The sequence below is a fragment of the Rhea pennata genome, chromosome 1, assembly GCF_028389875.1.
Source record: "Rhea pennata isolate bPtePen1 chromosome 1, bPtePen1.pri, whole genome shotgun sequence".
Taxonomy (NCBI): Eukaryota; Metazoa; Chordata; class Aves; order Rheiformes; family Rheidae; genus Rhea; species Rhea pennata.
This window is the reverse complement of record NC_084663.1, coordinates 205660377-206237092: the sequence shown is the minus strand read 5'-3', so window position 1 is coordinate 206237092 and position 576716 is coordinate 205660377. Positions and strand designations below refer to the sequence as shown.

At 40.0% G+C, this 576716-nt stretch overlaps 1 protein-coding gene across 1 annotated transcript; it reads left to right on the top strand.

Annotated features, from left to right (window-relative positions):
- The first annotated feature begins 117367 nt into the window (after nucleotides 1–117367).
- On the top strand, nucleotides 117368–546188 carry FAT3 (FAT atypical cadherin 3). The gene is made up of 29 exons (XM_062577955.1): nucleotides 117368–117501; nucleotides 208099–211410; nucleotides 311989–312303; nucleotides 409822–409883; nucleotides 438643–438957; nucleotides 440929–441139; nucleotides 441562–441630; nucleotides 450997–451136; nucleotides 460416–460691; nucleotides 462281–462491; nucleotides 466969–471042; nucleotides 476900–477096; nucleotides 478172–478325; nucleotides 479831–480064; nucleotides 491830–492219; nucleotides 494662–494876; nucleotides 495554–495691; nucleotides 498398–498541; nucleotides 499609–499806; nucleotides 502332–503130; nucleotides 511139–511273; nucleotides 512188–512345; nucleotides 521746–522214; nucleotides 532108–532261; nucleotides 535711–536366; nucleotides 538514–538627; nucleotides 542232–542291; nucleotides 544899–544934; nucleotides 545569–546188. The coding sequence occupies exons 2-29, from the start codon at nucleotides 208116–208118 to the stop codon at nucleotides 546186–546188; spliced, it is 13839 nt and encodes a 4612-aa protein (XP_062433939.1). The 5' UTR covers nucleotides 117368–117501; nucleotides 208099–208115.
- The last annotated feature ends 30528 nt before the right edge of the window (nucleotides 546189–576716 follow it).

Sequence of the window (576716 nt, the reverse complement as noted above, 5' to 3'; positions counted from 1 at the left end):
CCTAAAGAACAGTTCCTGTCTTGCAACACTATGAATTGCAAGGTAGATATGAGCTGACTGTGGATCTGGTCACATGTTTTCAATACTGTGCAATCACAAAATTTATTAAAGTCTACACCAGAAGCCATGCAAATGACCATGAATAACAAACCACTCCTTGCCATTAACAAATTTTTCCTCCTCAAAAGGCAGCAATTTGAGAAGAATGGAAAGTGTTGTACTGTTTCTAAATGAAGCTCCAACATTCATTCATTCAAGCATATTATTGTGACCTGTAGGCAGGTTGCTGTTTGCTTCACTACAGCAGACCAATCTTGCATGACTGCTAGAGCATACTTATATTGAAATTTCATAAACTCTATCTTAAAGAACATCGGTTGTGCCTGACTTTTTTCAGACTGTATAACTTAGGAATTTAAACTGTTTTCTTGATTTGTTTTAGTGTATTGTCTTTGTGTCCCACGTCTGCCATCTTGTCTGGAGAGTATCTGCAATCATCATCCTGTAGAGTATATTTTAATATCAAGAGGAAAAAGTTTCCTGTCCCCAGTTATATATGTGTATGTGAGAATACAGAAAATTTAGTTCTCTAAGATGAAAGGAGTACGTAACACATATAAATGACTTTATCATCTTAAGGAGAATAGCAAGATCTTTTAGATACTTGTCACTTTCTTCAGAAGAGACTGGAGGAGCCAGTTATTCAGATGTTAAGAACGGATAATAGACTTCTGATTTAACGTAACATATTTGGTTTATGTTTGTCTTGTCAAGTTTTAGAAGGACGATTTAGGTATAGAGGTGTAGAAGGGGACTTCTGAGTAAGTCTAATCTCCTCCAGCTGTGGGTGCCATGGATAGCACCTAGAAAAACAACACAAAGTCCTTAAATAAAAAATACTTAAATTCTTTAAAATGGCAGAGACATTGCTATCCACTCTATACTATCTGAGGTCATATTTTAGATTGAGATTCCACTTTTAAATAGTTTACAAAGGGTTAACAAATGACTAGTAGAACTTTAAAGAAATGAGGAAAGAATTAATATACATTTTATGCAATCCAACAGCTTGATTGATTGGATCTTATAACATTCTGTATTGTCATTTATTGATGTGCTTATAACTAAGACATGGTCCAAATCTATAAAACATTTAGAGTCACTATCAATCATTTATTAACCCCTTACATATGTTTTATTAATAGAATCTTAACGTAAAGCCGAGTTAACATTCTATAAAATTCTTTGAGGGAGATTGATCTCTATCAGATGTTTTGGAATAAGAAATTATGATCTCTTATATTACATAGGACTAGTTCTAAAGGAATATTGAAATTCTGTTATTATTTCCTGCTTTCTTAAATTTACTGGGGGACTAATGAAGATGCAGAGGCTGAATTTCCACCAAATTATGTAATAAAAACTTATTGTGGGGCTCACCATATTATTTTCAAAAAAAACTAAAAGCCCCATTTTTTTGAAACTTCAGATTACATTAATGAAAATCTCAGAGGTGCATTCCACAAGCTACATTAGTTATGGTCCTAGATACTGAAATAAAAGGAAAGCAAGGATCTGTAGCTCCTCTCTGGACCGTATATAAGGCTCTTCATTCTAAGCTAATGAGATCTCTGAAGCATTTCTGAGGTTTCAACCACTTTTGAAAACAGCATCACGTGCAAAAAAAGGCTAGAACTCCTAATTGGTTAGTAAAATCCATTCTTCCTTAAAAAATTTCCTTTACCATAGAATCACAGAATCACTGACTAGCTGAGGTGGGAAGGAACCTCATAAGATCATCTAGTCCAAGCCTCTTCTCAAAGCAGGGTCAGCTACAGAGGTTGCTCAGGGCCATGTTCAGTTGGGTTTTGAATATCTCCAAGTATGGAGATTCCACAGCCACCCTGTGCAGCCTGTTCCTGTGTTCAACCACTCTTACAGGGTTTATTATATATATATTTAAATGGAATTTCTTGCATTTCAGTTAGTACCAATTGTCTCTTGGCCTTTCACTAGGCCCCACCAGTAAGAGTTTGGCTCTGTCTCCTTTACTGTTCCTGACATAAGGCATTTATACACATTGATAAGATCCCCTGGTGTCTTCTCTTCTCCAGGCTAAACAGTCCTAGCTCTCTCAACATTTCCTCATATGACAGATGCTCCAGGCTCTTAGACATTTTCATGGTCCTTTGCTGGACTCACTCCAGTCTGTCCATGTCTCTCTTGTAAAGGGCAGCCCAGCACAAGAAACAGCACTCCAGATGTGGGCTGACCAGTGCTGAATAGAAGGCAGGGATCACCTCCCTCTGCCTGCTGGCAACATCTTCCCTTTTCAGTAGGTGATGCATCAGATGACAATACTCATTCTCATAGTTTTACACACTGCTTTTAGAATCATAGAATCAGTAAGGTTGGAAGGGACCTCTGGAGATCATCTAGTCCAACCTCCCCACTCAGCAGGGGCACCTAGAGCATCTTAGACAGGGTTGCATCCAGGCAGTCCTTGAAGATCTCTGGAGAAGGAGACTCCACAACCTCTCTGGGAAACCTGGTCCAGGGCTCCATCACTCTCACAGTGAAGAAATTCCCCCTCACAGTCAGGCGGAACTTCCTGTGCTTCAATTTCTGCCCATTGCCTCTTGTCCTGTCACATGGGACAACTGAAAAGAGTTTGTCCCCGTCCCCTTGACACCCTCCCTTCAGGTACTTGTACACATTGATCAGATCCCCCCTCAGGCTTCTCTTCCCCAGGCTGAAGAGGCCCAGCTCTCACAGACGTTCCTCACAGGGCAGGTGCTCCAGCCCTCTGATCATCTTTGTAGCCCTACGCTGGACTCTCTCCAGTAGCTCCATGTGTGTCTTGTCCTGGGGAGCCCAGAACTGGACACAGGACTCAAGATGAGGCCTCACTACGGCTGAGGAGAGGGGCAGGATCACTTCCCTCCACCTGCTGCAACACTCTTCCTAATGAACCACAGGAGACCATTGGCCCTCTTGGCCACAAGGACACGTTGCTGGCTCATGCTCAACCTGTCATCCACCAGCACTCCCAGGTCTTTCTCTGCAGAGCTGCTTGCCATAAGGTCAGCCCCCAGCTTGTCCTGGTGCCTGAGGTTATTTTTCCCTAGGTGCAGGACTTTGCACTTGCATTTGTTGAGCCTCATGAGGTTCCTCTCTGCCCAGCTCTCCAGCCTGTCCAGGTCTCTCTGAATGGCAGCACAGCCCTCTGGTGTGTCAGTTACTCCTCCCAGCTTGGCATCATCAGCAAACTTGCTGAGGAGGCACTCTGTCCCCTCATCCAGGTCACTGATGAAGAAGTTGAACAGGATGGGGCCCAGGACTGAGCCCTGCAGAACGCCACTAGCCACAGGCCTCCAACTAGACTCCATGCCACCGATGACGACTCTCTGAGCTCTGCCTTTCAGCTAGTTCTCAATGCACCTCACTGTCCACTCATCTAACCCACACTTCCTGAGCTTCTCTAGGAGGATATGATGGGAGACAGTGTCAAAAGCCTTGCTGAAGTCAACGTGCACAATGTCCACTGCTCTCCCCTCATCTACCCAGACAGTCATTCCATCAGAGCAGGCTGTCAGATTGGTTAAGCAGAAAAGCAGATTTACCAGCTAGACCCTATTTCTTTACCTCATCTCTCTTCACTCTCTCCTCTTTTCACTGCCACTTTCTCCTATGTTTTATTATCTACTTATGCAAAGAAGGACAAAGCCAAAGCCTTCTTCCTATCACCAAATCTCCATGAACAGTTTTCTCAGTCAAAAATGCTAAGTGGCAAAAATGCCACCTCATACATCAGGCCCATGTATCATGAGATGCTTTCATGCTTTCTCATTGACCCTCAGTAGTGTTCACATTTGAACCATGACAGCACAGTCCCTGAAGCCAGGTCAGACTCATTCTCCTGGGATATGAACGAACAGTCAGACCTGCTACCTTCATACCTGGAGCAATAGAAAACCTCAAGTGCCCTCCTAGCCCCTCAGGCAGAAACATTTCAGTATAAATGGATTATATAGATGTGGCCCTCTCCATAGCATGGCCGTTGTTGTGTTACATGAACTGGTTTCTGTGGAAATCAATAGCTGTAGTACTACTGACTTTTGTAGAGCAAAATTCATTTCAAATAATTGCGCAAGTGTAACCTTCAACTATCTGCCTTATTTCCCCCCCCCCCTTTTGTTTGTTTTTTTTTTTTAACTAGGCTTGAATTAATGAACAGAGAGGGCCTTGCAGCTACAGTGTTACTGATCTATCTTTTTCTAAGTATTTACTGGCCTGGTTGCTGCTGTCAGAAGACTACTGAGGAAGATTTTCAGTGATGTTTTCCAAAATCTGTTGATCCAATAGTTATTAGAGAAGAAGGAATGTAGGAAGGATTTTTTCTTTCCCTTGGAATTGATTCTGTGGCCAGCAAGTATTAAAACAATTATTTCTGATTGTCAGAGCATTTACAGTTCAAATCCCACACATGCAAAGCAAGGCTTGTTGTACTACACCCTTTAAAAAGCAACAATGCAAGTGTAGAGGCTGAGTGTGAGAACTCAGAAGAGGACAGGTAGTCTTGGAGATGGTACAAGGGGTCAGCTAGAAAGCAGCAAGACAGTGATCACATGCCAAGCAAGTACTTGGCCAAATGGCAAATTTATGTCTCACATTTTTTTCCATTAGAAACTTGCATGCAGATGTAGCTGAGCAGCAGACCACCGGTAGATATGCTGATTCCCACCCCTATACAATGTTTCACAACAAAAGTTTGGAAGCATGAGCCAGAAAGAGGTTTTACTGCTCCATACAAGGACCCAGCAGAGCTTGAACTGGAGTCTGCAGTCTTCTGAGGACTATCTAAGTTTTCTTATGTTTGTGCAATCTGAATGAAACCTTTTGATTCATCATTCATCATGCTGGCCTGTCTTAAAGGTTCACAGTCAAGTCACATAGGCCTGTAACTTGCACTGTCCTTTTAGCAGTGGGTACAACATTGCTGCAAATTTGAATTCCTGAGGAGCAGAGACAAGAGGCAGGTAGACCAAAGTGGGCACCAAAAAACGCATCATCTGCTGCACGTGCCCTGAGCTTCCTTTTGACTAGTCCCCCAGCACAAGGACAGGATTTTACTTAAATGTTGAATGAGTTCTGAAAATCTTATCTGATTTTGCGGTTTTCTTTTATTCCAGAATATCTTTCCACCCACTACTCTCCCAAAGTCTGTTTTCATTTCATCACCATGACATGCCACCATTTCATTAATTCTAATGAAAAGCACATAAAATCAAATTGCAAGGACCAGAGGTAGAAAGTTACAGAATAATCTAGATAGTAAACTCTGCAAGAGCCTAAACAGAGCCTGTCTCTCTTCCTCACACAAACACACACTCAAGCGCACATAAAATACTAATAGGTCACATAGCCACATGAATCTTAAAGGTCCTGGCTGTCCAGCATGCCAAGCCTGTGCTATAGAATAGGAACTGTTAATTTAGCATGACTTTCTGGATAGGTCCAAGGTTAGCTGATTGGCTAGCATGGCATTTGCCAAAATGTATTTTTAGAAGACCCAGAGAATTTGAAAACAGCCATTCTATACAGCACCAGATTTGCCTGATAATTGGTCTGCAATTGTTTCTCACGCAGTGTGCAGTAGAAAACCCTAAGCTGAGCTTTGAAAAACCCCAGGATTGCTTTTATTAACATATTAACCACTGAGTAAAAATAAGCACTAAATGCTGCCTGCATCTAGCCTGTACTATGCGATGAGATGATCTGATCACCCTTTCTCTGTGTCCAGAAGGTTTCCTACTAGACTGCTATTGAGAACACAGGGTCCTTGCACTGCATTTTTTCATTTATTTTCATACATTTTAAATTAAAATTGGATTAAAAGCAGCAGTCCTAAGCCAGTATGCAAGTTTGTCTTCTTTTCCCTGATGTGTCTATGGCAATAGTAATGCCAAGTGAGAACAATCATAACCCTGGTAAAACATCAGTGAGCTGCTTTCATCATGCTGACAACTTTAATAATAGCCAACCAGTTCATAGACTGTCACAATAAGAAAAGGGCAGACAGTTTTTCAGATTTTGCTTTGTCCCTGTGCTTCCAGATAAATGTAACATGACAGCAGTTCAGATACATATATGTTGGGCGAGGTAACTGCAGGTAGGTGTAAAGTAGATAATCGGAAGAAGACTGAGTACGTAAATGTGATGGGAGAGACAGGTTTCAGCCACAATGAAAGGTGAATCATACGTACCTCAGTCATTAAATGAACTTCCACTTGGAGTTCCTTCTTTTTGTTTTTTCTGCTGGGTTTTCTGCTTACAAATCAAACAAATGATCAGAAACAAACGAACTGTCAGGAGACTAAATAGCAGGACAACACCCTAAACCCAAGTCACATTTTATTATATGCCTTGTATTCCCATGCAACCAGCCCTCTCCCCAGCCTCTCCCTGCTGTCACAGCTACCTCCTGTATTTGATGAGACTGTCTGATGGGAAGCATTGCCCATTCAGCATGCAATTTATTACCTGCAGAAAGGCTACTGTAATAGCCAGCCATGCTGGATTATCATTTTAATAATCAGAATCAAAATGATCTGTCAGGCCAGGGCAGTCCCTTTTAAAGTGCAAGGTTTCACCTTACTGCTGATTCCTGCTCATCCCCCATCCAAGCAGTGGCAATAAACGCCTGAGGAGGGGAAGTGTTTGTGTCCAATTCTGTTGTCACCAGCCACATAAATTAAAGCAATATCCCCAAGCTACCACATAGTATTTATTTGAGGGCCAGAGAGGAATTCTATTTTGAGAGAACATTAGAATGTAAATGGAGGTGAAAGTCTCTATTTCTCCCTTTCTCTTTTGCGGAACAAGTCACAGACATTGTTCAGTGCTTCAAAGCTAACAATAAAGACCGTCTTCTTATTCAAGTTGCAATGTTCAGTGCTTTTGTTCTCCAAATCTATTTTACCATGTGAAAAAGCCTTCTGAGGAGTTAATATACACTGTACAAGAACTGTCTCCTTATAAAAGAATTACCACAGTCTAAAAATAGTGACAGCTTTGTTACGTGCATTTGAAATTTTGTCTGATGTTGGGATCAAAGTTTGTAACTACTGAACTACAAATCATTTACAGTTATGGACAACTCTAGCCTATGAGCAATTTCATTACATGCTAGAGAATCTAAATCAATGTAAGCATGACCCACAACTGGTAAAAGGTCACATATACCTTTTGCCTAAGTCTAATATAATATAGTAACATTATAATGCAATATGTGTATAATACATATTATTATACACAAGTTCATATGACTTGAGCATTGGATACAATTCCATGTCTCCAAAAGACCCCAAACTGTAAAGATCTATAGCATTCTTCACATATGTTGATAGAAAAATATTTTTTTGAACAAGCATCGTACCAAATTAGCTCTCTGTCTGCACTGCAGTCCTGGAAGCTATTCTCTAATGTGGCCAAAAAATCATATGGGATCTTCTGGTCCCAGAAGATCCTGTCAGCTTAGCATACTGCCAGGTACAGCCAGACAAAGCATCCTCAGACAGTCAGCAAAATAGCTCTTTGGATGGCAAGGGATGGATCAAGAAGCTTAGGCGTACTATTGATTTGAACTCACATAACCACATTTGGAATCAAAACTTTTGCCTCTCATGTCAGACTGATATTTCAAAATGCTACTCTTGCTAGGCATGCTTTAAGAAAAATCATAAGATACGATTGTGCCATCTGGGGTTAGACCAAAGGGCTAGCTAAGTCAGTCTCTTGTCACTACCTGAAACAATAATCAGTGTTTGTCAAAATGATGTAAGAGAGAGGAAATGGCCCTTCATTGGTCAGAGTGTTTTGGGAATATAGGGGAAAATCAAAGATAATTTTCTCAGCAGAAGCTACTTTTTACCTTACATGTGTACATTATTCAGTGTGTACCACATCTGCCAGAAGGATGCTCTGATATTAACTACAGGTCTGAATTAAGGCTCATCAAAGGAACAGTAAGTTATTCGGAGCAGATTTTACATAGTGCACTAGAAGGACCAAGAATGGCAGCACAGACTCGCATCTTGACCCCTCTTGGCTGTGTGTGTGCCTATCATTCACCCATTAGATGTTACTGACACGGACTGGTCCAGGACTGCCTCTCCCCGCTGCGAGGGACCATGGCTTACTCACGCCTTCCACTGCAGGCTCAGTGCTACACCACATATGTTGCACGTCCTTATTTCAACACTGTGGTAGGTAGGAAGTGTATTAAAGTGATGACTAGACAAAGCATAGGAGGGTCAAACCATTCAGCAGCCCACGTGGAATGTCTGTAACCTACAGCCCAGCACGTTCCTCTTGGTTATCATCTTCCCTCATGCAGTCCTGTGAGTTCAATACTTTGTCCTCAAGTACTTAACTCCAACCACTACTAACATCAGCTGAGCTGTTCATGCTCTCAGACCTCTGTCATTCATTTGCAAGCTGCCACCCACACAGGCAGTTTTGCTGTTTTCTGGGCAGTCTGTTCTTTTCTCTACCAATTCCTGTGTCACAGCTGAGTTAGCTCAGCTTTCTGCTTTCAAAGCCCTCATAGCTGACGTGCATCTTGATCTGAAGCCTTGGCTTTCAAAGTACTGGTTAGCCTTGCCCTACATAGCTTCACAGAGAGAGAGTTTGTTTATTTCCTGGGGGCTGATTAGTGCTGATTTAATGTCAAACAGCTTATTCTTCTCAGCAAATTGCACTGTATAACTGACCTGTCCTGGACACAGGCCCCCTGCCTCCATCAGTGCTGGTGGGATTCCACACAGGCACAGCAATTTGCTTGCAAGCTTTTTATAGTGAGATCAAGTCCTCAGTTAAGCAATAGATTTTGAACTGCACTCTTGACATTAATAGGAGTTGTTGTTATGCCTTCAGTGGACATATGCTTAGGCTGACAGATTGGACTAATCAAGATCAGATGATGGCTCTTTATGTATTTGGAAATCTTTCAGAACCCATTCCTTGCCAAGTAGTTTTCAATAGACCTTTCATTATAAAGGGGCATGTTATAAAAAAATATTCTCTGCTACCAATTCTATACATGCCCCAAAGTTGGCACAAGAGTTATGGTAGCTGGATTACTCGCTGACTTATATAGTGAACAAGATTAGCTATATAAATCTTTCCAGCAATATTTGAAAACTCTTACCATGAAAGCAGAAATGATGATTTAAAAATCTTTCTTACAAAGAAAAGAAGTAATAATAAAAGAAGTAAAGAGAAGTGAAATATTATTTTCAGTGAAATTATATTTTATGTACTAAAGGCAGGAAGCTTATAAGGAAGGACTTGTATATAAACTAATGGAAACTGCAATGAAGAGTTAACCAATAAGAAGAGATTCCCATGCACACAAATCTCTGCATACAAACAAGCCAAAAAATGAAACACCAGAAGTAAAATAAAAGTGCAGTAGCCATGATGGCCTAAGGCAGAAGAATTACAGGAACATATGATATCTTTTACTAGTCCAGCTAGTATAGATGAAAACGATGGGCAGGTCTCACATTTAAAGTCCGGAGGAGCCAAAGACTCAAGGAAGAATTTTCTGAGCTTAAAATCACACCCATTTTCTCCAGCTCTCTCAGCTCATCCAATAAAAAATACCCCTTCCCCCTGAAAAGCTTGCATTTAGAAAATAAGGAAGAGAGATGGGATCCTCAAACAAATGATTTCTACTGTGTCCATCCATGATGCATTTAGCAGGAGTATCTTAAAAAGAAATTAATTTAAGATTTACCTTCCTAGTACAACAGAAAAAAAGCCTGCAACAGACCTCCTCTAACCTACCTAAACCAGGCACAAGGTAGGATTATTATGCCTAAATCTATTCATGCAAAAGACTACACCTTCTATTACTCACTAGAAACTGTTTAACGTAGGATACAAGGTAGAAAGTATATAAAAAGGTAGTACTCCTGACTTATTCAAGCCACCTAAGTATTTTAATGAATAAAAGGGAAAAAGAATCAAAAAGAACATAAAAGTAAAAACATCTCATTACATCACCCCATGATGTTTGACTCTCTAGGCAACATGATATTACAACTCATTTAATAAAACATCTGTAGTGTCACACTGAAGTAGCAAAGTCAGTCAACTATTGCAAGTGTGTATGCTTTTCTACAATTATAGAAAGAACAATCTGTTTTTGGCTCCTTTGGCTTCTAGCTAAATTTAAGAAAACAAACACCCACCTCCTTATGTATATTTTTGCCTTGAGAAAGATAAACATTGCAATCTCTATCGTCCTTCCTTTTCCTGAAAGAAAGGAGGGAGATTTTACTATTAATCTGCTGCTTTTTTCATTTCTTAGAGTCAGACAGTTTACATGCTTGTTTAACAACACATATGCTCTTCTAAAGCACCATTTACCACTTATCATCCCAGAGAACCAAGTTAGGGGGACAGACATACTTAGTGCTTTTTCATCTTCCTCCTCTTCTTGACTCTTTCCACCAAGAATGGACACTTCCTAAGGCTGATTCTTACTCAGTACCTGTACTCTCAGGTACTTCTGTGGTTTCTACTTAGGCTTCTACTCCCAGGCAAGTCAGAGGAAATTATATATTGTCTGAATGTACTAAACTCAGAGTTTTTTAATAACTCCCTCTCCCTAACGATGATGAGCTAATAATTAAACCTGCCAGAAAGTTTCATTTGTAACTTTGTTGGTCTCCTGTTGTGTTGTCAACTATTGACCTTCTTAGCTATTCCTTGGAAAAAACTTGGCTATCTTTTCCATTCTGGTTCGGCATGGAAAGTTTTTTTTTCAGGTCAGCCACATATATCATTTTATTATCTTCTTTAGAAGGCGTCAAACAGAATGTAGGAGGTCTTCAAACAGCAGTAGGACCACCTCGAAAATGACAAAGAAGTGAAAAATGGGGCTCATCGCTCTAGTTTCTCTGGACTTGTCTAGGCAATCTTGACTGATTGCAAGTCTTTTATAGGTTGCTGATGTAGAAATACAAGGTAGGTATTTGTCTCTGTGTATGTGTGTATGTGTATTTGTATTTTTATATACCAGTTCAGACCAAAGAACAATTGCACCACAGCATTCCTGAACAGCCTGTGAAACTGAAGAGCCCTGCAAAGAGGTTACTAGAGTAATGAAGCTGTTTATTTGCAAGAACATGTACTGCAGTTTCAAGTTTGTCATAGACTGTGCAAGCTGCAGAATAAAACAAACTACTTCTGCAGCCCTAGCACATGTACAATGGAGTTCATGTGAAGAGTATGAAGGACAGAAGGAGATGTAGCAGCAAATCATGACCTGCATTCATATCTCTGATAGATGGTGTAACCATTTAATTGGTCTGTTCTGCATTTGCTATTTACACATGGTAGATTGCTGTGGATGGAGCATCCTCCTTGAGAGCAGCTGAGTAAACATAGCTGGGAGAAGCTCCTGGAAAGCAACATAGGATAAAAAGGCGCTTAGAAAGATACAGTGTGTATAAATGCAGATTAGGAAACTCCTGAGCATAGCTAGAGGGTTGCAGGCAGCAGAGAACATATCTAAAGTCAAATTAAAGGTGGGATGGAAAGGACGCTTTCCAAGAAGATCCAGAGAGTATTGTGGAGGTTGCTTCCATCCACAGGGGACCACTGAAAGTTGTGGGACTAGGAAAGATTAGAGGAAAAGGCTCAACCAACAAGGGTAAAATGGAAAAGTAGCAATTTCTTTTTAGCCTTTTGTTTGATCTGTCTTTCTCCAAGTTTTCTCTATTGGCAGCTTGTTATTTTGTGTTCTAATATTTTGTATCTTTTGGCATATATGTCTTAAAAGTTAGAAGCTGTTCCATCCCAATGGCTTTAGCCAGCCCAGGAACCATCCCAACATCAAACACATCATACCCCCTCTTCTTTCCATGAGCTATTTAGAGAAGAAATTATCTGGAAGGAGCATTCAAGGAAATATTTCATTCTAAATGGATATTAAAAGAATTCACAGAGCATAAGATTAAGGAACTTGCAAATGAGAACATTTATTCTGGGAAAAAGATTTGTAATAGCTTATCCACTAAGGCAACAGATATCTAAATGACCGTTTCAAATGATACTTGTGGTCTTCTAATTTAAAATGCTGCTATCCACCTACAGTGTACCTCTTTCCTGGGATGAAGGGTATAAGGCCCTTTGGAAGGCTCTTCAACTGACTAGAAGCTTCAGATGGCTCTGTTTCACCAGATGAATCCTGCCTCACCTAACACATAGGTACAAAAAATGCTGCTTTAGGCAGATGTGGAGTTGTTTGACAAGAAAGTTTCTTTCTAGTGCCAAATATCTAATGCCAGATTTTATCTTCTGAAGGCTGAGCTGAAGAAAAAATGATTGGTGGGGGCATGGTGGGTTGCTATTCTGAGAAGTTCATAGAATCGCAGAATCAGTAAGGTTGGAAGGGACCTCTGGAGATCATCTAGTCCAACCTCCCTGCTCAAGCAGGATCACCTAGAGCATGCTAGACAGGGTTGCATTCAGGCGGGCCTTGAAGATCTCCAGAGAAGGAGACCCCACAACCTCTCTGGGAAACCTGGTCCAGTGCTCCGTCACTTTCACAGTGGAGAAATTCCCCCTCACGGTCAGGCGGAACTTCCTGTGCTTCAATTTCTGCCCATTGCCTCTTGTCCTGTCACATGGGACGACTGAAAAGAGTTTGTCCCTGTCCCCTTGACACCCTCCCTTCAGGTACTTGTACACATTGATCAGATCCCCCCTCAGTCTTCTCTTCCCCAGGCTGAACAGGCCCAGCTCGCGCAGCCATTCATCAGAGGGCAGGTGCTCCAGCCCTCTGATCACCTTCGTAGCCCTAGGCTGGACTCTCTCCAGTAGCTCCATATCTTCCTTGTACCAGAGAGCCCAGAACTGGACACAGGACTCGAGATGAGGCCTCACTACGGCTGAGGAGAGGGGCAGGATCACCTCCCTCCACCTGCTGCAACACTCTTCCTAATGCACCCCAGGAGACCATTGGCCTTCTTGGCCACAAGGGCATATTGCTGCCTCATGGTCAACTTGTCATCCCCCAGCACTCCCAGGTCCTTCTCTGCAGAGCTGCTCTCCACAAGGTCAGCCCCCAGCTTGTCCTGGTGCCTGAGGTTATTTTTCCCTAGGTGCAGGACTCTGTACTTGCCCTTGTTGAGCCTCATGAGGTTCCTCTCCGCCCAACTCTCCAGCCTGTCCAGGTCTCTCTGAATGGCAGCACAGCCCTCTGGTGTGTCAGTTACTCCTCCCAGCTTGGCATCATCAGCAAACTTGCTGAGGAGGCACTCTGTCCCCTCATCCAGGTCACTGATGAAGAAGTTGAACGGGATGGGACCCAGTACTGAGCCCTGCAGGACGCCACTAGCCACAGGCCTCCAACTAGACTCCATGCCACTGATGACGACCCTCTGAGCTCTGCCTTTCAGCCTGTTCTCAGTGCACCTCACTGTCCGCCTGTCTAACCCACACTTCCTGAGCTTCTCTAGGAGGATGTTATGGGAGACAGTGTGGAAGTCCTTGCTGAAGTCAAGGTACACAACATCCACTGCTCTCCCCTCATCTACCCAGACAGTCATTCCATCAGAGGAGGCTTTCAGATTGGTTGGGTAGGATTTCCCCTTGGTGAATCCATGCTGACTACTCCTGATCACCTTCTTTTCCTCCATATGTCTGGAGATGACATCCAGAATGAGTTGTTCCATCACCTTTCCAGGGATGGAGGTGAGGCTGACCAGCATGTAGTTGCCCGGGTCCTCCTTCTTGCCCTTCTTGAAGACTGGAGTGACATTGGCTTTCTTCCAGTCCTCAGGCACCTCCCCAGTTCTCCGGGACTTTTCAAAGATGAAAGATGGTCCACTTGTTCTTCTCTGAGCAACTCACACGATGGTATGAAAGTGCATTTCATAGGTATCCACCTCTCCTTTGAAACTGCTCTCTGTCTCTGATCAGTTATTTTGTTTGATCCCTAGATGAGTTTTTTCCTGCTGCTTGGGCTAAGGTGCGTTCCCCCATCCACAGAGGCAGCTTGGCTGTCAGCTCACACCGTAGATTTATCAGCACCTGCTGCTAACTTCTTTTATGTTGAACAGTCAACCCATTCATTTGTGGAGAAGACAGATAAAGCAAAAATGGCAAAAAGCATGGTACCATTACCACAGCAATGTATTTCTTATTCAAAGAATATGTGTACTGGCATTCAGGTGGTAGACTGCTGTATCTAGGCTAATTTTCACTGGATTCCTAAACATTTCGCTGACATTATTCACCCTTGTTATGCTGAGTAACATTATGACCTGTTGCTGGTTGTCTGTCCTACTATGAAGTCCTCTAATTAGCCAAACAAGTGGTGCTGCAGTGCCAGCACTGTTTGTTTTGTAAAGCTTCAGGACGAGTAGTCTGTGGTCTTTTTTATTGTAGGATGAATTGGGAGAGTGAGAAACTAGTTGGCTTCTGAAGAGTGCTTTGACCATTTCGAGGTCAAAGTGACTTCAAATTAAGAATAAGTAGGAAGTATTTGTCCTCTTTCCATGGGGAAGAACATACAGAGGAAGAAGACTGCTGATCACCTTCTTTTCCTCTGTATGTCTGGAGGTGACATCCAGAATGAGCTGTTCCATCACCTTTCCAGGGATGGAGGTGAGGCTGACCGGCCTAGAGTTGCCTGAGTCCTCCTTCTTGCCCTTCTTGAAGACTGGAGTGACACTGGCTTTCTTCCAGTCCTCAGGCACCTCTCCAGTTCTCCAGGACTTTTCAAAGATGATGGAGAGCGGCCTGGCAACAACATCACCAGCTCCCTCAGTACCCGTGGGTGTATCCCACCTGGGCCCATGGATTTGTGGATGTCAAGCTTGTCCAGAAGGTCTCTAATCCTATCCTCCTCAACCAAAGGAAAGTCTTCCCTTCTCTGGACCTTCTCCCTCATATCCAGGCTACAGGATTCCTGGGGGCTTCCCTTAGCAGTTCATACTTTTTACTTTTTAAAATGTGCATTAGAATCAGAGTTAATGCAGATTTTTTTTCGACCAAAACCTTTCCTGTGGAAATACTAATTTGATGAAATCATTTTTTTTTCTAGATGTCCTTGTGGCAATAAAATGTTCATCAAGAAATATTTATTGGATCCAGGATTTTAGGTCAAAATACCTGACAGGGAAACCCAAAAGAAACCAACACTTAACAGTGAGTGTTTATGATTCAAAATAGAAGGAAAAAAGATCTGTTCCACATTGTAACTGTACAGTCTACACGAGTACTATCTGAGTATCATAATATGATATCTTTTCTTTTGTGAAGAACTTTAAAATGTTTATTTTCCTTCCAGAATATTTTTAAGACCTAAAACAAAAAACAGAAAAAAAAGGAAGATGGAAGAAAACATTTATTTCCTAGCTATAATTATAACTCTCACAATACTGGCTGTGATATAATTGAGTCAATCACAATGAAATTTTGATTAAAGAGTATTTGCAATTAATTGTTTATAAACAGTCCACAAAAATAAAAGTGTTTGTCAAAACTATTAAGAAAATGAATTTAATTAATTTAGAAGTCCAAGTAAAATCACAGACCACTCATTAATAATTTATGAACATTAAAAATGACTGAATTCATGTCATGAATGACCTCGTATTTGTTGTCATTGTCTTTTTATTACCACCAGAATGCATTTGTTCTAGAACAATTCTGATCAAGCATTTCATTCTAACACCCTCAGCTGCTCAGTGACTGACAGAATAAACAAAGATCAGTTTTGGCCCCAATCCAAAGTCAAATCAAATTTCATGACAAATGTTACCAATTCCTCTGGCTTTACAGAGATTTTCTACATTTCACAGAATTCAAATGATCCACAAAAAAGTTATTGCAAAACAAAATAAATGGAAAAATATGATTTTGAGGCATGTTCATGTATGTCCCAGGCAAAAGATTAGCTATTTTCTAATTCTTTTTCTTAGTAGTTTCAAGATCACTAAAAATTAATCCATCTCAAGTTAGCCTTCTTCAACTAATAGTCAATAGGAGTTTATCACTGTTTATAACAAAAATTCTCTCACATATCACATTGTTTTGAGCTTCTTTGTAAAATCTACCTGTCATTGTACAAGGAACTGTACAATCTAAAGTGCTTACTACAGTAAGTCTGGTGAGGTTTGAGTCCCACAGTTTATTTAAATGCATAGTAACACCTTTAAACATGTAGTTTAATACAAGCTTAGGGAGGTATGTATTTCTAAGACCTTATATAGGGTTCCTTGAAAACTTCCTGTGTTAGAACTAGGTATTGGTTTATTTTGGGGAGAGCTAAGGAGACTTTATTGTCTCCATTAGCCACCACAGCAAACTCTCCCAACTCTCCCTTGTCAGGTACTCATGGATTTTCAGGCCAGTACAGCATCTTCTATACATGTCAAATTCTCCTTCTGGAACTGCAGATGCCCCAAAAATCAGTGCTGTGTAGAGCTATGTAACATGTCCTTCATTCTGTCCTTGTCTCCTGCTGACTGGGCTCACCTCCAGCTGCCTGACTCTGTGCCTGGGAGAAGGAGCTCAGCCTCCTCATTCACTCTTCCTCTGTATCTACTTTGGACCCAATAGATCAACATTTTATTTAGAACCCAAGCTGAACAACGTTTATTAATTCCTTTGTTGATGTCCAGTATTTGCTTCAGAATCATTGTTTTTCTCTAGAATTTGGATTATATGGCAACCACTCAGTCTGACCTAACTTTGGTTATGAGTACAATAGCCATTATTATAGTAAGAGTTTTCAACTAAAAACCTGTCCCTGTAAGATTCATATTCTGCCTCAGTACGTTTCTGTTTGGAGCAGTCTCTCCTTTTCTCTTCCTTTCTCCTTTTTCTTCCCTGTAAGCAATCCAAGTGTTAACACTGGATTATGCTCATATTCTTTCAGTGATGTTGCAGTCCCTCTACAGAAAGGAGCTGTTAACAACTGCTACTTCTCTACTGTTAGAAGGAAGTAAGAAGCTGCTGCTAATCGACTAACACTGCTTCAGCACTTCTCAGCTGATCTGCAGCACTACAGTATACGCTGTTTTCCCTACCCAGAACATATAGGTCATCCCAACCCAGTGCCTCTGATTTGTAGCAGTATTTCTGATTAATTAATTGCATTACAGTGACAGAACAGTTGTGTATCTTTATCTCAGTACAGCAGTATTTCCTATTTCTGTGCACTAATAGCTGTTGCTGGTTTTCCTCCTTCCATTTAACCAAAAAAAAAAAAAAAAAAAAAAGAAAGAAAAACCTACAAGTGTTTTATGCAGCTCAGTTTTACAGAAGTTTTGTCCCTAAAAGTCTGTAAATAAACATAAAAGATTGTTTGAACAGACTAGGACAAACAATCAGACCTGCCAAGCTGGAAAAAGTAGGGCAATTGGATCCAGCTAGACCAAAATCTCTTCTAAGAGGTAATACATGTACTGAATAAAAAATGAATCACAAAGGAAGTTTGTTGAAGGCAGTAACCTCAATTCTCATTTAGACATTACTCTGGACAAGAGCTAGAATGAAGAATAAGACAAATTGCTGGATCAGAAGTATTTTTAATGGATGTCTATTGCAGTATACAGTATAGTAAGAAGAGGATAGTGCCAATAGCCTCTCACTTCTTTAGGGTGAAAAAGAGCTAGTTCATTTAGCATGTGTGACCAGAGGACACTGAATGGGGTCCTATAATTCTTACATGTGTCCTGACTCTCTGGAAGATTCAGGGTGACTTGTGACAATTTGCATGCACTAAATCTGTGTGTCAAAGATAATATATTTATCTGTGTCATGTACCCTCAAGATTCCTTCATTTGTGGAACTGCTCAGTGCCAGTGAAAATCATTTCATTTATTCCAGGTGTTAAATATTAGCATGTGGCATCCAATCTTAGCAGCCCATTTTTAAAAGTATAAGGCCTGATATTTCTCACACCTTCTGGCTAAAGACTATCTGAAGTACCTATCAGACTCTAGAAGGTTGTCAGTCTTCCAGCAAACAGCTGTCCTTCTCACTAGACAAGGCTCTTTGAAGCCTGGTGGTCCTTTTCAGAATATAAAACACAAAAGGCACAGTCAAAGAAATTGATTGTAGCCTAATAAACAAGCAGCCCTATGAACTGTGGTTCATAGCCCAAGATTCAAATTTTGCCTGTTTGCAAGGTTTGAACATACTAGTTTTAAACTAAATAGAGCCATTGTCAACCATATTTCTCAGTGCTGACAATAGTGAACTACAACTGTTCATGAATATCCTGCAAAGACAAGCACACATACACATACAGAACAGAATCCAAGACCAAAACTTTTTTTCTGACAGCTGTCTCTGAGTCCAAAAGCTCATGTCCCCATTGTACCTCAGACAGATCAGTGATGACCAGTTCACTGCTGTGAAAATATGAAACCACAAAGATCAGCTCAGCCTGAGCTTCTATTAGTTACAATAGTGATGGAATGAATCAGCAAAATGCAAAATTTCAAGATGAAATAGATTTTCACTAAAATATCCTTCCTAGATTTTTTTCCTTTGAAAAAGGTAATCTGAATTTTCTGAGAATTCTAGAAAAAACATTCTAAGAAGGATTACCTTTCTTTAAAAAGATAAAATATATATTAAAAGTAAAATCTATTTGGGGAATGACTGAATGAACCATGGACATAGCATGACACTGGAGGAAATAAAATATTACAAAATAAGATATAAGTAGATTTTTTTTAAAAAAAGAGATTAATAATAACAATAACTGTTCTGTAATTGTGAGGAATTCAGAGTTTGTGGCTGGTTCTTGTCCTTCCACTGAGACCTGTTACCCTCTATTAACCTTTTAAGAGACTCAGTTCATCACAAATATAAAAACAAAAGAAGGAGAACTACACAAAAATGAGAAAATTGATCAAAGAAAAAAAAGTACAAACTAAAAGAAATACGTCAAAATCCTAAAGGCTTTCAAAAATATTTTATTAGAAGCCCAGGTGAATTATGCGCCACAATTCCAAAAGAAAATAAAGCCATCTAGTAATTCCCCTTCATGGCTCAGCAGGAAAGTTAGGGATGCTGTCATGGGAAAAATGTCAGCAGTTAAAAAATGGAAAGCTTGCTCAAATCAGGAGAACTGATTAAAGGTAAAACAAGGACATTCAGAGGGTTAAAAATACTTCGAAGCATGTCTCCTTGTGCAGAGTGCTTTTTCATAGTTAGCCAAAATTTTCTGAAAACCTCAAAAGCAGGAAGCAGGCAAGGTAATCAGCGGGACTGCTTGATGAAAAAAGGGCATGCCTGGAGGGTAAGTCCACAGAGGAAGAGCTCAATGAACTCTTTGCATCAGTTGTCACTCCTGAGGACATGGGGGCAATGCTCACATTCAATTCTTTTCTTGCAACAGGTAGGTCAGAGAGGCTAGACCAAGCACAGAAAAATGCACAGGGTGCTATAAACCATCTAAACAAGTAAGATGTCACCATGACTAGATGGCATTTACCTGAGAGAGCTGGAACAAACTGTAAAATTGCAGAGCTGCAGCCAAGGCCTACAACAAACTACCAGAGCAAAGATCTCTAGCCCTTGGGCTAGAGGACTGGCAGGTTGTCAGGCTGACTCCTATCTACAAAAAGGGGTCAAACAGGGATTCTGGGAAACATAGACAGATGAGTCTGACTTCCCTGGGAAGGTCTTAGTCTGTAATAAAAGGTAAGGTCACAGAGGAAATGAATCAGTGTGGCCTGTTGGGAAAGAGTTAGGGTGGTATCTGCAAAAGGAAGTCTTGCTTCTCAGTTCAGTGAGGTATCTACAAGCTGATGAAGAGAATTTAATTGGAATAATATCGTTCCTCAGAAAACTTTTGCAAGGTTTCTCATCTAAGACCACTTAAGAAAGAGTGACAGAGACTGGAGGGTTGGGCCCTTTTGTATAGAAGACAGTTTAAAGGATGAGAAACAGAAGGTTGGCATAAAGATTGTTTTGCAGAGTGGAGAAAAATCAGGAAACAGGTTCTCCAGGGATCAGCTCTGGGACCAAAAAAAACCAGACATCATCAGAAAGAACTCTGAGAGCAAAACACAAAACATTATGTTGACACTGTATAACACCTTGGCATGCCCACATCTTGAGTATTGTGCATAGTCATATTCTCTGTATCTCCAGAAGGACCTAGAGGCAATAAAGATAGAAGAAAATTAAGATAGGAATGGAGTAGCTGCCTTACCTAGAAAGACTAAAATTATTGCTCATTTTCAGTTTGGAGAGAAGACTGAAGGAAGATATTGAAGTCTGCAAAATCACAAAATCAATAGGTTATTTGGTTGCAGAACTATCATTCAGCAAATCTCACAATATTAGAACCAGAATAGTAGAAGATCGGTTTAAAACAATTGAAAGAAAGTACTACTGTACATAGCACGTAGTGAATATCTAGAATTTGTCTCCACAGGAAGTTTTGGAAGCACATAGGACCAAAAAGAGATTAGATGTGGATAGCAAATCCATAAATAGATATATTACTGACTGCAACAGAGTACACTGGGGGAAGTACAAAAGAAAAACACACTGTACATGGCAGCTGGCCTCACATTTTCCTCTTTTTCAGCTTTGCTTTGAGCCACTGTCAGAGACAGAAGCCTGGGCTACATGGACCACTGATCTAACCCAGTTGAAAAAAATGTCACACAGTGCCTTACCCTGAGGGCATTTCTGTACTAACATTTTATTTCTTCTTTTCTTCTTCTCTCTGGATATTATTCATCCATCTGGTTTACAGCATCAATATCAAGAAATCAAAGCAACAATCTAGACCTAGACAGATTCTTTATCTGGGTGGAAGATTCCCAGTCATTTGCTAACTTTTCTCCAGTTTTCAGCCCACATCTGTTATCCTGAACGGACAGGATGTTTCTGGGAGAAATTAATATGTGAGGAAGATATTAAAGAGAGGTAGGTTTCATTGCTGGCTCTTCCACAGACTTTGATAGGATCACACAGAATGGTTGAGATTGGAAGTGACCTCTGCAGATCATCTAATCCAACCCCCCTTGCTCACGCAAAATCACCTAGAGCATGTCCAGGTGCATTTTGACTATCTCCAGAGCAGGAAACTCCACAGCCTCTCTGGGATATCTATTCTAGTGCTCGGGAAAAAAGCCACCTGGCCCATATGGGAATTGAACCCACGACCTTATTAGCACCAACTGAGCTAATTAGCCAATTTCTATCAGACTGATAGAAAAACTGAATTGCAACTGGTAAGGAAATTTTCCAGTGATGCTTCCCCCCCCCCCCCAGTTTGTCCTGATTTCTGACATAGCTATAATACAGATGAAATTAATAGGGTACCTTCAGTGTAATGTAGAATTCTTGCCACTTGAATTTCCTTCCTGTCTCTGAAATGCTTTCCAGCGTTCACCTTTAATTTTCACTGAGTCCAGGGCCTCCTACTACTTTGGCGTTATTCAGTGTGTAAGCACTTCAGGATACAAAAATGCCTGATTTTCTGTGTGCAAAGCATACTGATGTTTATGACATTCTTGATCTCAGCTAGCAAGGAAAGAAAAGGTTCCCATCTTTTGTCCCAGACAAAAGGCACCTAGATAAGCATTTAGACACATACATACACAGATCAAAATGGAAACTTAAAAGGTCTGATTTGAAAACTGAGAAATATAGATTAAAAAATATGTTTGTCTTGCAATCTGTTTGAAATGTACCTGCATGAATGTATGAGGTATTGGCATGGCACACTGTCACATGTTAGCCTATTTCAACCACAATATCAGTTTGAACTAGCTATTACACAGAGTGGCTTTATTTCTGTTGGTCTGCAGTAGAAGACTGACTGTAGTTTACAATTTGCTTAACTCTCAATAACTCTGATTTCCCTCCTGCTTTAAATACCCAGCCAGCAGTAGCAAGATGCAATGTGACAACTCAGATATTCCAATTTAGCAAGATTCATTTTGCTAAATCATCCCCATGCATCTGAACCACTGTCTATCTGTGTCTAGCAACATCTGGCAAACAAGCACTGATGTATTACAATGTTTATCATGCCAGATGGCAATATGTCTTCAATGTCACCTGCAGGATGAAATAAAACCTTGTTATCACTATTTCTTGCCCACCCACCCACTTCTCCCTTTCCTCCCTCTCCAGTAATCACAATAGAGCTAAGATCTGTGCCTGCAGAGCATGTGTGGTTAAATATTAAAATAAATGTAGGAAAAAGCAACAGGTTACTGCACAGTCCTAATTGCAAAAAGGTATGAAGTATTTAATTGCCACAAATTTTATGATAAACCAGTGATGTATCTTGTTTTCACTATAAACATCATCATTTCTGCACAATTAAAAAAGACTAATAAACCATCATTCTGGGCAGTGTTAATTGTGTACTGGAAGGGACAAAAATATCCAAGGTCATGCACATTTGAATGCATACACATGAAGTCAAAAGGAAGCGTTTCCAGCTGCCTTCCATGGAATATCAAGTACTTTCTTCTTCCACTTGGGATTCCCCATATGTTTCCTCCTTGAATAAGGACAGTTTAAAGTCATTTTAGTCTTCTATTAAAGGGGTTTACCTATCAGTCTATTTTCTGGGAGCAGTGCTCATGATGGATTTAATCTGGGGCTGCAGAGAGAGCCCAGTGGAAAAAAAATTGAGCCATTCTCTTGGCTGGTTCATCAGAGAGGTGTTTCTGCTCATTTCCTTCTGTTGCCAAGTGAATATTCTATTACATTTTATCAACAAAATCTTGGTTATCATCAAGCACAGGGTAATTTATTGTGTACATTTTAGACCAGTTGGGATGAAAGCTTTATGGATCAAACATATGTTTCAAGCCTAAAGGATATTTGTTTTCAAAAGCCAGAATCAGAAATCATCGTATTTTGTGAGTCTCATAGCTTTTCATATTTTAAGTGTTCACTGTCCAGAAAAATTAATACACTATGTTACACTAGAAATTCTAGTGTATACTAGTGTACACTAGAAGTGTAGTGTATACTACACTTCTACACTAGAAGCTTCTCATGCTTTCTTTGGTATTCTTATTTAGGAGCTGTAGTCATTGGCCTAGAAGACTTGGGGCCAAAGAATTACTCAGCTGTGTATCTGATCCATTAATTAATGTTTGATTTCGCTTACATTCTAAGAAAATGAGTGTTAAAAATGAAAATTAAGGAGCAATTAGAGGGCCAAATGCACAGTTGTGCAATTCTTGATAGCTGATTCAGCTTTTTAATACTAGTGGCAAATTAAGCATGACAGCCAAGCAAATGAACCTTTCTTTTGGTCATCTGGGAAAGGCATTATGGCCATCAGCCTGTGCCTCTGGAAACCAATGCAAGTCCTGCTATTGATTTTAGTAGTGTCAAGACAGGGCCTTGCTTCACAAAGGAAAGTCTGAGTGATGTGAAGAGATGTGTTTCCTATTTAATTGCCTGAATTGAAAGAGCTAAATCCACAATTAAGAATCTAAATAAAAGCAGGTCACATTTCAAAGGTATTTGGCACCTACATCTTAAAATGGAAACAGGTCCAGGAAACCTGAAAACAAATTCCTGTTTGTAAAGGTGTCTGCCTTCTGAAGGTTTTCCAGTTTCGAGCATCTAAGTTTGGCATTCTGGACTTGCTTCCTAAAGTTCAGGTCACATCTCATTTATATCCAATTGACGGAAAAATTGAGCTGTTTCTGGAAATTCCTTGAGTGCACAAGTCAGAAATATGGTCATCTTTATCACTTAAAGAATCCACTTATAATAAATGTACATTGTTTGCTTATAACATGAGATATGCTAAATTGCATATATTATAACTTAAACTGAAGACAGTACAAGTTATAAAGAAAGAACTATGCTATCTCTATTGTTGAGTTCTTCTGAATCTATCTAACTACAGTAATACCCCAAAGACTGAGTAAAGGACCATGGACCAGTCTTACTAAGTGCTGTACAAATACAGAAAATAGATTTGGTCCCCACTTTAAAGTCTTGAAATATATAAATGCCCTATTAAGATTAGGATGCCTCAGAATACAAAAGCAGTTATTTTGGCTCAAATGCATCTAACTAGAAGAGGCGGGAAGATGAGAGTACTATTTCTGCTGCTTTTCAGAGATCCAGAGGATGAGATTCATTTCTTCTAACCTTATCCAATCACAAACTGGGTATCTAGATCAACATTTTTGATGAGAGATGTGCCAGAGACATGTCACTGTGCATGGGATAGATGTTGCTAGGTTGGATTCAATGCCCAGCGTACCATTAGTGACGGCTGGGGGAGAGGTATTGCATCCTTCATGACTGTCACCAGGTCTCGAGCGCAGCTTTTCACTAACTGGGAGTTGAATTCAGACCTCCCATGTCCAGGCTATGATCAAAGGGGAGACATGTACATCCAGAAATAATCAAGCTAACTTTAAGTTAACTAAACTGGGACTGCTTGTATGTGGGCAGCACACAACTCCATTCAGCTAGAGCAGACCTGTGGGTTGTGCACTAGATACTTAGTAGAAAGCTCCCAGGATATAAAGTTGTGAGCTACTCTGAGGGCAATGCAGATATACCCTGAGTCCAGTAAGTCTTACGGGATCGTTCTTTGCCTTATATAGCATGTCAAAGCTCACAGAAAGCAATTTTTCTTTCAGTGCTCCTTTTCAACTGGGAAGCATTTGAAGAGAAGCACTTGCCCCTTGAGTGCTCAAGTGTGTACTTTGTATTGCCAAAGAAAGGGCACTCCAATAGCTCTTCTGGGAAAGCACACCATATTTCACATCACCCCCTGCACTTTCAAGGGGCTTTGCAGAAATGGCTTGTTCTGGAACATCTATGAAATATAATTAGGAAGAAAAATAAAGAAGCTTTCTTCTTTTTCAGGTTGAGATAATCCACAGTCAGAAAAATAAAGTATTTTTCCGCCCTTTGCCCTAGATGCTCTCTCTGCTGAGAGGTCATCTTTGAGACAGAAGTGTTTTAATTTTCTAACTTATAAAGCAAGCAATTATGATATTCATAGAAACAGTGTGGGTTTTGTGAGTTGCTTTCTAAGGAAGAAATGGGTCAGTGATCTGTATCCACACACCAGCAGGCATATTGCTCTAAGGGACCATCGTACATGAGCTGCTATCTGTCAGAAGAGCAGTAGCTGCAGCTTGATATCAAAGGGGTTATGCTATCGTTTTGGGACGTGGGCAGTGGGGAGGAGGAGTACTGTTGTATCCTTGGCCAGAACTAGAGCAAACCACATGCAGAGGTAAATGACAGTTGGTGAAATAATGTGAAACTTTGCCCTTTTTGGAAAGGAGGAAGGAGGAAAGGAGGGAAAGAAGGAAAGAAGGAAAGAAAGAAGGAAGGAAGGAAGGAGGGAAGAAGTCAACTCACAGAATCCCACATAAATCGTTAGGCAAGTCTCTCATCAGTCATCTGGATTTTCCAACCTCTGAAAAGAGTAAGCTGGGTTGTTTCTTGGCACAACTTGAAGGAAAGAAAATAAAACAAAACTGGAAATGTCTGGCTAAAATGGGAATAGGGTTGGCCCCACACACTGGCTGGAACAGTTCAGCCAGGCAGTAAAAGGGATGCTTCAGGAGTTCTTCCTTTCATGGGGGTGCTGTACCATGCACCCTGCCATAAGCAAGGAGAAGGGCATAGAAGGGCAAATGTTAACCTAAATCCCTCTTCTTAGACCAGAGAGTAACTCAGAAGAACCACGCAGCACTTTCCAGGCAGAAAAAAGCAGCATATGCTGGTTCAACCTCTGGATATGCTGAATGTGGTATGTGTTTCTGTTGCCAGATCTGCTGGGTCTCCGATGGAGAAACTCAGAGTGATTTCCCCTGTACCGGGGACGCATGCAGCTCCCTGGGAGACTGGGAAGTTTGCGTAGGGAGCACCCTGCCCAGAAGATCTAGTCTGCCACTTGCAGCATTTCTGTTCAACCACCGAGCAGGTGCATTTTGCAGTAAAAAATTAGACACCAGTTAAAACACTTTTTAAGAATTTCAACAAGGAAGGATTGGATACTTTAGAAAAAAAATGAAGATGAATCAAATTATTAATAGAAGAGGATTTGTTGCAGCCTTGTTTTTGTTTCTAATTAATAATGCATACAGCAGCTCCAGAGACATGACTGTTTACTCAAGAATATTTCTGTAGTGCTTCATACAGCTGTTTTATGAGGATTCACTTTACAAAGCTAATGCCAATCCAATAAAATATGGGAGTGAATTAGGGTTTTTTTTCAACTAGCAATACGAGGGCTCAGAAAGACTTTAGAAAAAAGCTTGATTGAGAAGTGGAGAGGAATATGAGTAGTTATAAGGATAACAGTGTTTTTTCTTATTCCAGGATAGTTCATTTGGGCAGTGCTAGAGAAATTAGGTCTTTTGGTGGTGCTTTGTTTTGTGTTTCACCATTGCTGTGAGCCATGGAGTGGAAAGTACATGAGTTTTGAACTGCATAAACAAAATGAGATGCAAGGAATAATGTTTAATACTCCATTATTTTTTCTCTGCTTATCTGTTTGTAAACAAACGGAGATCTGGGGAGCAAAACTGTGAGCCCTTTAGCTGCTGCCAGGCTTTCTTTTGTGTTTGTGCAGATCAGAGCACAGCACAGAGATTGTGCGGGCTGGCGGGATCATTAGGACTGTGCTGTCCAAGCTCCGGTGCAAGACAGGCCCTGGCTGAGCAACCGTAATGAGAAACAGCAATACCAAGGTGCTAACTGAGGGCAAAGTGCTACTGCTTGTATTATCATTTTTTGTGTTTATGTTCTGTCCCCCTTCAATCTTCTTTCCTCTTAGGCAAAGAGGCCTCTTTCCCTTGACCTCTGAGAAACCTGAGAGAGGTTTTCCTTCACAGAACTTACAGTGCATTTGCTGCTTTTACTCTGATCTGTCCCTAACTTTTCTAAGTTGTGTTTGAAACATGGTGCTCATAATAGACTGGTGTATTCCAATTACAATCCCAGTAGTTATAGCTAGAGTAAAAATAATCATTTTACTTCTCTTGCATGCACATAGCCATCTTCCTCATTCTTCCTGTCACTGGCCTAAAATGCAGAATCTCACCTGTTTGAGATATATATGTATAAAATTTCTTATGGTTCAAATAAAAACAGAATGGCTTTTCATAGGCAGTTTTATTCCCGCAATATCAACATCTCTAGAATTACTAAAATTGAGAAGTTGTGACCCAAATGTGTTATAGCAGGCCACAGAGTGACAGCTACAGTCTGACTAAACAACAGTGCTGTTGCTCTGTGCTGCATGCAGGGTCCAGGGCTGCTCTTACCATTGTTAAAGGAAATCTTTTCAAGAAGAGCAAAAGGTAGCAGCAGAAGAAAGTCTTCTAGAGGTCTGAAGAGTGGGATAGACAGGATAGCACATGCAAGAAGTTCATTACAGCCATAGAGAGCAGAAATTATTTTCTCCATCATATAGCTTGTTCCATATATCCTGGACTGAAGACGACACCTTGTCTAAGAAGAGAGAAGAGGAGGAAATATGTCTGTAATGTTTGAAGTCAAAGTTTTTATGGTCTCAGAAGAGGTGGGGTTGCTCTTTAAACAGAGGAGAGAAATAGGTGGGATAATAGGAAATTCAAAGCTACTTCTATAGATGTCTACATAGCCTGGATAACTTTCTAGGAGTGATTTTTTTTTCTCTCACCTAGGGTTGGCATGTGTAACTTCAACTAGTGTAACTTTAGACAGCCAAAAGTGTAAAGGAAATAAATTTCATGAAAGCTAGGAATGATATTACAAAAACTATGTCAAGAGCAGCACATACTGTTATTACTGAGGGTTTTGCTACTGACATCAGCCAGACTAGGCCCAGGACCTAAAAATTAGATGTGTTTGCACTCTGCTCATCATCTTGATCCTAATCACATTAGTATAAATCAGTAGCAAGCCTACTGATGTTAGTACAGTTATATCAAGTAAATCAAGGTGCTTGGGCTCAGTTTCACCTCCTCTTCCTAACGTTCTGCCAGCATTATTGATAGCGCCAGTGCACAAGCAAGGAAACTATCAAAAATATTCATTTCAAGCTCTACTGCAAGCAGAGCAAAATAATCAATATTCACTTAGAAAAAAGAAAAAGAAAGAAAAGAAAAAAGAAAAGAAACCTTGCTTTGGAACCACTCTTCTAAAGCCCTACGAATAAAATGTGGGGTGAATAACTGGGAGAAAATAATAAATATACAACTAAAATAGACCAGTGAAAGAAATATCCTCCAGATAAACAAAATCCATGCCTAGTTTGCTTTCATTGCTTTTTGCTTGCTTGTTGTCTCTTTTATATCTTATTTTGTACAATTAAGTGCAATTTTTTCTAAATTTTGGTTCTGTCTGAAGCTTCTTCCCTGTTCCTTGCTATGAGAACATAGTTCTCAGGTTTTGTGAGCAATATCTTTTAAAATGAACAGGTACCTGAACTGAAAGCTTTTATGAGCATTTTATTACTTCACAACTTCTCTTTCAGACTGTTTACTGTGCACACTAATCACCTAAGATATTTCCCCTTGGCAGAGGAGAAGGGCATCCACCCTGGAATGCACATGGACTCCATGCTGGTTACAAGAGATGGACGTTATAGTACGTATTCTTTGGAAGAAAATGCATTTTTGAAGTTAATATTGTAACAAAATATTTCAGTTTTGTTGAGAGAGAACATTTTGGTTGACCTATAAAGATTTATTTTACTTTTTCTTTCTTTTTCTGGGAATCTTCAAAAATAAATTTGAATTTAAATTTGAAGTAGAAATCCTACTGCAAAACAATGACACAATTAAAATTGAGTTTGCAAAAAAATCAGGCAAAATATTTATTCTTAAATATTCCAATGTCTTATTTGAAAAATTTCACCTATTTAATTACTTTATATTGTTTTCCAAAATCTCTTTAAAAGAAAACCTAGTATCAGCTAAAATAGTCTAAGCTATTGGTCTCCTTTATACATATCATAAAATACAGATTAATTTTGTGATTGGATGTTCAGCTGGAGATATTTCCTAATTTCCACACAAAAGCAGATATTTCATACCCTCTGGGTAACTATACATAATATAAAAGCATTTACTTTTTTTTTTTTTTTAACACATTCTAATGATATTACTGGTTTCACTGATATTTCCCATTCTAAATGAAGGGACCAGTTCACAAGAAAAAATTCTTAGTGTGGAAAGCCTGAGCCGGAACACACAGTTATAACAAGCCTGTGTCTTATTCCTTAATGCTTTCTGTTATCTACTCCATGAGTTGTAAATATTTGTTCCTCTAAAATTCAAACATATTACTCAGTCACTAATGAGAATGCAATCTCAACTCTCCACAGGAGAAAAATGCTTAACTGGGAATGCCCAGAAGACTAACTGGTAACCAAGATTACTTCAAAGTAATATTTTTTTTAGAGTAGGGACATACAGACAGGTTCATGCAGATAAACTTGGCTGTGAAGCTGTTAGGTAGGATGCATGTTGCTCTGTGATAGGCTTATGGACATACACTCCTCTCAGAGTAAATACGAGTTACTCGAACCATTGAACTAAGAAGAAAAGATGCCCCTCACTTCTTACATGTTAGGAACATTTATTTTGGAGAAAGAGCACATCAGTGCGGATTATTATGGCAGACTACTGCATACACCACGCACACACTGTGTAGCCTGGGCTTTGCTCTTGATCTCTTCCCTGCATTATCACTATCCATTTCCATCGCAGTAGAAATTAGATGCCTGAAGGCAAAAAGCAAGATGTCAGTACGCTACACAGCCTGCACAGGGAAGCAGCAACGAGATGGTCCTTCTCATGTAGGAACTGTACGTGGCATGGGGCTGGCCAAATTCAGTGGGGAAATGAACCGCCATGTGAGAAGACGAGATAGAAACGCAAATTAGTGGGGGAGACGACCGCATTTCACGTGTTGGATAGTAGGCTCAGCACATCGCCTCTTGCTGTCCTGCTCAGCCCCCCAGGCACTCATTACTCTACCCAGAACTCGAAAGAGGCTTTCGCACCGCAAGAGCTGTTGGACTGCACTGAATAAATTCACAGGCTTACACCGTCTCTTGCAGTTAGGCTGTGTTTGAAGACTGGAAGTTTTTCTGGCACACCCACCAACGGTTTCATAGTTGCTTATCTTCCACGAGAGGTAAAAAATTGCTCAAAAGAAAGAGCTTGAACAGTGAAGACAAAATGTCCCGTCAGAAGTGAATGAAGTGAAAGCATTTTCTTCCTCAGCAGGAAGCAGTTACCTGAAGCATTAGAATGAAACTATATTTGAATATTATCAGTCAGGGATGGCTTAAACTACCCTTCTGAGGAAAAGGCCTCTTAAATCTATTTTACATCAATTAAATATTGATACAAACACTGCCATTTTTTGGATCTCAAAGCGCTCACTACAGATGTGTCTCCAAACATTCACTAAAGACAGGTCTACATTATTAGCCTCATGTTAAAGGTTGTTTCTCATTGATTTCCGGGGGTCTCATTAGTGACTGCAAGGCGGCACTGCCCGGAAGCCCTGTTGAAGACTGGAGCTCCATTTGTTTTACAGCCATTCGGAGCAAACAAACAGGAGGCTGACAGCCCTGCCTCCAAAAGCTTTTAAGTTCAAGTGAAATCCCGGTGGCTGGCAGCATGCCACCGCCCATGCAGGCTCTCTATCGATTACGAGAGGGGCTCTGTGCAGAGACAGCAATTTCTTCTCCATGGCTGCAAAAATCAGGGCCAGCTTTAACATCAGTTGGTAGTGAAACAGGAATCAGAATGGAAGGGAAGCAAAATTAACTTCCAGCAATGGGAATACATGGTTGTGCAGGTGAAAGGCACACAGAAAGCAGCTCCTGGACAAGTTTTTTTAGGTGATAGAGCAGTTATGTACAGCTCATGCAGCTCATCAGCAGCAGGCTCAAAATCAGACACCAGATCTCTTACTCTTTTCTGTCAACATCTTTAACACTGAATATCACTGAATATCTGCTAGTGCAGTGGCAGTACAACAGGACTGCTGTTCTTCCCCAGATCCAGTGCCACCATTTTGCAGCCAGCCAGAGCCTTGTGGCAAGGCCAAACAGACCCTTTATCCACAGCATCTCTCTCTCTCTCTTCTCCTTTTTTTATTTCTCTCATTTCAGTGATTGAAATCCCTGTTGAGACAGTAAAGAATTCCACACAAGGCAATGAAGATTCAATATACATCACTTGGAGAGAATTATTCCTCTATAAATTGATTTCAAGAGAAGATCTTGGCGTTTTGACCAAAACCACATCTCTTAAATTATCTCAAACCCCTCCAAACACACACTCTTAAGCCCTTTTTCATCCAGACTAGAAAGGCAGTTATACTTTGGCACAAAAAAAGGTTTTGAGAATGATTATGATTTAAAACAAAGTATTCCCCAAGCAGATCATGGACCTGAGCAGAAACAGCCACAAAGTCCTGCGGGGACTTCACAACGTAGAATTGATTTAGCAGGGAAGTGTGTAGATTGAACAGTGATGGATGTTATAGAGAACTCCATGATGTAGAAGATAGATGGCCATTTGAAAAAGATCAAGGAAAAACACACTGGATAAGAGAAAAGCCTCCAGCCTTTTCCAAATTGTGATCAGTATCAGACACAGTAAGGACTCCAAACACATGGAGAGACCTGTACACCACTGAGCAAGTTTGTCCTACCCCAGTATGAAAAAGCTGCTGCTACTGGATTTCATTAGGCTTTGATTCTTCTATATGAAAATGCCTCAAATACAACACAGAGACATACACATGGCTTCTCCTGGAACTGAACTTCAGCTATGACTCATGCTAGTCAGAGGGAAAATAGGCTGCAGGCCATCTCCAGGTCCCCTTCCACCCGCTGGGGCCAAGCGATGCTAGTGAGGATGCCATGCAACAGGGCTCTGCAGGAAGTGCAAGGCTGGGACCGAGGCAACTCAGCACAGCTGCCCCAGGGGAGCATCTGCCTGGCTGGAGCCAGCACGGGAGAGGAGCCAGAGTGGGGGGGCAGGGGAGCACCTGCCTGGGATTTTGGCCCAAAGAAGCATGGTGTCATGGTTGGCACCAGGTGCCCAGTAAATAACTCTCTTTTACTGAAATGTTTTTTTGAGGATGGATTGCTTGTTTCTGGAAACTAAAGGTAAAAGTTGTACATCACTCTTTCTTAGCAAGCACTTGGGCCCACTCATATTCTCCAAGCAGAAGATGCAGTGACAGAAACATGTCTTCAAGTACTCCCTTCCTTTTCATGAAAACACATCCAAAGACAAAAATGATGTGCACTTTTTGATAAATCTGTTATCAGCTGAATGCAATCTCCACACATTGTAAGCACCTGACCGCATAGATTTTAATAAAGCCACTCAGAGAAAATACATACATTTGTGATTACAAAGTTAAGTTAAATTCAAAAGGCTCTTTTTGAGACTAACTTCCAATTTTTAATCTTGCAAATGCTGTTGATACTTTCAACATCTCATTAGCATATACTTTGTAAATTATATAGGCTCTAATATCAAAAAAATTTGCTGAAGGAGATTCCAGAGAACCCTGACACACAAAAAGATTCTTAATAGCCAGCATTTTAGCATTAGTCAGAACCCATGTAGGATCAAAGATATATTCTGGGACAGTGTGATTATGAGTCTGTACAAGTGAAGAATAAGAATCAAATGAAAGGACAGAAGTCTGAGCATCTGCATTTCTGTAGACTAAATACCCTTATAAAGGAAAAAGCATTGGGAGACACTAATGAGCTGTACAGTATAGCAGCTTCGGAAGAGCTGGGACCAGAATCTTAAAATTATAGCAAAAAAATTAGTTTTCTTCCCTAAAGTTTCTGCTGCTTTCCAGCTGGCTCTGCATAATAGCTAAATTCTACATTTATTATAACTTTTAAATGAAGAAGCACCACACATAGACAGACAAAGAACTTTGTACATGCAAATTCTTACAAGTGCAAAATTTGCAAAAGGCAATTCTGAAATGTGATATATTTCTGTTAAGTTTCTAGAAGATATTGTGTGAGACAAGATGAGCTCCTCTGAGAACATGTTAGCAAATACAATCTTAATTTTTAAAGGGTTGCAAATGGTGCCATGCAGTTTTTGTATTTGGATTTTTGAACTGCAGGAGTGGTTGAAAATAATGTTAACTTAAAAGAGCTTATGAAACAGAATGGAATACTTTTTACAAAGTAGCCATAAAGTAAGCTTTCAGCCTCAGAGCAAGGTACCCTCAGGAGTTTAGTTCAATGACTGTGCTGCTTGGCTCATTTGCTGATTGCTAATTTTGCTGATTATGTCTTGATCGGAATACCTTGGCTTAGCAAAAATCATTAGATTACAGTCTCATTTATCTACTCTATAACTAAAAACAGTTAACTGATTTCAACCCAGTCATTTGAGTTCACAAATACAGAAAAGTATGTAAGTGCCAATATATTCCTTTCTACTTTCACATTCCAGAAAACTCTTCTAACATTTTTCATTCCCAAGAAATGCAGAATTCCACAGATTGTGAACAAAGATCACTTTGCCAGCCCATAAAATAGTTTTAAGTGAGAAAATATAGCAGTAATACTCTTCTGTTTCAGAATTAAGCAAAAGGAATCTTAATTAGACATTGGGACAGTATCAGCTAGTTACATAAAACAGAATAAAAATGTATAAAGGATATAAAAATCTCATGCCTCAGGACATTAGTCAAGCAGTAATTAATGAGTTAGCACAAAAATACCTCTGGAGCTATTTTTTCATTTCCCTCCTCATTTACAGCCTCTGCAAGCCAACTCAAGTGAACAGGTGTAAATGAGTCCAGTGGGTCTAATGAGACAAATGAAAAAGAGGATGGAAGTTGCAGTGAGGATCACTAGTTTGGAAAAGAAGCTTCGTGAGAAGAAATAGCTGAATAATGCATTGGTGGGTGTGATAGCCATCTCTCCTGCTTTCCTAGCCCCAGATTTTGTCATAGATAATGAAGGTGAAGCAATTAGGCATGTCAATTCTCAACTACCCATAACCTATTGCTAGCTCCCCAGCAGGGATGAAACTATTACGTACATATTAATACAGCAGTTTTCCCATCTGTATGGACCAATACATTTTTAGGATCAGTTTCGCTTGCTGCTATAATGTGCGAAAGAGATGTAATGTTCTCACTCAATCAAACAGTATGTATCTGAGAATTCTTTGTATTCATCCCGGCATGTGCCCTTTCCATGGGAGAAACATGGTCTGTTGTAAGAATTTTGGTGTCAGCTATGGCTTGTCTTCACTCCAGAAACTGGTGTTGCTACACAGAGATGACTTTGTAACCACAATAAAACTAAATTAACCTACTACTACAGTCCTCACCTGCAGTTGATTCTGGCTACTTATTTTCATCAAAAGCTACCATTCTGTCTCTACCAGCATTTTACAGCAAGATAGCTGTAAATCCTGCAGAAACACCCCCATCTGCACCAAAGACAAAGCCTGTGTGCACAAACCGAGCTGCCAATAAATTCAATGCAAGTTGTGTATGAGCCAGATTCTCAGCTGGCGTCAACTGGCGTAGCTCCACGCATGTTGGCTGCAAACAATACGATGGCTGTCCCTGCCTGCAGTGGGGCATGTGTTAATCTGCAGCAGGGGAGGACACGGCACACTGAAAGACTCTTGCAGGGCTGTGACAGGACACAGTGAACTTACTGTCCACGTGGTCTGATGCTCGTCCCATTTTACCAAGTAGCACAGTAGCGGCTGGGGCTTTCAGCAAGGTTTAGTTCCCAGCTCTCATGAAGAGGATCAAAACCTCTCCCTGACCGCACTCACCATCCCTTTATACAGTCTGATGTGCCAAGTAGCTCTCAGCTTCTCCTGTTAATGTTGCTTCAGCGTGTACATTGCAATGGTATATCTGCTGAGTCAGAAAAAGCAGGGATGTGGGTAACCCAACAGCCTGGCCTGATACACATGAGATGTAAAATATAGATTTTTCTGCTCCTGCTCCAAGCTATAGCTTGAACAGAGAGTAGAGAAACTGTGGCTTTCGCAGACACCTTAGGCTGACCTAAGTGCTCATTGCCTGGTAGAAGAGAAAGTCTCGCCTCTCTCCCTGAACTCAGTCACTTTGGGGCATCTTTTACCACGTGCAGAGATGCTGCAAGCAGGATCGTAAACATTTTATGAGTTCACAACTATTTTTATCAGTTAATACACACAGTAGGCAGTCAGCACTAACAGGAGATGAGGCTTAGCATGAGAAGGCTCACTGCCCGTGATACAGGCACTCTGCGAGTATCCACCAGCCAAGCAGCCATCACTCGCATGGGGAAGTGTCAGCCTCCAGCTCCCTGCTGGAAATGCCTGAACCTTGACTTTGCTAAATTGCTCTCATTTTATTTCTTGGGGTTTTGTACCTTTTCACATCAGTAGTTTTCTCCTGAGGGTTTAATTTATTGCTCTACAATATCACTTCTGTCTGAGCTTTTACTTTTCTTGTTTTGCATGGTTTTGGCTTATGTTCCCTTACAGCTCAGCACCAACATTTTTCGGTAAAGCTGAGCTGAGATCAGACAGCTGAGCTTCTAAAACCTGGGCTGTAGATCACAGACAGCTAAAATCCTGGTCTGCAACACCTTCACCTCCAGCAGTGCATTTACTCTTTCCTTTGCACCAGCACTAACCCTTGTGCAGTTGCACAGCAAGCCTGGAGTCAGGATCTGATCTGGTTGAAAACAGTTCATTTTCTCTTTTATGCAGATTTAGTTTGCAGCCAAGCCATGTTTCTGACCGCGTAAGAAACCAACATTAGGGAGGGTGAGGGACTAAGTATCCAAGGATAAAGTGGAGAGAAAACGACATCATAGCTTTCAGCAGCAGTGTGCCTTTTCCTCTGTCTCTACCAATTACAAAACCACAGGCTGAGAACAACCCACCCGAGAAGCCCAATGGCAGGTTACCTGGGGGAACATCCACGGGAGAGGTGAATTCTCCTCCCCTTGGACAAAACAGGGAACTGAGCTCAAGTTTCTCAGTCGGGGAAAAGTTCCTTCAATATCAAACTATTGATTATAAGAGACACATTTCCCTTTCTTCCTCTTTTTACAAAAGAGAGTTCTGAATGAAGTCCCCCAGAGCCATTGGTTTCATTTTTTTTCAAAAAAAAAGTCCAAAATGCAAATAAGTCTCTTCATTACAGGTGGAATTAAATATTTTACTGGTTTTTTTTTTTTTGATTTAGACAAGAAAAAGAAAGTTTCAGGTTAAAATAAAACATTCTCCTATATTTAGCTGCCAAACCAACAAATCAATTATTCATGGAGTCCTGTGCTGCAGAGCTACTCTGCTAGGTATTTTGTAGAAAACATTTCCTATGGTTTGTGCTGTTCTCTGTTTTATGAGAGATGTGTCCCACAGGACGGTCTTAAGGAATTACTTGACCTCCAGTGTACCTGAGATTTTCAGAAGGAATCTGCTGATGATGCTTACTGGAATAGAAGAAACGTAAGAAAACAGATTGAAGGCAACTTCCAAGGTGTGAGGTTATGTCAGAGCACTAGTTTAAGACCATAGCTTTGTAAAAAGCTTAGAGACAGTCTGATTTTTCTATATTAATATTTCTCCTTGGGGCAATAGGAGAAAAAGAGCTTCCCGATACCTTATTGTGTCTGTGCTAATGCTGCTGAAGAAAGATTACATGCAGACTTCTTCACTTTAGATAACTATTCTTTAAAATTTTTGTTCTGACTTAATTTTAGAAAAATGTCTCTCTAGAAGAAAATATCACAATTTTGAATCTAAGTCCTGAGAATAATTGAATAAAGACTGAACCTACAGAAGAATTTATTTAGTAATTGTGTTGGGTACCATAGAAATGTCTGTTTTGGTTAGACTGCAATTAAAATTCTATGTGGCTGATGTGTAAGGGGATTATTTCTCAAAAACAACCTGTGCTTTAGAACCTAAAGATTCCCTTTTAAAAGAATCCAGGTCCCAGGTCTAGTATGCACCAGATGTGGCTATGCAATCTAACAAGGCTGAGTTATGACAGTTGAACAAATTGCCAGTATGCAGCTGAGGCTCTACAGCTGTCCAGTTGTGCCCTCCTTGGTTTTCCCAATGATGAAGCAGAATGTATTAGATTAAGTAGAATTGCGATGGTGGGGAAAAGCACAAAGAGTAACTTATCATACCCCAGCTGCCAGACAATGATTCCTTATGCTACACTGATTCAATCATTCTTGATTGCATGCCAATATATTTCGAAGGTATACATAACTAGTGGTAGGAGCTCTGCTGATGAGTGGTAGCTTTCTGAGCTGCCACACCTTGATTGCGTCTCATCATGTCTAACTTCAGACTCATTCTCAAAAATAACAACAGCATTTATGCCCACATTGCCTAATAAGGCTTGTGTGGGCTTTTCAAAAGCATTTCAAAATATTAAGAACTTAAATTCTCTTGAAATTATTGAAGCATTACATTTGATATATAACTTGTCTTAATGTATACCTGCCAAATTGCTTCATCTTGTAACTTGTCACATCAACACGCTTTAAGATGCGCGCCAAGATGTTTTACAACCTTAAAGTGTTTCTGTTTGTAAATTATTTTACACTGAAATAATTTAGATGGGTGCTTGCTCAATCTGATTATTTTTATGTGCAGCAACTTGGAAAGTCATCTATTTCTGTGCTCTTTTAGGGTTTGAAGCACAGGAAGTTCTGCCTGACCGTGAGGGGGAATTTCTTCACTGTGAGAGTGACGAAGCACTGGAACAGGTTGCCCAGAGAGGCTGTGGAGTCTCCTTCTCTGGAGCTCTTCAAGGCCCACCTGGATGCAGCCCTGTCTAACATGCTCTAGGTGACCCTGCTGAGCAGGATGGTTGGACTAGATGATCTCCAGAGGTCCTTTCCAACCTTACCGATTCTATGATCCTATGAACACTGAGGATAACATCATGGTCATTTTTCCACTGTATACTTTTCATTTCTTCCTATTCCTCTTACGATTTTTATTTTATTTATTTTATTTCATTTCATTTTTATTTTATTTATTTTATTTCATTTATTTATTTAATAAATTCTGTTTTTATCTCTCAATAAAGCCGGAAACAAGTGTGGAGCAGCCATTTCTACAAAAGGCTGGTGTTTTGCTTGTTGGTCTTCATTACAAGACTTCTTGCCAATATTCTATACAGCTGTATAAAGAGCTTTTTGGAAATCACTTTAGCTTCTATTTAAGGTGGATTTTACCTCACTAATTGTCTTTAATGTAGACTCAAGATCTAAGGTAGCATCTCTTCATAGTTTTTGGAAGGAAAGAAGCATTGAAATAGATGGGTTATTTTATCCTAACATGCACATCTAAAATAGGGCAGCTAATTTGTGCCTTAAAGTGCCTGATTGTTTCTATTGACTAAAGAGAGCTGATGGTGACTAATTCAGATACAGATTTATTCAGAGTTGGTATCCAAAAATGACATGAATTGATCCTATGCTTTGCATCTGTGTTTAGAAGTATAGTTTTTCATACATCAAGTAGTTGTGCAAACCTCATGAAAGAGGCTTCAGGTTTTATGGTGCTGCGAGCACTGTGTTCTTGCAGGCAGTTCCCAAGATCTTGTTTGTATAAAAAAGTAGAAACCAAACAAGGTTTGTCACTGCTGCTAGACCATCTCAAGCTTCACCAACCTGCATTTGGCAAACAAATATTACTGATCAGCCTGATGATAAGCAATTAGTTACATGCACTGTTCAAACTTCCACAGCTACAAAATTATCCTTACCATGAGTGTCAGTTATAAGTATCCAGTTGAAACGAATTACCACTAGACTGTTTAGTAAAAGTTGTCTAATACTCTTTTTGGGGGGAGAGGAGGTATATTTCTAACTTCAATCATATAATCATATTGAACGAGCTATGTTTCAATCTTGTTGGCCAATAAAGTATTGATTGCACAGCTGATGCCTCAGTGCCAAAATAGCTCACTCTGAAAAAGACTGTGAATATTTCACACAACAAAGAAAAGGGTAGTATGCAGGGAAAAATTATGCAATGTGTTACACAAAGCCAGCATAGCATGGAGTGTATTATTTCCTAGACCATACTTTTATGGTACTTTTAAGAGGTCTGTAAGTCATCTATTTAGCCTGAAGAAATACCTCCTAAGTGTTACAAAGCCAGGAGAAATCTGCAGTCTAGAATTCATAAGCTTTTCACTAACACCCCGAACATTTTAGAAGCCAGCTAAATTTCAGTTCTGATAGAGTTTGTGGCAAGTTCTACAGATCAAAATTCTGGCTTCTTCTGCATGATGCATTCTTGCTAACCTGCTTATGTAATCCTTGCTGAGGTACATTGTACAGTGCTCCCATTACACTCACTCATGGATTGCCACTTTAGAAATTCCTTTCCGGTAGGAAGAGAGTAACAGCATGGTCTTAACAGTTTTCATATTTGGTTCATATTTGGAAAGACTGACAAATATTTTCCCTTTCCTGGCAGAGAGTGATTTTTACAAACCTAAGCAGGCACTTTGGAGCCCATGGAAACTGTGTTCCTAAATTCTTTGTAACTCTGATAATCACCCCTCTATTTTTAGCTGACTGTGCCCAAGGAAATACATCTTTTTTTTCCAAGGATATGTGTTTCATAAAACTTACAAAGATATTTACCTCTGAGGTCTCTAGCTCTTCTGCAAAGAGGCTTAATGAACTTTCTTTTTCACCAAGAGCTTCAGAACATAGCCTACCTTCTTTTCCTTTGATGACATGCAAATTCTGTTTAATCAGTCAAGAAGTAAAAGGGAGCAGAGCTAAACAGAATGAAAGAAGCAGAAGAGGAAATGAGAGATCAAATTCTCCAGCTCTTTTCATGCTTTTCTCCAAAAATCATCAGCAAGAGATTGTCTGATTGGTTCCAATCTCATTTAATAGCCAGCTAAAGAACTTCCTTAAAGAAGCCAGTAATGTTCAGTGACTCTAAGCACAAAAGAGTATTCAGGGATTTTGTTTCTTAGTCCAAGGAAAGTGTTCAAAATCCTTTCCAATAAGATCATTCTGTAGCTTGAATTTCTCATTAGAGCAGTTTTCAGTAAGTCTAAAGCAGTTTCCCATTCAGTTGCATCTTGTGAACACAAGTTATTGTGTTGTTAAAGTGTCTGTTAATTTAAGAGAACATGTGGTATAGATGTGTGTGTTCTCTTGATCCACTTTAGATAGGTATGCATTGCCTCTCTGGAGCATTATGGGATGTATTAATTATTTGTTCTTTCTTAGATGGGGCAGCTAATAGCTTATCTGGCCATTAGATGGACACATGCCAAACAGTTCTCTGGCAATATGGGCATGTTCCTGGCTTGATAATAAACTGTGGAAAATTCATACATCATTAAATAAAGCAGCAAAGGAAGAGAGAAACACAATGTGTCTCAGGAATTCAAACTTGATCTACCAGTGGGGCTGAACACAAAGATATCATAAGTAACACCAAGTGCTACCCACTGCTCTTATGCAAACTATATCACATATTGTTGACTAAGAAGAGACTAGCTACAGACAGGATGTTTTTCCCACTTCAGCCTTGGAGCTTTGCTGTGGGAGATAAGGAGTGGGGAAAATGTGGGATCTTGATTTGCATCCCTTGCACCTTGTACTGAATAAGCAGACCTTCATGGTGTGACATCAACTTCAGCCTTAAAAGATACAGTGGAAAACATGGACCAAACAAGGGCTCTTGCACAGCAGCACACCCCCCCTTGCTAAAGATACGTGATGATTCCCTGATTTGACCCTTGAAAGAAAGAAAAGAAATAGAGCAGTTCATAGTATTTCCAAAAATACAATATTCACCATGAGGCACTCAGTGAAGTGGGAAAATAAAAACCAGCAAGGCACCACTCCACACACCTGACAGCTGATATTTGTGTTTGAGAGAAGCAGACAAGGGAATGAGATATCTAATAGGTGCTGGGGCAGGATGGGAAGTACTGCCCATATTATATTTAGCTTAAATCTCATGCTTTTTGCTTCTGTGCTCAAATGCAGCCTGCTCACCACCATTATTACTTATCTGTGAATAAGTGCAGTGAGCTTGTTACTGGATACCACATTGAGTGATGCACAAGTATTCTTACAAACACTAGAGGTTTAGCCCAATGGGTAGGTGAGCACTCAAAAGTTCCTGATGATCAAAAATTCTCTGTTCCTGGCAAGCTAAGACTCTCAACTGAGTTAAAAACAAAACAAAACAAAAACAAAACACAAGATCACCAAAATATTTTAGTTTAAATCTGATTCTCTTAAAAGCTCGAGGCAAAATTTGGAAATATTATGCTGCACCTACAACAATAAATTCAAATGTGCCCAGAAAATATAAACATTCCTGAGCCCTGGCCCAAGACCATCTCTGCTAATTAAGTGTTAGACTGTTTCCTGGCTTACACGTGAGCTTTTCACACTAGCAGCTTCATTGAACAAACTGCAGACCTATTCTGGGAGTTAAGCTGCCCAGAGATCATTCCCAATTGACATTTTTCATGTAGTTACTCTCTTTTGGTGGTTAAGGCCACCAAAAGTGACTAGTCGGAATGCCAAAGGCTAAGGTAGTTAACTAGTGTAGATGTGAGTCATCCCAGGCCAGCTGGCCTCCACGCCCAGCAATATTCCCCAGTATGTTTAACTTAGATTAGACATAGAATATCTACTATACTACTATCTGAACTACAATAAACTGCTATAGATATGGTAGTTTACATAAGGTCCTAATTTAATATTTAGGCAGCAAAATAAAAGTGGCTTCATTCTCCAAGATGCAGAGTACACCAAACTCTCACTATGGTCAATGACAGCTGCAGGCTTCCAGAATTTCTGAAAGTGAATCCATTATTGTTTGTGTAGAATTTTAGAAGTCTGAAGCTAGATTTGGAAGTCCTGATCAAGCTCTGTTTGACTGCCTTTAATAGTATGTGAATCATACAATCCCTCTGAAAAACACAAACGTCTACTTCCACACAAAACACCAGTCCAATAGGTTTACACTAGTAGAAGTGGAATGCGGTTGAAAATTTCACCCTGTGTAGCATATGAAATACACCTGAGTCTTAGCTGCAACAGGTAGTAGTTACAAGGTCTAAGTCTGTGAGACAATAAATTCTAAAACAAAGTAAAGCAAAGCCTTTGCAAGTCAAGATTTGCCTCTGTTTCTTGAAACAAAAAGTAAGTCATGGCTATTCTTTTTTGCATCAGGTGGCATCTAAAACAAAAAGGATTTGGAGATTTCAGTCTATGGCTGTTGTTAATTCCTTTGAAAATCCTCTGTTTCTGCTTTATTTCCAAGTTGAATGTGGCTTCAAAGACTATATATGGAATTGCAGAACGACCATTTGCTACAGACATATTTTAGTCTTGAAAACAGCATAATATTAACCAAAATGAAACTCAGGCATATTTTTAATCCAGTAGCCCATTTCTTTCTAAGATTTCAGTGTAAACAATATTGTGATTTGTTAGCATGATTGTGTTGCAATGGGATCATGACATAAAAACACAGCATAGATTACAGAACAGACAATATTTTCTTAAATGAAATTTAATTTAGACCTCTCTCTTTAAAAGATAAGTTATATGTTTGTCACCTGGATATTAAATCCTAGTCTCTCCATAAGCATACCTTTCTGAATTATCTTTATTAATCATTGTTGTCACAGCAAAGTGACTGGAGGCAAAACAATGAGTCAGCAGTGATTAAAACAAATGAGGAGAGAAGTGGAACCATTGCATGGGCACACTGTTTTTAATCTATAAAGACTTATGCTTACACTGGAAAAAAACTATCCTGGTGGTCTTCATCTATTCTTCAATCGCTATCACGTCTGCATCTTAACAAGTAAGCTAGGATGTGAGTCTCTCTTTACAGGAGGGCACAGGATGTTTATGACGGAGGCTGTCAGCTGGCCTAAAGTGGTGTCATTCTGCTGACTTTCATAGAGCTACACTGCTTTAGGCCAGCTCAGTATCTCAACATGTGTAACAGAGGTGTCAAAGGGCAGGATAAAGGTACGTGAAACACCCGTCCGCAGCAGTTGCCACAAGAGCCCTCTTCATCTCCTGGCAGTCCCTGCTGGAGGATGACTCAGCTGTAAAAAAAGAATCTGATGCTATTACTTTCTCCCCCCCACCCTCAAAGAACACGACTTTTGCTTTTTAGTGCTTGTGAGTAATGCTGGACTGACAGACAGACTCATTCCCAGACTGCTTCAGCTAAGGTGCTTCTTTCAGCACTTGTTTCCTTCCATTTCAACGCTACCGTTTTTCAGTCCTGTGGCAGGGAAGTGAAATATCATAGTGCTGGTGCCCTATAAATAGTTGTTTCAAAATTGCTTTACTTTGGTCTAATACTGGTATAGCTCCATTGAATCTCAGCCCTAATTATAAGATCACCTGAAAATGCTTAAGCCACCTTATGTCGTGTTTTACCACTTGTAAAACTTCTCTTTGTTCAGCATCAGGGAGTCTCCACAGTGTTGCACAGATGCTATGTGTTGATTATATCAAATAGTAAATCAAGGACAGGACAAGTACAGCAAGCTAGAACAGGTATTAAATATGAAGACATAAGCAGAGTTCTGAGTGCAAAATGTTTCAAAAGTAATATTAAAAATGTGAGACTAATTCACTACAGTGGAAGAACAGGAGTAATTGCTGAAGTGTAGGGGGTGAGATGGGAACCATGGGAATTATCACTCACACAAAATTAACTGCAATAGTGTTTTGAAAGCATACAGGGCAGGAACACGGAAGATCAGTCAAAGGGGCTGGAAAAATGATCCAGCAGAGCTATATCAAACCCCATTATCTTAGTGGTTACTGTTAGAAATTAGAGTCCTTACGATTTTGCTTCATATGGGCTAAATGAACTTTACTGACTGGACTCTGCTTATACTGGCATAATTTATTTCCACCCCTCCCCTGCCCCCCCCCAGAAAAAAATCCCTGCACCAGCTAAATCCATAGGAAATTTTCTATTAACTTAAAACCTAAGTCACTACATATTTCTTCAAACAGCCACCTCATCAATGATACATGGGAATATAGAGCTGCAGAACTGCCTGGAAGTCAGACATTTTTGATGAATTTGCCTTAATTTGAGGAGTTACAACTCCATTTCCAGATGCAGGTCAAAGAAATATACTTTTCTTCAGAAAATACAGAGGAAGGTCACTTTATGTTGAAATAGGCTAAGGTAGGTAGGCTTTCTATAGAAGAAAGTTTCTCCACTGAAAATAGGTTTTCTCTGCTGATGCATCTACATCTTTCTCCAATAATATGTATCAGACCCATTCAATGTGTGATATAGATGCACTTCCTATACAACAGCAGCAAGCGGAGGACTAGGGAAAATGTGAGCCTGCTGCTGAATGGGGCAGGGGCCCTGGTGACAAGGGATACAGAGAAGGCAGAATTACTGAATGCCTTCTTTCCTTCAATCTTCACTGCTAAGGGCAGCCCTCAGGAATCCCAGAGCCTGAGCGTGAGGGAGAAAGTCCAGAGAAGGGAAGACTTTCCTTTGGTTGAGGAGGATAGGATTAGAGACCTTCTGGGCAGGCTAGACATCCACAAATCCATGGGCCCAGGTGGGATGCACCCATGGGTACTGAGGGAGCTGGCAGATGTTGTTGCCAGGCTGCTCTCCATCATCTTTGAAAAGTCCTGGAGAACTGGAGAGGTGCCTGAGGACTGGAAGAAAGCCAATGTCACTCCAGTCTTCAAGAAGGGCAAGAAGGAGGACCCGGGCAACTACAGGCCGGTCAGCCTCATCTCCATCCCTGGAAAAGGGATGGAACAGCTCATTCTGGATGTCATCTCCAGACATATGGAGGAAAAGAAGGTGATCAGGAGTAGTCAGCATGGATTCACCAAGGGGAAATCCTGCTTAACCAATCTGATAGCCTTCTGTGATGGAATGACTGTCTGGGTAGATGAGGGGAGAGCAGTGGATGTTGTCTACCTGGACTTCAGCAAGGATTTCCACACTGTCTCCCATAACATCCTCCTAGAGAAGCTCAGGAAGTGTGGGTTAGAGGAGTGGACAGTGAGGTGGATTGAGAACTGGCTGAAGGGCAGAGCTCAGAGGGTCGTCATCAGTGGCGTGGAGTCTAGTTGGAGGCCTGTGGCTAGTGGTGTCCCCCAGAGCTCAGTACTGGGTCCCATCCTGTTCAACTTTTTCATCAAAGACCTGCATGAGGGGACAGAGTGCCTCCTCAGCAAGTTTGCAGATAACCCCAAGCTGGGAGGAGTAACTGACACACCAGAGGGCTGTGCTGCCATTCAGAGAGACCTGGACAGGCTGGAGAGCTGGGCAGACAGGAATCGCATGAAGTTCAACAAGGGCAAGTGCAGAGTCCTGCACCTAGGGAAAAATAACCACAGGTACCAGGACAAGCTGGGGGCTGACCTTATGGAGAGCAGCTCTGCAGAGAAAGACCTGGGAGTGCTGGTGAATGACAAGCTGACCATGAGCCAGCAATGTGCCCTTGTGGCCAAGAAGGCCAATGGTCTCCTGGGGTGCACTGGGAAGACTGTTGCCAGCAGGTGGAGGGAAGTGATCCTGCCCCTCTCCTCAGCCCTGCGGAGGCCTCATCTCAAGTCCTGTGTCCAGTTCTGGGCTCCCCAGGACAAGACACACATGGAGCTACTGGAGAGAGTCCAGCGTAAGGTTACAAAGATGATCAGAGGGCTGGAGCATCTGCCCTATGAGGAACGGCTGCGAGAGCTGGGCCTGTTCAGCCTGGGGAAGAGAAGCCTGAGGGGGGTCTTATCAATGTGTACAAGTACCTGAAGGGAGGGTGTCAAGGGGACGGGGACAAACTCTTTTCAGTTGTCCCATGTGACAGGACAAGAGGCAATGGGCAGAAATTGAAGCACAGGAAGTTCCGCCTGACCATGAGGGGGAATTTCTTCACTGTGAGAGTGACAGAGCCCTGGACCAAGTTTCCCAGAGAGGTTGTGGAGTCTCCTTCTCTGGAGCTCTTCAAGGCCCGCCTGGACGCAACCCTGTCTAACATGCTCTAGGTGACCCTGCTGAGCAGGAAGGTTGGACTAGATGATCTCCAGAGGTCTCTTCTGACCTTACTGATTCTATGATTCTAAGATGGAATGACTGGCTGGGTGGATGAGGGGAGAGCAGTGGATGTTGTCTACCTGGACTTCAGCAAGGATTTCCACACTGTCTCCCATAACATTCTCCTAGCCAAGCTCACAAAGTGCGGGTTAGATGAGTGGACAGTGAGGTGGATTGAGAACTGGCTGAAAGGCAGAGCTCAGAAGGTTGGGATCAGTGGCTCACAGTCTAGTCAGAGGCTTGTAGCTAGCGATGTCCTCCAAGGGTCGATATGGGGGTCCAGCCTTGTCAGCTTATTCATCAGTGACCTGAATGAATGGACAGAGTGCCTCCTCAGCAAGTTGCTGATGATCCCAAGCTGGGAGGAGCAGCTGATACACCTGAGGGTTGTGCTGCCATTCAGAGAGATCTGGACAGGCTGGAGAGCTGGATGGAGAGGAACCTCTTGAAGTTCAACAAGGGCAAGTGCACCTAGGGAGAAACAACCGTATGCACCAGTACCGGGTGGGGGATAACCTGCTGCAGAGAAGCTCTGAGGAGAAGGAGCTGGGAGTGCTGGTGGATGACAAGTTGACTGTGAGCCAGCAATGTGCTCTTGTAGCCACGAAGACCCTGGCTACCCTGGGTATCCTGGGGTGCATTAGGAACAACATTGCCAGCAGGTCAGGGGAGGTGATCCCCCCGCTCTACTCAGCCCTGGTGAGGCCTCATCTCGAGTACTGCATCCAATTCTGGGCTCCCCAGTATAAGAGAGACATGGAGGCTAGGGCTACAAAGATGATTAAGGGACTGGAGCATCTCCCTTATCGGAAAGGCTGCGAGAGGTGGGTCTGTTTAGCCTGGAGAAGAGAAGACTGAGAGGGGATCTTATCAATGTCTATAAATATCATAAAGTAGGGTGTCAAGAGGATGGGGCCAGATTCTTTTCTGTGGTACCATGCGGCAGGACAAGAGGCAACAGGCACAAACTGAAACACCGCAAGTTCTGCCTGAATATGAGGAAGAATTTCTTCACTGTGAGAGTGACAGAGCACTGGAACAGGTTGCCCAGAGAAGTTGTGGAGTCTCCTTCTCCAGAGGTATTCAAAACTCGCCTGGGTGCAATCCTGTGCAACATGCTCTAGGTGACCCAGCTTGAGCAGGGTGGTTGGACTAGATGATCTCCAGAGGTCCCTTCCAACCTCAACCATTCTATGATTCTATGATAGAAGGGGGAAAAAATCTCATAACCAGAGAAGAAAACAAAAAACAACAGCCTCGTTGTTTCTGTCAGCGCACGTAAGATCTATCGGTTATAAGAATCTTCTTGAAAAACACAAAAGACCAGAATAAATTATTTTCCAAGTGCTAATTGGTTTTACAGCATCTTTATCGATCAGGTACCAAGTGCCTTTCACTTTTGTGATTTGCCAAAGCATACCTAAAAAGGTGAACTAGACACTCTTGGTATTCTTTTATAGGCAAACATAGTTTTCAAAGTGTGCTGTACTGCTGATCACTAACTTCAGTATCATAAACCTCTTTTTAATTGCTACAGGATTGTGTGATGGCCTATCTTCCTAACTTTAAAAATCACCATGCACTTCAACCTAGTACTGAGGTCACCTACTCTTTCTGGAGAAAAACACGTGCCTTGAGTGAGATGGGAAGATGAAGAGTCTTGGGTATCACAGAACTAGTACACATACACTCTGGATTTGAAGAGCTTATACAAGAGATACGCAATTCCTGGATGCTGTGGGGTACAGCTCTAATTAAATTAACCCACTCTAATTAACCCTTCTGATTAACTAATTAACCCCCTCTGATCAGGGGTTAAAGACAAGATAGGACTTAGTCAGAAAAGTAGTCAAGGGTTACAGGAACAGCTGCTTTACATAGTCACCTATAATATCCAAGTTCTTATAATATCCAGGAGATTACACTGTGGTCTAAAAAGAGAGGCTCTAAATACCTAGCTAGCTAATTTTAAACTAAGATTAAGTAAATTACCTATTAAAACTAATTAAGAACAGATTGTGACCAGCTTCCCTAAAGTGATAGTTGTGCTTGTTATCCTACTAAGAAACATCTTCCTCTGTGTTTTCCTGGTGACAGAGGAGGAGGCTGTGTCACAAGGCAATATTGTGCCACAGCAATATGACATACCACAAAAATGTGTTTTTTCCCAGACCACTTCACTGATGCAGAAATCCATCTGGAGGTGAGTGCTGCTGTGGGCACCTCTGGAAGGTGCTGCTATTCCTTAATGCCTGCTAAATCAATGGGAAACCAGCACTCAGCTGCTAACAGAGGTGTTCAGCGTTTTGTAGAACCAACTCTGAGAGCTTCTCACATAACAGCCGAAAGCCTGTGACTTGTGTTCAAAGGGTGAGAGCTTGTAGGTAACTCCCCTCTCCGGGTACAGTCTCGGCAAGACAAGAATCTAACACAAGAAATATGTTACTCCTTACGCAGCTTTCATCTCTGATTCAGAAAGGAAGGGAAAATATCTTCACTTTTTGCCATTGCCATCCAAAATATGCCCAGCCTAGTAACTCAGGCTGTATAGCTGGGGAGGAATTTCTTGTTTTTGTGAAAATACTCAGTCAGCATGACTTACAGCACTTCCCAAAAGCCAAAAGCTATTCACAACTACTACCTTCTGCAATTGAGCTCCTAAAATTCAGACCTCTGAAAACCAAGAAATAAGAGAGAAAGAGATCTTACACACACATTATATACCCAAACAACCTTAACTCCACTGACTCCGAGTTGAGTGATAGGAAGGAGGAACCTGCCAGTAGTTCAGCTGTATCCAGTTAGTAGCAATAGGTGTCCTGAAGGATTATATAGAGGAATCTGGAGAGGTGTGATGTGAAGTGATTTCAGGCATCTTCTGTGTATGTGGGGAAAGGAAGAGCTGTGTAGGCACCTTGATAGAGACTGCGGTGCCTCATTTCAGCAGCATGCTGAACAGATTGTGTTGGAAGCTTAGCATAATTTCTCTTTTTGTCTTGGGGATTATCATCCATTAAATGTGAGATGACTGAAGTCTGCAGGTTTTACCCTGGGTAAGTGGAAGAACAATGTTAGATAGCACTGTGTGCGAAGAGCAAAGGGATTGCAAAAGGAAATGGAAGAGCCATAAATATTAACAGACGTGTTCCTTTTTGGGGAGGAACATGGAAAATATCTTACAGCAGGCATTTCCTGCTGAATTCAGTTTGAAGATGGGGAGCAAGTATGTTTATTGTAGATGCAGAATATCATTTAAAGATGGCAGAATTAAGAATCTATGGCTATGTTGTTACCTGTGCCTGTTTAGAGGTTTGAGATGAGGGAACTCAAAGCTGCAGAAGGACACAAGGCAGCCTCAGTGCTACTCACTAAGTTCTGTCACTCAAATTCCTAGGGAGTGTTGTTTGCTTCCTTTTTTTAGTGTTGTTTTTAACTTGTTTGTCTGTTTTTAACAGAGGAAGGCTGCAAGGGTAGCAGAGTATCAGAATCTATTTTAAGAAGAAGAAATATTTCTCAAACTAGATAGCAATTAAGCACAGTTATTTTTAACAGTTTTGCAGTGAGAGGCTACTGTGTTTGGGTAAAAATAAAGGATACAATTTTATTCCTAAATGTTCCTTAGTCTCTTGTATATGTTGTAAACATGGAATGGAGGTTATGCTTGGAAGTGTTTTCAAAGGGTTCATGAGACCCCTGAAAAAATTGCAGACATATAATCTATGAATTCATGTTAGCACTTTTATTCCCAGGTGGTAACAACGTGTGGTGATTACAGGTCTGAAAATAATCTCTTTAAACATGATTCTCTCAATAGAATGAGAATATCCATGAGAGAAATATAAATGGGGTGAGGAAGTTCCAAAAGCCTCTGAATTGCTCTACTGATATCACCACTATACAGCAGTGCTGGCATCTGAGAATCTGCGATGTGCACTGAGGCATCTGTTCTCAGCTCCTCTATCCAAGCACTATCTATGTTTTTCAAATACCACTTTTCCCTCTATTCCCAATACAGAGAGACAAGACGAAACCCACAAAAGAACAGAAGTCCTCAGATTTGTAGGCATTCACAGAATATGGGAAAAGAAATGCAAAAGCCTCTGTTAAGATTGACAGTTGCTGGCAACTCGCAGATTCCCAGAGCAAGAGCACACGGGAGCGTGCAGGAAGCCAGCCTCATGTATTCCTAGCTCATCAGTAATTTTTAGGCCCCATGAGAAAATAGAGAAGAATAAAGTCACCTCATCTACCCGCTCTCATTCCTACTTAGGGTATAACTCCTTAACTCAGGACTGATAAACTGTTTTGCATTTGTATTTTTAACTCATTCTTATTTTGAAAAAAAAAATCCTTAATTTCCTGCTGAGCTCAGATGATATTTTTCGCTCCCTGCTGTCTCTATCCCCTTCAAGAATATCCAAGGTCAACACATATACAGATTATAACAATATGAATAGCTTATGCAATAGTATGATTCCATTGCCCTTTTAGTTTAACACAAAGGAATCGTATTAAGGAAAAAAGAAGAAAAAAAAAAAAGAAGAAGAAAGCCCACAAGCCCACTGTGTCATCCAAAAAGATCATATTTATTTTCAGGCATTGAATATAAGAGATAAATTAGCTCATCTGCATGCACTTTAGTAAAGTGAATTTCTACTTCTTAAAAATACAGCCCAATATTACCAATAAGCCAATCTGTAGAAATCCAGAAGCTACCAACTCAATTCTTCACTTAAAATTTTGATTTAAAGTCTGATTTAAAGCCCATAAATGTCATAGGAAAACTTTCAACTGACTTCTAAAGGGGGTTGCTTCAGATCATTAGAGATGTAACATTTCTGTCTCTATGGAAGAAATAGAAGGCACACATGAAAATTAAATCACTTAACTGTGAATTGCGGATGTAAGAAAAGAACAGCATATTAAGATAAAACATGCTTCTTCCTCTAATATGCAGAGGAACATAAACAAGAATAGCAATACTTTAACTTTCTAATAAGTTACAGATTCAAGTGCTGGTATATGCTTAACTGGCAGACATTAAGATATTTTCAGATAAAAGGCATCAACCCGGCATTTGGCCTCCTATTGCCAGAGCTGCCTTCTGCATAATTCTAGTCACACTGCTCCTCCTTTGGTAGTGTTCTTGTTTTAAAGTCGCCTTGGGGGTATCTCACAGAGCCTGATCCTTCCTGGACCATGCAGCTAAGCTGATCTGCTTTCCATGTGTTTAAGGAAGAATTCTTCCAGAAATATTTGTTCAGTGGCAATGGATAAACTGTGGAGTATTTGCAAGGCAGAATTTGGAATAGTGAGAAACAGGATAAAAACAATTGTTAGAGAAATGAAAGTAATGGCCACCCAGTTTCAGTTTTTCAATAGTATCAGTTTAGTTTGCTGATAGGAATGACGAATAAAAGCTAATGCCTTGGCATCTTTTTTTTATTCAAATTGGAGATACACAAATGAAAAATACCATATTCAAGCCATCAGATTTTTCTGGATTTTGAGAATGATACCACAGCTCTCTAGTGGGTAATGAGTTCCTCAAAAACACTGCAGTTTGTCAACTAGTACAGTAACCATTTCTGCATTGACCATAGGTGCTGGGAAGCTTTCACAGCTGTTGCAGTGTCTATTAGCCAATACAATGTTAGCAAATGTACTTTCACATGGATTGCTAAAATAAATAAAAGAAAAGCCTTTTTGATGACCTGCTCTTTCAAATAGAGAAAAAAAATCTTTTATATGATTGAGGAGGAAGAAGAAGAATGTGCATGCTGGCCCAGAAAAAAAATATGATATTTTTTTCTACAATATCCTTCTCTCTTAAAAGTTCTTCTAAGAAAAGCTGTAAGTTTCAAATAATACCATGACTCCTAGAGCTTTCAGAAAGACTTCAAGGAAAATAAAAAAAAGTAATAAGGTTTTGATGAAAACTCAGAATGGAAAGAAATATTTTACAATGACGCTGAAAAGTCAGCAAAGACAGATGACAACTATGTAATTAAAAATAGCGCACATAAGCATGATACGTACTGGCTTTCCTCTCTCCATTCTCACATAGGAAAAAATTAAGCATATTTAATTTGCATGAAGATTGCAGAAGATTGAAAGGAGACACACTAACCTTTAAATACATACAATAAAGCAATAAATTGCTTTCCAATTCTTCTGGGAATGGATAAAAAGAATTACAGAATTAAATCTATACAAGGAAGATATATTTTAAACTCACAAAAATTTTCCAACTGTTATTTATGCAAACCAATTGCCTAGAGAGACTGTTGAAACTTCATGACTGAGGAGTGAGAAGAGAAGGGCTAGTTTAGGCAAACAGGGATAAGGGTTAGGGCAGAAGAATGGGCTAATTAGCTGGTGTCCATCTGAATTCTGTCATTCTGTAATTCACCTTATATCATTTTTTATCAACTATAGGTTACTCAGAGCTCACATCTTTTTGAGTGGCCATGACCTCCTTAAAACTTACTATGGTGTTGGTGTTACCATGAGATAGAAGGTACTTATCAAACATAGGTTGCATCTCTCCCATTTTGATTCATGTAACCCAGCTACACCACCATCTTACCCAACTAGAAAGGGCTCATAATAATGAGCCTGGTCCTTGCAAAATGACCAGAAAATGTATCTATGGACATAGTAGACTGTATTTTCACTTGAAGACTTTAAAACAGGTTGGACTGTCAAGCTTAAACAGATTTATGGTAATTAACAACTGCAGATATTGTCTTGTGCTGTGATGGAGATCACACTAAATGGATGTTACCCATGGTTTTCAGTCAGTCGTGACCACACCAACACTTGATGGCTGGGGTAAAAGCGCAAATGGAAACTCCTGAAGGGTGGAAACATGTATCTGCCTGTTACATTGCTGGACCGTGACCATAGCTGGCCTTTTTCCTGTTCATTTCCCTTGTCTTGACCAATAAATAAGTGGATTTGAGAAATAAAACCATGAGGAGGACAACTTGCTGACTAATGAACTGGATTTTTTCTCATTCCTGACCTTGCTGGGCCATTCTGTCAGTTTAGAGGATCATTAATCCACAAATGTCTCTCATTTAATCTTTGTCTGGAAAATAAAAAGGTCCACAGTTTGTATTACTGTCACATATATAAATAGTTTACAAAGGTCTATTCAGTGAATAAATATACGCTAAAATACATGTTTTATCAGTTGTGACAAAATCTCCTTGGTCAACAAGCTGCCTGTGAACAGGACTTCTCAGTTCCTATTACCACTTTTTCTTTTATATCATGCTGTGTTATTTTTAAACAATATTTACAATTAATTGTACAATTGTACAATTATACAATTTTACAGTTAATTTAAAATTTGCAAATATTTTTTCATATATAATGTGACTGTGAAAACTGAAAATATTTTATTTTAAGATTCCTTCTGATAGCAGGAAACAAAGATCTAATTTTTTCTCACACTTCTTGCTTAAGAGAAACAATAAAAGGAAATGTAACCACTAGCAAACATATATTAGTCTCTTGGTTTTATTTTTGAAATTTCTGTATTAGAGCCCACTTAATTAGATGCATAAATCCTGTAAATTTTGTCAATGCTCATAATTAAATGAGACAATTGCAAAATCAGTTGCAGCAAAAAATGTAGATAAATGTGAGAATGAACAATAAGGGATTGCTTTATTATAAATCTGCATGACTAACACTACCACAGCAATGTTGCAGAGAACTTATAGCATCTGCTTCATACATATGAAAATTCAATTAAATTAAATCAGCCATGAATTACTGTAGCACAAATATCAACAGAGAAAACTTTGACCTAATTATTTTAAGGTTTTTAAGCAGAAAAAGGTCATATTTCAGCATGCTGATGCTGGTAGATTCATAAGCTTAAACAGCTTAATTATACAAAGTCTTTTAAAAATATATTCTTTACAAATGGAAAAAATACAAAAGAGGTCTCTGCTTTATTTCCTTGATTTTGACAGGTTACATTGTTTTAGAATTTGTTGCTGCTCAAAATAAAATCAAATAATATTAAATGAAAAGGCAGGAGCTCAACTGTAAATTGTCATATCATTTGAAACTGTAGTAGCTAGGATATTTTTCACCAGCTCAGGATTCATTTCTGAGCCCAAGGTGCATGCTATTGTTTCTTTAAAAGAAATACCCATTTTCAAGAAACAAGATGACTAGTTCTGTCACTCTGGTATTCAGTGAGAGGAAGAGGAATTTGGATGGAAAGAAATGGCCAAGGAAGTTTTCAAGTGTTTTCACCATCCATGCATTTGGATTCTACAGGATGGACAGAAACTTTGGTTTTTCTTGCATACACACACACATATGTATACATTCATGCATATGTACATACACGTATATACTTACATACAAATATATATGTACTCTTTCGTTGCTCCCTCTCTGAACCAGGTCAGCTTTTGACCACATTGATGTCTAGCCAGACTGTCATCCTGAGGAAATACACACCAGATATTGCCTCCTTACAGATCAGAAGTGAATTTTAATATTTATCCCCAAATAAAGCTTGATGACAGATGGACTGTTTTTTCCATGAATAATTAGGAGTTAGGTCCTCCAACTGGATCTGGCAGGCTTCTTGAAAAAAGAAACCTCAAACAAAGTCTTTGGGCAGATGCTCAAGTCCCCCATCATAAAGGCTCAGCTGAAGGATTGACTCCTTCATGGGAAGCATCTTACAATGCTCCACCATTCAATGCTTCAAAAATATACTCCTTCTGATAACTTACTTACTGCTGTGAAAAACATTTTCTAAAGCATGATGAGACAGTCATAAATGTTTGCATAACTAAGGCCAGGGACAAAACTAGGCAGTTGCACCATGTCCATGTTCTCCAGCCTGGCAGTACCTCCTAACACGATCTTCTGTTGTTTCTGGTAAACCGTCAAATCTATTGTCAGTCCTTAACAAACACCAGTTTTGACAAGGCATATTTAAAGCATTGGCTCGGTAACATCAAATGAAACACACAGCTAAGTGGAAGGGTCACATCAAGGCTTATCCATGAAAGCCTTCAGATAATATCTCTAAGCAGAGTCCTTTCTTTTGCGCTAAAGGAACAGCTCAGCCTGTCCTTGGCACTTGCCTGGGCATGTGGAAGATCATAAAAAGTGCCTTTCTGCTCCTCTTCCTCCAAATGCCATATGAAAGGATTGAAGATAAGGGTAAACCATACACCTAAAGAAATGCAGGCAATATACATCCTTGGAGATGCAGATTGTTGCAGAGCTTAAAGAAGGCATGGCTATAATGCAGCATTTGAACCAGGCTGCTGCATGACTTTGGAGAAGGCAGCCCACTGCTCAGTCCTTTCCTCAAGCTTTTCTCGAGGGAGGTCAGTTCATCCAACCTCCCAATCCAACCTCCCAGAGCTGGCCAGTAATTAGATGCCCCTGAGTTTCTATTCATTCAGACTTCTAAGCCCGGACCTCTAAGAAGAGAACCTATTAGACACAGGGTTTACCACTCTTAGCTAAGAAGGGAACAAAGTGTTAAGAAAGATGATCTGAATATGCAGAACAAAAACTTGCCAGAAAAATCCTCTGGCTACCCCAAGCCTGGCACTCGACAAGGAGAGTCCAGGAGAGGGAGCAATGTGGTATGTGAGCATGGGCAGGTGCAGGTGGTTGTTCACTATGCCGAGGCTCAAAGCTAGCCAGACACAAGCCAGCTCTGGTTCAGAAGCTTTCTGATCAGCTGCGATTGTGTGGCTTACGTATCAGAGCTGGCCTGAGACCAGATGGCTCAAATGCACACACAACTGTCTGCACCCCCCCATACACACCTACCCTCAGGCCTGATCAGGATTCACCAAGCTAAAGCCTGTTGTACATTCCCTTCTTTAGCTGCACTGATAGTTTGTCCACACATACCAGCAACTAATTTCATTTACAACGGTGGATTAATACATCAAGCAAGCTTTAGAAAGTTTCCTCTATTGTATAACTGAACTTGAAATCACTATTGATTTTAACGTCTTGCTTGTTCACCTCTTCTTGTTGTAGCTGAAATTACAAGTGATGCTAATTGTTAACACATGTAACAATACGCTCCTGTCACTCTCCGCTCCCTGTATCCTACAGGCCTTGTGAGTCATGAATCCTCTTTTTTCATTTTTAATTCAGTGACACCACTAAAGCTTGTACAGATCCACTTTGGAAAACCTTTCTTTCATTACACCCAGATGCAACTGCCCTGAGAGCAGAATGCAGAGCACACATAGCTCTCTTGCTGCTCCCAGGCAAAGCCCAGAAGTTGCCTTGAAATACTGAAAAGGTGAGATTAAGCCTACACGTTGAACTGTAAATATGAGTGGTTGCAACCTGCTCACCTGAACTTTCTGGCAGCTTTACCAGATAAATACCTTTTACTAAACGCCTTTTATTAAATGGACTGCCATGAACTAAAATAATTATCTGAAACCTTGCAACATTTGCAGTTTTTAATCCTTTCAGATTTCACTGAAAACTTGATGGGCTTCACCTGACAAAAAGCAGACCTGCATCCAACATCTACAGCTGAACCAGTTGGTCTCTCCCTTGATAGGGAAGAAATATAGTGCAATTTAACTCATCTTCATCACATTGTCTTCCCCTGCAGTTTTTGGTATTTCAGTATGTCATTTACTTAAATAGGTCCTAGCTAAAGATTTCTTCAATTAAAGTTAAAAAAAAAAAAGAGACAAAATGAAAAAGACATTCATTCAATGCATGTTTCTTCATTCACTACCAGGTTAGCAAGACCAGACAGGGGAACTGTGACATTTCTGTTCCAGACAGACTTCAAATTCACACCTATTATAATCCAAAATAATGTTTTTAATTAATGTATTCTCTTTCCTAATAAATATTCAAAAAAACTAACAGAGTAATAATAGACATGCTATATTCAGAGCTAGATAGAGCCTTTTCTGTTTGAGCATTCCATGATTTCCCACTGGATTGTTAATGTTTTGAACTATTGCAAAGGCTAGTTATTAACTTTATAAATATGCATTTGTATTTGATGGTATTCAAGAGACCTTAACTGATACAGATGAAAAAAAAAAAAAGGAAAAGGAAAAACGAACCCTACCCTTCAGAGTTTATCATCCCAAAATAAAACAAGAGACAATGAGTGGATACAGTCATGAAAGCATCAAGAGACAATGAGCTTCCAATTCTTTTCACGACATTTCATTTCAGCTAGCAGGCTGAGGCTGAACAATTAAATAGTTAAATATTCTGGATTAAGCATTTATCTTAGCGCATTTGCCTTTTCACACATAAATTAAATTTTCCTATTTAATCTCTACTTTTCTTCTAATTATCTCTCTCCACACACATTAATGGCTCACAGCTAGCATCTCTCTTCAAGAAAGATGATTAGGAAGTTTCTGTTGTTGTTGGGCTTTCTTTTTTCTTCCTTTTTTTTCCTCTAGGAGATGATAATACTATTCACTCACTATGCAGAAGCAGTTATAATGATATATATGAAAGGCAAGAATACAATTTGGGTACCTTCTACTAGAACTAGGGCATAACTTATATTTTAGATACTACATTTTTAAAGATTCTTTAAAATGAAATTTCCTGTAGCTCTTCGTCCACCTCACCACATAGGATTGCACATCACATTCAGATGAAACATTGATCTCTGTGTGTATGTGTGTGCGTGTGCACGTACACGTGTGCACATGCATGAGCGCATGTGATGTTTTGGAAGTGAATATCTGGTAAGAATTTATTACAGAGAAGCACAAATTCATCTCCTTTACATTTTAAAGATGTGACCATTAAAATGGGTAAGAAGTGAGACAATTCAGGCCAAGGGATGTAAATAGCATCTTTCCAAAAGCTACATGGCAAAAAGGAATAAGCCACAGAGGTAGATCCTAAAATTTCTGAATCTGCCTCAGTTGCAGAAAAGGTAAATACACCTCTTTGCTCCCCTAATAAAAGTCAGCTTCCATTCACAGATTTGATTGGTTTGAAAGCCTTCCTGCAGCACTTCAATTTGTACATAGAAACATATACCTAAGTGTAATATAAGTATAAATAGCAATAAAATGCATGTATATAATGGCCTTCTACTGGAAGGAATTACATCTACCTACATGCACACAGTTACACATGCCACTACTGTTAGTGTGAACTTTTCCATGGTCACAGTATTTAGGAAAGTGACAGCCTAAAATTGGCCAAGTGGACAGAGGTCATGATAAATAGACAGGTATGCACATAAACATATACTCACAAAAGCATACACACATTTCGGCAAGGATATGTACCTTTGTATACTCAGAGAGTCTCCTGAGCTTCCCCTCAGTCTGAATATATAGTATAAATACTAGCACTCACTGAAAAAAATTAAATAGGATATGAGATACTGTGTCTATATAATTATGAAGTTTAAGCCTGATGTGATTTTTCATCATTTCAAAAATATATCTTCAGATTAACTTTCCTTCATATATATCACATCACAACAAAGTACTTATCACTTGCATTTATGTTTCTCTATTCTAGCTCATGAGAACATTTGGCTATCATTTGGCTGGATACATCTCCAGCCTTGCCAATTAATTGATGAAGAACCATTAGGAGACAAATATATCATCTGCATTTAAACTGGTTGAATGGAAGGTTATTGAAGTAAGAACTAGCAACATCAAATCCATTAATAAAATACTTGGTGGGGACAGCAAATTATAAATTTCTGTATCCAGTCACCAAAATAAATTTGCTATTCAAGGTGGTTTTAGCACTTGTGGTGACATAGATGAATGATGCTGATTAAAAAGAAGTGAAGAAAAGATTATCACTTTAGCATGGAAACCGCTGGCATCATTATCAGCCTCATCTAGATAAAAAGTGTTAAATTTTCAGTAGCTTCATAGCCTTGCTGTGAAATTGCGGGTGTCACTATGCGCTGGAAGTCAAGCACAAGATAAGGCAAAAATGGAGATAAAGTAGGTTATAGCAAGAACAAAAGCACTCAAAGAATGAGAAGAGATGATAGTTGTGTGCCTTTAAAATAGGATCTTCGTGGTCTTGCCCTGTGAATGAAATATTTGTATTGGTTCTGCTGGTTATGAAATGTCCTTCACAGCAGGAAAAGATACAATCACTTTGAAGGAGCCAATGAGCTAATGAGCAAAGATGTAAATTATCAAGAGTACTTAATATTATTATCACAACCCAAAGAGATGAACAAGAAGCTTCCTAGAGCGGGGACGAATAGGACAGAGCTCAGAAGAACGGTTTCTCTGTCAAAGATTTGCAGGGAGATCGTAGCTGTGCTGCTTTCCTTCTCTGCACTTTTTTCTCCTCTCCCACACTTTCTGTCTTCTTGTCAATTTAAAATTTAAAGTCTTTGCAGCAAGACTTGCTTTCACCGTGTGGTTTGTACAGTCCCTAGCACAATGGGGCCCCAATGTAATGCAAATCACAGCATTAAATATTCATACAAAAGCTCCATAGTGCGACTGCATGAAATCAGAACAATCAGAGGAAAGGCATAAACTAAGAGCCTAGGTAAGATAAAGCACCGAGATTTCTATTACAATTGCAGCCTCATTAGAGGAAGTGTGCTGACATAAGCTGTGTTTTCACTGTCGTAAGCCCAATTTCATAACTATGTATTAGAGTTATGAGTTCTCCGAGCAAGCTGTAATGTTTTCGCTTTCGACTGTGCAATCAAATATTGTTAGCTTAAGACATTTAAACTTTATAAATGGCTCTGTAATGCATAGTTTTATCAGCTATAAAATTGTTCTTTAAAAAATAATCTGAGGCATTGGTCTCCAGAGTCAATGTCACCTAACAGCAAATAAATTTTGACAATAAATTAGAAGTTAACTACATAACTGTGAGCAATTCTTTCAACTAAGAATTAGTCATATATTTTCTTTCCATCTAATAAAAACATCACTAAAATGTTATGCAGCATTCCTGTTGCTATCTGATGCTCTGTTTCAGAAATGGTAAAGGATCTGCCCAGTAATGAATTATTTGCAATAGTTTGCCAAGACTTTGCACTGAGAATTTTAGTTGGAATGTCTAGATTGATGCAGCCCGTTTAAGCCAACTTGCCTTACTATATAATCCAGATAAGGAAAAAAAATGTGCATGTGAAAAGCTTAGTAACCCTAAAACACACAATAAAATCAAATCCACATTCAACAGAAAGCTTTCTTCTGGCCTTTTATTGAATGATTGAACCTATCTCTGGATATGTTATCTCTCTATTTAGACTGTAATCCATTCAAGATAGCTTTTATCTCCTGTTCATCAAGAAACGCACTTTTCTTGTAAGTTATAGCTATGAAAGCTCATTTTTACTAAATACTTCCCTACTGAAACTGCTGCTTTCAGAGGGAGAAAAAAAAAATGGTGTCCATCATAAGGATGGACATACATGACAAAATCTGTATAAATCTATTTTTATCATAGTGAACATCAACTGATATCTCAGAGATTTTAGTTAGGGCTAATACTTTACATTTTAATACCTCAGATCATAGAATTTCAGAATGGTCTCTAAAGGTAGACTTTAGGCAATATTTTCAGAAATAACCAATGATGTTTACACCAGGGGAAATACTGCGGCATGAAAGACAAGTGGGCAACATTGTCCTTTCCGTGCTGGATATAAATATCACAGATTTAACCTAAAAGTTAATGTCATCTGGCACTTACAGATGATCATCATTTTAAGAGATAACAACCTTAATCATTCTTACTTTTTCACAATGTTTGACAGGAAAACAATTTCATGTATGTCTGCAGAACCTTGTGGTGTGACAATAGGACAGGGACTCCGAAAGCACAGCAGGTAAAGCTAAAAAACACCTAAACCTCTGCATTTTTTGCCATAATTAAGCACTGAATTTTAGAGTGTTTTGAAACCGATCTCATTGTACACTGTAGGCATAAAAGATAATTGGTATACAGCAGTATTCTCAGAGCTCAACTCAGAGAGAGCTTCAGAAATCTTTCTATCTCTCACCTCAGTCTGCAACAGTTGAAAAAGGTCCTAGTATAGACTTGTCCTCTTATGGCTTCTGCAGATCTGCCTCTGCACTAGGTTCTTGACAGTGTAAGCACTGCTCTCTGTTTTGGTGGCACTCACAGCAATATCAAAATGTACAGAAAATTTTTTCTTATTCTGTTTCTTTAAAGGATTCATATATACTTATTAAATGAAGATACACCTTACTGGTACCAGCGTATAATAATCATTGTTATAAGCATGATTTTAATCACCAAATATTTGTGTTATAATAATGACGGTGTGGGTTCACCACTGACCAAAATTCCATGATGCCATGAGCTTTACCAGCTCCAAAGCACCAGGTGTTTCCTGTCAAAATGCCAGATCTATATGCAACATAATTCTCCCCAAGCTATGAACGTATGGACCCACCTCTGTGGGAGAGGAAAACTGAGGCTGGATTAGAGAGGTATGTTCCAGTTTTTCTTTTAGACTCCATAATGACAGAACAAGTAGGATCATCTCTATTTTCCTTCCATGACAGTACACTACTATCCAGAGAAGGAAAGTCTGGGCACATGGGAGCTGCAGCATGGCCAGCAAACCGCTGCTCCAGAGCAGGCAAGTCCTGACACAGCCACAGATAAGTGCTGGTTAATGCCCTGAGCCTGTGAGCCAGAACCATGTATCATCAGCGTGCAGAACTACAGAACTCGGGCAGATCTGTACTGATACCTTAACAACTGATATTGATTATTGATTTCTTTGAACTGACTGTACAAAAAAAAAAGAAAGAAAGAAAAGAAACCCACGAGATTATATTTTTTTCATACTGCCAGTAGCAACTGTTGTTGCTACTGCTGGCTTCTGATTCAATAGCAACATGCACATATTTCTGAAAAAGGAAAGGTTGTTTTTTTTTCCCTGAGAACTTCATGTTCTGAGTGAGTTTATTCATGAACTGCGGAAACATCATTAACATTCACTCTGAGCGAAAGAACAGCTTTTACTGCATCCACATTCATGGGGGTTTTCACTTGGCTCCATATGTTGCCCATCACACTGAACACTCATTCCCCTGGACTGTTTGCTCCCAGTAAACAGAGAGCATGTTCTGGTAAGTACAACAATATCTTGAGAAAGCAAACAGTTTTTAGCTGCAAGAGAAACACCACGCAAATGTTTTGAGTGATGAAATGGAGACAGAGGACATTTCAACTAGCTTCAAAGGAGTTCCTGTAAAACGAGCGCTGACCTATGAGGACTTACAGTAGCATTTAATTAATCATGTAGGGAAGTGTCTGTAGCAGAACTCAGCCTTGTAAATTCTGCGTTTTGTTTTTTAGCTCACAGCGTGTAACTTTCCCCTCTAATTCAAATGTGAATCTCCCAGCAGAAATATCAAAAAAAGAAAACAAAGAAAGAAAACAAAACAAAAAGCTGAGTTTTTTTCCCATGCAAACCTGTACTTCAGAGATATGTTTGAGGACTGCCACTACACTTAACGCTTTTGATAGTTCTTATGCAAGACACATTTCTTTCCATTGTGTTTGCACAACAAGAATGCATTAAATACACACCAAAAGAATTTAGACAGTATTGGAACTATTATATTTATTAATAGTAACTTCCACCAATCCATTTCACTATTTGTCACCAGCTTTCTTGTGCTGACCCAGCAGTCAAAAGAGAATAGTAAATTTAAGGAAAATTTTCTTCTGAATCTGAGCCATGAGAATCTCTTAATTTCCTCCCTCCTCTTATTTTTCAGTCTTACCACTTGGCAACATATGTCATTCAAAGATAGCTATGTGAATTCCCAGATACTTCCTGTTCTGATGGAGCAAACACATTTTTTTCTCTCTTCTCCCACGTTGTAGAAAGCATGTGAGTTTAATCTTTAAAGCATTTCTAGCTTTACAGCAACCTTAACCTATGTCTGTAGATAAAGTTGGGAACCAAAGAGAAACCTGCAAGGCATTCAGATGTGTCAGTTCTGTTTCTGACAATATTACCCAAACACTTGTACAATGCCTAATTAGATTCCATTTATCCACAGTCGCTATGAAGAAATCATGTGAAAACAGATCCATAAAATAAAATTCCCCACAAATAATCCACAGATAAATAACAATAGGCCAAATTTTTAAAAATATTTAGCTTTCTAGTGATTGTGATTGGTGAACCAGCATAAGCCTTCAGAGTTTTTTAGATCCCATCTTCTGCTTGAATTTAATGTGATAGCTTTCCAAATCTGACTTAATCATCACATGAAGGTCACCAAAACTGTAAGGTGTAGACAAGACAGAGGAATCATATCTAGAAGATGTCTGAATGAAGTAAACTACAAGCTTTTTGTCTGAGTGTTTAAATTAAGAGTGGTTCTTAAATGTTCCTCTCATAAATGAATAATAAATTTTCCATGGGTTATCATTTTTAACTGGGAAGGGAGGAATTTAAAGAAAAAAAAACTTTAAACCATGGTCTCCAATACATTATTTTGAGGCAAACCAGATGCAGCAGCAGAAGGGGGCAGATGAAGACACATGAAAGTACAAAGAGCCTCATAAGTACTTTCAAAATCAGTGGACGGTAGCCAAACTGAAGCCAAGATAACACAGTTGATGGCTAATATTGCTAAAAGTAGCTGAGCAATCTGGGGACATTCTCCATTTTCCACAGCTTTATTGCCCACTGAAAATCATCTGTTTGGGAGCCCACTGCCTAGATTCCTGTTGGCTTTCCCCGCAGGAGGCCAAATGCTGAATGCAACGTGGCTTCCTGCTACCAGCAGCTCACACGCTGAAAGCCAGTTGGCCAAAAGAAAATCTCATCATGATCTGATTTCACTTGGGTCCCAATCACATGCTTGATTGCATCCCGTTTATAACACCCCTCATTTCTCCAGAGCAGTGCAAGGTTGTGCTGTGCAAAGCTGTGCTTTTTTTTTTTTTTTTTTTTTTTTTTGATAGATAACTGACAACCTACATTGCTCACTGCCAGATAATGATAGCTCTCCCAAAGAGAGAACACTGGCTCCCCAATCAGTTCTTTCTCAAGCATGAAGATCAGTCATCTTAGCAAAAGTATTTGTCACCTGTTGTGTTTTTTCAGTTGTAGCTGAAATAAATATGTATATTACTAGTGGTTTTGTAGCTCCTGAAGGTTCCAACCACCTCCAAGGCCACTTCAGGATGGGCGTACACAAGATTTATATTTAGAAGTAATTTTTAGTCACAGAGATTCAATCTAAAAGAAAAGAAGAAACAAAAGTATGGGGGAAATCAGAGCACCGAGTGGAAAGATCATTTGCAGAGCTAGGAGGAGAACTAGATCTTCCCAGTCAGAGCACTTTCTCTTGCTCTCTGAGTCATGCACTTAATCACTCAAAAAACCTCCAGCAGTTTAACGTAAGGGTAGTAAGCATTGCACAGGGGAAGATGACTGCGTGGCTGGCTATACAGGTGGGAAGGGGGGCAGACCACTTTGGCACACATGTAACTCGAACAGCTGATATCTGTCACACGCCGTCTGGCACTGGTGAAGTTGGTAGCCTGCCCCCTTCAACAGTCTGCTGCCCTTGGCAGCGAGTTTCTGTATCTTGCTGAAAGCCAGCCCGCTCAGCTCAGCTATCGCAGAGATGGGCAGCAGTACAAAATCCAAGGGAGATGGATGGCTATGTTCACATTTAGATTTGTTTCTGCTTGCTTATCTACCAAGCTCCCTGACAGATTTGGTCTTGAGTTATTGTTGCAAACCCTCTGGATGAGATTTCTGTCTCTTTTATAACTGTATTTAGGACCAACTCATTCGATATGCCTTTTATATCTACAATAATAAAATGAAATGTTACAAATTTACCCAACAGATGATAACCGTGCTCAGTCATTCCTTCTGATGTAAAGAATTTGTTCTTAATTGTAACTACCGGTGTACAAGTCCTTCCTCACTGCAGATGGTTCGATGCATATACAAAAGCATTTGATTTGCTTACTTTTACAGAGGAAAAATATGAAGCTGATAGAAATGATACAGTTGAAATGTTCACACACTCTTGGTACTTGTAGACTGGCTTCACTGGCATTCCTTCAAGCTGTGTATAGTTGTCAGCAGTCATGAGACCATATTTAGCCCTTTAGCTACTTCTTCGTCCTGTGATCTGGAGAACATCCACTTATTGATAGAGATAGGCTATGGCCGCTTTATCTCCCCTACCTTTTAATAACTCTGTCCTGGGTTATAGCACTGAGATCAGTGTTTTTATACCCCAGTATTATTGTAATCCCAGATTTATATCCTAGCACAGTCAATATACTCAAATTGCACTCCTGAAAATCAAACTAGAGAGCTCCAATAAAACCAGGTCTTCACACCTTAACACTGAGTCTCTAAAAATAGTCCCACAACTTCCCCCTCTTCTTTCTTCACAGCAGGCTAAACAGCATGAGCACTATGATCTTTTCAAGCTACAGGCCCCTGTCAGCTACACTTCCCCTTCAAAAATAGGATGATAGGTCTGGAAGTAATGCTTTCAGCACTATTGCTCTGAGGAGAAAGGACTGTCCATCGTCTGAGCAGACATTAGCATAGGCTCAGCCATTTCATTGAGACCCACAAACCAAATAGCTGGAGTCAGTGCCCCCACGGCCAGCTTGTGTTTGCTCCTCCATGTCTTTCTATTGCAGACAGGGCTGTTGCACTGCTCTGGACAGGGACTTGGCCTACATATTTGGCACAATCATAGTGACTTGAGGTGACTATTCCTTCTCCATTGTGCATTGGTTCATTGGGCTGGACTCATGTCTTGTGAGGAAACACTTTGTTACTCCAGTACTTCTTCCAGTTTGCCCTTTTCTACCTCCCATTGGATGACCAGCTGCTATGGACTAGACCTGTAACACTACCTTCCATTTTAGTGCATATGTTATTATACACTTGGGCTAGAAAGAGACGTAGGTGCTGTAGACACAAGCTTTGGAGATCAAGATACAAAGAGTTATAAGCAATGAAGGCCTCATACTGGCATATGAAATCACATTGATTTGAGATAGAATGACAAGAAAACATCAGGAGAGAGAAATGTGAAGAGTAAGAGAAGCTGAGATCTTGCAATATCAAGACTAGGAAAATAAGCATATTCACTAATAACAACTTTATATGGTGTTCTGCTTTTGTGAATGCATATTCACACAGAGATTTCCATATACAGATTCCGCGAGACTTTTTTGAAACTTAGTCCCTGAAAAGCAACGTTCCCCCCCCCAATAGACTAGCCAATCTACCAGTAATTTTTAAGGAAAATTTTTGACTTGTTTGCACCTTGAACATTTGTTTTTCTCTCTCTTGTTTTCTGTCAATAGATCATGTATTTCTATCATGTACAGACCTTCTTATGTCTTATTTTGCATTATTTTGGGCCTTCTTATTGTACATTTACAAGTTCAAGTTAGGTTCTGCTTGACCATTTATCTCACAGTCTGGCTTTCTTTAACACAATTTCTATGAAGTGTTTTCTTTCCTAGCTTATATCTGGGCTCAGCTATGATGATAGACACTTGAACTGTGGCACAGCCAGCAGACCTTAGCTACCTGATACTAGGCCAGCAATGCTAAAACTCCTTGCCATGGCATACTACTTAACCCTAATTTCCTGCTATGATGAGTCATTTGATCACATGCACGTAGACTGAACACCTGGTCTCCAAACACACAATAAATCCTTCACCTCCTCAAAACACGCATCAAACTGCAAACTTGCTCATTTCTGAGAGACTCTCGCAATAAAGTCTGTGGTGGCCCACAAGCCAGATGAACTTTCATGGTGGCCCAAAGACCAACCACAGGTTATAGATCAGACATTCCTACAGTGTTAACATGTAACAGTCACATGTTACTTATACCAGCAAGGGCAAATCCTATATATAAGGAGTATGTAGAGGTAAGACTGAAGCGACTGTAATAAAAATAGATCACTCAGCAAGATAAGCACAAAAGTCAATACACCAGCTCACTACATGCTCACAGACCCCAAGGAGCACAGATTTCATCCCAGTACTGCTAGTACTGTGGAGGGGAGATAGACATACTCTGCTTTCCTACTATGACACTATGGAGTGTCAATAGATATACTAATTTTCTCTGCTCCTTCCCAGGTAAGTCCACTATTGTCCTGTCAGTTAATAAAGCATAACCACCTACGGAGAGCTACAACTGCCAGAGCAAAGACAGGTCACACTGCCTACAGCACAGATCTCCATGACAAGAACAAAACTAACGTGTGATGTGAGCACAGCTCATTGCCCCTGACATTTATCATCACGGTCAAAATCCAGAGTGGGTGTGCATTTCTCCACTACAATTGTTTTCAGGAAACAGTAGGACTTCCAAGACTGCTTGGTTTGGGGTTGAAAGCAACAGATAAGCATTGCCAAGATACCCACAGATTAACTCAGCTCCGATCTGACCTCCTTCTCCGCCCAAAATATAACCAATCTTTATGTGTAAAGAACTATACTGAACTATAAATTCATCTGAAGGGTTCTGAAATCCTAAGACATATAATCTTATTTTGATTTAATTTCAATAACTGTGATGAATTGTTTAACCATATAGTAACCAATACGATGAATAGTCAGCAGTTATCAATAAAAGAGGTCAGAGGCTGTTGAAAAATAGCACTAAAAATGATTTAATGAATAACTTTTCTGCTAACTATAAGGTTCTCCACGTATACAAAAGGAACTTTATTTCCTTATACTTTTTTCTCTCTCCTTATCTTTAAAGAGTTGTACAGCAGGAATATTTAGTACTGGAAAATAACTGCATTCTGAAGCTATATTTTGCCATTTTATTGACACTGAAAAGTATTCTATTCTTTGAGTATTCTCACTAAAACTGTTTACCTCAATCCTCAAGTAAAGAGCTATAGGGTGAAGAAGAATATCGTACAGTATATTCTTAAAAGGGAAAGAAAATATGGATATCATTTTTATGACTTCCTGTTGTTTGAGTTTTATTATATTCTTAATATAACATTTGCATAAAGTAGTTAGGTTTTAAAGCACCTATGGAGACCATGAAAATGACAAACACTAACAAAGTTAAGGAAGGGAGTTATTAAAAGATGAGAATATTGAAATTCATATCGATTAACAGGCTAATCAGAGCAGAGAATACATGGATCATTACAGATTTCAATTCAAATTCCAAGGTTGAGATGCTTAATTTTTTTTTAATAGGCTCAAAGCAATAACATATCTTTAATCAAAGCAGCTCGATATTGCACATTATGGTGTAATAACATTTGGCTTTAAAAATTCACTTCCAAATAAATTAACAAACCGCAGACACATTAAAACAAGTTTAGGAAGATGTCCTTTAGAGACTCTTTTACTTCCTAGTTTTGCAACCAAAAGCCATAGGAAATGAACACATACACTTCACAAAGAGCTACAGCATATCATTCACATGCAACACACTATGATAAAATTGATGTAGAATATTAGGGACTTAAAGTTTTCTCTAAAACAATGACAAATAGTACTTAATATATATTTATAAGATCAGATAGATCTTTCTAGTTTTAGAAAATGGCAGTTATAATCTCTTTTTGAACAGACTATACTGATATTATGGAAAAAATGATAATGACAGTTACCTCATTATTGTTTGTCATCATGTCGTCATGATGCATGTCGTCATGTCGTCAATGGATAAGAATTCCAAAAGTATCTACAAGATGTAGGAACATAAGTCCTGCAAACCATATGCCTTATTTCACCCTTCAGTTCTGCCCAGTGATAGGTAGTCTCATGGCTTTTTTATGAACATGGGATCAAAATCCTAAGCTATCAAGTCTAAATCTGCCTGTATGCATCTTGGTTTAGCTACACTAGAGTGGTTCTCTGTGACTCTGAATTTGCCTTTTCAAACAAAATGAATCTTTCCTCTTGACGGAAAAAAGGATGTGAACCTCAGGGCTCACTTTACATAAGAGATACCCAACAAGCTTTCTTACTGCTAATATAATCCCAGTGTGCTCCTTTGTAAAAACCTACTGGGCAAATATCTTCTGCCCATTTATCAAACAAAGAAGCAGGACGATACTTTCTCTTTTCCAAAACACCGTTACCAGGACTTCAGAAAATCAAGACACACCAGAATCCCAGTACACAGCCAGTCACTTCATCAAAACACAGAAGTAAAAACCATGTCATTTAAATAGCAAGATTTTCCCTAATTTACTGGGCAAAACTCATACCCCTGAATCTTTTCAAGTCAAGAATCAAAGCAGAGAGCTAAGCAGCCTAACTGGCCTCCACGAATCTCTTTTCGAAGAAGTGAACTCTTCAGTCAGCTAAAATGGGAATTTAATCAAGTACAATCTATAAGCATCATTTTACAGTAATACCCTGGGTCATGGCTATCTTTTTTAACACTAGCTCCTGAAGAGCTATTTTTCGTAAGAAAACTGTAAAACAAAAAAATTTGTTCTTTGATTTATAACAACATGCAAGAAGCTGGTATTTTCAGTGAACTCCAGAACCTTCTTCAATTTTTATAAAGACAATGTTAGGACTCTCCATGACTTCTGAGAAAAAAACAGAAAGAATAATTACAATTTACAAAAATCCCTTAATATCATCTATATATAGAGTATCACACTGTTATCTCACTCACATACTTTATTTCTCACCTGTTAAATTATACTGCCTGGGAACACAGCCAAAGAACAACTGCTGGCATTGTCACTCTTTGTAAGGAACAACGTTGCAGATATTATTTAGGAACACTGGGCCTCCTTTTTTCAGTTTGGAATGGAAAAAAAAATCTTACAAGCTATTAAAAAGAAGACACAAATTAACTGTGAACTTAATCCACTGTTTCGTTCTTTGGGAATGGCTAAATCTAATAACTGTGAAGAATTGTTATGGATGTTCAATATCTTGCTCAAGAAAATACCTTTCAAATAGATTAAGTCCAGAGATTCTCCACCACAAGTGAGTGTTAAGCACACATCCTGAGGAGATAAAGTTTGTGGCAGGCCAGAACGGAAAAATTAAACATTTTCTAACACAGAAGTCATTCTCTAAACATGGTGCAAGCATCAAAGTCAATTAAAATCTTTCTAAACACAGCATGTCTAAAAGTAGAACAAAAAGGGCCTGACTTTCCTTGTGATAGATCCCGTTATATTCCTGTAGTGACACAGAAGGGAGGCTAAGTGGCTGTCCTGCTCTACCCAGGCTAGAATGGCTGCCAGGGTATCAGAGTGGACAGTACCGGCTTTACAAAAACTGACTTTTTTGCAACACACACGGCTATCCTGCATCACAATAGCTCACCTTGCTGAGGCAAGTAAAAAATATCAGGACAAAATTTCCATTGATTCTCACCTCAGCCTTCTACGCAGTTTGAGGTGGCATAGAATTTGTAAATGTACTTATTATAATGCTTATAATTCTTGAATTTTTCCTAATAAATTTTGAGAAATAAATTGACACAAGATTGAAAGAGTTGAAAATGAAGTTAATTTTGTTCATCTTAAAATGAGAGTCTGCTTTATAGTATTACAAGGGATCGCATTGAAGTTTTGGTACAGTATGCTCGGATTATACGTTTCCAGGAAGACTGAGGCAGATTAGATTCTCAGCTCTCGGTGTGAACTGAGCATTCCACTTAATCCAAAGGATGCTTGCAATTAAGTCAGAGACTTACACTGCTTTGAAATTTTTGTGGTGAATAGATTTACCATACTGTGATAATCTGTATGCAAATCCTCCATCTAACCCTCCAGTTTGAAAACGTACCTAACCTCACTGGTAAAAATGTATTAATATATTAATACAGCATTTTTGTATGAAATACTTAGTGCACAACCTAGTATAACAGTGTTGTATTTAAAATCAGAGAAAACAAAGAATAAACTTTTCAAAAGATTTATTTTAGATCTATCTGTCCCCAAAGTGCACTGTAATATAATATTAACATCCCTGCTGTCATAATTATATTTCGGTTGTCTTTCAGATTTCCCAAGCTGCTTATGTAAGTATTTTAGTTGTCTGAAGATGGAAAAGTTTGTAATTTCTGAAATGTCTGATGCATTTCTTAGCTCTGTAAATAGAAATGCTTTTGCATATAGTCCCACTGCGAATGACATTGTTTCATTTTTAAATACAGTCCTAAATACCCACATGTAAATGGCTCTGCTCCTAGGTGTAAAGACTGTTTGTCAAAGATAAGTACTCCAAAAGGTTGTAAACAAGCTTCAAATATAACGTGAAAATATTGCTGTTGCAAATAACTTGTCTTTGGCGAATTCTTGGCTCCATTAAAGATACTGGGAATTTTGCCATTGACCTGTCTGGGACTGGTGTTTGCCCTGTTTCTTCAGCTTTAATTCAGCACTATTTGGATTTTTGGCACTTCTTTGGGTGAAAAAAGAGATCTTATGATTAAGGCACAGAGCTCCACTTCAAATGTCTCATGCAAGCAACAACTCTGCTTCTTCAGTATCATGCTGAAGTGGCTGTGAAGGCTGAACATCAGTTCGCAGATCAAAAGGTCCCCTTCAGGCAGCATCAGTTGTAGAACTGAGGGTGAATGTGGAGGATGTAGCTCCTTCCACTTTCACGGCATCATGGACTCATAGAATAGCTGAGGTTGGTAGGGACCTCAGAAGACTGTCTAGTCCAAGCCCCCTGCTCAAAACAGGGTTACCTAAAGCAGGTTGCCCAGGGCCATGTACAGCTAGGTTTTGAATATCTGCAAGGATAGAAACTCCACAGCCTCCCTGGGCAACCTGTTCCATGGCTTGACCACTCTCACAGTAAAAGAGTCTTTTCTTATGTTTAAATGAAATTTCCTGTATTTCAGTTTGTGTCCATTGCCTCTTGCCCTGTCACTGGATACCACTGAGAATAGTGGCTCCATCTTCTTTACTCCTTCTGTCAGGTATTTATACACAGTGATAAAATTCCCCTGAGCCTTCATTTTTCCGGGCTGAACAGTCCCAGCTTTCTCAGCTTCCCTTCATACGACAGATGCTCCAAGTCCATAATCATCTTCATGGCTTTCAGTCAAGTAGTGAAACTGGTTACCCAGAGTTTGTGTAGTCTCCATCCTTGGAGGTCTTCAAAACCCAAATGAACAACCTAGTCTGATAGTTGACCCTGCTTTGAGCAGAAGGTTGACCTCAGAGGTCCATTCCAACTTGAAATATCCTATGATCCTGTGAGATACTACCATTTAGTTCGTGACCTATGTTGTGATCACAGCCTCAAGTTATCACTTATAGAAGCAAGGTGGATTACTCTTATTCTGACTAGAAGATATTATTTGCATATCTTAACAACATGAATATTTTTCAGTTTCACAGATTCACTGGATATCATCTCTCAGGAGATACTCCCTTCTTCCTATGAATTGCACAAATGTGATTGTCAGTCAGGGGACAATTTTAACATATTCCCTTCCTAGAGTCTGTAAGGTCCTGATTCAGACAAGCAGTTAAGTGTGTGCTTACTAGAGCTGTATGCTGAAAGATCATCACATTCTATGGAGGCATTTGGAGATGCTGAAATTCTATCCAGATTCAAAAACAACTTTAATTTAAAAATTTTCTGTGAACAAGAAAAGTATGGCGTCCCTATCTAATCTCTGCATCCACTCCACAGCAAATCAAGGAAGTCCTAAAATCACAAGCCTAACAGGCTGTGGAACTACAGCATCAGTAAGTCTTTGGTAACCCATATGGGGTTGCCGTATGATCAGGACTCAAGATTCCCCTTCTCTGCAGCTGTGTGATGCATTTCTTGAAGTTTGAACAAAGAGTTCTATCTCATAGTTTGTTTATTACAAATACAATAATTTACTTGAAAGTCACAAAAAGAAATAAATTTCCCCAAAGAGGTTTATTTAAATTAAAACATTTCCTAGAGAATAGACCTTTAGATTGGAAAATAGGATAACATACAGTCATAAAGATGACATTTCAGTTTAATTAGGAAGACCACTGTACAAATACTTGTTGTTAATATCAAAACAAGTCAGATTCCAAACTGCTGCTAATAATGAAATTAAAATAAGGTGCACAGATGAAGAACTGAGTTAAAACTGGGATTATTCTTTGCTAATTCTGTTAGCTAAAATTCATCCTAGTACAGAAGATCAATAAATTGTTCATATATCACCACGCCTCACCTGAGACCGTGTTTCATGTAGTGGACAGGATCCTGGTATTAAAATTCAGAAATGTGAGCTCTTGAATCAGTATTACTAAGACATTAGAACCCTGTGCTGCTGCTTTTCTTCTCTACATGGGAAAATGATAGTCTCACTCTCATAAATTATTCTATGACCTATATATGACAAGCTTAAAAAAAGAACAAATACCATAAATGGAAAGTAAAACATGAATAGGTCCAGTGCTGGACTCATGTACAGAGAAGATCTTTATTCACATAGAACAATTTAATTTACACTTACTTCAACAAGGAACTACTTGTGTCATATTAACAATCTGAAAATGAACTATATAGATGTATCTAGCAAAATGATACTGCATCACATAGTGATACTGCATCACATCAAAAGGAATTAGAATTCACTGAGCAGAATTTAATTAAAAAGCAGACTGCCTCAGCAAATAGCACAGTGGCATCCCTCCAGCTCTTTGTTTGTTGATTCCTGGAACAAGACACTTTGACGGTCAGGGTGTAAGTGAAGAGCCCCGGAAGATAGTGGTCATCAAGTAGTTAGTCAGGATTTCTGGAATTCCAGGCTACCCCTCTAACCACTGATTAAGTTTTAAAATTCAGCACTTAAAAGCTAACCATGTAGCCTGTGCTCCCCGCATAGCTCATGCCTAGTGAGACAGCATCTCTAAACTGTGCTTCATCCATCTTCTCTTGAACACCAGCCTTAAAACAGGATGATGTGCTTCTGTTTCCTTTGTGGTGAGGAGTGCAGCTGGGACTGGTAGGAGAATGAGTTTTATCTCACACAACGTTATTCTGGCCAGCAGAGTTGAGTCACCATAGGGAAGGAAACATGGTGTGCTTGACTAATAATGGATCAAAAATGCACATAGGACAGATCATGACCAAGGAACAGGTCATGACTCCTGTCCCCCAATTTGCTCAAGTTAGTGTTCACGATGCTTTGTTTCTGATTTGTAATCTACAGCTGAGCTCTAGATAAGACTCCAAACCAAAAAACAGCATCAGCGGCATGAGAGGCAGATGTATAAAATAGGAATTCTCCAAGAGCATTAGCTGGTTTTGTTCACTAATTGATTAAAAAACTACTTCAACCCAAGTGTAATGCACAGATGGTCTCTGGAATACAATACAGATCCTTTTTTTTTTTTTTTAATTCTCCCTCACTGTTCATTTCTGGTGACTGTCAGTTAATGATAAACTTTCTGAGTTGGCCAACACTCATATCCAGTCTGATTGTTACGTTTAACTCTGAAAATCATTAAAGTGCCTACAACAATTTCATATGAAACATTTTTCATCAGGCATCTTCAGACACCATTCAGAACTGACTCTCTTTTCACCCAGAAATGCAATTAAGAGGAATCTGGAATATTAGTTGAGACAGATTTGTGAGAAAGAAAGTGTCCAAACTGCATAAATACCCTTAGCAGTCCAATAAGAAATGAAGAAGCAAAGCTTCTTTAGGTTTTTCAAAGTGATTTGCTAATGTACAGGGGTATCCATTTAAAGAATAACTCCCAGCCTTACAACAACCCTCAGGAAAGACAAACTGCAAAGAAATCCTTGGATTTTGATGACTCTTCTTGTCTGGCAGCTAATACTGTTTTGATTTACCATGTAAAGGTAAGTATAAAGATGTGGCTCTATCTTTCTAGGCACATGCAAATTCTTAGAAGGCACATTCTTCTTGGAAGTGTTTGCAATCCTCTAACATAGCGTAACATGCTGCATTTTTATTGATGTATTTTAAACAGTGTATTTTAAGCAGCACAATGGGTGACATTTATTGCAAATAATCTACAGTTTATCATAGAAAGTATGAAAGTTTGCCACTGAGGCTTATCTAATTTTTCCACTTGCCTGCCCTAGGGCACTTTCTCACCATTTTGGCTGAGTCAATATGCTGAGGAAGGGGGCAGGGACTAAGCTACAGGCTGTATGGCAATGTGTTTGATATGTTTGGATCACCACCCTCCTCAGCCACCATCCCTCTGACCTCTGTGGGAATCATGTTAACTGCAAAGAGGGAGTGAAGGCATCACACACATAAAACCTGTGGAGATTTGCCACCTACATCATTTTTATGCCAAATGACTACAGGCTCCCAAAGAGCCTTCTGAGGCCTAATCATGTGAAAGCACAGCAGATGGATGAATGAGGAATTTTCTAATGATTGGTTTACTATCCAAAAATACCATTTTTGGAGGTAATCACAGCCCCTAGGTTTGGGCTAATTCAGCTAGTTAATTTCCACTGGATATTAACCTGTGCTGCTGCACAGAAGGACAAGCTCCTACTGACTTCTGAATCACCTTCTTCATCCCAACTACAGAAAGTTAATTGGGAAGCTAGCTAGTTATTTTAAATGCCTAGAGTTAAACGATTTCAATGTTCTCGTTGTCTAAATTGGAATGTTTCATGTTGGTTTCAGTGAGATTTCATTTCAAAAATGGAAAAGAACATTTTGACCTCTGGTGACATTTTGTTTCCATATTTAACTTTTGTATACATTAAGCAAGTGAATAATATTTTAAAAAATGAAATGCTTTACATTTTGTTATCAAAACAAAACCTTTTGGTTTTCTTTATATGAAATGTTTTGGTTGAAACCCAGGAGGTTTTTTTTTTTAAAAAAAAAAAAAAAAGATTTTATGGGTATTATTTTAACAAGCACATTGTTTTCATTCCATTTTGGAATGGAAGGAAATATATCAGCGTCACATAGTTACTCACAAAATAGAAAAGCCTGATCCTACAAAGATTCACTTAGCAGTCATTCACCTCCAGACCAAAAATAACTGCCTTAGAGTAAGCCAAGTTCCTGGGACAGTGCAATGGAAACTGGATGAAATGCATTGGCCTGGGATAGATACAGAGGAGGTCAGATTAGATGATGAAATGGCCACTTCTGGCCTTAAACTCCAGGAAATAGTGCAGCCTGTTTGGGGACTGAGGCATTCCAGTTTCCATACTCTGAATGAGGAAATTTGTCAAGTCCCAGGCCATATGAGTAAAGTTAGTCATCTAATTAGATTTTTAATATGCTCACCCTTTGTTCTAGGTCAAAATATGGGAGAAAAAAAAAAGGAAAGACTCAAGGCCTATTTTCAGGTCTGTAGGGAAGCTATTTTTTGTATTTACATCCTGCCTCCAAGCTATTGGTGCAAATCTGTCCCTGATCCTGAAGGATCAATCAATATTTGATTCAGTTGCTGAAATAATTTCAGAAATATCGGCCTAGATCACCCTTCTAAGACTTCAACCCTTTGAATTTTCACTCGCAAGCAGCAATGTAGCCACCAGCAACAATTCTGCTCAGCTGCTCAGGGCAATTCATCCAGCTCACAGCCCACACCAGCCACCTTCTTTCTGAGCTGCTCTTCATACACACCTGGGAAGGGGCTTCAGATTAGATTAATTAGTTTGGCAGCCCCATCCTTGTCACTCTCTTTCCTGAAGGGTCTGCATAGCCTCCTGTGCTGCATAGCCATCCATCCAAAGTATCTTTCAGCACATTTCTCTGAGTTCAGCATATGATGGGTATATCCATGCAGGCACATGTCAGAAGTGCTCATGGACATTGGATCATTGGGAACAAAGACTGCACATCCTCACATAGGACCTGGCTCACGCCCATCCTTTGATGGAAAAGATCTGAGTTTTGGTTATGTGATAGACACTTATTTGGCCACATAATGGAGTGTGTAAGGATTGGTCAAGATGCCTAAGGTATATTCATGTGATAAGAAATACTTGCCTTGAATTCCAGGTGTGTGATGAGTACAGCCCCACACTATATTCTGCTCAAATGGTACTACTTGAGCTTATATATGGCACCCTCTTGCCAGAGTATTTGGTACTACAATGCTAAGGTAATTTTGCCTTGTGAGCACACACTGACAATCAAATATATTCACAAATTGGCTCAAGACAAAATGCAAGTTGCCAGGGTATATATGTTCAAATCTATGCCTGGAAAAGTCATGGAAACCAATGAAAAGACCTGTATCCTATGAGTTCCCCATGTCATGGTCTGATTAAGGACTTTTTCCTGAATGAAACCACATGGTAGATAATTCTTTAGCCTTTCTTGATAATTTTATCTGGATGTTGGAGGAGCCTAAGGGAGGCCTGGGATTTGTAGCTGGTCAGCTGGGGTTACTAATCTGTATCAACACCAAGAAAAGAGTATTCGGTAATTAATGAAGTGATTAATCAGGATATCATAAGCTTGGGAGGTTGACTGTTCAGATCCCAAATAATGGGACGCACTAACCTGACTTCTGATCTTGTCATTGCAAGCCCCTTACTTTGAATATTTAGCTGAAATTGTGGGGGACTCCATGATGTGACTATGGACTGTTTTTTGCAGTATAACTCCCTCTCTTCCTTCTTCTTTAGTTGCCTTTGAAATAAAAAGATTTAGGATCTTATTCCCTCCCATCTTTCTGGCATCGTTAGACAAAAATTTTCTTAATTCCAAAGTTTTAGATGACATTGGCAACTTAAAGTCCTGAATGCACTTTCAGCGTGGAGAGAACATAAATGATTTTCTATTCCAACAACACCAGGGAACAGAATAAGGTCAGGTACTGTCATAATTCATTTTGTTTTTATTTATTTATTTTTAAATTAATTCAAGGGAAGCCATAAAATACTTTTTGAAGAGGAAGCCAAACTCAGCTCTGCCTCCATCACGATTCAGTGAAATTGCACCTACCAGAAATAAGGTAGAAGAAAACTCCCTCACTCAAAACCAAGACTTCTGCCCACAAGTTATACAGATCTAATTTATCTCCCTCCCTAGGACTGAACGAGAGCTAGACCTGGTTCATGTTCATGAGTACTCCTGCTATATTACTCAACAGGTATTCACTGCATGTTTAAATCATGTGCTGAAGGATACATTGGATGGATGAATGAATCTGTGGTCACAAGTCAAGAGCCCTTTGGAAATTGGAGAGAAATTGCTTCTGCCAAGGCATGTTTCATCTCATCTATTTTAGACATCTACCTTAGAAAGAGATGAATCACACCCTGGAGGTTCCTGCTCTTCTTCTTTTATTGTAGAGGCATTGCAGATTGACTGTTTCTTACATAGGCATCTCCAGTGGAGAAGTCTGAATTGGAACATAGGAATTTCTCTGCACTTAACTTCCCTCTCCCACAAAAATATAGTACATCTCAACTTACATGTTACATCTCTGTAAAGACAAAGGACTCATTCTTTTCTTTTTCACACTAATCTCCTAACTTGTCCCTCAAAGGTTGAAGAATGAAAGATGATGCTTTGTCTTTTTTTTTTTTTTTTTTTTTTTTTTTTTTTTGATTATAATGAAAAAGAGCAGTTTGTTCCCAAGGTGTGATTTATACTGAATGATGTGCAGTATTTTCTTTCTTTTATTGGTTGTGCCGACATTTTAGGAATAAATCTAGCAAATGTGCAAATTCTAATATCTGTGTTTGCGAGTTTAGTGCCTTTATATAGACAAGTTAACTCAGTTTGCATCAGCCAATTTATTTCTTGGCAGATTCTCAGTTTTGAGGTAGAAAGAATGTTGTTTGTAAAACTGTCTACTCTTACACATCTTTGCATGCATTAATTCCTCACTTCCTTTTTTGTCTGTAGCCAGTAATTGTTTTTAAGTTGCAGAGTATTGTTGTTGGTTTGCTTTTTTTCTTTTTTTTTAATGATGCTGAACAAGTGGAAATTGTCACGGCCAACAGAGCTCAGTCATTAACAAAGTTAAACAACAATCAAGGCAGATTTCTTTTTTTATCTCAAACTTCTGTTTTACATCAGAACTAATTATTTCAACTTAGATCCTGGCACAACTCACCATTATAATGAAAGGGAGGTTTCAATGAAAAACCTGCACCTTTATAAAGCAACTTGGCTTTAAGTCATCTCCCACTGAAACATCAGAGATCAATACTGCACAGCGCCCCAGCGTACTGGATTATTGTGAACATCCTGCTGGCTAGACTTCAGCTTTCCATTTAATTGTTCTCTTATTTAAAATTCTGCTGCACTCGCAGAAGAGCAGGAGAAACCTGGTAGGCATTTTGTAAGGTTATGAACAATGAAAACTCTAGATAAATGTCAGAGAAAAGATAGTGGGCCATAAATCATCAGTTGATGGTATCAGGTGAAATAACTTGTTCCCTTCCTCTACCTCCCCAGGGCAAGCAACCCTGAATATGTTAAATGCTGAATTTATCAGTGATGCAACATTCCCACTGACACTTAGATATGAGGCCATTTCAGCAGTGATGAATTTTTTTTCATCTTACAATTCTTTTGATTTTTCTGGGGATGAGATGTCTCAGGCGACAGATAAAAATAGGGCAGAGTGGTGGTGAAACTTAGAAATGCAGCCTTGCAATTGATTGCCTCATATCTGCCTTCAAAAAAGTTGTGAAATGTGCTTATATTTATATGACAAGAGAAGGACAATTTCTTCCCAGTGTCTCTTTGATAATCATGGATACTAATGGGATCTCCGGAATCTTGTCTTGTCAAATTATGGCAGTCAAAGTATTCAGACTGCCCTGATACTGTCTCTCTATACCTACATAGGCTCTAATACATGCAAAGCAGTGAGAGAGGAAAGCCAGCACAGCCTGGAACCAAAGGGGGAATCATTAACAAATGTTTCCAAATAAAAACAATTTTCCTTTTGTCTCCACATTTTCCACTCCATTTGATTCCGCAGTGACAGGGGGGAATGTTGTCCTCTGGATTTGGTAGCAACATCACACAAAATGCAACACTCAAAGAGGAAAAAAATTATTCTGTTTTTGCTTGAAAATTGGAGTCAGATTTTTCAGAAGGAAGCTAAATCATGCCTACCAAATAATGAATCCTTGAAGGCACACACACAGACACAGCCAGGTTTAGCTCAGTTGGTTAGAGCGAGGTGCTGCTAATGCCAAGGTCACGGGTTTAATCCCTGTATGGGCTATGCTGAGGGTTGGATTAGATGATCCCCAGAGGTCCCTTCCAACCTTACTATTCCATGATTCTGTGATCATATACATGAAGCCCTGCCAACAATTATACCTTACTCCTTTTTCCCTTTTTTCCTCCCCACAGAACGGAAATGTAGCTCGGGGGTCTCTTCTCATCCTGCCTCCTCCCCCCCTTCCATGCCAGATTCAGCCATACATAACTGGGGGAGCAGGGATGGAGAGGAGTCTCAAAAAAGGATGATTGCCACCAGCTACCATTCCTGATGACCACGCTGTGCCCATGCTGGGGAGCAGCAGCCTCCTTGAGGAGGGCCCCATTCCCAAAGGACTCCTTTCACAAGGGACATTCCTCAGCACTCCACTAACTCCACTGTTACACAGCTTAGTAATTTGGATGAATATGAAGCTCTTCACATGTGGAAGGACAAGAAAGGTCACACAGTTGAGCTCCACCCTCCTGTTAGCACACTGTGGATGTTTTAGTGTGCCCAAGGATTACATTCCTGTTTGCACTCATCTATTATGAGCAAAAAATATGGCTCCCTCTTGTTGAAACTGAGAGATGTATGTGAAAATAATTGCTCTTCTCCAGTTCTCACAAGGAGAGCCATGCTGCATGTTTGGCATGGGAAGTGTGACTCAGAAAGATCCCTTGGGGAGCACAGAGCAGCATGCACTCTGGCAGCAGATATAACACACTTTGAAACAGCATGGTGTGTACGCACTCCTCTGTTGCATAGGTATCATTAGCTAGCTGCAGAAGCCTGACTAGATAGCTGGAGATATCAGCAATATGACACTCCACTAGATCTGGGATGATGGTGACCTGCAGGGCTCAAACTCTGGGTTTTGTTTGTTCAGAAGAGGCTACCCTGTGGATTGGGGCAGGGCCAACCTCTTTACCATTTGAAACTTTTAACTGTTTGAGCCTTTCATTTTAGTAGGGTTTGAACAGCATCCAACTAAGTTAAAACCACATATGGGATGAAGGGAACTTGGATTTAAATTTGAATTTCACACTGCACATATGCATACACATGCATGCAAGCAGCGCACTGGGTCCTTTGATGTGAGAGATGCGTTTGAGCCACTCTTAAGACAGAGATCAGCCCTAAGTCTTAAATTCTTAGATCCTTAAATTCTCCCATGCCACTGTGAACTGGAATCACAGATAATTTGGGGGCTGGAAGGGGAAGAAAAAACTCTCTTCTGCTCAAAAAAAAGAAGGTTTTAAGCAATCCACAGAAAAATCCTCATTTCCCATCTGTCCCCTCCCTACCTATGACAAAAAAAAGTAACACCTTCTCTGAGCTCCAAGTTCTTTCCACTCATTTTCTGTGAGGCTGCCTTCTGTATATGAGCAGCTTCATAACCAAACAGGCAAGGACTGAACCATTACTTCTTACTGTGGTTCTCAGCAGCTCTGAGAAGCACACTGTTTCTTTCCCTCCCCCAAAGAGGGAAATATCTAAATACACAGGGACTCCTTGAATTTTTCAGCAGCTTAAGTTTCTCTTTTACTCCTTTGCACTTACATACCTGCAAAGAGTATATGCAAAGAGTATGCTTATCTGGGACTCTCAAATTGAGAGAAGAATTTGCTCTTGCTTATTTATTTATATTAGCTGCCAGGTTACATCAGTTGAAATTGCAGTCACCTGATCCTCAGATAAAGCTGTGGGGGTTGCAGGTATTTGTATCTGTGAGAGAAAAGGAAGTGGAGAGGGTGTTCTAGTATCTGATGTTTCAGACCAGGGAATCAGGGTATTTGGGATGTAAGTTGTCTTCTTCTGAGATCTAGGTGACTCTGAAACAGAAATCTCTGTTTGCCTCTGCCTTGCATCTCATCTATGTCATAATAAAGCGATTGCAAAAGAGCTCTAAATCAGAAGAGCAGGGTTAGGGGCACTTATCTTGCACAGGTGTAAATGAAGCTGTGAGACAAATAGGACACAAAACAGGGCAAGATTTGTGCCTTTGCTTCATCACCTGTAAATTTTGTGCAATTTAGTTTTCTTTGTATTGCTAAAGTGAACTTTAAATCACCAAAAGAAGAGAAACCAAGATATTAATATGAAACATCCATTCTTCATACATGATATAAAATTATAGTTCTGGCAATTGTCACTGAAGATCCTAAAATACTTTACAGAAGAATGCAGACTCCATATTGATGTTTAATCATATTCCCACTTAACTAATTGTATTCCATATTTAAAATATCCTCCTTTGATTGTTTTAAATACTATTTTCAAATAGAATTTAGAAGCTTCCCCCAGAGAGAGATGCATTTCAATGGTAGATGTAGAGACCATATGTGCAGTTTAAATATCCCTGTTAGCTTGCTGGGGGTCAGTCAAGATGAAGAATATTGGACACTGTAAGAGAATGTTACATTTATTGTGTGTCTGATAGTTAAGACTTTCTTCTTCTTCAAGTCTAGTTATTCATAAAATGTGCATTTTGTCTCTGGGCCTAGAAATGGAAATATTGTGTTATTTGGGATATGATTTCTGTTGCTCCTATTGCCTGAAAAAAAAAGGCTTCTGAATTTCTAACACCAAAATAAATGTGGTATCTTTTATCTTTAACCTCCTCCAGAAGCAAGTTATAATAACTGCATGCAAGTATCATTGATTGAACAAGAACTGTTCATACAGGAAAAAAAAGTTCCAATCCAAAGAAACATACAAAAAATGTGGGTATGTATATACTACAATTTCCTTTTGCAAGCGGCATAAATATACATTGTATGTCAAGCTAATTACAGCTGTATGTTGTGGTTTCTTCTTTAGTGATTGCCTCTCACTGAGGTTGAGACTGGAACTACCACTATGAAAATCAATCTGAGAAATCTACTAATTTCTGTAAACACAGCAGAGACATGGCAAGAAATACCATCAGGAAAAAAAAATCTTCTACTCCTCCAAAAAAAACAGGAGAACACATTTCCCACCGCAGCTAAATGCAAAAACTTCTTAACGATGTCATTGCCCCAGTTAAAAGCAAACAAAAGTGCTGCAATAGCCATTGTAGTCTTTCAGCTTCAAGTATGTACTCAGAAAAGTTCTGCTTGTGAGGTTAATGTCTAATGAATATTGCAGGAGAACTTTCTGGTTCTTGCTACGTCAAAAACTGGCTGTACAATGCAGTAAACACAGAAAGGAGCTATAAGTGGACCTTTTCTCTTCATGCTGGAGAAAGGTTAAATAGGAAAATGCTTCAGAGACTGATTCCCAAACATTTTTTTATTTATTTATCAACTGTACTTAAATGATAAGAAGAAAAAAGCTAACCTTCTGTTTTTTAGGTATGTGGAAAGCAATATAAAGGATAGCAAAAAAATGGAAAAGGTAGAATGCAAACATACAACAAGGGAATTCATATACCAAGGGGAAGCATCAGAGTAACAGATGATGCGTAGTTCAGCCAAAGCCATAAAACATAGAGTCTTGCTAGAGGTAGAATGTGCTGAAAAAAAAGAGAAATTCTGTGTTCTACTTATTACAGAAAAGATATGGACTCCTCTACAAAGGAGGTGTGAACATTTACAGGATGTAGGGAAGTTCATGCTGAAATAACAACCAGATGCAATATACCACCACCATTGCTCTTTATTGGTTGCAGCTCAAACCTTCAGCTCAATACTATATTCAAACATACAAGCAGTCTCACCGTCTTCAAGTGCTCAGGGCTATATAGGTGCTTAAGTACCGTGATGAATCAAAGACTTCAGTTGTCCCTCTCATGCCACCCTTCAGTATGCTCCCCTTGTTATTTATCTGGGTACTCACTGCTGCTGCCTTTAAGTGTACATTCCCCACATAACTACACTCCGTGCAAGGAATTCTACTTAAATGCCTCTAGCATCTGTCTGCAACTTAAGTGTGCAACCCTGCTGTTCTCCTGCTGTTCTTGTCTTTGACATAAGCTAATAATAGCTTTGTAAAATTTATCTTTCTACTCCGCTTAGATTTTTGCTTACCTTAATGAGGTCTTCTACTCAGCTCTTATTTTCCAAAGAATCCACTGCACTTTCTCCATTCAATGTGAAGACCAGAGTTTACAAGCTGCATTATCACTGAGGTTGCTTTCTGTCAGATTGTCCCATTTTTGGAGCTCATTTATATAATAAGTCATTGGAACAGCTCTTGGCCTCACCCAGTCCTCATGCTGAGGCTGAAAACTTTCTTCGATGTTGCCTGTAATACATTTGCTTTAAGTAGCCTCATACCCAACACTGTGCTCATAAAGAGAAAATGTAAAGAGAGAATGGACCACTTATAAGTAAGCTGTTATGGAATAAAACCTTGATAACTGGCATGCAGTCTCACAGACAATAAGACATTGAGCATCACTGACTGAAAGCTGAACATAGATGAATTCAGGCTAGAAATGAAATAGCTAGTTTCTTTGATAAGGGTACTCACTTGCTGAGAAAATTTACAAGGGTTGTAATGAGTTGTCTCTCACTAGTAACTTTTAAGCCAAGTTTAGATTTATTTTTGCTTGTTCTAAAACACTCAGTTCAAACAAGAATTACTTCAGGGATGTCAAAGAAGAGGTATGAAGAGGTTACCTCAACAAGCACAAGCAAAATTGTATTTCCTCATTCTCAAAAGTTTTAGGGATATGCATTTTCACCTGTGAAGAGTTTACAATACTTTTTCAAGAGTACATATATCACATCCACCTTGCCACAGAAGTATCATATCTCACCACGTAGTTCAGCAATTAAGCATGCTAATGGTTGGTGGTAGTTTAAGGGACTGAGATGTGTAGGAACACTGAATTGGCCTGTCAAGACTGGGAAGAAATACCAGCAGCCACCCAAGACTATGTAAAACAAGGCAGAGAAACAGAAAGACCAGGTCACACTTCATTGACCTTATTTTGCATTTTGGATGCTCAGCTTTGCTCTGGAAATCAAGCTATAGACACTGTCTCCACAGTTTTGTCTGTCTTCCCTTGCCTTCCCATACTCCTTTAACAACTGAAATGCATCCATCCCTCCCATAAAAAAAAGAACACACACATTTTCATGTAAAACTACTGAACTTTTTTTAAGGGAAGAAAGACTGTCTCAGTAAGAGTAAAGTGATTCTGTTGAATATTGGGAAATGAAGTCCAGTGCAGGAACAGGACATGCACCAAAGGACAGAGGCACCTGATCTACAAGCGCAATTAGATCCACATTATTTCAGAACTTAGTGTTCACTGTTCTTACCACAAAACATGCACAATTTTTATAGAAAGCAGATAATACTCATAAAAAATCTGCTTAGTCAAAATTTGATTTCTTGCAAAGATTTTCCCAACAGAAACTTTTCAGTCAGGGCCAGATATACACCTTTGCAAATGGTATCAGAACTGTTGATTTTATTAAAAAAAAAGAGAGAAAAAAAAAGCTGTTTACTTACTGAATCATAAAATGCTTCTAAATTCTTAGCTCTAATATCTCATCCTTATAATACTGAAGATTATCTAAAAGTCAGCCCAAAAACTCTGACCAAATTAGAAAATAAATAACTATGATTTATTTAGTGGTCAGTATGATAATTTTCTTAGATCTGAAAATTGTTTTGCCAACCTATTAGAAGGTGATTCTAATTAAAGGAAACTGTGCCCATAATCACAACGGTGTATTCAAAAGACCATAGTCTGAGTTGATTACAGGTAATACGTATCTGCATGGCACAAAATTTTTGATAAGAAGCTCTCAGTGCCACAGAGAGTACAAGAACACCACTGACTGAAAGTTTAAAGTAGCTGAATTCAAAAACAAGCTAGTTTTATTAGCTAAGCTGTTGATACAACTTACCTGGGGTGATAGCAGGCTCTCTCTCACTGGTAGTTTTTAAACTAAAAGTGGGTTGTCTTTAATAGATCTCCTCCAGTTTAAACACAAATTACCTTCGTGAAGGTCTGTGGCTCATCTCGTAGGGAGATCAGAACAGATTATGACATACTTCTTTTTCATACCAGAATTCATGAATGTGTGTGATAAACTAAAATATGTTTTAACTACTGTCTTGTCCTCCTAGATATGAGTAAAAAAAAAGTTGTTTTACTGAAGTCAAAGTGTGGCTTCAGTTGGGTTCAATAAGTTCATTACAATACTACTACTATTTCAAAGGCAAAATGCCTGTCAAGTTGGAACTGGGATCCTTCTGCCTGACCAGATATTGCTTACAGAACTACAAAAAGGCAGGGCAAAAGATGTAATTCTTGGCAATAAATACATCCAAGCCCTGTTGGATCATTTTGCTACTACCCAGAAAAAGAGACTTCAGATCTAGAGGAGTGGTAGCAGCTGGAAGAAGCCTGGCAACTGGAAAAGGGACTGAGAAAGTGGATGAACTGGGACAAAGAAAAGGATAGAGGTTCCTCACGTGCAAAAGTGTCTTACTGGGAATTGTTTGCCTAGGATAGAAAGGCTCTGTCATATCAATCTCTTCTAGGACGCTCTTTGCAAGTTCTCCCACCCTCTCTGGATGAGATCAAAGGAAGTTCTCAACCACTTCTGTCTATATCTCAGCTGTACAATGGCATATCTCCTGTAGCAGAGACTCTGGCTTCTTTCCAGGATAACCTTAGAGATAAAGAGGTTGGTGAATTCTTTGATGAATCTCAATATTTTTATAAATCCATTTGGTATCTAATATTTTTCTACAGCTTTCAATGGCATTTATACATATGGTATATGGACATCCAACTTTGATGGATGCCCAGCTTTCTTCCATATGTTAAGACAGAAATAGCATTTAGATTAAAGATTTGTAACTTGAACTTTATGTTTCAAATATTCAGTGAGTAAGGAAAGGAAATGCCCCTATCCCCTCTCCATTGCATGACAGTATTTCCTTTTGGACACGCTTACTTTAGAGCAACATATTGAAATAAACTCAGTAATAATGCTTTGCACAGTTAATAGCACTTGCCACAAGCAAGTTAAATGACTGCTCCTCTTTTTCACCACCATCCTGGCTTTAGAATATTACAACCTGGTGAGAGATATTAAGTAACACATCTCAAACCATTCTTGACATATGTTGCTGCAGCAGGAATGGACAGCAAGTCTCCCAAGTATTTACCCATTCATTTCACCACAAAATGATCATTGCTGTCTAGGGTATGAGTTCTTCTGTCAAGAGATTTCAATTACACACTCCATGCATACAACTCCCATTTACTTTAAGATTAAAAAAAAAAGAAAGAAAAAAAAAGAAAGAGAAAAGATTCAAAGCAAGAGTAACTTTTTTTTCTTATTGGAGTTTAAACTAACAATCTTAGGCAGACTTGCCATTGCATAACAAAGGTTGGTGCCTCATATCTGAGCATGCTCTAACTAGTCAGTCTAAGAAAAGCCTTTACAACGTAACAAATCCAAGGTATCTCCAGCTTAAATCCAAAAGCATAAATCCCTTCCAGATAAATCCTGTGCAGAACTAAGTATGACAAAATTCTCAAATCCTAGTTTTATTCTATTATGTTGGTGACAATAGAAGCCAGTCAGTAGACAGTAAGATTAGAACCTTGACCACCTGACTCTCACTGTTAAATCTGTAGCATTTTGTTACTGTCCTCAACAGCAGTAGAATTTTTTCCTTAAATTTCAGTGCTGAGAGATGATGAGTGCTTTTCATTCCCATTGAAAATGGGAATTAAACACATATTTCTAGAAGGATGGTGCTCAAAGCATTTTACTGGATCAGGGCCAATATGCTCTGCACATTGCAGAGTGACTCCATCTGGGGCATATTCTCAGTCCTTCAAAACCCTGTCAGAAACAGATTATGCACTGTGCTTTTAATTTAATGAAAAACAGGATGTATTGCTGAAGATGCAGTAGGGCTAATGTGGCCACCAAGATTATTCTACTACTATTAGAACTGCAAAGGTTTTCACATCATTCAGGAGACATCATGAAATGGATGTCTTACCTAGTATGATTTCCTGAAGTGCCTCCAAAATGATACAAATATTTTATAACAAACTATTACAGAGCAATCATCTATTTTATTTAGTCCTTACAAAGGTATGCATTAGAGTTTGGAGGTCAGGGAAGTTACCTGTGGAAACTGAGGGAAATAAAATGAATCTCTTAAGACTAAGCCTGTATAGTCCAGCTTGAGATGAGAAACATCAGTTTAGATGGTTCTATCAATAGCCTCTGGGTATCCCAGGAAGATAAACTAAAGCAAGATTTCTATAAACACTTAGAAATGGTATTTTTGGCTACTTCAATCTATTTTCTTGGAACATGGCAGTTACTCAAGTAAATTGATATTTTTTTTCCTCCAGAAGACTGATTAGATTCTTTAAATATGGTACAACACATTCCAGCTATCCCTTTTTAGCAAAGACTACCTCTTTCTTTTTTCCTAAGTAGCAGTAAAATATACCCTTTCTCTCTCTCTCTCTCTTTTTTTTTTTTTTTTTTTTTTTTTTTGCCTCCAAAATTGTTTTACCTTAATAAATTTGGGGGGAAAGTGGAGGATGGCTATTCTATCCTGTAAGACTTCTGGTTAATAGCATTCAGATCTGACACCCATTTTATCAACAGGAATACAGAGATGCTATGCCAGTCTCCGTCTTTCCCCCTGCCCTCAATTTTCATGCTTACTGAAATGAGTTCAATGGCCATCTGTAATTCCACTTCTATCAAGTTGAATGTCAGAATTCCTGGGGTTTTTCCAAAATTAGACAGCCCAAGGGAAACTATACCTTATTCAAATGTCAAGGGATTCAACATTTTGTACCATCAATATATCACCTTGCAGCATGAGAAACTTCTAAAATTCTCATGCCTCTAAATCATAGAGGGCATAAAAGTGGCTTACAACATTTTTCCCTCTCCCAGAGGAATTAATGCTTATGCACAAGTTGAAGGAAGGACTGAGAGGGTGAAACTGTCTTCAACTCTATCCACATTAGAAGAAAGAGATATGCTTTGAAATATGATATCCACAACATTGTAAAAGCAACATGAAGATAAAGAGGAGATCTGTGTGTGTTTTGCCAATCAAAAATGAATGCAGCATTCTTTGACTACATACACATGTTTTTGAATCATCCAAAACATCTTCTTTTCATCCCAGATATCATCAAGAAGCTATTGTCATGACTGCTCCAAATCCTGCATTTACAACAAGACTTTTGCTTGAGTAGACCCTACAGAGCACAATGACTTGGACCCTCACTGGGAATCCTATGAAGTCAAGGTGGCCGTCTTTATGTTGCATGTAAATGTTATGGCAAAGGAGGCAGAAAACATTCTCAATTTAATGGCATTGCCTCTCTACAAATACAAAGACCTGGCTTTACACTATGGACCCCGTTCTACATAAGATCTGAATCACCTTCTAGCTATAGGCTACCTCACTGCTGACAGTAGTAGTAGACTAATGTGGCTATGTTTCTAAGCCAGACACCTGAATTGCCAGGCTCTTGCACCAGTCAGGGACATGGTTCTCTGCACATCCCTTATCAAGGGATATATCTCAAGGAGAGGTCATTTAAAGGTGGTATCTCTAAAAGAGGTCTAATGGATATCACAATAATTCATTAAGATTGCCCAGGGTAGAGGGCCTGAAGATTTCAAAAAAGAAAGGGGAAGGACTGCTAATAATATTCCTGAAAATGCTAGTTATTAAGAAAATGAGTTTGCAATAGGCAACACTGGGCATTGTGGTGAATCCAAGGATTTTTCACTGCTTATAGAGAGGTGTGCTGCTTTTTGGACACACATATAGAAAAGGAAGAACAGAAAACAAATAAGGTGGCACTCTTTGTGCTCCAGGGCTGCCAACTCTTGTTGTTCTTCTGAGGCTTGTGATATTTACTGATTTCCTTGGGTCAGGTGACTATAAAAAAAAACAGTTTTATTTTTGCTTTTTTTTAGGTATGTTTCCATTTTTTTCATACCTGGAGAAGAAAGCTTGAAGCTTGAAAAACATAAAGACAAATAAAAAAGGAAGCCAAGAACACTCAAGGAGGCGAGAGAAAGAATTTGTTTTTCTCTGATTTGACAATATCTCATGTATTTATCATCTCACGCATTTGGAGGGGACTATGATGCCTAGATTTTGAACGTGTAGAATGGCACTAATGGACATGGACACTACTTCATAATTTCTTCTTTGCAATGATAAAAACTGGACACAGCAGTCAAAGGAAATAAGTAGCTGAGCATCCTTCCTGGGCAGCACTGGGATGAGAGAATGGAATTAAACAGCCCAAGATGCATGTACTCCAAACAAATCTGATATGTTTGGGAAAGAATAAAATTCTCCGACTTTTGTCCCTCTTCCTCCCACAAGACTAGTCCTTTGTGTAGCTACTGGCATACTTACAGTATTAACTCCATTAATTTCCAGGGCTTGCTCCCCAATCCTTGCCTGGAAGCAAGGCAAGAGACTGATTGAACAAATGGCTGCCACAACTTCAACCTCCATCACTTTGGCCATAGCAGATGTTGCAAGAAGGAGTTCCTGCCAGGATGTCTGTTGGGGTAATACAGCCAGTGGCACAGCCTCAGTAGTTTACTGACCGCATGTAACAAATATATTTTGAGCAGTCTGTTGGTTGTTCCTACTCAGTCTCTCTCTGGATGTGTGAAAACTTAGAATTACTGGGCTTTCTAGAGATAAAGAGCACCTTTGTCAGTGCTACTTCCTCACTACCATAAGAAAATACTTAGTGGAGAAAGTCACAAAAGACCCATTTCAGTCTAACCAAAAAGTCCCTGATCCTCACACAGTTAACTATTGCTAATCAACCCCTCAGCTACCACTTAATTCAGCTGAGGATGGTTTGCTAAAAAAGAGAACAAGAAAACATGGTAAGGGCTATGAAAAATAGTATTTGTTGAGTCAAAATGTAATGGCCCCAGACTGGGTTGGAAACACCAGCTTTTTTAGAGAAAGAGGACAGGGGTCTGACTTTGGAATGAATGATGGTTCCTGGATGGAGGACTTCTTTTAACAAATAATAAAGTATACTTCACTACATTTCTAAAGAAATCCCATCCAAGGGGTGATACTGAGCTTCCTCCTACAGAGCAGAGGAACTAAGAGAGATTTAGTGAGGCACAAGTGCTGTGCAAGGTTTAGAAGGTAGAAGAACCAGGAATAATGTTGGGGTTAGCACATGACACCAGAATATTTGCATTTTTTCATGCATGCTTCCTTGTGTGACTATGGACAACCCAGTAAATCAGTCTGGACCTCATTTTTCCCACATCTCCCCTCCCTCCCCAAAAAATCCTTTCATCTTTCTTTCAATTTCTTTCCTGACGTTCTTTGGAACAGATATCTATTCTTCTATACCAGAAAACTGAGACCACAGTGTGGTTGCACCAAATATCGCTATTGTCATTAAAAGAGTATAAAGATAAGGCAAAGATTTGCAGGCACACAGACAATTAGATTTTTTTTGACAGCATGCTGTCTCTCACAAACAACTCGCTGCTGACTTATTCTAGTCTTTCCTATCTTCATATGCTGAAGACATACAGAGTCTTGTTTGCAAATTTCTACTTTCACTGCTCCGACAAAAACATTAGAAAATGTACTAGTGGGTTATGAACCAGACAGTTTGAAGAAAACGTGCTGGCTAGCTCTTTTTGTCACAGCACTCGTGATAGGCATATTATACATAACCAGTTAGAAAAAGAAAATAAATGCTTCAGCCCATTAAAACATAGTGATAACTCTTGCTGTGGTATAATGAGCTCCTGGAAATGTTTCAATTTGTTTTGTTTTGTTTTGTTTTGTTTTATATTTCGTTTCTGCATGTGAAAATATGGCCAACAACATAAAGGTACTCCTAGGGCACAGTTCACTTCAAAGTTTTAGGTAACTGAAAAATGTATGTTTGAAAAACATTTTGCATACAGAAAAGTGCTCATTCCCCAGGGATTAATAAGATCATGTGACTGTCCAGAAAGGACCATGCTTGAAGCCAGGGTTAGAGGTGAAGCTGTCAGTTCAGCTAAAATTTCAAGCCTGCAGAAAGTAAGCAGGAAGATTTCTGAGAAGATCACATCAGAAAATATGACATTTCCTGACAATGCTCAGCAAAAATTACTGAAGGTGCAATGATCACACAGGCAAAGCTGCCAACCCTTCTCTGAAGTACAAGTATCTCATCTTTAGAGCAGGCGCGGTCAGGGCTCACATACTGAGCGTTATGTTCCAAGCTTTTACTTTACCTGCACTAAAGGGACAGCAGTAATCTACTTCAGATTGCAGTGAGATAGGGTATTCGCTGTGTAGATGTTTGGTGTCATACCTCAGGAGTGAGCTTAGGACTGTGTCAACACAACCATGTAGACAGGTCCACAGTGCTATCAAATGCCAAGGTCACAGAAAATTAAAGCAATCAGCACCTCAGCAGACAGTACACCAACTGACCCAGAGTGTGCTGGAGCAAATGCTTCTTGGGTCTTTCTATTGAATTCACAAAAACCTAAGTGGGCTTGTGTGATCACTTGTCACATATGCCTTGCTCTTCACATGTGCAAACACTCATGGTGTTTCTCAAACTTCCCAAGCCAGTGGAGCTTCAAAACTCTTACAGATGTTCATATGCCATTATATTCAGTTTTTCAGTTTTCAGCTGAAGATCTTACGGAAAATACTGCTTAAAATGGTTCCCAAAGCTGTCAGTGGGTCATTTCCCATGGGTTACCGTATTTCAGTTTTGGGACTACTAAATCAGCATGCAACTCCAGAGCATCACTATCAGCTATGGATTCTAATACTGAGACCGCAGGTCAAAGCAGCAATGTGAAGGTAATGTCTTCGTGTCCCACCATCTATAATTCATGAGTGAGATTTCAAAACCACTAAGCGCTATCCCAGCTTTGCTCCCCTTGATATCAGTAAAATGTGATTAGATGTACCTCCACACTAATGATAAGCCCTTCACCGTATATAATGATATACGGTGAATAAAGAGATTAGCTAAACGCCCAGCCATTGTGGTGACAAGGATGATAAATGTATCATTTCAAAATTAAACATCTACCAGACAGGATAGCAAAACAGGAGAAACCAGAAGTACTGACCAGAGCAACAAACTGAGGAATGGACAGCCCTATGCTGACCACTCACACAGCCTCTATGTGTCACTACATAAGTCTGTCCACTCCTTGTTGTCTCGGCTTTCCCCTTTCCCATCACTTCAGGCCCCTGCTCCTGAATCCCTTCATCAGCTTAACATTAAGTATAGGAGCAATTTCACTGAGGACAGAGACTATCAAGCCACTTCACTCACCATATGTGTGGCTGGGCAGTTTTTTCCATCAGAGTGATCGAAGGCTTCAATCAAGCCTGTGGGTAGAGTGCTCTGAAGTCTTGCGCAGTACAAGAGGTCAGACTGGAGCATCCGAAGGGCTCATCCAGCCTTAGAGCTTATGAATATTCAGATAGAATCTGATCAATAGCTGCAAGTTGGGGTTTTTTTATACACCCAAATCAAAAAGCATAGGAAACCATCTAAGGACATGAGTAAACAAGGCTTCAAAGACATGAATATGCAAAGTATTTTTAAAAGTAATAAATGACCACACCAATTACAGCCATCTAGTGGGCATATGTATTAAGTAATGAGTCGTCAACATAGTGATGTCCCTGGTATTATTCGAAAGCTCCTCTCTTTCAGGACTGATCTATGTTTCTAATTAAACCAGCCACCACAGGAAACTGAGAACATGATGATATGCAGAACAAGGGCTGAGCAACAAAATTCAGACTCTTTTGCCAAACCCTCTTAAGTTGTAAGGTGTTTGCATCAAGGGCTTTGGCATGTCTCTGCTAATTATGTAAACATGGGCCGTAATTGCAATAATCTCTCAACATTATAAGTGCAGGAACAAGAGAAAGAGCTCTACTTCTTCATGAATACTTTGCCTTGAATTTCATCAGCAGGGGATGCATGCATTATTCAATCATACACCTAACACTATTATGAAGTTGCTCTTAATTATACTACAAGTGGAACCTCTCAAGTAATCAGAATTCAAGGCTAATGCATAGTTATTCCCCCATCAATTTAGAATAGACACAATTAATCCAATTTAGAATTTCAAGTTTTTAGTGATCATTAAACGCAACAAGTGCCTTTTTTGTGCCTTTTTTTTTTTTTTTTTTTTTTTTTTTTTTTTTTTTTTTGCTTCGGGGTTGGACATTTTTTAAGATATGTCTCTTTTTTTCCAGGTCAGTAGTGTATAAAGTAACAATTGCCACAAAAGCAATGAGAATATATATTAAGATATAGCAGTCATGACAGAGCATGAACATCAGTGTGCTAGGACTAAGGACTATGAGAATTCAGTTACTATTTCTCCCACTAGCCAGCTCTGCAGCTCGGCAGTCCCTCTCACTTTGTGCCTCTACTTCCCTTCTCCTGCTTCTGCCTAAGGGATTTAGATCACAACACTGATAATACACTGACATGAATGACTCAGCCATAGATCCTCTGTTACAAACCAGCATCTTTGACACTTCTTTTGTTTCCTAAAGCCCTACTAAATATGAAAGATCAAGTGACATGCTTACGAAATTCCTTGAAAGGAGAAACCATATGCCATTCTCGAGCTACAAATCAATGCTCACAGCATATGGTAATATGATTCCCAGGGAAAAAAGGAAAAAAAAAAAAGACATTAGAGTATGTAGAGAATTGGAATAATTCATCCCAGGACGAGGAAAGTCATTAAAGCTCTGGAAGCAAGGACTACTCAGAAAAAGATATCTCTTTTCCTTCTTAAGTTACAAATATACCTGATCTATATAATTCTAACATTAAGTTTCAGTGGCATCTCTGGATTTACTGCTGTACAGTAATATATTATACTTTGCATTAATACAACGTGCTAATTCAAGAATTTTCCAGGTCTTTAGAAATGTGGATTATATCTACAAATGCTGGGTTGTCGTGCTCACTGTGTATTTATAGGGGGTGCATCTATCAGTTCCTCAATTTCCTTGACTCTACCTTAATCTAAAAACAACTTTCCTACAAACTCTAAAAAAAGAAAAAAAGCCCCATCTGTACCCCACAAACTCAACAACTTTTCTTTCAGTCAAGCAGAAGGAATAGGTGGAAAGAAAATGAAGAGAGAAATCACAATTGTTCTGAGGAATCTCAGCTTTCTATATTTTTAGAAGATTCTAGCTGTCATAACTGTGAAGAAAACCCAAGCTGAGCATAACTAAAGCAGCAGTATGGGCTTGGAATAGCAGTAGAGCCTGAAACAATTGCTTAAAGAAATATAAACTGCTTCACTCCTCACAGCAAAGATGCTAATTCAGATGCTTAACTGCTAACATTGTTAACTGTTTCACAGCTCATCAAAGCACAGCAGAAAGCATATGAAGATCTCCACAGTTTACACTGAGTGCCTTTCCCTTTTGAGTAGTCCTTCCACAATGCATAAAAGACCTTGCAAAGGAGCAGGCTGTTTGTTTTCTAGTTCATATGCTGGCTGATAAATCAGACTCACCTATGCACTGATGTTTTGCCATAGGATGTTGGTAAGTTGAGTGGAAATACCTAAGCCATTTCCAGAACCAGAAGCAGTTCAGATACATCAGTATAGCAGTTCATCCAGAAGAGCTCATCCACACCAAAGCGATGCTAATCATTTGGGCCCAAAACTGTGTTTTGGTAGCTGTATTGCTTCCAGCATCCAAGGTAGGACCACTATGGACAGGGCTGGTTTGCTGTACCGTTGTGTTGTAAGTGATCTCCGTATGGCCCATAGCAGGTCAATACACCCTGTGGGTCTTGACAAGGCCACTCAGCTTTCTGTTACATGTGGAGAGGATCCACCAGGTGGCACAAGGATATAGTAGCTTCCAGAGTCATTTTGTTGACAAAGGAGTGTCCTCCACTCATATTCTTAAATGAAATTGTATTTTATAAAGATACATTCATTTATTCCTTTATCTGTGAGGCACACTCTTAAAATAAATCTCCAGTCCCAGTGCTGTCAAAGGTATAGGCCTTCCTGATACAGTGAAAGAAAGGGCAAATGGGGCTGCATCCCCTTCTGAAAAGCAGCAAGAAAAATAGCACTCTGTTTCTCTGCATTAGCTATTATTCTGATAGGATATTACACTGGCAAGAACTTAAAGAAAAGTTAACTTACAACACAGAGAAAGCAGCAGCTGAAAGATTAATACTTGTGATGGGTTGCCTAAAGGCAGGATAGAGCTGAGCTGGTACTGGTGGGACTAAAATGTATATAAATACTGCAGAGATGCTGTGCTTTTAATTTAAAAAAGTTAAAACTTGAAGGAAAATGCAATTTTTTATCACTCTTTTTGCAGCTCAGTTTGATGCTCTTCTTTGCATCCCAGTTTGATACTTTATCAGTGAATCTTTAAATCAAGTTTGCTTCCCTCAATAGTCATTCAAATATTTCCTTCCTCTTAAAAACAAAATGTTAAGATTTTTTAATTACTTTTTCTTACAACATCATTAGATGCCTAACAAAAAATATGTCATGTGACCCAGGGCAGCCCCAGGCCAAGTGCTATGCAATGTGGCCTCTCTAGAGGGTGCTAGCCCTGAGCAGTGTGCGCATGACCCAGTTTATAACCTGTGTTAATGAGCCACGATTTGTTCTCTGGAGTGATGCTTACTAAAAATTTCTAAGAAAATCGTTGTATATATAAGCACATAAAAAGGAAGACGATGATTTTTTTTTCTTCCCACATACTGCACTAGCAAGGCAACCCCTAACAACCCTGGTCTTGGTCTGGTGATCACATGTCAAATTAGAAAGCTCCACAAACAATTATTTGAGGGCCAGAGAAAATATCTACTCATAAAAGAATGACAGAGTTCAATACACTAATCAAAAAGAAGTACTGAGGAATGACTTAAAAGCAGTACTGCTCCATGAGGATACCAAACACAAACTATAAAAAGGCTCTTTATCCTAGCAGAAACAGAAAAAAATACGAAGCCATGGAAGCTAAAAAAAAAGAAATACAAATTGGAAAGACAATAACGTGAACATTTTTAGTACATTGAGAATTCTTAACACCTTGAAAAAAACTGCAAAGAGAAGTGGTGAATTCCCCATCGTTCAGTGCCTTCAGAGCAAGACTATAGGCCTTTCTGGAAGCTATGCCCTAGGCAAATACAAGTTTCTGGACTTAGTGCAGGGGTAGCTGAATGAAATGCAATAGCCTGTTATATGCAGGAAGTTAGATTAGATGTTTTAATGGCCCCATCTTGCCTTAAGCTCTCTGCATTCAGCTGCTCATAACTAAGGCCTTGTTAAGAGCCAACATTACATTGAAATGTATCCTGTTCTTTTTTCTTTTTTTTTACCTTTGTGTATCTGCATGTGGGTATATGGTCTCCAGGAATTTGTTTTCCATATTCATTTGGGTCACGTAAGTCACATAGCCTTTTCAGTGTAACATAGAGAGGCATAAAATGTGCAGTATCTTTTGCCAGCTCTGCAGGACCTGGGATTTTTCTAGGGCACACATTCAGCTAGACACAGCATTAATGGAGTTGCTAAATTTACTGCAAAAGCACAAGATTTCCTCATGGTAGAGATCACTCCATGAATTAGATGTAATAAATTTTAAGCCTACCTGCTGTCATGACTCCAAAGGAAAGGGATGAATTTGTGTGACTTTCCTAACTGTGGATGCTGATGCTGCACCTCAGGGAAGAGCTCTAAGATGGCAAATTTGGTTTTAGGGCACATCCTGTAGATTGAGTACAGTTCACAGAATCACATAATCACAGAATGGCTGAGTTTGGAAGGGACCTCTGGAAATCATGTAGTCCAACCCCTCTGCTCAAGCAGGGTCACCTAGACCACATTTCCAAGCACTGTGTCTACACAACTTTTGAATATCTCCAAGGATGAAGCTCCACAATCTCTCTGGGCAACATGTTTCAGTGCTCAATCACCCTCACAGTAAAGCTATTCCTCATGTTCAGGCAGAACTTCCTGCGTTTCAGTTTGTGCCCTTTGCCTTTCGTCCTATCGCATGGCACCACTGAAGAGAGTCTGGCCCCATCCTCTTTACGCACTCCCTTCAGACATTTTTACATATTGATAAGATCCTCCCTCAGTCTTCTCTTTTCCAGGCTGAACAGCTACAGCTCTCTCAGCCTTTCCTCATTGTTGCAATCATCTGGTCAATACGAAAATTGTTTAAAATTTTTCTCAAAGGGCTGAAATGGTAGAACCAGCCTGACGGGCTTCATGCTGGCGTAGGTATCTTTAGTCCATACAACTCTATCTTTATACTTCATAGAACTTTAATCATAGAATTGGTAAGGTTGGAAGGGACCTCTGGAGATCATCTAGTCCAACCCTCAAATGAGTGGCCCACATGGGGATCGAACCGACGACCTTGGCATTATTAGCACCATGCTCTAACCAATTGAGCTAAATTTCTTTCAAACTGTCCTTACTGTCTCAGTAGGTCCTTTGGACTGTCTTGTTCTCTTCAAGTTTCTTGTTCTTCTATAGCCCTAATGCATAAGTGTCATCATTTGCACAATCTTGCATGCTCAGGTCCATGTCCTTTCACATCCATTTGGAAAAATATGGTTTTTCTTTGCCTGATAGCAGAACTGCTTTGATCCAAGCTACCTAACAGCTCAACAGACATTTTTCATTGTGTATTGCTGAACCAATATATACATTTTACCTGTACCTAAGTACCACATCTTAGCCAAATGACCTTGTGGCTCTGCCAGTCAGATAGATAGGCACAGCTTAAGGACAAACCTGGCCCACAGCCATGAACTGAAGCAAAGCTTGGCACAAAAGAAAATTTGGCATGACAGATTTGCAATATGGTCTTCGAAGATATTTTTAGGGGATCCATAGTTAAAGCTAGATTCAATGTTTTTTGCCTCATCTGAAGGCTATAGCTGTGCCAGCAGGACCCTAAACCTGACAGAAGGTGGCTTTCAGGAAGGGGAGGTAACTTAGAGAAAACGTACTCTAAACACTTCATCTGTTCTCCATACTATTATAATGGCATGTGCATCCTCAAAGAAAAGCTAAGGATAAATTGGGAAACAATCTTAAAGAGGCTATAGCAATTGTAGCAGACAGGGCTGAAGAGGATCTCTGTTTTGCCATTTGCAAACACTTTTAACCACAGCCTGTGAGAAGGCAGAGAACAGTGGCCATCTTCAAGACCTTTTCAAGAACAGAAGATAATTCAGTAATTCTCTCCAGGACTTTAACCACTGTTACTCTTTATGAGCATGGCACTCAAAAATAAAAATTCAATTATTGCATACGAGTTTTGAGAAAGAATCTGTGTGACACATTTTTGGACGTTGATTTTAACTTCCCATATGCATTTCAAATGAGTTACGGCTGTACATATCAGTTGTTTAATCTAGTCCACCTTCCCCTCACTTGATTCTCAGAACATCATAAAAATCCAAAATCAAGTATAAATGGCTGGAGAAAGGATACTTTTTACCATGTACATGTGGTTTCACAGTAGAAGGTGTTCCACAGCCAAAAAAACACCCAGTTTCCTGAAACAGTTCACAGGGCAATCCCGCAAACAGTTCTGTCAGCACATCCAGGGCAGGAGGAGAGCAGCACACCATAGCCTGGGGATGCAAAATATACAATATGTAAGGGGGAGGAATATTTTAGGCCAAATTCTTTGTAATGTGAAACTCTCCTGTGATTTGCAAGGTATGGCAAAAGTTTAGGCAATAGTGTAATAAAACTGAGAAATAAATTTGGAGAAATACTGAGAAAGCAGAAAGAAGGATCAGCTTGCTATAAATGTATTTTCTAATGCATCCACGAGAAAATAGTTGAGAGCAGGTAACCACAGTCCTGAGAACTGTGGGTCATCACACTTGTATTTGGTATAAATTTTAGTGCTGTATTCCCATTTGAAAACAACCAGGGGATGTTAAGAGAAAGACAGGTAACAGAAAGGAGGAAAAAATCTACCTTTAACAAAGAAAAGAAGAAAATGTAGCACCAGGTTTCCTAAACCAAGCCAGACTGATAGTGGGGCCAATTTAATCCTGTCACAGCTCCCTGTATCAGTTAAGGTACTGAAACAACTAACGAAGAGCTTGGGTTTAAGCATAATCTAGAACAGTCTTCCACAGTTTTCTTCTTATTCTTCTCAATTTCAAAATTAAGCAATTAATCCTGTTAACACATTGCTTATTGCCTTAACTTCAAGTGTGTCTAGCTCTTAAAAAATACTTCAGCAAATCTGACAGGCGGAAAACACATGCTTTATCCAGGAATAAACAACTTCTCCCAAAAGCAATGGCATAGACTAAACTGGCTGCAGTAGCTGCAAGCCTAAATACAAACGGGAATCCCAGAAACTGTGATGTGTTTCCCACCCTGCTGCAAGGGTCGGGGTACATCAAGTGCCAGGTAAGGGGAAGAAGTCCCTCTTGGCTGGTGTTGCTCAGTTCACCACTGGCAAAGGGCAAGCAAGGAAGAGACAATCCATGGCAGTAGACAAAACTGGTAATAAAAAAACTGTCACAAAACTGAAACATATTCTTTTTCCAATTTGCAGCATACATTCAATGAGCAAGGATGATTATATCTTCCTCAAATCTGTTGACTAGTTTTGAGTTATTTTTAAATTGCTATTTATAGACATTTATACTTTTAAAGGATCATGATTTTGCAGAATAATTAGCTACTGATTTCCAAAAACTGAGAATCTATTTACTGGTAAACTCTGATGGCATCAAAGGGAAAAGGTATTCCTTTCAGTCTATATTCATTTTAATACATAGGCAGTCTTCATCAGAACTTGTTTCTGGTGTCTGGAATGTTATTTGCTGACAATGCATGTACCAAAATCTGAACTTAATTTTCACGGCATATATTTTGTGTAGGAAATTTTGTCATATATGAACTCCACTGCAATCACCGCCGCATATGAACAACATAAACTTTTCTTAAACACAACACAAATGCAACTATTTTAGCCAGCAATGATCCTTTTGTAAAAATAGTATCTGAGTCAGATGCTTAACCAGGCTTTGCACTGCTTACACAACACAGCTGCCGCAAATCAATGAATATGACCTGCTCCACGGAGCAGTGAAATAACTTCCCCTTTCGTGACCCCCAGATAAGTATATTACTGGTCCCTATTTGAGTTGATCTGCTAAATTCCTGTTGAAATTCTGTATTTTGTGCTGTTGGCACTTGAGCTCAATCCAGTGGCCTCAAACTAGCAGCTACAAGAATAGGTTCTTCATCTTAATTCCAAGGTTGGCAGATGACACACTTCTGCCACTTTTCCACTCAAGATTCTTTCACCAGGGAAATACCGAAAATTTGACCTATGCTTCTTTTCTGACCTGGTTTGAGTTCAGTCTCTTCCTGTATATGTTTGCCTGACAAAGTTAAGCTTGTGCTCCCAGCCCTAGTTTGTAATCAGAATTTTCCTTCTCCTCGATATAGCTGGTCTACTATGCAGACAGCAACACCGTCTGCATCTTCTAGAGCAATCCCGTTGAAAGGCAGCTTACCCCATTTGCCACTTTCCAGATGAATCCATATGTTCCTCTCACCCCACTCACCTCCCACTCCCACTCACTGAGCAGGGAGGAATAACACTTGAAAGCCTGTGACAGCAGCTGTGTGTGCCAGCTATGTATCTTGTGCTTCTGGATTCAAGCACAGAATTATCTGAACAGGGTGAATTTGAATAGTGTCCCACACATACAGAGTGGGAGAACAGACGCCCCAGGGAAAGCTTTCCTGCATGATGAGGCTCTTCCACCAGTCTACCAGCTGGGTTGCTACAGTAGGGTTAATCTAACTTGTCACTAGTTAGGGTCGGAAAAGACAGCAAACTCTCCCCTGTCACTCTGGCTGCCACTGCTCATCCTAAAAAAACCATGCAGTCTTCTGGGCTGTCCCAGGGTGCATTAAGCTTGCAATGTACTCCCTCTATTTGAGCACGCAAATGCCAGGCTTGCCTTTGCAACAGCAGTTTACCTTAATAAAGTGGTGTGATTTTCCTTGGTCTTGGCATTCAGGAAGCACGCTAGGCAAGCAGAAAGCCTGTGGGAATGATTCACTAGTGTTTGCAAGAGGTTTTTATCTTTTTTTTCTTTTTTTTCTTTTTTCTTTCCTTTTTTTTTCTTTTTTTTTTTTTTTTTTTTTTTTTTTTTTGCTTTTTTTCTTGCTTTTTTTTAGGTGCTACCAGCTGCTTCACAATCTACCACTTGCTACAGGAAAAAAATGTTCCATCCTGCTAGGATTTAGTTCAGTGCATAGAAAAATCAGAACTGGAGCTGTAACTGGGCTTATTTTTCTAGTTTACAGCCTTTGTTCAAAAAACTCGGTAGTAACTCCTGAGGCATAGCACTAGAGATCATGATACAGAGGTGATTTCTGGAACTTCTTTTCCATTTCTAATTCAACTACAACAAAATACTTTTATAATTTACTTTTTTTCCCCTTCTGCTATGATCCATGAACAGAATAGACATTCAAGCTGAAAATTGCCAAAAGAGTCTTACACATTCTCATAAAAAAAACCAGAGTTTTGAGCTTTTCTAGCCTGCTGATACTAGTTGTTCTATATTCTGATTATACTCATTTTTCAGAGCAAAAAGGCATGTTGCGATCAGATCCAGGAATATCTTTGGGTTTGAATAGGAGCATGAAAGGCAGAATTCCCACTCACCTAGTACTTCCCATCACTAGTGAATTTGAAATTAGGAGAGGAGAATATCCAGGAGACTTACAATATGGTTAAGTTGGTAAATATGGAAAAACAGCAAACCTGCTCATCAGTAAGCAGTGTGACTAGGGAAGCCTGGTTTCCTATGGCTCTGTATTTTGTGAGTGTATTCCCTGATATCTAACAACACATCATGTGTGGCACTTCTTCCAGGGATATTAACAGAGTCTCCCTTATCAGCATACCCTCTGTTATAATAAAAGTTGTCAAAAATTAATCTCTCTGGAACCATCGTGAAATGTGATTGAAATTACCAAACAAGTCAAAAATCCCCAGGGAAGAGAAGGGAGTGAGAGAGAGATGTGCAGAGAATATTATCAAAAAAACTTATTTCAAAATGAAGGCAAGCTAAAAGCAGGTATACTTGCGTTCAAAGTGACATCTTGCTAACTTAAATCCATCAGAGAACATGTCCGGATGTACCAATAAGGGCCTAAAAGAACAGATTATTTGCTTATTAAGGGAATTCCTTAACCATTTGTCTGTATCACTTTTTTCAGCAGATGAGGAAATGCAGGGCAACCAGACTGGAAATCATAAACACCTTTTCCCTGATTTAAAATATGCAGAAGCATGAAAGAGCATAAAAAATGTAAACTAAAGGAAGCAGCTTCTATCTGGATAGAATAAATGAAGGATCATTGACAAATGACAGGGTTTGTGGGGAAACAGTACTTAGAGAGTATGCTTACACATATGCTTGTAAATTTATATGTTCTGCTTACAAACAGCGCCAGGAATGTTCTCAAGCTCTGGAACTCAATCATTTATACCACGAACATGTTAGAAGAGTTCCTGGCATGACTTCTCTCAACCATGGATCAGAAGTTAGTGCAGACCAGAGGCCATTCCCATCAGAGAGCTTGGCGGCAGCCAGTCAGTTTTGTAATGTAAGAGTTGAACAGCATGGAGACAGACAGCTGACACGAGTGACAAAGGACAGTCCTGAATATGTTTGTGTTAGTATTGCTGACATATCCTCTCAGAGGCCACTATTTCTTTCTCCCAGTATAGTCACCAAAGAAAATCAGCTGCTTTTTACCTGCGATGTGGCTCCTCCAAACCGCACATCCAGACCCGCTCTGTCCCCAGTAGTTTGCCTTTTGGAGGGCTTGCCACATCACAACTCTCTGTTAGCTTGCCCTGGGCTGCTGGGCAGTTTTGAACCTACATGATGCTCTCACACCAGCTGTGCCCATCAAGGGCAGGATCTTACTCCTTCTTTGCCTTGTCATCCCTTCTGCAAGTGTTTCATTCCCCCCATCAGAAGTGGAAGAAGACTTTGGCATCACAGTTACTGAGAAGGGACAGGAAAAAAGTAGCTATTCCAGGCTGTGCTGAAAGCTGACACTGCCACACCAGGTCACAGTGGCTGACAGACCCGTACTCCTCTGGCTGATCTCCCCACCCAGCATCAAAGGAGGGAAGCCACATGCCACTAACTGTGGCCCAGCACCAGACAAATGGAGGAGGATGTCATGGTGAAAGGTTTTTTTAAAGGATTCCAAAATTTTTGAGACAGGACAGCACAATCTCTTCTATCTCTAATGTTACCGTCTGTCTCCCCACTTCCAGCACCTCATCTGTAGTCAGACCTCAGACTTCAGTTTGCTTTCCTTCTGCCAAAGGTATCTTGCCAAACACAGCACACTGCTGCAGCCACATCATGGACCCACTTTCATCACTCCCTGTGCAGCTGAGATGATGTTAACTTCTGAAGTGCAAATTTCTCATCGCTGGGAGACTGGCTTTGATCACCTACCAAGTGAACTTTCCGTTTTGGAAGTTAAACTCTCCTTGATTTAACAAGCTCTTGTCTCTCCTCTGAGCTCCGTGACGTGATGGATGGAATTCAGATCAAGATTAAGCTGTCTAAATTTTGATAATTTTTTGTAGGTGGGAGTGTAGGTGCATAGCCTTCTACAGAAAGGCTCCATCCCATTAACATGTCTATCCAAGTACCGACTAAATCTTGTTTCCTCTCCTCTATAGTTATTTTCTAGTTGAAGTTGACTCCAGCCTATCTATATCCATTTCCGTCTTCTGTTCATTCTCCCCACGTTTTCCACCATGATGTCACCTTATTTCCTCTCTTCTGCCATTTCGAAATATTTTCCTAACTGCATCTTCCCAGTTATTCACCCCAGTCTAGTCTCCAGCTCTCCCCAATATGCTTGCCACCTCAGTGATATCCTTCTGCACCCTCCCACCACTAATCTAAATGGCTTTCAGGAAAATTAAACAACAAAAGGCTCTTGTTATCTCTCCTATCACTCTGTTTTCTCCAAGACTAGGCTTTAATACCTATTCTGAGCCCCTTTGAATCTGGACTGCTCTTGCCTTCTAGTCCAGGGCAACCTTACATCTGATGCTCATAGACACTTCATCTCATTTTTCTTTCCTCTCATCAAAAAGAGACTACAAGCAGGTATATCCTTCTCTCACACTCTACATGTCAGCACACAAAGGGTGCTGTTAAGGACACCTACCATTGGTTTAGTAAAAGGGGTTCAGGCAAATTGGATCAGTGTGTCAATGGTCACATGAAATACCACCTGAGGAAAGTTCAAAAATGCACGTTCAGGTATCTAAAGGGGCATGTCTGCATGCACCCAGGCTCTCACTGATTGCCTGTCTGGCTGAAACACGCTGATGGCTAAATCTGCAGTTCACCTCCACCTACACTATCTCTTGTAACCTGCTGCCAGTAGAAAACTTTCCTTTCACCTGCTATGTTAGAGGAGAAGAGGAGCTTATTTGCTACAAGCCAAAATGCCCTCAGCCTTTTCAGTGCTGTCACCTCTACCAGCAGGGAAATGTTTGCTTTATCCGGTTTCATTGCTAATCCACAATCTCAATATGCAAGGCTTTCTCATCAAACTTGATTGGGACATATTAATGAATGCTGTCTTCTCCATCCTCTAATCCTTCTAATACCAGCATTTATCTCAGCCCTTGTCCTGAATGGTGGGAAACTTCAGAAACGTTAAATCATCGGGTTATTGTACTATAAGTAAGACCTACAGGAAAGTATAAGACATGCACTGACAAAAAACACTGGCACATGCTTTTTTGAATTAAATGATGAAACCATCAGGAACTGAAAGGAAAGATTCCCTGCACTGCTTTTATGCTAAAAAGGTAACAAGCACAATTAGTAAGGGGAACACAGTAAGCAGGGAGTATATAAGTACTGGAGTGTCTATAGCAAAATCTTAATCTTTTGCTGAAAGCATTTAAACTGAAGGACTAAATTTCTTTCGTGTTAATTTTGATGCTACTCTGTAAGATCAGTGAGTGTTCTTTGGTGAAGCTCTAATACCTCTGCAAAAAATCATGTTATATATCTGATTAATTCTGATGATAAGGCATATATTTAAGAAAGACACGGAAATGAATAGTATGGGTACAACCCTCTCCACCTTTTTAGGAGTGAAAAACTGGAGACAAGGACTCCAGTGTTTGAATGCAGGCTCAAGCACAGGAAGCCCTCCGCAGTCCACTTAAGCTCTGGTCTCAGTTTCCCCAAGCGTAATATGAAGGAATATTTATCCTTGGGAGATTATGGAGATTAATTAGTTAATGCTTTTTAAATAATTCTCATCTTTTTAAGACAGAAATTTTTACATGAGTGCTGGATATCATTGAGTTTACAAAAGCACTCAGAGAAAAAAATCCAGTTCCTTTTATAACAGATTTCATCAAAGTTATACACTACAAAAAACAAACAGAAAACAAAAAATATTCTTTCTTCTCACAGTCTTGAAATATTATGTAGACTCTATGCAAATATTGCCTGTATCTTTTTTCTTTTTTTAAAACTGTGGCTACATCTCTTTCAGACAGTCCTTTCCCTTGATAGGACCAAGGACTTCACAGCTTCTGTAGCTCTATTTCAGTTTGTCTTTTGAATAATAGTGCCATGAAAGGAAATGGCAATCAGTTACCACTTTTAGTTTTAATGATGCCTTTTCTTCATTCTGGAGGAGTAATTTCTTGGATCTGCAGAAGTAGAATTAAAGAAAAATACAAGAAATAATTTCACAAGCTGAAGAATGCAAAATAATAAATGACAAAAGGAAAACATGTTCAGGTAGGCATTTTTTCTACTTCAAAATCCAATGAAAAAAAATAATGTCTGGAGTTATTCACTGTATGCTGAAATCTGTTGTCCCTCTCAAATCGCAGTAGATGACCCATTACAGAGGAATTCCTCAGAACTGCAGAAACTGGGTTCGGGGAGTCAAGTGGCTGTTTCCTGAAAGAGGTCGTTACCCATGAGCACAGCAGCCACAGTGCAGTTGGAGTGCCGTGATTTTTCCTCTTTCACAAGGCAATATACAAACGAAATCCTAGTTGTCTGGACCTACTGACCTCCAAGAAGTATAAAAATGCCTGTGGTGGTCTCATCTTCTCTGGAAGAAGGAAAATCTGACTTTCCGAATTTCTCATGCAGTTTCCACTTGATGTGGAGGCGTTCTTCCTCTTCAGTATTATTCTGGTCAATTAATAATGCCAGGCTATTAAACAGCTGCTGCATTTTACTCCAGAGGTGGCTCCATGTGTGTGGTGAACAGAGAGATCTCCATCTACAGCTCATAAAGAGTTTTATATAAATGTCCATTACCCATGTAATGGCAACAGCCAACAGTTTTATTAGGCAATATAAAAAGATATTAGGGATATAAACTGTAATGCCTCAGGGCAGAAGCCAATCAATGACGGTCTGGAGTTATTGAGAAGAAACTTTCTGTCAGCAAGTTATTCCCTAATCATCTATTACAGAATTTCTTGTCCCTCCATGCAAAACATCACATAGCAGACACGCTCAGATGCAGGCTGCTGAATCGGATAGGTACCTGGGTCCAGTCTAGCAACTCCCTTGTTCTTACTGCAATGCATAAGTGTAGCACTTCACTTTATCAGATTATTGATCTCCAATGAAAATCAGTCCAGGAATTTTTCCATGAAATTCATGACTGATAAAATAACTACATAGATCCTTTTTACAGAACTTTCTTTGGGAGTTTCCCTTGCTGTGTTCAAGCTCTTCAGTAGCAGATAAGGGAACAAGCCAAACTGTTTGCTCTAGAATCATGGTTTTCAGATGGTGAGGAGGACCCTAACAGTATGATAAATCCTACTATCAAGATGGTACTAGTCTCAGCTTTTGCCTTGGGCATCTGGGAAATTCTGTTGGACCTTCTTTGTCTCATTGGATCTGCATACATCCCCCTCAAACAACTCTCAGCTTTCCTGACCACGAGCCGGGCTCTCCTCTTGCACGCCATGCCTCAAGTGCCCCAGCCACTGAGCTCAGGTTTCCTTCACTTTGTTTTACTATTTTAATATGTCTCCTGCTGAAGTACCATTCCCCAGGCAGCCCCTTCTCTGTGATCCTCAAGCTCTTTCCTTCCTCATGTTCTCAAGCTCTCTCCTAAGTGTCTCAAATCTCAGCTCCTCCATCCCCACTTTAGTTCTCCTGTTGTCTAAGCTTGCCCTTGGGCTATTCTCTTGGCTAGTTCTCAGGGGTGTAGTTACTCCCAGCAGCTAAGCTATATATATGAATTAAAGTAGTTTGACAGGCTTAGGGTATGCATGTCACACACCCTTATGCCTCCAGGTGCCCTATGGAATAAATAGAGCAACAGTAGAGTGTAACAAATACCTTTGAAAGGCTTGAAATTTTCCTACTAGAAATGAGATTGCTCTCCATATTAAAACATACCCTTTAATTGATCTTACTGTAGTATTTTGTAAAGTAGCCTCCTAAATATAACACAGAGGTGGCTATTGCTTTGAAGGGATATCTTTCCTCCGGGATGCTGCCTTCTCCATGATGCAGAAATGTCCTCACACTCTGCTCAGGCTAAAACACCTTTCTGTTTGAAAAGGTATAGGTGAGGGAAGAGAGTGGGATTTCTATTGGTGGAATGACAGCGCTTCAGAGCTTTGATTTGTTTTGTCTCTAGGCAGGTGGATGACTAGGTGAGGTATATTTGCTTTGGGGGGAAAGGAAAGAGCTGCTTTTTTGTATGGTTTATAAGGCAGATCCTCTTCTAATATATTTTTGTTAGTGTAGGTTTGGAGGGGTGCTCTGTTATATGAAGTTGTTTTAATTGGAATTTAAGAGACAAAAGTTGATCCCACTGGAGACAACACAGTTGCACCACTGAGTTTGCTGAGTTAGGACTGAAAGCAAAATTACTTCAGTCAAGAGCCAGGTTTTCATTAGGTGTCGATCACAAATGTCAACCCACTAAAGGGCTCCACAGTTCAGATTTCAGTGCAGTGTTCCCTATGAGCTTTCTGTGTTTGCAGCTTAGTTTGCTAAGGCTAAGTCTTACTCAGGCAGACTGTGTATGACTATCTGTCAGTCAGTGTGCTCCAAAAACTTTTTGAATCCCTGTTTGGAAGAATAGGGATTTCAAAGATATTAAATTTATATAAGACTTATAAAAATAGGTTGCAAGAAAGAGAGAGAAGATTGAAACAGATGTACTAGATACCAGTGAATTTACTCTATGAAAAGATGCCATCACTCCTCTAAAAATGGAAAAGATCTCAATTTGAATCTTAATAGAAACCAGAGAATCCATTTCTGCCTTTGTGGCTCCAGGATAAGAGCTGCAACAGTGACTCAGTTCCCAGGGTGGAAGGATATGATCAGGGTTCCTGATACTCATCTGGTATTGAGCAGCCAACAATTAACCAGGTCCTTTTCTAGCTGTTGTAAAACTTGTAGCACCAGTGGTTAAGATTTTTAAAATATCTTCAGCCCTTGTTTTTCCTTGGATCTTCCTTTGACTCCCAGAGAGAGATTAACCTTTTTCAGAAAGTAATTGATAGCAACAGCAATCTTTGTAGCTATCTCCAGGAAGATGGGAAAAGAGTTTCACTGGAAAATAGAGGCTTTCCAAAGCTGGATCTCTGGACTTCTCAAGCTTCCCTGGCTGCAGTCCAGGTCATTCTTTGAGGAGCTGCGAGACAGAGGGCATTCAACAAGTCCCAGCACTCAAAATACGACCTTCCAAACTGATAACATTGTTCTTATCTGAGCTGACTTTTGTCACATTTTCTCCTACCATTTCAATCATTCTTTCATCATGTATGGTCGCTCACACTCCTCTTTACGTCTCTTCAGATAGTTAACTATTCTTACCTGTCTTTACTGAAGTAATCCACCTCTAGCATACTGGGGGTTTCTTATTTGACCAGAGGATAGCTATTTTTCCCTTTCTTGCTCTCTCTTTTATCCTCACTTTACATCATTTCTATTTGGTATCACGCATCACCCCGTGGAAGCAGCAGGGATCATTGTTAGGGAATGACTCACGTGGAAGCAGCGGGTGGAGGATAGCGTGCAAAGCCAACAGCGGAAGTATTAACTGCACCTGCCAACCTGTCATTAGTATGGCCACCAAAAAGGGAGAATAATAATACAATCATATGGGACCTAAATCTGTCTCAAACACTGCTTGCTACCAAGAAGACAAGTTTCTAATCCCAGAACTCTGTTGTGAGCTGATGCTAACAACAGAAAATGGAGCTGTGGTACAAGATGAGATAGGATGGCTTGGCATGACAGCTGAAAGTCATCTCACCTAATGTGAGATGACAGCTATGGCATGAGACCACAAATATGCTGGCATCTGCAAATATAATTTCTTTATGTATGTTTTTTTAAACCAGGTACTACGAAAGTAAGCAACAGCAAATGAACCTGTGAACCCAAATAAACACAATCATTAATCTCCTGTTGCACTGTTACAGGCAGCCAAACAATGCCTTCTGCTCAGTTAAAGCTAAGGGTTTGCTAAGTGTGTTATGCTTTCTTCTTATTTTCAGTAGCTTATAGCACAGATGGTAAAATTTTGCTCTGGTTAGAAGCTTGATTTATAAAGTCTCTAGTTCTAAAACAGGAAATGAGTATTTCATCCCCACAGTTTAGGAAGATCTTTTTTTCTTTTCTTTTCTTTTTCTTTTTCTTTCTTTCTTTCTTTTTTTTTTTTTTTTTTTGGCTTTTACACTAAACAAAATCTGGTATTGCTTCCTATAAAGGGTCCAGTTCAACTGCCATCAGAACATGTAGAGATTCCCCCTGACTTCAGCAGGGCTTAGATTATGCCCTAAGGCAGGGTTATAGAAACAGACAACACCTAACAAAATCATGTGGTGTAAAGGACCAGGGAATCCCAGAATCCCATATCTAATCCCCACCCTACAAACAGCCATGCCTAAGCTTAAATGTGCATTAAAATTGAAGTCTAAAAGCTACTCATGTCTATCAAGTTAAGCTCATGTTTAAATGCTTGCTGGAGTCAGTTCTTGGTACAATGAATAGAAAAAGTTACACAAAACTATTGTAGGTAAGATTTATACTTTATACTGTATGATATCCTGAATCCTTAGGGATTTCTGTTGTCTCTTTGCAGGACCATCCACAGTCTTTATATAAATTTGTCCTCATTTTATTCTTCCTTGTGTATGAAATAACATAACATACTTCCTTTTTCACAGCATCTTTCTGCCAACTTCAGAGGCTTTTAAGTAGAAACTTCAAAACTATTTATCATACTCTTCTACCAAAATTACAGGACCTCAATCAAAATCAGACCTCCAGAATGCAAATCACTGCAGATATATAAGAATAAATACTGTTACCTGTCTAAAAAGGGGACACAGACCAAAAGTGTTTCCGTTTCATATCACAGACAGAAAAACTGAGGCACAGAGATTACCCCTGATTTCACTAAAGCCTCACAGAATATGGATAATAATCAAATGATCAGTTTAACAAAAAGATTGTCTTTTTTTTGTCTTATAATATCCAGTTACTCTCCTACTTTGTTTTTTCAAAACGGCAAAACTCGAGGAGGGCAAGGTAGAGGTCAAGGGCAACCTAGAAACTCACTGGCAGAGCTGTTAGAAGAATGGGAAACTTCTGGCTCTATACACCCAAAAAACACTTCCTTCCTCTCTCAGATCTGTTTCAAAGCGGGGGAAAAAAAAAGCCACAGAACCCTGCTCTCGATTTTCTGTGCACAGGATTTGGTATGTTTGATCAAGCTATCAAATACAGGTTATTGCACTGATGGAGGGTAAGCGGTCCAGCATCACCTACCGCTATTTGCCTTCGGCTCGTTTTTGACACAGCAACCCGCTGAGATGGGCAAGTCTGTTCTCCGCAAACAGGAGCTGTGGATTTGATCCACTCCGCTTGGAGTCAGCGCTACGCACAGCCCGGCTTGAATGAGACTGGCCTCCAGCGGGGAGGGGCTGAAGAGAGCCAAAAGAAAAGCGAAGCTAAATAATCAAAGTTAAATAATCAAAGTTGACCCTGTCGTTCACAAATATCACTGTGCCCTTGAAACAGCAGGAACTGCAGACACGTCGGCTCAGAGGTTTCCCTTTCATGCTGACTGACCTCAGTCCTTTGAGTTTAAGTCAAACTTCTGACGTTTGGCTGCCAGAAATGCTAAAAAATTTGTGCTGCAAGGCATAATCTAGCATTATACAAGAGAAATGCTTCAACGTGAACTGTCAAAATGGATTTTTTGATGTGTGATCTCATTGCAGTCACTAAAAGAGATGAAGAGTCCCAGTAAAAACCAAACTGTGGTTTTCTGCATCAACAGGAGATCTTTCTTTTTGAATGGCACTGCTAGACAGAAATATACTATATGCAGTACCTTTCTCCTTACTCTCATGGTAGCACCTATGGGCTGCAAAACTGCCTGTTAAAGATGACCCTATGGAGCAGTGCCACACAATGCCCTTGAATAACATTTGTGCAGGAATCATTTTCTAAGGAAATGCAAAGAACGGCCTCAAAGCAAATTATTGGTGTCATCACTGTTAAGCTGTCTTGTGCTGCCACATCATGTTTCCAGAGAACTGTATGAGCACTGTCACAATTTGTTAACTTTCTTAATACTATGTTAGTGTTAACTGCTACCATGAGAAGTGAGAAGAGACATAAAGAGCTGCAAGAAATTTGCACAGAAGTATGACCAGGACGCTGCCTCTCTAGAGGGAAGCAGACAGGCAAAGAGAAATGCACCACTGTGCTTCTTCATGCAGATCTGTTCACATCAGTCTGCAGGCTCTTCTGATTTAGGTGGGTTTTTTTTATCTTTGAGATAAATTAAAGATTCTGGGTAGGAGATACTAAAGTATCCTGATCCTAAGGATGGAACTGAAAACCACGGATTTTGCTAAAAGTGACTAGTTAGTTTTTGATCACTGGATGACAGTTCAAATAATCATTTTAGACTGCTGTTCAGTGAAGCGTTTAAGCAGGTTTGTAAGTCTAACCATAAAGTATTTAAGCATATCCTTAAACAACGCTTTGCAGAACCGATGCCTAAAACATTAATCTGTACAGAGTAATCCAACAAAAAGCCTCTTTGGAGCGATATATCCCCCTTTTTTAAAGACAAAATCATTGCCAATCCGTGTGTGTGTATTGCCAATACACAAAACACCAATAAACTAATTTTTGATATGTAGTCACACCTAAAGTTCAGCAAATTTAGTGAATACTTCTGTCATATTCTCAAGCCCATTGCCAAGAGGACTTTCTCTGTTTAGACCTTCCACTAGCAGTGAGCGCAGAAAGGCAACTGCAATCCACTGACCGGCCTTTCCCATGCTGGTGGCCTGTGGCCCTACAAACTGAAAGCAATTCCCAGGTAATGAGCAACCTCTCGCACTGAAAATCATTGGCAGCATTTTGAATCGTGTTAGATTTTGGAGCCGGTGAATTATGACTGATTACCTTTCCAAAGTAACTCTTAACAACAGCCCTCTGGAACAACTTGTATTAAAACAACACTTTCAATATGCAAATAGTTTGATGTTTTGAAAAATAGCAGTGTTGCTAACACTTGGCCTGGTGAAAGAAAATGTGTATTAATCTGCCCAGGCAGCTGATTCTAAAATAGTTTATAAATAGCCCTTTGCATTAATTCAAAGTGAAATGTCAGTTTTTCATAATTTATGATAGTATGGTGAGATCCAGCTTCAATAGAGCACTCCAGGTTCAGTTAACATCAGGTCTAAAAGCAGTCTTCCTGTCTTCTGAATCTTTGGGAAGACCTTTTCTTTTTTGCTCGCATTTATTTTTATTAGCTGAATTATTTATGATCATTTCAATGTAAATTACTGAGCAAAGAGCAAGTAAAATACTGTGTTGCCACAGTGGTTTACTCACATCTTCTTGAATCCGATCATCTTGGCTTGCTACTCGGGAAGTGGGAACCAAAAGGCTGTTTCCTGATCTGTATCTGCAGAGCATAGTGACAGCATTAATCAGACACGATAGTTAAGTTTCTGAATTTCCAATAGTTATTCTTAGCTCTTTACCTTTCAAGCAGCCACAAAATAGAGAACTATGCTGAGGTTTGAAGCTAAGAGCTTTGCCTCTCACTGGCCCTGGCTTGCTACCTGACCATGGGCATCTCTGCCGTACTGGTCTCGCTTGTCTTTCATGGCAGCATAAATTCTACTGAACCTGACAGATACATGACTGTAAAATGGTGGTATGGGAGACAACCCAATTCCTTCTGCCCTACTTATTCCTTAAGCATAACGTGGAAACAGCTCACCTCCTTGAGGAAAAAAAAAAAAAAACATAATGAGATTGTTACAGATGAACAAAATGTTATATACATGCAAAATGGTCCTGCTAATCAACAGAACTCACTCCCTGCTGGAGATAGTTCAAGAAGAACAACAAAAATCATTACCGTGCTGGTAGGATTGATTAATAAGAGAAAATGAATTAACTACTTCTACAAATACTCATTAGCATTTATACATTGTAACATGCACTAAATGTATGTGTAAATAGCTTTCCTAAGTGACAAGGGTGCCTGAAGGGTGCAACATGATGTTACTGTTGTTTTGCAGTTGTGTGCGTTCTACATCGTAAAAAAAATATATATATATAAATCTACAAGAAGCCTCAATATTGTTTAGGAAAAACAGCAAAAGGCAGTGGGAATAGGGAGAGAACGCAGGGACGGTACCTGCCGAAAACCGAACCAGGTTTCCCAAGGGCGGAAACGGAGTCTGCAGTCCGGGGCACATTTTAAAGGGGTAAAAGACAGGACGGCAGCATATGGGAACGTATCTGGGGAAGGGGTGTGCTCACCGGGCAACAGGACACTCGGGGCAGCGGGACAGCACGCGAGGAGGAGCAGGAGCGCCCGCTCCGAAGCCGAAGGCTGCAAATTTCGACGGGCTCTTGGGCCCTGCTAGGGGAGGGGTGGCAGACGCCCGCACGTCCGGCGAGCCTCTGCGTTAGGCCAGATGCGACCCGCCCAGTGCTTTTTGTCCTACGATAGGAATTTCTGGTTTGAGCACTTTCAAATCATGTTTAAATTTAGCAAGTGACTGTTCAGTTATTAGCGCAGTTGAAATTTATAATAAAATAGGGCCCAATAGCTCCACAATACTGGTCAAAAGATGATTATCTGTGTAATCAGTGTTTTCCGTAGTTCGTGTGGAATTAACAAGCACTATTTTTAGACTGGTTTTCAGGAGAGTTGTGTTTAATTCTTGGCTCTGCCACAGACTTCCTGCATGACCTTGGGCAAATCGGTTTCTCTCTCAGTACCATCTGTAGTATAATACATTTTCCTCCCACTCTAAATTTGTCTCGTCGATGCAGACTATGAGCTTTTTGGAAGAGGACATCCGCTCGCTGCGTGCTTGTTTAGTGACTGACACAACGAGGCTCCGATCTCCTATGTGACTTCTGGATAGTTCTTCAGTGTAATCGATAACCCGGCAGAAAAGATGGCTTGCACAAGATCACCTTCCAGCACCAACCCAACCCGGTGGTGGCTATAAAATCATTAGCGGCATGGTACATTTTAGACAAGGGTGGTTTTTGTTATATGCCTCCATTGCAAGAAAATTGGTACTTTTAATTTCAGCTGGTAAATTTTACAGGCAGTTGTCATATTTATTTTTCTTCTCATTTTTCACAGCGCAGACCATGCTCTCGTGCTTTGTGATTATTACCCTGGTCTGGGTGATTACTATGGCGTTGTTGGATGGTTTTTGTTTCTTCATTTGTTCTTTCAAACTTCACACCAAACTGGAGCAGCAGGGTGCGTGTGAGTGCTTTAGGGGCTGGGCAAAGGGCGCTGTGCTCCTGCACGCTTCACCTGTGCTTTGGTTTAGCAGTTGTGACCTGCAGCCAGGCGGGAGGCATGGATGGGGCAAAAGAGCAGCAGACTAGAAAACAAACATAATTAGCAGCACTTCAAAGCTCTTGCAAAGAAGAGAGTAGCTGACTTTGGCCACTTTTTTTTTTTTTTTTTTTTTTTTTTTTTTTTCCCAAACATAGGATAGAAAAGTGGAACCTATCTTTTTGTCTTGAGTGTGCTGTTTGTGACAGATGTTTGGCCAGGCAGGGGCCTGACCTCCTATGCTATGAGAAGGAAACAAACTGATGAAGAGACAAGGCACCTTCATCCTATTAAAGCAGGCAGAGCTGCAACTTTGGTATCAATAAATACGGCAATAAATATTTTTCCTCGGTCACAAAACCAAAGGGAGCGCCTCTTTGGACAGGCGTAGCTTTAGCACGCTAGGCATGACAGACTGTTCGTATCGCAGACGGGCAGCTCGGCAGTGCAGTTGTGCTGATGGCCAAGTTACAGTTGCTCTAGCACGTAAGCGCCTGCCCCGGCGCTCGAAGAGGATCTCAACCCGGACAGCTACGGGGCATTAATCGGCCCTCGCAGCCCCCGCGCTCGGCCACATCGGCCTCCCGAAGCGCGGCGAGGGCAGCCCCCCGAAACAGCCCAGGATGCCGGCAGCGCGCGTGGCCCGAGAGAAAACCGCTGGCCCCGGGAAGAGCGGCGGAAGGAGAAGCGGCGCCGAGGCCGGCGGGCACCAAGGAGGCGGCCTCCCCTTCCAGGCCTGAGGACCAAGGTGTGCGAGGGAACAAGCCCGGCCCGGCCCGGCCCGGCCCGGCCCGGATCGGCGCGCCCCGGGCGGGAGGAGGCCGGAGAGCCGCCCCCGGGGTGCGCCGCGGCGCCGGGGGCCGCCGGTGACCTTGGGCGCGTCCCTCCCCTCGGGGCTGGGGGTGCGGGGAGGCCGAGCCGCGCGGAGCGGAGCGCGGCGGGCGCGGGCGGCCGCCCCTCCCCGCGGGCCGCCGAGGGGGCGGGCGCGGGCCGCGCTCCCGGGCGGCTGCGCCGTGCTCGGCGCGGCGCGGCGCGGCGGGCGGGGATCGCCCCCTTCTCCCCTCCTCCCGCCCGAGCCCCCGAGCGGCGTCCGGGCCGGCCGCACCGCCCAGCCGCCCGCTCGCATGGAGACCTGGCGCCGAGCGGCAGCGCCCGCAGCCGAGCCCGCCGGTGCGTAGCCTGCTGCAGGCTCATTATCATTATTATTATTACTACTACTACATTTTCTTTCTTATTTTATTTTATTTTATTTTATTTTATTTTATTTTATTTTATTTTATTTTTTGCGGGGGAGAGGAGCAAGGCTCGTGCCCCGGGGTGGTGGCGGGCAAAGCGGAGCAAACCGCGGAGAAACTTTCCACCTTGCAAAGTTGGCGGCGCCGGAGCGGGCGGCAGCGGGGCCGGGGCGCGGAGGCGCAGCGAGGCCCCGCTCTTGCGCGCACGAGTTGGGAAAACTTCGGCGGCGGCGGCGCGGGCGCGCGGAGCCCCCGCGGGCGCGCGGAGCCCCCCGCGCCGGGCGCCGTCCCCGCGCCGCCGAGCCGCTCTGCGCTGCGCTGCAAGGTGCGGCGCGGGCGGCGGCCCCGCCGGGCTGTGCGGGAGGTTTTAGCGCGCTTTGGAGGCAAGAGCTGGGTTTGGGAATTTTTGCTTTCCTCCCTGTTTTTTTTTTTTTTTTTTTTTCCCCATTTTTGCACGGTGGGGGAAGGAGTGCGTGTGTGTGCGTGTGCGTGTATGTGTGTGTGCCGCTGCTGTTAAGCTGCAGTTGCTCTTGGCTGAGCCTGGGGACTGGCTGCAGCTGCTCAGGCTGTGGAGGGAGGGATGGCACAAGAGGACCTGGTTATTTTTATTTCTCTTTTTTCCCCCCAGTGCTTTCAGTAGCGGGGGGGCGGCTTCGCCTTCCCTTCTCTCTGTGCAGCGAGCGGCGCCGCTCCTGTGCCAGGCTGCCGGGGCCAAACCTGCCGGGGGTGTCGGGGGGGGGGGGGGGGGCGGCCGCCCCCCTCACACCCGGGGCGCTGGGGCGGCCGCCGTGCCGGCTCACTCGCCCTGAGAGCGCGAGTGAGCGTGTAAGGGCTGGTGCACGCGTGTGTGTGCGCCTGGTGGCGGAGATAGTCGGAGCGAGCCTGCTTAGGCTGGGGATGGGTTAAACGCGGGCTCTTCCCGGCTATAACTTCTGCTATTAAAGGAAATAATCAAGCCTCTCCTGCCCACTTTTTTTGAGCCTTGCTGGATTATTTGTAGAAGGAAAAGGGAGCTGCACCGCCTCGAGAAACGCATCAGTGTGTGTCTTTCTTTCTTTCTTTTTCTTTCTTTTTTTTTTTCTTTTTGTTATTGTTCGTGGTGGCTTCATGCCCTTGCTTTGTTGTTGGGAGGCTTAAGGGTTGATGAGTGTCCGTAGTCCCAGATCCAATTAAAATAAATGCAAGTAAATGGGACATAAAGGGGAAGCCAACGCTGGCATCCCGGCAGAGGCACTAAAGCATCAAGGTTGGTTAAAAGGGAAAGACTCGAGGAAATGAATGCTTTCCTTCTTAGTCATTTGCTTTCCCTTTGCAGCGCTGTCAGACAGGCTCGGAGAGGTGCAGCATTTGATCAGGGTTTTGCGAATCGTTAACCAATCTCTGCCCAGTAGGGGGAAGAAAAAAACCCTTCTCCCTGGGCATAGTAATTTTAACTATCTTTCATTTAGTAATTGTTTCGCCTTGCTGAGAACTTGAACCAGATTTCATAAGAGAATTAAAAATCGAGAGAGCATGAGCTATGACAATTGCAGAGGAGAAATGCTGCACCGTTTCCTAGCCACTGCCCGGACTGTCCGGTTTCACAGAGTGCTTGTGTCTGGTCAGGAGCAATTGTGCCTTGAATATAAGCATTAGCTGGGAATGCAAACTGTCACAGAATAGCTTGGGTAGGTCTTGGCTGCATTTTATTTATTTATTTATTTCCTGACGACATAGAGAGCTTTTCCTTCTGTTGAACAACAAGTTACTTCTGTTGCTTGGAGAGAACTTGGTGGTGGACACGAGTGAAGAAGGAATGGTCCTTCTGGAGCCAGTCCGCCTTTGGAGTGCGCTGCTGAGAAAGAAGTTACAGCCGTGATCTTTGTGCCAAAAACCGTTGAAGTCCCGTTGAGAGAGCCAGGTAGGAGCTAATGCACTGCAGGGCTGGAAACTATGGATATCCCTCTGCCTGATCCTTTGGTGGTGCTAGTGTAGTAGAAAATCAGCAGGTTGGCTGTACTTGCATTCGTGCAGCAAATCATATTGGCTTTTTCCTTGCTTTTGCTCTGTTTCTTTTTAAAGCTTGATTCCTAACAAAATGTAGCATCTGTTGGCATCTTAAGGACTGCGCTCAGCACTTGTAGACAGGTGGCACACTGGATCTTTCCTGAACTGTTATGTTACAGTAGTGTTACTGTGTATATGCAGGAAAGTGATGGGGTATAAACCCTTAGTTTTCTTAAGTGCTTGCTTGCTTTGCTTCTGACATGAGTGCCATCTATTGTGTCAGGTTTTGTTGTTGTGGTTGCTCCCATCATGTTCTGCTGTTGTGACCTGATGTAGCCTGGTTGATGGATTGTGTCAAATACAATGAAGTGAGCAATTATAACAGAGTTAGGGTGTTTAGCCATTGCTTGTTAGGAGGAGTTTGTAGCTTCACTACAGATGTGTTTGTGTGCTGAGTTCTCAAATGTCTTCTGACACATGCCAGCTGCACTCATACCACTTGTATTTACTGCTAGGTTTTTCTTAAGGACAGAAAGTTGGTTTGGATAAGGTTTGTTTTCGCATGATGTGCCAATGCAGAACATAATACTTCTGGATGCAGGTTTGAATCCCTCCCAGTTTGGTAATGCCTTAAAGTTTTTGCTGTCTCCTGACTATTTGACTGCTTATGTGAAGGGTTGTCTGATTTCTGCCTGCAGCTCGCAGCACACAAGCTGCTGGCACTACCAACACCCGTACTGTCACGGCAGCAAGTGCGTGGGCAGAGTGGGCAGGGAGTCAGACCTGCTGCAGCAGAGGTGAAATCCTGGCTACACTGACTTCAGTGGGAATTGTGCCATACATGTCGATGGACCAAAGCTTCAGTCCGTCTCATCTTTAATCCTGCTATATGCTGGAGGGAAGGCTTGCTTTGCTGCTGCTGCCCGGTCTGTGCCTGTTCCTGGGCGTACAGGAGATGTAAGTCTCTCAGGATGTCAAGCTGTGCCTTTCATGAGCACAGCATTCTTGGGAAGGAAACCAGGGCAAATGAGAGTGGAAATAAAACACAAAGTGTGGATACACGCTGACTATCTCGTTGCTCGTGTCTGCAGCCATTCCCAGGAACATGGATCAGGAAGGCACTCTGAACCAAACAAGATTACTTTTTCAAGATTGCAGCAAAGAGAGCCCTCGGTGGCTGAAGCTAGTGTGTCCCGTAATCCTTGTTTTATTTTGTTATTTTAACCTTACTTAGCTTGTGTACATTGAATGAATTTTCTATGCATAGGCAATCAAGAGAGCTATTCTCAGAGACATTTCGTATATCCAGCATCCAGACAGTTTTTTATGTTAAATGATGCTGACAAATAGGAAGTATTTGATACTTTTTTACCATGTGCAGTCTGTGTGGTGCATAATGTTACAGTTTCTACTTAATAAGGGCAGGTTGATTGCTGGTCCAGGTCATGGCTGTGTAATAAAACTGGTTAGATTTGTCTTTCCAACTGGAATGTATTGTTTCAGTTTATTATATGCTGTGGCATTGAACAGGATTTGTTAATGTACAACAGAAACTTTGACTGGAGGTTGAGGCGTTTGGATCTGCCGGTTATCTCCTGCAAGAAACTTTTTATAGGGCTCTTACTTCCATGCCTTTAATTCCAGGGAGAGACAGCTTTCTTGAGGCTGGGCATTCTTTTATAGTACATTCACCCTACTCTTAGGTGTTTTGTTCTCATGTGAAAAAAAAAAAAAGAATATGTGAACAAATGCAAAACTGATTAATCTGTCTTCTATAGCAGTCTTTATGTCCTTGGTTTAAGGGACTTAAGAGAGGACGCTGTCTTGAAAACTAACATATCATACCTTGCTAGTGTCTCTTAGCTTGTCTCCTATGGGAAAATGTGTATTTAAAACAAAGCAGTCTTGATTTCATATATATAAGTGTATAGGCCTCATTTTATCTCAATATAGATAATGATAAATTTTCTATTGATGTAGAATCAGACCCTGAAGTCATACTACTCACATTAAAATCAGTGTAATTGTATGAGTGACAAATAGATTTGGGGCACTGTTAACACTGTCACGACACAAAAACTGGCAGTTCTGTGAAAAGGGATCAGAATAAACCCTGTTAGGCTGCTGTTCAGACCTCTGCTTGGGGTCTGCACAGGCTTCCAGCTTGATGTTTTTTGTTGCTTTTTAGTGCAATTCAATGAGTTGATTATAGCCATTCGTGTCCTTCACTCTTCGTATTGTCTGAATCCCGAGGACCATTTCTCTCTTTAGAGTTTAGATCTGAGGACGGACATCATCAGGGATGCTTCAGCCGCAGTGGTGTCAGTGCTGGTGCTCCTGGGAGCTACAGGCAGGATTCTCTGTGTCCTGGACTACAGTTGTGGTGTGGCAGTTTGACAGAACTTAAGTGTTCTTAGCTTGTTTTTAGCTGAACTTCATAGGAAAGCTGCAAGCTTTTCCATAGGAAAGCTGGTGAAATGTTGTTTTACAGGATGAGTACCAAGGCTACCACTGATGTAAAAAAAAAAAAAAAAAAAAAAAAAAGTCCTTTTTTTCTTTCCAGGAAAGAATCAAGATGAGACCTTCATGTGAGTCATGCAGAGTTTTGTGTTGGAAAATTCTCTATTGTCTTATTGAACTGTTGTTGATTTTGCTGCTGGTTTTGGTGTATGAGCCTGGATGCTATAATAATTATACCTAAACGTGTCTGTGCCAGTGCTGCCAGTCATCCAAAACTAATCAAAGTACAGGCCCTGCAGGCACTTATAGCAAGTTAACACAAACAAACAAACAAAAAACCCAATGGCTTAACTTGGGAGAAGACAATATTTTCTTTCTTTCTTCTGGATGATGCCTCTAGTAATTATGCTTTTGGTCCGTGAGTATAACTTCCCTTGACATCAGTGAATGATCATCCCTTGACGGTTAATGTGTTTGTAGATGCCCTGCTGTTTCTCCTGTGGGTTTTGTGATCCTCTGCCCACATGAAATGTCCCTCAGGTGGAGAGCTGGTCTGAGAGGCCTGAGATGGCAAGGCATAGGGTGGCTCCTCTGTGTTGAAATCCTCCTCCCCTCCCAGTTGGCTGGGCAGATTTCTCTATGCTTTAGCAGGCACATGTGATTGCTCACAGGTTTGTCATCCTGTCCTTCAGGCATCGGGCTTTCCAGGCAGGTGGCTTCCAGTGTGGTCAGGTAGATGAGTTTTATGGCCAGGAGAGTCAGCGGCGGGGTTTAGCGTTGACTTTTAGTGAGAGTTAGTTGAGGGCCGTTCTGGGCGTTTCTTCAGATCCTGCCCTCAAGCATTCCAGGTTCTTAGCTGGGTCCTGTGGAGCATCTGGGCAGGAAAAAATTGTTTTGATGACTTCCTGGAGTGCTGATGAGAAATGGTCTGTCACCAGCTCTGGAAATGCACAACAACTTGTCTCTGCTTGTACTGTGCAAAGTGGCTGTAAATAACATTTCTTGTGTGGGTTTGCAGACTTCAAAGATTATTCCAGCTGCTGAAGGAAGCCTTGTCAGAGAAGGTAGCTGCAAGTTTAATTGTAGCTTCGGGACTTGAACTAAATCAAAATCCAAACAATCTGATAAAAATTACAGCCACTTGAATGTTGTTAAAGGTTAAAAGTGAGTCCTCTTCAGAACAGCTATTAATGTTTTACATTTTAAAATAAAGGAGGTTATTAATATTTCTAAATAACATTGAACATACATTACAATTTGCCTTCAAACCATCTGAGCACTTCTCATGGTAATGCAGATTAAATTTAGTGACAAGTGCATATAATGACAGTATAAATGTCAGTTTGGCTATCAGATACGTTGCGTTGGTATCTTTTTAATATTAAACATGATTATGTCCCGCATTTTTTAAGCAAATCACGGCATCCAGTGAGTGTTAAGAGTCTGTCTCCATGTTCTGCCACAGGGTGAAATGATCTATTGACTCTTCATATTTAAATGATTAGTTAATAATTTTGACATTTACATGATTTTTTTTTATTCTAAAGCTAGTGTTTGGAATTCTTTCATGTGTTTCCTCTAAGTGGTGATTAAATAATGGCAGTGCTTAATGCTATCAGGTGAGTTGAGTCCTGGCTCCCATGGCTGGGTCTTTGCAGAGTGATAGTGTGCAAGGTGGAGTTGTCGGCTTCCATTCCAGCAGAGAATGACCTTGCTTTACGGATTTCCAGTGCAATGCAATGCATACTGTGGGGAGACGGGCAGTCGGTAGAACCAGAGCTGGGGTTTTATGTGGGCTCCTTTTTTGACTAAAGGCTTGTGATTATATTTTTTAGTTAAAATTTGAACACTGCCATTTGCAGTTATTATCTTTGAAAGAACCTAATTGCTGGTTTCCTTTGGTTTTTCTTTGTTCCTGCACTTTGGGGAGAAATGCCGTTTTCTGTTCTTGCTTTGATCCTGATAGTGGGTGTCTATATTATTGTAGTGGCCTGGGCCTAGAAAAAGCCTCTTTGCTACCCAGAGGGAAATTTTTCTCTGGCAAAGGAGCTCAAGGATTGAATGGAACAATAATAATAATAATAATAATTACTATTGTTATTTTAAGCTGAAGGTTTTTATTTGGGGCCAGGATGCAAACAGAGTGAAAAAGCAGCCACTACTTTTCAGTAGCCAAAAGGCTTCAATTTTCTTAGATACTGAATAGCTGGAGGCTGACTGAAGGGATGATGCAGAGATTGGGGCAGCATGCTGGTGAGGGTCCTAGTACCTCTGCTGCTGGCCAGAAACCTAGAGCTGCGGTTTGCTTGCTGGAGATTTCAGCAAGACTTAGCAGGTCCCCTGCTCCTCTGTCTGAATAAAAAGGACTTTCCCGTTTTTGCTTGTGTCTGAAAAGTAAGTTTGGCCCTGGAAATGTTTCTTGTATTTCAGCCTCTCCTAATCTGCTCCTAATTGTGGCCAATACTGAACGTTGCTGTCCTTTTCTGTGGGACTGGTGGTTTTCTTCTGGTGTTTTTGGACAATAGCTCAGCTCTTGTGAATTTACGTGAAGCTGCTTTTGAATACTGGCAGGCTGCTTATAAAATCTTGCTACTGACCTTCTATGTGTGGACATGGTTCTGTCCAAATGATGTGTGAGCTTTGGAGCACCTCCATCGAGTTGGCCGGTGCTTCCTCAGCCTGAGTTGCTGCCCTTCCTCAGGCCTGTTGGACTGCTGCCCTCCGCTTCACACTGCAGTATTGCTCAGGGAGACTTCTTTACCCAGCATGATTTGTGCAGGGAGTACTTTAAGATGCCCACAAGGCTCTTCTGGTGTGGTTTATTGCATTACTAAAAAGCAATGTGATACAGATCATTAAGGGTATAAGCAAATATTCTCTATGTTTTTGCAGCCACATCCCAAGGTCAGGAAGGAATAGAGAGGCATGTGGGCAGCTGAAGGAGCTGTGAGAATTGACTCTCTCCAACATGTGATGAATCTGTTTGGCAGTGGTTTGTCTTCAGGTGACTTCAGCTGGATTCATGCTGGGTTGCTGGTCCTCTGAGCTTGCGCAGTGCATTCCTGGGCTCTGTTCTGGAGCAGCCCAGCAGATTGTAATATAGATGTGGACAGCCTAAAGGCCCCTGCTGGAGAAAATTTATTCCCTATAATTTCATAGGGTAATAAGGGAAAAGGCCTGCCTACTGTCTCAAAGCAGTAGAATGAAGAGTTACATTTCTTTTTCACTTTTTTTCTTCATCCTCAGCTCTTTCCAGACACTACATCCTGAAACATCCTTCCTGGCACAGTTTTTCTCTCTTTAGAGCTGTTTAGTGACAGCTAAAATTATTCTTGAATGTTAATAAATACCAGTTGACCTGCTGCTGGCTTTTTCAGGTGTGGACTGTGAGTATGGAAGAACTGAAGATAAGGATTGAAGATAAGAGAAATAGGGACTGCATAGAGCATGCTTCTTTGTCTGGGGATGAGTTGACAAACTTTGAGGAGAGAAAGACAAGGAGAAGAACAGTGGGAAGATGCTGGTTCTGAGAATGGAGACTGAGTAAAGCAACGTGGATATTTTGGGATCATGGGATATACTAGGTACCTGGCTGGGGAGTGGAAAGGGGAAGAAGGATGGATAAGGAGTTCTAGACATATTGGTGGTGTGTGTGTGTGTGTAGCTTTCTTAACAACCTGAAATTTTCAGCATCTTTAACATGACATAGTTAGTGTTGGGGGTTTTCTGGTATTCATAGGTGGACGTGCTAAAATGTGCTTTGAGACTTTGCTTTTTGTTACCTAACACTGTGTGTGTGTGTCTGTGTTCATGCAGATTCTGGGAGCTAATGTACTGAGGACAGCCTGCTGAGAGTGAATCAAATTGAGTTTCTGCCTCTTATCAAAGCTTTGGTAACTCTGGGCATGTCTCTTCCCTTTTGTGAGTCTGTTGTTCTGCCTGCAAAAATGAAGGTAATAATAGCAATAAAAAGAGCTTTACTACCTATTCTCAGAAACCTTGAATAAGTAGTTACTGTGATAGGTGGGCAAAGGTCTAAAGGAGCGTTTTTATTGCAGAAGTTCACATCACTTCTTTCAATAACTTTTTGGGGAGTTTCCTTTTGGTTTCTCTTGGTTTCCTCTTGCTGTGTAAGTATTGTTTTAGCCAAAGCATTTATGAAATAAATTTAGCATACTGTCACTCTGCATATATAACTGATCCTTCACAGTCTGTTTGAACAGTGTGCCTTGCAAGGAGTTAGCCTGTCCAGCGTATCGGCCTGGCTTTGATCTGCCTGAGAAGTGTTGCTCGCAAGAGAGGGAATCAGAAGTATCCCAAAATGATCTCCACTTATGTGTGTAACTTTCTTTTTTTTTTTTTTTTTTTTTTTTTTTTTTTTCCTGCATTTAATCTAGTGTGTGCTGTTCTCTCGCAGAACACTCAGCTGCTGTTTTGTCTGTGGGTCAGCGTGGAAGGGAGCTATGCTGTTTCCATCAAAAGGCATTTGTTTGCTCATTGATTGCTACACCACTAGATTGCTGGAGTCTTAGGAGCATCCTTACTCATTTGGATAGTTTCCCTGGATGCATTAGTCCTTCATCCTGAGGGCTGCTCAGGTATTGCCGCCAGGACCAAACTTGTGCTCTCTCTGAATAGCCAGAGGTCAGCCCTCCACTGAGTTAGGAGTCTGGGAACCCAAATGTGCTTGGTGGCTGACAGTGCCCCTGGGTGGTTGGGGCTTTGCCAGGAGCTGCTGCAGGCTAGCAAAGAGGCAGCTGCGTATCAAAGATGGCTGGTCAAGGAGCTGGTTGTAGCCATGAGCAAAGCATGCTTCATGACCATCTTGTGTGGCCATTTTCATCTATATGTGTATATAGCACGCTTCAGGAGTTACATAGACAAAGCCATGGCTTTAGCAAGAGTCGTTAAGCAGAAATTATGTAGATTGTTATCCTGTGTGAAGTGGGAATTCTTATGCGGGGCATGTGTATATTGAGGAACACGGCTGTTACTGCAGTATATTCTTACAGAGTTTAAATGATGCTCTTAGTGATTTTTAAGTTACTCATAATAAGGTTGGACACCTTCAAGGTACACTTTCTGAGTGGGTTTTCTTTATAGTGCTGAGTGCACGATTGTATTTGGTCCTGGGGGTTAGAAGAAGTCCTGGATTGTACTGTGTTCCTGGTAAAATGTTGTAGTTCTCTACATTTGTGGAGTCTTTTTCAATCTACTGCAGTGAAACTAGATTAGAACTGGTTCTCTGAATTTCAAACAAAAAGAATAGTGACTTCTTCTCATGAGTGTTCGTTTCCCTGCCAGTAGAGGCTGGATGACTTAATCTCTGCATGTATCAACACATTGATCAAGTTTCACAGCAAAGTATCCAGTGGTAACTATAACAAATATTCAAAAATGTAAGCCTGGCTTGTAATTGCCTCACTTGGTTATACAGTTCTGAGTGTAACAGCAATGACAGTTCAGGGCTGGATTTTTAGGGTAGATTTAGCCACAGTAATATGCAGTGGTAGGTCTATCAAAACAGCCTTGTAAAGCCAGAGCAGCCTGTGGCATGGCATTTGATCAAGTATGTTGTAGTAAAATCATTGTAAGGTTCCACAGCCAAAGGAAAAAAGAAATCAAATCTTTCAGAACATCTCCCTTTCAGGTGCCTGTTAGGAAGTGGTGGGCGATGTGGGGAACGTAAGGCTGAGACTCATCTCCTGCGTGGAGGCAGGGAGCACCCTAGCACAACAGCTGGGCTGTTCGTGCAGTGTTTGCAGAGCTGCTGTATTTACAGAGCAGCGTATTAAAACCAGCCATCACGCAGCATAATGTGGCTACCCCTGCTTTAAATTCTCAAATTGAAGCGGTTGAATAGCTTTTTTCAGCATGTTAACCTCACGTGTGCAAAGGGGAATAAGGAGGTCGTGGAGATACGGATGTGGAAGTCTCATAGACTGGACTGGTCTGTTCTTCCCAAATGCCGATTAAAGCCTTTGTTTCAATCAATGCTATTTTTCGTGAGCCAAATAAAACCATGGAATTAAGCTAAAACCACACCAGACTGTGGGTTTTCAAACTACCAATCAATCTGTTAATTTAAAAACATCTTTTTTTCCCACTTCCTCTATTGTTTCCTTCCTTGGCCACAACATCTCTTCCATGGCTATTCATAGAATCAAGGAATGGTAAGGTTGGAAGGGACCTCTGGAGGTCATCTAGTCCAGCCCTCACGGGTTGGCCTTGACACTGGGCAGCTCTCTGGGAGACCAGCAGGTCAGAAGAATGAGAATCATGTTCTTTGCTGCCATTTCCAAAAACAGTAACTCTTTCCTCTGTAAGAGCCTTGCAGACTTCATCACTGGCTGTATTCATGAATATATAAGTGTTTGGCTTCCTCTTTAATACCAGACTCTCAAATACAGCCAGAGATACTCACGTAGTAATTAAGAGAATCAAGGAATAAGTCTACAGACCAGCAGCTCCTCCAAAGAAACCTTTTTTCCATTCTTGTTTTTGTGCAACCAGTGAAACAAGAAATTGAAGGGGAGGATGGAAGCCCTGAAACTAAGAATTTTCTACATTCTAGGAAGGTTTCCTGAATTATTTCTTTAAGAGAGAGATGTTACTGCACATTATCTTCAGGTTTTGTCTTGCACAGCTCCTCAAAATCTCTCAGGCAGAAATTCTCAGTGCAGGTGTCTGCTGGGTAGGCTTGTCTCACCCTCAGTAGTAATTCCCCAAATTGTATCTATTAGGAAAGAATTAGTAGAAACCAGTGTGTTTCATTTAATTGGATAGACTTGTGCTTCACATGAGAACAGATGTACTACTGCAAAGATGTGGGATTCTGATTTCCTGTAGCGATGACTTTCTCTAACGAACTCCCAGAACACAACTCGATATTTAGCATATAGGTGTTTCAGTAGATACCACCTTTAAAAGGAACAGGTTCCAAGAATGACTGATAATGAATTAAAATGCTACTGAACTACTGTTACTATCTCGTACAGACCTAGACTTCACAGTGACCCCCTTCAGAAAGCTCTGTTGCACTTATTTACTGAGCATACTGGTTTAGTCCACAAATGTGTAGATTTGTTTCATTGGTAAATCTCAAAAGGCTGTGTGAGGAGGGGCAGTATTCTTATTCATTTTCATTTTAGAAATGAAGGAATCGAAGAAGAGGCATGACTTGCTCCGTGGTTAGTCAAGTGTCAGTGGTAGAGCAAGTTACAGAATCCAGCTGTCCTTAAAACTTTTGATCAGCTGTAGACCATTCTCAATAGTTTCACCCAAGAGGAAGAAGGTACTTCAAGGTAATATTATGGTTTCCTTTGGTTGGGAGCTTTTTACTTATTGTGAATGCACAGAGCTGGTGGGCTCAGGAAGAGACCCAAACTGGGATGAGTTTGCTGGAACTTCAGGCCCCTTAAGCTCCTTTTGAGTATAGTCATCTTCTCTCACTTTCACTATAGGCTGGCTGGTGCACCGCTTTCATGCATTAAATCAGTATCTAATGCACTTCTTGGTTTTAGCCATAGTCAGAAGAGCACAGTGTAGAATGTGTTTGGATCCACTTTCTTTTGCTGCCAGCAGTTTTTCTGCTAATCTAGTTTGGCTGGAAACAAGAATCAGCTGCCTTTTCTTTGAAAAAAAAAAAAAAAAAACAAAGCTTTGTGATTTCAGCCCCTTGGGACTCTCTTTGCTCTTGTTCTCCCCTGCCCCAGTTAAGGCACTCTTCACAGAGAAAGCCCATGTGTATGGGTAGCCGGGAATACATAGGGAATGGTGGCAAAGTGGAAATCCCGATTTGTTCCGGTGCTGCTCCTGAGTCCCCCCCTTGCAGTGCAGGCCATAACCTCATCCTTGACAATGCGTGGTGTAAGCTGGGCCCAACTCCACTGTGATAGTGGGGTAATGATCATGCCAATTAGCAGGGGTGTGCTATGTGTACTGATTTAACTCAGGATTTCCCTCCTCCCCTTCCGTTCACTGTAAGAGATCCTTAACTATAGTATAAGAATAATCAGAAGTAATTAAAAGGCTGCATTTCTCCAGAGAAAAGAACATTTTAAGCCAGACTTGCAGGCAGTCAGAAGCTACCTATGAGTGTCAGGGCTGTTCTACAGAGACTCAGTTTATCGGAATTTGGGCTCTGAATTGGGGCCAGTTGGTGAAGAAAACAGCTGTCCTGAGCTCCTTATCATCAGCAGAGACAGATAAATGAATCCCACCTGCACTAGGCTGGAACAGCACTTTATTTCCTAGTAGCACAGATTCCCTGTATGGTTAACAATAAACACATCCAGATGCGATTCCTTCTTCCCTAGGTATCTGGAAAGGCACTTAGGGGTGAGTGAGTTGTGCTACTGCCCTGTGTATTGACTGCAGTGGCAATGGAGATAACAAATTTAGATTAATATCCAACTTTTAGTTGGCTGAAATTAAGTGAGAGGAAATTCCACACCTGTCATCTTGGGTGGGTTGAATGACCCCTGGAACTGCCACTATGCTGGCATCTGTTAGAAAAAGATATTGATGAAAGAGAATAGTAAAGAAAGGTTTTTGCAGGCAAAAACCTGAGATAACGTCACTACTAGGCTTCTTCTACATTGAAGATCCAGGGTGTTAGCAGCTGCTAATATGCTTTACTGAAGATGTCTGCAATTGAAGGCATGTGGGTGTTGTGTTTTGTGAAAGGATTTTTTGGACTGAAGAACTTCAGCAAGCTAAGCACTCTTAACTTACAGAGCAGCGGACTGTAGTTAGGAAGCAGCAATTAGAAAGAATAGCAAAAATTAGAAGAGAAAGAAAAGCCTATTAACATCTTCCTTTGTGGTAGTAAGTAGGTCAATGAGCTGAGAGAGAGACCCTGGACAGACTTGCAGTACTAACACAGCAAGCCTGGGAGAACTAGATGCTGAAGCAGAGGCAGTGATTCAGTCAGCTGTTGGCAGTCTAAAGAATACCTGATGCGTAGTCAGAATTGCAGAGAACATCTTATATTCTGATTTGGAGCTAAAGACGTAGCTGATTTCAGCCCTTGACTGGCATGCAGAGATAGCCAAATCTGTTGTCTTTGGGTTTTTTGTTTGTTTGTTTGTTTCCTCAAGTCTGGGGGGGCTAGAACAGATTAGTTAGGGCCATACAGGATTATTCTGTGTAGCACATGTGAGTACGGAGCTTGGCACGAGGTGCTGTCTCTGTGCGTGCCCGGTGCAAGGCGAGCGGGACCCTCCCACCCCCAGCGCTGGGCTGCGACCGGGGGGCGCGCATAAGGCTTGAGGTGCTCCGGTTTGAGACTTGAAGAAAGTTACAGTGTGCCGAGAGAATGAAGAAACGAGTTTCATCTCTCCTAGGAACTCAAGGGTAAGAGTGCAGTTACTTTGTCCCTAACGAGGAAGTCACTGAAAGAGGGAACGGAGTTTGGCAGGGCAAAATAGAAGCGTTCTCATGCTTCCATTCTGCGCTAGAAAAACCTCATTGTTTAGTTATGTGGTTGTAGAAGAAGTTACGACTCTTGAGGCTTTAACTGCTTGAAAGGAGCCAGTGATCATGGTGTATCTGGTGATCGTATAGGGAAGGGTACGAAAAGGAGTGCTGGGGAGAAGGTTAAATCTGGGGGAGTAACCATATAGCTTAGCTGCTTTGAAACACCCTGGGGCTAATTGAAGAGGAAAAAGATTAAGGAATTCAGACGTGTCAATATAAAGAAAAGATCCGATCGTTCCTGTTGCCAAGGGTTGAACTGATTTTTATGCAGACTTTTGTTAGTCAAATGAAGGACTGAAACACCAATATTTCAGTCCAGGAAACTTGAAACAATTGAGCTGCGGCGACAGCTGAATTGCCGACTGTTGCAAAGGGATGGGGTGCTGGTAAAGTGACAGAAACGGGTGGGATACGTGTTGGTACTGTTCAGCCAAGAGTGGTCTGTGGCTTACTGGTGGTTTCAAGGCTACAGTACTCTGGGGAATCCTATCTGCTGTTTCAGTGGAAACTGTGAGGAGAAATTTGGACTGATCCATTGTTCTGAAAGTGCTTTGGAATGGCTGCATTTTTATTTATTTTTGTTTGCTTGATTTGGTTTTGACACAAAAGGTTTTTCTCCCAAATGGAAGTGTTTAAGAACATTTCAAAAATTGAAAATACAATTCTCTCATTTTCTATTTCTTCTACTTTTTTACTCTTTAAGGAACAGAAGGGAAAAGAAATAACAGAGAAGAGATGGTTGTTGCTCCTCAAAACTTGTAGGTTTTGGCCAAAAAAGTTTTTAAAACTTTCATTAAATTGAATAGTACATTTTAATAAAAATAACTATCTGCATACACAGAGTTAATGAACATCATCATCTAACTTTTCTCTTTGTTTGTATGTATAAATATATTTAATGCACAGTAAGACAGCGAGCTTTACAGCTGTTTAGTTTTCGGATTAACTAGGATGTAAGTTGAAAGAAGATGAAGTTATAAATACAAAGTGCTGCATGTATTGGTTTCTCTAGACTCTAACAAGGCAGAATTTGAATGGAGATGGCAACAAAGTAGTGTTTCCATGGACTCAAGTGCCAAATTGTAAAAAATGTAAAGAAATTAGTTGAGTCATCTTGTTGCTTTGCAGGCTAAGAAAAGGAAGCTAAACAAGCAATTTCTAGAGTCTTCTAGAGGCACGTAAATGTACTGATGCTGTACTAATGGGGTATGATATAGTAAAATAATTTCTTAATGTGTTACAGAATTGTATTTTGGAGCTGGTAGTTCCAGAAAGGAAATCATTTTTGATTTAATACACAGTTGTATGGTAGCATTGGTTCCAGGAGTAATGAAAGTCAAGCCACTGAATCACTGTGACTGAAAGACAAGTTCAGTCTTCTTCAAGGTATCAAGTGAATCCATAAAGGTAGTAGGTTAAGTTAACCCTGTTTAGAAGTTAATGAAAGGCTTAGAGGAGTAGATTTGGTGTGGTTGCCCTTCTGCAGGGGCTTGGCGATCCGTCTCTGTCGTGGGATCCTGCTACTGCAGCCGGTGCTACGTGGGGTTTTGGAACTACCTCGTTGCACAGGTGGTCTCTCTAAAGAAACTCAGTATTGTGGAGTGTCCTGTTGTTTGGGTCTTTCTGGGTTTGTTAGCTGTTGTAGTGATTCTTTTTTTTTCCCCCCTTCGTATTCACCAGTGCTTTGTATTCAGTGTGGACCAGTACCATCCAGCTGGAAACATTCCTGCTCTTTCGTATCTGTAACTACTTTGGGCTATGTACCGCTGTCTCCAAGTTGTCTTATTTTTTTTTATTCTTTCTATTCTGTTGTAAGTATGAAAGTACATTTTTGTGGAGGGAGGGGGAAAAAAAAGGCTTTAGATGCTCGTGCACAACTATCAGTGAAAAACTGGCCTAAGAAAGATCTCTATTATGAGATGACGGTGTCTAGAAGGAATTTCAGCTTTATTTTAAAATTTCAAGCTAATATTGAAGAGGATAATGTATTACTATCTTCACATATTATTATCTATTATTTTCTCCTCATAGTATTGTGTTTACATGTTCATAACAATTAAACAAACAAACCGAGAGTCGGCGATGGCATTAGTTTTACAGCACGCCTCCAGAATAGAATTTCCTTTCAGGAGGAATTGTCATCAGTCTAATGGATAGAGAGCAGTGATGTTGGACACTGATGCACATCTGCATTTGGTGTAGTACTGCTATTTCTAATCCAAGTCCAGGCTACAGTCTGTCCGTTTGTGGTTGTTGCCTCATTTTGCTTTTTGTAGCTTCAGTGAGTCCATGTGCAAAAGGAACTTCAAAATGTTTTTTAATTATTGTTTCTGTCATGGTTTTTGTACAGTGGTGGAATACCCCATAAATTACAATATTTTTTATGTATATTTGGAGTTGACTTCTTCTTTGAGAGCTGAAGTGTTGTTTCTTTGCTTTCTCTGTTTTATAAAAGCTGTGGAAAAAATGGTCACGTGTAGCTTCCAAAAATGTAGGATCTTTTGATTTAGCATCCTCATTCTGATATTGTGGCAGATAAATATTGACTTTTGTTGAACTTCTTGGGAGGGTGACTTTGGGGACTCTTTTTTTTTTCTTTTTTCTTTTTTCCTCCTGTTTTTGAGTTGGTCTCAGATTAATAGATTTTTTTTTATATATATTGCTTTCTGGAAATAAAAATACAGAGAGATAATATGCCTATGTAAAAGTAATACCTGTCTGTGAGCAGGTGAGTAGAAAAAAAGATGTGTTCTGCAGAAATGGAATATTATATGTATGTGTGTATATATATAATATATATACACACGTATACATACATATATGTATAAATTTATGTATATTCCTGTATTTCTAGTTTTAAAAAACAATAGGATGAACTGTTGCTGTAAGTTTCTAAGTAATCTCATCCTTGTGAGGTATCCTTTCTATTCCATTCAGGTAGAAATGGTCCACATTCAAGTTGCTAATTCGAGAAATGCAGGATACTTCTCATTAAAATGTATTTATTTATTTTGCAGTGAGAATAGCTTCCATAAGATGCTTCTTTTGATCTCTGATAATATCTCAGACTCAGTAAGACTGCTAGTACACAGTGGTGTTTATCTCCTTTCAGTTTTACATCTACTGTTAATTTGACTTGAATAATATAACCCCATTGCAAAAACTATTTTAAATTGCTAGGTCTCAATATCATGTCCAATAAGTTGCTGATATTCTTAATGCTTGGAAATCACTCCCTATCTGTAATTGGAAGGCTTTTTCTTGTGTGTGTCTGTTGGTTTTCTGAGTATTTGTTGGATTTTATGCATTTTAAGAAGTGGAGGGAAAGGAGTGAGGAGTAGAGAGGTGTTAATTTTTGCAGAATTTAATTTTTTTGAAACCTGAGTTTGTAATCTCGCTTATGTTTCTAGGGAAACAACGTAATGTGATGCAGATCGGCAGCTGAAGCACTTTTCCTAGCAGCTGCAGAGTGAAGTTAGCAAGACTCCTGGTCTGTTTTGCAGCCGATCCTGGGAGCCTCTGTAGCTGGTGAAGATGGGGGCTGCCCCTCCCTCCTGTTTTGGTCCTGCTGTCCTTTTGGGGGGCAGCAAGCAGCAGTGAACAAGGCTAGTTATGCTTGGGAGAGGTTGAAACATGGGTTGCTGCAGGGTTGAGGTAGTTAATAAAATAAAATTTCCTGTAGCTCTGTCTCAAGAAAAGCTCTGAAAGGAGGGAGGAGGTGAGAAAGTGAGCTTTCTCCAGCAACTTGGATTGTAGAGGAATGTGAAACTTCACAGTTTTCTCCCGTCTTTCTCTCTTGAAAGTTAACACAAAAACTAGATAGGACTTGGAGACAGTTTTCTGACAGAAATCCCAGAACCTTCATTCTCAGAAGCTGAGATAGTGACAAGAAGCTGGTTGCTCAGCAGGGAGTTACCCATGAATTTCTGTTGACTGAGTAAAATCCTCCAGCAAGCAGGTGTCGGGTAAATGTTTTGATTCTTTGCAGTGCGTATTTGCATATTTCAAACTTTCTGGTACTTATGACTCAGATTTGGTTTGCCCAAGTCTTAAAAAGAGCAAACAGGCAAGCCTCTTAATTTTGATGGGATCCTTGTGTAGTGATTTTAAGACCTGGATGCCTACAGCTGAGCTCCTCAATGCAAAGGTCTGACTTGTCCTTCACACTTCTCAAATGTAGCCTACCTCCAGGTCTTGTGACTGCTGGCATGTTATGGATACTTAATATTTCTGGAAAAGCAGGAGCACATCAGAGGGTTTAGGTGTGTAACTAGATGTCTAAGTTAGACCTCAAAGTTGAATGGTTGACTTCGAGTCCTACAGTTGCTCTTTGCATATTTGACAATATCACACCAGGCTTTGAGGCATTGTCAAACACTTCTGTGTTTTTCACTCTTTGCTGAAAAATTTAGAGGTTTTAGACTGTTCTTTATGCTGTCAGTTTTTGGCTGCTGTGGAGGCTCAAATGTTCCCTTAACCTAAAATGATGTGAAGAGGTTTTATACACAGTCGTCTGATAGTTCCTCTCCAAGCCAGGATCCCTTTTGTAGTAATGAGTCTGAAGTGTCTGTCTTGCCATCCCAGGCATGACTTGTGTCCTGGTCTTCTGATGGGGTAAATAATTGAGCAACATGTCGGGCAGGAGCAGGCATCAGGATATCATCCTCCTAGAAGGTGATTTTAAAACTTTAATGCAAAGGAAGGCTTTATCAGCAGTGATGCCTTCTGTGTACTTTTCTTTATGCAAATATGTCTTTTTTTTGTAGAATAAAACCCCCCATGTGTTGATAGAGTAGCACTTGGAAGCATTTTTATTTTCATGATCAAAAGTATTTCTGCAGATTTTTCAGTTTTGTCTTCTTGAAACACTTCTTGTTTGCAGAGATCATAAAGGTTGATAATATGCTCTCTGTAATCTTTGATATATTTTTATCTGGTACATTAATAGATTCCCTTAGCACTTGAGGAGGAACAAGTCCCAACTTACTAGGTGCTAATCAGAACATGGAAGTGTTTTTTTTTTTTTTGTTTGTTTTGTTTTTTTTTCCCTAAAAGCTGAAATTCAAGGTTATGCATGTTCAAAAATAGCTTTAGGCAACAATAAATATTTTCTTCAGCAGGTCTAGCTCATTTTATTGACATATTGTTTTGTAAGCGGTGGGGGGCTTGCATTGTTCTCAACTAAAATAACTTGCATCAGTCAACATAAGAGGGTCATTAATTTACATATTTTCATTGTGGAAATGTTCCAGACTTTTTTTGCTGTACAGTGCTAGATTGGAGAGTGGAAAAGTGCAATAACATTTTAGATATGTAGCTTGTTTTTAAGTTATTCTTCACTTCTGTTTACACTGGAGAAAGCATTCTGATCGTCTTAAATTTGAGCAAGATGTAGCATTGAATCTAAGTAAAGTGAGAATTAGGAGTGAAACTGTATTTGTGACTGTGCCACAGGACAGTACAGCCTTAAGGAAATGAGGGGAGGTTGGGTATTGTATGCAGTAGTGAAATGTAGTCCAAAATGCTTGTCACAGAATGCATTCAAGTGAGTTAACTCTTTCTTTTCTGTATGAGTAGCTAAGCTCAAGTCAGCAGGGGAGCATATGGCAGATACAGAGGCTGTGATGATTTTTGTAAGATGTGTGCCTGGGAAATATCTGCTTGCCAAAGAACAAATGAGTACATGTGCAGCATAATTCAAAATGCTAAGCAAGTGCATGGTCCTCTTTCAGTGAGGCAGCAAAAGGGCCAAGATCCACCTTAACCTTAACCTTACTAGTCCCTCATTTACTAGTTTTTGGTAAGCTTCTGTCTCTGAAGATGTCGTGCTCTCCTCCACTACCCCCTGCGTCTGTTCTGTCTTACTGTGCATGTTTTCTGATGTTTTTTTCCCTCCTCCTTCTTTTCCCGCTCCACCATAGTGTAGGGGACAAGCAAAGCAGGGTGCTTGAAGCCCCCACGGAAGAGGATGCCATACATAGGCATCGAGGATAAGCAGAATGTTTTGCCCAGCCCGTTGTGAAAAATAAAACTTCCGTGTTTTAAATCTGAGAAAATATAATGCAGAAAAGTTGGTCTCTGTTTCACATTATACATTGCCTGCCTGTTACAGCGCTTGGTCTGTTGCCAGAGTACCATACTTCCACACTGGGACTTCGAGTCCTCACTTATAAGCAGGATCCCTCCCCTGGAGGGAATTTCCTTGAGCTGAGAAAGCAGGTCCAGGAGGCAGGGTGTCAAATGAAATCAGCCTAACATGAGTATGCATTTTTTTTTTTTTTTTTTGAAAAAACCTTTTGTTTCTTGCTGTTGTCGTTCTCTAAACAAGGCTCTGGATACATTTGTGGTTGTGTGGATAGTCCATCTTGCTAGAAGTTTTCTGATGCCAAATGTTGCTGGTGGGTTACCCATGCCTGTTTTTTGCAGTCCTGCAAGTGAGAGCGCTGCTGCGATTAAGTTATTTCTGCCTCAGAGACAATGACTGGAATCTGGTTTCCTGACTTAAGGAGGAGTCCTGAGATTTGTGGCCAGAACACACCTGGTAGGTATAAAGAGTTATTGCTGCTGCTGTCAAAGCCTCTCTCCGTGGCTGAAAGAGAGAAGCGGAGGGGTTGGACCAGCTCACTGAGAGCATGCCTTTCCTGTGGAGCCAGTGCTGCCTCTTAGCTATAATCCTATGCCTGACTCCTCTTATCCCCACACAGAAAACGCTCAGTTGTGTGCGGTGAGGTTTGCATTGCCTGACTGCTGATGGCATGGAGCTCACGTTCTGCTTTTGCTCAAACCAGGAACCCTCACGTTTTGCTGCAAGGGTTTGGGCAAACTCATCTGAGCACTGATAAGCCCTCTAGAGCTTTCCTACACTTTTCTCCAGGTACCTGAAAGGCTGGATAAATTTCCTGATTTACTGTCAAAGAATTAGTGAGGTGTTTTACCCCAGCAAAGAAAAAGACCCTGTGATGATTCATTTTGGGAGAGAAGCCAAAGCAGCCTGTATAGACATATGGACATTGTGACTACTGACATCTTGGCAAGAGGAGTTAGCCCCAGGAGCTCTTATCTGTGCTAATTCTGCAGGGAAGTTCAGAGCTGTCTGGAGAAGTACAGTTGTGTTTTCAGTAACCTACGAAGTTTGAAATCTGACTTTATTCTGTACCAGTCTGAACTCATGCTGCTTGCCTTCCTTTCCATGAAATCAGAAGTGTCAGGATATTGTAACTGGGAAGCCTTCTTTGCATTGGGCATGGTTTTGTCCCGGTTGCTTCAAATCAAGTGATGTGCAGACCTGAACATGGGCTATCTGTATCCCAAGTCAGTTTCTTTCTGTCCCTCTTTGCTCTTTGCTTAAGTGATGTGGTCTGAAAGCAAGACAGAATTTGGAAGTTAAGTTAGTGAAAGCCTAAGTACTTCAGATTTTAATTTCTTCCTAGAAGACAGCTGGTGGCTGCAGCATGTGATGCCAATTACAGGGACCCAAACAGTACACCTGTGTCAACAGAGAGCACGTACTCTCAGCCTTTCTCTTTGTAATGACTTTGTGCATTTTGAAAACTCACAGGTATTTTACTTTGCTGTGGATTAAGGAATTATCTGATTGGTTATTCCCTTTTGTAAAAGGGTCTGCATGCAGTCTGTATTCCTCTTCCATCTCAACTCCTTTTGAAAGCTTCTGACTAGGATTCATTGTCCTGGCAGCATTCATGGTCTCTTTGGAGAGCACACAAATGGCTGAGGCCCAAAGCCAACTGGTACAGTGCTCACTGAGGACTGTGATGTTTAAATAGGCATGAAGGCTGGAACTAGGTTGACTAAACATATCTACTGACATGTTAGGAGCTTCAGGGAATCACATTGTTGGTCCATAAGGGCATAGAATCGTAGAATCACAGAATCAGTAAGGTTGGAAAGGACCTCTGGAGATCATCTGGTCCAACCTCCCCGCTCAGCAGGGTCACCTAGAGCATCTTAGACTGGGCATGGTCTCTCATAGCTTCTAAGGTGCATGTAATATGCTACCATACTCATATGTTTAGGCACTTGAAACTCTTACATGTGTTTGTTAATTAGGTGATAACTTGCTATGCAAGGAGGAAAAGTAGTCTATATCTTACAGTTCTAGACTTTTTTTTCCCTCCACATTTGTAAGTATCTTTACAGACAGAAGATACTTCAATGTTCTAAACCAGTTTTATTGGGTGGCTCCTGTGCACATCCGAGTACTGAGGGCTGCTGGCACGACCTTGTAAATGACTGAATTTACAACTCGTTTTGGTATGCTGGATCTGCTGCCAGAGGGCTGCGTGTCTCTGCTCAGACCTTCTAGGTGAGCAACATCCAGCTCACTGCAGAACCTCTGTGAGTGCACAGAGGGGATGGGGATGTGGAGCTGCTCATGGAGCAGCACTACCTTTTCCCTCTGCTGCAAGGGGTGTTGGAAGTAGCCGAGATCGGACCGAGGGTGATAGGGATATCGCCTGGATTTGCTACCACAGCGTGCCAAAGAGAGGTGAGGAGGCACATTTGTGCTATGCCACATGCAGCCATGGCAGCTGGGAGCTGCAGCACGGCCTCAGTCTGGTGGTCGGCTGGAAGTGTTTGCTTTTTCTGAAAGGGTGGTGTGGTGCTGAGGCAGCCCTGGTGCTGGTGGGGCTGGGCTGATGCCCCAGCCGGCAGTCTGCAAACTGAGCTGCTCCCTTGGCTGACAGTCTTCCCCCTGCAGTCTAGGCATGCCTGTAGGGTCTGAAGTTCTGCATTTTAGGCTCCCAGGATCCAGTTGTGTTCCAGTTTTTAAGCATTTCTAAACAGCATCTTCTCATCCCCTCTAGGTCTTAGTTTTTCTCTTTGTAGTGTACGAGGATTTAGTTTTGTTTTAACACCTAATTAGGAGTGAGGATTCAATCTGCTGTGGAGGGCTTTGGAGAAGGAAAGAGTCACCCCTATGGAGAAGGGGGAGAGTGGCAGCACCTTGAAGGGTATCTTCAGGAGGCACCACAGACTGATCTCCTTGTCACGCATGGACGTTCAAGAAAAATTCCTGTGAAAAATTCTTTGTGTGAGATTGGAGGGGATTTCCATTCCTGAGTCCCACCAACTCTCCTTGTGGTTTCAGTTTCAGTTCAGTTCATCTGACACCAAAGAGTGCTTATGTAATGTTCCTTAGCGTGCAAGGGCAGCCATTTCCAGCCTTGAGTTGGCTGGATTTCAGCAAACGGTAGCAGTGAGTGATGCCTATGTTGTGTACATACAGTTGCAAAATGCTTCCAGAATGAATAGTCCTCCACAAAGTTGGTAATGAGCTGGAATGGTGATTCTAGCATATCCTACCGCATCTTACAGTGCTTCACTGAGCTGAAATACCTTCTTTGTTCTTAAAATAGTCCCTGCTGATTTGGATTTTAATTGCAGGTATTACAGCTGTCAAAGAAAAGGAAAGATGACTGGATGATTGTGTTTATAGTATAAATGGAAGCTGAGGATATGTCAAGTTCCAGCCTTTAGGTCTTCCTTTATTCAACTCCATCACTGATGGGCCTGGATACTAGAGTGATTATGTGGAACAGAGGCTCTCTATGATGATAAGATGGTCCTGAAGTGCATTGTGCCTCATTATGTACACTGTGCTGACTAAACTAATCTGACAATAAGCATGCATCCTACAAGGATTTTGGGGTTAGTAATAGTAATAAACATATTTAATATGCTATGTGAAACCCAAATCTTGATACATTAGCATGGACTTTGTTAATGTACCATGATTTCAGAATTCAATTAAAATTAAAAAATCCATATTTTTTTTTAACTAAGTAGGATAAATAATAAATCTTGGGCCCCAGTGTACATGTTTGCATTGTTCATCAATCAGCATTGATCAGAGTGAGAGACCCTTCTGAGTAAAGGAACTGACTCTTCTCCATGCAGACATGTTGGTAGCAGCCATCAAGGGAGCGGTCTGTCATTCTTGCTGTTTTCCTTCATTATCTATTGATTGAGTTCTCAGGTTGTGCAAGTTCGTAAATTACCATAGGGAAAGAGGCATGTTAGTGTGGCTGTGGTTTGGGTACCCAGGAAGATGGATTTTTTGGCTTACTGCAGCAGGTTCCCAGGTGGCTTCTTCAGGCTGTAGCAAAGCTGCCACAGTGAAGCACAAGACCGTCTACCTCAGCTCATTACCAGCATAGAGAGGAGAAAAGATACCAGGGTAAAAACCACCAGATTGACTTTGTAAAAGAGTGCAATACTAACTGCACGGATCAAAGCACTGAGAATGTGATACTGTCTTTGAGCCGTTTGGTGTGATTGAGAGAACAACAGGGAACTGTTCTTGAGAGGGGAGCAGGAACTTTCTCTGCTCATCGAGGGACATTTTGGTGGGGGATACGAGAGGTGTATGCATCTTAGCACATCTTGGTGATCCTTTGGGGATCACCAGAACATGCTGGCGATGAATGTTTTTTACTTGTTTTAGTATTAATCATTTAGTTGCACATTTCCATGATCAAAGTTAAGGTCAGGGGCCACTAAATGTTACAGTTAAAAGATTTGATCCTTAGAGAAGTATAAGACTTTCTTTCCAGTTCCTATTATGAAAGATAATGTCCTTCAGGGTCGTTGAGGGTTTGATTATGCCCTTATAGCATTCTAATACACGTGGAGGGATTTTTCTGAAGCATAAAAACAATAACAAAAGCAGGAGACAGGATGGATAATGTGACTTTTTTTTTTTGCTTTGTTTTGCTTGAAGTGCAAAAATCAGATGGCAAATTGTTGTTTAATTATCAGTAAAACTTTTTCTTTTTTCCTGCTATTTATTACTTCATAAGCTCAATAATAAAATTTGTTTGATTTCACTCCCTGCCCCCAATATGAGTGACAGGGGAAGCCTTGTTCCAAAGATGTTTTTATTGGCCTGTGTTTGTAGCTAAACTAATCACGTAGGCTAAATAGAATATTAGTAATGGAGGCTGTCAGATTCTCAGCACTTGGGGAAAGGCATGCAAGTGCTGTAGGTGCTCAGTAATGGGTAACAGTCTGTCGTGATGGCATGATACTTAATTTCCACTTCATTTTGCTCTTTAGCACTTGGCTGAAGTGAAAGGAAAAACAAGATGAGTTTTCCTGTCTGAAAGGACTCTTAATAAGAGACTCAATATTTAAAAGAGGAATGCAGAATTGTTTTAAAGTTACAAGAGCCATTTGGATTACGTTGCAGCCTCACCCAGGAGTAGAGAGAAGAGGTTCTGGCACACTGGTGGTGTGTTAACTACAATAATTATCTTGAGCTGTCATTTCTTAATGAAGAGTTTGCAAAGTGAATGTGGAGAGGCTTTCTACCACTTTTTGTTGGTTTAGTGACTTTTTTTTTCCGCCAGCTTTCAAAGCATTGCGGCAGGGTCTTATCCTGAGCACTGATCTTTGTGGAGGTAGATGAGGTTTTGCCTCTCTTAAGATGCATACAAACTCAGTATTTTATTAACGATGAGTAGTGATGAGTAGCAGGCATTACTCACTTGTTTGCCTATTGCTCCATTCCTTCAGATCAGGGCATGTGTTCCAGTTATCTTTGTAGTGGGGAAAATGGGAGGAGGGTCTTGGCATCTCATATCATTTACACCATTTATGAGCAAGTGATTTGAAAACAAAAGCTTCAGAGAAGGTAATGTGAATAGAAGTGGGGAGCTTAAGGAAATTTTACCTGATGACCAAACCCTGTAATTTTGTAAGCCAGAAAGTAGGTGTTGTTTTTCAAAGAAACTTAAAAAAAAAAAAAGCAACCCACTCTCAAAGGGAAAAGAAGTGAAAGTAATAATGAAAAAGGGGTTTGTTCATGGTCTGTTTGTACCTACATAGGGGGAAGATTACTGAGACGTAGTTCTTTAATCTGTCAGATGGAGGTGTAACGAGACCCAGTGTTCTGGAAAGTAGAACTGAAAGAAATAAGTCACACTTACATTTTTCTTTTTGTAGAGAGGGCAATTAACTGTTGTGGGAAAAACTCAGCCAAAAGTGTGATGCATAGCTGTTCACAATTGGATGCTTTTCCAGAAGAAATACTGCAATTCAGTTAGAAAAGGTGGGCTTGATCCAGGAATCCTTTGACATTCATGACCTGTACAGAAGAGCTGAACAGATGAATCAGAACGTGTGCTGTTAGCCTTAAATTCTGTGGAACGCTTACATAAATTGCATTTGTGTGTGCATTTTCAGTGTGTTCCTTTGAAGTTATTTAATAGCTGGAAAATGAGAATTCTCTTATCCTAAGGAGGTGGTATTTGTGGAGATGAGTATTGGGGTTTTTTGTTTGTTTTGATGTGCTTTTCAATACCTGCTTTCCACTAGTGTGCTCAAGCCACTGTGTATGTGTTGCTTCCTGACCACGAGTTGAACTGCTGCTAGTGTACCCCTTGCGTTAATGTGCAGGGTAAACATTCGAGGTGCTCTCTGTTTCAGGAGAAAGCTTCTCTGACCAGGTGGTTCTTTAATGCTAGGTGGAGTTGAGAGCATTAATTGTATAATTAGCTTAATAGCTAATAGGATTAATAGCTTAATAGGATTGTGGCATGCCAAGATGAGAGATGCATTGAGTCACTTTTCAGAAGAAGAAGCGAGAGAGCTGCAGGGGCTCTGCCATCCTCAGGAGTTATCAAGCTATCAAAATACTAAACTAGCTTCTGGTGCCTGTGGACCTGTGGTAGAGTTAGGTGCAGTGTTTGACGGGGGGTAGGGCTGTTTCTTATTCTCTTGACATGGAGCAGAAGGGGGAAACAGCTAGGCATCAATCTGTTCTTGGAAGTCTTCTCAATCTTACTTTTTCGTTCCCCTTTAATTTAATATTCTGTAGAGGTCTTGGATGAGTTCACATAACGGGCCTCTATTTAAAGATCACCATTGAAGAGTTACCTCATGGGTTGTTTTCAACCTGTACAGACTTGAACATGTTTCCAAAGCTGCTAGGTCAAGTGGGAAGTAGTAACGTAAGGGAAAAATACTATCCTTAGTCCCTGGTAAAGGCTGCCTACTCAGCGCACCCTTTCTGTAGATGCAAACCAGCAGAGCTTTTCTGCCCCGGCTGTCAGCAGAGTGGCCCTGGACCTGCTCTGGTCTGGAAGATGTACTGCTGGGATAATGCTGCTCAGTAACCAGCTGAAGACATCCTGCTCGGAGGCACTGTGATTACAGCTAGCAAGGAAACCTGTTTGTCCGCATCTGCTTGTGCAGGCATCTGCTACAAGACCAGTGTCCTGGTTTGGGGTGGGGTGGTGGTGGTGCTTGAAGAAGGCTTATTTGTCCTGTGGGAGATCTGCTGTGGTGCACATGCTGCACAGCTGTTCTTGAGATCCTTATGTGGGCCCTCGGCCAACTTTATTGAGCTCAGGTGCTTAAAGTTAGGTTTCTAAATCCACACTTAGGTGCCTGCTAGGTCATTCCAGAGCTGTGCTAAGCACCAGCATTTGCTACTTAATTTAAGTTGCTTAAATATATCTGGATTTATGTTCAGTGTTAGGGCTGGATTTTGTGAGGCTTCTGTAAACAACACATACCAGTGGCTATGGCTGGGTCTGAGATACTTTGTCTGATTGTGCCATTAATAGCATGGTCATCACTGTGCCAGGCAGCAGAGGCAGTGGTCTCTGCTCATTAGAGTAGTGTAAAGATATTTAAAGGCAGACAGGCCATATAGAGCAGATGTGGAAGAAACTTAGTGCAGTTACTTAAGAATAGTTGCTACTGTAGTGGGGGGGAATAACAATCCTCCTTTTCCATATCAAGACCCATGGGGGTGACACTGTACTTTGTTGTGTCTATTGGAGATAGGGCCCATGAAGTAGGTTGTCAGGTGGTCCCTCTCCACTTGCCAGCAGACCTGTGTGACCCAGGGCACTACAGCTCTGCCCTGCACGGCAGATGAAGGCTCCCAAATGTCTTGTATGTGCCTATGCAGAAGGCTGTGGGCGCTTTGGCAGTAGCTCTTGTTGCACCATTAGCCTCACAGTGTGTGGCTGCTTAAAATCCATCTTGTCATCATTATGAAGCTGAAATTCAGTGGCAGTTTCATAATGGCACAGTATCCCATGAGAAGGAAAAGGGGAATAAAAGTAGGTCACAAACTCTCCTGCCTGCCCTTATTTGTTTATGCATTTATAGGACCATGTTAAGAGGTAAAAGCACAAAGAAGCCAACCAGCCAACATGCATTTCTTGCCCCTTTCTGTAGTGTCCCTGTTTCTGGCATGTGAGTTCATTGGCAAAGAAATGTTGGAAGGTTTTGTTGACTTCCCATGCAATCATTATTAATATTTCAGTAGGGTCTAGAGATTTTTATTATTATTTTATCTACAGAAGGACCTGGGAGTTGTGGTGGACAACAAGTTAACCATGAGCCAGCAATGTGCCCCAAGAAGGCCAATGATACCCCGCAGTGCATTAGGAAGAGTGTTCCAGCAGGTTGAGGGAGGTGATTGTCCCCCTCCACTCAGTCCTAATGAGGCCACGTCTCAAATACTGTGTCCAGTCCTGGGCTCTCCAGGACGTGAGAGACATGGAGCTACTGAAGAGAGCCCCGCGTAGGGCTGTGGAGATGATCAGAGGGCTGGAACAGCTGCAAGAGCTGGGCCTGTTGAGCCTGGAGAAGAGAAGACTGAGAGGGGATCTTACCAATGTCAACAAATACCTTAAGGGAGAATGTCAATAGGATGGGGCCTGACTCTTTTCAGTGGTGCCATGCGACAGGACAAACTGAACCACAGGAAGTTCTGCCTGAATATAAGGAGGAACTTCTTCACTGTGAGAGTGACAGAGCACTGGAACAGGTTGCCGAGAGAGACCGTGGAGTCTCCTTTTCTGGAGATGTTCAAAACCTGCCTGGATGTGATCCTGTGCAACATGCTCTAGGCGGCCCTGCTTGAGCCAGGGGCTTGGACTAGATGATCCCCAGAGGTCCCTTCCAACCTCAACCATTCTGTGTGTGCTTCTGTGTGATTACAATTGAGTACCAGGCATTGTACAGACTGATATGGTTGTGTCTGTACCAAAGAGTTAATGGTCCAGGTAGATGAGCCAAAGCACAAATGAGGAACAAGTTTGTTTAAATTTTAAGCTGTTGAAGTGTGTGCTCAGTATCTAGATGCTTGGGTTATAGAAAGCACGTTGGGATAACTGTTTGAGGCCTTTTAATCCTAGAGGTACTGACAGTATAACAGCACCTGTATTACTGCTGTGAAGTTTTGCACTGCAGACTAGCCCAGTGTGGACATCCTCCACTCTTCCTTTTAAAGCTGTTGTAGTTGGGAATCTAAGGGCTGGGAGGAAAGCAAGCAAAGAAGAAGCCTGACTCTGTAGCATGGTGTTTGATGCATTTGTTGAAAGGGAAGAGAGAATGAAAATGATTATGAGATTACATGGCAGGGTTACCTACAGTCATTGGACAGCTTTAGGCTTTTGCATACTCAGAGTCTCTCAGAGACACGGTTAATGCAGTTGTTATCCAGATGATCAAAGGAATATTTGGCAAACTCTTGAATTCCCTGAATATGCAGCTGTAACTGAGATCTGCATTCATGCACCAGTGGTTTGAGTTCATCAGCAGGATGGATAATTTCCAGCTATTTTGACCTGTGGTCTATGGCACGGAAGGTTTTGGGTCCTGTGCCCCTAAGCACTCCACCTGCTCAGTGTGAGAAGCGGGCAGACTGTGATTTTCAGTTCCCTGGTCTGGGCAGATGGGGATGGTGAAGTGGCACAGAAGGGAACACAGAGCAGGCTCTCCTCTGAGCAACAGTGCTGGCCTCCCAATATTGTCTTTGGGAAGCTGGAATTTTTGCGTAATATAAAACGGAACCAGAAGGAAATTCATGTAGCTGTTCTGTGTTTATACAATGTTTTGCCAGGTTAGTTCCTAGCTTCATTTGGCTCAAATATGCAAACTACTTTATAATTATAATTTAAGCCCCACCTTAACTGGCTTCCTGTGGGGGATTTCACTGACTGTTCTGAGGACTGTTCATCATCACTTTTTAAGAAGTTAACTTAAACAAAACAAACAACTGTGGCTTTTCCTGACTGCCATGACACGTCAGCTGTTGCTTAGCTACCACTTGGCAAAGACCTTTCCCCATAGAAGTGGTGTTGGGAGACTCCAGGCTGAAGTCACCCAACAAAAGAAAAGAGCATAAACTCCTGGATGATGGTCACCCAAGATCTCTCTCTGAACTCGGTGCTTTCTCCTTCCACAGGGAGCTCCTGCATTTTCTGCATGATCCATCAAAGCCAATGGCAGTTTTTCCTGGTGGAGTCTGTGGGATTAGATCTTAAATGTAGACCATGGAGTCTTCAGTTTCCGAGACAACTCTGTCTTCCAGTAGGTTCCTCTGTGAAACTGCTGTGCTAGACAGGCAATTAGAGGTCTCTAAGTTATGATCCAGTGGAGGAGAGGGAGCACTTGCAAAAGGTAAATGCATCACATTTTTGCAGGGAAACACAACAGTATGTCCTGGCCTTTCCTGGCCTCTGGGCAGCAGCACTGAAGAAGCAGCAGTGTGCTCCGTTGTTGGTGATGGAAACATCAAAATTGTTTGCACTGTTTCTTGTGGTGAGAAGCAGTATCAGAGGGCCTCACCTGACAGCCACGGGTAGGGGTCCCCAGAGCAGGCACCCTGGCTGCACTGAATGCTGTCCCCACAGTCCGGAGGAGAGGAAGCTTGGCAGGATTCTGTGTGTCCATTTCGAAACCTTTCAGACTCTGAAATCTGAAGCTGAAGACAAACGCTGCTGTTTTTATCAGATCAGCAGGTAGTGTTTTTTTTTTTTTTTTTTTGAGAAAAAGGAAGTTAATGCTTTCCATACCTTGTGCGTTTCAGTGAAATTTGAAGTACCTAATGGGCTGAGAACTCAAAGGTTGACCTGTTTTGGTTTGATTAATTTTCTTGTGTACGTTTAGCCTTTCTTGGTAGATTCAGCCCATCAATACCTCCTGTACATTTGGTGCATTTGGTGTCTTTTGTCCTATTGGCTTTTCTCTGAATTGGGCAGACTCCTGGCTTCTTCTTCTTCTTCTTCTTCTTTTTTTTTTTTTTTTTTTTTTTTTTTTTCCTGGGGGCAAGGGAATGTTTTTGGTTTTGGTGGAATCACACCCTTTTTCACAACCCAAGCAGTAAAACCAGGCAGGTGTGTGTGACCATGTGAGAACCTCTTGGAAGGCACCCAGACAAGCCACCAAATCAGGTGTGTGCAATAGGGAAAGCAAGGGAAGATGTTGGTGTCTAGCAGATCTGACATCTGCATGAAAGCTCTCATTTTATGAAAACAGAATAGCATAGCTTAGTTTTGAACCTTGATATTAGAAGTCGTTGTCAGAACTGAAGAAAAAGAGGGAGACTTTATGGCAGCTTTCTGTAGGTTATCAGAATACAAATCCATGAAATAGATGCCGCAGTCCAGAATACTTTTACCAACTACCCTTATTCAACTCATTGTTTAAAGCCTGATGGCCTCCAATTCAGAAATGCTAAGAAAACACAAATTGTGGTAAAGTCACTGGGAAATGGAATTTTCATGTTTTTGAAAACAGACTTTTGAGTTAGTGAACTGTTCCTTGTTTAAACATCTTTAAGTAAACTCAGTACTACTACATCAAAAGCAGAACTGTCTTTTTCACCATCCATGGTAGTGCTTACTTCAACTTAAGTTCACCTCTTTGCTGATACCAAACAGTACCGGCCTTACTGCCTTAGAGATTGACTGTAATGAGTGCTATAACTGGACTCTGTGTTACAATCAAGTTAATTTAAGCAACAATCAAAACTGTGCTAATGGCACTGTAAGTGAGGAAACCTAAATCCCATTAAAATCCTTTGGAGTTCATCTGGATTTTGTGCCAATGTGAAAGATGCCAAGCAACAGTAGTAGAAAGAGCAATCTTGTTCGACTTTTGTGGATAGCTATTAAGCAGTTTGAATAGCGGGAGAAAAATCGTCTTATTATCCTTAGGTAGCATAGTAGTAGTTTATTACATGAAAGGGAGAGTCAGTGGAACATAAGTTGTATCATTTTTCATGTCCCCAAACTCTGACAGTATACTTTTACAGAACAGTATTATTCTAATAAATCAAAAGGTGGAATCCCTAGAGGTTTTTGTAAAGGATCATATTTTTGGAGGGAGGTGGGGTTGGGAAGGATGTGCAAAACTTAATACATTAAAAAGCTCCCGTTTGTTAAGTTGTTTTGGAAGATGTTTCAGAAGAAGAAAAAAACTAGGTTCAAGTTCAGACTCTAGTCTCAAGGTGCTTGGATGCTACAGTGCTTGATTTTTCATCTGCTGCAATACAGATGCCCAGGAAGGGGAATGAGTCAGCGCTTTAGCTGAAGTAGAGTATGCAAAAGCTTGATCCTGTGAAATAAATAAATAAATAATATTAAAAAAATATATATACATACATACATATATACATACATATACATATATATATATATATATATATATATATAATTGAACTGCGACTTGGTCTCTTTCACTTGCAGATGGTAACAGTAATGCTGTTAGGTTAGAGGACAGAAGCAAGGATCCGTTTCAGACAACGTGGCAAACTTGGTGTAGGGCTTGCAAAAGTATGGTGCTGGTGGGTGCAGGCTCCCTTTTGTCCACGTGCTGAACCTGGGGGAAGGAGTACGTAGCATAGCTTGCAATCCAAATGAAAACACCCTATCCCCCAGCAGGACTTACTGGCAAAAAAATTGGGCTTTTGGTAAGGAGCTGTCTTCTGTCTTGCTGTCTCAGGATGCTGGCAGTCTCATATCTACCTGCAAGTGTAGTGTGGAGGTGTGCACTCGCGTGTGTGTGAGCCCTGTTACTGGTTGTATTAATCGCAGGGTGCTCAAAAGAGGGGTGTGTTCCCTGGCTAGGTGAACCTCTAGTTTGAAAGGATACAGGTCTGTATAAGTGAGCTCAATGGACAGTGAAGGAAGGATGCAGGGGAAAGGAGTGCAGGGCTGGGAAATGTATGGATTGCAGTCTAAGTGTCACGTAACTTTTCAGGTTGTCAGAAGGCGAGCCAAGGTGGTGACTGATAGTGCGTTACGTTCCCAGCTGTAGCTTGCTCTGTGTAAATGCATATCCCTCTCTCGGAGGGCTGGCAGGGAAGTGACCTGCCCTTTTATCTCAGAGTAGGAAAATACACAAGAGCAGCCAGAAATGCACTGTGAATTCCCACCATTGCTTATCTCACATTCTTGCACAGCTATGCTTTTAATTATGTACATTTTTGGGGGGGAAAGATTTAGCTGGCCTTCAGTGACCCAGGGGTTAATTCTTCTAGCCTGAGTCAATAGTTGCTCTAAGGAGAGGAGAGTGCTGCCTTCAGCGGGTGCCGCTGGAGTTAGCGGGTCCTCTGCCAGGCTGGGGTTTCTCTTGCTGAACATCAGCCATCTAAAAGCTGAGAGTCTCGCGCAAGCCAGGCACGCTGTGCTCCTGCCTGGAACTTGTGGAGAGAGATCAGTACCAGGGGCTGATTTGTCCCACCTCTTGAGGCACCTCTTTTAGGATGGGGCAAGTCGCTTGGCTTAGGCTGGTTGTGTTCCACTGATGAGGGTGGGAGCCTTCCCTTGGCTTCAGGTGGGTTAACTTTAAGTGAGAATAATCCTTCCCAATTAAAACCTGTTCAGTTCCTTAGTATTGCTTTGAGCATACCTGAGTGGGACCTTAGTCTGCCATACATTGGGGGGATTTGCTGTAGTCCTTAGGGGTGTCACCATTTATATTTTGCATGGTAGGACATACTGTTTTCAGTGTGTTCGGGGGTTTTCTTTTGTTATATTATTGCTGTCTGTGCCCTGCCATCATCATGTAAATCTTTGGCATTGGGGGAAGTGGAAATGCACAGCATCTTTTCATGCTAAGCTTCTGAGTAAGGTCTCTCATTGGGGGTAATGAATCCTGTAAAAAGTGTCTTTGCTTTTTGTGTCCCTAGAGTCACCAAAGTGCTTTGGAATGGGCAAAAGTTGGTTAGTTGGGCCCTTCTTTTTTTTTTTTTTTTTTTTTTCCCCTTTCTCTCCACAGTTCTGGGAGACATATATGCCTGGGTATTTTGTTTCTTTACTGGTTACCTCTCATAGGTGTATGACTACAGCAGTCACAAAAACATACTGCAGTGTACAGACGTCTCAGCTTGCTTTAAATGCTACTTTGGGTACTAGTAGCAATCTAGCAATGGCAGCGTGGAGCTCAGCACAGGCTAATTTTCCCTGCTGCTTGTGTGTACTAAACATCTAGGAAAATAGTACAGGCATACTCTTAACACTTCTGGGAGAAGCCAGTTATATACAGAAATACTCTGATTAGCTAGCTTTGGGGTGGTGTATGTGTGTGATTTTTTTTTTTTGTTTGTCTGTTTTCCTTCCTTCTCCTTGTTTAGACCTGGTATATCTTTTCAGCGTGAAAGAGTTCATTTGGGGAAATGAAGAACTTAGAGATTAATGTGCTGAATCTGAATTCATACAACCACTATATTCAGTGTGTTCAACAACTTCAATTGTTTTCTGTCCATCATTTCCCCTTTTTCAGTCCATTTAACATGTCTCCCTAAGGGCTTAGTCTCATATCAGTCTCTGAAATATAAATATTAGTTTCTCTTTTTCCTTAAGAGGTTGCTTTAAATAGAAGGGTGGATTTCATATAAAAGGTTTGTTATGAAGGTGGGTGGGATGGAAAGCCCATTTCTGCTTGGTGCATACTGTATTGCATTAGGATACCCATTAGTTCTGCAGCTAAGACTTTGGTCTTGTTTATATTGATTTAGAAGAATTCTTAGAATTTGTATTTGCATATTTAATGTAGTTGGGATTTCAGTTATTTGCATTAGTAATTGCTCCAACTCCGGTATTAGTAAGGCAGGTGCTTTTGTATAAATAATAATAATAAAAAAAATTAGAGTGGTGCCACAGGTTAATTTTTGTATAGATGTAATGGCTTCCAGCCACCACAGTAACAGACAATATTCCCCTAGTGATACCTTGAGTCAGGAAAGAAATTAACTCCTGTGGGTTATGTTAGGAATGGCAAACAAAATTGAAGATGAAAGCAAAACTTGAGTCAAGAAGGCCTGTCTTTTCAGCATAGCCTTGAGGGACACCCAGCTCCAGTTTCAAGATTTGCTTATTTTTTTTAATGCCTCACAGTTGTGAAAAATACTATGGCAGCACTGGGCCATATGCAAATCTCTATCTTCTCTTTTTTCTTCTTCTTCCCCTCCCCCCCCCCAAAAAAAAAAAAAAAAAAAAAACAAAAAAACTCAAGGGCACTGTATATCTGGTAATAGAAAAGGATTGGGATCTCCAGGCTTATGAAGATCTACATTAGTTAAAATATCCTTTTAAAAATCCTTTAGGTTTTAATGAGGTTGAGCTGGATGATCTAGATCAAAGCTGCCTTTGTGTAGAACTGGTTTAAGCCTTTTGGCATCGCGCTATGTGAAGTGCCCTCTTACAGGGAAAGCCTGCGAGTGTCTCATCTTGCCCATTTGAGTCTGGTGCATGTGTTGTGTAGCAGCCAGGAGAAGGTGCAGGCTGGACATGTTCCCAGAGATGTTGCAGACCCCGAGGGAAGTGAACGCTGCTGTCCTGTGGTGCAAAATGATTTGCAAGAAGCCACTTCCAGTTTCAAATGTAATCTAGGTTCCTTCTTATTAGCCCTGTTCTTTTACCCAGAGACTTCTTAGTCCTGCAGATTTTTTTTATTTACTTTTTTAAGTTGGGACTTCACTTTCTAAGCTCTTAGATAGCCTTTGAAACCTTTGCTGCTTGGAGTTGCAGCAAAAACTTTAAACCTGCAGTTCCAAAAAAAGTAATTGCCTCTGCGTAGTCCCTGCACAGCGCCTGCCTGTTGTCACTGCTGAGCAGCTTGTCTGTGAGCCTCTGCTCTGAGCAGTGGGTTTACTTACAACTTGCTGTCTCTCCTCTGTCCTCCGTTCTGGCGCTGCCTCTCAGAGATGCCCTGTAGTACCTTCTGCTCCTGTCCAGGCTGGATGTGGGGTTGCAGGTGCCGGTGCCTGCTGCTGATGGGACTCCTTCCTGTCATGAAGTCAGAGCGGACTGGGGGAGACCATCTTCTCTCCAGCAATGCAACAACTGGTTTCCCTTCTTTGGAAACAGAGTAACTTTGTTAGGGGATAGGAAGGAAGCCAAAAAGTCAAATCAGCTGAGATTAGCTAGTCTCTGTTTCCCCGACTCTGCTATTAATTGGGGCAGAAAATACAAATGAGGATAGGTTGTCTGCCTTTTTATTTATTTATTTATTAAAGCTTGTATGCACGTACATTTTTGTCCTGACAATGCCCTCATTTTTTTTTTTTTTTTAAATAACAGCATTCTTTTAGTGTTTCTGGTTCTTGCCACAATTCCTTCTTAAATCATTAAGAGACTCGCATCAATATAAGGAGCTTGGCATTGCTGTCAAAATGGGCAGGATCTTGGAAAGAGTTCATTTCTCTTGTAATGTGGTTAGTTCTATTTCTGTCATGTACAAATCCTGTTTGATGAAGAATATTGAATTACAGAGCTGGCTTGTAAGTGTGGAGCATCTCCATATTCAGCAGTTATCTTTGCTTGTGTTCTGCAAATTAAGTGAGGCTCAGGGATGGACAGTCTCATGTGCTACGCACGGTTAAACACAGTCCTGGTGCTTGGGAGAAGCGTCTCCGTGATACACCAAGACGTCTAACGTATTGTCTCTTGCTTATTTGTGTATGGCATTCTAAAACAAAAAAACATTACGAAAGGCCTAGATTAATAGGCGGTACAGAAGACCTAGACTACTGCTTACACAGCTGACCACCAAGGTTGAAAGTACTGTGCTATCTGAGGAAACCAAAGCCTGGTGTCACCTTTGAACATCTAGGGCTGAGGACAGAAGATGCTAGAGACAGCAGTTGCTTGTGTGTGGGTCTCTCCTTGAAAGCTGTGGCTGCTGAGCATGTGGTGTACTTCATGTGAGTTGTGCTACTATATGCTTGGCCCATGGGATCGATTGTTATGTAAATGCAAATTATTTAATTAACATTATTGTTTCCGTATGCCATAATATGATTTTTTTATGAGCATTTCTAGATTAAAGTTCACTTTAGAAACATAACAATTGCTTCTCAAATTGCCTGGCTGTGCATTGCATTTCAAACTCCTTTAATGCAATAAGGATTCCTTATCATTCCTTTAGCATCAGAGCAGCAGCTAGAAAAATATAACCACAGTGTGCAAATATAACACTTTAGAAAGCATAACAAAAGCTCTGTGTGCTTTGACATGGCAGAACCAGTAATTCTTGACTGGTAACAGAGCAAAAAATAATCACAGATTACACTTGCTTCCTCGGTCCTTAAATCATAAGACCAGGTTTAGTTGTAGGTTTCTTTCCCCCCCCCCCCCTTTTTTTTTTCTTTTTTCTTCCCATCTGTGTGTTTGGTGCTTTGTCAATAAAACTTCCGTATTTGCCAACAGTTATTGCAGAGATTTCCTATACAGAAAGCAGGATCTAGCAGTGAGATGCAGCATCTTGGCTCTTGGTGCCTGGTAACCCTTGGCGTTGGTCAGTGGCATAATGATGGTCTGTGTGTGTGATCTGGCCGTCAGCCTGGTGAGGACAGTACCTACGGTGAGGAAGAAGCTCTTGCATGTCTGGAGTTTTTGCCAAGAGGTGCCTATATGAACATACAGCTTGTTTGCTGCTTTTTTGTTCGTTTCCTGGCTTAGAGGATAACTCAAAAAGATTAGTTGGAACATCTTTGGAATGGGAATTTTTCTACCTGGCTTACAGTTTACCCAGTACTGTCACTCGTGCTGAGAAATTTGAGGATAGTCATCCTTTTCCATTCTAGCCATTTTAAACATGAAGCTGAGGAAGTGTTGGAGAATGGCACCTTGCTTTGGCTAGTGGCAGATTTTTCCTGGAATTACTAGCTTTTGCATAAAGTTTTCTTTTAAGTGTTTTTGCAAGCAAAGTGTTTGCTTTTTTAATTTTATTTTATTTAACCCAATTATGTTTGGGTGCATGGAATTTAAAATAGAAAGTCTGAATAGCCAAACTTTATGCACCCTTTGTCAGTTGCGAAATTTTAGCTTCCCACTGAACGTAAAGAAATCAGTGGGCACAGTAATATTCAGTGACCTCTGGATTTCTGTCTTAGAGTGGGGGAAAAAGTCTCATGACTTTACTCCTAGCCTCCCTTTGTATTGCTTGGTCTGAGCAGATAATCAAGTTGCATACTTCCATGCTTGCCTCATGCTACAGCTGTTTCTATCTGCAGACACGTTCACTTGGAGATTTCAGGTCTCGCCCTGGATGCCTTTGAGAGGTTGCACGGGTCTTCGAAGAGTTGCTGGCTATGCCTTTGTGTTCAGGAGAAACAAACTGGGAAAAGATAAGTGTAACGTCTAATATCCGTTCTTTCGTGTAATCTAAGGTGTTACTGGTAATGCTAGCAGGTCATAATTTTCCAGTCGGAAGTTGTGGTGGCTAGCTGATAGCATACTTTAAATCTTTAATTTGTATTTATGAGTTTATTTCTTTCCCTTCCCTCAGTTGATATATGCAGTGGTAGATTTTTCGGATTAATGGTTTACCTGCACCTCCAGGTGCCAACAGCAATCTGCATTGCACCAAGTTCCCAGGTTTTTGAGTGCCGGTGAGGAAAGCTAGGAAATCCTGCTGACCCTGGATTTCTGTCTGGTTTTGGAGAGAGATAATGGGCTTGTTTACAGGAAGTGGGGTTAGAAGTAGTTTTATTTTTTCCCCTTTAATCTTGCTTGGGGTAAAAACCCAGAAGGAAGAGTTTGGTGCGGGTTATGGGAGAAGCTGGCATGGGAGGTGGCAATCCTTGGTCTTCTCCCGCAGCAGAGGTGTCACCATCCTTTAAATAACCTGAGGCCGGAGCGCGTTAGTTGAATAATTCGGTGTTTTGAACTGGCTGAATTGGGCGATCCTTGGGGGTGAGCAGTTGTGTTAAAATTGCTGGCAGCTGTGATACAACTCAGGATATTGAGAGTGGCAGAGGAAGGGAACGGGGGCTGGAGGGAGCGTGCCTCGGAAGGAGCTGGAAACGCGGAGATAACGCTGTCCTCCGCACCCCTTTGCTGGGCACTGCCCTGAAGTCAAACCCACTTAACGTCACTCTCCGAAGGTGAGCACATAACCTGTGCCTGGATGAAAAAAATGGGGAAGAACGTGGGGAAAAAAAACCCATTGCCCTGCTCCCTTCCTCCCCACCTCCTCCGAGAAATCTCATTTGTAGCTGGAGCATCCGCCCAGCTGATTTATTGTGCGGGGGGAGAGGGGTGGTATTTTTTAGATTTTTTAATTTTTTGTTGTTGTTCTCCTCTTAAAAAAAAAACCAGTTGAGTTCAGTTCTCCCCAAGCAGGAAGAACGTTTTCAGTCGATTTGATTGATCTGCGAATAACTTTGATGCTCCAAGGTGTAACGTTAATAGCGTTTGTGGCATAAAGTCATATGAAGCAAATCTAAAAATAAAAGAGCAGTTTGACTAACTTCCCCAGCCTAAAAAGAGTGCAGCTTGTATGGTGGCCGGAGACCAGCGGTGTTTGGAAAGGAGATGTCAAAATGGGGAGCTGGCGAGTGCGGTGCCTGGAACTATGATGGAATTGTATTTAGAATAGTGGGGTTTTTTTTGTAATTGAAACTAAATTCGAGGTTTTTCTGTCTGGGATGGTGCCCGTCACCCATGGGGCAGCTCCGGCAGTGGTGCTGTGGAACGAGGGTGCAGGCGCCTTGCCGCAGGGCTGGGCGATGTGGGTGTCGTGGGAAGGGTGGCCTGGGAAGGCTGGATAACGTCACATGATGGCTCTGGTCCCACAGACCTTCTTCCTCCTGCAGTTGTAGCCTCATCTTTACTATGAAATAGTTGAGCAGAAATTCTGCCATCTTTGAGGTGCAGAAGTCTCCTGTTCTCCTTTCCTCATCCCTATGCACCTATTTAGTCTATGCTTAATGTAACGGTAGGATAATGACCAAGTATTCTCTGATCTACCCACGCAGCCAATTAATGATTCCTATTTATTACCAATATCGTATATATGTGTGGGACCTGCCATCATGAAATATCTGAAAGGGCCGTGGTGGGCCCCATCCAGCACTACAGAAATGCAGGCGCTGTTTGTTCAGAGCCAGGAGTGGAGGGAGCAGGAAACTTTGGGTTGGAGCAGGTCTGCAGTGCACATTTTTCTCTTCTTTCCTTTAAGTCTATACTGACTTTCTCCTGGAAATTCCTTTAATACTTTTATCTAAACTGAGTATTTTTCTTTCATATTTTTTTTTGATGGTAAGCTCTCCAGGAACAGTTGCCCTATTTTGATGATGAGGAGACTATTAAGGTTTTCTCAACACTTGCTGAGACTGTGTTTTGCTGGGACCATGTGGAGAAAAGATTCATGACCTAAGGATCAGGGAACTATTACTTTCTGTCATTCCTTGCCAGCCTTCTTTTGTGTTTCTACGAGTTTATGAACAGCTGGGCAAAAAAAAGATGACAAGGATTGGAAGAGCTCTTCAGATCAGGCTGAAATGCATGTGCTTGGAAACCGGATGCCTTTTATTTAAAAGGAAGAAAAAAGGGAAGTTTATTCAGAGGATTTCTTTTTTAACAAGTGAGAAAGCTTAGGTACTTTGTGTCTTGTAAGACTAATCATATCACCACTGTATTAAATGTTTGTGATACTGTTATAGTAACATTTTAATAGCAAATGTCCTCCCTGCCTTTCCCCATTCCCCAAGTGTTGTACAAATAAAAGCAGGTCTGTGACTCACATGCTTGCCCGACCAGTTTGTGATTTACTGTTTAATGAGACTATCTGGGGAGGGCAGCTGAATACTTGATGGCCAGTTCTGGCCTCACGGAGGAGAGTACTTGGTCAAGGTTGCTACCATGTAATAGTTCTCATGTGGTGCATGTGAGAAAGGTGGAGCAGAAAGAAGGTTCAAGCTCCCTTTCCTAAAAGAAGGATGCTCACTTCTTTTCTCATGGACCTTGCATTAGTGACTTTGTGGTGTGTCGGCTGGAACAGAGGATGGTTCCCTGCTGAGCGCAAGAGGGTTGATTGCCCTTTGTGCTACAACTAAGGCAGATGAGTTTGGAGAAGTTTGTATGATGACTGCTCGTTGTCTATTCTTTCCATCTCTGAATTTATTGTTCACCAGAGTTAAATTCATACAAATGCATAAATTGCAGATGGAAGAATAATAGAGGAAATGCATTATTAAAATATGTGCAACTGACTTTAAGAAGAAATAGAGCCATTAAGTGGAAAAGATACTAAATGTTCAAGAGCTTTTTGCGAGAGAGAAGAACCTGAGGTATTTCAGTATTTGAGTGATAAGTAAAAGAAGATTTGTGGTTAACTGTGCAGCCCTTTAATAGTAGGCTGAGATATTGATCTAGTATTATATCCCATTTTTTTAAGGTATAGGATGATAATGGTACATTATCTTTCACTTTGGGATATAATGACTTAAAAGGTATGTGAGTGAAGAGGCTGCAGGCTGTAGAAGTAAAATGAAATGAAAGTTAGAAGAAACTAGCTGGAAGACATCCTAGAATTTAAAAGGGCTATTGTAAAGCAGGTGTTGGTGCTTTTTCAATGAGGCTGTTGGCCCCCTGTAGCCTTTTTTCCCCTAAATTAAAGGCTCCTTGTGCCAGTAGAAATTCAGTGGAAGCTGAGAGCTGCTACCTTTTACAGAGTCCTTTGTTAGGATGCTGCAAGGTGGCGCTTTGGCCTTCTGCTATGCCATTCAGAGCCTGTCCCAGTGATGTTTACACTGCACACTGCCAGCTTCTGTTGTGCAAAATTTTGTGGGGCACAGAATGGGCTGACTAGGAAATTATTTGTTGTCTCTCATTGGACTAGTTTTCATGAATGGGATATGTCACAAAAGCCTGCAAACCTCTTCCTCTCTCCTTAACCACTCATCTAAAAAGATACTAGAAGGGAGATTGTCTACCATGCTGCTTTTAGGGCTGGTAGACGGGATTGCTGTCTTGCTTTTGCAGGTGTAAGTCTAGGTATCACTGACAATATGTAAAGGACTCAACCAGGGTAGTCCTGGCTGCTGCATCACTGATGCACACAGCTGTCTCTTAGAATTTGGCAGTGCCTTCTGCTGGTGGCTGCCCTCAAGCACATGGGCTTCCCCAGCAGAGATCATGTTAGTAGCCTCTCACTGTGCCTTTTGATGCTGCCCTCAAAGCAAAGTGTAATTATTGTTGCTGGAGTTAAACTGGTCCAAGCTAATCTTGTCCTTCATGATTACTGATGTGATCTAACTTCTATGCCTGTCCTCTTTCAGATAACGCATTACCAAAGGAGGATTGTGAAAAGGTTGAGCATTGACTCCAGTGTGCTTTGAACCCCCTTAGAGGAACATCACTCATCCACCATGAATGAATAAATATATTTAAATATTTCTGGTGTGGCAGCCTGTGAATGTATGGGAGCTCTGTTATTAGCATCTTGTAAATCCCAAGGACAGCTGAACACACTGCATTTTATGTTCTACCATAAACAGTCATTTTTTTTCACAAAAATGTGAAAACTGCTGTTTTGCGTGTAGACTTTCTTATTAAGTACCTAGTCTCTGGTTTTGAAAATTTTGTTATTATCTTAATCAGATTAAACTTCTCGTACAGTTTCTGTAATCTGTTTTTAAAAAAAGAAAAAAAAAACTTTATTTAAGTTCCCTTCAACATCCTATCTTAACACTTTTTTTAATCTTCATGGCCCAAAGCATAGTTGAGAGGAACAAGAAGAAGTTAAAAGTAGATACTTTCTCCTTCCTATTACACTTTTCTTTTTTAAACTTTTAATGAGAAGCCTTCAGTTTTCAATAGCAAGCTGGCTTTCATTTTTCTGTATTTGGTTCTCTTGGCTAAAGTGTGCCATTAAAGAATAATGAACGTTTGTGGCATTCTGTGTGTTTTTTTTTTTTTTTTTTTTTTTTTAATGGAAAGAAATGGTTGGAGTCAGGAATAGCATGGTTGTAATGCTTTGTCTCCCTTCGTAGCTGCACATGCATTCGAAAGTACAAAGTCTGAACTACACATACAGCTTTCTTGTTTCAGCTGAGAATCCCTTTGAAGGGGCACTCGTCCTTCTCTTACTGTGTTTGCCTTTGCCTGCAGACAGCTTGTATTAAAAATAATAAATACTTCCACTAATGCTTGATGGGACAGCTTAGTACTTTAGGCATCAGATATAGAAATATCTGGCATTTTCGAAACTTGGAGCTCCAGGACCTCTCAGGCTCTGGCTCCTTCTTCTCAGTAGTAGTGTTATTATTTTGTGAGGTTGGAATTTCTCCTCCAGGACATGAATCCTGATCTGTCCTGGAGCTTTCAACACTAGGTTTCAAAACATTTTTAAGGCGTGTGGAAGCGTCATCTGGGTTCTCTTCACTGGAGCAAATGCACCATTTCTGAGCTTTGAGACTTAAGAGATGGTAAGGAAGATGCCTACGCAGCAGCTCTAGGCTTCCTGCCATCTAATTTTACAGCAGCCTGAAAAGCAAACATTCAGTAGAAACAAACGAATTGAACTCAGCCAGCCGGGGAATTGGCTACCAAAAAAAGCTCCTCCCTTATGCTGTCACCTTTTGAGAGAGTTGCCAAGGAAAAAGCTGGAATTTAGAGACCTTTTTGGGCAAGAGCAGGGGAGGAAGAGCGTAGGCTGTCAGGAGAGCTCGATCCTTTATAAAGCAAGACCTGGAGAGGTGGAAGGTTCTTGGCCTCGGCTGGAGTCTGCAGGCTATGGGAAACAGGAGCCTAAAGAGGTGCCGGCGCAGAGGTGAGCAGGGTGTAACTTGGATGTGCAATTAGCCAGCTGTTCTTTAAATTTAAATGTTACATCTTATGTCCTAGGTTGCTTTCTGTCTGTGCAGCCCCCTTCTAATGCCTGCCTGGCAATGGCCCTCACCACGGGGGTCATAGGGAAGAGCCTAGGGAAGGACTGAGGGTGGTTAAAGGCTATGCTCGTTGAGAGCACGAGGATGAGGAGAAGCACTATAAGTCAGCTCCTGCAGATCGAATACTGTAGCTGTTGCCTGGGACACTCTATGGGAAATTTTAAATAAGCATTTTTTGTGTTATTTGATACCTACAAGAGGAGAGGAGAAAAAAATCCAAACTAAATACTAAATTCTGATATTAGTCTTGTGTCAATAAATCACATTTTGTATTAAGTGTCACATTCTGATCATTTTTTGACTATCCTTTTGGTGTCCATCTGCAGAAGTTGAGACAGGAGAGTGGAAACCCTATTAATATTTTTTTTCTTATTTTTTTTTCCTCCACTCTCAGAAAGCTAATTGAATCTCTTTCTGAAACGCCTAATTCATTGCATGCTATGCTCTTCTCTCAGTGTAAACTTCCTTGGGGCTATCGCCATTGTCCTGGCAGAGGAGGAAATTAGGGTCTCCAGCAGAAATAACCTACATCTTACATAGCATAAACAGATCTTGGAAAGCAAACACTGGCAGGTTGGGGGAAAATGTTTTTAAAAGGGAAAGTAATAAAAAAGAAAAGATTAAATGCAAACATAGTGCCCTGCAATGTTTAAAACACTTCCTTATAGTCTGTCAAGCAACATGTTCAGGACCTTTGATCAGGATGGAGGTTGTTTATTTCCCGTACAAACCAGCTTGTACATTGATCAATGTATTGTTGATATAGCAAAGGTATTCCTTTACTGGTCTCTTCGAGGGGCCTAGGACTTGACAACAGTATTGTGAGCGCCGTGCAAGAACGGCTGTCTCCGAGAAAATGCAAACAGAAACAAGAAGACAGGATAACTTGATCTCGTGTTTAAGGGAAGAATGCTTTGAGCAGGGGGCAAGGTGTCTGTTACCCAGACTGTGGAAATAAATGCCATTGAATACAGGTTGTTCATGCTTCAAGTCTGGAAGAGACCGTTTGGGAAGCACTGGCCTAAAAAGTCAATCGCTTCCCTTACCGTTGCAAGGACTCGGGAGGACCTGCTGCAGGACTGCCCCTGTGTCGGGAGTCACTCCTGGCCCGTCATACCCTGTGGAAGAGGGAAAGTGTTAATACTTTGCTGCATGCAAAGAACTTTGTACCATTTGTGTTAGTACTCTACTGCGTTCTTTTGATCAGGACCTAGGGTGATCGGCAGGATGCACCCGAATGGAAAATAGTACAAAGAATAACCTGAACTTTATATATACAGTAATGGGATCTAAAATAGCTATTGCTACTAAGGAAAACTAAGGATTTTTTAAAATATTTTTTATCTTTAATCTTTCTTTCCTTATTTATTTATTTTTACTCTTCACATACCTGGTGGACACCCCAGCTGTTATCTTAAGTCTGAGGCATCAGGCTTAAGACTAGCTGAGGGAGCTTTGTAGTGAAACTGAGGAACTCGCTGCTTCTGGACTCATGAACACCAGAAGTTTTCGTGCCAACAGACGGAATCCATACAAATTCGTGGAAGAGAAATCCATCAAATGGTAGTAAAAACAGAGAAAACCCCTCTGGTTCGGGAAATCTGGAGCCACAGACCACTAGACCACACGGTACCACTTTACAAGGTAGAATTATTACAGCATATTTGCTTGTTTTTACTCCTGCATATGCGTCTGCTGTGGGCCACTATCAGGCAGGATATTGGGCTGGGGAAACCTTTGGCCCGACCTCTGTCAGTCATTCTCGTGACTCACAGAGCAAAGGTTGGCTGCAAACCGAACTTCGGGAGTCTCTGGTCTAGGGTCCCTTTAAGCACAGTCCTACTTCAATAATATTACGGTTATTTGGACTAAGACTGAGTGGGATGGATTTGGTTTACCTTCCCAGCATGTGTTATTTCCTTTGTCACCTAAATTCTTTTCTGCTTCTGTGAAGGACTCTAAAATGTTATTTATTTATTTATTTATTTATTTATATGTACTTAATTTCACCTGACTAAAACAGTCCCCACTATGTTTTTGAGCTCTGCCTGCCATGAAAAGACCTTTGCCCGCTTCGGGGGTGGTGGGCATTTTAGTACTGTTCCAACAGCAGAAGTAGAGGGTGAAACTCCCTTGCCCATCCTTTCCCTGCAATGAGTGATGCAGAGCAGGAGCCTCCTGTCTGCAGAGAGGGCAAGCTGTTATCTGCTAATATGGCAGCATTTTGCCAAATGATTAGGCTGTCAGAATTATAGCAATTTGAACACGCTGAGCAAGCTTTTATGTACACAGGAACAAGATGCCGGCGTTAGATTACTGAACAGGAGTAACACGTGCTGGAGATTGACAAGTGCTTGGCAAGCTTGTGTTCCTGGGGCTCATCAGACATTCACGGCTCCTATGCAGTGCTGTTGAAGAGCATACTCAAGTGGCTGTATCATAGCCTGGGTGACATCTGGTGACATGCGGTTAGGCCTGTTGTGTTGTTCTGGGATGAATTCATTTTCACAGTATTTGAAAGGAATCCATTTATGCAGAGTGGAAATAATCTGGCATATGCAAGTGACTTAGAAGATTAATATTTTTGGTCCATCTTGTATTTGATGACTAAAGTGTAATTAACTGCACTTAGCCACGTGCTGTTTTATTTTGCTGGATTTATTTGCTTCCCACTAGCTCTGTCTCCTCGTTGCTCCTCCTCTGCTCTCTCTTGATGCAGGTAGCTCGTGGCTCTGCTGGGAATGAGGAGAAGGGGTGGCAGGTAAACTTTGGCAGCTTGCTGTGGTCATAGCCAGTGCTTCTACACAATGTGTCTACTGGCAAAAGCTGCCTTTTTTTCTCTCGTAGCAGCTGGAGGGTTTACTTTGCACTAAGCAGAGACTTGGACGCTAAGTGGTTTTTGATCCTCTGATATGCTCTTGCTTTGGTAGTGGAGTATATGATTTCTGTACTAAGTTAGCTGATCATTCTGCTTTAGTGTAGGGAATTGGGTGGTTGGAAAAGCTTGGGAAAAGCTGAGTAGTTGGAAAAGCGCTGTGGGCTTAGTTCACCTTTGCATCTGAACTGAACTCAGGATCTGAGTGAGATCTGGGCTCTATTCAGAATTCAGCTTTGACTTGTTCTTTAGCTGCCTATGGCAGCAGAAGAGCTACACAGGAAAAAAAGAAAAGAAAACAAAACAAAAAATCATTTCATTGTGATAGATAAATATTTTCATATTAAAAACTCAAAATGCAAACAGCACAACACTTCGCTTCTCAGACACTGCTCTGTGGCAGACATGAGAAATCTTTTGGAAAGCAAACGTGGGGAAATTTGTGTTTCCCTGAAAAATGGTTTTGAAGATTCTTGACTACAGAAAAATCACCTTTCAGAAACCTCAGTGCAGAAAGGCTTCTAGAAAGCCCTGTGGAGGACAGAGCCATAATGCAGAGCTATGTGCGATGGACTAACACTGGTCCCTAAGATTGTATGCTCCATCTGTACTCTCAAGTGGAAGATGAACAAGTCTGAAGACTTGTTGAGATGCTCCCTGGCACAGTTTTGGCCCATGTTGGCTGGGATGCTCCCGTGACCTGTGGGCTGTTCCCAATAGGTGGTGGGCACGATGGCATCACTGCCGGATCCCTGCCAACTGGGGTCCTCCTCGCCAACTTTGCATCAAGGCGTCCAGAGCTATGAAAGTGCCTCCCTGATAGATGATGATGGTACAGCTATTGGAGCATTGCACACTTTTGAACTGAAAGCCATGTGCCAGATAGTAATTAAGCCTCTCTTCATATGGGCCTGGCAGTGTGCCGTGCCCAGTACTATATAGGTGGCTGTGTAGGTCCAGGCTTGACACGTGGCCTGAGGTCGAGAGAATAGTCCTTGCTCCCAATTTTTTTTTTAGTAGTAGTAGTGATGTAGCTTATGTGCTGCTGCTAATGTTAATAAAGTAGGCTAATGGAGTAAATCTCATGAATTACAGCATGCTTACAACAGAAGCGTATGATCCTCAGAGCTGGTGAGATGCGATTTGCACTGGGAATGCAATAAAGCAAGTTTGCTTGAGCGTTGTGTCCTGCTCTCAGCAAGAGCACGCTGAGGCCACTGAAATGAAACACAGATTTAGCAGTTTCCTTGTGCGTAAGGCTGCTTTCTGTGGCTGTAGTCATGCCCAAGCACTAGCAGTTGTTTACTAAGGAGGCTAAAGATGCTAAAATACGTCTTCTGTATGTTCTTCTGCAAGTTATCTTGCCTTTGAGTCTTTAAAGCACATTTTTGTTCAGTCTCTATTAAAAGATTCCCTCTCCGAGGCAGGCTGCAGAGCCTGGGGGTCTGGGTTAGAAGGTTTTGCAGAGCAGACTCGCTTTTGAGTTAGCGTAATTCAGGTTGCTGATAAAGAAATTGGGTGAAGCTTTATTCTTGCTGTTTGCATTTGTGTCTTTAGGAGATAGGTGTTCTTCTTTGTAATACGATCTAATTGCAGTAATTCTTGGATGTATTGTAAAATCTCATTTTTTGCAGTACAACATTGCTATCATTTTAAAAAAACCCAAACCCTCTGAAACTTCTAAAATGCCTATCATAAGGTAAAGCTAAAATAAGTTTCTCACTGTTAAAATGGGCATTTTGAATGCACCATCAAGGCGTTTTGGAGAATAGAGGTATTTTATTTTTAATGAGAAGAACTAAAGAATAAAAAATTGTAGCCTTGGAGAATTGCAGATCAAAGGTTTCTTCATTGTAAAACAAATGAAAGGTCTCAGTCCTAGAAGTGATGAATAAATTGATAAATTTTTAATAGGAAGAATGGGCTCTAAATGGTAATTTAAGTCTTTGGGGGCGAGAAGCATTTAAGCGCTCTTTAAGAAGTCCAGATTTTTTATGTGTGCGTGAGGATTATAATGATAGGAGAGAGAACGACTGGGAAAGTACCTGCTTCAGCCTAGGCTCTTGGGCATAGTATAGCTTGTGCTCCAGCGCTTCTGGCCTTTGCAGCCCAGCTGGCCATGCCGGCACAGAGGTGAGAGCGCTGCTGCCTGTGCCGAAACCCCTTCCTGCAGCTCTGATGTGGAAACTCTTTCCCGTAGATTTAACACCCATCTTTGGGTGGGTGCTGCACCCACGCCCGTGGTCCCCCCTCGTTGCCCTGTGGCTTGGCTAGGAAAGGTGCCTGGGGGTGCTGGATGGTGGAGGAGGTACTGGAGATGGAGCCCCTCCATGGAAGGAGGGAATCGCCCAGGAGGGGTGAGAAAATGGGTAAAAGCAGGAGAAAAGACCTGGACTGGCCACAGAGAGGAGCTGGGGGGTGGGGGGTCAGCAGGGCCACCAGGGAAAAGGAGGAGGAGTGTGCTGCTAGCAGGATGACTGGGAGAATTAACAGACGTAGGCTGGGGCAGGGATGTTTAATGAGATTCACCTAGGTCAGCTCCCAGGCTGACAGGCTGACGGGCACTAGCAAATTTGCATAATAACGATCCTAATAACGGCCTGGGGGTCCCCGCCGGTGACTTCTCCATTATTCACCGGGTGGGGCCGAAGCGCCTGAGCGCCGCGTCGCTGCGTTGCGATTGTCCTACTGTATTTAGCCGTGACCCACTTTTCACGTTCAAAACCCTATTTTAGTTGTCAGTTGTGGGGCGGCGTCTCCAGCCGGCCCGTTTCGGCGAGGAAGCCCTGTCAGTTCCTATAAGGTGGCCGTGCGCGCTGTCACACGCCGCCGGGATCGGCGCCCGGGCACCAGCGGAGGGCGATTCCCTTGGCTGTGCTCCGACGCTTCGGTTCGGCTGCTGGTTTTTGATTCTGTGTCTTCAAGGGATGCTGCAGCACTCAGTAACTCATCTCAGCTGTTCCCCTTCTGCCTCTCATGCTATACAAGCTAGAGTCGTATCAACTTAAGAAAAAAAAATTGCTTCTTGGTTGGTATTCAGCTATGTTAACAATCTGATATTAATTTTTATGCACTTTCCATCCTCCATCAGTTTGTGCCCCTGGCTTTCGCATCGCACCTCTCAGCAGCCTCATGAGTAGCTCTGCAGTAGCCTTGCTCAGGGGTTGTGCTGCCTTAGCAGAACTGGGTTGCTCAAACATGCCTAATGCCCCCAGGTGGCAGCTATTTCCAAGAGAAAATGTGCTGCTGCTCAGATTTGGGATTAAATTCTGACTTCTCTTGGACCTTACAGCAATGCGGGAAGCAAAATAGTTGCATTTGTGGGGTTTAGATCAGTATCAAGCCATTTTGCTGGAGGCTGTGTCTCTAGCATAGATGAATATTTATATATATTTTTGAAATCTGGAAAAAAAATTGATTAAAAAGGAAAATTCCCTGGGGAAAATTATTTTTTTTTTCTTGACCGGTGTTAAGTTCTAAAATCAGTTTATTCTGAAGAAGCTTAGAAGGAATGATGGGACTTGTTAGTCATGGGCATAATTTCTTGGTCTGCTTTCTGCTTACTTGGGATCAGAACTGTATGCATGCGTTTCAGACCTTTGCTGTGTCACTGAATTCCTGATGATATGCCTAAGCTTTAACAGCTGGTCACGGTGGCAGAAAGCTGCAGCCCGAGAAGCTGAGTTAGGCTTTCGGACTTTAACCCTGTGGGGACTGCAGATGAGAGTGATAAAACTGTGAGAAACATCAGGAGTTTTATTTGTAGCTTATACAGAGGCACTTTCGCCCAAAATAAAGAAATATGTGGCTTCCAGTTCTCAAAACTTGGTTTCTTAGCCTTTTTTGACTTTAGATGGCAAATGGATCATTTGCTGTTATCACGTAGTGTCAGTAAAGTTGATCGTGCTCTGCTGAGTGTAATGTGATTTTTTCAAGTCTGTAGAGGTTTGGCAAAATGGTTGTTTCAGGTGGGTAGTCCCAACCCTTTCAATCCTTGGGAACTCCTTAGATTTACTTTGTGTTGATCTGAATGACTGTTGTTAGTTTGATATTAAATCATGAAAAAGGCTAAAGATAATATTTAAAGGTTGCATTCATAGAAAAGGAATTCACCTTGGGAAATCTATATAAAATATATATATATATGTCTCCCACTGTTCTCTTTAAGAGATTATGGGTCTGATTCAGCAGAATGTTTATTTTGCAGCATTGTTTTGGGTAGGGTTGCTGCTGGTTTTTCACTCATGTGTGAGATCAGAGCAATGCCTTGTGGTGCTTAACTCTTTGCAGTCGCAGCAAGTAGCGGCAACAACTCGGAAGGCTGAGTGAGCCCCTTTGCAGCAAAACGGTATTCCCCGAACCCTGGTTTTCCCTGCCTCTTTGGGGAGGAGCTCGAACCCCTGGGGAGAATACTGTGAATGCTTGAAAGGAGTCACAACTTAGGGTGCTGAGCTTTTATAAAACATGCTTTTATGAATCCACGTTTATTGACATTTTGTTCTGTTGTAATCCAATAAAAGGTTTTATTTCCACAGAGAAATAAACTTTCTATGCTTCAACAGTTTAGACATTGCAAGAGTGTTAATGAATGCAAACTTAAAAGTTGCATTGAGTCTGGATGCGTTTTTCCCCTCCCCTTATAGCCTGGCTAGGAGAAACGTGCCAAGTAAACCAACACTGAGAGTGTTGAAAGAGTTAGTACAAGGTAGGTGAGGACGTTATCTTGAATATATTTTAACTTGACTCTTCCCTCCCCCCCCCCCCCACCTCTTAAAAAATATTTTTAACATCTATGAACCGAAGGAAAGCTGTGTGTTGCCTGAAGGGTTGCTTTGTCTGGCATTGAATAAATTCCTGAATTCAGAGGATTATGAACTTAATTTGCTGGCTCTCAAATACTTGCCTTCTCTAACATTTCCCTATACTGAGTTTTGCCATTGTGCTTGCTGTGCTAACTTTTATCTTCCAGATTTGTGTGTGTCCAGTGATTGCTTGCTCAGCTGTTGCTGTTCAGCTTAGTTCAGAGCTTTGAGCTGAATTTGAGTTTTGAGCTTAGTTCAAAGTCCAGAATTGGAAATACTCTGAGCTAAGCTGAACGTCAAATTCTGGGTGAATTCATAGTGGAGTCTGTGCTTCTGCAGTTCTTCTGTACCTCTTGGACCTGTCTGAGAGGCTGAGGAATGTGCCTGTTTTGTATAGGTGACATCCGTGGTAAAACTGCTAATGTCTCTTAATTCGGACTCCCTTCTTCATTAGCAGTGATAGCTGTGTAATAACTGGATAATTACACCGTTAACACTAGGTCAAGATTCATTTAGTGATACGAATTGCTTATTCAGACTTGGCTGGAGTTTGAAGGTGGTTTTATAGGTAATTCTCCGGCACCTGTATGCATGGTTTATTTTGCTTTACTATATTCTTATTTTTAAATAATCTTAAATGGTTAGTTTCTCCAGGCAGTGTTTCTTAATGGCTCCGTCCGATCCTAACTTGAGAAGGCTGTTCCACCTCTTCTCCAAAGCAGAGTCCTTTCTGTGCGTTCTGAGCCGTGTTTGTGGCACAGGCTCCCCTCGTCTTGGCCGAGGAGCGGGAATCGGTGTGATGCCAGCTCTCTGCAGGGAGCCGTTGTAAGAAGGGCATTGAAGAAGAGCACTGTGCACCCTGGCACGGCCGAGGAAGACAAACTCAGCGTGGCTCCATGTAGCATCGTACAGCTTGGGGAAATTCATGGTTTTCCCTTTGCTGACTTAAAAATTGCAACTGACTTGAGCCAGTCCGCTGTTCCTCAGCCTGGTGGAGACTGGACGACCCAGGGACGTAGCATGTTGGGCGTCAGGCGAGAGGGGCTCGCTGTGCTTCTGCAGCCTGGCTCTGACCTCGTTGCCTGTAGTTGCCGCGGGTCCTCGTTGAGTGCTGGACGGGCTGCGCGGGTTGGTTTCCTTCCCCGGCTGCCGCTCTTGCTGCCGTTAGAGGCGCGTGAATTGGTGATTGCAGATTGCCCGGCACGAGTGCACGTTATGGTGCAGTGATAAAAGCCTTCGCGGGCTCCTGACCGCTGTGGTGGCCTCCCTGAGCCTTCTGTTGTGGTGGCCTCCCACACCCTTCCAAAGGAGGGTTTCTCGTGAGCTTGTTTCCATTGCTGTTCAGAGTGTGCAGCTCTTCTGAGATGGGATCTGTATGAAGGTACACAACAAAATAGGCCTGAAATGAGGAAATAATAGGCAAGAGAGAGAGAAAGGCAAACGTGCAAGCAAAGGGATCATTTGGGTGGTTGGTTCATGCCACTGCTATTGCGTGTCGCTTCAAAAATTACACTTTTAAATCTCAGTTTTGGAGTACTTGCTATAAGAGGGAGATAAGGGACGAAGATACCATTGGGGAAATCTGGGAAATACAGTGGCCAATAAAACAACATAGAAAAGTAAAGATGGACAGGAAAAAGGGTTATAACTATTATAGCACTGTGAGGAAAGAATCTGTGTTACAGACCCACTCCTGTGATGGAGAAAAGACAATTTTTTCTTTTCTTTCTTTCTTTCTTTCTTTTTTTTATTTTATTTTTTTTTTTATTTTTAAGCATAGCTCTTTATTTGTGTGAAGTTTAAGGTACATAAAAAGAAATGTTATTTTCTTTAGGTGCCCTCTTTTATTGCCGGCAATTAGGCAGTATAATTATTTAAGATTTCTATTTTTTGAAAAAAAGATACTTCATTATCAATTTTGATATGTTTTGGTATGTCCTATGACTGGAGTTTCAAAAAAACGAAACTCTTCATTTTTACAGTTGGAATTAACTTTAATTAGAAATTCAGCCTTTCCAGAATTAGTATGTAGTATGGTCACACACAGAAAATACTCTTTCCACTGCTGCATTTTTAAGGTGAGAGTAGAAGTAACAAATTCTGAATGTTTTTTAAAATTGAACAATAATTTGAAAACAGAAAGTTTGACTATTCCTATTATGAAACTCTTAAAGTGTGCAAATATGCTTTCTTGAATCTGCATGCTTCAAAATCATTGAATCGCAGAATAGCTGAGGTTGAAAAGCAGCTGAGGAGATCATCTAGTCCAACCCCCTGCTCAGAGCAGAGTCAGTTAGAGCAGGTTGCTCAAGGCTCCGTCCATTCAGGTTTTGAAAATCTCCCAGAAAAACTCTCTAGGCAACCTGTTACAGTGATTGACCATCCTCACAGTGAAAACACTTTTTTTTTTTATGTTTAAATGGATTTGCTTGTATTTTAATTTGTTCCCATCACCTATTGGCAATAATAATAATATTCCTCCTAAAAATAATTTGTATTCAGCATCTTGTCAAATTACATCAGTTCAATAAAGCTTGTAATTTCCTGCAAAATGAAGATTTTTACAGGGAAAGCAACTGAATCAGATTAAAAGAAATTTTGTTTGCAGAAGTCACAGTGTGGGGTTAAGTATTTAAAAAGTAATATGTATCATTGAATAAGAATGGCTATCCACTTTTTCCTGTTCTTGTATGTTTTCTGTTTTTTGGTTTTTCCAAATAAGAGTTATATTTATGACCAAAGAATATCATACCTGGTCTTTTGTTGTAAAGTGCTCTTCAGAGAATATATTAGATTGTAAACTTAAGTAGATACAGGATGACTTTTAAGTCTTTGTCATAAAAAAGTTGTGTGTATGTGTGTGTGTGGAGGGAGGAGTACAGCAGTAACACCCGGACCATCTTTCCTTCTTTCTCCAACTTTGTCATCCTTAATTAACTTAAAATCACATTGCACATTACTTGAAGATTGCCCAAAAGTGACTTCTAATAGATAGAAATTATAAAGAAACTTGCAGCTCCCCAGTGGGAATATGCCTCAGCACTTCTGTGTACTTAAGGCTGCCTAAAATCTCCCCCGTAATTCTAAAACTCTTCTGGCAGATGAAGGAAGAGTGACTGGTTTTACAACAGCTGAGATCAAATGATGGCATATCTATCATGCACTTTTTTAGATTAAGAAATATGTACACTGGGAAATAAACTGTGATACGTTCTATCCCTTTCCACTGATTTGCTGCTAATAAGTTAGAGTTAGCTTTCTCAGCTGTAAAAGATGGAATACAGCAAAAGCCCAAATTGCTCGGTTTCAGGTGCTTTTTACTTCAGATATTCCTATTGAAGGTTCATTGCTGTTTTGAGGGGAAAAAATAAAAAGTACAGCGTTCTCCTTCACGTGTGTAATCAAGAACACCCATCAGAATCGCTCTGATGCTTTCGTGGTTTGGAGTGTCGGTGGCCACAGCGAAACGTGCACCTTTTCCTGCTAAGTCTCTGGGTTCTCTGGAAGAGATGAGCTAACGTGCTCTTGGCAAGAGACGATGCTTCTGTTCTGTGAGGAGTATCATCTTAGTTGTGGACAGATCTTGGAAAATACTACCATTTAATTCTCTGCCAAAATCAAGTAATCCATATGAGAGACTGTAGATAATACTATGGAACGTTTTTGCTTTTTTTACAGTAACTGCCTGGTCTTTCTTAGGAGAAAAGACTCTACAAAAGACCCTCCACTTACGTATTTATTTATTTTTTGTTCTTGAGGGTTTTCTTTGTAGAAGCTACTCCAGATATTCTTTCTTTCTTTCTTTCTTTTTTTTTTCTCTTTTCATATAGTTTCCTTTATCTTGAGGCTATTTTGCAGTCTACTAGGAGCAACTGGAAAGTTGCTTCTGCCTAAATTTTAAATAAGCCTCACAGATCCGTGTAAAATTGTATCTCGGTTCATTCTGGAAATGCAAAACCTCTTTGGGTTGTGCATTCAGTCCTGTGGATGCTTGTTACCATCACAGTCATTACGAGCTAGCATTTATTTAAGGATGCAGTTTGACCAGCTAAAATGCATATTACCTTTGTATTGGGCCAGTAGATTCCAGACTCTGTCAATGTTCTGACATCATTTGGCCAAGATAAATATATTGGATTTATGTGTAAATATGAAGAAGATAAGAGGTCATCCTAATCTCAGTTCTTTTAGGTGGATTGTTTTAGTACTGTAGTTGAAAGCTTGACTTTTTGCGTATCAGTCATGTTTATAAAGCCTGCAGAGAAGTGACTTTAAAGGATCATAAAATGCCTTTTGCTTTTAGAAGATGCTGCATATTATAAACTATCATTGTTTTTCTTTGGGAGAAAGAACACAGGTCTGGATTCAGGAAACAAGCATGCTGAAGTAAGTATAGATGGTTTATAATAATTATTCCAAAGTCTGTCAACAGGAATGATTACTCTGTGTTCCCAACGCCTTATCCCTGCCAAGCCAGTCTTTTTTTCTGCAAGTTAGAGGGAATCTCCATCCTCACATCTTTTTTTTTTTCTCTCTCTTTTTTTCTTTTTTGAAGGAGGTTTCCCTTTCAGGGGATCCCTGCCGAACCCCAGAGCAGTGTCTCTTGCTTCGCGGTCCCTCCACGCGACTCCTTGCAAGCTCCCTCTGTGCAATCTCCTTAGCAACTCGGAGCACACCGGCAGCACAGAGCCGCGCAGCCCCCGGGGGCTGCAATTCTCTATTTATAGGTAGTTGAGCCTGGATGAAAATTGCCAGAGAGCTCTGGTGAGGCCTCTACTGAAAAACTTACAGGTCCTGCTAGAGGACCTGGCTTGGTACTATATTTCAAAGTCCTGCCTTTGCAGAGTACTCAGCCTTGGCTGTAAAACACATTCATTCCGATACATAGCAAGGATTTACTGTTTATATAGCTACTAATTAACCTTTCAAAAAAATCATCTTCTCTGTAACCCAGGTGAGGAAGTGAAATGCAGGTGCAAAAACAACAGCCTGTGGTAATGCCATGTTGTAATAGGCAAAGTCTCAAGCATGATGCCATGTCTGTGGGTTTCTTTTTTTATTTCAGGGATACAGCCTAGCAAAATCTCTCTCTCTCTCTTTTTTTTTTTTTTTTTTTTTTTTTTTTTTAAAAAAAAAAAAGGGAAAGGGAGGAAAACATTTTTTTTCCTGAGCTTTGTGGTTAGCTTTTTTAATTATGTTTCTTCAGGTTGAATTCTACATTGAAAACAAGATTTAATCACTGGTTATGTTGCTTAGTGCTGCTCGGCAAAGGTTTATTGATTCCCTTAGTCATGCAACAGAGGAATGAAGTAAAGGATATGTGGTCATGCTAAGAGCGAGTGTGATTATTGAAGAAATAAAGGATGATCCATTAAAGTAGGGGGTGGTTGAGGGACACCTATTTTCATAAGACTCAGGGAATAATGTAGAGCGGCTGGTGATACCTCTTGTAGGTGACTCTAAGGAGCTTTTTGAAGAGCCTAAAGTTACTGTAACTCATTTTCTGAGAAATTCATACTTTTTTACCTCTTCTATCATTCATCTCCTGTGTCTTGGGCCAGCAGATTCTAGACTGTGTCTTCACATAGACCTCATCTGGCCAAGATAAAGATATTTCGATGCATGTTTAAATATGAAAGGTTTGGGTATAAGAGGTCATCCTGATCTTAGTTCTTTTAGGTAGACTGTTAAAATGAGGGAAAGGATAGTAAAAGACCTCCAAAGGGCAGTGACTTTTTCTTCTCTTTTGTTCTTGTGTCTGAACCTTGGGTGCCAGGGACACAGCTAGTGTGCACTGATCCTAGGGTTTCCCTCACAGCTTTTCCCCTTACCCTAGATTCCTTACTGATGGCTGCTAATGGGAAAAGGCTTGGAGAAAATACCATTCTGCTTTTAAAATACTCTTTGGTGTCTCAGAGTCATCACTGGAATTGTTCTCCCAGATCCCATGCCTAGAAAATAATTTGTGTCTTAGACTGCAGGAGCATGGGCAGTCCAAAGCACCACTTAACCTCCTCCAGTTGATAGGAATCTCTGTGTGGAATTACATGCTTTTGTGTGTGCTTGTGGGGGGAGAAGGAGCCTCTATGTGCAACAAGAACTTGGGGAGGTGAAGGCATGCACTGTATAGGCAGGCTGATTGACAGCCCAGCTGGTGCAGATCAGTAATTGGAAATTCATTGCACATAAATCTTCTAGTACTTATCATGAGACATGGGAAGGAGAATATCTAAGCTCTGAAGCACTTAACTCTTTCAGGGCCATCTGGTAAGATGCTGGACTTTCAAAGTAGTAAGGCTGTTTGAGTATTTCTCTTTAAAGATCCTAGTTTTTAACTAGTAGCGAGAAGAATACTGGTGGAGGAAAAAGCCACCATGTGCTCCAACTGATAGGATTTAGGTGAACAGCTTTAAATATTTAATGTTTATTTCTTTTGCAGTGCAGCATCAGATTGTCTTGGAAAATTCATCTTCATATTGGTAGTTGAACACATTTTGCCTTTACAAAATGCATCTTTCACATGTTGCCTGCCAATTTCATGTCTGATTTACCTGATTTGTGTCTCCACATTGGTGGGCTTATTGTATGTTTGTCCATGTGCCAACAGACTCTGCAACTGTATTTTAAGAGGTCTGTTCATGTCTAAATATTTATATTCTTCTCCATGAGGCTGAGACTGACTGTATGCACTAACAACTTTGTCCCTGTGCCCCCCTTCTTTCCCCAGTCCAAGTGTGGTTTTGGTTCATTTTCCTTCTTGCTTGATTTCACTGTGCAGGTTTTGAATGTGTAATTGGCTTCTGGTGACCACATTTTTTCTCATTTATTTTGGTCTGCCTCTGTTCTGTTGCATGCATATTTGTCTCTCCATTAATGTCAATGTGAATTACAGATGAAAAGCTAAGAGTAGATAAATTAGTAACCATGCAAAACGGAAGGCGGCGTTTAACTTTCTAAATTTGTTGTGTGGGCACAGGACGACTAATGAGCACCTGACAGTCAGACGACTAATGAGCACCTGAGAGGCGGAACGAACGGGCGGCAGCCGCGTGCCAGACTCGGGGCGTCGATGCAGTTGGCAGTGCTGAGGCTGGAGAAGCTGCGCTAGTGTGTCAGGGACAACGTAGCTATACCAGATCTGGTCTGATTTTTAACATCTACTCTCCTGGCAAGTGCTGGGAGCTGTGAGGAAGTGCTGGTTGTGATTTTTGGAGCCAAAAATCACTGCAGCTCCAGTCCTGCTAACAGAGGCAGTTGTACAATAAATAGAAGAGTGAATTGTCTAAATCTCAGTATGTTATGAACTCAAACTTCTCTCAGCCCCTAAAATTTTATAAAAATATCCAGAATGGTGTTTCTCGCTCTAAATTTACAGTGCTTCGATTAAAGCCTTCCTTCAAAATAGGCCATGTTCTCTACTTCGCTGCCTGTGGTAATATTTTATTCAGTTATGTCAGGAGAAAACCCTTTATCTTGAACTGAACAGCTTCTGCTTTCCTTGTCGTGCCTTGTAGAAACATTACAAGAGTGCTTTAAAGGGAAGCACTTGGCCACTTTCTACGCTCACTTTCAAAGTACTCTGAATTAATTATAAATGAGTAAAGCAGCCTCGCTCTTGATTACACAGTTGCCCATCCTGGATTCCTCTTAACAAAACGTAAGCTGACCGAATAAGAGGAAACCAGGAGGTGCATTTTCTCTGTATCTTCTGATCTGAGTTACTCTCAGATTTACTGTCCTGATTTCTTTCAGACTACAATCCTGTCAGCCTTAAGTTTCCTCTTCTCCCTCCCTACTATCGTCTTTTTATTAGGCTCTCCTTTAGCTGGTCTTATCATGTCCATATCCGGTTATAATTTTCATTAAAAGTAGTTAACATGCATTGATATAGTGGCTTTTGTGCTAAACTAACCCAATGCATTTTATTTATTTAAAGGATTCTAAGTGCCTGTAGTGTCTAAGTGTTTGACAAACACATAAAAATACACAGAGGCCAAGCACTTAGCTGCTCTGAGAGGATGCCTCAGTTCCCTGCTGCCTCTTCCAGGAATGTCCATGAACCCAATTACTCATGTAGCATACAATTTAGTGACAATTAAACTGATGTCTGTGCTTTCTGTATGGTGAACCCTCATTTGCTCCAGTGTGAATCTCATAGGATATACTGCATCCTATAACATTATTCTGTCTTTTTTTCTGCAGTCATTTTCATGTAGCGCTGGTTCTTCTGGGCAACTTCTCTTTTGCTCTCTCAGTCCTTTTTCCTGATGGATTTTACCATCTTTAGGTGGGATATGAGCTAGCTCAATGCAAGCAGTGACATGGATTTCCTTTGCTCTAATGTTTTATTCTGAGTCAAAGAGCTGCAATGCTGTTAAGGAGCTGTGAAGTCTTGATTGGGTTATAATAGCAGTGTTTAAACTAAAGACCCCAACTGAATTTTGGAGTAGAGGCCGTTGAGCCCTAGTGTGTTAGAAGCATGTCATGCGCGGCTGCAAGAAGAGCCAGCCTGGGGTCTGTTGGTGGGGCAGGCCACTGGCTTGTCCCAGCCCTGTTCTTGGCACTTCTGCTTATTGAGGAAGAAGAGGTTCAGAAGGCCTTAAGACAACAGCAACTGTCTTTCCCATGATGCAAAAAATGCAACATAAATTTATCCCCCTTGTTCTTCTCCCATCAGCTCGTGTTGGTTTCTGGAGGTGAAGACATGCCAGGGAAAGGGATGGAAGCTGCAGATTTTCATCTAATATAAAAATAATACAGATTGTCTTAAGTATTATGGATTGTCATAGGCCTTGTTTTTTAATCTATACTGGAAGATAGTAAGCCAACAGTATAGATGTTGGCTTAATGATGCCTTGATAAGTAGACTGTACCCATTGCTCACACTGGCAGTCGACGATAGTTATCAATTAGGCCCAGAGTTGTCAGATTGCTGATATCTACCTGTTACTAAGGCAGACTTGGAGTCATCTCCTGTTAAAATTATTTTAAAGGCCTAATTCCTTAATATTTTCCCTTTCTACTGGATAATTCTTCACTCAGAAGTCCACTGAGATCTGACCTTCTAGTGTGCTGCCTTATAGTAGGGTGCTGCATTTTATCACCTACTCCCTTTCAGCTCCTTTTGCCAAGACCTCAAGCCCAGAAGTTGCTTTCCTGGAGCATTCATCGTCTCCAGTCCTCTTTCCTGCAGCCAGGATACTTGGCTTTGATAAAGACATCAGCCCTGCCACACTTAGCCTCCAGCAACCATGGCAACCAGAATAGCAGTCTTTGAAGGAGTAATCATAAGCAAAACTCTCTTTAAAGATCCATTCAGTTCACTTTAGGAGTCCTCCCAGAAATGGATGGGAATTGTCACTTGATACCATTTAGCAAATAGGGCAGAACTCTGAGAACATCTGTTTTGAAGATGACAGAAATTGTAGAAACTGTAAGGCAATTACACTAATCCACTGTCTCCTAATAAAGGGTCCATCAGTCTGGCCATGCTGGAAATCTGCTATAAAGATAGTTTTTCAGAGCAGGCTCACTCTCTATGCATTTACTCTCCCTTCCCACCCCGTAAGGAGTAACTGAGGCATCTGTAGGCAAATCCTGGGATATTAGCTATTGTTCCCAAGAAAAAGCACTTCAGTGAGAAAGGGAATACCAAAATGGTGGAAATGGTGGCTTCAGAGAAGAGATTTATTATTTTGTCTTTATACATTCAGTCTGGGACTGATCTGTTTAAGCTATAGCTCAGTCAGTTGCCTTCAGAGTTGCCCCTGAAATTGTGGGTTAAGCTTGTAAGCATAGAAAATTGTCATGTCCTGTTGTGCCTGAAGGTATCCCCAGAAAGAAGATGTGAGGACCTTCTCCCCTGCCAGAAAGCTGTTCGATAACCAGAAAGAGACTGTCAAGGGAACTGTCTACTTACAAGAGGAAATACTTTAAACTTCTCTGATAAAGTATGTATTCTGAAAGTGAGAGTAGATGAAGATTTTGACCAGCTGACCACAGTAGCGAGGTTATTCTGGTGGAATGTGCCAACACTCTTTGCTCTGGGCTGAGTTAGCCTGCAAAAGATGCTCAGCAAAGTTGGTGTTAAAATAGAACTGGAGAAGGAATAAAGTCTGCAAGCTTGCTGTAAGCAGGAGACAGAAATCCTAGGCATTTGCTTTCTCTTGCCAAATTCATCCATCTCTTTTCCCACATTCTCTGTTTTACAAGGATGGTGTGTAGCAGTTATTTTCTGTCTTCAAAAGTAATAGATGCGAGAGCTGTGATGTGTCAGGATTTTACACTCAAACTGTTATTAGCACATGTTAGAGGTATGTATTCAAGCAAAATTACACTTAAAGTACATGCCATGTTGTAGGCCAATATCCTGTAGGAAGGTCTGAGAGATCAGTAGCCAAAATTGGCCATGGAGACATCTCATCATATATGTTGGTTTTCTTTCTGTGGAATCACAGACTGGCATAATTGCATAGCAATTTACTTAGGTACTTTTAGTGATTTTATTGATACTTATTTTTCTTTCCTGCTCCCTGGGCCCATGTTGTTGTTTTTCTAGTAGGCTGTCACTGATGGGCTTTGGCCAACACAGGGGTTCTGTTGCAGTAAGTGTTATGATAAAATACAAACTCTGCCTTTAGAGCAGCTTCATTCCTAAGCTGACAAGCCAGACAACTGGAGGAGGATGTTTCCTTTCTACAGAAGAGAAACTGGAACAGAGTAAGTCAGCCTGCACTGGGAAAAGTGAATAGTTGCACAGAAAAGCTGTTTGAGAGGCACTGTTCTGCATTAGCTCTCAGTGTGAACGCTTATCCTGCATGGATGAGCTGGAATAAGGGTGGGACTTGTATCATATAACTTCAAACACAGGAGGATGTGCTGCCTAAAGCTGGCAGCGGAGTTGTGCCAGGCTTGCTGTGAATTCAGTGGAGCAAGGCCTGCACCCAGCCTGCACTACTTAAGAGTAACCTTGGGAACTGTGACCAAGCACCTAAAAGTTAAACGGCATGAATTTCTTCCAATGACCTTTTCTTTTTTTCTCTTCTCTCAGTTCTTTCTAGAAGGAGCTTCTTCTTCCACAGTACATTAAAGGTATTTCTAACACTAAAGTCAGAGTGTGATGGCAGCTTGTGTAGACATGTCCCAGCTAGCTTTAATCAAGCCTGCTTGGGTACTGATGGCAATGAATCCATGGTAACAGATGCTTTATCATGGTGTGGTTATTGGTCAGAGTCTCCTGGGTCCCAATTAGATTTAGGTAGTCTGTGCTGATATTTGTGTCTTCACTGGTGTAAATAGTGATGTTGTTTAAAGTTGATTTATGTTTGCTTATCTATGCCAGATCTCTGATACAGCATAAACGCCTTGCTAGTAAAGAATAAGAACATCCGTGGTGGGAGTGGTGGCACATACCTATTGCTTTTTGAATTTGTGCTCTATCCTGTTCCGTAGTACCTTTGTAAAGAGGGCCTATATTTGCAGGAGTTAAAAGATGTGAAAATTAGATCCAGCAGGATGATTTGACCAGTTGAAAGAAGGACCCTCTTTTAGCTAGCAGTGAAAATCAGGTGCTTTAAAATGATAGTTCAGAAACTCTGTGTATTGAGATGGAAGAGATTTTGAGGTTAATAGGAAACATCAGCCATGGTGGTGTATTTGAACACCTGTCCCTATGCTGTGCTTAAGAGATTGAATCATGGCCCTCTGCCTGTCTCTCTCCACTTTGCATCCACCATAAAAATGGAGGGGCACTACTTCTCTGTGAAGGCCCTCAGTTCTCAGCTCTGGAGTGGGTGGCCATGGTGGTAGTGATGGCTTCACTGCTTCCCACAGATGCAGTTGGGCTGACGTGTGGCCTTGCTTCCCGGCCTGCCTGCAAGCCCAAGTTTAGGGCTGGAATCTTCTCAAGGCTGTGGGGGATGTCAAAGCTGGATCTCGGCGCTGACTTACCTGCTCAGCAGGTGCTCAGTCTGCCCCAGGAGGAATTTGGAGGAACCAAATACTGGTGCCGGCAAATTGAAGGACCTCCTAGGCACCACATAGATGTCTCCTGGCCTGTGCACTTTGTTGATGCCAGAATCTGCTGGGGCTGGGTTTGCACTGCTCACGTCGCTCCTGCAGGTCTCGCCGTTGGGGAGCTGCCCAGCTGGTTGGCAGAATGAGGGTTGAACCGAGATGCCCCAAATCCTGGTTCATTTTCCTCAGAACTTGCTTATGAATGTGACCCTTGTGGCAGAGGCTGGCGTTACTGCTCTGTGTTTAGCCAGGGGAGAAGGACACCTAATGGTAAGCTCCCACCCAGGGCCGTGTGGAAGTAAGGGGACGCAGTTGCTGCCGCCTCGATTCGCATGTCCTGGGCCTCCGTAATTAGTGACAGCATGAGCGTAATAACCCAGCCCTACAGCCTGCTGGCCACAAGTTACTGAAACCCAATTTTCAAATAGGAAATTGGCTTTTTATCTTTGATACTTGCGATATAATAGTCCAGAGCATTAGTCAGCTGAACCTCACCATGGTTTATTGCACAGCTGTAAATCGTAATTATCTGACTAACCTTCTCTGATGTTAAGTGCCTTAAAAGGTTGTTTTCACTTTATTTTGTTTTAGGTTTTTTTGTTTCTAGATTTTTGTGTTCATTCTGTTTATTCCAATACTAAAATGTAATTAGAAATTAAAAAGAACAAAGCAAAATGTCAAGCCTTCTGATGCAGATTAACATGAACTATCATCTCTTGAAAATGTATTTAATCCAAAATGCTGCAATCTGATATAAACCCCGTTCATTTGGTAAAATATTTGAAATATCCACAGACATTTTGCACATTCTTGCACAAAGACCACATCACCATGTATTTGCTATTGTTTCTATTTTGTAGTATCGATGTTTGATACTGTCAAGTCAGAGTTTGTTTACTTAAATGTTTTTCTTTTGTTCTGTAATTTCTGGTATTTATTACACTATGGAAAACAATTTAAAAAGAAAAAACCTTATGAATTTATTTGTCTTTTAATAATCATAACAAATATATTAAAAAGAAAATTTAAGCATCTTCAAACAGTGCCAAAGGCTTTAGTCTTTGAGAACAGGAACAGTTGAATTGGAAGGTTTAGATAATGAGCAGAGTTGACGATGCTTGTAATAAAGTGGATTAGCTCTTACAAATTGTTTTACACCATGTATCTTTACATAGCTAATCTCCCATGTTTGCAATTTGGGTCACAGGTTCTTGAGGAGCACCCTGCATAGATTATAGATACCCAAAGATTATTGTAAATGCTGGCACTTGTTAATATAATTTTCAAGGAGGAAAGAGGAAAATCTTAGCTTTTCCTCTGTGTTACAGTTTGCCCTCAAGTAGTAAATACTAATGAGTCTTGCCCATTTGGCAGCAGCTTTTTCTTTGATATAGATTTCTTTCTAGCTTGGGCTTTTGTTAGGTAGGCTTTACAGCTCTTGTAGAGTTGGTTTTCTTTTGGATAAAGTAAATTCTGAGAAAAAGGCCTATATGTGTTCTTCCTCTGAGTTGCATTAAACCGAAAATACGTTGCTCCATGGTGTGTTGCTCTGCTGTGGTCGGCGGGGCTGCTGTGATGGGGGCTCACTGGCAGCGCTGTGCATTGACCATGGTTCGTCTCCGAGAACCACTTAGGCGCTGCAGGAGAGGAGCCCCGGCAGCACCCAGTGCCACTGGCAGCCAGGATGATCCAGAGCTCGTGGAGGGTCTGAGTCCATGGCTGCCTGGAGACCCTTTTGCAGGAGCCTCTCACCGAGGCCAGTGCAGGCAGCACCTTCCTCTTTCTCTGCCCCAGCATCAGGAACAAGAGGAGCAGGGTTTGCTCTGCTGGGAGTTAGAACCAGGGTTGTCATTCTTCCTTTAACTTTTCCTGATTTTTCCTTTAACCGTTGGTTAACTCTCAACCAGACCTGAGATGAGTGCACTTGATTATTTTGAAAACTGATTTCTATTGTTTTTTCTTTGGACATATGAGGTGTCCTTCTGCATGATTCCCCACTGGCTTGAGATATTCTACCAAGCTTGAATTGTAATTCCAATCATGGAATTATATTTAACTGATTTTTCTATTAAAGTGCATTTCAAATTTTTATTTGGAATAAAAGTTGTGAGCATTCAGGCATGTATATTTTTTAAATAGCAGAGGAACTTCTAAATACCATAGGCTACACTTTGATTCATACTTCGGAGAAGACTAGAATGACAGTCAACATTTTTTACGGGATAAACAATTTGGCTTTCCAAATGTGTCAAATTTAGTCGCATGCATTTGAACCAATACAGTCTCTGCAATGAAGACATTTTGAAAGGTCTGGAATCAGTTCCCTGCTCTTCTCCAGCACTTCTTGCATCTCCTTGGGGAGACAGTTCAGGCTTTCAATGTTCAAATTGTCATCTCTAGAATGAGGATAATAAACATTTTTACTAATGCATAGGAGTGTTAAGATGACAGAATGACTGATGGATCATTTGTAGGTTCCAAGCATGCTTATGGTCCCCACTGCAATTGTAAATATCCTCCTTTCCCGATATAAAGCTATCCACTGGACCTCTACAGCCACAGTATATTCTGTGGGTTATATCCATATTACAGTGTTTTTTTGTGAAAATAATTTGATTTCTGGGGTCAGTTTCCTCTGCCTTTTGTCTGCTGGGGCTTGAAGTAATTAATAGTTCATGAACATAGTTGCAGGGAGAGGAGAGCCATTGCTGAGTGGCCCTGAAGAGCGTTTTTCTTACTTGCAAGACTTCCCTGGAGCTCCTGATATCCTGGCTAGAGCTTGGCTTTGTGCAGCTCATGTTATCAGGGAAGGAGGGTTCATTTTCTGTGGCAGCTAGTTTGTGTGTGTTCTTTCATTCAGATGGGATCCCCAAGCATTTGATCTCTTTGCAGAGAGCTGCGTTGTGAGACTGTGTTTTGAGGGGCTGGGGAGTAGGGCTTTTTAACATTGCCCCTAATTTAGAGTCAGAGACTGAGAGGGTGGTGGTGTGATTTTTTGCAGACTCTGGACAATCAGATTGGCATTCCCAACTATCTCTGAATTTTATTTAAAATCATCATATTCCAGACTATATCTGCTGTGCTGCAGCGCTGGATCAATAATAATTAAGGACATGGACATTGCTTCGTTTTCTGTGATTTTTTTGTGAATATGTTGTTTCGTTCATCCAAATTCTGACCATCTGTTAGCCTGTGTACCATTGCGTTACTTGGGGAAACTTCTTCCCTGGCCTTTCCTGCACCAAAACCCCCATGTTGGCTAGATTATGTTTGTGAAATGAATATATGTAAAGTATAGCATCTTTACCAGCACTTCTTGGGCTATGCCCATGTAAATAAGCCTTTGGTTTTGGTACCTGATGGGATTGATTGACCACTGTTCAGGAAATCTGCCTACTCCGCATTTAACTAACTGGGAAGGCACTTACTAAACATGCAGGATTTGAGACAAAGTGTGGAGTTGGAGCAACTGTGGGTTTTTTCCTCCTTAAGCTAGAATCATAACCTTAATGTTATTTAATTGTAGGCTTTTTGTGTTAATTAATTTAACTCTTCAGTGCCTTTAGCAGCATGGTTTTATGAGTATTTTTAATTGATCTCATTCTTCCAAAAATGCAATCTCACATTAATTTAACAAGATGGATTCAAGTCACTGGTTAACCCAGCTGTTCAGTCAAGGATCTTACTCAGTGCTATTTATTGGATTTGGTTTGTAGATTATGACCACCCTAGAAACAAAAAGGAAAAGCAGTTAAGATAGTGAAATCGCATTTTCATAAGCAGGTCCTGGCTGTAGCAAATAAATGTTTTTTTCTTTTTCTTTTCTTTCCACCGAGTTTCACAAATATGAGTAGAAATTTGAGAAGGAGATTTTTTTAAACTTGAGAATGTCAAACAAGTTGAGTTTAAGCAAACTACTCATTTATTCTTAGACTAATGGCTTGCAGGCAGACTATCAGTTATGAACTGTATTGTATTAATTTGCAATGGCAAGAGTTAATGCTAGTAATTGCTTTTCCTCTATAGAGACAGCCTGTAGCAGACTGTTTTTACATGGCAATCTGTGATTGATAGATCAGGGAAAACAGGACCAAAGAAGGTTACTGCCTCCCAACCACTTCCCCCTTCAAATTAAAATAATGTGCAATTTGTAGAGTGCGCTGTAGCACGTGCTGTTGGAACGAGGCAGTAAACATATTAGGGTACATTCCCTTAAAGCAGTGACCCTCTTACTGTATTTCTTTGACTGAAATAGAGAAGTCATGTTCTTGGGAGTCTATTTAAAACAAATGTGTTCGTGAAACGGCCCCCAGATCCATCAGCAAACTTCCTGCGCAGGTCAGGCAGCGAGAGGTGGACCTGCTGCAAGAGCCTATTTGTGAACCTTTGAATTCTTCCCATTGATTTGTAAATCCACTTTAATAAAAAGTACTGGGGAAGCTAGTGAAATGAGCAACTGACGTTCTGCTTCTATCAAGTTTCTAGCAAATATCTGATGCAGCTTGTGTCACTGGCGCTGGCACATGGGTTTTTTTTTCTGTGTTGGATCGTTTTGAGATCTGGGGAGTAGGGAAGCAGAGGAGAAGAAAAAAACCAACAAAAAAAACCAACAAAAAAGGCAGCCTCCATCAGCCACAGATTACATGGCTGCTTTATTTTTCAGTGCTGCTAAAACTTAGCTTATTTAATATCGATCATAGCAAGGAACTAGCGAAGTACAGTGTTAATTGGGTCCACTGGAATTCCTACCCCCCGGGACTGCGAGCTTCCCAGGAAGGGGAGGCGGCGGGAGGCGGGAGGCGGGGAGGGAACCCACTGTGAGCCGCATAAAATGTAAGTGCACTAGACATCAAGGCTTCTGCTTGCATCGCTGCAAAGCAGTGGCGGCTGCGATTTCCTCCCCCCCCCCCCACCTTGAGAAATTGGGCAACTCTCTTTTTTTTTTTTATTATTGAATTAACTGCTCTTTCTTTTCTTTCCTTTTTTCCCCCTCCTCCCTTTTCTTTCGCTTTCCTTTGTGGAGTTCTTTTTTTTTATTATTTTTATTTTATTGTTTTCTTTTCCTTTCTGCAAAGCTGCAAAAGCTCTGCTTTGAAAACTGCTGCCCCAGAGTGCAGTTGCTTAGCTGTCCTGTCAGCATTGTTCTAATGCTCATTCCATATGTATGTCACATAGGAGCAGTACCCTCCTCCTCCTCCTCTCCCCTTCCCCCAATCCATGCATTTGCTTTTTTTTTTTTTTTTTCCTAAAGACCCTTTATATTTTTTTTCCCAAGGAGCTTGCAAACAGGGAAATTTAAACTCCGTGATCCTGTGCTGTGCTTACTTATACAGCCAAGACCAGATTTCTCTTAGTAAAAGTGTTTGCTCTGTTCCTTCTTTTTCTTGCTCTTTTTCTTCCCTATAAACACAAAGGCTTTTAAAACCTAAGATCTGTAGTTCTTTTTGCTTTTTCTCGTTACCGTGACAGCATGTATCTCTGTTGCTGAAGAATGAAGCAGGCAGGCTGGAGTTTTTTTATGTGCAGCGCTCTTGGGACCGCTAAAGAGAAGTCCGCAGAGAAATATGTACAGCAACTGTGCCAACTGAGTTTCTTAGGCTTGTTATCTGTCACTTATTCTGACTAAAAGGTAAGGGATTTTGTAATTTTTCCACTCAAAGTCTTTGTGTGTTGTTTGTGCAGTGTCATTTGACATATGCAACTAATTGGCTCATGAGGGAGGTGGGTTATGAAAATTTTTGTCTTAAAGTATTACAGATATCCAAGCAAAGCTCTTTACATCCAGAGGAGGGGGAGGGGGGGGAAATGTTGTTTCTTGGAAATTTTTTGCCTTTTCATCTCAAATGGTTCCTCCTACTTGACTCAACACTGATTGAGATATAAAGCCGGGGCATTACCACCGCTGCTTATCTTCCCTTGTCCTCTTTCTGTGCCTAAGAAACGCGCACAGTCTGCGTGTGCGCGCGCATGTGTGGGCTAAGGCATATATCCTCTTCCATAGGAAATACTTGGCAACATGTACGCTCTCTTCTCTTACTGTAACCAAACGTCTTCGAGCGCTCTTTGCCAGGTAAGAATGTCTTAGTTCAGCACACTGCAGCTTATGCCTGTTTAAAATTATTACTTGGATTACAGTGCATACTGTGGAAAGTTATTAGTTTCCACAGAGACCAGTTTAATTGGGGGATGTGAGTGCAGTAGTTCTGTTCTATGCTTTACATACACTGCTTAGAGCAGAGGATGAAATCTTATTTTTTCTCTTAATTCTTGCAAAGGGCGAAGTTTGCACTTTGCGTTGGGCATAACAAATGAAGTTAGAGCTGAAATGGATTAAAGCTGTGGAGAAGCATAGCCTTACAAGGCTCTTAAACTTCCTCCTTATGGTCACAAGACAGTTTATTATTATTATTTTTTTTTTTTGCACTGTATTGTAATATGCAGCAATGCTGGTGGGAGGGGATCTTCTCCAACCAGAAGTAGCAGCAAATGTTGCCTGGACAGGATCATTATACCTTATTAGAAAACAGCTTAAATCCATACCCTTGGTGTGCCCTGTTTTTTTTCTGTGCTGTATGCATCTTTCAGCAAGCTCTTAGTTCAAGAGAGCTTTGTTTTGTGAAATGTGTTTTAGCTTTGCTGCCTGGAGAAGCGCGCTCTCTGTAAACTGTCCCTTTAGCTGTGACACAGTCCCATATTTTGGCATCTTGGAAGAGGGCAGATTTTTAAGACTTGCTTTGGTTGGTTTCCTGGGTATGCGTGTTTTGTCTTACTTATTATCTGCTAGTTCTCTACTCTGAAAATGCATCTTTTTAAGTATGTTGTTATGTTTTAAGTATTTGTTATGTTTTAAAATGATCTGTGGCTGAGACAGCTGAGCAACCTCCTTTACCAGTCTTGCTTTACCCTGAAGATTGGTGTGCTTAATTTAAATAACTAAAAATGCTGCCAAACATCTAATGAGCTAGGTTTAGAAACAGTCTAAAATCTAAGTGTGAAGAAAGAGAGGAAAGTTCTATCTGAAGGCATTAATTTCTTCCTTTACTGTAGCTGTTTATAATGTAATTTGAAAATCAGATATTTTCCAACACATACTCTCTAACTCTGTTTTCCCATGATTGTTGCTTTATATCAGCGTTGAGAAAACAGTCATTTAGATAACAGGTTTTCATTGACATCCTTTTTATAATATAGAAGGAAAGAAGCGGTAATAAGTTAAATTGGCATCTGCTAATTATGCCGAATACAGATTGTGAGCTCTGCAAGTAGTCCCTTGCCTTAATGTTGTTAGCATATTTTAGCACTGGCAGCCAAAGGAAGGAAACTTGAATGTTTCTGCATTTTAAAAAATGATGACTTGTGAAGAAATGTGAAGTTTTTTTTTTGTTTGTATTCTGTTTTCGGAATGGGAGGGCATCACGTGAACTTTGGATTTGTTTGGCTAAATTGATTAAAGACCATTGAGATAGGGACTTATGTTGTGATCACTAAAATTAATTCTGATCTGTGGTGATAAAATTGTAATTGTCAGATATAAAACGTAATCCTTGGACAGCAAAAGTTTGAGTGTTTCTTAGTCACCAAATAGCTAATTCTTTTGCAGCTCTTGGAGAAATAGATAGTTTTGTTCTGAACTTGGCAGTGTTTTTTGTACTAACTGGCATTTCTGCTCGCCCAGAGTCAGAAATGGCAGCAGCACAGCTCTCAGTGAGGCTGAAGAACTCGGTTTCTGCCCAGATGTGCTAATTTGTTCCTTGTCCTTTTGCATGGTGCAACAAAATCCTTGCCTGATTCTGGGGCTGAGCCAGAGCTCTGTGAAGGTGGGAGTGCAGCTTCTGCTGACGCTGCCCCGGAGCAAACTCGAGCCCTTCCAACCGTTGGCAGAAGCGGCAGAAGGAGCAGTTTTGGTGGGTCAGCCACTAGAGGGGAGGCAAGAGCTGCGTTATGTTAATGTGGATTACCACTGAGCACCAGATTTGAGGATGTCTACAGAGCAGTGTGTGGTGTGGGATGGCAATGCCGGGCCTAATCTGGCTCCTCTGGAAGCTGGGAGCAATCCAGCTGTGGCAGCAGAGAGTGCAGCGTGGGCTAGTGCAGCTCCACCGCCTCGAGGCTCTCCCTGCTACTGGGGTGAACTCTGTCGAGTGCTCAAGGTGCAAATTTCAAAATAATGTAGATGTTGCTACACTGTGCCCGTGCTAGAGACCATGCTATTAGGCATGTAGAGCTGCCTGTGCAGGGCTCCGTGCAACCTCCCTCATGCCCCGCGTTGGATGAGAAGGGATCCAGTCTTGGGCTTTGAGGGAGGGAGAGGCAGGAGAGTTGGAGCCCTCATCCTTTGGGCTCTGCCACTTGGGTGCCAACATCCAAATTCGCTCTCGTATCTTTAGAGTGGAGCTTTTTACTGTGAACTTTAGAAAAACAACGGACTGTGCAAGTTTTGTGTGTTCCTCACATCTCTAAATGCCCACATTGTGCCAGTAGGTTACTTTAACTGGTAGTTGGTTTGGGATGGATGACTTGAGACCTCAAAGGATAAGCCAAGTGTTCAAGAAAGTGCCTTTCACACCCTTGTTGTTTGTTTGAATCTCCTGAGTGACCATATGCTAAAATAGTTACCAAATAATGAAGATTTGGCACTTTGATTTGCCTCACATAAGTTTTTCTGTTGTCTTCTAGTGGGCAGATACTTTTTCGTAAAAGCATTGGTCACAGCGGATATTGTTGGCCACACCTGATAGGATCGTGCAGGGAGAAATACAGGGCTGACTGGTGAGCGAAGAAGCCCCCAACCAGCCATTCCTCTAGGTAAAGTTGAAGTTTCCTGTGGATGGGCGCTGCAGGAATCATGTACTTTAAGTATTAGTGGCTTACAACAGTGCTGCTATCATTGTCCTCATGTGAGCCTAATTTTTCTAGAAGTAGCTTCAGAGTCTTTTTAATAAAGCATTATGATTTTGGCTTCAATTTTGGGTTTTCTTACTGCCTCTTACATGTATGTGTGAAATATGAAGCATATTTAATGAACAAATATTTCAAATGTTTCCAAATTAATTAAAAACAGTTCCACATCTGGAATAAATCCAGTACCTTTCATGGATGGCTTCAGCTTCATGCTTTTTTCCTCTTGTGAGAAGCCCTGTGAATATCCGTGTGGATGCTTGTTGAAAGCCAGAGTTGCAGAATCCAGGCTTATTTTATGAAAAAGGCAGATCTGAAACCCACAGAGATCAATGAGATCTTGGCCTTTATTCAGCAGACGTTGGATAAGGCCTAATAATATATGAAATTTTATAATATTATATGTCTATTCACAGTCAGATATTTTCAGAGTATTATGTCTTGAGTGTAGCTGTGAAAATCTTAATTAAAACATATTGTTTGTCGTAGTTTCAACTGCTGTTTAAATTCAAGTAGATTTCAGTGGGACTTGAATTAGGCACCATAAACAAGAAAGTTTTTATAATGAACTATTTTTCTGCTCCTTTCTCTGTCCCCCAAAATAAATAAAATGATCAGAAATTTCTCTATGGGAATGTTGTGATTTAAACTGACACAACTAAGTGACCTAAAGATAGGCTTATTGCATGCATAAAAAATGCGGAGTTGGGTTGTTTGAACTGCATTAGCATTAGAATGAGAAACTGCATGGTGAGTTGGCCAAGGTGACCATGCAGAACTGGGGGGTGCTTGTTCTTTGGAAAGCCTCAGAGCTGGGAATTCTTTTCTGAGCCGTAAGTAAATAAATTTGTGTCCGGAGCAATTAATGAATACAGAAGTCTGGGCAACTTTAAGCTGTTTGGGATATTTAAAAACCCAATATGGTGCTTTTGTTAGTGTTGCTGGTTTCCATTTTTTTCCACTTTTAAGAGTTTTTCTCTTTTCTTGACCTTCTTTATTTTTGCTGAAAGATGCTGATGAGAATGTTTTTGCCAGTGCTGTGCTAGATGTAAAACCACTGTTAACTCCCACATCAAATTCAACGTATGCTGCACTAAAATGCTGCCTGTGAAACTTTTCATCTTCCAGATACTGCTAAGGATTGCAGGCAGCTCAGTGCTTACCCTGCCTCATCTCTGGAGTCTCCTGTGGCAGCTAGTGCTTGTTACTCCGGGGGCACCAAGAAAATTGTCTTGTTGTAATCGTACTGTGAATGCATACAGAGCCTTTCCAGGGGATCTCAGTGTGTTTTACAGACCAAAACTAATTAAACCTCACAACGTCCACAGGAGGCAGATAAGCATGAATCACAAATAAGTAAGATGAAACACGGAGAGGTGAAGAGCTCAACTTTCTCATGGTAGTGAATGAATGAAGAGGAATTATAGGTGCCATGTAGCTTTGGAAACCAGGCCGCAGGTGACTTGCTGAGAGAGCTAGCCTTTTGGAGACTGCCTTGGAGGCAGTTAATATTTGCAGCTTTGCTTCCAGCACTTGCCTTCTAGAAATGGAGTTCAGAGCCTGTCAGCTTCTTTTTGCCTCTTGGAGAGTTCTCGGCAAATCTGTATAGCAAATGTGATTTTGGGAGGTTGTCTGGCACTCTTCCCACACCGTGCTTAGATGACAAACTTTTTGTTTTCTGATTTGACTAGCTTTGTCTGGGGTCCTACCGCCTAAATGCTATTTTGCATTAAACAAAAGTGTCTGGCAAGATGCATCAGCTCCCACAGCTACTAACAGGTTTTGATCCTTACTTAGTTTTCATTTCATTGGCATAGCATTTCTAATAATTTCAGCTCTGATGTGGCCTTTGAGATAGGAGTAATATTCTCAAGATTACAGCTGTGGTCAGTCTTAATCTTAGGCAAAATTAAAAATAGTGTTGGAGAAGTAGGTGAGCTGGAACTACAGCAAAATGAAGTGGGAATGAGAAAGTTAATTGAACAGCTTCAAGTGTGCAACAATATCAGTATGAGCGAATTCCTTGAGAAAATTGAAAGTTTTTAACCTGTCTGGAAACCTTTTTAAAAAATTATAGAGGGGATTTAAAGAAAGTAGTTTAAAGAGAGAGCTAGGGAAACATCAGATAATTATGGTATTATAAAGCAGACTTGCAGATATTAAGATACAAAGCAGAAATTATAGTCAGGGCATGCTGCACAAGTGGGATGTAAAGACAGAGATAAAAAGGAATTGTGAGAGAAAGCTATGCTCTTGATTTCTGTAGAAAAACTCTGAGGCATAGGAACCAACTGAAAGGGTTGATTGGGCCAGGTGTGTGAAAGTGAGCTCAGGGCTTGAGAGGTGAAAGCACCAGACAGAAAGCAGCAAAGTGTTTTGTAAGATGAAGCTGCTTTTGGTGGTGAGAAATGAAGATCAGCACCACCATTGATCTGGAAGAGGGGAAGTGCAAGGAAGGAGGCAGAGTTCACTGATGATGTAAACATTTTTTAATTGATGGGAAACCCCCTTTCCTCACAAAACAATGTGGGATAAGAAGAGAAAGGCAGACAAGTTGCCTTTAGAAATGATTACAGAGGCAATGAAACGTTTAATATTATCTATGGAAAAGGAGTAGAGTTTCTGAAAACTGGGGACAGGGCAACAAAGAAGCAGCATAAGAATGATAGTGCCTTTTTGCCATATCAACACGGTCCTTGACAGCACAAAAAAGAGCTGCGGAGTTTTACAGCTGGATGTGTCTTTAGGTAGAAGCTGGGAGTTGGGTTATTCTAGCACTTAGCTGTCTGCTCCTGAGGTCACATTTGAAATACCATCTGTAGTTTAGGTTATGTACTTACAGAAAGGGCATTACAGATGTGGAAAAGAATGAACTTCAGTTCTGCTTGGATATAAAGGTCAGAGAGAAAGATTATGGGGCACCTGGCAGAAGAAGTAGCCATTTTAAGATACGCACTCCTGTAAAGCCATGACATGTACTAGAAGTGAAGAATACCAAAGTTCAGCAAGCCATGTCATCCAGGTGGAACTGCTTTATGGGCGGTGAATGTTGGGTGGAATAAGTTGCAACAGAAATCAGGAGAATAAATGAATGCTTGCTGAAAGTGAGCCTAAAAAACTAGGGATTTGGCACAATGATCTGTGGGCTAACACTGAAGAACAGGAGTCAGTTGTACTTTGGCTTCCTTGCTTTAGACCTGTCTGTCTTTCTAGAAGTCATCCCTGTGAGTGAAGTGCTGATACTAAAGCTTAGCTATGTGTCTTTAATTTAATTTCAATAATGTGGGCATATGTCAGTGTATGCTGGTATTCGATGCCAATGAAATGGTTCTTGAACTGCTGGGCTGTGGAGAACAGCGGAAGGCTTCAGTATTTCTCCTGTTGTGTAGCTTGCTGAGAAGTTGGAGCAGATGACAATCTCTGGTTCAGTTATTACTGGTTATGCAGTTTAATTAATGCCCATCGTTAGACATTCACATAGGGCAAACAAAAGGGTCCCGTGTTTAAAACTGGCTTGTTAGCTTTTTGTTTTTCAGCGGTAGCACGGCTAAGCTATCAGGGTGTCACATACTGCTAAACTGGCCCATCCCCTCTGGAACTGACATCCTTGGTGGTGATTTAGAAGGTACGTTTATACAGTAGTCTCCAACTTCATTACTGCACTGTTTCCTTGGATACTGAGCATTTTGCATATCATTACGGGGGGACGTTAACAATGCTTGGTGGTTCTCATGGTTTTAATAAAGTTTTTCTTATGACTTGATTAGTGATTCTCTTTTGCCTTTAATTTTGTGTATCAAAGAGAAAAAACAAAAAGAAGTGATTTTTGACAGCTAATTTGTGCAACTTTCTTTGAGCTGAGACCAGATTTCATTTCATAAAGTGTGGAAATCCTGCATGTTACTTGTGGAATTATGCTGCTCAATGGGTTTTAAATAAGAATTGAAGTGGTGCTATTCACAGCAACTTCAAGTTCACGCTGTTTGGGAACAATCTTACAATACCAAAGAAAAAGCTGTTTAAATCCTGGGCAGTAAACAAAATTTGTCTGGGATGTGCAAGCATTTAAATACCTCGTGTCTTTTTAAGACTCTGGCGTTTCGATAGTATTCAGGATGCTTCTTGAAGGTGCTTTTTTCTCCTTATGCAGCATCTTGGATACTTAAACTCTGGCTGTTTTTTGGCAAGCAGTGTAAGCTGCTGGGGGCACGGGAAGGATCCCTCCTGCCTGCTCCAGGTTCCCATCTTGTGCCTTCCCTATAGTTTGTTGTATCGGTGATCGGGCAGCTCAGTCCCCACTGAGAGCAAAATCAACAACACCAGAAACGAGAAGAAAGGGGTAAGCCTGGGACGGGTGCTTTGGTGGCCTCGGTGGCTCATCCTGCTGTGAAGTGGTCCCCAACCTGTGGTGTGAAATGGCTGTGCCGCAACGCAGGAGGTGTTTGGTCTGGTCGTGCGGGTTCCCTCAGTGCTGGCGGAGGTCTATGCAACCCTCTCGGGGAAGGAGCTGGACGCTGCGTTGATGCCCTTGGCTTTGCGTCGCTCGCTGGACATGGTGCGTTCCCGTGCGCTGGAGGAACGTCACTCAACTGTCTCTTTGGGAATGATATTTTTACGTGTCAAAAAAGAATGAACGCTTTAACGTTCTTGGAGACCGTGGTGGGCCTCAAAATATCCCCAAGACATAGCAGAGCAGCAAGGATTTAAACTCTGGAATGGCCACAGCTGACACAAGCTGTGTACTTACATGAAGTGCAAGTTCAAATTGGACACAAATGAAACACGCTGGGGGTGTGTGTGGACATGCACGCTTGCCCTAGAAATGTGACCGCTTACTGACAAACTTGCAAGTTTGAACCGGTCGTTTCGAGTGTTAAAAGTTCCTACCAACATTTGCTATTCAGGCAAACCATATATTCTGTCATTCAATTAATAAAATCCTTATTCCAGAAACTACTGAATACAGAGTTTAATGCGGTAGCATTTGCATGTAAATTCTAGGGATACATGTAAGATGGATCTTTTGCAGTCTACTCAATTTTATTGCAGTTCTCCTTATAGCGACTTTCATATGCCAAAAGCCATCCAGAGCCTTTTCTTATAAAAGAGATATAGAAATTTCATAAATCCACAATCATCTTCCCCTTATCCATAATAGTGGGTTTCGACAGTGAAAAACTCTCCTTTCTGTACGAATTTTTAATATTGCTAGATTTGTTTTAGTAAGGTGATAAATTGCTGTTTCATAACTCTTACTTTTCTGTTCTTTACTTTTGTTTAAGAAGTACAAAGGAAATAGATATTACAGCCTCATTTCTGGCTATTTTTTTAAACCTATCTACCCATCTAGAGATCGTAGGGTCAGACAGGGAGGGCAGGTGACCACCACCAGTCTGCGTATAGAAGAGTTTGGACAAAAAACTGGCTGCAAGCAGCGTCGTGGTATGTGAAACTCCATTTGCAATTTAGTTTATATTCAGCAGCAACTAACCTTCACGGGACATGAGCTAACAGCTAATATTTAGGGTGGAGTCATTTAATTTTGGGGAAGTTCAGGTGATCATTTTTCCTCATCTCTTGGTGGAATTAAAAAAAAAAGAAGTAAGCAAGCAGTGAGAGAATGGTAAGCTGTGGTTATGCGTTGAATGTTTGTTTGGGTTAGGGGAGGAGAAATATCTGCGTGCCTTTGGGTGATGGCAGTCCCTGTGCCCCGCAGGACACGTCCGGCATCGGGCAGCACCGACGGAGAGCAGCGCGACTGGCGGGACGGGGGGAAACGCTCAGGGGGTGAAGGCCAAAAGCCCCGGGAGGTTTCGTGGAGAGCCCAGGCACAGTAACGCGGAGGTGCTGGCGCCGGTTCCCGAAGAGAGGGGGCGAAGCCGGCGGCCGGCCGCGTCCCCGGGACCAGGAGCGAGACGCGACCTGCCCCGCTCGTTTCGGCGAGCGCTGCCGGCGCCGATCGGCGGAGCGGCAGCGGCGTTAGCGATTTCTCTGCTTGTCGAAGCGTGTAAGGGGGAGGGAGGATCCCGTCGGGGGGATGTATGCGCTGAGCCCGCTGCGCGGCGGAGGCCCCGCGTCGCTCCCGCCTTCCCGCACAGAAGAGCGCCGGCGTGGGAGGAGGCAACGCTGCGGAGGCAGCGGGGAGCGCGGTCAGAGGGACCATGCCGACCGCGTCGCCTGCGGACTGCGTCGGCTGCGGCGGGGTGGTGCGTCTGACTGCTGGTTGCAGGTGATCCTGACTCTGGGACCCTGTCACTAACTGAATTATTTATTTTTTAATCCCTGTTTTGCTGCTGTCCTCATGGTCAGAGTCTCCAATTCACTTTTCAGTATCCAGCTATAATTTGGAGGCTGTACACAATAAATGGTGAGATGTGAATAGTAGCCGCTGCAGCAAGGTCAGAAAAAAATAATTGCGCGACGTGCTGTTTTGCAGTTTTTGCCCCGTCATATCGGTGAGCATCGCTCAGGAGTGAAACCTTGGTGCCCTCAGCGGTGCAGGTGCCAGAGCACGCCGTGGGGAGGCCACGTCGCCTGGCCGACGGAGCACAGCGGTGGGGCGCCCGCGTGGCCTCGAGCAACGGGCTCAAACTGTTTGTACCTATTTCGCCATCTGAAGATAAGATGAGTGATTTGACTTCCGGAGATGAGTGAAAACCAGGGAGCTCAAGGGCCGCATCTTCAAAGGGGCGATAGGTGCTGCGGAGTTGAGGCTTTCCTGAAAGACAGTGGATATAGGTGCTTTAGCAATTTTTTCTATTTGTGCTAATTCCAGGAGGTAGATAGCAGGCTGCTCTGGAATAATTACTGTTTCCCAGTGTGGCAAATTGTGAGACTTTGCATGTAGCCTATGGTGCTTAACTTGTTTCAAAAGCTTTTCAAGGAGGAAGGACAGACTAGCTCTGCAGCGCCCTTTCTGCTAGTTTTCTGTGAAGGACTCCTGTTGACATTTGAGGGACTTGCATGTTTCTCAGAAAGCGTGACACTCTGCTAATGAAGATGACTAAAAGAAAAAAAAAGATTTTGTATGATTTTGACGTATGAATCTGGCTCATAAACACAGTGATACTCTTGTTGAGGTTTTGCCTCTAATGCCAGATAATTTAAAGGCACTTTTCCAATGTGATTGTCTGAAGTCTGAATTAAGAGAGCTTTTATTTAATCTAGCATATGGTGATTGCCATGAAGATATTTTCAACAGATACTCTGCAGTGGTGTCTGTCATTCTACAGGACCTAAATAACTGTTGGACTGTAGATAACTGTGTGGCTAGATGAGTGCTTATGGGTAACCTCTGTTCTGGCACAGAAATAATGGCTTGTTTGTTGCTCCAGTTGAAATTGCAATGTGTTTTTATGTTTCTGATTTACTTTTTTAGCACTGTTTCTGATATCGTTCAGTGTTCTGGGAATGTTCTTCAAACTTGATGTTTATTTTGGAATGTTGATTTTCCAGCAAACAAATATGTGATTAGTAATTAATGGTTTTACTAAAAATAAACAAGCAAATGACTCAGCTTTAAATAGCAATCTCTACTCTTTGTAACTTTTAATTGGGATGTGCCTGCAAAGCTGCACTTTTCCAACACGCAACAGGCATTGAGGGCCTCTCATCTGTGGGTGCTGAACTGGCTGAGTGGGAAAGCTGAAGCCATGGTAGTTTGAATTCATGTTGTATTAGGTAAAAAGTGGTTATCATCTCAGATATCTACGCATGGATTGACCGTTGGGAGGATGCGGAAACATCAGTGAATTCCATGTATATACCATGTTTGGATTTGATGGGAATTTCATTGTGCCTTTTGGCACAATGGTTTTGGATATTGTGCCTTTGCCTTGGTCAGGATGTGGATACCTGGTGGAGACTGCATGGTGGATGCTTTTGTGCACTAAATGTTGATCTGTTGGAGCACCATCAGCACTCCATTGTGTACATCAAAAATAGTATATTGTAATATTCCATTCAAAATAATTGGATTCAGTACCTTTCATAGGTTCAGGTATTTCTAATGCAGATAACGATCCTAGGCTAGTTTTGATGGAAAGCTTTGTTTCTTGCAGTGCTTTGGCCTTAATGTGTGGACTGGAAATGAAATTTGTGGGTTTAAGGCTAACTCCATGTACTTTCCTATTTCACTCCCAGCCTCTGCAGTGTGAATGCCGCTTACCGTCTGAGAGATGCTGTGATGTAGCTGGCCTGATATATCTGCATGTTGCTTCCTTCATGGGCAGGCTAACTGATTTCCATTGCCTAAGCTGAGTGTAATTTAAAAAAGTAATCAGAGTAGCCCTTTGTCTAAACATTGCCTGTTTAAACAAGCTGTGCATTCCCTCCGAATTTCTGCACAGAAAGGTTTAGGAAATGGCTGTATTTGCGAATGATTGTTTCTCTGTGGTGTCTTTATGTAAAGAATTGTGGGCTTAGGCTGGTCTGAGTTTTCAGAGGCTTATTATTAGCAGAAGCTAATTTATTAGAGGGCCGGCTGGAGGCAGGTTTGAGGGAGTTGTGTTTCGAAAGATGGTTGCTCAGTGATTTCTGAAAGTTGGGCCTATGCAGACATCTCAAGTTGGTTGCTCCAGAAATGAGGGCAGCTATATGTGACATCTACTGTGAAGTAGCAGGTGTCAGCACCCTGCAGTCTTTCCCTGTTGAAAGAAAAATCAGCACTACTGAATATAGGTTTCGTTCTCAAATCTCAAACTTGTTGAGAATCTCAATCAAAATATTTGCTCCCTGAGCTTCAAGCCTGATCTGTCTCTCTTGCTATTTGTCACAGCCTTCTCAAAGAGCAATGGCATCACAAAACCAATAATCTTGTTTCTAGCCTCAAGAAAGAAAATTCTTTTTTCTCTAGGATCATAAGTTTTAACTATTCCTGAAATGGTTGGTGTGTTTAATTATTTTTTCCTTGGCTCCACAATGTGTCTATGACTTCCTCCCCTTCCTGTAGCCAGAAACACACATGTAAGAGTAGGTGAATTTGAGTCCTCTGATACCCCAGGAGCTCGTGACTGTCTTTCCCTCCTCAATGCAGAAACTTATAATGGCTGCGAACGAGGCTGTTTTCGCAGCTGCAGAAGTGGATCTGTAGCTCAACACTTGCTGTGAGCTATCTGTTCCCCCTTCAGTTTGTTTCAGTAGTGCCCATGTCCTTGCCACAGCCACTTCTGCTCTCCAAGGGCCCGGTGAGTTTTTCCCACCACGTTAGGCCGTGAAGGGCACAGGGCAGGTTGCTGGAGACATGGAGCGCTAGGTCTTTGTTCGTGGGCAGCTAGAGGGAAAGGCTTTTCCTATCAATGCTCATGACGGGCCACCATTTTCTCAGGGTGCTTTGAGTGTTGCTCCTGCGTGAGCTAGATGTCACCATTTTATGATAAAAAATAGAATATCAGCAACCCTATGAAAACTTTAGAAGAATGAGCCTGGTGTGCTGTGGGCAAGTCTGTGCCTCTCAGTTTCTCTTTGTGTATGTTGTAAATGACACTGTGTTGGCTCAGGGGACACATCGCCAAGTATCACTGACAGGCCCGTGGTGTTCATCTCGCCTCTGGGATTTCTTACTCTGTCTGTGCTTGTCTGTCTTCTGGCTTTCCCTTCTCATCCTCCCAACTCCAGCCTTACCAAGCATTTCAGCTCCAAGACCTCTCCAGCTAGGACCACCTCTCTTCCTATCCACGAGGAAATCCTCATGGGACAAGCCCGGAGCTGGGCTTATGCCAAGGTCCAGTGTGGAATAAAGTACTTTATTGCTTGATCCCCTATGAAGAATCCTTACTGAACTACCACTACTTTGACCGTTTTGCTTAGCATATAATATTCCTTTCCTCTGATTTCCATTTTGGGTTGTGTTTTTTATATGGACCTGTCAATCTGGCAGGAAGCTTTTGCATAGTCACCTCTTTTTCTACTAGCTTCCTCTTGCCAGTGTATAAAGGTTTGGGCTATCTGAGCTTCCCTACCTCCACACATTCAGCAGCTAAGGTATTCCTGATGGAGAAGGTATTTTTTCCTCTGTGAGTAGTAGTTTACCCCTACTCCATACACCTATATACCTATTATGGCCTTGGAAACAGTAGCTGTAAATCTCATTGACTTCTTCTTTTACTATAAACCATAACTGAATAGTTTATACAAGACTGTGCAAGCTGTCAGGAGGAATATGTGCAGTATCCAGAACACAGAGCAGACCTTCTGAAACAGCTAGCAGCACCTAGAGCTAGAGGGAGAGGGTTTGACAGCAAACTACAGCGAAAGGTGGTTATGACTCTCTCACGTCATACCACAGTGCAAACTGAGCTTTGCATAAGGCAGGTGGAAGATGCTTTTTCAGCTGTAGATCTGTGTGCCTGCCATGTTCACATCAGTGCTGAGTCTGCCATGGTCATAAGGCATGCATTGGCGCTTATGCCATTGCTCTTTGTGCTGGCTTTGCTGCATTGCACTGGGCATCGTAAAAGGTGCAGATCAGATTGATTGCTCTATGCTTTTGTATAAAGGACTGCCTCATTTTAATTGTATTTATCACTTGCATTGTAAGGGTAACATTTTCAAAGAACCCTGTTGAATTGCCTTGCATAAATCCCACTTAAGACCCATTTATGCACCCATTTATGATGGGTGCTTAGTCCTAGAGTGCAGTTCTGCCTGCCTGCTCTCACCACCACCCAGCTCATTGCAGCCGAGGAGCTCTCCACATGTGTAAGCGAAGGCTCTTGCCCTGATATGGAGTTCTGCATGAGCTGGCAATTTGTGGAGTTCTCAGTAAAGGGAGACTGGGGAAGGACCAGCAGTAACAGAAACAGGACTAAAAAGTCCTGGGTTTCTTATACTTGCTTTATTCCTAGAAAGAGCTTTCAGGTCAGGACTCCCTGTGTGGAGTCAAAGTATTTTTATGAGACAAACTTAGGAAAAAAAAAAAAAAACATTGTAAAGCCAAATAAACAAGAAGTAGTGTCCTTGACTGTGTTTCATGAGGGAGCAGGTAGCCCTCAGGAAAATAACTGGCTCATTTTGAGGCTGCCCAAAAGCTTTCCCATTTTACAGTGATTAAGAAGGAGGAGCCTGGAGGCATTGGAGATCACAAAGCGTGAAAACTGTGTATCATTCTTTGCTGCCATCAGGGTAGACCGCCAAGGGACAAGCTCAAATCCCTTGTACGGTTGCTCCCGGAATTTCCTTTTGACAGATCTCGCATGATGGCAAATTATTCCTCCCCTCTCCCCCACTCTGCGCTTTCCCCAAACCATGTTTCATCCTCAAGGGGGAAGGGAGAGTCTGAGAGCCCTTCTACACCAGCTTCTCAGGTCTGCCTGGCTCCTGCTCACAACTGGAAGCATTTGCTGATGAACTGATTCTCAGCAAAAATTGGTAGTGTATGGAAAAATCCCTGGCACCTGCTAGCAAAGCAAGGTTACTCATAACATATGACTGGGCAACTAAATCTTTAATTCCTAGGGATGGCCTGGAATTACACTTGCTCCCTGCTGAGTGGCCTTTCTCCTATGTGAAATTACAGCAGGCAGCAGGAGGATTTGCAGCTTTAAAGACGGTTAGAATTTATACTACTGTCTATTGCAAAAGGTTACCCTTCCGAAATGGTCATTTGTCTTCATCTTCTCTTTTGGGGGTAAACATATCACAATATAATCTTATATATTGGAAATCATATCTTCACATTCATTGGGGAGCAGGTAGCCCCATGAGTATGTCCCTTCAGGGAATAAATCAATTATTGGCATCTGTCAGACTTTTTCATCTCTCCTGCTTAGAGTTGAACATGTGTTTTTAATACATTTCAGCATGACATAAATTTTAATTCTAAATTCTTATTTCTTTTCTTAACTGGATAAATCGTTGTGGGCTGTATTTGAGAGCCATGCAAAGAAGATGTTTGACCAGAGGAAGTGCCATTTTAATGTGCTTTTTTCCTTCTCATATGACAACTTGCTAATGATACTAACTATGTATCTGATACTAACTGTGTGAGAGTATAATAGCTATCTCTAGTCCTTTGCAGTGGTTTGCTTAGACTGAAGTCTTGGTCTTTAAACTCCTAGATCTATGTGGTCTGTGCACTTTAAATAGGAATTTCCGTGAGTTCTAGCGATGCACAAGGGAAGAGATGCCTTCCAGGAGAGGGCAGTGATGTTCATAGGCTCTGACCTCCTTCTTAAAATATCGAGGACAAATTTTGAAAGAAGTCTTTTTTTTATTATTGGTACAGCTTGATTAAAGAATTAGCTAAGTGACAGCTACAAGACAAGTATACTTCTTAATCTTCATTCCACTTTTTTTTTTTTTTTTTTTTGGTTGAAATGTGAATATGTGGTTGAAATGTGACCCAGACATGCAAAAAATTCTATGTGGGCAGATTGCTGTTGCTGATAGAAAATTGCACTGAGAATATGAGGTTCTGTTCAGGTGAATGGATTTGCTGGGTGACAAGCTTGCAGGATTGGTATCTTGATGATGCCATTAGAATAGACAGACTATTGCAGATGTTGACATTGTTTGAGTGACAGGAAAGAGTTATTTGTAAGACTGAAGTTACTTCCAACAAAATCAAGAGCTGCTATTCCTCCTGAAGATGCATCGCTTCACTATATACTATTTAGACTTCATATGCATATGAAATTAGTGTTCTTCTGCCTCCTAAAAATGGCCTTTACAATTCCAAGTATATGCCTTTTTTTTTCCCCCTGTAAAACTACCAATTTAATGAGTGTAATTTAATGAATTTAAACAGATGCCTCTTGAATGGGAATTCGGACACCCTCAGCTTGCCCTGAAAAAGGAGTAGTGTTTCCAAATGTAGTATTTCTCCATGCCAGATGGTCACCATTCCTGTCCTGTCTGAACAGGCACCCTGCCTTTCTCAGGTTCTCAGGGGAAAATACAAATCAAGGTAAAACCCTTTAAGCCAGATAAAATCTTAGTACATGTATACCTCAACTCTCAAAGATCTATTGTCTGAAATTGGGAGACTGCTTTTTTTCCTCCCAAAACACTGATGTGCCAAGGACCCTTTAGACAAGAGCTTATTGGGTTCTTTCTTTTGGTAAAGATGGAAGTTGAAGCATGGATTGATTTTTCTTTTTTAATCTTTTCTCTTTCAAAGGCTTTGAAGAAATTCTTAAATACTTTTGTTTTATTAGCTAATGACATCACCTGAGTTACTTTACCCAACAGTTTTTTGGAAGAGATCCTTTCTCCAGTGGTGCAATTGCACTGAAGGGGTAAGGACGAAGAGCGGAGAAGACTCTCCTCTTTTTTCCCTCTTGTAACTGCCTAAAAGGTTATTTCTTCTGTCTGCTGAATAATTTTACCTGATACATTCTTTATTTTTTTGTAAAACTTCTTTTGGCACTCGTTTAATGTTTTCAGTGCTTACCCAAGAGGTATAAACAAATATAGTTTTCTTTTCCAAGTATTTTGTAGTATGGAGGTCTTTGAGATTAGAAGAATTGGCCTTAGGAGTGACAATCAAACAAAGGATCACATAGCACTTTCTTCGTATCTGGCACATTGAATTAGAGCACTGGTTCTGGTGTGTGAGAATCGTGGCAGCTCTTGGAGCTTTAGTCTTCGTTCCCAGTCTCGTGGGGTGTTATGCTTGGAAGCAGCCCAGGCTGAAGACTGTCAGAGCCAAGAAGGAAAAAAGAAATTACATCCCTACCTTTCACTGTTCCTGTAAGGAACACCAGCCATCTACAAGTCCATGTGGCTACTTTACAAGGTTTGGGTTTTATAGGTAATCTATGTTAAAGGAGTGAAGAACAAGTGGCTGAGTGGAGAATTAAATGTAAAATTACAGATTTCTCCATGATGCTGAAGCTTATTTTAAAGAGTATTAAAAATGGTGATGCACCTTTTTATTCTTCCATTCCTCTCTTCTTTCTTCAAGACCTAGAGGATTTAATATGAGCTGGAGTGGAAACGTGCTGGACTGTTATTTTGAGTCATCCTGTCTGCCTCCCTGAGTAGTTGGAAGGAGGTTTGTTTTGTAATCACTGTTCTTGTAAAAGAGCTGTTTCTTTTCTTCAGAATAACTTTGTTGAGCAATATCAGGGGATTTTATTTTTTTTTCTTTTGGAGTGATTCCTGCCCATACATTTAAAAATCAAACACAAGTAATCACAATTTTTCTCCTCACTTGAAACCATAACATTTTTTTGACAAGAAGGGCCTTTAAAGAAATGCCTCTTAATTTATGGTGAGTTGCTTTGTACTTTGTTTCTGTAACCTATCGCATTACATTTCCTGTGTGTTAAGTATGTATGTATTATGAGCTCTTAAAAACAAATATCCCAGAAGAAAGGAATTCAGTAAATGAATAAAACATCCTTGGGTAGCCCAAGAATGGCAGTTTAATAGTGCATCCATTGGGACTCTCAAATAATGGAATGATGATGGTCACGTAAATATACGGATAGAAGAATAACTTCAATGTGGAGCTTGTTACAGTGCTACGTACCACATGAGATAAAATCAAAATCTGAAAGTGTTGCTTGATGTGAAGATCCCATTTTTCCAGGGCCAACCTTAAAAATATACCTAAAAATATACAGTGGTGTGTTTGTGGGTACCTGAGTATACATACTAACACACACACACACACACACACATACTCACACATCTATGTTTATGTATATATGTTTGTGTGTGTGTGTTTAGCATATGTTGTTTCTAGGTTAAATTTAGTATTTCTGGACTGATCCTGATTGCGTTGAACCACAAAAACTTCATAGACTTTATTGAAATGACTGGATTTACAGCAGGGTATTTGAGATTAGGTGTTGGTCCTGACTTTAAAAATAAATGCATAAATGGAAGGGGAACATAAGGTTGTCATGTTATATTTCCTGGGTTATACACAACTTTTTCATTAAGTTCTAATAGCATAGGCAAATACCTATTTTGATGCTTGTGTGCCGCTGCAGAATCTTTAACCTTGTGTATGGCTAACTTGAAGGTAAAGTTTTAAATCATTTTCACTTGTAGTGAAATTCATGAGTTTCTTAGGAAAACTGATTTCAGATTGTGGAGGAGCTGAAAACCTGCTTGTAATGACCACTGGGGGAGAGCACGAATGGCAGAGAGAAGCCAGTTCAGCCTTAGCTCTGGTGCGGACAGGGGATTTGGGCCGCCAAACACGACATAAATAAGATAATACTCTTCCGTTCATTACTCCAAAGAAACCTATTGCTAAGAAGCTACAGAGATGCAGTTAAACAAAGTCTCTGGGTTCATCTGAAGCATAGCATCGGTCTCCATCATCAGCCAGCAAAAGTCCACCTTCGCTTCCCTGTGGGTGGAGGCTCGTACTGCCGTGTGGAGGGAAGGTGCTGGTGTGCTCTTGGGACAAAGGTAGTAACACAGGGCCTTGTCTGTTGAGTGTTTTAAAAATGTCGTATCACAGAAGAGGCCCAGCCAGCGCATTTGCTCATTCGTTTGGTTTCTCATTAGCATCTGTAGTTCCCTTTGGCTGGCTCCTCTGCGACGACCTGCAGTGCGGTGCTCGGACTACCACTGGAGAGCATCGCCTCCCACGCCAGGCTGGAGCAGCAGTTTTTGTGGCTGTGCTCAACGTGGCTAACATAAAGCCATGAGAAAAGAAGGGGCTAGGAGATTTGCACACTATTAAGCTAAGTGGAGGAATATTTGTTGTGCTGAAAATCATGTTTTAAGAGTCACTATGCACATCTTTACTTCAGTAGAATGAAATGGAAACAAGACAGAACAGTCTTTCCCAACTGCAGTGGAAAAAAATTCCTTCTTGCTCTGGTCAGTCAGGGATCAGTCTGAGTGAATAGGACCCTCGTGTACTCAGAGCGTATTTATATGAAAACTGTACATACTCAATGTATAAACTGTGAGTTATTTTTTTTCCTATGATTTGTATGATAAGTACACAGCAATCAAATTGGCATATTCAGACAAGGAAGTTCCACATGTAGGTCTACGAGGATTTGCCTGTTATTTGAGTATGTGAGTCCAGGAAATAATATAATCTGTCTTTATTTTCTTTTTAATGATTTCCCTTTTTCAGTTGTTGAAACATAGAAGAAAATGCAAAGGAAACAAGGGGAAGGGGAAAGAGTTGCCTGTGAAAATAAGTGTATTGAAAGACGAGCATCTTGACAAACACTTGTGAGAATTGATCAAATTGATTAATGTGTTAGGCAATGGAATATAGAGTGTGGGATCAGGAAGTTAAGCGTTTTGTGTGAATATTACAACATCAATGCAATAAATTGATTGTCATTAGTACTTAAAAATGCAATAGTCATTCAGTTATGTTGAAAGTGATAACTAAGATGAATTCATATTCCAAAACTTGAATGCAATTATCTCCTTGGGGATATTGAAGTCATGTTGGAAATTTAAATTAACCCCTGTCATTACCAACAACTTTTCCTATCGTTCTCCATTCTGTATTCTAGCTTGGAAAAAACTACATTTTTCAAAAAGCTTTTAAATGACAATGAGAACAGTGTATGTGTGTAGTGGGTCTTTTAATAATTGCCCTTAAATTTTATTTTTATAATTTTCACCAGTAACAAAGGAAGGTATTCACACTGCCTAACTTTAAGCATCTAAACAGTTTCCTCAGGCATCTTACCTTTCCTGTCAGCAGCCTTGATTGCAGCTTCTGGATCACCTCCAGCAATCTTTGGCTGGTCTCTTTGGTTACCCTATTTCTACTTAACCTCCACATTGAGGAACCTGAAGTGAAGTACTGTGGATGTTTCTCGTGCCTGTATGGAGGAACTCTAAATCATCCTCAAATAGTTGGTTGTCAGCTGTGTTTAGATAGTTCTGTTTGTAATGCGCCTTTTGAAACCAGTTGGAAGGTCCTTAGTGATTTGAGGAGGTGGCAGGAGTGGGACCGCGTGTGGGATGAGGCAGACTGTGGGCAGTGGAGCTCATTTGTAGACCTGTTCTGCCTGGAGATGCCAAATGGTGCAAGCTGGAATTGACTCCATGTAAGCAAGAATGTGTTCAAGCTCTTGTTGATCAGAATGACCAGTTTGTGGCAGGCTAGGCAGTAGGTTGGAGCAGACCTCTGCCTTTCATTGAGTGAGATGTGAATTCTGTAGAGCAAATGATATGGAAAAAAATGCGTATGTCCCCCTTGACTGTATGTTACTGAATGTATTTGGTGGATAGTGGTGCTCATAATTCCAGATGCAATATCATACCTATGTAAGGGCAGATTTAAATCTCATAGACGATCTCAACTGTGCCATTTTCTAATTGAGTCCTTACTTGAGAACTTTGTCAAGCAATTTTATTTTCTTCATTATATTTCTGTCTTCTGTTATATTTAGGTATGTGTATACATATGCATGTGCATATGCAATTACATTTGAGTAGCCATCGTTCTTCCTTCCTTTTAATTTTTATGCAAGTACCTAGTAATAACTAGCCAATGCTTTTTATGCACTTTTTCTTGATGGCTCGAATTTCACTTATTATGTGGTCTTTCTTAACTGTCCATATAAAACTTGATAGTATTTGACTATTAGAGTATTGCGCACACAACAGTAATCCTGTCTCCTTCCCAAAGACTGGAACTAAAAATGAGTTTTCCAATAAACTCTAAAAACAAACAAGTTTGAGCTTAGTTGAAGCTACTGGTGAATAAGAACAATAATTCCTGTATGATTCATCTTTTTCTATGAACTTAGTCAAATATGTGTATTTGATTCTTTTTTCCCACTGTGATTATTTTCTGGATTGTGTGCATAAAGGTATAGGTGTGGTATGGTCCCATAGTTTTCTGTATTTAAAAACAATGCACATGTATGCGCACATACACACACATGCACACACACACGCACATAAAAACATAATCCAAAATTGGTCTCTTCATATGCACATACGTGCACAAAACACACACGCATAGGTATATATAGTGTTCTCCCTTTCTATTTTATTAAATTTGCAGTGACTATTTATTGCATATGTTTTATCTTTAATTATGAATTGAATAAGTGATTTCAAAATGACTGTTTTTAGTACAATTTTTGTCTTGTGATTAACTATTTCCCTTTTCTCTCTCTCTCATAGGGTGAAAGAATGATGTGATGGAGGTGAATATGGGCTGCTGGTCAGGCACACGACCACCTCTATCTTGCCACGCCCTTCTGATTTTCAAGCTTCTGGCTGCCATTTGCCAGGTAGTTGAAGGGACAACCCCACTTGGCTTTCACTTCACACATTCCACTTACAATGCCACAGTGTATGAAAATTCAGCAGCCAGGACCTATGTCAACAGTCAAACGAGAATGGGCATTATCTTGGCTGACCTTTCATGGGATATCAAATACAGGATAGTATCTGGTGATGAAGAGGGCTTTTTTAAAGCTGAGGAAGTCATCATTGCTGACTTCTGCTTCCTAAGAATAAGGACTAAAGGTGGGAATTCTGCTATATTAAACAGAGAAATCCAGGACAACTATTTATTGATAGTGAAAGGGTCAGTCAGAGGAGAGGACTTGGAAGCATGGACAAAAGTGAACATCCAGGTTTTGGATATGAATGACTTAAGACCTTTGTTTTCACCAACCACATACTCGGTCACAATAGCAGAAAGCACTCCTTTAAGGACTAGCATTGCACAAGTGACTGCAACAGATGCAGATATTGGGTCCAACGGTGAATTTTATTACTACTTCAAAAACAAGGTTGATCTCTTTTCAGTTCATCCTACTAGTGGTGTTATCTCCTTAAGTGGCCGACTGAACTATGATGAGAAAAACAGATATGATCTTGAGATCTTGGCAGTGGACCGTGGGATGAAACTTTATGGAAACAATGGAGTAAGCAGTACTGCTAAGCTTTATGTTCACATTGAACGTATAAATGAACACGCCCCAACTATAAATGTAGTAACTCATATTCCCTTCACATCAGACAAGGAGCCTACCTATGCAGTTGTTAATATTGATGACCTAGATGAAGGAGCCAATGGAGAAATTGAATCTGTTTCTATTGTGGCTGGAGATCCACTAGAGCAGTTCTTCCTGACTAAAGAAGGTAAATGGATGAATGAGTATAAAATAAAAGAAAGAAAACCTATTGATTGGGACAGTTTCCCTTATGGTTATAATCTGACTCTTCAAGCAAAGGACAAAGGATCTCCTCAGAAATTTTCTGCAGTCAAACTGGTCCACATTGCTAGTCCCAAGAAAGAAAGTATCCCAGTGAATTTTGAAAAGGAAGCATATGATGTTTCAATCAGTGAATTTTCACCTCCTGGTGTGGTGGTTGCAGTAGTTAAGCTGATGCCTGAACCACAAGGTGTGGAGTATAGAATATCTCCTAGTGAGGATTCCGAGTATTTCAAGATCAACCCTAAAACAGGCCTTATTACTACTGCTCGTTCTTTGAAAATCATTGAGAGGGACCTCTATAAATTAGAGGTATACGTAAACAAAGGTAGCAATTTGAAAGCACACATTACAGTCAGGTTAGAAGATGCCAATGATCACACTCCGGAGTTCCAGCAGCCTTCGTACAGCTCGTTCATCAACGAAAGTGTCCCTGTGGGATCTAGCGTTTTGGCAGTTTCAGCAGTTGATAAAGATAAGGGAGAAAACGGTTACATAACATACAGCATTGCCAGCCTGAATTCACTGCCGTTTACAATAAACCAGTTTACGGGTATTATCAGCACATCTGAAGAACTGGATTTTGAGTCCTCACCAGAAAGCTACAGGTTCATTGTGAGGGCTTCCGACTGGGGTTCTCCCTACCGTCATGAAAGCGAGGTGAATGTCACTATATACATCGGCAATGTCAATGATAACAAACCCCTCTTTGAAAAAGTAGCATGTCAGGGAGTGATTTCATCTGACTTTCCTGTTGGTGGTCACATCACAGCTGTTTCTGCAATAGACATAGATGAGTTAGAGCTTGTGAAGTACAAAATAATCTCTGGAAATGAACTTGGATTTTTTTATTTAAATCCTGACTCTGGTGTCCTGCAACTTAAAAAGTCTCTAATTAACTCTGGCATAAAGAACAACAATTTTGGCCTTAAGATAACAGCCACTGATGGGGAGAACTTTGCTGATGCTATGTTTGTTAATATTTCAGTAGTTCACGGGAAAGTATCCTCAAAGACCTTTAGCTGCAGAGAAACCAGAGTTGCTCAGAAGCTAGCAGAAAAATTGCTCAAAAAGGCAAAAGCTAATGTGAAGCTGAATTTGGAAGATGGCTTTCTGGATTTTTACTCAGTGAACAGGCAGGCACCACATTTTGACAAATCCTTCCCTACTGATGTAGCAGTTTCAGAGGATCTGCCAGTTGGTGCCACCATCCTAAGGATAAAAGCCTATGATGCAGATTCAGGGTTTAATGGGAAGGTAGTCTATACAATTTCTGATGGTAATGCAGATAGTTGTTTCAACATTGACATGGAGACAGGGATACTTAAAGTTCTTATGCCCTTAGACCGTGAAAAAACAGAGCTCTATCTCCTTAATATTACAATTTATGACTTAGGAAATCCACAAAAATCTGCATGGAGACTGCTCACTGTGACTGTAGAGGATGCAAATGATAACAAGCCTGTTTTTCTGCAGGACAGTTATTCAGTTAATATTTTAGAAAGTACAAGTCCTGGTACAGAGATTATCCAAGTAGAAGCCAGAGACAAAGATTTAGGATCCAATGGGGAAGTGACTTACTCAGTATTGACGGACACTCAGCAATTTGCCATCAACAGTTCTACAGGAGTGGTGTATGTGGCTGATCAACTAGACCGGGAATCAAAAGCAAACTACACACTTAAGATAGAGGCTAGGGACAAAGCAGACAACGGACATCAGCAGTTCTCTGTTGTGCCTCTGAAGGTTTTTTTAGATGACGTCAATGATTGCTCTCCAGCCTTTATACCGTCCAGCTACAACGTGAAGGTCCTTGAAGATCTGCCCATTGGCACTGTGATCGCTTGGTTGGAAACTCATGATCCGGATCTCGGCTTGGGAGGTCAAGTCCGCTACTCGCTAGTGAATGACTACAATGGGCGATTTGAGATAGACAAAGCGAGTGGCGCCATTCGCTTAAACAAAGAGCTTGATTACGAGAAGCAGCAGTTCTACAACTTAACTGTGCGTGCAAAAGACAAAGGGCGTCCAGTTTCTCTTTCTTCCGTTTCTTTTGTGGAAGTTGAAGTGGTGGATGTTAATGAGAATCTCTATACGCCCTATTTTCCTGACTTTGCAGTCATTGGATCTGTAAAGGAAAACTCCCGTGTTGGTACAAGTGTTTTGCAAGTTGTTGCTCGGGATGAAGACGCTGGAAGGGATGGAGAGATCCAGTATTCCATCAGGGATGGCAGTGGCCTGGGCAGATTTAGCATAGATGAAGAAACTGGTGAGTCTTCTTTCTTTTTTCTTTTTCCCTTTCATAAAGCTTCTTGTGAAAGTAAAGCTTAGGCATCATTATTTTCTACCTATAATGGAAGAAGTTCAATTTTTCATAACAGGATAGAGAAAATTATAAATAAATTTTTCAGGCACAGCAATGACATGATTTAATTACCTGATTACATTCATCACTCTGTGGATGTGAAATAATACACATTACTTTTCAGTAGCTACGTGATGACTCTATTTAAAAAGCAATGATACTTATGTAATGACTGTGTTCCAACCACTGTGTTATTTGTTGATAGTTGTAAATTACTTGGGTCACTTCCACAGAGTGTTGCAAAGCTCATGACCTTGAGTGCAATGTTAAATCCAATGAAAGTAAATAACAAGCACAAAATAAGAATTATTTCATCCTACAACCGGTTTGTGGTCTTGTTCTTTCTGTCAGTGGGAGTCATTTGTCATAGGAGTTAATAGTTTGGAGTGATATGCCATTCTGTGTAATAGCCTTTCTTTTAGCCTGAATTGTTCAGCAGTGTAGGAATGCATGTGTAAAGGTGTAAATGTAAAAAAAGTTGCATTCTGTCTGTGCTAGCATGGCTTTGATGGCAGTAGTACTATGAACATTGATGTTAGAAATTATTATTAGTAATTATTATTGTGGGGGTTTGATTTAGCACAGCTGGTTAGAGCGTAGTGCTAATAATGCCAAGGTCACGGGTTCGATCCCCATTCGGGGCACTCGTTTAGGGGTTGGACTAGATGATCTCCAGAGGTCCCTTCCAACCTTACCAATTCTAAGATTCTATGAAATATTAGAAAATGTCAACAGAATGATTTTTAAGATGTTAAACTTGACTAGTACCCCATCCTACTATAAAACATGGAAAATATCAAATAAAAAGGCTTATAGTAGTGAAAGAGCCTACAAGCTGGCTGTTTAAGTGTCTGATAGTTGTTGGGAGTAATAGTGCAGCTGTGGTACTAGAATAAGTGAGGAAATTAGAAAATACTAGTCAATAACATAAGACATTATATTAAGTATGTTGAGTCTGTGGGTTTACCATGGTTTAAGCTGGCTTTGTATGTCTTTTTCTAAAGCTTTTTATGAGAAAGTAGTGTTAAAGAATGCAATTAAAATATATGCTTTGGCAAATTCAGACTGCTTAATCAAATGTCAGTGTTTTAAACCGAACGCTGTGGAAAACAGTTGACATTGTAAATGCTTTGGAGCTTGTTTGAGCATAAGCCGTGAAAATATTTTTATTCTATTTGTGGATAGTCTCTCTGCCACAGCTGTGTGCAGATGAGACATTTTAAGCCTTGTGTCCAGAAGTGTCAGACTTGAGTGTCAGAAGTCAAGAGGGTGTCTACTCTAATTTGCAGAAATGTTGAGAACTCGCATATCCTATAATGTTAATAGTAGCTGAAGGCACTCAGGCAACATTATTTAGGCAGTTGAACGTGAATTTCAATTATAAGCTCCAGTATTTGAAAATGTTGGCCTCTGTTTTTACTGAGTTGAATAGAATTCAGCTAAACAGATCCTTTAAAGGTAATGAGAGATTGGTCCAAATACTGCAGAGTTCTGAAAATCTCAGGATTTGGCTTTATTGAGCTGAGAGGAATGCTTAGGGAACAGTCTTCCAGGAGCGTGAGCTAGTGCATGTCTCTCACTAATAAATTAAGCAAGGTTTTTACTCTATGTCTGGACTGGTTAAGGTGATTCCTATAATAAATTAGGGCTGCCGTTCAATAAAACATAAAGTGTGTTTTGACATCGGTAGGAACTGTACTCAGTGTTCCACACTCAGCACATGCTTAGTTGTTTCTCTGAACTAAGATCTAATTCAGGGAGGAAAAAGGTTTTAAAGGTGCAAATCTATGTCCATCACTCTTTCGTATGTATTTCCATGAAATTGAACCACCCCTGTTACCTTTGCAGTTTCATTAAACTGTCCCAAAAGATTATATCATAAGCATTTAAAGATACTCTTTTGGATTCCCTTTGTATTTTTTTTCCCCAAACAAATGAAGAAAACAACTATTTGATACAACTCAAGCTTTCCTGAACCCTTCTCCAAAGAACATTTGGTTGCTTAATTGCAGGCAGGGCTATCTGGAGAGCCAGAAGTGAAGATTTAGGAGTTGCTCCACGTTGCACTGTTGTAACCTGAGTGCAAGATTTGACCCGCTATGTCAAAGAGGACAAAACATTAATACTCTGCTATTGAACTGGTGGCAACCTAAATACTGCTGAATGATGAATCAGCTTTCTAGCTGTAGAAAAGAGCTCTCAAGTCACATATTGAATTAATTTACAAAGAGATAGCTGTTTATTTACTTTCAGTGCAGTTAATTTGTCACTTTTAAACTGACCAGCTCTATTGGCTTATGCTCCATCTTTCCTGAAATTTGTGAAGGTAAGCAGGAGTGTGAAGTATAACAAATCAATATTTTTGGCTGCTACCTTAATGAAGAGTGTAGTATCCATTAAAATCATTAGGAAATAAACTAGGCCAAATTCATCCTGGTATGTGAGCAGGTCAGACTCCAAGGAAGCCTTTGTTTTCAGCACAGGGCTCTTCAAGTGTATTATTTTTATCCTTCCACTGCAGCCCATCTTAACTGTGTCTCACGTATTTGTTGGCATAGTGGCTTTATTCGCATCCCACTACAGATAGGCTGCGTCTAAGTCCACAGATTTGGCTTTTTGGTGTGGGAGCCACAACGAGCTGTTCTGTGTGGAGGTCTGAACTGGTCTGTCAGCATCAAGCTTGGGAATCCCTCCATATTGGCCAAGATGGATAATTCCACATAGGATAAATGAGCAATTCCTGGCACTGTTGCAACTTGATGAGGGATGTGCCGTGGGTGTGAGGGAAGCTGGGGTTCCCATTGCACACTGCTTCTTTTTGCCTTGTGTTGTAGGAAATCTGTTTTGAAGGGCATTACAGTATTCATGGTTTAACTAATCTAGTTCATATATGGTAGTAACCAGAAGGGTCGTGAAAGCTTGTCAAATAGAAGTACATTTTATGTATGTTCTGTCCTAGAGCTGTGTGGATCACGTTGTTTGTTGTTTCTGTGGATTTACTTTCCTTTACCAGGTGGTGGAGCCAGTACAGATCTGTAAATCACTAAAAACTCTACAAGAAAAGGCAGCAGTTCCTGACCTCTCCCAACACCAACCCTGGTTTCCATCTAGTATTTTAGCCAGAAGATTAAATTTCTCTTGGGCTTACAACTCAGTTGGTGATTCGTAGCAAGAAGACTGATTTAAAGCTTTTTATAGAAAACAATAGAACAGTACTTTTGTTTTGAGAGAGAGCTCTATTTATTGACTGCTACCTCTCAAGTGAGGATTCAGTTTGTCACCAGCCTAGGCATACAGCTCAAATTCATTGGTTTTCCATCTTTATTGGCTTACTTGTTGACTGTTAATATAAAGGTTACAAGCTTGCCAGTTAAGATCTCTACATGAAGGGATGTGTGATATGATCTCACTATTTATGGATTCTGTTTCCTTTTATTTCCTATGCAGAACTGCTTTTCTTTGCATCTCTGCTGTTCTCTTGGACTTGACAAAATATAGTTGTCTACAGACAGAGCTAGTCACTGCAGGCTTTCCTTATAGTCAACAGAGAAAAATGGGCCCTTGTGAAGCACAATTCATCTTCCCCTAATGTAAAACTGTGAGATAAGTTGAATGAATCACGCTTTGAAAATGTGCATTTCTCTCTTGATTGTAGAGGGGTGAATAGCTGAGAGGCAAAAGTCTGCACTAGCTTTGCTCAGATGTAACTCATCCTTGTTAACTATACAACATCTATAAGCAAGACTACGTACTGTTGTTTTTGCATACTAGATAATTTGTGATGGGTCTTCTCTACAGGCTTGATATTCTTTAGCCTAATTTCAGGGAATTAGCTCTTAGCGTGAAGCCTACACCTCAATGTACTTTTGGAAATAAAAGGTGGTAAGAAGGCTTTTAAGAATATGAGAAATGAGAGTTGTGCAGCTAATATTTTAGGATTTCTGATTTTTTGAGAATATAGTGCTGTCCAGAAGCATGACATGCTCTTCTTTGTCTGTAGAAAGTCCTCAAGATTGACTCTTTGATCTTACTTGCTAAGTGAGTGATAACCTTCTCTTTATGCAACAGGCTATGGAGAAGCTCATGCTATTTCTTCATCTCTAGTATTGCTCCCCACCTGATTGATTGCTCCATTAATTTCTCTTTCAGTCCAGTCTGTAATGAATACTGACTCCTTGCCAATCTGCTAATCTGAGTTTCCTTGGAGGACAACTGCGCAGAAACTTTCTCAGTTTCTGGAATGTTGTAGCACAAGATGAGCAAAGACACGTTAAAATTTTTGTGGGATGACAGGGTGCTATGAGGTTTCATGCTAGTGATAGATGTAGTAGATATATCCATTCTTTTGGAAGTGCGTGTCTACTACTGTTTTAAAACTCTGGATTTTCTAAGCTGTGCTATGTACACCACTACTAGGATTGATACTGCAGCAAAGTGGTATGATTTTGCTGCCTCAGCAGCTGGTGATGACTCCAGCAAATGCATATGGACAGGACCTGCTGCTGTAATGAGCAGGTGACTGGTCTGAGATAATAATAATCCTACCTTGGGTGACTAATTGACTTCTAGAACTACTTTCTTTCTGGCTCTAGTGGAAATGTAGAAGACTAGCTAGATTATATTTCTGACTTCTGGAAAGGCTGAGTTAGATGAGATCAAGGCCAAAATGCTGACGTTCTTTCTTCTCCATTTTTTATGATTTGTGATTAAGCTAAACAGCATTTTTGACTCAAGTTCCACTTCTCAGCCTAACATATGTTTCTAGTCTTTGCATGGTTGATGTAACTGTCTGGCACTAGGAACGTTTCTATATTTACTCCTATTCTACCCATGGGTATAGTAGTAACAGAACAAAATGAGTTATAGGGGAACAGAGAGACTAGACACTAATTATCTTCTGGTACCAATATTTCAGTGAACTTGATAGGAGTCAGTGTGACAATACCATAGGAGGGAGAGAACAAGTAGCTCCATTTAATTTGTTAAGTAAGTGTTTTGTTGCTTTTCAGGAAAGCATTGAAACATTGTGTATACTTCCCACTGAAATTAGATGCAAAGATAAAATGGTGGTATTAATTAAAGACTTAGGAGATCTTTAATATTCATGTAAAGTATATAAACATGGACTCAGCCAACACTTTCAAAACTTATTTTCCAAGGTTCAGGAGTCAAAGACCCCTGATTTTCATTGGGATATAAAATTTGCATACTCACTAGCACTGATTTTGCCCTTACCCACAAGAACACAAGCTGCAGTTGACACTGTTAGTTCGTTATCTTTAGGTATTTTCAGCCCTGAAAATTCAAATGTTTAAGCCAAGTCTTTTCATAGTGCTGAAGTCGTAAAGATACTATTAAATGGAGGAGAATTTCAAATTATTACAAACTGCATGGATGTGTTCACAGTGTAGCAGACTGATGCTCTATTTTGATACCTTTTAAAGTACCAGGAGTGATTGAAATTCCTGACCAACTGTTGCTAGACTCCAAGAAAAGAAGCCAATCAGTGTTGGAAAATCCTAATTGTGGCTTCAAGTAACTTGTAATGGAACGTAGAAACACCAGACGGTATAGTTTACAATAAAACAGACCTGCCTGCACTGTTATATCTGTCTGGCGAAAGGGAATAAATTTATGGCTTCAGACTACTTGCATCTCATTGCTGTCTTGTAAAATAGTTTTCAGTTATTGTGTATGCAAGTTGAAGGATATTTTCATTTATAACAATTTGAGCAATCAGATAAATATTTATGTGGGACCATTACTAGCTTTTCCTTGAAAATAAAATCAAGTAAAAATGAAAATGGTTTGTGATATGTGATTTTTCTTTGGCTTGTTTAATTTTATGAAAGCGAGTAAGAGCTAGTCGCTAAGTCTGTGAAGAGTCATGTGTAGAATTTAATTCAGTGGCATGCTTGAGATAATAGTGTTACAGTTGTTCTCTGTTTTCCTGGAGTGCTTAGGCAAATCTTATTACCCAGAGTCAGTATTTCCAAGCCATTTATTTAGCTCCGGCTCCTAAGACCTGTTCCCAAAGTGGAGTGGAGGAAGTGCTGGTCAGTGTTGCTGGGAGCTGGCTCAGAGTGGTTGCATCCGGGAAAGGGGGAGGCACGAGTCCGGCAGCTCCTGCACTGCTCCGCACCGGCAGCAGTTCAGGGCTGGAGTTTGTCAGGTCTCAGCCTAGCCGTGGTGGCTCTCCTGAGCAGGCGCTCCTTGGAAAAGAGCGTGCCAGATGGATCACAGAGCCTGGCCTAAATCTGAGCAGTCACCCTCCGTGTCAGCAGAAGGAAAGCATTGCTGCAAACATATATTTCTGAGTCTGCAGTACTGTTTTGCCGTTATTTTGTAAGTTCTCTGGCAGCTTTTAATGGTGCAGCCTTTCAGTAATGATTTCCAATTTTAGGAGAGTAATTGTTAACTTTTTTTTCTTTCCTTTAAAATAAATTGTGGTGGAAAACTAAGGTTTTTTTTTTGATAAATTCTATGTCTGTGTGTTTATAATTGCCCTCTCATTTGTAGCTGTGAATTAAAAAAAGAACAGGGCCTGTCTTGGTTTCGCTGGAGTCAATCTGTTTAGCTTTTTATTTAATAATATGAACCTTAAAACATGCATCAGCTTATGAAAATATTTACTTTAAAGGGTCCTTAATATCATTATGACATGTTTTGAGAGTTTTCCTGTGCGAGGCCAGTCATGCAGAGTTGTTCCATTCAAGCTGTTCAGCTCTCTTGGCTTAATACCACATAAAACAGTTTATAATGTATAATTGTTATAGCTAGCTGTAATTTGCATATTTTCCCTTCTTTGGAAATGTTGCTAGAGAACCTCCTTTATTATTCAAGATGCTCCCAATAATAGAAGATTTCTTTTAAATCTCTCAGAGTAATTTATTATGTTAATGAAAATGCAAGTCCAGAAGTGACCTCTATGTTATCCTGTACATCACAGCCCATTAAATTGTACCCAGGTGAGCCTATATTAAGCCTATACCTGGACTGTCAGCAATGAGACCAAGCCACACGATAGCCAGTTAGACTAGATTGGAGGAAAATTTACTTCTAGTGTATAGCTTTCAATCTGAACATCTGAGCACCAACCCCACCTCGGTATCACTTCAGACCATGATCCACTGTTTAGTGTTTCACCTTCACTTGTGAGCAGTACCTAATATTTCAGAGGAAACTGAACACTGGGGAAAAAATTAATCTGAACTGCTCCAGGGTGCCAACTGGAGCTGAGAAGCTTGAGAAATGGTTGTTGTTAATGCGAAACCGCAAGCTTCATGAGCGTGCTGAGAGCAATGCAGGCAGTCCTGGCCTAGGGCATACGAAGGAGGAGGAAGATGCATGCTTCAGCAGTTTCTAAGATTAGATGGGACCATTTTAGTGTACTGCCTAATCCATTCCTCATATAAGTCCAAGACACAGGAATCTCCAGTGGTGAGTAAGATTGAGGACACATCTTCAAATCTGACCCTTGGAGCAATTATGTGAATTTTTAGGCAGCTCTATAGCTGGACAGAATTGATCAGGCATTTCAGGGGCTGCTTTGGAGCAGAGCTCTTAGCAACACTGTATTTACCAGAGATTTAAGTCCATATATCTCTTTCCCTACTCTAGACATACACAGGCTCCTGAATTTATCTTGGAAGCTGGATTAAAGTATATTCTTTGCAAAGCTATCCTCTGTTCAAGGAGTAAAGTAATGGTGGGTTGGGTACTTACTTAGTAAGCTGTTCCAATTTTTAATTGCTTCCATTACTTAAAAAAAAGTGTCATATTTCAGGGCTGAGTTTGTCTAATTTCAGCATTCAAATCTTGAAAATTGTTAAGTCTCTGTCAGCAAGGTAGAAAGAAAGCAAAAAGTCCTTCCAGTGTCAGATATCTTTCAATTTGTCAGAATATGTCTACCTGAAAATAGATGTTCAGTGAGGAACATCTATAGCTTACGTAGCAAGGTTTTTAAATCTGTAGTCTTATGTTTAACGTAAACATCTTTATTACATTTTATACACTTATGGTGTCTTATTAGTATTGAAATGTTGCCAATGAGAAATAACTGAGAGAAAGCCAAACTCAACGCATGTGGGGAGGGAATTTTTGTTGCTGTTGGTTTGCATTAGGAGTTCATAATAATAGTTTCTGTATTTCGCAACATTCAGTTGTCCAGTGGTGTTGGCCTGGTCATTTTGTCCAAGCCTAACAAAATGTGCAAACTTATTCGGTTAAAGTGCATGGATAGTTATGAGCTAGTCGCATCTTTCTCTTTTTCTGTGGGGATTTGGAGGACATCTCTGTAGGTTTGTTGCCTTTGTCGTTTTGCAGAGCACGGGACAGGGGCGAGGGTGGGAAGCTGCATGATCTCTCGCTCCCATTTGAACCTTGAGCTACCCTTTCTGTCGTAACAGTTTGGTCAGATTGGCATTAAGTTGGACATGTCATACGGGGTGGTATTCGTCTAATGCAACTTCACTTACCACGTTACATGTGTGTATAATGAGATTGGACACAGATATGTTGCTCAGCTAAGGTAAGGTTAATCCTCTCCAGACGGCGAAAGTGAAGGTGCCTAGTCAGATTGGGTCCTGCTGTGTACTCTGCCACTCTTCTGGTAAGTCTTGCTGTGCTAATGCTGAAAACACATGAAGGCATGAGACTGTGCGCTGTTCCCTGTGCTCTCCTTTACCAGGGGAGCTGGTGAAAGAAAATGAGCACGGGCCTGCAGAGGGCTGCAGTACCCTCCAGTGCATCCTCCATCTAGATGTTTGGGCGCTTCAAGACATGCTACGGAAGTGGCCTCCCCCTTTGTTTAGACACTGATGTCGTTTTTTCCTCTTCGATGTTTGTACTGTGTCCTGAAGATGGTGACTAAGCGATGTCTTTATAGCGAGCTGCACCTCAGCTTTCCAGTGTTACCACCAATCACTGTGGCTACAGGTTTCAGGGTGACTACCACACCACCCCTCTAGAAAGAAGTATCTAGAAATTTCATTTTCCTAGCTTAAATGCTATTTGTGTCTTGTAGTTGTGTGAAATGGTCTCATTTTACAGGTACAACTGATGGTTCTCTGCAATGGTAGGCTCAATAAGCATGCAGCAATCCGTACGTATGTGGCAGAAGAGAGGCAGTGATTTCCATCTGGCTCGAGCTAGGTGACTACTTTTGCCAGTGAGAATCATGGTTTTTAGTTACACACCTGAGATTTCTGGAAGGATCCCAAGGAGTGGTGGGTGCCTGAGGACAGGTTTGCTAACCCGTGCCATGTGGCGAGGCAGGCAAGCTGCTTAAGGCAAAAGAGAAATGCTGACGAGTGGGTTGCACAAAATGCAAACCCTCTGCGGCTGAGATGAATTAGCAAGATTTACATCTGTGACTCTGTTCTGACTAAAACAAAATGTGGGTGTCTTTATCCTGGATGCGTGTAGTCATTAACACAGATGAATAATCATTATAGTGACTATAAGGAATGAAATTAAACTTTCCTGCTTTAATTTATGTGAGTACTAATTAAAGAAGTGTTTACCTTGGCCCGAGAGTAATCTAAATGTATGTGGTTTTAAATAGCTATCTGTTTCCACAATGTGATGACTAGATCTCTGCAACGTTTTTTCACAATTCAAGTGTCTGTTTCTTCAGCTTTACTGAAATATGAATAGCAAGTTTGTTTCTAATTTTTAGATCATTGCAGCCCATAGTGAAGCATATGCATAATTATTTTGAGATTTTTCCTCTTACTTCATCTGAATGTTTAACTGAGAATTTATGTTCTGGAAATGCAATTTTACACATAGATTGTTAACAAATAGTTTTGCTTCTTACCACTGAGTCAGTTTATTTGGTGAGATTTTGGAAAAAAAAAAACCCTAACTGCAAAATCAGTTCATTTTTTTTATAACTCTTTTTCCCCCCAACAGCTTTATTTTTATATGAGAATAACGATGGGATTTAATTAAAATTGCCAGAATACTTCACAGTCCCCAAACGCCTTTCATCTAAAGTACACAAATTATTTTTCACATTTTCATGGAGAAAACTCTTTGATGTACAATGCTTGTGTAGTTTCCTATTTTACTGATATGGCATGAGAGGTATGGGTAAGTTAACTGTTTGATTCTTTTCTTTTGGGGGGGGCTGAGAATGACAATCTAGAAACTCCTTAAAAAGAGTAGGAGCTTTAGGTATCCAGCATTTCCATTATAAAGCTGTGCTTGTTTGTAGCATACAGTGGCAGGTAGAGGACAGATTTTTTCCGACTCCCAGCATGTCTTTCCATACAAGACCACCCTTCTTAGGCATGCAGCATCTTGGAGCTAGTTTTATAAGGACCTGGCTTTTTGTTTCCTCTTGAGACGCTCTGTTAGGATCAATAGATTTGTGCTGTTCTACTTCTAGCAGCTATTTGGCTGGAGCTCTCTACCTTGCTCTAATTATCATTAAGCAGTAGCACTAATGGGATGGCAGATTGTAGCCCAGACAGTCATCGGTGATTAATGCATCTTCTCCCTCGAGGCATAACCGCCTATTTTGTGGTGGAAGGAGAGCCCCGGATGGTCGCGAGTGCCAGCAAGCGAATCCCAGTAAGGGGACCGCGGCAGACCTGGCGCTGCCTGCGGCTCCTCGCCAAGCTGCCCGCAGGGGTAGAGGAGCCGAACGGCGTCTCGGAGGAGCTCCACGGATGGTGTGTGTCCATCTCCCCAGTGAGCAGTTACAACAGCCGTTTACTAGTGAGGTCCAGTGCTTTTTACAAGCACGCACCTCCTTTACGTCCTGTTGTTGCGCTGCCTCTAACAAGGTGTCTTTATTTCAGGAACATGTGGTTCAGCGTAGGCAGCCAATACCTTCTGAGGTCCCAAGCATCTTTCTAGAACAAGGGAAAATAATAAAAAAGAGAGGGAGTCTATTAGGACATTTGGAGAGGAAATCAGGCCTGTTTATGAGGAAGGAGTAGCACTAGCATTTAGCTGGGCTGCCTAAGAAGTAATTAGCAAAATCTATTTAATAAGTATGTCCTAATAAATTTAGGACAGAATTCTGACTCTAGTGCCTGGCCCTTGATCTATTTGTTAACAAAAGTACCCTGTAGCTGCTTTTCTTTAAAGGGGGAAGGTAGTACCTGAATTACAGACTCTGCAGTTTGGTTCTGGTAATGCTGGAAGTGAAAACATAGTTCTGCTTGTGGAAGTCACAGGTTGTACCCATCGCTGAAATGCAAATTGCTGTACTGTTATATTCTTAGAGTGTAGGAGAGTTCTTGTCTTTTAATAAACATACTAGTTTTAGAAACTTTTTGCATGTGTATCAACTGTTTCATGGGGATTTCCTTTAATTACTTAATCTTTCATAGAGGACATTAATCTATCACTCAGCAGAGATAAAATCCAGCGGATTCTCGGAAACTGTTTCTCTGTACTTCACAAATTAAAACTCTGTTGATTCCAGTTGGAAGCTCTGACCAGAGCTTGAACATGGTCAGAAATGCTGTTGCGGTCACAGAGAGGAGAATTCCGCTCTTTACACTCTCGATCTCAGTCCAGTCCACTTGGACCAGAGTGGGTTTGGCTCTCCTGGAAAGCCAGAAGGGCTGGGAGCCTCTGGCAAAGGACACCTGACCCCCTTCATCTGGTCAACCAGATTCAGCAGATAACGTCTTCCCTCCCTTGCTGCCTGAAGGACCAGCCCTGATCCTGAGTGGTTGTTCCCACCACCTCCCTGCTATGGCTCTGTTTTTTTGGGTAGCCATTTGATAAAGCAGTTCAAGAAAGCAGTCAACTGAAAACTTGTCTTTTTTGAGGAAAAGAATTGAGAAGACCGATCCCTGATTGGATTTATGGGCCCTGCAAACACTAGGGATATTGGTGGACATAGAAAAAGGAGATCAGATATAAAGGTAAGGGTTGGATTGCCCTGTTGGAAGTTGTGTAGTCTTATGCTGGATTAATATGACTGTGAATCCATGGGTTTGAGAGCATCCACACAAGGAGCTGCAGTGGTATAACCTAAGTAATTAAAATTCACTCTGAGCCAACATACAACCTTTTACAACTTGTCCATATAGAAAATCTGTAACTGCCTGTTTTGTACAGGTTGCTTGATGGAGGCTCGTTCTGATAAAACAGAAGCAATTTTAGCAGAACAGATGGGTGGCTTGGAAATCCACTTGTAAGAACAGCTACTTTGTCCAGAGTTTGGGGTGGAAATAACAGCTGTGAGCAAGCAAGATGGGTGCTAAAATGGGGATTTTGTGTAATTGGGGTGCTTATTTCCTATGTGGTATTTATGGTGTGGTCCCTGAGCCTCGAGCTGAAATCACAAGATTATCTATCAGATGGATAAAACTGCTTACTATACATTATACAGGGATATAAAATCCCTCTGGCAGTGCGACTAACATTTTCATGCCTCACTTTACCTGTCTTTACAATAAGTCTAATGATCATCATGCTGTCAGAGATGTTTTTGTGCAAGTTATGATGCTTGCGTGATTAATGGCTTTAAAATGCTCTGAGTGATTTTGATGGAAACATGTATCAAAATACATAGCAGCAGTTGTGTGTGATACAGTCATTTGGTATTTGAAGTTGGAGGGTGTTAAAGGAGAATTCCCTTTAGGATTCACTTCTTTCCCATTCTAATCTCCGAGGAAAACTTGAGAATCTCAGTGACCTGTTTAAGATAGTGTGTTTATTCTGAATAATTAACTGCAAAAATGTTACATTAACTCTGTGGAACTTGCTCAACAGACCTACATTCAGATTGCCTGATTCTTTTCAGCCTTCTGGGGATGAGTGATATTCCAAAAATCTGCTTATTTCAAAACTCAGTGAAAACAAAACAGTAAATTCATTCCAGTATTAAGTGAGCTTCAGATAGACTAATTGTTACTGTTGTTCCCTGTCTGCTGTAATTGCAATACCTGCGCTGCGGCCAAGCAGCTGACTGTTGTGCTGCGCTGCAGCTGGTTTTATAATGCAAAATTGTAGGGTGAAAAAATGAAGACACTCTTTTCCTTTTAGCCTTTCTTACCAGTCATGGACCTGATTGCCTGAAGTTAAAGGGCTATCTGACATTTCCCTTGGTAAAAAGTTCTTGTAAGCAGTAATGGGAGACCATTTTGGTGAACTCTGGGCATTGTTTGAGGAATCGTGCTCCTGTCTCTCAGGTGCTATGGAAAAGAGCAGTGTCAGTATTTACTGAACCCTATATTACTTAGTGTTATAGTGTTTATAATTTATGGAGGACTCAGGATGAAATCAGACTCTGCCATTAACCAGAAGTGGAAAGTTTGCTAAGGTTTAGGTCCTGGTGCAGTAGTGTGAGGATCTCTAAGCCCATGCGGACCTCAGCAGGTCAAGTTCAGGTGAAATCCTATTATTTTTGGTAGTGCTAAGGATCCCCAGCTATAGGCCTCGTGCCCACTGGGCAGCAGACTGTAAACCATGCTCAAAATGGGCTCCTGATGGACGCATCCTGCTGTTTGAAGGTGCAATACGAGTAGGAAGATATGAAGGCTGTAGGTGAGGACGATGCATATTGTTTGTTCTAGCTCAGTCAATATTTCTCTCTTGATCTACCTCAATAAATAGTTTCAGCAGTTACTAGCTTACATTAAGCATTACATTCTTGGAGTAATTGTCATGTCAATAAGGAGCCATGCCATGATGTCCTTGTTTTAAATACTGTACAAGGCTCTTCTCTGGTAACAGGAATCAATCTGAGCAACTAATTCCATTTTTTGGGGGCTTCAGGCTAGGCTATTCAAAGGCAGCACTTAGAAGCTGGGGAAGTAGATGAATACTGCCTACAGCACTTGATATTTTGCCTCCAAGATTCTGAAGGATTGAATCTAGCATAGTTTCTTTGACTTGACAAAACCTTTTCTCTGTTATGTGGCATAAAAGACAGCGGTAGTCCTTTGTAGGAAGCCTGTTCTTCTGTCTCTCATTTTTCTATTTTTCCACTCTGTTTCGATAACTGCATTGATATGTGCCACCTGGGAACACCTCGCAGACCAGCGGGCATCTACAGGACGTCACGCTCTCGGAGCCCCAACGAGGAATGTGAGGAACGCAGGGCCACATGGTTACAGCTGAAACACTTATTTAAAATTTGCTCCCAGCAAGAGACTTTAGTATGCAGAGGTGTGTCTCTTCCCAGTGCAATCAAAATTTCAAGCTATTCCTTAGGTGAATCCCATATTGTCACCAGGATGCGAGATGGAAAGTCTCGGTGAAAAACTGAGTTGAAAAAAATGCTTCTGGAGTTAAAGCACAGGGCTGAGAGTAAAGATGTCGTAATCAGTTGTTTATCGTGACTCTTTTGGAAACAATCTCATGTCACAGTGTCACAGCTGATGCCAGCTGTAGGGACAGGGCTTGGTGGTGAAAAAAGGGATTTTGTTTTAATGAAAATATCTTGGGACAGGGTAGACCCAAAGATTAGCGATGATACAGCTTTAGTTGAGTTGCTTAATGTCACTGAAGAGTAGTTATTTCCTTAAGCATGTGTTTTAAACATGCAGAAACTGTGGAATGGAAGATACTGCAGAGATTTTAAAAGAATAATTGAACTATATGACAGTAAAATACCAGTCCCTGTCTCTAGTCATTCATACTTGTATATTTTCTTAAAAATGCCTTTGTGTTTCTAATTAGCCAGTAAGGAAATGTGTTTAGGTCTCTAAGCAGTTGCTTTGCTAATGGTCATAAAAAAGGCAACATGGGGAAGGAATAGCACACTGAAAGTAATGTGTTTCCTGGTCCTAGTCACCAGCCTCAGTTTGGACTTTTTCATTTCTGGTGGCAATGAGCAATGTTAGAGGGTCTGCCGGGCAACGTGCTCTCTTTGTAGTATGATGGATGGACCTCCAGTGTAGGGAAGCCACGATATTCTGCTTCATTCTAAAGAGAGGTTTAAAAACATGCAAGAGTTGGGAAAATATTATCTGTCTTTTAAAAACAAGATTCATGAACAGATGTATATATCTCTTCTGTCACCATACAGATGGGCAAAAAACATTTAGTTGTCATGGCAGCAAAATGTACAGTATATCACAGAAAAGGAAAGAAAAAGAAAAAAAAGCAGTACCATCTTGCCAGTTGCTATACCGAGGTAGCATCTGCTGACTTGGAGTTTTATCGGCCTGAAACTTCAATTCCAAATCCTCAAGCCTGCAGTTCTCGACAGCAGTGATATCTGTGTGCTGCAATCCTGCGGTGATTTAGCGTCAGGATTGTTCCCTGTAGGAAGCATAAAAACTGTCATTTCTAGTTGTTTATTTGGACAGTTTCTCTCTTTAATGGGACGCGGAAGGTGAGTAGGAGAGGGAGATATCTGTTCTCATGAAGCAGCTCCTAGCCAAATTAGTGCTTCTGTTTTGGGTTTAATTTAGGTTTCTGCATATTGCTAAGCACGATGGGGCCTTGGTGATAGGGCAGGATCTACTGCCCTATTTCAGGATCTAGTCTTTATGTCTGTACTTAAAATGAGGAGACATAGCTACGTGTTTAGACCAGAATAAAATGTGTACTGTGTTCTTTATGTTAGATCACTTATTTTTTGCTTACTAACAGTGACAACATTTCTAAAATCTCACGTTTTGCTGTCTTGATTTTTAATTCCCCCCACTGCATGCAGTCTGAAACAAAACCTTAAAACATCCTTTGGTTATTAATTTCATTTTGTATTTTCTTGGGCACTGTATTGCAGACTGGCTTTGGATTAGTACACTGCCTGGCCGTGTTTTAACTCCCCCATCAAATGCTTCATTACATTTATGAAGAAAAAGTGTGATATATTCATATTATTCATCTGGCTATTTTGTTCCCCAAAAAAGAGTGCAGGCAGCGTCCTGCCAAGCAGCTCAGGGTCAGGTTGTGCTCCAGGCAGGCAGAAGCAGTTACATGGGCTGCTTAGACTGCTCTGAGAGACTCGTTGATGGAGGGGACGTGAGCAAAGCACGGACTGCCCGCGGCACCCTTAACGCCGCCTGACGTGGGGCGTCTGACCTGCCTGCCCGTCGCGCAGCCGGTCCCGGAGGTGCTGGGGTCCCAGGGGCTCCGCGCTCAGCGTGTTCGAGGGCACCTCGGGTCCGTCCCTAGCATCCGATGCCGGCATTCGTGCACTTACCCGGGGCGCTCGTCAGCCGCTGCGCGCCTCTAAATGCTATGTCAGCCAGGGCACAAGTACCAAGTACCCTTTGGTCCCAGTAGGAATTGCAGTATTTTGCCGATAGGAGCATGAAGGGGCAGGAGCAATTAAGTAATTGTCTGTAGTGACAGAGCTGCTGTAAAAATTGCTGCTGTTTCTGTCTCCAGCTGGGTAGTTTTAGACCAATTTTTAAATTGTAATCCAAAAACTAAAAGCAAGAGTTTTACCTTTCACCTGACATTAGCAGCAGCTACTTAGCTGTCCATTCTGTGGGTTTTGCATAATTTTGCTAATGTATAGGATTCATCCTGCTGGTTACTGCAAATGAGATGTTGCCATTTCCATTTAAATGACCATTTTCTTCCTTAGCTATTGGAAACAGTGTTTAATTTTGGAATAAATAAGAGTGTCAGGCTCCCTGAAGGTCAAGACTGTTTACAAAACTCTTCCCTGCTCAGCTATTCCTTTCTTTAAAAAAGAAAAAAATAAACTGGGTTTCTGGGATTTTAGGATTAGTTAATGTATTTACCCAGCATTTAAAAGATAATTTTCATGGGATGGAGAGATCTTATTTACAATGTGTGTAAAAAGATTAAAAGGAATTAAATTAATTGTGTAAGAATATTAAGTAATCTCCTGCCTTCTGTGCTGAACCTATCATACCTTCAGCTGTATTACACTTTCTGTTTCTACTTTTTCTTAATCTTCAATTAACTAGAAAGCTTTCTCCCATTTTTAATTCTGTCTCTTGCTTCCTTCCAAAGCCTTCTCTAATAAAATTCATACATAGTCCAATATCCTCTCAGCCTGTCTATCTGTCATGGGCTTTCTGATTGTCCCTTGTCATGAGCGTGGGGCCCTGAATCACCTAAGTGCTTTTAACCCAGTGAGGCCACTGGGATTTAAATGTCCATCAAACTGTTTGGGAACGGGATTAGCTCGTACCCTTTTCTGAATTCAGCCAATTATGGATTTAATGTTCCAGTGTCTGAGTGAAATAAGACAAGGTTACTTCTGCTGTATAGATGGGGAGTTGGGTCCCGAAGAGTGTCCTTTGCTACCACTGAAAGAAAGATGTGCTTGCCATCAATTTGCAGTCACTGGAATAGTTCGGAGCTGACTGTCACTATTTTAAGTTTAGGCTTCTAAATTGCTTTGTAAATCTGAACCACTATTGTGAATGGTAAACTCTACTTAACTACTCACGGGACTGTCCCACCTGCTGGATGCAGGTGCTCCTGTCTTCACCAGCACAAGCTCCTTTTTATCGAAGAAAGAAGATTGATTGAGCACAGGGCAATAGTTAATGGTCAGCCCTGCCTTGGTAAAGGTGCTGATGCTTTAAATTTTCCTCTCTTACCAAGAAAATGGTCTTGCTGAGGGTAACTTCTGTTTTCCAAGTTATCTCCTTCCTTTGCATCTTGTTTGTTTCTTCTTTCCTTCGTCTCACCTCAGCATGATCCTTAAGTCTTTACTTCTTGAATGCCAGGGGGGCAACCCTAGGAGATGAAGATGTCTTCTGCCTGTGCTTACAAAACAAGACCAATAAATCTTTATGTTGAATTGCTGTCAGAGTCTTGAACTGTTTTTTTGTAATGAGCTCTTACTTGCTTCTCCTAATGACTGCTGGCTTTTCTTTTCATGGATGGCAGATGGAGTGGACCTTTCTCCTGAAAGGGTCTTGCCTTGCATGAACCCAGAGACTCATCTTTCTGCTATTAACATCAGCCTATATTGTGTTACTGCTGTTCTTGCAAGTAGCCCGTGTAACAGAGAGCACAAGTGTCACTAAAAATCAGATTTCCACAACCTTTTTAGGTAGGTGTGAGAATTCAACCCAATTACCATGTAGGTTTTAAAGCCAAGATCCACAACAAGGCCAATATCCAAATGTTTTCCTGTATACCTAATTTTACATAGACCTGTATCAGAGTTTATGCATGAAATCATAAGGCCTAAAATGCATGTGTGAACTTGGTCCTACTCTTGCACTTGCAAACCTGTGTGTGTTTTTCTTCTTTAAGTGGGCAGAGTTCTCCTGACAGAGAGCAGTTCATGTTTTAGTGAGTGCCTGCCATGGTTTTTGCACCACTTGAAGTGACTTTAAAAGTACACCAGCTAGAAAACTTCAATTGCTATTTTTCTATTGGGGTGGATATTACCCATGTGATTATTGGGTCTGCTCTTACAGATGCATGCTAGAGATCTCTGCCTTCTTAAAAATGTGCATGCAGCGTGGAAGGATTCATGGGTGTGAGCTCTCAGTAGTTCACAACCGGTAAATGAGCTAATGATGATACATCTCCTCCTCCCTGCTGCACTCTGAATTTTTATTACAAGGCCGTTGTCATTTGTTTTCAACGCTTGCAAACCCTCCCTACATCCCTCCCTAACCATTTCCTATAAAAACACCTACTGCAGCACCTCCGTTTGCCTAGGAAATTGAGGCACAAATCAGCAGGGCTGGTGTCTGTGAGGTTCTGCAAGTGTTACCTAGTGCAGACCCTTTCCTGTCCGCGTTAGCCCCTAAAAAGCAACGTGTACATTTTTAAGCAGCACATCGCTGGATGTTTCCTCTTATGTGACCTTTTGTCTTTACAACAGGTTTCTTCCTTAGAAGTAGATTTAAGGGGGCAATTTGAGGGCAACTGTTTGCAAAGGGCTAAGTTTATTATTAGTTTAACCCACCAGTTTCCAGGCTAATATTATTCTTAAGTTAAATTCAAGTACTGTACGGGCTCAGGAGCAGCCTGCTGAGCATTTTCCTTATGAAAATTTTCAGTAAGGGTCTTACTGTTACCTGGTTCTCCCTGTGTAGTGAATTCTGCCAGGATTAAACACTGATTCATGAATGGCATTTCCACCTGCCACTGGAAAGCAAACCCATAATAAATTCCTATTCTAATGTGAAATGCATTTATGTGTATGGCTCCTGTTTTCCAAGCAATGCTCAAACATCCAGTTTAAAATGTATGCCTAAGTAGAGAATGATCTCCCGAAATTTGGAAGGTGACTTGGGACAGGTCTTACACTTACCTAATGAAATGGATTTTAGCTGTGTGATAAATGTGTGTCCTTATTGTGTATTTATTACTTAATGTCAAAAAGTGAATTATTAGTTTGGCACATGAGTGTAATAGAAGTTCATAAGAGATTATGGCAGTGTAAGATGAATGAGAGAGCAGGTTTTTGGACTAGCATGTCTAAAAGGGAATTATGTTTTGCCTTTGTGAAAGATTTGTTAAAATATATTTTTATTCTGTTTGGTAGTGGTACATTACTAATACATTGGATAAGTGCGTGTGTGGGTGTATAGATGCCTGCTGAACAGCATATTTATTTTATAGAAATAATTCAGTTCCTGACTTTTTCTAGTGCTTGATAAAGTTGTAGGAATCAGTGATTGAAATTATCTCGACATTGCTGGTTAGGTTATTCACTTGGCCCATTGCATTATTTCCTTGTGCATAATGCGCAGCACTGTGTCATCTCTCATTTGAACAGGCTCAAATGTGGGGCCTTCCGTTCACCCTGCAGGATATTTACTAAAACAAGGGTGTCAGGTCAGGATCAGGGTGTATGTCCACATGGCCAGCGTCATCTTCTGTAGCGTTAGCAGCATTGTAGAGCTCTCAACAACTTGCTTTTCCCATTATTCCCACTTGCCATTTTTAGGTAATCATGTCTCCTACAAAGGTAGTTTCTTTCCTTCTTGGTCCTTGAGGTCCTTGTGCATATGGATGGAGCTGCAGCATCTCTATTGATGTTCTTGCAAGCAGTCCAGCTGGGGCGGCTTTGCGCTCAGCCGCCCTCTTGCTCACACTGCGTGTTGGACCCCTGAATGAGGGTTTCCCTCTGCCCCGTTGCTGTGGCAGTAGGGCGTTCACCTGGCACGGGGACAAACAAACCATTTTTTAATAATGTTTTTAGCACATTAGAGGCCTTTTTTCCCCCTTCTTACTGGCTTCATACCTAATTAGACTTTCCCTAAATAAGTACCATGGTGCTTCCCAGATTCCATGCTCCATGAGAACGCAGTTCTCCGTCTCCTTAATAGACTCAACTTCTTCATGCGTGGGAATGATGGATTTCTTTCACACATAAACTTAGTAGGAACATTTTTTCATAGCTGTTCAGCTTGGGGCATGTTTATGTTTTGAATCAACTATTTGTGGAAGGTTCTCTTTTTTTGAAGGCTACCACTGTCTCCTTCCTTTAGAAGGGACCAATTGGAGTTTCTTGATGTTGCTCCAGGTGAATTCCTCTTGAGGATACTGGTCTCTCTGTTTGAGCTACCTGTTTCTAATATTCCAGCAATATATATGATTTGGTAGCTTCTTAGTACCTTGCGACTGATTGCCACTTAAACTTGAACAATGAAGTATTTCAGCTTTGAATGCCCTTTGTATGCCTCATGGTTTGTGCCCATGTATTTAACAATCAGTGTTGTTCTCCAGGTTGAGCTGGAAGGAACTACTTACCATGAGGTAAAGGTAATCAAATGACGAAGCTATAGTCACACTCTGAACTCCTAATTTAATTAAAAAAATCACCCGAACGATAAAGTGTGTAATTATGCTGAATTTTGTGACACTTGGGTCACAAATGGATTCTTCCTTGTGTACAGATGACATCAATTAATACCCGTTACAGCTTTCCATTAAGCCACAGATTTGCAGTGCTTTTATATAAAGTGGGCATTAATTCTTGCTAAATTGTGGAGGGAGCCTTTCTATATTACTTATTACATCCACACAAATACTTGGAGAGATCCATCTCTGTCCCAGTGCTAGAACAGTTTGTACCATAGAAGATTCCATTACTGGGAATTTATCATCTTGGTGAATAAGTCTTTCCAGCTTTAAAAAAAATGACATTCAACTAATTTAATTTTCCATTTATATGGAAATACATATTTATATGGCATATACATATTTATAATGTTAATTCCTGAATTGTTGAAGAAAGACAGCTATGCTACTGTGGAGATTGTAGCTCTCTGCTTATACCCAAAGTGAGTATGATAGAGCAGCAGTGATACAAAGTTTTCTGTGCCACTCAGAGCACTTCAGAGCAAACATCAGGAATAAAGAGGGCAATGGTGCCAGCCTGCATGCTAATTCAAATCTGTCTTTTCATATGAAAAGGTGTGGTAGGTGGCTAATGCAAATGCTGAAACTGGATTGAGTTTGCAGATAAATACCATCCAGACCATTTCTTGACAACTTCCTGATACAGTTTGATGAATTTTTTTAGCACATGAGATGGAGGTAAGAATTATACGACTGAATCAAAGCACAAAATCCCACTGCAACTGAGAAAAGAGGAAGGAACTGTTTTTCTGGTGTTTTCTTACTATTAGACAAACATTTTTCTCCTTAAAATATTTTTGCACTTTTAAAGAAATGACATACCACATATATTGTATACAATATAAAGGAAGAATGCAATAATATGGTTTGTGTATATAATTTATGTATGTTGTGTAATAATACTTTTCTTCCTAATGAGATTATTTATAAAGAACCAGAAATAGTCCTGTTTTATTCCTCTAGTATCTTGTTTTGAGCTTCTGTGCTATTATTCTTTGATAGGTCATTAATTCTAAGTAAATTTTGTCAGCTGAATGATGAACGTGGTTCTTATTTCTGCAGAAATGCTAATAAAGGATGGCATACCGTATTTGGGATTTTTATTGAATTAAATTAATAACAAAGTGAGTTAATCAGGTAACATTCACCTTGAACTTTTTGCTTTAAAGAGAGATAATTTTGCGTCTCTTGCATTTTGTATTAGGTGGAAAATTTCAAAGAACGCTGTGGCAGCTACATTTGAATATCTTTGTAGAGTCTAGTTAAATATTCTGTTTATAAGCGCTGCTGCTTAGTGATCTAATGAGCTCCGTACCAGTCTCTTGCCACATTATATCTCTGTGATTCTTTTACAGTCAGCAAATGCATCTGGATTCATTCAGCATGTAGAGCTGTTGTCAGTTGATGTTATTTAATATGATACGAGATAAAATAATTAAAAAAAGACCTAAGTACTGCCAAATTACCATTTTTAAGTTCCAGTCCTTGTATTTTTGTACTGTGAAGAAACCTTTCATTTTAGGGCATTCAGTAGAAAATTAGATCAGTGCTGTAGGATAATGACTGTATTTCACAGTTATGTGCTAGCTTATATTGCAGCATAGTGCATTTACAAAAGTACTCAGTTTTCTCCTTACTAGAGTAAGTCAATGTGAATTTTACTGGAGTGTTGCCAGTTTTAGCTGATTTTCTGTGTGAACTATTAGGACAAAAGAAACTTCTTAAAATAGGCATTCAGAATATGATGTTATGGACATAATTCATAAAGCTGCAGGAATGATTTCAAGAAGAAAAAGTAAAGCTATATAAAATTACATTATAAATCTCAAGCCAGGGAAGCAGGGAGGAAGATGTCAAAAGCATAAAGAAATTATCCTGGTCTTCAGGGAAAGAAATGATAATCCAGCATTGACTGTCTTTGAAAACATCACCCTTTAGTATTCATATACTCATAGCTGTGCATAAAATATTGCACACGAAAGGATTATGATTAAGGCTGCAAAGAAACTAAAAAGTTAGGGAAATGTCTGTGAGTACTTTGTCAAGCATTCTCTAATTACATGATTCTTAGTAGTAGTAGTATTTTTGTATAATCTTGCTCATTCAAAGCACAGTTTCTTTAGGAACATTAAATACTTTGCTTTACCTTTATTATTCATTTGTTGTAGCCCAATTCCCTACTTATTCACATTTTTGAGAATCTTCTCTGCCAAGAGAATTTCTAGTATATTTTCTAGATTTCCTTTCCACTACAGTACTTCATTGTGTGACAAGTTTGCTTTCACCACAGCCCTAAGAAATGAAGGTTAGGATTCAGCCCTAGATTCAGACTAGCAGACTGAATCTGTAGATGCATGGGCTTGGTGTCTGGAGTTTCTAGTAGGAAACCCCATGGTTCTTCCTACATTTGGCCAGCTGAGCCCGCTTGAACTGCTTACCAGCAGGTTAATCATATCATTTAGTATATCCCAGAATATCCTACCTGGTCTCCTGCTGTAACCGCAGAAAAGTATTGGTCCATGGAAAATTTCTATCATATCCATCAGTCCCCTGAGGATGTCTCAGATATGCTGGAGAACCTTAAATTGCCCTAGATGTCAATATTCAGGCAACTGATTGAAGTACTAGATATTCACTGAATATGATGGGAGCATAGGTGTCTGGTTCACATGTAGACACCTACACTTAGACGTCTGAATCTAGAGTTTGATTGCATCCTTGATATTAATGTTATTACCTTGTTAAAAATGAGGAATAAAGACCCAGAAAGATGAAGACAGAAAATAAAATTTTAAACTCTGAAAATGCCATTTTAAGTTCTGTTTTTTCAGCAAAAAGATTTTACAAATTCAGCAAAATCTTTATTTCAAGCACATTATGGAACCGCAGAAACATTTAGGTTGGAATATTTGGGAAGATTAGTTCTCTAGTCCAACCTCTTGCTCCAAGATGGTCTAACTTTAGAGTTGGGTCTTGTTGCTACAGGCCTTGTCTGTCAGATTTTGAAAATTTGAGTGTCTCTGGGCAGCCTGTTCCAGTGCTTAACCACTCTCATAGCAATGATTTTTCTACTTATGTATAATAGGAATTTCCTTTGCTGCAATTGTGACTTTCGGTATGCTCTGTCTTTTCTACAACCCCTCTTCAGATGGTGGAAAACTGCAATCAAATTCCCCACTGCTGTGCTTTATCTTTTCTTCTCCAAGCTAAACAAAGTCAATTCCCTTAGATTCTCCTTGTACATCACATACCTTGGCCCTATCACCATCTTACTGGACCTCCACTGGACACACGCCAGTTTGTGAGTATCTCCTTGTACTGGGGAGCATAAAGTAAGACCTAGATTCCAGCTGTGGCTTCATTTCCCTTGACCTGTTGGCTACACTCTTGCTTAAGCATCCCACTGTGTGATTAGTCATCATCACTACAAGGACACACTGCTGGCTCACATTCAGTTTGATATCCCCCATGATCACCTTGCTTTTTTTTTCTGCAGAGCTGCTCCCACCAATCCCCAGGCTGTACTGATTAATGGTGCATCCCAGGTGCAGGACTTCACGTTTTCTTGTGTTGAATTTCAGAAAGGTTGTGTTAGCAATTCTTACATCTTTCTTTGGTGCCTCTGAATATCCATGGTTCTTCCTAATTTGTTGTAATTTATGAACTTGCTGAGGGTGTATTTTTCCTCACCATCAATATTATTGTGCAATGATGATCCCAGTACTGACCTCTTAGGAATACTGGTCATAATGAGCCCATAGACTCATGATGAAAAGTAGCCTTTGAACTGTAGATCTCTACAGTTTGAGCCCACCAGTTCAGCCAGATCCTTGTCCACTCATCCAGTCCATATCCCATCAATTAGGCTACAGCGACTATGGCCAACTATACTGAAAGATTTGCAAAAGTCAAGTAGACAATATCCACTGTTTTTCCTTCATCCATAGAGATGATCGTTTTGTCATAGAAGGCAGTCAAGCTGGAGAGGCAGAATTTGACCTTGGTAAATGCACCAAGAGTACCAGGACCTATGACTGTAACTATATTTTAATTCCAGGAAAGTTCTGTCCACCTCCTCTTTTATTATGGGGCAGTCTGTCACAGATGCCCAGTGTGGTGTCCCCACTGTTGCCCTCCAACTTGGCCCTGAGCCGTAAGCTCTTAGCTGGCTGTAGCCCCTTCCATAGCAGAACCCTGGGCACTGCATTAGCTCCTTCCCTTCTCATATTCTCTGCTTGTCTTTTCTGTAGATTCTTTGCAACACTCCAGTTGTGTAAGCTATGCCACCATGTCCCTGTAGTTCCAGTATCATCAAAGCTCTGTGACTGGTTATGGACTTCCAGTTCTGTCTGTTTGTTTCTCTGACTAGGTACATTTCTGCCGAGGTGTTTGATATGGGTTCTTTTACCTACTCTCTCATAGGAGATGTGAGAGCAACCGCTGTGTCCTTTCTTGTGCATCCTTGCCTCCCTATCTACTGTTTCTCTGCTTATCTACAGGCTTTGGTCTCCATCCTCCTAAAGAGCCCTATTCAAAGTCCCCTCTCTAAGTTAGCAACTGTGATGGCAAAAGCACTCTCTCTAATCTTTGTTACATGGTTCATGGCTCTCCCCAGTAGTTCTTCTCCCTTAAAGAGAGTCCCACTGGCATAGAAGTCAAGGCCCTGCTGTGACAGCTTTCGCAAGAGGCCTTTTCCCTTGTTCAGTCGGATCACCACCCAAGCTCCCTATCTCCTTCACCATAGCCTCTTGCAACCTCTAATCACCTTGATCTACTCAGGGTATCCTTTGTGGCCTTTTGCTTCATATATCCCAGGATGTGGCTGGCTGCATTGTCCTCCTGACTCAGCTGGTGCAGCGGACCATGTCCTGTGGCATGTCACCCCCATTGCTGTATCCATGCTAGCAATCTTTCACAGTCTCAAATAGCCAGGCCAACTGCTGCTTTAATTACCTTGATCCATCTGCATGTCCCGTTGACAGCTCCCTAAGTGCTCTTGGTTAAGTGAAAAGCCCAACATGAGCGTACTCTGCCTCCTCACAATATTTTCTGCTTGGCTGGCAAGCTCTCACGCTGTCCGTTGCTTCCTGAGTGCATTTTAGTCCTCGTGTGAGCAGCGGGTGCGCTCCTTGTTCCTTCCTTGTGCAGTGGGCTGTAGAGTGGGAAGCACAAGTCCAAACTGAGCTGACACATCATCCAGTGACTCTGGCTGCCTGTGCACCTGCCTGGCACTTTTGGCCCCCATCTCTAGCAGAAACCATGGGAAAGCTATGGCCTCTCATAAATTTGAAAACTATTTTTCACTGATAAGATTCTTGGAGATGGTCCTAAAAATTTAGTCTGAAATATCTAAAGGTTCATCTGAAGGCAGTTATGTAGGGTAGAAGATTTCATGAAAAATGGTTAGTAATATGGCAAACTTTCACACAAATGAAGAGAGACACCTAATTTCTAGCAATTTTAGTATCAGTGCTGCAGCCCGACTACTTTAGCCTGGGTAATAAAGTATGTGTTTATAAAATTACATGTGCACATTTAGTTTATGATATGAGGGGAGTACCAGGTATGATGGCTTTAGGTTTCTCAGATTGGATGTTTCTCTTAGTTATGTATAGAAATAAACTATGTTTAATGATTACTACTGAGTAAGTGAAAGCAGACGTGCTTGTAAAGATAATGCTTAGCTGAAAAGGTGACTTGTGATGCTTGTAATGAGTTTTCCTTGTTAATCAGTGTGTGTTAATCATCAGCTGGATTATTTTTTTATTACAAGTTGTTCTGAAGTAATTGTCATGTTTACTCGAATGTTTCTTTGTAGTGAAATGAGGATAAGTACAAGCAGACTTGGTTTTAACCACTCGTAAGCTTTTCATACCTGGTAGTAAGATCTCTTTTTTGAATGAAGACTTGGAGACTTGGACTCAGTTAGCCCCACTAGGGAGGAAACAACCCCAAACTATGCCAGGGTATGGGAGAAGCCTATCATTGAGAGGTTTATTTGGAGCCTACACTGGAATTTTTATTTGATACACTTCATGATGTTCTGTTTTACCAGTCAGATGGTACAGTATGAATCTGACCTAACATCAGCTGTCAAGCAATGATGCCTGGTCACTTGGCCTCCTCTGTGACGGAGGAGTCTGCCCGAGGACAGTTCGACCCCCTCTGAAATACTCCAGATGATTTGCTGTCTGGAAGCGGCTGTCCAACTTCACTGGCTGTCAAGGAAGTCTATCAAATTGGAGACCTAAATTGAGGCAGGCAAGGGTAGCCAAAGTGAAATCTTACCCTTAAATCAAATTGAAAATGGCTTCCAGGACTTTGGAAAATGTCACTGATTTTGGTGCTTTACATTTGCCTCTCATTAGGAAACTGATTTGTGCTATTAGGCCCTGTGATCTGCCATCTTGTTTAATCTTTCTTTTTCTTGCCCTGCCCAAGTGGCCTGCACCAAGCGAGCAGCAGCGTGTCCGTCGACAGGAGCCCAAGAGGACCTGGGGATGGACACCAGACAAGCAGTGTGTCCAAAGGTGCTTGTTTATTGGGAACGAGCAACACCATCCAGATGTTTCTTAACCTTCTGGACATAAACGGTCCAAGTAGTGAAGTTTAGGGATGAGGTACATTTGTCAAAGTCAACCCTGAACTCTCAGGCTAATGGGCAACCATTTCTCCTACCAGCTCCATTTTTTAGGACAATGGACTTTCCCACTCTGCTTCTGCAGATGCCTGTTTTCTTAGTGGATCCTACTTACTGTCTACATTCTTCTGCTGCCATGATTTTCAGTGCATTACAGGCTCTTTGTTTTATTGTTAGTCTTGGTGATATGTTGCAACACTTAAACTGATATTTACTATAGAAATGATAATTTTAGTTTAGAGTATTTTGATTATATGGTCCAAAAAAATTTAGTCTGTTCTGTGGGATCTTCAAAAAGAAGAAAAAAATGGTTTTATGGTTTTGTCTTTCTGAAGGGGAGCAGGGGAGTCTTTTCTCTTTCCTCCCCTTCTGCCCAGAAGCAGCTCTGCATTTTGTAATCAACGGCAGAAAGGAGAAGCTTTTATTCCAGTAGATTTCAAGAAAAGGGCTTGCTTGTTTCTACAGCAGATTTCAGATTAGGATCCTAATTTAACAGCCTTTAAAGTTGAAGAATGTTATTTCTTTTTAATTTGAATGAAAGATGGATTTAAAATTGAAGCTTGTAGAATGACTCATACATTCTGCAAATTTTGTGTAAATTACATGAGAATAGCAAAGAGCTTTAACTCTTACTTTCTACTTTTCCTTTGATTTGCACTTATTTATTCAGAAATTAGAGAGTTTCATTTGTAGCGTTTACATTATGCTAAAACTGCTCTCTATTTTCACTATTTTTCTAATTGTGAAGTTCCTAGGTGCCCATATTTATTTGGTGTTTGACACTCAGGATGGGCATAGAAACAGCGAATCATTTATCCTGGAGTTTTCCCTGTTTTCTGTCTCTATTCTACATCTTTTAAACTTGGCTGATTTTATCCATCTGGTATTTATTATAGTTTCAGTAATCTTAGATTTCTTTTCTCTTTATGTTCCCTCAAAAAAAAAAAAAAAAAAAAAAAAAAAAAAAAAAAACCTAACCCAAGAACCTCTCCCAAATAATAATAAAAAGTCCAAGTACCAGAACTCTTTGCTTTAAAAGTTTATGGAAAGTGACTATGGCTTGTGGAGGAGGATTGCTCTTCATGTGCTGTTTAGTTGTGTTGTATTGTATGATCATTTGCAGCAGCGTTATCCACAGAGAACTGTGAAAAAAATGGATAAGGGCTTATGGCATTGTCTGCGGAAACAAGACTTTTTCATTTATAAGAGAATTGACCCTGGTTAATACTGTCATCTGACATCAGCTTGATAACTTGCTGGGAGTGATTTGGAGATATCCTGTTTGTTATTTTTTTAAGGCTATCAAGATTTATCATTCTTAGCGCTAACAGTTTTGAAAGGAACATTGGAGCTTGTGCTTCAGAGTTTTGTCTAGCAGTTTCCGAACTGTTTTCTGTTGTAGCCTTAATGCTGACATAAATATCAAAAGAGATTGAATTCTGGATGGCTTATAGCCCCATTTGTAACTGCCATAGCCCTGCTTGTGGTTTGTAGACATGAGGTTATAGACCAATCTGTAACTGCTGATGTCCAGATGCAATTTTCTGAAGGAGGAGACTATTCCATATATTTCTGTAGGGGAACTGCTTATATAACTCTCTGAAGAATTGTCATAAGAGAAGGGTAGGCTAGAATGATGTTGAGTCTAATCCACTATAGATGAAAATAGGGTGATTTTTCAATTTGCATTTTGCATTTTATATTTACTTTCTGGTTTTGTCGTAGAGGTTTTAAGTATATTAAATTGTGTGGTGATTGAAAAATGATAATTCTTGCATCAGAAATTAAAATCCTAGGAATATGTCCCCTCATTTCATTTAGTAGGAAGTGTTGCCTATGTCGATAGGTCTCTGTAAAAACAAACAAACAAACAAACAATGATTTGGTGACAATGAAGTGAAACAGGTTATTCTCTGCTAGAAGAGCTCCTCTCCTAACCTGAATGTGGTCAATATAGCAGTTTGCACTGGTGCTGTCTGTATATAACAGAGTTGTAAATTTACCTTCTAAATAATAGCTTGTGCTGGTGAATTCTTGGGCATATGAACAGTGAAAACACAGAAATAATTTCGAAAAAATTAGTACAATCCACTGGTTTCAATTTAGATTTTATTCTATTCCTAATAGAAATGAGCACTGTCCATTAAGGTAAACAATTTCACAGTCCATTTGGTATGGTGCAATGAAATAATGTGCTCAGAGATTGCTCAGGTATAGCCTGCTAGATAAAGGAGGAAGGCCCTTTTTTACTGTTATTTTATCCCTCAGCTGAAGCTTTCAGAAGCTGAAAGGCAAGCATCTAACAAGAATTTGGTCAGCTAAGTTTAATTTTGCCCTAAATGTGTAGTTAGTTGCTAGGAGCCACAGTTTTTTTTTTTGTTGTTTTTTTTTTTGATAGGAACCGGCTTCATCAGGGATGTCTTTGATATCTTGAAGGCTCTTCCTTCTTGAATTGATTCAAAAGGCCAAAAAGAAACATTTTCACAAGTTTGAGAATCCAACACAGGTGGCATGAGGTTAAGTTCGCTGTTTCAATTCAAAGTTTTTAATCCTTATATTGCAGGTAACCTTATATTTTTAAGCTGAACTCTTGCACTGAACTGAGAAACTGAATTTTTCATTCTGAAGCTTTCAAAATAAGAAATTGTTATTATTTCAAATTTTTTACTTCAAAATTCTAAATTCATTGAATTAGTTGCAATTTTAGTTAGGAAAAAAAAGAAAAAAAAAAGGTGTCCTGGTTTTTATACTTCGTAAGAACTCCTACTAGCAGATGTTGTGTATTCTCCTGAGGGCAAATAGCTGCAGTGCTCTGAGAAATCCTCAGATGTTTCACACTGTAATATCTTAGGTTAGCAGCAATATTCATGCTATTTTAATAGCATAAAGTTATGTTTTGAGGCACACCTAGAGGGTCTGCTTCTTCAGGAATTATAATGGGAACCAAAACAATAGCCTTGCAATGGGCTTCTTAAGCTTTAAATGGCTAAAATAAGATGAATTCCATTCCTGCTGTTCAGGTTCAGATGTGAAATCCCTTCTCCTCTTACATGCCTTTTAATCACAGCATTAAACAAAGAGAAGGCTGGAAGTATTTACGGTTGTTAATACAGATAAATGATTTTTCTTTTCTTTCTCTTCCAGTTTGGGTGTGAAGCACTTACTCTGAATGGTGTATTAGCCATAGCCAAAAATAAGCCGTAGCTGCCTCATCCTGCTCCTTTCTTCTCCTCCCATATCTTCCAGAGAGCCTTTCTCTCGATCCTTATTTCAGGGGACTTTTGTTTTTGGTGTTTTGGTGAGACAGGTGAATGCAAGGACTTTACTTCTCATTCCTGGACTTAGTGGCTTAGTGCCACCTGTCCTTTGTATGGACCAAAAAAAAAACCCAACTAAACAAACAAACAAACAAACAAAAAAAAAAAAACCCTGCACTTCTTGTCCCATCTCCTGCCTGCTGGTTTCAGAGCACTCAGGGTCCCCAGGGATGCCAGACAGGTGGAAGGGAGCCGCACTGCTCCTAGGCTCCAAGAGCCTGGATCTCCTCCGAGCCACGCAGGCAACTCCGGGGCGCCGTTCCAGCGGGCTGTGCCAGCGCGGGCCGATGCATAGCCTGGCGAGAGAGATTTACTCATCTGACCTTTTAGCCACAGGAAAGGTGATGTAAAACAAGAGCGGCTGGAGGTGTTCCAGTGAGCTGAGGACTCAGCTGGAACAGTTTGGAGGGTTGCCATCGGAGAAACGGAGAAAAAGGAACCAGCGTAGGAAAGACAGAAAAAGCAAATGCAAACAAAGGAAACTGGTGGCTTGTGCTGGTTTTGATGGGGTTTGGTCTCGTCTTTAAGATCATCAGTGTCTTTTCTTAACTCCCAAGGGTTTTTTTTATTTTTATGGTACATTTTTCTAAATTAGCATTTAATCACAACCAGGAGAAAGGAAGTAATTCTATGGCCTGTTTTACTACTGAAAGCTGTAACAGAGCCATCTCTGGGGGAAAAAAATGCTGTACTTTACTTCCTAGTATATTTTCTACTGTTTAATCTGTTCTAGTTTTAAAAGACTGATTTGTTGGGGACATTACAACACTTCTATTGAGAGACATATTCAGATAACAGGCTCAGGCCAGATGCAGAATGAAGTAATCTTTCTCAAATGACTCAGAAAAAACAGAAGTCATCTTCAGTTTCTGAGTTACTTGAATTGCTACACCTGGAGACAGCTAATTCAACTCTGAACGCATGGAACTGACATAGGGAACATGACTTTGCTTCTTCCTAGGATGAGAAACCTATTTTTTTTGCCCAGGAATTCTTTTTCATTTTTAGAATTTTTGTTTACCTTGCTTAGCACCGAGAACTGCAATTTGAGGGGTCAAAGGAAAATTTGGCGTTCTGGAGTACATGTTCTTTGTCAGGGGAAAAATGCATGGAGTAAGATACTTCTTAAATTTGTTCTTTGCTCAGAGAGCAAAACCAACTCCCCAGTGTTTTTGTTGCTTTTAAAGTACCCCTCCAGTAGTGGTTGTGAGCTGGGTATGTTCTCTAAACTGCTCAGATTAGACCCATATTGGCCTGCACCTCCTCCCAAAACCATGTGTGTGCAGTGTAGTGTTATGTGGCACATTAGGCCATCATCAGGACTTGCAGAAGATGTTGGACTGGCTTGGTCACTTGGGATCCCACAGTTCCTCAGAGCAAGCTTAGCTGATTTATCTGCAGGATGTCTCTCTACACAGCTGAAAGGTCTTGGTTTAGGAGTGACTTCAAACACCCCTCAACAATAGCCTGGCAGCAGTGGGATTAGGATTTAGCACCCTCCTTTTTAGGACAGTTGGAAAAGATGCTTGGGTAAAAACAGACAGCAGAAGCCTTCACCAACTTCTTATAAAAGTGGGACTTTTATGAGGAATCCACCAAAATGCAGCTCTCTGAAAAAGCTGTGTGGAAGATCTACCTTCTCGTTGGGGGCTTGCCAGGGATTTGCCATGAAGAGAGGCTGAGAACCAACATCCCATAGAGACTATAAGGTGGGATTCAGCTCACCTGATTTTGGCCATCTGGAAATTAAATGCTTAATCTAAGCTAGTTGTCTAGGCTCTTGCCATAATTAATAAAGAGAGGCCTTGCCAGAAAACAGTGCAATCACTTACTTCTAAGTTAGGTATCTAAGGTGGTTGATTGGATGGCTTTGAGATGCAGTCTTGGGGCAAGAAGTGTCTTTCTGTCTCCCTGATTCATCTAAATAGCCTAACTGGCAAGCAAAAAGGTCACTTCTAGTTCATCTTCCTTCACAGCATGGGAAATTAGGTAAATTTTGTGCTTATCAAATAAAGACAATCAATACTGTAAGGAAATTATTTCCAGGAACACAAACAGATTAATAGTTCAATTGAAATGTTATTCTTTTTAAAGTAAACCCAGAAAGAGTACTTAAAAGAATGTAGCAATATGTGTCCTTTCAAGTTAAGATCAGAATCTGTCTCCTCACTTGCTCCTTCCAGGCTCTTTTTCCAGCTGACTTGCTAAAGTTTTCCTATACTGTTTGCTTCAGCAATGAAATCTAGTCTTTATATAGTGACTTAAAACAAAGTGATGTGCTTAGTTTTATACGTGAGCTTATTGATTTAATAAATACGCATTATTAAGCATATAGGAGTTGACAGAAAGTTAGATAAAGAAACCAACTGATTAATCATGCAGACTGCATATTCTTCCCTGAGCTATATTTGGTTACTGCTTAGCAAATACAGGGCGAGCAGATCTGTGCTTGATTACATTCAGTGAACTCTCTGTTTTGGCAGGGGAATGAAAGCAAATTTGTATTTACATGTAGGGACAAAAGGTGCATCCTTTGACATGGGAGTTGTAGTGCTTTACTACTAACATCCGTGCGCCGAGCAATTTACACCACTGCTTAAGCTGCTGCAGGATTTGGCCACTGCAGATTAACAGGCATTTACAAATCCAGCTGGCTGTTTGGAAGCTCCCAAAGGAGTACTTGATTGCCAATTACACTGTTTCTCCGTTCTATCAAATTGCCAAGAAACAGTAACTCAATTGATTTAAAATTATTTCTATCGCACAAAGTCTTTAAGCATTGCAAGCAGGTTATTATGCTCAGTCGCCTGGTGATGTTTTACCCCCTTGAATTGTGTTTTCAGGACTGCTCATCATGTGCCCAGTTGGACTCCATTTAATAACTTGCTTGTGCTACATTAACTGTATTTCCTATAAGATAATTCTGCCTTCTGATTAGAAAACAATGTGCCATAGTAAAAGCAAATAAAATCTACTTACACGTTTGGAGAGGTAATTTCAGAACACACTATTTATTGTTTTGTTAAAAAAAAGAATTGTCATAGTCATAAAAGAGCCGAGTTGTTTGTCATTCGGAGATCAAATTATGTCCTCACAGAGTTATGTTAAAAGAAGATTATTATGGTGGTGAAGCCAAGTGCTCATAGTTAAGTCGTAGTGGAAGGAAGGCTGCCTGTAGTACGCTCACCTCCCTTGTGCCATACAGTATGCACATTTTGGAATTTAAAATATTGTGTAACCATTTTTGCTGTGAGCTGTGTACCATATTCAGTTGCATCACTCAGTGATGCACATTCAGGGCTTGGATTTTGAATGACTGGTCAACCTTTTTCTCCTCTGTATTCAAAGTGCTGTCCTTATTTAGTCAGAGAGCTGGGTTTGAACAGAGAACGATGAACCTCGCAACAGGTTTCTTTCTGTAGATAAGTTTGACTTGATCATGTAGCGCTAGAAGGCACGTGGTATGCCCTAGACACAGTTGTGTCTAGCTGTTATGGGTGAGGGTCCACCACTTCTGGAGGTGCCAGGGTGTGAGGCATGTGCAGTAGAAGCTGCCCATGAATGCCTTGTTTCAGTTGACATGTCTATGGCAGAAGAAGGATCTGTTGCTTCATCATAGTTTTCAGCATGTGGTTTCTTAGGTTGGGGAAAAAAACATAAAGACATACCATAGTTGGCTGTGATATATGGATGCTGATATGGCAAATCCTTTAGTAATGGCTGTCTTTTGTGGGCCATCATTAGGCTTGTTTACAACTCACTCTTTTCCACTGGGCTTTACAGTTCTTTACCTTGAAATGCTGAGGTTCAGGATTTTTCTCGTTGTAGACTCTGAATGGAAGCTTATTATACATGCTTTTATTTATTTTTTTTGCCTGTCCCTAGTATAACTCTTTTTTATCCCTCCTGCTCTAGCCCCATCTGTCCTCTCTTCTGGCTCAAGTGTCCAGCCTAGTGTTCTTTCTTTCTGCCTTCTTAGGCTTTCGTTGCAGTCCCTTCCTCCTTGGCAAGGATTGCCTTGTCTGCGTTGTTAGACTCTATAATCCCACCCCTTCTCTCTGCCAGTCTCTGCTCTTCACAAGCCTTTCCTTTCCCTTCACCCCATCTGTCCTGGTATCCTCTTGCAGTCCTTGGCTCACAGTCAGAGGCCTCTTCTTCTCCCTTGTCCAGAAAGCTACGTTTTATTTTTGTGGCCCCAGGTCCCAGTTTCCTCCTGTACTTACAGTCCCAGATTTCCTCTTCCTGCTTCTTCCATTCCAGTTCCCAGTCTTTCCTCCTCAGTGTCCTTGCCGTAACTACTTCTCCCCGTTCTCCTCCTTTTTTCCCCCTCTTCAAACTCACAATTTTTTTTTTTTCAAATTCATGTATATTTTTGGAAACATTTTTTCTCACTCTCTCAGGAGACTGTTGGGAGCATTGGCGTGCACGCTGTCTGCTCTCAGTTCTGAGACTGAAGGTAACAAAGACGGGTACAGCCAAAACCAGCAACAGTGTGAAAAGTCCTATTTGATACGGAGTGGATCAAACACGTCTCCAACAGAAAGGCTGCTCCCTTGCCAATTTGAAGTCCATCTTCCAATACATAAGGATAGTGGAAATTTTTGGACAAAATGAACTTACTAGCAGCCCCAGTGAAGCAGTGGTACTGTCTGCACTAAAAATTTCCAAAGTAGTCACCATGATGGGGACACTCTGGCCTGAAAAATTTCAATCCAAGTGGTTAAAGTTTGCAGAAGTAGTAAGCAAGCCATCGAGAACTGTATTTGTGTAAGGTAACGTTGGGCAACCATAACAACAGATGGTGGTATGGGGTGTTGCTGGGGCTTGTTAAACAGCCACCAATGTGCAGTGAAGAGGAGGAGGATTTTGGTGATGGACAGAGATTTTTATATAGGCGGTTTGTAAAGCTTTTGGCAATAGTATTATATAAACAAGATACTATTAGCTGACCAGCTAAGCTGAGCTTTAGCCTGCTTCATAAGTGTATTATCACAAGCAATACTCTAGTCTAGAACTTTTTGTGATTTTTAACTTTGGTATGCAGTTACTCTGAAAGAACAGGTTTGACAAGAAAATTGTCTGAAATGGCTAGTTCTTTGCTGCAAGCATTAAGGGCCTTTAAAGAGAGAAAACATTATGCACTAAAGGCCTCTTCAGTCACGCGGAGAAAGGCATAGCACAAACCAATGTCTGAAAGCCAATGGCATAAAAATTCACATAGAAAATAAGACACATTTTTTACAGTGAGAGTAACAATCCATTGGAAGTGATTATCATTGAAGTGCTAAATTTTCCTCTCTGTTTTCAAATGAAGACTAGTTGTCTTTCTGGCTGTTGTTTCAGCCCAACAAAAATTATATTTTAATAAAACATGAATTACTGGGCTCTGTACAGGAGTAGCTGGCAGATATATATCTGCCTGTGATATACAGATCATTTGAGGTGATTTGATGGAGCTTTTGAACTTAAATACTGTGAATCTAAGAGCCAGTGCTTATCCATCTGCTTCCCAAGTTATCTATCATGTGTCTTTCCTCACTTTCTAGCTTACTTGCATGTGTATATTGTTGCATTGGGGTCTTGGCATGTTGACACAACTAGGCAAACTGGAGCCTTGCTGTGACCAGGGTCATGTGGCATAAGTGTCATGGGTCTAGGCAAATTTCCTAAAGAAGTTATATTGCAACTCCTCTGTAATGCATGTGCTCAGGCATCCCTCGGTGCTCTTGCCTTACAGTCTGTTTAAAATCTCCTGCATGTATCAGCTTCTGCCTAGAATGGGCTTCTGCAGCTTCTTGATTAATTAGCTGGGTGGCGTGGAAATGAACCTGAGCTCATGCCAAAGAAAGCCATATCCATCATACCATCATGCAAACCGTATATGGAAAACCTAGTAAGCGAGCTGCTTTAGAAATATTTGGGAGACTTTAAAATATGTTTTATAGGACTCTTTCTTTTCCTATTTGGTTATAACTTCAGGTACAAGAGCCACATTTACATACTTCTAGGAGCTAAATAAGGTCTAAGGAGTAAGTAGCTAGCTCCGACAGGGCAATACAGGCAGCCGAAAAGAAGCATTTGGATTCCCTTATCATACCCAAAGAAAGAGGCTTTTGCTTGAGAATGATCCAGGAGAGAGGTAGTATAAATATTTATTGCTTCTTTAGAGAGAACGGATGGCCTTACAGATACTTCTGCAAATAAAGAAAACCTGAGGTCTTCAACATTGATAGCAAATCATTGCCTTAATATTAGAAAAGCTTATAATTCATTTATTTGAAACTCTTGGGAGACACTTGTAGGTTTAGGTGATACCCGAGCATAGGATTTCAGGATCACTTGGACACATTTGCCTGACTGCCAGTTTAAGCTCAGTTTGCATAGTCTAGATCTTGTTTCCTCTGCCTTTATTTTTCAGGTGGCCAACATTATAATGCAGAAGATTAAAATAGGTGTTGAACAACTGTTTTATTTTGGGAGCTGTGTCCATTCTGCACCCTATGTGAGGCAGAGCTGTAAAGGAATTAATAAAATGTGTTAGACTAATTATACCCTGTATCCAAATACATAGGCACAAGAGGCTGCAACCAGATCGCGTTGGCACTGCCTAGCATCTGTGAGTCAGACATGCAAGGTACATAGCACTGAACAACATAGATTTTGTATGCAATTAAAGTATGCTTCATTATTAATTATTTAAATGTAGTTAAATTATGCTTAATCGACTGTGTAAACTCACGCCCACACCTAAACTCTGCTGTGCCTCTGCATAATGTATCTATACTCTAGCACTTCTAGAAAGGCAAATGAACTCATTAAGCAGGTGTTCCCTTGCTTGCTTAGTTCTGGTTTTTCACTAACATTTTGCCCAAAGGGAATACGATTGTTCACTTGCAATTAGAGCAAATCAAGGACTGTTGGGAGTGGGTTAGTGTGGGAACACTTTTTGGCTGCCTTGAAAGTTTGTTTTGATTCTGTGAGTGAATTAAGTGCTGTGGAAAAAGTGTTCAGAAAATCTGCGCTTCATGGAAGGACAGGTCTCCTTTCCTAGATGGTTTGTTTTTTTAAAATTTTCTTGATTGCGCCTTTCCTCTGACTCATATTGTCTTGTTGCTTTTCTCCTTCCCACCCATCTCATTTCCTCCTTCCAGTAATATCTTGCTTCATCTTTTTTTTTTTTTTTTTCATTCTTTCTGTGTTCCAGCAACAGGTTTCTCCTTCATACTTTTGTCAATCATTGCTCACATCTTCCCATTTCTTGCTTGGTCCACTTCTACCCTGCTGCCCCAGTTAGCTGCCCCTTCTCTCCCTTCTCTTTCTTACCTTCCTATATCTCCTGAACATCCCATAATGAGGAACAGATTGAACTCCTTGCTGGGCTCATCAGAGAAGAGCACCATGCTGATGCCAGGTTGAGCTGATAAAGTATGATACTACAGAGAGGAGTTGGAAATAAGTAAACATAGTTATTGTGGCACATTTGAGATTCTTGGCTCTGCTCCAAGGGATTAAAAAAAGAAGGGGGGAAGGAAATCAACTGAATAGTCTGTTTGTGCAGCTCATTTAGAGGGAAAAAAGCCATGTATAGCAGTGGCTGTGTTTGTTAGCAGCTGACTTTGTAGCAGTTCTGTCAATCATGCTACTTGATGCTGTTGCATTTTCACAATAAAGAAGTAACGTATTTCCTACTACCCTGTGTTTCTGCTTTGTACATCCCCTTGTTTCTCCCTTGTTTCAAAGGTCTTCCATGACCACAGGGAGCAGATGCTTTGAGAACTGCATAAACTGGTCACCATGCAGATTTGGTATTCTGTCTATGGATATCCTTCGGTATAGTTGATATATGGTATTTCAGTAGCCTGCATGTTGTATATGCATAATTTTCGCTTTAGTAGAAGCCCGAGATCTATCAATCCAGTATAAATATCTGTTTCTTCTTTAGAAGAACTGATAGTCTCACAGGTACTTCTGCAAATAAAGAAAACCTGAGGTCTTTGGCATTACTATCAAATCATTACCATAGGTTTCTGATTAATTTATTTAGATTAATCTTGAAGAACTGGTGCTTAGGGTAATCCAGAAGAGCTTAATGGCATCATTTATTGGAGTTTTGATATCTACATTCAGTATTTATTCATGTCCTTTATTTGATCTTTTTTGAATCTTTTTTTTGGATATGAGTACACAGATAATGTAGGAATAAAGAGCCCATGCCAGATAGTGGGTTTTAGTTGTATTATGTAGTACTTCTGATTTTGCTTCAAAAATTTATGTTTTCTTCTCAAAACTGAGATCTGCTAAATATGCTAGTTCTGCTTACAAAAAGGTCTCTCTGCTTACTTTTCTTTCCCACCCTGTTCTTATTTAAACTAGATAGAGTTAGAGTGCTGAAGGAGTGTGAACCAAAATGGGAAGAACATGCCCTTTGGTGCAGTACTTGTACTTTGCACCTACGTACATCCATCCATCTGTGTACAATACAGGTGCTACAAGTACATGGCCAGATCCTCAGCTTGTGAAAATCAGAGCAGCTTGAATGAAACCACACTGCATGACAGGAGGTGAGAACTTGGCCTCCACACATGGAGACTCCATAACTCACTTTTGGTTGTTAACTTTCAGTGGATAGGATCTATAGCACCTTTTGAGCTAAGAAACATCATAGTTTATTTTTTTGTTTAAACCTGTTAGTGGAAGTGATGCAGTGGTCAGGCTGGTCAAGGCTGATTTAGGAATAATAAAGCCAACTGCCCCAGGAAGACAGGACTCCTACTCTCAATATGTAGTATTAGAATATTGTTCCAGTCTGAAGTCTTACAGTGTATATGTGGGGAAGGGAGAAGAAGCTGTTGTGTGTTCTCTGATTAATTAAAGTTTCTAGCTCAGTCATCGATGGAACTGTTTTGGCACCTAACACATCCCTGCCTACAGCAACCAGATGATATGGCCCTTTGATGCCTGTCTCCTTTGCCCAACACATGGTGTATGGTGGGAGCATCCTTGAGATCATTCAGAGAGAGAGTCAGCGTGGCATGGAGCTGCATGGTCTGCGCTGTGGACAGCAGCTGTCTCCCCATGTTTGCCACCTGGGTACCCTTGGGTACTCTGGAGAGAAAGAACTATGATGGGTGAGGAATTTGGGTTCATGCCTTACCTTGCTTGGAAAGATTGCTTGGGAAGATTTTCAGCAAGTCATGTAGGTTCAGATCCTAAAAAGTCTGTAGATACTTCCTCCTGATCTCAGAGGGAATTTGGTACCAAGTATTTCAGAGGATTTGTGCTATAAAACAAGGAATAAAAACATTTCTCACTGCCTAACAGAAGTGCTAATGAAAAATAAATTAACTGTTGTGAGGTACTCCAATGCAGCAGAGATAAGAGCCTCCTAAGTACCTTCTGGTAGATAAACTGAAGGGTAAGAAGTGTGCTTCAGGCATGATAGTGTTTCCATTGCAGTCAGTTGATGGGGATATTGAAACATCAGTTCCAGTGGGGAATACTGTTGTGTAGATGTACTAATATCTTTCTCCTAGAGGCAGTGGATTTACCTTCGTCATGATGATAGGGGTTGATGAGTTTTCAAAATTGACCCTGTCTTATTCCATGGGTTGGCAGAATGAAGAAGAGATAGCAGCAGATGTTAACAGCTGCAATGATGATTCCAGGCCCAGCAGTGCAGAATTAATGCACTTTTTTTTATAAGCATTCAGCTGTTCAGACTATACTCTGCCTTGCAGTCTTCTTTCATTCATGCAGTGAGTGAAAGGCTTGACAACAGTGTCCGACTGGGATTGTGTGTTGCTCAAACAAGCAACACCTTCACATCGTCACACTGTTGGATGACACTGCATTGCAAGCAGGGTGGAAGAAGATGTGTATATTGCAGTGTTCAATATTTTAAAAGACTTATTAGTGCCAGCATCAAGATTTCTGAAGAAAACGTTAATCAGAGCTCTTGCCAAGTGCATATTTTCTACAACTTGTCATCCTGGAAACAATAGTATAGTTGTACCAGCATAAGTATACTTAGTATACCAGTACACTTCTCCTGTTATAAGTACTTGTATATGTACTTAACTTTCCAGTTGTCCTAATCTAGGACAAATTGAACATTGGGCAAAGTGAGAAAGGAATCAGCAGAGGCTTTGATATAAAACCCACTAAAATTCAGCATCGAATTGCAAGACTGCTTTGCCATGTAGCAGATGATGTTAAATAGATTGCTGATCCCTTAGCAGAAAATTAATATTGATAGTCTTAGGGCTTTTGTTCAAAAAGGGAGTGTGTGTGGGGGGGGGAAACAAAGCCCACTGCCAACAAAGACATTATTCTGTGAAGCTTGACATGCATTACCTAGAGAAACAAGCAAACTCTAAGGATTTGCCTTCTTACATGCATATTAAAGAGTGAAATTGCTCTTGCTCCAGATGAGTAGTAACATGTATCTTTCCGTGAAGAGTTAAGAGTTGTCTTTGCTGCCCCAGAGTAGAAGGCTGTCATGAATCTTTCCTCCATTAAATGCCACTTGTTTGGGCAGCGTGTCAAGTAATGGCCTTATTCCACATGCTTCAAACCAGAGCTTTCTAAGAATCTGTTCTGCACATTCCAAAGCATACTTTAGATTCTAATCTCTGCATGAGGGTGATAAAGCTATTTATATTTCTCTAACACCAAAAGCCATCAGGCATCTTAACAAAAACAAATGGAAGCCTTCCCTCCCCTCCCACTTCTCCCTCCACCGCAAAACCCTCAATCTGTGTATTGGCTATAAGATTAAATCAATTTAATCATATAGCATGTGAACACATACTGCACAAAGTACAACTCTGTAATGGATTACCTATATCCTTAGGTTTTCTGTATTAAGGACATTTTTCCTCCAGTCTAAATATTCTTCTAAGCTTCAGTTGCCTTGTGTTTGCATTAGGCCTTAGTGGTGATGCTCTAATAAAGTATCATTTGATAATGTGGCCTAACTACCTCCTTGCTTTCATAGCTGTAATCTTGGGCATTAAGTGAGGAGACCACTATTTTTCTTACGTGGTTCATTCTTGCCCCAGATGGAGCAATGTGTGCGTGCAGTGAAATGTTTTAGTTGGTAGAATTGTTGCTTTTTGTTTTTAAATATGCATGCCTGCTCCATGCTTGTATTCCTAGAGGAATTAAAACCACAGACTTGGGCTGGGCCCTGAGGAGGCTTTCACTCTCTCATGGATTTGATTTAACCCTTATACCAGAAAGTTCTCTTTGGCTGGAGAAGCAAAATCCTGGTCCTCAGCCCAAAACAGGAGGTGATCTTTTAGCCTCCATCCATTGATCTCAAACTGTGAAATTGTTTCTTGTCTCCTGTAATGTCTCCAAATGCATGTAATCTCAGAGGATGACTGTGACATGCATCACCATGATATTTATATGTTCTTATTTTCTTTATGTTCATCTGCAGCCATACTCATTGGTGTGGGGTTAACACTTGCAGCAAGACCCACAAGTCCTTGGTGTGTGTTAGAAAGCATTTTTCAGGCTCTGAGACCCAAGCTTGTTTGCAGAATGGCAAATTCAGCTGAAACTTTGCCTTCCTGTGCCCTGGGCTTCTTTGATTAGCAGATTCATCTAGGTAGGCAGGGCTGGAGCAGAGACATAACAGCTTCACAAGAGCAGGGCTAAAGAGAAGCATCTGCCACGGGCTCCATCTTCCACAAAACTGTTTTACCAGAAGAGAGAAAGAGGGCGTATTTCTGTCTCACTCTCCGAAGTTCAAACCTAGGGCCTGGAGGCTGCCATCAGGAGCCAGGATGCTGATTGGAGAAGCGCAATAAGAAGATGCTGCCACCCCCTCAGAGCACAGAGCAATGTGTTTGTGTCATCTTCAGCAAGGTAGCCCTGATCCCATATCTAAGCCCATCCCTGCCTGGCCTGAAAGAAATCACTGATTTGGCTACTGTGAAATTCCATAGCCACTTTGATTAAAGTGGACTTTCTTGGAAACTGGGAGGCTTTGCTATAGCAAAACAACCCAAAGCCTTGCCCATCAGTCAGACTCCAGGTGTTTGTTCATTTTGAGTCAAAGGCTTCAGATCTAGAGCAACATAAACCTTGTCAAGATGAGCATCTGGCCAGAGCCATCTCTGGCTGCCATCTATTTTCTTTTGTAGGGTTTTCTGAGGCTCTAGTTTGGGGCCGGTGCTTTATGCTTGCCATGTTTCCCCCCTCCCCCCCCCCTTTTTTTTTTCCTATTTGTTCAGGGAAGATATTTAGAGCATGCTGTGCCACAAAGCAGCAGAACAGAACTAGAGACAGGATAAATCGGATTTCTGTTTTTTGTGGGGGTTTGTTGTTTTGCTTTGTTTTCAAAGAAGAATCCCTCGTGATTTTTTTTAAATGAAACATTTCAGCTCGTATTAACCAGATCTGTTTCTTTCCCCTCCCTTAAGGAAGACTGGGTGGAAAGAACATTGACAACTACCCCAAGATTTTGAATGAAAAGAACATAAAATAAGGACAGACTCCTAAGTGCAGGAAGGGCCGTGCACGCAGTCCATCATGGCATGCTGGAACAGTGTGGGGATACCTCCATAAACAAGGGAGGCATCATTTGCAGGGGATGTAATGTATTGTGAGGGGTTCTTAGCATTTGAGGAAGCATTCACCCACAGAAATTTTACTTGCAATAAATATGAAAATGGATAAATCAAAAACGTATAGTAGATGCAACGTACTGCCATCTGCTATTTATTTCTGAAGTCTAAAGCAAGCAAATGTGATCTAATGGAGAAAGTGGTTGCTTTGACAGCCAAAAAGAAGAGGGAAGACTGTCCCAATCCATGCATCATGCCTTTTTTGTTCAGGGTAAAAATAGAAATAATGAAATATATTGGCCAGAAGCAGACAATTTCAGACAGAGAGTACCAAAGGAGGGGGGAAAAAAAAGAAAAAAAAAAGAAAAGGAATTGGCCTAAAGCTGAAAAAAAAAAGTAAGTTTGGACGTTTGGAAATACAGTAGTATTTTATGGGAGTTGTAGTCCAAGTAAGTGCCTTATGCTTCGTTTTTATCTACTTTGAGAGCTTCATGGTTAAACAACATTCCTCTCCTACGTGATGGTTACAGGAAATAGGGAGCTGTGGAAATGAGTGCTTTTGGTTATCCTGGTTAATACGCGTACTGCAAACCTACCTGTATTTCCCAGAGACTTGGACAAAGATATTTTTAATACCCTGAGATTAGATCACTAGACTGTTTACTGTCTTTGCAGCAGTGTCCCACTCTTTTTTGTGATGGCTGATGTGGTGGTACCCAGCGCGAGTTGAGTCTAGGTATTTTGTTATTGATGTGCATATTAATGATGTTCTACTTATGTCCGTTACTAGTTGCTTCTTTGTATTTTGTTGGTGCAGAATTGGCTACAAAGTGTCATTCCTATAAATAATTTTTTCCTGACTCTTAAACCATTCAGGTCTTACTAGTGAGTTCTGTTCACCTTTTCTGTCAAGCCTTCACCCTCCTTTCAGCTCTTAGGGCTGTATGTTGATTGCATGTCTTAGTTTGGATCAAGAAGGTTCTTCTGAAGTAAATTTGGTTGTCTCCATTCGTGCTTCATGCCTGTGAATGGTGTCAGAATGCAAAACTGGATTCCTTTTTGGGAAAACCAAAGTGGAAGATGTGCTTTTAGTGTACTCCAACTGCATGGGCATGCAGCCCATGGGACCATCCAGCCACTGCGTAAAGTATGGCTTTGGGCTTCTCTGTACCTCTTATTCTGCTTTACCAATTACTGCTTTACCCATCTGCTGCTATTGCATCATGCTACTTGCTAACGTAGACAGTTGTATTCTGTCTCATATAGTTACAGAATTTAAGACATGAAAGGACTATTAGTCATTTTTCTGAATAACGGAAACAATGTATTACTCATTGATTCTTTCAACTTTATGCTAGAAAATATCACTTAGAAGACAATTTATGTCTAGGAAACAAAAGATCAGCTTACAGATTAATATGATAGATTTTCTTTTAACCTTACTGTGAAAAAAGTTCAATTCCACTCTGAATATGCCTACATTTTCCTCTTTTTTCCTCCCTTTTCCATTGCTTCTTGTTTGCAGTATTTTTGTTATTGTTCACTCTCTTTTCTGTGTCTCATACCATACTTCACCTTCTGTTAGGTAGAGCAAAACCTCTCTTTATTTCCATCTATTATGAAAATCCTGCATCTACAAAGATAGTTTTTATCAGTCCATGATTTAGAAACCTGATCAATAATGTAAAGTCTACTGTTACAATATTCTTGGATATCTCCAAGGCACTTAGTGCCACCTGCCATTTTGATTAAACTTATATGGACATAACAACACGCCTTAGATGGATTAAAAATTGTTTTGGTGACATGCCTCAAAATGTAGTTGCTGGTGGGAGGATGTTAGTGAGGAGGTTGTTTCTCACTGGATACTCCTGGGAACAATTTTTGCAGCAATGCTGCTCAATATTTTTAGCAGCAATCTGGACAATAGGAGGACTGCAGGTGACTTGAAGATAGGAGAGGATAGTAAAAAATTAGGCTATCTCTCACTGCAATGCTGTGACAGAAAGTTAATTCAAGCCTCTGGTACATGAAAAGGTGAAGCTGAGAAGGGATTTTGTCTCAGGCATAACCTGAGATAAGATAAGATAAGATTTTGTCTTTTGTTACAGGCATAACCCCCAAGCTGTTATCATTTTCTGGTGCCAGGAACACCTTACTAAACAGAGATGGGAGGAGACATGCGTCACTGAAAAAGGATACAGAAGTAAGAATCTCAGTGGACCCCTTTTATCAAAGCGAATGTAGTTTGGTGTCTTCATCACTGCATGTGGATACATGCAGAAGAGTTACTGAATGCTGGCATCTTTTTGGCTTTCCTGAGGAAAGCATGAAAAGATCCAATGGTTGAAAGTTGATGTGAGAAATAATTTACTCTGAAATAAAACTGTTTCTTGCTAATAAAAGTCATTAATTTTTGGAACTGCTGCTGAGGAAGGTGATGGACCTGTGGCTTAGAGACTTTAAAACTGAGTAGATATTTCTGGAAAAAAAACTACATCTACATCTACACACACACACACACATGCATGCACACACGCATATATGTGGGTATATATACTGGGTGTGCACTTAATCCTCTTGACCTTGAAATCTAGAAGTCATATACCCACCTGTTCATCCTGGCCCTTGGTGGCCACTGAGGAGAATGAAGATCACCTGCATAGCTTTCAGTAAATTTTAATATTTGTTGCTCTCAGTGCTGCTGATAAACAAAATCAATTCCATGTTTCTGCTTTCTAACTTGTTTTTTGCCAGGGTCAAAATGGATGAATTGCCACTTTTATTCTCAATACATAATTACCTAGAGATGTTCCTGGTCTCTTTGTCTGTCTATCTCTCTTTTCATTTGGTTGGTTTGTTTTTTTGAGATTATTTATTTTTTAATTATTCTTCTACCTTCCTTGTGGGGAGAGAGGTCTCATTTGCAGATAAGAGAGTGAACATGATAAACGAAGGGTTGCTCCTATGGATTTGGCCAAGGAGGTTTGTTTCTGTGGTCAGGATCACAGCAATTGCAGGTTTGAAGGAAGGGATGAATTTTCCCCTGTCTGATTAACTGAGAACTGGGAGAATTTTGTTGCCGCAGCAAGGTCAGCAGTCATCTGGGGCAGTCATTTTCACCCTGTCATCCCAATCAGCTCCTTGCTATGGCTGTAGTAGGAGTTATAAGCACCAAGGTCATTTTTTTCTTTCAGCTTCTGATTTCTTGAGAGCAATTCACCTCAAGGTCAGTGTCTAAAAAATGTGCCAGAGTAGTTGCACCCTGGAAACACCTGTCTCTCTGCCCATAGGAGTGGGGGGAAGCTGGTGAGATGAATCCCACCCAAAAGTGATCTTTTCTCTCTGTGAGCTCTAATGAGACTCTTGGATGTCCAGCTCAGATACAGACATATATGTTACAAGTATCCTCATTTTAGTCATACAAATCTATGGAGATCCTAGCACAAGCCTGACTTTGCCTGTACTTGTCAGCTTTAACGTGTCAGCAGTGAGAAACTCATGCTCTTTTACTTTAGAAAGACAAGACAACGTTATCTGTAAAGAAGCTGTTTCCCAAAATAGTGAGTTTGACTAGGGGGAACAGCTATGGACCTCAATAAAATCTGACACAGAAGTTATCTGTCTGTAGAAATAGAGGATGGCTGCGGATCAGTTCGCGTAGAGAAGGTTATCTCTGCAACCTTTAAAGGCTAGAAGCTTAATTTTTATTTTTAAATGAAAGCTTAAATTCTGCAGATGGCTTTGATAAGAAGGTAAGATAGGCACATGGATTTTTCATCTCCTGGTTGTTATTACTGTGGGGTCAGAAAAGGGTCCTGCATTAAGGATAGCTGGCAGAAAAAGAAAAAAAAGTGTAAAATCTTCATAGGCCCAAAGCTATAAAAGAAGGAAAGTCAGTCTTCATAGGAATGGCACATCAAAGCAGTTTAGAGGGAAAGTATCTGTTTGTATTCCCACTGTAGTTCCTCTTTGCCACTACCACCCCTGGAGCCTGTTCTTGACCCCAGCAATAAATTATTACAGTAAAGGCTTTTGTTTTTATTTTCTACTTTTAGAAAAAAAAAAAGTGCTATCAGGCATGGGCATAGGCAGAGAAAGCAACGTTTGTCTCCTATTGCAACAGAGCTAAGTGGTCTATAATTATGATTTATTTAGATTTGATGCACAACACACTGAACTCCACTCTGAGCTACATATCTTACTGTAGTGGACCAGGCAGTCAAACATAGCTCCTGTTAATAATGGCAATTGTTCAGGTATTTGCAAAATCCCATGAAAATAACAAACTGTCTTTTTTTTTTTTTTTTTTTGCTAATTTTCTCCTGCAATGAGAGGATATTATTGTGCAGCTTGAAGTCTAGGGAGAAGTTACTTTGATGTTCTCTCCCTCCTTTTTTTTTCTTTTCCTGCCTCCTCTCCGTGGAAAGATAAGATAAATTCTCCGCGTTGAACTCAGCCAGATGCAGATCGCATTATTATGGGCTGTTTCAGGAAGGCTAAGGTTGTGGGCTGCTCTGCGAGGCCTCTCTACATCACACAGCTCCATATTTGGAAGCTAAACTTTCTTTGTCCCTCACCAAAGCAGCTCTCTATCTAACCTATCTAATTAATCCTTCCTGCCGTTTAATTTTCACTCTTTATTAGGCTCCAAGAAACAGGTGATTTAAATAAACATATTTAAAATGCATGTGCTATTCTTGTACGGGACGTTGATGTTGTCCTAGTGCTTTCGTGCCTTTTTTCTTTTTGAGATGGAATCAGCAGAAGATGGTCAGTGAATTTTGGCTCTTTGTGTGTGTGCATTGGCTACTGTTCAGAAAGTCTTTCTGCCTGGCTATAATTCTCCCTTTCTCCCGTCTGTCTTATGTGAAGGTATTTACTTTTAATGATTCTTTACTTGTAGCTGTTTTGGCAGCTGGAGTGCCATCCGTTTCCCTGACTGACAGCTATACTCTGAGCATGTGTTTGAGAGATTAATATAAGCAGTTGCCTCTGAAACATTTTAATCTCACTTTTGGTTGTAATGAAAAATGGGTAATCAAAAGCAGTAAATCATTACCAGGAGACAGTAAACACTCCAAAGTGTTCAGCACCAAACGTGAACGGCACCTAAACCCTAAATCACCACCGACTGCAGTGAGACCCCCAGCAAGTTCATCACTTTGGAGATCCTCAGTTCGAAAATGTGCTCTGTAAACAGCACTGTGGAGTAGGCTGGGCGCCCGACTGGTGCTGCTTCATTTCAGCTCCTTCTTCAACAGGTTTGGCACTGGACACTTTGGGCGGTGGGTCAGCGGGTGGCATTGCACACACGCAATGGGTGTAGTTGTCCTCCTGCCACATAGACATGTGGGCCAACCTTGCGCCCATTGCAGACTCCCTGCTGGACCTGCTGCAGGCCTGCCTGTGCACACACTGCTTGCTGGAGATGTTGGATATTTCTATTTTAAGAAAAGTTTGCAGTTTTTGTAAATATTTGAGTAGGAACTTGTATTGATTAAACATCTCCCTTGTCTTTGATGGCTCTGTCTACAAATATCCCTGGATCTAATTTGAAATGTGTGTTCTCCCATAATACCAATCAGAAACGTCCCTGAATTTGAGCTGAAATGTGTGCATGCTGTAATATAAATCAAAAATGTTTTGCAATGGAAACTTGTTAGTGATAACTACTTTGATTTCCTGAAAGCCTCATCTATCTCTCTGTGTTCTTCTTACATCTCAGTTACAGGACTTTACAACAACATTAGGAAGAATTAATGAAAAAAGATGCTTTTCATTCCTAAAAATAACCTTTCCTCATTTAGCCCAGCTGTCAGGCACTGGTCAGATGATGCCAATAACTGAAATTCCTGAAATGCATTTGCTGCTGACCTGTTAAAAACACTCTGTGCAGTTGAGACAAGTGTTGATGGCACAGGCATTGTATCCAGGCACCTTATGCATCTGATCTTTGTTAAATTTCCTAAAAGTTCTCTCTTGATATACAAAGCAAAACAAAATCTCTAAAATTGCTGCCATCATGTCAGTGTTCATGTTTTTGAGATAACAAAGTTGGAGCAATAGATGAAGCAACTGTATGTTACTATTTAAATACAGCCCAGTCCCTCCATTTTTAATACAAGTAGGGGGACCGAGTGGAGGATGTCAGCTGGACCGCCCAAGCCAGGGTGCTGGCTCTCCCAGCAGCCGCCTTTCCCAGAGGCTGCCTGCTGCCCCGAGCCGAAGGTGACCGGTGCTGGCAGAGTGATGGGGGCTGGAGGTGCCTGGGTGGAGAACGAGAAGCGTAGGCAATCCTGATTGAACTCCCACCTCCCCTAAGAAACAGGGGAAAGACTTTTGCTGAATTCATTGTGCTTCAACTCCAAACTTTAAAATGTGGAGGAGGATTGTTCTGGGTTTTATTTCATATTTTTCATATTTGGATTAAATTACAAGCTCAAAGGAAATGTGGAAAACTTTGCAAGGCTCTATTAGCCCATTTTTTTCTCTCATCTTACTAATCATGTGCCTCCTTTCCAGAGAGGCTCTTTCCAGAGGTGATGAAAGCTGACATGGCTGAAACCATGCAGCTCCAGACCTGAGGTCAGTGGGGACAACAGCAGGAGGGGAGAACCAAAATATGTTGACTAGATGTGCTTCTAGATGAAGAAATCAGTCTGTGTGTCCTGGGATTTCTAATTATTGCTTTCTATATAATCCCAGGTAAAAACCATTGAGAGAGGTGGTATTCATATGGCAGGATGATTTACTGTCTTACTTTTACATTTTATTCCCTAGTTTTCTGTATTGATTCTGTTTATTTAGGGAAAGTTAACATTTGGGGGTTTTTGCAAATTTGGGGGGAGGTTATTTGCTTATTTTTGCTGTGTGGGTATATCACGGGGACTATCTCAGGGGGATAGACATTATGTAAATAAAGAATGATTAATATTATTATCTCTTCCCTCAACATTTTTTTATATTGCTAAATTTATTACAAATGAAGGATATGGGCAACTGATTATCTGGCTGAGGATGATGACAGATTTTTAAACACATTTTATTTGTTAGGACACATCTGCATTAAATTGAAACAGTTTAGATAAATAGCCGGCCAAATATTTTAAGTGGATTGCATGCTGACTTTTTTAATATCTCGTGTATGTAAATTGCAAGTTTATATTTTTGTAGTTGCACTTCTAACAAAATTTAACAAAACATTTTTTCTCAAAAAAAATTCAATCTTAGCCTGAAAGTTCTAATCTGTTGTTAGATTTTTACAATAAATCTGGAGAAATGCAAATAACAGGAGAATAAATATAACAACAGTCTAATATCTTATCCCAAAGGAAAGTAATTTAGGAAAGAGACGGGCAGTATAAAACATAGTATAATTGCATACATGTGGCTTTATACGTTCTCTATTTCTGCATAACAACAAACTTCATCATTAAAAAAATTAAAAATAAAGACTTCAGACTGATATTTTTGTTCTTGCTTTAAAATACCAGGCTTTGTATTTTATGCAGTCACATACTCTGCTTCAAAGAGAATTTTGCGGATAGTTACATTTGTAGAAATAATACTTCTGCTTAAATTCCCTGTACTTATGTGCTCGTAGGCTCTACTTCAGAGTTTCTTTTTTTGCTAGTCTTGTTATTTAATGCAGATTCCAAAATTGTTTAAAGCTACAAACAAACATGACATTTTCTGAGAGATGTATCTGATGCTCTGAATTTTTTAGCGTGGGGTATTTGGGTGACTGCCGTGGTTACTGGATCAGTATTGGTCAAGCTGAGTTAGCAGCTGGCGCAGTACCGTCGCTGTAATGCTGTACACCGTGGATCTGTTTTCTGCTGGTCAGAGCGTGATGGGTAGAAGTGAATGGGAGAGCTCTTTGGTTGTGCTCTTGTGATGCCAGGTGGAAAGGCTGGAAATGGAAGTGCATTTCAGTGTCTTTCAACAGTCCTCCTTTTTGCACGAAAAGAAGTCTTTCCACTCAGTAGGCCATCGTTAAAGTAGGAGGTTATTTGTATATCTATGCATAACCAGTAGACCATGGCATTGGAAGATGATTTGGGAGTAGATATATCTGAGCCTGTAATCAAAGTGATGGTTGCTTTTCTAAGTTATGTTTGTTCTGTAGCTACACTATTCTTAAATGATCTTAAATGACACCATCTACACCTATGGCTTGTCCCTCTTAAATTAGTAGAGCCTGACAGTCCTACTACATCCACCAAACCTGCAGAGGAATCTGAAAAAAAACCAAAACGTTTTTAAATAACCCACTTTAGCAGTTCCATCAAGGATTATGAATCTGCTTGTGTCAAGTGAGCAACACAACTTCAGTTGCCACTTGCAGAGTTTTAGCTCTATGCTGTTTGCAGAGACTTGTGTTTATGGCTGTCTAGGGCTCTGTGCACTGGAAGGGCATTGCCATCAAATCCAAATACTGGGAGATATTACTTGCTGATGGTACACTATTGACGTAAGTATTTCAATCAAAGACTATGTAGATATATCTTTTTTTTATTTGAAGACTATTTTTAAACTTGTACCTTTGAGTTTTGCAAAAGTAGAAAAAATGCCATGAGAAAAGTAGTTCTTAGCATTGTGGCATTAACAGTCACTGAGGTCTTCTGGACATGAGTATAGTAAGAGATAAAATAATCTGGCATGAGAATCGAGAAATCACAGCCTACAGGCTAACCAGGTGCTGGAAAGAGACTGATGTCAGGGCGTGCGAGGGGAAAGCTGTACAGACAGTGTGAGGTCTCATGAAAGCTTTTCTGGTAAAATCATTCCTTGAAGGGATAGAAATGGTGATGGCAAGTCATGTTTTCAGCCCCTGAGCGAAAATGTCAGCAGAGAAAATGGATACTTAGTGCATCTGAGTGAAGGTTGGAGGGATTTCTTATGTATGTGCATTTTCCATCCTTTTTTGGACTTATATTTAAAAGAATGAAATCACACCTCAATTCACTGAATTCCTCTTCCATGCATGGGCCCATGTCCTCTTTGCAAAACACTTATGGTGCTTCCTCCCTAAAATTTAGCATGCCACAGTAGCCTGTAAGAAAGAGCAATTTTTTTCTTTTTCTCTATCCTTTCTGTTTTAGGTCTGTACCGATGCAATGACATACACCCTATGATAGCAGTGTTTGCTGTCACTGCTAATGTGGGATTCAGACTCACAAACAGAAAGATGAAAGGCTCAAATCTTCAATCATTTCACACAGCCATTCATTTCTTAGAAGGTTTGCTTTCTAAGTGCTGGCAAATGCATCTGCTCCTTGGTGTTCTGTCTGGTTTTGATACAGTACTAGGTGGTGAATATGCATTTTCATACTCTTTTTTCTTTTCCAGTGGCCACAGCTTTTATAAGTTGAAGATACTGTCAGCAGTCCTCATGTCCTTCAAGGCTGCTCTTATGCTTGTGTATCATACATATTCAAAGAGCTGTTTCATTTTCATTAGCTAAGGCGATTTACATGCTTAATTACCATCAGTAGGCTTTTCTGATGAGCTCTGAGAAGGAGTTGAAGAGAAAAAAAATAAAAACAAAAATTAAAGAGAAAAGACTCTGTTAAGTAGATAACCACACAACAGATCTGGAAGCACTGTCCTTCCTCAGACAGCAAAGGAAACTCTGGAACAAATGAATTCCAAGCAATCGCTTAGGAGTAAACATTCTGGTGCAACATCTTTAGAAATAGAGAGAGATCAAGACAGTAATGCTACCTCTTAGTCTTTTCTAATATTGTCTTCTTTCCTCTGAGTAGTCACATTGGGTGCCCAAAGTGTTGAGCACTGTAGCTAAATCCAGTGAAGATACGTTAGGGTTGCTCTGAGGACGTGCAATAGTTGCTTCCTCACCATTCCTATATTGCCATCTACAGCTGATTTTGACTAATTTTGTCATATTCCCTTCTGAATGGTTTCAATTTATGCATCCTTAAATGGCAGTGTAGGATTGGACTTCAAAGGTAACTTTTTCATAAAGTATTTCTGAAGGATCTTCTTTGAGCTTCTGTCATGGAAGTAGTTTGCTGGATTCAGCTAGGTTGGTTGGCGCTAGCAGCATCGGGTGTGCAATCCCTGGTACTGCAAGATTTCAGTACAGTATTACTTTTACTGATGGCAGAGCTGTTAATTGGAATAGGCAGCTTTTAGCAGGTGATTAGATTCCTTGGGAATCTACTTAGTAGCCTTTGCTATAGAGAAAGAAGTATCTCCAGCTTGGGATGGAAGGAGACCCAGAAATGAAGAACAGGGCAGAGGACTACAAAAGTATGTTCTCCTGTGCTCCTTACTACACAAAACCCAAAGGACAAAACTCAGTCCTCGCAGTGCTCCTCCACCATCCGCGTCACCAGAAAGTAGAGATTTTGGCAAGGTTCACTGTCACAGCAGGAAGCATTTGTGAAAAAAAGAAGGCAACTACTCTGGGCTTTCACTTGTCACGGACAGGATAATAACGTACTAGCACGGAGAGCAGGCACACGTTGCTTTTCCAGCTCTGCTATACTGGGTTCATTTTTCTGAGCGCTGCTTGTCTTTGTGTAATCACGGGGAGGGAAGTAATTGGCAAGTACGTTAATAAGATGAAGGTGTTACAGAGATTTAATTTCCTGGAGAACAATTTTCTGCAAGCTGTGTAAATCCTGGTTTTTTTGGAAAAGGCAGAATTTTGCAGCTGAACTCTGACTGACATAACAATTGCCTCTTTCTTCCTTTCCAAGAGCTTTAACAGATAGTGGATATATAGCTTCCTACAGTTAGTGGATATGTCGCTTCCTACAATAAATCATATTATAGTGGCGTCTTTTATTGGAAAATACAATGAAACAAGCACAAAACAACCGAGAGACAGGCCCAGTAGGATTCTGTTTATTTTGAATAATCTGTCATTCTTAATGGAAGTTGTAGTCTGAACTCCTCTCTTGCATTTCTACACGTTTGTAGGTTGTATGCATGTGTTTGTGTACGTGCATGTTTAAATTGCAGTGAGGGTGGCAACTGTGATGACCGATAATAGTAGCACTATGTTGGAGAGTAAAGTTGGTACTGGAGGAGACATTTAGCCTTGCTGCTATGTGTTAATAGTACTGAAGGGCACTCCCCAAATAACTGGTGGTTTCTTTGACCACATAGTGACTTGCTGAGGATTTGATTCAGTGTCTTGATTAAGTGTGGTCCATATTATTACTGTATTAAATGGATCTTCGAAAAAATATAATGGTTTATTAAAACCAAGTGAAATGCTCAGATTTCCAGCTGGACTCTCCCACCATCACCCCTCTTCTGAAAAGTCTGGCCCTCGTCTTGCTGAAGCCAACAGCTAAACTCCTGTTAAAATGTAGGTGGCACAAGGTAGTTTCTGACTTTAGTTTAGAGTTAGGCCTTTTTCTTCTCATCCCACTCCAGGCACTCTTTACTCCACACAAATTTTATCTTTCTGATCTCATCCTCTACTGAAATCTGGATCCCTTCTTTCAGTTGGGATTTGTCTAGGTTGGCTTCCAGTATATTGATTCCTGGCAATTTATTTCGTGTTGGTGAGTTTTCTTGTGTATCTTTGGTTGTCGATAACTTCAGCCATTAAACGTGTTGTAAATTAACCATTAAGGCTGTGGTGTTTTGCTCTGCATTGGTAATGCGGAGCTTGTCAGTGTGACACGTGTGTGCTCTCTGGCTGACTGTGCTCTGGAGTGTATCATGGAGATTGAGATCCCTGGTTCATTTGTAATACCAGGTAGTGCTTTCTCTGAGGTTCTTTGGTATTCATGCATGATATTTTAAATAATTTTTAAATCAAAGGTTAAATTTATGTCATCTTCCCAAATATACACTATATTAAGATGGATCGATCATTCATATCATTAACCTATCAACTTGCTTTGTTTGTTTTAAAGGACATTGATTTTGTAATTACCCCAGAGATGGCCCCTGAAAACCCTGTGAATTTACGGCTTAATTGGAATCCAAATATTGAAAATTGTAGGAATGTGTCATTAGGAAGCCCAGTGACAGGCTCTGCCATCTAGTGACACCCACAGGAAAAAGAAAATGTTTAAAATACAAACAAACGCACATATCTGAAAATTTTAAAAGTTTTTACTACACTATGGATTCATACCTGATAAAATGCAATACATAGTTGTCCCATCGTTGCCTGATACCGTGGCTCAATTCAGGTTTGCTTTGGCCTTCTTTACTCCATGATGAGGTGAATGCAGCTGAGAACCACCAGGTGTTTTTACTATTTTGTGTATTTAATATAAGAGGAGGGTTGGGACCTGGCCTTGCAATTAACTCTACTGGGGTCCAATTCTGCAGTTTTTTGGAGTAGCACAGAAGTTTAGTGCTCTGTCCACATGGAGTCAGCTACTTGATCAAAATCTTAAAATGTACAAATTCCTGAAAAATCTGTGCACGATCTAAAAAAATACAGGTCTTGATGTGTGCTTAATTTCATCCTATCCCTATTTCTTAAGCTATTTCTTTTCTCTGCTCTTCCTAAGGGCATTGCAGAGACAGCATATGTGTGCGTTTCAGTCAGATGTTTGCAATCTCTAATCCTCCTCTGAGAGCAAGCTGGGCTGTCCAGCTAAGCAGGGCTGATGTGCTGCTGGGTAAAACAAGGATCCAGACATTTACTCCACAGTCAGTCCCCCAGGGCAAGGGTTGTCTACCACGTCAAACACCAATAAAGTGCCAAGTACCTTGGGCTCGCCCTCCTCCTCCTCCCCAAAGACTGCCACTCATCATTTATTCATTGCTTGGTTTTCTGCTGCTGATTCAGGGTCACGGGGAGTGCTTATAACTTTATAATACCATGAAAATGCAAAAGTCAGCTTTGACTGAGAGGCTGACTAGGTGCTCTAGTAGGTATTCTCCATCTCTTATATTTCTTCTGCCCCTCCAGTCAAAACTATTTTCTTGGCAAATCCTTTTTTTTTTTTTTTTTTGCCTATTCTATATTCGTGGTCTTTACTACATAGAAGTTTTATACTGCCAGCAATTCTTATCTTTTTCCCCTGTGGTTGGCATCAAAATTATCTCTGTTACTGATGCTTTCCAAATCCTTTGGCTCAGCTCAGCAATGAGGTAAAAGCCTCCCAGAAAGTTATGTGGCATCGTGAATTGTTACACATGGGCCAGATTGCAAGAGCAGGGTCTCAGATCAGAAGGTTTCTTTGTTTCTCTAGGGATTTTTAGCCTTCATGCTCTTGGTCAATTATAAATAATGTTATATGAGTATTTAAGGAACTATTCTATATCCTCAGGTGCATCTGTGTGTAGAGAAAAATCATTTAGCAATGCTTAGGGGCTCTAATCTTCCTTTTATTTTCTTAGCCTGGACTATTTTGTTATCTCCCTTAAATGTGAATAAATGTGAAGACCTTCCCAGACTCTCTGTAAGGAAGAGTCAAGGGGGAGGGAAAAAAGGAAGGGAAAAAAGTCCTAAAATTTTTAGCCCGTTAGTTGAAGCTGAAGAGCTGGACTTGAAGGATCGAACAGACTAATTGGTTTAAACAGCCGATTTGGTCTGACCGCAGAGCCCTTTCCTCCAGGGAAATTTTTGCTAAGACAAAAACATGAGCTGTTGCAACTTGGCAGTGTTTTCCAGCGGTCCAGTTCCTGGGAGGATGCTGCTAACGCTCGGGGTTGGGATTGGGCATGACGTGCTGGCCCTGCGAGGAGCAAGGCTGCGCTCTATTTTCTTCGTCAAAGCATAGAGGAATTTTGCTGTGCTACAGCTGGCTTTTTTGCAGTACCCCTCCCTTTTCTTTTAGCTTTCCAGAGTTCGATTCCACCCAGCTTGGGTGGTTTTCCCATGTTGGGAACGTGGCGCTGCAGAGCCTCAGCGTCTTCAGGACGCTGCCGGCTGGTGGGGGGCGATGCCCTTCCCAGGATCGAAGGCGGCAGCAGTTCAGTCCCAGGTTTTGGCTCAGCAGGGAAGGAATCGGGAGCTAACAGGGCTCCGGCTAACTGGTCTCGTCGTCCCTTGAGGTGCATGGATTTGGGCAAGGGCACGTTGGCCGGCTCCCACCGCGTGAGCACGATGCCTGTCCCTCTGGCACCTCGGTGCTGGTCAGAAATATGAGCTTACTACCTGTATCTCTGCATTAGGAGAAAAGAGCTCCCCTGGGTTTTAATTGTCCGACGTTTCACCAGTGCTGGCGTGAGGGATCCTGGTGGCGTTTCCCGGCTTTGTCAGGCCAGTTTCAGCTCCTTTGAACTGGGGGAAATGTGGCTGTCTCCTGAGGTCGCTTCGGTGCGAACGCGCGGCTCGGTTAACCTGCCGGCGACACACCTGCGTTTTAGCCGCTGCACGAGGGAGATGCAAGCGTGTGGACAGGGGGCAGCCTGGAAACGCGTACGGCTTGTCCGTGTCGGCATTTGGGTTGGAGGGGCTGCCAGGGCTGCAGCCTTGTCCTCCTGGAGGCTGTTTCGCCGTCTCTGTTTCAGGTGGCGTCTGAACAGAGGCCACACTCCTGTGTGCTTTTCACGCGTGGCATTGCTGGGCCGGTGTTCGTTTTGCTGCTGTTCTGTATTTTGCCTACTGTTGCCTGTCAGCATGCCTAACATTAAAAAGTAACAAAAACTAATTACTTGGCTGCATTGAAAATAGATAGAACATTTTCTCCTTCAATTACAAAGGTTTAAGTTGTGTTCACCAGTTAGTGTTTAAACAGCAGCTATTAACCTTTCTGTCCCTAATGCTTCTTCTCTACATGTCTCTGCTTATGAATTTTGTAGCCCAGATTAATTTTAGATGACTGTTTATTAAAAAAAAAATTCTGGGAGGTGAATTTGATTCCTTTTTTGCAGGTGAGGCAAGGGGCATAAACACTGATACAGCAGTTGTATTAAAAAGGTTGTAGGTAATCAAGCACTTGCCTGAGTCTGGGCAGTTTGCTGATGTGTTTTTTTATTTTGCAGTGAATGAATGATGTTCTTCAAAGAGAGCTGTCACTGGGGAAATCAGAGATCAACTGAAGCACACCAGTGTTGTCAACACTGTCATGTTCAGTGCAAGTCCAGCAGTATTATGGCCAAGCTTCTGGGCAAAGCTAATTATGCATCTGTCAGAAACCCACTGACAAATGATCTGTGCATCCCCGTGTTGCACTTGTGAAAATTTGTCAGCTATGGAGTTTCCAGATTGGTTTTATGGTACCTTTTTTATCATGTTGTGAGGGGTAGGTGGTCTGTGCACCATCCGTGACATAAGAGACAATCATCTATAACACAAAATCCAAATGAAAAGCATAAAATGGTCGTGGCTTGTGGAACTAACCCTTGACATATTTTAAGACAAGGATGGGATTTGATTTGCCAAAGGAATTAACTCTGTGCACTGTATGGATAACTTTCTTATGTTGCTTTGAAAGCCTCCTGTATCTGTCTGTTACCGCAGTTTTGCCTAAGCGTTCTTCCACTTGAATAAGAAAGGATTTGTCTCAGGTAGGCAAAGCTGTGATCCTAACGCAGCTTTTGCTGCTCAACTTGCTGGAAATGTTGAGAGCCTGATGCCGAAGCAGCCTAGAGCTTTATTGTGGAACGGGAGAGGGAGAACTGTGTGTAATGCAACCAGAAACAGAAAGTCTGATCATAGTCCCCTGCTCGGATGGAGGAGAAACCCTGCTTTGTACCCGAGGGACTTTGGATTTCAGTAGGACCACACTTGCTGTTGTCTCTGTGTTTGCTCTCATGAAGCAATACTTTTTTTCACCAAAGTTACGGGGGCTGCAAACACAGGTCCCTGCAAAAGCCTGTTGGCTTTTATTAGCTCCAGTTCTTGTGCTTCTCATCATTTGCTGGTGCTCCCTAAATGAGTGGACCGCAAAGACCAAATTTCCCATAGCTGACTCAGACTGCAATCTCATCTCCATCAGAAATTTCTTCTTATTTTGATTACGGCACACAGCTTTTTCTTCAGCACAATTTCCATGAGGCTAGATACAGACTGCTCAATACAACCCAAAATATCCCAGAGCACAGTAACCTGCTCTGACAGGACAATGCCATTTAAAGCCCCAAGTTAATGAGAAGTCCACAGCACACGTTTGATAAGCTTTGTCATCCTTTTGTCTGCAGATCATAGACCCTGCATTTTAATTTACTATACATAATACTTTCTTAATGAGTTCCAGTGGATAGCCATTGAAACATGGCACTGCAGCTGCCAGCATGATTATGAAAGAGAAGCAGTTATTTGATTTACGTGATATTCCGTTATGGTAACTAATATTTGCAGACAGGATACAATAGAGGAAGAAAAAAACCTCCATTTAGATTTCAGTATCTCAGGACTAAGGTGCTAAATCAATTTATTTTGCGTGTACGTGGACAAAATGCTAATTGAAAACTAATGGAATTACATTTGAATATTGAGAGACTCCCATTTGCTTTGTACCAGAAAGTTCAAGCAAAACCGATAACACTACTAGGATTTTTAAAGTGCAAATGAGTTTCCTAATACAGTACACAGAAGCATTGCATAGTAAAGGTCCCTCAACTCTTCCCCAGTTTCCAAAGAAAAATGGAAAGAGCTGAAACTTAGGAGCAAAAAATTGCCAAGCTATTGCAGAAGTGATGCATTCAGGATGCTAAATTCTGTTATGGAGGGACTTGATTTTTCTGTTTTTTCCCATTTTCTACAAATGGCTCCTGTGGATAAACCTTTATCTATTGCTGTGTGTGTATGCACACTCTGCCACTTTTCCTATACATCCTTACGGGTAAAAATATATATATATATATATATACACACACTAACACTGGTGTCTTTTCACACAAAGGCATTATTTAAATGGTTAGGTTTTATAGGATTTTTCTATAGTTATCCCTGTTATTTTTTATTTTATAGGGATAGGAGCCAGGGTATCTTCGTGAGCTAGGTGACAAACAGGGTAAATTACCATACTGATATCTTAACCTGAGTTTGTGTAGGCAGGGGTACATGCATGTTTGTGGTGGAGTTGATGGGATCCTACAGTGGGACCCAAGCCTAGGAACAGATCTAACATTTTTGTGCTTAGAGTAAGACACAAGCATCTGAAAAGAGTAAATGTGTGAATCAGGAATAAACTTAATTTTCTATAGTAGTATCTTCTGGTGTTTTCTGAGCTAGAATGCTTCATTTTGCAGTCTTACCATTCTTACAGTGCTGATTTGGGGGTTTAATTTTCCTTTTTTTTTCTTTTTTTTTTTCTTTTTTTTTTTTTTAATTTGTTTAGAAAGCTCCAGAAGGGCTAGCAGGGGGATAAGACCTGCCTGTCGGTTTTGCAGGTATTTGCAGGCACTCTGGAATGTTGAGACCCAGATTCCTGGATTGCAGTCCCAGGTCTAGAGAAAGGGGATGTCACAAGTCTTCAGCCTTCATTGTCTCCATCTAGTTTATCTAGCCTAGTCCATCTCTGTTTTGCCAATCCAGTGCTCCCAATTTTTCCCAATTTTTGCCTCCCACAGAGGTGGGAAGAATCCGAAGCGGCAAAAGGAAAAGGTGAAGAGCCGTGATTATTCACTGATATGTGTGACCTAGGGACATAGAAGACCTAGGGACATCAAGTGAATCAACCATGCAGCAAGTTTAGACCAAGCAAATAGGAGGATGTTTTCACAGAGCTCGTGATTAGGTTGTGCAGGTCTGCATCCTGCAAGTTGGTTTGCATCCCAGGGACTGAAACGAACTCATGAAAGCTCTAAAGAAAGTCACGGATGAAAAGTCTTTCCAGAGTTTTTCCCTGGAAAGAAACAATTATATCCCGTGGCTCAGGAATCCTCTAGTTTTGAGTTGACAGAAGGTGGGAAGGCTATGTCAAGGGCAGTGTCCGTGGTCATGCCTTAGCCTTGCATTTGTCTCCAAGCAGCAGCTATCGGTTACTTGCAGAGATGAGCTCCTGCTGTGATACAATCTAGCCCTCCTGTTTGGCTGAGCTTTTAAATTAGTCCTATCTAATATTTTTAGAAGTTTGAGGAAGTCATTGCTTTAAAATAGTTGTTACTAAGAAACAAAACTCTTTAAAACTCTTGTTTGGGAAGTAGGTCAGTTTGCACTTGTTTGTCTTGAAGGGATTTTTTTTTTTTCATATCTTAGTTGTAAGCTGAGATGCCATCTGCCTTTCCTTGGCAGAGCAAAAGACTAGAAGATAGAATTTGTAAGATATAATTGGGCTAATATTAATCATTTATCTCACGTGAGGGGAGTCGCTGGCAATTATCTGTGACCATGTTTCTGAGCGCTCTTCATAGAACCCTCATGTATAGTGAATGATGGAGACCTCAAGCGCAGAAAACCTTTGCACCTAAAAATCCTGAATAAAAGTCATGCTGATATTAGGGTGTTCTAAGCATATCTGAAAACTTCACTGTTGCCACCTGAGGGGATACCCACTCTTGGCATCAACTTCTGTTTCTGTGGATAGCAGGGAAGCATTTGCAGTGCTGAAGTTGGAGTTTCCACACTTGGGAAATCATGGGTCAGCACACCCACAGGGCAAAGGAGGAGGCTTACCCAGGGAAAATTATTTTGCAGATGGTGGTGTCTCCCCTGCTCCTCTGTTACATCATGTTTTCAGCAAGTAAAAGCAAAATAGTTGCTTGCAGTACATACTGAGTTCACCAGACTTTATTATGTATTATAATTCCTATGTATCAATTCTTGATAGCCAAAAGAGTATGTCATGTGCTTTTTGGTCTATACACATGCTCATTTATTAATTTTTCCAGTTTTACAGAGTTTTTGATAAAAAGGATAAAAAATGCCTATCTCCTGCAAGATTCCCAGAGCAGTTCTGCTTTTGGTCCAGTTCATTGAGATTTTTTCCCTCACAACAGCTAGAGACTAAATGAACCAGTGACACCTTCCCTCCTCAGTGAAGCAAGACCATAGGAAAATGCCGCCTCTAACATCAGGATGGTCTTTTGGATTAATAGCTCTGCCTACTGCCAGAGCAATTGCCCCCCTTTTTTTTTGGGGGGGGGGAGGGGGGAAAAGAGAAAGTTATATTTGAATCTAAGTTATCAAAATAAAAAAAAAGATTGGAAAAGATGCTTTTTCTTTTGCTGTTGCTTGTTCCAAGACATGTGCCGTAAGTTGTTTCTGACTGTAATGCAAACTGATCTTATTATGGCTTTCACTGTGAAATGGTTTCTTTGTTTCATCTCTGTGTGTGAGTGTGCCTGTATGCTTTTAAAAGCTTGCAGATGGTTTTTCCTCACCTCCACGTAAGAGCCAGCCAGGTTTTTTGTTTTGGTTTGTGTTTTTGGCTGAAAACTAAGGCCTGAAGGAGCTGTAGAATATTTCTTAGTCCAAGGAGTAGGGGAGACGGACCTTTGGAAGCAGATGGCAATAGGAAGAGGTTTCACTAGCAGAGAATAAGAAAACAAGTGCCACAGACTATTAAGATTTTATGAAACGAGGGGCCTATTACATTTGCAGCTTAGAAGAAACAAATATGCCTTAGGTATTAATTTAACTTGTGTTTTTCATAAACCTTCTCTACCGACTGCGACTGTTACAGCATTCAACACTGAGTATCTGTTATTTTTATTCTTTTTGAGGTCAACTACAGCAATTGATAACAGCACTTCTTTGCTTCCCCATGCATTTCATAGCTGCTGGACACTACAGCCTGCCAAGGTCCTTGGTGATTAAGAATCAAGCGTATAAGCACGAAGGTTGATAGCACACAATACCTGTAGTGGGTGTATGGAAAGGTCTCAGTCTTTTTGGCTCAAATTGTAATATGCATTTAATCCCACTAACTATTTTTCTAGAAACATAGTGCTATTTTGACTGGTTTTAAATTGTTCAAAATGTGACTGTTGAGATCTTGGGCTGGATGATGCCTTAATGAAATAATTGGCCTTTGGCTAGAAACAAAAGCAAACAAAGGAAAAAAAAAGATCAAACCAGGTGCTGGAAGGTGAGAGCGCATAAAAGATGCCTGTCCCCCTATCTGGGTCGAAAGAGCTGGTACGGAAATGTAAAAATGGATAGAGTAATGGAAAAGATGCTTTACAGTGAGAGATCTTAAAATTGCAGTTTAGCCTACTTAGTTTATCAAAAAAAAAAAAAAAAATAGACTGGATGAACATAGTGATGCCTTTGCCAGGAGAGACTGTCAAGTACTATTGGGTTCCTCAGTGTGGCAAAGAAAGGGGGGAAAAAGAAGAACTGAAAAAAGAAGGTTGCAAACAAATAACTCGAGGATAGACATAAGGGATGCATTTCGGTGCTGAGTGACTGTTTACCATCTCCCTGTATCTTCAGGCCATTTCTGGTAAAATAAACTTCAAGGTAATACAGGTTATGAAGTTCAGTCCAGGGTCAGATCGGTGAAATGATATTGCCTGTGTTATACCAGAGGTCAGACTAGGTGATCTCATGATCTTTTTTGACCTTAAAAGCTGTTATTATGTGCCATTATCCATTTCAGATACAGATAACTCACATTTCTAATACACAGTTCATGGTTCTGATACTATCTGGCGGGAGGAAAATGTCAAAATTAATAACTGGAATCTAAGTTTTATGGCTCTGTACCAGATTTCTTTGGGGAATTTTCCTGTGGTCTTCTATTTTTAATATAGATACAGGCTCTGACTTTGGTGATTTGTCTTACTGCCAGATAAAGTTTGTTGAAAGGAGCCTAGTGATTAATGGTAAGGACATTTTAAAATTCTTGTGAGATGTGCTAGGATTATTATTTTTATTCTTTGAGTTTTACCATATAATACCTGCTGTCATAAGATAAGCAGTATGTGACTTAATCAGAACTTGGGGAGACATCATTAGTGAAAAGCTCAGGTCCTATAGGTAATCACATAGATGACTGAATAAATAGTGTTTTTCTTTCTGTATCAATGTATTACACAAATAGCATGGTGTTGAGTTTGGTTGCTAGAAGTGAATTGAGTGCTTGCAAGCTTTGATATATTAGGAGGAGAGGAAAACAGTATAGGAAACAGATGGCAGAAGTGGGAACAGTGCAGTCCAGGTTTTTGGAGCAAGAAATTAGTTAGCACAATCTCAACCTTTTGAAGAGAAGTGTGGACTTAGAGAAAGCAAAGCAAAACAGATATGAATAGACAAATTGAAAGATGATTCAACTTTGAATAAATATTTCCTAAGAGTCATAGTGTCAGAATAAACTTGAATTTTCTTTGTATTCTGCAAAGGGATAATTTAAAACATATTCCCAAATAAAAGTTTTATTAAAATGGAGTTAAGGAAGAAAGTATGTGAAAGCAGTTTAGGGTTAGGCTCATTACAGGGATATTGCAATTATTCCAAAACAAACTTAATAAATGCAGTGCATGTAGAATTGAGGTTAACCTTAAAAGAGATCAAACATGTTAAGGAATGGAAATGCACAATCAGTTCACTCAAAGAATCTTGACTCTGTTCTGTAGTGAGGTCGTGTAACGTCTATATAATTATGATGAGTGAATAGTAGAGTTGTATTCTTTTTTAAATCTTGAAACAGATTAAATTGGTCTTCTGTGCAGAGTTTGCTCTTAAATTTGTGCCTGTGGGATGGAGGTAAGGGTTAGAGTAGGGTCTGAAAGAAGTTGCTACCAACCCATTTTCAATTGATTTTAACTCATAAAATGATGAACAGTCCTTTTTTGTAAGTTCTCAGAAAACACTCTTAATTATCTGTTGTACGGGGAAGATTTGTTACATTCATTGTGGGTAATTTAAGGTTTGCTTTTAGTACAGAACTCAAACTAGTCCTTATCAGGGGAACTAAGACTGGCATGTCTACAGTGAAAGCAGTGTAAAATGATAAAATTTGATGTGGAAAGTGACTCAGAAAACTTTGACCCTGACAAAAATGTTGTGGGCAGAATTGCTAATGGAATGGAAGAGACCTAGAAGTTGGCCCACATGTGACAGTGAGTTGAATCCAGCAGCAGAGCTCTGAAGGGAGATGGCAGAAGAAAGGGTGGGTCAGGAACCAGCCGGGAAAACACAATGACTTCCTTCTACTCAGAATGAGAAACCAAGAAGAAGAGCTGCAGAAGGGTGACTCACACTGGAGCTGGAGAGACAGGGGATGGCATGTGGAGGGAAGAGTCTGGTTTTGGGGCGGAAAAGGAAGCCTAGGTAGTGCACTGAAAGGATTTAGTGAGACTGTACTGCAAAAAGCAATACCGAACATTGCTGTGGAAAGGAAACGTCCTCACCTTTAGTCCCTAAGCTCATTCAAAGTCCGTGTTCCTGAAGGACCCTGGAGTCTATGAATTGTCGTAATGACCCTGATGACCATTAAATAAATCAGTGATTCTGCTCGAGAGGATGCTGCTTCCAGTGATACAGCCAGAGCCCAGCCCCTACTGGGGCATATGGAAAACGAATGTCCTACCAGGGGGACTCTCGCTGTTTCACTTGAGGCGTTGCTGGAAATAAAGCACCTTTCAATGGGATGAAGGGGGATTTGGGCTTGGTGTAAGGCTGCTTTAGTGGATTTAGAGGCAGCAAGGCACTTAGCAACTCTCCTGTAAGAGCAGCAATAGCAGAGGACGCCTAGTCCACCATATGTTTGTGTTTAATAGCAGTTTATAAGTCTGTGAATTTTGCCTACGGGATGTCTAAAGACTCTGGGGTCATGTAAATTGAAACAATGCAAAGTTTATTGTGCATTTAACTTAATTTAAATACCTAAAAACAAGCACAGGGGGATTCTTACCAGTTGCAGTTATTGGTTTTAATAAATACTGTTGTAATTGAATGTGATTTAATAAAAGCATTTTATATCTGGCCTTTTGGAGTGGGAGTGTGACTCCCTGAGGGGAGGATAACAAAAGGGGGTTAATCAGAATAACTTTTCTTTTAACTTGCTTCGTAGCATGGAGCTGCTCTGAGAAGTAGGTGGGCACTGGGTTCATTCACGCTGACTGCGACCTGAGCGTTGCAATGGAGAGAAGGCTCTGGTCCATACCACAGCTGCTGCTTCAGGTCCTGAGCGTTGCAATGGAGAGAAGGCTCTGGTCCATACCACAGCTGCTGCTTCAGGTCATGGGACCTATTTCGGGTCCCATGAAGTGACTCTCAGGAGCAGGTAGAAGGTTACGTCATCTCTTGTCCAGTATTGTGTTCTTGTTTGTCAGGATTCAGTGGGGAGAAAGGAGACTCTCCCGTTGCACCCTAGATGAGGTTGTCGGGAGCTCCCTGCATTGACTTCTTCACTCATCCATTTTCTCCTTTCTGTTCAGTTTAGTGCAAATTTTGATCTTCTGTGATCTAATTCAATTTATGTATTTAAAATCTGTTGGAGTTAGTGGAAGGGTTGCCATTAATTTCAAGAAACCTAGTATATTATCCAGTGTGGATGCCTGCACACCTGTCATCTGCATAGCTACAGTTTCTGTGCAAATGATAGTCATCATAATTATGCACTGCTTAAATACATGCAAAAAGTAACATGGTTCAAAATTTCTTCCTTTTTATAGAATCCCAGGTAGCTTATAAACGTGGAAATATGTTTGTGAGTCCAGTATGTTGTTTTAATAGCCAATTGCCTAAAGCCATTATCAGATTCAGCAAATTTATATTGCATTACTTTTGCTTGGCTTGTTTTATTGAAAACACCTGGGAAAATCTATAAGTTATCTGGCACCAATCTGATATTCTGTACCTAAAAAATATCCACCTATTTATGCAGTAGTTAGGGATCAAAATAAAGGCATTCAACATAGCGTCACGGCTGAAGAAATCAATTTTTAAGGCATGACTCAAGGTCGCTAATAAATTTTGACTCTAGAGGGGCCATCAAATAAATAAAGGGAGACAGTATTTGAGATATTCTTCTGCTTTAGATTTTAAACGAGAATCTTTACTTTGCTTAAAATTAAATAGGTGTGTTGTAATTTCCTTTTAAGTTCCATATTATCTTATGGACCATACGTGCCTGTTGGAGGATCACAAAAAGAAACAAGATTCCTAAATTTGGGTAGGGATTAGGAGAGACCTTTTAGTTCTGTGACTATTTTATCATTACCTTTGCTCAGCTTTGGGAAGTAGTGCGTACAGCTTGTAAAGTGTGACAGTAATTTCCTTTTTGATGAGGGCTCAAATTACAGCGATTTTATCTTATGAAGTTTGATTATGAAATCCGTAGAAAACTTTTATACATGCTGAAGCATTAGCAGTAGGTGTATTATACTGTGAAAGTCTGTTATAAAGCAGCTGTTAGCAGTGCATTTGCTGGATATCTCTAAATAATATAAATAACCCTTTAAGAAAATACTTGTTATTTACGTTATCATCTTGTGAACATTACATTCAGTAGCATAACCAACTTGTTTAAACTTCAGGGTGAAATATAGTCTTCTCATAGATCGGAAATGTTGGTATTGTACCTAATTCACCGGATCTGGTAACAATATTTCTTGAAGTATGACCGTCAGTTAAAGGGAGCCTGTGGAGATGGCGTTTTGGTTCGCTGAAGCGTGTGATACTGTCAGCAGAGGTAGGAATCAATGATAGAGAGTTACGATAAGTGAGCAGTGTTTGAATTACCAAGATCCTCTAGCCTTGGCGTTTTGGGGAAGTATCCGTATATTGTTGTAAGCTGTTATGTGTGCTAACAATAAACAAGCAATCGAGAGGCTGTGAAGCTCGTTTAGAAAAAAAATAAGATTTGATCCAAGATCTGAAGACATCGCAGGACATGAACAGAAGAATATTTGATAGTAACTTATTAAACGTTGTCCTCTGACAAAGCTCTTAGCCTCACGATGGCCTGTGAATACTGTATTATCCGAGAATGAGAATGAGACCCAAGACAAAAATGGAGAAGCAGCTCCGATAACACTAAAGAGCCTCTGCAGGTTTCCCTATCTGGGCCAGCTTCTTTGTTATCTCCCTCCCTCAGTGACTCTATGTCTTTTTATATTTCATCAGACGGTATAAAGGCTAGTCTTTACATCCTCAGATCTCTCTTTTCTCTGCTGTCATTTATTATTTAGCCCTCTAAAACATTTTACGCCTTGCCAGGCATCATAAAAAGCTAAAGTTGATTTGTATGAATGTTGTACGGTGAAGTTTCTGTGTTTGTGGCCTGGTTTTTGTTGCTCTGCATCACTACAGCGCTAAATATTTGTTTAGATTTGATGTCTGTTTAGCGTGAAATTATGTACCTGTGTATAAATAACTTCAGCTATATGCCTAAGTCCCTTGAAGTTAAAAGTCCCGATGTGCCACTCCACTGGAGCATGTGTACTAGTGCGTATTGCTAATTGGCCAGACTTTTTTGTTTGCAGATAATTATTTTCTGTGGCATCAGAAATCCTCCACAGTGTGCTGACACTTTCAATTTAAAAAGAAAAGAAAATCGTATTGTTGAAAGGGAAATTTTCCTGTAAAGAAAACAAACGCAAACGCTCCCATTCACAGTTTTCAGTGGCAGGAAATGCTGTGCCTAGCAGCTGGGCTTATCTTTTACATTTCAGTTAGTTAAATGAATAGTAAAAATGCAGCGTGAAATAACCGCCATCTGCTTAGAGCTTGTCCAGCTTCTTCTGGGATCCTGAATGTCAGGTTTTACCAATATCCTTCTGTGTGATCTCAAACCTGATAGATTCATAATATTTTATTTATGGCATTTTACTGAAACATGGAGTCTTGTTGTGGAGCAATGATTTCTGTCTTTCCTGCTTGAATATGGAAATATCTCAGGCCTCTGCCCTTGTAAGAAAGATGAAGTGACCAGCATAAGTATGAGAGAAGGCCTCTGAGACTGGCATTAAACATGGTCCAGGCAGACTGTGCTATATGGGTACATCTGTTATCTAAAATACCAGCTAGGCAGAGCTATGTATTTATAACTGAAAGCATAAAATGGATTATACTGGAAGAAAGCATAGTGTAAAAGAGAGGAGAAGGTAGAGATTACTTTAGGTATTTGGAATGAATCTTTCATCAGAGCCTTGGAATGAAAATCCCAAGATTTAAAAGGTAATGTGGATTGAAGCCAATAACAACAATTTATCAGTTTTAGTGGGCTTAAATTAATCTTAATGTAGAGAGAAGATTGCCAATAAATTAGTTAAAAAGAAAAAAAAAAGAAAACTATGGCTCACTCTATATGAGATAAGTAGTAGGAATGGAAGCAGTTTGCCCCATAAAAAGGCAAATACAGAATAATCCTGAAGAAGTATTATTCACAGCACTTTGGCTAAACAGGCTAGATACTCACTGAAATTGCAGACAGTGGGACTTTAGTGGTAGTTTGTTTCCAGATGAGTGACATTTGATTCATCAAAAGAAGCACCTTAAAGAAGGGTGTCTTTAGGAAATTAATTAGTTGTTTAGTGACCTCGGGTTTCATTTATGCCACTGGGAAAAGAGAAGACAATGAAGGCGTAGACAGGTCTGCCAGGGAAGGGGAAAAGATTCACTGCCTGAGAATATTACACCTACTTAAGACACCTACTGAACCATGGTGTTTCAGTGAGCTCTAAAGAAACACAGCTAGGACATTCTCCTTGGTGCTCTCTGATTTGTCTTAGTTTTTGCCTTCAGTTATTGGATTTTGGAGGTACAGCCAACTTCATTTTTGTACAGTTTCTTTCTTTCTGTATATGGCTACTGGAAATGATTATAGTAATAATGGTTATTTTTTCCCAATATTAGGGAATTTTCTTTTGATCATACCTTCATACAGAGCATTTTGGAATAGAAATAGCAAGGAGAAAGGGATTGAAGGCGAACATTTTGATACAAAGCCTCCGTAATGTAAACTTACTTGTTTCTGGTTGAACTAATTTAAAATGCAAAAGGAGATCTGGTTCCTTGAAGGCAGGAGAGATTCATATGCTACATCTTAATGATTGCTGGGGAGATGATTTGTCAGAGAAGAAAAAACAGGTCAAATAAGACGGGATTCCTTTCAAAAAAAAAAAAAAAAAAAAGGAATTCAAAAATATACCCTATTCTTGTGATCCTTTGTGAAATGACATCCCACAGAACAGTGTTTCTTAAGCTTTTGAAAGCTGTGTTTTCCCCTCAGGAGAATTCCCCACTGTGTAACAGACACACATGGATTTGTGGACATAGCAGAAGTGATTTTTTTGAATGTCTCAATTCTTCCCTGTCTTTGCAAGTGCTGATGAATGGAAAAGGTCGTCAAAAAAGGAAAAGCTTTTTTTTCTTAGATATTGTTGATAGCTTTCCTACTACCTCATTCTGTTTTCTTCAGAAAGATCTGTTTTTAACCAGACTATTTAGCCTAGACTATCTAGGTTTTTAACCAGACTATTTAACCTAGACTATCTAGGTTAACCAGCCTAGTAAAGAGGGCTTTAAACTAGGTGGGGGGGAAGGGGATGTCATACAGACATGATAGACAACAAAACACAAGTTGGGTTGGGGGGCCTCCAACGGGTGCATGCAGCTGGGGATGTGCGTTTGGGACATGGCTATGGGGGATCCCCGTACACCCTTCCTGGGAAACCTGCAGGCATGATCACCTCTTTGAAATGCCTGTACACCAATGCACGCAGCGTGGGGAACAAACAGGAGGAGCTGGAGATCTGTGTGCGGTCGCAGGGCCATGATCTCATTGCAGTCACGGAGACAGGGTGGGATAGCTCCCATGACTGGGACACTGTCATGGATGGCTACGTGCTTTTCAGGAAAGACAGGCCAGGAAGGCGAGATGGTGGAGTTGCTCTTTATGTGAGAGAGCAACTGGAATTCATCAAGCTCTGCCTGGGGTGGAGGAGGAGGAGGCAGTCGAGAGCTTATAGGTAAAGATCAAAGGTCAGGCTAGCACAGGGGATACTGTTGTGGGTGTCTACTACAGGCCAGGAAGAGAAAGTTGATGAGGCCTTCTGTAGGCAGCTGAAGGTAGCCTCACGATCACAGGCCCTGGTTCTCATGGGGGACTTCAACCACCCTGACGTCTGCTGGAGGGACTACACAGCAAGGCACAAGCAGTCCAGGAGGCTTCTGCAATGAATTGCATTGATGATAACTTCTTGTCACAAATGGTGGAGGAGCCTACAGGGAAGGGTTTCCTGCTGGACCTTGTCCTTACCCATAGAGAGGGACTGGTTAGAGATGTGAAGGTTGCGGGCAGGCTTGGCTGCAGTGACCATGAGATGGTGGAGTTCAGGATCCTGCAGTAAAGAAGTAAGGCAACAAGCAGGTTTGCAACCCTGGACTTCAGGAGAGCAGACTTCGGGCTCTTCAGAGACCTAATTAGTGGACTCTCATGGGTTAAGGCCCTAGAAGGAAGGGTGGCCCAGGAGAGCTAGCTAATATTCAAACATCACTTCCTCCAAGCTCAAGAGCGGTGCATGCCTATGAGTAAGAAGTGCAGCAAAGGGGGCAGGAGACCTGCACGGGTGAGCAAGGAGCTCCTGGCCAAATTCAGAAGAAGAAGAAAGTACACAGAACGTGCTAGAGGGGACAGGCTACTTGGGAGAATTATAGGAATGCAGTCAGAGTAGGTAGAGATGCTGCAAGGCTAAGGCCCAGTTGGAATTGAGTCTGGCAAGGGATGTCAAGGAAAGCAGGAAGGGCTTCTTCAGATACATCAGCAGCAAGAGGAGGACTAGGGAAAATGTGGGCCCGCTACCGAATGGGGCGGGGGCCCTGGTGACAAGGGATGCAGAGAAGGCAGAATTACTGAATGCCTTCTTTGCTTCAGTCTTCACTGCTAAGGGCAGCCCTCAGGAATCCCAGGGCCTGGAAGTGAGGGAGAAAGTCTGGAGAAGGGAAGAGTTTCCTTTGGTTGAGGAGGATAGGATTAGAGACCTTCTGGGCAGGTTAGGCATCCGCAAATCCATGGGCCCAGTGGATGCACCCATGGGTACTGAGGGAGCTGGTGGATGTTGTTGCCAGTCTCCATCATCTTTTAAAGGTCCTGAAGAACTGGAGAGGTGCCTGAGGACTAGAAGAAAGCCAGTGTCACTCCAGTCTTCAAGAAGGGCAAGAAGGAGGACTCGGGCAACTCTAGGCCAGTTAGCCTCACCTCCATCCCTGGAAAGGTGATGGAACAGCTCATTCTGGATGTCATCTCCAGACATAGGGAGGGAAAGAAGATGATCAGAAGTAGTCAGCATGGATTTACCAAGGGGAAATCCTGCTTAACCAATCTGGTAGCCTTCTCCGATGGCATGACTGGCCAGGTAGATGAGGGAAGGGCAGTGGATGTTGTATACCTTGACTTCAGCAAGGCTTTTGACACTGTCTCCCATCACATCCTCCTAGATAAGCTCAGGAAGTGCAGGTTAGATGAGTGGACAGTGAGGTGGATTGAGAACTGGCTGAAGGGCAGAGCTCAGAGGGTTGTCATCAGTGGCGTGGAGTCTGGTTGGAGGCCTGTGTCTAGTGGCATTCCCACAGGGCTCACTCCTGGGTCTCATCCTGTTCAACATTTTCATCAATGACCAGGACGAGGGGACAGAGTGCCTCCTCAGCAAGTTTGCTGATGATCCCAAGCTGGGAGGAGTGGCTGACACACCAGTGGGCTGTGCTGCCATTCAGAGAGACCTGGACAGGCTGGAGAGCTGGGCAAAGAGGAACCTCATAAGGTTCAACAAGGGCAAGTGCAGAGTCCTGCACCTAGGGAGGAATAACCCTAGGCATAAGGACAAGCTGGGGTCTGGCCTTCTAGAGAGCAGCTCTGCAGAGAAAGACCTGGGAGTGCCGGTGGATGACGAATTGACCATGAGCCAGCAATGTGTCCTTGTGGCCAAGAGGGCCAATGGTCTGCTGGGGTGCATTACTAAGAGTGTTGCCAGCAGGTGGAGGAAGGTGATCCGGCCCCTCTACTCAGCCCTGGGGAGGCCTCATCCCGAGTACTGTGTCCAGTTCTGGGCTCCCCAGGACAAGACACATATGGAGCTACTGGAGAGAGCCCAGCATAGGGCTACAAAGATGATCAGAGGGCTGGAGCACCTGCCCTATGAGGAACGGCTGCGAGAGCTGGGCCTCTTCAGCCTGGGGAAGAGAAGCCTGAGGGGGGATCTTATCAATGTGTACAAGTACCTGAAGGGAGGGATTCCTTTGCACTTTACTCTTTACAGTTGTCCCGTGTGACAGGACAAGAGGCAATGGGCAGAAAGTGAAGCACAGGAAGTTCTGCCTGACAGTGAGGGGGAATTTCTTCCCTGTGAGAGTGACGGAGCACTGGACCAGGTTGCCCAGAGAGGTTGTGGAGTCTCCTTGTACGGAGATCTTCAAGGACTGCCTGGATGCAACCCTGTCTACCATGCTCTAGGTGACCCTGCTGAGCACGGAGGTTGGACTAGATGACCTCTAGAGGTCTCTTCCAACCTTACTGATTCTATGATTCTATTTTTACTACTGACGAGCAGTCCCAGGTTTTCACAGTGGTCATACTGAAAGTGTCTTTCTTGGTATTTGCAATTTCTGCAGCTGAAATGAAGTGGGTGGTTCCTGTCTCCAAGGTATTGGATATTGGTCTTTTACAAACCTAGAAACTGCAAATTTATTACAACCTTTTAAGATTTTCTTAAGGCTAACCTAGCCCAAAGAGGCCTGGGAAGTCTGTTCCCATCTCTCTGTAACTGCAGCTTCCTTTTTGTACCTATCTTGGGAGGAGGCAGCCTATGTTTTGAGAAAGGTTGCTGTAAGCATCCTCTTTTTAAGTATACCTGTAGATGGTTTCATCTAAAAAGCTCCTTTCTTTTGCCCAGGTTCTCATTACCCTATGAATGTTTCTGGAGAATGTGGGCAAAAGAAAGGGGGTTTCTGCTGAAATTCCTTCCGTGTTTTTCCAGTCTTCCACAAGTTGACTGTGAACTATCATCCTATTGTCTTAGTTTTAATCGTTCAACCTTGCTGTTGCCTAGAGGGAAGATCATACTCTTGATACCATCAGAATTACAGGTTCTTCCTCTCCTTTCCCCTGTTGCTCAAGGATAGCAATTTTTCTGACACAGCTGATTTTTGACTGCAGTAGATTAAAAAGCTACTTGCTCGCTGAGACCTCTAGGATGGCGGTGAGCATTATTTTTTGGTTATCTTATTTTTTGCTAAAACATCCATATGATTGAATGTGTATGTGTATGTGTGTGCATGTGTATGTCTAGGGACTTTCTATTAAGAAAAAAGTGAGGAAGAGCCAAAAAGAGAAACTAAATATCTGGCACGGTTTCTCTTGAGATTTCCTCCTCTTCTATTAACCTTTCCACCATAACCACTTGTATTTTTGATCTTAATTAGAATTTGAGTGGAGCTATGGAAGAAGTGTAGCTATCCCCCAGTTGATTTCTCCATCTGATTTGGCATCCAGAAATGCATTTCTTAGGAATTAATTATAATTGCTTTTGATGAAAAGCCAACTTTTTTCATGTGTTAACCGTTAATGCTTAGCTCGTTGAACACGTGATTAAGTAATGATGTTAATAAGCTTCAATTCAGGCTTTTTATAGTCAGGTTTCTATGTTTGTGTTTCAGATTTCAGCCTTTGTGCAATTAGATGGCTATCAGATGTTAGTGACCAACACAAAGTTGAGTGCTCTAGAAAGAGGAGAGGACAAGGGGATAACTGGACAGACTTTCAGAGCACCATTGCTGAGAGGCTCCTAGTACAATAGAAAGTTGCATCTACCAATTTTTGACTTCTTGAACAGTCCTTCAGTTCATCCTATAGCATGGCTTTTCCTATTTGTATTCAGATTAGAGGAGCTGCATTTCGGTGGCACCTTCTTCTTCTTCTTTTTTTTTTTTTTTTTTTTTTCCCATGAAATGTCACTTGTTTCTCTGCAACTGTCTGTGGCTGGCAGGGCTGGGAAGGGTTGTAGCTGCTGAGATTTCTCCATCCTAGTGTCAGTTTGTAACATTCAGTTCTTGGGGTGGCACCCAGGATCATAAAGAGAGGCTGTCACATCTGGTTTGGAGAACCGTCATTAGAGGCCTCTGGAGTTCTGACTTTTTTTGTTTTATCTGCTTATTTTCTGTATATTTTTTGGTGTGCCTGTTACTCCCGTTTCCAAGAGTAACTCCTAGTCCTGGTAATCGTGTTCTTAATCCCTATCTTTACATGACTGCCAAAGATGTCATACAGTTTCTTTAAGATAGGTTAAATGACACTTTTAGACAGTGCATAACTTTGCTACTGGAATTATTTGTGACTGTCAGAAAAAAAGCCTTTACTGGGTGATTTTATTCTGAAACCTGACTTTGTAAGAAGAGACTTGTAGCTGTCCAAGCACACTTCTTTGTCAAATTTACTGAGCTTACAAGTGGGAAAGTACTATTCCCCCTGCCAGCTTTAAAACAGTCCCCATGTCAATCAATGCTTTGGATTATTTTCAGTGGAGACAGTCAGCCTGACAAAATCACGGTGCTTGTAAGCAGAAAGGAGGAAAACTTTTCCTTAGCTCAGTGAGTGGAGCTGCACATAGGCTGTACCTTGGAGATGGTAGAACACCCTCAGCCTCATAACAGATGTGCAAAAAGTAAGTAAAGGGCATCCTCTTAATATTAAATGCTCATTTGTGCTATTAATTCAGGGTATGGGATTTTTAGAAACACTTTGCAGTGTAACATAAATTGTGGGAGTCCCAGAAATGCTGAATAAGTAAGCGCTTTATGAAAGTATAGATTTCAAGTTACTAAGAAGAGATGCTATTGGGAGGCAGGTAATGAAAGATAGAATTGTTGCAGATCTCCACAGTTATTCTGCCAATGAATCATTTGCAAGACAGTCCGTTGTGGAAGTACAGCTACAATTCAACCAACATTTAGAGGACAGTAAACAAAGGTTGAGGAGTTATTGCTTGTGAGTCCATCTTTTGGGTCCAAAGTGACCAGCTCTGCCCAAAATTACCCCACTTATTTCACAGACACTAAACAGTCAACAGAAAAGCCCCTGAAAAAACAGATGCCTTAAGTAGAGAAATAAAAGGGATTTTGGGTCTTGTTTATAAACTGCCAGGGAAACTATAAAGTCAGGGATACTTTTAATTTGCATTTTACAACTGTCCCTGTCAAAAAGCAGTGAAAATCATGGATTCTGAATGAAAGAAGCACTAGTTCCTGTAAACGTCATTTTCTCCCAGGGACATGCTCTCTCCAGTGCCTGGGATCACCCTCAGCTTTAGCCCTGGCCTGGGAGCTCCCAAACTCACAGCAGACCTGTAATGTAGGTACAGAGGAGGGGGTTATTTTTCTGTGGTTTTATGCCCAAGTTTTACTTGGATAGAATGGACAGATTATCATCTTTTAACCTGTGCTGGCAAAAAGTGCGTTCTCCATGGAGGAGACAGACCCCTGGGATGGACGGGTGTGTTGTGGAGTGCCTACCACCCAAAACATGTAGTGAGATTATCAAGTGGGTAAAAAAGTGGGCTAAGAGCTAGTATGGATCAATAATATCAGAATAGCTGTATTCTCCAGAATCAAAGTTCGGTATTTCATTGTGGCTGATTGTGCATACATAGGGAGCAATCCACATGTATGGGCAGAAATCTCCTTGAACCTATATTAGGTGTGAACTGTTGGACAAGTACCATGTTGGAGGAAGAAGGCTTATGATTTGGAGAATATTTGTGTTTTTATGATATTGAAATAAAATTAACTAGGAAACCTTAAAGAATTGCTGGAATCTTGCTACTGCTAGTTGCCAAATCTCATTAAAATCAAAACGGATTGATACCCAGGATCGGCCACCTGAGCTAATTTGGATTTTGCATAACTTTTCAGATTATCTTTAGGAAGATGAGAGAGGGAATTGAGAATATCACTGAAATCTATGTTTTTTGGGTTTTATTTTTTTCCGGGAGCAGCTTTTATCGATCTGTTTCAGCATTGAACAGTTTAGCAGAGGAGAGGCTGTGCGGAGCAATGCTTGCTCCCCTCTGCCTGTGATGAACACCGCATCCCTAATCTACCCTCGAGACCCCGCAGGGTTAGGCCTCGGGGAGTGATGGTGAATCCTCTTGGCAGTTTCCCTCTCTCCTGTGCGTGTTATTTTAGGCTTCCTCATTTGCACATGTGCTGCTAGCTTATTTATTGCACTGTAATTGCTTGCTGTGTTTGTACCTTCTTTTCAAAGCCCACATAAGTGATCCTGCTCAACTCAATCTGCTACAGTAAATACCTATTCCAGCGTATTGTCTGCCACCTTGAATGTCCTTTATCGCTGAACCAATTTGGTTCCTCACTCTGCTTTTCTTGCTAATCTTTCTATTTCTTCTTTAACCACTTCAGCCCAGGGAGCCTCACCCTTCTCTGATTATCCTTTCCTTTTTGGGGCTCATCATTTTTTTTTCCAGTATCAGTATAAGTCCCTGTCTCCTCTCTGCAAACCTTTTTCTCACCCTCATCCTATCTGCCTTTTCTTTTTTTTCCCTTTTTTAAAAGATTTTTTTCCTTAAGGAAAAGAGATTTATGTTCTCATGACAGTTGTATTTATCTCTGTCTGTGATGCCCATTCCTTTCCTCTCCATGCAAGAGGGACATCATGAGTTAACACCCACAGTAAACTGTATTTTGCAAGTTGCTCTGCTGTAAGCTGCTTGTTCCATTCTATTCTCATTTTTAGCCGTGTCCCATGCTGTCTCGCCTGGCTGACCAGCACTTAGTTCTGCTGTTCTGCTCTGTGATCTAATCTGGGTAATCTGTGTTTTTTTTCACCTTCTGATCCCCAAAATGTCTCTTTTTAAACAAAGTGGACACACATCAATCAGAGCTATATTCCATTCTTGCTCTGGTGACATCTTCTCCTCCATCACTGTTTTCCCAGATTAAGATGATTCCTTTTTAAACACATCTCCAGCAAGTCCCTTGAGTATGTTCCCTGAATGATTTCCTTTATTTCTTGTCTCCTCCTTGTTGCTAAAGGTACTCTTGGCAAGGACACTAGTAGCTCTCCTCTTGGTCACAGCTTCTCTAATTATATCTACCCAATCTGTCTCATGTGTTCAACTCTCCTCCCTTTTGGACTCAATGAGGATTGTGTTTTCTTGCTTTACTGCTTCTTTTTCCAGCTCCCTTAATCATTCCCTATCTCCTAGTCCATTTTCCTGATGTTTACTGGCGTTTTAAAGTTTCTCCTTTTTTAAAAGTCTTTTTAAACACTTACATACGCTATCCCTCTGTCTTTCTTAATCTCAGCTTTTACTTCTAAAATAGCAACTCCAACGGTCCTTCTATGCACGTGGTCCAAAACTTAATACATCACAACGTGGCTCTTGTGTATTTTTTTTTACTCTTTTATTATAAGAGGTGGGCAAAGCATATAGTTTTCCTACGTGGGCCTGTTCCTTTTGTGATTTAGTAGGGACAGCTGTATGGGATTCAGCAGACCTATACGGCTATATGTGTAAAATTTTGCGGAAGGCACTAGTGTGATCTTTTCTTGCCAGAGGCAAGATGAACATGAAGAGACTGAGAGAGGGGGGAGGGAAACGTTCAGTCTAATTTCCACTAGGCAATTGAGCTGCAATGTGCTGTGGTGATGGGTCCGTCTGAAGCATCGGTTTAATAACACAATAAAAGGCATTTTTGTTCTAATGTCTCTTGGTGATAAGGAGATAGTTTCTCTCAAGTTAATAAATTTTAATTAAAAATGCATACAGTGATGTAAAAAAGGCATTTTATTTGTAATCATTGTCAGCTCTAAGTCAAGGAGAGAAATTTAGCTAGTTAAGATGAAATGGAATTTTTTTATTTTTGAGTCTCCAAATTCATTACAGAAAAATTGAACTGAGACCTTTGGTGAAAGCTGATATGATGCAATAAGGAATTGCTGTAAAATTAAGAAAAGTCCAGGTTTCATTCACTATCCTCCAGATAGGAGATGCTTTTTATTGGCTATTTCCTTTGGGAATGTGCTCATTACAGTAGCCATCAAAATAGGAATTCTTCATCTGGAGGCACTGCTTGTGTTTGCAGTCTGGCTGTTTGGGGAATGGGATCTTTAATTAGTTTAGGATATAAAATATTATACAGAATTTTCCTCCAACTCTCCCTTTGTTCCTGGGTTGAGTAAGTGCAGTTTTGTTTTGATTGTTGCTAAAATGCTGTTGTCGTGTCCATTCACAGCACACTTTTTTCATTATTAACATCATTGAACTATTAGGACATAGTTTTTGCATTCTGTAAATGCTATAGAAGTTGTATCCTAAGGTTGATAAAGTGAGGACAGAGAACTGGTTGACATGTGCTATCATATGAGTGATTCGTCCAATGTATGTTATTGAGAATTTTTGTTGTTTATAGCTGTCCCTATAGCAGACTTTGAAAACTGGAGGATGAGATCTGATTCCTTTACAGAGCGTGAGAAATGTAGTCCTGATGTGAATGCAATTCTATTTTCATGCAGTATTTGCATAGATGTTATTGTCATCGTCTTAGTGAAAATTCAGGCAAGAAAACTTCCTGGGATTTACTATGGTCTTCCTTTGCTTGTGGAATGAGTGTAGCTTACAGCAAGCCAAATTCCTTGTTTCTTATAGCCACGCAGAGCTTAAACCAGAAGGGATACAACTATAAAAGAGGAATATACTGTAACTTGTTTCCACCTAGGTGCTATATAAGTCTAGTTCAGATTTTCAAAATGGAACATGTGAAAAGGTAATGTTACTCTTTGAAAATTTTGAGAAGTGATTTCCTAAATTGGAGAGACAGAGGTCTTTCTCTGGGTTGAAGACTAGACGTTGATGATGATTTGGGATGGAAATTGTCTTCCTTTGCTCTTTAGTCTTAGTGATGGATAAACCTTAGTCTTTCCACTCTTGGCTAGACCTTTTGAGCTCCTTCTTTCATCCCTTGTGATCTTATTCATTCATTGCTATTCTTGCCGTCTTGCTTAACTCTGTTTTCTTCCTTGGCATCATCTCAACTTTCAGATATGCCTTTGTGTCTCCAGACTGGGAAAACCCCATGATTTTCCAAGCCTATCTGCCACTGCCAGGTGCCCCTTCTCCTTTTCTCTCTTACCCAAGCTGCTCTGTATTCTGGCTGCCTGCATTTTCTCACTGCCAAGTTTCTCTTTTCTCATCTGGTTTCTGCCCTCTCTACTCCACTGAGATTGCAGTTAGCTAAACCCACAAATTATCACTTCCTGGCCAAATCCCAAAGCGTCATTTCTGCCCTTGGCCTTGACTTGTTTTTTTATTCAGTGCAGTTGACCCCTCTGTCCCCTTCAATTCACTCTTTTCTCTGTAGCTCTTGGCAGCTACAGTTCCTTCGAAGAATGGCTGGTGCCTCTTATCTCTGAAGTGTGTTGTTCAGTGATTGCTTTGGCAGCTGTAGCTTCTCCATATTTCCCTCCATCCTAGCATTTAGTAAGACTCCATCCTCCGTTACTTTCCTTCTCTCTTTATGTTCCTGATCACTTAGAAATTTCATGTGTTTCATTGCATCAGCATCTTCTTTTATTCAGAATTAATACTCTTTAATATAAAAATTTCTGATTCTATTGGAATAGAAATTACTATCTGTTCCCAGACACCCCCAGTAGTTCACTTGCGAATCGCTGCAATCATTCTGTACAATACCCCTTCACAAAAGTCATATGCTCTTCACCATTATATGGAACAACTAAGCTCTTTTCCCTTGCCCTATCATACATAGGTCAATGTAGGTTACTGTATGATTTTCTTTCTACAGCAATTCCAAAATCCATGCCTGCATCTCCACCCTTAGTGCTAGATTCACCTAATTATCTCTGGAGAAGATGCAGGATATCTTTTGTCCGTTTGCTTGATCTCTACTTACCTCCTGCTGCCAAAGTGCTGCTTCAAAACCAGTAATATAGCAAGGAAGTGAAGTTGTACTCCAGAAGGTTCATTCGGGATTGTGGTTAAGCAAAGCCTCTGCTTGCAAGGAGTTACAGTAGAACAAAAAAAGAGACAACTTCAAAATATGATAGGCAACAAATTTACGTAAGAGTAATTAGAGGATGTAAGGTAAGAATAAACAAGGTGTTAATAAGGTTATGTACTGAAATAAGGTTCTTTAAAAAGTGCCATCACACAGTACTGTGAGCTTATTTGTAGGGATAAGCCAATCTAACCTCTCTGGAGGCAAGCAATGGCTTGATTTTTGCTGCTCACCAGTTGCTAGATATATTTATAACCTAGCTTATATATATTTATTTTTTCATTGTAATCCCACTGTAGGATGGAAAAATGCAGAATTGTTTCTGAAGTAAGTAGGAAAGCAGGTGAGGAAATTACTGAAATCCTAGGAGTGCTGTCGCCAGCAGTGGCTGGGAGTGAGAGGGGAGCTTTGGGCAGAGTCTCTGGGACCCACTCCAGAAAGGGACGGGACACCCCGTCAGGTTAAATGAGAACACAAAAATTCAAGCAGTGGCTATGAGGAACTGTGATTTTACAACTAGATCAAAATAAAACCACAGAAAGAGAGTAAGTCTTGTCATGAAGTGTCTTACAAACAGTGTACTCTGGATCTACATGTATTTACTTCTTGTCTGCTCTTACACCTTGATCTACCATCCCTATATTCTATGCTACATGCAAATCATAAATAATATATTGAATGAAATAAGTGAAATTCAGCTGCTGTAAAATCAATACAAATGACATCAGAACCTACTCCATGAACTGTAACCGTACTCCATTCTCAGGACCCCACAGGGTTTAGAGTAAGAGACTGCCCATAGTTTTTAAATATTTGGTTTTATTAAGAGTTCACCACCATGGTGTTACTTACAGTTCTCCAGCAAAGTTTAGAACCTAATCATTTTACTGCCGTGGTAACAATGCATATGGTAGAGATTGTGGGATAATAATGACAGTAAAAAGTAATTCCAGCAATGTATCCAGTTTATGAATGGCTGTAATGTAGTGTTTTAATATTGCTGCTCTGCTGGAAACCATGTAAATGCCTGATTATCTATACCTATTAAAAAAACCACAATTATTTATAGTGGAAGTAAAAATAAAGCATCTGTTTGTCACTGAGGAAAACACACCCTGAATTTTTCCTTTATAGGCCATGCATACTCTGAGATTTCTGCATTCTCCAATCCTTTAATCATTTGAGTTAATAGCCTGTGCCATTAGACTGCACGAGCTAGAAGGAGGCTTCCCCACTGCAGCACAAGGTTGTGCAGTGAGGCGTGTTTACTCACTTTTATAAAACTTGTTCGTTTTTGCCTGATGGACGCCTGAACATGTGTTGTAGCATATTTACACGGTTGATTGGTTCGACTTAGGATGCATTGGTTAATAATGTGGGAATTTTATGCAGTTCTTGTGTTCAGTTGGGCTGTCAGTGCCAAAGTTAGTAATCCCTGTGCGTATGTTTGTTTTGTCTTTTTTTTTTTTTTTGGCTTGTTGTGTCTAGCTGTTGGAAAAATTAGCAGATGTTTCACTTGATTCATGACGCTGGATGTCACTTCATGGCACTGGTGTTTTAATTAGGTGACACCAGATTCTTGTTTGGTAGCAAGTGTGTTGAAGAGCTCTCATGCCATGAATGCCAATGGCCTCTGCAATGCCATTGCCACTTCCCGTGCCGCTCTGTTCTCCCAGTAATGCTTTCCAGAGTGAATGTCCATGGTCCGTTCTCGTTCTCAGCTTCTGCATTATGTTTAAGTCTCGTACACAGACTGTTCCATCATCTTGACCTTGGTTTACATGTGCATTACAGAATAATTACTGACTAGACAAAGCAATGAGGTAGTGTCTTTTCAGGTTCTTTTCTGGCAGTCCAGGACTGGCAACCTTACATCAGTGCTGGTGACATGGTCCATGGAGAATCAGTGACAAATCTCATTTTGGGTTTGGCATTAGTCCCCACCCAGGGTCCTCTCCTTTCTTTTCTTGCCCAAGGCGACAGGAGCAGTAATTTTCTCACAGTAGACCAGTTCCTCTTGGGATTGCAAGCTGTGGTTACAGCAAAATTTGTGCTGTGATTCAATGGTATGGGCATAGTGTCAGTTAACATAGGTGGTTTAAACTAACCTATTCCAGTACCAGCAGCTGCCCAGACTTGAGCCTTTGAAAATCAGTTTGGGCATGCAGGTCCTGAGCGACATTGCCGTGATGTGAGACAGGCTATAGCAGCCAGACATGTGAACAGGAGAAGAAGCAGTAGGTAATTCCAGCAGAGCATTCAGCTTATGAATGCTTGTAAAATAAAGCTTAATATTCTGCTCCGCAGGGAGCCACACAGACACACGATTATCTGTGTCGGCACCCATATGTACCAAAATATTCCCTGGTTCAGTGTTTAGAGACTCCACTGCACAACAGGGAGAAGAGCTGGTTTGCTTGTCTCCTCCTTTCAGAAAGTTATAGACTGCAGCCCATTTTCCAATATTTCTTGCTCCTGGCTGCCTCTAGATGTTACTCAAGATGCCCCAACCTCTTGCAGTATCTTTTTGCTCTTTGAACTGTCCCTCAGCTGTGTGAATGCCGCGGGCCGTTCGAGCAGATGTGTGCCGCTAGCTCGTGCAGTGGCGTTGCTGGAGCTGCCCACCAGTCCTGGGGCGCTGTGTCCCGACGAGGCTTGCACCACCTTCCCCTGGCCTCACCACTGCAACTACGAGTCCATCAGTGCCAAGCCCTAACCTTAATTTAAAACTGTCACCACAATTTGCAGTCGCACCTCTGGATCGTGAAATAGGAATGCCCTCAGTTCAGTCGTTTTAACCGTGGAGCTTTTCAGGCTAGTCCATCCTGTTGTGTTTCTGAATGAAGAATTTTCCTCTCGGGTGTTTGCTCTCCAGATCCCAGTGAATTTTCGTTTTACTTAGTATCACTGGTACAAACAGAAAGCTTCTTAGAATAAGTGTGGGGTGTTTCATTTAGTTATTTTGAGAGGTTGAGAGGGAGGAGGGAGCATAGAGGGAGCATTACCATTTATCTTCTGCTATATTTCTGATTCTCCCAGACTCTAAGCTCACCCCTCTGTCCAGCGACACAGCTGCAGGATTTTTTGTTAATAGTTGTCAAAAGTTCCTGAAATGAAGGCACTGTAGAGAGTCTAACCATTTTCTAAACGGTGCCGTCCCACAGAAATTCCTGTACGCTGAATTGGCGAGGAGGGGAGTTTGACTGCAAACCCTCCCATGGAAAATTATTCTCTTTGGAAATAAAAAAATAATGAACTATTGAAAGCTTGCCTCATCTGTTTTCTTCCCTCTGGCCCTGTCACCTCACCTTAGCCTCCCAGGATCGAAACAAATCTACTTCTGTCTGGTATCAGAGAAAGCAAATAAGAAACAAAAGTAATTATTTGTTCCTGGGGTTTTGGTCTTCCGCGCAGTGTGTTTATAAGGTAAACTCCGTTTTAATAGAATAGAGTTACCTATTGACAAATATGGTTTTGAACTGTACTTTCTCGAGGAAGGTTTCCTAACGGAGTTAGTGTTTATCAAGCACGCTGTCAGGGCTTCAGTGCTCAGCACTGGACAAGTGGACACATTACATCTCAATTAAGGATGGAAGATGAATGGGTGGCAGTAAATGGAGGTTATAGGTTAGCGTCATTTAATGGAAGAAATGGAAATGAAAATTGGAAAACAATCTAAAGGATCTATAGAAGATAAGAGTGAAGGAAACTCAATTAGAGGGAGCCATGCTTTCTACTGCAACTTGGATCTGGGATAATTTCCTGTGTTTTTTTGTTCGGTGTTATTGCTTTCAGAATTGGCAAAGATGCATTATAAATAAAAAATTAAATTGCATTTGGGGTTTACTGATACTGACGCATTTCATACAGGAAAAATCCATCTTCCGTTCAAAATACTGTATAAATAGCCAAGTAGACTTTTGCTGTCTTAAGTGCAGTTTTTAGATTAGCCTTGGGCAGACCACACACTTGTATTACTGAATGTTTAAGAACTTAAAGCATAAAATACAAGGACATTTTTAAAAGCTAAAAAATTCACAAATGCAAATTCAATTGCTAAATGCTTATGAAAGCTTTAAACTACATACCTAAGATGATGGATTTGTAAGGCAGCCCATATAGAGAACACACAGTACATGTTTATGGTCTAGCCGTTTACTGAAATGAAAATAAGTCACTCTTCCTTTCATCTTCTTTCATTTAGGATATATGTATGTGCGTGTATTTTTACACATTCATATCTATCTGTACATAATACAACATTTCAGCAAGATGAATAAAAGTCATAAAGTGATAGAAGTCACTAAGTGCATAATGAGCATGTAAGGGTCATGTCCACAGCAAAGCCCTTATTTTCCTTGACTTTATTTCATTATGTCTCTCGCTGGTGGATTCCCCCTAGGGAGCACACAGCATATACTGGTCCTGCAGCGTTTCATTATTTACTTTATCAAGACGGTGACTTTCCCCGCCTGTTCAGGGAGCTTGGTCCTGCCTAATCATCAAACACTCTAAAACTGAACTGCATACAGTTTATGTGTATGTATGCATATATCAGCTGGGGAATATAATGTTGACTTCTGTGGAGTGCTTGGGATCTTGCCCCGAAGGAGCTGGCAGTGGCTAGGGGGATGCGGACGTGCTCTTTCTCCTTTGGCTGCCAGGCTGCCTGATTTGGGTCATCATTTCCTGGAAAAGTGAGCATGCAAAGCTGGCAGAAAAGTCCAGTACCGTTTACTGAGAAGGACTTTGGTGTGATAAGGGCCTGAATTTTGGCTTACATGTAAGACTAGTTTAGGAGAGCCTGGAGCCGCGGTACTTTTATTGGTTCACTCTGCTCAGAGTCAAAAAGCAGTACCCACTGAGTCACAGGTGCTATTCCCAATAATCGTGGTATGGTTGTCTGCCTCAAGGCTTTTGTCTTACTGAGCTGCTTTCTTACAGTCCCTTCTGTATCTCAGCTTTCTGCTTTCTTCCATTTGCTTCTCTGAAGAACAGCATCTCACTTTTATGATATCTTTTGAAGAAAATTTTCAGACTAAACCTACCAGAAGATTAAAAGAACAGTGGCTTCCACCAAACTCCTATATTTTCCTTGACCCTTTCATTTGTTACCACCCAGAGTGCAGAGAGTGAGACTGAAATACCGTTATGGTCTGCTTGTGTGGGCCATGGTTTTGTTCTAGGTTTGCTGCCATAATCACAGCTCCATTTCCTCTATGTTTTACACATAGTAGAAAATTAAAATTCTGACTATCTTAATAGTCATGTGCAATTTTCCCTTCAGAGATACCATAAGGTTGCTCAAAGTGTCTTGGAAAAATTTCAGCATGGAAATGCATTCTGTTTTTTTAACTTTTTACTATTATAGATGTGGCAGTAGATGAGGTATCTCTCATGCAAAGCTCGTGGCTTTCTCTGAGGCTTTTCTATTAGAAGCGTATGGGATTGCTCTTAGCGATTTCTGTAGCTATTTTGCCATACTAGAAGAGGGTTAGTTTTAAGTGTGAGCAGACCCTCGGTGCTGAGGACTATATTTGGTGGAAGATGTATGCTGTTGGGGTAGGCATCAGAACATTAGAAAAGGAGGTTCAGAGGAAGTTATGGGAGCAGCCTATCATCTGCCATACAAAATAAGATTGTTAAAAAAAAATAATGATAAGGGAGGAGTAAGTACTTGATTGCATTCAGAGTAGAATTTATAGGTCAGTCAAGTTGTCAGGTAAGAAGTGTCTAGAAGATGATGAATTCTAAGTAGGCAGCTCCTCAGACCATTTATTTGGCTTCAAAAGACTCTACAGTTAGGGCTGCAGTTAAATTCAGCATGTACTCAGGTGCTGTCCTTCTGGCTAATTCTGTGCTGTCCTTCTGGCTAATTTTCCAGGTTTGCAGGTTCAAGCCTTGGTTAAGGAAAGGAGTAGACCCAGTTTGGCCATGGTGTTCAGGTTGCTGGTTCGGATATGGGCATCTGTACTTGGCTGTGTGACCTGTGGTGTGAGTTGGCAGGTATCATCTGTCATGCACAGATGTTGTGGCCCTCTTTGGAGTGACAGCATGAGTGGAAACACTATACCATTAAGGTTTCTCTGCTAAGATTCAGCATTCATGCAAGGGGTATCTCGTGGGGACTCCTTCGTGGGTTCCCCATTAAAGAGGTGCAGGGGTGTGTGATCGTTCTTAGTCTTAGGAGTGAAACTGGAAATGTTCTTGAATGTGTGTTTAACAAATCTGAAAGGGAACTCCCATCCCACCAGAAGAGAAAGCAAAAGGATGCTCCTAACCCTTGTCAGTATTGACAAGAGATCTTTCCTTCAAAGGGCTGAACTAAGTTTTGGCCTACAGATAGTTTTCACATTTTGTCTGATGCAGCCATGAGAACTTTTGCTCAGAGCAGAAGCAGCAGCTTGACAAGGTTTTACACCCTCTGGACATAAAGGTCGAAAGGTGAGTTCTCTTCCCTGGTCTCTCTCTAGGGAAGAGAGGAGAGGATATAGCTAAAAGTGTATTTAATAAAAAATCAAAAGCTTTGCCAGCTGGGCAGTTTAAGCAGTGTGTACAGTAGTTCTGATTCAAAACAAGTCACGTCTCTTTTTTGACATGCTAGCTGCTGCATGAATCTGTCCCCTGTGTGCAAATCCAGTGTGATAGAGAGGAAAAACTTTCATTTTCTGGATATGGGGAGATGCCTGCAAATGTATCTAGGTAAAACATCAGTTTCCAATGCATTCAGTTTGTGTTTCATAGGACTCTGAGTTTAATACGGAATGTGTTGCTTTTCAAAAGGATAATTTTTTGTTATAATATGGAGAATGTTTATTAAATATACCAACTCAGAGGCCTTATACCTAGGAAAATTGACTGTACAAAACATAAGAATAGAGTAATCTATTATTTTTACAAAGCCGCAAGGTTTGTTCTGTAAGAGCCGCTTGTAAACTGGGAGTTTCTCCTCAAATATAGAAGGGTCACCAGCTTGTTCGCTGACTGTAACTGCTGGCAGTTTAATGGTCAGCATGGACAAAAGTGAGAGATGTTGCTCCAGGCTCACCCTTATGTCATGTCCAGCGGATGTGCTGCGTGTGATAGTATGTGCACATCTCCAAACCAGGCTCATTGATTTCTTACATGCCCTCATATACTCCAGTGAGAAAACTGATATTTAAATAAATTTATTTAAATTAAGTTTATAAATAAATTTAAATAAATAAAAGGAAGCTTCTGGCTTAATGCCTTACAAAATGAAAGGTAAAGCTACTGCTTGTCCAGCTGGGCTTTTTTTCCAAGTTCTGTGCAAACTCCTGGGCAATGCTAGGCTATTTTACATCTGCCTCACATTGGAGTGTCTCTTCTGCTTGCACGGGAACTCCACATTTTTCTTTCTTTGGTGACGCTTTCATTCTGAATTCCAAGTTACCTGCCACAGAAGGACACAATACCTTTCTACAACCATAACTATTCCCATCAGAAGGATTCTGAGTGGAGAGGGTGTTATCGTTCAGTTATAGGTATTTTGTCCCCTCCATGGGTACAACAATACAGGGACTCTCTTCTAATAAAATAATGCTGATCAAGGGAATTAGCTGGTAAATTGGGAGCACTCTGGCAACCTGGTACAATCCAGTGACTCTTCTTTTTCAATACTCCTTTGGAGAGTACAGCTGATCACTACTCACAACTTAATAGCACTTAAGGCCAGAAGGGACCAGATCTTCTCATTTTGTCTCACTGCCCGTTATATTTCACCTTTTTTACCTCTTTATTGAGTCCAATAATCTTTTTCTGACTAAAGTGTAATGTACATTTGGGATGAAATGTTTCTCCCTCCAAAGCTTCTAGTCCTGAAGATGTCTAGAGGTGGGGAGGATGTATTCCTGGAATTAAGCACTCACTCTGGAAAAATAATTAATGAAGAGGGATATGAAGATGATTGCTTATTTTATTTTTTCTGGCTTCAGTTTCCAATCATTAGATCTTGCTCCACCTTATTTTGTTAGATTAAAGAGCCCTCTAGTTCCCATTAATATTTCTCCATGATCTTCACATGGATTTTGTATTCAAGTTGCCTATTCATCTTCTTTTTAATAAGCTTAGTAGATCGAAGTCTTTAACTGTGTAACTGTAAATCATTTTCTCTGGTCCCTGTACTGTTTTTGGAGTTCTTTTTTACATCTCCAATTTTGTTGACATCCTCAGGGAAGTACAGTTCAGAGTCATGTGCTTCCAAGTAGGGAGATGTTGCTGTCCTATGCAGAGGGGGTAAATTATACTCCAGTGCTTACTCTCTGCTTCATAGTAGCCCTTTCAGTCACAGCTTCTTTCGTACAGCTTGCATGTTCAAGTCCAGTGTGACTATTAAATTTCTTTCAGAGATGCTCTTTCTCTCCTTTTTGACTATGTATCTGGCTTTAGTTTTTGATAGAAAAAAGTATAAAGTGTATTTCAGAATTAATGCTGTTACTGTTTTTGTAGGGTTCCCTGATTTATTCTGAACCAGCACAGAACTGAAAGAAATGAAGACAAAGAAAATTACTCTATTTCCAGTATAATAAAGAACTCAACAGAAAGGGAAAAGACATTTACTAGGTGGAATATTCCTGGTGGTTGCTTGTTTGCCTTGACTGTCTGTCTCAGGCTAACACTCTTCAATACTGAGGTTCATCAGTAGAGTCTGCGCCCTTTTAAGTTTTATTTTAGTCTAGGTAAAGTTAACATTTCATTCTTTGGCACCAGTACTTGTTCTCCAGGCAGACGCTGGTGGATAGCCTCCCTTAGAAGTCTTGTTCAGCAACAAAATTGCCCCAGGTTCCTTTCAGGTCCCTTACCAGAGATATAAAATACTTGAAGCATAGGCACAGATTTTGCAGAAGGGGTCCCAAAACACTCTTTCTTACTGTAGGCAATATAAAAGATATAAAGATTGTTGTAAAGTAAGAAGAACCGGCACTTAAGTCCCTTGCCACTCTTGATCAGGCCAGCACTTTTTATCAGAATCCTTTAGAGTATCCTGTGTCTTTTTTTCTCCAGCTCCTCTTCCTGCCTCAGCTTTGTGCTGCTTCTGATCTCTAAAATAAAGATCTCTGAAGATATTTCTAAAATAACCAGGAGCAAGCCCTTCTTTTTAAACTAGGTTCCCAGTCCTCCTGTCAGAGGACACATGGGTGAGACTTTGATCTCTTTATTAATCTCCTAAAGAGGATGTGCTGCAAATGTGGGTTACTCCGGGCATTAGCCAGGCCCTTTGTGAAAGGGTGCCTCCATACAAACGGATTATTATCGAGGTTTAACAAATTTCATTGTTGGTGCTAACAATGTAAGAATTTCTGCTGATACCATCTGCACGTTCATTTCATTGTGAAGGCTACACGGATGAGCTGAAAGCACAGAAGACTTTCAGAATCCATATGGTGTTCAGAAAACGAAACAGAACTTGTAGTTTGCTGTAGAGAAAAACAGATACAGGAGGATAAACGCATACAGAGGCATTATAATATTGAACAGAATTTTGTAATTTGTAATTCGTGTATAGATGGAACCCCAAGAGCCATGAACGCTTTTTTAAAAAGGGGGAAAAAATGCATAGTCAATAGAATGAAATTATATAATCAATCATATTTCTTCTGAAGTTACTTTAAAAATGTGCACTGGATCTTACTGGCAGCATTTATAAGTACTTGGGGTATTTAAATTTTGTATGACATCCCAGATTGCACTTTTTGTCTGTTAGGCTTCCTATGTTTCCTGAAAATTTTAGCCTGCACATATCTAACCAATAGCAAAAAGTTGATCTTATATATAAGTGCCATATTTTGCTATCTTTCTGAGACTGAAGAGAAAAATCCCTCACTACTTGGTTTGCACTGCAGGTTTTTATTTCACTGTTAAGCAGCGATGGAGTGTGTCTCATAAATGAGAGGATTTTCTATAGTATTTTTGTTTTTGAATCAAGTTTGTGCATTGATCTGTGCATTGCATATTTTTGTTTATCTGTTATTATGCTTGTGATTTTTTATGCCCAGGCAAAAAGCATTAAAGGAAATACTGAAAATGAATATTTCTCTAAATAAGTAGAGGGCTGTGTTGGAAGATACAGAAACCATAATAAAGCGTAGTCAGGTTAAAATGTTGGCACATCTTATTTAATTTAATTCATAAATGGAAGAAGATAGAGAATTTATTTGACTGGTTCAGTGTCTTGATGATATGTTTGGAAAATTGCTCTGAAATTGATGTGTAAGTGACCTTGAAGATGCCATATTTAAGTGATAGCTCATTTTGATTTGAAGTTGTAAGCCTTGCCTGTGCTTCCCCTCACCCCTCCACCTGCCGAGAAAGCATGCAAAGAAAGCCAACAGCATTGGGTTTAAGTGTTTTGAAGGTAATGAAGGAAAAATCTCACCTTAGAATATAAGTATTTTTGAAGGTGAAGCACCTAATCTGAGACATGTTGTTTTTTTTTTTCCAGTCTCATAAAGATACAACTTTGTTAGAAACTCTAAGGCCCTGGCAGCAGTTCTTCAAACTCAGGGTCTGCCTTGGGCGACCGTGGGAGCTCTGCTGCCCGAGGCCCCAGAAACCGAACCCTGTGCTGGGTTGGGCATTTACCCCCTTGAGTCCTCACAGAAGGAGGCAGCACAGGGTGCCAGGAGGAGGGCAAATACATGGGATCTGTAGTCACACTGGGAAATACACAGAATTTTTTTTTTTTTGGGGGGGGGTATGTATTTTTTAATTTGAGAGGGCACTGGCCAGACCTAAACTTGATTATTACCTTGAGTTAGTTAAATTTTCCCACCTACTCTCATAAATCAAGCTGCATTTTTATTTCATACCCTGGCCAGTCTCTGTGTGATTGGACATGAATCCATCTCCAGCCAGTATCAACGTCAAACGTACAAGAGCCTAATGATGCATCCAAACAGTACCGCACCTCATGCAGTGAACCTTGCCAGACCTGGTTTGCATTTGCACCACCAACCTGCACTGTACTTCCAGCTCAGCTGCAGTGGCCCTGCCTTTGGCTCGAGCATGAACTGGCCTGAAACCTCAGAGGTCGGATGTGATTTTGTCGTGTACCAGATCTGTTTTACAGACCAACTGGCTGTGCTTGCTCTAGCTTGTTGTATGGTGGTAGTTTTTTCCATAAGCGAATGAGATGTTTGGCTGTGTTACATACTGAAAAGGTGTACGGAGCCGCAGCCCGCTGGTGGTCTGCACTTCCAGACTTCACGCTGAAATAAAATTGCTGCTGTGATGCACAGTGGCAGTGGACACTGTGCTGTAATGCACAGTGGCGTGTCATATAGCGTGAGAGTTGTAAACCCTTACACTGTCTACTTACGTATCTATTACATGCGGACATATTACATTTATTAAAACGTTGAATGTCACAGTCACAGTCTTCATTGTTTTAGATATTCGTGAAATTGCATTTAATAATATGATTGCTAAAAGTATATTTGCAGACTAACTCAAATCTCTGTTGAAATAGCATTGCTAAGGATTGGATTTCTAATTCTCTTTGACTGCACTGGGAACTTAGATGTAATATCCTCTGTAAAAACACATATTTTGATGTAACAGTAAATTTGTATAGCCAAAATATCAGCAAAACAGAGAAAATTAAAAGTTAAGCCCTAGAGAGGAACATTACCTGTCTTGCACTGTTCAACTGAGCATGGTTTATTATATATGTCGTATAATATAAACAGTGGAACTGTAGAGTAAGCATTGAGCGAGACAAAAGAATATTAGAAAATTCTACATATGTATAACCTCACAAAGTTAATATTGTTTTTGGAATCATTCCTTGTCATGATCTAATCTCCATTTAAGTCAATGGGGATATTTCCACATACTTCAGTAGGAGCTGGGTTTGTGTTTTAATATGTATTAAAGCTTACAACATTTGTGCAATAAAATAAAAATGGGAGGACACAGTTTGCACAGTGGGGGGGCTTAAATGAATGCACTGAAATTCCATTTAATCACCAGAATAAGAAGCCTGATTTTCAAAGTTGCCCACTGTGAGCTGTGGGTGGTATGAACGATAGGCTTCCTTCATGCTCTGGTTGAGCTGGTGGTTGATGTGATACTGTCGTCCGTATTCAGAACAGGAGCTAGTGAGTCATGACTTGAGAAGGCTTAAAAAGAGGTGAATATAATATGTGGTTTATTCTGATTCCTACTGGCTTCAGTGGTCCCAGTATGCCAAATCAGTCTGGTCTTGGTGTTTGGGCACAGTTCACATGTTCATTACACCAAAACTGTTTAATTCTGTAGGTTATATTTACAATTTACCCTTCATGGAAGTAATCAAATAAATATCTACTGAAAGAGACATAAACTCTGCTTTTATACACATCATAGCCTGTTTTATGTGAAGTCCCTAAATAAAAAATACATGGTTAGGCATAATGTTAGATTTCTTTAAATCAATAATTTTCTTTCTTAATTGAATGCAAAATTCTTATCTGCAAGTCATGTCATTTTGGTAGTTTTTACATTTATTGGCATAATGAAGAATGGATTTACATTTTTTTAAAACTTATCATCCCTATGAGGGCTCTCTCTTAAGTGTCCTTCAAAAATCATATACGTGTTCAATGCTAGGAATATGGATTAATTCTGACATTTGCATTTACATTTTCAAATCTTTAGATGACCCCCTGTTGCAATTAATCTTTGTACAGCCATGCTGTTTCTATGTGGGGATAGGATTTGGTGTGAATTTGAGTTTAGGAATGTAATGGGTGTGTGTAAACGTTCATCTCAGTGAAGCCTGATCAGATTTTTAAGTGTTTTTCCTGTGTTGTAGACTGACAGTTTCTGAAAAATATCATTATTCACCTGTTTTCTTGTAAGACTGCACCTATTTATTTATTTTTACCAGCAAGGAAATGCAACTGAGATATTTTGGCTGACGTTTGGTGACAAACAAGGTGGTGTGTTTGCTACTGCTAGACTTGCAGTCTTTGATGAGGGTTATGAATAATTAGTAGCATTTCAGAGTCAATGATTTTTCCCTTTTTCCTTTGAATTTAGATGATGAAACAGAGCTCAGAATACTTCATTGACAGTATTCATTCTCGACTCTGCTTAGTTCCTGTCCTTTTAATCTGGGGATAGGCCAGCTTCTACTTTGTAGCTGTTTTGCCCTGAGCTTGTTCTTTTTGAGATTTGAGGAGCTGGAAATGAGTTTTTGTAGCACTTTGCACCACAGGAGCTGAAGTGACCTTACAAATATTCTTAGTGAGTTTGCACTGACCCTGGCGCTGAAGTCAGGAAGAAGTCACATGCATCACTCTTAGCCCTTCAGTAACCTTTATGGCGTATATATTTTTATAAGTAGTTAAAGCAGTAGCCCTTGCATTTGCGCTAGTGAGGAGCTGACTTTTGGTGGGAAAGAGCCTGCCGAGCTCTAGTGTTCCTTGCCCCAGAGCTCCCCAGGACCAGGGCACATAGCAGAGAACATGTGGCAGTCTCACCTCCACCTCGCACTGTCGCTCACGGTGCTGGACTTGATGTGCCTCCACTACCTCCCACCAGACTCCTCCTGTCCTCTTCTGGGGCCACTCTTGGGTCAGGACCTCGGAATAAGTGGACTCGTTTACCTTATCTGACCTTTCCTAGTTTCTCAATCTGAGATGCAGATTTCTGCAATTAGCTCCTGAAACAGAGGAAATACTCCTGAAAAGGAAATAGAGGAATACATAACATCTTGTCAGTTAGACCTTCTTCAGTTGAATGACTGAGAAGAGCTGATGGCATTAAGCAGAGTGTATCCTAGCAAAACAGCTGCAATGTTTGAATAAAAAAGTAACTGAGGGTTTTTCTCCAGTACTTTTGTGTGATAGAGGATTTTGAAAGAGTGTGTTAAATTATTTTTGCATCTAGGCCAATAACTTGGATGAAGAATAGGTTATGTTGTAGTAGAGTGTCCTGTCCCAGTACCAGGATACCAAAGGGAAATTCTGGCCCTTCTCTGGCAAGCAGTTCCTCCTGACAGAAATCTTCTCTGTTGAATATTTGCAGTCTCCTTTTTTTCTGACGTCAGCTCCCAGCTCTGAGGACTTGATTTGCTTTTCTCAGCTAAATTAAAGAGCTGCCTTATTCTGTCTTTTCCCTGCCCAGCTTCTTACGGACCACCAAGCTGTCTTTTAATCTTGCCTTCAGAAAAACTACACATAATTGAACTGCTTTCAGCGTTTGCTCTATTGAGACTATTCATGAAGGATGAGCTGACTCTTAGGAAGAACGTATGTAAGAAGCAGATATCCATGGTAATGGGCACCTATGTAAATACCCGGACTGACAGCTCCAGTAAACAGTCTCTTGCAGAGCCATGGCAGGTCCATTCATCACGCGACCTGTACACAAAGTGCTGTCAAATGTGCAAGGTAAACAAACAGGGAGCAAAAAGAGATGAGAAAAAAATAATGTTTTGGTGTAATCCCTTTCTGTTTCTGGAACCTCTCGGGTTTCTGGTGGCTATAGTAAATATGCAACTTTCAGATAATTTTGGAGTGGACAGTGTTATTTTTAAGAGGTATGCTGAAAGATATATAGCAAATCAGTGGGAGAGGCAGGACTAAAATTCCAGTTCACTCAATTTTTGTCCAATTTAACAGCCGCTAGGTTTCCACTGCCTTTTTTGTTTTGCCTTAGCCCATCATAATGCATCATCTCACTGTATGCCACTTGCAGGAGCAGTGTAAAAATGTTTTCCCCTTATTTTCCTGGGGAAAGAGGGAAAACAAACCTTTAAGAGAAACAAGCACACAACCTTTGCATTGCTGGCACATTGCTGAAAGCCAAAGGGCTGCACTTAATTTACATATAAATGTGCATAGGATTTTAATCAGAGATTAACACAGTCTGTTGTTATTTTTCATTTATAGTGTTAGTAATGCACATGGTGCTTTGCAAATCACGCAGGGCAAATGTGCTTTGAGGAATGTAGTGGAAAGCATATTGGTGGCATTGCTTTTCTGACTGATGACTGGCTTTTTTTCTGTGGGTACCACAGGCCTGAGGAAGTACTGGCTTCAGTAGACTTGCTTCAGTCCTTTAAGGATACTGCAAAATCCAGCAGTTTTCACTGGGGTTGGTATAAAGAGCTTGCTTAGATACAGCTTGTTGGGAATTCAGCTGCCTTGTGTTGAAATGCCCTAGTTCCTCGTGGCGTAGCGATCCGGTGAAACATCTGTTTCTCAGGTTCGTCTGTAAATGGGTCTGCAAAATCTCAAACTTTTGGGTGTTTTTATCAGTTTGAAATTTTCTGGTTCTCCTATGGTGTTTCTTCATGTTTCTTGATTTGTTCAACTCAGGCATAATTACCTTGCTCATTTCTATTTTTAAATAACAGGCAACTGGGAAAAGTGTACCACAGAATCTGTCCAGGAAAAGCCATACAGTTGTACCAAAGGCCTCTCCCCCTTTCTGCTCTTCTGTATCTAAAAACAAAGGTCTATGCTTCTTCTAAGGTCTTAATATCTGTTAATATTCATAAGTTCTGAAGCAAGTGAGTTCTTACTGAATTTGTAGTAGTCTTCTACAGGAATAGTCTCTCTTCCTATTCTTTTATTCAGCTAAGCTGAAGTAGCCCAGGGCCTACCTGGATTACCCCAGAGAATGTTTTGTAGCTCTTGATACCAGCTATATCAGCCTTTCTGCTTTCATACCATAATGATGGAGAAACTCTGTTGATAGTAAATGTCATCATTAGTGTTCAGAGTCATTAAGATGAAGTTTAACATTTCTCTGAGAGGTGTCATCCACAGATGTGTGGAAAGATTGGTTTAAATTGGGGCAGCTTTTATGTCCCTGTGAATACTTTTTAAGTCTAAAGCTTTTTCCACTTAAAGCACAGGCTAATGTAATGCAGAGAGCAGCGCTGGGGATGCTCTTGACAATTTGGACCTTGACCTAAAATCTGGTGCAATGGTGAAGAGCTTTTGAATATAAGGAAAAAACTTCTTTACTGTGAGAGTGACGGAGCACTTGCCCAGAGAGGTTGTGGAATCTCCTTCTCTGGAGAGATTCAAGGCCCACCTGGACACAATCCTGTCCAACATGCTCTAGGTGACCCTGCTTGAGCAGGGTGGTTGGACTAGATTATCTCCATAGGTCTCTTCCAAACTTACCCATTCTATGAGTCTATGTTTTTGCTGACATCAATGAGGTGAGGATCAGGCTCTGCCAGTGGCTCTGGCACTCTGCCTCTTCCCATGGTGCAAAATTTAGACCCATGTTTTTGTGGTCAGGAAGGAGGAACTTCTTGCAGCTCATTCAGGAAAGTGGTGGAAGCTGTTCCTAGGATCAGGGCAGGGTCTCCACTTGGAAAACCTGAAGGTGAACAAAGGACTTCTGTATTTATCAAGCAGCTGTGTCATGACAGGTGAAATGACAAGACATATTGAGTGAAAGGAATTATTCTGTAGCCAGGGCTTTTTAATAAATCAAAAGTAAAAGGAAGAATCCAGTGTAGCAGACCCACTGGCAGTTGCTAGCACTTATTTCATGATCATTTCCTTCTGAAATACAGAAATGCAAGGTAACTGTTGCCAGGAGTCATAAAACAAAGGAATGACTCAGAAGATATATTTATTAGCAGCTCAATATTGGTGAATTCAGCTTCATAAACAGTGGTTAATCTGCTAGAATGTTCCTTGCTTTCAGTAGGGAAAAAAACCCCACTCATTTCAATTTTTGTTTAAAGATCTAAAGTAATTTGTGCCTTCTGAATAAATCAACATCTCCAGGAACACTATTATTCATTTTTTTGCCTTTTCCTTGCCCACATGAATTTATTTATTTATTTATTTCCATGGAGTGTCGTTTATTATGGACTCTTCTTGTCCCTGGGATGTAATTTCTCTGCTGGACTTCTAGACATTTTTATCACAGTTCACTACATATTTCACCCATGTTTCTACAGAAAGTCATTATGTAGCACAGCCTGCTGCCAAGGATATTTAGAATACCCTCTGCCCTTGTCGTACGGTGCTGAGATGCTCACCTTTGGTAGGTGAATATTATATGATCAAGGAGGACATGGACCTGATGTTACTGGAAGAAGACCTGAGTCTGTATATGGCTGGTATTTGAACTGCTCCTTTCCCCTTTCTCTCTCTCAGTTTGATCAAATTGTAGGAAAATATCTGTCTTTTCGAACTAGTGTTAAAAACATATTTAAAAAATTCCAAACTAAAAAAAAAAGGATGTATCCTAAAAAACAGTTGCCTGTATATCAGGCAATTACATGGCAGGTCCTGTACTATATCCTGCCCAGAGCAGAATTTGATGGGGGGAGGCGGGGAGGGAAGGGGTTGGTAGGAACCTGGTCCTGACTCTCTATGCAGCATCTGTTCTCACTCACAGATCATTCCTGTCTTATAGCAGGATGTGGTAGTCTCTGAGAATGGAATTTATCTCCATAACGTAGGTGACTAAAAGTCACCCTATGCTGCCTGTGCAGTCCATAGAAAGAAACAGCTGCATCCTAAGAGAGGTCTTCAAGACACATTGGATGAATCATCCTTTCTCTCTGGTCATTCAGAGTAGGATCAGTTCTGCTGTAAAATGTCTGGGGCAGTTTGCACTGAGATTGTTCACATCATCAGGGATTGGAGAGTTCTACTGGGCCATCACATTCATTTCTTTTACTGAAGTCTCATGAGCATATTTGTCCTGGATGCTCTTTACATATAGTAAACCTACCAGTTTACTTCCAATCAAACTAAACCAAAGGCTAACTGGTGGTATCATTTTATGTGTTGGATTTTAGGCATAGCTTGTCTTCTAGTGTAAGACTGGGGCTGCAGAACAACAAAAATAAATTACATCTGAACTTTATATACTTCATTAAGAAAGATTTTTAATAAGACTGGGGAGCAGGATCCTTTCTTGGCAGCCCCTTCTCTGACCACAGCAACAGAGGGTGAGAACTGAGTCCATACACTTCCGCAGTGGCTCCTGAAGCCAGTCTGCGTGAAACACCTTTCACATGCAACTCTGGCTTCCGTTGTGCTGCTATAGAGTTTAATTTGTTTAAAAAAACCCTAAAATTAACCAAAAAACGAACAAGAAAGCACACTTGCCCCCTTATTAGCACCAATCTTAGAGCACCTTTTTGCTGAATGAGGAACTGATATGTTGCTCCAAGTAGCAGCAAGCACATCTGAGCCTAAACTCAAGTTTCTGATGTTACCATCTTGCCCTGAAACTTCTTTACTAATTTCTCTGTCTTGACAGGACTTGCTTGTCTGCAAGCTGTCCCTTTTAATTTGTTTCAGGTTTGAGATCCACTATATTAACGTGTCATCCAGATTTAGTGATGGATTAAGAAAATAAAACATTCTTGGCATGTGTATCCTAGAAGTTGTGGGAAAGTGCGTTTACGTATTTTGATGCTGACATGACCTGTCTCTTGTTATGGGTGCATTTGATCCTCTCTGCGTTTGTCGTCAGCATCTAAGTCAGAGGTTTTGACAGCGCGAATATGAGCAGGTCTCTGTTTCAGAAGGTGTTTCTGGCCCTGTATCAGCTTTTGCTAAAGTCCTTGTGGTTTTGATGTTCGTTTCAGGAGGCGGATGGATTTCTAAATCACTGTAGGCAGAAATGAAGGCAGGTTGGAATCTGTCACGGAAGAAAACATGTGCAGGCGGGTAACCCCACGGGATGATGGGTGATGAAGCCTTTGCCCTTCTCTGGCTCTGTACAAATACTCACTCTCTTATTTCTCAGGACAAGGTAGAAAACCAGCAGGTGCTTTCTTACATCAGTAGATGATAAAAAAGAGTATATGCCTGTCTAAGAAATGCTGTTGTGTGAGTTTTTGATTGTTCATTACCACTGTGCAGTAAGTTATCTCTATTAAATTTAACCTTTATTTTCCAATTTTGAATTAGTTTATTTTAAACTGCCCCCTGATTTTGGGAGTGTTCTTTTTTTTTTTTTTTTTTTTTTTTTTTTTTTTTTTTTTTTAATATAGCAAGGGTTCTGGCAGTTGTTTTAAAAGTGAAAACACCTTTCCTTCCTTGTACAATTCATTGTCAATAGTGATATCTCTTTCTACCAAGACTTACAAGTTATCCTCACTAGCAGAAACCACTGGCCTTTCTTCTCTGTCAGCTGCAGTCCCAGCAGAGAATTGATTGTGACTGTTAGGACACTTACGAGATCCATCTTCTTTTCCTCCAGAATTTCTTGGGACAAAGGATTGAGATATTGAGCAGAGTTTAAGAAACAATGACTGAGTTCAAGTTGCTTTTTTTTTTAATAAAATTGGAGTAATTAATAAATCTGAATGTATTTCTACAGTACGCCCTACTCAAAAGAGATGTGATTTTTCAATGTTCCTCTTCTTGACATACTCTGCTTGCTGTTTTTCTGCAGGAGTTATCTACACAGCAGATATTCTTGACCGGGAGACAACCAAATCCTATTGGTTGACAGTGTATGCAACGGATCATGGTGTCGTCCCACTCTACACTACCATCGAAGTCTATATTGAAGTTGAGGATGTGAATGACAATGCTCCTCTGACCTCTGAACCTATCTATTACCCAGCTGTCATGGAAAACTCCCCGAAGGATGTATCTGTCATTCAGATCCAAGCCCAGGATCCTGACTCCAGCACTAATGAAAAGCTGACTTACCGGATTACAAGCGGAAATCCTCAGAACTTCTTTGTAATCAATTCCAAAACAGGTAAGGAAATCCTACTGTCTTACAGCGGTAGGCAAATGCAATTTAAATGTTTATCACCTTATGCCTTTCGGGATCCTATGAAATTGTGTTGCTTTCCAAATGTTAGTTTTCTTATTAGTTATATGTTTGAAGCATCCTCCTCAGAAATGCACTCATAAAAGAGTGCATTGGTAGATGACATGATGTTACTTCCCTTGTGCTGCTGTGGATCATTTCTCTGTAGATCACTGAATGGCTCCTGCTGTTGCCTCTCTGCTGTGCCCACAGGGATGAGACTTTACTATACTGAACATGCACAGCACTGCTAGGAAGTGGATTCAAGCAGTTGTAGTTTGTGATCCTTTGTAATTTGGTGTAGCACCACTGAAGTGAGGGCACTAAAGCTGTCACACACACATCATTTAGCTCTGTGTAACAGTAACTGGATGCCGTTCTACAGCCACTTTTATATAAAAAGACAGTTTAGATGATCTAATAGTCCCTCCAGCCATTAAAAAAAAAAAATCTATGAATTTACATTGATTTATAACAGCTGGGGATCTAGCCTGTGTGTATAATGCTACAGATATGCTTCTGTATGCCTGGTAGTTAAGTTATGCTGAAGTCCTCTTATTAGTTATCATGGGACCAGGTCCAGTGGAGCCTGCAAACCCGTGCAGACTGGCTCTAGGGGATCTCTATGCGCTTAATGGCTTTGCTGAATTAGGTGTTGCGGGTGCCACTGTTCTGGGGGATAGATGAAGAACGCACACCAGGAGACGGTTCAGAGCTTAAACTCGAGGTCATGGATGCTGTGCTGCTTGCATACCTGCTTTCTTTTGCAGATGATCTTCTCTCTAGCATTTGCCTAGCTGTCCCTTGTTCGTTATCTGCCTGGTAAACCTTCTCACCTTGATGGGGAACCCAAAGCATGTTCTGTAGCTAAAGAGTCAGTGAACTGTTTCACAGGAATAGGCTGATATTTGTCAAAATACTTCAGGGGATTCATGCTCTTGTCATGTTTGTTATAATGGGAGATTTTGGGCTTTTCTCCAGCACTTTTAGAAAGAAGTTTACTGACAGTATCTACAAACCTGGGTTGTTTCTTGGTAGAGGATGCTCCTTTTTTGTTCTGGGGTTTTATTTTTGTGGGTTTTTTTAATATATATATCTTCTGAAATTTTCAAAACAGCTAGAAAAACAGAAGGAGTAAACCCAAGAATGAACATTTTTAATATGAGATAGAGAAGTGATATTTACTAAATAGCTTTTTAACATTTGGCTGGGCAATCTCATCACAATATGTGACATAAGAAGGGGCTGGAATCTTTTCAGGCATAAGCCCAGGTAAAGGAGTTGTTGAGCATGTATAATCACTTTGTTCAATCTGCTGAGCCTTAAGGCACAAATCTCACTTATTTTTAACACTTGAAATGGCCGAAGATGGCTCTTCCATCTGCATATCTTTCCTCCCTCCCCCTGCCCCATAAATCCCATCTGGGCTAAATAGCAGAGTTAGGACTCTGCAATGTATAATGCATGTGCCCCCCGGTATCAGCTCCTCTCACAGAGCAACCTGTTCAGCAGAACTGCTCTCATCTAGATGGCAAACAGTTTAAGGCAGTGACAAGTACTCAAGACTGGCACGCTGCAGTACCCCACAGTCCATTTAGTGTGTGCCGATGCAGCCTTAGTCTGTGGTGGGAGCACCTAGCACCCGTGTGCTATGGCTGGTAGTAGAAGCTTGAGGTGGCGCTTCATCACGCTGGAGTGGAGGATGAGAGTAGTTTTCTCTAACAAGGAGATCTTCTTTCTCTTCAATTGCAGTTAACTCTAAAGATTGTTCATCTTCATTTTACCCTGAGAAAACTGCTGCCTGAGAACTTAACGTAAAGGCTTCAGAATGATTAACATCACTATTTTGGCAACTCCTGAAGGGCCCCCACTGCATTAGATGAACCTACTGGCTGCTGACCGACTGTGATTTGTCATGTATATGTGGGATAAATCATCCCCATCTATCCAACTCCCTTAGCTGAGAAATGCGAAACATTGAAAGCTGGGAAGGATGTCTTAAGGATGTCTTTTTTTTTTTTTTTTTTCCCCTTGAAAATGATTGTGTGTGCCATGAGGTGCCTTGTCCCAAAATGGAAGGTTATCATTTTGAATGCACGGATTTCATCCTCCCTTGTAAAGTGTTGAAGTATAGTGAGTTCTGCCTGTACCATGCTCAGTGTCAGCATCAGGAGGCTTTTTTCTGGCATCCCAGGAACAAAAGCATAGCACATTTTCACTAGAAAGGGACACTGTGGTATATGGCCAGGCTAATTTTAATCATTTCTGTGTATCCCATTAGTTTCTGTAAGATAATGGTTTACACTAAGATTGTTTTATACAGGCTGGTTCTGCACATGCAGAACAGATTTGTAGCATGCCAGCCCCATGCTCTTGCTGATATTTAGCAAAACTGTAATTCATGGAGCACTTTGCATGGCAGACTTGAATGTTGAAGTGTGCTGTATAATCAAGATTAAAAGGTTTAACGTGAACCCAAATATGTAGTGATTGCAGTGTAGGTGGTTTGAGTGAGTGTGCTCCTGCCTTGGAGTTAGAAAAGTTGTTCATGAGAAGGGGATTTTTTATTTTCTGTGTCAGCTTGAAAACTTAATGCCAACAAACTGACATCTTTCCCTTGTGACTAATCAGGTGTTGAGAGGCAATGTGAAAGCACCATCCCACATTTTTTGCATCCTTTCATGAGAAGCATCAGAAATTGACCTTAAATAGAGACGGGAAATTGGCTGGGTGCTCTTGCGGTAATAAGAAATTTCTCAGATGTGTGACTGATTGGGCTTTGCTAATGTGCTTATGGTTAAATCTCTTCCTAAATTTGTGCTCAGAAATGAATATCCCCCAAGTTCAGATCATTATTGGTCTCAGGAAGCTAGGCAGGGAAGAGGAGTTTGCCTTTCTCTGCAGCAAAGGAGCATTAGAGGGGCAGGTTTAGCTCAGTTGGTTAGTGCATGGTGCTGCTAATGCCAAGGCCGCAGGTTCAGTCCCCGTAGGGGCTATACTGAGGGTTGGACTAGATGGTCTCCAGAAGTCCCTCCCAACCTATGGATAATGGATCAAAGAGCACTTTCGTAGATCATCTGGATATACTTCAGCAACATCTCCCAACACTGCTGGAGAACAAAGCATTGCTAGCCTTGACCTCTTTTGTCCTGTTCCTGGGTTTTAGGACTTGGCGCTTTACATTGAGGAAGTTTGGTTTGGTTTTTGTGTCCAGTTCTGGGCTCCCAGGACAAGAGAGACATGAAGCTACTGGAGAGAGTCCAGCATAGGGCTACAAAGATGATCAGAGGGCTGCGGTGTCTGCCGTATGAGGAACGGCTGTGAGAGCTGGGCCTCTTCAGCCTGGGGAAGAGAAGCCAGAGGGGGGATCTTATCAATGTGTAGAAGTACCTGAAAGGAGGGTGTCAAGGGCACGGGGATAAATTCTTTTCAGTTGTCCCGTGTGACAGGACAAGAGGCAATTGACAGAAATGGAAGCACAGGAAGTTCCGCCTGACCGTGAGGGGGAATTTCTTCCCTGTGAGAGTGACGGAGCACTGAACCAGGTTTCCCAGAGAGGTTGTGGAGTCTCCTTCTCTGGAGAGATTCAAGGCCCACCTGGATGCAACCCTGTCTAACATTCTCTAGGTGACCCAGCTTGAGCAGGGTGGTTGGACTAGATGATCTCCAGAGGTCCCTTCCAACCTTACTGATTGTATGATTCTATGATAAAGTACAAAGAGAGAGCAAAGCATGTCATAGTTTAAGGCATGTATCTGGTATCTGAGTATTACTTAGATATTTCTACATTTACTGCTGATGACATGGTTATCTGCAGTAGCAATGACCTGGTCAGACTGAACTGGACAGACCGAACAAGGTGGATAATCCCTACTTGTTTTGAGATGGTCCTTGCTGGCACTAAGAAGAATCCACTGATGTTCCTGCACCCTGGTCGTGCAGGGGGTCCTATCTCCACCTTTGTGCATTCTTGAGCTCCTTTTCTGTGATGATTTGAATTCAGTAATGACCTCAATTCCTGTTGAGTTTGCTTTTAGCCACTTTATAGCTCATTCAGGTCATGCAAATTTTTAGAGGCACACATACCAGTACAGGGTGCTGCGGCCTGGTTAGGACACTGAGCCAGGATGTAGGAAAGACAGGCTTCTTTCCTGGGTCTGATACAGAACTGCCATTGCAGCGAAAGGATATAATCTTTTCGTGTCTTAATTTGTTTCCTGGATAGTGAGAATAATAATACTCCCTTTTCCCAATGGCTGTAAGCCCTGTCTGAAGGCAGTAAAGTGTTTAGTACAAAGCTTATTCTACATTTATATGGACTGGCACAGTTCTGGGTAGGTATTTTAAGCACTATTGCACTGCAAATCAATAGCATGCATTTGGGTCTTTTTGAAAACTATCTTCAGATTGTTTGGGACTGCCGTCATCCATTTACTCAGTAGTCAGTGGAGAGAGCAATCGATGCTACTGCAGAAGTGAAGGGCTGCTAAAAGACCCTTTAGGCAAGAACCTTCGCCACCAAAGTCATCCTCTGTAGCCCACCCTCTCACCATTGGAGACAGATCAGGGTGAAGTTAGTCAAAATCTACTACTACCTGACGTGACACGGGAGTGTATTCGGCTGTAAAGGCTTGAAATACGCACCACAGGAGCTGCTATGCCTGCCACTGCCCCGACCTTACCTTACCATGGGAGTGCGAATGCAAATGGAGCTCAGCGACTCAGGCTGCTCTTTGCAGGTTCGCATTTCAGGCTTATAGAGGCGGCAGAGCAGGCCCCGCTGACCCTCCTTTCTGCTAGGGAGGAGAAAGGTGAGAACGCATGCCGCCCTCACACGTGCAGCTATCCTGCTCCGTAAAGGCAACAGGGAGAGCAGGGCCAGGAAAACCCCTGCTACCTCCCATAAAGTTCTTTGTTTTCTTACCTAGGATTTTTCTCTAATGTACAACCGAGTGTCAGCCTGTGCCTCAGTGTATGCTTTTAGGTCATGAGCTGATATTCATAGGTACAAGCACTAAGTGAATAATATAGCACATGAGTACCTGTGAAACTATAAATCATCCATGCTGAAGAACAAGGAAGCCTTGTTTTTCAGTGTAATGTAGAAAACTCCCTCGATTTAACAGGTCCAGGAGAGCAAACCAGGATATATTTAGTTTCACTGGGCAAGGGATATTGAAATGCACTATTGTCCTTTTGTGTGTGGGAGGGAGTGATTAACACGTTTTTCAGATAGCTGCAGTGACTCTCCCGTAGTTACACTGCAGCAGGGAAAGATGTGCCTTCTCTCCTTGTGGCTCTGTTTTCCAGACACCTCGTACGTACAATGGAAATGGAAGTGTTCCCACTGCCGGGCGCTTTTAAAGGTCAAACTGCCTGTCTGGCACTTTCTGCATTTTGGTGGCTTAACCTACACCCGGGCTGATGTTGGAGTACTGCTCACATCACATTTTTAAAAGGAGGCCATTGATGGGAGCGTTTAGGATTTTAAGCATTTCTGAACACATGCCTTGCGTTAGTGGATAAATACCCTACTTAATCTGAGCTTTGGCCACTGAGGCTCTCTAATGGCTAAATAATGTTTTAAAATAATGGAGCTTAGACTGATAAGTCCTTTAGATGCCTAAAAGAATACCAGAATACTCTCTGCATTTCCAGTTATACTCTGTCCCTGGTGGTTTTTCTCTTTTACCTTGGCTCTATGAAGAAAGTAGAGGGAGGGGCTCAATCCCACTTTGACACTGTGCAAGATAACTGGGTTTTACTGTTGCAGTTAAATAAATAGCATTAGGTGATGAGGTGAGTTTGATACTGCAGTCGTGGCTGGACAAGAGAAAGGCAGAGCAAATCTTGGTGCTGACGGGTGGACCGGCTGGCCGGCTCCTTGCCCTCTGCCAGAGCGCTGTGCTGGAGTGCACTTGGGAATGCTACAGCAACCTTGAGCCAGCACCAGTGAGCCTAGTAGCGGTTATTTTGGGGTGAGGGGTTTGTGGAAAAAGGTAAATAAAACAGATGATGGAGTTGTAAAAGAATGACTGATTAGGATCATAAATTCTTACTTTTATTTCATATGTATGGGTGTTAATAGTAGGTAATTTGCTACATGGGTTTATTAATTTTCTGTCCTCTGAAGAAAACAATGAATTTTAATTCAAACCGTTGCATTATTTTTAGTGTTGCACATTATCTTGGACAAGCCAAATAAGCTTCTCTTTAGTCTTACTTAGATTATATTAAGAGATATTTTAACTAACATGCCAACAGAATGAATTTAGCTCCCATTCACTGCAATTCTGTTGATGTAATGAAGTTACTCTACGTTTATGCTGGTACGTATTTGGTTACCCCTTGCTTGGTTTCTTGCCACCACCAAATACTGATTTAACAAAGGCAGACTCTGAGTACTCCCAAACTAGTATTTGCTTGTGTTTTGAAGCAAGATGCACTAGAGGCTCTAGAAAGTGTGCATCTAGGTCAGAATATCTTTTCAGAGCAGTGATTCTTGTTAAAGGTGTCTCTGAACTGTCTCATGGTGCACCAAGATTTAGAAAGTGATTGGATATTTTCTTGCTGAAATAATATTAGTGTGTATATAAGGTTATGTGGGGTTAGTAAGGGTCAGGAATTAATAGATATGAATGCTAAGAAAGGAACCTCTAAGCAGGCTTAATTTTTCTTTCTTTTACACTTCCTGAAACAGAAGGTGTAGGATCCTACTAGGGCTGAATACCAGATTTGCCAAACTGTTTTAAAGCAATACTTCCCTTTCCTGCCATGCATCCCTATTTTTATTGATACTTTTGTCTTATTTTTGTCAAGAAATTTCTGCACATATTTGTTGTCTCCACAGTTTGAGCTAAATCCAGTGCTTTGCTGTTGCACTGTGTCCTAAAGGTTACAAGTAGTATAGCTTTTGGCTATTCAGTGGCTCTTTTCAGCCTAGAAATAATGATGATGAGAGAATGATTGTCGCTTATGTATTCAGGAGAGCACTTCTTGGGACTCTGTGGTAAATTCTTGTTTCTCCAAAGCCCAAATTTGGATGTTTTTGCCAGCAGAGGAAGAAAGATTGTTAAACATAATGGGATTTTTCAGTTCTTCTGGGGTTTCCAGGTGGTGGATATCATTTCAGGGGGACACATCTTGTTCTGGGAGGCATGTTTCAGTGATTTTAACAATCCAATTATGAAGGTACCCAGTGCTTTTTGGGTGATGCAAAATGCCATGCAGACAGTGAATGGAAGTGAGACATTTTTCAGGTTAAACCTAAGCTACATTGAGTTGGGGGAAAAGCTAGCATCTATTAGTGCCATAAAGTATGGGGCATTTAAAACCTCCGACCACATAATAATTATAGGTAATGCTAGACTATTAGCAAAGATTAAACAAAATTACTTCTATGATGATGTTTTTAATGCATTTTGTATCAATGATATCAAACTAAATTTAATACTACCTTGGTCCTTTTGTCACTCTCTTTTAAGAGCCATTTCATTCTATCTTTTTATTTTATTCTGTTAAGAATAGGCATTACTCTGGTAGACCAGTTCTCCCTACTCCGTGTTCCCACCCTGTTATGGATGTTCTGCTGCATTGCTGGGGATCTGTCTGAGATTACAGTTGACATAGCTCATACTATTAAATTCTTTCTAAACTTACTTTGAAATAAAATCTTAGATACTTCATACAGGAAAACCTTTAGCCTTATTTCTGGATTCTGTATTCTAACTTGCCATCTCCCTCCAGGGCATCTTTTAGACACTACAGTCAACAAAATGGGAAATATCTCGAATTTTGCAGGGTGTTGCAGATCAGGCTCCCTCCTGAGCTGCCTTCTGAAACATGGTGGCATGCTGGCTATTGGCATTTGCCCGTGTGTTTGGCGTGGTACAGCGTTAGATTTGTGTGCGTACAGGCTATCTGTAAGATACTTGTAAAATAGCTACCTGAATTGTAGGAGATGGATCTGTGATTGTTGTGCTCACTGCCATTTATATTGTAGGTGTCACTACAGCTCAAGTGACCTGTTTCATGAGACTTTACAGAAAAAGAAATCATTGACTGTAGGTCTCTTAAATCAATGGTAAATTTGGGGACATTTGTTTCCCTTCCTTCCTCTGTCTCCAGCACTACTTGTGGAAGTGCTACATTCACTTACAGGTGCTTGGTCCAGCCCAGTATACCTATAACTGAGTAATATTAGTATCGATTTTAACAAAGTAAAAAAGATCATTCTTTTCTTTCAGCTCTCAATATTACTTTAAAGCATGTGTCTTATGACTTCTTTATAATATGCTCACTATTAAAAATTAGGCTTTTTCTGAGTATATTAAAAACCTTAATTTATACTTTAGGATGGCTCATTCTTTAGTAGACACCAACTTTCCAGTGGTTTAAGCCATGAATTAGTCCCTAGCAAATCAAAAGACCATAGATGTTGCTGTTACTTGCCTAATCACAATGGGACCTGGAAGTCTACTAGGCATTGTACAACCTGTTAGACAAAGTTACTGCCTCAAGGAACTTGTAATAACAGCAACAATAATAGCAATAATAATCAAAAAAAGAGAGAGGGGAAAGGATGTAAATCATCAAGTCCATCTGCTTGCCAGTGCACGTTTATTCCCCAGAGTACATTTTCAATTAACTCCTGAGCTGCAACTAGCAGTGACATGAACTCTTATTTTGACTTTGAGTGAGTCACCTAGCCTCAATGTTTTTCTTTCTTTTTTTTCTTTTCTTTTTTTTTTATATATGAATGGAAATATTTACTTACTTCATGTGATTGTTCCGGGAATTAATCCACAGCAGACAGTTTGCAGATAAAATGGACTCTGAAAGTGGAAGATATTGATTTTTTCAGACATGTCTGCATGAATGCACATCCATTCACAGTCATGTATTTATATATAGATAAAAAGAGTGCTGAGCATCACTTCTAAAATGGTAGGATGAAGAGGAATATAAAGTATTTTTGGATTAAGCAACTATAGTCTAGTGGCCAGACCACTGATACTGCAGATAAAGGAAGAAACTTGATCTCAGATAGCCTGTTTCTTCCTTGCTCCCTGGCTGTGATTCCCTCCTTACTCTGTATGTGTTATCTGTGGAGGGAATCAAGGTGTGAGTCGCACCACCTTAGTTGAGGCCACAGTAATGCTACTATTAATAAAATAAATCCATCTTTATCATCTCTCCTGAAAAGACCTGATTTCTTCTAGCAGTAGTTTTTGATTTGTGAAGCGCTGAATATGGTTCAGCTTGCTCGATGTATCTGATATTAAGAGCTTCCTTTAAAATTGTACCAACCAATATTGCTCATAAATGCCTTATTTCTGTAATCAGCAGATTTAAACATGCCTTATAGAAGTTTTTATCTTCATGTGAATCTCCATGATGACCTCATTATTCATGTCTTATAGAAAGGGACTTCATGAGTATTTGCATTGGCTTGGCTGGATCATTGTATCCTGGCCTATTCAGTCTACTATCAGTTTTTAACCTGAACTCCCCATTTGCTTCAATAGAGACAGCAAAGTAGAATCTCTTTGCTTTCATAACTATGTTTGGCTCTCAGCTTAGTTGTATAACCAATTCTTCTACCTTGTCTGTCAGTCCAGTTTTTTTTATTTTTAATTTTCCAGGCACCATGACTAGTTAGAATGGGTCAAGAAACCAGCTACCATTTTCGTATGCTGTGCTATTCCTTCACTTCCAACTGATTTCCAGGTTCTGCAGTTAGGGTTGTTATTGTTATATTAACTTCCAGCTAGTCAAACTCTATTCATAGAATTATTATCAGTGGCAGAAGCATAATTAAGGTCATTGAGTGAAACTATGTACTGAGTCACAGCCCTGTTATACATATGCTATGTATAGGCATCATCTCCAACTGAACATTGTTATGATAATAGCAGTGAATGCCCCTGTGTTACAATTGCTTGTGGTCCGAGACTGAGTTTTGTCAGGGGAAATTAGATTTTTGAGTTATGGGTACTTAGATATGGAACCCATGAGCAGTGATGTTCCTGCAGATGTCGAGAAGAAGCTGCCAGGAGGAATATAAAGCTGTAATGTTAGGCCAGCTGACGTGAAGGGTTGATTTTCTTTTTTAATTTTTGTTTTCTTTTTATTTGCTACTGCTTAGTAGTCAGTCAAGTGATTTGCATTTAGCTTTTGCTTAACAATCAACAGTGCTACACGTGTCTGGGATTTTGGACAATATTAGAATCAGCACTTTCTTCCCTTTTGCTTAGTTGCTGTGAGTACACTTCTGTTGTCATCTTAGGACAGGCACTTTTAGTAGTTTGAATGGTGATAATTATTGCATGGGCTCTTTCTAATATCTCTTTGTGGAGTGGAAGTTCTTTGCTTTGAGGCAAGGACTGTAGCTATAATCTAGTATCAATGTAATATTTGATCCTGCAGTACTTAGCAGCATACAAACGAAGATCACGGAGACATTTTCTGTCTGAGAAAATGTTTGACCTATCCTGCACATGAATATTTTGAAAAAAATAGCTGGGAAATAGGAATAAAAGAGAAGGCAACTGTAAAGACAGGTGTGTTTGCATAAGCCATCATGATGTCAGTAATCACAGACTATTGATTCTTCTTTGTCTTCCATCACGGAGCAGGTTGCATCAGCGCCTAATAAATCTCTGAAACCTCATCAGCTTGGAATACAGCTGAGCTGGTTTGTTCAAAAATTAAGGTTAACAGTGGATTTATGTTATTTTTGTCTTCTCTTTGTCTCTCCGGTCTCTGTCAGGATTACACTGATATAAGCAAAGATAATTTGTTTCAGTGAAATTATTCTCCCTTTTCTTCCCCCCTTCCTTTTATGTTAATAAGAGTGTTTTCCTCTCCTTGAGAACACTTACACAACTTCTCTGAAGTTAGTACGGTTGTTGCCAGTTCTTGCCAGTTAAGTATGTGACCTTATCTGTATAATTGTACAGATCGGTTTGCCATATGTCTAGATGCACAGAGCTTAATTTAACAAGAGACATATATGTGTAAAAATAGAGCAGTATCTAGGGGTTAAATATTGGAAGACCCCCCTAATCACATCTTTCCTGTAATACATTTTGTTTTGCAGAGCTCTAAGAGTTTTGAAGTTAAATTAAAAAAAAAAAAAAAAAAAAAAAAGAATCTCCATAAAGAAGAGCCTAGTCCTGTAACCACGTTTTAAAACTGATCATCTTACAACTTTTGCAATGCCTATACTTACGCATCTATTGTACATACATGGTTCTGTATTCCCTTGATAGTTAAGCTTTTTACACTGTACAATAAGATGGAGAACTACCATTTTTCCTTTTCCAAAAGCAGGGAACTGAGAAAAAAAGAGAGGCTAAGAACTAAACCTATGCCAACAGTAAAGATTTTAACTTAATTTGCCTTCCAACCATAGCTCCTGACCATATATGAATAAGGCCTCGCTGGTGATGGTCCAGCCCAGCCTGTCCCTGTGGAACCTTGACTATGTGGCTGACCGTATGCATCCTCCCACCTGACTCTGTCATTCCCTGTTGTGTGCGCAGAGGTTATCTGGGTACGACAGGTCTTGAACACAGGAGCCTCAGGAGCCTCTATTTCCTTTCCTATTTCCTACGCTATTCCCTACGACTCCATCATTTCCCAACCCCGACTTTCAGTTCTTCCTTGCCCTCCTTTCTGTTAACCCAAAGGCAAGACCATAAGGATTCCAGTTTCATAGTGGCAATGAAACCTGAAAGGATGTAATGAAGCCTCCAAGGCATGTGAGGGCAAAGCTGACTCCTGCCTCTTAAGTGGAAAAAAGTAAACCCCTCTCAGTCAATCCAATTCATGCACAGCCCTGCGTAGCTTGTCCAATGTTGTCATGGAACAGGGAGGCTAACTTAGATCTCTGAGGTCCCAGGATACCCCATAACTGCACTGTTCTTTCTTTCTTGATAGCACATTCACTGGTACTTTCCATGCAAGAACATTTTTGATCATTGCATTGTGTGAATACGAGCTGATGTCATCGTATGTTACGATTTTGTTGCCTTTTAAGAGAAATCACATGTTTTTGTTAGATGTTTTACATGCAGGGAATTATGCTGCAATAATTTATATGTATGGTAATTAACAAGTAGCTTTTCAGATCTAGAAGGGATTTCGTTTGGAAATTATATATTTCCTGAACTTTAACTTAACAATAGCATATTAACAGCAGTGCGCAATCACAATTTTTTTATGTAGCCACAATACCCAAAAGATAAACACTTAAGGAGTAGTCTGCTCTGCAAGCAAATATTTTAGCTATAATTAATTTGCTTCCTTTCACCATATGCTTGTATTTTCTGACCTTCATTTGAATTGCAGACACTATGTAATAAAATGTGCAATGTTTTTTTTTTCTAAAGATTGCTTAGAGAGGCACAGGTGCTTATAGGAGTACAACTTCAGTTGAATGGTATGGTTTATGCCACCTGAAGATTCAGCCATCTTATGCTTAAAACAATATCATTATGTGAGGATGCTGTCATTGCTCAAAGGTGTTCAGGTTATTTTTGTTAATGTGGGGACAAGGGCTTCTTTTTTAATCACTGAGGACATTTTTTTATGCCTGTCACTGATACTATTCAGTGATCCTTTGAGAGAGAAAACTAGGGACAGAGAATTTTTTTCTTTTTCATTTTTTTCCTATGTATCTGTGGCAATTCTTGTGATGGAACCTAGGGGTACATTAGAAATGACACAAGAAGTAATTGTAGCTAAAATTAATTTATTGAGTAGATATGAATTAGATTGATAATGAGAACAAACACAAGTTTATCAAAAAAGGTACAAGGATAAAAAAATGAGCTAGAATTAACAGCTTAGAGATGTCTGATGCTATAGATCAGCTGAGTCTGTAATTTCTTACGGGATTTCTCTTATTTCATTTCTCTCATTCTTTTTTCTTGTAATACTTAATGTAATCCAAACTAATTAAGGGAATGCTATTGATGAAAGGAAAAAAAAAAAAAACTCAGGCAAACACATGACCAAAATTTACTGTGAAGTAGTCTACAAGGGCAAAATGCAGTTTTGACTCGATATGACATGCGTGACCTGAATTTTGGTGCATGCAAAAACCTCTGCTTGAGTTTGGGTTGCTGGATGTGGAGAGACCTCTTTATGGAGCAACCTGTAACCTGGGGTAGTAGTGACCAGACAGGGCTCGGTCCTTCTTTCCTCAGCTGGATGAAGCGATTTTACTGCCCTCTTGCTAATTTATGTCCTTTCTGTTTGGTTTCTGCACTGCTCCTACTATCCTGGGGTTGATGCGGGAGGACCTGAAAGGCATTTCATGTGAAGGAAAAGGTTGCTCTTCCACCTCCAAAACGTCTATTTTTACTTTCCACTTGGAGTCATTATGCAGACTAGCTGGGATTTGATAATACCCGACAAGGCATTAGCCTAACCTCTTTGCCTCGCTTCGTTGTTACCAGCAGAAATACAGCACTAAGAGCATAATAAAAGATCTAATTGGAAAACAAAAATGTTTGGAGAAGGAGAAATTTCAGTGTAGAGAGAGGTCGTTTTTGGCTATAAACAGACACAAGGAAAAGGGATGAAATCATGAAGAAAATAATATGTATTTTGTTGCACTGACTGTACAAAGACAATTGCACCAAGCAGAAAGTGCTTTATATTCAAGACTGTTTCACAGACATCTAAGCTGTGAGTGGACTTGGCTGTCATCATCATCAGTACTCGCGCTCACCTCTCACAGTGTTTTTGAGTAAATAAATACAACCTTTTACCTCAGGATACCTTAATTTCTCCTCAGTGAGTGCTGCAAGAAAATATATATATTTTTTCATTCAGTAGTTAATTCTAAATTAAAAATAATTCTTAATTAAGAAGGAAAAATTCTTAATTAAGAAGGAAGAAAGAAGAAAAGCAAAACCTGTGCTGCCTTTTGCTAAGCTGAAAGTATGACTTATTTTTTCGTATCTATTTGCAATATCGTAGCACCTTTTTACAGCTCTAGCTGTGAGCCAGCACCCTGCTGTGCTTGGCCGCCTAAAAGCATAGCAGAAAAGATGGTCACTGCACCAAAAAGTTTGCAGTTGGGGGGGGTTGAGACAACAGATGGGAAAAAGCAGATGGGGGTGTAGAAGAAAAAAAAAAGCCGTTTTGATCAGCGTTGAGTTTTTCCCATGCTGTCTTAGCGCAAGCAGTTGAGCTCACGCTTTTAAAATGTGCGTGTGGGCACACTGTGGAGGCCACGGGGCTCCGTCGCTGCGGCCTGTCCCCGGGGATGCGACAAGAAGATTGCTTTCCCGCCCGCGCCCGGGCAGAGGCAGTTTTCCGGGACGCGGGAAGGAGCTATGTCACGTGGGTGATGGCTCGCTGTGTGCTGCCGAGCTCTGGAGGCCAGATGCCGCGTTGGTGCCACCATTTTGTGCATGTGTGTGGGTGGGAAGGGCACGACGCTGCTCTGGTGCCGCCATTTCGTGTGTGGGAGGGGGGGAGGGCGCGACTCTGCTCCGGTGCCGCCATTTCATGTGTGTATGTTTGGTGGGGGGGTGACACTGCTCCGGTGACGCCATTTCCTGGGCCTGGCCTCTCTCTTAGGCGGCCATTTCACAGGCCTGGCACCATGGAGATCACACCTGTGGAGATCACGTCAGTTCAGGCCAATGCAGGTATCTTAATTCCTGGCTTGTATTGAGTTAAATAGCAGTATTAGATAGCCGGCTATTCATACCACCTCTCACTCGCCCTCTTTCCTCACCAAACAGTTGGTCTTCCTGAGTCACTGGTAAGGGTATGTAACGTCTCCCACCTTGGTAACAGAAAACCAACATTCAAACTATGAGAAAATGACTAATGGAATTAAGTCACCATGTATATGACTATACTATAATTTTCCTTTTGGACCATGCTGTGGGTACAGTACAAAACCACATATGAACCAAGGATAAATGAGGGTTCTCCCTGAGACGGGAGCCTGAGGGAAGCTGCTGGAGGCTCTGAGCAGCGAGTTTGGGGGGCCCCTTAGCCAAAGTGCAGGCTGCATTTTACAGGTAGCTGCATTTGTGGGTCTCTCAGCATAAAGAACCGTTACCGTCTGATGCCAAATCTAGATGATTCTACATATCAGATGCATTAAATTCTGTGTCAAAATCCACCGTATATCCAGCTCTGAAAATTCAGCCTAAGTTTTGCTCCTGCTGCAGCTTATATAAGGCTTAAGTAACCTTTGCTCTTTAATCTCCTAGCAGATTGTTTGCTGCTTAGGCTCCCTGAAGGAAAAAGTGCAAACATCTATAGTAGAACATCCCAGGAAAAAAAAAAAAAAAAAAAAAAAAAAAAGAAGGAGGAGAAGAAAAGGTATTTTTAAACTGGGTCTCACACCTACACGCTTGAAATTATGCTCTGAATGCCATATGTAGGCAGCTGTGTTGGAAGTGGCCTGATTTTTCATTGCTGCTGAGCATATAGCTCCTAAGGCACTCCTTAAGAGATGGAATCTTTCAGCTTTGACTAAAATTCAGGTAATTTCTGATTCAGAAATTTAAGGGTATGGTAATTCAGATGCCTTTGTATAGCACTGTCCCACACTAAAAGGAAGCTGTTTGTTAAAAGCCCTTACGTCTTACAAAGGATGCAAGCTTTGAAGTCTACAGATATTTTGGCATTGCTGTCTGAGTGCTGGAGAAGGAGTGCGCGTACGTGCAGTGAGGCATCCTAAGCTGGCCATCATACTGAACTATGTCATTTTCTCTGGTTACTTGAAAGCTTTAGCTTTGGGCTGATATCTCACACTGCTTTGCTGCATGATTACCTCAGCATATCTGCTCCCCTTTAGTTTTATGGTTTAAATGGTGCACAAAAAGTGGTTTGGTACTTATGTATTGGTACACCTATGGTGTGTGTATTTTCTTACTCTCTTCTTCTGCTTGCTCTCTCTCAACTATCAGCTCATTTCTTTGCTGCCTCATATCTTTGTTGCCTCCTGAATAAGCTAGCAGTGGATGCTTGCATCTATATCTGTATAGAGATCTCACCTCCCTTTCTTATATATGTCTAAAGATAAATGTATATATATGTATGTATATATGATATATATGTAGATTTCATTTATATATATATAGTTTTGACTTTTTTTTGCACAAGTTGCAAAAGCAACTTTTTTTATTAAGAATTTTTCAACAAAATAAGATTCAGATTGATTTACTTTTATTTTTCCTTTAATGCAATGTAGATAATTTTATCTTTTTCCCCCTCCTTTCCTCTTTTCCTTTTTTTTCCTTTTTTTTTTTTTTTTTTTTTTTAAGAAGACAGGAACAGTTTTACAATAGGATGGTTTAGTTTCTGTTTCACTGGAATATAAGGGAAGAGCCACCTAGGAAGGCTGAACTTTTCAAGCATGATACCTAGTTGTGTTCCTGAAAGCTGAAACTTCTTTTATATTCTAGAAAAGCTGGCTACTGTTCTTACTCAACTTAAAAAAAAAAACAAAACAAAAAAAAAAAAAAACAAAAACAAAAACAAAAAAAAACTAATGGAGCATGCCCTTCCCTTCCTCCAGCATTTTATCTCAATAGTCTTGTGGAAGGGCTTCAGAGATGTTTGGTCCAAAACCAGGGATTAAGATTTGTATCTGGGTATCTCAATTTCTGATTGATAACTGTGTGTGTAGACACATGTACAGGAGTTAAGATCCTAAATACTCTTCAGTTGCTTCTTTGTGTAGGCAGTAAGATTCACTTTTAAATGATTAAGTTAGATATTTAGAGACAGATTCTCATCTCTTTTTAAGCATGTCTGGATCCTGAGTCAAACCATCTGCTTGAAAGTATCACATCAGTACAGGAACACTGCCGTTCTCAGTCATCTTTTTACAACGTAAAGTTTACACCACCTTATTGTGAGAAGTTAAAGAAATTTAGTCTATTTAATTTGTCAAGAAAAATTTTAAAGGGTGATCCCTTCAAAACTGTATGTGACAATGTGGGGATGGAATTTCTAACAAGCAACTTCTTTCGTTTGGCATATAGGAGGCATAAAAACGGTTGGAAGATGAAGTTAGAGAAATTCAGATCAGAAATAATAACATTTTTCTGGCATGAGTGTAATGCTGCTCAGGATAATTTTAGCTAGATGTGATATAAAAGTACTGCTATAAGGTTGTGATTAGGCTGCAGGAATGGAGAGGTGAAAGTCCACAGCCTTTGTTATGCACGAGTCAAAATAGATGATCTTACCTGGGTTGAAAGCTTATGAATGCATACAAATGCTTTGCTTTTCTTCCTGCATATGCTCTGTGGAAGGACCAGTACTACATTAGCTCACACAATGGCTCTGTGCAGATAATGACTATGTTCTCTGACTGCCTCCCTGGGCCCAGAGTAAGCAAAATATTATCATAGTTGTATAGTAGGTAGGTGCTATGGCCCAGCCTGGTTTTGCACAGAAAGCCTGGGAAGGAAAGCCGTATCTGTTCTGTGAATGGATAATGTATATTCAAATACACATTTTTATGTTCGAATGTTTTCCTACTGGGGCTCCTTGAGTAACATTGTTATGGTGCAAGCTTACAAATAAATCAATAAAAAAGAAAAGATGACTTCCTTATTTTGTTATAGAGATACCTAAAATGCTTCTATGGGGCCAGAATCGGAAGAGTGTTAACAGCAAATTGCCTCATAAGGGACATGATGTTTTTGTTCCAACACAGCCAAAACATTTTCAGACCACACTCTTTAAATCACTCTTTCAGTGATAGCAGAGTGTAATGGAGCTTTTCAAACTCTTTTGTTACAAATTTTTGGATTAAAAAGTTTCCTATCTATTACAGAACAGCAATAAGCACATTCAGTGAGGTGTAGGATAAGAGTGACTTGTTCCATTTCTGAGGGCAAGTAATATTTTATCATCTTACAGCCTTCCTGCAATTTTATATGCTGAGAGAAATTAATTTGACTGTTTACAATATTTAATTTTCAATAATTATTCAAGCATGTATAACTATAGACATTTACAGTATGTAGTAAACAGATGGATTAGCAATTGTGCATGTAATTAGAAATTACACTTAAAATATAAAAGTGCATTTGAATATTCAGTTGCCTTTAAAAATAATAAAAAAAAGTATAAATCTAACTAAGTGGCTTGAAAAGGTTTTGTAGAAATAGACTACAAATAGAAACCCTACAGAGGTGACCTTACGTGAATCTTTGACATAAAATATTCACTCAATCGCAGTTGCAAATTGCATGTACATTTTTTAAAGACAAGATGGGATTGTTCAAATTTGGTGGTAATTTCTGCTTTGATGTGATGTCAGAATCACTGCAGAATTACTTTTTCATCCCTCAAAACAGAAGCATCTTCCTCTCCCATAGGGAGTCCATGCTGTCTTCAATGATATTTTGGGTATGGAGCATTCTGCACCAAGGCAACCTGCTGACGACTCACCTGACATTGTTTTCCCATCCCTGCCTCTTCTAAAAGTTCACTTTGTTCATGACACTTGAGAAATGATTTTAGATTTATCTTGTCTTAACGACAAGATAAATCTTTCCCAGAAATCATGGAACTGTCAGGATGTGAATGTACCATAAATGAGTAACAGCCTGATCTTATTACTTTAGAGTTTATCCTTTCCTTTCCTTGAATTTTGTTACACTCTTTCATTCTGTCTGGTCAAAATTGATTTATAATATAGGTGGCATAGGAACTGCAGATAAAAACATAAAAAATGTCTGTAACTGATCTTTAGAAGTGACTTTTGAGTACTTATTCCAGATGCTTTTGAAAAATATCATCCCAGTTTTCCATGTGGTATTATAATGTAGCTGCTTGTTTAAATTTTTTGGTAAAATGCACTTGTCACTTACACGGGGCTCTTTAGGCCTGTTTAGGTGTAATAGGTGCTGGTATAATAGAAGCCCAACTTCAATTCCTTAATCTAAAATTTCATCAGTTTAATAATAATAATAAAAGCCCCTCACTCATGCTGTAACACTGATAATTAATGAGTTTTATCCTGCTTTCAGTGAAGTCTATAGGATTTCTGCCATTGCTGCAGATGGGTGTGGGACTGAACCCTCAGTGACTGCCTGAGTGTGAAATGGGAAAGTATATTTAGCTGTGTTCATATAAGAGTATTAGATAAAAGTTCTCATCCAAGATAACTTTTGGAGCTAATTTCTATGGCCTTCCAACCTATTGGCTGGAAATTATGTTGTAAGCATGGAATATCCCTTTCTCCCATCTCCATCTCTCCTCCCTTTAAGGAGACTTAGTATAAGAAAAAAATGCCAATTTTTGAATTCTCTGCACTCAAAAATTCACTACTATTTGAGACATTAATTTGCCTTTAGGAAAAAATAAATGAATTGAAGATGATACCTTCTTTTCCTGATAGTGATAATCTCATTATTTTGTTAATACTTATATATTACTATTTCATGGTACTATTGCACTAGATGCATGCATGGTACTATAATTTTGCACTATTGCAATACTGTTCTATTTATTTATTTGCTGATCAATGTCATTTTTTTCCAGACCTTGTGGTATAGCCCATGAAAGCTCTCCATTTTTCCTGCATATAATACTTTGTGTTCTAAAAATGGAAGCAGGGATTTGTAGTATGGTAGGATAGTGAATGAATAGATTCATAGTCATAAGGCCAAAGGGGGTATTGGATCACCTAGTCTGACCCCTACATAGTTCAAGTTGCAGAAAGTCACCTAATTACTCTTATATTGAGATGTCTAACTGGTGTTTGACTAAAGCCTGTATTCCAGGAAGATACTGATTTAAAGCCTACAAGACCTTTATTAGAGGCACTTGATCTCCTTCATTCTTTGAAATGTTTGTTTTATTTTTCATATGAATTTGTCTGCCTTTTATTTTCATCCATTGGCTTTGGTGGTGGTGTTCCAGCAGAGTAAGCTCTGCTAGAATGAAGAGCCCTTTTCTCCTTAGTGCAGGTATTTATGTGCATTAATCCAATTATTAATTAATTACACATAGAATAGTTCTTAAATGCAGAGAGCGGAGAAAGCAGCACCAGTTTAATTAGTGTCAGATTTTAATTGACTCCCACGTAGGAAAACATAGACTGTTTTGCCTCCTTAAAGCAGTGGTCACGGTCAGACAGTGACCTCCAAAGTCTGTCCTCTCTAAGTCTAAGCATCCAGGAAAGACCAGGGTCAGATGTGAATGTTGGGATCCAAAGTAGCTCCAAGGACTTTACAACATTAGCAGTAGCAGCTGCCATTCCAGCAGAGAAACGTGCCAGGTTATCGTTCACGTAAATTATTGCTTGTGGCTCTGACTTCCACAGTAAGCTGATAGCTGTTTAATTTCTTTTCGGTGTAGATAGGAAGTGCATGCATATGGCTTAGCCATTTGTCATCCACTGTGGATATCCCTCCTCCCCTGAAGGACAAATTAGCGAGTCATTTTTATGGCTGGATATGAAGGGGTTTTGGCGTCCTTTTTTTTGGGGGGGGGGGGGGAAGGCTAGGGCATTCGCCACGCATAATACTTCTTTTACTGTCAAAAGCTGAGAAATTGGTATTCCATCTAAACTTGGGGGATTGAAAAACTTAGAAGTTAGATTTCTGAACTGCACAATATATTTAGAAAAAAGAATTTTATGGCATTTCTGAAATATCTTGTACAAGAAACATATGATAAAACCTATTAGAAGCCCCAGTTTATTTCCATTTTGTTATCATTGATTTCAGGTTTGCACATATTGCAAGCCCAACAGATGGGGAGTGATCATTCACAGTGACATTGTCTAGAACAAAAAAGGAACGATTCAGTCTAGTCTATCTCCTTAATACTGTGGTCACGTGTTTATCCATCAAAGTACCAGTACTGACATCAAGGCTGTGGGCACTTCTTCCATCAAGTAGTGGGCTCTCATAATTGCTTACAGAATGATGTTCACTTCATTACTCTGAAGTAAAACATTGTTATTGGCATATAAGCAAATGTAATAAATCAGATTGAGTTGGGCTTTTGCAAGACAGGGCTTTATTAGTTAGGGCTTTGCCTTATGTGATGCAGGAATGCAGTAGAAGAGTTGCCAGTTTGAACTCAGCTTCTCTGAACTTCAACTAAAAGTCTGAACCTCAAGCTATTGCCTCTTATTTCCTCTAGTGAGTTGCCAGTTAGCTCACTTGTGTGAGGATATTAACAGTTTCTTGTTAACATGAAGTATGGTATAATTAAGATCTGGATTCTCGTCTTAGCTCTGCCATAAGGCTCTTGCCTAATTTGGAAATGTCTCTTGGGGCAACTTCCTCTGTGAAGAGGTCAAGATTTTATCATAGCCAGCTGACTTGATGCCAGCTGCACAGGGCTGATAGCCAGAAACATAAAGAAATTGTGACTCAACCCTCAACAAGAGGCTGCTACTGCTTAAGAGAATTGGAATATCTGAAGTACAAAAAGAAAATACATTTTTGTTGTTTTCATTTGCCTTCTGTCTTAGGGTAGACTGAACAGATTTTCCAACTTTGGCTCCAGAAATACAGCTTTTTTCTCGGGTTTGTTTTCATTTTGTTTCTTGTAAATGAAAGCTGAGAGTCTCTTGTAATTACAAGAGTCTCAAGACCTGGAACTTAAGTTAAAATACTGAGCATGAAGGAAGCAATGATGATTCTTTGAGAGGAACAACACAGGATGTACTCTTGCACAGGTTGAAGTTTATAGTGGTCACTAGTCTAGCTGGAAATTCTGTGGAGCACAACTTCATGAGCCGCAAGCAGCAGCAGTAATAATGCCCCTCTTCTTTGCAGTGGGCCTGTGTGAGTTCCTTCACTGCTGCTCGTAATGTGCTTTGAGACTTTGTTCTGAAGAGCAAGGCAATTATTATGGTAGTTTAATAATATTGTTTAGAAGGACTCAGTGATTTAGAAGGCCGCACTGGATTTCACTAAAATGCAATCTGCATTCAGCGTAAATACTGCTCTCCATCAGCAAAGTCAACACACGGGATCAAGTAACACCTAGCATAGCCAGTCTATCTCTTCAGCAGCTCTTGATGAGCTCAGCAAAGGTGTAGCACAGTGACCTTCAAGCCCCAGCTCTGTCTGCTGTAGGACACAGTCTTGGCCCTTATTGCTCCCACTAGTCTTCCATTTTAACTCAGTTCTTAAACTGCTTTTAAGACTCACTGGTGCAGAGCAAGGTGACTTGCCATGGAGTACCATGCCTGTCCTTTTCCTCCATTCCCTGTTGGTTCCTGTTTTTGTATTGATCCATGCAGACAGTGATGCAGAATGATGCAATTTGGGTAATCCTTATTATTGACTTTAATCATTTAGAAATCTTTGTGATTGCTTTTAGAAATATAGCTGTGTCTTTATTCTTGCTGATGCTCACTTATTTCAACCTGATATATTTTCAGGCTGAGCCCAAAGCTATGCACAACACCATAATTTTTTAAAATAAGAAGAAACTATTTTGATTTCGTACTATCCCTTAGGGAAAATTCAGTTCCTCATTACTGAGGGGAGCACAAGAATGTGTAAATTTACTGTCTTCTCAGGATCAAAACCTGCAGGATTGGTACTCTGCTCTTCTGGCCTGTACTGCATGCAAAAGAGGAGTGGGGGGCTGGGCATCCTGGCTGCACCTCCGTGCTCCCAGGGCTCTTGGCTTCCATGTCTCCACCAGCCTGCCCAGGGCCTAAAGCTCATTTCCATTCATGAAGGGTTTTGTAGATGTTACAGTATCGCTGAAGTGTCTGAAGAAGAGCAAATTTCAAAATATCCTGCAGATGGAATGACCTTTTTCCATCCAGATCTATGACCTTTTATACATTGTGCTAGTTCCAAGACTATTGTGTTTTTGTTGTGCCTTTTTCTTTACTTTTTTTTTCTTTTTTGAATAAAGTCAGGTTAGGTTATTAAAATATACCATTTGCTGCTTAAATTGATGCCTGAATATAGTTTATATACTGTAGTGTATATTAAATTGCATTATGTTCTGTTGTATTCAGATTTTTATATAATCCTTTAATGTCATAGTTTCTAAATACCTTCAAAAATGTGTTAACTGATCCATTTAGCGTCTCCAGGAAGATACAGGATTGTTCTGAATAAAAAATAATACTCTCTTCAATATTCAGGTTGGATTAAAGCTTATAAAAACAAGGAGCCTAAAAAATCCCTTCAGGATCCCTCTGTAATCAAAGCATAGAGAGAAACTCCTCCAGAGGGCAATTCTTTTTATTAGTTTTAGTTAGAGGGGGGTGAATGGCACTTTGAAGGTCCTAGGCAAACAGCTTAGAGAAGGTCCATTAACAGAGGTGTATGGAGATTCACCATGGAAGTGGAAAAACATACTATTCTAGTATTAGGTGAGGACCAGGAGGGAGAGGAAGATGAAGGGAATGTTAATTGTCACAATTGTGTCTCCTTTCTCCTCCTCCCCATGCCCTGTGCCCCATCATTTCCTGGAGTCACGTACACGTTCAGAGACACATCTCTTTTCTCTTTACTTTCCAGTCTTGGCTCAACAGGGCTGCAAGTAAAGGGAGAGGGAAAGAGGTGATAAATTACATATTTTTTCTGCATCAAACCTGTCTTCATATTTTGATTGCTCTGGGTCTGAAACAGTTAGTTTGGGTCCATGTTTAGGGCCTCTGAGGGTTGTCATTTATATAAGTGATGAAAACAGTAAAGCTGATCTCTTCCACCAAAAAAATCATGCAGGTTTTCTCTGTACTTGGTCTCCGAAAATGAGATATGACAAAAAGCTTTTAGATTTGGCTTTTCACATTGATTCCTGGCTGTACATGTCACGTGATACATATATATGCGGCTTAATGATAAATTCCAAAGGGAAAGGAAGAATGGGAAGGGGTGTATCTAAAAATACAACATCTTTGCCAGCCAGCTACATGGTAGAATCTTTTTTGACTGATTATCGTCTAGTAACAATTAAACATCTTTAACCTTTTCAACCTCCAGTGCACTGGTGCGTTAATGAAAATGTAAAATGGAGTATGCATTTTTCTGCAGAGGTTACACAGAAAAAAAAAGATGTTGAGTGAGACTTATCAAAGTTTAATTTACATAGCAAATCTTGTTATTACTTAAGCAGTCTTTTAGAAGACAGTGTCCAGAAAAAGACTGCTGTTCTGACACTATTTAATATTTAGATTTCAAAGCTGAGAGGAATGCAGTGCCAGAAGACATCACTGGGTTTTTGTTTGTTTGTTTTCCTTTTCTTGTATGATGAAAAGATCCTAATATAACAGAGAAAGTGTCATCTTAATCAGAAAATTTTACTTTTATCTTAATACCCTTAAGATATTTAGGTGTATTTTTTTCACCTAGACAAGCAATTTTATGTTTGTAGGGACATCAGAAAATTAGAATTGAATTTCACCATTCTGACCCATTTTTCCTTGTTCTCAGTAACAAAAACTGTTGCCATGTGGGCTGAAAAGTAATCTGCAGTGACTAATCAACTGCAAACATATACCACTAGGGTATTGAAGCAGATAAAATTGCCAGTCATTTTTTAAATCAAGGACTCAAGACGACTTCTTCACAGTTGCTCGCAGCTCTCACAAATGCTTACTAGCTATCCAGAAGCCATTAAGGTGGAACACATTGTAAGCATTGCAGAGACCAGATTGATCAGTTTAAGCGTTTCCTTTAAAGATGAATGAAAAGAGCTATATGTTTTGTGTATTATAATGATGTTCTGAAATGAGGGATTGCTTTTTCTGGGTCTGCTTGTGTTCAGTCTGTTCTGCCTCTGCTGCAGCTGTTGGTATATAAATAGACTGTGTGGGTTTCTTGAGAAATCTGTGCTGTGAAGTCTCTCATAGATCATGCCATCTTCAGGCTTCTGCATTTGGAAGTGTTTCCTGTGTAAAAGGGTGCGGGCAGGCAGCAGAGCTGGGGTAGAATGACAGTGTGCAACAACCAAGAAAATGAAAGGAAGTGAAGGGACAGAGTCCGCCTAACAATCTATCTATGTAGTTCTCAGAGGCTTTGGAGAAAAAGCCATAAACTCATTGGCTTTTACAGTAGCTAATGTTAGACTGTATTCCCTGACATCTCCAAACAGTGACTTGTATATAAAAGGAGAATCTGTGCCAGTCCAAAGAGACACCAAATATATTATCTCAGGGCAATCCTGCTTTGCACTTGGCTGCATCTTATCCTCAGGTTTGTCAGACTTAACCTCAGTGTTTTTCTAAATCCAAAACAAAATGCTGCTTATTATATTTATTGTCTTAAATTCTGGACTGTAGCCACAAGACTCCATTACGATAATTTCTGCCACTACCATACGGAGTGTTTGTCAAAGACTATAAAATTTCAAAGCTTGTTATGCTAATAAGACTTAGCCCAGCCAGTGAACACTGAAATATCGATATGGGTAGTATGGCAGGATCTAAGTAAGTCTGTGTAGTTGTAGGCATAAGGTGTGGGCTGAAATCCAAACACAGCACAAATTACTGTTGTCCCAGCTTCTGGAACCAGAGCTTAACATTTTCAGAAATACTACACAGTAAGAGTTGTGTACCAACACAGCATTGGCTCTATGTGCAGGGGTAGGGAGAAAATGACAGAAGGTAGACTATGGATAGGGAGAATTATTGGGGAAGATGTGATGGAAGAGGAAGGAATCTTTTAATCTTTCAAACACCACAAAAGCATCATTGTAGCGCTAGCTTCTAGTATCTCAGCACTGTGAACTCTTAGTTCATATAGTGCAAGAGAAGCAGATCCATCCTGAGCTTGGTCCACTGTCATTAAAGTTCAGTGAGAAGTTAGTAATGGAGAAGAGCCTGAAGAAAGAGGATAGGGAAAAGCTGCTGAACCTTTCAGAGTCATGAAGTTTGGGGCTGTATTCAGAAATCATTTAAAAGGAAAAGACATTTTATCTACCCACTCCCATGTGTTTTTGTTATTTTTGCTTATGTTTGTTAATAAAGTTCATCATAGTTAGAGCATCTTCATGGTTTCTGAATTCTGCAGGTTGACAGTACTTTTGACAGTACAATATTGTTCATTGCAGTTTTCCCCTGCTTTGTCTTTACATGCTGAGAGCAGCCCTCTCATGCTATTAAAATGCAAAATGAATGCCTAAAACCTGAGTCCCAGTGTCATACTTCTGTTGATCAAAATTGCTTCTGTGCTTATAAAGAACTAGGAGCAGAGCATCAGAGTGCTCTCAGTAGCTTTCCTCAGCTCCATAGTAGCTTGTTAGGAGGTGGATTAATGATGAACAATAGAGCTATGCATAGTACTTTTGAACAAGATATAGAGAGACAGTAAAACACAGGAAAGGGAACTCTAGGAGTCATTGGTCATTTTTTAATGCTGTCAAGTGCCGTAGTATGAATCATGTACAGTAAGAGCTTCTTTTCTGAAGAGCCCCTAGATATAATTGGTGAAGATGTCTCTCAGGCAAGTTTAATAAAAGGGCAGACTTCTCATTTTCAGAGTGTTGACATTGACCAAAACATCCTGAAGTCCTTGCAGAAGAACAGTCTGATTAATGTCTAGGTGACAAGTTGAAGGAGAGTTCACAGAGGGTGAGACTGCTTGTCAGTCTATCTTTGTAACACCTTGTCATGCACACAAATACCACAAACAGTGCATCAACATTTTTTTGTTCCACATTATGAATGTTTGAGGTTGCTCTCCACTAGGACAACTGGAAATAAAAATTCACTAACTTACTTTTGCTATCCAGCGTAAAAGGTATATAGTCTCAGTGTTATTCATTGCAGAAGAGAGAATATATGGGAACTCAAACTATTTCCCTCATTTATTCTTAATAATAGAAAGAGAACTAGATCTGAGGGATCTTCTCGTAAAAATGATTTCTTTTTGGATTGTTTTCCATCATCCAATAGTTAGCTTAGTGTTCTGTAATTTAGGATTAGCTTGGGATGAGAGAAAATGAGGCATTCCATCTTTAACAAGCATTGATTTTGTGATACCACACAGTCGGTGTGAAAAGTCAGTGATATCACAACATTTACATGTGTTGTTCTATTCTCTATTCTTTTCAATGTATCCTATAGCTATGTAACTATCTTTTTTTTTTCCACAGAAAAAGCTTTATTTTATTCATTTCTTTTACAGAGACAACTACATTTGTGGCATTTTAGTTCCAAACTGCTACAAGATTGATCACTAAGACTGCAGATACAGATATAGATGAAATTCACTGAATAAATTCTAGCCTGCATAGAAGATATATCTTATATAATATACTACTATTATATATAAATATATATGTAAATACTAATACATGATCTTACCTTAAAAATGACTCTATATTCACTGTTGGATTTTTTCAAGCAAATTGTAAGACAAAAGAGAAGAATTGTTTTCAGTTCAGGTTAACCTGGTAATCTGATGCAGAAATGTCTTTGGGGAGGAAGTTCTAGCACTTGTAATTGCCTTTTGTGAAAAACAGCTTTGTAGAATTCATTGTTCAACAGGACCTCAGAAAAAGTGTTTTGAGTTAGCCTCTTACATAGAGGAAGGGAGACACTGTTTCCTGGATTCCTTGGCTTACACATTTAAGAGGCATGCACCCATCTTTTCCTATTTTTTTAATCCTTTTTCTCATGTTTCTCTTAAGGTTCTCAAATTTTACTTTTATTAACTGCTGAGGGGAAGCAACCGAAGGACACACCTTATACTGCAGTTGTCAGATTGTTCAAGGAGAGGCACATACTCTTCAATCTAAAAGTAATGCATAAATCTAAGAGACAGCTATGCTGTAGGCTTTCAAAAACTATTCCCCAGGCACCAGCACACAGAAAATACCAGCAGCTTCTAATGAGAAAGTAGAGTACAAATGTCTATTATTCTTAACCCAAGCTTGTGTGAGGATAAAGGAAAGGAGGATCCACTAAAAACAGTTGGATGAACAATCTAAAGTCTGTTGCTATATATATATATATATATGTTTATATATATATATATTTTTTTGGGGGGGGGGAAGGAATGTAGTATATTTGGAGTGAGAAGCTAGTTTGCATGGATAACATTTCTAATGCAGGGACACTTATGAAAGTAGGGCATTCTGGACATAGAAAGGTATGTTGAGCTTCATTAGAGATTCTAATCACTTCTCTGGTACAAGACAAACTAGACAATGTATTTTGCATGTTAAGTCACTTTAGTGGTTCCCTATGTGTTTCGCACATAGGCTGAAACATCTTTTTTTTTTTTTTTTTTTTTGGTTTAAACAGCTGTGGGCGTCTGTGCAAGACAGTAACATCTTTGAGGTTGTATTTTAACAAGAGTTAAATGGTGTAATTTTTTAGATTTGGTTTGGATTCTGATTTAAGGAAAGTCTTCTCACTGATAATACTTTTTTCTCTGCTAGTATTATTAGACTGTTTTACATCACAATTTACTAATGCATTTTCTCTCAGAGGAAATCTCAATCAGAAGTTTTGTTCATAGCTTTTCCGACAATGGTATGTAGTACCTTTTCTACTTTTCTTTCAGTCTCAGTACCACATTTTTTTTTAATAAAGCTACTCTTCCCAACCTAGAGATCAAGTTTTGCCTCCTTGCCATTTATTCAGGTGTATTCTATTCTATGAAGACTGAGTTTGAGGAGAGGTGGTAGAAAAACTTAGAGGTTCCATAACCTAGAGTTTTATACCATTTTTCAGAAACATCTCAGAAGGTGTTTCCAGGAATTTCTGACTCATAAACCCAGTAAACAGTGAATGTAACTTTTGTAAAGGAAATTTATGCCCCAAATCAATTAAAGTTCTTTATAAGAATCAATGAACAAGTGAATTGGGTAATCTATATAATGTATGTTGGATCTTCAGAAGACTTTCTGAAAGCGCTTTCACCAAAGTATGTTAGAAACCCAAAGTTATGATGAGTTCTCTTCTAAATCAATAGTAGGTTAATGATGGGAAATAGAGAAATAAATAATTAGTTTTTATAAATGTAGGAAGTTCCCAGTATAGTGCAACTTACTTTATTCAAAATAATTCATAAACGATCCAGAAAGGAGCTAGTGATTCAGAAGTTCAAATTCATGTTTCTGAAAAGACAGCAACTCTGTTGCCCAATTTCATGTTGGTTGACATTGCTACAGAACAAGATAAGAGCTTAACATACATTAGGTCTGCTAGTGATCTAACTACAGGGCATCATTCTTAATACTGGTTATTACTGACAGGCATTTTCAAGTATCGTACTCTCTTTGGTGTGTTAATGGTAGTCATTCTCTGTTAGATTTTTTGCCCCCTCTCTAAAAAGTTTCTGCAAAACAGCAACATTTTTGTAGTTCTGGAGAAGTGAGTGGAATTGCAGGCTACATCTGCCTCTAGTATTTAAAGTAATGAAGCCAATAAGACTTTCAGATTCTTTTTCACCAAATCTTTTCTCTTCGTTCTCTCATTCTGGAAAATCTAATGTGGGTTTCTCAGAGGTAGTCACAGACCACTGAGGTCTGTAATGCCATGTTCATCTGGCAAAAGAGTAGCAATTGTTGCATCAGTTGATTTTAAAAACAGTACGATGAAGAAGACTTCTGTTCTATGACCTTAAAGCTGATATCTCACCCATTAAACAGGAACAAAAATGGTGAAGGCATTGGCCTTCTAAAAGCCTCAACTTTTAGAACTTTTAAGAAAGATTATGGAAAATCATTACTATTTACTTTCTCTTTACTAATACTTTGTATTTTTTCAAAGTGAAAAACTGGGAAGAATAGAAGGAAGATTTTTTTTTTTTTTTGGATTAGCTCTTTTTCATCTGCTAAGAAGCCACACAGACCTCTTTTTGGAAGGACTCAGAATCTCACTTTTTACAGTGAATTCATATCAGGTGAGAATTTGTACCTAGGCCCTTTGGATTTGAATACATAATTTCTCACCCAGGAAAAGGTCTATGGAGTAATCTTTCTTACTGGAGTAAAGCTTCTTAGTGTAACTTTATTCAGGGCTGTCACAGCACAAGAAGAAACAAGAACCATCAGAAGAAACAAATGGATGTAGTTCTCCTGTGAACGTTTTAATTCCTTTTAAAGATAAAAATCAATAAATAGAACAAAAATTCCATTTTATGGGAAAGTGATTTGTATATTCTAGTGGATCTAAGAGTTTTAAACTTTTTTAGCTCTATTTCTACATACAAGGACAGCAATTTGATTATTGACTTTTGCAAATTGAGATTCTACAATAAATGCCAAGTTGATTATAGCACAATCTCTAAAAATGGAATTCTCCACTCACTGCAAACTAGTATAACTCAAATCATAGAATCATAGAATCATAGAATCAGTGAGATTGGAAGGGACCTCTGGAGATCATCTAGTCCAACCTCCCTGCTCAGCAGGATCACTTAGAGCATGGTAGACAGGGTTGCATCCAGGTGGGCCTTGAAGATCTCTGGAGAAGGAGACTCCACAACTTCTCTGGGAAACCTGGTCCAGTGCTCCGTCACTTTCACAGGGAAGAAATTCCCCCTCACGGTCAGGCAGAACTTCCTGTGTTTCAATTTCTGCCCATTGCTCCTTGTCCTGTCACACAGGACAACTGAGAAGAGTTTGTCCCCGTCCCCTTGACACCCTCCCTTCAGGTGCTTGTACACATTGATACGATTTCCCGCCTCAGTCTTCTCTTCCCCAGGCTGAAGAGGCCCAGCTCTCACAGCCGTTCCTCAGAGGGCAGATGCTCCAGCCCTCTGATCATCTTTGTAGCCCTACACTGGACTCTCTCCAGTAGCTCCATATGTGTCTTGTCCTGGGGAGCCCAGAACTGGACACAGGACTTGAGATGAGGCCTCCCCAGGGCTGAGTAGAGGCGCAGGATCACCTCCCTCCACCTGCTGGCAACACTCTTCCCAATGCACCCCAGGAGACCGTTGACCTTCTTGGCCACAAGGGCACATTGCTGGCTCATGGTCAACCTGTCATCCCCCAGCACTCCCAGGTCCTTCTCTGCAGAGCTGCTCTCCAGCAGGTCAGCCCCCAGCTTGTCCTGGTACCTAGGGTTATTTCTCCTTAGGTGCAGGACCCTGCACTTGCCCTTGTTGAACCTCAGGAGGTTTCTCTCTGCCCAGCTCTGCAGCCTGTCCAGGTCTCTCTGAATGGCAGCACAGCCCTCAGGTGTGTCAGCCACTCCTCCCAGCTTGAGATCATCAGCAAACCTGCTGAGGAGGCACTGTGTCCCCTCATCCAGGTCATTGATGAAGAAGTTGAACAGGATGGGAGCCAGTACTGAGCCCTGCGGGACACCGCTAGCCACAGGCCTTCAACTAGACTCCACGCCACTGATGACAACTCTCTGAGCTCAATCCACCTTACTGTCCATTCGTCTAACTCACACTTCCTGAGCTTCTCTAGGAGGAGATGCAGTTAACAAATGGTGCAATTTAGATTATCTGGCTAAAAAAATCAGCATAGAATTGGTCCCTTGCGTTATTAATTATTAGATATCAAAAAAGATGCTTTTTAATATATGTAGACATTATTGTATTTATTTCTTTGTAACTTAAGAAGAAAAACAGCAAATTGTGTGAGAAAAATTGTGAATAATGTATGCTTAAGAAGATTTCTATCTGATATAGTTCTATAATTCATATTTTGGATATATGGATATGTAATTCTGGATTTGTGTGGTGTCTTGAATAGAAGAAGGACTAAATATTACCAGTACTTTACATTGCAAACTAAATTTTCTATTCCATTAATAATGCAGAGAATTCTATAGAAAGTGCAGAGGGAAGAGATGGTTAATACCTCAAAATAAATGAAACTTTAACTATTTTACCTTTATTAACGTTCAGAACATGTACCTTGAGAGTGACTTTTAAGCTATAATATCCCATACCTTTCCTTGTATCCAGAACTGACTACACTTTGAGCTGAAAAAAGTTAGATGATGACATAACATCCTAAAAGCAGAGGCAATATTCCAATGAACTGCTGTTTCCTTTGTGTTTTGTATTCTGCAGTTCACCTGGAATTTTAGATCCATTACAATTTTAAAAGTCAACTAGTCCTACTCCAAAATTAGAAGCAGCAATTACCACTGTCTTTCAGAATGAGTGTAATTATGATATACTGTTGTTATAATTAGTAGTATTTTTAGCTGTTTTGCTAAACACAATGTGTTGTATTTTTCAAAGAGCCCTTATACCATAGGATTGTCTTTAAAAATCCCATAGACTGCTGTTTGTGCCTTCTGATTGTAGTAGTTCTGCATACACCTAATTAATAGGTAAATAGGCAGACAGCTACATAAAATCTACATTTTGAGGTGATACTCTGCAAATCTGCTCTATTTTATTTGGTTATTTTTTTACTGTCGTGGTACTAATACAATGGTATCAATCCAAATTTGGAGCAGAATGCATCCTTCATGGAACATCAGCTAGTTAAATCCCTTCACTGTGTTGTTGTTGTTTCCCTTATGTCAGTCATTTTCTCTGCAACAGCTTAAGATAAGGCATAGTTTGTATCTTAGTAATGGTTTTAGAGTTATACTGAATCCTTGGCCATTGCATAATTCAGTAAAAGACATACACAGAAAATCCATTTAAAATTTCCATCAGAAAGATAATGTGTGGAAGAGAAATGGCATACTTTTTTCATATTGAAGTAGTTAATTCTTTTAGTAGTGGTAATTATATCACATTTGTTCAGTAGCACACATTAAGCAGGACTATGTAGCCTTTGTGCCCCTTCACATGTTTCACCACTTAGTTTTGCTGAGTGCTCAGAGCAGGAACACAATATACTAAACAGATTGAACTTAAATGGTGAACATTCAAAGTGAAGTATTGTGCTTCATTAAGTAGAATTAACAACATTTGCATTTTAAATGGCTGCAGTTGTGGGTGAGTAGTTGGGTGAAAGTTGCTGTTTGGCTATGGGGGTGATGCACTGTCTTCTTCTCCCCTGTGCAAGAGGAGAGGACTGGGTGGAGCAGGTGTGGAAGCTGCATCTTGCCTGTAAGCTACCACAGTGCTTGCCTTGGCTTCATATTTTACTTCAGCTTCTTGAGTTGCCTTTGTCTCTGAACTGAGATACATGGAGTGCAAGCAAGAATAAATTTGTGGAAGTCCTATAATATACTTCATACACAGGGTCACTCTGATGATCAGCATGATCCCAATGCATTTATAACCTATGAAACTGATATATTGATAATCAATACTGGGTGGATTCATACAGCTTCTTGTAAGGTGGGTAATAAATTTCTCTGTTTAACAAATGCATGAGAGCTGGTATACTTTTCTATGACTTCTATAGAAGCACAATCACAAAAGCACAGTAATTTCTACAATAATGAATCTTCTATGCATTGATTTTTTTTTTAGTGTCTCCTGAAGTGATCCAATAATGTTTATAAGGAAGTAAACATTTAAAAGTAATGAATTTCACTTTTATTTCCAGCAAGTCTGATGCATTCATTCATCCAAAATGTTAAAAACTTGCAGTGTGCCTCATGTTCAGGCTGCCTAGTGATGGGAGAGTTGAAAAATCTCTGTCGCTTTCCACGAAGCATAGCACATGGTAAATAGCCCAGCTCTCACAGCCTTTCCTCACAGGGCAGATGCTGCAGCCCTCTGATCATCTTTGTAGCCCTACACTGGACTCTCTCCAGTAGCTCCATGTCTCTCTTGTCATGGGGAGCCCAGAACTGGACACAGTACTTGAGATGAGGCCTCACCAGGGCTGAGTAGAGGGGCAGGATCACCTCCCTCCACCTGCTGGCAACACTCTTCCCAATGCACCCCAGGAGACCATTGGCCTTCTTGGCCACAAGGGCGCATTGCTGGCTCATGGTCAATTTGTCATTCACCAGCACTCCCAGGTCCTTCTCTGCAGAGCTGCTCTCCAGCAGGTCAGCCCCCAGCTTGTCCTGGTACCTAGGGTTATTTCTCCTTAGGTGCAGGACTCTGCAGTTGCCCTTGTTGAACCTCCTGAGGTTCCTCTCTGCCCAACTCTGCAGCCTGTCCAGGTCTCTCTGAATGGCAGCACAGCCCTCAGGTGTGTCAGCCATTCCTCCCAGCTTAGGATCATCAGCAAACTTGCTGAGGAGACTTGTTAACTAAAACAAGCTTGAAATAAAAAAAAGAGGCAAGGAAACTTCAGAAGCAGAATTGAGATTCACGAATTCAAACATCTTAGGACAGTGATAAGATACTAGCAGTTCAATTCACTGACAAGCATTTAATTTATTTAATAAAAGAGTCAGTTGTTACTGCATGTTTCATACGCTCAATCTGTCATTGCATTGTTAAGTAACATGTAATTTTGAAATATTATTTATGGATTTTGTAATTGAATTCTAGCTTGCCTCCTGATGCAACTTGATACAGAAACAAATTTAATCTAGTAAATATGTAACACACAATGCTAGCATAACAAAATGTACAACTAAAGTATGTACAGAGACAATGTAGGTTCCTGCTTAGAAAAATATATCCAATTTAGTGTATAGTTACAGTTCAGTTTGTTTTAATGGTTGCCAAACTCCCCATTGCAAGTCACTTCGCAAGGGAAATACGTAAAGTCCAGCTGCAAAAGAAAATTAGAATTGATTATTTAAATGAATGTTTCCTGCTTACTGATTTAAGTCACGATTAAAATGGATGATTTAAGTCACTTCTGTTTAGATCATTTTGCCCTGTTTGGAGACTGGCAATTTAAGTCTGGAGACAGTATTTCCTCTTTCAGGATGACAGAACTGCCTCTAGTAAGCCAAAATTAAATTTCTGAGTTCTCTTCGCTTTGCTAGTTACTAAAAGCTTTTTACCCTCTAGTTAAACAAAGTATATTTATATCACATGTTATCCTGTTACTGTTTCCTTTGGCCTCTTTATTCAACCTTCTTTTTCTTTTTCTTTGGTCTCTGAAGTGCCTATTTTCACTTATCCTTCCTCACTGTGATGATGCCTTTCTTGACAACTGTTACCAGCCCTCTGTAGAAGAAGGATATGAAGAGATGTAAATACTAGACCTGCTGTGTTTAATGAACTACTCATATCCATAGAGTATAGTAATGGATATCAAATGCTCTTAACTCATTCCAATGCCAAAATCACCTTGAGGGTAGTTTAAGTCAGCATGCTTTCCTTTGCTCGTGCAACAGAGTCAGAGCATGCACACTGTACCTTTTGCATTGTCGTTCAGTGGTAAATCTTCCAGCTGTACTAATGTGTTTGGTTGTACCTGGCTTGTTTATGATTGTCTGGCCTATTTATCATACAGTTCAGCGTTAAGAATGGTATTTTTTTGATTTTGTGTGATAAAAGTTTTGTGTTACATTTTCAGTTTCATTCATGGAAAGGAAGAATCTTATGCAGCAGGATAATTCTTTTAGTCAGTGCAAAGAGAAGACATAAGAGCTTTCACTATATCCTAGAGGTTAATCTCCATCAAAGCACCACTGAAAATACAAGAGAGCGTAATGAAATCATCGTTTCTTGATTATCAGTTGCCTGAAAGAATAAATATGGGAAGCTCTTTGATTTTAAAAAGGTGAAAAATAAACAGATTTTGTTAAACATCCAAGGTTATTTTTCTGTTTTTTTGGAACATTCATAGTTCTTCTGATAGGTAAATTTGGTGATGTATAACACACAGGGAAATGTAAAATGCACTTTCCTCTTTTCCTTGTTTCAAACCCATCTTAAGTTAAAAACATTTAGAAGGTTAGGATCTGATCAGATACTCTAATCATGTGGAGCAGTTTCATAGGATTGCCAGACTTTTGTCCTGAAAAAAGTCTTATAGTTAGGTCCAGCCTACAGAATAGTAAGTGGAATTTCCTAAAGGAAAGGGTATTTTTGAAAAAGCAAATATTTGTAGCTTTAAGAACCAATATTATGCTGTCAGTGTCCCTAGATTAACTAAGAGACTGACCTACACTTTAAAGGATTTTTACATTAGTGTCAGAAGAGATTGACTCATTCTTCTTTGACTAAACAACTTGTGTGTCCCCTCATACATCCTTAATAAGGAGAATCCTCAGTGGTACGATTCATGTCTCCATCAGCCTCTGCATCAAGAACAATTTGTCATGCAAGGAGGCATAAGTAAAAGAAAGCAATCTCACAGAAGCTAACAAGAGTGCAGAACTCCTACACGCCTTCTCCCAGATGGATTTCCTGATGCCATTTTCATGCTTAAGTCACAGGTTTGTTGCCCAGTAAGTCACAGATCTGGTAATGGTAGAGGAAGAATGCTTTGGCAAAGGAGAAGTGCTTTTACTGTGTTCTGCCTTTGCAGCTGCAAGCAGTTTTTATTGGGGCTTCATACTGCAGAGCACTTTGCTGGCTACAACGATGATCAGAGGGCTGCAGCACCTGCCTTCTGAGGAACGGCTGTGAGAGCTGGGCCTCTTCAGCCTGGGGAAGAGAAGACTGAGGGGGGATCTTATCAATGTGTAGAAGTACCTGAAAGGAGGGTGTCAAGGGGACGGGGACAAACTCTTCAGTTGTCCTGTGTGACAGGACAAGGAGCAATGGGCAGAAATTGAAACACAGGAAGTTCTGCCTGACTGCGAGGGGGAATTTCTTCCCTGTGAAAGTGACAGAGCACTGGACCAGGTTTCCCAGAGAGGTTGTGGAGTCTCCTTCTCCGGAGATCTTCAAGGCCCACCTGGATGCAACCCTGTCTAAGATGCTCTAGGTGCCCCTGCTGAGCAGGGAGGCTGGACTAGATGATCTCCAGAGGTCCCTTCCAACCTTACTGATTCTATGATTCTATGAAAGGAAAAAAGAAATGATGAAGTAATCGTAGATTCTATAAATGGTTAAATACAGTTCTTTTTCTAAGAAGTATTATCAGGCATCTATTGTATCTGAAGTTTCTGTTTGTCCTTCCTCTCAGGAGAACTGCTGCAGTGAAGTGGTAGTGCAGATGGGGCATTTGACTGAGTTTCTAAAGAGCAACCATCAGCTTAGCGAGGAAAGGCAGGGATGGCCAGAAATTCCCTTGCTGTGTCAAAGGGAAGCGATGAACAGAGATGTTCAGTTCCTTCCATCCTTCTCCCCTTGTGAGTCAGCAACAGGGAGCAGGTTCTCAGATGTTACCTCCACAGTGACGTTGGGAAGTTATAAAAGGGCCAGCCACTTCATCCAAGATAACTGAAAATTAATAGAACATCAAACAATCTGCAAATTCTTCTTTCTGTATTTAGAGTGGAAAGTTGAATTATCCTTTTGTTGTATTAGAAACAGGAAAGTGTGTGATCTTCTGCTGTTTAATTGACTTTCATCTTTTTCATTCGTTCTTTCTCAGAGGTATAGAAAAAAGTCATGAGACTTATATCCTTAGATATGTTACTTACTGCTTGTTAAAATTAAAGTAGGACTAAAACCAATGTGTATCAGAGCTTTTAAACTGGTAACAGCATAGGCACAAGTAGGAATGAGAGAACCTCCGCAATATCTTGAGACCTGCTGGAAGCATTGTGTCTTCCCTGGCCCGTGAGACCCTCCCAGTCAAGCTCAGCCTTTCACCATCCTGCTAAGATGCCTGTGGGCAAACTCTTCAGAAGCACTTACCTAGTGCTTCTGGTGATGCACTGAGCCAATGATTTCTGCTCAGCATGAACAAGGGTTCATTTCTTATGATCACTTATGAACACTGCTTATTTCCCTTAACTAATACTTGTAGTTTTTAATATCTTCATCCAGGGAGCTCTTCAAGTTGTGCTTTTCCTAGTCAGCTTGATAATAAAGAATCCTGCTAACTCCAAGGAAGTTGCTTTGGATGTTAAGTTACATTATTAAGATTACTGTCTGTTCTGGTGAGGCAATAGAATATGAGAGAGAGATGATTCCTTGTCTCTTCTCTTTACAGGGGATACAAATGCCCAAGAATGTCTTCAAGATTTAGTTTCCTATGCATGTTCTGCTTATAGTAAAATTTATGAGGCTGGCAGTTTGAACTTTGTATTTTTAATATGCACTTAACAAAAAGATAGTTACTGATAGTCCCCCTATTTTATTTTAACTGACAGTTGCTCTTAGCCAAATCCCCTGAATCTCAGTCACTTGATTTTATAAACCCAACTGTTCAACACCAGCAGCCTTTCTTCTTATGTTGGTAGAGTTGGTAGAGTTGATAGACTACCGATTAGAAGAAATAGTTTACTCTTAGGCTCCTTAAGGTATGATCTTAGTTCAGTCAGGAGTGATAATAGCAGAACTTGCCAGAGCTGTATTCAGAAGTTCTTGTGATGTGAAGTAGAACTATTTCCAAAAAAGGAGAAATTTGTGATTATAGTCAGTTACACTTGATAGGTTAAAAATAATAAGAGATACTAGGTTTTCTGATATTCCTCTGGGAAGGGAGAGAAGAGAATTCTGTGTTTTTGCTAGAGTTTAAAGACTGTTTTCTTCCATGGAGACTAGTCTTCCACAGATAGGTGTACTACACCTTGATAGGAAGCATCCAGCATTGGACATTGCTGGAAATATAATAGCAGATTACTGTCAGTGAACCATTCAGTTCTTTCCAATATGACTATTGTTGTCTTAACAATGATACAGGGGAGACATTGCCCAGCTAAGCAGGAAGCTGTGAAGGAATTAATGAAGGGCAAAATATGGGATAAATGAACTAAAAATGTACATACTTTGGAATGTAAAGCTTATAATTTATTTTAAAACTTACACATTCTCATTGCTTTTGGCCATGGATTTTTAGCAGTCCTTGTGGCTAGCTACAGACAGAGGTTTTTTTGTTTTTTTTTTTTTTTTTTTAACCTTTTGACTATTAGAAGACTAGAAGGCCTAAGCTTGGAACATGGACTTTCTGTGCAACTTCAATCACATTCATTGTATATTTATCAGAGTAACTCTCGTGTTTCCTGGCCAATGGCTAGTATTCAAACATGTAAGAACAGTTGACAGGGATGTGCTGAAGTTCATTCTGCTCTTTTATCAAGGGCTATCTCTTTAATCATATACCTTACCTCAGTGTGTCTCCATTTCTATCATGTCATGCAGTCCAAGCAAGAGAAAGCAAGCTACTGAAACCCAAGAGCTAGAATGAGTTTTGTTTACTTGGTGGAGGAACTTGGGTGACTGTGTGCTTAGGCAGGCAATGATCTGTGTTGTTCTTAAAACATGTTGTCTCTGCCCATTACTTCTCTATTGCGTGTACTATAAGCTCTTAAATTGTGAAATGTCTGAATAAAAGTGAATGCTCCTAAGAGTAGCATTCCTGAATTGTGTATTGTTTTTTAAGTGCTATGGAATACTAATACTTCAGGATGAAAAATGATATAAGAATAGCCAGATGAGATTGCTTTCTAGCCTAAGCATCAAAGCAAACATACCTTGATTTCCTGGAACCACAGATGTAAGTCTTGGCAGAATCACCTTGGTGTTTATCTTTTCCTGCTATGTGAATTAAAGACCAGCCTTTTATTGTATTTTCTTCTGTTGGGTGAGATCTTTATGACTGAGACCCCATCTGATACGTGCGGCCATTATATTGCATTACCACTTTGTGTAACAGTAGTAATTTGCCAAGTCACTTTAGACAGGATTTTGTCTTGCAAGATGAGCTGTTTGCTAATTACCTACAGCCTTTAACACTGTTGTACCTATCCATCAGGGGAATGCCTCTTTGGCAGCACACCTCTCATTGAATGGCATTGAATTTCTATTCATAGTAATAGAATCACTTCTTCCCGAAGGACATGGGGAGCTTGAAGGCTTCAGGGCTACACATTGTTTCTAAGCTTTTTGGATTCTTCTGTCATAAATGGATTCATCATTTTACCTTATTGCTGTTGCTACATTATTGATAGATTTCCTCAGGGTAGGCCAGAATAATGTTCCTAAGGAGTGGAAATTTTTGCATAATTAGGAAAACTTGCTTCCTAGAGTCTCTGCAAATTTTGTTGGCCTTGCCACATTTCAGCCCAGTATGATGTATTAGAGGCAATTTCGCTGAAAACAAATACATAAAAAGACTCTGACTCTTCATTTTTACATGACTGCTTCATCATACTCTCACAGTGTTCAGCCAAATTCCTTGGTGAATGTTGTAGTCCCAAGTCACTGGTTCTATGACCTTGAAAGTTTTATTTTTGGAGTTTTGGGGTTTTTTTGGAAAAAAAAAAGAAAATAACTACATTTGCATCACAGTGACTTACCTCATTCAGCCTTACTATTTAGGTTGTGATTTTGAGGCTGACGAATTTTTGCTGGGGGTGATGCAGGTCATCTTTAACGAGATTGATTTTCTAATAGTTTGCTTCAAAGGGCAGAGATAGTCATCAGAGTGTCTTTTCATTTGATACTTTCTGGCAAAGTGAAGGACAAACTCATTTTCACCATTTACTCAGAGTGATCTCCAACAGTAAAGCTCCTGTTAGAATATTATTTATTGAATCCAAATATATTACACAGTCCAACCTGATTAACTAAAGTGGCTCTTCTCAGTAATCTATTACTCTAATCTGGTGCTTGGTAGATGGACAGTTATTACCATGTTTGTATTTAAAGTAGTTATTTCTCCAGTCATAAATTCACTGTCAGAGTTGTTTCCAGCTGTCTAGAGAGACACTGATTTTTTTTTAAGAGAGCTTACATTGTTTTGAGCAAGACAGAAAAGTTGAAAAACAGAATTAAGAAGTTGAAATACCCTATGGTATGAGACACAGGCATTCTCAAGGACATAATTTCAGCTACTTTAATTCTCCCTCTTTTCCCAGGAGACGGGAGACGGTGTAATGGAGCACAGGAGGGGTAATGTGCTCTCTGGGGAAACCCTGGAGCTGGACTGGTGTCCAGACAAGGGACTCTGCTCTTCTGCTACCTTCTTTGATTTGAGTTTTCCTCCTGCTGAACAGATACTTCTACCTCTTATTGTACTTTATTTCTGCTCTCAGTTTGCATAGAGTATAAATAAAAGTATACAAACAACACTGAAAACTCACTCAGCTTCCTCCTAGGTTTCAGAGAGCCAGGGGTACCTCAGAGCAGTAGAGAAGCCAACATAGAAATGCTATTACTTTTGATCCTGCAAAGAACTTGCTCTTTCCTAAGACTGTTCTTTTTTCTAATGATCAGAGTAACATTGCTTCTCCATCTGCTGTACATCAGTGTGCAGGAAAATGTTCCAATTCTTCATTTAAAAAACATGATTAAGCTTTCCAGTGTGATTTCTGAGCATTACATATTTAAAAAAAAATATATATAAAATGTGTTAATGTCTGTTAAAAAATACAACAAAAATAATAAATGCAAAAATAACTACACCCATAATCTTTCCTAAGCACTCGTGATAGTGGGGTAGCTGCCTAGCACTGACCATCCTTATTGCAGTTCTAAACCTTTCGTTAGTTAGTTAGTTAGTTGCCAATAGTTAGTTGCTATTTGGCCTCTCATGGAGATACTTGTCTTGAGCAGCTTTACCCCAGTTTCCTCACAGAAGAAAGAGGAAAAATAGGTGTTTTAGAAATTTTCACCTCCTCTCCTCCTCAAATTACTTCAGTGTCATAGAAATTTTATTCTCCCCAACTGGCTTGTAGCTGAGTCTGTGAAGCTGCAAATTTCTTAAATTTTTGCTGCCTAATGCTTAAGGCTAGGCTTCTCCTTATTTTCTGCTTTACCCACCACAGTTCCAAGTATCCTTACACAGTTTCCTTCAGTTCAGCAAAGCAGAGTGTATATTGGCATGCCCCAGGGGCAGCTCCACTGTTTTCAGGGGAGCTGATTGTAAACTCAAGTGCCTGCATGAATCAGGATCTTATGCAGCACCTGACAAATACTTATTAAGCCTCCACCGTTCACCTCAGGCTGCTATGTCTACACAACTGTGGCAGTTTACACTCCCAGTGGCTATCTGTAAGTTACTACATTTAGAAATAGGAAGCAGCAAAAGGTGGACCAGTAAAGGAACTTTGAGATGTTCACTTCTTAGGAGGTTCTTTAAATCCCATATTTCTAAAGTAGTGCTGAATTCAGTTTTTACATGTTTCAAGAACATTTATGACTGTATTTACCATTTTTGATGTGCAGCCTTATAGTAGAGGACTGAGAAAATTGAACTACTACTTGAAGATGAATTCACCTTTTGGCATCAACTGTGCAGGAGTACCAAACAGAAATGGAGGTGGGGGTTGTAAGTTCATCATTTGTGAAAATAAAACCATTTACCTAAGTGCCAAGATAATTTAAATGTCTGTAAGGCAACATGAGGCAACCCAGTTTAAAATGGCTAATTGGAGAATCCTTGTGGAGATATATACACTCACAGAAGAGGCATATATCTAGATATCTGCTAAACTCCTAAAGAACCTGTAAAACTTTGGGATTATGGATTCTTATTTACGTCCTAGTGGAAGGCTGGTGGATAATTGTGCCATTCTGTTGTCTTTCTAAAATTGAAATACATCTATTTCTGTTTGTGATGATAAATCCTATCATGAAATCTTAATTGGAAAAAAAGCAATTTGTTGGAAGAGCAATTAGCAGTGAAACAGCTGCTTTGTGAACATGCAGATGCAGGGTGATGGCATCTGAATCAAATGGAACACCGTGAACTCTCTGGTGATGAGGTTACTCCTGACACTATTACATGTTCTGCTTTTTCCTAGTGGTGTGCTTTGTGTTGCTCATGAACTTAACTTGTTTTAACACAACAGTATTCAAATGTCTCTGATACCCTTCTCAACATTATCCAAGTTTTTTTCCATGTAAAATTAGAAGCAGTTACATAGCTCATATCTGGCTGATTTACTGCATCAAATTTACTTGCCTTCTGTGATATCTGAATTCAAGAGATTGATGAAAAATTTAACTAGTATGTTATGAAAGACTGCCCATTCATGGGTCTATGCTGAGAACTATTTTCAAACCCCAGCTATGAAAGCTTAGTTTAGGTGTTGTGTCTGCTGATTGTCTCTTGATTGCAGAGGTAAGTGATCTGTCACTGCTGCATGCAGGTCCCCAGAAAGTGGACTAATTTCGGGAGCTCTCAGTCATTCCTTTTTGTCTCCAAATTTGATGCCATTGTAGATACACCATTGTTGTTTCCACAGTAAATGAATCACAGGTCTAAGTCCTGCATGGATTTGACAAATCCTCTGACATTTGCCCCTTTTCGTAGTCAGAACTCTCCCTGGGCAGAGGTTTGGGGTTAGAATTTTCTTTATGTGTAAGAAAGATGATAGGGAAACCTGTGATCCCATTGGTAGACCCTTATATCTGTCTGTGGACTCTGGACAGCAAGGCTCAGTTTTCAGAAGTGCTGAGCAGCACAGAAATGGCTGTTATAATAGCTGAAACCTCAGATATTTGGCACTCCTGAAATTAGTCCACTTTCTGGGGACCTGCATTTGCAAGTCTAGGTCAGTCTTACCATATGTAAAGACATTTCCTCTACAGCAGACATTTGATAGCACTTGATTGTATTAACAGCTGCATTCTTTTTTCTTCAGTTCCTTCTCTCCAGCTGATACATCGTTTAGTCCTTTCTGGGCTTTTTTCTGTTCTTGAAATCTCTTTCCCAGATGTGTGGCAACACTTATCTCGTTCCTTTATACGATTAGAGTAATAATCCTTGTTTCACAGGAGCAGTAATACTAGAAGAGATTCATACTTACATTTTTTTAAAGTAAAATTTGAATATTTGCTAGCCTATTGTTAGCCTTGTTACTACAGTGTCATGATTATTGGGACGTATTGACTTTATTGGGACATACTGGCTCTGTAATAGCGATCATCAGGTAGCCTTATCAACAAGGCACGGTATTAACCTGAAAGCTGATGATACCTCTCTAAGAAATTTTCTTTACTATGTAATCCAGTACAATTAAAGTGATAGTGAGTGAAATTTTAAGGAAAGGATAAGATCCAGATTTTCAAAGGTGTTACTTATCTACTTAAATAAACAGTCTTAGATACTTGATTGTCATTTTTGATTTAATACATTGGAATATCCTATTAAGCATCATCTGGATATTGAGACACATTAATACTCCTGCAGATCTTACCCTAAACGGCATGTGCATTAGTCGCTAAATTAAGTTTCTGTCACTTAGATACATTTTTTTTCTTTTAGTCTGTATATAATTCCTACTTCTGTCACAGATGTCATTGCTTGGCATTGCTTAATGCCACACCTAAATAACTGAGTTGAAAGAAATAAGAAAAACAGTTCTGAGTATTCATTAATGAAAATAATATTAAGTATATTATTTTCAGACACAGCTGTCTGTTTGGCTTTCAGAGCCTTTATAACCACAGAATAACATGACCAGAATACTGGCATCAACTTTCTATGTCCCAAATGAATAAACAGTTTAAGCCTGATGTGCCACTGAACTGAGCAGTTTGCAGTCATACCTTTCTGAAATGAACATACTGTGCCTTTCAGTTAAGGTCGCAGTGATAAATACCCAGTTGGGACAGTTCTAAGTGACTATACAGGGCACAGAGCAACAGAAGGTATAAGCCTGAAAGCTTGCTTACTTCTAGCTGTATTTCTGGGATGTTATTTTTCTGCAACCATAAATACTCAAAGAAAAATATTATTTTAGTTCAGTTGCTGTTGTGAATTACAAGTAGCTTGCATTGTAATGTTTTGTTTGCTTTCAAAATTAACACCCTCTAGAGATCCCTGCTTAAATACAGAGTGTTACTCTGGAAGACATTTCTAAATAAACCAGAATTTCTGTAGTAAAGAAATATTGGGAATGTTTGGAAGGGAGCCTTATGCTCTTCATCTCTCAAGTCAAATTTTTTCTGGTTTGTGAAAAAAATAATTTGGTAGTAAGGATATAGGTATTGGTATAAATCAAGTGCATTTCCACTGTGATTTTTTTATAGCCTGACTTCTGTGATCATCTGATTTGTGTCTTTGTCTCTGTGGCTGAGCGTACCCACTAATATACATGTATTTTTTTAATTCATTGACCAGCTCCAACCTTGGCAGTAAGATAGGCATCTTGAAGTTCTTTCCAGTGTCGTAAGGAGGAGGCAGACAGAAGGAAGCAGTGTGAATTCATGACTTATTAGATACAGGAGAATCTGCATGATGGTCAGTCAAGTCAAAAGCTGGAAGGGAGAAAAGGACAGGGACTTTGAGGTCTTGTAACTAAGGCAGAATTTCTAATTTTCCATCATCGCATCATAGATAACAGCATCAATCTACCCAAGACATAAATCCCCAAGAAACTTAGTTCTGGTACTCCTGGACATATTTGTTAGCTGCTAAGTATGCAAAACTACCGCAGGAGTAGGGCACTGTTGTAAGTCATAGTGAGGTTAGTGATATGATTCTGTAGTGTGCTGAAATCACAGCTCCTCTCTGAGAGCTCCCAGTGAGTCCAGTTTGACTCAGGAGACTGTGACCATAGAAGTTGCAGAAGGATAACACCACCAATGGTTGAAATGCCTGTGGATATATCACCAAAAACATAGATGGTACAGGGCTGTATGTATCAGTATGCTGATGACATTATTGTTTTCTATAAATAGAGGTTCATTCGTGTCATTTATAACTGGTTAAGAACTGGGAACAATCATCAGAGTGATGCTGCATTTTACAATTAGCAGTAAGGGTGGCAGGAGGAGTTCAATATTCTACCTTATGTTAGATATGAAGTCTGATCTGTGCTTGTTGCTGCTTTTAGAATGGTACTGTGCTCTTAGTTATGATTCCACAGTAATGACATCCATGAAGCAACCTGCTTGCCACAGTTTCTTTGAATGTGCCATGCTAGCTTTAATAAAATGTAGCAATTTCAGGCACATGGTGATAATCGCTTTGCTGTTTAGCTTTGTGGGCTCTGAGGAGGCGTTAAGTGGTGGGACTTTTGGTCTTTTCTTACAACAAAAAGCAAATGTGTCTAGAAAATAACTAATATTAGATACTAGTGAAGGTTTCGGTATTACAGTGCAATATTTACCACTCCAGCTTTGAGCAGAATGCAAAATGTAGACTTCTGATAGCTACAGCTATTGAATACCACAAAAACACTGTAAATACCATGTTATAGTTAAATCTTAAGGACTAGAATTGACTTCCTGACACACTATTATCCTAAGAGTAGGGAAATGAGTGTGATAAGACATGTCTCATCTTAGGAGTGTGTATAAATGCTTTGCTGAACTGGAAGGTTAGTGGGGGAGTGATTGTGACAGTTAGCCGATCACATGGAGGAGGAGACAGTGCAAACCTGCACTGCATCGGCAGGACCACAGAGAAGACAGAGGTCCACCTCCACTGACACAAGGATGGATGTGTTATTTTAATTTTCTAGAGAGAGAACTATCATACAGTAGTTGCTTCACTACAAAACCTTTAGTGGAGACATTGTGGTGATGCTCATTAGCAACCTAACTAGGAATGAGCTGATAACTCCACAAGGGCCAAAGGGCCTTGTTGCCACTTTGTCTCTACACTGGGATAAATTACATAAATTGTCCTGCAGTTAAAATATGTCTTTGGGTTTTGTTTTGTCAGGGGGATGCCCCCTAGGTAAGAGGGTGTGCCAAGATGCAACTCCGCCGGATGGGAAGTGTGCCTGAAATACTCGCCATTAGTCTAACAAGAACCACTTGTTTCTGCTGACTTATCCTGCTGCATGGTCCAATTTTGATAAGAGCCATGGTCCCGTTTTGTTGCCATCCTGTCTGTTTGTCCTGACGAGAGAGAAGACAAACGAGCGATGTCTATCAGGAGTGTGCCTATATTGCTTGTTGCCTAGCTGCCAGGAGGGAGGCAAGATGTTTCTCACTCAGCCCTTTCTCTGTGCGTAGGTTCCCCAGAGATGCATGCAGTGTGGGACCTGCCCTCTCTCTGATCTGCCTCACCTATTCCTTACTTGTTGTGTTGGTTGCCAATAGTGTTCCCTCAGGAATACTTGACACTAAGTGTTCTTCTCAGCTCTCTGCTCTACGCTTCTGCCTACTGCTGCACATCAGGTCTGCAGATAAATTTGAAAGGGTTTGCAGAATTTTATTGGTGCTGTGTGTAGGCCAGCGAATGAGGCTGTGCGACTGCAACTTTGGAAACAAGGCAGGAGCAGAATCCTGATATTGCCAGAGGTACAAAATGGAGGTGGGAATACCTGTCTGGGCAGATGGCAAGCTGTGCAGAATGAGTGAATTCATGGAATCACAGAATAATTGAGATTAGAAGGCACATCTGGAGATCACCTGATCCATGCTCCCTGCTCAAGAAGGGTCAGCACGAGCAGGTTTCCCAGAACAGTGTCCAGTCAGGTTTTGAATATCTCCAGCAATGGAGACTCCACAACTTCTCTGGGCAACCTATTCCAATATTCTACCACCCTTACAGTGAAGCATACCACCCTTACAGTGAAGCAGTGTTTTCTTTGGTTCAGACAGAATTTCCTGTATATCAGTTTGGTCCCATTGCCTCTCGTCCTGTCACAAGGCACCACTGAGAAGACAGTCTGACTCCAACTTCTTTATACCCTCCCATTAGATATTTCTAAACATTGATAGGATCCCCTCAAAGCTTTCTCTTCTCTTCTCTTCTCCAGGATGAACAGTCCCAGTTCTCTCAGCAGCATTTTTTTAATTAGTTATTTTACATTATTATGAAGAATTCTGTTAGAAGGATGAAAGGTTTTCTTACAGCTGTAAAGTCTTTGCAAACTTTGCAACTATATGACCTAGGGCTCAGCTAAAATGTTAGGCACTTCTTAATAGTAAATAGAGGTATCACAGAATCACACAGAATCACAGAATGGTTGAAGCTGGAAGGACCCGCTGGAGATCATCTAGTCCAACACCCCCGCTCAAGCAGGGTTACCTAAAGCCTGTTAGATAGGCTTTGAATATCTGCAGAGAAGGAGACTCATATGAGAGATGCTCCAGTCCCTTCATCATCTTTGTGGCCCTTCAGTGAACTCACTCCAGTAAATCCATTTGTTTCTTGTACTGGGAAGCCTAGAACTGGACACAGTACTCCAGATGTGGCCTCACCAGTGCTGAGTAAAGGGGAAGATTCTTCAACCTACTGCCAACACTCTTCTAAATGCAGCCCACTTTTTTGATGATTATTGTTTAACTCCAGCCCCAGTTTCCAACTTCTTTAGTGCTAGAAGTAACAAAAAGTGGCTACTGGAGCTGTGGTGGCTGTTGTTCTGCTGTATCTGAACACTTTCCTTTTACAACACCTTACAGTACCATTAGTCAGTAGTGAAGGGATGGTGTTAATTGATGTGCTAACCCTCCTCAGTCCCTGTCTAAGACTAGGCTGTCATCACCAAAAATGACACTACAGGCTACTGAAGTCAGCGTGTAGAAACTTGCCTCCATCATGCTGTCAACTTGAGCCCTCAAAAAGGCTCAAATGATAGCACTGAGAGCAAAGTTTTTACTGTCAGATTTAGCAGCTAAATGCACTTAGACACTGCTTTCTCCCTTATTTGTCTTTGAATTAACTATTGTCAATGATCTCATGCCTCCCTCTGGAGAATAATATGCTGCCTCACACTCCTGCAGACTATCTAAGAAACATATCTGTCGTTAGCTCCCTAGCTCTGCCATAAGGTGTATCCCATCCAACTGTGTGTGGAGACCTCCTATTCCTCCTCTTGCAGGACCCCTGTAGCTATTACAGCAATTGTTCAAGATGAAAAAAAAAAAAGAAAAAATGCCTACTGTTAATGTTAGCTGTCTTACTGCAAGCAGAGAGCTGCAACAAGGGAAGGAGCACCATCTGACCAGCCGGTGACTATGAAGAAGTGCTAAATTCCTCTTCTGCAGGAAACCAATCTGTTCATGAATTGATTATCAGCCTTTCACATTCTCTTTACTCTTGTCCCCTTCAAGCTCATTGACAGATCACGAAGAACAAGCCTGCTTGGTAGCCTGATTCCTTTGAGCAGACCCTCCATCTTCACCTATGGGAAGTCTGCTCTGATTGCTGTGTTTGGACGGAGGAAGCTGGCACTCCTGTCACAATAGCTCAGTTGGCAGATGGCCTGTACCAGGAGGGAGGTGAATTTTAAAAGGGTTGGGCTTTTTTTCCGTACACATGGTTAATATATAAAATACAAAACATCTGAAACTGCTGTTATTAAGGTTGTCAGGGCAGATTCATTCTGCTCTGCTGCCTGTGTTGACTAGAAGGCTTTTTACTTTTGTGAATTGGGCATTGTATGACTTCTCTGTGTACCTCTCATTATTGTTGCATATCTACCAAAGCCATTTCTCGTTCCTCCTTTGGTGACAATTGATACATTAGCTAAATTTGCTCCTTCCAGCAGATGGTGATGCTGTTGTTCCTTCGTAAGTGTGTGCAGCCTGAATAGATCATGTCATTCCTACTCTTCACTGTTTTCCTTTCCTTTATACAATATCTAGACTGGAGACTTTTATGTGACACCTTTCCACTGGACTTGTGATCAAAAGAAAAAGCTTGGTGCATTTGCTGAATAAATCTCATAGTAATGACGGAGATTAGGCTGAACATTAGGGAAAGCTTTGTAATGGTAAGAATAGATAAGCGCTGTGGTAGGTTGCTTGGCAAGGTCATGAAACATCTTCAGGCAGCTGAGTAATAGTAGTCAAAAGAGTGTCTGCTGGAAATAGTCTGATCCATCCTTGGGGCAGTGAGGTGGACAAAATAACTTCTCAAGGTCCTTCTGGTCCTATTTTCCATTTTTTTTAAATTCTATCTGTTGATTAATGGGTTCTTTTGAACATAGTGTTCACCCTAGATATGAGTATCTGTGGAATGATATATGTGTAATAATAATAACAATGCAAGTTAGGTTTTAAAAGGCAGTGACTGTTAAAAGGCATCAACTAACATTGATGAAATCATGAATATATGTCAGACTCATGACCGTGAGACAATGTGCAGATCAAACCCACAAACTGTGATGTAGATAGAAGGGTCTTTATCCTCAATGAATGCTTATAAAGGCGAAATCAGTAAGCCACCAGCTGTAAACCAGGAATTGTGCTTCCTTGGATGTAGGTGAGTAAATTTTTGACTGATGAATTCTTATGCTTTCAGTTCTAATTTTTTGCTAATCTTGCATTTCTTAAGTTATTTTTAGGTAAGGATTTTTTAGGAGTCTGAGATCATGCTGGACCTATGCTGTGTCAAAATAGATGAGGATTCGTATCTGCTGGTTAGCTATAAATTTGAATGAGTGACTTTTCCAAGACCAAAGTTACTGGAATAGGAGGGCTATAAAAGTGGTGTGATTAGATCCCAAGAAATGATCACTAGCTGTTTTCAAAGAGAAATAGCCGTTCTAATTAGTCAGGAAGCTCCTAGAAGACTTACAAGGGAGTATATCCAGCTTTGCCAACATCTCTAAAACTTGCCTGAAAGAAAGAAGCCTTGCTACTGGCTTGCTTGTTCCCAGTTTTTGAATCTCTTGTATTTCCACCAAGCAGGGTTTCTTTGTTTTTTTTTTTTTTTTTACTGTGGTAGGGGGTGGGAGTCCAGCCATTCTGAAATGCGGCATCTATAAGTAGGTAGCTTCTAGGTAGCTAGCATGTTTGTCTCTGTTAAATGTAGGCATCAGTAGGAAAAATAATTAATATTTTCAGTCATGGAACATTTGTAGGCAGCTGAATAACAGCAGTCAGGTAACTGATCCTATGTAAGTATTAACCTTCTGTTTTTATTCTTGATATAAATGAATACTCATGAGCAATCTTACATTTGCTTTTGTTCCTGGGAATATCTCTGATTTTATAATCAAGCATATTTGTGTGCCTACATTGAAGTACACATGGCTAGAATTTGCAGACAGTATTGAGTATGGCACCGACAGATTATTTCTTCAGATGTGATATTTTGATAACTTAATATTATTTTGTGTTACTTCATTTCCATTTGTTTTCATATTTTTGCATAGTTACATACTTCAGTTTTATAATATGAATTAAACAGAAAATCTTTGTGGTGTGGATATTTTCTCCCACTATCAATCTTTGGATCTAGGAATTTGCTGATGTGAATAAGATAACTTTGTAAGATTGCTTAGGGTGAAATTCCCTGGTCATCTTTGTGTAATTGTAGTCTGTTTTGCAGCACAGGTAGTTTGATGGAACATTGATTTACATATTCAGCCCTTTTTTTTTCAAAAAAAGAAAAAAGAAAAAGAAAAAAAGAAAAAGAAAGAAAGGAGAGTACTTTAAGAATCACAAAAACCTAGCATGAGATGGCCAGCCCCAGATCACCAGGTTTCCTGCACTCAGTGTCTGTTTGTGTTGCTTGAGGGAGTGCAACTCGTGTAAGAGGCTTGAGCAAAGCTCTTTGACCTGTTCTTTATAAATTCCTACCGCTTGGACCAAGATGAACATGAGCTTGGGGACTTATATGTCTCATAATGTCTTGCTGCAATGTTAGCCGCTTCTGGAAGGATTCTGGCTCAGTTTGTCTACCTGATGTAGATAGTGTGGTTGGAAGTTGTGTGGACTGGTGACAGCATGAGTTGAATTGATGGGATGGTGTTCCAGTTGATCATCTGGACTGCAAGCCCCATGTTTCACCTGGGTCCTGCTGGGACTCAAACTTTCTTCTCTGCCACTTACCAGAAGTTACCTGTGTCTTCATCTGCTCACAATCTTGAGACTAAATGGTGTAGATATAAAATGAATTTGTGCTCAAAAGAAGCTTGACACACAATTTGATACAGCTCTTGAGTAGCTGTTGATAAGTTTGTTATGAATATGTACACAGCCCTAAGATTTAATAAATGGAATTAGACATGTAACAATATAAATCAGATTAATTTAGAAGGTACTGATGGACTACCAGTAGTGAAATCTTTATATATGGGCTCTATATCCAGCATAAGGTCAGTGACAGTATGTGTGATGTGTATGTCATTTCATTGTGGCTTGCATTAAGGTTGTGCTCTTAGCAACGGATTATATGCTTAAAGTGTTGCTTTATGAAATTAGAGTTTTCTTTTATGTTTTCCAAATTTATTCTGGCATTCTGATGACTTAAGGGATTTTTTTTAATAGGAAGTTGCATTCAAAGATACCAATGAATACTTACATCATGAGAGTTCTTAAATTGTAGAATTCACTGATATATCCTCCCAAAAGCTCCTAATTGGAAGCATCGTTGAACTTCTCCTGCATCCCTTGACAAAACAACAATGCCATTGTTGAGCTATTTGTTTAGGACTTCTTATGTAGAATTCCTGTACCTAATTCTTAAAAGTAACAGTATGGGTTGGTTTACCTTTGAGCTAGTTCCTCATTTTCCCTTAATACTCGGTGAAAACAAAGAGGACATAATTCAGGCATCTTTGTACTAATGAATAACATTCCTCGTTGATTACAAACTTATTCTGGGGAACTAACAAAGATGTAGAGACCTGCACTGCAAATGCCTACATTTGGTTAGAGGACTCCAACCAACCACCTCTGTGGACCCATGCTTGGATGTAATCTTTATTTTTGCAATGCTGCAGCTCTTTCCAGCTCCCTTTCTACCTCACTTTTCTGAAGCGTATGTTGGCTTTATTTCTATGCTTAGTTTGGATGTTGTCTAAAGGAGAACTTTCCTCTTCCTTTGCATTCCAAGTCCTTCCATTTTACCAGTATCATTTCCAGTTTCCTTCCTCTGGTATCACATTTGTATGTTAATGAGGAGCTATAACACTGTGAGGAACCTTTGTGGTTGATTATATACAAGATAAGATTATTCTTGCTGGCACAGGCTTCTGAAAATTACTCTTCTAAGTGTCGCCTGCACCAATCGTTACACTACTTCTGCTCAGAAATCTTTGGTTCTTTCTTCCTAGTATTGTTCTTGAGATTTCAAAGTTACAAGCACATGGCTTATGAATGCAGGTGTGGACTAAACATGAGAAAGTAGTCTAAGTCATAGTAAGCAGTTTGTTAATGCCAAAGCTGTTGATAATGAAAATAGAAGAAGGACTCTTCCTTTTGAAAACATGGTTTGTCAGCAGAATTCTTCAGTGTGTTTTTCACAGTTTTCTCAGAGTTGTCAGTGGCTTTTTAAAAGTGAACTGCAAATAGCCTGTAGTATTAAATATTTCATTATATTTAGATGATGAATACAGTATATTCATCAGTTTAGAGAGTGAGCTTGTCACAGGGCTCTTTATTTTTGTTCTCAAGTCACATATTTTTAATGCAAATCTGTTGGATCTGTTATATGGACATCAATTGCTGCTTTGCTTGCAAAAAATAGAGAAGAGAACAAGAAAATAAAGCTGTTACATTTTTAAATGATTTTGAAACGCTTTCAGCAAAGAGAAGGATGAGAAGTTGTATCCACATAACAAGTGTTTAGTGAAAATCTTAGGAATATTAAAGGAATGCATAGAGCTTATAAGGAACACTCATTACTCATGGTAAGCTTTATTCTACCACTGGTCCTTTATTCCATGGAAAAAAGGTGTCTTTGTTTCCCATTAGAAGCACCCTCAGAGAATCTCATGTCATTAAGCCTTTTAGAAGTTGTTACTGTTCCTTTTTTTTTCAAGCACTGAACAATCAGAATTAAAAGTAATGCCAGATAATGAACCTGAATTACTTATTGCCTCAAGGTATGGAACTTAATAGGAAACCAACTAACGAGAATATCCATGGTTGTACTAGGAAGGATAAAGAGAAAAAGCGGGAATTATAAACCTTTATACTTCAGAGCTGGCCATTAATTGGTGGGAAGGTGTGAAGAAACTTCTGCAGTACACAGGGTTTGTATTTCTTGCACAAGGTACATATTTCTACAGTTTCTTGCAACTTGTCCAGAAACCTGTTACTCATCTGAGTTAAAGTCAAGATGGTGGAGTTATGAGTTGATTAGGGCACTATATGTGAAGATACAGATACTGATTTTACATTGTTTGGCAGCTACACTGGGCATTAGATTTCAATGGGGAGGTAATTTTTTTTAATTATGCAGTGGAGGAATGATTCCTCTACCTTGGGAAAAATGATAAAAAAAGATGATATGGAGCTAGAAGCAGGAAGTCAGGTATACACTTGAAAACGTAAGTCAAATACTGACCAAGGAATATATAAAATAGCAGTCAGCTAATGCACAAAGACAGAAGGTATGCTGTATACTGTTAAATGATCTGCAGTGATTTAGAATTTCAGCTCACCGTTATGTCTGTTTATAGCGTGACTTTGGCATTCCTCCATAATTGTCCACATCCAGCAGAAAAGATATTTTCCATCCTGAGCTTAGCTGAAATGTATTTTAAAAGATTTTTGATCTTGAAACATTTTGAAGCAATTTGTCCAATCCCTGAAACAGGAATGCCTGCTGGTTTCTCTCTAACCTGTGACATGGTTGTCTTTGTAAAAGCAGAGCTACTGTTTAACTCAGCCAGTGCTGTGCCGCTCATTCCTGCTACTTTTTCTAAAGCAGTATTGAGCTGATGTTTTTTGTTCACTCTGGATGAAGCTGTAGTAAGTTAATAGCAGCAGTGTGTACTAATTGGTGATTGAAGCATTGGTAAAGTGGACACACTTTACAATCTGAATAGCTCTTTCATCAGAGTATCTCTATCCTATTTTTAGTAATGACTTGCTGAGGCAAAGCCTGGCAAAGAACAAATAGAACAAATCTATACAAACTAGTACAGTTCTTAAGTTGCCCTCTGAACAATGTGAAACAACAGGGGAAATGATGACTCGGTTTTAGCTTACGGAGATGATTGTGGCAAGAACTAGGGGTTGACCACCAGTCCTCTGCTGTTTGGTCTAATAATGAAATGAGAACGCACTCTTTGACCTCTTCCCAAACGAAATTTGTCCCATTATCGCAAAGACTTCCATTCATCATCATCTAGTTTCCAAAGAGATTTTATAACCTTATTGTTTTCAGGAGGGAAAGGAAAATAGTCTATTAATTGGGAACTTTTCCCCTCAATTGTTCTTTGTCAGCAACCCTCAGGCCTCTTTTGAATGGTTATAAAGGATGATCTTCTTTATTTGGTGATGAGAATTACAGTGAGAATTAAATTGATGTGACCCTAACAGTGAAAGCATTGAAAGGGTCAACACTGATAATCTTTATAAAATTTTCATTTAACCAGCATCTCTCTTATAGTCACTCTTACAAGTAAAAAAAAAAAAAAAAGGTGGCTGTCTCGGTTGCTGTATTTTGGGTGGGGTAAGGATTAAAGTCAGAGCTTTGTCGTTACTCAGATTAACACTGAACTGATTTATTATGGCCCTTTTTGCTGTAAAAGCCTTCTGATTTGTCTTGTATCATCTCTTCTAAGAAACAGTAGTGGTCTTGGCAGCACAAATTATAGCTAAATATTTTTAAGTAATGGAAAGAGTTTAATTCCTGATAGTGCATTCAGAAAAGTATATTAACTCTGGAATTCAGATGATCATTTTCACAGATATTTTATATACTTTATCTACTGCTGTTTGTAGCAGTGTACAGATCTTGCAGCATTTGACATGGTCTGATTTACTTAAATTCATGACTCAAGCCTGTGATAATTTGCACAGTTGCACTGCTGTGCAAATAAAATTCTTCTATAAATCACTGTATGTGTTTGTGTGTGTATATATATATATACACACACATGCATAATTTTTGCATTCAACTTGTGTAACCAAAAGAACATATCTTTTACGAGAATGCAAGAATCAGCATTTATTTTGAGTCTAATAATGTTTTGACAGTCTAATCAAAATGGAACACATGCTGATTATTAGACCAGTTACAACAATAATCCAAATCACCTTTTTTTTGTTTTAAGGATCATTAGTAATGTAGTAAAATCCATGTGCACAAGTATTTATCCTGTTCTGTGATGTTACATTCTCTCCCTCTAATGCACTATTAGGGTGGGATGCCACCACCATGTTTGTTGGTGGGAGGAGTATGATGTTCATGGTAAGGGTTTCCCCCTCCGGAGTTTTGAGTTCACTCGAGATTTTTTTTTTTATGTTTCAGCACTGTGCTTGTTAAAGGATTGCATTTTCCTCTGTTGTTGCACAGGGTTAGCTATGCCATAATTACTTAGTTTTGCTAATCCTTCTCTGTATGTGATGTGGTTTCTTTTGGGAGGAGGGGGAAAGTTCACAGCTACACAAAGCTAAGCAAAACTGAAGCTAAAATAAATTAGGTAATGATGGAACTAAAACAAGTTCAAAATCACATGGTAGACAACAGATGTGACCATGGGGTAATTTTACTTTGCAGCTGCACTAAGCTTGACAGTATTTACCTGATTGTAGAGCAAGCTGAAAGCACAGCAAAATTTTCTTAATTAATTTTTGTAGATACAGCTAAAATCAGGCCAAAACAGGTTCAAGACCAGACAAGGCCAGATGAGGCCTGGGATCTCATACAGCTAATTATTATTATAAAATTTGAGGCACAGGACTAGCACCTGATAGCACCAGTTTGGCTGGGCCACAGGACAGCAGTCTATATTGCATATATTGAGTGAGTCCTGCATTTCTCAGAACTGCAGGAATTTCCATCCATATACCAGAAAACTGATCTGGAACAAAACAGAGCTAGTAGATGAAAATATTGCCCTTCTGGAGCATGATTTCCTGTTTCTTAAAGAAATCCTCTCAAAGATAAAATGGGCTCAGTGCTCTTCTGTGAATGTTTCTAACCAAGTATTCTGCCTTCCTGGGAAGAGTCTCAGCCACTGAGCTCTGGTTCCAGGTTAGGTGGTGGTTCTCTCTGTGCTAAATGAAACCAGGGATTTTTTTTGGCATAAGATGCATGAAGTTTTTCATTCCCACTCAAAGCTATCACAGCCAGAGGCCTTGGGTGTGCAGTAACTTTCACTTAGATTGCCACTGGCAGTAGGGGCTCAGTTTCTTAGGCTGCAGGGTACTTATGCCAGGATTTAGATTTGAACAGCTCACACCTCTCTCTCCCCTCAGGGTATAAAGAAGCCTGCAACAGACTTCAGTGAGCGTTGTGTACATCTTGATGAAAGTGAAGGCATCGTAAAATCGGTGAAATACAAATGCTCCAAGAAATGTCCTTCACTGGCTCCAAAAGAGCCTGGCAATGAAAAAGAAAGGGTGATAATAAGTATGATGGCCCTTTTCCGTGGATATGATAAGATATATTCTGTGGTATTTTAATAGATTCAAAGCTCCTGAGGCTGGAGTCCAGCCAACATGCTCTCGGTGGTAGGCTACCTATTGTCATGTACATTCATGTTCAGAGAACTTACAGATCTGAAGATCAATCACCTTAAAGTTGTTGCACACGATTACAATATAATTTAATCAAATATAGGCATTCATTTGAGATGTCCCTGTCATGAAGTAATAGGACGATTAGGAACTTGAATTCCTTGGCAGCCTCTTTTTCTATATTAGACACTTCCCTGCTGAAAATCTTTTTTAGCCTTTCATGCTTGAAGCCCACAGTCAGTGTTACTTTACTGTTCTGGGCTTAACTTAATATTGCCAGGCATTTTTAGTGGAAGACATTTGGAGAAGTATGTATAGCCCCCATCCTTTTTTGTCATTTGGCTTCCACCCAGGTGACTCCCCATGTTTCCTTGGGTGCAGCTAAGGAATGAAAGGGATGATCCGAGGAGAGGGGAACAGCACATACAAACCTCTGTCCTGCAGTTCAGATTCCAAGTCCAATACCAAAACACAAGCAATGGCTGATAGGGTGTGAATGGTCATAAAACATAACAAAAAGAAAAGTCTAATTGGAGAGTAGAAGTAAAACTGCTTTTAGACCAGTGGTAACAAATGGTAACAAATACTCTCTAACTTGCAATAGCAGGGATGAATGAAGAGGAGGATTAGAGTTGCTTCCTTTCTGATCAGAACCTTGCTCTGATCTACTCTATTATAAATTGGGATGCCTAGAGATTTCACTGAAGCCATGCTGATTTAAACCTTCCAAAGCTATGATCTTAGCTCTGATGTTGAATTCCAGGAGCAACCAGAGTAAACAGGTAAGTGTAGATAGACATGTGAATAAAACAAGAGAAATGGACTGAACCACATAGCATCAAGTATCCCACGTTGAGGCATAAAGGAAAAATTTGTTAGGGCAAAAATGACAAACTGTGTTATGTTGCTTGTAAGGAATACTGCTGAACCAAAGCTTTGGTATTAGTATAAGAGCTTACACAGTACATTGGCTCTTATATCCGTACTCTGTTCCCTTTGAACTTACACTAAATATGTCATTTCTCATTTGTCAAGAAGCAGCTGTGCTCTGAACAACTCAGAAACCGACACCAACGGTTCTGGAGTAGCAGAGTACTCCCTATTTGATGCACTGCTTGGAGTCTTTGTGTTCTCTCTAGTTCAAACTCCCATGTAAATTCCACTGAATTTGTGTCTCAGTCGTTTCTCTGAAGCAAATCAGCATAGCAAATGCAGCAAGATTATGGTTAGTAATTGTGTCATCATCTCTCTCCAAAGAGATCTCTTGAGGCTGATGTTTACGGATGTAGCATATTTGAAATGCAGGCCCAATTTTTCCTTATGAATTATAGTAGCCAGTAGGCTATATATTAATATAATTCCTTGTGAAGGCAGTATTGCTAATAGAAAAATAATTAACATCTAGCATTGATAGAAGAAGTGAATAGGATTTCGTGCTCATTTTACCAGTTTAAATTCAGTTCAAATTCACATTTGATCACTTTGCTAGGCAATGAGTGTAAATGTTTTGGGGTTCAGGGGATTATTGCGCACTGCGCCTTACTGCCCTCCTGCATTTTGAAAAAGAAAGGCATTGTGTCAAGAGATAGCGAATCTTCAAGTATCTGGAAGAGTGGCTGTCTCAGCTCTGTACCAGAATTAAGAGTATGTGCTGAGAATTAGCCCAGGGGCCTGTTCCCAACTGACAGGTTTAAATACATTTCTAGTCCAAAAAGACAAATCAGCCTGGAAGTCTGAGGACTTGCTTCCTGGAAGAGGTTTCCTCAAAAAGGGGTAGGTACAAGGAGGATACACAACTGAGGGAGGTTGTTCTCCTCGTTGATTAGTCAGTTGAGTACAATTAGCCTGTTCTTTTACTGGGCTGAAAAGCATGATTTATGGTTTTACACTAGACATTTTTGGTCCCACTGGCTGTGGGACCAACCTACAACAGCATACTGGTGTTCCTTACTATTGCTTCAAAACTAGTATGTGTGAACCTCAGTGTCAATATCCGAAAGCAAATTGAAATAAAAGTATGCTGCTTAAAAGTGACAAGAATTAGTTATAGTTATTAAGAATAATCTTTTTCCTCAGCTGTGTCTGCTATACATTCTCTGTCTTACAAAAATATCAATCAAAACTATGCTTAAAAGCAACCAAAGATGCTTTTAACTTGAAGCAGTAAACAGAATTTTCTCTTTCTCTCTATACATCTATAAAATCCTTCTCTTTCCCCTTACTGCTCTGTTCTCACAGTATTCTGGCACTTAAATGTAGATTGCTGCATACAACTGGAGAGATTAACTGATGGGACTTATAATGAACTGAAATGAATGCTTGGACCCTGTCTCTCCTTTCACTTCTGTCCCTATGTCGTGCTTTGTTAATACTGGCCAAAAAGATAAAAAAAAGAATTACAGTGTTGGTGATGCCACAAATGCATGGAAAATGTGATCATATTCATCTTACCTCTCTAAGAAAAAAAAAATGATTCTCGAATGAATAGGGTCATTCTTATATTTTTCTAACTCAAAATAAGTTTCCCACCTCTTCCATCTTCCTTTCTCACTCCTATTCCATAATAGTTATTCCTTCAACATTGCAATGTAGAAAGTTCTGCTTCCTCTTCATGCTTGGTTTTACTAGTATCTAATGAGTTGCATGTTTTCTGTGACTGTTCCATTCATAATTCCTTTTTTCACATGGATTCTCTCATAAGTAAGAAGTTAGCTGAAGTTATACTACAGTTGAGCACATGGGGCATTGATGTGGGCCTCCGGACTTCGGGTGGCTGCCTGTTTTCATAATACTTGTAGGAACTTGGTACAGTAGAGAATTCTGTCTTTCTGTCATATGAAAGTTAAAAGTGGTAAAGACAGAAAAGACATTACTTAAGAAAAATGACAGGCACACATGATATATTCCTATAGCTCTCAATTCTTTAGAAACAGGGACTCTCTAAGGTTTGCAGTGTGTCAGCAAGTGTAGTTTCTGATGGGGGAAAGCTGCATTTCACAGTTGAGCATCAAGTAGTACATATTTAGGAACTCCTGGCCTGCCCTCTTCCCTTTAAGTTACGAAGCTTTCATGTTGAGCAACTTAGTTCATCACCATTGCATCAGGAGAGCATGATTGCATGACTTTTATATGGGAGAAGAGAGACAGCTTCTCAAGCAATAGCAACTATGCTTGGTATTATAAGGTCAAGTGTCACTCCTTAAACTTCATTAGGAGCCTTTTGGTGTCCAGCAGAGATTACAAAAGAGAGGAGTAATGAGTCATCTGGGTAGTAAGAACTTTCTTGGTTGAGCTGCTACACTGCTAAGTAGCTATCCCAGCCTGCATTAAGGTGCATATCACAAAGCAGTTTGAGAAGGTATTTAAGCGTAGTCCTGAAGTTAAGCATATACTTGAACCAGGAGACTCAATAAACTGAGTGTTTCCCTGAATAAAAGCCCAAATAAAATCTGAGACCCAGTGACAGGAAAGGATCAAATGTAATCACCATCCTCAAGTTTAACAAAGCTACAGAAGAGACACCGGTCTTATAATGTCCCTTGTCAATGTTGCATTTCCCTCTTGTTCCAAGTACTAATTTAACAAAAAATCAGAGGAGGCAGAAGTTTGATTGGGAAATTACAGCAAAGACATTATTGACCACTGCCTTTTCGCTGAAAATGAAAAGACTCACTCTGTGAAGCTACAGTAGCCTGGCTTTTGAAACAGAACCACCTGTTACTCATGGGTCTGACTCCTGTCTTTTTGATCCATTTTTTTTCACTCCTGTACTATATTATATTCTACAGGAAAAGTTTCTGAACCCATGACCAAGGCAATCTCCTTGCCACAGCTGTGGTCCTCAGTCATGGTGCTGTGATCACAAACCTGCCTGTCATCCAAAAAAAATAAAAACTGGCAAGCTGGCAAAATGCAGCGGCATCAGTACTAATATCTGATCAAATTTGATATTTCAGCCCCAAGTGAAAAAATGGACTGTCAACTCAATTACTGTTCTGAGCAAAACACAACAGTACTGTTGGCTGCAAGCCATGCCATTATTGGGACAATTGAGTTTTATGCTGGGGAATAAAATACAGTTATCCATAGAGTGCTTGTCTGTACGCAGATCACACTGCAGACTTCCATGCACCTTCAGCACACAAAGGCCAAGACATTTTGCTTAGCAGTATCCATATGTCATGCATGCATCTAGATGCTTTAAGTATGCCATGCAAAGGTGGCATTGATGACATTACATATTTTCTATTTTGCTCAACTGCCATTGTTCAGGACAGAACATGTACAGCCTACATTTGCCCTGTGAATGTTCTGAAAACCCATCTTCTTATTTTTCATTTTTTTCTTTTATTTTTCATGATTTTGATGTCTTTTAGAGGGAGTAACTCTGTATTCTTTTCCTCTCTCCTTTTTTAAAATTTGTTTTCATTAACAGAATCATAGAGAAAATTAGATGAGAAGAAACCTCTAGAGATCATCTAGTCCAACCTTCTGCTCAAAATTGGTCTGCTTAGATCAGCCTAGACTCAGACATGATGTTCTTCCACTGAACATCAAGTGACTTCTGCAAATAAGGATGCCTCTATCTCCTCTTAACTGAATCTAGCTCTCCTTCAGTCACTTCACTCACGCTGCTCTTTTGAGCACACCTGGATTGAAGCTTTGTGACAAACTGACCGTAAGGTTCTCTGAGAGACTCTTCATTATTTTCAACAGTCGTAGCTCCATGTGAAGTTCAGTCTACTGGGGCTGTGCTAGTGTTGGTACAACTGTCCAGAGATCTTCCCTTCAGCACCAATGAAATGCAAAGCATCTGTCAGTTTGTCCTCAGTTAGTGACTACAAGTCAAGATACCAGCATAGCTTAGCATCCTGGCACTGTGAACTTAAGTGATCTATACTAGTTGTCTTCTTCTCAGGCTTCATCATCATTATTGATATATCACTTCACCTTAGAATGAAGGAGCACTTCTTTTCACAACACTAGGCTCTTGAGTGATGCAGCTACAACTGCATCCCTACTGTTTCCTGTTGGTCCAGAAGTATTAACCTTGAATTCTGCATCTTTCCAACTCCGGTCAGAATCTGTTTCTGGTTTCTGCTCCATTGGCACTGCATCCAGAGGTGGGCCTTCCTGGCTCTCCCTTTGGTGCAGATAATGACTGCAGATCTGAGCACCTCCTACAGAAGCCATGGGACCCCTCTGAGTTGCGTGCTGCCAACTGCCTCCTCCAAACTTTTTGTCTGTGTGTTTCAGGAGACATCTGCTGCCTTCTTGAAACAGCTGTTTTAACTGTGAGCCTTCCATTTAGGAGCTGACTCTGTAGGCTGATCATACCATCAAGGGTGTACTGCTTTTACATCCTGGGCCATCCTTTGTTCAGACTTTATGTTCCATCTCTGTAGAGTAGAGGGGTTTTCTGATTTGATCTCCAAGCTGTCTGACTCATCTTCCTCCTTTGATGACTAGTCGTCAGTCCATCAGCATCACAGATGGATATACTTGGAGGCATGCAAGAGCATATGAAGAAGTCCAACTTTACAGACTCTTGCGGAGGAGTTAAAGAGGCTTACACATGGGCTCATGGATATATTTGCAGCAGTCTGCACTCAAGTTAGTTCCACCCTCCCATAGATGGACAAAAATAAACAAGAATTGTATGGTGGAAGTCTGCTACTCTAAGCCCTTTCTATACAGAAGAACCTTTTACAAGGGTAAGATAATTCTTTTTTTTTTCTTACCATCTATCTTTCTTTTCAGTGATTCCCACAGCCAAAAAAAGTTTGAGACTGTGGTATAGCACTTGAAAACATACAAAAGAGACTGGAGAAGCTGGGGAAATACAGTTAAAAAAAAAGCCTCCAATACTGTGTTGATTTGTGATGCCAGATGACTAACTCCGTTATCCTATAAGACTTTAGAAGCTCTAAGTGTTAGACATCTGCTGCTGGAGATTCATGGCAGTCAGGGAAGAGTATTATTTGCACTACTTCTGGAAGTACAGTTGGGATGGTATTTACTTCATCTACTTTCAAACGTCTGTGGTCTACATATCTAAGCTGAAGCTTGTCACACCAAAATTACAGCTTACAATACAGAAAATTCCAGCTAGATATTAGGAAAAACTTTTTCACTATGAGGATGTTCCAGCACTGTAACAGGTGCCCAGAAAGGTGGTGGCATCTCCATCCTTGGAGATACTGAAAACTTAGCAAGTCCCTGAGCAACCTGATCTAGTTGGCCATGATTTGAGCAGGACATTGAACTAGAGATCCATTCCACCCTGAGTTATTCTGTGATTCTATGATTCCTTTTTACTCAGTGGAAAGAAATAAACCATTCCAAAGCGCAATCTGAGCTATTTTACAAAGATACATTACCGAGGGAGAAATTATGTTCACCCTAAAAGATTTTTGTTTTTGTTTTTCATCTATATTGACTAGAAAGAGAACCACAAATATAGATATTTACATTTAATCAGATGAAGCCCATCTTAAGTGACACAAGTATTACTTGAAGCCCCTCCGCATGGCTTGGATAGTGATTCCTATTTGGACAAATAATATGCAATCCCTTCTTCTCTCTTTGCTTAATCTCTGTAAATTACACTTTTGAGGGTTTGCCGTGTTTGTTTGATGTAAAAAGATGCCATTCTTTTTTTCACCTTCACTGAACTGAGTCTTCCCAGAAATGAGTATAGATACTGATCTATCAAATAATAGAGATCTGAATGTCACAATGGTATTAGCCCCCAAATCTCTTAACTATCTCTCAATATACATTGAGATGTGCAGCGATGACTCTTACCAGGATCCAGTTGCAATGGTCTATTTATTTAACTATAGCTCATGAAACATCTTCTCCTGGTATTTGCAAAGCAATGCCTTGAAGTTCATATGCCTTTAATGTGATGCTGTAGCAGTGGCTTCAAGAGCTCAGCTTTCCAGAGCATCTACTGATTGTTCACACTTTCAGGGCCCACCTCCCAATGAGCTGGATCTGTTCTGGAGTCACCAGCAGTGGCATGAGTGTCTGTATAAGCATATGGTAGAGATAGAGAACTTATTTATGAGGATCTTTTAAGGTGTGTCATCCCTATATATGTTCTGCATCCTGTTTTCCCTCTCTCTTTTCTTGGAATGGCTTAGCATTTGGGATCTGCCCTGGGAGAGGAGGAAGAAGTGCTGAGCCCTTGATAGGAGAGACACCCGGAGAGACAGGACTGATGTGCTCTTTGTGAGAAATACTGGAGAAAACAAAGGTCTCTGGAGCTGAGTGACTGATACATGTTCCCTCCAGCCCAGTAGAATGCATTTATGCATTTATGCAAACATCATGAAGAGCTCCAATTGCTGAGAAATAAGCCTCTTTTTTAGCTATAAATTTCTAATTATAAGAATCTTTTTTCATGTAAAATGAGATTCCCTTGCACGCCACAAACATCAAGAATTCAAGTGAAAAAAATCCCTCACAAAATACAATGGACAGATATCTAAGGAGCCTTGCAAGGCTGCATTTTGACATGCTGCACTCCCTAAATGAAGATAAGGAAATCGGCAGCTAAGCATGCATTTATCTCACTATAGCAGAAAAGATCTTTTGACGCACATAAAGCAGTTTCTGTTGCTAGCCTACAAACACAGAGAAATTGCATGCTGAAGTCAGATGATGATTGTGACCTGGGTAGTGGCTGTTTTTACCATTTTCTTTTGCTTTTAGATATTTCTATGCATTATTATCTGTAAAAAAATTCTCAGACTTCATAATATTCAAATAGCGAACAGCTCTGTTGTCATGGAAATCATTACAGAATTAGGCCACAAAGAGTGACAGTGACTCAGTAGCCAGGTGATACAGGCACTCAGCTGGGAAAAGAGAAATCTATTTTTCTGCCCCTACTTCCATGAATATATAATTATATTTTGTCTAATGAAGCAGATATACACTAGAAGGGTATGCCTCAGAAAACTACTGCCAGGTTACTCCTTCAGGCTTGGATTCAAATCTATGTTCCCTATCAGGCAGTAGGAGAGAATGTGAATTTCGATTTCACGTATCTTAGTGGAAGGAATTAATCTCTAGATAAGGAAGTAGAAGAGGCAAGGTGGCCACTATTGCCTTTTCTTGTGTGTTTAGGCAAGCTATTAGCACCCTACCCAACAGTACCTCAGATGAATGAGGTAGACAAATGACTGTCTAATTTTACAGTCGCATCAAGATTCAGCCAGGCGTGAAACTGTTTCTTCATAATATGACAGATGTGGGTTCAGGAATGCAGGCTCTGATGGGAATTTAGGTGTCTAGGTGGCAACCTAGCAGGCATATTGTGAATCCATTGGAGTCTCCATTTTGGCGTAAGAGCCTGTGCTCTTCTAAATTCAATACTTCAGTGTTTTGTGTTGCTAAAATGAAAGTTTAATAAAAAAATGCAATTATATACCTTATTTGTACATAACCACATATTTAACTTCAAGAACCTGAGCAAACCCCTGAAGAATGCAGCAAGCTGGACTAGCTGACTTCCCAAGATCCCTTCCAAGCTAAATTATCCTATGGTCCTATGATCCAAAGTGTGATATGCAATCAGGAATTTTAAAACTATTTATACCCCTGTCACAGAAAAATCAAGTTTAAATATGTTTCCACTCAGTGAGAGAAAGAAAGCAATGTTTGTAGTTTTCTAGAGAAATCACTGGTATTTTATTTATAAGAGGGACCACCCAGGATGACACATAAGAGCTTTAGTTCTGATTTTAGTACTGATTTTGATTATCAGATTTGTTAATGATCTTCACAGAAGTAGTAGAATAAACTGAAAATATTTCAACTGGAAAAAAAAAAATTTCAACAAAGCTTTGGTCAGACAGTATGTGCACCCTTAGTGGTCAGAACTGTTATTTCTGCTGCTTTTAACTCAGTGCTTTCCTTCTTGCAATAGGAAGTGAGACTCTAGTTCTTTAACCTATAATCATTTGTCTGAGATGGGGGTAGAAGATGATTAACTTATAACATTGTAATCTCATCTGCTACCTATTTTTGGATTAATTCGCTATTAAACAAATTCACTGGTGTACATTATTACACTGTCGTGCTTTTCTGTAGCATGCTACTTTTGTCATGTGATTAGCTGTCCTGAGGGTGAGAAACCTATAAAAATGACATTCTTGTTTATTATTTGCACCACTACCCTTTCATAGACCATCATCAACTTATGTGTTGCCTATGAGGGGAAAGTCAGAAGTTAATTAGAATGACTGCCACTTTGTGTCATATAGATGATGATTGTTGTAGGTACAAGAGAAGTTATATATCTCTGTATACATATTTTTCAGCTGCTCTGTCAGTTCTGCCTCATTCTTTGTTTTTAGTGATCCCTGTCAACAGGAATATGGTACATTCAACAACCATGAACATGGCAGACTCAAATGCCTAGTAAATCAGCAACCTGTTCACTATGAATGCTACACTTCTAACGAATGCTTTAAGCCAGCGAACCAAAAACTCTTTGTACAAAATCATGCTTTTTTACTTTAGGTTCTTGCATTTTATTTATGTCAATCACTAGAAGAAGATTTGTGAAAAGATAGCAAAGAACAATTCTTAAAATGCATGGATATGAATTGTAAGATAAAAAACTTAATTGCAGTTTAGGCTTCAGATTTATTTGAAAAGGGGATAATGATAGTAATTACCCAGTTTGAGTTTTGTAGAAGGCTAATTAGATCCCAAAAGCATTTGTATGCACAAGGCAAACCATAAATACAAAAGACCATCTGGTCCTTATCAGCTTACAACACTAACAGTGTCTGTAATTATTTTTTCTATATTGTTTTGATGTTGACATTTTATGATGCAATACATCTAAGCATGGTTAGGGACTAACCTGTAAGTGCTGAGAAGCCCCACTTTTGGTGGCTGCTGTGTTTAGGTTTTTATCCTGTTCTTAAAGATGTTGGCTTCTTCTAGGTATGCACAAAAGCAGTCTGTAGTTTAATATTTTACATTACAAGTTGGTCAGTGTTTAAAACTGAGTTTGATTGTGTTTTTTAATCTAAATTGTTCCATCTGTTTTTTTCCAGCATTCTACAGTTCAAAAATAATTTAGGAATATATTGTGCATGATTTTTCAGGCAGAAAAGTAGTTTTAAAATCTCTAAATTGTTTTACAGCAATAGAACAACTAATTCTGCTGTCCTCATTCAGGATTTAGAGCCTGCCTTCTTGATCTATGTATTTGCTCCAACATAAACGCTTCCGAGGAGTTCTGAAAATCACACATTAGCAATACAGAATTACAAGTTTAGTCTCTGCTCCGCTCTTCCTTTCTGCCAACTGAGAAGCTACATGAGCTTCGAGCAGTGGGAAATTTCCAGCAGAATCTCATTCAAGTTTCAGAATTGTGCTGAGCTGCAGCAAAAGTTGCAGGAGCAGATGTGGAAGAGGTTAATGGGGCCCCACAAGGACTGAGGAGGCACTGACTCTCTGACTCTGAGCCTTTGAGAGGTTTTGAACATGACATGATAACTCTGAGTGATTTACTTGGGATATGTGGGCAGATGTTGCCAGCAACTTTCCAAAGAAGGAATTTCTACCAGTGGAACCTCATGGTTTGTCTGACCTTTTCTCTAAGAGGAAAATTCTTATTCTGAATTTTAATCAATTCTTTATTTAGGAAAATTATCATTGACTTGACTTCTAACAGTTCTGCTAAGTACTAGCCAAATAAGGACTAAGTATGCAATCCTTCTGGCAGTTACAAGGGAGATTTCAAGACACAAGTTTCAATAACCAAGCTGTGCAAATCCAATTTCAGATCAGGGATGTATTAATAACTTCAGGAGTTGTTTCACTGAAATTATAAATGGTTTAATCCAGTCTTCCCTCACTTAATTCAAAATGGTTTCCCTATCCCTTGACCACATAAAATTGTCTTGGTTCCTGCATCTATCCAAATCTTGAATTATGATCAGCTAGTTCATATTTACTTTGAAGTAACATGTATTGCTGAAATGGAATCTATTATGAATAGTATTTCAGTGCCAGGTACCTTTACTGCTCCCTGAGCAAGAGATAGGCTTTCTTTTCAAGTATTTTCAAGCTTTGTTTTTCAAGTATTGTTCTTTTAATTGTGAAGTTTGGAATTTAACATCTCTTGTGCTTTAAGCCCTGTTTCATTATGATCATATAATCTTATTTAACAGTGTACAGAGTGCCTACCCATGCTCAGACCTCTGTTACCTTCCTCTCAGCAGATGTGTCAGCTTCTGGTCTCCAGACCTTTCAATTTTGAAAGGGAAAAGTAAGGAAGAACACAGCCATATAAGCAGTGTGAACAAGAGAGTTAGGTATGAATAGCCCGTTGGTTCCATGTCGTTTCCTTGTCTATGTGGCCTTTTCCTTGGAAGGCCTGGTTTGTGTGGTGACTGAGAGTCCTGTTCTTTTTGTGTGAGACTTAACGGCTGCCCTCTCCTCTGGTTTTTCATCGCAGGTTGGTCAGGTGACAAGCCCCCATGCGACCACCCTGGCATCCTGACCCTTATGCATCGCATGGCTGTCCACCTCCTCGCGGCCTTAAGCACATGGGGCTAAGCCTCCTTCCTGCAGCTTCATGCTTTGCCTCTCCCATGTATCTGACCCCACTGTGGTCCCGCTGCAGGGAGAGCCCTTCTGTTACCATGAGGAGCGAGGGAGCCCTCATATAATCCAAGCTATGAAATTCTACATCAGTAAAGAATTTGAAAATCTGTATCTGCATAGGAGCATGTGTGTGTTTAAATAGCAAGACATGACTGGAAAATGAGCATGTTTTGTACTCTTAAGTGGGTGTTTTGTTGAAACTTATTTTTTAATTGCTTTGAGATATGCTGATGGAAGGGTTTATAGAGTAGCTACACACTATCTTTAATTTCATTCTTCCTTTCAAAGACTGGATTTGAAGTAGACAATTTCTTTAAGTAAATGCCACTGAATGTCTTAAAATATGAGTGTAATCTCAGTGTTTCCATGTGAGAACAAACTGCTCTCACCATGCAAAACAATGAGCCAGAGCTGGCTATTGAACCTTGCTCACACCACTTTTCCCTGACCACTGTGTTGTGAAGCACTGAGCACAAACTAGACAGCTTGCCCTAGAAGTCATCCTGAGTCTATAGCTAGAGGCACTGAAATGGCAATTTTATGACATAGAAGCATATGACTCCTCAAAAATAGACCTTATGCAGCCCTGTCAGTGAGTATGCCATCCGAAAGGTTAAGCTGTACAGTAAGAGCTACAATGAATGAGTTTAATTCCTAATACAGACTGTCAGGAAAAAAAATAACAGTGTTTTACTACTGAAATTGCTTTGAGGATTTTTGTGGAGTCATCTTGTTTGAGTTTTATAACTGTCTGTAGGAAATTGCTTGGGATTAGTCTTGAAAGTAGTGTGCATATAAGATGGATGGACCTGCTGCATGCAAGGGTGATCAAAGTATGTGCTGTATGACTGAGGAAAGTGAGGATGTTAGAAAAGAGCATTCAAACTATATGTGGCAAATTCTTTCCCCTTTTTCTTCTTCCTGTGGTTGGTGGGCATTGGTGCAGAGGTTTAAGTATCCAAAACCCACTTATCCCCATCAACATAATCTTCTGTGTCCACACATACTTTCTCCAGGCTTCAGAGTCTGCCATCAGGAATGGGATTCCTCAACCAAATATCAACCCCTAAAATGTCAACATTTCTATGTCAGTCAAAATCTGTTCGGTATTTATGGATTTATGGATGCTTGAGTGGTTACTCAGTTGGAGAGTATTATAACACTTCAGTGACAGGAAACTTGCTTCTTTTGACTGTCAACTAGATCTAGATGATGTGCCTAAAAATGGAATTTGAAATGTATGTACCTAAATCTAAAAATTGCTGCCCTAAACGCTGTGTTTTTTAACAGACAACCCTAAGCACACTTCAACTTTTCAGTTTATATGTATTATCATAGTGTTCCCCCTCATACCCCTCCCCAGGGCCTTGAGATTTTCCTTCCTGGATTGCTGTGGTCTCAACAAGACCCATCAGCCTGGATCGTAATTCACATGTAAAACTGGATGGGCTTCATTCAGGAGATTTTCTCTGAACATAAGGAATAGCTGCTAACAGATTGCAGTTGCCACACTATTTTTAAAAATGGCTGTAGGAGAAGCAGGAGGGATCTACCTTTGATGGATTATTCTTGTGCCCTCTTGCCCCAAAGTCTCCAGTTGCCATCTCTTATCTTCCAAGAGATGATTTTAGCTACCAGAACAAAGAGTATATTAGGATACAATACTGATTACTGTCATACTTTTCTTTTATGCTAACGATCAGTAGAAAAAACAATTCATAATTTTCTGTGATCGAGGGAAAGGAGGAGAGCAAAGCAAGCTTTGCAAAGAGAATGAGAAAAAATATGAATTTCCATCCTAGTGTTATGAGTATCTGCTTGGAGGGTAGTATTCCAGACCCTGCTCTTTACTGTGGCTGCTTTGGTGTTTCTTACTGAACCATAATTGCATTAAAAAGGGTGACATAGAACTGTAGGAATTCTGAGGAGTGATCCTCCATGATGAACTCCTAGAGATTGATGTTCTGATTTGTGATTTCTCTCAGAGCCAAGAAATCTTGGTTATTTTGTTTTGCTCTGGCACAGTTTCTATGGGAGGGAAAAAAGAGGTTTCTGTGTATCTTCATGCACAGACCATGAGGTTTGGTTGGTCTGGGCTCTGAGAAGGTAGGATATAGACATTTGAATCCAACCTTAGATACAGCCAGGAGGCCAGTCTAGGACCAGCATTCCCCACTGGTGTCTGCTAATTCTTAGACTTCTATCAGTTATTGTGAGTAGATCCATCATCACTGTCCTGAGCTTGTTGAGTCTTTCCTTGTTGCTGATTTTCATGAAATATACACAAGATACCCCAAATTAATATCATTGAGACTTCCACCTTTATGTTACATTTTGTTGAAATTAAAAGCTGTCAAGGGCTTTTATCAGATAACACAGTCTTGTCATTTTGTTGCCCTAGAAAACAAAGCTAAAATAAGGGTAAGTTAGGAAGTTACCAGTTTTTGTGTGGCACCTGGGAGCATGAAAAAGAGAAGGGATGTGGATTTTACATCTTATTTTAGTTAATACAGCTAGAATCTGTGATCTTTTACTTTCCTCCTTTGCAATTAACTACAGCATTTCATCAACAATTTTGTTCAGGCAGTGATGATTTTGACACTGGAGAATCTTGTAAATAAAGCAATGCTAGTTTGCCTTAATTTCTATCTGACAGAAGCTCTAAATTCTAACTTTACTACCTATTATCTAGCATTATTGTTCAGCGCTGGTTTGGGAAAAGAATGTCCTCCTAGATGTAATTTATGACTTCTTTGTCTTGCTAAACTCTTTGAGTGACATTCAAACTTCAAGAGAACCAATTATATTGCTTTTCATAATAGACATATCCTTTCACAGAGTCTTTTAGTGGTATTTAAGATTTCTAGACTGCATTTGTCTTTTATCTATGAAGCTTGCTTTCAATGTCACTTCCATTTTGCTGTTGGATATAATCTCTGGCATCCAAATTTTTGTTTCAATTTCTGTATCCTGTTTCCTTTATCTTCATTCTCTCACAGAATTTGCTGATGGCTGACGAGTGTCAGCAGTGGCTGTAGCTGTGGGAGCTGAAGCGTGGTGTACTTATAAGAACAGTCAAGAATGAGAACATGGCTAGCACCATTGCAGTCACCCTTGTTATATCCCTTGTTAAAATCCAAGTTCACCTGCCCTGTTGCTTACACCAGTTGTCATCAGTTGGCTGACTTCAGACTGTCTGACTTTATGTCTTTTCTCTCATCAGCTACTTGATAGCTTGCTGATCTGTTTTGTTTGCAGTGTGATAGGTTAGAGCATACTGTATTATTTATAAATGTTTAGTAATTTTCTGTGTCAGTGTTGTGTTCTTTCGGGCTGTTTCAGTCTTTCAAGAACACATTTGACACAATGTCTCTTTGTCTCAGCATTAAAGCATTCCCAACTGGTTGGTCTATGTACTTGCTTCCACATTCTGCAGTTTTTAAAATGTTCTTGAGGTTTTGTGTTCAATGGTTAATTAAAATTGCATTAGGATGCCAGGTCTAATTCCTATGCAAGTTACAATAGCATGAATGAGAAGTGGCTGCAGTGGACTCAGTGGAGTTAAAATATGTAAAACTGGAGATTGAGGGCTGTTGTCTTTAGTTATACAGTGTCACATTATCACACTGTAAATCTTCCTGAAGATTTTTCCTACAAAACCTAAAGATCAGAAAAGCAACTTTTTTTTTCATTGTTATCTTTCCATTGGTTTTGTCACTAGATTTATATTTAATGCCCCAGAGCCCAATCTTGAGATATGCTGACCCACTTACAGCTATTCTCAACTTACACCTCCTCTTTTGGTCCTGAATCGATAAAAATTAACTACACTGTGTTCTGTGTTATGTGAGCATTAAACTATTTTCCCTCAGCGGAAGAGGGCAGTACCTCCTCACCCCTAGTTCTGTCCCTTTTGGAAAGATCTGCCATTCTTTTCAGAGCTCAGCAGCGCTGGCTCAGGAGCTGCCTTTGCAGGGTTGCAGAAAGATATCTCTTAGGCAAGACCTGCAGAGCAGCTATAGCTTAGCTTATCTGCTCCAATCTGACTTCTTCCTCTTTGCTTCTCTCTCTCTTTTCCATATTCTCCAGGTGGAGGCAGATGTAAGTACAACATAGGACAGAGATCCCAGAAGTAACTTTTAGTGAGCTAGCTAGATTGAAATAGCCATTACAGATGCCTAATTTCATATGGACAAGCATAAACTATTGCTGTTAAGTTTTCTTGAAAATCAAAGACACTTTGTCCATATGGCTACAAATTGACCACATTTGATATCCTTGTGTGTGTGTGTGAGAGAGAGAGAGAAGGAGAGAGAAAGAAGGAAAACATTCTGTCCAAAGACTGAAAAACAAGATGTGTGGACAGGGAAGCTCAGAGTCAAGCTTGTGAAATCCTTTCTTTTGGTCCATTGTGTATATGTTATTACACTGAACTTGTCCCTTGATGTAATGCTGTTGGTAAAAATAATGCTTTCATATGCTGTTCTGCTTCTCATTGCAAACTGCATATTGGTAGAAAATAAAGAATTACTTATTTAGAAAATAGATATGGAAATTGTGTTTTAGGGCTGTGGATGGACTTCTGGTCACTCCTCCTGATAGTCTAGCCTTTAGTAGGGGGGGTGGGGGGGAAGCGGAAATTGACAGAATACAAAGATGCTGTGCACTTAGAAATGATATTATTAGAAGGTGACATTCATTTCCTAATTTGGCTATTATCTATGTGCACATGTGTATTAATGACATAGGGGTGTTTCATGACTTTTTTAATTCTTTGGCTATAGAAAGGACAGCTTAGCATCTTCACAGCAACAAATAGATTTCTGTAATATCCCTTTTTGAAGATATAATGAATTCTTCATTCTTCAGCTTAACTAAATAAGCAAAGAGTGCACTAGGAATAGAGAACAATAGATGCCCAAAAATTATGTCTTAAGACCAGATGGGCAAGCAGAACTGTGGGTCTGAAATAAACTTATGCTGAGAAAATATCGTCTTGTTTGCACACAGGAGCTGATCTTATGTGCAAACATAGGTGTCTGTGAAACTACTGAGGGAGGATATTCTTGATCCCCAAATTTATATGATGGCTTATAGTTGACAGCAGCTGTGATTACTCCTTGGAGCTACCCAAGCGAAGGAGAAGCCGATGCAGTTGTCAGCTTGATCACTGACTAACTGGACCCATCATGTTCTGACAGCTGTATCAGGTACAGATGCTTGTAAAATCTTTTAAATTTGTACTCTGTAGGAGAGTCAGACAGGTCCATCTAATCTATCAGCTGCTTAGTATGTGGATAGATCACCTGTCACTATTGCTTCTCATTTTTTTCCTTCCATCCTTGTTCAGCAAAAAAGCTTAATACATTCCCCACAAAGCCTATAAAGGTTATAGCCTCAGAGCTCTGTTATTGAATGCTATACGCATTGGCTTACCTGTTACGTTAATATATTTCTTGCCTGGATTCTTCCCTTTTCTACCCAAAAAGCAGCAACAGAAAGAAGCAGAGGTACTGTTTCACCTGCTCTGTCTCATTTTAGGTGCCTTCCAAGTTGTCTAAAGAGCAATGGTAGCCAGATTCTCACATTACCCGAGTGTCTGTAAAGATCAGTCAGGATAAAGCCTTCAACTTTATATCCGTCCTTCCTCTAGCAGCAGTGGATTTCCTTGCATTTCCATTGCCTGGAGAGATGGACACTCTTGCATGGACGTCTCACAACTGGAGACACAAATATTGCCTATAAAGAAGTGGCCCAAGCAGCAAGCCATCTCTTCTTGTAGTAGATGTCTTCCAGCTGCAGATGATCTTTCCCTGTGGGCTTCGAACTGTAGCCAGAGATGTCACCATGTGGTTGCAGAGCATCAGACAAAAAGCCCCAAACTTATGTTCACCACTGTGTCTGGTAAAATGTATACCTGACCTCAACATGAAAAGAGGAATTTTCTTTCTCAGAAATGTCTTGTGAAGAGGAATTATCATTTATGTCTTGTGGGTTTAGCATCTACCCAACTTTTACACATTTCTGTAAAATACTTCCTCAATATCAGGACAGTTATTTGCAAAACTGTTTTCCTAAATGCCGGTTTAACAAAATGGTGTGGCTAAAATGCCTCTTTCAAGTTAAGTATTGACCATTTGTATAAGCCAGAAATAAATGTTCCAGAAATAAATTTCTCAGTATTGCTGAAAGTGACATAGATTATATTCAGTTTTCTAAATATTATTCTACAAATGAATCTTAGATTCATTCTTTTGGAGAGAATAGGAAATATGCACTCATATTTTATTTCCACTTAATATAGCACATTTCCTTTGGAATGACTCCATTCCATATTCCCTACATTCCAAGTGCACGCACAGATGCAGGCAATGATAGAGTGAAGTACACTAACCAAACAAACTCCGAAGCTACAGTTGTTGTAGGAGGGAAAATTTTGACTATTGATTTATAGGCACAGAAGGGAGATCAACTGTTACATGTTTCAACTTCCTCATAGATTGTTTTATTATACTGTTGTTTTTGTAGTACTTGAACAGTCATCGCAGCAAATTGATGGTATTCTTTGTCCTGTGTTTACAACGGGAACAAGATAGGCAAAGTAAAGGATATGCTGGAAAGTTTATAAGAGGGAAGTAACTTGGAATTATTCTTTTTCAAATATTTATTGCCTTTCACAGATTTTTTTATGGGCTTCAGGAGAGATTTGAATGAGGTGTTAGGTTGAAAACTGAACTGAGAGGCTGTTCCTTATGCAGGGGAAGATGGTATAAAGGAATGAACTGTTTGACAGCTGGACTTTGACTTGTGATAGATATTTTTTTTACAAGTGAGTGTGAATCCTCCCTCCTTTGCAGGCTGCTCCAAATTTGAGGCCAGGCATGCGGGGGGTTACTCTCCACTTCTCCATCTCAGTGTTGTGAGCAGGTGGATGGGGAACGTGTAGGTGGCTTCACTTCTTCCTCCTGGCTCTCCAGAAGATCCAGGCTGGGATGGGGGAGCCAAGGGCTGTGAGGAAGACGTGCTGTGTTTTATTACTGGCATAGACCCGTAGTGAATGCCAGCCTCTGGGAAGTGATGAGGAAGCATGGGAGGAACTGGGGCTCCAAAGTTTGTTTCTGCAACATGGTACCCCCTGCAGTTACCTTCATTGCCGTGTAGATTGCAGTCAAGTCAGGGCTCAGCTTACCGGCACTATCCAGCCTATAAAGAGCAATTAAAACATAGCAGTTCATCTCCCCCTCCTGCCCCATGCAAGTCCTGTAGGCTTACAGTAAGAATTTGGCATGTAAATAATTGGTCTTTAACATCAGATGGTATCTGTCTCATAAACCCAACTCCTGAACTTGGTTTGAGGAAGGAAATGAAATAGCATTCAACCAAATATTGGGGTTGATATGTTTTCTTTGTTTTTGTTTTTTTACACTAGCAGTTCACTTATTTTTACCTAACTAACAACATTATTACCCCTATAACTCTCTCTGTGTTGGCACTCAGGCTCCGAGTTGCCAGTGTCTGACAGCTTGCTAATAATGCAGTGTGGTATGAGCATGTCCTGTGCCAGGAGCTATTGCTGAGAGCAGGCGTCAGCATGATGACAGGCTTGAGAAGCAGCAAGCACAATCTGAGAGGTGACATCGAAGGGAATTTCCCAATTATTTCTACTTCATTATGCTGTGGGTGACAGGTCACAGGGAAACCACGCTGTTGTCTGGAAGGTGCCGGTCACCTTTTTCAGACTTTTCAGAATAATCGCACATTAGGGGGATGATTAAGGAATATTTTATTTTAATTTTTCAAAGATAATAAACTATTGACAGCTGAGGAGGCAATCTGAATTTAGCCATAATCACAACCACAGATGCTTGTGTTTTCACACAAGTAACTGTACTCATTAAGTCTTCCTGTATAAACAGTTAAACCTCAGGACTAAATTGCCAAAAGAAACCAAGACTTCTGAATACCAGTGTGCTGCTACCCACAGACTTATTGAATATATTTGAACGGGCAAGGGAAGAGAGGGGAGAAGAGCAAGGAGCATTGAGGACAGTTTTTTGTGGTGTTATAGTTAGCCAGGAAGGATGGGAGTAATTAAATGCAGCCGCTTAAGAGTTACATGTCTATGCTAAGCCGGACATCTAGACTCCCTCTGTAGTCAGTGGAGAGAGACTGTCAAACCCTAAGCCAGACATCTGGACTCCCTCTGTAGTCAGTGGAGGGAGACTGGCAAACCCAGCTGCCTTTCAGCCCTTCCTGTGCCTCTTACAGCAGAAATCTGGACTACAGTCTTAGATAAGACACCCAAATTTACTGGGCTAACATTACACAAGATGACATTCATCCTATATGATGTCTGACTTCATACCAGTTGAAATAATAATTTGCTTCCTGTGACAGCATAGTGTTGCCATAAAGTTACTGGAAAGGTATTTTTTTCCAGTTATTTATTATAACATACAGGTATCAAGCATCTTCATTTAAGGCTGTTTTTTCAGGAGGTAAAATTCCTGTGGAGAGGGCAGCGTGGGGATATGAGGTCTGTAGGAACTTAGACTTATTAAATGCATGAAGAGAAACTATGAAAAGACACAGTGGGATCCTCAAATCCCAACTTCTAATTTTGGAAATAAATATGTTAATTAAAAACACTTTAATGTGGAACTGTGCATATTTTCACCCCCCAAAAAAAGCATTGGAAAGCTGAGATTTTGTGAAAAAATCAGTTCATTTAATGCCAAACTTTGTCAAAAAGCAGTTGTGAGGGGAGGCTGTCACTTGTGATGAGCAGTATAGGAAAGCATTAATTCGCACAGCTCTACAGTAGATAGGACCTGGAGAACAGGATGAAAATGAAATGAAGGCCCCTGAAAGTTGGGTCCTAAGTCATTGTTCGGTGAGGGATGCTTGAATTCAGACCCTGTGACCATTTTGCCAAGAACACAACATGCAAGTCAAGGTAACATTTTCTTTTTCTCCTTCACTGGAGGCTCAGATCAGTTCTCCAAACAGGCATTGAGTGCTAACTGAAAAGCCCTCAGGTATCTATCTATCTGAGGCATGTGCAGAGGACTGAGGGATACAACAAGACCTACATGAGATCCACATCTTTATGGTGTGGCAGCTGGGGCCAGCAGAAGCTGTGCTTAGGCAACTGAATTCAGTATGTACTGATGGGATGCCTACCTTACACGCAGGCGCCTAAATTTAGGTGTCATAATCTCAAGTTGAATCCCATTTGATGTTTCATATCTACAAAATTACTGATTTAACTCATACAGATCTACTTCCTATAAGATATATCTTTTTTTCCTCTCTTCAGCCCTAAGGAAAAAAAATACTCCAAAATGGAATTTTTGCATATTTCACCCAAGCTGTTCAATATATGTGTCTGTATCTTATTCATTTTCCATGTTTATGCCATATATATTTTTATATGTGATAAATGAACCTTGTTTATCCTAATGTTGTATGTCCAACTCAAACCTCTGGGAAATTGGAAGAAAGTTGGAAATTAGAACTCCCTGTATCTAGGTTCTGGATCAGTCCAGGATTTGTGCTGCTCTAGCATTTGCATGAAGAGATTAAGTCTTTCCTTGTTCATGCATATGTATGTGTTTGACCTTGAGCAAGTCACTGAGCTCCTCTGTGCCTCAGTTCCCGGACTGTCAAATGACAGAAGTCCTGAGTGTCTGAATTGGCAGCTTATTATTTATTAGATGTAGTATTTTATGGACAAGGAATTTCTTGCTGTTTCCCCTGAGATTGTTCTGGTATTATTGAGGGAAAAGAGATAAAGAGACTGAGAGTATGAAGCTATGCAAAATGTTTATACATTATCTCATTGATGGGTTCAGCAGTCTTTTGGCACATTCAGTCTCAGCGGAAAGCGCAATCTGGTTTTCTATGTTTTTTTAAGCTAAATTTAACCCTTGGAGGGTTCTTATGGGAGATGGGGGTTGGTTTGGCTTTCTTTTTTTTTTTCCTTCCATTGTCAAGTTACATACAGCACAGGGTGCATTTCCTCCCAATGCTAGCTGACAAATGCTCCATGCAAAGTGATCTTGATCTATATCCAAATCTCTCTAAAACTGAGGCCAAGCGTTTTGGCAGGTTCCTTTTGCACTGTAGCGCTCGAGAGCCCACAGTGGAGGCCTTGCTGAATGGGCCTGCACAGGGCCGGCGCTGATTAATGATGCAAACACAGTCCCCAAAAGAAATGCTTGAGCACACAGCGATGGTGTCACCCCAGCAACAGATGGCCGAGCCCCTCTTCCTCGCCCCTGCGCTCCGGGGATTGCTCAAGCGCTCGGTGTTTGTGAATAGCGAACAATGAGGGTACCGCAGGGTTAACCGCCACTTTTATCAGCGGGTTTGTGCCAGCTTAGCTCTTTCACAGCAAAATGTCGTTGGCTGAATTGATTTTTTGTTTTGTTTTGTTTTGCTGTCCAGACACAATAGAAAAGTGGTCACAGGCAACTTTTAGCTCTTGGGGCCTCCTGTGAAAATGGGCATAATAAACATCCTTCCTCCAAATGTGGCAAAAGTAATTGAAGATGGAGCTGTTTTCTAGAGGTTTCTGATACCATTGCAAATCATTATGGGTCAATGGCTGTTTCTGATATAAACCTCAGCTGCTCAGGGTGGCTGGAAAGTCTCTGTTAATTACCATTAAGCTAAGGTTTTGTGTGTAGATGCAAGTTGCATTGCTTTAACTACCTACACTGCTATCTTTAAAGCAATACAAATACCCTGAAGTGAATGCAGTTACAGCAGTATAAATGGGTTGGTTTGTCTCATAAGCTATAGTAGTATAGAGCACCTTTATACACCTACAACGGCACTTGCTAGGGGTTGTGCCAATGTAACTGTTGTGGTACAAAATCAATAACTAGCAGAGTTAGACTAAGCAGACTGTTGTGTGTACAGCAGGCTGAAAGTGCAGCACAGCAGCTTCCAGACTGAATGCTCAGCTATTTTTGTTCTTAATCTAACATTCTTAACTTGACCTAGAAATAAAATTGCCTAGAAAGTCAAAATTATCTCAGGGGCAGAAATAGGGGTCACAGTTGCTCTCTCCCTCCTTGAACTCCAGTGGCCACAGGATGAGCATTTTAAGCCTCAGGACAGAAGAGGATCCTTCACAGACAAAGCTTGCACAGACGCGGAAATGACCCAGTGGGCAGAGGATCCTGGAGGAGTATCAGTGATGCGAAAGAGAATGATGTAGCCTAAAATCAGGGATTCTGAGGTGCTTCATAGCTCTCAGAAAGGTTCTGGGGCTGCTCTAATTTCTGCCATAAGGCCATGCTGACAACTCTAAATCTGGAAAAAAAAATGCTGGCATCCAGCCTCATTCTGCTTCCCTGCTCTCCCGGTGTATTTTATATTCAGTCATACATACATACATACATACATGTATACATATATGTATACATGTATATATACATATATGTATACATGTATGTATGTATGTCTTAGGACACACAGGGTGGGAGTCCCTCATGAAACTCTGTAGGCATCTGCCTCAGAGCCAGTTTTGTAACCTGCTGCTATAGTCACTGGAGAGGAATTGGCACTCTTAAACAGAGTTTTATCTCTTCTTAGAATTAGTATCTAAAATAAACCATATAAATTGTATTTTAGATGTGCCTGCTTCTCTCCTTTGATGGTACAGGGTTTTTGTTAACTAGGTAAGATGTAGGTGACTACTGTCACTCTTACCTGTAATGGTTTACCAGAGTCCCGTTCTGAGCTGTGGCGTGTGCCCATGACTCTAAAGGGGTTTCAGTGGTGTGACTGAGGGAATACACTGATTCTTAGAAAAATCTATTTACTAAATATGCTTTTATTTTTGATCTTCCTTATGACAGGTGAAGCAACTCCCCCCCTCCCCCCCCAGTGTAGGGTATCTTAATGAACTTCAATTGCTATGCTTGTTATTTTGTTGACATTTTGCCTTGATGCAATTGTGCTGCCCGCTCCTACAGCCATTGCCTCTGGAAAAGAAGCAGGCACTGTATCTCCTAGTGCATCAACACTTGTGAAACACTGAGCCACACTTTGTGCAGCAGCCATCAGAATTGTCCAGGTGCTCTAATAGTGACCTAGAATCTCTGTGTTCATGTTCTCAAATACCATGTTGCATTGCTTTGAGCTGTTGTGCTACTGCCCTATGACTGGAGAAAATTGGTGCAAAATCCACTAGCACACTGGGTAGTTTGAAAAAGGGGTATGCTAGGCTCAGCAGGAGCCTTCAGTGGAAGCTGGCATTTGATATTTGCTGAATATTGTCTGTCCCATACTGTAAGAGTGTGTATATAACTATTGTGGTCATCGTGTTGTTTGAGCAATAGGATACACAGCTGCGATGTGCAAGGTGGCATTCCCTGCCTGTGGGTTGTATTAAACTGTGTTACGTAACTGTATATATAAAAATACGTAAAGTATAGCTGTGTCTTTCTCTCCATTTTACACTCAGAAATTAACTTAGGCTTGAGGGTTGTTGTTTTAAGGCCTTTTTTTGAAAGTGATAGGTTTTGAGCTTTGTTGTTTAATTTGTTTTATCATCTGTGGCTGTCTTGGTTCTGACCGGGCCTGATCTTGGGGCCCGATCTCCAGTGTTGAGCAGTCTGCAGCCTCTGTGCCCTGTTCCCACATGTCTCCGTCATACCCCAGCGCACCGACTGAGCTGAACACAGATTGCTGGGCCAGGAGTAGATTTCACCTTCAAAGAAACTGACAGGGATTTCCTCCGACTTTAAATGATGTAAGAAATTAATTCATCTCTAGGATTTTTTGTTTTTGTTTAATTTCACCAAGTTCATCCTAGGTACCTACAACATGAGTAATCCAAACATGAAGTCCCTTTTGGGTCCTAGAGAACCAGTTTTTGGACCAGTTATGGAGGGCTGTGTTACTACTGTAAAAATAACGCTGCTAATAAAATGAGTAATTTGGGCAAGTGAGAATGTCTAATTGATTCATCAAGGGTTATGCAGCATAAACACTAAAAGCACTGTCACAGGATCCTGCTGGGAAATGCGACTCAGACTCCTGCCGCAGGACGCTCAAGGAGTGAATGCTCTGAAGGTTTTAAGGAAGTACTGGATTGTAGCCTTAAAAGCAGACCTTTCACTACTGGTTTCTCCTCTCTCTAGACATTTTCTACCGTGTATTTGCATGTGATTTTTACCCATGCTGTCCATTTTTTAATTCCAAAGAGGAATATCAAAATTGATCTTGTTCTTAAAACACAAGTCTGAGAGTGTGAAGATAAGAATTTTAAATCTGTTGCTGCTAGGGATGTTTTGCACTAGTCTTCAACGTATAATTTTACTTTCATAGTTGAGATTTCCTATCTGTAAAATGAGAGAAATCTGCACCTCACACAGGCTTTTGATGCTTAATTCATAGACATTTATGAAGTATCATGTAATCTTTGTATGATAGATGTTCTTGAAGCATATAGTATTGAGGCTCTTAGATTTTCCTGTATTTTAGTCTTTTGTATTATTTTTGAAGTGTCTATTGAAAAACTATAAAATCATTGAGGAATAGAATTTTATTTCCAAATGCATAAAATATATTGAAAACTATGGAAATTTAAGTAACAAAGTGTTGGTTTGAGTCCTATGTCTGAGGCAATTTTATTCCTTTTAGTACAGGATAAAAAATGTTTAACTGATCTTTAAATCAGCCCTTTGATGCAATAAAACTGCCAGAAACCAAAACTGCTCTGGCTGAAACGATAGACACTTATCCTGGCTGACAATTTATACTTTTAATTGGAAGCTACAGCTTTTAAAATGAATTGGACAGGGTGAAGTCATTCTTAGATGTACTCAATGACAGAAGCCGGTATGTTCAGTTCTCCCTTAGTTGAGGCTTGTAATGTACAAAGAAAGCTGCTGATATTACTGGATTGTAATTGAAGGTATTTGCCCTTCACTGAATAATGAGCTTGCAATCACATTTTGCTGGAATAGGTTCTTCGTACAAACGAAACTTAAATCAGAAGGAAGTTAAATCTCATTTCTTACTCTCTGATCAAAACCTTCATGCTTGAGCACCTCGTAGAGAGGAACATTAGGCTCACATTTCTGTAATCTTATTAATTATTTGAGATTTGCTTCTGATAGCTTAAACTACTGAAAAAAAACCTGCATACCAACTTAAAAATGGAAAATTGGTTCATTTTCACCACTTTGCAAAGCCTTTCATTATAAGGGGAGAGCAAAGCAAATAGAAAAGAACTGCATGCATTCAAAGTCCCCAAATCTTTGCACTTGTTCCTAGGGCTCGGACAACAATGCTGCTATGAAAATAGCTCTGAGGAGGAAGAGCATGCTGAGTAATGAGATGCAAATGAGCACACCAAGCATCCCAGTGCTGCAGAGCCTTTGTATCCGGTAGTGCAATAACAACTAGCTTTTGAGCCATGATAGGTTAGAACGGAATAGATTTCACAGTGGATGTGTATATTATTCTCATGGTTCTCCTCAGCGTGTGGTCAGCATGATAGTTAGAAGTGGCATCTGTTTGCTTGTGAAGCTGGTAGAAAAGTTGTCTAGATTAAAACTAGCTGAAATGAGAGTGTCACAGTTGAATGTTACAAAACTCAATGTGATACCTCATGGAAGGAAAAGGGCGTTTTATTTTATTTAACTTACTCTGTTAGTTGATTTTTCCTACTCCCACTCTCCTGCACAAGTACTAAAATGCACCAAGGCGCATATGTCTTACTCTGACCAAGATCACTTGTGCAAAATTGAGGACTAGGGATGCCAGCTTTTGAGTCCTCGCTATGTCTCTCTCTTGGGTTCCTCTAAACTGATAATAAATTGTGTTTCAGACTCACCATATACAACATTTAGGAATTAACAGTTACCTGTTGCATCAGAATCTTGTTTACTTCCTTCCTCATAAGTACTGCCCACTGTCTGATTCCTCGTCTTGGATAGCCTTTAGAGCTATTGTCTGTCTTTCTGTTAGGACAGTGGTATATACAAAATGCTGTAATCTTGTTTCACTCCTCCTGTTATCAGACCACAGGCTTTCTGCTGACGCATCATCTATGCTGGGTCCTTACCAAAGAACAGCCTTCTGCTCAGTTCCCCAGGGGTCCTTGATTATCAACACAGACCACTCTCCTAAACCTGGCTGTATTGTATCCTCTGGTACTTTCACACACGTGCCCTTTTAGTCATACCTCATGCATATTCATGTTCATGTTTCTGATACGAATCTTTACAAGAGCAAGGTGTCTGAGAAGGAGAATTGACTTCCTCAAGTGGGAGGAATAGGGAAAGGAATAGAGGAGCAGCTTCAATTGCTCCTTGGCCTCAGAGTCCTGCTCTGCAGCTCGGGGAGGAGCTCAGATCCTCCTTTGTGCGACTGCGTGAGAAGCACAAGTGAGTTCCAGGTCAAGTCACAGAGTCTGTCTTCTAGGGAGAGGAATATTGTTATTTAGGGCTTTCAGAGTGTGAAGAAGTGGGATATGAGGACCTGTGCAGTAACCAAGATTGGAAGGGAGAAGGCAGAAAGTAGAAAGAAGATGAAACAGGAGAGGAAGTTTATAAGGACTAATAAGCAGTGATGGATGAAAAAGTATGCCTGGGCTTTAGACAGGAGAAAATAAGAAGAGGGTAACATTGTTTGTCTTTGCAGATGCAGGACCTCTAGCAGCAGTTTGTCACAGCCTCTGGACACTGCTCCATCTTTTATCCCCAAAGCAGTCCTGCAGGTAGCATCACTCCATACTCCTCCATTAGGCCCTTGCTCTTATGTTATCCTTTCAGTCAATGGCAAAGGCTAACTTAACATGTGCCCTGCTTTCGGTCCCCTCCTTTCATCTGCCTGGATTGAAGCACATTCACATCATCCCACATCTTTACATCTTCTTGTTTCTCCATCCCTTTTGTGCTGTCTTTCCAGTCATGTCCAATTCTTTCCCAGTGGTTTTGTGAGCTTATAAGTGCTTGTAAGTACTTGTTATCAGTGAATGACTTTGATTCTGCTACTCAGACAAAAATTTCCTGCTACCTAGGACCCACTGTATCACCTCACTGTGTGGACTGTTGTTTGGAAAGGCTGAGATACTGGTCATATTTTGCAAAGCAATAAATTAAAAAAAAAAGAAAGAAAGAAAAGCAGTTACTTCTCATGTTCTAGTTTTACTGTGCATTTTTGTTATTTGTTAATTTAAATAAATCCCTGTACAGAGAAGAAAGCAGAAAACCCTAGAAAGCAAAGGAATTTATTTCAGTGTTTAAAGAAATTATTTGCTTTACTTACTTAACAATAAATTTTGGAAAATGCTTAGTGCTGTTATGGCTGAGCTTTATGAGATTGTTAGTTAATAATACCTTATTCTTACACAAGTGATTTTTTCCTTTATAGATCTTCAGGCACTTTACAAAGAAAGATATCAATTATCCTGCTTTTATGGGAGGGAAACTGAAGCGCAGAGGCATAAAATGACTTGTGCAAGGTTACAGACCAAACCAAACACAAGCCGCTCAGTATGGTTTCTTAGGCAGGAGATCACCTTGGGAAGGGCAGCGGATCTGAACTGTGCTGAGCACATTAGGTCTATATGTGAGGCAGTATGTCAGGAAATCAGGCCATACATCTTTTCCATGAGGCTTCTTTCTGCAGCTTTGCATTCTGCTTCTGGGTCAGGAAGGTCACCTCACAGATGAATCATTTTTTATTAGAGATGAAGATGAGAGTTACTTGACCTGGGTAGTCTGCAGTTAGCAAAAGGCGCTGCTGTCCTTGTGCTCCAGCAGTCCGTACAAACCCCGGCTTCGCTGTGCTGGAGACGATCGCTAGTGAGGAGGGATCGATGCCTGTCTTTGGAGCACGGTCGGGAGAAAAGTGGGGCTGTTTTCCTGTTGTCAAGAACAGTGCTCAGGGAGCATGTATGTGGAAAAATGTAAAATCACTTCTCTTTGAAAGGTAATGAGTGTCTAGATTAGGAGGAAAAACTGACAGCTGTGCCCTGTTCACCCTCCACACCTCCTCCACAATTGGTAAAAGAAAATACCAGGACTTCATCGCGCTGTGACCTATGCTTATGTTCTACAAAAGCATACATTGGGGACTTGCTTCTTTTTTTTCCCCCCTTCTTTTGTTATTACATCATCGTATGACAAAGAAGGAGGTTGAACGATAATTTGTGATGTATTCAGGCCCAAAGTGCAGAATGGTGTGTGGAGTATTTGCATACCCCCTTACCACTGAAAGTGGTACCTCCACCTCCTATGTTATATAAGTCTTTTTTTCTCACAAACATTGAAACCAATTAGCATAAATTATAGGTAGAGTCGAGTTAGACTCATTCGTTGATTTTGCAGAATTATGAGGCCTTTGTGCAAAGGAAAATTAAAGAAAATTGCATAATGATTATGTGTGTTGGTTACTAAGCTAGCCACCAGTTATATATATTTATAGCTATTCCTGCAAGTAATAATTACATGCTAATTATAACTAGAAAAAGAATTCTGTTATTTCTCCTTGGAAATGAAAGTGATGGAGGGGGATGTTAAAGTCTGTACTGAGGCATCATATTAGCAATTGAATTTTTAGGAGGCACTGCATTTTTTTAAGAGCAGAAAACAGAAGAAGAGAAAAATGCAATGTCCATTCTTGTGTATTCACTTAAGTCTAAATAAAGGATTTGAACTTTAAAAAACCCTTCTCCCACAAGCTGCAACCTTCTCTGTGAAGTGTTTTAGGAAAGCTAAGCCCCTGCATGACAGTCCCTCAAGGGCATTTGCTCAGTTGTTTCACAGCATCACAGTTGAGACAGATTATTCAGGCTATGATGACACCTCAGAGAAACTGCTGATCAGTTATATTGGAGGAGCCAGTGCAACTTTGACACTTTCAGTATTATTGCTTCTTTTATTTAAAAATTGCAGACTCTGTGTGTTTGATGGTGGCTCCACTGCCCTGTCCCCAAGGGGTCATTTTGGAGAGCAGGCTCTTTAGATTTGCAGTTCGAGAACTGATTCATCCCAGCTGAGTCCAGGCACTTATGTCAAAGGTGTTTATGGTCCAAAGTAGCCAGAACCAGATGGCAACTCTGCTTTGTTACAGCCAAGTTTGAAGACTGTGTCCTGCTGTTCAGAATTGAGGTTTGGTCCTGGTCGCATGGCTAAACCCAGTTCACTGAGGTCAGTCTTTTAGCAAGTAAAAATGACTACAGCAATCTCCACTTTAGAAATGTGAAGGAGCTGGCACCTGAAATTGAGCTCGTGTAGCGAGCAACTTATTAAGGGGGTATTATCAGATCTGGGAGTCAAACCATATGGTTGGAAGATAACAAAAAGAATACCAATGGTAGAGAACAGGAAGGCTGGGTGAAAAAATAAGCCTTGCAGTAATAGAACTATTTATTTGACCTCTGTTATCTGCAAGACTTTCAAGCATATTTTGAAGGATAGTATAATTAAAGACATGGAAATAAACAGAAAATGGAATAGAAGAGCTCATGGGTTTACCAAAAGTAAATTGCATCAGCCTATCTTGATGCCATTGATAAGATAAATGATTTTCTAAGAAATGCTGTATATGTCATCAACATAGACTTTAGTAATGCATTTGATATGGTTGCACTTCAGAATTTATGAGGCACATGGACATGGAGATTAATAATAAAATTGAAAAATGCATAAGGGTCTTGCTAAAGAGAAAATAAAATGATGAGCCTTGAAAGAGAAATTTGCATGCTGAAGGGCAAGCATTAACAAATTATTCCAAATATTGACTAGACAATGATCTTCTTTAGGATTTTCTTCAATTATGTTGATTCTACAGTTGAGAGTGTGCTCTGGGGACGATGCGGAGTTAGCAGGCATCATCCAAACAGAAGAGGTTTGGAAAAGCAAAGCAAAGCAAAGCAAAGAAAGAATCCTTGAGAGTTCAAAGACTAGAAGTGGGATGAGATTCATTAGTGGAGTAAGTAAAACAATGCATTTGGGGACTAATAACAAGAGACCCAACTGTCTGCTAGAAGAGCCTCTATTGGTGGCAGTAGGATTAGAGCCATTTTACAAGGCCTGTGGATATAGTATGTTCAGTTTGGATCAGTCGGGTTTGAGAGGGATGACAGAAGGCTGAAACCACGATGCAAAAGAGCGAATGAAAAGTCCGTTAGGAAAGAGACAGCTAATATAGCTTGTTTTGTTTAATTCAGCAAAATGAAGGCTAAGGGGTTTATTATTTTCTCTACATTGCTAATTAAAAGGCCAAGTGACATCACCTTGTTCATGTCCAGGCTGCACAGGGTCACCTCCTCTTCATAGCAGATTTCTCTCGGAGACAGCTAGTAGCTGCAACCTCGGACAGAGCCAGAGGGAAAACTGTTCAGGTTTGCTTCCTCGCCCTGTTAATGCCAGAAGGCAAAAGAATAAATAGGCACAAACCGATCATAAATATATTTGATCCAGAAATTAGAAGGTTCTTAACAACTAGAGCAGTCATGTTGCCAAACAGCCTTCCAGGAGGAATACTGGGAGCAAAAACCTGACTGCTTTTAAAATGGAGGGAAATATTTATGTGAATGCTTTTAGGATGTGTTTGCCTGCGCTAGCTGAGGACTTCACTTGCTTACTCTCGAAGGGGTGAAAGGAAGTCCCTTTGAATGCTGTGTTCCACAAGGCAGAACAGATTGTCATACCATATTGTCATTTTGAACATAATTTAAGAACAAAAAAGCCAAAATCTGCCTTTACGGGAAAGCACAATCCAAGTTCTTCATTGAAGTAAATGTTTGCTGTGCATTTTGTACAGTTTTGATATTTTCAGCAATAAGCTAAAGAGAACTCTTACGGGAGACAGAAGGGGCAACCGAAGAGAAATAAAACGGGTTTTCTTCTCCTTTATTTTCTTCAAACATAACCACATGTTAGAAGGTGTAAGTGTTTTTAAAAGCAATCACTTCTTATACCTAGGCTCTTTCAAAGAGGTCATTTCACTCTCATTGTCACCTCGAGAAAAACAATAAGGCAGCAATCTTTCAAGTAATTGCACAGACATGCCATTTTTTTGCTTATGCAATGAAGTATCATTCATTTAGGATCAGAATACAGTCTTTCTAAATTAGAGGTTTGCATGAGTAATTATATAAAATGATATGTTTGTTTACATCTCCAGCTAAAATTTACATCATTGTCTATCATTTCTCTTTGAAATTTGATTTCATTTTTTCGATCCCTAACTTATTTCAAAAGATGAATGTAGTGTTAAAGTGTTTGCAATGCCTCTCACTGCCTATAGGTAATAAAATCACCCTGGTTATTGCTATTCATTTGTACTTGTCTGTGGTTAGAATACTCAATAGTTTTACTTTCCTGAATGTGTAGTTGACAATCCTAAAGTTATATATTGTAGTTCGCCCTCCTTTTTCTATCTAAAGTCCTAAATTTACTTCCATGCCATCAAAGCATAGCAGGATAGCTGAAAACTAATGACCACATTTCTAAACAGATGCATACTCTTTTTTTTTTGTGTTCAGTGTATCTGTGAAAAGGCTATCTGCACACTTTGTGTGTACTATTAATAAATATTTAAGAATTCTAGTAAACCCATCAGCAAACCCATACATTTCTGTATGAGTTTTTGAAAATTCAGCCTAAGGGTTATTGTGATCTAGCCGTGTGTGTTATCAGTCACTGAATTTATGGGACATTTTTCAAAAAACAATGTTTATTTTTGTTGTCTTCTTGATCTATTTAACTTACTAGGTTAAAATGCCCATATTTGCAGCAAGCAATCCCAAGGTATTTTACTCCCCAAACAGGGCTTTCAAGGGTTATTCCAAGGAAAGTTTCCTTTGATATCTTTGTGGATTTTCTTTGAGTATTCTTGTTCTTTACAATGTTTGAGAAAGATGGATTGGGAAACATACCCACTTCAAGCTATGAAGCATAGCATCTGTGATACAGGATGTTCAAAGCATCAAGCAGGGCGCAGGCAAACAACAACTCTGTGGAGGAAGCTATCTAATTTTATATTCTTGTTTCCATTTCAAAATTGATTTATTTGAAGATGAGGATCAGTGTCTTAATGAGAGGAAAATTTGCCTTCCCCCCAGGAACCAGGGACTAGCAAAGCTTCAAGCTGAGACCTTAACCCTAATCCATCCAGAACGGCTCTGCGTGGGTTTGACATATGGGCCCTGAGATGTATGGCATCGTGCCTGCCCTTGTTCAGCTGGGTGAAAACCCTGACCCTCCTAGTGAACAGGGCATAAAGCATAGACTGCATTCCACATAAACCGGGCAATATGTTCTGAGGCCACAAATTAACCTGCAGTCCTTAGTCATACTTTTAACACATCACATGGTTGTATTTTTTAAACAAAATGCTTTCTTGTGCATATGCATAGCAGAAAAAAAAATGATCTAACAGCGGACACTAAAATATGGAATAAATTATGTCCAGTTAGCCCGTGGTTGGGGAGAGGAAAGAGGAAAGAGGTTCTTGACATTTCAACCTTCCATGTTACCTTGCATGTACTCTTTTCATATTTCATCTAAACAAAGTTTCAAAATCAGAAATTAGTGAGAGAGTCCTTTTCTTTTTTTTTAATGTATACTTTATACAATAAAACTTGCAACACTTCCAGAGAGTAAAACACCCTGTTTCTCCATACCACATTCTGGTACCATTTAGACAGTACTTCAGGACACAGCTCAGGTACAGTTATCTGGCTATATACTGAATGCACATAATTCAGTTTCATAATAAGAATGCTGTTGAACTCTCCTTGGCTTCAAAGTCATATTAGGGGAACTCAATCTGTGTTAGAAAATAGCTTGTGGCAAACTGATTTTTGGTCCCTAAGTGCTATGGTATTAAGAATCTGTGAATTTCTTCAAAACCAAAGGTCAGTTCAGTTCAGCATCACAGCCATGGGCTGATCTGGACGTGTAAAGAATAAGCATCAGGAGAGGCAAAGATACAGCAGTGTCTCCCTCATGGTAGATTTTTCATTGGTGGTTCTCCAAGCTCATAAATTCATCTTTTTTTTTTCCTAATACAGATAATTTTAAAAAGACATATTTGTTGAGAGTACAGACATTGATAAGCACCAGAGCAAATACCCTTTTGTAAATATGTATTTATTGAATTAACAGTTTTTAACATTCAATTCATTGAATATGTGTAAAATTTCATATACTTACATAAGCATACTCAAGTATTTGACTGCATGTGTGTAAATATATATACATATATATATATCTGTGTATAACGGTCTGCCTAAACACACCGTGACATCCAGGCATATCATTTGTGTGAGGACTCTTTTGTAAAAGAAGAGAGCCAACTGAAGTTAGAACATGTGCATTATTTAGTTGGAAGACCATCATTGTCATTTGGCCACATGAATTGAAGCCTAAAAGTCAGAGTTAGCGAGCAGGTTCATGTTTGTCCACACGTCATCACCCTTTCTGATTCCGAAATCATAGATAATGCCTTGAATTTTCTTTTTTTTTTTTTTTTTAAAAAAAAAAGTTATTTTCTAGGTATATTTTGGTGGTTGCTGTGCTGGTGAGCAGGACCTACCCAGCTGGTCCATGCTGCTCTTAGATATGGGTCTCAAATGTCCATTTGTCCAGGGATTTGCAAGGGGTTACAGAAAAATACAAATGCCGCTTTCACAGTTCCAGCCTTTCTTTATCCCTTGGTCTGTCATGCTGTCCAAGACTCCCCTCTCATTTTTTCCCTCTCTTCTAAGATTGAAGGTCTAATGCAGTTGTACCAGCTTTGCAAGTGGCAAGATGGGTACGCAGAACAAATCCTTTATGTTGTTCATCATACTAATGTTTCAGTCTTTATCTGCTGTGTTAGAAAAATAAACCCATTCTTTTGGAAGAAGTTTGATAAATTCATGGAGAAATTTGAAGAATTCAAATAATTGGTTAAAAGCCTGGAAATATTGGCCTGTATTATGTTAATGTTAGAAAAAAACAAGAAAATATCCAATTTTGCTAGGGTATAAATTAAGGCTGATGTACACAGTCAAGTCTGGCTGACTGGCTTATATTTTATGGAATTTAAAAAATAGTCATGTCCAATAAATATAGGATCCTGAGATCACAATTTGTCCCAGTGCAGTTTTAGCATTATTTCCCCCTTCTTCAGTTGTCACCTTCACTTTAATCAACGTCAAGTTTACTTAGAATTTGAAAAGTCGCTATTTACTTTCATTCTGTCTATCTGTTTTTCTCAAGATTCTCATCTTGCTTGCATCCTACGCCCACATTTCTTCACCAGTTAATCATAAAAAATTGTAAACATAAGCTTCTGTGTTAGCTTTAGGCCATCCTATAAAATATGTTTACATTTTCAGTACTTTACAGTGGAAATTTTGATAAAGATTGGCAAAAAATGTCAGAATTTAATCTGAAGTTTGGAGCTCTGGTAGAATTAAATGGCAGTATCACAGCCTTCTGAAGGCGGAATAACTTGGATATACAAATGCAAATATAGATACAGAGCTTTTTGAAATGGAAGGTGCTGGCCCCAAATTGCATTAGAATATAAATATGCTTGCTTTGCTTTATGTTAAATTAGTTACTAATTTTCTGTTGTTTTTATGTATTCTTGAATAAAAATAAGAAATGCAAAAATTACAGTCATTTAAGACAAATTCTTAGCAAATATAAATTTATTGCAGTGAAATTTCTTTACATTGAGCCTATTACCTGCATATCATCAGAGGGTAATACATGCTTTTGGTATTTCTCAGATACAGAAACTTGCATAGCCATCTGATTAAGCATCCAAGCAGAACTACTGTTTAGAAACAATACAATATTTCACAAAAGACCCGGTTTAAGACAGAGCATTGTGTCACTTTTGAAAAGCAAAACCTACTGTAGATGACACCAATAAACAAAACCAAAAAGCTAAAGCTCTCTCTTTTTTTGAGGTTTGCTGGGTTTATTATTAAAAAATGCAATTTTATACAATGGCAAAAATTGATCATAAATAATTAGTCTTACTGATGAATACCTAACTATTCCTACTCTTATATCATCTTTAATCTTACAAGTATATGTATACACATTCATGCAACCACGTGTGCACACATATCTGACAATAATTCTAAGAAATAAGACCTATGATCATAATTAATGATCAAAGTAGTAAGTTTCCTTGATTGCTCTCAAATAAGTGCATGTTTCACCCACAGTAAATGTGAAATACTTTGTTTGGGTTTTGATCTCTTTCACTGAACTCTTTTTCTTTTCTCTCTTTGCATTTATGAAGCATTAAAACCATGTACACAAGATTCAGTGCTAAGTGTTGTTCAAGTGTCTTGGTCAAATGGTTGGGCCCTAACAACTGGTGAATTATTTCCAAGATGATGTATTGGCTGAAAATTATATAGGCTGATGTACTAGTTAAGGTATCAGGATTTCTTAGTTCTGATCCTGTTCCTTCCCTGGTTTCACTGGAGCTGCATCTAAACTATAAGGCTGCTGCTTTGTAGTAGCACACCCCTCATCTCTGGTTCTCTGGTCTAGATAATACAGTGATTTAGTGACAAACACTCCCATTCCTTCTGTGTCTACATGTCAGGTTTCCTTTCGGAGGGGAATGATGCAGGAGGGAGTGATGGTCTCACCCAGTGGACAGTGAGGTGTTAGAAGGAGATTCCCGAGTTAGTGCTGGCTGGAAGTTGTTGTCACAGTGTCGCAGAGTTAAATGGGACCTGTCATGCAGGGTGAGCTGATTGAGCTTCCCTCATTCCCTGAGTCTGTAATACAAGGAGAACAATAACTGTTCATTTATTTAGGGTGGGAGAAATATTCCAATACCAAAAGTAAAAGGAATTACAGAAAAAGTGAGTTATTGAAGAACATACAGTTATCTCCAAACTGAAAAAAATTAGATCAAACAATTTTTGGAGTTTCAGGAGACAGCTAAATTACGTAGCTTCAGGAAAGAATATGCCAGGATGCAGAGAGAGGAGTCAGAAGGTTTAAGAAAAGAATCACATAATCTTGCTTGTGAGCAACCACTATCATGAGGAGAGTCACACTAAAGCTGTCTGGAGCAACGGATTTCAGCAAAGCCTCCTGCAGCTGTGCTGAGGGAGCTTTCTTCCTGTCCGGTATATGGGAAGAAAAGTTCTTTGACATGGCAATGTCAGGAACCACCAAAGAGAGAAGGAACTTCAGAAAGTTTCTTCTCAGCCTGGCAAAGAGCCCAAAGCCTCAAGCTGATATTTTTTATTGTAAATAAGTTTTCTAGCAGTTTCATTTTCCTGTTCACTTTCATGGCTGTTCTTAAAGAATTATCAAAATTATGATGATTCTTTATGATTATTGTGATAAATATCGTCTGCCCTTAGCAAGATCATGATGCTTCCTCAGAAATTTGAGAAAAAACATTTGAGAGGTGTGGTATGACTGTTGAGGCTTATTAGCAGGTTTGACTATTCTGTGATAGATGGCTATTTCCCAGGTGGCTGTGGACAATTGTCCAGATGTCTGTGTCTAGAGACATGTGTCTACCACACATATTGAAGATGAGGAAAAAAAAAAAAAGAAAAGAAAGGTCATTTTTCATCATTGACTCCCTATGATTTTATATCATAAGCTGCAGTGTAGTCTAAATCTATCTTAAACATCATTTCCTTGGGCATATTTTCCTCTTGGAGTTATTTTCTTTAGATAAAGCCTTTAAATAACAACACAATATGAAGATTTAATGCAGTTGGAGAAGAACCAAAGTTGAGGTGTATTCTCTTGTGCAGGGCCAAGTTTCTCTTTATTGCCCCTGGATCTGTAATATGTCCTATATCCTGCTGAATATTACTATTATTGCGTATTTATGAGATGGAGTATTGAATACAGGTGGGACACAGCATAGTTCTCATAAAACCCATGAAATTAAACTAATTTCTTTGAGGCTGGTGTGGTAAAGCGATGTGGAGTCCTAGACATAACTAGCAGTGTTATTTCTGTTTTCAGTTTAGATGATTTGTCATAAGCAGAATTCCTTGAAATGCAGTTTTATAATCTGAAAGCATTTTTATAATCTGAAAAGACCAGATCAAACCCATACCAACACGTTGCTGTAATTAGATAGATATTAATATCAAGTATTTGAGAAATTATTGAATGTATATCCATGTGCGCTTTTAAACACTCTTGTATGGAGTGATCTATGAATGACTTCAGTAGAAGAATGTATATGAAGGTAAGCAGTCACGAGACTGTAATGGGGCCACGAGGAGTATTGGATAAGAGAGTCCTGGAGCACACAGGAGCGGAAACCAGAGGGCCCAGGACTATACACACAAATGACAAGTTATTTATGTAGAATATTATAGCAGCCTAGTGAAGCCGTGCCTAACTGGTAGTGTTGTGCAGGCACCGTCTGTCAGGATCAGGTCTGCCGAACGGATCACTCTGACACGCTGTACTGTGTATCTAAGTATTGACTTACTATCATTAAAGGGAATTGTATGTTAGTATTTGGTCTAAGGTTGTGATGACTATGTCTGATTGCTGTACTTACCTGCCTTTTAGGACTGGCTGTTAAGTCTAAATACTAAATTTATTAAGATCCATTAAACTTAAAATATATGCAGTTCTGTCATAGGGACTTTCCGTATGGTCGTACCTGTTTAGTAGGGAGTTCAGTTCGGTAGGGGCTCAGACCTACAGTTTAAAAGGCTCTAGACTGGAAAAAAAATCCAAAGTGATAACAGTAATTCTTCTGAGATCATTTTTGTTTTCCAGTGCAAAGTACAGCTAATTAGTAAAAATTGAGTTTCAAAAGAAATGAGAAGTCCTCTGTCTGAATGAGATGATAAGGGCAGGGTTGTATAGTTACAGCATTTGAGCATTCAGTAGTATTTCAGTGAGGACTAACTAACAGTTATCAACATACTAAGTACTCTACACATTCATGGTTTATGGAAAATCTAGATTTAGTTCATAATAGCATATCAAGGAGGAAGAAAGTGGAAGATTTTGTAAAAATGATCATGTTCCTTAAAGTGATCAGACCATGCTTGATAAATACACGTGTGTAACAAATGGGGCTGTTTAAAACCACAAAATACCTTACTGATCTTCACTTGTCACCTTGTTGGAATCAGTTAGGAACTTCCTTGTATATCTGCATTTTCTCTGCATGTGACATGTGCAAATGACACAAGCTCTTCATCCATGCTATCCTGTCTGTTTAAACAAATGTAATGAGTATAACCGTCCCATATGGTGTGACTATTTTGAATAATTGTAATTGCTTGATATGGGAAATACCAAGTGTTTTTATTTTTCAGCCTTTTGCCAGCACTTGATTCTCGGATATAGTAATAACACAGATATTTTCTCATGGTCCAGTCAGGTTCCCACAGACTCCCCTAAGGTATCACTTATTTGGTCTAATACATCTCATAATGAGTCTGAAATGTTGGAGGCAGGGTGCACTTTTCTATGTTCATCTCATCCCATCGCTTCTAGTTATATTTCCTCTTCTTTATTAACAGTGTGTTCTCCCTGTCTCAACAAAAGAGAGAAGTGATTCCTCTAAATATATGGTGACAGTGTCTAAAGAGCTGTAGATGTAGAAGCCCTATGGGACTATAGGTATTATGTAGCTGTAAGCTGCTACTGAATTTATGATCATCATAGATTTAGGTTTAGATGATTGGCTAGCCTGATTAAATAAGTAAGCCTTATGGATAATCCAGGGAATATTACCTTTACTGTCTTCTTCAGTAGTCGTACAAAGGAGGAATTTTTGAGAATGACTATTCATTGGCATTTTCTTCCCAAAGATGTATACCCCCAGGAAGAGCTGCTCTGTTTACACTCGCTAGAATCTCTCACAAGAAAAAAAGCACAGAATGCATTTTCCTATCCAAAGAAACATTTTATATAAGGGACAACTCAGATTCGACCTTCAAATCTCTACTGAGAAAAAAATAAAAACTGTAACTGTTTTTATAGAAGAGTATGCGTAGCTTTTCTTTAAGGAAATTTGAAAGTGTTTCATTTTCTTTACTTGGTATAAATCTCACAAGAGATTAATCATTTCTCAAAGTATGTTGCTTTAAAAAAAAAGATTTCTTCATCATAAGGGTACTTTATTTTAAAGCCTCAGTTTGAACATGGAACAAATTGATGACATTGTAGTACAAAACCTTTAATGCGTTAGAATGATTACATTTAGAAATCATTATATATACAAGTAGTTATTACAGAAATAATCTTCTTTGTCAAGTATTCTTGGCGTAGAAGTAATCAGCATCCTTTCCCATTAATTGTTTGAGAACTCTGAAATCTTTAGTGAGATTTTTACGAAAGGATTTCAGTCAAATGCAAATGATTCACTGCAGCACTTAATCATAAGACAAATAGTGATTCTTTAGTAAGGTTTTTATTCAGTGTAATAAATGTAGCATGTTAACTGTAGATATACAGCTAACTGTTTTTCAGTTACTTTTTTCACAGCATTTTTCTTTAAAGATTCATTGTTAGTCAGGAAGTCTCATAATGGCTGTACTGTGAAAGAAAATGCTTGACAGATGTCAAGAAATCTGTGCCTGATACAGCTTCAAATAGATTTTTTCCCATTGAGTATTCAAAAAAATGAACTTATTTCTTATGGTCAATAGAGACATATATTTTTCAGCAGATATTAACAATCAAATATTACCATTTTTCCACAGGTCTGATTACAACAACATCAAGAAAACTGGATCGAGAACAGCAAGCAGAGCATTTTTTGGAGGTAAGATTAAGTGGAGAATATATAAAAGATTAACTGATTTTTTGAGTTTAAAATCACTTCGTCCTATTCCAAGAAAGTGGAATTCTCCCTTCTCTAGATGTGTGCAAGATTCACACAAAGATGAGAATTGCATGATTATAAATTATAAATGTAAATATACCTGGCAGTTCATGAGCACTTGAACAATAAAAGAAATACACAAAACATTTATTTTCCACCTCTGATCTACTTCAGTTATATCTTATATCATAGCCTTTGAATCTTATTCTTTTCTTCTTTTCTGTGTGTGCCGCAGAGGTTTAGAGTATTTCAGAGGAAAAGGGTTTTTTCAGTTGGTGACATCTGCTCTTAAATAGCTCAGTTAATTTGTGAGACCTTTACTATGCCAAGATTTGCATAAAGGCAGAGCTCTGAGTAATCTGAAAGTTGTGTATAGAACTTTTTCCAGTCTCTGAAGTTAAACCTTTTTTTGCATCTCAGATCTACCATAAAACTGTTTTTCTGGATGAAAGTAAACTTTGACTTTCCTTGCTTTTACAGTATTATCAGAATCAAATGCTTGACTTACTAAGACTACTAACTAACAATTTTCAAGTAAAATGTTGCCCTCTAAAAAGGGGCATATATATCTCAGCCATTTCCTAGCCCTAACTTGTTTTTTTGTGAATATTTTGCTTTATAAATGGCTCATGTATACTGAATCTGGTGTAATATATTTGTGTACTTCTGGTTTTACCTCATAAGTTTTCTTTCTCATTGCTCTACGCTATGGTGAGTTTTTTTCTTCGAGTAGAAGGTCTTAGATTCTGTTCTCTTGTCAATTTGTGAAATAAGGAATTTTTCACTTGTGTTGGTTCAAGTAAAAGAGAACCATACCCATATAGTCTATCATTTCTACTATATATTTTAGGCAATTGTCTTCAAGTCTGTACAAGTTAAAGATATATTTGGACGTAATAAGCATCTGGAAAAAATAGTTCCCAGGGACAATCACCCATTGGCAGTAAAATGCAATAAAATGTGCTTTTGGGTATTCCACGGTTATTTTTGTTTGCTATAAATTTAAAGTAATTTTTGCATACTGCAGAACACAGCAGAGAAGGGTTAATTTATTACTTGACCTGCTAATTTTTTCATGATAGTTCACTGGATAGCCAAATAGGTCTTTTCAGTTGCTAATGAAATGTTAACCATTGCTGCCTCTTGAAAGCAAAAGTTATCTGGGATCAAACCGCGAAAGCTGCTGATGTTTCAGAACTAAGCTCTCTGAGATGTGTGCATTTGTATGACACTCTCAAAACATTTTGTAAAATACCTGGCTCTCTGTGTGTGTAATTAACCCCCTGGGGAGGCCTTAATTGCCAAGACAGCTGTGGTCTCCCAGAAGTACGGTATTTCACTTCCGGCTTCATTTTATACCCTTCCTCCAGTAGGGTCTGTCTAGTATAAAAGAGAGTAAACTTGGCTTCCTTTGAAAAGCTCTGATTAGTGCTTGACCTGGCAACCTCTGTTCCCATTTGCCTAGTGGATATGTGAGACATTGACAGACCTTTCCTAGATACAACTTGTTAATTATTTTTAATAAGCCTGTCTTTTTCCTACTTGAATTTGACAGCGATGCTATATCCATACTGGCCCATAGTTACTGAGCAAATTCCACTAGTAAAAGTATTTGCATTTCATTCTGGTAGGAGAATGAAGTGGAGCAAGATGCCCTAATTCTGCATAGTGCTATTGCTTGTTTTTCATCTGGATGTCTCCCATTAGGGAAAAGCAAGGTGCAGAGTGGTTGTGTCTGGCCCACAGTCAGGTGATGAGAGTGGTTGATCTTGGCACCCCTGTAAGCAGATGGAAAAATGAGACCCACTACAGAGAGCTGGAGATCTGCAGATAGCTGCACGTGAGGCGTAGGGTGACTCCTCTGGATTTGTCTGTCGCTTCCTTGACAGAGGAAGCACAGATTAACAGGGAGGACTGAACACAGGTATTTAAAGCTACCAAAGTTAGCTATGGGATTCCCCTTGTAACTACACAAGAAGTCTGTTGCAAGGTAAGTGTTGAGCCCAAGTCGCTTGTATGCTTGTGTGTGGCTCTCTCCCTACTCCTTTAGTTGTCTTCTGTGAATGGAAGGTCTGTGTCTGACTGATTTTTAATGGTACCCAAGGGTGCAGTGAAAGGATGTTGTAGTGATTAGTACTCTTTGTACTAATCAAAGAGTAAGTCACAAAGAGAGGACAAATACTGATGTATTTACAAGTCTTTGATGGTTGTCTAGCCCCAAGGAAGTCAGAAAGAGGCTCTCCTTTACAATAATTGGAGACTTATCTGCTGTCTGCCTGTCTGTCTGCCATGACTGTTTCGATCATGTTGTTTGAGGGGGGAGGTTTTTTGAGGCTTTTGGGGGAGAAAAAAAAGAGTTTATTCTCTCAGATCTTTCACTGGTTGTGACGTTCTCAGTGCTATTCTTTTTTTTCAACTCCCAAGTGGAGGGCGTAATTTTTTGACACCTTTGTAATGTCATGCAAAGCTTAAGATTTTGTTCAGTGTTTGTTAGCAGATAGCATTTTCTGGTTAGATTTAAATTGGTTGTCATCAGATTTTATACAAGATGATGTCTTATGGTAGTAGATTATTAATAGAATGGTTCTTCCTGAAACTGGAGGAAGTGACCACATGATTACATTATTTTCTCACATGTCACAAACCAAATGTGTTTGTTTTGAATTATTTCACAGCTTATCTTAAAGATTCAGGGTATGGGGAGGTAAACTATTGAAATATGCCTCTGGGAAAAAAAATAGAAAACCTGCTTGCTTTTATTTCAGGTGAGCTGTAATTGCAGTTTTCAGATGATCTGTCTTTATTCTCCTTCAGTAACTAGACACATCAGCACCGTGGTTACAGATTTCCTGCTCTTCCTTTCTACTTTGATTGCATTCTTCTGGAAATCTATCTCTTCTTGTATTATCCTAAATTAGTAAAAGAAAGAACCTAGAACTGGAGAATGCTAATGAAGTTTGAGGTCTGGAAAACCACGGAAAATATTCTGCCATATTCTTCTGCCCCCTTTTCTTGTAGATACCTTCTAATCCTGATCTCACAGCTTTACCTGTAGTAATTTTGCTATCCAGTTATATGCAAACAGCTGCTGAAGTGCCAGATGTACGGTATAAGGGGTAGAAGTTAACCATTTCATGCAGAATCTACAACATTTTTTTCTGTCAGCTTATTTTGAGACATCCAGAAGATAAATAGTTCGTGGTCTGCTTTTCAGTGTGTACACGCAGTTTGGCGGGAGAGGACTGTTTGATCCTGGCTACAGCTCTCTGACTTGTATATTCAGCCTGTGTTGTGGGTCGGAGCGCGTGTTGTCTCAGTGTTAGTTTTGGGTAGTTTCTGAACACAGAGGCACAGGGAAGGCCTCTGCAAAGCGCGCGCACTGCCGGAGCATTCAGTTGGCTGGGGATTTCTGAGGGGCAAGGCCCATAGCTAACACAGGAGTTAGCCAGAAGAGTTACAGGCTTCAGTGTACAATTCTAGCAATAGTCTTTGAAATGTCAGAAGTTTATGACTGGAAGGTTAAATTATCTGTAGTTAGATATGACCTCTTTGTCACCTTGATGAAGAAATATAGTTAGTGAAGAAATATAGAAGGTTAGTGTTTTTCAAGTGCTGACATTATTTGGGCACTCTTGATGATGGAATGGAGACCAGGCTCCTAAATCATTTAGCCAATTTTGAAAATTGTAGCCCTAGTATCTCTTATTCCTCAACAGGGTGTTTAAGTTTACCACTGTAGTAAATTATCTTTTAACATTTATCATGGTGCAAAACCTGTCTCATTAGAGCCTCGCTATAAAGAATAAAAATAATTGCTAATAACCATGGTCAGAACTTTGAACCTCTTTAACGATGATAAAACAACTGAACACAATAGGTTTAAAAAACCTGTTTTGACAGGCTTAGCCTTTCAAGGTCCAAGTCATCTACCATAATTAATGAGGATGAGAAGCAGGAGCAGAGCGTTGGCTTAGTGCTGCTAATTTTTAGCCAACTTAGTGCTATCAGAATAGTAACACTGCCTCTCAAGTGCCTTGCTTTTGTAGCAAATCAGTATGTATAAGCCGCATCAATCTTCCTGCTGTGATGCTTTAGTATAGCTCCAAGAAGGATGTCAGTAATGCAAGGGGTTATAATGAAGATAAATTCGTGTATCTGATGTAAGTGTCAAAATACATGGACTGAATGAAGCATATTGGTTTCTGTTTACTGTAAGTATACTAACAGAGGGTACAATAAGCTGTGTTACATGGTGTGTATTTATAAGCAGTAATTAGGGGGAAGCATAATTATCTGCTGTAATTGTAGCCTTCTGAAAAGAAATCAAATTTCCACGCGTTTAATGGAAATTTGTAATTCTAAGGGGAATTTTGATGGAAGGAATATAATTTTTCCATTTGGAATTTGGTCTGGAATGTCAGAGGGGAAGGTGCAGCTAGGAAGTTGATGACCACAGTTTTGGGGAGGAGACTAACATTATTTTAGACTAGCACGTTCTTCCCACAAAAACCATACCAGTAGTTCAGTGTCGAACCAGCACTGTGTCCACTGTCATACTCTTCTTTTTTTCTTTAAGATCTCTTGCAAGAACTTGATAGATTTAACCTGATTTCCCTTTTGAGCGTATTCAGTTGGGCTGCAGCCTTCCCTGTTGGTGATGCCTGAAGTGTGTGCTGTTTTTTCAGAAACTGCAGAGTTTTCTAACGAATATAGGCGGCAATATGGCAATATGCACTTTTATATTTTTTACAGTAGAATTATAAAAGCTGAAGTTCCCTGAATTTATGTAGTGTTCTACAGAACTTTGATTGTTTAATCCTGGATTACAGATCCATGTAAGCATTTGTTCATAGAGCTTTAGCAATGCCTACATTTGGCAAGGAAAGATGCATTTTTCCTTGGTGACATGCTAGTGATTGGGGTAAAAGTTGAACATTTTGTTTGAGATTTAAATAGCTTCAAAGGCATATGCCTTTCTTTTTTGTAACACCAAAGCCTATTAGATGATGCAAGAGAAATTAAAAATATAGGTAAACAGCCTACTAATTCCAGCTTGAAGTTAAAACTGATTACCTGAAGTTTCTGTAAAATAACTATGCTTTATACAAGTAAGAAAACTAGTGATCTAATTTTATTATTTCAAGGATGCCTAAAAGGAATTTGTCCTGGAAAAAAAATATATATATAGTGAGAAATTTCTGAAAAGACAGTAACAGCAATAAGCTGTTGTCAGCTTTGCATAGCGACACCTTGAACTTCAATGCCAACATCAAAGGGGAGAAGAAAAAAAAAGTGAGGGAAAAAGAGAAAGGAAGCCTAACTTTAAAAAGGGAAGAAATAAAATAGTTCTAAGAAAATATACGTCAGTCTTTCTCAGACTGTGCCACCATGGGAATATCGGCCCAGGATGCTGTCTGGAGGGTGGCACTGTATGCATGCAGTCCCTATTGCTCTGGGGGCCAGGCAGCCTCAGAGGACAGTTGCGGTGTGGCGGTAGAGCTAGCAGAGACCAGCTTCTGCAGCATCCTTCATGGCACGTCCTGCGGATGCCACATTGCAGATTTCCACCCAGAGCACTGCATTCTTCAGGAGCTGCTATTGTGTACCAACTTTCTCAAAATGCATGGGTTGCATTTGCCCTTCTTCCACTTTCCGTCCTGTTTTTGAGGATTATTTTTCTTTTTTTATTTTTTTTTCTGTTGAGTTGTGATTTTCAGAAGTAGCCAGCAACTTTCCAAAGACAGGAGATAACTGGAGGTTGAAACTGTTTTTCAGAGTTAGATTTACGTATGACATTGTACACTGCTTCTCATGTGTATTCAGGCGTAAAATCTTACACAGCAGAATGAGGAAGAAATCTTGGTGTGGTTACATCTGCCTGCAGTATTAAGCGGTCTCATATATAAGACTATCATCTCTAAGTAATGATGTGACCGAATAAGATGAAGAGATAGCAAGTCCATCCCTGGAAATATTGCTAGTTCAATTGCTAACAGAGTGGCCTCTGTGCAAGGGATAGGAAAAGGAGTTTTAAACTGCAAAAGAATTAAGGCATGACATTTTTGCAGCATATTCTGTTTTCTTTGATTATTACAAATTTCAATAGCTCCCAGATGTTCTATTATTTTAAATAGCAACTTGGAGTCTCATGGTTTAAGGCCCTAGAAGGAAGGGAGGTCCAGGAGAACTGGCTAATATTCAAACATCACTTCCTCCAAGCTCAAGAGCGGTGCATGCCTATGAGTAAGAAGTGCAGCAAAAGGGGCAGGAGACCTGCATGGGTGAGCAAGGAGCTCCCGGCCAAATTCAGACAGAAGAAGAAAATACACAGAATGTGGAAAAGGGGACAGGCTGCTTGGGAGAAGTATAGGAATGCAGTCAGAGTATGTAGAGATGCTGTGAGGAAGGCTAAGGCCTGGTTGGAATGGAGTCTTGCAGGGGATGTCAAGGACAACAGGAAGGGCTTCTTCACATACATCAGCAGCAGGAGGAGGACTAGGGAAAATGTGGGCCCGCTACTGAATGGGGCGGGGGCCCTGGTGACAAGGGATGCAGAGAAGGCAGAATTACCAAATGCCTTCTTTGCTTCAGTTTTCACTGCTAAGGGCAGCCCTCAGGAATCCCAGAGCCTGGACGTGAGGGAGAAAGTCTGGAGAAGGGAAGAGTTTCCTTTGGTTGAGGAGGATAGGATTAGAGACCTTCTGGGCAGGCTAGGCATCCACAGATCCATGGGCCTAGATGGGATGCACCCACGGGTACTGAGGGAGCTGGGGAATGTTGTTGACAAGCAGCTCTCCATCATCTTTTAAAGGTCCTGAAGAACTGGAGAGGTGCCTGAGGACTAGAAGAAAGCCAATGTCACTCCAGTCTTCAAGAAGGATAAGGAGGAACCAGGCAATTCTAGGCCAGTCAGCCTCACATCCATGCCTGCAAAGGGGATGGAACAGCTCATTCTGGATGTCATCTCCAGACATAGGGAGGGAAAGAAGGAGTAGCCAGCATGGATTCACCAAGGGGAAATCCTGCTTAACCAATCTGGTAGCCTCCTCTGATGGAAAGACTGGCTGGGTAGATGAAGGGAGAGCAGTGGACGTTGTGTACCTTGACTTCAGCAAGGCTTTTGACACTGTCTCCCATCACATCCTCCTAGATAAGCTCGGGATAGACGAGTGGAGAGTGAGGTGGCTTGAGAACTGGCTGAAAGGCAGAGCTCAGAGGGTTGTCATCAGTAGCGTGGAGTGTGGTTGGAGGCCTGTGTCTAGTGGCGTCCTGCAGGGCTCAGTCCTGGGTCCCATCCTGTTCAACTTCTTGATCAACGACCTGGATGAGAGGACAGAGTGTCTCCTCAGCAAGTTTGAGGATAACCCCAGGCTGGGAGGAGTGGCTGACGCACCACAGGGCTGTGCTGCCATTCAGAGAGACCTGTACAGGCTGGAGAGCTGGGCAGAGAGGAACCTCAGGAGGTTCAACAAGGGCAACTGCAGAGTCCTACACCTAGGGAGAAATAACCCTAGGCACCAGTACAAGCTGGGGGCTGACCTGCTGGAGAGCAGCTCTGCAGAGAAGGACCTGGGAGTGCTGGTGAATGACAAATTGACCACGAGCCAGCAATGTGCCCTTGTGGCCAAGAAGGCCAATGGTCTCCTGGGGTGCATTAGGAGGAGTGTTGCCAGCAGGTGGAGGGAGGTGATCTGGCCCCTCTCCTCAGCCCTGGGGAGGCCTCATCTCGAGTCTTGTGTCCAGTTCTGGGCTCCTCAGGACAAGAGAGACATGGAGCTACTGGAGAGAGTCCAGCATAGGGCTACAAAGATGATCAGAGGGCTGGAGCACCTGCCCTATGAGGAACGGCTATGAGAGCTGGGCCTCTTCAGCCTGGGGAAGAGAAGCCTGAGGGGGGATCTTATCAATGTGTACAAGTACCTGAAGGGAGGATGTCAGGGGGACGGGGACAAACTCTTTTCAGTCGTCCCATGTGACAGGACAAGAGGCAATGGGCAGAAATTGAAGCACAGGAAGTTTTGCCTGAGCGTAAGGGGGAATTTCTTCCCTGTGAGAGTGATGGAGCACTGGACCAGGTTTCCCAGAGAAGTTGTGGAGTCTCCTTCTCTGGAGAGATTCAAGGCCCACCTGGATGTAACCCTGTCTAAGATGCTCTAGGTGCCCCTGCTGAGTGGGGAGGTTGGACTAGATGATCTCCAGAGGTCCCTTCCAACCTTACTGATTCTATGATTCTATGATTGTATGACAAAGCCTAAGCATCAGGAATTTAACTGAATTTAACAGTTGTCTTCATGCATGTGGAACTTTAATTTTGCTTTGTTATTAAATTTAAAATATTGTAAAATAATAATGGGATAAAATGAGTTTAAAAAAAGATTCTCTATTTAAATTCCTTAAAATTCTATGTGAAATTCAGATAGCCAGTTAGAAATATACACACAACTCTAACCAAAGGCACAGGGCAAGAATTGATCTGTGTATATCAAATAGTATCTCTGATCCTCAGATTGTTGATGCATGTAATACCAACAGCCTTGAGAGACTAGATGCCCTAAGAATGTGAAATTTCCACAAAATATGTAGATTCAAATCATCCTTTAGGATACTTTGCTTGTTTTTTGCCTCATGCTTACTGTTGGTTTCAATCTTTTATTTTTTAGATATTGTTTGTCTAATCCTTTTAGCCATCTCAAGATTAGATTCCCTTAAAAATGTTTTAGACATTCTATCACCAAGGTGGTGTCAAGGATACACGTACGCTGCTGACAGTTCAATTAGTGCATCATTTATATCAAAAAATCTGATTCTGGCCTCTATTGGAAACTGCATTAACTATCTAGCTAACCTATATGGAATTTCTTACATGGCAGGATTTTAGTTCAATGGTAGAAAAACTTAGACTTATTTGGTTAATTCATTTTATTGATTCAGGATACAAATAGTAATTAAGAAAACCAGTCCTCTTTTCTATGTTTAATGAACTTCCTGAAACAAAAATCTTCAGAACTTGTTATGGAAAGCATTGGTTTTTGTTACGGATATTTGACAGTTACAGAGATGTAAATGTTGAATGTTTTATAGAGCTTTTGTAGATTTATTGTAAGTTTGTCTCAATTTGTTTGTGTATGTAAATAAAAATCACAATTCATTTATTGTTTAGTCACTATTTAGCTCATGGAAGAGATCTTGTTTTCTCAGTTCACCATTATATACAATGACAGATTTACCATCCACAGTGGAATACTGGCCTATCTTGTAGTCATTTAGATAAAATATTGTAGTTTGGCCCAGTATAAAGATACAGATAACTTTGCAAGTACTAATGAAGATTCAAATTTTGAAGAGCACTACAAGATCAGAGGTGTCCTGCACTATTGCTTTGCTTGACAAACTGCTCCCTACCGTAGTTGTTACGTCTCTTTATAATACCACATTTTTAGTTGCCTAGAGCATTGTCTTATTTCAGGAGTGATTTGCATGTTTGGAGTTTTCAGAGGGACCAGAGCTTGTTTTACAGATTTCATGAATAACTGACCTGAACAGTCAGGTCATGAAATGAAGAAATCAAATTCCACAAAGCGCAGTGCTGTAGGCTTTTTCATGCTGGGCATTGAATGCCTCTTTTAGGACCTTTTTTGTGGACCCACGGCAATCCAGCAGCTGGTCTTGGCTTTAAACATCTCATCATATGCAAGCATGGAAGGAGGCACTTGGTATATAGGCTTCATGCACTAAGAAATCAGACATTTCCTATTTCTTTTGAAGGCTCAGCATCTCCTGGGAGCTGAGACATGTATCAGTGTTTTCTGAACCCTCTGGACTTAATTAAGATTTCACTGCACTTAGCATCCCATAGCTGTGAAGCCAGGCAGTGCAAGAAAATCACATTTTGGTTAACTAGCATTGCATTACATCATATCTCATGTCAATGTAGACAGGGGAAAGCCTCATTTATTACCCTGGCAGCAAGCTGCATTCTGACCATGTCTAACTGGTCCATATAGTCCTGTTTCAGTTCTATTGGCTTGCTTGAAGTTATCACTGCTAATGCCCAAGATGAAAGAATTAGACATCAACCCCCATGTCTACAATATCCTCATTTTGATAACTAGCAGTAACTTTAGGAAATCCTTTGCTCTATCAGCTCAATCATACTTCGAGAAAAGTCTGATTTTTAAAGTGTACTTGGTAGTATATACTAGGCAACGGCTTAAGGAGACCTATTTTTCTCTACTTTGCAGTGGAGCTAATGGCAATCACCCATCCAGTTATCCACCCATCTCAGGTGAGAGTGTGCAACGTAAGCTAACACAGTGGAGTGAAATTGTCTGTCTAGATGCTACAGCAGTTTGATTTAGCAGTTTATAGAGAAAGGCAGATTTGATCCCCCATCCGAACTGACCAGTGCAGAATACGTTCCCACATCATCTAATGTGCTTGTCAACTTAGAGCTTCACTACTCTGATTAGATCTGAACTTTACATCTCTGCAGATATAAGGTAACTTTTATTTCAACAACACATTAGTTGAGTTTGCTGCAGTTTTTCCTTCCTTTTTATCTTTCCCTTAACTTACATATGTCACTGTTAACAAAAAAGCTCCATATCTTAGTAGTATTTGGGAATAGGTGAGTTAACATATGAGATAAAAACAATTTAAAATGTAACCAACACCTGTATCATCGGTTCTGTTTGCAGAACTAGGAGATGGCAGAGCAGTAGATCAGTGCAAATGGAATGGAAAAATATTATTAAAACACTAAACATTATTATATAGTTTGAAAATTAGGTCTGCACCCATGTGTTAAATGCAGTTGAAACAGAGAAGGATGTACTAATGGTTTTCCTTCTCATTTTATAAATCATTTCTTGAGACTGAGCTTATGTCGGCAAATTCTATGGTTAATTTATACCAAGTTCTTCTTTCCTGTCAGGATTTTGGAGTTCTTTCTAATGCAGTTTTCTTTCTGATAAATTAGCTCACAGATTAGCTCAGAGTTCACAAGTTTTTACTTCATTGTACATTTCTTAAGATCTATAGCTCTCTTCTTTTATTGATTGGAGCCCACCTACCAAGCCCAAATTGGTTTGATGTATCCTTTCACTGCGTCTCTTAAGAGCCTGTTGCCACGCTCTGTGCTTTACTAGACAAAGAGTCATTGTGAAGGGCATGCTGGTTTACCAAATCTTCACATTTGTTTTGTGAATGTACCAATGTTTTAATCTTCTGGAGAAGCAGCAGGAAATCTTTCGCATGACTTAAATCTATTTTAGATGTAGAGAGTCTTTGTGTTATCTGAAGCATGTCTGCTTTAGTACTATATCATGTTTTCTGCGGCATTTACGGTACCAATCAGCTGCCAGACTGTTAATGCACGTCTGTAAGTGTGTGGGCAAACGAACATGCACATACTCATTTTGTGGACGTCTCCATTTGCTGGTTCACTAGCTAAGACAGAACTGAGCATTTTAAGGTGTAGGAAAGCACCTTATTCCTCAACCAGGAATACACTGCATCTATACTAAAATCCTATCTGAGCACAGCATGGATTTTCTTAGGAAACCCTAGTATATCTTTTAATTAATCTAGCATTTAAAAATGTACATTAAAAAATGTGCCCTTGCAGAAGTTTTGCATCCACTTGCCATCTTTCCCTGGATGATTTATACTCAACTGTTCATAATTCATTCTTGTTATCTCTGAGAAAAGTCATTTTAAGGGATTTTTCACAGCATCTTTAAAATCCCGCTTGTGCTCCTAGCATGACTTCACTTACTGCCACCAATCACAAAGCATCAAATCCAACCACCCTGCAACCAAATCCAACCAGATCCAGCCACCGAGCAACCAAATCCAACCACTTAGCAATGCAGTGTATATGGATCCCAGCACTAAATCTCTGGGGATCCAACTCCCTTGATGTGGGTGGACTCTGGGTTGGTTTTGACTTGCTCTTTGATCATAGGCTGTTGCATTTGCCCTGGAGTTGACTGGACACGATTCCCAGGAGGACACCTGCAGCTTAAGCGGTCCCTTCCTGAGGTCATCTTTACTTGTTAGCACTACGATTTACAGGCAACCCCTCCTTAAGGAGATATGTTTGAAAGCAGTGGTCAGACTTTGCAGGTGAGGTTGCTAAATCAGATACGTGCTTTATTCTTAGCACAAGAAAGCTACAGAATTGCTGCCAAACAAGACATGTCCAAACTCTGTGTCCCTTGCTCAAGGCTCACAATCTCCGTGGCAAGACAGATGCTCAGACAAGCAGCTATCCCACACCAGCTCAGGAGGAGAGTGCTTGATCTTGAAAAGGTACAGGGGTGAAATGACAGAGAAGAGAGAAACTAGAACTACTCTTCCTTTTGGCAACTTCTGTCATTTTTTGTTGTCTTTCTTACAACATCAGTCCTCTTTTCTTTATTAGAATTAAAATCATCCTTATTCCTAAAATATGCTCCCATGAGTCTGTCTGTCTAGTACCACATAATCCACGTGGATTTTTTTTCTGATTTTTTTTTGGGGGGGGGGGGGGGCTGCACCTTACTAATTCTCTTATTCTCTATGGTCTCATAATTTCTAGTACTGGTGGCATACTAAAAGCTTCTTTCCCCAAAACTGCCTCCACTGGGCCATTCAACTGGTGAGAATTTAGTCTTTGTCTACTGTTCCTGGAATATATTACCATTTTCTTTTTTTAAATTTCCTTATAGCTTTCTCACTATAACCTGTAATGCCCTTCAGTGCTACATTTTTCCCTTTTTGTCAGTTCTTTTATCTGACCAGATTGTCCCCTGTGCAGCATAATCCTCCAACATTGCGTTTGAGCAAAAAGACATACAAGAAATGGTAGAAAAATATTTCAAAAACATGGGAGTCTGCTTTTTTTTTATTTTTAAAGTATTTTCTTATGACAAAAGTGAATTATTTTGTGATATGTAACGAAATAACATTGGAGTATTGAATATAATTTGTAACCTGACACAATTTAAAGTATTTCCTAGAAGCCTAGAGATAAGAAAACCTCTAATCAGGTTGAGAATCAGTTTAGTAAGCATATTTGACACCTTTTTTTCTCCCTAAATACGTTATCGTGGAACATAAGAATCCTAATGCTTTTCTTATCTGACTTGCAGATTGATAATAACCAGAGACCAAACAATTCTTTTCTTTTTTATGAAAATATGATTTAAACAGAAAAGTACAAAGGCCCTGAAGCATCAAGTGCTATGAAATCTACCCTCAAAAGCGATAATTTTTTCACCCAGCCTAACGAATTTCAGTTGTCAGGAAATAGATTAATCTCCTCATTCTGAAATATAATATTGCTGTTTGCTAATCTCTCATGATACAGAGAAGTTGAAAATGTTATGGAAGTATATTTTATGTTTTGGCAAAAAAAAGAGCACCTTCTTTGGCAAGGAATATTCTAAATATTGAAAAGCAAGGATTAATGTGAATAATTTATAGCAAAAATGTCAGTATCAAAATAATTAATTATTTTTCCTCATAATCCCCAGGAAAGTAAAAAACACAAATATCAGTCATAATACTCAGATGATTTATGGCCTCAACTTTTCTGAAGAGCAGCATGTTATCTTTAATCAAGATCCAATAAATAGTTTAATACTTTGTGTTACAGCTTTAAATGTATTTGTTTTTCTCTGAGGGTTTTGTTTCCTCCCACTACCATTCCAGATAATTTTTTAACTATTACATAAATAAAAATATGTTATTAATCTTTAAAGCCAAACAGCTATCTTTAAGACTTAACAGAAAAAAAATGTGGAGCAGTTAAAGATGAGGTTTTATATGGGCATGCATTTTTTAAAAAAACACGACCACAGTTTAAAAAAACACCTGACAAAGTGTGACTCCATGAAGTCACAAGTTTTAGACTACACATTTTAGATGAGCAGAGGCAATGCTTTGTTATGTGGTACATCGAAGCATGCCATAGTGGCGTGGACAGCACTGTGAACTCTGTTGACTGAGAGATGTAGAAGGCAACAAGAAGAGTTCATTACACGTCTCAAATGAAGTCCAAAGTGTATAGCCAAAACAATAAAATTGTTAACTGATATGTGAGGTTTACTTGAATGGTTTCTTGTCTTCCTTGCTAAAAACCCTTTTGTTAGAATGGACTTTCCCAAACAACTCCCTTTGTCTATGTGTTGCAGCTTCGGCCCTTTATTTGTGGAATTAGCTACAATACCAAAGCCCAACTCTGGTCATCTTTGCATACTGTATTGACATTTACCAAATACACTTAAGGATCTTACAGTATTTTTGTTTTAAACCACTTGATACAGCCTAACGAGGACAAAGCCTGTACAAAGTCATTCCAGGCTTAACCATACTATCTCAACAAGAGAACAATATTTTATAAAGTAGAATAATGTTTGTTTTCAGTGTCTTCTCTTCAGGCATTCAATTCTCATAATATCCAACATTCAGTGTGAAAATACCAATTCAAATATGTGGCTTTTTTAATAAAAAGATATCTGATGCACAGAGAAGGTTCTGTTTTTTGCAGCACTCCTAGACTGCCTGATGATAGATCAAACCAATGATAGTACGCCTAATTTTCAGTAAGCTACTGAGCTACTGAAAGAAATCTTCTCTGCTGCAACATGGTGCTCAGCATGAGCTAACGATTTATCCTACTTCTTGACAGAGCAAATTATGCTGCTCTGAGCTATGGGCTGTTTTCAGGACCTGAGTCAGTTCTTGCAAAGCTAATTTGGTATCCCTTCCCTCCCCTCCACTCTCCAGGTAGACACAGAACCACCTCCAAACTTTATAACTTGAGAACCCCTCCTGTTTGGTTGTGTAATACGCTCGATTAGCCCTTGGATGCCTAAATGTGAGTAGCGGAATGAATTACAGGTTCGTGCTCTATTTTCTAAAGGTTTTTAGGCATACGGATTCACCAGGCTCATGTAGCAAAGCAAGAATTTCGTCTTCAACTTCTCTTAATTCACAAACAGCCTTTGCCCCACTGAGCCTGTAAATAAGATTTAGGTATTTTATCAGATCAATAATCCATGCATTAAACCCTTTCTTAATCCTCCATTTCTAAAATGAGATACAGTTTTAGAGAACAGACATATTACCAGTATATTTTGTGTATATTTTCCAAAATGAAGCAGTGATGGTATGGGTTCTGTAGGCCAGAATGCCACATCATCAGTGAATGTCTGCGGTTCTGACCCCTGCATCTGACCATCAGGAATAGCACACAAGGCTTACATGTCTAATCTGCTCCCTTCACCAAGGGATCAAGCTTCATGTACTGAGCCTGCTCGAATGCACCCATGCTGTGCAAGAGCTCCCATAAATCAGGAGAATTCTCACAGGTATTTCCACAAAGTACTCAGCCCATTTAACACCTCCTGAGACAATCTCAAAAGCAAAGCAGCTCCTGCAACTTTCCTCTTTCAATCTCGTCTGCTAAAAATCCACAAAGCAACTCATTAGAAGAACTCCTTCTGCTTCCCTTCTTTCTTTCCCTTCACCTAGCAAGGGCTAATTGGAGGCACATAAAATGAATCAAGGAAAATTCTGGTTCTTCTCCAACATATCAGCCTTGCATTAGTGAATTAGGCATATTGTCTCATGCAGTGCTTTATTGTCCCCCAGACCACATTATTGGCAGGGCAATCTCACAAAAGGTTAATAGCGTTACTAAGTTGTCTCTCAGTCTGACACTCTTGCTCATCACTCTAAATCCAGTCATTTTACCGTAGTGTTACAGATCTCTCCAGAAGTTAATTGGGTGCTGCTTGCCATTGCCTTCAAACTCACCTCTATAAATCGGAACTACTTGTAGCAGACTGTCCCTGCTCTTAACTTTCATTTCACAACTGGGAAAAGTATGTGTGGATTGATATACTCTGCTTTTCAACCACACTCTTTGACATTTGCAATCCAATTATCACTCACATTGCTTATACGTTCTGTCCAGCTATCCCTCACTGGTGTCCAGAGTGTTACCACCTACTCTGTATACTGCCCTCATGGGAAAATAAGCAGTAAATTAGCAGCCTATATAAAGCCATTAAAGAGTTACTGTGATTCCATATACCGTGGAAGTGAAACTGTTCTGCTTTAGGCAGTTGCTGGTATCTCAATTTGGAATTGCTGTTCTGTGTTTTCAAATGGTCCCAACTTACTGAACTCAGGCAAGATAGGTATCTGTTGAGGCCCTAGTGTCCATACGGTAAGAACAGGAGCCTTAAGGGCTGTGGATGGTAAGATATTACATTCTTGAGTAAGCTAGCATTAGTAGGAAGCTGTAAATGTATAATATTTATTTTTGATTAAATTTTGATGAAATATTCCCTTTCAGGAGGTGGGAAGTATACTGCCCGGGCTCTACTTAAATTTCACTGACCCTTTGCACAGCAGTGAATGCCATCCTGTGGCTGCAAAAATCAAATGCATGTTAAAGAATGATGCTACAGAAGAATAACAGTGCTAAGAATATTGAAAAGCGTTCTTTTAAAATTCTCCTGCACTGCAGGAGTAGAGTGTCATTTTTTTTCATTTTTTATAATATTCAGACACATTAAAATCCTTCTTCAGGACACCAGGCACTGTAGAATTAATTAATTAAAATAGTATCAGTTGATTAATTAATATTAACAACTCAATATTTTTAAATGGGTTCTGAGTGTTATCCAGAGAAATTTCACTTTTCTGGCCAAGAAATTTCTTTGCAACACCTTTGGAATGCTAAAACTTTAGGATAATATTTCCTGTTATATTTTAACCCCAAGATGATCTTGATGACCTATACACAAGCATACTTGTTTATTTCAGCAGTATGGTCTCCAGACATGCAGAAAATTATTTACATACATTGCTATTTGCAGTATCATCAGCTATATGTGTAGCAGAATGAACCAACAGGAAAAATCATGTTAAAGCATAGAATTGTGTATGAAACTGTGGTGTTTCTCAATGAAAAAAAAAAACTTTTTTTCCTGAGTGTAAAAATGCGTCTTCCTAATCAGTTGTAGTGTGTGCTGTGGGGTTGCTTCAGTGGTATGTATCTCCACACTTTATACAAAGTCCTACAGCTTCCTCATACTTACTTCCTAGGCAGCTGGAGTCTAGGACTGGGCACAAGTTGAATGAGAAATAATAACAAGCTCAAATGAGGTTGTCAAGCTGTAGGTGAAATGCTGCTCTTATTCAAGTCTTGGGAAAATTTCCATTGACTTCCAAGTCAGAAGATTTCATAGCTAGCCAGATCCTCCTTCAGCAAGCAGATTGCTGTAATCCTTGGGCTGGTCAGAAACCGCAAACAACTCGGTGAGGGAACACTTATCTTTAGCCTTTCCGTACAAGTCTCCAGCAACATGGTCGGTGCCTACCTGGCAGACCCTGGTGTGGCTTAGGATTTCCAGGCTAATCAGGTGTTGGTAAAGGTTTGTGGAAGTTCAACAGAGAGAAAGCCAAAAAAGAGAACAAAAAATGGCTACATGAAGATTGAAGTTACAGTGAACCACTGCCTGAAATGTATGCTTAGCTGCATCAGCCTTATCTAGAAAAAAAAAACAAAATTTTTGTTACTTCAGATGAAACTTGGAGACAAATGTAACTATTAGGAAAGGGATTGATGGTCCTCATCCTGTATCAGTAGAGCTGCTGACTGAATTTCAGTTTCAGATATTTTGTACTGGTTGTAATACTTGCTCCTGTTTTCCAGGTTGAGTTTTCAAAGCTAGAAACTGAATTTGGGAGAAGTAGAAAGGTAGATAACGAAAATGAGTTTTGCTTCAAAACCAGAATCTGAAACTTTTACCTATATACCCATGCTGTGCTAACTCTCCACCAGCTTGTAAAATTTACCCCTATGTCAGTATAAGTTGGATAGTAGATATTTATAGGACACTTAGAATTGAAGTTAAGTGGAGATTGAGAAAATAAGGTTTGTCTGTGTTGCCTATTAGATGAAACCGTGATTAAATGCGGCCCAATTAATGCTTATTATCTCTCTGAAATTAATTTGTCACAGAAAGTTGTGAAGTAGACATCAAGAAGACAAATAGACTTTTTTATTGCTGAAATCAAATCAATTATTGATTTGGTTTACTTTAACATGGTCTGACAAAAACAGAATGATACTGTCATTCAAAAAACTGCCTTGGGAAGAACCCTGACAAACCATCTCCTTATTCGCATATATCTCTTTCACCTCATTTTACTTATCTATGATCTTCTGAGCAATTTTATACTGCTTTGAATAATATTTTAGGATGTAGCTCTCATTTGACTACAAAAATCACTTTGTTCAAAAATATAAAACTAATTGTTATCATTTTATCATCTACCTTGATTAAAATTTCACTATGTTCTTTGTTACTAACAAAAGCAACTTCTATCAAATAACCCAAATATCACCAAAAAAAATCATGTTTGTCCTCTTAGGTTAATGGACAAGGTCATAATAATCTCTCTGAGTGGCAGTTCACTAAAGCCAGAGAAATTTCTGAGACCTAAAATGTCTGTTTTGTCTTTTGCAAATTCAAAACATCTCCATAGGATCAAAAATTGGGAATGGACTACAAAAAATACAAATTTACAAAAATTGGAAAATGGGAAGGGATCTTCGAGATCTGATTTTATGTGTACTCTCTACCTGTCTGGGAAATCTATTTTTCACTAATCAGTTTTTTAACTGATCAGCTTTATTTTGAACATAAAGCTTAAAAAGCTTCACTTTTTATTCTAAAAAAAATAAATTGCATATAAATGTCAGAGATTAATAATCAGACTATCAGCTATAAAACTCTTTGAGATGATTTCATAGGATTTTCCCAGCATGTATGCATGAAAGTGTATGTAGATAGAGAACATTCATTTTTTGTTGTACACTGTGAAACACAGAGTAAGATGGAAATTGTTTTTCAGCAATTATTAATAGGATGCAAAGTCTTTTATCTTGAGATCACTGCTTCTGGCTTTCCCTACTTTAGTATTGATCAAAGGCCTATTGATAAGTGATGGATTTTTTTTTTTTAGTAAGTTATTATCTGCTGTGAAATAGCAGGATTCATCAGCAAATCTGTAATTAAACAATTCATTTTCTTCAATGGTGAAAACATCTTAAAAATTTCCCTCTTCCCTGGCCTAGGGACCTGCCTCTCATTTCCTTATCTATTCTCTCACACCACCACCGGGCTCCAATTAACCATCTGCCTTTTGCGGGGTTTTGTTTTGTTTCGGGCAGTTCATTTTTAACTGGTTATTTTGGTAATCCTGTTTGTAGCACAGATGCACTAACAATTTATTGACAGAGTGAAAGAGGTTGTAAACTGATGACAGGGAAAGAACAAATGGCTAGAGGAGGGAATGGAGATAGGGATGGATGTTTCTTAATCTGGCTTTCTGCCAGAGACAGTATGTGTCATCCTCCTTTAGCGAGGCAAAGGGCTGCTTGTTAGAACAGTTAAAGAAAAAAAAATCAACTAGTTTCTAGCTTGTCATCATGAGCTCCCTGAGTATATGTTATTTACTATTATTTTTTTTAATAGTAGTTCTGCTTCATGTAGCAGCTTAGAATTTGGATGCATTGTACCTGTAAAGTAAATTAAGAATGTACAAGTATGTCTTTCATCTCATTGATGGCCAGATATATAATCTACTAAATAATATCAGTGTTGTTTCAAGACTGATTATTGCTGAGCCTCACATAAGAGTGTTTTACCCAAAATTGGAAGGCACTGGTTGTTGACATGACAAAAATTGTTTAAAATTAAATTATAACATTATAGTTTAGGATAGAAGAAGATACTTCTTTTGAATATTAAAAGTTTTGTTTGAAGTTCTTACTCTATTGTAACAGAAATTGTAGGTGAGGATTTAAGATTTGATCAACTCATTGAAACAAGCACTTAAGATCTTGCACTGCATACCACACAGGATTTCTAAAAGCATACAGAGCAAGGTACGTCATGTTGAGTCTTACCTGAGCACAAGTTCAATAACATTTAATATGTTAGCATCAGGCAGTGGCATTGACTTACTGCAAAATAGATAGAAGGGTATTATCTACACAGTAAATCTTCAGCACCATTTTTGAAACTTTCTGCTACAAGAGTTGCTGAGCCTGAAATTCCCATCAGCTGGAATAACTGGGGGCCCATAATACAAACTGATACAGCTGCAGATCCTAGCGAAGACATAAAGAACAATTTGTTTTGCTGGTTGATTAATTAATTTTACAATGAATGTTACTATAGCTTGATTAAATTTTGGCAATATATCAGCTTGTATTTTAAGCATAGCCTTTCTGCAGATAGTTAAAACATAAAATGAATTATTGTTATTAGTTGTAAGACAATTTCTTGGAAACACTGATAAAATCTTATGTCTTTATTAACGGCAAAAATAGTTTTCTTGCTAGTATGTGATTAGATGTATTGGCTGGTCTACCATGAAAAAAGGAAGATTAGTGATGTGTAACAATCTTTATAATTTTAAGGAAACTTTGAAAGTGTTTAGTTCCTATTTACAGGGAAGATAAGAATCAAATGAGTTTTGTGGATAGAAAATGAAGGGTAGTGGAGTATTTGAGAAAAGGGCAGTGTAGTGAGTTTAGAAGTTGATACTTAACTCTTTTGAAATAAGGACTTCAACAGATGTCATGCTGAGAACTACTGTATTTCTTGAGCACTTAGATAAGATTTTTGAAGAAGGGTATTCTCTGTGAAGGTAGATTGGTATAGATAATGTCTCCGTATCAATATTTGATAACAAGTGTTTCTGATCTTGAGAAAAAGAGAAATCCACAAATGGCTTAAGTAGATATTCCAGTATTAGTGGAATTACAGTCAACATAAGGATTACAACTAACGTTAAACTGCTAAATATCTTCATTTGCAAGCTTTACATTATTTAAAGCTACCTGAAGTGAAATATTCTCAGAGAAACAACTACTCATTTTCTGTTCGCAAAAATCTCTGTTTCTAATCTTCATTATCAGCAGGAACTAAACACCCTCTTCAAAGTTTCCTATGAAGATCAGTGGGCAACTTTTATCTTCTTTCTTTCTTAGAGGCTATGAGGGTAGTTATACTTCTATTTAGTAGTAAGCTATTCCTAAAGGGTTACCATATGCCTATAAAGAATTGTTCTTTAGCAGTCACTTAAGACTTAGTCACTTAGACTTGTTTGTAATATATCAGTCTGAGGCTGATTGAACATGCATGGGTTCAGATATTATCAGAGTATTTTGGAGTGAATTCTACTGCTTTCTAAGTTTCCCTTTGTTATATGCTGCGGTAGGGATATTCAGTACTGTTACTCTTGAACAAAGAAATGAAGAAGGCAAATTTTACAGATTATTTAATTGTTGATATACACACAAGATATTTATGTTTGTTATTAGGAGGCTGAGACTGATGTTCCTACCATGACCATCTCAAATTTCTCAAACTTCTGGTTACAAACGTTGCAAGCTGCTAAATGAAGATATGATACATGTGGAGTTTCAAAAAGGAACTAAAAGCTCCCACCTCTCTTAGGTTGTTTTATAACCTAGGAAGTGAGGAAAAATCCTTGCTGAGTATGACTTTTTCTTACCAGATTAGTGTCTGCTGAACCAAAATGGGCTACACACTATTGTTATGCAGTACAGGTGAAGATACCTGTTTTTTTAATTCTAGTTATGGAAGAAGTAGATCAATACACTTGCTCTTCTGGAAAGTGATTGGCTTACATTCACTTTTGGGCAAAGCTTTATCTACAATTTGTCAGAAACAAAATTATATGAACTTGATATTCATAAGAGCTTTAGTTTTCTTTCAAACTAATAAAAAGAAGGAGAAGATGCTATTCTGAGATTGCCTAAAGGAGCTTTCTTTTGACGTCTAACTTTCTTGTCATGGGGATTTAATGGAGTAATGCTTGGTTCTGCACTTATCTTAGCACTCATCAATTCAAGAATAAATATAGCCTAATACACAAAGCTTGCCAATATCTCCAAGTTGTAAAAAACTTCCAAAACAGTGCCTATGGAGAATTACTGTTTTTCTTTTAGTCACTGTCAAGAGCTTCCTTCCTTATATTGCTACTGAAGCTAAAATGCAAGTCTAAATTTCTTTTCAGAGTTTGCAAATCTTGCTTATCTTTAAATTTTCAAACAGCCCATAAAATAAAGTATGACATAGAATAACAAAAGGCTTTTTGTTTGGTTGGTTTTTCAGAAGTGTTTCCGGACTTTTAGGTCATCCATTCTAGTATTCTGTATTGCCAGGCCATAGATTTCCATTCAGTTACCATCTAACGGTCTCAGTACTGTGAGTCTGAGACCTTTAAACCTCTAGAACTTTGCTCAGTGTACTCCTCTAATACTTAAGTTTGCAAATACTGGTGGGAATGTTTAACTGCAAATGCAGAAGCCTGCCTTCCTTCCTTCCCTCCTTCCTTTTTCCCTTCCTTCCTTCCTTCCTTCCTGTCTTTTGGCAGTAGAGTGTTCAAATTACCTGATGTCATCATTAATTCTCAAATGTAACACACTATTATGCATCGTTTTCTTGCTTGAACATGGTTGGAGGCCACTGACTTTCCTAATCAGCCATCTAGAGTGTTTGCATCAGTAATAATATGTATTTAAAATGTACTCTAATTTTTTTATTTCTCATAGCAGGCAAGAATGAGCGTATTAATTTTTTTACGCCTGAAAGCAAGAGTTCCCAGATTAACAGATTTTGAAAGGAAATGAGGAAAGATGGATCATACTGATTTGACTGGCACTCTTTTCTACAAGAACCTTTTAAGTAGTTTGTCTTTTAGGACTGCAAAAAATTATATTAGGGTAACTGAAATAAACATCTGCCCACTTCTCTTCCACTGTTGCCAAATAAAAACTTAAAAAGCTTTGCTACAGCTAAATGAGTAATTGTATTAGACTAAAAATACCCTAAGAATCTTGTATTTTTTTCTATCCTATTCTGTATATCTTTGAGCTACACTGTCTTTGCTTTGTAACAGTAAACCTACATGTAGTTCAGTAACATTATGTATTTCAGTAAAACATTTCCTTGTAAGAATTTAGCCACAAATTTAGTCTCTCTCTGAAGTAGACATAGTAGTAATTCAGTGTGTTTGACTTTAAAGTTCTACTCATCCTTCAGTGAGCTCTCCTTTATAATCTTTATTTCTCTCACTCTGGCTGCATTCTGTTGGCTCTTACAATAGGTATTTCAGCTCATTTGTGGCTTGGGAGAAGAAACAAGCCCATTAGTCACTAACAGTAGGGGTATGCCGCAGCTCTTAGAGTTCCTTTGATCATTTTTCTGTCTCCAGTAGCTCAACTAGATTCTCTTTTCTAAAATTTTCCAAAGCAAAATTGGCATTTCTGCCTGGGGGAAGGGAGAGATTTTTTTACCTGAAAACCTCATTATGCACACTTTACAGATGAGACGCAGGCATAATCTCAGCGCACTCTTTTTGCATTAAGTAGTATCACACGAATGAAAATAAACAAGTAAAGATGACATCTTTACCGTCTTTGCAATGCTAATTACAACAGTGTGGCAGTTCTTAACCTAGAAATTGGGCAGACTGAGAACTTCTTCCTGCTAAAGAATGATGCGGAAGGAGATTCTCACTCTTCTGGAGGCTTGATGACTCACATTAAGCACCTGCTGATTGTCTTGTTATACTTGTTAAAGTAAAATTCCTGCTAGCTACTCTCTCCAGCTGAGTTAATAATTTTCTTGGGAAGTCATGAGCTTTTGTTAATGATACCCAATATTGTACTTTTAATTCAGGAAGATGGTTCACACAGTTGTGTTTGTACTCTGAAAAAATTCAAGAGCTAATCCTTCTTAAGTTAAATGTCATAGTTGTAGAAGTGACTGTGTCAAGGTAAAAGTATTTATGTCTCCAGAGTTGAGGTCTCCTGGACAGCCAGTATGCTTTAGCCGGCATTTTGGCAGGAGAGATGCCTCTGTGCCTTCTCCATGATTATGCGTGGAATCCTGTCTAACATGCTCTAGGTTAATTATCCATGCAATCCTGTCTGACATGCTCTGGGTGACCCTGCCTGAGCAGGGAGGTTGGACTAGATGATCTCCAGAGGTCCCTTCCAACCTTACCGATTCTGTGGTTAGAAAAGGAAAAAAAAAAAATCACAACATTCCTGCTTCTATGTAGTAACAGCTAACGTTGATCTTAGTTTCCACAGTGAAGACCCACTGCTTAGAAAATGTGACTGATCTGTGGACTTTAACATAAATATGAATATGAAAGAGTATCTCTCAGTTCTGATTACCCAAAAACTTATTTCATCTAGCGGTAAGTCAACAGATCAAACTTACTCTAATGGATCATGAAGAAGAGATGCAAATTGCCTTACTTGGATTTTGAATGTTCTGTCGTTATGCAGAATTTGCTGTGCTCTGCAAAAAGAGAAATCTTTTTGTGTTTCTTTTCTTTTTCTACAAAAATATACGTCTAATATACCATGTAATTATGTGAAACAGATTTGCAATATATTCTTTTTTAAAAGTTAGTGTAAGTAAGTAGAGGGAATTTCAGGAGGTCTTATCCTGGTCCAGACAATTGGAGGAAGTGTTGTGGTTCCTTCAAGTGATGTGTGAATATTGTTACTCTAGCAAAGAAATTTCCAGATAACCAGTATTGATCTCTGTATTGGTTACCATGGTTCAGTAGAGTAATAAATATTAAAACCAATGGGTGAATGCAGATGCCCGAGAGAATGTTCTTGTCTTACCAGAAAAACTGTAGAGGAACTGCCTGTGTTAGGAAAATAGAAGTGATGCTTAGAAGTTTTCCGTGGAAGGCTCATGAACCAGTAAATGAACCAATCCTGTGTGTAGTTGCTCAGAGAGTTAAAACTCAGCAACTTTCATGGCCTTATCCCTGCTTCAGGCTGTCATGCCCTCTGCTTAGCCTGTGTTGTTACGCATTAGCACCAATATCTACCCAGAGGGGCAGCACCAACAGTAGCCGGCCTACTCCACCTCAGGTTGCCAATGGGCAAGGCAAAACCCATCTGCACCCTTGAGCGTCTGGATGCCGGATTCAGCACAGACACCAGAGAATGTGTTCAGCATTTATCAAAGCACATGCTAACCAAATAGCCATTCCTCGTCTCCTCTGGGGAAGCTTTAGTGCTCGTCCTCCCCATTTCCTCATCCTGATCAGTGTGAGATTCTCCTTTTGTGGGTTTTTTCATGCCACATCTAAACAAGTAGATACTGAGACTGTCTTCTTAGTCATTCATCTATATCACCACTCTTTTTCTGGTTTTTCCCACTGTACCATCTGCAGATTTCTAATTGAAAGGACCTTGGTCCTGAATTACAGTTTCTCTTCCTATTTGCAAGCTGATGTCTTACACATCTGCCTTTCACCTTTCCAGTGGTACCAGCTGTGAATTAGTTTTTGTTTCTTTGTCCTGCAGTCATCCAAATCCTCCTCCCCTCCCCAGTTACTTAGCACCGTGATTTCCAACTGCTTAAGGATTCACTGAGAACCATGGTAATGTTTAAATCAAAATTGCGTTGGTTAGAGAGGCGCCTAAGTGCTGATGTGATACGATGTCCTGACGGAAGTGGTGCTTGAAGAGCAGTGTGTGCTGAACCACTGCTCCAGACCTTGCCATGTAGTTGCGTTTTGTGTTTGTTCCGCATTGTATGGAAACCGTTTTGGACTGGCAGTACTTGGTTATTTTGTTTTAATATGTCACTGTCAGGATCAGGGAAAATTTCTGCTGTTGTTTTACCCTCTTTTTAGAAGCTGAAAAGCCAGGGCTGAGGTTAGGCTGACAGAGGCGAAAAGAGGGGTCAGCCAGGGCGCAGATTTTCAGTTAGTGGAATAATCACCTCTCTGGTGTGTGAGCAGTTTAATTAATTAATTTCATGCCTGCAAAGGGAGAGCTTTAATTCACATTTCATCTTCCTGTGTCTGGCACACAGAGCTTTTCATGTGGAGCTGGAGCCTATCATCTTGAAAAGTTTTGAGTGTCACCCAGAGAAGTGCTTAAGCTTTACATAATGTTTTCTTCTCCAGGGACAAAAAGTTTTAGATAGTGTAGAACTGACTAACTTTGGGACTTCTGTGTTAATTTCTGCTAGTGAGTTGACAGTTCATGTTATAACAATTACTATTTTCCATTAACCATCAGCAAATATTGTCAGTGCAACTTTTCTTTATCAAATGGATTTCCCACAAATTTGGGCTCACATAAATAAACAAATATGTACATGTATTTACTGCCACAACTGCACTTAACTCACAATTTCCACGTTAACTTAACAAAATGTGAGACTGTATTGATAAGAGAGGAGGACAGCTAAGCTTCATGAGCGTTCTCTGGCTTTTCATCATAATCACTAGACTATTTACACCACTTTTTTCAGAGATTTTATTATTATTGCTATTATTTGTGAGACCTTTCTTCGCCCCTTTTTTATTTGGTAGATAACTGCTTAAAGTTTGAGAGAAATGGCTTTTTTTTAGTAGTTGAGCCATATTCTGTTTAGCAGATAACAGTTTTCTGTCTGTGCATTAATATTACCAAAAAGGGAAAAAAAACACATTTTGCTGGTATTTTTGACCAGCAGTTAAAGGACTTTGTCTTGTTTGGTTTTTGTGCACTACAGATTCTCTGTACTGCCTTGTATCATTGATTATTTTATCCTCAGAGTCAGCAGAAATCCTGAAAGAGGATTTTCTTTGTCAACCTATGCTCTTGCTGAGAGCTCAGCAAGTTCTGCGGGAACAGGACAAAAAATAGATATGATCAGTTTCTAAGTGGGGCAAAATTTATTTATTAGTTGACGTTTGTAACGGGAGAAGGGGAGCGTACTGGCAGAATTAGCTTTTTGTTTGCTCTAAAAGCTCTGAAGTTCTGGACTGGTGAAGTGGAGAGGCAGAGGTTTCCGGCGGTGTTACTCTGCCTGGCTGGAAGGCAAAGTCACAACCGTTTGTGCAGCCTTGCAGCATTATAAATGCTATTTTAAGAAATGTAGCCAGTAGGAGGTGGATGGCTAAGTACCCCAGCGAGCTGTGGGTTGCTTACTACGGCTCACCGGCACCTCCGGGCATGTACGGCTGCTGGACAGCATGCCAGGGTTTGCAGGAGACAAGTGGTCTCTGCCCGGTTCTCAGCAGACCCTTGTCCCCATCACAAGGCGCGATCCCAGCAGGGACTTGTTGGAAACCAGGTTGACACTCTGAGGAAGGAGAGGCCCAAAGCTGATACAGGTCTTTAGGAGAACAGGCTCCACTCTGTGCTTGAGTTATGGGCTGATTTGGGGAATTTTATGTTGTGGCTATATATTGCCATACTAGTTATGTCTGGAAATAAAGGGTGTAAGTCTCTAAGGCTGTCAGTCCTGCCCTTTCCACTGTATTAACTTTTAAAAGTATAGTGAGGAACAGGAAAGGGAAGAGGTCTCTCACCTTTCTCTTAAAAAATGTGTTTTTTCTGCTGATCTCAGGGTTACCCTACGTTTAGATTTCTTGTTGCAGGGAGGGCACAATGGCAAGGGACAATGTTCTTGGGAAATGTTTGTTTTTCCTATGTTGTAGGATTCAAGTAGTTTTCAAGATTGTGTGCTTTGTAAGGAAACAGAAACATTTAAGGAAAAATAAAGCACTGAGCAGTTAACCAGCAAAGCAGTCAATGTGTAATGGTCAGTACAAGCCAAGGAAGTGTATGTAGTATCTTGGCTCACCATCATCAAATATTGCTATTGTGGGAATTGGCATGTTAGTGCATGTAGCTGAAAGTGAAAGCGGAGCTTCTTTCATGCAAACAGAAATAATTTGCTGCCGTATTTCTTTACGTTTAAAAAATACAGTGGAAAGATTGAGTGAGAAGCTTGAAACATATTGATTACATTTTGGAAGGCATATTTTTGAATCTCTTGAGTGCTTGTTGATCTTGGATCATTTCATTTCCACAGTGTTTTAAAATGAAAATTGTTAATAATGCTCTTTAAATCTCAGCTAAATTAGCAATTAACTTTTGTCTCTAAAATTTTATTTGTTATGTATTTCTTTCAGTTCAGTCTGCTCTTTAAACACTGCAGCAGAAATTTTTAATGCATACTTCTGTGTGTGCCCCTTGCAATCATATAAAGCAGGTCTAGGATTAATGAGCTGTCAAATTCCATGTAATAAATGAAAAAACTGACAGAAATCCTTTCATTGTTTAAGAATTTCCAAGTAGTTAATGGAAAAAAATGACAGAGATTCTTTTAGCATTTTTTAAAAAAGCAATTCTTTCAGATTCAGTATATGACTGAAGAAACTTACAACAAAATCTGCAAAAAAGCAAGGATTCTGCTCAATGGGTTAATTCCAGTTCACTCTTCTTCTGAATTAAACTGTTACAGAACTGTCTGAGGTAATGGGATTTTATGCTTTAAGAAATAGGTTTCTATTCGACGGGTTACAGATTTGAAGTTCACCCTGAAAGTAAAAAGTCTTCCTGGTTCCCGTATTTGCTGTTGTGAGTATATTTTGGTTATGTAGTAAGAATATTTATAGTGAAGATGTCTTGATTCTAAGTATTATACTTTAGGTAGAAAACTTTGTAATCCAGAGATAAGGTTTTGGGAAGGAGGAGTGTTTCCTTATGTGTTGTTCTGCTAATTTGTGAAGTTCCATTTTGTCTGTTCAGAATAATTTCTCTATTGCTGTTGTTTTTCAGGTAACCGTCTCAGATGGGGGCACATCTCCCAAGCAGTCCTCAGTTTGGGTAGTGGTGCAGGTTCTGGATGAGAATGACAACAAGCCTCAGTTTCCAGAGAAAGTCTATCAAATCAAGTTGCCAGAGAGGGACCGTAAGAAAAGAGGGGAGCCTATCTACAGAGCTTTTGCTTTCGACAAAGATGAAGGCCCTAATGCAGAAATCTCATACAGCATTGTGGATGGAAATGATGATGGGAAATTTTTTATTGATCCAAAAACAGGGACGGTTTCTTCCAGAAAGCAATTCACAGCAGGGAGTTATGACATCTTAACGGTAAGGGCTCTTTCATCAACATACGAACACATTATTTGAACGATTTTTTTAAAAAAACAGACCCTGTTGTGTAGTGATACATGACTGTGTTTAGTATATGACTACATGTAAGATCTGAATGTGTTAAGAAAACTAGCATTCACAGATAACTATAGCTAAAAATTGATTCTGACAGAGTGATTTAATGCCATTGCACATAATGAATTATTCTCAGGCTGTGCAGAGAGTCAGCTTGCAAATTGTTGGCATCCCCTTGCCTGCACAAAAATGAAGTCCAAGGGTTTTCCTGCTTACAAAGTTTGTATCATATTTGACTAGACAGGCACAACAACAAAAGGACATTCATTTTTTTGTGGATATAAGTGTGGATACAGTGGGAAGATCCTTATACTGTCCACATTAACAGTCTTCGGGGAGGAAGAGTAATGTATACTGTATATATACCTTTCTTACTGCATTAAAGTGGTTAAGTATGACAATGATTTCAGTTAAATAAAATCTCCATCAAAACACTTCTACCAGAACTCAAACTATACAGACAAGGGCAAAGAAAGAAAAGAGATGAGATGGTGTTTTTGATAGAGAGAAATACAGAGTTTGAATTCATAATTTTCATATACAGCAATAAGCCAAAAAGTGGTTATTAAGGGGTTAGCAAAAACTATAGGAGATGAAAATGTACCAGAGTTCCAGGGTCTAGCCCTTAGTAAATTAAGCGATGTCATTTACAGTAATGGATCTCTCTTTGGATACCTTCATAAAACTGAAAATGGTGACAGGAAAACAAAAAAACAAATGTCAAAATATGTAGAGATACCTAGCACTCAGACTACGTGCCTCTCTGGGCGATTGCCTTTCACTATGTAGAGCTACAGCTCCCTTCTGGGATCTGGCCCTTATTATACTCTAACAGCTGAAGGTTTTCTAACTTAAAGCTGCTCATCACATGCACAACATCTTTTGCCTAAGGGTCTGCCTTCCTTGAATGAAGCAGGGTAGCAAGTGTTAGCACCAAACCCACTTAACACATTTCCAGAGAAAGAAATATATATGGTATTTCAGGAAAATATTTCCCGTTTTTAACAGGCATAGTAACAGCGTTTCCTTACCCCAGTGATCCTACATAGTCAGAAATATTTCCTTTAGTGTTTAAAGGAGAATCCTCCATACTCCTAGATGCTGATGTTATTCAGCAATGCACCAGTTTGTAAACTACATTTTCCCTTTTCTTATCCTTAGTTGTTTGTCAGTGCTCATCCTGTCTTTTCTGTGCTAAAACCATAAAGCAAGTATGAAGTTTATCCGTGTCTCTAGAGTACATTGCAATATAAAGAATTAACGCCAAGCTGGGAAACTCTAATGAACACCACTGAGAAGAGAAAACAATGAAAATAAATGTGATGAAATTGAAAATTATATTTGTTTTGGAAAATGGGATAAATGATCTGAAATTTATTTAACCCAATTAAAGGTCCTGAAGATGGTAATATGAGGAATATCAATCTTAACTGCAATATAAATACCATTTAAAAACAGTCAAATGTGGTCTGAGTGAGCATATGTCTTAAATACGTGACATCCCAGAGGTAGAGGGCTATCATTCTAGAGCTCCTACCTTCCTTGCATAAGGAGACTCTTTGAAAAATATAGTCTAACAGGGAAGTCTGTTCTGAAGAGAAGAATATATGTATGAAGCACTTGAATTGCATCTCTGTGAGGTCTCACATCAGCATTTCTAAATCAAAATAGTTCAGTTTAGTGTCTTTTCATTGAAAAAGCAAGGTGTAATGCAAAAAAAGAAGAAAAAAGTAAGTGTCTCTCTTCCTCCTTTTTAGAGGGAATTTTGCATGAAGGATTAAAGAGGCCATTCTCCAAGCATTTTCCATTTTTCTGTTTTCTTGAGGTAGAATTAGATGTGAAATGACAAACTGGTGTGCTCAGTCTGAGTCCTGTTTTCTTTACACCCATCAGATAAAAGCAGTGGACAATGGTCGACCCCAGAAATCTTCAACTGCGCGCCTCCATATTGAGTGGATGAAAAAGCCTGCGCCCTCGCCAGTGCCCCTGACTTTTGATGAACCCTTTTACAACTTCACCATCATGGAAAGTGATAAAGTGACAGAAATTGTTGGGGTGGTCTCCGTGCAACCTTCTAACATTCCTCTGTGGTTTGATATTGTTGGTAAGTTCGGAGCAAGTGGTATAAGGAAAAAGCTTCAGAAGCAAAAGATAAGGATGTGTCATTTTGAGAGCAAGAAAACTAACAGTTAACTGTCCTTGAATTAAAACCACTTTTGTAATACTGAAATGAAGAGGCTATTTTAACACAGCAATAATAATAATAATATTCCTGCTTTTGTTATGACCCCTAAGCTAAGCTGGAAAAAAAAAAGCGCTGTATGGCTGAATTGTTTTTTTTCATAGTATGTTATTTACTGCAATCTTAATGTTGTCTGTCATTTGAATTCTATTGTCATACTTTGCTAATCTCATTTCTAAATGTATTTATGGTACTTAGACTTGCTGTCCCTCATTTCTCTCTTTCTTCACCTTTTTTTCTGCATTCTGTTCTTTTTTTTCTGCTTCCGACTGCCCTGCTTCAAGGTGGCAAGCATGCTCGAGAGATGTTCTATATTCTACAGACAGCTTGTGGGCAGAACTGTTCAACAGAAGGTACCCTTAGTGCAAACACATTTGCTAAAATACAACTATCCAGGCTGCCTTTTATTTTTGCAAGTTTTTTGAGACAATTTATATTACATCTTTCATAAGTGCCTGTGACAGGATGCAATGCGACACATGGATGTGCTACGTTTCTTTCTATGACAGCTTTTAGTGTATTTGTGTCCAATTATTATCATTTTATTCACGGATTTTCCACAGTTTATCACAAATAATTAATTCAAACTTTTCACAGTCCAGCGCCATCCATTTAAATGTGAAAGAGAATGGAATGCATCAACATATGGGTTACAAATGGAGCCACCAAAAGTTCATCTTGAATGCAAACTGAAAAAGAGAAATGTGTTCTGATGTGAGATTTCAACCACAAAATTGCCTTACATAAAATTGCTTATGAAAATAGGGAGGGAGAAGTCCGTATACTTAGCAAAAAGGAGGAGAAGCTGTAGGAGTTATGGTTTTAAAATCCCAGAGCAATGCAGTTAAGGACATAGCAGCTTGAAGGACAGCAAGTAGAGGAGACAAGTTGCTTGCAGTGGAAAAACAGGAATCAGTATTCCTAAGTGTTGCTTTCCGTGCTTCTACTGCTGATGTGGTTATGTCATTTAAAATAACTCATTTAACATCTCCAAAATGAGACTCTCATCAACTGCACAATGACTCTGCAAAGTTATTGTGCTCCTTAGTATTTGTAGGTACTTGTACATAATGTTTTTATATCTTTGGATGTAAAACACTGTGTCTGCACAAAGTGGTTTTATTTAAATAATGGGTTATAAAGCAAATACTGTATGACAGATTAGAGAAACAAAAAGCCATTGCCACAGACTTATTAGAAAGGGTGCATCAGCAGTATTTATTTACAAGGACTGAGCCCTGCTTCCATTTCATCATAGCTATTTCCAGATCAGTCTAGCCAACAGGAAGGAGAAGGACCACAAGAGTGGGCCTGTCGGAATTATTTTCATCCACCTTTTATTGCCAATTTGTGCAGATGACAGAAGCAGCTACGTTTTCTCTTTGATTTTATAGCACGGTTTCTGAAATGCCAACCACATTAAAACTAAACCCAAGCTATTATCATGTTTGGGGGTTCTTGCTAGCCCCTGGGGAAGAACAGTATATGTTTCCTACCGTCTTCCCTTCCATTCACTTGATTGTTTCAGTATGCTACATGCAATTTATTAGCTCATGTTTACATTCCTTTTCTCTTGCTCACTGACCCTAACTTTCCTCCCAGGAGAAATCCTTCTTTATTGACTTTATTGACACTTTTTTCCCCCATTTGAACCTTTTGCTGGACTCTTTTGCCCCTTGCAACCTCTCAGTCCTCAGTGAATTCACCAACTCATTGAAATGTTGTGTGTGTATTAACAGCTGAGAGAAGGCCCCAGTTCTTCAGCTGTGTTCTTTTGCATTATAAGAATCATTTGCAATCCAGCAACACCTTAAAATGATATTCCATGTTTGCCTCCTGAAGAGAGATGCTAGAGAGAAGATGATGGAATTTAAACCTTTAATTTGTCATTTCATATGGCCTTTATGGCTAAAATAGTTTACATGGTCTAGAAGAAGGTTTTTGCTTTTTTAGAAATCCTATTGGCTTCCTTATAGGATGTGTTTCCTGATGCTGCAAGGTGCTGAATCACTGCAGAAGGTCGTGGAGATATTGCTTCCCTAGACTTGATGAGGAATCTGGGCCCCTGGAAGGTCTCAGAACATTGTATGTTCATGGATAGTGACCCTGACTATCCAATTCAGTACCGTTATCATATGAATGTTGTCATTAAATATTATTGCTGTTATTAGTAACAGCAATAATAATACATTTCTTCAATAATAATACATTTCTTCAATAGGAATAGCTAGGAATCCCAGCCATGCACACAGCCCTGTTGTTCTAGGCACTCTGCATGCATGATGGAAAGATAAAACCTGCCTTAAGAGCCTTTTGTCACAGTACTTTCATGCCTTTGTCTTTGCTGTCTTTAGTCAGTGTCAGTATCAAAAACACTTTTTCTCCTTATTCCTCAATACCATCATATGGAAAAAGAGGCAGTGATGCTTATCTCTTGAAGGAACATCAGAGTCTAGTGCTGAAAAGCTCAGTGAAAGACTTAGGTAATTAGTAGAAGTTAGTTGTAGTATATGGAAAGCTATATAGGACTGATGATAGAAGAGATATATTCTGTGCTGCTGCAAAAGTTAGACCTGATGCTGCTTCATCTGGTATTTTGTGGTTTTAGACCTCTGTGCACAGCTGACAGTAATGTCAACAAAAGCCCTGAAGGCTTATGTAGAAGCATGGTTTAATATAGTGTTTGTAGCTTGACCTTTATGGTTTTGACCTTTTCAAACTAAATGGGCAGTGGAATTCAAAAGGACCCTTTTCTAATGTGTAATATGCCCTTTCTCTCACCTAAAAATGGATAGAAGAAAGGCTAAAGTTAGGATATGTAGGATTTTGTCTGTCTAATTTCAACATCTAATTTCCATATAAATTATATGCACCCTAAAGAAAGGTTTACATTCTTGAGCTAATCAGGTCCAAGAGATGAGCTTTTGCATCCAGAGAGATCAGATCTTCCTTGCCAAGCCCCTTCCTTTAAAAACATCATCTTTCCTCCATAGACTGGAGGAGGAGAGAATGCTGACTTTTTGAGTAATTGGGAATGGTTGAGATGTCATACCTGATTTCTGTTTTCGGGATGCATTCAATGCTCTTCTCAGTTCATGCAGATCCCACAATGTGAAAGACATGAACACAAGTTGTTTCTGTTGTGTTAAATTTATTCAGTAATTTATGAAAAACTAATTTTCAATGGAAGCTCCAAAATAAGTCAGAGATCTTTATTTCTCTCAGGTAAATTGAGCCCTCTATATCTCTTTCTTCCCTTCTGTTACTGATGGGAATGATGAGAAAATTATTTTGATCACTGGAGCTAAGCTGCATGGTGCTAGTTTTTGCTTAAGTAGCATGTTGCACAACACCTCTCTCATTCTCCAGACAGTCCACTCTCTATCTTTTCTTCTTCCCCCAACCTACATCTTTAAAAGAATAGCCAAATTTGAAAGTACATCAGGACTTTTCTATCAAGGGTGCTTAAATGGCAATAATTTAAAGATCTATTAATTCTAATTAATTGTCCATATAATTCATAGTACTGCAAGCTTTCATTAACATCAAAAACATGTAGCTCCCTAGCCTCCTTTAAATTATCCTCTCTGAAATCTAGATAAAATAGCTTCTGATTTCTTTTCTATTTTTTTTGCCTGTATCTTCAGCTTCTTAGCAGCAAGTCCAAGGCTTTGACTGTCCACATAAGAGTTTTATCCTTTTGCAAATTGAAAGTCTGCAGTATTTTCTTCTTCCTAGCATGATAACAGAATACACCTTTGCATGTTGCGTTACTAATATTTATTATGTTATGTTTAACAAAATTCTTTAATCCATTTTTCTTGAGACATGCTCAAGTTTTTAGGTTTATTTCATACCTTTCAAATCTTTCAGAACAGAAAAATGGGAGATTTGAGCTTTACTTCTTTTCCTAAAAATACTAGAGGCACTTTAGACTCATCCTTGAAATTCAGGGTCAATTCTCTTTCTGTATTTTCCCATTATTCCCTGCTTTGGGCAATACTAGCAATGTAGCAATTGGTCCAGTTTATTATAATTATCCTCATTTTTATTAGTTTAGTTTGGGATAAAAAAGTCAAAATCCCTCCAGCCCTAAGCAAACATGTTTAGCACTAATCTTTAAATTAGACCATCTACTATATTTCGTTACTCCTCCATCTTAGCACAGGAGGCCAAATGAGTTTGAAAATGAAGCATATATGCTCTTTGCTATCTTTCGGTGAAGGAAGAGCATTCCCAAGTTTTTGCCATGTTTGATTGGGGATATCCTCCAGAATTCAATTATGATCTCTTTTGGCATCTAAGACTCAACAAGTCTGATCCTCCGCAGTTATCAAACATGTCTCAGATGTATATTCAAGTCCACTTTTCTAGATCATTGCACTGGAAAAGAGAGGAAAAAAAGGTGCTCACGTGAGTAATATAAGACTCATTTGCCTACAACTCCTTCAGGTCTGCTGGCATGTTTTCTTCTTAGAGAAGAGAGCGATTGCTACAGCAGCATCCTTTCTTGAACTATGTATGAGCTGTTGATAGGAACATAAAGAGGCTCAGTATTCTTCCAAAAAGGATTACCATCTAGGAGAAGTACCACAACAGGGAGAAAAAGGCTTTTTTGATTACAGTAACTACAAAATTCAAAATGGAAAGAAAGTATGCTTGAAAGTAGTAAATTTGCTGGAATTCGAAAGGGTCACAGCTATATCTGCATTGTATACTGCTGTAGGCAAATTTTCCCACTGACCTCTAGAAATCACTTTTAACAGTGTCCCAGTTCAATTTCACGAGACCTCCTGCTTGACAATACTCTACTATCTGTCAGATTGAAAATCTGGGCTAGACTAGATAGGTCTCATGAAGGTGCAGCAAAGATAATCATAGAATCATAGAATCAGTATGGTTGGAAGGGACCTCCAGAGATCATCTAGCCCAACCTCCCTTCTCAAGCAGGGTCACCTAGAGCATGGTAGACAGGGTTGCATCCAGGTGGGCCTTGAAAATCTCCAGAAGAGACTCCACAGCCTCTCTGGGCAACCTGTCCCAGTGCTCCATCACTCTCACAGGGAAGAAATTCTCCCTCACGCTCAGGCGGAACTTCCTGTGCTTTCATTTCTGCCCGTTGCCTCTTGTCCTGTCACACGGGACAACTGAAAGGAGTTTGTCCCAGTCCCCTTGACACCCTCCCTTCAGGTACTTGTACACGTTGATAAGATCCCCCCTCAGGCTTCTCTTCCCCAGGCTGAAGAGGCCCAGCTCTCGCAGCCGTTCCTCATAGGGCAGGTGCTCCAGCCCTCTGATCATCTTTGTAGCTCTATGCTGGACTCTCTCCAGTAACTCCATGTCTCTCTTGTACTGGGGAGCCCAGAACTGGACACAGGACTCGAGATGAGGCCTCCCCAGGGCTAAGTAGAGGGGCCAGATCACCTCCCTGCACCTGCTGGCAACACTCTTCCCAATGCAGCCCAGGAGACCATTGGCCTTCTTGGCCACAAGGGCACATTGCTGGCTCATGGTCAGTGTCATCCACCATACAAATACAAAATCTTTTGTACAAGCGGTTATTTCTCCAGCCTTCCCAAATTTGATAACATAGCTGGAATTGGCCAGAGTTGTATTGGAAAATCTGGTATAACTCCTTTAAATAGTATAGAAAACTCAGTTGAAATTTGCTCCTTCCTGGGTTTATGCAAGATCATAAATAGCAGTCTCAAGAAACTAAGAATGGAAATCATCTCAACTGCAGATGTCCAAGGTGTAGTTATGAATGTCTAAGCTAGTTGTCTTTGGGAGTCTTAACTGTCAATTAAAGAGAAGAGGCACTTTCTGGATTGAATTTATGTCATTCAGACATGAAATTTCATCATTTCTCATTCAAAGATGGCATTGCAAGTAGATGTGAATTTTTCATGAAATCCCATCCTAAGTGTTTCGTTTATTTTAAAAGAAGTCTTTAATCTTGAGAAGACATACTAGCATTGCTTCTAATGTGCAGTGATGTTACAAACAAGGGCTAATCCATGTCTCTCTTAGGTCATTCAATATTAGAAAGGTTTCTCAGGACAACCTGCCTAGCCAACTCAGTTAAGTCAACTTATCTTCATTATCATTCATTTTCCTGAAGTGCCTGAGGAACTCACAATGTTTTATCTTCATATGAAATACTTCTTTCCTAATGCAATTACAAGCACATTAATAAAGACAGCTTCTAGATATCTTGCATCTGAAAGCAGGAGTTTTACTAGACAATAAAAAGGAAAGCACGTGCCATATACTGGAAAATGGAAAAAGTAATAAAAATTCACATTAATAAAACTGAGCAACTGAAAAAATGTCATCATCCTTAGCCCCCTTTCATCCTAAGATTATGACTGGGGAAAGCACTAGATGTCCTATAGTAACTCAGTAAAAATGATATTACTGAAGCTTATGACACTGCAAATAAATTATTTTCAAAGGGATTTCAAGTTCCACAGCAACACATTTTTGAAAACTGGCCTCAAGTACCCCAAAAATCTGTGAAGCTGCCACCTCCTCAGCTCTCACCTCCTACAGGCTCACCCCTCAGTCCTCTATGTAGGCATCCTTTGGAAGGAAGCTGCTTCAAGTAGTGTTCCCAGAATAATTTAACTGGGTGAGTTTTTAAGAGAAAAGTCCTCTTTGTCTTTTACATGACTTTGTTCCCCCCCCCCTCTATACCCATTCCAGCATCCATGTTTCCAAGATAATTCTGTTGGATGCTTCTCTGGGGGCTTCGCAGTAGGCCATGCGTATATTTAACACATCTATAAAGACAGCTGCAGTTTAGAGTTTATCCCTAATTCAGTAATTATTCTTCAGTGCTAAGTGTAATTTCAGAAGCATACATCGTATGAGTTGTTCTGAGGGTATAAAAAGGATCCATACAAAACATTTACAGACTACCTCTAGAACTCAGTAGATGAGAGACAGAACCCGAATATCGCAGGCAGGCTGACAAGGTGTTCCCAGGAGCTGAAGTACTTAACTTGTTCATTGTCAACATCTGACTGCAGTCTGTTAAAATGACTAGAATGAATCAAAAGTAAGTGAGGACTGAACTCCAAAAGAGAATATAATCTCAAATCTCACAGCAAGATGCTCTCAGAGTTTGATGCAGTTTCTGCGTTGTTTAGTAGAAAATGAATTGATGTGAATTAAAGTGCATTAGAAGTGCAGGCTAGAGAGGAGTGGCTGGTGACCAAAGCTATTTCTTTTGTCACTAGACTATTTTGGAATATGCATGTAGCATATAAAAACTAATATGATGGATTAAATTCCTATTTTAAAGGAAGAATATCCTGTATTTAATGAAAATTAAGTGGGTATATGTGTAATACACCATTTAATGCCCTGCAAACACTGCATTAAGCCAAACAGGGAAAGACATTTAAAACATCTATTTTTAATCATCCCATTATTTTACTTCTTGGAAGTTTAAAAGACAGAGTTTCTGTGGAAGTGTATGCCAGTTGATAGTATATAATTTTTTGATTGCTCATTAAGATGATTATTAAGCATCTTGAAGTACAGGCTTTCATTCTGTTTCTCATGGTTATCAGTATGAAACATTCCCTTTGTAAAGTGCATACTGTCCCAAGGCTAGCAGCATTTCAGCAGAGATTTTCTCACAGAAATCTAGAAACTATCTTCTTCAAAGGAGGGTTTTTTTTCAGAGTTGGTTTTCATGGTGCAGTTTTTCTCCGGTAAATCTGTTTAAAACATTAATTGGGAGATGACATCTTTCTCTTCTTGACTAACTTTAAAAAAAAATCTGAACTTATGATCAATGTCCGTATACCTTGGTATTGCTTAAATGTCAAGGACAATTATGCTTTTTCTGGCTATCAAGTAGTGTTAAATATAGTAATGAGAATATGCAGTTTGGGTTTGCAGAAGGAGACTAGAGAAGAAGCAGTGTATCTATCCACCATATATCACAGCAGATCCAATGCAGTGTTTTATTTGAGAACCACAACTGCATCTTTTAAGCTCAGAGCTACATATACGTGTATATTTATTCAGTGTAGAGGAGTCTAATGGCATGGTTATTTTGGATCACTTAACAAGCAGAGAGAGTTCACCAGTTCTGCTATTCCTTTGCATAAATCACCTGGATCCTTACTCCTCCTTCCCCTTTCTTCTCCTCCTCTGTGAAGGTGCTCCACAGTAGACATGGACAAAGCAATACTTTTTCTATTTTACACATTCTTAGTAATACCTTGTGCAAGAAGGAGAGGGAAGTGAGACTTTCTCCACATTAGGGAGTTCAAGGACTGTGATTTCACTCTGCTCACTTGCGATGGTCTTCCCAAATCTGCAGCTTCTTGGAATGCCAAATCCTTTCTCCTATCACGAAATGCGTGGCAGTTTATAAGAGTAATTCTGTTTTTTTGCCAGCATCAAGGTGTAAGAATTGGTGGTAGAATAAGGGAACTGTATCCTCCACCTCTTTGCCCCCACCCCTGAAATGAGAGCCATTCGGAATAACACAGCAGCCATTCAAAAAAATTATTGCCTGAGAACTAAGTTGATGGCATGGATATTTTTTTACCTGTGGATCTAATCCCCAAAGGTCTGAGCAGCTCTTACAAAAGTTTTATTAGCAGTGGGTGTTGAAAGCATTTTTCACTTTTCAGGGCTGGGTCATCGGAGAATGTAGTTAGCGGAATTGTTTTGCTGTGTAATTAATACACCTTAAGAGCTCTTTTGTCAGCAGTGTTGTGTTCCCCCTCTCCCTGTCCCCAGCCTCCAAAAATTTCAGGCTGAACTCATAATAAATTCCACTTTATAGCTGAGTGAGTAAGAACAGCTTAGCAGCAGGGAGTGTATACTTTACTTCTGAACATAATGAGTGGTTCTAATTTATAAACTATAGCTGTGGCTGAAAAATCCTGTTACCCTTTATTCTCAAATTATTTATGGCTTTCTCTTACTTTTTAATGGATTTTTTCTTTTTTCTTTTTTCTTTTACCTGAAACTCAAGAGGATTTTTTTCACTGCTATATCATTCAGTGTGTGACAGAATAAGAGGATATTAGTTTCAGAATAGTGCTTTGTGAAGGTTTTTTTTAATAGAAAGGAATTTATGATGTGTATCCTGTCAGATCTATTTAAATAATTCCTAAAAGACTAGTAGAATTTGACCTTTGCTGTCAGTAATTATCATTGTCCTTGAAATTAACATAACAAATCGCTATTTGCATTTTTAAATTGATTATAATTGTCATTTTTAAAGACTCAGTTGACAGTCTTTGCACCCATGAGCATTAGTGAGAATTTCCTGAAAATAGAATTTGCAGAATCAAACCATCTTAAAATGATTTTTATACAAAAAGATAATTGTACTTGTTCGTTACTCAAACTACAAGGGCACACATCTTAAGGGCTTATAGCCATTTGATTCTTTTTATAGACTCTGCTATGGTTCACTTAAATATACTGCTGGATTCTTCTTTTTTTTTTTTTTTTTTTTTTTTTTTTTTTTGCAGTGCATTTTAATCATATCTGCTTTCCAATATACAAACTGTGCTTTGAAATATAAATGAGTTGTGAACAAAGAAATATCAGTAGATACACTGTGTATGCATAAGGCAGACCATTAAGATGGATGCCAGTAAACAGATATGCCCACTTTTGGGTATATTTTCAGTGGAAATTTTCCAGAGATGGCTAATTTAATTGTATTTTTGTGCAACAATTAGGAGGGAATTACGATAGTTCTTTCGACGCGGAGAAGGGAGTGGGCACTATTGTCATTGCAAAGCCCTTGGATGCAGAGCAGAGGTCAATATATAATATGACTGTGGAAGTCACCGATGGAACAAACATTGCCACGACTCAGGTAGAATATCACATTCCTTTTTTGGCAAGTTTTCATTTGTTAGTGGAATGTATATGCTATAGAAATAATAATTTTGCCATTCGAATCAGAACTCGTCCTTTGAGACAACTGATAACTGATACAGAGGATGTTTTTCAGACCTTTCCATCTGTTTGTAAAGAATTGGCTGTTGAATGTTTCAAAGTGGTATTTCTCCTTTTGTCCTCTTCTTACTCACACAAAAGTAATTCTCCTTCCTCCAGCTGAGAGAGTCCATATCAGAGGCGGCTAAGCTTAGATTTTGACAATCGTATCTCCTACTAATGGTCCAAAATACAATAGTGATTCTGTGGTGTCAGCAAATATTACTATTGATTTTATTAAATGGAATTTATGCCTCTCCTCCTTCCAGGACCCAAATATGGGACACAAGATCAATTGTTCAGAGAGGAAATTGTTCAGAGTGGAAACTTAAAATTCAAAGAATCTCTCTTTTAGTGTCACTGCTTGTGATTACACTGTCTTTTGGGGACAGCCCCAGTGAAGCCCAACAACCCAGGCTTGCGTATCAGGGTCAGTGACTCTGAGCAATTAAAAGATCGAGTCAAATAAATGTGAAGTGCTGGAATAATGCTGGCTGTGACACATCCTTGTCGGAGAGCTCCTAACGGAGAGCCTGGATTTCTCTGTGTGGGTCCCGTCTGTGGGAGGTGGTTAGCACATTCGCTCCAATCTGGAGTCAGGATGTGGTCAAGGTACGTGCACAGCATCAGGGGCACAGCAGTCCAGGAGACTGCAAAGGGCAAAGTCCTTCAATACGAAGTAGAGCTGTGAGGTATGGATTAGCTAGGGCTGGAAGTCCTACATCAGAGTTAGTGCCAGAGTGTAAAGCGAGCTTAAAACCTCAGTATTATTTGAAACATAAGGATAAACACATACAAGTTCAAAAAGCGTGTGTGCAGCGTCAAATCTCTGATTAAATATGACCTATAGAGGAAATGAAGAAATGGATTTGGGATATTATTTGTTTCTTTATAAGAGAGAAAGAAAGCCTTTTTTTATATATATATACATGTATGTATATACACACACATGCACACACAGATGATTCTGTTTTATCTTGCCTTTTTGTTCAAATGATTCAGATATAAATCTTTATTCACTGAATCACAACACTGAATTTCTTAAAAGACTATTAAATCATTGTTTTCTGAATCTAAATTCTTATTTTTCATCAGCCCTAAAATCTCCATCTAATTATCACTGTACCTGATCTGATAACTTGTCCTGATAATCCACTCTTGATAAGAAAACATCAGTTGATAGAAAATTAAGTAGTAGAGAATCTACTATTTTCCCAGTTAGTTCATTTGAGTAATTAATTGCCTCTCTGCTAAAAATATCCCTTATTTTTTAACTTGATTATATCTGTTATGCCTTTCTCTGCTCGATTAAAGAGCTCCTTTAAAAACTGTATTTTTCTCCCCAGGAAGGCACTTGCTCAGAGTAATCAAATCACCTCTCAGTCTTCTGGTGGATGAGCTAAGCAGACTGACTGACCTCTTTACATTCTCTTTCCAGAAGGTGTTCTCTTCAGTCTTTGAGTAATTTTTTGTTTGTTTTTCTTTAAAATCTTGGCAACACTCTCAGTCTGCATTTCAGAAAAGGAGTGTTGAATCCCTAACACAGCATTTTTTCTTGCAAACATTTCAGCTAAACAAATATCAAAAAGCACAGAGAACTTCTATTTGCTGAATACAAATAACATCTAGTCTCATGGAAATTATGTTTCTTGTACTTGCTGCTTGTGATTTAATAAACTGTTCCCTATGCCAGTCCTCAAAACTTTTTCTGATTAAAAACCCTACATTTTTAATTAAAACATATGGTAAAAACATATTTCAATAAAGCTGTTGCATTCTAAAAGAAGCCTAAGCATTCTTTGTAACAATAATGTGACCTATTTAAAAATGTAAGAAAGACAGTCATTTAACATTCTAATAGTATATCCTTAGATAATCGGCGATGGGTATAAACCTTTCTGTCCTCCACTTCCTGTCTCTGCAGATACCATTTAAGCATTTAATTGTGGTCTGAATAACATCTGAGAATGTGTTGCTCTAACTTTTCACAGCAGAGATGTCAAAAATGATCATTGTCTTAAACTTGCCAGAATGATGGCCTAATTATGCCTGCCTGTTACAAAATATTTTTGTATTTTTGACTGTACTTCAGTGGCTTCCATGACCGTATTCATCTTCATTTCCTTTTAGAACAATACTAAAAATTCAAATTGATACGTTAAATAAAATATGTCATAGGAAATGTCAAAAAAAAAATCTACTGATGGCCTTGTTCTGAGTTCTAGTAAAATGATATTGTAAGTAGTTTTTCTTATGTGCATAGTACCACCTGCAGTTTTAATTATAGCTGCAAAAAGATACGGTAGAAGAGGAAGTGGGGAGAAAGCAAAACTATAAAATCATCCACCTATATAAAAATAAAATAATAGAAAGCCCCCCAAAGCGTAATGGTTTATTATGGAACAGCTGACCTGCATCATGCCAAATGGAACGGTCTTTCTTTTTTATTCCACCACACCTGTTTTCTCTTTATCTTTTTTCTGGCCTTTTGTCTATTACACAGTTGGAGGTGGTAAAATACAATGTAAAATGCCAAAGATTTTTGCCTCGGTAATATGATCTCTAGCAAAGACTTGTATAAGTTTCTCCAGCAGTGGTCCTGCATGCCTTAAATTCTGATAAAACGTTCACTTCCTCCATACCTTTCTGCAGACATACTTCACTACTATACCCTAAGAGGAAGAGAATCACATTGATTTAAAAGTTACATCTGTTGGATTAGCACTTTGCTGTTGTGAGGACAGACAAAAAAAAAGTCTTAAGAAGCATTTTAATACATTCTCAAGCTTCATTTGTAACTGCAAGCCTGTTTGGAACGAGGGGGATCAGGAAGGGGGGATCACCTGTTTACAAGCGTGAATGCAGCCTCCGAGTGGGAGCTGAGAGTGGCAGTCCTTGCGGAGCTGCTCTCTCCCACCCTGCTGCCCGTGCAGCTTGCCTCCGACCAGCCTGCAGTCCAAACAGGATGGTGGTGATGGGCAAGGGCCGAGCAGGGAATAGAAGATGTAATGTTGATTGTATGCTGGAGTGTGAAGCACCTGTCCCGACTGATTAACGTTGAGGAAGGCTGTCGGGAAAAGCCAGGGAGCTTTTGTTTTCTCCCCTTCGCATAATTCATCATCGCTCAAGGCCACGTGGTAATTTATGAAAGGCTGCACTTGTATATTGGCTCTAAATCCCTGTGAAACATGATTCCTGCAGCTGCCAGCCGAGCTGTTGGCCTTGGGGAGGGGACAGGGGCGGCTGCTGCCCGCACGTTCGAGTGAAACCAGGAAAGCAGCTCGGTGCAGAAACCTCTGCTTCTAGCCGCTGGCCACAACATTCATCCTGCATGAGAAAGGATCTTTTGCCCTTGCTTGAGGACCTCCCAGTGAGAAGCTGATGTAATGGTATCTGAACCCTTATTCTTGCTACAACATTGACTAACTTCAACTAAATAATGTTAGAGACTCTCTTGGTCATGAGTCAGTTTATAATAAAGACTCCTATTTTCGCACTGTACAACTCAGGTCCTTTATGTCCAAGTTCTGCATAGGAGTAGCATTTATTTCTTTGTAGAGCCTACTGCCTAGTGTTGAGTTTTACTAAAATACCCACAAAAGTACAATACAGAGGGGACAATCGTCTAAGTGACAATATTTTTCACTTCACTGAGAATCTTGACAATTGTTTTTGAAAAGCCAACTCCTGGAGTAACAGCATTATATGAAAAAGAGAGTTTTCTGTCTTGCTTACTTTCTTGCTTGCTTGTAGTTTCTCATCAACCTAATTGTTATAAAAGTTTCCTTTAAAATGTGAATCCTGATGGTTCCAAACCAAAAGGCAAAAAGTGCTTCAATTTTAGTTGTTACAAAACCATTTCACACTTTCCAAGTGGAGGCAGTTCAAAGTTTTGAACATTCAGCTGGGAATGTTCACTTTCCCGTGAAAAGTATTTGAGATCAATACATTGTCACTCACAGTACTTTCAACCAGAGCTAAATAGTTTTCAGGCTGAAAGTGCATAAGGGAGAAGTTACCATTCATTGCCCTTTTCTATCTCTCTTTGCAGAAGGCTGTAGGGTTTTATTTATTCTTTCTGCTCAGGATTGACCTTTAGCTACAAATTTCAGGATATAGAACTTGGTCTCAGTTACTTGGTTTCACTTTTTAGAGAACATGTTTTCTTTAGAAGATTGTTTCTTAGAAATGAAGAGTTGATTAATCACACTGATTAACTGAGTGGTGAAGAGTTCTCCTTTAAGGACTGTGGTCAGACTGTAGATAAGATGTTAGAATCCTCATGTGCACCTTGGAGACATATTTACAGTGAAACTTGGTCCTTCAATGAGTTTCCAGCTAGTAAGCAAACAACAGCCCTCAGAACAGTCTGCTATTTTGCCTGTACCTCTCCAGTAAAACGGGAATATACAGAGCCGCGGCCAAGACATGGGCTGCGAATACATCGCTCATCTGAAGACCAAAGTTCTGAGCTGTGCACTGAAGGTCTGTGGCTGCCACTAGGACTGATGAGAAGATGTGGCATTTCAATTCAATTTTTCACTTTTCCTCAGTGCCGTATTTTCTCTAAACTAGACACAGCCCATTCCTCAATTTTATTTCTGACCCATCCAGCAATCTGAGCAATGCCTTGCCTGTGAAACAAAGATTTTTTTCCCTGTTTTAACATAACACAGGGACATGTTAAAATATAAATAAAAGGCCAGTGAGGTTGGTAGGGAAACTATTTGCATTTTTATGGTAGGTTTGGGGTTGAGAGGAGAAAAACTTGTCAGGATCTAGCAAATAAAGCTGTGTGGTAACACTGTTGAAAGCAATATTAAATCAAAATAGGTTTTCAAAACCAGTACAAAAGTGTAACCTCAGTTTAAGCAATTCAGACATTTAATAGGTTGTACTACAACACTGTGCCCAGACCAAGCAATTAGCCAAGCTGATTTTTCCAGCTTCAAATGTCTATAAAGCAGCTCCTGGCATTTATCCAATTTTCATTCAAATACATTTGTGCCCAAACCGAAGGTATTTGTGATGGGCAACATTAAAAACAGCTTTGGAGAGACTTCCTGCATTAGGTTTTGGGCTGCTTTGATTTGATTGTATTTCTCTAGGCCTTTCACTTACCATTTTGAATACAAAGTCTTTGGTAATGCTCTGAGTGTTACTTTGCCTAATTTGCAGGCTTGGGGGCCCATGAATCCTTTATTTGAAACTTTCTTTAACTGTGGGAAATAGGAAGTGAGCAGGGAGAAGCAACTCTTTTATAGTGAGATGCTTGTTCAGACTATAAATTAGGCACTGCACAATAGAAGCAGAAATAGGCAAGTCTGCCTTTCTGAAGCCGGCAACATATTGGAAAAGATAGGAGCTTTCAAGAATAGCTGGGCAGAGATTGCTGTGCTGTAAGTTCGCTTTATGAGCATGGAAAAAAGACTTTCAGCTAATGTTTGTCTATGAAAAGTGTTTTGGTCAGTAACTTCGCGTAGTCCTCAGCAAAGAAGAATATCCCTACTTCACAGCAAACAAACAGCAAACATTTCCATTTGTCACCTTTTGGAGATGTATTGGGAAACTTTTAAAACCTGTTTTTGATTTTGCACAAGAGGTGTTGTCGCAGCTTAACACACCAGTCACCTGCATGATAGTGAATGATAGTTATGTAAATGCTTGTTCTTTCCATGTTTTTAATTTGGAAATAAATACAAAGAAAGTATGAAAGTAAACATACACTAGGAGTCTTTGAATCAGTTCAGCAGAATAACACCAGACTTTGGATGGTTTGTTTGAAGGACATATTACAAGCTGGTTAAGGCATAAGGTTTCAAGGAGGTGAATCCTTGCCCTTTTGAAGTCAGTGGGAAATTTGCCAGTGGTACCAGGAATTTATGCCCAAGTTTGGCAACCATTTAATGAACTTGAGTAACTTTCCTCATATTAGCAACCTACTGCAATTTAGCTTACTTACCTTCCCGTACGTTTGTAGCATCAGGTTTTCTATGAGCCTGGTGTTTGTGTTAGTATAACATTTGTCCTTTATTAAAGGAAAAGTTCCCCTCTTTTTACATAGCGTTTTAGTAGAAGACATGCTATTAAGCAGGAAGTCTTCTACAAAGGGAAGTGGCATTTTAAGATGACCTAATAATAGGGGGGGGATGGTTTAAAAATAAACTTAAGAATGCAATGTTCTGAACTTTTTTCCCAACTTTACCACTTCAGTTGTCATGTGGTTTTGATAAGTCATTTAATCTTGTTGCCAGGTTTTGCTTTTCAATATAAAGGATGAGGATTAACAGTCACTTGCTCCTCCAAAGTATTCTCAGGATTGAGGGAATAGAATAACACTACTTAAAATAGCGCTTGGGTTCTGGGTTTTTTACTTGATATTGTTTCAAGTATCTCCTAAGACTGTTAAATTTTCAAGAACAAGGTTACATTTTCTCCTTTTTCATGGTTCGTGAGTTTGGCAGAATTCTTTCTATAATCAGTATTCCCTTATATAGTGCAACTTTCTTCTGTTATGAGGGAAAATTGTTCCCTCAGTAGAGGAGAGACTGTAACTTTAAAATCACAGTTGACTCACAGGGATTTGAGAGACAGCTGACAGAACTGAAAAATACCTCTAACTCTGTTTTAATAGAAGAAATTTTGAATCAATAGTATCACCTTCATTTGTTAGTGTCTCTAAACCATTGTAAGATCTCCAGATGGAAGTGGCTTTTGAAATGCAGCATATGTAATAAATAATATGTGTTACAATATGGATCACTTGACAAATCACTAAAACACAGTCATCTCTAGGGAGGAAGGGTGCCTGCGACTTAAACAGGCGCTTGAACAGTTTCACAGCACATAGGAAATGAAAGAGAGAAAAAATGTTCTGTTCTTGAAACTACCAAAATAATTTTAAGTGCACAGTTTCCTTGTAAGTTTAATGACCACAGCTAATGAGGACCTTCGCTTTTTATCTTTCACCTATCCAACCCTCTGCCTCCCTGAACGCCATCGTGTTTCCTATCCACGTCAGAGCATTGGCTTAGGACTTTTTCAGTGGGAATAAAGGCTGCTTCATGAATCATCACTATATTTGCTGTATATATTATTTGCTGTAGCCTCATGGCTTTCCCTTGGTCTCTGTTTAGTTCGTGCAGTCTAGTGAAGGCCTAAGTGAGGGAGCGGCAGTGTGTGCAGTTGGTGCAAGCTTTGTGGTGGACAGAGCTTTATGCCTTTCTCTGCTCGCACAATATGCCGGGGGGAGTCCAAAGTGCCCTTGGCGTCAGGACAGTGAACCTCACCACTGGCGTGGTCATACGCCGCGTGGCAGCACCACTGGAGCAGTTAAGACACCTTGGGGCGCGTCTGCACTTATTTTTTCTTACCAGGTAGTTTGAGCTTGTGCACAGTAATGTTAAAAGCAAACTCACACGTATGACTCTTCCCCCATGTTACAGCTTACTTTGTTGTAACAGTATCTGTACAGTCAAATAGACTGGATGTTTTTAATCAAATTCATTTGAAAAATGTTTACTTCTCAGACTATTGAAAATGATACATGACAAAGCTTTTGCTCACTGATTAAGTAAAAAGTAAAATAAAATGTGTTTTCTTGTTGTCTGCATTAACAGTGCAGCAGTAAAATAATCTGGCTGTGTAAGAGTGGTACCTGTCAACAGCTGAGGGTATTGTAACTACTACAGAATATGCCATTAAGTCCTAATCAGATTATCTGCAATTCAAATTGCATCAGTGTCTCGTCTTTACACAGCAAAATTTTAAGTTGTCAATCACCGCCTCTGTGTACCAGCAGAGCAGAATTGGAATCCTTTATCTTTTACCTCAGGTTTTTTTTTCATATATTGCAACTCATTTCTTCACATTTTTTTCAGATATTTGTGTGTGAGAGAGACTTTTTCTCTCAGGTCAGAAACAGACCTTGATATACTGTGTATCAATAAAAATATAAAAAGCTAGGTGACTTTTCATCATTATTATAGGCCCAGCAATGTATGTTTCCCCTCGATTTTATTGCTATCTGCCCAAGACTGAAGCATAACCTAATATAAGTTTCTCTCTGCTTTACTCTGGCGTACCATAATCTAGTGAAAATTAAACCGTATGGAAAGCACAGTTGAAGTCTTATGTCTTTTAACTTACAGAGCATTTTATTTCAGCTGTCTCTTAAACATTTCCCAGGCTAGTTCATTATGATGGCTGCTTACAATTGTTCATGTTCCTTCTGGTAATGTGTTCTGCAAACCCTTCCAAATATCATAGAAATCTAGAGTTTCATTTCTCTCTGAGGCCAACATCTGTCTGTGCAATATTGTAGTATAGGTATAATTGTATTTTTCTTCTCCTAAAAAAATATGAATGGACAGGGCTTGATCAAGCAAAGTAATAAAATGCTTAAAAAAGAGCCATGCACTTTTCAGAACAAAAAAGAAAATACCTTGAAAGATAGGTCAAGTCACCTTGTCCTAGGGAAGAGTCCAGGACACAACGTTTCCCAAGCAGTTCATTGGGCTACTGCTTATTTTGAAACCTTTGTATAAAAGCATAGTTCCATTTCATTCTTTGTAAAATTGTGTGTGTGCTCACCAAATATTATTCTCCCTAAAATAATGTAAAATGTATTAGCAACTTCAAGTCTCCACCGCTGGTATGATTTAATGTTGCTAGTATATCACAACACAATGTACGAGGCAGAAAACAACACAAAATTTAACTGACTGTTGATGGTATAAGAAGTGGATTTAGGTAGCATGAAAAGGCTTGTTTTGTAGTCGTATTAACAGGTGGGGGAGAGGGAAATCCCATAGTCCCTTATAATCAACACAATGACTGAAGAGTTGAATCTTCCCTATTATTACTGTAGATATATTTTCCACTATGTAGATACTGAAAATCTCCTATATGGCTTTTTTGTCATATTCTCTGAGTAGGTCTTATAATTACGGACAATTTTTTGCCTCCAAAATTACATACTCGCTATTTCTTTTGATCTGAATAGTAACTATTTAACATTAGATGGTGTTTTGCAGTCCCATCATACAGCAACATATCACATACAGTCATCTAAAACAAATTATATTTCTCCAAGTGCCTATTCAATAGTCTGACTAGAATTCAATAACTTCACATGTTTTTCTTTCATTAACTGTAGGTTCTTATCAAAGTGTTGGATAACAATGATAATGGCCCAGAATTCTCTCATGCCAGTTACGATGTCACCATCTCAGAGGACATCCTCCCTGATACTGAAATTCTGCAAATTGAAGCTATAGACAGAGATGAGAAAAATAAGTTGAGCTACACTATTCACAGCAGCATCGATGCAGTCAGTGTGAGAAAATTCAGAATTGATCCCAACACTGGAGTGCTCTACACCGCTGAGAGGTTGGACCATGAAGCTCAGGATAAACACATCCTTAATGTCATGGTAAGAATGCAGTGTTCGCATGGGTCAGAACAGTCATTTCTCTTTAGGTGCATATGGGCCTTAAAACTTCCAGTGCAGTAAGCAGTCATTGATTTCATCTTGCCTGCATGGCTGTATATTTATTTTACATTTTTTATTTGGGCTTTTGGTGAAATTTACTGTGAATACATTGTATCTAGTATGAAATGGTTTGCCATCTCAAGGCAGAGCAAGTAAGAAATTAAATAATCTCTTGGCATCTGGTCGTCTCATACAAGCTAACTTTTAGAGTTTCTCAAGAGAGAGACAGAAAATTATTTGAGAAGTTATTCACAGGAACATAACCTCTTTCTTGCCATAGAGGATGCTACAGCCCTGGCAAACGGAAGTCTGATTTATAGTTTACTTTTGCAGATGTATTTCAGGATATAAGCTATTGCTACACAAATCAGCTTTCAGCTACTTTCCAAATGCTTGAGTATGCAAAAAAAATAATTACCTTTTTTTTTTATTCAATGTGCCTAAATTGTAGAACATACGTTACTCTGTTTTCAAGTGAAGGTTGCATATTATGAAGTGGAGGTTAGTGGAAAAAAGTCTGTCGCTGTAGTCTGCTCTTTTCTTTAACCATTTAAGAGTCCTGCGCAAAAGATCTTTGAAGGAACAGCTCATGACTTACTAGATACTGGGCCAGCTGTAGGCTGAGAGAGCCCAGGGATCGGAGAGCCCCTGTGCCCTCTTGCAAGCAGGGGCTGACCAAGGAGTCAGAGCACAGTGTAACAAGCTGCAAGTCTTTAGGTGAGCAGGAGGTGAGGAGAAGTATAAGCCAAGCCACACACAGCTGGCTGATGAAGGTCAACTGCTTGTATTTGATTGCCACATGATGCAACAGTTCGTTTTCTTTATTTAAGGAGAGCCAAGCTTTTGGGGATTGTTCTGTACCCATTGACAGGGTTGTCAGTGTAATATGGGAGTGAGAGAGGAGCAATAAATAACACTTCCGCTGGGAGTGCACAGCACTTCTTAAGATAATTCCTAGACTGTTTACCATTGGTGTCATCATCTTCAGAAAGGTATGTACACATACAATGATGAAAAATCCACTAGTAGTAGCTGCAAACACTAGACTGACACATGACTGATCATAGTGGGTAAAATTTTCCATAGCTCTTTGAATGAGGGAGCAATGGGCAATGTTCACCGTGCTGATTTGCTCTTATGCTGTAAAGGAGTGGCCAGGGCAATTACATGCTGAGTAGCATGTGTTAAGAAAAAAAATGTCTTGCAAATCTAAAACTGGATTTAAGTATCATGTGGCTGCCAATTTAAAAATTTGTATCTTGATAGTTATATACCATGCATTTCTTCACAACTGAAAAGAAAAAAACCTCTAAGCTCTTCCTGTTTCTTGAATCTCACTATGAACCATCACTTGTGTGCCACTATCTTTTAGACTGTGAGTTCTTTGGGACAAACAAACTTTCTTATTATTTTATAGTAAATAGCACTGATCATATCCATAGCATTCAAATTACTGTATTTATGAATTTTTAATAGATTGGTATCTATACTTAATAGATTGGTGTGTGTATTATGCACTTTTTCTATAGGTCCGAGATCAAGAATTCCCTTATAGAAGAAACCTGGCCAGAGTCATCATAAATGTGGAGGATTCCAACGATCACAGTCCATACTTCACCAGTCCACTGTACGAATCCTCAGTATTTGAATCAGCAGCTATTGGATCAGCAGTCCTGCAGGTCACAGCTCTGGACAAAGATAAAGGAGAAAACGCAGAGCTTATCTACACTATTGAAGCAGGTTAGATCAGAGGCTGAAAATATGGTGTCATAATTCTCCATAAACAGGAAAGTGCTATTGCCCTGATTAACACAAGCCAGCTATTTTGTCCTACCTTCTTCTGTAGAGCTGAACAAAGATGGCATGTTCTTGTTAGCTTGTTTTCATTTTTAAACTACAATACAAAAATCTGTCAGAATAGGGTTGCTTTTATATTCACTAGATAGATCCTGACCCTATTACCTCTAAGTCATTGGTGCAAATCCATCACAGAAGTTGGTTACCAAAAGCTATTACCAGTGACTCTTCTCAGTTACTGGCTTCAGTCTAGTACATACTGGATTCTTCTTAAATGCATAGTATGACAGCTAGTATGAACTAGTATCTTTGCTGATATTTCAGTCAAAGGAGCATGGAGACTAACATCAGGATTAGGCTGAAAACTCCTGCCAGCAGAGCAGTTTAGCAGCACAATATCTCTTAAAACTACTGTGTGTCAATAGAAGCCTAAGGGAAGGGACAGTGATATCAGAATAAAATTGCTTGTGCTAATAGGCTCTGTATATTTAGATTAACCATATAAACTGTACCAGCAAAAGCACTTCTCTTACAGTATATCAGCAAGGTCATGGAAAATTTGCATTATCCTTGCCACACAGGCAAGCAAATGTAGCTTTCTCTTGCTTGTATGGATCTGAAGTTAGGAATTATTTCTGAAATAAACCAGAGCATATATACAAGAAGGGTTCCTGCAAAAAGAGAGAAGGCATTGGAAATTTGTAACCTGGAGGTTGTTTTAATGTTACATGTCTGCTGTATGGTTTTCAGTAATAGGAATACTTCCATTGTAATAATGACAAAACTTCGAACCTATATTGCCCTGAAAAGAAGTGTCATATGCTGCAGCTTGTCCCAGTATTAATCACATCACAAGCCTTTCCCATGTATAAGCCGTGGTCCTGCAAGCTCATTGTTTATCCCTGTACTCATCTCTTCACTTCATCAAAACTAAGACAGTTCATAGTTGTTTAGAATTTCTATTTTTCTCAACTTTATAGAACAAACCTGAAGCATACTTCATGAAAACTGTTCCAGAAAGTTCAAAACCAGGGACAGTTTCCAAGTTACCAAAACAGAATTTTTCATTTTTAATGATACAAAGAAACTTTTGTGATATTTATCCTTATATAATATTTATTACTTCTGACACAGCTTTCATTTTCACTCAACTAAGAGTCCAGACTCAAACCTGAATAAAAATACAGACTTGTCACTAGGTAGGAAGGCTTAAGTCAGTTAGGAACAGATTTAGATGACAAAAAGTAAGCCACTAGAATATCTATGGCATCTCATGCTGACTCAACTTTATATAGTCTAAGCTCATAGCTTAAATTAAACTGATAAAACTTTCAGTTTAGAGAAGACCTGAGGAACTTTTTTCTGTCATTAGCCTGTGTGCTCTGTGGAGTCTCATAAGCAAACCAGGAGGTCAAGTTTTTGCAATTGAAACAACCGAACTGGTGATCCTACAAAGATCTTAGCACTACAAAACAAATATTTGCTTTCTGCATATACTCTGAATTTGGGCTTGTTCGTTATACCTCAGTATTCTCCAGTGGCCTTTATCTGAGATCACGGAAAATTGTGTATGTGCCAAGGTAGGGCAACACTGTTCCTTATAGTGCAAGCTCTAAGTAGACTAGTTTGTGTTCCTGAAGCAATGTAGTTCAAGGGTGTTCTTGGCATTTTCTAGATGCCTGTTCTACCCTTGGTCTACTGTAAAACTGTAATCACAATTGTGTTTCTTCACTTCTCACTCCTCTACAAAAATATAAAAGCCTAAAAAGCAAGGGTTGGGGGAAAGAACAGAGAAGCAGAGGGAAACAGAAGATATATTCAAGATAAGTGTTAAGACTAGAACAAGAACATGGTAACCTCAATTTCGGTAAGGATAGAGCATAACAAATCACTAATAGCTCGGTACGTCATGAATAGCTCCTTGTACTGGAGTCGAGCCATCACCCTAGTGAAGAAGACCTTCGCTAATACCTGTCGATACTTGAAGTCATCTTTTTGCCTCATGCATGCCCAAGGGATTGTTCATTCACTGTTACATTCCCTGTTATATCATCATTTGCACATCTAAAGGCTTATCTCACTGGTTTTGTTACACCAATTTCTCCCCTCCTTCCCCACAATTTGTCTAGTTTATTGATGTATTTTGTCTTCTGGAGTACTAGATGTTTGAGAATTTTCTTCTGTGTTTTCACAACAATTATTATACTGGGCTGCAAGCCAGTCACCTCTAGGTGCCACCACAATGCAAAGCGCAGCCTGACATGCCAAGAGTGTGGTCTCCCATAAACTGGTAATAGCGCACATGATGCAGACAGAATATTTGATGATTAGAAAGGATGTTTTGACTGTTAGATGGCCATTTTTTAGTCTGCATGTTTTTCTCTTTTCTAGAGGCTTTCTACTCTGTTACAGCCTATTTGTTTTTCATCATAAGCTCTGTCTGCAGTGTCAGACTTCAAACTTACATTTATTATAAAGCTATGCATTCCCGCAATTTCATTATCCACAGATGTTCCAATCCTAGATGCATCAAAATTCAGTCTTCTGTTGCTGTAGTTTCTATGATCCATAAAATCTGAGCTGCTGAGGATACTAATTTTAACTGCAGCACTCAGATTGTCTACAGTCCCTTCAGACAGGGGAAGTACTTACATCACCTTACATGTGAACAGAGCAATTGTTAGAAAAAGTAACTCTTGTATAATTTCATAAGAAATTCCTAAAGGAGAAGAACCAACTCTGGCCTTGCATGAGGCAATCAGTGACTACAGTTGATTTGTATTAGCAAGCTCTGACAAAATAACTGTAGCACCGTTTGCAGTGTCTGCAAATTTGTGACAGATCCTGGGATCTTTAATCTACTAGCTAAAACAAAAATTACGGTATTCAGTGAGGAACTGAGATTCTCTGCAGAGATACAGATTTTCATAAAGTCTACTGATCTGAAAGGATGTGTACAAATAGAAAGCCACTACCAATACTGAACAACATACCGTAGTGTGTGGCTTAAAGTAGCTTATCGGCCCAGAGTTCACAAGAGATAGTGAATTGCATCTTAAAAATAATTTACTTTAATTAATTTCATTTAGGATTCCATATATTTGGTCTTCCAGATAGAATTTTTATATTTACTTTTGTCTGCACAGCACCTGAAACATAACTATTTAAAGATTATCTCTGTTTACCACCAGTTACTTGAGAAATATTTCTCTCTGGGTCATGGATGCTTTAGTGTAGATTGGGAGCAGTTCTACATTTCGAAATATAAGTTACCATGATAGCACGAACAGGTTGTAATGACTGATGTCTTTATAACTCAGTGCATGCTGTTTATATTTAGAATCAAAATCAGAAAAGGAGTTTTTTTGTCATCTAATCCTCATAGAATCATAGAATCAGTAAGGTTGGAAGGGACTCTGGAGATCATCTAGTCCAACCTCCCCGCTCAGTAGGGTCACCTAGAGCATGGTAGACAGGGTTGCATCCAGGCGGGCCTTGAAGATCTCCAGAGAAGGAGACTCCACAACCTCTCTGGGCTACCTGGTCCAGTGCTCCGTCACTCTCACAGGGAAGAAATTCCCCCTCATGTTCCTTTAAGCAGATACTCAATGGATCAGCAAAATATGGATTACCTAGCAAAAGTGATCTCTAGTTACGGAGTAAAGATAACTATCAAAGCTTTGCATATGTCTGCTAAAGAAGAGATTGTCAGTACAGCTATCTAAGAAGAAAAAAAGACTCCGAAGAAGGTGTATGATACAAACTCCCGATTTTCACATTTACAAAGGCAGTGATCTCCCTGCCTGCATGTTCTAATGGAAATTTCATAACATTTTCTGCTAAATTTGATTAATCTAGATTCCTCCTTCTCAGATATCATATGATAAACCCTTGTGCCACAAGATACTGTTATCTCTTTTCTATGCTATTTGTTCTATTTAATTTTCTAAATGCCACTTTAACCTTTTATATCTATTTCTTTGAGCATTGAGCTACTGTAATCTTCCTTCTAGTTGCTTAATATTCCCTTCAATTAATGGCCTGACTTACTATTCATTTGTCATGTAATTGGCTTGTTAGCTTCTGATCTAGCGTCTATGATTTAGGTATACATGCATTTGACTAATTCCCATAATTGATGCTCTTTCCCACTTCTGTGCTGAGAATAATCTACATGCACCACTTGCTCAAATGTTGACACTCAGAATCAAGATGTAGGTAGCAATACCTGAGTTTCTGAAGGTTTAAACATCTGTACTATCTGCTGAGATGGCCTGATTTTCAGAGGAAAGATGAAAGGCCCTTTATAGTTATTTCATGCTTTTTCAATAACAAATTACAGATAATTGCACCTGTTCTAAATTATCCTTTAAGTGTATTGTAGTTCACTTCTAATTTGCATACAATATTTCTGTTTTAGGAAATACTGGAAACACATTCAAGATTGAACCAGTTTTAGGGATCATTACACTACTGAAGGAGCCAGACTTAACCACAATGGGACAGTTTGTTTTGTCAGTCAAAGTGACTGATCAAGGTTCTCCACCACTGTCTGCAACAGCAATTGTGCGAATATCTGTGACAATGGCAGATAACTCCCACCCTAAGTTCACTCTCAAAGAATACCAAGCAGAGGTTAACGAAAATGTGGATGTTGGTACTTCTGTCATCTTAATTTCTGCAATCAGTCAGTCCACGTTAGTTTATGAGGTTAAAGATGGGAATGTGGATGGAGCCTTTGCTATAAACCCATACTCTGGAGTCATCACCAGTCAAAAAAACCTTGATTATGAGCGTGCTTCCTTCTATCAGCTCATTGTACAGGCAACAAATATGGCAGGCATGGCATCAAATGTCACTGTGAACATTCAGATTGTTGATGAAAATGATAACCCACCAGTTTTTCTCTTCTCTCAGTATTCAGGCAGCATAAGTGAAGCTGCTCCTGTAAACAGCATAGTCCAAAGTGCAAGTAACAACCCCCTTGTGATACGAGCCACTGATGCTGACAGTAATCAGAATGCTTTGCTTGTCTACCAGATTGTTGAATCTACAGCAAAAAAGTATTTCACTGTCGATTCCAGCACAGGTGCAATCAGAACAATTGCAAATTTAGATCATGAAACAATAGCTCACTTCTACTTTCATGTCCACGTTAGAGATAGTGGAAATCCCCAGCTTACAGCAGAGAGCCCAGTTGAAGTAACCATTGAGGTAACTGATGTCAATGACAACTCGCCAGTCTTCAGCCAAGCCGTATTTGAGACAGTCCTGCTTCTGCCCACTTACGTTGGTGTTGAGGTTCTTAAAGTTAAGGCTACAGATCCAGATTCAGAGATTCCTCCTGAACTAACATACAGTCTAATTGAAGGCAATATGGACCATTTTTTAATTGATTCAAGTACAGGGGTACTCACCATTAAAAACAACAGCCTTTCCAAAGACCATTACATGCTAATAGTAAAAGTATCTGATGGGAAATTCTATAGCACTGCTATGGTGACAATAATGGTAAAAGAAGCCATGGATAGTGGGCTCCACTTCACACAAAATTTTTATTCCACTTCTATCTCAGAAAACAGTACTAATATCACAAAGATTGCTGTGGTGAATGCAGTCGGTAACCGTCTCAATGAGCCCTTGAAATACAATATATTAAACCCAGGTAACAAATTTAACATCAAATCCACCTCAGGAGTCATTCAGACAACTGGCATCCCCTTTGACCGAGAAGAGCAAGAGCTCTATGAGTTGGTGGTGGAAGCAAGTCGTGAACTAGATCACCTTCGTGTTGCTCGTGTTGTGGTCAGAGTTCACATTGAGGATATAAATGACAATGCTCCAGTGTTTGTAGGGCTTCCATACTATGCTGCTGTGCAAGTTGATGCTGAGCCTGGTACCCTGATATATCGAGTGACAGCTATTGATAAAGACAAGGATGAGAATGGTGATGTGTCATATCTTCTGAAGGAAGACTATGGACATTTTGAAATCGACAGGAGATCTGGCAGTGTCATTTTAAAAGAAGCTTTCAATTCTGATTTATCTAATATAGAGTATTTGGTTGTCATTCTTGCAAAAGATGGTGGTAACCCATCGTTGTCTGCTTCAGTAGAACTCCCCATTACTATTGTTAACAAAGCAATGCCTGTATTTGACAAACCATTCTATACAGCTTCTGTGAATGAAGATGTAGAAATGCATACCCCAATATTAAGCATAAATGCAACCAGTCCAGAAGGCCAGGGTATCATTTATATCATTGTTGATGGAGATCCCTACAACCAGTTTAATATTGACTTTGATACTGGAGTCCTCAGTGTCATCAGTACACTGGACTATGAAATAAATTCTCTTTTCAAGCTGACAGTGCGAGCCAGTGATGCCCTCACTGGTGCTCGAGCTGAGGTTACCGTTGACTTGATCATTAATGATGTGAATGATAATCCACCAATTTTTGATCAGTCAGTCTATAATGCTACCTTGTCTGAAGCATCCTTGATTGGGACTCCTGTGTTGCAGGTTGTTGCTACAGATGCTGACTCTGACAATAATAAAATTGTGCAGTATCAGATAGTCCAGGATACCTTTAACAGCACTGACTACTTTCATATAGACAGCACAAGCGGCCTAATTCTAACAGCCCGTATGTTAGATCATGAGCTCATACAGCAGTACAGCTTAAAAGTCAGAGCAACTGATAATGGGTTCCCACCACTTAGCAGTGAGGTTCTTGTTAGCATCTCAATAACAGATATGAATGACAACCCTCCAGTTTTTAACCAATTAATTTATGAATCGTATGTAAGCGAACTGGCACCTCGGGGTCATTTTGTGACTTGTGTGCAAGCTTCTGATGCTGACAGCTCTGATTTTGACAGGTTGGAGTACAGCATCCTATCAGGAAATGATCGGACCAGTTTTATCATGGACAGCAAGAGTGGTGTTATCACCCTTTCCAATCACCGGAAACAGAGAATGGAACCCATGTATAGCTTAAATGTCTCTGTCTCAGATGGATTGTTCACTAGCACAGCTCAGGTGCACATACGGATCCTTGGAGCCAATCTCTACAGCCCTGTGTTTTCACAGAGTGTTTATGTTGCCGAGGTTAGAGAAAATGCCGCTCCTGGAACTAAGGTAATCCACGTGAAAGCGACAGATGGTGATTCAGGTGTATATGGCCAGATAAGCTACTCCATAATAAACGACTTTGCCAAAGACCGATTTTTGATTGACAGCAATGGGCAGATTCTAACAACCGAGAGACTAGACCGGGAGAACCCACTGGAAGGTGATATTGGTGTATTTCTGAGAGCTCTCGATGGAGGTGGCAGGACTACATTTTGTACTGTGAGAGTGATAGTAGTGGATGAGAATGACAACGCTCCCCAATTTTTGACTGTAGAATACAGAGCAAGTGTCAAAGCAGATGTTGGGAAAGGTTACTTGGTGACCCAGGTGCAAGCTGTAGATCCAGATGATGGAGCCAATTCAAGAATTACCTATTCTCTGTATAGTGAGGCTTCTGTTTCAGTGGCTGATCTGCTTGAAATAGATCCAGACAATGGATGGATGGTCACCAAAGGTAGCTTTAACCAGCTGAAAAACACAGTTCTGTCATTCTTTGTCAAAGCGGTTGATGGTGGCATTCCTGTAAAGCATTCTCTTATTCCTGTCTACATCCACGTTTTACCTCCAGAAACTATTTTACCTTCCTTTACTCAACCACAATATTCTTTCACTGTAGCAGAAGACACGCTTATTGGGAGCACTATTGACATTCTGCATGTTTTACCTAATCAGGGTGCTTTGTATAGCACAGTTAACGGAGAGTTGACTGAAAACAACAAAGATGGGATTTTCATCATAGAGCAAGACACAGGACTCATAAAACTGGATAAGAGACTTGACCATGAGACAAATTCTGCTTTTCACTTCAAAGTTGCAGCCACTGTTCAGTTAGACAAAGTAGACATTGTAGTAACAGTGGATGTGGAGGTTAAGGTGTTGGATGTAAATGACAATAAGCCCATGTTTGAAACTGCTAGTTATGATGCTATAATAATGGAAGGGATGCCCATAGGAACGAAGCTTATGCAAGTTAAAGCAGTTGATGCAGATGCAAGTGCAAATGGGCAGGTCACCTATACACTTGCAGTGGAATCGGAACTGGAAAAGATCACAGAAGCGTTCACCATTGACAGCAACAGTGGCTGGATCAGCACATTGAAGGATCTGGACCATGAAAAGGATCCTGCTTTCACTTTTGCAGTTGTGGCCTCAGATCTGGGGGATACTTTATCCTTGTCATCAACCACTTTGGTCTCGGTCACTGTGACAGACATAAATGATAATGCACCCGTCTTTGAGCATGAGGTGTATAGAGGTTCAGTGAAGGAAAGCGACCCTCCAGGTGAAGTTGTGGCTGTTCTTAGCACTTGGGATGAAGACACATCTGACATCAACCGGCAGGTTAGCTACCATATTACAGGTAAGAAACAAAAGGCATGCTTTCTTGCCAAAACCAGCATTATTGAAAAACTATGCATTACTCTAGTTTTTTGTGAAGGTTTGGCAGGGTTTCAAGTACATTATCACTATGAATCAGACAGCTACACCCTTCTTTGATTTTTTAATTTGGACAGAGCTTTGTATCAACTAGCAAAGCTGAGAAGGAGGAAAGGGTATGTGAGCTTGTAGTTGTGCATGTCTGTGTCTATCTGATGGAGTTTCCTCTGTCAAATTTCCCAGGTTGATAATTCATAGTGTGCTCTAGTGCACTGTGTAACCCATCAACCCATCGTAACTGATGTGTCAGCATAGAAACTATTATGACTTAATGTTTCAACCAAGGGAGAAGAACAACGCTTTATTTCTCAAAAGAAAGTTTTTACATTTCTATGCATTTAATAATTTTTGAAAAGGTCTTTTTTCTTTTTGAGAGTTCATATAGGAGACATTTTGAAATATCACAATTTTTGAAAAAAAAATGGTTGTGAATTGTGAATCAGAGGGAGTGGAGAGCGTCATCTCTTATCAGCACAGATTACTGACCAGGGAAGTGGTTATCTGCTCTGAAGGACTGCTTAGCTGCCCTGCGTTGTTATATATAACGTGAGGCAATTCCAACTACATTATTAACATATTTTTCAAAATGTAGTAACATTACTCATTCCTGTTGTGCTATACTTACTCTTTTCTCCTAGATTCAGACTTTGTTTGAATATATAATGAGTGATGGGTTGCTGCAGTTATTTTTCTGCTTACAGATTGCATTCTCCAATGGATATTTTAAGGGACAATTTTTTTCACTCCCTGCAACCTTCGTAATCCAAGAGCTAATATTAATTACTCAGTAATAGCCTGACGATTGGGCGAATTCATGTTTATGTCCTTGGATAGGATTAAAATTACACAAGACTCCATCTAGGTGACAAGCAGCAGGCAAAAATGACAAGTCTGACTTAACTCACAGGACAGCAGTTTGTATATTTTGCTCCAGAGGATAAGACTCCAGATATCTGTATTGGAGGAATATTCTATATTGGCTGTCAAATTGGAAATGGCTGTGTATAGTATATAGTGACAAGCGTGGTATTCCAGTTAGCCCTGGACTGGTGTGTTACATACCTGACAAAGTACCATTCCCAAGGAGCCAGAAATTCATTTTGACTGTTTAAATACAAATCTATGTTCAATTTGAAGTTAAAAGTTTCTGCACCTGCAATGGCTAATGTGTTTGTGGTGTGTTTTAGGATATTAGGATTAAAGGCAAAAAATCATCTTGTGGGTGAAAGCACAGCATTTAGAGACTTTGGGCAAGATGCATTAGCTGCCTGTGCCAGAGTTTCCATATGTCTAAAGCTCAATAAATAATATTTCATCCTAGTGATTTTGTTGTGATATTGAAAGGAGTTTTGAGACACCAATAAATACACTTAGGAAATCAGTAGTTTTCTTTATTTTTTTGGAGGCCTCATCTGAGACCATTGCTTATGTAATTTGAGGCAGTGTGGCTAAAACCCAGGTTCTGCTGATGTTTGGTTAGGATAAGCCAGCTTAGAACCAGCCCGATATTACAGAGCAGAGGTTTAACAGTGGTAAACCACAAAAAATAGCTATAAAAAACGACAGTTGCTAGGACTCAGGTACAGTAAATTGCTTAAAAGTTCCCTGCTGCACCCATCTGATGTTAGTCAGGCTCCATCAGGCGCATAAATGTAAGAACAGACAATAATGTTTAAACTTGGTTCAGCCAAATACAAGGAAGATGGACAGTATATTTTTGAAGAAAGAACTAGTATTTCACACTATTTTTCTGCCTGGTTCATTGTCCAGTACAAACAATGTGCCATCTTTTTAATACACCCTAAGCACATTAAGGCAACATCCCTGGCAGGATCAGCGCTAATTGCCTGGTGGCAACATCTGATACCTAAGGACATACACTTCTGAGATCCTGGAGCTCTGCAGAAACAGATGTTTAAGTGTTTGGGGAGGACTTGTATTGCAGGTTGAAGAGCAGTGTGTGCAATCTTTGATAGTAAAGCTAAAAGGACTGGTTTTATTGTTTGGGCAGTTCAGTAAACATGCAACATCTTAAAGCTGAGGTGAAGGGTAAACTGGTTGATTTTATGTGATGTAAATGCCTAGAGTTCTAATTAGGAATTGAAGCAGCTAAAGAAATCCATAAATGAGAGAAAGAAATTAAATAAATATGTTAAATAATTAGTAAATATTCTGTTTGCCCTCTTCCAAATAGGGACATTGCATGAAAACTGATACTCTCCTCTTCTCGTTTTCAGCTTCCTTTTTAGCCATTATAATTCCCTCTGTGTGTGCTTTGGTAATGATGTATGTCAAGATTTGTTTATTTTGGATCACTGTGTGTCTGCATTTCATTTGTATCTAGCTGGGGTTTTTTTTCTTTTCTTAAACTTGAGCTTGATTTGGCTTTGCACTATTTGCTGACTAGGGAGAGAGAGAGAGCATTATTTAAACTTCAAGTAACAAAAGATAAAAGATAATGCTGATTCTTTCAGCCTCAGAGTCTTTCTAAGAAGTTACTGGGGTGTTTTTTGTAGCTAGCACTTCAGTATTGTGACATTCAAAGCAGAACATAAGAAAACTGCCAAAAGATTTTAAAGAATCCATTAATACATGTAGTCAGCAGGCTTCCGCTTAGAAAATCTACATATTCAGAGCGAAAAAACTAATTAATTAGAACACCCCTAGGATACTGAATCTGCTTAAATATGTTAGTGAAAAAGTTAATTAATCACTACAGAATGAGATCTGCATTAGGACATATGTATAAGTACTGGAAAATGGTTCCCTGGGCCACAGCATTGATTTTTTTGCCTTTCCTTTTTAAGAATATTTTCTTGACAGTATTTTACTGTTTACATCTCATTATTTCTGTTACACTTTATTGTATACCTTCCACCTTTGTTTTCCATAAATGAAGTATATAGCCAGTCTTGAGAAGCAAAGAAGTGGAGGCTAGTGCTAATGAAAAGGACATGTGAATAAATTCTGTTTCACATGTTTTCTGCTTATTACACAGGTTTCCTGGCTGTTCAAATTGATCCTTTTCTAATGGAATAAAGGCAAAAAGAAAAAAAAAACAAGGCCAGGAGAGTAGGGAGTCGGGAGTCAGGGTAGGAGGGGAATCTCATGGACCCTTTCTATATGTACTCCCAAAATTCCTGTATATGATTTAAATGCTATTCCATCGACAACAAAGCAACAGTGATTTTAAAATTACTCCAAGCTAGAGTTACTATCAGCCCTAAAAGCTGCCAGCTGGTTTTAATTAGATTTTACCTTCCCTCTTTACTTAGCAATGGGATACCCATACCTTGCATGTATTACTTCATAGTAACTGAGGACAGTTAATCATTTCCTTTTATAAAAGAACTAATATTCAGGAAAGCACTGATTGATATCGTGAAGCTAAATAAGAATATTTAAGACCATTTTTATTAATGTGTTACAACATTAAACTCACTATGACACGATTACAGCCTTTATAAAGGAGAGTTAAGCTTTTTTTATGCTGATGTTGAACCTGAATAGAGCGAGTTTAATGTAATCAGCAGGAGTCTACCTTCTTTGATAGTCACAGTAAGACTCAAGTCAATGGACAGGTTCACATTGCCTTGGACTGTATTCAGACCTGACCTATAGCGCATATTGAAATACGATGTAACCTACCTTAGGGGAAGTCCGTTTTTATCACAACAGATTAAGTAAAGTTCAATTAAGTCCTATGATGATTTTTCCAGACTGTCACAGAGATCAGTGGGAAATTTAAGGTTGCTTGTTTTTCTAGTCAAAAAAAGAGATTTTCTATCAACATAAAATGTCTATGTTTGATATATCAATTTTATACTCTACAGCTACAGGGCCTTTTGTAAGTATAATACATATCTCAGTGATTTTCTGGAAATCTTATTCATTACAATGTTGTTTTTGACACAATTACAGTTATCACAAATGATGATACTTAACAAGAAAGATTTACTTAGCCTGTCTGAAATGACTTAGTTTTCATAATATTAAATAGAAACTGGTCTATCTTGTCATTGGCAGATTAAAAAAAGAAGCATACATTACAGCCTGTGACCTCTTTTCTGCTTTTTGATGTACAAAGAAGGTTTGAAATGTGCATTAGACTTTTTTACTTGTTTTTAAGCACATTTTTAAGTTCAGATCTTCTCTGTCTTGTTTTTGCTAAGAGGCTTTGTGGGGAACTGACAGGATTGTGACACCAGAAGCAACAGCCATGACATCTAATCACTTGACAGCAGGAGCAACTCAAATAAATTCAGTTCTTAATGTATCTTTGTGGGATTTTTCTTATAGTTATTTACTCAAACTTTGAGCATAAGTAGTAGAGAGGAAGGTTTAAAAACCTGATCGTTCCATTAAGCTTGCACAGATCCCATGACACATGTCAGGACCCTGAATAAGTTGTGAGCAAAACCAAACTGAGTGTTTTTGGCATTCTTGATATTGCTACAAGAAAGAATAAGCATATACTTAATATTTTTATGTTGTTTTTTTGCATCAGATACATGAAGGATAGTTCTCAAATTGTAGTTGTGCACAAGAGAACACAAGAAAAAGCTTAATAAGGTGAGAAGAGCATTAGTAGCTAGTTAGTTGGAACTGAAGTTCACCCAGTGGAGCAGCATGATTTTTTTCTATATCCTTATTCAGTTCCTAGAGCATGTGAGTTTGGCCTGTGTTGTGCTCTACCCTAAATTGTTAAATGTGCACACATATTTTTACAGACCAAACTTGTATTAGATGCTGGGCATAGAAGGCTGGAGAACTGACTGAGAAGGTGTTATTGTCTGGACCAAGAGAGGTTTGAGGATGGACACAGAGAAAGGTGGTTAAAGGTTGTTCCTTCATGGAACAGGCAGGGGACTGTAGCACTTCAAGTGGGAGTGAAAATAAGTATTAGAAACATTGATGACAAAGAAAGAGCTTCGCCTGCCTTAATTCTTCATACCCTTCCATGTGTGAAATGTCATTACGTCCTTCCGGAGGATGATCTTTCCCTCTCCCAATATGCTTTTGTCACTGTACAATTTAACGATGGCGAAAAAAACATTGCCAGGCTCACTGTCAGTGTTTCAGCATAATAAAAAGCTGTTTTGCTTCATCTCCTGCACTCCTTGCTGGTTTTCACCAGCCTTCACTCTCTGATATGTTTGATCTAATTGTAGTGCTTATCTTCAAACCGCTCCTCCAATGACCTCTTGTTAGGACTATTTAATACTAATGTGTCTTCTCCTGCCATGTAAACCTTTTTTAAAACTAGAATTATAATGAGCAGAAGAACGACTCAGCTGTATGATAAAGCTTTCATTAGAGGATTCCTTAATAGAACCTGCTTCCACTCCTTGATTGCATAATCAACAGCTAATGAAATTGTCTTGGTAACAAGAGCTACGGAGTATTACATCCTCTCTTGAGACTAAGTGGAAAGACAATTTTACCGTCCTGAGAAGACTATTGATTGTTCACAGTTTGAATTTGATTGCCTTTAAGGGGAACTAAACAAGAGATCATCTTCAGCTCTGCTAAGTGGATTTTGCTTCTTCTGGAAGTTATTGTTTCACTTTCAAACAAGGCATTCAGGGGGCAATAAACACAGGGGGCATAATCTCATTGCAGATTTCCTGAGTCTGCGAGTTTGAAAGCACCTATCACTGTGAAACGAATGATGGCTGCTTACTCCAAGTCCTTTAAGATGACTATATGTTTGTGGTTACACCAGCTGGGAGCACTGCAAGGACTCCCCAGCCTATTGCTTGTTGCTTGTCTCATTGCAGGAGGAAATCCCAAAGGAAAATTTGCTCTGGGACTAGTTCAGAATGAATGGAAGGTTTATGTAAAAAGGCCACTTGATCGGGAAGAGCAAGACATTTATTATCTGAACATCACCGCTACTGATGGCCTTTTTGTAACCCAGGCTGCTGTAGAAGTGACAGTCACTGACGTTAATGATAATAATCCTGTTTGTGAACAGGTGAGTGAGCTATAATCTATAATCACTATCTATAATCACAATCTATAGTTCACTATAATCTACCGTTTTGTTGAAAGCAATGGTTTTGCTGTGTATGCCACTGCTCTTTACAGCTGACATCTGCTTTCATTCTTAATGTCTTACCTGAAGGATCTGGAGTGATCTGAGAGAGGAGCAGGCTGGAACTATCCTGTGAAGCAAAGGTGAAAGGATAATGGGTTAGCAAAGGTACTGGAGGAGACTTCTCCAGCTTCTGTGTAGTGGTGTTGCTAGCCTGCTTTTTTCAAGAAAAGAAGTGTGAGGTGGTACTGGCATAGGACAGTTACCCTTTTCCTGCAGAAAAATGTGCTTTCCCTTCACAACCAATTGTTAACCAACTGGCCACTTTGAACAGTTATGAGGGGTTGGGAAGGGAAATGTGCTCAACCTCATTCCAGTCTTCATGAACCTGGCAGATGGCTAGCAGCCAAAGACCCGATGGAAAAGGCAGAAGAAAGTAGCTCATTCACATTTTGTCGGATGTGCCTGTAGTTTGGCCTGGCCACACCATTAACTTTCTCTATTTCTGTGAAAGAGCAAAAGGGGAAACTGATATTAGTATAGTAGAAAGGTCTATATGAGAGGTAAAACTAATCCATTAGAAAACAGATTCCTTCAAGGTTACTGTTCCTTCAAGGCCAATATTATCACTGATGGACCACTATCACTGAAAGCACCACTCTGGGGAATCCCATTCTGGCTCTCCCCCAAACACTGTTGGATGATGTGATAAAAACAGTTGTCTTCATTAGCACACCCATCAAGGTTTCGGTTTCATGGGTATGATGAAACAAAGAAAGATAGAAAATGTGACTGCATTTTACACCTAAAACTAGACCAATTAACAGTCATAAACTGCCATTGTTTTTGTGACACTTCAAAGCTTAACGGTGATTTGAGTTTCTAGGAATGGGTTGTGTAAAGGAAAATTGTTTCTTTTATAGAAAAAATGCATTACAGAGGGTTTAAAAAAAGCTTGCACAAAGACTATAAAATCCTGTTGCTTCATAGCCCAAATTTCTGTTTTTTTCTCTAGGTTGCATACACAGCATTGTTTCCTGAAGACATTCCATCAAACAAAGTAATTCTTAAAATCAGCGCTAAAGATGCTGACATTGGTTCCAGTGGTGAAATTCGCTACTCTCTCTATGGTTCTGGGAACAGTAAATTTTTCTTAGATCCAGAAAATGGTAAGATGAAGGCAAGGTGTTTCCAAATGACCCTTTAATACTTAGACATCAATGAGTGCAATTTCATTAACTAGTGTTACATTAGGTTTGGAAAGTTGCCACTTGCTCCAGTTAATGCAGGTGTGAATGGCCACTTCTGAAGTAGTTGTAGGAGGGATAAGAAGGGACGGACATGTTTGTTTGCAAGATTGAAGGTTGTATTCAGGAAGGTGGATTTTAACCCTTTTGTTCCCTAACCAAACCTTGAGCAACGCTGCAGGTATATGGGGCGCTTGTCCTGGAGTCTTTTGATACAACAGTGGGGATGCTTCCAGCACAGTGCTCCACCTGCAGCTTTGGGCTTCACTTCTTCCACTTTGGTCTGGGTGTATAAACAGTTAGAGTCTATGACAAGGGCAGTCCTTTTATACCTGGATTTTGAGGGAGAAAGAATATCGGTAATGAATTTGTTGGAACAGTGAAGTGTTACAAAGCATTGTATATTTTTATATATTTTCATTATTTATTATAATATATACTATTATAATATGTTATTATATTATATACATTAGCACTGTTGCATATTTTTATTTGACAGCTGGTTTCGAAAAACATACTTGTCTCTGCTAAGATACAGAGTCTGTGTTTGTTAAAACACACACACACAAAACTCAGTTTTCCGTGAATAAAAATCCCACCTCTCTGTTATTCTTGGGAACTTGGTTTATGTAAAGGTAGACGAAGTCCTTCCATGTGCAATGCCCCCTCTCTCTGACTAGCTGGAGGCAGTGTTCCTGCTGCAGCCATCATGACTGACAGAAGAGGAGGTGTTTGGAGATGTAAACAGTGTGTGTAGGGGGAACCGTTGCCCTCTGCAATAACAAAATTTATATTGAACTGTGAATTAAGACCTTTACAAGATTAAGTTTATCTTCTGATTGGTTGTGGATGTTTGGTGGTTGTTTGTGCTGTGAAAAACAGACTGTGAATAAAGTTCTCACAGTCTGAGTAAACTCTCTTTTGCTTGTTAATGTTTGTGGTGATACTGGCCTTTGTATGAGAATAAGAAGTCTGATCTAAACTATACATCAGAGATTTTTTTTTTTTGAACAGTAGCATTAGAAAACTTTACATTTCATTTTTAGCAGCTGTCATCAGCAAATTCAAGGTGTTTTCTGTAGCAAGACAGACTTGTATCTGGACATCTATAAATCTTAAGAGTAGCGAAAAGACAGACTTTAAGAACATTGTTATGCTCTCCGTCACGGGTGAAATGGTATAATGTGGAAGGCCATCAGGAGTGGCTTGCCCTCCCTGCATTTGTATTGGTTGCTCATTTTATTGGATGGAAAGGAGTGAAAAGTGAAACTTCCATGAGCTTTTGGTTCATTCATTGGAATAAGCAAGGTTGATTTTTTTTTTTGCTTTTCTGAAACTGGGAAATACATGTTCTGGTGATACTCACACTGTCTAGAATTAGTATTGTTGTTAAAGTAGTAGTAATGATAGCTACTAATTGATTTTAGGTGAGCTGAAGTCCTTGGCCCCTCTCGACCGAGAGAAAATCCCCGTGTACAACTTGGTTGCCCGGGCTACAGATGGTGGTGGCAGGTTTTGCCAATCAGAAATCCATCTTATTTTAGAGGATGTAAATGATAATCCACCAGTGTTTTCATCTGATCACTACACTGCATGTGTCTATGAGAATACAGCCACTAAAGCTTTATTGACAAGAGTCCAAGCTACTGATCCTGATGTAGGTAAGTGAATAATGCTGCTAACAATAATTAATGCTCAGGAAAACTGTGTGCGCTGGTGGAACTGTGGAATAGAATTTTTTTAATATCGCTGCCTTTTCCATTTTTATCTCTTCTGTATGTCAAGCTGGTCATGGTTGATTTTGGCATTATGCTGCTATTAGAAGATAAGCATTACAGCTGTCATGGAAGCTAGTTTTTTATTATGTTGATCAGTGATAGCTATCATGAGTTTTGGGGGTAAATTCCAACTTTTCTTCCTGCAGTGATCTTACCTCCTTTTTTGAGTATGGTTCTGAATATCCATGCCTCTGTTTATGCAAATAATATAGTTACGTGCCATAGGGATGTACACCTGATTAATTACAGTTTAGCTACAATTTTATACTGCTATAACTCCCATTTGTTCCATCTAGTTACCTCAGCACAAAACTATTGTTGTACATTGTGAATATGCATTATAAATACTCTGCTTCTTTCACTGTACGTTCTTTTAAAGTGCAAGATTTTATTATACGAAGATCCTAACCTTGAAATCTAGGCCCAATTATAAATATTCTAAGGAGTTTTTATATAAAATAATGGAAAGTTAAACCTTACAAAACTTGGATTTTATTTTAGCTCATTTGCATCAGTTGGCATAAATAAAGCCTTAATAGTTTGTTTTTACTTTCTGTGGTTTTTGAGATGTGTTATAAAAACTGGCTTGTGTAGCTTCACAGTAAAAAGCAAGCCTTCCACTGAATGAAAAAAACATTTATTTTTAAAATATTTATTTTCTAAAATACAGTGGATACTGGTGATCTCAATTGTTATTAAGATTGTTAATGTCAATATAGAGTAATCGGTAAAAGAACAGCAAGCAGTCATTAATATATCTATAAAGACCTTGATCATATGTTGTGGTTGAAAAATTACAATTAAAATTTATGATACTGTCCTGCAGTGAAACATCAATTACTGGTAGTAAACTACTGAGCAGTTTGAACATCCAATATTGTTATTTTCCACTGTTGTTTTTATTACCACTTTTCTTGTAAGTGAGGTGAATTCAAGAAAAGGAAGATAGATACACAAAGAGCTAGAATCAAAAGCTGTCAATAAAAGTTCTTGCTAGCATCAACTTTATGTAATAAGATAGTTATGAAAAAAAATATGAGCGAGTTGCTACATCTTCCTTCTGAAACAAGATAACTTAAGGGCGGGGGTGCACGTAATGAATAAGAAAGAGATATGTACTTTAATAATTAGACCTGAAAATCAAATAAACACTGTATCATATGAAGTGACTCTCTTTTATAAAACTGGTTTTTATATTAATTACTATTGTGTTAGTCTGTACTAAAATCACCGATTCCCCATTGTTGCATAATAAAAGATTTCAGGTACTGTAATGTTCCAAACACAGAGATAAAATATAGTTATATTCCTGTAGTATTTTGTGCAGCTTTATCCTGAAAACATTTGTGGAGCTTGTAATCATCATAGAAATCAATTTTTGATATTCAGGAAACATCTTACTATCAGCCTTAGCATTTGTCAGTTCTGATTTGGGCTTTGAAGAGCCATGTACTGTAAGGATAGAAATACAAGTATAGAGGCTGTTGAGATAAAACTTGAGAGAAGTCGATTTACGATCTGCAACTATTTGCACCTAATGACCATTTAATATAAAACTGAAAATGTTTTGGTCGGAAACTAATGGATAATTAAGGCAATTTCCAGGTAACAGGAAAATAATTGTGTTATTGTTCATGGTATTGAAGATTTACCTTGTGCTCTTGATGGCTGATAAAGGTTTGGAACTCATAATATCCTGGGAATTTCAGGGAGTGGAATATAAGTTATTTAATGTATTTGTAATTTGGATACATGTTTAGAAACCAGCTGTACCAGCTGGACACACTGAAGGAGAACTATGGGTTTTCTTCCCCCATCCCCCACCAGTCTTCAGCAGAGAAGTGCTTGTTAGCTAAAGCAATTTTTAATTCTAGGAGCATGCAAGTCTCCCTGTAGCTAGGAGTCTTAAATTTAAGTCACTTGTAGGAAAGTATACGCATGTCCCTTTGTTGAAATGTATTGACATTAACATAAAATAATTCTTTATTCTATCCTACTTCCACTGGGAATTTTTGATATTTCCACAAGATAATATTTCCCACTAACTTGCCACCATCAAGTTTCGGAATGCGCAAACTGAGAAGTGAAAGACATCTTAAATCCTGATTTTTACAGTTCGTAAGGAAGCTCACAGGGAGCAGTGGATTTTCTACCTCCCTTTCTACTTCTTTAAAGCCAGGTGCCAAATTACTCCATCCTGTTCCTATTAGGACACAAGAAGAGCTGGAGTGAAGGATGGGGTGTAGTTATTTGAGAGACCCCATCAGACACTCACAGCATTAGCCTGTTTAAGTAGTATTAAGGTTACTCTAGAGCAGCAACACTGAAGAAAACATGCATAGGACTTTGCAGCAAGCACGAAATTAAAAAGATTGATAAATATCAAAGTAAACCTGGAGACTGAATTGTTACCTAAACTGTAGGTGCTTGCCCACTCCCAGTTCTTTTCACCTTTTATGCATGTACCGGTTGTTTGCAGCATTACTAGCAGAAAAAGAAAATGAATGACAAAATGGTCCAAGCTCAACGGTCCTTTAAATAGCAGTTAGAAAGTCCTGCTTCAATTGCAGTTGCTTTACCTTAGGAATGACCTCCATAATCAGGCCAATTTTCGTGATGATTGATGGTGCAGTCCACGAAAGGCAGCAAGCGCTTATTGTGCTAAATAGAAGCAGTGTATCATCTATCCTTCTGTAGGGGTCTTCATGATCATTCAGGTACTGGCAGTTCTACACCATCCATGTTTATAGTCAATTTAGTGATTTTACTGACACACTGAATTTTCTCTGGATTTGTGATGGAGGCAGGGCTTGCATTAGCTCAGTTGGTTAGAGCGTGGTGCTGCTAATGCCAAGGTCACAGGCTCGATCCCCGTATGGTCTACACTGAGGGTTGGACTAGATGACCTCCAGAAGTCCCTTCCAACCTTACCATTCTATGATTTCACCCAGAAAGAGAATGATCTTGTGAACCAGCCCTGCTTTGCCTGATACCAGTGCTTTCCAACATCTTTGTTACCCTACTGCCTAAGCCATGGCTGGCATGAAGTCAACGAGACTTCCCTGTTCCCCTACCCAACCAACTAGTATAGATGGATTTGGTTGCCAATACATAGAAAAACACAGAAACATAAGTAGAGGAAAAACTTGACAGAAGTGACCTTTATGTGGTTGCAAAGAAATTTGAGTTACACAGATGTTACTGCTCAGTCCTCAGCCATCATCTTCCATCCCTGTGCCTTGTCTCCAGCTCCTGAGTGCAATGCTGGTACATTGCATAGGAACAGCAGATGCATGCAAGCTGCAAAGAACTAATTGATTCCTAGGTTGCAGTGTGGCTAGCCAAAGCTTGGAGTATCTTGAAGAAATACAATTCAAAGCAATTTGTTTCTTCCTAGAATAGCAGCAAAGGCACTCACCAGCTCATTTGCCCCAGTTAGGCCTTACTGAATTACCAGCTGCCATAATCTTTGATGTGAATTGTTTTGTCCGTGCCTTGTATTTGCCTCAGTTCATTGTCCACTTGCCAGACGGAGTCAGCCCTATTTTTGCGAATAGCAGACAAGATAGGCAGAGCCCTCCCAGTGTGCTGAGGTTCAGGGCTACATGATGCACGTCATGACGAGTCAGAGAGAAAGCATCTAGGCCAGAGAAGACCTTCTTAGAAGTGTGTCTCTTGGCCTTGTGAATACATAGATGTGCCACCAGGCTCCCTGAGCAGTGCACAGCTTGGGCACCTAAGCTGGAGGTTGCCCCATCCCACATCCTTGAGAGAGGTGGTGCATAGTAAACCAGCAGACACTCAAGGATGTGCCCACTCACAGCAAGGTTCTGCAGGTTTAAAGCAGCAAAAGGAGGCTGAAAATGAAGCCAAAACTAGCAAGTATTTTGTGTGCAGTGGGGAAAAACGGAGACCTCTGTTTTCTCATGAATTGTCAGAAAAGAACTCAGTATTTGAAGCTGGTGCACTTAAGTGGATTTGAGGGAGAAAGATGGGGACTGAAATCTTAGTTCAGCAAAAAACTGAGACTATCCCATAGAAGAGTTTCTACAACCAAGTTATACAGGTCAATCCATGTGGTTGAATTTGGCCATTTTTTTTAAGAGTTATGTAGAGTTAAATACTAATTGGGCTGAGATTTATGAGACTGACTCTGTAGTCCTCTGATTAGTGCATTTGCCTTTCGTGTGGAGAATCTTAATCAATCAAGTCTCTAATTAGCCCGGTTCTCTGTGTGGGGAGCTAAATATTCACTTCTTCATACAAAATGAAAGAGCTACAACAGAAGGGAATCAGCCCTCCTGGTGAAGCCATTCAGCCTCCTCAGTGGGAGACACCTACTGAGGTAGGTGTGAGCTAACATTAGCCAGGTAGATATATCTGGTTATTGTCTGGGCATTTATAAAATAAATATGAGATATTGTGGGGAGGAAGACTCTCTCTTTAAAATATAGATGGAGCTTCCTATGTATTTACCCACCTCTTTCCCTCATTGCCTTAAAAAAAATAGCCCAGGTGTTAGTGCACTAAGGCAGGACACAGAAGACCCATATTATTCATTCCTTTATCTGCAGCTATTCAAAAAACATTGCATAAGTGGAAGGTTACGTAAACTCAAGTTACAGATTAGTTGAAGTAGGGATCCTGTTTGGCCTCATTGATGTTGTTTTGTAAAAGAAATCAGGAATCAGTCAGAAAGAAAGAGCACATGAGTGAGCATTGCTCTGTAGCTTGGTGGGTGATTGCTTTCCCCATAATATTAGTTTGTTTTATCCAGGGCTTGTTCAATGAAAAAAAATAGCTTTATAGCTTAATATTCCTCCTTCCTAGGCAGGTACTTTCTTCATTAGGCTTGTGTGCCTTAAGTAGAGTGGAAAGGCACTGCCTTTTCTCCTTAGCTAAGGTAAAGAAAAGTGTGTGACATCACTGAATTATATGAAAAGGCCTAAACTGTCGGTGTGGTTTGGCTGGTCTAGAGAACACCAAAAGCTCCAAGCTCACCCAAAGAATTTTCAGGAGAAAACCTAATTTTTGCACTTCTAAAAAGGGCAGAAGCACTTCTAGGATAGTTGAGATGCAGAACTTTGGGCCCCTGAAAAATTGCCAAGAAAAAAATAGTAAGCAGATTTTGTGGAGTTTCAATTTATCTAGTGTTGGGAGACAAACAAACAAGGTGTTTTGGAATCACAGTAAAAAACTTAGCTGCCTGCCTAAACAAGCTCTACTTCATATTCTTTACCTTGCCTCTCATGCCTAAACACTAAGGAGACTAAACCTTGTAAGCAGTCAGTATGTTTGCCCCTAGTATTGAATCATGCTTAGGACCAGATATTTAAAGCTGTAAAAAGGTAGCCAGGGGAACTTCGTGAACACTTAGGACACCATTGCAGTAATCAGTATGTGTATCCTGTTGCTCCCCTCCACTCTAATGCACTTGACTTCGTAAACAGAATCCTCAGCTCAAGTTTGGAAAACAGCAGGAATAAGGGACTGTGACTACAGTTCCCAAAAAACAAAGAGAAAATAATCAAGCTTGTGAGCATTAATAGGTATCAAAGAGACAACTAAAAGCTGGTCTCCATTCAGCAAGCAAAAGTCATCCAACCAGTCTTACTTCCTTCTACAACATGCTGAGAGGCTATATAGAAAGGAAAGAAGCAGTATGTGTCATACTGCGTAGGTTGAGTGAGGTGCCTGAAATTGTATCACATGAAATTTTTATAAGCAAGCTAGGGAAACATCATCTACATGAAACTATTATCAGGTAAGTTTGCAATAGCTGTTACACTGAAGGGATGAGTTAAGAAAGGCACTGGATCCAGTCCTGCCCTTATTTTCATTCATGACTGGATAAGCAGGCATAAGATCTGTGAAGCACCCAGCATAGTATGAAAGCAGGAGCTGTGGGTTTTAATCATTGGAAAAGTTGTCTGGAAAAATACTATGCCAATCAGTAAAATAAATGTTAAGTTCTGTATTTAGGTAAAAATCAAGTGCACCAATATTATCTGGCTAATAACTGACTAGGCAGCAGAACTACAGAAATGCTGTATTACAGTGAGTCACAAGCTGAATGTACATGTACCTTTTTGTACTGGTGTGAAAAAGCAAATGTTTTAAAGAGATGGATAAACAAGATTAAGTCTGTAAAATTGGAGACAGTTTTTTCTGTGTACTTGGTGGTCGCAAATCCTGAGCTGAAAAGCTGCGTTGGGTTTTGGGTTCATCACTTCCAGAAAGATGAAGGCTAGCCAGAGAGTCACCAGGATGATCATAGGTCTGAAGAGCGCCAGCTACAAGCAAATATTAAAGCAACTGGAGCTGTGGGGGTGCTTGAAAAAAAAAGAATTGCAAAGAGACATTATAACAATCTTCAGGTATTGGAGAAGTAGCTAGGAAGAAGAAGGAAATGGATTTTGGAACCTTTTTTTCTGGTCTGTTGTTATTTTTATTTAATCTCAGCAAAAAGTCAGAGAGAGTTTTTTAGTTATAAGGATAGTGAGACCCTGGAGTATGTTCCCCAAGGAGACTGTGGAAGTTCGTCATTGAAGGAAACACCTCTGTTAGGGGAAGGGATACCTTTAATTCATCCTACCTTTGCCAGAGATAAATTAGATGACTTCACAAGACTCATTCTATCCTTTTGTTCTGTAATTTCTATGAATTTCTTTCATTTTTGAGATTTCCAAGGCATTTTAAGCAATGTGGGAGAAGAGAATGAGATATATGACAAGGAAAATAGATTATATTGCCTGAATAATCCCTGTGTTTAAGTTGGGTCACTGAAGCATATATAAGCTTATATATATACATACATACACATTCCATTGCTACAGACCAATATTTTAGCATAATACATTGTCCAATGGTGTCAGATGCAGTATTATCACAGCCAGTGTAACTGTAAAGTGGGTATATCCAAAATGGTGCTTATGCAAATAAGCATTATAGTATAGCACCCAACACTTCAAAAAATAATCAAATTCATGCCTGATCAATATGAAGATGCAAAGCACCTTAGATCATTGATGAAATCAAGTGTTCAGTCAGGTAGGCCAAAACCCTGGACTATAGAAACCTCTACTGGTAAAAAGAGGGAGAGAGAACCAACCATCCAGACTCCTTCCATCCCACTGCAGAAGACAGCAGGTGGCTAGTGGCACACACAGACCCAGCTGAGTTGGAAAACAAGGTATGAAATGCAAGTGTGAGGTGTCATACCACTAAAAGCTTATGCCTGCTGTATATGTCCAGTATTTGCATTCGGGAAGAGGTTAGTGTCTTTGTCTCTTCCGCTGTGGCTATACTTTGATCCCATGGTACCATGATTCCCTTGGAGGACTTGTGTGAGAAGAGGTCTTTGTGGTGTTAGGGCCATCATTCCCCCCAAGAAATGGCACAAAGCAGTCAAACCATGTCTTTGTAGAGGTAGTATGGATTGAACTTGGCTGCTTTTCTGCTTAAGTTGTAAAAATCACTTGAAATATCTTACCCTACGGGGCTATATATTCTGCAGTTGAGCAAGGTACTTCTGGCAAGATTTCTCTCTTTCATCTCAAAATGGTGGAGTAGGGAATTATAAAATCTGGTTTATTGTTTGCCTTTTGTGTCTTGTTTACTGTTAATGAAGCTGTGGCCTTTTAACTTGCAGTAATTGGTGTTGTGGTTAATGTTTGTGTAATTAGGAAAGGCCAGAGGTACATGCCAATGTTAATAATCGCACCGTGAAACACGGAGGCAAGAGGAAGCACAGTAATCAGATATCGTGCTTACAAATCACTGCTAACTTGAAAAATAATAGCTAATTTTACAGCTCTCTTTCTGGGCAGCTTTCTGTTTTACTTCTTGATTGTTTATTTTTAATGCTTGCCATTACTCCTTTCCCAAGATTTTCAGAAGTGACCTTTCCTGAATCTTCCTGTTTGGGTTTCTTATGAAACTCCTGTATTAGCAGCTGAAATTAGTAGCTGGCAAAGTTAAACTTCATTTTCCTCAGATAAATAAGAAAGAGGTAGGCTAGCTGTACTTGAGGAAACATATTAGATACTGAGTTTGGGATGGTAGATGAAAACAGGAAGAAGAAGTACACCGTGTAGTGACTTTATCATATATAAATCTTAATTTCTATGTGATACAGTAAGCAGGTAAAGCCTACCTCAGAAATTCACTGTTAGATGAGGATTGTATCTGTTGTTATAATGGTCAACCCTTTATTGATGGCAGTCTGGATCAACCCATGTTGTAACGCCACCATTTTCAAGTTAAGACAAGGAGGAATGTGATCCCTATGTTATAAAGAAAAGTATTTTATTTGCCTGGTACTATTTGCAGTAGTAAGGATACACAACATGTCATTTTGTGACATTCAGTACCTACTCTGTTTTAGTACAGAAGAAAACAAGAAAAAAAAACTGCTTGAAGGATGGCATTTGAGGTAGTAAAGACCTATAAGTTACCCAAGCTCTTCAAGTCAGAGATTTGGCAAAGGGCAGTACTCTATCACATGCTAATACAAGTCTAAATGTAAAACACACTTGTTTTATTTCTTTATTTTTTTAAAAAAATATACTGTAATCCTTATCTAGTAATAACAATTCCTGCAAAGCTTTCCATGTTCAAATAGCTTTTATTAGTGATTGGCACCTTAGAAATCAGAGAAGTTAAGTGAGCAAGTGAATAGACAGAGCGCAGTTTGCAAACATTAATCCCCCGACAGCTGTGGGCAGGCAGTGCGGAAGGATTGCTCTCATCGCTGATGCAGGAACAACGGGGCTGGAGCAGTTGTTTCCTTCTCACAGAAGATCTCCTTTGCAATCGCATCAGGCTCTGCCATCATCTCTATGTCAGGGCTGCCACTGGCACAAACTGCTAGAAGCTTCTTTCTCAGAAAGTGGTAGCCCATAAGACTCGAGAATCTTGGATCTCAGTAGAAATAACCTACTACCTCATCTATACCTCCTGCCCATTTTTTTTTCCATCCTCAGATCAAGAACCTGAGGGGAGACAGCTACTGATAGAATTCAATGCTTTTTTCTAAGTGCTTTTCCTGCAGCAGCTTCTCACTGAATGCATTTTCCTCACAAGAACCAAGCATTAAAATCCAGCCCCACAGATCACTTAAGGAGCAAAGCAGCAGGTGGCTGAGATGTGTATTTCTTCAGTTCTGCCTGTGCTTGAAAGTCATCAAGGATTGTTATCTGCGAGTGTCCCAGCTGAGATCTTCCAATCCTGATTTTCTGTTTCTCTTCATATAAAATAGCAATTTCACCCCTAAGAGGCTTTCCTTTAGGTTCTATGGGCAAAATAAGGCTGTTCTCATCATCAAACTAGTATTTGTCTCTTGGAAAACAACGGAAGAGAAACATTTGTCTTCAAAAAGTAGCTCTCAATTTCTGCCTAGAAATCCCTTATCTTAGAGTCCAGAAATCCAAAATGTGTATCTGAATTGGCCCCTTTGTGGGATCACTAACAATCACTTGCCGTATTTTGTTAGTTAATCACTGTTAAATAGCAGAGTCCAAGGAGAGTGATCTGATTATATTTTGATCAGATTGTAGTCACCGGAGTTATCACTTTTTGTACGTAAACACATTCCATGTGTTGTCAAATGCACCAAATCATGCCTCTCCACTATCCTTTGCAAGATCTTCTTGCTGAAGTTTTGGAGTGTTTCAGGACACAGGTCATGGGTAAGCCATCCCCATTCTAGCTATTCGTGCTCTTAAAGAACATACTATCTAAATGTTCTGTATTACGCCCAAATGTTGTTATGACAAGTATCATAGAATCAGTAAGGTTGGAAGGGACCTCTGGAGATCATCTAGTCCAACGCCCGTGTTCAGCAAGGATTCCTGACAGAGGAAGATGCTCCCCTGCCAGAAATACAGGCAAATCTCTAGCCATTCAGACCCTCAAAACCTTCCACTTTCCAGTGCATTTTGCTCTTGTTTCACTTTTATCAGCTTAGTTGATTGTCGAGTGACAGCATATTTAAATGCACGTTAAAAAGAGCTAGGTGAAGCAATGACCGTGGTTTCCAGCAGATTGCAGGGTACTCAGGGTCTAGGTGTTTCAACACGTAAAAGAGTCTCAGGCTGGTTTCTGTGCTGAGCTCAGTTCTCATGTGCAAAATAGGACTAACAGTGCTTTTTTTTCCCCCCCCTTCCCCCTCCTTGTCTGCCTTGCCTGTTTTGCTGAAGGAGTACCTCTCTGATTTTTATAACATATTTGATGTCTTGGTGAATATAGAGGTTCTGGTGTGATAAAAATACTGGTTCATTGCAATATAGGCATTTAAACTTTTATTTATTTTAAAAACCTCTGAATGTCTGAAATATACTCTAGTGTCTCAAGCACTGTATAAAAACTTTATTCCCTGAAGAGGCCAGATAGTTATTCCTAATGCTACCTGAGTAGGGTCTAGTACTTTGTAGTTGCTCTAGCTTTTATGTGAGCATGACTGAAGAAGAGAGTCCCCCAGCTCCCCCTTGTGTGGATCTTTACTCCTGCTACGTCAAGCAGAAAACAAATGTGATTTGTACTGCTTTTGATCAGTCATTTCTACAGTGCTTTGCTGCTACTGGAAAGCAGAATAATACTGTCACAAATTTAAAATTAACAAAATATGCCTAGAAGGGATTGGTAGCTCTTATTTGGCTGATTAATGTCAGGCTTGTAAAGTCTGTTCTCCTTCGAAAAGGGCAGCAAATGCTCAAGTGAGAGATGTTAAAAACGAAGACTCTCCAATTTAGTGGATCTTTGTGTTTTAGTTCTAATCTCTTAATGCAGCACCCAGGACCAAAGTATAAAATAAACCAGCATCAAGGGATCTTGAGTGAAGTTATATTTGTGTTCACTTTTAATTAGATTTGAAATGGCTATCCCACTGTAGTGCAGCAAACAGGCTAGTCACTACCTTCCCCTCAGGCCTTGTTACTGACAAAAACTTGTAGTATAGAGATCTGCATATTCAACAGCTGGGTGGATAGGATTTTTGTATCGGGAAGCACAGGCAGAATTTGAAAAACACAGAATATCATTGTAAAATTCATTTTTTTTTCTCAAATGGGGAGGAGGAGCACTTTCTTTCTAAAATGTCCATGTTCTTGCAGGAATTCTTTGGTGCAGCTTTTGTCTAACAGGTGTCATCTTATTATGATATTTTGCTCCTCAGTAGTGGAATCAGGGCAGCATTAGTAGCAAGTGTACATTCTATGCGACCTGATATATTTTTGTGAGTTTATATTTCCCTGGTTGGACGTTTCTGTTTCCTCAAGATGTCCTCTGAGACATTTCATTTTCAACATACTGCCTGTCTCATCCAATTCAGTTGTAAGCTTTTCTGGGCAAGGACCATATCTGGATTCTGTTATCCAATTTCATTACGTAGCAGTTCTGCAAAGTGGTCTTTTTTTAAAATAGTATCATGCAGAAGGAAGGAACTTAACTTATCCACAGGGATTTGACAAATAAGAAGAGCATGTTCTGATCTCCCAAACCTTCAGCCAGTACCCTCAGGTACTCCTACATACGTGTGCTCTAACCACATTGGAAATGATCGCTGTGGTAGCAGATTTTTCCACTAGACAGGGAGAAGGGTATTTTTTTTTTTTTCTGCTTCATCATTTTCACATCTGCTTTTCTTTCAGGTGTGAACAGAAAAGTTGTCTATTCCCTGGCAGACTCTGCAGATGGTTACTTCTCAGTTGACCGGTCATCAGGAATCATTATTTTGGAGCATCCACTTGATAGAGAGCTACAGTCTTCCTATAACATCAGTGTAAAGGCCTCAGATCAAAGCATTGTGCTGACCTTATCCTCATTTGCCACTGTTACTATTACAGTACTAGACATTAATGACAATCCCCCTGTGTTTGAAAGAAGAGATTATCTTGTTACAGTACCTGAAGACACCTCACCTGGCACTGAAGTCCTTTCTGTTTTTGCTACAAGCCAAGACATTGGTACTAATGCTGAAATTACTTATCTCATTAGATCTGGGAATGAGAAAGGAAAGTTCAGGATTAACTCAAAAACAGGTTTGTAAAGTGGTTTTTATTTGTAGTGCCTCAGAAAAACTTGAATGCTTTGAGGAAACTAGTTGGACCAAAAGAGTTCCAAAGACAGAGATGCAGAACCTGTCAATGTGTAATTAGTTTCACCTTTAAAAAACAATTTTACATTAAAGACTGGTGTAAATTGCAGTCATGCTCAGTTGCCCCAACTCTAGTGGAGAATACTTTTCTCCATTAGTATGCCTGTAGAAGCCAGAGTAGATATGATATCTCATTAGCCAAATTGTGCAAACTTACAGTTATGATCACTTAAAATATTGTAATGCTTACCAGTTGAGTAAAGCCTCAATAATCTAGACCTTGGCAAGTGTCAGAGGACCAAATAGCTGACAAACCTAATGTTTCAGACAGTGACTGTACGGTAATACAACTGTCCATGGCTCCACTAATTTAGGTTGTTCCTGATTTGTGTTGTCTGACACTTGACTTCAGCTGTGTGTTCTTTCTGGTTATACATCAGGAATTATTTTAAAGGGCTGCTGCTTCTTTCTAAGAAATGCTAAGAAGAGCTGCTTTGTTTGGTCCTAATGACTCACTTTGTTTGAATTTCTTTAGTAGGATATATTCTTTATCCTTATTGAGGTTTTAATCCAGCAGCTGACAGTAATCGGTGATTCTTCTGTGATTTCTGTAGTAGATCCCCTTATTCTCTTAATATTCAAGAAGACCAGTACAAACTTGCCATCTGAACTTCAGAACTAAACAATCTTTGTTTTGAAAGCTGAAGGTAACACTTGTTTGAATACATCTATAACCTGGAAAATCTCAAAATGATGCATTGTATCCTTTATATTACTGCAAGCAAAAATCTCCACTCTCTGTACAGGCCACTGCCTTACTTGTAAGGGACTTAACAGATAACGCTCAATTATGTTATTTTATCTTCCTATTGTTGATTAGTGCTAACAAAATTTAAACATAAATATGCCTAGATAGCAATACTTAACTTCACATTTGACAATGAAGCCAAGAAGATACATCAACAAAAACCCATAATGGAGCTTAATCACACAGGAAAAAAAATGTTTATTATTCATTAATGTGTGACAGCTCCATTATTATCAGTTTAGAAGCAGGAACTGAGATTCCAGACAGCTGTATGCTGATGTAGCATGCTTGATCTGGGCTTGAAAAATGGTATGAGAAGCATTATTTATCAGTGGGAACCCCCTGATAGCTTCTTAGAAGCTTCTCTTCAGGGCTCCTGGATTCAGCAAGTCGTGCTGAAAGGTGGGATTCACTTGGAGAGAGAGTCCAGATGAGATTAAAGAGAATGATCCAAGATCTGTAAAATTTGACTTGCAAGGAAGGACTGAAGGAATTGGTGCTATTCAAGCTAGAAAAGCATGATGAGAGTATTCAAACCTGTAAAAAGAGGATGCTAATGATAGTTAAGTACTTGAGTACCTTGCCTGAGAAGGTTAAGAACCTGATGTTGGAGGTTTTTAAGAACATTATAGATGAGTATTTTCAAGAACTGTTACATTTACCTGGGGCAGCAGTTGGACTAAATGACCTCTAAATTCCCTTACATTCCTGTTCCTGATGAGTCCGTGCTGGAAAGATTTGTCTTGCTGAGGTTTTAAGACTTTGCTACTGTGCTTAATATTACCTCCTTCAAGGTATTGCTAGTAACTGGGGTGGGGGTGGGGGAAGAAGGGTAAGATCATGGATACACGAGAAACAAAGAGAGGACTTGTATGAAAAGCATTTCTGCCCTAGAGGAGATCTTGGTGCATGGAATGAGTTGAGTTACAGAGAGTCTTAGCTCTGACTGGGTGATGAGGGACAAGGGAGGCCTAAATTTTTAAACCTGGTTGACTGGCTAAGCTCATGCTTAGTCATGTTATGACAGGAAACTGATTTCTCAAAGCTATTATCCTTCATTTATTGGCATTTAATTCATGAGACATTAAGTCATGCTTAAATATTAGTAAAATCAGACCTCACTAATAAAGGCTGCTTTGCTGATACAGCTTTACAAGCTTTATTTTAGGTAGGTAGGGTTAAATGTCCATTGTCTTGTTAGTTACAATTTCCAGACTCTGCATCTAGTTCTCCCACAGATTCTATGCATGAAGCCATGTAAATGGGTAGATTATGATGTTTCACTTCTGTTGAAAGTTATGATGAAAGTGATTTTCCAAAATCATTGATTGCTTTATGTCTTTTGAGGGTCCTTTCTGCAGAGGCAATCCAAGTGCAATTTGCATCATTCTTTAATCAAATTACAGCAGTAGGAACCTGACCAAACATTTTTATTTAATTGGCAGTGTTACAGTTAGAATAACTTAGTATATATTTGTGCTGCAGTGATAAATAACATGCTTTATTGTTTGCTATAATCAGATCCCTTAATCTTTGATGTTGTTTGCTATCCATTGACATTCCTCCCTTCCTTCAAAGGAGCCATTTCCATTTTTGAAGCTTTGGATTATGAATCATGTAAGGATTTCTACTTAGTAGTGGAAGCAAAAGATGGAGGTACTCCAGCCCTGAGTGCTGTTACGACTGTGAACGTAAATGTGACAGATGTTAATGACAATGCACCAAAGTTCAGCCAGGTGGTCTACAGTGCAGTCATCAGTGAAGACGCCGCAGTTGGTGATTCTGTGATAATGGTGAGTTAGGCTGTGTTCAACATTAAGGCAGAATACTGCCATGAAGTGTTCTGTCACATGACCTTTCATAAAATACTACTATGCTAATTAATAATGATAACTACTGCATCTTAAATCCCTGGACCTGTTCTCTAGCCAATATTCTGTCTGCTACTGCTTTCCAGACAGCTACTAGTTTTCAGCAAAAAAGAAAGTAGTAGCACAGGATGCTTCTTTTTTTTCCCTGATATGTTATCCAAGAACAATGGAATTTTTAAGGCATCATATTTCATGAGTCAGCACAGCTGGAAACAAGTCAGCTTTATTGGGAAGGCAGAATTCAACTTTTCAGTGAAATACGTAATATTTGTAACTAGTGGCCTGGCATGCCAGACCAAACTCACCCAAAACTCACAATAATCTCATCTTGGAGATATTGGCTTCGGGAGTAAAGGGTTATATAGAGTACTAAGGTTAAAATATTCTGAATTTTTAAGGCTAGAATATTGGAAAAGTCCAAGAGGAGTAAAACACACTTCCCACAAAACTTTAATTGACTTGATGCTATAATGGTGTGCAGTTCATATGTAACTAGTTTAACAAAATATGAAGCCCTATTTCGGGGAGTTGGAGCAGTTAATGTAGCGTACAGATGATATAATACTTGTTTTGCTAATTTTTATTCTTCTCTCAAAAAGTTGATAGCAGAAGATCTGGACAGTCCTTTGAATGGCCAGATTCATTTTTCCATAGTGAGTGGTGATCGAGACAGTGAATTTTCAGTTGATCCTGTTCTGGGACTTGTGAAGGTTAAAAAGAAATTGGACAGAGAAAGGGTAAGATAAGTGGGACTTTTTAACTTAAAATGAGTTGCAGATGTCTGTTGATTTCAAATCTGCTGCTAGATAATTGTGAAATAGCTGCTTTTTCACTCTGCAGTGATCTTCCCAATGTTTTTCCACTTCCTTCTCACCCTAAACCTATCCTTGATCCTATCTGCAAGCCAGCTGCCCTACTGGAGTTCCCACCCTGCACCAACACAGCAGTTGAGATCAGGCTGGGGAAAAAAACCAGCTTTGGATTTCTCGTGTGGTGATACCGACAGCTGTTGCTGTGTTAATGAGCTGCCTCCTCTCTCTTGCGCATGCAAACATACACATGCAGTGGTGTATGCAACTTGAGTGATTACAATATACTGCAGATTGTGGCACCAAGCACAGAGCTGAGACCTCAGCCGTTAATTAGCGTTCTGCAAAACATGTCACTGGGGAGGTGATGTTACAAAGTGGTCAGGCTGTACCAAAAGTGAAAGAGTGCTTGATTAAACAGATTCTGCTGCTTTGTTTGCTCACTAGATTATTCATCCAGAGTGATTTATCACCATTTTGCCATAGATGGCAATTAGCAGCTTTTGGAAAAAACAAAATACAGTTGCCTGTGCCACTATCAGGACAGAGAAGTGCTACTGGCTTCAAAAGTCTTGCAACACAAAGAAATCCATGCCTCATCCCTGCAGACAATACATTCACTAAGCTAGGGAAGCTGATCGCTATCTCTTAAATATGAGCTCAACTGGAAAAACTCTCTACGGAAGTCATGGCTACTACTTAAAACAGAGGCACATATCCTTTCTATATGATCATGAAGGCAGGATTAAATTGTCTATTCTCCTTGCAGAATAACTTTGCTACAGATTGTTGAGGACAAAGAAATGACAATGACTGTGCATATTCTTTGCTATGAGATATTATTCTTAAATGCATAGCCTTAAATTCCTAATTTGCATTTATTTAGTTTCTGCCTTTGTCACAGCTGTGAAGTATATGCATGTATGTATGTATACAGACACATACACGTTCACCTCTACTGAGCTTGTGTTTGTGTTTAAGACCAACTCTCTTAGATCTGCGTGCTCCTAAGTTTCCCTTGGTTAAAATAGACTGTAATATTGTCTTTTTCTTTGCCTCCTTGGCACATTTCCAGGACTCAGGTGCCTCTGGCTCCTCTGGGGAAAATAAGACATGATGCCCCATCTGCTGTAGCTTGCCAAAGGCATTGCTGACTCGCAGGTTTCGTCAATTGTTTAGGGAAACTCATTTCCAGAGCTCTAATTCTGGGAAATCCTGAGTACTGCCATGTACTTTTCTGCGGTATGTGCAAATGAAAGCAAACACACACAAAATCTGAAAAAAGCCCCCACAACTGTCAATCTTGAGTTTAGCTAGCATAAGAAATATAAAACCCTAAAGGAAAAAAAAAAAAAAACAACTTAAATTGACTCCTTTCAGTAGCCCAGGATTATTCTTCTCCCTACTGCTATTACATCCTCACCAAATCAGAGTCTTTCTCCTCCCCACAACCCTCACAAAAACTTGTTCCATTTTCTCTTAGCTTGGTCTCACACCCCAAAGAGCCCTCTTGTTTGTAAGCTTAGCCTGTATTCTTCCCTGCTATCCAAATGTCATTTATTTCGTATCTTTTTGGATTTCCTCACCACCCCTACCAAGTGCTTTTAGCACTACTTTGTTCTCCTCTGTGGGGACGTTGTGTTTCCCTTTTCCAGCCCCCCCAACTCCAAGAGGTTGGAGTAGAGTGGTTTTTTTATCTAGAATGCGTTAATCTTTTGTTCTCTCCTACTAAGAAGGATTCATGAGCAGATATGTCAGCAGCACTCCTTTGGGAGCATGAAGCAATATACAGTAAAAGACAGTCGTAAGACATAAGGAGGCCAACATAAGGATGCAGTTCATAAAATCAGACTGTCATCCATAAGCTGTGCATAGACAGATTTTCTGAATTGTCACATGGACTCATATCTCACTCACATGGACATGTGGATATAGAAGGTGAAATTCCCCATGGGTGCTAGCAAGTGGAACTGCACTGAGTTGCCCACTTAATGATGAGCAGTTTTTGCCTGTTCCTAACAAGTAGGCCTTATCTTCTGCTAAGTGGAGGATAATATCCTGTTGCTACAGAGACTGTGTTGTCCCTAGAAATCCCAAATGTTTTCCAGTATATTTAAGCCACCTGCCTGTAAGCTTTATCTTGATTCTCTATCACCATGTTAGAAATAGTGTGTCAAATTGAGGCTTACTCTAATAAGTCATTTATATATTATCTTGGAAACCAACCATAAGATAAGTAGAATCAGGTTGCATATTCCAGCTGTCACCTAGGAAAGCTGAAAATACTAGCTAAAACAGAAATGGCTTAGTTTGGTCCCTTGGTTTCCTGTTCCCCCCCCCTTTTTGGGGGGGGGGGGGGGGAGAGGGAGGGCGGCGGCTATTTCTTTGTTTCAGGTATGTATCTGATATGGTTATTTTAATACAGTGAAGGAGTTGGCTTTGTTGGTAGTCTTATAAAACAGAGTTTGGGAAATAGTATGGCAATAAACAGAATAATGTTATACAAAGGGTAGGGAAGGTAATGGGGCCAGACAGTTTTCCTTAGAAAATGGTAGGTGGTTTGTTGGATGTAAGAATATATATTAAAATTTAGGACTGCTTTCACATTGATTTAACGTTCTCACGTTTTTGCAGATATCTGGTTATTCGTTAGTTATTCAGGCAAGAGACAGCGGCATCCCTCCTTTGTCATCGTCTGTAACGGTCAACGTAGACATTTCTGATGTGAATGATAATAGCCCTGTATTTACTCCTGCTAACTATACAGCTGTAATTCAAGTAAGTTTATCCTGCACATCAAAAAATTCTCTGACCTTTAAAATATGAAAGCATTTGGCTTTGCTTAAGTAGCTTTTGATGATTTATCTTCCAGAGATGTATCAAATGATCTTATTTAAAGAAGAGGGTAAACCTCTCTTTCTTAACTCTTTGATAAGTTTCTGTTTACTGAGGTTCCTTAATCTCAGCTTCTGTCTCACATTTTACTCTTCATCCCTGTTATGCCAGAAAATATACTCTGGCCTCAAAAATTCTGCCCTTTCCCCATTCTTGCCACTCTGCAGCAGCCTCTGCTGCCATACCTCACGTCCCTCGTGAGAGGGAACTGATCACCCTTCCCCAGACAAAGAATTAGCTGAAATGATAAATGGGATCTCAGGTCCTTCCAGCTCAGGAGTAATGCAATGCAAAGGATAAAGGAGGAGAGTGAATACAGCTCTTGAAATTCCCTTTTCCATCCTCTGGGTAGAGTTTCTGTTTTTCAGACAAGCAGCTGTGAAAAACTCGAAGGTAGGTCTGTCTCACCATAACTGAGTGACTTTTGCAGTCTTTATTAATTATGTTAATAAAGTCAGTGCTGGAGTTGTGGGATCTGGGGTGTTCTGAGTTCTGTGGGGAAGTGGAGACTGGCTGAGTTGGTCTTACGTTGGCCTGTTTCTGTTGCCTTTGCACCAAGGGGGTGCAGGCTTGTGTCAGCAGGGAGGCGTGCAGGGCCGTGCCATGATTTCCTTGGGATGCCAAGGGCATTTGCCAAGCACAGTCCCCCTGGGAACTGTGGGAGGGTGCCTTAGACCTTGCTTAGGATGCAAGGCTTATCGTTTAGTCTGTCCTAATTAGATCCAGTAGTGTGCAGAGCCTGTCACTCACGGGAAATGCTGTGGGTACCTCCACCTTCCCTTTCAGGCAGTAGGACTGCAAGCAGTTCACAATAAATGCCACAGTACAGTGCCATCGTGGACAAGCAGCATTTATTCAAATATTCTCAATAGAGAAACTTGGTGTTTTATCATTGTGATGAGATGTGTTATTTTAATCCTTCTCTTTCTGCACTGTGTACATGTGTAAAGGAAAATAAACCAGTGGGCACAAGCATTTTGCAGCTGGTAGTGACAGACAAAGACTCTTTTCACAATGGCCCCCCTTTTACCTTCACCATCCTAACTGGCAATGAAGAAGAGGAGTTTTCACTGGACCCTCATGGCATCTTGAGATCTGCAGTCATCTTCAAGCACATGGTTGCAACTGAATATGTGCTTTGTGTGCAGGTATGGCTTTATTTTTTTTTTTTTTTTGCACATACACAGAAACAAAGAGAACCCATGTAGTGGTAGGTCATGTGTATGTTTTCTGTGTGGCTTGATTTTAATTGACTTTATTCTGTGAGTAAATGTCATGCATTATAGTTTAGAAGTGCACAGTATAGTATGCTTCCTTTGATGTCCTTAAACCCAATTTCAAACAAATATAAACAGGTAGCCAGCCACCTTTCCAATTTTCTCTCCATGAAATGGATTTCCTGAGCAGCGGCTGTTATGATTTAAGATTTTCATCTTTTTTTCTATAGCTAAGAGAGGAAAGTAAGCAAAAAAGCATTATATACATATAAATGCACCACAAAATGAGTGACAGCAAAATATTGTTCTAGGAAGTAAAATTATTTCTGCTTTTAAGTCATAAATTTAATCATAAATTTTTGGAAGCCTATCAAGAATTCATGAAGTCACATTTTCAAGGTCAACTTAGCTTTTAAAAGAATATGAAAATAGAACGTGTAATAGAAATCCAGCTCAAACTTAGTTCTAGAGTCACTGTTGAGGAACTTTGTAACCAGAGTAATTTTGATTATAAAGAACTGTAAATCAAAAAGTAATTTGTCCACATTTCTCAACTTTTCCAGAGAAAAAATAGTAGCGTTCAGTAAATACACAAGTCTAAGGAATGAACTACAACTCTTCATTGAAAAGGGACATGGTCCCATAATCTAATTCTGGAATGCAGGCTTCCTCCACTTTCTTGATGGTAGTTAATTTCTCTAAATATAGCCTGACTACTCCTTTTCAAACACATTTAATAGTATTTGTAGCAGTAATATCCTAAGTTAGTTCCAATTTAAAAATTATAAGCTCTGATGCTAGCTAACAGTTCAAATCAAAGTAATATTTTTGCAGTTTGCTATTTAATATTCCTGTAACCAATTTTCTTTGAGACTTAGTAGGAAAATAAAGAACCTCACCTTTCATGCTCATCATGCTTTCATGCTAAGATATCCAATTTTCAGGACAATTTGCTGAGCAAATCTCCAGTGTAGCCAAAATTGGGCACATGAATTAAATTTCAGCAGCAACTTCTAGCTATATAGATTAAGTATGTCATATAAATGAAATATAATGCAAACCATAATCTGTAAGATGAACTAAAATCTTTAGAAAACTCTGCTATTGGATTGTGAAGGTCTAATTCCTCCTAATATTATTTTATTTAGGGATTTCTGTGGTGAAAATATTTTTAATAATTTGCCATTATTGGCACGATGCCAATGTTTCTGTCCAGTCATGAGCACCAACATTTTTCTCCATCCTTTCCACTGTCAGGCTCCTTCTCTGTGTTATGGTTCTTAAAAAGTAAAATTTAAATTTAAAATAAGATGAGATATAATCTCTGTGCATGTTATGTGTGTGTGTCCACACATGCATAAAATCTGTCTAAAGTTCCCCCATCCAGTTCTGTTAGGAATGAGGAGGAAAAATCTTCGGAGCCCCCTGAAACCTTACTAATCCTTTTGTAGTGATGTACCTAATTGATATCATGGTTCTGCATTCATTTCTTCAGCTTGTATATTTTCCTTTCTGTGTCCAAATATCTGATAGAGATCTTGGAGTTTGTACCCAGTATATTTTTAGTCATCTGTTCATCACTAGAGCAAAAAAATACACGGACTACTATATCTTAATAGTGACTTCAATGAAACATTTTTCTTAATGCAGGAAAAGGACATTGATTCAGCTTTGCACTCCATTCTGTCAAGATGGCCTTGGGTTTTTTGTTATACTTGCTCTTTTACTTTCTATAAAAAAAGTGCAAATGATACTATCATATGTGCTCTGGGTCATAGTCATCTGTCCAAGTGCAGTGCTGCTCTCATATTTTATTGTTAGCAATAGCACAGGCACCCTATTTCATTTTTGGAGGATGATAAATTTTGAATGAATATTTATTTCAAGCATGTTTCTTCACTACTTCAGGTTAAGTAGTACAGAGTACGTTGGAAAAACTCTGAACTCCCTCACATTCACATAAGCTAAACAGAGTTTGAAACACTCTGGAGCACACCAAGCACTGCAGAAATACTACTGGTGTTTCACTCGGCTTCAGTCTCTTGTCTGGAGTGGAGCTGAGCGCAGACTCTGGTTGCAGAGTATGGTATGCCGCCTTCAAATGGCTCTGTTGCAAAGAGGACAGGTGATGGCTGTGGGATCCTGGGAGCGTTTCATTTTAAGTAATGACATATTCTACTGACACATTTCTCTCTGCAAGCCACTTGGATAATGTATCTTTACTTCTCTAAAGAGTTCATAAGTTTCACTGCTAGAGATTGCTGAAACATTTCCTTACATATGTATTTAGCAAGTGCATTTGGGAAGTTCTTTTGAGATGTTTTCAGAACTACAGATGCTATGAAAATATATATAGCAGTGAATTGTGATTGTTGCGTGTGTTGTATGTGTGTGTTTATTTTGGTCTTTGATATGTCTTTGATATGTTTTTTTTTTTTTCTTACAAATTACATTAGGCAAAGGACTCCGGGAAGCCTCAGCAGGTTTCCCACACCTACATTCAGGTGAGGGTTATTGAAGAGAGCATTCACAAACCAACTGCCATTCCACTCGAGATTTTCATTGTGACAATGGAAGATGATTTTCCAGGCGGAGTCATTGGGAAAATTCATGCTACAGATCAGGATGTTTATGATGTGCTCACATACACACTAAAATCAGAGCAGAAAAGTCTATTCAAGGTTAACAGCCATGATGGGAAGATCATCGCCCTTGGAGGGCTGGATAATGGCAAGTACATCCTGAATGTCTCTGTCAGTGATGGCCGATTCCAAGTACCCATAGATGTTGTGGTCCATGTTGAACAACTGATACAAGAAATGCTGCAAAACACAGTCACCATCCGTTTTGACAACGTTTCCCCAGAAGATTTTGTGGGCCTTCACATGCACGGGTTTAGGCGAACCTTACGAAACGCAGTGCTCTCCCAAAAGCAAGACAGCTTACATATCATCAGTATTCAGCCCGTGGCAGGCAGCAATCAGCTTGACATGCTGTTTGCAGTTCAGATGCACAACGGTGGTTTTTATAAGCCTGCCTATTTGATTCAGAAGCTTACCAATGCAAGGAGACATTTGGAAAATGTGATTCGTATTTCTGCTATCTTGGAGAAGAATTGTTCTGGACTGGATTGTCAGGAACAACACTGTGAGCAAAGTCTGTCTATCGATTCACATTCTCTGATGACCTATAGCACAGCACGAATTAGTTTTGTGTGTCCCCGCTTTTACAGGAATGTGCGCTGCATGTGCAATGGTGAGTACTGCTCCCTCTTCACCTCCCATCTTTCCACATTATGCGATAGGATCGTTTTTATTCCTCTGATGCAGATTAGAAGGGGCATTTCAATTCAGCGAATTAAAGCACGATTGGCTGATGTATTGTGGGAATTGATTTCTCAGGCCCAGGAAGAATTGTTCATGTTTACTGATGTAAATGGAAGTTGATGAACTTTGGCCTTTTATGACAAAGACTGCTTTCCTGGAGGCTCCGTGATGAGAGCTGTCAACAAGCTTTCCAGGGGAGGGAAAGTAAGAGGAGAAGGCGGCAGAGGAGAGGGAAGAATGTTTCCCACTCACTCTCCACCAATACTAGAATAAACCTGAAGTGCGGCCATAGCAGAGCAACTTCGTCTTTAGTGATGTGCCAGCAGTTTGCAAGGAGGAGGACTTATTACCTAAGCAGTACAGGAGAAAAGGCCCCCCTTTTTTTTTTTCTTTTTTTTTTTCTTTTTTTTTTCTTTTTTCCCAGTCTAGAAAGGAATGGAAAACAGTGAAGTATTTTATTAAGTAATTAAGAGCGAGGACCATTCTTGACCTTTAATGCTATAGTAGGCAACAGTGTGGGGTTTTGGCTTGGTTTCAGGCTGCTCCACATTTTTGCAGAGATTTCACATGAGCATATATGACAGATACACTAGGGAGCTAATCTTCCTTATGATTCTGTACTTTGACTATAAAACCTCAGGCGGTTATAATAATAGTTCTGTTTCTTTTGTTTGCCAAGCTCCTCCTTGCACTTCATTTCTGTGTGGAGAAAGAAACTGCTGTAAAATCAGTACATCTAAATTTCCTTCAACTTAAGCACACATGTATACACACACACACACACACACGCACAAGATCTCAATAATCATGCCTCTCAGTTAGCAACCTTTGCTCCTTTAGCAGTCATCAGGACTTCATATCTTTTAGCAAGAATGAAAATAGTCCCTAATGCATAAAACTTAACCAGAAATTGTATCCTGCTGCATATGAATAATAATACCTTAAAGTTTCTGTGAAACTTTAAAGGTTTTGTGAAAATACAAGAATTCTGTGTCTGACTTACTGTGCTCTTTAATGTACATTAAGTATCTGACCAATTTTTAAATAATAGTGTTAAAAGGTTGTAAGAGATTACATTATAATATAGCAATAGTTGGCATTTTGTTGCACATGAAAGGCTCTGAAATCAAAAGGGCTTTTCACAAGTTTTAAAGGAGCAATGCTGCAATATCCTCCAGCTGAGTCCTGAAGCCCGTACAGGATCATTGCCCGTGAAACGCTTTGTATATTCTTTAAGTTACAGCTTTGTCTCATTTACATACCAAGAAATTGCAAATCCTTATCTCTGTGGAGATGCTAGTCCTCTCTGTCAAAAATTGTTTTCCAGCCAAAATTTGTGCTGTTTTTAATTTTATTTCACTACTCCTAGTTATACAGCTTTTTAAAATCAATAATGGTTTATATTCCCTTCAGATACTAATAGGAAGTGGTTCTCATGTTCTTTTAGCTCAGATCCAAAAGGGACTTTGGAATAGGTATACATTTCTGATCCAGCAGATCTCTCCTTTTTCTTCCTTGCCCAGCAAGTTTGCCCTGGAAACATAAAAATTTAGTTAGGGCTGTGATTTCCAAATTTTTCTGTCATGCCACAGTCAATCCTCAGAACAGATTACAGGTTGCTCCAAAGGCAGTGGTGTTTTGCAAGCTGCCTGTGGTCTATTTATCATGGACTGCCCCTGGACTATTTATCATGGCCTTGAAGATTACTGTATGAGAGCAATAGGCACTGCCTTGGCCAGCTGGAGCATTTAAAGGGTTCCCGCAGCTGCAGTTTGAGCAGCTTTGTGCTGATTTTCCGTGGCTGTTTCACAAGCATCTGAAAATTAGGCAGAGCACTGCCCAAAAGCCTTGGGTAGGTTTTTTTTGCATTTCTAGCCCACCATCCAGCCTGTAACAAAAATGTGACCAGAGTTCCTGATTTAAAAAATATAGTTAGCTATCTAGATGACAGTCTTGGTGTCTATAGGCACAGAAGTAGGAGATCTTGGTAAAAGAGCCTTTCTCCACATTAGTTAGAGGCTGCAGCCTCTTCTAATGTTAAAGGAGCCACAAGAAATATTCTACACAAATACACACTAGATTTTATCACATGGAATACGACACAGACTTCTGAGGAGGTACTGATCAGAGAACCTATGAATAGCTCTGCCTTCATGAATGCTAAGGACTAGGTCCAATAAAAGAGAAAAATCTGAATACTTCCTTTAACCAGTAGTTCTCATACATGCACATAAATACAGCTAATCAGGAAAAAGAGCAGAAAATACTATAATAGATTTCTCTTGGCTCCTTTGGAAGGACAACATTAGCAAGATATAATCAATAAAATAAAAGTATTATACTGCTTGTGTTCTTAGCGTAGTTTCAGTCCAGTAAATACTGATAGCTTGAAATATGAAAAACCTACTAAAACACTGCATATGTTTTCACTGATCTGAGTCAATTATGACCCAGAAAACTTGAGTCTGAACTAATTCACTCATTCCTGAAATATGTATCATACTTGGCGTGTTTTTCCCACTGGCAGGTGTCACAGATATGCACAATTTATGCATGCCAGCTGTGCATAACTTACCTAGATTACCTTTGTGAACAAACAGAGTTATCGAATGTGAAAATACAGAGAGACTGTAAGGCAGGGAATATGTGAAGCTCCAAAGATTAGCGGCACAGTTCGGGAGGGATAAGTTCGAAAGTTCAGATGCATCAATCTAAGCCTTTAAAATCAATAAGATTTAACTAAATTGTTTTCCAATAACAGACTGTCTCCTCATATTTCTGGCTCTTTTGCTTGTGTTTATATGAAAAGTATTATAACAAACTGGGGCTTTTTCCAGCGTGGATATAGGAGCTCTGCAATTGCTGATCTCCCATCATATGACATAAGGTATGCAAACATCTGTCAGTGCTTGTGGGAAATGGAGGCAGGAAGACTAGAATAAGTATATTCTTATAAATAGTTCTCATGACATTCTCATATTTCTGAAGCAAAAATATATTTCAATTTTTATTTTTTTAATGTTGTAAAGTAACTTTTTTACACTTTAAGACAAAGAAACAGGGAAGAAGCAGGTTAGTTTTGTTGGGACTACTTTGCTATAAAGTCTTTATTGTAGTCTTACAAAAGCAAGATAACATTAATATGTTTATGGGATGGGACTGGATAGGATTCATCTTGATAAATGCAAGTATATATCTTTATCTGAGATGGTCACTTCAGGCCCTGTTTCCAGACAGTGGAAAGAATGAGGTATTTTTAATGATGTGATACACTTCTCCCTGGATATCTAAAATCAGTCAGATGAATCATGCCCTAAAGTTAGATGAGATGAAATCCATTTCCAGTGTTTAATATGGTTCTGGCTTAGTAGTTTGAAAGAATTTTTTCTAACACACCCAAAAGTGTTCTGTAAAAATGCAGACACTCACATCCACATTATTTAATGTAGTGAATAGCAGTCTTGGACCACTTTCTTGTGAAACCAGAGAATTTAGACTTTATGAAGTCTCTTATTCTAGCATTTTGTGAATGTTACAACAAAAAAAGTCTTAGACTGTGAGGCATTATAAGATCTGTTTTTAGTATAGGACCACATTTTAAGAGTTGGTCTGTATCCTCAGTTTTTCAGAGGACACAGTACTTCTTAAGGAGTCCCAAGTATTTTTCAGGTTTTGGTGTGGGGAACCTAAATTCATATCTGTAGAACTCAAGTGCTAATACTAGGATCATCAACTCCCACAGCTCCTCCCATCCGCAAGAAGCACATACATAATTATGCAAAAGTATGCTTCCAGGCAAAAGTAGCCAGGAAAACTAAAGAAAAAGATGCCCTGACTGTGCTTAGAAACAAAGAACTACAGGTAAATCTGATTGATAGGTTTGATTGATTTGGCTGTCGCCCTTATAACTTTGCACTTTTGAGATGTGTGAGGAGAGATTCTCCTCCCCTTTTAAGGCCCACAGTGAGAATACACAACCTCGTATAAGAGCTAGGAGAGCTGAAATTTGAAGTGGGGGTTTAACTGGAAAATTGGGAAGAGTGGAATCTGTTCTCTATCATGTAGGGAGATTGAAGGGAAGTTTGATCAAGGAAAGGATGGGATAGGTCAGATGTCTCAGCCAGTTCTAAAATTGGACAGAAACTGATTCATTAGGACATACTGAAAAGCATGTCCAAACAGTGCACCATAATGTGTTTCAGGGCCCCTTGAGCTAACCTTAACTCCTGGTAGACTTGTGGAGAATCAGTTTTGAAGTATTTGTGCTCATATGATGTAATTGCTGCTAACAATACCTAGTTACCACACTCCAAAAATAAAAACAAATGGCAGTATTTGAATATGACAAGCATTCAAGTATCATGAATTGGCTATTTCCTCCCTTCAAAAATGATCTTAGATTGTTTTAAAAATAGCAGTTCAGAGTTTTGCTTTATTTGCTTTCTGGAGCTCTGACCTTCACAAGTCGCCTTAAAAACTTTTCTCTGCAAGCAAGAGAAATAGACTGTTTTTTGATCTTCATAAGGAATCAGGAGAATAGGCTGACTGAAACACACCAAATTTCCCAAAGCTCAAGTTACAATTGTTGAACTATTCAATTTTCAAATTAGGTTTATGTTCTTAAAAGTGATCCTTACTTAATTCCTATACATCTAAGGAAACGTCTCATGTAGTAAGGGGAGAGTGTTTTCTTCCTCAGTATACTAGTGGGGACATTGTACTTTCTTTCAGAACATTAAATTGAAGATGATCAGTCAAAATGAAGTGGGCATATTCTATCTTTTCCCATCATGTACTGGTTGACACTAGCCCCGTGTGTCTATGTGATAGCTTGTGTAGAACAGCTTTATTAATACTAATGTGAGTTTCATGGGAATACTATGGATTTTCTGGATTTATCTACAGGAAAAAGAGATTAATCCAAATCTATGTCTTGAATCTCCTATTAAATGGTAAATAGACTGTTCTTTCGAGTGGAAATGCAGCATTAAAATAATTTTATTTAAACTCAAGCCGTAAATCTTTGATGTGGACAATGTAACTTTGAATGATTTCACAATTTTGCACAGCACAGTTGTGAAATCAGCCTCAAAATGTGTGTTAGCTAAGGCAATGCAATAATGCAGATTTGTAGCTTATATACTTACAAGCATGCAGACAGGCATAAAGCATTTCTTCTCCCAAGTCTGAATATTTTTAAAACTTTGTGACAGCTTTGAAATACATCTGCAGTGGGATAAATAAAAAGTTGGTTTTTCTTGTAGTTTACCTAAAAGAACTGTTCTTGGCCTGCAAAGATAAGCAGTTCTTTAGTATATCTTCACAATTATACTAAATACACTTGATGCTTTCCATGTATTTTTTGACTGTGGATTAATGACTCTGAGATACCAGTGTGAGTCTGGATCAGCTAAAAAACTGGCAGAGATTGATAACAAAGTAAGCTACTGCTTTATTGCTTAATGTCAAAGATACAATAGTAGGTTAGGGGTTGTGAAAATTTGCAAAAATCCAAATGGCTTGTCTGTCAGCTACAGAGAGGCTCACTTGAATTACAACCTTACATAGGGCTTAAGCATATTCAGAGAAGAGATATAGACTGTGTACACAGTGGTATGCAGTATACTCACCACAAAAAAGATGAGTTAAAATAGCCTGCAGAGCCAAGGAGGAGATCACAAGCCAGCCTATAGACTATTTAACCACCTGATAAAGTTAAACCTACTAATATAATTAATATTTGTTACATGTTATTGAATTCTGGAAAATCATTTTAAAAAGCAGCTATAGAAAGAATCACATTCTCAGTTAAATTCTGTAGATCTTAGATTTCTATAGAAGATAGTTCTGTAGTGCAAAACCTTATTAAATGACATTTGTTTCTTGATTCTATGGAACTTAAAATATAACTGTGTACTGTTGCTGCCATTCCTGTTAATGTAACCTGGTAAACTGATTAATAAAGATTACTATGCATCATTTTCTAACAGTGCTACAGGCAGTACTGTAAATCATTTACTGCACAGACCTCTCAAATAAATGTTTGACAAAGGAGGGGAGGACTTTCAAGATTAAATTGACTGTGCTGTACATCAAGCAAGACATTTACAGTCCTTGCCATATTTGGAGTCAGCCTATGCCCACTTCAAAACCTACAGTAGTAATTTTTTTTTTCACAAAACACTTACAATGCCAGGTAATTTCAGTTACACTTAATCTGAGCCATACTTGGCTTGTACTAATGTATAAGAGCAGTAAGACTCTTTCTTCCATTACTTTAGGAGATATCCTCTATTATAGATTGATTTCTTTCTTTATAAATTGTAAATGAAATACATGTGCTCAATAAATAAAGTGTTTGACTGACATTAATGCTCTGCCACAAACAAGAACACTCAATATTCAAAAACTGACAGGTACAGAGGTACTGACTACTTAACATTAAAATCATCACTTGCCTGTATGTCTTTAAATAAACAAATCTGATGAGCAAAGAAAGATAAGCCTGTTCGTTCTCAGCAACTGACTCTCCCTATGTTCAAACTGTGGTTGCAAATCAACAACAAGAGTGGGAATGCCTTTTTTCTGCATTTACAGGCATGTACTTGCATAGATATCTTATATAGATACCCAGAAGCAGAACCTGACCCTGCATGTACTTTATAAGTTCTCTATGGTAACCCATAAGAAGCTAGCCATTGTGGAAATAGCTAAGAATTGATATATTGAGCATTAATAGTTGTATTGTCTTTTGCATTATTGTAGACAACGTTTATATGTCTTTTAAGAATAGGGTAATCCAAACAGATTTATTTAGAGGAATTTAAAATGTTAAATAGAAATCTTTATCCAAACCCCAGGATTTGTTAAGTGTTAAGATTTTAGGAAGTTTTGAAGTACATTGAAGTAGATGCATCATACAAAAGTATTTTAAGTAACTTTCAAACAATGGTATTCATCTGTCACTTTAGATCACTTCTTTTAGGAAGTTAGACATTTCAAATTCATCTATTCCTGGCCAAGATTAGGCTCCATACTAGTAAAAAGTCTTCAAGAAAGAACAGCTAGTAGCATTTCAAGTAATTTCATCCAAATTATGCTCTCTTCTAAATAGAAAAGGAGGGAATATTTTGCCTAATTTATAATCATAAATTGTAACTAGCTATTTAAACTAAGCTACTTCTTTTTTTAATTAGGTAATGCCAAGAAATCTAGACAACTTTTTATTTTAAAAGGTTCTTCACTTTGAGTTCTTCGTGTCCAAAGCAAATTCTTGCCTGGGCATATGGAGGTCCAGATGCAATGGAACTTCTGTAGTAACATTCAGAAAAAGGGAGGATGCACTTTTTGCAGTCTCAGCAAGGTGCACAAGAGAGTGTGAGATCTGTGAAGAGTCAGGAGGACCATGGAGACTGGGCAAGTTTGCCTCTGCCTTTTGATCAGCCTGGCAGCATGTCCTGTGCGTTAAGAGGATGAAAAGTCCTCTTTCAGTCTGCAGCCTGGGAATGGCCATTCCACATTTTGTCTCCTAAGGAGCTCTGTTGTCTCCCTAAAGTCACTTCACATGGGTGTACTGGGGTAAAGGGAAGTGTGTAGCTCCAAGACATTTGTTTTCTTGTATCCCTAAATTCTCTGCACCCAAGGATTTGTGAGTAAATCACTGGCCTGATGGTCACAATACTAATTATAAACCAATTATTGATCAAAATAGTTGTTTTATATCATACAGCCTTTGGAGAAGAACCATAATTGTTTTGCTAAGTACTTGTCTGAAGGGCGTCTCCTACCTGAAGATTTTAATTATTTGTATTATTCTTAAGCCATGTTTGGCTTGTATTTAAGTGTGAGATCAATAAGTGATCCTTTCATCACTGAGTTGCTAAAAATAATGATTTTTTTTACGTTGTGCCTCTGATAGTTTTTTTAATTTATTGCAGGAGGGCTGTGTCCTGGATCTAATGATCCTTGTCTGGAGAAGCCGTGTCCAGGGGATATGCAGTGTGTGGGCTATGAAGCTAACCGGAGACCTTTCATCTGCCAGTGCCCACCAGGAAAGCTTGGCGAATGCTCAGGTGCACAGCACACAGTAGAGTAAAAGGGGATATACTTGAGCGACAAAGTGCTGCCATTGTCCATTTGCAGGTAGAGTTGCCACTGAAGTCAACGGAAGTGCTTAACACTTCTCAGCACTGGCACTCAGGGCATCCATTTATGAGCCTTGTAAAAGAATTGGCTTTATAGCTATTGCACCGTAGGAAGACCTGATGTAGTTTCCACTGGGAATCCCAAATCGGTAAAACAAGTTGTTGAGAAAACAGGACTTTTCATAGAGGCTGCTCTGCCAGATGTTTTCCTACCATGGACAAAGCTCTAATTAAGTCCTGTACTTATGACTGAGATGACCAAAATTTCAAACTTTATTAATGAAAACATTACACCATCCTGAAAAGAAGGTTTCAGGACATTTGTTAGTTCTCTTCAGCTGTGTTATACCCTATGATACAAAGAGCCCAGGGGAGTGGAGCCTTTCCATTGACTTCAGTGAATTCTGGACTGTTTGATGGAGGGCACGTGGTATTTCCACACTCTTGGAAGCGTTTGATTGGCATCTGCCAATACCCCTAATTCAGCTGCCTGAGGTACAGGCACGGTCATCTTTGACTCCTTTTGTTATCACTGAGGAGAGATAGGTGCCTCCAGGGAGAGATAACTTTATGAATGCTGAATACTTGGAGAAATCCCTCTTTCCTATAGAGGTATGAAGAAATAGATCTTTCCCTCATCCCTTCAGAAATAATTTTCCTTGAAAATGGAATGTGTGTTTGCAGTAGGTCCAAGCTTTCTTCACCATCGAAGTTGAGTTTTATTTGTAAGTTCCTTCCTAAACATTCTCATTAGTTCTATAAATTATTTAGTTAATTTGACAGTTGTAGAATTATTTAATGTATCAGTAAAAGAATGTGTGTTTTCAACATGGTTATTTCAGGCCACACTTCCCTTAGCTTTGCTGGGAACAGTTATATTAAATACCGAGTTTCTGAAAACAGCAAGAAAGAGGAATTCAAGCTGGCTCTACGTCTACGGACCCTGCAAAGCAATGGGATCATAATGTACACCAGAGCAAATCCCTGTATAATTCTGAAGGTAATTTAAATAACTTATCTTTTCCACAGTTATTTTTCTTGATTATATGTTTTCTGTTTTGGGGAATGATTTGGAGAATGTTGTTTTCATTTCAGCTGTAGATTTTGAAGATTAAGTCTGATCTGTTTCATGGTAATAGGGAAAAACAGCAGTTTTGACAATGGCAACAACAACAATAATCAAAAAAAGCAGCTTGTTAGTAGTAGTCTACTTGGAAAATGCTCCACTGGGTGCTGTTCATTACAGGAACAGTATGTGTGTCTGCATGCAAGAGCCAATCTACACAGGATGCAAGATTTGGCCATTTATATGGTTGCGGAGTCAAAATCACACATGCTGAAATAGCTCTTCTTCCCCTGTGTCCATCCTGTGATTAGAGAATATGCCTTCACTACTGTAAATTCCATAAACTAACTGCTTAGAATGTGTCTCCTACTGAATATGAGGATTTCTTCACTCCATGAATCAGGATTATTTTTCGAGAGAGGCACAGTGTATGTAGAGAGATATATTGGATTGATAAGCTCTCCGTGCATTTTAGTTGTTTATTGGTTTTCAGTGAAATGGCAAGTATCTGCTGAATGGAAAGGGACCAATGGACTCATCCAAGAGCCTGTATATATGGTATTTCTGCTAGAGCCTCTAAGGAACAAAATGAAGACTTTATGACTTGATGTTGTCCTGTAATTCAGCAGTGGAAGAAACAACACAGAGCCTTTTGTTTCTGTATTTGCAGCCTTTCAATTTCCTTTGGCCAAATGCATAGGTAAAGTTAAAATTGCGAGATAGTTATTAATGGGCAACAAATAATTTCATAGCTGTTATGCTGAAATATTTCATGAGCAGGAGTACTGTGTCTTTCATTCACTAGAGAACATCAGCATTTCTCAGATTTGTATGAGACATAATTAAGCCCTGCTTGAAGTATGTAGAAAGCCATTGTTAGAAGTTTTTAATGTACTTTTTGTTCAAGAAAACAAAACAAAACCAAAGGCTTGAAGACTTTCTTTAAAGTCCTCATCATGATTGCTTTTGATATATATGGGCAGGTAATGTCACAATTAAATTTTGAAAAATAGTCAGCAAAAAACAAACAGCTCTAGTAAAAGATGCCACTTGAAAACAGTAGGAGATTATACAAAGGCAGATTGAAATAGTGTTAGAATGATTATAGGAGAATTTATTTTATTTGCGCATAGAGCTGTCATGATTAAGGAGTCCAGCAGCTCAAGACTGTGTTACGTGATTTTGCAAAACCAGCCTGTTCTAGATGATATTTGATTTCAAACATTCTTAAAGTGTGGACAGTGCACTGCAAGCATATCTTCCTACCACTCTTAATGGAAGAGATTATTATAAGTTTTGTTATTATTATTATTATTCCTAACTTTAAGGAAACTGTGAATGAAAGTAAAAACACTAATGTCTGTTTTGGTGGGATGGCCAAAGTAAAATGCAAACTGAAGTGTAAATTCAGTAGGCCTTTGTTCAAGACAAAAGTCCTCTCCCTATCCCAGGCTTATTTTGTTCTTAATCATTTAATGCAAAGAGTGTCTGGAATCACAGTTACTTCAGCTAAGCCAACCGTCCATGCCTATTTGAAATCCAGGCATCCCATGAAGTTTGCCTTAAAGATATGCTGAGACTACATCTAGCTGGAATGAGTTAAATCCCAGCAGTGCTCCTTCCTTCTCCTTTATTCCTGTAGCATCCTGGCTAGTGTCTTCAGCTGCAAGGTAGGAGATGAGTCTAGGCCTACACAGGGCTGAAACACTGAGCTCACACAGCTCTCTGCCTAGACAAGTACCCTAAAAAAAAAAATCAGTGAGAAAGCCCCTCGTTACTGTGAGATTTCAGTTGTGGGGTAGGAATTACATAATTCTGATTGTGGTTTTCCACAATCACCTAAACATTTTGTTTTGAAAGATTCTGGGAGGAAAAAAAATAATTGAAGGAGCAGTGACAAGAGCTGAAATATGCTGCTCTGAGTTCAGAGATCAACCTCTAGGTCAGGCTCTTTTTTACTTGCTACCTCTTAAGTTTACTTCTAACTCGGAAACCCATCTCACAGAGCTCTTAACTACAGAGCTTTGACCAGAGCTGTTCCACAGAAATTTCCTATGAAAGAAGTCCAATGTTACATGTTCAGTGCCATTGGTCTGAGGCCCCCACTTTCTCCCATATGAGGACCAGGGAGGACACAGAGAACTGCACTGTGTTTCATGCTTGGTTTTTATGTAGCACAGTGTTTGCTCTAGCAGTGTGTAAGTCCCTGTCTCTGGTCTGACCCTTGGATACTATAAACATATGTATTTAAGGGAAAAGTAAAGTGGAATATTCAGTGTGGGTATTTTTTTGGAGGAGTTGCATCAGTTAGAAGATCAGGATTTCTTAGAATGTTGTTCATGAAAGTTGTTTAGTGGAGGAACATCATAGAATCATAGAAGGGTAAGGTTGGAAAGGACCTCTGGAGATCATCTAGTCCAACCTGCAGGCATAGCCCCATACAGGGATTGAACCCACAACCTTGGCATTAGCAGCAGCACGCTCTAACCAACTGAGCTAAACCTGCTAATTCAGGCTGGGGTTTCATAAAGGTACTCTGTAGGAGATGAATGACATAAAGCTCAAGGGATGTAGCTGTAACAAGTTTCCTTTAGGGATGCCAGGTCACTTGTGAACTATACTTTGGGGATCTCTGATTCAGAGGCTTTCAAGCCTGCTACCCTTAGACTTTCCAAGCATAAGTTTCTCACATGTAAACCAGAGGTAAAGCACTGATTTTTATTTTTATTTATTTATTTTTTTGAACAGGTATGTAAGCTGTGATATAGGGAGGTGCTCAGAAGTGAGTCCAATAGGTAAATTAATTAGAGGTCTGTAAAAAATGTGAAGTTGTTATCATTTGAGCATTACTTTCAATTAAATTTAACATGAGGAGATGCTTTCCAAATAGAGGACAAAGGATAGGATTCTGTGCTCTTGTGAGCACTCTGGCACCACTCCAGCAAGGCACTTAATCACTTACGTAACTTCCTGTATTTGAAGGCAATTGAAACTAATCACATAACTTCATTTTAAGCTTGTACTTAAGTGTCTTCCTGGATTAGCACGAAAGGGCTCACCAAAAGAGCATTCAGCCCCAAACAAAGGTAGAGATGGAAGAATTTTAGATTCACCACATAGGAGGAAGGGAGGAAGGGGAATGTCCTGAAAACAAAAACACTATTGAGGCATATTGTGGCACTGATTTTTTTTTAGTCAAGTCTCTCCCATTAGAGTCTATTTAAAAATTAGTGTGGCAGTATGGTTTTCAGTGTTTAAATGACCAGCTTAATTTTGGAAGCTCATACATTCATGATAACTCTAGGGATGGAAATATTTCATAATCATAACACAGTGTCCTTCTTGGATGAATGATCAATTCCATAGAGCAAACTGCTTGTCTACTAGTTTGCTGAAAGCCTACTAGCTACGCTGTGTTGATACAATATAATATGGGTGTTATTTATTCAGCTGTTTCAAATAAAGCAACTCATCCATCAATTTAGAGAGACTGGCCATTCTTTTAGCTGTGTGCTTTTGCTTTTAAGACAATTGGAGCAAAATGAGATGCAGGTCAATAGCCTTTTTTTTTCCGGAAAGATTGCATGTGCTGAAAATGGTGTCACCGTTTCTTTTTCTCTTATGTAGTATCTATCTGGGTAAAATAAGAGTTAACAATTTAAAACATCATAAGGCCACTCAAGAAGAGAATCCCCACATTTATTTTGTTTATTAAGAAGTATAATTTGATTCCACTAATTTTTCAAAATTTAAAGAATTAAAAATAGGTAAGGAAAGACTTTCCTCTCATGTTGGAAACATAGCTGTTAAACAGTAAAAGACAAGCATATGTTCTTCAATCCAGGCAGCTAATGTGAAACTTTGCAAGGCTTAGTTAAGTTTGTATTATGCATTTTAATGCATTACTGCTGTATGGCTTGTGCTGGATAAGACTGAAGCTGGATATGATCCCAGTTATGGCTGGAGTTGAAACGCATAATATTTTAATTAAATATACCATTTTATACAAATGAATGTGAAGTGTAATTCAGCTAACGAAATATTTCCCCAGATAGATTAGTAGGCAATGTGCTGTATCCGTGGTGTATGACCACAGATGGACTGTGTGAACCTAAGGTGGTCTCAGAAGAACCATTTGATCATTTTATTACCTATGCTGATATACAAATATGAATGTTAGCCAAACATCTTAGCCAGGCTAATATTCTAATATAATTTACAGTATGCATTTGGCCCTGTTTTGCTCATTGAGTGAAACTCTTGAAATGTAATAGATTGTATCACCTTTAGGAGCCTTCTCTGTTCTTTGTGCTTCTCTGCCCATTTTATATAGGTGAGGAGTATTGTATTTGTGGTAACAGACATGTCCAGGTATGCACTGACACCACTGTCCTAATACCTGTAATGAGAGATACTGTAACTAAGCCCAGAAAGTTTTGAGAGGCAGCCAGCTGTGAGCTTGGTGGGAATTACCTGCCCATCTAAGATGAAACAGTGTCACCCTTTCATCGTAGGAAGGGTATCTGCCAGACTCATCGGCTGACGCTAGCAATGGGTTGCAGAGTTTGCTCTAAGACAGAGTAATGTGAGCTCTCTGCCTTGTGTCATGTAGCTGGAAAAAAAAATAAGTGTCAGAAGTCCCGTCTTACACTGAGGGTTTGATACTTCCAACCATCAGTCAGACTAGCTGCCCCACTATGAATTTATTGTCTGGATAACTGCTGAGCCTGGACATGAGCGCTGGTCTGTCATTTGATTACGTAATATTTGCTTGCATGTACCTCATTTAGTTAGAAATTAAGGTAAATCTCAGCTTGTCTTGGTGCTGAAGTCTAGGCTGTATTTAAAGAGCCCACTTCAAGCATGAAACAATGCCTGTCAGATCACAGGGATTTCTAGGAATGACAAGAACACCAGGGATTAATTGCTGAATTGAAGATCAATGGTCCAATTCTCTCAAGCTTAGGAGTGGAGACATCGTTGATTCTCCCGTTTGAGTGGAGGATACCTCTCCTCCCTGCTCGGCCAGGAGAGCTGCTCTGTGGCCAAGACACCAGCTCTTTTGGCTGCTCGCTCATCACAGGCAGTTCCTGCTTTTCCTCCTCCTCCTAGAACAGTTCCAGCAGGGGATATTACATTCCTGCCCCACCACAACAAGGCCTATGGCTGCTTGATTAATTAAAGTCCTTTTATGGCCCCATCACTGTGGACATCTAAGCATGTCACAGTCCTTAATGTATTTATCCGTAGAGCACTGGTATGAGGTAGAGAAATGACGTTATCCCTGTGTTACCTGATGGAGACCTGAAACTAATGACTTGCTTGAGATCCCAGGGGAGGACTATTGCACAGAATGTAGTCTCGTGTATATCTATCATATGCTAGGCTAGTACTATAAGTGTTGGATCATCCTTCATAGTTTTCAGTCTAGCCCAAAGTAGGGGTTATTAGTGCTTTTTTTAATAAAAAGAAGGAGATGTAAAATTTCCGATAATATATATTTACTATGTATCTCAGATCATCTGTTGATGAAAAAGAAATAAAAATGGATGAGAAAGAAAGAAAGATGTATAAAACATTTTTACAGTAAATCTTTTAAGTTATGGATTCCTATATATAAATAGTGTAATATTTATCCCAGGTGCTTGTATTTGTGTTGCATTTAGCAAGATAATTGGAAAAGCATGTTTGGTGAATAGGGGTAATAGGCGTGCAGGCAGTTGGTTCTTCAGGGTATACATAGCCTTTGAGGAGGTAAATGTATGTTACATACAATCAGTAGAGGAATAGTTTCCATAGTAAAAATCTTTAGAGGAAGAAGCAAGGTAACTGCTTATCCGACAACAGCTGCTTTTCAAAGCGTAATACGTTGGCATGTATTTTTCAGTATGATTTGTAATTGTATTGAACCAGACCACACTTTCCGAACAGCATCTTAAAGTTTTGCGCACTGTTTTGTTGCATGGGGAGAAAATAAGCTCTTGCTTCATCTTTGGAGAAAAACTGGTTCAGTTTATCAGGAGATCTTTTTTACCAAGATTCCTCCTCAACAGATGCTTTGGTAGGCCCAATTTCAATCTTCAGAAATAGTTTACAGCTGAGTTTTGAGTCCTATGAGAAAAGATTTTTTTTAATGAAAAGTGAATCCAGACTTATTTTTTATATACCTATTCGCTTTTTTTAATTGAGCTGTGTAAGTAACAAGCAACATTCATCCCTCAAGCATTTTATATTACAATTGTAGATCTCATTTCTTCTCGGTTTCATTATATTCTACAAGTCAAGGACTTCGAAATAACCAGCTGCCCATAGCAGGGACAAATTCTTGCTCTTTTCCTCTGGCTCCCTCTGCATGTTACCCAACCCTCATGCCATGCAGAGTAGATGGATAGTTGGCATTCCCAAGTAGCTGGTCATCTACTTAGCTGTCTCCATGCCTGCTCCACATCCAAGGAGTTGTGGAGCAGTGGAGTGCTGTGGTTTACACCATGACTGTCTGGTATGGCTTGGAATAGATCTTCTTGAGGTTACGAACCAGTTCAAATTCAACTGGTCATAAGACTGAGATCTGGAAAGAGAGAAAGGAAGTGCAAAGATGATTAGAACTTAGGATTTTACCCTTAGCCTTCCAGATAGTTTTGTGAATCTCCAAGGGCAGTAAAATCATAGAATCATAGAATCGGTAAGGTTGGAAGAGACCATCCAGGCAGGCTTTAAATATCTACAGAGATGGAGACTCCACAACCTCTCTGGGCAACCTATTCCAGTGCTTCGTCACTCTCACAGGGAATAAATTCCTCCTCATGTTCAGGCAGAACTTCCTGTGCTTCAATTTTTGCCCATTGCCTCTTGTCCTGTCACATGGGACAACTTAAAAGAGTCTAGCCTCATCCCCTTGACACCCTCCCTTCAGGTACTTATACACATTGATAAGATCCCCCCTCAGGTTTCTCTTCCCCAGGCTAAACAGACCCAGCTCTTGCAGCCGTTCCTCAAAGGGCAGGTGCTCCAGCCCTCTGATCATCTTTGTAGCCCTACACTGGACTCTCTCCAGTAGCTCCATGTCTCTCTTGTACTGGGGAGACCAGAACTGGACACAGTACTTGAGATGAGGTCTCACCAGGACTGAATAGAGGGGCAGGATCACCTCCCTCCACCTTCTGGCAACACTCTTCCTAATGCACCCAAGGAGACCATTGGCCTTCCTGGCCACAAAGGCACTTAATAATAGTAATAAGTTAATACCGGGGGGGAACCTTTGTTATAATGTATTACACAGACTCCCACTCAAAGTGGAAATGGCAGAAAATACTCAGACCCTAGATCAATATTTCTTTACCTGGAATGAGGCATAAGATCTCAAACATCTACTTGCTGGAGACTATTCGAGCATGGTCTGCTTATGTGGATTGACCATTTACCTTCAAGCCACATCACAGGTGGCAGAGTTGAGCTTGAGCACTGATTCATACTCATGCCAAAGGATGTTTCTAGCTAACACCGTTAAAAATAGTATGCAGTCATTCAGACTAGAAAGCCAAAGACAGATGGACATGAGGCAGCATCCTCATGTCTGCCTTAGCTATGCCAGTTTAGTAGGCCACCGAAGTGTGGTGGGTGTTTACGTTTTTAGCCCATGACTCTTTGACAGCTGTGGCAACTCTATACAGAGGAGGACATTTTGATTCTTCTGTCCATTGCATAGATAGGTCTAGACCGTAAGAACAGCTTCTCCTCCCCTTCCTTTTACTCTGCAGCAGAAAAAAGTGAGCCTGCCTGTCATTTGTATTTTCACTAGCTTTAGTGATAGGTCTATTCCAGTACCTGGAAGAAGGGAGTTGGAGTAAGCTCTGGTCAGCCCTCAACAGAGCATCATTTGAGAACTACTGAAGGAGAGCAGACTGTGGCAGAGCACAATGTATCTCCTGCAGGGAAGGTTGCAAAAGGACACAGCACCTGAACTTTACAGGGGGATAAATAATGGGACAGAACTGTCTTGAGATGGGGCTTGCAGGAATAAATATTTCCTAGAGCATGACATAAAAGTAAAATATTTGCAAGAGCTTTCAGAGAGCTTCAATCCAATTAACATGTCATAAGAAATTATCTCCTGATTCTGTCAGCCATTTTAAACTTATCTGCCATCTGTTAGAAAAACCTAAAATCTTTGGGTAAAATGCTAATGAGGAAAACAGCACTCTGCACCCTTTCTGTCACTCTGCGTTTAGCCTGCCCCAGCCTGCTGGCATGAATTCTCCTTCATGAGGACTTCAGATTCAAGGAGACCCAAGCCTGAGCATCTCTCTCTCTTTATAGACATTTGTATCAGCTCTCATCACCAGCTGTCTATGTCCCCTCACAGTCATTGACTGATTTTGCTTTTAGACTTTCCCTTTTAGGGATGGAAGGGCCATACTGATTTTAAAGCTGAGATGTGGACAAATTAAATGACAAGCACTGGTATTTCCCATTCCCCTCCAGTGCTCCGCCTCCCCCACTGCCTAGCGCCCATTAGCTGCTCTCTGTTTACAATCACCTGCCTGGGCGAGGGGCAGAAGGGAGAGTGAGAAGTCATAACAGTCCCTCTAAAGCTCTGAACACAGCATAAATATGAGGAAAAGCAGAAAAGTAGAAACCATCTTACAGCCTCTGTGAGGTATGCACAGAGCAGATAGTTCTAGTATCCCTGGAATATAACTGACCTTTGGCCAGCCGGAAGCTTCCTGTTGATCAATAGAGGAACTGAATTTAGGGAAAAGTACATGCCTTGCTGAGATACTCCACAAAGTTACAGGGATGCAGGATGTGTACATTTCCAGAGCACGTAACATCCCTAGTGGAAGGCAGCGATCATTTTCCTCTAGCATCTCCCAAACAGTGAGAGATGGCTCCTTGCCCCCAAAGAGCTGCCTGTTCAGGAGCACCGACTGCTTGGAGCAGAAACATGGAGCACAGATGGATAGAAGGACTTGCCCGAGGGAATAGGACTGCTTAGCAGCAGAGCCAAGAACAGAACTTGGGTCTTGCAGCCTATGTCCTATTCAATGAGCTATACCATTTTTCTAGTCTTCTCATGGATTGTGTGTTTTTATTTCTACAGTTTGTCTACAGTGACAGACTTTGGGTAAATTCTAAGTAGGCTTGTGTTTATCATGTTATGTTTTAAGTCTAATGATAAAGTTACATTTTTCTATTGTAGAATTACACAAGAGAGCAACTTTAACGCTGTGCAGAGACTGTCTAGAAGTCTTCTAGGTTTGTGGATTCAGTCTGAGTATGTATTGTGAGATACACGAATGTCTGAAGCACTTTGGTTTCCGTTTTCATCTTGCAGATTGTGGATGGCAAACTGTGGTTCCAGTTGGACTGTGGAAGTGGCCCCGGAATCCTGGGAATTTCTGGCAGGGCTGTTAATGACGGAAATTGGCATTCAGTCTTCCTGGAGCTAAATCGCAATTTCACGAGTTTGTCCCTCGATGACAGTTACGTGGAGCGCCGCAAAGCCCCCCTGTATTTCCAGACGCTGAGCACAGATAGCTCTGTGTATTTTGGAGCCCAGGTCCAAGTGGATAACGTCCGGAGCCTGACAGACAAGAGGACAACACAGGTCTTGAGTGGCTTTCAAGGCTGCCTGGATTCAGTTGTCCTAAATAACAATGAACTGCCACTCCAAAACAAGCGCAGCAGCTTTGCAGAAGTCGTTGGCCTGACCGAATTAAAGCTTGGCTGCGTTCTCTACCCTGATGCGTGCGAGAGGCATCCATGCCAGAACGGTGGGACCTGTACGAGCGTGCCATCTGGTGGTAAATATTTTGAATTACCTCTGCCTTTCACCCTTTTCCCCCCCCTACAATTTATTGTCAGAGATGGTTTTATGCAGCAACGTGCTTGAAAAAATCTCACAAACTCTCTAAAACTACTAAAACAGATGTTGCAACTATATAAAAGCTATTTGCTGTATAAGTAACAGTGAAGCCATGCCCCTTCTCATTGCATTGGTGTTGAAGAAGGAAATTGATTTATTGGCTGTTAGTATAATTCTGTTTATATAGAAACCAGTAGAATTACAATTACTGTAATGCTTAGCTGAGTTTATCAGAATTCATTTACAGTACTGAAAGTTGTACACAAAGGTGCTGATTTCTGATGTCCATCACAGATGTAACTACTGTTGCTCTTCTGTGTTTCTGAAGCTGTCTCAAATAATTACTGAGCTGTCCACAAACACCTTGACCCTTTTGTAAGTGAATAATTTGATTACATGTCTGTGTAAAATAGAGAGTTCATACCATTATAGACCCCCAAAAGTGTATTTTACAGCTTCCTTGGAGGCTGGAATGCTTCAAGGTCTAAGTAATGCTATCCAAAGTTTACAGGGCATTGATTTAAATAGTGTTTATGTCAGAGTTTCCTGTCCAGTGGTTATATAGTGGCTTTTGCAATTTGGTATTGTTGATTTACTACATGTGATCAAGAGCACAGGTTATAAGAAGCGTAAGAACAGTCAGCCTCTTTGCAGGGAAAAAGCAAATGGCATAAATGTAGGACCTCTCCTCTAGGGCTATTCTTTCTCTGAACTGCACAGCTTTCCCTACCAGTTTCCTGGTAATACTGTACATACTGTATTAGCAGGAAGTGTTGTTCCCCTTTTCTGGGAAACTAAAACTTTCAGTGAGCTGACAGGGTCCCACTTCTTTGTCCAGGCAAGGACATTTTCCAGTCCGAAAGGAGGAACCTCCACAGGATGAGTTCAGGGCTTTCCATCCACTTATTGTCAGTGTTTCTGGTCCTGGTTCCTCTGGGAAGTTCCCAGTAATTTTTTTTATGAAGTAATTAACCTCTACCCAGGGTTTTCTGCTTCATTATATCCATGCAGTTCCCTCATACTCATATATATATATATATATATATATTTTTGGGGGGGGGGGGTGTCATTGTTTTCAGCCTTATTCTCATTTTTCCTTCCTGACCCTCCAAAAGGTAATCCTTTGCACTCTTCAGCTCCTCCTCGTTTGAGGTTTTGCTTTTACCGCAGGGTGTGTTTGAATCCTGCTCTCCTGGAAGAAGCCTCAAGATGCGTTCCCAGTCTATTCCCCTACAGTGTTATACCAGTCTCGGGGTTTTCTTAGTTCCCACCAATCTCTCACTTAGACAGAGGTTTCTTTATGCCCAGCCTGCTTGGCTCTTTTAACTGGGGTATTTTTGTGATGGTGCTGTTCACAGCAGTTTCTTTCTAAATTTTAGAATGTCATAAACTTTAAGACAGTTTTGTTTTCAGAGTTGAAATCTAGTGAAATCTGACCCAAACTGAATGTCTAGACCCACACATAATTTTTTTGCCTGGGTAATCCTGCCGTATATAGTAACCTCTGACAAGTTGGATATCCACATGCTGAGATGTCTCAGCTAGCATCTCTTCTGGATCCTTGGTGTTGTTTCAGGCACCTCTTCTCCTGTGCCTAGTTTTATTTTCATTGTCTTACATATTCTGTTGATTTTCTGGATCTAGGATCTCTCCCTTAACAAAACTCTGGCCTATATATAGTTAATGGATTTTTTCAAACTTTTCTGTTTTAGGTAAGAATAATAAAAAATAATACATAGGTGTGCCTGTCCCCAACTCTAATAGTACATAGCTGATACTTCCCCCCAAAATTAAGCATTACATGTCAGCAGAAAAGAAGCTTGCTCTTCATGAAAGAGCTGTATGATGGCCTCTGCAGCGCAGAGGCCATAGCCAAGCTGTTTTCCATGTTCTCCTATGCAGCCCACAGCCGTAATTTGGCTGTTTGTGTTTTCTGAACATACAGCAGAAAAGCTACTAGTGACATGGGCAGCACCAACCAGCTCACCAGGGCAGGTCCCAGCCCTACCTAGGAAGAAAATGTGAGTTTTAAGAAGTGTGACCGTGGCTGTTGGCAGGCCTGCTTTCCTCCACTGCTGAAATCTTGCCTCCAAGTCTCTGCTGCCCATGCAAGGTGCTCTCTCTGTAGCTTCTTTTGAGTTTGTTTGTGGTTTGGCTTGCAGAACTCTCCTGCTCCTGATCTTAATTGCTGAACTTTCTAGTTTGCTACGGTTTATGGCAGGTAACATGAAGGCTAAATCAGGGAAGCTATGAGCTTTAATGTCAGTGGAAGGAGGCATGAAAACAGTCAAAATGAATGAACTTGCAGCATTAAAAAGCTGGAATTAATGTGCAGCTCGAAAACAAATGTTGCTGCTTATGTGTGCTGGTAAGGGTCTTTACCTACAGAAGGGGTAAAAGGAAACAAAATGAATACTGCAAGCAAAGGGCAAAGGAAAATAATTCCAAGGGAAAAGTATGCTTCAGCCATTGAGAAAATTGCTAAACAAGATTATTTAAATTCCTAGGAAATATGAAAGTAATATTCGTATGGTTGTAGTATGGCTTTGATTCAGATTCCATACTTAATAAATTAGGTTAAACATCCACCAAGCTAGCATCCTCGGAAGTGCAAGAACAGCTCCTTCTATTGATTTTGCTTGAGTCTATTTACAGTATTGCTCAGCAATCTCATGATGAGTAAATTGAAACCTTTCAAACAAATCACTTTACAGTAATTCTTTTTCCCAGGGCCGTGTGCATGCCATTTTAAACTGAGGGGAGCAGTGAGGTAGGGGAGAAACTAGCGGCTCTAACGATTGGATCCACTGTATTTCTAAAATGGCACGCGCGGTTCCCCTGTCAGCATAACTCACGGCTGGAGCTCAGTTACGGAATTTGCTTAAACTCGCACGTGGTACTGCCTCGGCAAGGGGGCATGTGCCCTGCGGCGATATTTCAGCTGGCTGCCGTTAAAAAATCTGTTTGCTGTTTTTACTGCCTCAGCAGTGTATGTAAATAAAGGATAGTTATAATGCCATAATTCCAAAGCAATGGACCCTAAACATACTTTGGTGGTTTTGTAAGCCATCCCACTAGGAGAAGTCATAGATATTTTTGTTTCCACCAGCAAAGCATTTCTGCTAGTGTTAGTCTCCTCCCAATACGAAAAGACCATATAATTAAATTCCATAGAGAGGAGAGCCCAACAGCATTGCAAATGCTAGTTATAGAGCCACAAATTGCAATATGCGTTTAAGAATGGCAGAATGTTGTATTTGCTGGCATAGATGTTAGCATCCGGATTTGATTTAAAATAAAATAAAAAAGAATTAAATCTTCATTTTTTTAATCTTAGGAAAGATAACAGCATTTTGGGGGCAGGGAGGGGAAAGAAGCTTTCATAAATATACTGTGCTTGCAAAGCCTCCTTTTCCAGTTTTAATATATTCGGCAGCATCAATATCTCCTCGCTAATATTTTCTATGATGTTTTCCTCCTATCAAAGTTACTGGAGAATAATGCTCACTTTCCTAAACAATAAGTGTTTGCCATAATAACAGGGCTTATTTTAATAAATTAAATCCTCTAATTTGAATCTTGCAGAGTAGATTTCATACACTGTTAACATTCTTTTTCGTACAAAAATCTTACTGTACTTTCGAAGGAAATTAAGAAAGAAAAGAAGAAAGATTTATAGCTACCTTTAAAAGAAAACATTCAAATAAAGGTTGTCCAACATTATAATAATGAAGAGTTGATGGGCTACAGGCCAGAAACCAAAGGGGCTCTGTCTAATTTACATGTAATTTGCATAAATTAATCACCAAAAATATAGACCTCTGCGATAGTATTCCTTTTCTGATATCTTGCTTTCTGAATAGAAATACCCATAAATATGCTGAACAGGAGTCCACCATTAATAAAAAGCTGCCTCTCATTATCTTTTAGGTCACCACACAGGTATGGGAACAGGGTAATATTATGGGCCTGCTTTTGGAAATGTTGTGCACTTATACACACTACGAGTACATCCACCTACTGCTGTTGTGGTTCATGTGGACGTATTTTCTGCAAATTTGAACTGTGTAACTCAGAAACAGTGGTGTAAATGGGCAACAAAGCTCGGTATGGATTGCAAAGGTATTGCCCAGAAAGCAGAGTCAGTACTGGGTCATCTCAGGAGACTTCTAGCTGCCAGTGTCAGAGAAGTCACCACTGAACAGTGCATGCTCATCTCTGCCTGGGCTTCTGCTATGAACAGTTTTAGGGCAATTTTCATGGAGACAGTGGAAACCACATCCCTGAAATATAGGGCATATTCTTCCAGATTTCTAGTTCTTATCCTTAAGTGTGGGTCAGTGAAGCTACTTTTAAAATAAGCTTTTAATATTTTGAAACCTGACAGAACAATGTATTTTTCCTCAGCCTCATTTTCAGAAACAGTTTGGCTCTTTGAACTTGAAATTTCCCTATAAAATTCAGCCAAGTGTTTAAAGTCAGACTAAGCCACTGAATATGAGGTCTTAAAATGGGAAGTGTCACACAACTTTAATGGCAGAGTGGCTTTACCAATTCTGCCAATAGTAAGTGTATGTTTATCTGCTTGAATAACAACATGAACAATCACAGCAACAGAAAGCTTCACTATAATCAAATCTGAATACCACACCAAGCTTTTCAACCACAAAGAGAAACCTCGTACTTGTAAAGGCAGGCTTCAATTATAAGTATAGTTACTTGCTTTTAATTTGATCAGTCCTACATACATCTGGCTTTGATTGAAGTAAATGGCTTATATGAGAAGGCAATTTTATTTGAATATAAAGCATTCGAGCAGAAATATCTATCAACTCCAGAACTGAAGGCAGAGCAGGAGGAGAGAAAGCCATTGCTTTTCCCTCCCCTCATTCTTTGAACCTCTCCTCTTTTTTTCTTCTTCTCTTCTTTTTACATCAACAAAGTTAAAATCCAAAAGCAGGGAAAAATACAGCCTACACTGAGATGCAGATTTTATTCACTGAAACACATTAGCAATGTTAACACATGGGCATACTGAGGATAAAGTAGAATGATGTACGGGAAAAAATTGTGTATTAATACCATAGTCATGAATGGACCTGGTCTTGCATATGCTCCTACTCTCACACACTCAAATGAAACAGCATACTATACTGTTAACATCTCAAATTTGCATATCAGTGTTAATATTTTTAGATATCTGGATTTAATTTCCCAACTTCAAAGCAAATACACCCCAATCCTGCTGACAGATTCATAGAAGGCATTGGTCCAACAAAAATAGGTTTGTATTCATACTAACTTGTAGCATGAGGCAATGATCATGTCTCTAAAGATAGGTAAGATAAATCTGAAGTGGCAGGAATCTGTATGGCTGATGAACACACAGTACTTGGATACCAAAATGCAAGTGCTGGGGGAGATCTCTTTGCCTTCAGTTCTTCTCATCTGTTAACTCACCATGAAACACTATGGTGAGCAAGACTGCGGGCAAGCCTGTTTCAGGTCTAGCTTCACAGCATGGGAAGAAACTACATGGTGAGATCAAATATAAAAGCCAAAGCTTGTACCAAATGAAAGCCAACCTCTGTTGCATGTGATAGATAGAAAGAGACGCATACACATGTTCAAAAGAAGAACTGGCAGCAGTAAGGAGCAGCCTCTTTAATAAAGCCAAGTAAACCTGAGGATAGACAGACATTCAGATGTTCAGGCTGGGAATTCTCCCAATAGAGACATTAGCTGCATAAAAGCATCGCATCTGCTGATGGCACTGTGCCTTCCCTTTGCCACTTCCCCTTTTTATTAAGTGCCAAAGAAACAAACCTATGCCATGTCCTTATTGAAAGCATGTTACTCTTCTATAAAGTCCCTTTAAAGGGACTGAAAAATTCCGTTTCCTCTTGACGTTTTATATGAGTGAAAACAACCTATCAACAAGGCAGGAAGGGAAGCTGTCGGAGTCAAAGAGGATGAGACTCAGCTCCATGGACGGGGGAGAGGGACTCAGATTAGTGGAGGAGCATGAGAGAAGACCCAAAACTATTTGGAGTCCATGGAGGGGATGTCTACATAAGTGTTTTAATTTAGACCAAGAATGAGCTTTGACATGAATCTTCTGATCATCTCTACTTACTGTGCCTCAGTTCCTGTTGTGAAGAGGTGAGGTCTTGGTGTGCTGAACCAGGATGGCTTTGGCCTGGAAGATATGCTCCTAATGTGATCCAAAAACCTGAAATGTGTACACTGTGAGCGTTAGGTCCTCAGCACCAATCGTTTCTCTCTCCACAAAACTACTGCCATTAGGCTTACTAGCCTAGAAATAGCCTAATATGTTGAGCCTGCCCTTGTTCTTGATGCTCTGTTGGTACCAGCTGTTGTGGCACATGCTGAGGGTATTGTGGTCTCATCCCAGCAACATTGTATGTGTGTATCAGGGTTTTTCATCTTCTTCCACTGCTCCCTTCTGAAGCACTACAGTGGTATCGCATATTTTGCTGCCTTGGAGAATGCATGTCAACATTTTCTGGCACCAGTGTGCAAATCGAAATACTGAAATAATTTTGGGAGGACCTAGATGGACTGTATGATCTTAAAAGTCAGTGAATTTCCATGATTTTCAGTGCCTTGATTGTGAGCAGGAGCAATCCTAGATGGCTGAAAAGAGTCCTTTTTTTACTTCCCCTACTGAGAGGACAGGAGTACTTAATCTTTCCTTCAGCTGTGTTGTCCTTGGCTGTGGGAAGTTTGCTTATTATTCTTGTATTAAATGAATGGGAAGAAATGCATAATGTATTGTCTGGGTATTAAATTAAAAGTATAATAAGCATTCTTTGTTAGATCTAGAATGCACTCCTGACAAAAGGGTTTTTTTTCAGGATCACACGTTGTCCACAGCCATGTGGCTACAGTATGGAGTTGCTAGCATACAATAGCAGGCAAAATTTCAACCTCTGCTGAGAGGTAGGGAGAAACATAAAAGGTGTGGCAAGTGTTCTGACGTTGTAGATGTATCTTGTGTACTGAGACATCATATCAGCTCTTCACTTCCACATTCTATGAATTTTAACGTAAGTTTTGCTGTGGTGGAGTCCTCCTAAATGAATACTTTGCAGCTCTAATGTGTATGTCACAGAAAAGTTATCTGTCCAGTCTCTTACTAGAAGCTCGAAATTAGCAGCTGTATTACAAAATGCTAATGTGAAGAGTAGTCACCAATAAATATTGTGATAAAATACTTTCTTTTTTTACTTCCTTTCTATTTCTAACTTTAATCTTACAAACTGTGCTGAAGACTTCAGTCTTCTAATATGTGACTGTGTTCCACCAGTAGATCATTATATCAAATTCAGTCAAAAATGTACGCCTTCATAAACAGGCTTTTCATCTTGATTTTCATCATACGTTGCCCCATAGAACTCTGGTCCATCCGAAGCATTCAGTTTCTCCTCCTCTTAGTATAAAATGTTAATATATGTTAATATATGTTAGTACATTTTTAATATGAACAATAAGTAATAACAATAATGAATAAATCCACAATATTTTTATAATTAGTCAAAAGGGATTTTTTTTAACCAAATAGTATTTCTCAGGTTGTCTGCAATGAATAAATGCAACAAAATGTGTTATAGAATGAGAACACAGAACTGTAATTAATGCAACTTAAGCAAGAAGTGAAAGGAAAGTGAATTGAAGGCTACATTTTGCTAATGATTGGCAACTAGTAATTTAGGTATAGAATTTTTTAAAGTCACTTTAAAGTAATTTAGTTCAAAAATATAATTGAATAAATAGTTAGAAAAGCATATGAATTCTGCTATCATATGCAGCAAAAGTATATTTAAGAATAAAATGGTTTTGTATTTGAATTGAACATTTTCCTTTCACTTAGGGAGAACATAGAATTATATATAAAAACATTACTGTAAATTTTTGAACTATAGATGTCACTGTTCAGTCATAAAATGGAACACTGAAACCTTAATTACTCATCCTGTGATTTCCTCCTACAGTGTTTCTAGATCAGATACTTTCCCAGCTAAAAATAAATCTTCCATAGGGATAGCATCAATACAATACTCAGTGCAGTCTTCAGTTTTGCAATTTTTCAGTCCCAGATCTCTACCTCTCCAGAAGGTTATTCACATTAGCAGAGTGAAATACATACAAGAGACCAAAAAATAATCCCATCTTGCTGATGCAGACCAAACATGCTTTCTGGGAATTCCCAGAGTGGTATTGTAGTATTTCTTCATTAACTTTGCAGCGTTGAAAACAGCAGTGCTTCTATTGCACTCTTTGTAGTAGGGCAACCAAACAGCATGATATTTGAGTATCATCTATTTCATTTATCTTAAATTAAATGGGATTGGACTCTGGACTGAGTAAGCCAGTAAGTCTGGTTCCAAGTATGTTCTCTAAAGCCTGTCCTCATGAAAGAATTCAACTAGAGTAACTGAAAAAAGGAATTGAACCAGATAGAACATAAATGATGTGGCAGCTCTCATGCAGAATTGGTTTTGCATCATGCCCCCTCTGGGCTTTTCCATATTGTTTCTGTGAAATTCTCTTCCTCATAATTGTGCCTTAAACTCCTGGCTTTTTTCCTAGAACGATGTCTTTTAAAATGCCTATCTATAATTTGTATATAGCTTCAGATGTATAGGTATGGATTTTTTTTTTAAGTATATATACATATCTTAAAAGTTCACCACTGTGGAGTGGTGCTTCAGTTATGTCATCTTATCTCCAATAATTCTGACACTATGTTGAGTTGCACTGAACCATTTCAGCTATAATTCCAGCAGTATTAATTGCAGAAACATTTCTTGTTTCAGTTGCTTAATATGACAATTACAGTAAGTTGTTTTGGTATGTGAACCCTATACTTGGGTTTGAACCTTGCCTACAAGTTTTTTGAAAATATCCAGGGAAATTCAGCTAGCTCAATATCTCTAATCCAAGAGTCTTTCTCATCCCAGGGACTACATTAGCCATATTTTCTTACTTTCACAAACTACATGTCCTTGTTCTCTTGGGGTGAAAAGGACTCAGATTTGGATGTTTAATTCACAACATAAAGTGATGCACTGTCTCATTGGATTTCTCTACGACTTCAAATGAAGTTTTTATTAATGGCTTTTTGCCATAGGAAATCATGAAGAGAGTAAAAAAAAATGTCATTTAGTAGTTGGAGGAGGGCACTGATCATTTCAAGAACTGTTTCTGACTCTAATGTTGCTCCTCTGTAGACAAGAAATGTGCAAGTAGGACCATGATTCCAGGGGGTCCCTCTCCACTTGAGCGGAGTTATATCCAATTTGTTCCAGCTTGTGATTAATCAGTTTCTTAATAACAAATGTTGCAACTAATAAGTTCTGGTAAGAGGCAGCATTGACGAGTTCTGCTGGCATTATGAAACTCATGGTTTATACCTTGATCATACGCTTTATTAAAGTGTTAAATATCATTCTCAAGTGTTTTATTATTGCTGTCACATTCCTACTGTGCTGTCCTTGGAAAAGGCAGATGCAAAAAGGTTCTCAGCATGTGCATTTGCTCCTCCATGAAGCCCCACAAGAAGTGTGGGCTGCCGCTATCAGCAAATGTGGTCTGTCTTTCCAAGAAAAAAAAAAAAGTAGGAGATGTATGCTTGATTTAGAATACTTCTGGCAACAAGATTTGTTAGCAGAGGACATTTATTTATATCTGAATCAGGAGGATCAAAACAGTCTGGTTTACAGTGAATCCTCTGGTCCTTGGTTGTAGGCATGAGCTTCAGTAGCCCAGACATCTGATTTATTTCTCTTTGTGTTCCTCACCTTCCAGGATATCAGTGTAATTGCCTCTCCCAATTTACTGGAAGAAACTGTGAGTCAGAGATTACAGCCTGCTTCCCAAATCCCTGTCGAAATGGAGGGTCATGCGATCCCATTGGCAATGCCTTCATTTGCAACTGCAAAAATGGCCTGACGGGAGTAACGTAAGTAAGCTGCTCCAAGTGTGTGACTGGAGCTTTTCAGTTCAGTTGTTCAGTGATGGGGGATGCGGTGCTGATAGGGCGTTCTATACCCAAGTGCTGCTATTTAGATAGCAAAAAGGCAATCAAAACTATTCAGTCAACCCAGGCTTGCATAAAAGCTGAAATTATTGCATTCATTTTTTTAAATCAGAGAATCACAGAATGGTTGAGGTTGGAAGGGACCTCTGGAGATTATCTAGTCCAACCCCCCTGCTCAGGCAGGGGCACCTAGAGCACGTTGGACAGGTCCACATCCAGGCCGGTTTAAAATAACTCCAGAGAAGGAGACTCCACAACCTCTCTGGGCAACCTGATCCAGTGCTCTGTCACTCTCACAGTAAAGGAGTTTTCCTCATGCATGCAGGTGGAACTTCCTGTGTTTCCATTTGTGCCCATTGCCTCCTGTATCTTGGCATCACTGAAAAGAGTCCAACCCCATCCTCTTGACACCTCCCCTTAAGGTATTTGTAGACATGGATAAGATCCCCTCTCAGCCTTCTCTTCTCCAGGCTAAAGAGACCCAGCTCTTGCGGCCTTTCCTCATAAGAGAGATGCTCCAGTCCCCTCATCATCTTCATAGCCCTATGTCGGACTGTCTCCAGCAGTGTCATGTCTCTCTTGTACTGGAGAGCCCAGAACTGGACACAGTCCTTGAGATGAGGCCTCAGCAGGGCTGAGCAGAGGGGCAGGATCACCTCCCTCGACCTGCTGGCAACACTCCTCCTAATGCACCCCAGGATACCGTGGGCCTTCTTGGCTACAAGAGCACATTGCTGGCTCATAGTCAACTTATTGTCCACCGGAAGCCCCAGCTCCGCAGAGCATGGATTTGTGGATGACAAGTTTGCCCAAAAGATCTCTAACTGAATCCTCCTCAACCAAAGGAAAGTTTTCCTTTCTCCAGACTTTCTCTCTCATCTCCAGGCTCTGGAATTCCTGAGGACCAATCTTAACAGCAAAGACTGGAGCCAAGAAGGCATTCTGTAACTCTGCCTTCTCTGTGTCCTTCATCACCAGGGCCCCCACCCCACTCAGCATCGGGCCCACATTTTCCCTGGTCTTTCTCTTGCTGCGGTTGTATTTGAAGAAGCCCTTGTTGTCCTTGACATCCTTTGCCAGATTTAGTTCCAAATTGGCCTTAGCCTTCCTTGTCCCATCCTTGCGTACTCTGACCACATTCTTATATTCCTCCCAAGAGGGCTATCCCTTGCTTCCACATTCTGTGCATTTTCTTCTTCTCGTGGAGTTTTACCAGGAGCTCCTTGATCATCTGTGCAGGTCTTCTGCCCCCTTTGCTGCACTTCTTTTACTTGTAGGGATGCACCACTCGAGCTTGGAGGAAGTGATGCTTGAGTACTAGCCAGCTCTCTTGGACCTCCCTTCCTTCTAGGGCACTAACCCATGGGATTCAAGTAGTTCCCTGAAGAGGCCAACGTTTGCTCTCCCAAAGTCCAGGGTTGCCACCCTATTTATTGGCTTCCTCCCCCCACACAGGATCCCAAACTCCACCACCTCGTGGTCACTGCAGCCAAGGATGCCTCCAAACCTTTCATCTCCAACCTGTCCTTCCTTGTTGGTTAGGACAGGGTCCAGCAGGACACCCCTCTTTGTTGGCTCCTCCACCACCTGTGTCGAGAAGTTATCAAGGATGTGCTGCATGAGCCTCCTGGACTGCTTGTGCCTAGCTGTGTAGCTCTTCCAGCAGATATCGGGGTGAAGTCCCCCATGAGAACCAGGGCCTGTGATCGTGAGGCTACCTCCAGGTCTGTAGAAGGCCTCATCGACTTTGTCTTCCTGATCAGGTGGCCTGTAGTAGACACCCACAACAGCATCACCCATGTTAGCCTGCCCTTTAATCTTTACCCGTAAGCTCTGGACTGGGTCTTCATCCACCCCTAGGCAGAGCTCAATACATTTCAGTTGCTCTCTCACATAGACAGCAACTCCACCACCTTGCCTTCCTGGTCTATCTTTCCTAAAAAGCACATAGCCGTCCATGACAGCATTCCAGTCGTGAGCTATCCCACCATGTCTCTGTAATTATAATGGGATCATGGTCCTGCGACTGCACACAGATGTCCAGCTCCTCCTGTTTATTCCCCATACTGCATTTATTTATGTACAGGCATTTCAGAGAGGTAATTAAGCACGTAGATTTCCCAGGAGGGGTCCAAGAGGATTCCATACAGCCATGTCTCATATGCACATTCCTGGTTTCATATCTACCCACTGGAGTCCTCTCAACTTGAGCTGTGTTTTGTTGGCTTTACAACTCTCCTCTTCCCCCATCCTTCTTTATTTAAAATCCTCTTTAGCAGTTCGGCCAACCTGTTTGGAAAGACATATGTGCCTTGCTTAGTGAGGTGGATCTCATCTCTCCCCATCAGTTTTTGATCTTCAAACAGGATCAAAAGATAGAAATCAAAACTTTATTGCCAACACCAGCGGCGTGGCCAGCCACTTGGAAAATCCATCTGCTTATTCTCCTGCCCTTTCCCCTCATTGGCAGGATTGAGGAGAAGATCGTTTGAGCTCCCAGGCCCCTGACCAGCATCCCCAGAGCTCTGAAATGCTGTTTGATCATTTCCAATTTGCCTTCGGTATCATTAGCAGCCACATGAAAGAGTAGTAAAGGGAGTAGTGTGACGTGTGGACAAGCCTTGGCAGCCTTTCAATGACGTCTCATATATGAGCCACATATAGAGCAGGCAGCAAACCTCTTTAGACAAGAGATCAGGTCGGCAGATAGGTGCCTCCATCCCCCTTAAAATCCTGATCTTGATCACATATGCAGTATAGAAACAGAAAATTCTCTCACTTCCCCTTCAGCATGCTTTTTTTCTCACCTAGCTTGTTTCCTTTTTGTCTGTTTTGTTTTGGCTTTTTATTTTTGTCACCTGTTCAACTATCCTGTTCTGTCTATTTAAGATTCTTGTTTTTGTATTTTTACACTTCTCTAATATTTGCTCATTTTATCTCCAGCCCTAAGTAATTTTACATATTCATTATCTCCACCTCCTTTTTCAAATTAGTACTCTATTTTTTCCTATATTTAGTCTCACTGCTATTCTCTCCTTCAATCCTCCTAATATTTTGTATTGAATCCTGGGAGATGCTTCAAGAAAAGTATAAAAATGCTGAAATTTTCTATTGCACTCTGTGAGCGGCATAAGAATCAAAAAGCCTTTTCTTATAAACTTTATGACCATCCTGATGTTTCCGTTTTATTGTCCTTTTTTATCTGTAGAAAAATGTAAATGCCATAGAATAATATATTCATACAGTCATTTGCAAAATTTGCAAGGTGTTAACTGTAATGGTGCCACTTTGATATCCTAAGTCATCACTTGCAAGGTGGGTTGTTTGCTAGGCATTCTTCAAGATCCCTATTTTCCTTTTGTTCTTTTAAGGTGCGAGGAAGATATCAACGAGTGTGAGAGAGAAGAATGTGAGAATGGTGGCTCCTGCGTCAACATATTTGGTTCATTTCTATGTAACTGCACCCCTGGCTATGTGGGACAATACTGTGGCCTTCGGCCTGTGGTGGTACCCAATATACAAGCTGGGCATTCATATGTCGGCAAGGAGGAGTTAATAGGAATAGCTGTGGTCCTGTTTGTCATATTTGTACTGGTTGTCCTCTTTATCATTTTCCGCAAGAAGGTGTTCAGGAAGAACTATTCACGCAACAATATCACCCTTGTTCAGGATCCAGCAACTGCTGCACTGCTCAACAAGAGTAACGGCATCCAATTCAAGAACATAAGGAACAGTGGAGACAGCAGAAATATCTACCAAGAGGTTGGACCTCCACAGGTTCCTGTGAGGCCAATGGCATATACTCCATGCTTCCAGAGCGACTCAAGGAATAACCTGGACAAGATAGTGGATGGGCTTGCGGTGGAACACCAGGAGATGACAACTTTTCATCCTGAGTCTCCTCGAATACTGACAGCAAGGAGGGGTGTGGTGGTGTGTAGTGTAGCTCCAAACCTGCCTGCTGTGTCTCCCTGTCGCTCTGACTGTGACTCAATCAGGAAAAGCACATGGGATGCTGGGACAGAAAGTAAGTAGTTCTGCGAGCTTTTCTCGCTCTTTTCTGCTATAGGTAAGTGTCACTTTCTGGATGTGGCAGTTACAATAGCACAGGAGTAGCAGAATGAATCAGAAAACTCTCTCTGGTAAATGCTCAGCAAGTATGATGGGGAACACTTTAATGCACTAAGCTGAAGACTAATGCAGTTTAATTTGTTACATTTTACAAAGAGGTGAATCGGTTAAGTTTTGAAAGGATATAATTAACACTAGTCATATGAGTGCTCTACTTATATACATATAAATATGACTAAATACATACTTGTCTCACTCGTTCAGAAAGCAGGTATGAGTGCTTTGAGCATTAGTTCTTCAAGTGATACAAGGCAAGCATCTTTCTTTTTGAAAAAAAAAAGGGATGAATTACTGACTACAAACTCTGTTGGCTTTGGGCAGTTGGTCTCCCAAAGAGGTTTAAAATGTAAAAAATTTCTGCAAGCAGCAGTACTGTTTTGCAAGGGCTTAAATGCACTAATAAATACTTTGTATTTCCAGTGTCTCTGAAATGGAGCAGTAAATCATGCATTACTTATTGAATCACTTTTTCAGTCCATTGCATTCCTGCCTTCATTCAGTGTCAGAGTGTTCACAAAACTTCTGATCCTCACAATTAATCCATTTGTCCTCTGTTTCTCCAGCCTGGTAACATAGTGCACCACCATTCCTGAACAAGCTGTTGTAGATAAGACAAACTTGATATATTCTGTCATATCAGTAAATAGCAGTTTGCAGAGACAGAGCCAAGACCCTACATCATCTATCCTTGAAAGTCAGGACATACCATATGGACTGGGATTTTTTTTTTTTTTTTTTTTTGGTTTTGAGTACTTTCTTCTTAATGCATCTAATTCCATTGTCACCCTGCTTAAACTAAAACTGTCAGATAATACCCCATGATCCAATAACTTTTATAGTCTCATTGTTTTAGACAATATGATCTGGGTAATAGAGAGAGCAGTCTGGTAATACCTCATACCTGTGTCCTGGCACGCACATTTCCATCAAAAACAACACATTGGCAAAGGGCTTTTAGTGAAAATCAGGAATAATTTTCATTTCTTCAAGTTGTATTCTGCGTAAGTTGTGATAATGTTGTGGTAGACCTTTTTAACTATTTAACATGTTAATTGAAAGAATAACCACACAAACCTCCATATGTGTTCTGTTCTATATTCTGTTGGGTGCTTCTGCCAGAGACAGTGCTAGTATCTGAAAGAATTTTTACGTAGCATGAAGACATACCATAGAGATAGACCTCAGCTGTCAAGAAGTGGGAAGCAGCACAGCTTCATTGCTGCAGCACTCACTCCATCTAGCATATACCCTGCTTCTCAGCAGGAGCTAATCAACCATTACTATATGGAGCTGTCTCATGCTGGTTAGAAATATCTACACATACCAGGTGCAAAGCTGCACTTATGTGAATAGCCTGTTTGCAGCACCTGAGTTTGGTCATTCATAATTAGCTTAAGTATCTCTGTGCTTATTATATAGGTTTTTGTTTCTTTTTGTTTCTTATTATCATTCAGAGAATGTATAGTTGAATGTACTTATTTTTGTGTGTTTAATCACATGAGAATTGTCAAGAATTAATGTTTTTGATTAAAAGCAATGTATGTTAGAATCTACTATTTGTCAGCAGCAAAGCCATTAAAATTTGATCCAAGGACCACTGAAGTTGCCCAATAATTTTGTTGAGCTTTGAGTGATCCTTTAATGAGACTCTCAAATTAGGAAATGAACAGTAAAGATAAATGTGACTGTGATCTCTTGTATAAGATATTTATACCACCGTTTTTAAAACTTGCTTTTCTTTGCTGCTGAGACTGCATGGAATGAAAAAGGCAATATTGAATACAGATATTTCTTTCTTGATTATGGTGGTGTGAACCACCTGAAAGGCTGTTTGGGCTTCAGAAGCTTCAGAAGTCTAAGTATCTTTGTCAGCTGCTTTCTTAACCAATAGGTCATTTCCTCTGTCTGAAGGAATTAATTCTATTCTGACAAAAAATAATAGAAGGCTGTTTGGTAGCAACATTTAAATGGCTCCATGGTATAACTAGACAAATGTGCATACCTATAGAGTACTGTTTTGCTTTGTTTTTGCTGTCAATGAAGGTAAAGGGGTTGATGACGCTGAAGAAGTGACCTGTTTTGCAGGAAGTAATAAAGGCAGCAACTCTGAAGTACAGTCCCTCAGCTCCTTCCAGTCAGATTCAGGTGATGACAATGGTAAGAGATGCTTTTGTCTTTATTATACTGGGGATAAAGAGTTTCAGCTCTTCCTCTAGTATTATTAAAAATATTTAGGAAACATCTGGAAAACCTTTTAACAATACTGGAAGTCAGAAAGTCCAGGCTTCAAACACTTTTTTGTGGATATTTTTAAAATTATACAACTGTAATTAGAATCTTGATGCTTGAGGCTGCTGTATCACTACTAAGCTTTACAGTGCATTAGAGGTGTGATATAGTAGGGCCCCTTCAACAACGTGCAGGTTGACTAATAGGTAACAAGCTTAACTGTAGAATTTCTATCATTTTCCCTCTTAACACAGGATCACTTTCATGTTTCATCAGTCAGTTCAAAGGAATTTCTGTGCAGTGTGCCAGGTCTTATTCATGGTTCCAACAAAACTCTGCTAGAGCTCCACATGCAGCAGTGAGCAATCTCTGGTGACTTGGCCTCTTCCTGGTAATCACAGCTGAACGAACAATAGAGCACCATTAAATCCTTGCTTGGAGAATATTAGTTGCCCACTGTCATGTCCTAGATCATTATCTCAGTGGGTGACATGGGCAGAGACATATACAGCCTGAATGAGACCTACTAAGTCAGATGAAACATTTATTCCTAAGGCCCATGTATGTTGAGTGGTGGGTCTGAGAAAAGGAAGGCTGTTTCTGCCAGGGAGGGATGATGGATGTCAGGGAAGCCTCATTCAGATACACAGAAAAAGATTACTACAAAGAAATTGCACTTACAGTCCTCAGTACCAGTTAATGAACTGTCTGGAGACTCAGTTGCAAAGTTCTGTCATGCAGCTTTTCCCTAGATAGTCTTAAATGTTGGAAAAAACCCTTAAACTGAAGTGTACTTGCAGTTCCTTTTGGTTCAGCTGTGGCCTTTTTCCATCATGAGTGTTTTTGTCAAGTTTTTCAGTGCTTTTCAGACATCTCTTCCCTGCAAAAAAAGAAAAGTGGTAGTGTTACTTTTACTTTAATAATTACTCGGGTATTTATTTATTGTACATATGGTTACTTTTTATATCTGCTAAATACTAATAAGGCTTTTCAAGTATTGGATCCTGCCCCCATTTAAATCAGTTCTACAGAACCCTCTGAAGCTGGATTGGGCCTTCTGTGCCCATTCATATTTAGTGAAAACTGCATTTAAAATATGACCTTTAAAGACAGGAATTTTAGTTCAAGGTCTAAACAAATTAATGCTCAGATATCTTCAGAGAGAATGAAGGAAATGACTTAAATCATCCAAGTCACTTTACAGAGGTCAATGCCAGACAGCATGCTCTGTTTTTTTTGCAGTGGCAGAGGAGGAGGGAAGGTTTGCAGTAGAAGAGCCTAAAATATAAATACAAACATAAGCAAGCATGTACACAATAACATTCTTGAATATAGGGGCTAGAGAATATCCCTCTTTAAGCCATAAATTCTTTCCTTTTCTGTTATTTTAATTCTCTGCACTTCCATCTAGCTAATGCTATTACAGGAAACAACCCTGCAAAGGTTAAAAGGTTATCAGTGAAACTGCAACAAATGCAATTCAGCATCCATGTTCTTCAGGGATATAAGAAAGGATGCTCCTTCTCCATGTTTCTCCCAAAGCTGAGAGAAATGTTGCCGGGTGCTTTCTTGGCTAGACAGGGAGGACCACACAGGCTTGTTCATGCTTCTGAAGAAATTATTGTGCTAATACTGTGTTATGAAACCAGTCAACCAGTTCTGACTGGGGACACATATTTTGTACCAGAGCAGTGGGATCTGCCGGAGGTGTGAATAGCTCATGTAAATATGTCAACTCTGAATGGAAGAGCTATGACAAAAGTGGGTTTTTATGTTGCCATTTCACATCAGGCACTGGCTGATTGTGCTGCAAAGTCTAAGTAACTGCTGTGTAATGGCACCAATTTTTACTCCAGAGCAGTGCTGGTTTTCAATATTCTGCCCTGTGCCACCTCTTATGTTGAGTTGTCTGGGAGTGGAAGTTTCCCTCCGAGCAGGCTCTTCTGTGAGTATGCTCAGCTCAGTGCCCACTAGAGCCAACCCTTAACTGCAATGGGGAGATTATGCTGGCCCTGATTTTTTGACCTTTAGTTTTTCCCTCTCCCTTGCCTATAACTCCGAGTTCCTTGGCGGAAGCACTGCTTTCCCTTCTCCTGTCACCCTGTTTCCCATTTGGCTGACCCTCTCGTTAGCAGAGGAGCGAACCTTTGGTGGTGGGTCTTTGTTTCCAGCTCTTCCCCACCCTATCTCACTAAGGTCAATGGGAAAGCCAGGACTAGGATGCTGCTGTGACCTTACTGCTGAGGTGATGGGTCAAAGCTCCTCTTGTGGCTCTATTCCCAGCCACACAGGAGCTAATTACATGGTGTCACTAATTTTTGCTTAATGCTTATTATACATTAGCCAATACAAGTCTCCCTTGCTTATACAATTTCCAGTGCCACTGACGGCATATGCATGCTCAGCTTAGCACTACAATATGATGTCTTTGGCTTATCAAGACTCTTCTTGCAAAACATTCACTGACTGAGGAAACTGAGGACTAAGAAAATTGGATGAGATCCTTGATCTCTTGCCCAAAATTTAAGAGGCTTCAACATGTTCAACCTATGTTTGAATGGTGCTACTATTGTTAACACATTTTCCTTGGTCTCTAGGTCTATTGGCTTTGTGACACCAAAAAGTGTTTCTGGCTCAGGTTTTTGAGTCCCCAGCTCGGCCTGCTCCAAAGCAGTCAATTGTCTCAGAGTGATTAAAGATAGTGGAAGACAGCTAGGTTCAGTGTCTACTAAAGATAATGGGAGCTTCCCCACTGTTTTAAATGGATTTGGTCTAAAGTTCTTGAGTGCCAGAGTGTCAGCCTGTCCAAACTCCAGATCGCTGAAAAGACCACACATTGTAGCCCTGTTTGGCTCTGTGTTAAATAATTGCATTGTCCATGTTAACGATTTCAAGGGAAAAGTATGTTTTGGTAAAACAGTTGCAGGGCACAGGGCATTTGTGAATATATTGTGTCAAATGGAGATTAAATTTTGAACCAAACCTACTTGACTGTGTCCTTTTAATTACAGCAGTACTGCTTAATGTCCCAAAGGCATTATACTGAACAGCACGTACAGTAAATAAGTTAAACATTCCTGTTAGGAAGTAGATTGAGGGCTTAGCACCTTCTGAGATTGTGTGATGGTCTAAAAGATAGTGATCCCTTGAAGCACAGGACACTGTCTCTGGAGACCTTTAAGCAAAAATGAATTAGAAATTAGTGTCAGGTAGACAAGATACTGCTTTGGTTAATTGAATCAGTTGGCCAGTCTGTTTGAATTTATGTAGTGATATACTTCATCCCATATGCCTTTTTTGGAAATGCTGCTTTGAAATTTATCACCATTCTGAAAATGTATGGGATTATCTGAAATGAAATGCCCTGCAGCCTGCTGCATAAATCATGAATTGGTTGGCAGCCTTTTTTTTTCCAGTGTCACTTCTGTTTGTTTGAGAGAATTTATTGTGGTAACATATGATGTGTGTTGTAAATACTAACCTGAAGCTGTCCTTCCCCTCCCTTTATTTTCTGCTTTCCCTCCCATGCAAGCTTCCATAGTGACTGTCATACAGCTTGTCAACAATGTAGTTGACACTATAGAAAATGAAGGTATTTATTTATTTTTTCTTTATTGTTATGCAACAATGCTTCCTGTTTTCATTGTGAAACATTCCAGCAGAACCTCACTAATCTACACTGACCAGCAAAACCATGGCAGGTGACTGAGATTTGCAAAACAGCATGTGCACCAGCAAACTCAAGAACACAAGAGTGATGTATCTTTGGGTAATTTGAGATGATAAAAAAGGTGTCAAAGCCCTTCATCCTCTTCTGTTCAAGTCAATGTTTTTTTTGCTTGCTTTTTTCCATTGCCTTTCGAGAAAGTAGGATTAAGTTTATAATGCAGCCAAATCATTGTGATTATCCTGTCTGCAGAGGCTGGGAAGCTGAAGAAGATGGAGGAAGGCTGTAAAATATCCCAGGTAGCAGTAAAGTTGGATTATAAACTCCATGGGATCATGTGGAAAGGTGAAAAGTGCTGTTAGGCAGGTAGCCAGTTTGCCCGAAGTAACATAGTGTCAAATAGGGTATGTGTAGACAGCACCCCTGGATGTCACGTAGTAAGGCAGCCAGGCTAGCTGCCATTGCCTTTGCTCATTGGAGCTGGTCTGTACAGTGGATAGACCATCACGGCTGGATCCAGAGACCCAATACTCAGCCCTTCCACTGACTGCCTAAGTAACCCTAAACAAACTGTGTTACAAGCAAACTGGTTTCCCTATCTGTAAAAGAGGAGTGTCACTATTTTCCTCTTTTGTAAAGTATTTTTTAATCTACTCATGACATGTGATGTATCAAAGCTAAATACTATTTTTACTTATTTTTGCTTCATTTATCTTACCCTGGGGAAAAGGTCAATTCATCATAAACTTATGAGTCTAAAATTTCATCTATCTTTAACAAAATTAAGCCAGCTTTGAAAAATGCAGCTAACCCAGCCTGAATGCTGTTTAAAGATGATCAAATAAGTTATTTCTGTGAAGTAACTGATTTTTCTCTTAAGATATTCTCACAGCAGTTTTGAAAAGTGCATTTAGTCTTACCTAATGATGACACTTAAATATTTGTCCATAGTACTTTTACTGATTTCCTGAAATGTATGAATGGCCTACTTCTGGCTGTCCCATAGAAATTTAACTCCACTCAAAAAATACAAAAATTAGAAAATTTAACACTGAAAAGAAAGCACAGACTGTAAATGGTCCTGTTTTCCTATGGAAAAGCTTGAGCAAACGCATTTGCTCCCCATCACGCCTTAAAAGGTTAGAAAAGGGCAGTCTGGCAGCAATTTTGAGGCCACTGTCAAATTCTTTATGTGCGACCTGTTAATCTTACATATTCTGCAGCAGAGCTGGCCGAAAGCAGTGGATTTTGTTAGACACGCAGGAACTCACAGTGCATCACTGGCAGAAACATTGCCCAGAAACAGCAGGAGGAAAGGGCTCAAGCAGCGGGACAAGGGGCTCCTGCCCACGGGAGCTGTGAGTTGTGCAAGTCAGCAGATTAGTGAGGTTCTATTGGATCGCGAAACGACGCAGCTCGGAGGTACCTGACACATCTTGGTGCAATGCCATTGCACTAATGGAAAAACAGCAAAATCTACTCGAAAGAAGAAGAAAGGAGAGAAAGAGAAAAGTGTTTAGGGCCGGTTCAGATAGTGCTGCCAAACCTGCAGTAAGCCCAAACCTCGTCACCCCAGGCTAATAAACACTGATTAGAAAGCTACTGTCTATCTAACAAATAAATCACTATCACCCCATACACTGTGTGATGATAAGCAAGGGCAAGAGTGGTGTTCATAGAGAGAGGCCTGGAGAATAGTCCTCTCTCTCCATTTGTCTCATCCCTGGTTTAAGCCCAGAGATTAATGCCAGAGAGGGCTATTATCCAAACAGACCTTCTCCAACACTACAATCCAGAGACCTTGCCCAGTGACTTCTTGCATGAAGCCCAATAACCTGTGGCTGAAGAAAAGCATCTCATTTAGAAACCGCTACAGCTTACTCTCCCCTCTTGTTTCACATAAAACCTCTTTCCTTGCTCTCTCCCTACGCCTGCACCCTCTCCATGCTGGAATGCCTCGCTCCTCACCAGCTAGCATGGCAGTGCAGGTGGGGCGGTGGGTTTGGGGTTGTGGGCCACTGTAGCTGATGGCCCCATTAAATGGCTTTGTATTCTATTCTATTCAGGTTCTTATACCGTGCCCATCACCATGGTATCTGAGCCCAGGTGGGCCCAGATTTGTTTGAACCGGCCCTGAGAATGGTAGATTCTTATTTTTCTGTTTCAAAGTGAACAAGTGAGAGAAAAATGTACTTTGCAATTATAGACCTTACAGATGGCGGATAGCCCTTTCTGTATTAAGAATTCCAGCTCTAATGTAATTCCATATCTATGAGGGTAAATAATTAAGACACGATAGAGAAGGAATATAATACACATGACATAATCATTTCTTTATGTATGTCTGTGTTTGACTGGGCAAGCTTATCTTGTACGTTAAAATAAAGAGCAATTAAAAATGCTGCTAAAATGACACTGAGCAGTTGTACCTTAGAAATATGCATGCAAAGAGGTTTGTGTTTTCATGTGTGATAGCATGCTGGTAACCAGCTCCGAGTTACCAGTGTTTACTTTTCACTTTGTATCTGACAGTGTCTGTAATGGATCAAGGACAGAACTACAACAGAGGTGACTTTTCTTAGACACTTTCTGCCTGTTGACCTGTGCTGGGGCGGGGAGGGCAACGGTCTGATCTTTCTCACTTTGATCTGCTTCACACGTCCTGTTTCGTTTGCGTTCTATTGTGTTCAAATGCTGCATGAGAATGGCCCCTTTTTTTATTTCAGGATCCAGTTTTCAGTGTCTCAGTCGATCGGATTGTTTGCTTATACACTTTCTTTCCTGAAACAAAGTCATTGGAGGTGGAAGGGGAGATTCAGTGTGATATCACAAGCATGCTAATTTCATTTGTATTTTTTTTCAATTAACTGTGGAAAGCGTTAATTCGAGATTTCTATCATTTTGATTTCTTATCCTCATAATTTCTAATACAAACTAGTAGCATCCTAAAATGTAAAATGCTTTAGAGTGGTCATGTTTTGTTTCTTTGCTTGTCTGCATTATCATAATACATTTTTTTTCTTCTCTCCTACCCCTCCGGTCAGAGCATGGCTGACCTGCGTCAATGGCCTGCGGCGCATGCTGTGATTTAAATAGGTTGTGAGGATTAAGAGTTTGCTCTTTAGCAAGTGCATGCAAGGCAGCTTGTTTCCATCAGAGGCTCCATCCTAACAGATTGCTGCGGTTCTGTCTCCCACTGCAGCGTATCACTGGGATACCTCTGACTGGATGCCAAGTGCGCGTTTATCCGACATTGAGGAAGTACCCAATTTTGAGACAGCAGATGGAGGCTCTGCTCATCATGGCAGTAACAGAGAGCTGGAAACAGATTATTACCTTGGTGGCTACGACATCGACAGCGACTATCCTCCCCCTCACGAAGAGGAGTTTTTAAGCCAGGACCAGCTACCACCTCCTCTTCCAGAGGATTATCCGGACCAATATGAAACCCTTCCACCCTCGCAGCCAGTCTCAATGGCAAGTACACTCAGCCCCGACTGCAGGCGACGACCGCACTTCCACCCTAGCCAGTACCTCCCCCCTCATCAGTTCCCCAATGAGACGGACACTGCAGGGTCTCAGACTGGGAATGAATTTAGTACTTTTGCTGTTGGCCCAAGCCAGAACACAGAAAATGTTGGTGCAGGTAAGATGCCCTTATCCTTGCACAACTCTCTAGATGCCTCCTCCTCTGACGTCTCAGCCAGCTGCGGCTTTGATGACTCTGAAGTAGCCATGAGTGACTATGAAAGTGTGGAGGAACTCAACCTAGAAAACGTTCACATTCCATTTATGGAGACCCAGCATCAGACACAAGTGTAAAGGAAACTCCCTTCTTCTTCTTCCTCTTTTTTTTTTTTTTTTTTTTTTTTTTTTTTTTTTTTGGCATCTGGTCCAATTATTAGTATAAATATTGAGAAGAAATTCTGCTAAAGGTATATCTATATATATTGGGCAAGACAAAAATACACTATAACCCATTATTAACTTGTTCAGAAATAATACTGTATGTGCAGACACAAAGAGACCAATTGTGAGAAGTGTTACACATCACAAAATTGTTCCAGGCAATCTGGAGAGTGTGTACCCTCTATTTATTAGCAAGAGTAGAACAGAGTTTTTGAGGTGTGTGGGGGGGAAATCTCGTTGCTATATAATTTCTTTCTTTATGCCCACTTCCTTCAGGGTTTGGGCATTTTTTTGGTATTATTAAAAGTGTTACAGTTTTATAATCTCCCCGTAGCATTAGTGAACTGGTATGGATCATTGCAAGACACATTGTTGCATGAAATTTTATGTCAGCGAAAGAGTGAAAGCAAATGATTGCTGAGGCTGCTTTGTACAACAGTTCTGATGGTGTAAAAATAGCATTTAACACTGATGTATGGAAAACAAGCTACCAGTCATTTGTCCATAAATACATACCTATAATTTTGTTTGTTATAGAGCATTTCATTATAACTTCCATATAGTGGGGCATATATGCAGTGCATATTTATATCAAATTAGCTTACTTTGGGTGCCAATTTTTAAACCTTATTTCAGATGTGTGACAGACTTCACCTGTTAGAACTTCTAAAAACATCAGATTTTGACTCATCGGTGGTCCAGTTCTGCCCCTAGCTATGTATAGTTTCCCTTGACTTCTGTATGCAATGTGAATATACATCGGAAAACAGTCTTGAAAGCTAGTTATCTACAAATTGCTGCTGATGATTTGGCATTCCTTGCTTGGGCAATAGCCTTTTTAGCAGTAATCATCATGCTACAATTATTGCAGTAAAATTAGTTGTAATAAAGTTGCATATAATGGTGCTATAATCCCAATTTTTAGTTTACTGTTGTTTGGCAAATGTCCATCCTACTGTTTATGGGCTGATTTATTAGCTGCTCTAAACTGACTCAGTTGGTGGAACGACAGGGATGGACTGCAACTGGAGATCTGACCGTAGATTTTCACCTGGATGTGTGATTTCATGGAATTTCAGGCTTTCCAAAGGACATTTGCAGACTTAAGAATATTGTTGTGCAACAAGGAAAAGAGCCACTTCAGTATATTTTTATGCTTCCTTCAAGCTGACTGGAGTAAATGGCCTTTCACACTGATTGGCTTGAGCAGCTAAGTGTGATATGGAAATACGAGATTTTCACTCAATGTATTAAAATATTTGCTCAGTGATATAAAATGTTTTTACCATCATCATTTTGCAGCATTTATGTACCTTATACAGTGAGTGTGAGTATGTAGCATGCATTACTGTTGGTGTTTGATCCATTCTTTCCATGGCATATTTCAGTCATTTTGACAAACTGTTGAAGAGGTAAAGCGTTGTTACAGATGAATAGGTGCATCAACAGGTTTCTCATGCTGCTTTCCATATCCTGTCAAGCATCTTAACTGAATAGTTTCAGCAGTTTTATTCCAGACAATGTATTTTTGACTGACTTGAGTTTTACCCAAAATTAAATTGCAGGCCAATTCATGACATACAGGAACAATTTATTCACAAATTATTCCCAACAAAAAGAAATTAGTACTAGAATGTAATAATTTAAACAACCGCAGCTTGTAACACTTTTAATAAAACAGGATCTCTAAAATTCGTGGAGTAGATGTGATATGTTGCTGCTTCCCTCCTGTAGTAGCTCATGTATCAGTGAAAGATTGGTGTAGACTTTTTCCTTGGGATCATGCAGCGGTTCTTCATTAGAAAACAGCTTGTTACTCAGAGGTACATTAATAAATTGAGTGAATTTCTAGACAAGCCATGTACTGCACATACAGGTATTATCAAGTACTTGTCTGCGTATTGTTCCTGTTCATTGAATTTATGAATGTCACTTGATCCTCTTAAAGTAAACATGCTTCTGTAACAGTGATATATTCTAAATGTGCTCATGGTACCTTTCAGTTCTCTTCCCCTGCTTTTTTTCCCTGCTTTCTCCCAGTGTTTTCAAGGAAAAAAAATGGAAATTTGTGTCGTCATTGCAAGGAACTGAGGGATTTGCTGATAAACCATGAAATGGTTTGGCAAGCGTTGAGGCACAGATAGAGTATGACTTGCATTGCTCATGATGTTTATGTTGCTGGAAAGCAGGTGCAAGAATTAGATTGATGCTTCTTCAAGAGTAGGAACATATGACTTTGAAAAAAAAGCTGCAAGTATAGCTGCTGTGCAGTAATTTTAAAGCTGGTATGACCTTCTGAGAATGTAATACTCTCTTAGCATCTGGCTGCAGTATTTATGGAGTTTGCTCCTCGTCAATTTTGGTGTAATACATTTAATTCTATTATGCAATTAGTTCTATTTTAGCCCCCAGCTAATTATGAAGTGTACTTGTCATGTTAGTAGTGAAAAATCTTGAGAAAACCGGAGACACTGATATCAAAACTTTACTGGGACATATCAAAAGTGTCAAAAAGGGAAACACCATGGAGAGCCTAGCAATTGCCATACAAAAAAGATCAATGTTTTTTTACTTGTTGCCTCAGTAATATCTTGTTGATAGTGAGTTTTACAAGTAAAAGATGCATAAATACAATGTATAATATTTTTTCTGTTTTGATGTTGTTGCCGTTTCGTTTCACTGAACACCTACTTATTAAAGTGCTGTTGGGAAGGGTGCCAAGGATCACCTGTTTAGCCTTCTCTGTCCCATTCATGACTTCTATACCTCAATATCTCCTCCTCTCCAAATTAAACAGGCCTAGTCTAATCTCTCCATCTTCAAACAGATGCCCTGCTGTGAATATTATCACTTCTGCGGCCTTTCTGGTTTCATTCTGCCTCTTTTTGATAAAGTGATTAAATCTGAATGCAGATCTCAAGGTGAAATATTTTCTAGGGAGTAGGATTTTCATGTTAATGTCTTTCTTGTTAATCTAAGTAACCATCTAATTTTCTTTTTAATTACTGCTGTACATTGATGAACCCCAATCTTTTAACCTAGGAAGTTACAACATATTCACTACCTAATATAAATATGTTAGGGTCCATATTGTTTCATCCAATATATATTTCTTTATCTGCTAGGTGATGATTTTTATATAGCTGCTGCTGTCTTTCCTAGGTCCCTGGTTTTGTTAGAACTGCTCTTGACATCTCTGCTGACTGTCTGGCCTTAATCCTGTCTGTCTGTATTTCAGTTCATATTCCTGTAGATGGCTCCACTTCACAGTACTTTCTTTCAGAATCGTCTGTAGGAGAGGTTTCGTAGGCAAAAGTACAGCCTATCAGCTGATAATATCCCTTGAGATTGAAGCAGTCTTCCTTTTGTAAAGAAGCAAGGAGAGAAAGAAGCAACTTGTTAAAATGTTAATACACACTTGTATCAAAAAATCACTGAATTTGCCAGATGTGTTAGTGTTTGACTGAAAGAGGGTGCATGGTCTCTACGTTTTGATTGAGGGTCAGAATGTCATATACACTGACAACCCTCTCAGTAATTCTGGCAATGGAAGGAGCCTTAAAGCAACTGACAACACAATTTGTGCTGCCAATATCATATTAAGTGGCCACATGCAAAAGGAAAAAGAAGGCTTGTGTACTTTTCCTAAGTATCCTAATTATTTTGCCTTTAGATTATAAATATCCTAAAACAAGCAAAAAAAAATCATATTCTCAAAGACACTGGATGTGATGGCTGTCCTGATCAAGTGTCTTTTGCAGACCAAAGGACCAAAGGTGACACCAAGGAGCTGCAGCATCACTTTTTTTCCCATAGGTCCAAATGGACAGCCTCTCCAGAAGACAACTGTAAAGTGACCTTCTGAGGACCTGCCTAAAGGACATAGCATATGAAGGTGACCAGGATGATGTAGCACTGCAGAGACTCATTGCAATACTGTGATTTCCAGGCAGTCTAGAATGGTTCTTAGAACTTGGTACCATCCTTGATCCTGAGTTATTTCGTGAGTTTCTTATGCCTATAAGGCAGTGCAAAGCTGGAAGGAGTCAAAGGCTTCTCTCAGTCACTGTTTTCCTTAAGGCAAAAGGTTGCATGCTCCGTCTCTGAAGGAGATCCTCACCCTTTGTATGTTCCATAGACAAGTTGAATTTTGGTCCTCAGATTTTTTTTTCTTTTTTTTTCTAAATTCCCTAGCATGGCAGTTAGTGCTGGCCTTGATATGTTGGTACCCTCTATAGACAGTAAGTTAAAACTGAATACAACACAGTAAGGAAAAATGTGCCACTGATATGCTGATTATTAATGAGGCAGCAGCTTGTTATCTCTGAGAGCCCTGCAGATAGTGAACTTTTAGAATATGATATAAAAACTGTTGCTCTGTTAGCATAAATTCCACTGTAAAGAGAAACGTGGCCTGGACAGGAAAAAGTCTTCAGAACATAGCTTTACTGCGCATCAAGCTCCTGCTTGAAAAAAAATCGTTAAAATGAATGATATGGCAATGCTTTATAGCCGATAATAATTCCAAACACAAGAGAGCGTTGAAGATGCCTTGGACCAGTTCTGCTTGACTTTGTTTGGGAAGGTAGCATCCATCATAACAGAGAACAACGGCGATTTGAATCAGTAGTGGAAGTTCATCTGCACTTTCTTGGAATTTTTTTGAGCTATTAGCTGGGTAATCATGGACATTTGAAAGGTTTCCAAAGAGAGAGCTACATCTTCAGGTTCATTTTGTGCTACAAGGTCTGTGGTAAAACTGTGCTTTTTGCTTGTTTGCATCTCTGTTTTTCTCAATACACCAAACAGTGATTTGAGTCCTAGAAATTTAGAATATTGCCCTTTATCCATGGCCTTTAGTCTGTGTTTCATAAACTTGACCTTTAACATCTCCATTATCAAAAGGAGCATTCAGTTAGTAAATGAGCTGCATCATACAAGGGGTGGGCGGATGGGGAGGAAATGAAATTAAATTCATTTCTTTATGTAATATTGAAAAGCAATAATTGCAAATATGTCGTATTACACAAAGGCCATAAGTAATCTTTACTAGTGTTAAGAGTGCACTTGAACTGTATTATGGAAAGAGATCGGAGCCCTCAGAACTGTAGCATTCTTCTGTCATATGAATACCTTAATTGCTATTATTTAACAATTGAATGAGCCCTGACTGCCACTTTTCAGGAAGTGACAAAGGTGTTTAGGAATGAAAGCAGTTCTCTTTAAAGCACTGTATCAGAAAGATTGTCTTGTAAATTTTACCTGTTACGAGCAGGCTGGTTTGTAAAAGATGTATGTTTTGGTGTTTAAAAAGAAATTTATAAAATAATGTATATAATGGTTTCAAATTACCAGGCTTTTGTAGATATTTGATGCCAACCAGGTTGCTTTAATTTGTTTTCGTTCATTTGTTCGTTTGATATAATTCGAAAGAGTCATCCAAGTTGGGTTAAACTTTCAAAGTAACAGCAAAAAAAAAAAAGTTTTAGATTTGAAAACTGGTACTTTTTAATCATTTCAAAATGTACTGTAACTTTCCTTTTGGTTCAGCTCATTTTGTTTAACTTTTTCTGTTCTTAAGAAGATGTTTTTTATTGACTTTTTTTAAATGAATGTGTTTTGCACAAGAAAAAATAGAGATATGACTTTTACGCCATTTCAAGTAGGTATTAAGAGATGTCATTACTCTAATGACAACAAATTCAACCTTATGCAAAAGGGAAGATTTATCACTTCAAGTGGGTATAGTCCCTCATCTGAAAACTAATTGTTCCTTCATAGTTGCTGTTGGCAGTATTGTCTTGTGTTCTTTTGCTATAAAAATAAAATGACAACAAAAAAAAGTGTACAGGTTTGTAACTGCCAAAATTTGCTAAAGTTGATGGTTAAAACAAGTTTTCCAAGTAAACAAAAAGAAAAAAAAAAGCCCAGCTGTGTTGATTATTTCTTGATTTTTCTCCTGCTTTCAAAGGAGGGAACAAGACAAGAATCATTACTTCTGCAAGAATTATAGCTTTTTGTTACCTCTCTATTTCCACTATTGCAGAAAATGTTATTTTTTGGACTCTTCAAATTCATTTCATTATTACATTGCAGTCCCTACTTAGGGAGCCCTAGTCACACTGCAGGGTTCCCTTGACAAGAGTTGCATAGTTGGTGTATACATAGTATGGTACGCTGAGACTCTTCCCCAGTTCAATCCACTTCCTCAAAAGATGCGAAGGGTGTCATCTCGTCATGCAGCCATCCAAAGAGTGAGTCCCGTCATCGGAGCCAATCCCAGGGGGCAGTTTGGCCATCCTGTGTTAGCTACTCAGTGTGGACATACAGGATGGGTGTTGCGCTGTGTGGCAGGACCAACGTGCATCACCAGCCTCCAGCATCATGGCAGTGACAGCTGTGACAGCTGCTGCAGATTCAGGTGGGAAGTCTCAGGTGTGTAAGCAGTGCCCAGATGGAGCCCTTGGTGTGCTAGGCACAATATTCAGCCTGCTCTGGGGTTTACGTTCGGGAATACCCTGCTTCCTTCACCTTGAACCCATCAGCTAGCTACAATGTAGAAGGAAGGGGAGGTGTTCCTTCCAGAGCTCTTCAAATGCCCTGCCATAATGCAGCCAGGAGCGTGCCTCTTGTTGCTGGGGAAGAGGGATGCCTGCAGCAAGGCAACTCATTAAAACATGAGAGAGACTCAGAGCAGTGTTTGCATCAAGCCCAACAGCTTGGGCACAAATACCTTTTCTCAACATTCCTGAAATAGGAATTTAAACTATGGAAAGGCAAAATATCAAGACAATATTAGAAGTCTCTTTTCCCTCAAGAATACTGAGTTTTTTTCTAAAATAAATAGGTCCCCTACTTGAGGCAGTTCCTCTTTCATTTTTTCTATTACTGCATCCCCTGCTTATAGAGGAGCTCTTCTCCTTTTCTAGATTTCCCAACAGATTTTTTACTCAACAAAACAGTAGCATCACAGTTTGGTACATTGGTACACTGAGATTGAGCAGAGCGGTAGACAAAGAAGTAAAACTAGTTAGAAGAATGTTTAGGACTAAATGACTTAAAATTCTTTCCTCTATTCAATATCCAGACCTAGAGTTCTACAGTGACATCAGTGTTTTTTAGGATGGAAAATATAAGAACTGAAATGGCAAACAGGTCAAACTCACATAAGTGTCATGTCAAAATGGAAACAGCACCACTAGCTATCCCCTTGCCTTAGGCCAAAAATAAGTTATTTCTTCCTTCGATGTGTTATATAGTAACAGATATTGTGTAAACTTTCAGCTTACTCAGGCCAACAAAGTGAAACTCCTCACATCAATACTGTCGTGCTGCCAATGAATATATAAGTCATGAAGTAGCTGAAGCCATTATAGTCTAAAACCGAGGAGGTGAAATTTGTAGATGCAAATGCTAAAATCACAGCTCTGGTGATGTGAGGGGACCGGAGTTTTTGTACTAGAAGCTTTTCCTTTATTTCTGCAGAAACATCTCTACTGCAAAACAATATGGAAATGGAAGTCAGGTTGCAGTCTATGGCATTTCCAGCCCCTTCATAAATACTCTGGAGAATGACGCAGTACTCTAGCGATCAGTCAAATGGAAGTGAAGAGAAAGAGTCCTTCTTACCTGTGAACTTACTGAGCATCTCAATTTTCAGATCAAAGATATTTCCCTGCTGATAACATCCTTTCTGCCTCCCACTTTCCTGCTTCCCATCCCCACTCTTATCACACAATGAGAAAAAAAATCAATGCAGTAACAGGACTTTCCCTCAAGTTCAGAAAAAGCAATTTAGAAACCCCCTACCTCTTCTCAGCCAGTAGTTAAATGCTGCAAGAAATAAAGCTTTTTCCAAAAGGTGTATCAGCTGCAGAGAGAACTGTGCATGGCTTGGTTAGAGAGGAGGCAGGGAAAATGTAACAGTAGGTGAAGGTCAGGTTCGCTTACGACTTCTTCCTCTCATAGTTTAACTCTTAAGGTTGTATTTTCTCCCTTATGGAAGTCGTACCTTTCTATGCTTGTATTTCTCCCTCCTGCAACCCTCCTGCCCCTGTTCTGGGGTGGAAGGGAGGCATCTAGCAGGACTCCATGGTCTGTGCTCCTGTCCCTTGCCCAAGGCAGCAATCTCCTGGTCACAGTGCAGGTACCATGAGGCTGCCCCACTGTCGGACCTAATAAGCCAGATCCACTTGGATCTGGCTATGGAGGGAAAACCCTACAGTGTCCCCACAGGCCACTGCCATGTTGCTAATGGGCAAGCTATGACCTGTCTACCATGGACTATCAAATAGAAACCAGCTAAGGGAGTCTTAATTGACAGGCATGTGAACAGTAAGTCTACTACCAGTTGTTCACCTAGGATCATTTGATATGAGTTACAGTTTCTGGCACCTTTGGAAAGGATCCATTTGGCCAAATACTAATCTTCTACAGCACACCCAGTCTGAGCCAACAGAAAGCAACCAGCACCCCCAGCAGGAGAGGCACCTCAGCACAGGCTGTGGATAAATCCATTGAACTCTGAGGACTCAACTCCTCCAAAGCTGTTGTCTAGTGAACAAAGAAGTTACAAAGAACCAACTGTATGGAAGCTAATTCCAGCAGGTTCGTTTGGCTAGTTCTTGGCTTGCTTGGACATGTCATAAATTGCCTTCAAAGGGGCAAATGCTGCTGTAAACTGGCCAAGCAGGAAAAGCAGTTGCCTGCCTCAACCTGCTGATCCATTATGTGAGCATATTGTTCAGACCCACTTATAGGGAAAATAAGGAAGCAAAACAGTGAATAGAAACTCATTTTCAAGTCACTAAGTTATTTATTTTATTTGAAAGAATGTAGAAAATTAAATACATTAATTACTATTAATATAATATTATAATGTAATTATGTCTTTAAAAAAACAGGTGTGAGGCTTCAAGCAGCACTAGCAATTCAGCCTTAATGCACATAAAAGGTGACATGCTGATTTTGTTAAATCTGTTAGGTGATTCCCAGTGCGTTCAGTGTGCCTATGTGGGTGACAGTGGGTGTCCCTGAAAGAGGGATGTTCATAACACCTCAGCTGCTGGGTTATCACTGCCTAAGGAGCAGCAGAAAAGATCTAATCTAGAAATTGCTTATTAAGGAAACTTAAAGACTCTATCTGAAGTTATGTGTGACGTGACCTGACAGGTTGCAAGGAGAGCAAGTGCCTGCCATTCTCCATTCCACTTTGAGTTAAGCGAGGCTAAGAGTTTCTGTGCATCTTCTGTTCAAGGAGTGCCATGTGGAGTGCTGAGAGTATTCCACTATTGGAGTACTGCTGCCTGCAGGACTTCTGGTGCAAAACTGTGTCTTGTTGGTTCTTTCCAGAAATGAACAAAATGCAATCACCAAAGGAAGGGAATGGGGAGGGAGGGTCTTCCTTTCCTCTAACTTCAGCCAGTCATCCTTGCCTCCTTTATATTCAGTGTCAGGAATTAGGTACTTTTAGAATGCAAAGTCATGTACAGGACAGGAGCTGGGACCCAGATGTAGCAAGAAGGCCAGCACAAAACAGCATAGCAGGGACCTCACCAGCCAGGGCCTCAGCCCACTGTCCCAAACAAGGTGAGCAGGACAGGTTCAGGGATGGCAGCCAGGCAATGTCTGGGTCACCAAACAAGTCCATGGTGATGGGGCAGGACCAAGGTCAAGCCAGAAGACATTCTGCAGATCAGGGTCCAGACCAGCAAGGCCCATAGCCAGGCACAAAGTATAGCTGTCATAGAGCTACAGACAAATACTCTTAAGACATACCTCAGACAGGGAATGAAGGCCTAGGGCTGAGCAGAAAAGAGTGTCCTGGGCCCTTTGGCAGGGCACAGATGGAGACCCCAGGTGAGGCTGATCAGGGCTAGTGTATTAGTGCCCTCAGGGCCCTAAGACATCCTCTCCTGCAGACAGGAGAATAAACATCTCTGCTACCAGCTGAAGCAAACTGCTTCAGCTGCTTGATTACCTTGAGCTTTAAAACATGAAACAGAGACTACCACAACCACAGACAGAAGGAAACAGACATTTTGATAAAAGCTAATAGGCATCTCTAAAGTGCTGTTGTAACAATGGCAAAAAGATTTATTCCAGCCCATAAATGGTTACATCAAACTTATTAGCCTTAGCGATCAGAAGATAAAAGTATTAAACTATGTAGGGTACATAATATCTTATAGAGTAGATCTGTACCATGTTACTGACTCTGTTTATGGTTATATTATATGTTTCAACATAAAGGAATAGAAATAAACTCACGTAATCCCTCTGACTGTTTTGTCCCCAGAGGCTATGAGATTCAAGCTCTAGATAGAGTCACTGACAATGGACTATATCAGCGCTGACTACACTGGGAGCTTAGGCACTTGGCTATCCTGTAAGCACCTACATCTAGCTTAAGATTGTGATGGGATTTGGCTACTTACATGTAGGGACCTAGTGTCATTTGAGATGATAGTTAGCCCATCTAGCCTCACGTTTCTGGTCTAGAAAGACAGAAGTCTTATCTCCTACAGGAGCTGTGTCAAATTTGACAGCCCTATGCAAATGTCTTGGATACAGAAAGGAGCATGTACAGTTGTCTGTGCTTAGGCAAATGATTCAGCCTCAGCTCCTGGAATAAGTTTATTTCCCAGGTTCCTCCTATTCCTCTCCTTCTTGGAGAGTGATACTCACTCCTGGGCTGCAGCTGCAGGTGTGTAGAATTTAAAGAAACCACAGACACCTCTGTTTTCTTCTTCTCTCTAATTTTCATAATTCACATGAACACAGGCAGATCTTTGTCCAACCAGAAAGTAGTGACTATGGCTACTTCCTTCCAATTCTGTGTCTGAGCTCTGAAACCTGCAGCGTGCACAGTAGTAGTTTGTCATTACCTGCTGTATGCGCATAGAGTTGCTGTGTTGCTCCTTGGCATGATAAATTTTGAAGATATGCACATGAGGTATCAGTGTTTTATAAAGTTTAGTGAGGAATATGGCAAATGGTGTGGACAAAGCTGGAATTCAACCTGATTGAGAGCTCACTAAAAGCTGTGAAAAGGCAGATATGAGCAGCATTTAGAACTGAATCAAGTTGTAGAGGTTGACATAACTTGGTGAAAATATACTAGTGCTAAAAGAAGAAAAATGTCATTGAAGTTCTTATTTAATAGCTTAGATGTCAGACAGGTAGTATTAAAGGAAATAACTGCAGATCATCATCCAGTGGACAAGTTTCCAGTAAAGTGTAGAAGAACTCTGTTCTTGGCCCAATCTTTCTCATAAAAAAATGATCTGAAATGTAATTTGTAAAATTCATAGATGATGCAATGACAAAGAACTGTTTGAAACATAGAATTATTTGAGAGGTAAATAATGATAGGAGCTGGTTGATTATACACAAGAGGATGTATCACATGGCAAACCAGGAGCATTTGAGAAGGATGAACTTTTCTGATAAAAGCGAAGTTATGTATCTCAGACAAGGGAATATAGGTTTCTTTTACAGGTTGCAGGAAGTATGACTTTTAGCATTGTGTTTCACTAAACAAAATTCAGAAATTGTAGTATATAATCTTTTGAATAAGTACTTTAAGTGTGATGGTAGGAGCATGATCTGTGGCTGAGAGGCAATCCTTGGCTGCATAAGAACAAAATATCCAGTGCAAGTAGATAGGTGATATTGCCTGCTTTACTAAGACTCATCAAATTCTCACAGTTCAAAAAGGGATATTGAGAAATAGGAAAGTATTCAGAAAAGCTCCAGGACTGATTTGAAAGTTGAGATTCAAACTTTACAGTGACAAAATACAATTTTGGGAGCTTTATCTAGTTTATTGCAAAGCTGGTTAAAAATAACTTGAGCATGAACTGTCTATAATGGGTAGAGGACTCTGAAGGAAGAGAAAGAAAGACATAAGATCCAACCACAGAATAAAAACTTTTCAAATTTGGACTAGAACTATTGGTAAGGCAGGGCATTAACAACTAGAAATCACTCACTTAGCACTTGAATTGAGTATCCATCACTAGACTTCTTTAAATCAATCTGATCTTAAATCAGTCTTAATCTGTCTCTCTAAAAGAAAAGATGTAAATTAAAAATAAATTAAAAAATAAGATTAAAGAATTGACAGATTACCAAAGAAGATTTTTTTGGTCTGTGATAAAAAGAAGGTGAATCAATGCGATCAAAATAGTTCTTTCCATTATTAAAAAAAAACCTCAACAACTATTTTTTAGGTAAAGAGGATATAAAATGTCTGTGAGGTACAAAGTTCAACTCTAGCACTAAGCAGACACGGTCCTAAGAAGCCCCATGGGACATATCTGCCTTGTAAACAAAACTAGCACCCCCTGCCATGCTCTGCCAAAGCTATGTAGCTGGAGTAATAAGAGCAGCCTGCAACGGTGAAGCTTGCTAATAACACCAGTTGAGGGGGGTTGATTTATTAGTAATTTATCACTTCTAATACTTGAATTCTTATTTCATCTTTTTTTTTTTGAAGTTATATTCTTAATCCAGCAAGGACAATTCTTTATATTGCCTGCAATATTGGAAGCATAAGATTTCAACAATATTATGCCAAAACCCTTTCTGAGGGGATTTAGCATTTGCAAAGGAATTACTCATCACACACTCTGTAGGAAGAAAGAAATTCTCTTCTAAATTGCCAGAGAAGGTGGTTAGTGGTTTTCTTTCCTTCCTCCTCTTTGCTCTGATTTCTTGAGCCAAAGATGTTTTTGACATTAAATCACTACCTTGACGTGGTTTCTTCATAGGAGACTAATTTTAGGGGGCAGTGGAATTTATCATCTGGAGAATTACTCATTGCTTACAGGAACTAAGGAAGGAAGAAAAACTTCAAATTGTCAAAAGTACTCAATATAAACTAAATTCAAAAAGCTTTAGATAAAAAAACAAAAAAACCACAAAAAACAAACAAAAAAACTCTAGCATGTTCCCATACAGAGATAGCTAAGGAAGGATTAAAAAAAAACTCCTGGCAAAAGACAACAGTGGAAGGGCCTTCAGGTAGGTCCTCAAAGTAGTATGTGTGTCAGAGTGATATGATAAAGACATCTTGTAATCTGTTAAAGGAAAACCATGGTATCAGGTGTTACAGTTACCTCTCACAGATCTATTGTGCTAACTGCTGTGCAGTCACACACAAAGATGTTGCCACAATGCAACGCGCCTTAGAAGCAGGAGCCGGTTACTGAGTCGTGCACTTGGCTGACTGGAGTTAGGTGCGTATGGCTCCCGAATTTCAAGGGCATGCCCTCTTAAACACTCATTTTCAACAGGGGTTTTCAGGGTTTGGAAGAAGATCAGCTACCCATTTAACGTGTATGAGTAAACAACTGAAAGATCACCTAGTGCAAATGATGTCTTCCATCAAATGCTGTTCCATGGTTAGATGGGTCATTGGTAGCCAAAATCATCCTTCCTCAAATTGATTTAAGGCATCTAAATTCTCATCTGTATCACAGAATCACAGAATAATTTAGGCTGGAAGGGATCTTTGAAGGTCACCTTGTCCAACCTGCTGCTCAAAGCAAGTCCAACCAGATCACATTACTCAGGGCCTTGTCCAGTCATGTTTTGAATGTCCCTGAAGATGGAGACTCCACAACTTCTCTGGGTAGTGCTAGTGTTTAAAGCATGCAGACAAGAGGAAAGTCAAGATACTACTGATACTCTGGTACCTGTAAGTACCTTGGGAAAAACATATTGTATGGCATTTTCTACCATGCAAAACTTTATTCAGAGTACTGTTGCACAAAATGAGGCCCAGTGCTTCAGAATCATAAGTCATTTAGCCCCACTTGCCCATGCTAGGTTGTAGGATGGCTATCCCACACAAAGATTAATATACAGGACTCCCAAAGACTGACTCAGCTTGATCAGATCTGATATTAGCCATGTACTACAAATCTACAAGACAGCATAGAGGACAGTCTATGCTGACAGCGTAGTATAATATTGCTGTGTGGTATTTTTCAGAATGAAATTAAGCAGCAGGATAGCTGGGTATGGGACATCAAAGGCCAAAGCTGAAGAAATCGCGCTCTTTAATCGTCTTTCCTTATTTGCCAGGAAAGGCATAAATGATTGAGCTGTGCTTATGTCTTTCCTGCCCTCCTACTCTGCAGCACTGAGCAACCTTACAGGTGAGCAGCAAGTCTCCACCTGCCAGGAAGCAGCAAGGCAGGAAGCTGCCAATTTCGTCAGCACCGAGACATCTACATGCCTACTTTGGTCTATTGTTTGTTCCCTCCTCAATATTATTGTATTCTTTTTCCTGAAAGGCTTGTACTTAGTAGCAGTCTCTGCTTGAATTCTTGTCCTCTTTCTAACCTTCGCTTATACAACCAGAAGAAGAAGCAGAAGAATATTTAAATAAAGAATATAAGTTGAAGGGAAAGAATAGTCTAGGAAAAGCACATTGAGACTGAATGAAAAGAAGGCTATAACTAAAACAAGGCTCAAAGATGAAACAATAGTCAAGTTGAAGGACTTGTTTTTTCTGCAGTAGTTTGGCTGTTTGAAGGTTCTGGTCATGACTTCAGTGAGTCATAGCAATGATGGCTGTTACAGATGAACTTTAGTGTGCGCCCAGTGCACAAATGCAAGGTAGCTCACCAGCCAAGAGCAGGTACATACCAATTCCTTCACCTCATGATGCCTGATGCCCTCCAGTGTGCCCCATCCATGCAGCTGTCCCCCTTCCAAATAGCGTCCTCACCACCAGCACTGCCCACTGCTTTGTAGTTTCTCTTGCTCGCACTATGGGATTTTTCTTGTCTTCAGACTGGACTCCTAGTAGCAATTTTAGTATTGTTTTCTGTCAGAGCAGAATCCTAAGGCACTTACATTTGTCCTACAAACAACACTTTCAAAGCTTAGCTTCTCTGAGCATCTAATGGCCTAAACACATTTCCTTCCCTGTTGTGCCACAGTTTCTTAGGCACAGAGAGAGGTAGACTGTGGAGGAGTCACTGTTCTAGACATGATAGGATGGTGCTGTCAGGAGCCGGCCTGCCTGCGGTGGCTGTGATAAGCAGAGGTATTCCTCTTCCCCTCATGCTCTTTCCAGCTGGGGAGATTGCATGGTTCATTATTCATATACAGTGCATCACTTCTTAAAGCACATGGTCTAATGTCTTGTAAATGCAGTGCAAACAAAAGTTAGCTCATTCTGTAGTGGAATCAGTTATGAAAATGCCTTCAACAGCACCTTTTCATCTTTTTATCTTTTGGCCTCTTCCAATTCCTGACTGTAATATAAGAACTTTGCTCCATAAAGAAAGAGGTTTTTTTTTCTTCTCTCTCTCTGAAAGCAAATTAGAGTGGCTAATACACCATCCTGTATGCATAGAAACCGCACTGTACCTAACTGCAGCATAAGCTATAAGTAGGAGGCATTCAAACATGCAATTTGTGAGTTAAGCTGGAATGCAATCGAGTATCTCATATGAGAAGTGTGATAGAAACATTAGTATATGACCACAACAGAAATGCAGGAAATTGGCTCACAGACCACAATGAGGTTCATATAGCCATATCAGTGGCGATTTCTTCTAGCTTAAAAACCTATGAATATTTTGGCTACTTGGGCTTTGGATTTTCTCTCAGTTAAAACAGACAGTATATGAGATTCCTTACTACTCCTGGAGTTTTAAGATTTAAAAGATATCAGTATTCAGCAAAGAAAATTATCATTACTTCTAAGAAACAGCAAATACAGTGTAACCATTACTGGAAGAAAGAATTTCTGATAAGTAGCCAAATACTCCTGAAAGGAATAGAAAAATATTTTAATGACAGACACTGATTACAGAGAAAATTACATTTATTATCTGAAAGTATCTTCTCAGTGCTCTTAATATTTTTAATCATTGTTAAACAAGAACAAGAATCAGAAAAACTAAGTTTCAAATTTTTTGATACAGAAAGAAATTTTTGCTTTTACTTAAACTCTCTGTATGAATACTTTATTTCATGGAGTTTATTTTATTTTAATCCCCCTAGTGTGTATGTGAAAGCAATTTTGTATATAAATACACACAGCAGTTGTAGTTCTATTGGATAATAGGCTTGTAATTACTTCTCTGGTTTAAAGTCTAATAGTTTATTCTGCAACGGTTGTGATGCATTTTATCAATATTGCAATAATTTCACTGACCTGTTGCTAAGTTGCATACCACTGTCTCCTAAAATAAATAAAATACTTGCGGTATAAGCGATAATTTTAAGTGAACACTGTATGGAAATACTTAACTCTTTAATGAACCAAATCTATTTATTATAAGAACTACAACAGAAATCTGTGGCTAGACTGGGAATAGAATCTAGAGCTCAGAGATTGCTGCTCTCACTTCACCATACTGCTCTCCAATATGAAATTCAAGTTTTGAGTTATTTCTCTACACATGTGAATAAATAAACTATTGTTTCATATTCAATAGGCTGCATAATGTTGCAACAAGACAGTAACTGAAGTAACAGAGTACGAATCCATTGAGGGGTGGCCTGGGGCTCTGCCTAGGCTCATGAGACTGCAAAAAAGGCCGTAACAACTCAGCTCAAGGGCCCATCTGGCTCAGCAGGAGGACAGCAAGGATTACAAGCACAGTCAGACTCTGAGTATTGGCAGTTCAAGAAGATGTATGAGGCCTTGGGATGCCTCTGAAAACCCGAGTGTGTCGATGCCTGCGCCGCTTCTGAGGTCAGCATGTGAAGTTAATACACAGTAATTAGTGGCTGCTGCTGTCAGAGGCATAGGCGTCTCCAAGAAGTAACCTAGTATCTGCAAAAGAGTGGTAATTCTCAGGAGGAGAGGAAAGAAAAGAAAGCCCCAGAAGAAATAAGCAGATACCCATGGAAGGAACAAAACAGGACAAGCATGAACGACTCTTTCTTTTAATATTGTCAATCTTCAACTATGTTCATTTCAGGAGAAGTTCTTGTCTGAATGTGGTTTTGTGTGTTTGTTAACCCTCAGCAGATTTCTCTTTCATATACTTCCTCTTCTCCAGTTAAACTCATGTGAATTTCTAGCACCCACAACATCTTTTGACACCTTGTTGCTCAGAGTTGCCACTTCCCAGTGAAGAACCACTTTTGTTTGCTTTGAACCTGGCTCCTGCTAGATTCCTTTGACTGCTCTAGTTCTTGCATTGAAAAAAAAAACAATAGACATTCAATTCATATATTGTTCATCCCTGTCATTCAGTATTTTGTAAACCACTATTATATCCCCTCTGTATCACTTTTTTTTTGAGATTCCTTGTCCACTATGTTTTTCCTCATTCAGAAGCTATTTTTTATCTTTGATCACCCTTGTTGGCCTTTTCTGAATTTCCACTTTGACTAGATCTGCTAATGTCCATCTATTTGGTGAACTACATGAATTTCAGGTGCTGGATTGCATTGTTTAGAGATTGCCTGACAAACACCCTATAGAAGTTGGTTAATGATAAAAAAAAAAAAAAAAAAAAAAAAAAAAAAAAAAAAAGCCTCTATTCTTGCCAACCCTACATTGTAGTGATTCTTCCCACCACAAAGAGTTGAAGGACTTCCAGTCCTTTGTTCCTCACTGGGGAAATGCCATTTCAGTGCTTCATCCTAAGTTTTGCAGAGTCTGTTGCTTGAGATTCATAAGGATCCTTGGCATATGCTCCTCATGAAAGTTGAGTTAGCTAAGAATAGACATCTGTTTCTCTGTTGTGGCAGCATCACTACTTTACATGGATAAATCCATGCACAGTGACATCTTAGATGAAAAGATCATTGAGATAACTGCAGTACACAATTCCACATTTAGTTTATTTGATACAAGTCTTCCCTGGATAGTCAGGGTAGTCAAAATTAAAGCTGAGTGCAAACAGTTGCAGAAGGTTATCATCATTCTGAGCAGCTACATGATAAAAAGGCAGAGGAAATTTAATGTTGATAAATGCCAGATATTGCACATGGAAAAAATAGCTCTAGTTATTTTGGGGTTTTAATTGTGTATTTTTATTAAGGAAAGAGATACAGGAGTCATTGTGAGCAGTCGCGTGAAAATGAGGTTTCCTCTGAAAACATCATCTCAATGCTTAGCAGCTACCAGAAGGAAATCTTATTAAGAAAACAATTGTAAATACAGACAAAAACGTTTTTCTACTATATAAATTTGTACTGTTCCCATACCTTCCATTCTATAGAATATAGGCCTGGTTCTCCTATAAGGTGTAGCTGAACTGGAAAAGCTATAGAAATGGGCAGCACTGACATTATCCCACCATACAGGAACACATTGTGTACTAAGATATTACGCCTTGGAAAGAAATTGTCAAGAATTTTGTGATAAAGACCTATCAACATTTGAAACTGTATGGAAGGGATGAATAGGAAATGATCATTCACTGGTTTTCCTAATATACAATTAAGAGGAATCAATAAAAACAATTCTATTGAAACAAGCTAAGGTCAGTAATTTTTTCCACATAAATAAGTTGTGAAACTCTTTGTCACAATAGTTATCAAGGCTAAAATATATGTAGTTTAAAGAAGGAATACGAACATAAATAGGTTTAAAAAGGAATAGGAAATGAATGTTTGATAGATCCATTGATGGCTATTAAATGAAATAGTTTGAATGAAAACTCTAGTTCAGGTATTTCCTAAGAGACTTCCTCTACCTTCTCCAGAACTAAAGACCACTACATGTTGGGAGTTATTCTATTTCTTATATTCTTTGTCCAATCATTTTCTATTAGCCACCATTGTAGACAGCACACTAATTGCTAGTTTCATACAGCACGGCTATTCTTACGTTCATAATTTAGTATAGTATGGAGAGTATGGAAGCCAGTGATTGCTTATAATATGAGTTGCCAATACTAATCTAATTTTTATCAATTTCACTCAGTTTCACTTCTAGAAGTACCTGGGTTTTGTTGTTGTTGTTGTTTATTTTGGTTTTTTTTGTTTTTTTTTTTGTTTTTTTTTTTTTGGCTAAGTGATCTGACTTCAGCTCGCCTTCTGTCAGATGACATTTGGTTTGTACCAGATTAATTACATAACCATAGCTGAAATCAGACCTCTATTCCTAGATCATGTTTTTTGAACTTGCAGCTGAAATGCTTCGTATTCAACTAAGATTTCAAGATTTTGAATAACTTTGAATCTTGTTAATTGTCTGATCTTAATATTAGACACTGTAAAACTGATTGTTTTGACTTTCACTTACATTAATTTCCATGGCTGAATTTAGATACTGCCTTCATTTCCCCCAAAATCTTAAGGAAGAGTCTTCCTTTGAAGCTGAGACATTCAATATAATTCCTACGTTAAACTGACCTGAATGACACACTCTCAGAATAAACCATAGCTTTCCTTGATTAGATGGATTCAGATACAGATGTCAGAACTGCACTTTTCACTGCTGAAACAACAGCTCAGTGAGAGATTTCAAATGTTAGCTTCAGTGATTGGTGCTTTTCAGCACTGAGTTCAGGATAAAAAAGGAATCTTTTTCCATGGAAGCTGATTTTCCACCAATTCATCTCTCATCAGGATTTTCCAGCACTCAGGACTGCTGAAAATATGCCTGCATGCAAAATTAATTTCTGCAGTTTCATCCTCTTCAGTTTTCTATACATTAGCTCTCACTGTCATGACATAGGTGTCTTTGAAGTACAGAGACGGTCCTCTCATCCTGTGGAAAATTAAATGTTACTGCCATGCATTTAAATCACATGGTAATCTTCCGTGTATCAGCAGGCTGAAATAATGTCAGCTGGGTTACAGACAGTCTCCTCTCTAGGGTCTCTCATCTTAAACTTGCATGATACCGTGTAGTGGTGAAGAACCTGATTAACAGCACACTCATCAGAGTTCCTCTCTCTAGTCTCTAGCCAGTTGCTATCAAACAACAGATTGGTTCAGTTTCCTAAACTGGGTCTGTAATCAAATTTTCCTGTAAAGAGGTGTTCCAGACAGATAGATTACTTAACGTTGGATGACCAGTTTCACACATGAATCGCATGACAGTTGCCATTTCGTTAAACCATGCGTGGGAATGGAGGTAGCATAGGCCGGGGACTTTTCTCAATAGATTGTATAGATGCGGCTACCCTTTTCTAAAGCCAAGTTGTGCTGTGCCATATAGCCTCCCGACTGAAGAGTGGACTCGAGCTCTTTTTATTTACTCAAAGAGAAACAAACATGCAAGTCCTTCTACAAAGCACTGTAGGAAGGATGATTTGCTGAGAGGAGGTAGATTTGTGGTCACACAAACTAGATATCATGACCAGACGGTCGTGTTGATTTGACCAGATTGTTTTCTGTAAACCTGGAACAGTACTTCGCAGCTTTTTTTGCTGATGAAGTCATGAACTGGCTGTGAAGCTTTCAAATACTGTGTAGATACATCTAAAAAGATAGAACTGAATTTCTCCTTGGTATAGACTGTGAGGATGTGTGAGCTAGCAGGTAAAGTGCTCATCTGAGCTGGAGGTGAGTTCCCAGATCACAATACACAAAGCTAGTAATAGCCTTTAAGAAAAAAATAATAACAGTATTTGCTCTTCATAACATGATATAATGTCATTCAGGATTTCTCACAACAAAATTATAGCTTCTATTCAGTTTAGAATGAATAGAAGAAAGAACATAGTCTTCCTTTAAACTTTTCAAGTGCTAAAAATACTACCTGAGTACCTAATCTTACTGTTTACATACTTTCTACTTCTAGCCACAGATGTTTCATCTGTTGAGACAGTTATCCTTAATCTTCATGTGGAAATATGTGCACAGAAAACATTGTATAAAAATATCAAGACATCGTCCCATTTCTCCACTATGTCTTCATGAGAAGTTGGGAGGGATGGTGTGAGAAAAACACAACTGATGCATTAAAAAAGAATGAGTATTTCATGGTAAAAACATTTGAAGGACATGAAAAAAATCATTTATGTTGTTTTTCTAACAAAAAGGAGAAGCTGTATTCCTGTGTTGCCTAAAGAATGATTACTTTGACTTTCTCATTTTTTTAAATCAAAAAAGGCAAATACTTAAAGCAGCAAGTAGTTTGATGAGTAACCAAATCAAAGAAACCTTTTGTTCCTATGGTTTTTTGTCTCAAGAGTGAGCCTCTCTTGACCCATGTGTCTACAAGAAAATTGCAAAATGGGAAGTGGGAGCTGCTTTCAGACCTAAATGCTTCTGGTACCTGATTTACCTATCACACTTCTAAAAATGGTGATTCAGAGGGCTCAAGTGAGGGACCAAGCTGCCCTACACACTCCCTGAAGAGATGCCAGTCTTTTCAAAAGCATCTAAATGAAGAGTTTACTTCCGTACGCTGACTGTATAGAGTACCTAAGTACTTCTACAATCTAATCCATGATGCTGAATAACAAGGTCACCCAGAACCAACCAGCAGGGAAAGAAAAAAAAAGCCACAGAGTATGTATTAACATACGCCTGACTCAAAGCAGTACTATGGGCAGCACTGGCTACGTAGGATTAAAAACAGTGAGACCTTTTTGAGGAGGATTTTTAACAGAAGAGAAGGAGAAAGATGCAATAGTATAAAAGCTTTTGTACATTAATCTGGAAGCTGATATACTTGCGCAGATTCAGAGTGATCACGATGCTAGGTTATCCTTAGCTTGAGGGTGTCTGGAACATACAGGCATGATAATCCAAGTAGGCACCTTCATCACAGGTTTGGGTTACTCTCCATTTCTCCCATAGAAATTAAGCTATAAAAATAATAAAAAAAAGGTAATATCTAAGGAGTCAAAGATAAACTAAGTAAGACTAAGACTGAATCTGTGGCACAATGAGATAGGAGCTGCTCTAGTGTGAAGGAATATGTAAGGATATATGAAATGTAAGGATATCCACTTGTGAAGATATCGGGAAAACCACAGGAAGTTCTGCCTGAACTTGAGGGGGAATTTCTTCCCTGTGAGAGTGACAGAGCACTGGACCAGGTTGCCCAGAGAGGTTGTGGAGTCTCCTTCTCTGGAGATATTCAAGGCCTACCTGGATGCAACCCTGTCTACCATGCTCTAGGTGACCCTGCTGAGCAGGGAGGTTGGACTAGATGATCTCCAGAGGTCCCTTCCAACCTTACTGATTCTATGATTCTATGAAAAGTATTAATTAAAAGCCTAGATACACAAGCCCTAAGGAGACAGAGATAATAGAGACAGAACCAAGGACTCTCAGGTTACTCACCAACAAGCTATTGAAGGGATGACTCAAGTCTAGCCTTGAGGAGGTGATACCTGAACTTTGTAGCACAGAAGAAGGGGGGGAAAGAAGATTAGCATGGATCTCACTGTAAATGCAAATTTACTATGGAATACTTGAGATATTTGTGGGATTATGTAAAAATTATTATGGGATATTTTAAGGGGACTGTGGGAACATGTAAGACATTATGGAACATTATGGGGAAGAAGAAAAGGAGGAGAAATGGTGGATTCACACTGGAGCAGGAAGGAGCAAGAGTGGGACAATGGAGAGTCGGGGACATAAACAGGGCCAGTCATCGATAAACAAGCTGCTATCCTATACATATGTTTAGCCAAGTCCTACACCTAGTTTACTCTCTAATCTATGTATGTGTCTGTGTGGCTATCAATGAACTTCAAACTGGACTATATTGTGAGGAGGTTCAGATGTCTGAGAGTCAGCAACTGAATATAGGACCACAGGTCATAGGGGCCCATAGGTCTGGGGGCCAGCAAGTATCAGGCTTTGAGGGTCTAGCTCCTGGAGGGATCCATGTCTCTGTATGTGAGACCACTAGTGAGCTCATACCCTCATCAGCCAAACAAGAAACAGGACCAGGCTATCTATGCTGTTCATGTTTATTTGAGTGATATTTGCATTTGATGTTTGAGCAATGTTGGTGTTGGTACCTCAGCAGCTGCTGAGGACTGGGCCTGGAGGAACTCTAGGGGTTTTAGACTTGACCAAATTCAGCCTTAGTTAATGGGGAGGGTGAAATCTCCTGGGTTTTTAGAGTCCCCCATATCTGACTCCCTTAACAGAAGACCTTTGTGTCAACCCTTCAGGGGTTTAAGGAGTGCCTATAGCCAAGTTATTTGCTTCCTGAAAACTACTTTAATCACACTAATTAAAAAAATGGCATTTCCACCACTTCATCTTCTTTGACACACCACTTCATGTATGCAAGCAACTTGGTGAAGTCAGTTGACTAGGCAGCTGCAGTAGGAGGAGAATGCCTGTTCCAGCATCAACATGTAAACTCTGTTTATTTTGAATCAAAAACACCTGGAGCTTTAGACGACTGTAAGTCATCAGGGTATAGGGAAATGGTTGTTTGAATATCACCCAGGAGATTAGTATAGCTTCTTTTCCTCTATCTCTCTTCTGAAAATATTGACCTCCTCCCTCCAAGGTTTTGTTTTGTGAAAAAGCATTTTTTAAATTTCAAAGAATAAAAGTTTTGTTGGAAAAATTATGATTGGCTTTAAAGGTCACTCTCCTACTCTGAGCTGATGAAAGTGGTTCTTCTGATAATTTTCATCACACAGCAGACTAAGTGCTCTTTATAGAGAAGTGTGTTACTGAAAAGTAGACAAAAATGAACTGTATACTCACATCTGTGTCTTACGTCTCATATATGTGTTAGTAGTACTGAGTGTCTATGGGCACGCAACAGGATGAGAAGAAAGTTATTTCACACCTGAGACGCTCTTTAAACATTTCAACAATGATTTAGAAGGCCAGTTACCAATAATCCCACTTTAAGCTTATACTAAAAATATGGGTTTACATTAAATATCAAAATTCTAATTTCTTTGTAGAAAAATGAGAGTTTTGCTCTAGGGTGAAGCTATTTTTCTGGAAGGCCCTGTAAACTCTGTATTAAAAGCAATAAGAGGATGTGTCAGGAGAAGGAAAAGACACAAAATGTGAACTTCATTCCAGAGAGTGGTAGTGGGAGCTGGCTATTTAGTAGTGTAGCTGGCTGTACAAAAGGAATAAGACTTTAGATTCTGAAATGTCATATCAAGTTTCTGTGCTAGTAGTGACTGCTACAAGAAGGCCCCTCCTCTGCGTTCCAGTATAGTTCGATTTCAAGCTTCTGCTTTGACATTTGATTAGATGACTCATTAAATGCAACGAGTATCTGCAGGCAGAGATGCACTTTTTTTTTTTCCTTTTGGCAGCATGTTATATTCTAAAGTATAAGCATATCTAAAGAGTGTGCGTCTGTGGATTCCTCATACTTTAAAAACAAAAACAGAAACCAGAAACTTTCTTTCTCAAATTTGTTTTTGAGAAGTTCATAAGGAGTCACCTGCACTACCTCATCCTCCTTCTGTGACCGAAGACAAGATCTTCAGTAATTGCTCATTTTTAAAGAATATGGATCCTAAATCCAAAGATTTGATAGTGCTGAAACACTTAATCAAAGATGATTTACATACTTGTAAGTTTGAACTTACAAATTTTAAGTTGACTTACATAGCTGTGTTTCTGTAGCACTTGCTGAAAGGGGAAGGGAGGGAAGAACGATGCAAACGTGCAGATATACATTATTCAGGATTCAGACACAGCAGGAAATTTACAGCTACTTAGTGATTGATAACAGTAAAATTAGAAGTTATATATACATATGACATTATATATACATGGTGAAACGAAGCACTGTACACTTAAATGCTATACTGACTCTTCAAAGAGTAATACTGTCACTATTAGCAGATAGAATTCTCTTTTTTTCTCTTTCAATGGTATCTGCACATCTCTCTCATCTATTTGTAGGGAGAAAATCTTACTTTCAGGAATCACTTAATGAAAGAATGTAGTATATGAAGAAGCAAGTTGTACTCTTGTATCTCTTTCAACATGGTGCCAGAAGTGTAAGTGTAATCAGAAATCAAGTACGCTGTTTAGGGATGGGAAAGAAGAGGCAGAAAAGCATCAGGAAACAAGGAGAGAAAAATAAGTAAATTAGCACATTAGCTTCCTGGCTGTTCTAGAGTTGATGAAAATGGTGACCTATTTTGCCATCTTAAAATAATACATGAGGACTAATGAGGAAACTACAGAGCTAGACAGATAATAGTAGTAGGGCTCATGGCTCTGTTATCTAGTCAGGTAGGAAGCAGTGCATAAAGGATCCACTTGGTCACAAAAACTTCCTTAGGAAAAGGAAGTGAAACATCAGCCAAGCATGTTTCAGACACCTGAGCTCAAGAAAACAATAGTAGTTCATACTCAAGGCCTTCTCTGTCCACCAGAACGTACCTGGAAAGTAAATCTAATAGAATAGAATAAGGTTATATTGTGACTGACTCCAGTATCACACACACCTAAAAAATGTTGGTACACCTGACCTGAAGACGAAAATGCTCACCAGATCACTCTGCAGTTCTGGTGCCCTGTTCTCTGGAGTGCACTATGTCCCTGTTCTTGCCCACAGAGATGAGTTTTCTTCAAAGTACACCCACTGAGGAAGAGAGGCAGTACCTACCTGAATCTTGTTTCAACATTAAGTCAGGATATCCTTGAGGATATCCAATTGCTTCCTGAGCCAAGAAGCATCCCTAGATTCTACCATTTAAACATAGCTCATCTTCTCTCTTGAGATCTTTGATCTGACCCTCTTTCCCAGTGAAAGCAAGTCAGAGGATTCCCATATCTAACCCCAGTAAATGAGCTCAAGGATATGAAAACTCACAAAATGATTTCCAGTACTCTTGGAGACCCAGGGAGCCACTTCTAGGTGATGATGCATAGCATCATCTGATGTAGCCATCTCACATAGGAAAATAGTGGCCACCTGTTCACCCAAGACTTTTGGTTCGATTGAGGAAATGTCATTGTCATAAGAGCAGAGGACTTGCCCCTAAAAATGAGAGCTGTCCGCAGGTCTCAACCTGTTACAAGCACTCCAGATTAGCCCAAATGGAAAAAAAAATCCTTGTGGTATAGGTCACACAATGTACTGTACACAAACTATTTAACCTTTGTAGTAAATCTCTCTGCCAAGCAAATGCCATTGTTGGCAGATATAGAGATGAAATAGAACTAGACCTTATTTTCACAGCAAACTGCACAAGCTGTAAACCTTGTATGTGTACTTTTAGTCACACATCTGGAAATGAGAAATTACTGGTGAGTATCTAAGTGACAATTTCAAAGAAAGCATTTTAGTTGAGCCATATTCAGAGCATGCATCTCAGTTTGTGCATTTTCCTTGAAAATGGACATTCAGTCACATTATATCATCACTACAGCAAGTCTGTAGTGGCAAGTCTGAACTGGCATTTAAGTTGCAAGTGCTCTTTCAAAGACCACTGTAGAAAGAAAAACAAATGTATAGCAAAGACATTCTTTAATGGAGAAATCTCCTCCCCCTAAAGGCCTTTATAACATCATGGCTTTTTCTTCCAAGACATAATCCTACACTGATGTCCATAACCCCAGCGGTACTTGTGAGAATGTGTAACAGACAGAAAAATACAGACATGCATAGATTGATGCCAGTTATGACTGACAAGTGAAAGATCCCCCAGAATAACAATTGAGATCCTGCCAGAAGGAAATGGCTCCTCCAGGGTAAACTGTGTATTTTGTTGATTCCTGTAGGAAATTCCCATTCTTACTGTAAATACCATTTGTCTCTCCCCTTTCTTGGGGAACCTGAAACTTCTTCCAGGTGGAAACAGGAAAATGCATCACTTTTGACATACTGCATGAAGGCTCCTACCATTCACAGTGCTTTGTTTCAGGCTTTCTGTTCCAATTTGTAGATTTTTGTCTTGCCTCACAATAATATAACTTTTTTCCACCAACATGTAGTCAAAGAAAGATAAGAAACCTACGTTTTGAGCAAGTCGCATGGATTTACAGTTTGCAAAAGATTTTGAGTTAGATATTAGCAAAAAAAAAAAACATTTAGCAGAATAAGAAGATCAGAATAAGGTGAAGCTGTGAAATCTCCATCACTGTAGTCTTTCCAAAGATGTTCTGAGCAAACACATAGCAGATGATGTCGGTGATGATGAGTCTCATCTGGGACAGGAGAACCAATTATTCAGCATTTTGAGATTCTTTTTAGGTCCAGCTAGCCAGTCTGGATTACATATAAAGAATTTGGTGTTCATATAAAGTACAGCTAAATCCCCATTCATGTCACATTGTGAAGATGGTTTTGTATATTGCTCAAATGCATCTGCAATACCTTTATGCACTAAAAAAGGAGATTATAAACATAGGAGTGCAGGACTGCTAAGCAGGCATAGGCTGCTCAGTAGCACCACAGACAGTAAGAAGTAATAACTACCAGAGCAAGTTCTCCCAACGTGAAGGCCTAAATGCCAGGTATTCCCTGCCTGCATAAGGGTCGTGTACCTTTGCATGTTGTATGTGCATACCAGCATGTGGGCATGTTGTATGTGCAATAGAGCACAAAGCTAGCATATAAAAGAGCAGCCTGCCAAGGCTCCCAAGCACAAGGCTGTCACCTGCAGGGATTCTAACCAGGAGAGAGTTGTGTCCAACCCCCTACATCCTTCACCTTCTCTTTCCTTCACACTGGATCTACAGATCCTCAGTTCTCCTTTGGTGTCCATGACAGATCAGTGCCTCAGTCATGAAGGAGTCAGTCAGTGATGTGGGTCTTCTTCCAGTGAAGTGTGTGACAGGTAATTGTGGCATACGTATGGTCTATAGGTCATTCCCTGACGGAGAATTCTCAAAGCCCCTCCTAATGGCCTGTCCACTGTGTGGCCTGACTGCTTCTACACTGTCTGCTGAAAAGGATCAATGTATCTACAGCCAAGGCCTAGGCTCCTGTTTGCATGTTTACTGATTTTACCAAGAGTGAATTTTGCCAAAATGTAATCTGGATCAGCTTATCACCCCTGTGCAGCATGCAGTAGCTGCTGTTGTTTCCAGCATCTAAAAGAAAATTGATGCAAATTCTGCAAACTGTGAGAATCTGACAGCAGTATTTGGAAGCAACAAATTAAAGACAAGTGAAAGCTTGTATCCATTGCCTGTTCCTGCGCAGACCACCAGTGCCACAACAGCTTGGGAGCTTACTACTAGGTTCAGTGCAGGCATGAAGGTACATACACCCACAAGGAATGTTTTGGGATTTTTTAAATTTGTTTTTAAATGTATATGTTTATATTGGTGAACTGTGCTTGAAAAGAGATATCAAGCAAGTCAGTCAAACCCCAAAGATCCCCTTCACTTATGTACCAATAGCTAAAAACAAAATGAGAAAAGCATTGACTAAAAATAGCTTGTGTGTCACCCTGGACCCACTAGCAAGCACAGTGGTCTGATTTCTTTATCAAAGGTCAAGTCACCCATCTACTGATCAGGGATAAAAAAAACTACTCACTTATAGAAAAAGCAGACTGTGCAGACACCTAGACTGAAAAATCTATTTTACTACTAGATAAGTGTGTTTTTGCTGACCTCTTCCCACATGACATACACAACTACCTCTCTGAAATCCCTATATACCAATGCATGCAGCATGGGGAATAAACAGGAGGAGCTGGACATCTGAGTGCAGTCGCAGGACCATGATCCCATTATAATTACAGAGACATGGTGGGATAGCTCATGACTGGAATGCTGTCATGGACGGCTATGTGCTTTTTAGGAAAGACAGGCCAGGAGGGCAAGGTGGTAGAGTTGCTGTCTATGTGAGAGAGCAACTGAAATGTATTGAGCTCTGCCTAGGGGTGGATGAAGACCCAGTCCAGAGCTTACGGGTAAAGATTAAAGGGCAGGCTAACATGGGTGATGCTGTTGTGGGTGTCTACTACAGGCCACCTGATCAGGAAGACAAAGTCGATGAGGCCTTCTACAGACCTGGAGGTAGCCTCACGATCACAGGCCCTGGTTCTCATGGGGGACTTCACCCCGATATCTGCTGGAAGAGCTACACAGCTAGGCACAAGCAGTCCAGGAGGCTCATGCAGCACATCCTTGGTAACTTCTCGACACAGGTGGTGGAGGAGCCAACAAAGAGGGGTGTCCTGCTGGACCCTGTCCTAACCAACAAGGAAGGACAGGTTGGAGATGAAAGGTTTGGAGGCATCCTTGGCTGCAGTGACCACAAGGTGATGGAGTTTGGGATCCTGTGTGGGGGAAGGAAGCCAATAAATAGGGTGGCAACCCTGGACTTTGGGAGAGCAAACGTTGGCCTCTTCAGGGAACTACTTGAATCCCATGGGTTAGTGCCCTAGAAGGAAGGGAGGTCCAAGAGAGCTGGCTAGTACTCAAGCATCACTTCCTCCAAGCTCGAGTGGTGCATCCCTACAAGTAAAAGAAGTGCAGCAAAGGGGGCAGAAGACCTGCACAGATGATCAAGGAGCTCCTGGTAAAACTCCACGAGAAGAAGAAAATGCACAGAATGTGGAAGCAAGGGATAGCCCTCTTGGGAGGAATATAAGAATGTGGTCAGAGTACGCAAGGATGGGACAAGGAAGGCTAAGGCCAATTTGGAACTAAATCTGGCAAAGGATGTCAAGGACAACAAGGGCTTCTTCAAATACAACCGCAGCAAGAGAAAGACCAGGGAAAATGTGGGCCCGATGCTGAGTGGGGTGGGGGCCCTGGTGATGAAGGACACAGAGAAGGCAGAGTTACAGAATGCCTTCTTGGCTCCAGTCTTTGCTGTTAAGATTGGTCCTCAGGAATTCCAGAGCCTGGAGATGAGAGAGAAAGTCTGGAGAAAGGAAAACTTTCCTTTGGTTGAGGAGGATTCGGTTACAGATCTTTTGGGCAAACTTGTCATCCACAAATCCATGCTCTACGGAGCTGGGGCTTCCGGTGGACAATAAGTTGACTATGAGCCAGCAATGTGCTCTTGTAGCCAAGAAGGCCCACGGTATCCTGGGGTGCATTAGGAGGAGTGTTGCCAGCAGGTCGAGGGAGGTGATCCTGCCCCTCTGCTCAGCCCTGCTGAGGCCTCATCTCAAGGACTGTGTCCAGTTCTGGGCTCTCCAGTACAAGAGAGACATGACACTGCTGGAGACAGTCCGACATAGGGCTATGAAGATGATGAGGGGACTGGAGCATCTCTCTTATGAGGAAAGGCCGCAAGAGCTGGGCCTCTTTAGCCTGGAGAAGAGAAGGCTGAGAGGGGATCTTATCCATGTCTACAAATACCTTAAGGGGAGGTGTCAAGAGGATGGAGTTGGACTCTTTTCAGTGATGCCAAGATACAGGAGGCAATGGGCACAAATGGAAACACAGGAAGTTCCACCTGCATGCATGAGGAAAACTCCTTTACTGTGAGAGTGACAGAGCACTGGATCAGGTTGCCCAGAGAGGTTGTGGAGTCTCCTTCTCTGGAGTTATTTTAAACCGGCCTGGATGTGGACCTGTTCAATGTGTTCTAGGTGCACCTGCTTGAGCCAGGGGGTTGGACTAGATGAT

Coding starts and splice junctions, on each gene's coding strand:
- FAT3 (XM_062577955.1), top strand. CDS start 208,116: ATGGAGGTGAATATGGGCTGCTGGTCAGGCACACGACCACCTCTATCT. Junction 211,411..311,988: donor TAGCATAGATGAAGAAACTG/GTGAGTCTTCTT, acceptor GTTTTTCTGCAG/GAGTTATCTACACAGCAGAT. Junction 462,492..466,968: donor TATCTACACTATTGAAGCAG/GTTAGATCAGAG, acceptor TTTCTGTTTTAG/GAAATACTGGAAACACATTC.